The 473,025-nt window shown below is 42.8% G+C and overlaps 4 protein-coding genes, 2 long non-coding RNA genes, 1 other non-coding gene and 6 pseudogenes across 14 annotated transcripts, besides 31 other annotated features; 6 read left to right on the forward strand and 7 right to left on the reverse strand.

Moving 5' to 3' along the window:
- Window positions 10,875-11,075: a silencer, noted in NCBI's record as "peak4587 fragment used in MPRA reporter construct". NCBI's record gives its function as "represses an SCP1 promoter by STARR-seq MPRAs in K562 erythroleukemia cells {active_cell/tissue: K562}" and the evidence as "EXISTENCE:reporter gene assay evidence [ECO:0000049][PMID:32103011]".
- Window positions 17,987-19,186: an enhancer, noted in NCBI's record as "CDK7 strongly-dependent group 2 enhancer chr3:32268147-32269346 (GRCh37/hg19 assembly coordinates)". NCBI's record gives its function as "activates an origin of replication core promoter dependent on BRD2, BRD4, P300/CBP, MED14 and CDK7 cofactors, with strong dependence on CDK7, by STARR-seq in HCT116 cells {active_cell/tissue: HCT116}" and the evidence as "EXISTENCE:reporter gene assay evidence [ECO:0000049][PMID:35650434]".
- On the forward strand, window positions 29,524-161,653 carry CMTM8 (CKLF like MARVEL transmembrane domain containing 8). 5 transcript variants are annotated; one of them, XM_011533416.4, is made up of 6 exons: window positions 29,524-29,601; window positions 30,074-30,451; window positions 73,923-73,991; window positions 148,705-148,878; window positions 159,204-159,320; window positions 161,216-161,653. In XM_011533416.4, the coding sequence occupies exons 2-6, from the start codon at window positions 30,305-30,307 to the stop codon at window positions 161,297-161,299; spliced, it is 591 nt and encodes a 196-aa protein (XP_011531718.1). In that variant the 5' UTR covers window positions 29,524-29,601; window positions 30,074-30,304; the 3' UTR covers window positions 161,300-161,653. The 5 variants fall into 5 exon arrangements, with proteins under 5 accessions (XP_011531718.1, NP_849199.2, NP_001307237.1 ...); NM_178868.5 differs by lacking the exons at window positions 29,524-29,601; window positions 73,923-73,991 and having other exon boundaries at window positions 30,012-30,451; XM_017005779.2 differs by lacking the exons at window positions 29,524-29,601; window positions 30,074-30,451; window positions 73,923-73,991 and adding an exon at window positions 82,725-83,487.
- Window positions 29,816-30,025: a silencer, noted in NCBI's record as "silent region_14167". NCBI's record gives its function as "represses an Ori minimal core promoter by ATAC-STARR-seq in GM12878 lymphoblastoid cells {active_cell/tissue: GM12878}" and the evidence as "EXISTENCE:reporter gene assay evidence [ECO:0000049][PMID:35858748]".
- Window positions 35,179-35,350, reverse strand: SMIM11P2 (SMIM11 pseudogene 2; annotated as a pseudogene).
- Window positions 50,215-51,626, forward strand: KRT18P15 (keratin 18 pseudogene 15; annotated as a pseudogene).
- Window positions 80,381-80,430: an enhancer, noted in NCBI's record as "active region_19633". NCBI's record gives its function as "activates an Ori minimal core promoter by ATAC-STARR-seq in GM12878 lymphoblastoid cells {active_cell/tissue: GM12878}" and the evidence as "EXISTENCE:reporter gene assay evidence [ECO:0000049][PMID:35858748]".
- Window positions 150,229-150,908: an enhancer, noted in NCBI's record as "H3K27ac hESC enhancer chr3:32400389-32401068 (GRCh37/hg19 assembly coordinates)". NCBI's record gives its function as "activates a minimal SCP1, AML or CMV promoter by ChIP-STARR-seq in naive H9 embryonic stem cells {active_cell/tissue: H9 hESC(naive)}" and the evidence as "EXISTENCE:reporter gene assay evidence [ECO:0000049][PMID:30033119]".
- A 1,036-nt stretch (window positions 161,654-162,689) lies between the features above and the next one.
- LOC124909361 (uncharacterized) lies at window positions 162,690-169,835 on the forward strand. The gene is made up of 2 exons (XR_007095859.1): window positions 162,690-169,379; window positions 169,507-169,835. It is a non-coding gene; the product is annotated as an uncharacterized LOC124909361 (long non-coding RNA).
- Window positions 169,836-183,184: 13,349 nt separating this feature from the next.
- CMTM7 (CKLF like MARVEL transmembrane domain containing 7) lies at window positions 183,185-246,860 on the forward strand. Of its 2 annotated transcripts, NM_138410.4 has the most exons (5): window positions 183,185-183,397; window positions 233,172-233,345; window positions 240,786-240,884; window positions 243,724-243,805; window positions 245,573-246,860. In NM_138410.4, the coding sequence occupies exons 1-5, from the start codon at window positions 183,239-183,241 to the stop codon at window positions 245,584-245,586; spliced, it is 528 nt and encodes a 175-aa protein (NP_612419.1). In that variant the 5' UTR covers window positions 183,185-183,238; the 3' UTR covers window positions 245,587-246,860. The 2 variants fall into 2 exon arrangements, with proteins under 2 accessions (NP_612419.1, NP_852137.1); NM_181472.3 differs by lacking the exon at window positions 240,786-240,884.
- Window positions 192,313-193,182: an enhancer, noted in NCBI's record as "H3K27ac-H3K4me1 hESC enhancer chr3:32442473-32443342 (GRCh37/hg19 assembly coordinates)". NCBI's record gives its function as "activates a minimal SCP1, AML or CMV promoter by ChIP-STARR-seq in naive and primed H9 embryonic stem cells {active_cell/tissue: H9 hESC(naive and primed)}" and the evidence as "EXISTENCE:reporter gene assay evidence [ECO:0000049][PMID:30033119]".
- Window positions 193,141-193,320: a silencer, noted in NCBI's record as "silent region_14168". NCBI's record gives its function as "represses an Ori minimal core promoter by ATAC-STARR-seq in GM12878 lymphoblastoid cells {active_cell/tissue: GM12878}" and the evidence as "EXISTENCE:reporter gene assay evidence [ECO:0000049][PMID:35858748]".
- Window positions 193,141-194,050: a biological region, named in NCBI's record as "H3K27ac-H3K4me1 hESC enhancer GRCh37_chr3:32443343-32444210".
- Window positions 193,183-194,050: an enhancer, noted in NCBI's record as "H3K27ac-H3K4me1 hESC enhancer chr3:32443343-32444210 (GRCh37/hg19 assembly coordinates)". NCBI's record gives its function as "activates a minimal SCP1, AML or CMV promoter by ChIP-STARR-seq in naive H9 embryonic stem cells {active_cell/tissue: H9 hESC(naive)}" and the evidence as "EXISTENCE:reporter gene assay evidence [ECO:0000049][PMID:30033119]".
- Window positions 197,891-198,392: an enhancer, noted in NCBI's record as "NANOG-H3K4me1 hESC enhancer chr3:32448051-32448552 (GRCh37/hg19 assembly coordinates)". NCBI's record gives its function as "activates a minimal SCP1, AML or CMV promoter by ChIP-STARR-seq in primed H9 embryonic stem cells {active_cell/tissue: H9 hESC(primed)}" and the evidence as "EXISTENCE:reporter gene assay evidence [ECO:0000049][PMID:30033119]".
- Window positions 210,972-212,171: an enhancer, noted in NCBI's record as "MED14-independent group 3 enhancer chr3:32461132-32462331 (GRCh37/hg19 assembly coordinates)". NCBI's record gives its function as "activates an origin of replication core promoter dependent on BRD2, BRD4, P300/CBP and CDK7 cofactors, and independent of MED14, by STARR-seq in HCT116 cells {active_cell/tissue: HCT116}" and the evidence as "EXISTENCE:reporter gene assay evidence [ECO:0000049][PMID:35650434]".
- Window positions 211,403-211,462: an enhancer, noted in NCBI's record as "active region_19634". NCBI's record gives its function as "activates an Ori minimal core promoter by ATAC-STARR-seq in GM12878 lymphoblastoid cells {active_cell/tissue: GM12878}" and the evidence as "EXISTENCE:reporter gene assay evidence [ECO:0000049][PMID:35858748]".
- Window positions 211,523-211,592: an enhancer, noted in NCBI's record as "active region_19635". NCBI's record gives its function as "activates an Ori minimal core promoter by ATAC-STARR-seq in GM12878 lymphoblastoid cells {active_cell/tissue: GM12878}" and the evidence as "EXISTENCE:reporter gene assay evidence [ECO:0000049][PMID:35858748]".
- Window positions 211,683-211,762: an enhancer, noted in NCBI's record as "active region_19636". NCBI's record gives its function as "activates an Ori minimal core promoter by ATAC-STARR-seq in GM12878 lymphoblastoid cells {active_cell/tissue: GM12878}" and the evidence as "EXISTENCE:reporter gene assay evidence [ECO:0000049][PMID:35858748]".
- Window positions 215,218-215,307: a silencer, noted in NCBI's record as "silent region_14169". NCBI's record gives its function as "represses an Ori minimal core promoter by ATAC-STARR-seq in GM12878 lymphoblastoid cells {active_cell/tissue: GM12878}" and the evidence as "EXISTENCE:reporter gene assay evidence [ECO:0000049][PMID:35858748]".
- Window positions 227,947-228,628: an enhancer, noted in NCBI's record as "H3K27ac-H3K4me1 hESC enhancer chr3:32478107-32478788 (GRCh37/hg19 assembly coordinates)". NCBI's record gives its function as "activates a minimal SCP1, AML or CMV promoter by ChIP-STARR-seq in naive H9 embryonic stem cells {active_cell/tissue: H9 hESC(naive)}" and the evidence as "EXISTENCE:reporter gene assay evidence [ECO:0000049][PMID:30033119]".
- Window positions 234,889-235,183: a silencer, noted in NCBI's record as "tiled region #14110; K562 Repressive non-DNase unmatched - State 22:ReprW". NCBI's record gives its function as "represses a minimal TATA promoter and a strong SV40 promoter by Sharpr-MPRA in K562 cells {active_cell/tissue: K562}" and the evidence as "EXISTENCE:reporter gene assay evidence [ECO:0000049][PMID:27701403]".
- Window positions 245,062-245,562: an enhancer, noted in NCBI's record as "H3K27ac hESC enhancer chr3:32495222-32495722 (GRCh37/hg19 assembly coordinates)". NCBI's record gives its function as "activates a minimal SCP1, AML or CMV promoter by ChIP-STARR-seq in primed H9 embryonic stem cells {active_cell/tissue: H9 hESC(primed)}" and the evidence as "EXISTENCE:reporter gene assay evidence [ECO:0000049][PMID:30033119]".
- Window positions 247,209-247,278: a silencer, noted in NCBI's record as "silent region_14170". NCBI's record gives its function as "represses an Ori minimal core promoter by ATAC-STARR-seq in GM12878 lymphoblastoid cells {active_cell/tissue: GM12878}" and the evidence as "EXISTENCE:reporter gene assay evidence [ECO:0000049][PMID:35858748]".
- Window positions 249,541-249,750: an enhancer, noted in NCBI's record as "active region_19637". NCBI's record gives its function as "activates an Ori minimal core promoter by ATAC-STARR-seq in GM12878 lymphoblastoid cells {active_cell/tissue: GM12878}" and the evidence as "EXISTENCE:reporter gene assay evidence [ECO:0000049][PMID:35858748]".
- Window positions 251,347-252,057: an enhancer, noted in NCBI's record as "OCT4-NANOG-H3K27ac-H3K4me1 hESC enhancer chr3:32501507-32502217 (GRCh37/hg19 assembly coordinates)". NCBI's record gives its function as "activates a minimal SCP1, AML or CMV promoter by ChIP-STARR-seq in primed H9 embryonic stem cells {active_cell/tissue: H9 hESC(primed)}" and the evidence as "EXISTENCE:reporter gene assay evidence [ECO:0000049][PMID:30033119]".
- Window positions 252,449-252,743: a silencer, noted in NCBI's record as "tiled region #13101; HepG2 Repressive non-DNase unmatched - State 23:Low, and K562 Repressive DNase matched - State 9:DNaseU". NCBI's record gives its function as "represses a minimal TATA promoter and a strong SV40 promoter by Sharpr-MPRA in HepG2 and K562 cells {active_cell/tissue: HepG2 | K562}" and the evidence as "EXISTENCE:reporter gene assay evidence [ECO:0000049][PMID:27701403]".
- Window positions 259,019-259,088: a silencer, noted in NCBI's record as "silent region_14171". NCBI's record gives its function as "represses an Ori minimal core promoter by ATAC-STARR-seq in GM12878 lymphoblastoid cells {active_cell/tissue: GM12878}" and the evidence as "EXISTENCE:reporter gene assay evidence [ECO:0000049][PMID:35858748]".
- Window positions 259,679-259,788: a silencer, noted in NCBI's record as "silent region_14172". NCBI's record gives its function as "represses an Ori minimal core promoter by ATAC-STARR-seq in GM12878 lymphoblastoid cells {active_cell/tissue: GM12878}" and the evidence as "EXISTENCE:reporter gene assay evidence [ECO:0000049][PMID:35858748]".
- Window positions 272,644-294,184, reverse strand: CMTM6 (CKLF like MARVEL transmembrane domain containing 6). Its single transcript, NM_017801.3, has 4 exons — window positions 293,940-294,184; window positions 283,042-283,218; window positions 279,270-279,368; window positions 272,644-275,429 (listed from the first exon to the last, which is right to left on the reverse strand). Exons 1-4 carry the CDS (start codon window positions 294,075-294,077, stop codon window positions 275,292-275,294), a joined length of 552 nt encoding a protein of 183 aa, NP_060271.1. The 5' UTR covers window positions 294,078-294,184; the 3' UTR covers window positions 272,644-275,291.
- Window positions 293,895-294,124: a silencer, noted in NCBI's record as "silent region_14173". NCBI's record gives its function as "represses an Ori minimal core promoter by ATAC-STARR-seq in GM12878 lymphoblastoid cells {active_cell/tissue: GM12878}" and the evidence as "EXISTENCE:reporter gene assay evidence [ECO:0000049][PMID:35858748]".
- Window positions 294,195-294,284: a silencer, noted in NCBI's record as "silent region_14174". NCBI's record gives its function as "represses an Ori minimal core promoter by ATAC-STARR-seq in GM12878 lymphoblastoid cells {active_cell/tissue: GM12878}" and the evidence as "EXISTENCE:reporter gene assay evidence [ECO:0000049][PMID:35858748]".
- Window positions 297,615-297,721, reverse strand: MIR548AY (microRNA 548ay). The gene has a single exon (NR_106753.1). It is a non-coding gene; the product is annotated as a microRNA 548ay (primary transcript).
- RPL31P18 (ribosomal protein L31 pseudogene 18) lies at window positions 299,263-299,694 on the forward strand (annotated as a pseudogene).
- On the reverse strand, window positions 317,306-362,190 carry DYNC1LI1 (dynein cytoplasmic 1 light intermediate chain 1). 3 transcript variants are annotated; one of them, NM_016141.4, is made up of 13 exons: window positions 361,957-362,190; window positions 361,678-361,751; window positions 337,181-337,297; window positions 336,208-336,438; window positions 332,369-332,538; window positions 328,343-328,436; window positions 325,843-325,978; window positions 324,318-324,429; window positions 321,793-321,852; window positions 321,616-321,660; window positions 320,872-320,992; window positions 319,778-319,933; window positions 317,306-318,240 (listed from the first exon to the last, which is right to left on the reverse strand). In NM_016141.4, the coding sequence occupies exons 1-13, from the start codon at window positions 362,100-362,102 to the stop codon at window positions 318,131-318,133; spliced, it is 1,572 nt and encodes a 523-aa protein (NP_057225.2). In that variant the 5' UTR covers window positions 362,103-362,190; the 3' UTR covers window positions 317,306-318,130. The 3 variants fall into 3 exon arrangements, with proteins under 3 accessions (NP_057225.2, XP_047304202.1, NP_001316064.1); XM_047448246.1 differs by lacking the exons at window positions 361,678-361,751; window positions 361,957-362,190 and adding an exon at window positions 349,044-349,167; NM_001329135.2 differs by lacking the exons at window positions 336,208-336,438; window positions 337,181-337,297.
- Window positions 361,398-362,183: an enhancer, noted in NCBI's record as "H3K27ac hESC enhancer chr3:32611558-32612343 (GRCh37/hg19 assembly coordinates)". NCBI's record gives its function as "activates a minimal SCP1, AML or CMV promoter by ChIP-STARR-seq in naive H9 embryonic stem cells {active_cell/tissue: H9 hESC(naive)}" and the evidence as "EXISTENCE:reporter gene assay evidence [ECO:0000049][PMID:30033119]".
- Window positions 361,398-362,387: a biological region, named in NCBI's record as "H3K27ac hESC enhancer GRCh37_chr3:32611558-32612343".
- Window positions 361,458-361,947: a silencer, noted in NCBI's record as "silent region_14175". NCBI's record gives its function as "represses an Ori minimal core promoter by ATAC-STARR-seq in GM12878 lymphoblastoid cells {active_cell/tissue: GM12878}" and the evidence as "EXISTENCE:reporter gene assay evidence [ECO:0000049][PMID:35858748]".
- Window positions 362,128-362,387: a silencer, noted in NCBI's record as "silent region_14176". NCBI's record gives its function as "represses an Ori minimal core promoter by ATAC-STARR-seq in GM12878 lymphoblastoid cells {active_cell/tissue: GM12878}" and the evidence as "EXISTENCE:reporter gene assay evidence [ECO:0000049][PMID:35858748]".
- Window positions 370,040-370,941, forward strand: LOC124906226 (uncharacterized). The gene is made up of 2 exons (XR_007095860.1): window positions 370,040-370,077; window positions 370,324-370,941. It is a non-coding gene; the product is annotated as an uncharacterized LOC124906226 (long non-coding RNA).
- On the reverse strand, window positions 384,304-384,644 carry POLE4P1 (POLE4 pseudogene 1; annotated as a pseudogene).
- Window positions 401,855-402,055: a silencer, noted in NCBI's record as "peak4588 fragment used in MPRA reporter construct". NCBI's record gives its function as "represses an SCP1 promoter by STARR-seq MPRAs in K562 erythroleukemia cells {active_cell/tissue: K562}" and the evidence as "EXISTENCE:reporter gene assay evidence [ECO:0000049][PMID:32103011]".
- On the reverse strand, window positions 412,032-413,246 carry IGBP1P3 (IGBP1 pseudogene 3; annotated as a pseudogene).
- Window positions 426,503-426,954, reverse strand: RPL30P4 (ribosomal protein L30 pseudogene 4; annotated as a pseudogene).

Consider the following 473,025-nt stretch of genomic DNA (forward strand, 5'->3'; position numbering starts at 1 on the left):
CTTCTACTACCCATTCTGTATTCCCTTTGTCTTCAGCAAGCACCTCAGCAGGTCATGTTTTTTTTTTAACCTGGTGGAATGACCCAAACCTTCATTCCTGTAGGTTCTGGGCCATTTGTAGTCCTGTCTGGATTGGGCTATTGTAGTTTCCCATTGACCTTAATCACAGGACATGGTAATACTAAGAGACACCCTGATGGATCTCTTGTATTCCACGCATACTCTTCCTTACCTCCATTGTGGAGTAGTAGACTGATTTTATCTTGGTAGTCCAGGTCAATCACCCCAGCCAACACTGTAACTCCCTTCTTAGCCTGTTGACTTAAAAGTAGGAGGAGCCCAAAGTGACCAGGTGACAATCTTAACTTCCAGTTTAATGGAATCGTTGTGTCTCTTGATAGCAGCATTCCTCCCTCTGGAACTAAGACCTCTAGACCAGCAGAACATAATGTCACGGGAATATCTATTTTGCAGTAAATATTGTCTAACTCTCAGAGCAGGCCTAATGGCTAAATGCTACCTGTTCACAATATCTCACAGGGAAGTCATTAGCGAGGACAATGACCCTCCCCTAAGATAATATGTGAGGCTATGTCTCTGATAGAATTCTCACTGAGAGCGGCGGTGGTGTAGTAGATGTGGTTGCTGCCCCACCAAGATCGCCTTACCTGGCTGGCAGAACCATTCCCTAGCTGCTGCTGACTTTTGGCTGCTAATGGGTCACAGCTCCCCACCTTCTACAGATAACTGCACTCAGAACCACCTTGTTCAGAGATGCATATTCCCAACATGAGAAGGTGTGGCACCCAACGCCATTGACAGACTGATAGAGGGGTATGTAATCCCAGCCTCTTACCCCAAAGTGGGAAAACTTCCTCTCCAGGGTTGCCCATGAGATCGGACTGAGGCTGGACTTGGGCTGAACCTACATCTCCACTTAGCTTCAATCCCTGGCCCTATCCTACATCCGTTAGTCCCTTACAGGTATTTCCTGAGATCACAACCTCAATAAATCACTTGCACAAAGGCATCCCCATCTCAGGCTCTGCTTCTAGGGAACCCAACCTAAAACAAATGTGGCTTAGGAGGAAGAATTATTGGAAGAACCTTGTCTGAGACTGAGCCTTTACTAGCCAAATGATTCTAGTTAAGTTATTTAACTTCTTTGGGCCCCATTCTTTTTATGGGTTCATTAAACCAGTGTATATTGGGCTAATCATGTGGCCTACTACAGGATGGTTAAGAAGATGCCATAAATATAAACGTGGAAGCCCAATGCAAGCTATAAAGCTCTAAAATATAAGAGCTGCTTTGTAGGTGCGCTCCTACGGTCCCATTACAGCACTCAATGCCACCCATTCTGAGGTTCATGTTCCTTTCTCTACTGTAAGCTCCTAAAGGTCAGGGAAGATTGTATTCTCTTCCACCCTATGAACGATTATATTTCTTCAAATCTAAAATTTCATCAACTGTAAGATATATCATTATTTTGTGTACAATTAATAGAGAGAAACCCTGTCAATTAAACTATGAGACAATGACTCCTTATCACTAAAAATTTTTGTTTTGTACTTCTTGAAAGAGCTCTTTTGAACTTATTTTTATTTTTTATTTTGATTTATTTATTTTGAGATGGAGTCTCATTCTATCGCCCAGGCTGGAGTGCAACGACGTGATCTTAGCTCACTGCAACCTCTGCCTCCCGGGTTCAAGCGATTCTCCTGCCTCATCCTCCTGAGTAGCTGGGATTACAGGTGCCCATCACCGAGCCCAGCTAATTTTCATATTTTTAGGAGAGATGGGGTTTCACCATCTTGGCCAGGCTGGTCTTGAACTCCTGACCTCGTGATCCACCCGCCTTGGCCACCCCAAGTGCTGGGATTACAGGCATGAGCCACCGTGCCCAGCCTGGACTTCTTTTTAAAAATTTTTTTCACCATCTTATTTTGAAAATTTTCAATCATACAAAAAAGTTGAAATTTTATACCCTATTATCCACCACCTTAAGGTTTCAAATTAATTTTGGATACGGTATGAGGTAGAGAGCAAATTATTTTTTCTCATTGGTATCCATTGTTCTGGCACCATCCATTGAAAGATTTTTATTTTCCTATTGGATTACTTTGGCCTTTTTAGTAGACTTATTTACACAAATTTTTATCATATCTTCCTCTTGTGTATATGTAAAAGGAAAATATGTTTATTAATACATATATAATGTATAGATTGTATATGAATCATATTGTCCTCTAAGACATCACAAGTATCATATATATTCAGGATCTCTTAAAAAAGTGCTCCATTCTTGTTTCCAGGTTTTTCCCAATGCTTTGACACCCATTTTGTGAGTCTTAATGATTTTTCTGGGTCAATAGATGGGTTTTAGACAATAACCAGGACTCACATTCCTTCTTTAAATGCTTTTTAAATGATTTGTTGACTGATATAATTTGAGTGTGTCTTCCCAAAAAATATGTGTTGAAAACGTAATCCCCAATGCAACAGTATTGGGAGGTGAGGCCTAATGTGAAGTGCTTAGGTCATGAGGACTCTGCTCTCAAGAATGGATTAAAGCCAATTCTAAAAGGGCTTGAGGCTATGAGTTCTATCCACTCTCTCCTTCTCACCTTCTATTTGCCCTTCCACCATGAGATGATGCAGCAAGAAGGCCCTCGCTAGATGCTGGCCCCTTGATTTTGAACTTCCCAGCTTCCAGAACCAAGAAATGATAAACTTTTTATTTTTCATTTTATTTAGTTTTTGAAATGGAGTCTCCCTCTGTTGCCCAGGCTGGAGTGTAGGGGCATGATCTCAGCTCACTGCAGCCTCCTCCTCCCAGGTTGAAGTGATTCTCCTGCCTCAGCTTCCTGAGTAGCTGGGATTACAGGTGCCCGCCACCACGCTGAGCTAATTTTTATATTTTTAGTAGAGACGGGGTTTTGCCATGTTGTCCAGGCTGGTCTCGATTTCCTAACCTCAAGTGATCCACCTGCCTTGGCCTCCCAAAGTGCTGAGATTACAGGGATGGGCCACCATGCTGGGCCTAAACTTCTGTTCATTATAAATTACCCAGTCTTATGTATTCTGTTATAGCATACAAAATGGACTAAGTCTGACCAAAACATTAAAGGAATTATAACTAAATTCACAAACGTGTAGGCAGTGACAACTACTATCTGGACGACAGTGCTTTAAATTTTTTTTTTTTTTTTTTTTTTGAGATGGAGTCTCACTCTGTGCCCCAGGCTGGAGTGCAGTGGTGTGGTCTCGGCTCATTGCAACTTCTGCCTCCCAGGTTCAAGTGATTCTCCTGCCTCAGCCTCCGGAGTAGTTGGGATTATAGGCGTGTGCCACCATGCCCAGTTACATTTTTGTATTTTTAGTAGAGACGGGATTTCACCATTTTGGCCAGGCTGGTCTCAAACTCCTGACCTTGGGATCCACCCGCCTCGGCCTCCCAAAGTGCTGGGATTACAGGTGTAAGCCACCACGCCTGGCCCAATAGTGTTTTTAAGACACCATTAGCTACCTCTCTACTTTTGAGATGTCAAACTGTTGGGGGAAAAAGTCTAATCTAGCATTGTATACCCAGTGCCCAGGACTGTGCTGCCCACCGGGTGACCTTCAGTAAGTATTTCTTAATTAAATAAATTATTTTTTTATCTTACAGATTCTTTTGACTTGCTATTGTGCTCTGCTTCATAGTTCTAGCTTATGAAATACACTGTCATTATGTTTGCCAAGCCCCAAACCACCTGCTTAATAATGATGAAACTGCATTTTGGGAATACTCTTATTACTGTGTTATTTGCATTCTTTGATTTTGCTAAATGCAACCTCAAGAGTGAAGGGAATGAGGTATCAAATGAAGGTGCCAAAATAAAACACACAGCTTTTGAGGAACTAATGTGGGTGAGGCCTTGAAGGCAAGTTTTTAAGTTCCAACTAAAATATACTGATGCCATCGTTCTTATGATTGTTACAGATGCTGCTGATTGCTGTTTGGAGCAATGCTCCAAAGTATATATGATGTACTATGAAGTACCTAGTACTTTAAGAAAAATTTATTTTCAGTCTCATTACCACTAAGTATAAATGTGTTTGGGCCATCAATACCATTTTTTACTCTAAATTCAGTTTATTCAAACTAGGAAGGTGTAGAATTTAAAACAATATTGTCCGTCAAAGCCCATTACATGTTATGTTGTTGACATCTACCCAGGCCTGTGACCTGATATCTTGTTACTTTCACTAATTAAAGTTGTTAATAGGTCCTTCTACTATATAGAAACCTTGTAGAAAAATTTTATGTGGGTATAAAGAATTCAAAGTGTCTCTTGTCATATTTACAGCAGGATTTTCCCAAAATGATGACTTGATGTTTCAAAAAGAAGTGAGAAAAAAAAAAAAAAACTTTCCTGGCTTGGATAGTATACTATGGTTATACCAGATGTAACCATCGGGGGAAGCTGGCTTCAGGGTTCCAAGCACCTCTTTGTACTGTGTTTGCAATTTCTTTTCTTTAAAATTAAAAATAAAGAAAGGCTCTTTTGGATCATTGGATTTTAGGATTATAACTGGTAACTGATTTATACTCCATTAACAAGTAAAGTGACACTGACCTCCAGAAAAAGTATCTTTGCATTGATGTATGCATGTGTTTGTGTGTGTGTGTGTGTGTGTGTGTCTGTGTGTGTGTGTGTACAAAGCATACTAACTTAAAAAAAATTTTTTTTTTGAGACAGGGTCTCTCTCTATCACCCCAGCTAGAGTCACTGCAGCCTCGACCTTCCAGGCTCAAGCGATCCTCCCACCTCAGCCTCCCAAGTAGTTGGGATTACAGGTACATGCCACCACATCCAGCTTATTTTATTTTTATTTTTGATAGAGATAGAGTTTCGCCATATTGCCCAGGGCTGCCCTCGAACTCCTAGGCTCAAGCCATCCGCCTATCTTCGCCTCCCAAAGTGCTGGGATTACAGGCATAAGCCACCATGCCTGGATTGTTTTGGGTTTTTTTCTTGTTTTGTTTTGTTTTTTTTTAGACAGTGTCTCACTTCGTCACCCAAGCTGGAGTGCAGTGGTCCAATCATGGCTCACTGTAGTCTCCTGGGCTCAGGTGATGCTCCTACCTCAGCCTCCCAAGTAGCTAGGATTACAGGCACACATTGCCATGCCCAGCTAATTTTTTATTTTTTGTAGAAATGGGATTTCACTATGTTGCCCAGGCTGGTCTCAAACTCCTGGCCTCAAGCCTCCTTGGCCTCCCAAAGTGGTGGGAATACAGGCATGAGCCACCACGCCTGGCCAAAAACCTTTTTTAATCTTGCTTAAATTAAAACATAAAATTATTGCCTGGGCACAGTGGCTCACGCCTGTAATCCCAGCACTTTGGGAGGCCGAGGTGGGTGGATCACCTGAGGTCACGAGTTCAAGACCAGCCTGGCCAACATGGTGAAACCCCGTCTCTACCAAAAATACAAAAATTAGCTGGGCGTGGTGGCAGGTGCCTGTAATCCCAGCTACTCGGGAGGCTGAGACAGGATAATCACTTGAATCCGGGAGGTGGAGTTTTTGGTAAGCTGAGATCACATCACTGCACTCCAGCCTGGCGAGTGAGCAAGACTCCATCTCAATAAATAAATAAATAAATAAATAAATAAATAAATAAATAAATAAAATTATTGTTACTTCTGGAGAGAAGAACAGAAAAGAAGCAATTTTCATTTCTTGGATTTCTTTATTGTTAGACAATGAGTTCTTACTGCTTTCACAATTTGGTGGTAAAAAGTGCTCACGGTAGACATTTCCTTAAACAGCTGTAAGACTCAAATTATCCAGTGACAGTTTTCCTAAATATCCTTTGTTATCAGAGGGAAATCTTATTCCCTTTTCATTGGTTCTGATATTTATGTTTTGGGAATAATTTCAGCAGAGGAATAAATTTATGAATCAAAACTACTATTTCTTCTACTCTACTAAATAAAAGTGAACTACATGATATTAAAACTGAATCTTAACATGCATTTCCCTAAGGATTCTAGACCTTTTCAGAAAGGATTAGTTATTATAATTCTATAAACTATCATTTTTATGTTTTCAAGATTAAAACATATTATTCTACAGCCACACGCAAGTCAGGCACTATAAATAGTTTTCTTTTTAGCATGTGATATCACTATAAATACTGAAAGATCTTAATACTTGTTGACTGCAAGGGAGATTTCATTTTCCGAACTTTGGTTTTGGAGTAGCAGATCCTGTTCCATAAGAAAATTTTGAAATCATTGCTGTTTGTGGAACACTCCCAGGCCTTGGGTGATACTTACCTCCTCCTTTGTTTTCCTCTGCCTCGTGTCTTCTTATAACTCTATCATTCAATCAAAGGGATTTCAAGTCAATTCATTTTTTCTTCTTCAGTCATTACTAGTGGCCAATTGTGATTAGCGAGTAGGCTCAAGCACAATACAGTAACTAGAATGAAATAATTAAGACTGGGCTTAATCAAAAAATCTCAGTGGGAAATATCAATCTTTTGATGACTGGCTGTTAGTCCCTCATTAAACATTTCCAGGGTACCTACCATGTCTCGGATTCTGTTCTTGGCACTGAGGACACAAAGATAAAAAGAAAATAAAGGGCTCCCTTCCTCAGGGAACCAACAATCTCAGTAGGGAGATGCCACAACTCAGTGTGACCTGTGCTATAATTAGAACAACCAGGCAACTGTCCCCAAGGTGGGACAGTTTTAAGAGTCAGAGGAGAAACTATGGATATGACAGCTGGAAAAAACATGTACACTCAGATTGTCACTGGCTCTAATGAAAGTTTATATAATACGTTATAGGAACAAAAAGGAAGGAGCTGGATGAAAAAACAACTGAAATAAAAATCACCATCCATTTCAATCCCCTAGTACTTTTAAAGCTAGGCTTTTAAAAATAATGTGCAATTAAATTATTTAACTTGTGAAGAGCCTTTATTCAAATGGCCATGTATAAAAGGCACTATTAAAAGCAAGGTTGCCCAGTGTAATTTTTGAAAGTTGTATGGAAATTTGGGTACACAGAGAAGGTTAAAGATAATTTATTCCCAGAACAAGTCTGTCATAGATATATTCATTTAATATCAAAAGTTAATAAACCGGTTCTAACGGAGTATTTATTTGAAAGCTCCCATCCGAAGCTTTCCTTTTTTACCCATTGCCATTCCCAGCACTGTTTAAAACTTCAATCCGAGCCACTGCAGATAATATATGTGCTTGTCTGGCGTAAGGAATAAATTAATTTTGCATGTAATTCCCCACAATGACCTATATGATGGGCAATTCTATTTTATACTTTTTTCCCCCAGAATGGCAATAAATAGCACTAGATATATATGAAATGATACCTTGCTATGGTTTAAAATGTCTAATTATTTTTAGCTTACTCACGTAAGTATTTCTAGTCCACAAAAGCACAGGTTTTTCTAGAGGGACTTATAACCATGTAAAATAAATTTTCTGTGTGTGTCTTTAATGTCTGTCCCTGTTGACAAATTTGTTTGTTTTCCCGAGTCAGCTGCCTAGGGTCAGATGGGCTGCACACATTCTGTGTACAGAGGCTTTCAGAGGGAGCAAAGTCTTATTTGCCATCCAAACAGCCCATTCCACCGGGGCTGGCTGGAAATGACATTTGCGTGTGTGCAGCAGATACCTGAACAGTCGGTACATTGTGAAAAAACATCTGGACACCCATTACGTGGTATTTGGACAAATATGGATCATTGCTTGTCTGTAGGGAAAGGAGTTGCTGGGCTTAGGTCCTAACTTTGAGCACTCATCTATCCAGGTTTTTCTTGTATCTGTGAATCGAAGGTCTGGGGTTCCACGCTCTCTAAGCCTCCTCCCTACCAAAAGTATCCTAGCCCAGTCCATAGCCTTGAGATAATGCATCAGAGGGAGCAGCTGATGCAAACCATTTTGTTTCATATAAGCTTTCAGGCTTAACAAGATGGGACAACCATGATGACAATGTGTCAAAGGGGAAGCAGGAGGTGAAAAAGGAGGAAATGCTGTCATCCCCGTTTGAATACACAGGGCTCTGCCGCTGGCCTCTGAGTCTACCACGGCTGGCTTTCTTTGGGATATTTAAATGCATAAAGATTCAGGGTAATAAAATAAGACCTCGTAAGTCACCTATAACAACACCTAATTTTCCAACAAATAATTATGATTTTCACCCAAATAATAATTACTACTCCTAATAATAAACTTTAAGAAGGCAGACCCAGGTTTTATAGGGTCAGAAAGTTTTGCAGTTTTGAGAGTATCCTTTAAGAAAGAGAATATATAATTAGGCAAAAAAATATAAAGACATTCTTAGGGGTCCTTCTAGGGCCTTTGGAAGGGGCTGTGCAATTGAGGGGCTTATAGATTAAGCAAAATTAGTTTCACAGTAAGTCTGCTTCTTACTATGTGTTCAATAAATACTTGTTGCATAAATGAATGACAAGTAAAAACAAATCCTAACATTTCTATGTCTCAAGAACTATGCTGAGTACTTTACAGGTTATAAACTCATTGGGTACTCACAACCATACTATGAGATCAAAATTGCTAATAGTTATTGCTACTTGGCGGCAAGCATTGGCTGCTCTTGGTGCTTTACAATATTTAGCAGTGTAATTCTGACAAGAGCACTAGAAGGCAGGCGCTCTTATTACAATTCCTGGTTTCCTGATAAGGAATCCAAGGCACAGAGAGGTTAAGTCCACTGCTGATGGTCACATAGCTAGAAATGGCAGAGCTGGTATTCAAAGCCAGGTAGTCTGGCTTCAGAATCTGTCCTTCTGGCCACACTCCAGCCTCCTAGATAAGGCTCAGAGAGATTCAGTGAAAAGTCAACTTTGTTCATGCCTGAAATCAGCCCAAATCTCTCTTGCATTAGCCTATGTTACACAGCTTTTTTTTTTTTTTTTTTTTGACAGTCTTGCTCTGTCACCCAGGATGGAGTGCAGTGGTGCAATCTCAGCTCACCAACCTCCGCCTCCAGGGTTCAACTGATTCTCATGCCTCAGCCACCCAAGTAGCTGGGATTACAGGCACACGCCACCACACCCAGCTAAATATGTTTTTAGAAGAAACGGGGTTTTGCCATGTTGCCCTGGCTGGTCTTGAACTCCTGGCCCCAAGTGATTCACCCTCCTCTGCCTCCCAAAGTGCTGGGATTACAGGCATGAGCCACCGCGCCCGGCTGGTATACACTTCTTAGATAACACAAATATTGCCTGCTTACTAGCATGGGAAGCAAATACTTCTCAGCTCAGTCTTCATTAGAACCCAGACTTCGCTGAAATGTAAGAGAAAAGGAAGAACTGAGTTGAAGTCACATTGAAAACCCAGTGGAAAAAAGGAAAAAAACATTAGATGTCTTTCCATTCAAGATGATGATTCCTAGGGTTCAGAAGGAGTTACCTTAATCACTCGCTCTCCTCACAGCCTGCGGCCATTAGCCCAGCTTAGTGAGAGAATCTTTCTCCCAATGAAGCCACTTGATATAAATAATTTTAAAAGATTCCAATTCAAATGTATTTTGGTCATATTCCACTTCCTCCACCACCACCACCACCACCCACATCTTGCAATAATATCAGGGAACTTGGATTCAAATACCTACTCATAAGGAAAATGACTGGGCCATCCCTCCAGGAAGTGGCATCCATTTCCTTATATCCTTGGGAAAGGTACTTAACCTGTTTGAACCTTCACGGTTTTTCCTCTGTAAATTAAATCAGGATGATGACTTTGGGCTGGCTGAGCTCCCTTTGCTCCTGCAGATCTCCTCTCTATGCTTTCCCATCCTGCTCTGGGTACCAGACAGCCCTCTTTGGCCAGTGGGGGCCTCAGCAGGAAATTGGAGGTCGGGGAGTTTATTCTTCCAACTTCCTCCTTGCAAGTGAGGCTGCTTCACCTTTTGTAAGACAGTATCTATTAGTAGTGCCACCACACAGCCTCTCTGTGTCCTCTCCCCTCCAGACCTAGGAGCAAAATCTCTGGGCCACTGCACACCTCCCGCCCCATGTGGTTTTCCACCCTTTCCATAACTTCCCAAATAGTTCTTTTATTAAACCCTTCCCAGATCACCCAATATGAGGGTACCATCCGTTTCTGGGAGGGTCCTTGACTGATACAGACATCTTAATAACTAGGACGTTGTGAGAATTAGGGAGAAAGGAAATTTGGAAAATTGCTTTCTCTACTGATAGTTAAAGTGAGCCAGCTGGGCTTTCAGTAGGGAGAGGGAAAAGGAGTAGATTGCACATCTGCCACAAGCCCCTCCCCTGAAGCCTAAACTTCCCAAGGGCACCATCACTGAGTCCCCAAGCCAGCAGATGTAACACACCTGTGACAGGTGAGGAGCAGGGCCTCCAGGAGAGGCATTAATGTTAGATGTGAAGCTGCTTAAAATGATCCCACCTGAAAACTGACAGTGTTCATTCTCAAACAGCTCTACAAGATCATAGCCTTAAGTAACTGAATGTCAGTAAGAACAACAGTAAAAGTATTCCTTGGGCATTTACTATGCCAGACACAAGTCTCTTAACTTATCCAATGCTCACAAAAACCCAGTTAGACAGTGAGTACTATTATTACATCCCCATTTTTCAGACAGGGGATCTGAATGTGTAAGTAGCATGCACAAGGCAAAAAATGCTAATAGTGGCTGTTCTGGTTATCTGCTGCTGTGTAGTAAACCACTCCAAAACTTGCTCGTGTAAAACAACCACCATTTTTTTGTGCTCAGGGATTCTAATGGTCAGGAATTCAGACAAGGGCTCCAGAGAACTGGCTGGTCTTTGCTCTATAATGTCTTGCTATCAGCTGGGAAGACTTGGGTAGCTGGTGGCTAGAATAATCTGAAGGCATTCTTATTCATATGTTTGGCACTCGGGCTGAGATGACTTGACCATCTGGGCTTCACTAGGACAGCCAACCAGAGTGTCTGCATATGACCTCTTCATGTAGCTTGGGCTTCCTCACAGCATGGAGGCCCTCAGAGTAGTTAGACTTCCTATGTGGTAGCTCAGGGCTTCAGGAGTAACTATTCCAGTGAATAAGGTAAAAACAGCATCTCCGTTTATGATCTAGCTGAAGTCACATAGTATCACTTCCGCCCGCCCACATTCAAGGGTACAATATACATGACAGGACATAGACTTCACATCTTGATGGGGGGAGGGTCAAAGAATTTGCAGCCATGTTTAAAAACCATCAGAGTGAAACACAAATTTGACCCTAGTCAATGCCTCAGTTTAGCCACCATTTCATTGGGAATGACCTAAAAAATATAATCCAGCACCTGAGATTTGTATAGTCTTTTACACTTCACAAATCAATTGCTTGATTTGTGAAACTTATGCTGGTATTTCTATCCCTGTTGTACAGTTAAGGAAACTAAAGCAGCTCTGAAACTTAAGTAACTTGCCTAAAGCCAAATAGCTAGTAATTCTGACCTCCTGAACCCAAGTCTAGGGCTCTCTCCTGTAAACACTGGTCTTGACTATAGCAAGTAGCTTGGGCTGTGATTCAGAGGCTCCAGTTAAACCACTTTTCAAAAACATCTCTTCTAACAATTAAAGTTTGATTCCTGTGGGTTTGGAAGGAATCACTGCTTTTGGCAGTACGCAAATAGCATAAGATGAGTATGAACAATTACCTGTCTCTCCTCCATAGGGCAAGACTTAAGGCAAAACCCTGCTGGGAAGCAGAAGGGGCTTAAGTGACAAGGACAAAAAGGTCAAGGGAGAGGAAATGCCACCACTGAAAGACATACTATGAGCCTGCGGCTATGCCAGGTGCTTTATTTTCCTCATTTCATTTAACACTTCTAAAGACACGACAACATTATCTCCCGTCCCATATGCTCTTGTACAATCTGATATTGTCACTCTTCTAATGAGAGCTGGGGTCTAATTCCCATACTCTTTAGTCTGGGCTGGCTTTACAACTCACTTGCAACTAAAAGGATGTGAAGAAAATTATGCCATCTGACTCCCCAGGCTAGGTCAGAAAAGGCCGTACAGCTTCTACATGGTTCTCTTGGGATGCTTGCTCTAGGATAACCCAGCTGCCATGTAAGAAGTCAACTAAGGGCTGGGTGCAGTGGCTCACGCCTATATTCCCAGCACTTTGGGAGCCAGAGGTGGGTGGATCACCTGAGGTTGGGAGTTCGAGACCAGCCTGACCAACATGGAGAAACCCTGTCTCTACTAAAAACGCAAAATTAGCTGGGCATGGTGGCGCATGCCTGTAATCCTAGCTACTTGGGAGGCTGAGGCAGGAGAATCGCTTGAACCCAGGAGGCAGAGGTTGCAGTGAGCCGAGAGTGCGCCATTACACTCCAGCCTGGGCAACAAGAGTGAAACTCCATCTCAAAAAAAAAAAAAAGTCAACTAAGATTGTCATTCCAGATAGGCCACATGTAGGTACCCCACTCAACTGTCCCAGTAGAGCCCAGGCTTCCAGCCAACTCCACCAAGGTGCCAAGCATGCATGACACCATCTTGGATTCTCGCAGCCAATCCATCCACCAGCTGTGCAACCTCAGCTGACACCACAAGGATCACATAAATGATCCAGCCAAGTCCTGCTCAAATTCCTGACCCACAGGATCTATGAGATTTAATAAAATGGTGGTTGTCTTAAGTCATTACCTGTTGGGGTAGTTTGTCATGCAGCAAGTGTAATGGAACACACGCCTTCATTTCCTGTAATCTTTATGACAATCATTGTTATTTCCAGATTAGGAAACCAGGGGAGAAGAAATTAAATAACTTGCCTAGCACTGGCCAGCTGATAGTTAGGGCTATAGCCTGGATCTTTTTGAGCAGGCAATCTCCGCTGCTTTGACTGACACATGTTCCTTTTGATGGGCGAGACAGAACCTGGATGAAAAGTCTGCAGAATGCTAAGGAGAAGCAATGTCTCTCTCATGCTTTTGTCTGGGTCAGGCTGGTCCCAAGATAATTAATTATGAAAACAAATACCTCTCCCACAGGCTGTAGAGCTAGACTCCAGCAGCCACCACCAGAAGCTGGACTTAAGCAGGACTTGGCTGGATCATTTATGTGATCCTTGTGGTGTCAGCTGAGGTTGCACAGCTGGCGGATGGATTGGCTGTGAGAATCCAACATGGTGTCACGCATGCCTGGCACCTTGGTGGAGATGGCTGGAAGCCTGGGCTCTACTGGGACAGTTGAGTGGGATACCTACATGTGGCCTAGCTTCTGAAGCCTCAGCTTCAGGAAGGTCTTGGAAAAAACTGTTTGTTGGTTGTATCTTTCTGGGGTTCACAAAAGACAGGAAACAGCTGGGGAAAACAGCTGGGGAAAGAGAGATGTTTGTCACCAGTTGTGAAGTCTCTCTGGGACAGTGATTAAAGTGCCCTTTACTGCCTGCCTACAGACTGACTTCCCATCTCAGTTAATGGCAATTCCATTCATCCTGATGTTCAGACCAAAAACTTTGGAGTCATTACCAATCCTTTCTTTCATATCCCCATCCAATCCATCAGCAAATCCTGTTGACTCTATCTTGAAAATATACCCAGAATGTAACCACTTCTTATTTCCTCCCCTGTGACCACGAGAATCAAGCTACCATCACCGCTTGTCTAGATTATTGCAGTCACCTCCTCACTGGTCTCCCTGCCTCCTGCCCCCTTGCCTACTGCCACTGCCGAGAGGCCTTTCTTGGCCATCCCAGATAAACAGCACAGGCCTCCTTTAACCTTTCCTCCTTATTGAGTTGTGTCTTTCTACATGGCACTCATCTTTATTTATGATTTATTCTCTGTCTCCCCCTTTGTATGGATGGGATTTTGTCTGTTTTTTTTTCACTGCTTTATCCTCAGTACCTAGAACAATATTTAGTGTGTAATAGGCCTGTAATAGTTATCAAATGTCATTGAATGAATTGAATCACAGACTTCCTTAAAAATCTGATGACAGCAGAGACCTTCTGCTCAGATCAATACTTGCACAGGCCTTGTTTTGCAGACAATTTCTGGGAGTCCCCAGATTTCGTGTGTCCATGCAAGTTAAGAGCCTCTGCTTTAGAGTGACAGTTTCAAAAGGCAGGAAGTCTAACCTCTGAATTCTAGAGAGTTGGATGTCAATCTCTAATTAGACTCGAGTCAGGTCTCTAGTTATTTAGATTATTCTTTTATCCACTCAACCAACATTTGTTCCGTGTCAGCTGTGTGATAAGCTCTGTGCTAGCCCCTGTGCTAGGGGAACAGAGGTATCTGTTCTTAAGGCCCGTAGACCAGAAGAAACATCACCAGGTAAACACCTAACTCTAATAAGATCACTTCAAAACTGAAGTGTTGTGCATCGTTCAGTGAAGATCTAAGGGATGCCATGACTAACTTTTCTTAGGTGACCTAGGAAGAACCCACAGAGAAGGACAGGCTTGAATTGGGTCTTGAAGCACGAGTAGGAGTTTGTCTGGCAGACACCAGGGAGAAAGGGTGAGACAGGCAAAGGGCCAGCAAACATCCTGGCATCCACAAAGAGAAAGCCACACATTTAGTCTAAAAATTCAACTGCAACAAAACTGTCTTTGTTTAGACTTCCCCTAGAAGCAGACCTGCATCAAGGATTTGAGCATAAGTCACTTATTTGGGGATCTGAAGGGAGTATGGGAAGAGAACTGTGAAGTAATGAGGAGTAGAGAAGGCAGCCAATAGAGGGGGCATTGCTAAATTACTTACAGACACTGGGCACCTGGAGGTTAACCCCCAGGGAAGCTCTGGGAAATCATGTACAACACATGGCTCAGAATTATCTCACTCCAGGATAATGAAGCTAGGGTATGTAGACACTGACTCCTGAGCATTGAGAGTTATCGTTGAGGGCTGCATCTCCATTTTTTCTATCTTTCCCCAACATATTGGCTTGGTCCTCAGACCAGCTTTCTCCATACCAATCACGATGGCAAAGGGAAGTGGGATAGCCCCCAACTGTCCTGAACCAATCATGGTCCAGCCAGGAGCTGGGGGTGGGATCAAACTCATTCTTCCATGATGGCCCCCATAGTGGAGGGGTTGATAGATGTTGAGGAAGAAATCTCAATGGCTATCAAATCCCTCTTTTCATACATGAACTCATCTTTCAACTTCAAGATGTGGTTTAGGAGGCTCTGAGGAACCGTGGCATGTGTTCGTAGTTCCAGGTGGCTGTTGTTTGATTTGGTGGCTCCCTAGATTTGGGGAGATGACCAAGGTCCTGGTTGGTTCAGTCTTCTATGTCTGACTCTGCCATATTTCACCAGTCACTGTTTGCTGAAAAGCCTCCTACCTCCCACAGATTTTAAGTTCTCTGGTTTTGAGTTTCAACATCTCCCTCGATCAATTTTAGGAAACGTGATTCTTATTACTCAAGAAAAGAAAAAGGAGTGGGGGAAATTGAGAGGTGACATTGAAAAGCCCTGGACTGGGGTGATGATTGACATTCAGGGAGAGAGCACAGACCCTTTCCTGTGAGGCTAATTTTGAGAATAATAAAGCAAAGGGGTCCCCTCCCTCCGTGAAAGCTGCCTTGACATAAAAGGACAATTGTTCTGCAGTAGCTTTCAATTACTTCCCTCTGATGCTATCTAGCTAAACCTGAACTGGTTTTGACGGGTTCTGGAGAGCTTTTTAGTTTAGTTGCTCACAGCAGGGGCAAAGCATAAATTGAGCAGCCCAGAAGGCTGAGACCTTAAGCAAAATGGAAGACTTCCCCAGGTTGAGACATCGAATCAATAACAAATAGCATTCTGTGCTGTGGACACCAAGGTGAGCATCAGGAAGCCTAATATTTATTTTTTCCTTTCCCTGCCTTCAAAAAGTGGCTTGGAAGAGAGAGAAAAGTCCAGGCTGATGCCTAGGGGTGTGGTTCTGGAGACAGAAGGGGTAGAGAAACAGACAGGCATCAAATTTTTCAATCAATTCTTGAAAATATTCATATAGAATCTTTAGGGCTGTATTTTTGCCTGGAGCTAATTACCTTAAACCTAAATCACATAGCGCAATAGGATAACTAGGATAACTGCTTTCTTGGAATTCACTGTCCTAACAGAAAGGAGATTCTCAGGACTGACTCTTTAGTTAATTTGGGGGCAGGAAGAGAAGTGGAGTGGAGAGTGTGGGAAGGGAAAACCCATAAGGCCATGGTTCTCAAATTTTGCTGCCTTCTACAGTCACCCAGGAAGCTCTCAAAAAGCTCAATTCCAGCCAGGCGCAGTGGCTCATGCCTGTAATCCTAGCACTTTGGAATGCCGAGGTGGGGAGATCACTTGAGGTCAGGAGTTTGAAACCAGCCTGGCCAACATGGTGAAACCCCATCTTTACTAAAAATACAAAAAAATTAGCTGGGCATGGTGGTGGGTGCCTGTAATCCCAGCTACTTGGGAGGCTGAGGCAGGAGAATTGCTTGAACCACTTGAACCCGGGAGGCGGAGGTTGCAGTGAGCCAAGATCACGCCACTGCACTCTAACCTGGGCGACAGAGTGAGACTCTGTCTCAAAAAAAAAAAAAAGAAAAAAAAAAAAAAGCTCAATTCCCAGACTATACTTCAGATCAATTAAATTGGAATCCCTGGAGGTGGGATCTGGCTTCAGTGTTTTAAAAAACTCCCCAAATGACTCCAATGTGCAACCAAGTTTGAGAATGAGGGTCTCAAGGTGGCATTTCTTAAATCTAACGTGCACACAAAGCACCTGGGGATTTTGTTAAAATGCATATTCCAGTTCAGCAGGTCAGGGGTGGGGCCTGAGATTCTGCATTTCTAATAGGCTCCCGGGTGATGATGATGTCACTGGTCTGTGGACCACCTTCAATTAGCCGATCTTCGGATGTTTCTTTAACACCTGAAGGGAATGGAGCCACTAACAAGTCACAGAACAAAGCAAACCACTTTTCAGAACACACAGCTCCCCACTTAAAACCTTTCTGAGAGGATTCCTCTGTACTGTTAAGATACATTGCAAACATCTTACTATGGCCTACAAATCATCACCTGGGCAACTTTTGACAAAGCTCCAAAAAATCATAGTCTCTGGGGTAGGGCTTGGACTTTGGTAGATTTTTAAGATTCCCCAGGTGATGCTGATGTGCAGCCAGGGTTGAGAACCCTGTCCTAAGTCCCTGTGACAATGTCCTAAGTCATTGGCTCCTGCAGTTTCTATCAGAACAGCCCTTTTCCCAAATCCCCATGGCTATATTCTCACTGGGCATTGTTGATTGTATGAAGGGCAGGCAGTGGGCTTAAGCTACAACATTGTGCCCCTTCCCTGGGAAATTAGGTGTGAGACCCAGCTTGATCTGGCTATTCCTGTGTATTAGTCCGTTTTCACACTGCTGATAAAGACACACCTGAGACTGGGCAATTTACAAAATAAAGAGATTTAATGGGACTTACACTTCCACATGGCTGGGGAGGCCTCACAATCATGGTGGAAGGCAAGGAGGAGCAAGTCATATCTTACATGGATGGCAGCAGGTCAAGAGAGGGCTTGTGCAGGGAAACTCCCATTTTTAAAACCATCAGATCTCATGAGACTCATTCACTATCACAAGAATAGTGCAGGAAAGACCCACCCCCATAATTCAATCACCTCCCACTGGGTTCCTCCTATGACATGTGGGAATTGTAGGAGTTACAATTCAAGATGAGATTTGAGTGGGGATGCAGTCAAACCATACCATCCTGTTAACCCAGGAAATATGTAGTGGGGAGCAGTTGGTCACCATTTCCCACAGGTAGACCGGTAACAGAGAAAGCTGCTCTGCCACAGGAATCCAAAGAAGAAAAACAGTGGGACTTGGGACTCGGGGCTGGGTGGTGGGGAGGTTTCCAGGTCTCCCAACTTGGGGTTATACATGGCAGAGCATGAGAGAATCTCAGTAACTACCACCTTTGTCTCTGGAAGAGGGCCAGTTTCCAGGCTGAGGGGCTTCATGCAACTGTCCCTGCAGCTTAGAAGGTCTAAGATGACCCACAAACCTGGAATAGTCAAACCTTTTAGGAAAGATCCCTAAAAATCAGCTTAAACACAGCATTTCTGTGTCATAGCAACATCCACCTCCTTTAAAATTTATAAAAAATGAGCAGATATTTTGCAAGCTTCAAGAATAAGGGCTTTTGGGGTCTCAAACTGGTTCTATTTGTAAAGGAATCATCAGTCTTTAATTTCTGCAGCTGCAACTTCTAAATCTAGGCTCTCTGTTGACTTTGGGGGTATAATTGCATGTCTTTCCTGTTTTCTCATCTATGAACTGGAACTAAGAGTACCAATCTGATCGGATTGCTTTGAAGAATAATAAAAGGGTTATGAATCATGCTAGAGACATGGAAATGTCTCTTATGAATGAGTCACCATCTCCAGGAGGCACTGCTGTAGAATAGTGAAAAAGAGGCCTTTGGTGAAGATTTATTGAAATCCCAGCCTATTCAACTATCCAATTATGTGATCTTGGATGAATTACCGCCCTGGGCTTCAGATTCCTCATTGCAGATACTGACTAACAATGCCTATTTTGCAGAACTTTTGTAGGAATTGAATGAGATAATGTATGAAGACACCAGATATACAGTAGGTGTTCAAAGATATGTTTCCCTTCCCTCTGTGACCTAGATTAGTTAGGATATACCCCTTGTTACAGTATGGCTGTGATAAAAGACTACCTTTCCTCTCCAAATAACAATGGCTAAAATCAGCTAAACATTTCTTTCTTTCTCATGTAACAATCTGAACATTGGGAATCCAGGTTGATGGATAGTTCTGTGGCTTTGGGAGCCCTAGGCTTTTTTTTTTTTTTTTTTAAGAGACAGGGTCTCAGGCCGTCACTCAGGCTGGAGTGCAATGGCATGATCATGGCTCACAGCAGCGTTGAATTCCTAGGCTCAAGCAATCCTCCTGCATCAGCCTTCCAAGTAGCTAGGACTACATGGTGATGCCATCACACCTGGCTAATTTTTTGTTTGTTTGTTTTTTGTAGAGGTGGGGTCTTCCCATATTGCCCAGGCTGGTCTTGGCCTCAAGTGATCCTCCTGCCTCAGCTTCCCAAAGCACTGGGATTACAGACCACTGCACCCCGCTGCACTCAGGCACTTTCTATCGTGCGGTCCTGCCAACTTCAGTATGGAGCATCCATCTTGTAGTTTAAGATGGTGATTTTTAGCTAGGAGGAAAGAAAGAAGGGGCAATAGACAGCAATCCTCTCCTCTTTGAGGGCGTGGCGTAGAAGTTCTGCTCTCATCCGTTGGGCTAAATGTAAGCTAATTGCAAATGCAGCAGCCCCGTTTTTGAGATGAAACCCCAGCTCTACCATTTACTATCTATGTGGCCTTGGCCAAGTCACTTAACATATTTGTGCTCCTGTTTTTAAACATTTCATGAAGTTATTGTGAAAAGTACATGGGTTAGTAAATCTAAAGCATTTAGGATAATTACTCAGCACATATAAAAGTATAAACTATTAATATTTTTATTTGTGTAGCTACTTAGCCACACCTAATTGTGAGGGACACTGGGAAATATCTTTAATTAGGTGGCTGTCTGTTCAGCTAAAGTTTTAGAATTCTATATTTGAAGGAGGGAAGAGTGGACACTAGCAAACAACCAGAGTTTCTGCCATATCTGGGTAGTTAAAACAAGTGAAAAGACTACAGAAGGGACATGATTGTAATCTCTAATTTGGGTCTTAAAAAGCCTACATAGGCTAGGCGTGGTGGCTGATGCCTATTATCCCAGCACTTTGGGAGGCTGAGGCGGGTGGATCACCTGAGGTCAGGAGTTCGAGACCAGCCTGGCCAACATGGTGAAACCCCATCTCTACTAAAAATACAAAAAATCAGCCGGGCGTGGTGGCAGGTGCCTGTAATCCCAGCTACTCGGAAGACTGAGGCATAAGAATCACTTGAACCTGGGAGGCAGAAGTTGCAGCGAGCCGAGCTTGCACCATTCAACTCCAGCCTGGGTGACAAGAGCGAAATTCCGTCTCAAAACACACAAACAAACAAAAACAAAAAGCCTACATAAGGCCAGGCATGGGGGCTCATGCCAGTAATCCTAGTGCTTTGGGAGGCTGACGCAGGAGGAGCACTTGAGGCCAGTAATTTGAGACCAGCCTGGGTGACATAGTAAGACCCTGTCTCTACAAAAAACAAACAAAAAAAAATTTTAATTAGCTGGGCATGGTGGTGCATGCCTGTGGTCCTAGCTGCTTGGGAGGCTGATGTGGAAGGATTGCTTAAGCCCAGCAGGTCGAGGCTACAGTGAGCTATGATTGCACCACTGCACTCTAGCCTGAGCAACAAAGTGAGACTCTGTCTCAAACAAAAACAAAACACAGCCAGGCGTGGTGGCTCACACCTGTAATCCCAGCACTTTCGGAGGCTGAGGAGGGTGGATCACCTGAGGTCAGGAGTTTGAAAGCAGCCTGACCAATGTGGTGAAACCCTGTCTCCACTAAAAATACAAAAATTAGCCAGGCTTGGTGGCGCATACCTGTAATCCCAGCTACTTGGGAGGCTGAGGCAGGAGAATCACTTGAATCCAGAAGCAGAGGTTGCAGTGAGCTGAGATCCCGCCATTGCCCTCCAGCCTGGGCAACAAGAGTGAAACTCTGTCTCAAAAAACACAAAACAAACAAAAAAACCCTACATAAAACTCCTCCTTGTGTGATAAAGCGAATGTGCACCATTCCTAGAGATTGAGAGAAGAAAAATAATAACAATATGTGAGGCTCAGTGCCCAGTTGGATCTCACCTGTCCACAATGCCATATTTGGAGGCCTCATAATATTCTGACTTTATGAAAAGTACCACGTTTTTTAACCCCATTCTCTCTCCAGATCTTGTTGAATGCTTACCATCTGCCAGGCACTAGGCTAGGTGTCCATGGTGAATTCTCTTCTCTCTGGCAATGCCATCATGCTCTGAAGGTTGTGAAGGCCCTCACAGGCAAGGCATCAGGACTCACCACTGTGATAGCGCAGCTCCCATGAAGGCATCCCCTGCTCCTTCCCCACCAGCCTCCACCCTCCGAATGTGTCAGGAGATCTAACTGGCTTTTCTGGTTACAGATTCACCACGTCAAGAGAGGGGAGGAACAGTTTGTCATGCAGTCATACACCTAATGCTAACATTACTTCAGCTTGTGCAATGGAGGCCTTGCTACCCCGGCCCAAAGCCTCTCCCCCAACTCCCAAAGCAACCACAGGCTGGGCCCAAAGGACCAGTTACTTACCTTCCAGCAAAGTGGATTTGAACATGGAAATTAAAAAACAAAGGAGTGATTCTTGGCATTATAAAAGATAGGCAATAGAATTTCCAGAAAAACCTTGTAATACATTTTACCTTTTATTTGCCAGTAACTCTTCAAGAATGCATACTTAAATATATCTTTTGTACAAAGTTGATGTTTTATTGATGTTACTTGGTGGTGACTCTTTAGATAAAGACCCTAGCCACCTTTAAATTTCTCAGCTCCATCTTGTCTCCTCAAATAGTTTACTGTCCATAAACAAACACTTAAATGTTTGTTGGCTCCTTTGGCTCAGAAGAGCCCTCCAATTAATTCTTTCTACAGCAAAAGAACCTGGTAAGCAAATAACCACTCCATAAACTGCTTGCCTAATGTGTTCCTTTCGGAGAGTCTTCTGGTGAGGCATGTTTTGGGTGTAATTACTCTGTTTTGTTTTTTTGTTTTTTTTTTTTTGAGACAGGGTCTCCCTCTGTCACCAGGGAGTGCAGTAGTGAAACTGTGGCTCACTGCAACCTCAACCTCCCAGGCTCAAGCGATTCTCCTGCCTCAGCCTCCTGAGTAGCTGGAACTACAGGTATGTGCCACCATGTCCGGCTAATTTTTTGGGGGTTTTTTGTTTTTGTAAAGATGGGGGGTTTCACCATGTTGTCCAAGCTGGTCTCAAACTCCTGGGCTCAAGCGATCAGCCCACCTCAGCCTCCCAAAGTGCTGAGAGTATAGGCATTAGATGCCATGCCTCGTCTGCTGTCCAGTTTTTTGATGTGCTTCTGATTTCAATTTGCAACTATCGTGGCACTTCTTTAGAAGTTGTCAGCTTTGGATGGACAGGTTCCTGCTCCTCCTTGGGCAGAAAAAGGCGTTAGCTTTAGGACCTTCATATTCACCTTTTCCAAGAACTTTTAAGGGGGCCTAGAATTTTTGTGAGTAAAATACAAATAAAGCCTGTAGGTTTTGGCCCGTGGATTTTCGACAAGGTGCTATTAACATGCACAAGGTATTTTTAGCAGCCACTGCCTTGTGATTTCCCATCATTCCACAGAACTCCTAGAGCAGCTCCTCCAAACTCAGATGATCTTTTCTCTAAAACCAATGTCCATCTCACTTGGGCTTCATCCTCAAACACAGTCATTCATGGGTTTCCATCTGCTTTGTCATTTATGCTGTTTCCTTCTTTGAATGGGCCCCTTCAAGACCTGTTTCAGGTAAACATGCCCTTTCTTCAATAAACCTCAGTTATTTTCTGCTCTGCAACCTGATTGGGGTTAACTAAGCCACCCTACAAAGGACAAAGTTAACTGTGTGTATCCACCCACCCCCACCCCATCCTCTAGTCCTCTTATTGATTTTTGTGGAAAAATGTATGTGTGTATACATTTAAATATATATAAAAATTTAAATTTTCTACTGATTTGTCACAGTAATTGCTAAAAAAAAGTAAAAAGTCTGAAGACCAGGAAAAGACTCAAGTATTTCACCCTTCTAAGATTATACACACACACACACACACACACACACACACACATATATATACACACACATACCCTGTGCCCTTTCCCTATCTGGAACAGGATGGGAGTATGGTTTGACCTCAAGCTTCATAAATGCTCATTCATGGAATTTCTCCACATCTTGCCCTTTGCCAAGTACAATTTACTGAACATTTATTGAAGGAATGGAGAGGGAACAGGGATGACCCATTGTCTCCTATGCTGCGGGGGTAGAGGGTTGAAACTCCCTCTAGCTGCATTTCTCAGCAAACACACTGGTCATAATGCATCTTGTTGGGACAGGTTGTGTCCCTCTTTCTAGAATTTCCTCCCCTGTCCCCTTGTTCTTTCCTTAGCTAACTTTGAATAGCCCTTGAAAATAGTTTAAATGGCTGCTCCTTGAGGAAACTGCCTGAGCCCCAGGCTGACCTCACTGTCCTCCCCTTACATGGGGGTGGCCCTGGGCCCACCTGTGGCCTGGCAGGGGTCCCACCCATCACTGATGTACTGGTCTCTCTCATTCACTTGATGACCTATTCATTAAGGGAAGGGATAGTGTCTTATTGAGTTGTGTATTTTAATAGTGAGTGGCATATTAGATAAATAAATGTTGAGCCAATGGATGCAGCTAAGAACTTTGAGAAATCCATCTTTCTCATTAAGGTCAAGACTCCTAAGAATTTTTTTTTAAAGAGACAGGGTCTTGCTCTGTTTCCCAGGCTGGAGTGCAATGCCACAATCATGGCTCACTGCAGCCTCAACCTCCCGGGCTAGATCCTCCCACCTCAGCCTCCCAAGTGAGTAGCTGGGACTACAGGTATGCACCACCACATCCAGCTAATTTTTGTATTTTCTGTAGAGACAGGGTTTCACCATGTTGCCTAGACTGGTCTTGAACTCCTGGGTTCAAGCAATCCGCCCACCTCGCCTTCCCAAAGTGCTGGCATTACAGGCATGAGCCACTGCCCCAACACAGAAAAATTTTTTTTAAAATCAGTTACCTAATAAAATTATTCAAAGAGTTAAGATAGTGCTTGGCACAAAATAGGCCAACAATAAATTAGTTATTATTACATCTTCTAAGAATGCCTACTTCTAAATAAGTTAATTCTTAACATCCCTCCATAGTCTCCCAATCTGAAACTTCCCTGGTTCAGAAAGCCCTCTTCTGCCATTAGCAGCATCCCATTTGTTTCACGTTTTATTCACCACTCTTCTAAATATTTCCTCCAGCTACTCTGCTCTTAAGCGTCACCCTCTTGACCCAAATTTTGTGTCCTCTGAGGCCTCTGGAGGGCCTTGCAGGGAGGTGGGAGTCTGAGGCAGCTGGAGAGAGAAGAGAAAGTCTTCTTGCTTTGCCTGAATCAGAAGGCATCAACTGATGGTTCTCAGATATGTTTGTTTGGCCCACAAAGGCGACACACTGTGTTTTAAAATAAAGGATACTAGCTGCCAATATTAATTAATAAAAATTGGGATTTCTGTCAACACTAGGCCCAAATTCTTACAAGGCAATAATCAGGTGGGGCAGAAACTGAGATGGCCCCTTTCGAGCATTCGTGCTCCTGTTCGCCACAAACACCCCTGCGCCCGCCCCAACTCCCTATTCTGCCCCAGCTGAGTTCAAACGTTGGGGCTGATTTCATGACATTCACAGTTTCTCCAAGTGTTATTTTCCTCATAGGAAGAGGAAAGTGAAATATTTCTTGTCCCTATGTCTCAAACTAAAGAAAAAAATGAGAGTGAGACCCAGGAGGTCATATGTTTTGAGAAAAATAAAGTGAATGTACTCTTTGCGTAAGTGAAGAATTTGATACAAAGTTAATATGTAAGCCCAAATGTGTCTGGTTCAGAAGAATACAATTCAAGAGGCCATTCTGAAAACAGTCTGGCCCAAATCACTTATTTTCTTACCTTATATGCCTAACCCTGTTGTCATTTGGGCTTAAAACCTCTGGTCAAATTGACAGAGCCTCTTGGAACTCAAACCCACCCGAGATCCAAAAGTTCATTACTGAATGGATTTAGGTTCCATCTCTTCCTATTTTCAAATTGAAGATGGACTAGGCTGACCGGTGGCTTTGGGGACTGGAGTGGGAAGAACACTCTTACTTCTCAGCCAAGCTCCTGTTTTCTTTCGCTATAAGACAGGTATTAATAGCAAGATGAAGGGAGGCAGGACGTTCTAAGATGGATAAACCACAGAATCCAATGTGCCTGGAGAGTGTGAACTACTGTTTGGATTAGACAGCTCTATTTTTAATCAATCATGAGTAATTATTTTTATTTTCTTAACTTTTCTTTTTGAAACAATTTCAGTCTTTAAAAAGTTGCAAAAATAGGCCGGCCATGGTGACTCACACCTGTAATCCTAGCACTTCGGGAGGCCAAGGAGGGCGGATTGCCTGAGCTCAGGAGTTCAAGACCAGCCTGGGCAACACGGTGAAACCCCATCTCTACTGAAAATACAAAAAATTAGCCGGGCGTGGTGGTGGGCGCCTGTAGTCCCAGCTACTCGGGAGGCTGAGGCAGGAGAGTTACTTGAACCCAGGAGGTGGAGGTTGCAGCCTGGGCAACAGAACGAGACTCCATCTCCAAAAAAAAAAAAAAGTTGGGAAAATAGTAAAAAGATTTTATATAAGCTTTTACTGATACTCAAAATGTTAACACTTATTTAAGTATAAGTATCAAAATCACGAAATTAACACTAATACAATGTCATTGTATCAATGTAACACTGATACAATGTTTATCTGATCTACACAATGTATTCTAATTTCACCAATTGTCCCACTATTGTTCTTTTTCCAGCCCAGGCTCTAATCCAGGATGTCACATTGCATTTCATTGTCAGGTCTCCTTAGTCTCTTTTAGTATGGAACAGTTCCTTAGTGTTTGTCTTTCATGAACTTGACACTTAATAAACTGTCCCTCAATTTCAGTCTGTCTGCTCCCTCCTCATGATTAAATTCAGGTTATGCATTTGGTAAGAATATCACAGAAGTGATGTTGTATCCATCTCACTACATCATATTAGGAGGTACATAATGTCTGGTGATATCCCAAAGGTTTCTCCACTGTACAGTTATGAATTTCAAAGGGAGAATAGTATCCTCTGAAGACTTTGAAATGATATATCTTTTTGTTATTTTGTTACTTCTATTTTTTAAGAGATGATGTAAATATCCTTTTTCTCATCACACTTTCACCCACTAATTTTAACATTCATTGATGATTCTTGAATGAAACCACCATAATTTAAAATTAGAATAACAGTGAAGAGAAACATAAACCTATGAAAATTACCTAAAAAATGGGAATGTCCCTTGATCCTCTCTTTCTCAGAGAGCAGGTGGAAGTCATAAGCTGTCCATTTATTTCTTTCAATTATTAATGAGTCCTGGGCTTCCATTGAATGGCCTGGGCCCTACAGACCTTTGAGAGTGCTGTGTCTTATGACTTTGGTTGGTTGAGTAATATGGCCTTGTGGCATCCATATTTTAGACTCTGCATAAACCCTTAACCCTACACTCCATGCTAACAGATCTTAGATTTTTCTGTACTAATTTGCACAGGACCTGCTCATCCTGGCACATGTGGTATCACTTGGGCTGTACCTGTTTCCATTTTCTTCTCCATTTTTACAAATCAAATACTTCCCACAAGTCTCAGCTTGAAGCTGTCTTCTGTGTTAAGTCATTATGGGAGCCCAGGGCTTAGCTTTTCTTTTGACATTTTTCTGCACTTAAGAATGAAGCTTGGAGCCAGCATGGTGGCTCATGCCTGTAATCCCAGCACTTTGGGAGGCTGAGGTGGGAAGATCACTTGAGTTTAGGAATTTGAGACCAGCCTGGGCAACTAAGTGGGACCTCACCTCTACAAAGGATAAAAAACAAATTAGCTGGATGTAGTTGTGCCTGCCTGTAGTCCCAGCTACTCAGGTGGCTGAGTGGGGAGGATTGCTTAAGCCTAGGAGGTCAAGGCTGCAGTGAGCTGTGACTATGCCACTGCACTCCAGCCTGGGTGACAGAACAAGACCCTGTCTCCAAAAAAAAAAAAAAAAGTTTGGGCCTCAGCATTTGTTCAATACCTCCTATAGCAGGGGGCAGACAAGGAAGGGTAATTCATATATCTTGAGAAGTTGTAAAAGAAGTGCATAAAGTCAATGAATTCTAAAACAAAAAAGAAAATAACAACAGCTCATGGAAATCCAAAGAAACCACAGAAAAGGTGGCATTTAAAATGGGCCATGAAGACTGCAGATTGTGAGCTGTGTGTGAAGGTGGGAGGCTTTGTAGGCTAAGAGAAAAGCTGGCTATGGGCATAAAGTGGTCACACTTACAGTGATATATACAAAGTGTATCTGGGGCTGAAACAGTATGCATTCTAAAGTGGTTGAGAAAAGGGATCAGAAGAGATAGGCTGAATATCTTATATAGGCCCTTATGCTGTGCACAGTGGTACCTTAGTCTGGGGTTTCAGGACAATAATTCTTGCAGGAAGACGGAAGGTGGACTGGATAAGGGTGTTATTGGAAGAATGGGCACCAATCAGTAGAGTTTCAGGTGGAAGATAATCACCCAAATGTAGGCAGCAGTTGGAAAGGGGCAGCTAGTTTTCAAGCAACCAGTGTATAATTTTTTCTCTGTGATTCTGAAATCCCAAAAGCTGAAACCAAAATTTTTTTTCCTGAGCTTGCAGAAAACATATTTGGTAGAAAAACATAACCTAAACAGATGTGAAGCTATTTATTGTCTTTGTCTTTATCTCACCTAGATTAAAAGACAGCCACAATTCTTTACTGCTCCTCCCATCCACAGGTGGTATCTGTTTCCCCTCTGCGTGACTCTGGCTGGCCTTGTCATTCATTGGCTTAGACCAATAGAATGTGGTGGAAATGAGTCCGTGTAACCTTCAGGGCTGGGCCTTAAGAGATCTGCTTCTGCATTTGCCCCTCTTAGAAAGTCTCTTCCAGTAGCCAGCTGCCAGGTAGAAGTCCAACCACCATGAGCTTATCATACTGTTAGAAAGCCCAAGTTGAAAGGGCACTGAAATGCTCAAATGGGAATGAAGACTTTTTGGACTTTCTGGCCCTGCCAAGTCACCAACTGAAAGCAGCTGAGTAAATGACTCCAATCACACCATGCAAAGCAGAAGAACCTGCCAGCCAAGCCCTTCCCAAATTCCTGACACAACAGATTTCTGAGCAAATAAAATGGTGATTTTAAGCCACTAATATTTTGTGAACATTTATTACATTGCAGTAGATAATCCAAGCATACACTTATGTCATTCATGATTTCCCTTGCAGAAAATTAGTATATTAGAGTGTCACCCCAGACCTTACCAAAGGTATTATGTAATATATGGTACATGCACATTTTACCTTTCTAAATTGAAAAACAAAATCTGAATTTAGAAATTCATCTGACCCCAGGAATTTTAAGAGAGGATTGTCCTTTGTTAATATTATGGAAATAAAGTTGTCTAGACTCCGTCTTTTACGTTCACTAAATGTCATGCATAATGCTTGAGTCTCCTCCAGCCATTTCATGTATGTATCTCTTATTTCCCCAAACTCATTAACAGTTTCTCTAAAGCAGCAGCTAACTTCAGCATGCATCAGTGTCTTTTGGAGGGCTTGTTCAAACACAGCTTCCTGGCTCCACCCTCAGAGTTTCTGATTCAGAGGGTCTGGGGGTGGGGCTTGAGACCTTGCATTTTTGATAAGTTCCCAGGGAACTTACCTGCTGTTGGTCCAAGGACCACTTTGAGAACTACTGCTCCAGGGAGAAGTGCTATATTTTAAATTTTAAGAATTTACCCACCAGCCCAAGGTGCTTACCAAATGCACATGGATGGAATCTCTCCAAATCTACATCTTTGCCATGCTTTTGAAGCCTTAACTTTTACTCCTGGAGGTCTTCCTGGCTAGGCCCTAGACTTAAAAGACACTAATTCCTTGTTTTATTTTATTAGATTGTCGTTTTTGCTTTCTTCTCAGCACACTTGATAAGACACTGTGAAGAAAATGTCCCTTCTGATCTCGTTTTTAACCTGTCTTGGAACAGATCAGCAGAAATGCCTTCACTGTGAATCAAAGATACCCTCGATTTATAGCCAAAGATTATTTCCTTTTCTTTTGGTGGCTTCCAGATAAAATGTTTCTTGCTACCCTTTCACAAAATAGAAGGAGGGACCAAGCGGAAGATAATCTTTTTGTTCAGAGGTCCATCTGTCAAAGCCTGCATTTTAGAGATGGCATTACTGAGGTCCAAAAACTAGAGCCACTCGCTCTGGGTCATACAGCCGATAAACGCACGCAGCCGAGCTCAGTTCTTCCCTGACCCTGTTACAAACTGCCTCACTAAATGAGGACCCCCATCCCCTTCCCATGCCAGGAAAGCACAGCTCATTTGTCCTAAAGTTAACATTACACAAATCACACCCTTCAAGCCTTCTTGAAACATTTTTTTTCCCCGAGGGTGACGGGACGGTTACGCTGATTCATCCTGGCCAGGGACCCCAAACATCTCCCCTCCTCCGGCCCAGGCGCCGTCACCCAGGCTCCACCGGTCCGCGGGACAGAGCCGCGGAGAGCGCCTGGAAGCGTCGCGCCCTCAAAGCCAAGCGATTAAGTTGGTTCCTCAAATTGTTCCCGACAGGAGGGGCAGGAAATAACACCGGGCTCTGGCGGCGGCCGCAGCAGGAGGGGGAGAAGAGCGGGCCGTCTCCCGGGCAGTGCTGGCGGCCTCTCATCGATCTCGGGTCTAAGGTCCGGCCGGGTCATCATTCCTGCCATTTCCACAGCATTCGAGGTACCACATCACCCCCTGCCTCGGTCGTCGCTCAGTCATTCCCTCCGCGCCGAGTCCTGGAGCGGCGGAGTCCCTGGAGGCCTGGGTTTCCTTAAGGGGCCCCAATGCCCGCAGCCCCCGACCCGCCCAGGTGGAAGGAAACAGGCTGCGGGCCTGGGCCAGGCGGGGCCTGACAGAAGTAAAGGCCGGGAGGGGGAGCGGAAGACGGCCAGAAGGACCCCTGCGCCCTCTCCTCCGCGCCGCCCGCCAGGCTGCCAACCCAGCCACCCTGGGTGCGACGCGGCGCCTTCTCCGCCGCTGGGAGTCGGGCAACAGGTGAAGAGGGCGGGCGTCCGCGGCGCCTCCGCGGGGCGGTCCCTCTCCTGCCCGCCTCCCGCCCGCCCCTCTCCCCGCCCCCTCCCCTCCTCCGGGCCTCCACCGCCTTCCCCGGCTGCCCGGCAGCCTCCCCTCGCTCGCTCTCCTCTTCCTCTAGGGCCCCAGCGCAGCTCGGGAGCCCGCGCACCGAGGCGCTAGGGGCACCGCGCACTAGAGGGACACCCGCCGCGCCTGGACAGCCCCCGGCGGGCGCCCCCCTCGCACCTCCTGCCCCGCGCGGGCCGCGCTCCCCTCCCCCGCGCCTGTGTCCCCAGGGCGCAGGGCCGCGCGTCCAGCCCCAGACCCGCCGGGGTCCCTGGGGACGCGCCAGCCCGGCAGTGGCTCGACGATGGAGGAGCCGCAGCGCGCCCGCTCGCACACAGTCACCACCACCGCCAGCTCCTTCGCAGAGAACTTCTCCACCAGCAGCAGCAGCTTCGCCTACGACCGGGAGTTCCTCCGCACCCTGCCCGGCTTCCTCATCGTGGCCGAGATCGTGAGTGCCGACGGGCCGGGGGTGGCGGGGGGCTCAGCTGGACCCCGGCGCGTGCTTCCGCCGTGCTTCTCGGGATGGAGCCTGCTCAGATCTTCCCGCGGGCTTTAGGGAACCGTTTTTGCTCAGCCTCGCCTTCTTCCCAAAGTGAAAGACTCTAAACAAGGTCCAGGAAACTCGGGCTGTCCTGGGAAGAAAGGGTTGTGATCCTCAGGATGTCTTGCTGTGGGAGAAATTCAGCTTGTTGGGTCCTCTCGGTGGCGGCGGCAGATCCTGGGAGCAGGAAGCTTGGCTTAGTGGCTATTGAGTTTGTGTTGAGTGTCAGAGACACCTGGTGCCTTTCTCACCTGATCTCCACGTGGATGGCCTCCTCCCTGAAAATAAAGCTTCCTAAGATCAGGGGAAGAGGAAAGGGCTTCTTTCTTTTCCTAATTATCTCCCTGGTAGTAACATTGAGGTGAGTCAGGAAAATTTTACTGAATAAAATCTGAGTGCCATAACCTATTTTAGGACCAAAGAGGTCTTTTGCATGGTGCTGTGCACATCCTGGTTTAGGCTCAGAACATTCCTGGGAAGGAGGCAGGGCATGGGCGTTCTTCTCTTCATTGGAGGGCATAGAGGCTGAAAACTCACGTGATCTTCCCAGAAGTCCCAGCCAGTCCTTCATAGCTGAGAAAGGACTGGAGTCCTGTCAGCAGTTAGAGGTGGTCACTGTTTGAGTCTTCTTCGTGTACCAGGATCTTGTCAAGCCCTTTAGATGTCCTCATACCCTCGTGTAATCCAACGACCACCCTCCCCTGTGAAGGCCTAGAGAGGGGACGTAAATCACACCGGTGGATGGTGAAGCATGGATTCAAACCCAGGCCTGCCTTTCTGCAGGGCCGTGCTCATAACTGCAAGCAGTTGAGACAGCTTCCAGCTGCCCCAGCAGTGCCCCTCTGTCATCTCTCACAGACTTTTGTTAAATATTTGGGAATTGAAAATGAGCCTATGTGGGAGTTAGAGAATGGGCACACCATCATGGTGCAGAAGTGACTGAAGACCTGGGCGGTTCCTTTGAGAAACCTGAAGTAAATCTTGTGTACCTCAAGTAGCTTGCTTGCTCCCCCAGTCTCAGATACCACCCGGACCTGCTCTATGAAGCCCCTGGTGGTCATAATGCACATAAGGTATGAGAAGTGTTGGCTTAGCTCCTCTCCCAGCTGGTTCCCTCAGCGAGTATTGAGGACTTCAGGAGACTCAAAAGCTGAAGGTATTGGAATCGCCTTGCAGGGCCTAGCTTTTAGGAGTTCAACAAATATTTGCTGTGCAAATGAAGGAGTTGGCAGGCTCCTCTGCTTCAGCAGCGCAAACAAAAGCTAAAATGACAGAGATGGGCCTTCTACCTTGGGGTGGATTTGGGCCAGGCATGAAGTATAACGCCTTTGGGTTTTTTTCTGATTTATTATCGATATGCTCTGTGTACTGCGCTTTTTCAGGAAATACAAAAGTGAAAGAAATGTAAGTGGCCCACAATCCCATTACTAGAAATAATCACTGTTGACATGTTAGCATGTATCCTTTTAGATTTCATTAAGCGTTTTGAAAAAGATGGGAAAACATGTAAGCAAAATCACCCTTATTACTACTATAGTTTTTATTTTTGACAGAGCTAATTATGCACCTTTTTTGTTTGTTTTGTTTTGTTTTGAGACAGGGTTTTGCTCTGTCTCCCAGGCTGAGGTGCGGTGGCACCATCATGGTTCACTGCCGCCTTGACCTCTTGGGCTCAAGCGATCTTCCCATCTCAGCCTCCCAAGTAGCTGAGACCACAGGCATGCACCAACACACTTGGATAATTTTTAATTTTTTTCTAGGGACGGGGTCTCTCTGTGTTGCCCAGGCTGCTCTGAAACTCCTAGGCTCAAGCAATCCTCCTGCCTTGGCCTCCTAAGGTGCTGGGATTGTAGGCATGAACCACTGTGCCCCACCTTATGCACATATTTTAAAGATTCGGTCCTACAGGCAGAAATATAAGTTTCTCCCAGTGTCTTCATCTCTTTGAGCTCTAAACAACGTGTTTATAATGCTGTTTATTGGTGTTCCCTCACCCACCCAGTCATAGACATTATCCATTGCCTTTCTACTCTGAAAGATGAGGCTTTAGCTGGGATGCCCTCTTCCCTGCCTCCAATTATACATACCCTCTTCCTGTCTCCCAATATAGGTCCAAACACTTCTGATGGTTCAACTTAGGAATTTTCAGCTTTACAGATGTTGTAAAAGCAGTATGCATTCAGTAGAAATCATACTTCGAATTTTGAATTTTGGTCTTTTCCCAGGCTAATGATATTCGGTAGATATTTTTTCATGATGCTGGTCAGCTCTCAGCCACCCATGCCATCACCAGCGCAAACCACCCATCCTCTCCAGCATGCTGTGCTGCTGGGTGATTCTGCCAGCTGTAGGCTAACCTAAGTGTTCTGAGCACGTTTAAGATAGGCTAGGCTTAGCTATGATGTTTGGTAGGCTAGGGGTATTAAATGCATTTTTGACTTCGGATACTTTCCACTTAGGATGGGTTTATCAGGATGTAACCTCATTGTTAAGTCAAGGGGCATCTGTATAGTCTTCAGGTGATTTGGGTTAGATCAGCAGCCAGTGTTGACCTATGACACTGTAAATACCACTTACAACTGACCCAGTGCGTAGACTATGAATGCTTTTCCTTTCCTGCCCAATTTCTTGTTTGCCCTGGTGTTAGTAATTCTCTTTTCTCATTTCATAATTTCTCCAGATATTTAGTCACTAATTTAACCCTAGTTGTTTAAGTCTCCTATCAAGAAGCTGAGAGACATCAGGTATTCTGTCAGAATCGTCTTCATGACTGGCCTCTCTGGGAGCCTCTGGCCTGGTGGCCTGCACACAGCTGGCCGACTGGGCTCTCCTGCACCATCACTCTGAAGATTCTCTTCCTTTCTTTCCTGGGTTGGATCCTCTGCTTCCCATGTCCAGTGTCCTCTGTCTTGCTTTGCTCCCACTGGGGGGACACACAGCCTCTTGTAGTTTTCTAAGAAAGCATGCATGTGGAAATGGAAATTTGCACCTTTCAGAATAGCTTGATTCTATACACAATTCCTAGTTCAACTAGGTAGAGAGTGTTAGACTGAAAATGTTTTTCTTCAGAATTTAAAATGTATTCTTTTATTGTCCTTTAGCTATTCTGATTTAATTTTGTTTTGTTTTGTTTGAGACAGTGTCTTACTCTGTCATCAGGCTGGAGTGTAGTGGTATGATCACAGTGCAACCTACCCCTCCTGGGCTCAAGTGATCCTCCCACCTCAGCCTCCCAAGCCAGCTGTGACCACAGGCATGGGCCACCATGCCTGGTGGATGATTTTTTTGTATTTTTTGTAGAGACAGGGTTTCGCCATGTTGCTCAGGCTGGTCTCGAACTCCTGAACTCAAGTGATCTGCCCACCTCGGCCTCCCAAAGTTCTGGGATTATAGGCATGGGCCACTGCACCTGGCTGTAAAAATTTTTATTTCAATTATTTATCTCCCTCTACCCCCTGACTTCTGGAAATGTGTTGAACCTTCTTTTTCCCAGAGATCTAAAATATCACAATGATGTGCCTTCATATGAGTGTGTTTTCTCCCAGTGTACTGGGCACCTGGTGTGTTCTCTCAAATAAGGAAAATTCACGTAAGTTTCAGGAGACTCCTCCCCATTTTTACAAAGGTATTTTAGTAAACAAAATACAATTTTTTTTTTTTTTTGAGACAGAGTCTGGTTCAGTTGCCCAGGCTGGAGTGCAGTGGGTCTCATAATGTCACTCAGGCTGGAATTGCAGTAGTGCAATCCCAGCTCACTGCAACCTCTGCCTCCTGGGTTCAGGCAATTCTGGTGCCTTAGCCTCCCAAGTAGCTGGGATTATAGGCGTGCACCACCAAGCCTACCTAATTTTTGTATTTTTCATAGAGACAGGGTTTCGCCATGTTGGCTGGGCTGGTCTCGAATTCCTGACCTCAAGTGATCCACCTGTCTCAGCCTCCCAAAGTGCTGGGATTACAGGTGTGAGCCACCTCACCTAACCAAAATAAAATGATAGCTCTCTTAAAAGTTTATAAAAATAAACATTTATACATTGTTGGTCAGGCGTGGTGGTTCACACCTGCAGTCCCAGCACTTTGGGAGGCTGAGGCCAGCAGATTGCCTGAGCCCAGGAGTTTGAGACCAGCCCAGCCAACATGGCGAAAACCCATCTCTACTGAAAATACAAAAATTAGCCCAGCATGGTGCTGGGCATCTGTAGTCTCAGCTACTCGGGAGGCTGAGGCAGAAGGATCATTTGACCCCAGGAGGTCGAGGTTGCAGTGAGCTGGGATTGCGCCACTGCATTCCAACCTGGGTAACATTGTGAGACCCTGTCTCAAAAAAAAAAAAAAAAAAAATCACATTCTTTTAAAAGTATAGGTTGGGAGTGTATCCTCGGACACATTTTTGGATAATTGTCTTCTCTTCTCAGCTGCAGTCCACTCAGACTGACTTTTACATTGTGAATTCAGGAAGGCAGTACAGCTCACTGTGGTTGAATGCATTTGACCTGTGTTCAGTTTCTGGTTCTGCTCTTCACCATGTACAGTGTGAGCCATTCTTTCAATTCGAAAGTATCTCATAGAGTTGTCAGGACCCAAACAACACAGCTGTGCATGAAATGCTTAGCAAAATACCCTGGATTACTCTTCAGTTATCTCCTTCTCTCATTGATGCCTCTCTTCAGCTTCCAGTTTTGCTGTTTTGCTTCCAGCCTTTTCCTTTGGTATATTTTAACTCCAGCAAATGCCAGACAGAGAATTAATGGTTTCTCTGCCAAGATATTATAGCAGCAGGGATGAGTATTCAAGCATCTTCCAGTTCATGGTAGACCAACTTTGAATTCACTCCTGATCAACATAGCTGCCCCCTGCGCCGCCCTGACAAGTACGTGAGGAGAGGGAGCTGTGGAAGGTCAGGTCCAGGGAGCTAGAAGGTTTGATAGTTTCTGGCTGCAGAACCACCTGCACTTGCCCTGCACACCAACCAAGATCTTACCTAAGGAGTTTTTTTGAGACAGAGTCTCACTGTGTCACCCAGGCTGGAGAGTGCAGTGGCACAATCATAGCTCACTGCAACCTGGAACTCCTGGGCTCGAACAGTCCTCCCGCCACAGTCTCCTGAGGAACTGGGATTACAGACATGCACTGCCAATTCTCAGCTAATTTTTTGTTTAGAAACGGGGGTCTCACTGTGTTGCCTAGGCTAGCCTTGAGCTCCTGGCCTCAAGCAGTTCTCCTCCTTAGGCCTCCAAAAACACTGGGATTGCAGGCATGAGCCGTTGCGGCCAGAAGATTTTTTGTTTAATTCGAATTTTCTCTTTCCATTTTCTCAGTTCTTTCTAAAACTCCTTTTATACTTTTTTCTTTGCATATATTTTCTCATGATTTTTTTCTAACTGATCTGTGATATGCTGTTTGCTTTTACTATGCCGTGAACATTTTTCAGGGTCTTGGACCTTTTGAATTATTACCGTTTTCTGTCGTAAAGAAGTACCATACCTGGTTTCCCCAGTTTTCTATTTTAAAACTAATGTGTTTCTAGGGTTTACTAGCATAACCAGTGCTGTAGCAATCTTTTTCTTTGTCTGTCTTTCCACATTTGTCCAGTGCTTTTCTTGAGGAAAAGTTCCTTGAGGTAGAATTGTTGGGCTAAAGGGTATATAAATCTAAGGGTTTTGTGACATAGTCTGAAGTTATCTTCCCCAAAGTTCTACTGGTTGAAACTGTCATCAGTAGTATGAGCCTTTTAAACTAAAAATACTTTAAAAAAATTCCAAATGTTAATGATCACCTTAAATAACGTACTGTGTTTTATTGATTATAATGGGTAGTTTTTGTTCATGTTTTAATATCTGAATCAGGATACTGCTTATAATTGATGGTTTCTTGGATGTCATGAAATATGGACCCATTGATTCTTTATCTGGGGATACAGGAGTGTGTCTGTTTCAAACCTTTGCAATCCCATTCCTGAGACTAAGATATACCTACCCCCAGAAAAATGCTACTTTCTGCCTTGTGAAAACAAAATACTGAGACAAAGAATTACTAAGAACCTGACTTCCTGCCTGAACCTGGGGAAATGAAATTAGGCAGAGAACAAAGCAGTGTTTTTTCAAATCACTTGTCAAAATCGCTTGCTCTGGTTTTGGGGGTGAGTGGTAGTAGCTGTACCTATTAAAACACTCAAGGCTGTGCCAATGTAACATCATGTGGAAACCAAATCATGGTAGTTTCCTTCCTTTTAAAGTTTTATAACAAGCTAGAAGCAATCCAGTACTTGACCTGTGAATTGTAGGATGCTGTGATCTCATAACTATTACAAGTACTTGAAGAATGAAAGTGATTTGTAAGAATCTTAGTAAATTGTGCCCTTCCTGTTATTGATGACTTCGAAATGAATTATAGTATCCATGTAATAATGTTAGGTCACCTTTTATTTATTTACTGTCTTGAGCAAACTTAGTTGGGGAAGGATAAATAGGGTTTACTGAGAGTTGGAATTTTAATTATTCTGTTGCCCTGTTGAGTTCCTTTAAAAAATAGTGAACATAGTTTCCATTTCATAAAAGCAATACCCGACATTTGTAGAAAAAACTTTTATTTATTATTATTATTACTTTGAGATAGAGTCTTGTTCTGTCCCCCAGGCTGGAGTGCAGTGGCGTGATCTTAGCTCACTGCAACCTTAGCTCACTGCAACCTCTGACTCTCAGGTTCAAGCAATGCTCATGCCTCAGCCTCCTGAGTAACTGGGTTTACAGGTATGCACACCACTGTGCCTGGCCAATTTTTGTATTTTTAGTAGAGACAGGGTTTCACGAAGTTAGCTAGGCTGGCCTCGAACTCCTGGCCTCAGGTGATCCACCCACCTTGGCCTCACAGTTGTTCCAGAATTTAAGTTATATATTATCTGTAATTGTTTTTTAAAGCATACTCTCTTGTAAACTACTCTTTTTGTTTCCTGCTGTGACCATCTGTGCTGGATACCTTCCATTTGTCCTTCACATTCCCTCTCCACCCTGATCCTGCATGGACTTATTAAGGGCCCCCCTGCCATCTGATGTCCCACTGGCCGCATCTACTGGTGTCATCAGCATGAGGCTGTTGGGTGAGAGGAGAGCAGGTTCTGGACATTCATTCCCCAGGGTTCCTCCCTGCTGGGTCTCTGCTGGTTGTCTGCGTCCCTCCACAGAAGACAGGCTACCTAGCAGCTCTCGGCACACTGCTTTTTTCCCTGAGTTTGATAACTATTCGCTCACCCCTGCTTCTGATTGCCAAGTACTGCCCTATAGCTTGTGGTTTTCCTGTACCCTGCTTTATAAACAACACCCTTATTAAACCCTACTCAGATTACCCAATCTGAATGTGCCTGCTTTCCTGCTGAGACCTGATATATTACCTGTTTTCATCAATGATTAATTTCTTATGGCATTCATAATGGCCACATAGTATTCCATAAATATCCAGGCTCCTACTGTTCAATGTATGTTTATTTCCTCCTTTTACCAGTTCCATAACATCTTTTAAGCTAAATCTTTCTGGATGTTCTTTAGTGTTTTCTGAGGATGATTACTTAGAATTGATAAGAGGGTATATGAATCTTCTTTAAAGATAAGTTTATTGGCTGGGCATAGTGGCTCATGCCTGTAATCCCAGCACTTTGGGAGGCTGAGGCAGGAGGATCACCTGAGGTCAGGAGTTCAAGAGCAGCCTGGCCAACATAACAAAACTCATCTCTACTAAAAATACAAAAATCAGCTGGGCGTAGTGGCAGGCACCTGTAATCCCAGCTACTCTGGAGACTGAGGCAGGAGAATCGCTTGAACCTGGGAGGCAGAGGTTGCAGTGAGCCGAGATTGCACCGCTGCACTCTAACCTGCGTGACAGAGTGAGACTATGTCCCAAAAAATAAAAATTAAAAAAAGATAAGTTTATTAAGATATACAGTAAATCCACATTGTTTAGTGTAGAGTTCTATGAGTTTTGGCATTTGTGTTTTTGAAAAATAGCTTTATTGAGATATAATTACATATAAAATTGACCTTTTTAAAGTCTACAACTCAGGGGTTTTTAGGATATTCACAGAGTTGTATAATTATCACCACTGTCTTATTTTAGAATTTTTTTTCCCCTGAGATGGAGTCTCACTCTTTCGCCCAGGCTGGAGGGCGGTGGCACAATCTCAGCTCACTGCAACTTCCGCCTCCCAGGTTCAAGCAGTTCACCTGCATCAGTGTCCTGAGTAGCTGGGATTACAGGCGTGCGCCACCACACCTGGCTAATTTTTTCTTTTTTTTTCTGACTTTTTAGCAGATATGGAGTTTCACCATGTTGGCTAGGCTGGTCTCAAACTCCTGACCTCAAGTGATCCACCCACCTCGACCTCCCCAAGTGCTGAGATTACAGGCGTGCACCACCACGCCCAGCTAATTTTTGTATTTTTAGTAGAGATGAGGTTTCACCATGTTGGCCAGGCTGGTTTCGAACTCCTGGCCTCAAGTGATCCATCCATCTAGGCCTCCCAAAGAGATGAGATTATAGGCGTGAGCCACCAGACCCAGCTGAATATTTTCTCTTTTAAAAATTTTTTGAAATGTCTTCCTACTGTCACTACCCTTATTCAAAGAACATTTTCATCCCTCAAAAACAACCTCATCCCTATTAGTAGTCACTCCCCATTCCTCCCTTCCCTCAACCTTTGGTAACAACCAAGTTACTTTCTATCTTTATGAATTTGCCTATTCTGGACATTTCACATAAATGGAATCCTATGTGGCCCTTTTGGTCTGACTTAATTCACTTAGCATCATGTTTTTAAGGGTCATCCCTGTTGTAGTATGTATCAGTACTTCATTATTTTTAAATTGTCAAATATTTCAATGATGTATACATTATTTTATTTACTCATCAGTTGATGGAGTTTATAATAGGTACTTCGTGTTCATGTTTTAATATCTGAATCAGGGTGCAGCTTATAATGGATGCCAAATTCATATACTGCTAAAACAAACAAAAACCTGGCAGCTGGGATTTCAATCTGGATTCTGTTGCGTCTATAGATCAATTTGGTGAGTACTGCCATCATAACAAAATGAAGTCTTATAACCTATGAACATGGGATGTTCATATTGCCTATTACGAATAATGCTGCTGTGAACTTTCATGTATAAGCTTTTTTTTTTGACACACAGTCTCACTTTGTTGCCCAGGCTGGGGTGCGGTAGCGCGATCTTGGCTCACTGCAACCTCCGCCTCCCCAGTTTAAGCGATTCTCCTGCCTCAGCCTCCTGAGTAGCTGGGATTACAGGCACCCGCCACCACACCTGGCTAATTTTTGTGTTGTTTTAGTAGAAACTGGGTTTCACCACATTGGCCAGGTTGGTCTCGAACTCCTGACCTCAGGTGATCCACCTGCCTCGGCCTCCCAAAGTGCTGGGATTACAGGCATGAGCCACCACACCTGGCCCATGTTTTTTTTTTTTTAATTAAAAGTGTTTTTTTTTAGAGACATGATCTCACTCTGTTGCCAGCCTGTAGTGCAGTGGCATCATCATAACTCATTGTAACCACAAACTCCTGGGCTTGAGCCCAGGCCTCCAAGTAGCTAGGACTACAGGTGTGGGCCACTATGCCTGGCTAATTGTTTAATTTTTTGTAGAGACAGGGTCTTGAATTCCTGGCCTAAAGTGATCCTCCCACCTTGGCCTCTCACAGTACTGGATTACAGTCATGGCCCACTCTGCCCAGCCCATGTATGAGCTTTTATGTGTACATGTGTTTTCAGTCCTCTTGAGCATTTAGCAAAGAATGGAGTTACTGGGTAATGTGGAATCTTTTTTTTTTTTTTTTTTTTTTTTTTTTGATACGGAGTCTCACGCTTTCGCCCAGGCCGCACTGCAGGCCTGGACTCCCAAAGGTAATGTGGAATCTTTATGTTTAATATTGAAGTGGCTCAGTGTCGTGGCTCACGCCTGTAATCCCACCACTTTGGGAGGTCAAGGCAGGCAGATCGCTTGAGCCCAGGAGTTCAAGACTAGCCTAGGCAACATGGTGGAACCCCATTTCTACAAAAAATAGAAAAAATTAGCTGGGCACGGTGGTGTGTGCCTGTAGTCCCAGCTACTCAGGAGGCTGAAGTGGGGGGATCACTTGAGCCAGGGAAGTTGAAGCTGCAGTGAGCTGAGATTGTGCCACTGCACTCCAGCCTGGGTGACAAAGTAAGATCCTACCTCAAAAAATGAAAAAAAAAAAAAAAAATTGAAGCACTGCTAGACTGTTTCCAAAGGGACCGTACTGCTTTACAATCCCTGCTGCAACATGAGAGTTCTAATTCTTCACATCCTCATCAAGACTTATTTTCTTTGATTCTGACCATCCTAGTGAATGTGAGATCGTATCTCATTGTGGTTTGGGTTTGCATTTTCATCATGACTAATGATATTGAGCAATCTTCATGTGCTTAGTGGTCATTTGTACATTTTCTTCAGAGAGCTGACTATTCAAATCCTTTGCCTATTTTAAAAATGGGTTAATTTGTCTTTTATTGTTGAGTTGTACAAGTTCTTTATACATTCTGGGATAAATCCCTTATCAGATATATGATTTGAAAGTATTTTTCTCCCATTCTGTCTGTTATCTTTTCACTTTTCTAGACTATGTCCTTAGAAGTACAAAGGTTCTTAATTTTGAAAAAGTCCAATTTTTATAGTTTTTCTTTTGTCATTTGTGCTTTTGATGTCATATCTGAGAAGGCTTTGACTAATCCAGGGTCACAAAGATATACTCTCTATTTTCTTCTAAAAGTTGTAGGTCTTATATTTAGGTCTATGATTCGTTTTGAGTTCATTTTTGTATATGATGTGAGGGAAGGGTTTAACCTCAATCTTTCACATATGGATATCAATTGTCCCAGCACCATTTATTAAAAGACTGTTTTTCTCCCATTGAATTATCTTGGCACTCTTGTTGAAAATCAAATGATCATAAATATAATGGTTTATTTCTGGATTCTCAGTTATATTTGATTGATGCACATCTCTACTCTTATGCCAGTACCATGCTGTATTGATTACTGTAACTTTGTAGTAAGTTTTGAAATTCAAAATGCGAGTCCTCCAACTTGGTTCTTTTTTAAAGTTGTTTTGGCTATTCTGGGCCCCTTGCATTTCCAAATAAATTTTAGGATCAGCTTGTCATATAGTACCAAAACAAACTACCAAAAACCTGGCAGCTGGGATTTCAGTCTGGATTCTGTTGAATCTATAGATCAATTTGGTGAGTACTGCCATCATAACAAGATCAAGTCTTATAATTTATGAACATGGGATGTCTTTATATTTATTTAGGTCTTCTCTAATTTCTTTCAACAATGTTTTGTAGTTTTCAGTATACATGTCTTGCCCTTCTTTTGTTAAATTTATTTCTAAGTATTTTATTCTTTTTGATGCTATTTTATTTCTTTTTGATGGCAGTATTTTCTTAAATTCATGTTTGGATTGTTCAGTGCCAGGTTATAGAACTCCAATTGAGTTCTTTTTTATTTCTTTCTTTTATTTTATATAAAAAATTTATACAAAAAAATTATAGGGTTTCACCATGTTGCCCAGGCTGGTCTCGAACCCCTGAGCTCAAATGATCCACCTGTCTCGGCCTCCCAAATTGCTGGGATTACAGCCGTCAGCCATCATGCCCAGCCTCCAAATGAGTTCTATATCCTTTCTGTGGTATTCTATAACTTTGTTGACCTAATTTACTAGTTCTAATAATTATTTTGTGGTTCGACATATGTTTTTAAGGCTTTTGGTGTTGCTGCCAAAGTTATACAAAAAAGTTCATACCAGTTTGCATCCTAATGGTGTTTCAGCATATAACAAGATTTGTTTCTGCAAATACTGAAATTTTCTTTTGATATTTGCCAACTTGTTTGGGGTGGGAGATATTTGGAATAATAAAAACCAATTTGGCATGGGCACCAACTGGTCAGAGAGAACACCAGCTATAAATAATATTCAGGGGAGCCTGAACATATGAAAAAGAGCAAATTGTTTTTATTTGCATTTCTGTGATCATTAAAGTTGAACATTTTAAATATGCTTATTAGACATCTATTTTTAATTAATTCATTCATTTTTTTTGAGACAGGGTCTCACTCTGTTGCCCAGGCTGGAGTGCAGTGGTGTGATCATTGCTTACCGCAGCCTCAACCTCCTGGGCTCAGGTGATCCTCCCACCTCAGCCTCCCAAGTAACTGGGACTACAGACACATGCCACCACACCCCGCTAATTTTTTGTATTTTTGGTGGAGACAGGTTTTGCCATGTTGCCCAGATTGGTCTTGAACTCCTGGGCTCAAGCAGTCCACCTGCCTCAGCCTCCCAAAATGCTAGGATTACATGCCTAAGCCACCATGCCCAGCCACATCTGTTACTTTTTATTATTATTCATGCCACTTTTTTTGTCAGAAATTCTAATTTGTATGAAATCTAAACTGTTATCTTCCTTTAGCCTTCTGGGCATTACTTAGCTAAACAGGGCTTCCCAAGCCACAAGGTTACACAAATATTTGAAGAAAATATAGGGGAATTTTTTTTTTTTTAATATTTACTTTTTTGGTTGGGTGTGGTGGCTCACACCTGTAATCCTAGCATTTTGGGAGGCTGAGGCAGGCGGATGGCTTGAGCTCAGGAGTTCGAGACTAGTCTGGGCAACATGATGAAACCCGGTCTCTACAAAAAACACAAAAATTAGCTGGTCATGATGGCATGTGCCTGTAGTCCCAGCTACTTGGGAGGCTGAGGTGGGAGGATGGCTTGAGCCCAGGAAGTGGAGGTTGCAGTGAGCCATGACCGTGCTGTCACTGCACTCCAGCCTGGGCAACAGAGCCAGACCCTGTCTCAGAAAAAATAAAAAAAATTTACCGTCTTAAATTTTAAGAAGTCTTTTTGTGTGTATAATGTAAGAATTTTACTTCTTTACCCAAGTGGATATCCAGTTGCATCACTATTAATCATATTTTATTTCCTTATATGCAGAACTATTTCTTAACCCTATCTTGTTCTATTCCTGTGTGAATTCCCAGGCCCTTTTAATTATTATAGTGTTATCATGTATTTTAATATTCAATAGGGTAAGCCATACAAAATTTTCTATTTCTTTGCTATCGCTGTATACTTATACTAACATTCAAGGTGATTTTTAGAATCAATGTGTCTTAAATTCCATTTCAACTTGGATTGTGATTTCATTATATTTATAAACTAATTTGAGGAGTTGACTTTCTGATGCCAAATCTTACCATCTGGGAATGTTGTATCTCTTCATTTATTCAGGTTATTTTATGTTCTTAAAGTGCTGAGTTTTTTCCAGATGAATCTTAGGCATTTCTTACTCAGTTTTAAGTATTTTCAATTTCTGATAAATGGGATTTGTCAAAAATGAATTGGATTTCACTCATTTCTGATTATTTGTGATTTATAAGAAAGCTGTTAATTTTTAAATTTTGGTCTTGTGTGTAGCTATCTCGAGTTATTCTCATACTTTTTGAATATGGGTGGTTTTCATTTTCTTTTTATACTTTTTTCCATTATTGCATAGGCTAAGATTGCCAGTATAATGTCAAATAATTGGGATGATGTAGATATCCTTGGCTTGCTCATAACTTTAATTGGATATTTCCAATATTATGATAGTACAGTTTTAACTGTAGGGTCTGTTATTCTTTATTGAGTTAAGGAAGGGAAGTTAACTGTGTACCCTTTTTAATTAGGAATGATTTGAGCAGTATGAATGGGAATGGACCTAGGAGATAGGATTGTTTTGGTGGGGAAGTGCTTTTTATTGAGGTGATCATTTGAGGTTTGTTTACTTCCATTGGCTAATGTAGTGAATTGTATTAGGAAACCTAATGTTGAATTATTCTTGTACTCTTGGGATAACCTCTACTTAGTTGTATTATTTTGATAAACTATTGAATTTAAATGTTTTTTACTCTTGGATTTGATTTATTAATATCACATCTAGGGATATCGTGGCTATGTGCATATGTAAAATCAGCCTTAGTTTCCTTTGCTATATTCCATTTTGTCTGATTCTAATCCTGTCAGACCAGCTTTTTTTGTAGCATTTATTTATTTTCTTGTCCCTTTATCTTTTTTTTTTTTTTTTGGAGACAAAGTCTTACTCTGTCACCCAGGCTGGAGTGCAGTTGGCGCAATCTTGGCCCACTGCAACCTTTGCCTCTAAGGTTCAAGTGATTCTCCTGCCTCAGCCTCCCTAGTAGCTGGGATTACAGTCGTCCGCCATCATGCCCGGCTAATTATTTTTGTATTTTTATTTTAGTAGCGACAGGGTTTCACCATGCTAGCCAGGCTGGTCTCAAACTCCTGACCTCAGGTGATCCACCTGCCTCAGCCTCCCAAAGTGCTGGGATTACAGGCGTGAGCCACCATGCCTGGCTTCTTCATCTTTTTAAACTAATCGTGGTAATTTATTTTCACCATGCATTTCTCCAATTTCTTTTTCAAGAGACCAGGTCTTGCTATGTTGCCCAAGCTGGAGTGCAGTGGCTGTTCACAGGTGAGATCATAGTACACTTCAGCTTTGAACTAATGACCTCAGACAATCCTCCCACCTCAGCCTCCCAAGTAGCTGGGACTGCAGGTGAGCACTAATGTGCCCAGCTTGTCCCTTTATGTTTTTATTTTTTTCAGGGGGGAGGATGGAGTTTCACGCTTGTTGCCCAGGCTGGAGTGCAGTGGCACAATCTCAGCTCACTGCAACCTCTGCCTCCCAGGTTCAAGTGATCCTCCTGCCTCAGCCTCCCAAGTAGCTGTGATCACAGGTGCACACCACCATGCCCAGCTAATTTTTGTATTTTTAGTAGAAATGGTGTTTTACCATGTTGGCCAGGCTGGTCTCAAACTCCTGACCTCAGGTAATCCACCCACCTCGGTCTCCCAAAATGCTGGGATTACAGGTGTGAGCCACTGCACCCGGCCTTGTCCCTTTATTTTTTAATTGAGTGGGATTTGTATAACATAAAATTAACCAGTTTAAAATGAACAATTGAGTGGCATTTACTACATTTACAATGTTGTATAATTGCCACTTCTAATTCCAAAACACTTCATGTTCTCCAAAAGGAAACACCCCTTTTATTTTTTACCTTTCCTTGTCATCTTGTTATAAGTACATCTTCTATATGTATCATATAGTTAGATTTTATTTGTATACCCAGTCTGAGAACGTGTCTTTCAATATGGAAATTTAACACATTTATATTTATTGTGATTATTTAGAATTCTTAGTTTTCCTTATTTTTTCCTCTAGTGATTGAAAGTTATAAATTCTATTTTGTTTGGAGTTACTTTAAAATTTTTACCCCAAATTTTAAGCTCATAATTTTCTAAATATCCAGATAATTAATCATGATATATAATTATATGATTCCATTCAAAAGACAATACTTTCCTCCTTACCTATTCCTGGCCACGTACTTTGTGTCAGCCAACTTTCTCTGGATTAAAAAAAAAATGACAGCTTTATTGAGATACAGTTTACATACTGTAAAGTTCACCCATTCAAAGTATACAACTAAGTGGCTTTTAGAATATTCATAGCATTGTGCAATCATCTACACTACAACTACTTTTAGAACATTTTCATTACCCTAAAAAGAAACCCCATACCCACTAACATATATTCTCCATTTCTTCCCAAATCCTCCCTCCACCATCCCTAGTCAGCTACTAATCTACTGTCTGTCTCTATAAATTTGCCTATTTTGGACATTTCCTATAAAGGGAGTCCTATAATATATGGTCTTCTTTGACTTATTTTTGTGGCTTCTTTCACTTAGCATAGTATTTTCAAGATTTATCCATGTTGTGGCATGTATCAGTATTTCATTTCTTTTTTTTTAACCAGCTAATAGTCCATTGTGTAGAAATACCACATTTTATTCATCTGTTCATGGACATTTGTTTGTTTCTGCCTTTTAACTATTATTAATAATGCTGTTAAGAATATTTATGTAGAAGGTTTTGTGTGGATACATATTTTTATTTCTCTTGAATATATTTCATGCTGTTAAGAGTGGAACCGCTATCATCATATGGTAACCCTCCATTTAACTTTTTGAGGAACTGCCAGACTATTTTTCAAAGTGTGTGTGCCGTTTTACAATCCCTGTACTACTTTTTAAAAAATGATTTCTTAGGAATCATTGCTTGGCAGTCATCTTAAGATTCCCACCCATATTACTGAACAACTATTTAGACTTAACCACAAATTTAAATTTGTTCACACTATTACTTTTCATGTTATTTTTTGTGTCACGTACTTTCTTGATTTTTCATTTTGCTGGAGGTACCTTTTTGAGTAATTATTTTAGAAAGGGTTTGAAAGTGGTAAACTTTTTGAGTCATTGCACATCCATTTCATCTTTCTTTTACCTTCATACTTGAATAATAATTTGGTTAGTATAAAGCTATAGATCTCAAAATTTCTTTTCATTAATTTTTACTCAGTTATTTTTTTGGAGGAGTGAGGACAGGATCTCACCATGCCACCCAGGATGGAGTGCAGTGACATGATCTTGGCTCACTGCAGCCTCAACATCCACAGGCTCAGGTGATCCTCCCACTTCAGCCTCCCGAGTAGCTGGGACTACAGGTACTTGCCACCATGCCCAGCTAATTTTTTTGTATTTTTTGTAGAGACAGGATTTCGCCGCATTGCCCAGTCTGGTCTCAAACTCCTCGGCTCAAGCAATACGCCTGCGTTGGCCTCCCAAAGTGCTGGGGTTACAGGTATGAGCCACCGTGCCCAGCCAAGAAAATTTTTTAAAATTAATTCTTTGAGGATATTGTTCCATTGTCTTCTAACATCCAGTGTTTTTTGTTTTTTGGTTTGTTTTGTTGTTATTAGGGTGTCACTCTGTCACCTAGGCTGGAATGCTGTGGCTCAAACATGGCTCAATGCAGCCTCAGCCTCCTGTGCAGGTGGGATCACAGGTGTGCACCACCAAGCCTGGATAATTTTTTTTTATTTTTTGTAGAGATAGGAGTCTCACTTTGTTGCCCAGGCGGGTCTCCAATTCCTGGGCTCAAGGAAGCCTTCTGCCTCGGCTTCCCAGAGTGCTGGGATTACAGGTGTGAGTCACTGTACCTGGCTGCATTCAGTGTTGTTAATAAGAGACTTGATGGTCTGGTAGTATCTAAACAGGCCTGTTAGGCTCAGTACCTCCCAGACCTTGTCCATTCATGAATGTGCATTCCCACAGACTTCGTTACAGCAGAGTCTTGTGTGAATGATGTCTTGCACTACTACCCATGCAAATGTAGCACTGGTGGTGTAGCAATAAATTGTAGGTGAAATGGGAGTGTTATATACAGGAGAAATGGCTTATGAAAGGCAGTTTTGTAACCATGTAAGATAATTATAGGGAAGTTTCTTCAGGTTGATGTGGTTTGGAATAAAAGATTGTTAAAGGCTTCCTTCGAGTTTCCCAAGTCCTGGTGGGATCTCTCCCTGCCCTCACTCTAATCTGGGAGGACTTAGGGAGACAAAGTTCCTTCTCTCAAGACAGCTCTAGCCTGATATTTCCTGGTGTTCCCTGCTGAGAATATATTCCTTGCATCTATTGCAGTAAACTGTAACTTCTATAATGTTTGTCAGAGGGCTAGCTTTCACTGGGCTTCAAATCCACTCCTCTGTGGGAATCAGGTTCTCTTTTCCTTTTAAGTAACTAAATGGTCTTTTTTCCCTCCCTAGAAGCTTTTGAAATTGTTTCCCTATCTTCAGGGATCTATGGTGATATCTCCCTAGATACCACTGTATGTCTGGAAGAAGCATGATCTCAGATCACTGCAACCTCTGCTTCCTGGGTTCAAGCAATTCTATGTCCCAGTAGCTGGGATTACAGGCATGGCCACTATGCCCGGCTAATTTGTGTATTGTTGTTAGAGACGGGTTTTTGCCATGTTGGCCCAGCTGGTCTCAAACTCCTGACCTCAAGTGATTCACCCACCTCAGCCTCCCAAAGTGCTGGGATTACAGGAGTGAGCCACAACACTGGAAAGGCATTCTTTATTTGTCCTCCTTGCCACTTTTTGGGCTCTTTATAAGTACTATACAAATCTAGCTTCGGCATAGGGAGATTTCTCTTATTTTCTGCATTGGTTCTTTGTTTTCTCCACTAAAGGAATCTTTATTCAATCCAGGAGGTCCAGGAGAGATTAAACTGTCTTCAATATCTCCTAATTTTTCTTTCATATTTCTCTTTGTACTTTGCAAATAGTGTAATTTTCTAGAAAAATTACACTTTAAGCCCAAATTCAAATTTCCAGTTAAGTATGCTCTGCCTTTCAACCCATCTATTGCTTTATTATGGTTTTAATAGTTTTAATTCCCAACAATTAGTCATTCTAAAATGTTTGCTTTTAGTCTGATCTCTTTTTTATTGAATCACTTTAAGGATCTTGAGTGTATTTTCTTTGTTTACCGAGAGACCACTTCTGCTTGTTGAATCTGTTGCTTCTCCTGTGCTGTTTTCTTCAGTCATTTGGTGATTAATGGTTGTCCATGTTTGTAATAGTAGATGAGATGACTGGAGACTGTTTGCTCAGCTTAAGTGAGAATCTCTGTACCTCGGCAGTGAATACAGGTTTTCATCGTGTGATATGCATCTGGTGGTTTTTCAGAGGAAAGGAAATATTGGCAGGGCTGGGAGGGGGAAGCTAGGGTAGTGGGGCTGCATGGGCTTTCTTAAGATGTGTGCAAATAGCTTATTGAAGCATCTGGAAATCTCAAATCTTTATCCTGGGGACTATTTCCAGAAGTCGCTGCTGGAGGGAGGGGGGCTTTAAATGTACTCTTTAGCAGATTACCCTTAACTCATTCCCTCTCCAACTTTGGTTATTGCTTCTAATCTTTGGTTTATCTGGGGGTCTGTTTGGAGGACTGTTTTTTTCAGTAGGTCCTCTATTTTCTGCTCCAGAGCTGCAGACAAGAAACTCCCTTGCTTATCATAGTTTGTTCTCAAGTGCCTTCCAGGAAGTTCTCACTGCTCCAGACTGCTGTTGCTGCTTTCTAGCTTTTCGGCACTACTACGTATTTTTTTAATTTGGGAGTGGGAGACATTTCAGTGGAATTTGGGAAGGATAAAGAGGTCCTAGCTACAAAGAAGTTCAGTAGTTTTGTTATTCACTTATAGACATTTTGAACATATATAAGGAATAATGACCCTCTTTCTGTGTTGTGAATATTTTTTCTAGCTTGTCCCTTAGTTTTATTTACAGTGCTTTGTTTTTTTTGTTTTGTTTTGTTTTGTTTGTGATAGTCTTGCTCTGTCACCCAGGCTGGAGTGCAGTGGCATGATCACAGTTCACTAAAGCCTCGACCTCCCAGGCTCAAGTGAGCCTCTCACTTTAGCCTCCTGAGTAGCTGGGACTACAGGCATGTGCCACCATGCCTGGCTGATTTTTTTAATTTTTTGTGGAGATGGGGTCTCAGTTTGGTGCCCAGGCTATTCTCAAACTTCCGGGCTCAAGCAATCCTCCTGCTTTGGCCTCCCAAAGAGCCATAGTGACTTTATTTACAAAATCTAAAGTTTATCTTCAAATCTCTCAGTCTTACTGTTTTCCCCATGTTGGGTGTCATCCTTAGAAAGTACTATCTCACTACATGTCGGCAAAGCCTGAGTTCTGTCCCCTCGCTTCCCCACCCCACTGCCCCCGGACAGCGTGAGCTTCACCACTCGTTCCACCTTCTCCTCCAACTGCCAGTCCGTGGGCTCTGTCCAGGGGCCCAGCTACTGGCATCCAGCCAGTCAGCAGTGCAGCAAGCATCTATGCAGGCGCCGGAGGGCAGGGGGTGGCTCTGGTTCCCGGATCACCGTGTCCTGCTCCACCAGCTTCCAGGGTGGCATGGGGTCCGGGGACCTGGCCGCAGGGACGGCCAGGGGTCTGGCAGAAATGGGAGGCATCCAGAGCGGGAAGGAGACCACGCACAGCCTGAACGACTGCCTGGCCTCCTACCTGGACAAAGTGAAGAGCCTGGAGACCGTGAACTGGAGGCTGGAGAGCAAAATCCCCTGAAGGGACCCCAGGTCAGAGACTGGGCCATTACTTCAAGACCATCAAAGACCTGAGGGCTCAGGTCTTCTCAAATACTGTGGACAATGCCCGCATTGTTCTGCAGATTGACAATGCCTGTCTTGCTGCTGATGACTTTAGAGTCAAGTATGAGACAGAACTGGCCATGTGCCAGTCTTTGGAGAATGACATTCATGGGCTCTTCAAGGTCATTGATGACACCAATGTCACTCGGCTGCAGCTGGAGACAGAGATCGAGGCTCTCAAGAAGGAACTGCTCTTCATGAAGAAGAACCATGAAGAGGAAGTAAAAGGCCTACAAGCCCAGATTGCCAGCTCTGGGTTGACCGTGGAGGTAGATGCCCCCAAATCTCAGGACCTTGCCAAGATCATGGCAGACATCCAGGCCCAATATGACGAGCTGGCTCGGAAGAACTGAGAGGAGCTGGACAAGTACTGGTCTCAGCAGATTGAGGAGAGCACCACAGTGGTCACCACACAGTCCGCCGAGGTTGGAGCTGCTGAGATGCCACTCACGGAGCTGAGACATGCAGTCCAGTCCTTGGAGATTGACCTGGACTCCATGAGAAATGTGAAGGCCAGCCTGGAGAACAGCCTGAGGGAGGTGGAGGCCCGCTACACCCTGCAGATAGAGCAGCTCAACGGGATCCTGCTGCACCTGGAGTCAGAGCTGGCACTGACCCAGGCAGAGGGACAGCACCAGGCCCAGGAGTACAAGGCCCTGCTGAACATCAAGGTCAAGCTGGAGGCTGAGATCGCCAGCTACCATCGCCTGTTGGAAGATGGCGAGGACTTCAATCTTGGTGATGCCCTGGACAGCAGCAACTCCATGCAAACCATCCAAAAGACCACCACCTGCCGGAGAGTGGATGGCAAAGTGGTGTCTGAGACCAACGACACCAAAGTTCTGAGACATTAAGCCAGCAGAAGCAGGGTACCCTTTGGGGATCAGGAGGCCAATAAAAAGTTCAGAGGTCATTGGAAAAAAAAAGTATTATCTCGCTAACAAAGCTAAATATAATGAACTATACGTTAATATTTTGCCTATATTTTTCATGTGCTTTAAAATATTTAACTTTAATATTGAAATGCATTTCAGCAGAAATATAAAGTTGGGCTCTAATTTTGTTTTCAAATGTCTACTCAGTTGTCCCAACATTTCATATTGGTAAATTCATTGTACATTCCCTTACCTGGATTGCTTTCTGTTTTTCATTTACTACTTGTATGTGCTTGGGTTCAACTGTATACTTTCTAGTCTGTTCTACTCTTTGTTTCAATGTTTTAATACCTGTAGTTCTAGATTACATGTTAACATCTGATAGGATAATCTATCCCAGCTGTGATTTTTTTAAAGTTTTTTTTTTTTCCCCCTGTTTTCACATGTTTATATGTTTCTTCTTCAAGTAGAGCTTTATAATTTTTTTCACAGTCACAGCTGGTGCCTCCTTTCCTTTGTTAGATTATATTGGATTTTTATATAACACATAGATTAATTTTGGGAAAATCATTTTATACTACCCTAGTTCCTAAGAGGGAAACTTTTCAGCTATTTCTTTGTCTCAGGTTATGTCTTAGTATTCATTCTTAAGCTCCTCAAGGTCTTTCCCAGTCTAAAATGCTATGAAGGTTGGATACAGTGGCTCATGCCTGTAACCCCAGCACTTTGGGAGGCCAAAGTCAGAGGATTGCTTGAGGCCAGGAGTTTGAGACCACACTGAGCAACGTAGCGAGACCATGTCTCTACAGAAAATTTAAAAATGAGCCAGGTGTGGCGGTGCATGACTGTAGTCCCAGACACTTGGGAGGCTGAGGCAGGAGGATTGCCTGGGCGACAGAGTGAGACTGTGTCCATCTCAAAAAAAAAAAAAAGAATAAAAACTAAGAAAACAAAATGCTATGAGTTTTACAATCCAAGTTAATAATACATATCTTGTGTATTGTCATAAAAATGTGTTAAATATTTACCGTGTGCCAGAATCTGTGTCTAGCCCTTAGAATATAGTGGTAAATAGCACCTTTCTATGTTTATTTAAACAAATGATCAATTATAGGAATTAAGACATGTAAAGAAAAATATGCTTAAAAATATATTAAATTATAGTAGGAAAAACTCAAGTTTTCAAATTTGAGGTGAAATTCAAGAGGCATTTATTCCTTGTAGGCATTTGGTCCTTTATTCACCCCATAGAGAGGGTTAAATCTAAAATTTGACAGGAAAATACCATTTGTTTGTTTGTTTTTGCTAAGATTTATGAGTAGCACTGTTTCTAGGAAGGTGCCCGTACTTTTCCTTAGATGAGCACTCTACCATTTAAAGGGTTTTCACGTTCATTGTCTCAGTTGATAATAAACCAGTCCCAGGTTATGGGGAATCCCTCCTTTCTTTCATTTCCATTTCTACTTGAACCATGATTTGAGGAAACAGTTCTTAAATAACACATGAATGAGTCAACCACACCCTTGTGGAGTTCAGTGTGAAACAAATGCCATCCGATTGCTTGTCCATCCTCTGTACACACCCATGAGATTCATGGTGCCAGCCTAGTAATATGTCCCTTTCATGGGAAAGTAGAATATTCATTGTCTTAGAGTTCAACTGAAGATGACAATCTACTGTAGCTGGTTGAAGCCGCAAGGGATTTATTATGCATCATTAGTTGGCTTCCAAAATTTTTGGTAGGGTTGGAGGAGCAGGCTCTAGGCTGAGCTTCCAGGAGCACCTACTGGAATCATACCATGGAACTGGCCTGCCATCAGAAGGAAGACGAGGAAGCAGGATCTACTCTCATGTCTGCTGGGTCCTGGATGTCCATTGTCCCCATTGCGAGTCATGATATCACATGGCTGCCCCCTGACTTGCCTCTCAACACCACGAAGCGAGGAATGGGACGCTGGGATTTCAGTTTTCTGTGGACTGCCACAGAAAAAGAAGTACCTTCTTGGCTATGTCTGCCAGCAGGAACAAAGAGGCATCCAAAGCATGTCCTTTGGGCCATGGCATTGTCTTTTTCCTTCTAAGTCTAGGATGGGTGTGTCTGCTGAAGCTACATCATTGTGTGGAACCTGAGCTGTGGTCCAGCTTTCCAGCCTCTAGTGAGCAGTAAGGCACACTGCAAGGGGAATGTGGCAGAGGTGAGTGGATCCACATGGAGTATTTACTACATCCACTTCATTGGATTCTACCTGGATCACTGTGTTGGAGGTGGAAGGCCATCTGTGATTTGTGGTGCTTCTAAAACATTCTAAGGACGTGCCCTATTTCAGTTAAGACACACATTTGATTTCTAGCTATGCAACCTTTACAACTGACCTGATACTTCCTGAACTTCCATCTGTAATAATGAGAAAGATAATGACGATGTCACATGTTAGTAGAAGATAAAGTGAGCAAAAATACACCGAAGCTCTGTCTCAGAGGAAAATATTAGCTTATTTCTTGGGTTACTGTAGGCTTATTTCTTCCCTTTTTTAATCAGCCGGTCCAAATATTGTACATTAATTCCCCCTGGACTGGGCTGTATTTGGAATGAGTGGTCATATCAGCTTCTAGTGAGTTTTCACACACTCAGCAATGAGCGGGAACATAGAATTTAGCCTCTCTGGTACATACTAGGGTTAGGATTAGGATCATACTTGTAACTAAAGAAAGCTTAAAAGCTATATTAAAAACCACAGAGCAGGGCAGTTCCAAAATAGCCGAATAGGAACAGCTCCAATCTACAGCTCCCAGTGTGAACGATGCAGAAGACAGATGATTTCTGCATTTCCAACTGAGATTGGAAGACAGTAGCGGTTCTCTCAGCACGCAGCTTGAGATCTGAGAACGGACAGACTGCCTCTTCAAGTGGGTCCCTGACCCCTGAGTAGCCTAACTGGGAGGCACCCCCCAGTAGGGGCAGACTGACACCTCACACAGCTGGGTACCCCTCTGAGACAAAACTTCAAGAGGAACAATCAGGCAGCAACGTTTGCATTTCACCAATATTCGCTGTTCTGCAGCCTCCGCTGCTGATACCCAGGCAAACGGTCTGGAGTGGACCTCCGGCAAACTCCAACAGACCTGCAGCTGAGGGTCCTGACTGTTAGAAGGAAAACTAACAAACAGAAAGGACATCCACACCAAAACCCCATCTGTACGTCACCATCATCAAAGACCAAAGGTAGATAAAACCACAAAGATGGGGAAAAAAACGAGCAGAAAAACTGAAAATTCTAAAAATCAGAGCGCCTCTCCTCCTCCAAAGGAACGCAGCTCCTCACCAGCAACAGAACAAAGCTGGGCCGAGAATGGCTTTGACGAGTTGAGAGAAGAAGGCTTCAGACAATCAAACTTCTCCGAGCTAAAGGAGGAAGTTCGAACCCATGGTAAGGAAGTTAAAAACCTTGAAAAAAGATTAGACGAATGGCTAACTAGAATAACCAATGCAGAGAAGTCCTTAAAGGACCTCATGGAGCTGAAAACCACGGCACGAGAACTACGTGACGAATGCACAAGCCTCAGTAGCCAATTCGATCAACCGGAAGAAAGGGTATCAGTGATGGAAGATCAAATGAATGAAATAAAGCGAGAAGAGAAGTTTAGAGAAAAAAGAATAAAAAGAAACGAACAAAGCCTCCAAGAAATATGGGACTATGTGAAAAGACCAAATCTATGTCTGATTGGTGTACCTGAAAGTGACAAGGAGAATGCAACCAAGTTGGAAAACACTCTGCAGGATATTATCCAGGAGAACTTCCCCAATCTAGCAAGGCAGGCCAACATTCAAATTCAGGAAATACAGAGAACTCCACAAAGATACTCCTTGAGAAGAGCAACTCCAAGACACATAATTGTCAGATTCACCAAAGTTGAAATGAAGGAAAAAATGTTAAGGGCAGCCAGAGAGAAAGGTCGGGTTACCCACGAGGGGAAGCCCATCAGACTAACAGCTGCTCTCTCAGCAGAAACTCTACAAGCCAGAAGAGAGTGGGGGTCAATATTCAAAATTCTTAAAGAAAAGAATTTTTAACCCAGAATTTCATGTCCAGCCAACTAAGTAAGCTTCGTAAGTGAAGGAGAAATAAAATCCTTTACAGACAAGCAAATGCTGAGCGATTTTGTCACCACTAGGCCTGCCCTACAAGAGCTCCTGAAGGAAGCACTAAACGTGGAAAGGAAACCCGTACCAGCCACTGCAAAAACATGCCAAATTGTAAAGACCATCGAGGCTAGGAAGAAACTGCATCAAGTAACAAGCAAAATAACCAGTTAACATCATAATGACAGGATCAAATTCACACATAACAATATTAACCTTAAATGTAAATGGGCTAAATGCTCCAATTAAAAGACACAGACTGGCAAATTGGATCAAGAGTCAAGACCCATCAGTGTGCTGTATTCAGGAAACCCATCTCACATGCAGTGACACACATAGGCTCAAAATAAAGGGGTGGAGGAAGATCTACCAAGCAAATGGAAAGCAAAAAAAAGGCAGGTGTTGCAATCCTAGTCTCTGATAAAACAGACTTTAAACCAACAAAGATCAAAAGAGACAAAGAAGGCCATTACATAATGGTAAAGGGATCAATTCAACAAGAAGAGCTGACTATCCTAAATATATATGCACCCAATACAGGAGCACCCAGATTCATAAAGCAAGTCCTTAGAGACCTACATAGAGACTTAGACACCCACACAATAATAATGGGAGACTTTAACACCCCAATGTCAACATTAGACAGATCAACAAGACACAAAGTTAACAAGGATATCCAGGAATTGAACTCAGCTGTGCACCAAGCAGACCTAATAGACATCTACAAAACTCTCCGCCCCAAATCAACAGAATATACATTCTTCTCAGCACCACACCGCACTTACTCCAAAATTGACCACATAGTTGGAAGTAAAGCACTCCTCAGCAAATGTAAAAGAACAGAAATTATAACAAACTGTCTCTCAGACCACAGTGCAATCAAACTAGAACTCAGAATTAGGAAACTCACTCAAAACCGCTCAACTACATGGAAACTGAACAACCTGCTCCTGAATGACTACTGGGTACATAACGGAATGAAGGCAGAAATAAAGATATTCTTTGAAACCAACAAGAACAAAGAGACAACATACCAGAATCTCTGGGACACATTTAAAGCAGTGTGTAGAGGGAAATTTATAGCACTAAATGCCCACAAGAGAAAGCAGGAAAGATCTAAAATTGACACCCTAACATCACAATTAAAAGAACTAGAGAAGCAAGAGCAAACACATTCAAAAGCTAGCAGAAGGCAAGAAATAACTAAGATCAGAGCAGAACTGAAGGAAATAGAGACACAAAAAACCCTTCAAAAAATCAATGAATCCAGGAGCTGTTTTTTTGAAAAGATCAACAAAATTGATAGACCGCTAGCAAGACTAATAAAGAAAAAAAGAGAGAAGAATCAAATAGACGCAATAAAAAATGATAAAGAGGATATCACCACCGATCCCACAGAAATACAAACTACCATCAGAGAATACTATAAACACCTCTACGCAAATAAACTAGAAAATCTAGAAGAAATGGATAAATTCCTGGACACATACACCCTCCCAAGACTAAACCAGGAAGAAGTTGAATCTCTGAATAGACCAATAACAGGCTCTGAAATTGAGGCAATAATTAATAGCTTACCAACCAAAAAAAGTCCAGGACCAGATGGATTCACAGCCGAATTCTACCAGAGGTACAAAGAGGAGCTGGTACCATTCCTTCTGAAACTATTCCAATCAATAGAAAAAGAGGGAATCCTCCCTAACTCATTTTATGAGGCCAGCATCATCCTGATACCAAAGCCTGGCAGAGACACAACAAAAAAAGAGAATTTTAGACCAATATCCCTGATGAATATCAATGCAAAAATCCTCAATAAAATACTGGCAAACCGAATCCAGCAACACATCAAAAAGCTTATCCACCATGATCAAGTGGGCTTCATCCCTGGGATGCAAGGCTGGTTCAACATATGCAAATCAATAAACATAATCCTGCATATAAACAGAACCAATGACAAAAACCACATGATTATCTCAATAGATGCAGAAAAGGCCTTTGACAAAATTCAACAGCCCTTCATGCTAAAAACTCTCAATAAATTAGGTATTGATGGGACGTATCTCAAAATAATAAGAGCTATATATGACAAACCCCAGCCAATATCATACTGCATGGGCAAAAACTGGAAGCATTCCCTTTGAAAACTGGCACGAGACAGGGATGCCCTCTCTCACCACTCCTATTCAACATAGTGTTGGAAGTTCTGGCCAGGGCAATCAGGCAGGAGAAGGAAATAAAGGGTATTCAATTAGGAAAAGAGGAAGTCAAATTGTCCCTGTTTGCAGATGACATGATTGTATATCTAGAAAACCCCATCATCTCAGCCCAAAATCTCCTTAAGCTGATAAACAACTTCAGCAAAGTCTCAGGATACAAAATCAATGTGCAAAAATCACAGGCATTCTTATACACCAATAACAGACAAACAGCCAAATCATGAGTGAACTCCCATTCATAATTGCTTCAAAGAGAATAAAATACCTAGGAATCCAACTTACAAGGGATGTGGAGGACCTCTTCAAGGAGAACTGCAAACCACTGCTCAACAAAATAAAAGAGGATACAAACAAATGGAAGAACATTCCATGCTCATGGATAGGAAGAATCAATATCGTGAAAATGGCCATACTGCCCAAGGTAATTTATAGATTCAATGCCATCCCCATCAAGCTACCAATGACTTTCTTCACAGAATTGGAAAAAACTACTTTAAAGTTCATATGGAACCAAAAAGGAGCCCGCATCGCCAAGTCAATCCTAAGCCAAAAGAACAAAGCTGGAGGCATCACACTACCTGACTTCAAGCTATCCTACAAGGCTACAGTAACCAAAACAGCATGATACTGGTACCAAAACAGAGATATAGACCAATGGAACAGAACAGAGCCCTCAGAAATAATGCCACACATCTACAACTATCTGATCTTTGACAAACCTGACAAAAACAAGAAATGGGGAAAGGATTCCCTATTTAATAAATGGTGCTGGGAAAACTGACTAGCCATATGTAGAAAGCTGAAACGGGACCCCTTCCTTACACCTTATACAAAAATTAATTCAAAATGGATTAAAGACTTAAATGTTAGGCCTAAAACCATAAAAACCCTAGAAGAAAACCTAGGCATTACCATTCAGGACATAGGCATGGGCAAGGACTTCATGTCTAAAACACCAAAAGCAATGGCAACAAAAGCCAAAATTCACAAGTGGGATCTAATTAAACTAAAGAGCTTCTGCACAGCAAAAGAAACTACCATCAGAGTGAACAGGCAACCCACAAAATGGGAGAAAATTTTTTCAATCTGCTCACCTAACAAAGGGCTAATATCCAGAATCTACAAGGAACTCAAACAAATTTACAAGAAAAAAACAACCCCATCAAAAAGTGGGCGAAGGATATGAACAGACACTTCTCAAAAGAAGACATTTATGCAGTCAAAAGACATGAAAAAATGCTCATCATCACTGGCCATCAGAGAAATGCAAATCAAAACCATAATGAGATACCATCTCACACCAGTTAGAATGGCGATCATTAAAGTCAGGAAACAACAGGTGCTGGAGAGGATGTGGAGAAATAGGAACACTTTTACACTGTTGGTGGGACTGTAAACTAGTTCAACCATTGCAGAAGTCAATGTGGCGATTCCTCAAGGATCTAGAACTAGAAATACCATTTGACCCAGCCATCCCATTACTGGGTATATACCCAAAGGATTATAAATCATGCTGCTATAAAGACACATGCACACGTATGTTTATTGCAGCACTATTCACAGTAGCAAAGACTTCGAACCAAGCCAAATGTCCAACAATGATAGACTGGATTAAGAAAATGTGGCACATATACACCATGGAATACTATGCAGCTATAAAAAATGATGAGTTCATGTCCTTTGCAGGGACATGGATGAAGCTGGAAACCATCATTCTCAGCAAACCCTCGCAAGGACAAAAAACCAAACACCGCATGTTCTCACTCATAAGTGGGAATTGAACAGTGAGAACACTTGGACACAGGAGGGGGAACATCACACCCCGGGGCCTGTTGTGGGGTAGGGGGAGCAGGGAGGGATAGCATTAGGGGACATACCCAATGTAAATGATGAGTTAATGGATGCAGCACACCAACATGGCACATGTATACATATGTAACAAACTTGCACGTTGTGCACATGTACCCTAGAACTTAAAGTATAAAAAAAAAAAAATACAGAGACCTGCTTATTTGGACTTTGAACATGACGAGTTCATTTAGTCTATGTAAATGATTAGTAGAATGATCTAGACACCATCATGAGTGATTCCAGCTTTGTAGGTAGAGTGGGAAGATTCCATTGATTTATGTTCCTATAGACTTTATTGAAAGAAGTCCTAAAAAGCTATGGGGTGGTCAGTTTTCCAGAAGTCTGAGTTTAATGACCTGTGTTGGAAAACATGCAAAGCTCTGATCTCATTCCTTATCTTGCCTTGCCCTTTCCTTCATCTATTCAAAATTATAACAGGTGCCGCTTTCTGGGGGGAAAATAGGGATCTTTATTGTGTGTTTATAACCTGCCTTGTTTCCAGAAAGGGCTTCAGGTAGGACAGAAATCTTTAAATTTAGGTTTTAAAGGATGCAACAAGAAATCTACATCAATCAATAATTGAAAAGCATCAAATATCACTTTGTTTGAAGCACTAAACACTGAGCAGGCTTGAAGGGATATTCTCAGATAAGTCACTTTAGAGACAGAAAGCAGTTATGTTGGCTGACACTGTTCACAGCAGTCTCAGAGTAAACAATATTGAGGACTTGTCAGCTAATCTCCCTTCAACTTTAGTTTTAGAGGGGAGAAATGTCTGTGTGCTTTGAAGCTCTGACCTTCTTCTGTTCTCAGGGAATTTCCTCAGGGAGAGAGATGTTTGAAGAGATCTGTAACAGGTATATTTAATATTCTACTAGCTTATACTTTGGAAATTATGTCTAAGATTCCTTTTAATTGTGACATGAATATTGAGCAGTTTTCATTTTCATTCACTTTTCACATCATGAACTAATGTTCATACCTCCCTGGGAAGCTAATGTCAGATTTTTAAACTTCCTTTTATGTGATTAGGTTGCTTTTGTGAAAGGTGGAAGACCAAAGCTCAGTTAACTAGGTCACTGGTTACTACCAGGCTAGTTTAGCGGCTAGCCTGTGGAACAAGAACTCAGGTGGGAGCTGACGCTTTTGTTTCCAATCTCCCAAGGTATGAAAAAGGTCAGTCCACAAGAGTTAGGTTGCAGATTTACATAGCTGAGAAGTGGGGAGATGTCTTCTGCATGCCCCTAGAACTAAGATTCCTTCTTTGTTTCACTAAAACTTTTTTGTGTAAAATATCATACAGTACTAAAACCCATATACAATTTATTTGTTTTAAGAGATGGGATCTTGCTGTGTTGCCCAGGCTGGAGTGCAGTGGCATGATCATAGTTCACTCTAAACTTGAACTCCTGGACTCAAGCAATCCTCCTGTCTCAGCCTCCTGAGTAGCTAGGACTACAGGCTTGCACTACCATGCCTGGCTAATTTTTTTTTTTTGAGACGGGGGTCTCACTATGTTACCCAGGCTGGTCTCAAACTCCTATACTCAAGTAATCCTCCTGCCTCAGCCTCTCAAAGTGTTGGGATTACAGGCATGAGCCATTGTACCAAGCTACCTGGCTAATTAAAAAAAATTTTTTTGTGTGGAGATAGGGTCTCACTGTGTTGCCCAGGCTGGTCTCAAACTCTGGGCCTCAAGCAATCCTCCTGCCTTGGCCTCCCAAAGCTCTGATATTATAGATGTAAGCCACTGTGCCTGGCCTAGAATTTAAATCATGTTCGAACAAGTAACCATATGCAGCCACTGAGGTTAAGAAATAGAACATTACCACCATTGTGAAAGTCAGTGTGGTGATTCCTCAGGGATCTAGAACTGGAAATACCATTTGACCCAGCCATCCCATTACTGGGTATATACCCAAAGGAGTATAAATCATGCTACTATAAAGACACATGCACACATATGTTTATTGCAGCACTATTCACAATAGCAAAGACTTGGAACCAACCCAAATGTCCAACAATGATAGACTGGATTAAGAAAATGTGGCACATAGACACCGTGGAATACTATGCAGCCATAAAAAATGATGAGTTCATGTCCTTTGTAGGGACATGGATGAAGCTGTAAATCATCATTCTCAGTAAACTATCGCAAGGACAAAAAACCAAACACCACATGTTCTCACTCATAGGTGGGAATTGAACAGTGAGAACACTTGGACACAGGAAGGGGAACGTCACAACCCGGGGCCTGTTGTGGGGTGGGGGGAGCGGGGAGGGATAGCATTAGGAGATATACCTGATGTAAATGACGAGTTAATGGGTGCAGCACACCAACATGGCACATGTATACATATGTAACTAACCTGCACGTTGTGCACATGTACCCTCAAACTTAAAGTATAATAATAAAAAAATAATAATAACATTACCCACACCCCAGAAACCATCCTTAAATGCTCTCTTAGACATTATTTTTCCAAATTCCCCAAAGGTCACTACTACTATCCTAACTTCTGCTAAAATGATTGATTTTGCCTAATTTTATTTTTATGTAAATAAAATCATACAGAAAAAAAAGTAAAAAAGAAATAGAACATTACCATATTTCAGAGGCCCCTTGTAGCCTCTGCCCTCTTCTGCAGAGGTAACCACTATCCTGTTTTTTTATTTGTTTGTTTGAGACAGAGTTTCGCTCTTGTTGCCCAGGCTGGAGTGCAATGGCGTGATCTCAGCTCACCACAACCTCTGCCTCCTGGCTTCAAGCGATTCTCCTGCCTCAGCCTCCTGAGTAGCTGGGATTATAGGCATGCGCCACCACGCCCGGTAATTTTGTATTTGTAGTGGAGATGGGATTTCTCCATGTTGGTCAGGCTGGTCTCATCGACCTCGGGTGACCCGCCTACCTAGGCCTCCCAAAGTGCTGGGATTATAGGCATCAGCCACCACGCCCAGCTGCGTTCTGTATTCTATAAAGTTCAAAATTTTCCATATATTGTTTACCTTGTCTCATTTTGCACCTTACAGAATATGGAATCACATGGGATTTCCTTCTCTGACTTGCTTCCTCCATTCATCATTGAGTGTTTTTTCCATATTGACATAGGTAGCTGTTGTTCCATAACTTTTAAAGTTTTACCATATTTTATTTTATGAACGTACCATAATTTGCCCCTTCTAGGTTGATGGCCTCCTGTATTGCCATCTTTTGAACTGATTAAATTTTCCTGTTTGTGTTTCTCATTCTCTTTCTTCTGTTTGTTTGGAAGCTATGCTGTATTCTTTTAGTAGATCTTTAGCTGTCTTAACATGCATACTTAGTCTATTATACAGGCTAAAATTAAACAGTATTTTTATCCTGCTCCTAAACAAATACAAAGACCTCAGAACTCTAAATCAGGTAAAATTCTTCATAATTTATCGTATTTTCTTGTTGTTTAGTGTTAGCTACTTTTCCACCTACAAATTAGGCATTCTAGTTGTTTTACATAGTCAACAATTTAGCTTTACTCACAACCCACATAGTTGCCTGATGTCTTTCTTTGCTCATTGTTCCTTCTTACACCTCACACCTATTTTTGTCAGGAAATCTTTTTCTTCCTCATTCTTGAAAGATAATTATACAAGTTATAGAATTCTAACTTGGCAGTTATTTTTGTCTCAGTGCATTTGAAAGTATCATTCTTCTATCTTACTGGTCTCCATGGTTGTTGTCGATGTTGGCAGTCAAAATTGCAGATTGCCATTCTTTTTTTAAATTTAGCTACTTTAGCTTTAAAAATTTTTTGTCTTTGTATACAGCAACTTCATTATGATATGTCTAGCTAAGGTTTTCTTTTTATTTATCCTTGGGTTTGGTTGAGATTCTTAGATCTAATTACTACTCTTTCAACAAATAATGGAAAATTATCAGCCATTATCTCATAAAACATTGGGAATATTGTCTTTCCCATTTTATTTCATCTACTTCTAAAACTCTAATTAAATGTGTGTTAGATCCTTAGACTCTATCTTCCATGTCTTTTAAACTGATAATTTTCAACTCTGGGTTCCTGGGCTGCATTTTAGTTATTTATATAACTTCAATTTTATTAATTCTTTTTTTTAGCTGTTTAATCTATCATTGGATTTTGAATTTCAATTCTCTTACATTTCTAGAAATTCTTGAACTTTTCCAGATCTACTGTGTTCTTTATGGCCTACATAGACTCAGACCCAACCCAAATGAGAGAATATGTGGGGCTATAAATTGAAAGGGACATCTTTTCACCCTCCACTCATTGCCAAGATTGAGATACTCAAGTTAATTTGCTGCTCCCTCTGGACACTGAGTTAATTTCTTGTCCATCCTCACATTGAAGGGATGGCCTTTTAAGATCCCAGCTTTACATGGGTGGTTTCCTGTTAGACTTTCACCTTAAATGGGCCCTTTGCTTTGTCTCCCACCACCCTGTACCTAGATGAAAGCTTGACAAAGGATTTGGGTAGATATTTCTCCAAAGATATACAGACAGCCAATAAGCACATGAAAAGTTGCTAAACATCATTAGTCTTTAGAGAAATACAATCCAAAATCACAATGAGATACCATTTCACACCTATAAGGATGGGTATAATTAAAAAGACAGTAACAAGTATTGGCAAGGGTGTGGAGAAATTGGAACAAATGTGTGTGTGTGTGTGTGTGTGTGTGTGTGTGTACGTGCCCAGGCTGGTCTCAAACTCCTGGGCTCAAGTGATTTGCCCATCTCAGCCTCCTAAAGTGCTGGGATTACAGATGTGAGCCACTGTGCCCAGCTAAAACATTTTTAAACATGTTGCTGAGCTGGCATGAAAAGAAAGTATCCCAAGATATGTGTATGTATGTGTACACACACACACACACATATATATATACATACACACACATGCTTTCTCAAGGTCATAAATGTTCATCGCAGCATTATTCATAATAGGCAAAAGGTAGAAACAAGTCAATTGCCCACTAACTGATGAATGAATGGATAAACAGAATACCCGTACAATGGAAACTTATTTGGCAATAAAAAGAAATAAAATATTGATACATGCTATAGTATTGATGACCCTTGAAAACATTATGCTAAGTGAAAGAAGTCAGACACAAAAGGCCATGTATTGTCAAATTCCATTTATGGGAAATGTCCAGAATAGGCACATGCATAGAAACAGCAAGTAGGTGAGTGCGTTAGTGCGTGCTGGGAGAGGGAGGAATGGAGAGCTATTGCTGATAGATATGGAGTTTCTTTTGGGGATGATAAAAATGTTCTGAAATCGGATAGTTGTGGTAGTTACATACCTCTTTGAATAGTCTAAAAATTACTGAATTCTACACTTTAAACGGTGAATTTTATGATGTATGCATTATATCTTGAAGTGGTTTTAAAAAAAGCTGGAAGCTTAAGAGTCCTCAAGGTTTAACAAACTCTCAGGGTGGAAACTGGTTTTGGCATTTGATGACTCCCAGGATTCTTGTTTTATTTAATTTTTGGCTTCTTGGGATATTTTCTTTTCATGCCAGCTCAGCAACATGTTTAAAAATGTTTTAGCTGGGCACGGTGGCTCACATCTGTAATCCCAACACTTTGGGAGGCTGAGATAGGCGAATCACTTGAGCCTAGGAGTTTGAGACCAGCCTGGGCAACATGGCAAGACCCGGTCTCTACAAAAATTACAGAAATTAGCCAGGCATGGTGGTGCATGCCTGCGGTCCCAGCTACTTGGGAAGCTGAAGTGGGAGGATTGCTTGAGCCCAGGAGGTTAAGGCTGCAGTGAGTAGTGATCATGCCACTGCACTCCAGCCTGGGTGACCCTGTCTCAAAAAAAAAAAAAAATTTCATGTTTTACCCATACTTGTTTCATTTGGGAGGATACCCAGTCTGTCACAGTGCTAGAAATTGAAGTCAGAATTCCTTTAATTTTTTATTTTAAAAAAGTTCAAGGCGCTAAGAAAAGTTGTAAGGACAGTATAGTGACCTTCCTCATACTTTCACTGTAATTTCTGAAATGTAAATATCCTGCTTCATCCTTCCTCCTTCCTGTCTGTCTGCTTCATATTTTATGGAACCAATTGAGAGTAGGTTGCAGACATCACACTCCTAAATACCCTAGCTATTCCAGCATGCATCTCTAAAGGACAAAAGTATTCTCCTGCATAACCACAGTGTAACTATCATTCTCAAATTTTACCAAATTGTCCTAATAATGTTCCTTATATTCTTTTTCCCTGTCCAAGATAGAGCACAAGATCACATATTACATATAGTCATCATGTCTTCTTTAGTGTCCTTTAGTCTAGAATACTCAGTCTTTGTCTTTCATGACCTTGACAATTTTGAAGAATCCAAGTGAGCTGTTTGGGGAATGCTCTGCAAATTATGTGTGTGTGGTGTTTCCTCATGAGTAGATTCAGGTTATGTGTTGTTGGCAGAAATCCCACTGAAGTGATGTTTGTCCTTCTTAGTACCATACATCAAGGGGCTTGGGATGTCAGTGTATATTGTGATTAGTGAATAAAACTATAATCACTTTTCTTTTTTAAAAGACAGAGTCTCACTCAGTCGCCCTGGCTTGAATGCAGTGGTGCAATCATGGCTCACTGCAGCCTCAACCTCCCAAGGCTCAAGCAGTCCTCCCACCTCAGCCTCCCAAGTAGCTGGGACTACAGGTGTGCACCACCACACCTGGCTAACTTGGGTGTTTGGTTTTTTTTTTTGTGGAGACAGGGTTTTGCCATGTTACTCAGGCTGGTCTCGAACTCCTGAGCTCAAGCAGTCTACCCATCTTGGCCTCCCAAAGTGCTGCTTTTCTGCAAGCTAAATGTGATCTTTTTCTGAGCAGAATGACACAGAATTTGGAGACAAACAGACTTGGCTTTGAGTCTTGGCCCTGCTGCTATTAGCTCTGTGATCTTAAGTGAAATATTTAACATGTTAAAGCATCTGTAAAATATGTCTAATAATACCCACTTCTTAAGATTATTGAAAGAATCAAATGCAAATTCATGTAAATTGTTTAGCACTGGCGCATTGTAAGAACTCATAACCCTTGTTCTGGGGGAGATGATAGTATCCAAATGGCATGGGGGCCGCTCTGTCCCTCAAAGGTATTGGTGAAATCGCTCAGAATCTGTGTGAGGAGCACAAAGGCCCCCCATGTACTTCCTTTTTTTTTTTTTTTTTTTTTTGGGGACAGAGTCTTGCTGTGTCACCCAGGCTGGAGTGTGATAGTGTGACCACAGCTCACTGCAACCTCCACCTCCAGGGCTCAAGCAATTCTCACGCCTCAGCCTCCAGAGTAACTGGGATTACAGGTGTGCATCACCATGCCTGGCTAATTTTTGTATTTTTAGGAGAGATGGGGTTTCGCTATGTTGGCCAGGCTGGTCTTAAACTCCTGGCCTCAAGTGATCTGCCTGACTCAGCCTCCCAAAGTCTGGGATCACAGGTGTGAGTTACCACTCGTATGTACTTCAGTTAATTCCCAAAGAGCCCGTATTCTCTTGCCCTTTTCTGCCATCTCACCCACCTCCTTTATCCTTTGCTGTCATCCATCTCTGGTGTCCGTAAGAAGCTCACTGGTCCCAGTGGTGGGTTGGTTTTAGATGTTGACCAATGACGGGTACAGAGGCTTTTAGAGAATGCAGACCGACCTCCTATTCCATTCTTCTCCCCTTCTGTTTTGTCTCCCTTCCCTCCTGGGTTACTCGTCCTCCTCCTCTCCAAATCCTTCTCCTTCTGTTGTTCAGGGAAACTCTCTCCAGCTCCTACCTCCAAACTGTGTATCTTAATTCAGTGAGGGGGTGCAGAGAAAAGACTTCTCACCAAACCAGAAGCAGCTCCCTAGAGGGCAGTGGGCCTTATAAACAGGAACTTCTTTTCCTGTAACATGATTGTTTTTATTCTCATTGTGCAACAGCAATGCCGTGGATATTTCCTTGATGTTTATTTTGACTTGAGAGGATAGCAAGTGGTTTGAACTTGTATGAGAAATACCTTCATGCTGGCACTGCTTGGCTGGCAATTAGAGTAATTGCCTGTGGCTAGCCATGGACCTTTGCATGGGTGCTTTATCTGAATCCAGAGGAGAAAGCTGGGCTCAGCTGAAATTGCGCCACACAAGATCTTTGTTCTTTGGAGGGGAGTATTAGCTGGGGCCCCAGGCAATGCTGATGCCACTTTGGTTGTTTTCTTGTAACCCGTGTCGTCAATGGTTCCCACAAAATGAGCTTTGGATGTTGCACCTTCTGTGTCTTCCTTTATGCCACCTCCCACTCCTCCTTCATGAAGCTGTTTGTCTGGATGAACTTGTTTGGTGAGGCTGCCAGACCTTCCATATCAAACTGAGGGATGCCTTTTTCACCTGCTGTTTTCTTGCTTCATGATTCTAATATCTAGCCCTGTCTCCTGAGAAATTTTTTTTTTTTGAGATGGGGTCTCACTCTGTCACCCAGGCTAGAGTGCAGCGGCACAATCATAGTGCCCTGCATCCTTGAACTTGGCTCAAGGAATCCTCTTGCCTCGACCTCCCAATAAGCTGGGACTACAGGCACATCCCACCATCCCCGGCTAAGTTACTATTTTTTTTGTAGAGATTGGGGTCTCACCATGTTGCCCAGGCCAGTCTTGAGCTCCTGGGCTCAAGTAATCCTCCCACCTCAGCCTTCCACGTAGCTGGAGCTACAGGTATGCTCCAACACTCCCAGCCCTGAGAAATTATTTAGTCTTGAAAAGGAGAGAAAGGGAGAAGAGAAAGGAACAGAGTTTAATCCTGATAAAGGCTACTGGTGTCCAGGGAGGCCCTACATGGTGAGGCTGTGGGCAAGTAAGGCCCCACGGTGGTTGCTGCTGCTGACTTAGAGGTTTTGTCTGTCCATTTTCCAAGGATTCTCCCTTTGTCTTTCTTTCTTTTTTTATTTTCCTTTTTTTTTTCTTTTTTTGTTGAGACAGAGTCTCACTATGTTACCCAGGCTAGACTCAAACTCCTGGGCTCAGGTGATCCTCCTGCCTCAACCTCCCAAGTAGCTGGTATTACAGGTGTGTGCCACCACATCTGGCTTATTCTCCAGGGAGTGGGACTGCATTTGAGGGTGATGAGAGTTTGCGGGAACTGTGTTGTGTTGTCCAAACTCAAAGGACTCTATTACCCGAAGTTATGTTACTTGTTCCAATGAAGTCTTTATTTTGGAGAGGCCTGTGGACCAGAAATGATACTGGGCCCCAGACCAGTTGTGTTGGCCTATACAGTGTTGAAAATCAGAATTAGTTGCCAGTAAGTAAATATCAGATATTATAAGAAAATCTAGATTTCCATGATCTCTTGGAAAATTGGACAAATGCACAATACTGAGCCCATAGTTCCTCATGGCAGTAATCCTTTGGAGCCAAGAAGTGGCTGCCCTCTGCATGTAAGAGTGTTGGTCAAGATGCATGTTTGACTGTTGTGACAAAGACCAAAACAAGTGGCTTAAACAAGGTGGAAACTTGTTTTTCTGTCATGACAGTCAAAGCACTAATTGCCCAGGGCAGACATGATAGCTCCGTGGTGTCAGAGACGCTGCCCACTTCTGTCGGTTTTCCCTGTTCTCTGCAGTGGGTTCCATCTTCTGATCCAAGATACTGCTTCATTTCCCACCATCCTGTCTGCTCCAGCCTTCAGTAGGATGGAGAAGTAGAGGATCCCTTTCTTCAAGATCCAACCTGGAAGTTACATGTATCATTTCCTCTGGCATCCTGTTGGTCAGAATGTACAGCATGGCCACATCTGACTGCAGATGAAGCTGGGGAAATGTGGTCCTCATCTACGTGGCCATGTGAATAGTTAAAACCCACTTCTTACTAAAGGCAGAATGTGAGAGCGGATGGTATGGACAAACTATATTCTGTGCTGTGAGGGGCCTTGCAGTCACCTATTTGCTGCTATTCTCAGCTCTCTCCAGTCTTCCCGTAATTGAGGTCAAGAGTCATTGTCATTTATTTTCTTGTAACTGATGTGTTTCACTCATTTATGTTACCTGCTTGGTCCCTGTAGGCATTTGAGTTTGCATTCTCAGCTGTGCCCTGATCATCTCTTTCAACACACCTCCATGCTTTTATATTTGTTGCCGCCTCTGTTTAGAATTACCTGGCCTCCCTTTCAGGCCTGGCAAACTCCTTCTCAGGATAACGCAGCCCCATGCTTCCCTTCCCAAATTGAGTTATCTCTGTTAACCATCCTAATATATAAGCTGCCAATTTTACATAATACCTTTTAGTTTACTTACCTTTATATACTTGATGCCCAGAACAGCACTGGGTACATAACAGACTAAGGGTCAGTCCTGTTTACTGAGTGTTCATTCAGTGAAAGACACTTCCTAGAACTTAAAAGCATTTTTAATATCTAACAGTGAAATAGTGTATTAGTCACAGCCTGTACAGCTGTAGATGATGGAAACGTGGCTAAATTGGCTTCCATGACAACAAAAAGGAGGAGCACTTACTGGCTCGTGTATCTGACAAGCTGAGCTATGTGTCAAGCCTCAGGTATGGCTGGAACCAGGAGTTCAATAGATAGCAGGACTCAGTCTCTCTTCTCAGTGTCTTGGCTGTGCTTTCTTCTGAATAAGCTTCATTCTTAGAAAGAGTTTCTCTGCATGATGATGACAAAGATGCCACCCACGGTTCTGTATTTTTCTTATAATTAGTGATTTTTTTTTTTAATTTTTTTTTTATTATACTTTAAGTTTTAGGGTACATGTGCACATTGTGCAGGTTAGTTACATATGTATACATGTGCCATGCTGGTGCGCTGCACCCACCAACGTGTCATCTATCATTAGGTATATCTCCCACTGCTATCCCTCCCCCCTCCCCCGACCCCACCACCGTCCCCAGAGTGTGATATTCCCCTTCCTGTGTCCTTGTGATCTCATTGTTCAATTCCCACCTATGAGTGAGAATATGCGGTGTTTGGTTTTTTGTTCTTGCGATAGTTTACTGAGAATGATGGTTTCCAATTTCATCCATGTCCCTACAAAGGACATGAACTCATCATTTTTTCTGGCTGCATAGTATTCCATGGTGTATATGTGCCACATTTTCTTAATCCAGTCTATCATTGTTGGACATTTGGGTTGGTTCCAAGTCTTTGCTATTGTGAATAATGCCGCAATAAACATACGTGTGCATGTGTCTTTATAGCAGCATGATTTATAGTCATTTGGGTATATACCCAGTAATGGGATGGCTGGGTCAAATGGTATTTCTAGTTCTAGATCCCTGAGGAATCGCCACACTGACTTCCACAATGGTTGAACTAGTTTACAGTCCCACCAACAGTGTAAAAGTGTTCCTATTTCTCCACATCCTCTCCAGCACCTGTTGCTTCCTGACTTTTTAATGATTGCCATTCTAACTGGTGTGAGATGATATCTCATAGTGGTTTTGATTTGCATTTCTCTGATGGCCAGTGATGATGAGCATTTTTTCATGTGTTTTTTGGCTGCATAAATGTCTTCTTTTGAGAAGTGTCTGTTATTAATAATGGGAGACTTTAACACCCCACTGTCAATATAATTAGTGATTTTTTTAAGAAACCATAAATCTATTGCTTCATAGTGGTAACCAAGCACTTCGTAGTGGCCACCAATCAGGAGGAAGTCCCTGATTGACCTAGCTCAGGTCACATGGCCATTCTCAGTCCAGTCAATGTGGCCAGGCATAAGTGAGGGGGGAGAATAGGGTCTGGAAGCAGGGAACCTAAGGCTGATTCACGCTGATTTCCTAGAATGGAATTAAAAGGAAAACCCCAACTTTCCATGCCCAAGTAACAAAAGGATCATAAGCTACTTCCTTTGCACCCCCACCCACTTTTTCTTCGTGGCAGATGGAAAATGGAAAGTACTCTGATTGGTCCCCTTCTGCAACCAATCAGACTGGTCGTGGGCCTAGTCTTTATTTGCATAGGGGTATAACTTTGTAACTTCACTTCAGCCTTTGATTGGTTGCCTTCTGCAATCAATCAGACTGGTCATGGGCCACTTCTTTATTTACATAGGCTGTAACCAAGTAACCAGTGAGAAACCTCTAGAAGGTATTTAAACCCCAGAAAATTCCATAACCAGCATGCTTGAGCCCACTCCCATACTGTGGAGTGTGCTTTCGTTTCAAAAATCTGTAGTTTCATTGCTTCATTTGTGTGTTTTGTCCAATTCTTTGCTCAAAGTGCCAAGAACCTGGATGACTCACAGTCAAGACCCGTCACTGGTAACATAAGTAGTCTGGCCATACCTGGGTCATCTGTCTACTTCTGGTACCTGGGGTGGAGTCGACCCTACTCAAATTACATTGAAGGAAAGGTAGGTCTCCAACACGAGAGAAAATAGGCAAAAAAAAAAAAAAAAAAAAAAAAGTGACAATTATATTTGGAACTACCTTTGTCTCATTTTATAAATAAAGCAGCTGAGGGTGAGAGAGATTATCGTGACCTAAGGTCACAACCAGGAGGCGGCAGAAGTGGGATTCACACCAGATCTTCCTGACTCTAAATGGTAGACTGTTAATTCAGTGCACCCAACTATTTCTGAAGGGAGTTATCCTGGAACTCCCCAAGCCCCATCTCTGCATGGGGACAATCCTGAGGTTTGATGCTCCTGTGTATGACTATTAGTATGTAGAGATACCTTGTAGGCCCACCATGGCAGGATTTTGTGTAGGAGCACATGTTTAGCTGTAAGCTCTGTTTTCCCTGGCACCTCTCTAGTGGCTACACTGTACCTGAAAATATTTCTCTTACCCATCAAAAGAACTCTTTACATTAATAAAAGTTGGAAGAGTCAGGCAGCTGGATTCGTCTCTTCTCTTGGAACGTTTTGATTAATTTAGCACATGCATTCTCATCAAGGGGTGGTGTTGCTTGCAAGGGAGCAAAAACTGGTTCTTGGGGGTAGGGAGGGAAATCTTACCTTTTTTAAATGAATAAAGTACATATATACATGTAGTATCTAAATAGACAGTTTATCTGAGATGTTAAAATTTCCTGGAGATAATATGCTGTGATGAATGCCATCTTGAAAACTGTAACATATCTTCCCTCCAGAAGATATGTCCCTCATTCTTCAACAGTTGTCACCTTTTTTCTCTGCTCCACCTTGCAGCAAAACTTCTTGAATGAGTTGTCTTTATTTCCTAATTCCTCTCATCCCACCTGCTCCTGACTGAACCCTCTCCAATCAGCCTTGTCACTAGTCTACCCAAACAGCTCTTACCAAGGGCACCAGTGACGTCTGTTTTGCCAAGCCAAATGGTCAACTTTCAGTGCTTATCATACTGAGCCTGAAGGCCACATTGACACAGTTGACCCCTCCCCTCAATCCTTTAAATATCTTATTTTCTTGGCTTCAAAGGTCACTGTCCTAATTTTTTTTTCTTATCTCACTGGATGTGTACCTCATCTTCTTTCCTGGTGCCTCCTTATCTCCCCAACTGTAAATACAAGAGTGCCAGGGCTCAGGCCTTAGAACATTCCTCTTTTCCGTCTACACTCATTCCCTCAGAATCATGGCTTTCAACTCTCTCTATAGGTCCTCATTTCTAGCCCCAGCCTAGACTTCTCCCCTGGATCCCAGATTTGTATCTGCCCACTCACCATCTCTTCTGATATGTCTCATAGGCAACTCAGGCTAAGTATCAGTTTTGGGTTAATACAGAGAACAGAGAAACATATTAAAAGAACCCATGAGGACACAGTCAGCAAAATCTAGATTGTGTGTACGGGACAAATGACCCAGTTTTTTCAAAAAATAAATTTTAAAGAAAAAGGAATAGAGGAGATGCCTATAGATTAAAAGAGATTTATGAGATAAAAGTCAGTTGCAATATATGTACCATATTTGGATATTGATCCAAGCAACCATAAAATAATTATGAGATGATCAGGGTTATTTGAATATTGACTGGATATTGGATATTATCATTAATTATTTTTAGCTATGAGAATGGTGATTTGGCGATATTAGAAAAAAATTAAAAAAATATATACCCAGAATGTTATCAATTCTTACCACCTGCAGTATTATCACCCTCAGCCAAACTAACATCCTCTCTTGTATTATTTTTATATTGCCTCTTAGCTGATTTCCCTGCCTATAACCGACCCCCTACACCGGTCTGCTCTCAGCACAACAGCCAGAGATATCCTGGTAAGATGTGTCATGATATTCCACTTCCCATTGCATTTGGAGTGAGAGAGCCAGTCTGTTCAGTTTCAGTCTGCAAGACCCCATGGGTTCCTCCCTTACCTCTCTGACCTTATATCCTGCGCTCCACTCCTGGGTGAGCTGCTCTGGCCCCCTTGCTGCTTTTGTGACACAGCAAGCATGCTCCAGCTCTAGGTGTTTGTATTTTCTCTTCTCCCTGCCTAGAACCCACTTTCTCCAGGTCTTATTTCAGCACCTCCTTTCCCTGAACATTCTGTGTAATAAGTTAACCCTTATCTCCTTAGCCTGCCTAGTATTTTTCCATAGCATTTGTTACCATCTGATGTATGTACTGTTTTTTTGGTCTGATGCTTCCACTAGAACATGAGTTATGTGAGAGTAGAAACTGTATTTTTCATTGCTGTATCCCTAGTACTTAAATTGCACATAACACGCACTAAATAAATGTTGAAAGAAAAATAGTTTTTCATACAGGGGGAGGAAATGTTTATAAATGCTTAGGGGGAGCATGATAATGAAAAAAGTTGAGAATCCCTGCTTTAGCCTTGGGAAGCATGTGGTCATCTTGTCCCTGCTATTACTGTTGTTACTGTATTTACATTTCTCTGTCTTTTCCACCTTGGGATAGTCCGTTTTATCATGTTATAACGTGTCATACAGCAAAACTTTGTGAATTGGCTCCAATTGGGGGAAGAGTCATTTGAGTTTCTTCTCTTCAGACTGAGCGCTTGCTATCTGGCTTCTGTGCTGCAGTCGGGGAGCTCACATCGCAGGCGCATGTAATGTGACCAGCACGTCCCCCGGGAGTTAGCTTCCTTCCCCATGCATGAGCTGGAGCCTGCGGAACAGGATGGCGACAGTTTACTGAGGTGCCATTGATCCCGGGACACGTCTAGGCATTTCAGGCCGGGCAGTTGACCGTCATATGGGTCTCTCCTACATAGCAGGATGTTTACTGTGTCTGCCTTTCAGGATTTATCTTGACACAAAAAACAACTTGTTTTTTACATGCACACATACATCCCCTCCCCTCTGTCCCACCCTCCACACTTGGAGAACTAAGATGTCAGGAAGGCCCCGAGGAGGAATAAGCAAGAAATGAGGCAATCCAGGCAGGCACTCAGATGTGCTCGTAGTTTATGGCCAGAAAACAGTGCTCTAGGTGTGTTCAGATGACTGTGGTATCTTTTCTGAAACTCCATTTGTAAATATTTATAGCCCACTTCTTTCCAAAAAGGATTTGAAATAGCTTTATGAGTATACATAAACCCACACACAAATATACACTTAGGGCTGGGCACAGTGCCTCACGCCTGTAATTCCAGCACTTTGGGGGAGCCGAGGTGGGCGGATCACCTGAGGTCAGGAGTTCGAGACCAGCCTGGCCAACATGGTGAAACCCTGTCTCTACTAAAAGTACAAAAAATCAGCTGGGTGTGGTGGCACATGCCTGTAGTCCCAGCTACTTGGGAGGCTGAGGCATGAGAATCATTTGAGCCCGGGAGGCAGAGGTTTCAGTGAGCAGAGATTGTGCCACTGCACTCCAGCCTGGGCAACAGAGCGAGACTCCGTCTCAAAAATAAACAACAATAACAAAAAAATATATACACTTAGATTTAACAAAACAAGAGTGGAAAACAAGAAACCTGGCCTGAAAGAACAGGAGGAAGCAGTGAGGGAGTCTTGAGAGTTAAGTCGGGATCTGCGAGGGGAATCACATGCAGCTGGATGCCCTCTGCCAGCCCAGTGCCCAGGGAAGCGGAGTGGGGCTGCCTCACCTTGTCCTCACCTTCTACCAGCCTTTGCATTATATCTCATAATTTTTCCCCTTTAGTCATCACATTGGGTTATCTATTGAAAAATCCGAGTAGCCAACTATATAGTATCATTTAAAAGTGGACATAGGACTTTGAGTAGACATTCTAGGTGATTGGTGCCTGTCTCCAGCACCGACCTGTGATCACAGCTCACAGAGGGCATGAACTGTGTCTGTTCATCTTTGTACTCCAGTACCTGGAAGCCAGGAGGAACTCAATAAATATTTTACTGTATAAATGAATGGCTTTACAGTTCTTCTTACAAGAAAGGAAGAAGCCTGTCAGTTGTTTGAGGGAAAGGTTTTTGTTTTTGTTTTTTCCTGGTTCTATTTTGAGAGTTCTCTCATGTGGGCGATTATATTAGGAATTTTGAGTGGTGTCCTCGGTCTTGTTCTCAAGAAAATTGGGAGAAATGCAGACGCAGGATTCATGTGGCTTTCCTTGTAAGGGGGAAAACTGAAGTCCTGACTTTGATGAGCAGTTTAATGCAGAGTCTGAGAGGCCCCAGCGAAGGTGATCAAGGTACACACCTTTTCCTCATATGACCTGGTTCAAGAGCAAATGGAAATTCCTCAGGGAGGGTAGAGAACAGTCCCTAAATGTTACTGCTTTCAGGGCCACTTTGGGTACATGCTAGAGGTGGTTCAATTTGGGATTATGTAATATAGTAGTAAAAAGCAGGGACCTTGCATAGAATTATACACAAAAATATACCACAAAAAATAATAGTGGTGCAGTGGCTGGGTGCAGTGGCTCACGCCCGTAATCTCAGCACTTTGGGAGGCCGAGGCGGATGGATCACTTGAGGCCAGGAGTTTGAGACCAGCCTGGGCAACATGGTGAAACCCCATCTCTACTAAAAATACAAAAATCAACTGGGCGTGTTGGCACACACGTGTAATTTAAGCTACTCAGAAGGCTGACACATGAAAATTGCTTGAACCTGGAAGGCAGGTTGTGGTGAGCCAAGATGACGCCACTACACTCCAGCCTGGGTGACAGAGCGAGATTCTATCTCAAAAAAAAAAAAAATTAAATTAATAATAATACTAGTAGTACACGTAAAAATGGGTGAAATCTATGTGAAGTGTATTGCGCTCATTTTGGTTTCCTGGTTGTGATAAAGTACTGTAGTTACATAAGGTGCCACTAATTAGATAAATTGGGTGATGGATGTATAACACCTCTCTGCACTGTTTATGAGTCTATAATTAAAAAGCAGGGCCTTGGCAACAGAGTTGTGTTGAATCCCCCATTACCCCAGCTGAGAGGTGACTTTTTTCTCCTGGCATTTAACGTAATTCTTAACTACCTATTTGCTCTGTGCCTTTCTCCCCCAGGAGAAAGCAGAAGCTGAGTCTGTTTTGTTCACTGCTAAATTCTCTGTCTCCTAGCACAGTGTGTGGCACCTGTGTTTTGAAGTCAGATGTTTGGATGAAAGAATAGTTATGGACACAGGTGACTTAAATTCTCTCAGGCGGTCTGCAGTTAGGTCAATACCTCCCTGTCAGGACGATGGGAGAATTAAATGTGTATAATGTAGCTAAAGCTCAGGGCCTTCTGCAAGCAAACACTCAACTTCCGGAGGCGGCAGACTTTTTCCGTCAAGGGTCAGATAGTAGTGGCTTGGGCTTTGCAGAGCATGCAGTCTCTGTTGTAGCGGCCCACCTCTGCCACTGTAGCACAAACGCAGCCAGAGACAATCGGTACATGAATGAGTGTGGTGCATTTAAAAATGCAACTTAAAATCTTTTAAATTGCAAATTAAAAATAATTTTTTTATGAACCTGAAATTTGAATTCTTTCCAACCATTTCAATATATAAAAATCTCTCTTAGCTTATAGGTGGTGGGCTAGATGTGGCCTCAGGTCCACAGTTTGTGCACTGTGATGGGCACTGTCACTTTTGGCAAGCTCCTTCTCCACACTGCTGGCCGCTGGGGTAAACGAAGAAGCTGTGGAAACTATATAATTTGGTGGCAAAGTTAATGTTCCCCACAAAACCAGATCTGTGCAATGAGTTTCTCTCTGGGCTGGGAGGAAGGCTGCTCCTGTGGCCCAGATAAACCCAGCCTGCATTTTGCATGGGAGGCTTTGTAGGATTGGCACCATTTCCCATAGGAAGGCGTAACACACATGTTCTCAGCTCTAGGCAGCTTGCTGTAGAGCAGGGCTGTCCAATCTTTTGGCTCCCCTGGGCCACACTGAAAGAAGAAGAATTGTCTTGGGCCACATATAAAATACACTAACACTAACGGTAGCTGATGAGCTGAAAAAAAAGGGCGCAAAAAAACTCATGTTTTAAGAAAGCTTACAAATTTGTGTTGGGCTGCATTCGAAGCCATCTTGGGCTGTATGCAGCCCGAGGGCCGCAGGTTGGACAAGCTTGCTGTAGCGTGTTGTCCAGGTGCACTTGTCTGCCGGAAAGGGCAGATAGATGTGGGCTCCAGCCCTGCCTGATAGCCTCTCGGCTCTGAGCGTGGGCAGATCTCTCAAGGCCCTCTGAAACTTGGTTTCTTCTGCTTTAAAGGTGGAATGGTGAGGTGCAGTGGCAGCCTATTTGTGGCTGCTTTGCTTAATTTGGGGTTAGCTAATAGCTGTTCCTTTTTTTGTCTAAAGTGGTTATACTGACCCAATCCATTACAAAGTTGCTTTGAGGACTAAAATGAAACAATTTAAGGTGTCTGGCACTTACCCATCATTTTTATTGGGCACCTTCTTAATAATGTTTGAATCTACATAAGGTAAGATCATCTACATTCTTTCAGACACACAGCCATTTACTCCTCTGAATTTGAAGTTTTTCTTCAATTTTTTGTCTTCATAAGAATTAAAATGTTACAGAGTCATAAATTTTGTTTTCCAAGTTTTACCTAAAACCCTCAGATATTTTGCTCCTAAACAGGTTAAGGACCAATGTGATACTGCCCTCACTCTTAAAATCTTGAAATCCTTCAGCTGTTAATACCATTAAACTATTACTAACTGATTTATTTTTGTAGTGTTCAAATAAATTTTAATATAGGTTGGGTGAAATCTAGAAAAGTTGTATATTTTGTCTTTATGTATAATAGGAATTACAAGGAAGTGCCAATTCAGAGTAAAGTTAAATGAAAACATGAGAGTTAGGGAAATAAGGCTTTATTAGAATACACAAATGCCTTCTGTGGTCGATTAGATTGTGAGAATCCAAATAAATATTTTAGAAAATTATTATTTGAATAAAAGTGCACATTATTTTATGTGTCCGCCATTATTTAATGTATTCCCTCAACCATATGGAGATGGCAGAAGAGATATTGATTCAGGCTTTGGTTGTGAGTGAAGGAGATAGGAAAATTATCTGGAGGCTGCTGGTAGGATTATAAGGAAAACCACTAAAGAATCTGGAAATATGTTCATATGCCAGCTGCCCCTCACAAGACAGTATTCCGTGCTTGAAGTTTGGCAAGAGAGAGATGATCCGTTTATGGCTTTAAAAAAAAAGTATTTACAAAATCTTAATTCACACGATACATTATATTTATTTGACATGTTTTATTACGGATCATAAAACTAAAGTTCTGGAAGATTAAGTCACTTTCCAGATATCAAATAGGTAGACCTGGAATCTGAACACAGTTGGCCTGACTTGCAATCCATGGTCTTTTGACAACATCTTTGTTTCTCTGTGTTCAGGACTCTGCTAACACAGGATTTTAGATGATGGGTCCTTGCTCTCAAGGAGCTTACAACTTAATTGAGGAGCTGACTTTCATATATGAGAGTAAGTAGAAGAAAATACAGCTATCATTTCTTTATTTTTTAGAGACAGGGACTTACTCTGTCACTCAGGGTAGAGTTCAGTGACATGATCGCCCACCGTAACCTTGAACTGCTGAACTCAAGTGATCCTCCCACCTCAGCCTCCCAAGTAGCTGGCACTACAGGCACCCACCACACCCAGCTAATTTTTTAAAAACTTTTTTGTAGAGATGGGGGTCTCACTGTGTTGAGTAGGCTATACAGCTATCATTTTTTTTTTGAAATGGAGTCTTGCTCTATCACCCAGGCTGCAGTGCAGTGGCACAATCTCAGCTCACTGCAACCTCCACCTTCCTGGTTCAAACAACTCCCCTGCCTCAGCCTCCTGAGTAGCTAGGACTACAGGCGCCCACCACCACGCCCAGCTAATTTTTTGTATTTTTAGTAGAGACGGCATTTCACCATGTTAGCCAGGATGTTCTCGATCTCCTGACCTCGTGATATGCCCGCCTTGGCCTCCCAAAGTGCTGGGATTACAGGCGTGAGCCACTATATCTGGCCGCAGCTGTCATTTCTAAAGCACCTTTTGGTTTCCAGTGAGCTATCTCAGTCGAATTTCCTATAACTATGAATTAGTTGAGGTACATGCCATTAGCTCATTTTCATGGTGAGGAAACCATGAAAAGGCTCAAAAAGTTAGTGACTTGCCTAAGATTATACCAGTAAGTGACAAAGCCACCATGTGGTACTTTGTGTCTTGCAGTTTCTTTTTTACCGGAAGTCACAAAATCAGCTGCATACAGGGGCCAGGAAGGCAGAATATATGAGCAAAGCACGTTATAAGGCAACAGGGAGCAGTGGGTTTGTGATGAACCAGAGATTGAAACTTCTGTCTGAAGAGGTCACTGCTACTTGGCTACAGCTGATTGTGCCCATAAAGAAGTGAAAGCCCCAACGATAACGGATCTAATTTTTCAGAGATGCCCTAAATCTGAATTTTAATTTAAAATCTCCTGATTAACCTTCTCTTTAAAAATTCTCAGAACACTGAATTAACCAACACTATGTGTGCTAAACAAAACTGTCTTTTGGGCCTCAAGTTTGAGAATGAACTCTGCTGTATACTCTATGGCCTCTAAGACAAACTCTGATGACTTTTCCCCAAATGAGTAGGAAATCAGGAAGCTTCAGAGAGCCATGGTGTCAAAGAAGGCTTCCTGGAGGAGGTGGGATCAGAAAGGAGCCTTGAAGGATGGATAGTAGAAAAGAAGGGAGAGATCCTTCCAGGCTAGGAGAGGGGAGAGAATATACAGTAAGTATTGAGCACAATACCTGAAATATTACCTGAGGTAATAATATTAGCAGTGATGCCAGTATGCTAGTATATTAACAAGAAAGCCAGTCTAACTGAAATAGATGCATAGAAAATGTGGGACCAGCCACCCAAACCTCCAGCAAATACCATACTTAGTGATGAAACATTAGAAGCTTTCTTTTATAAAATCAGGAACATAAGGATCTTATTACCATTTATATTCATCGTAGGCCCTGGAGGCCCTAACCAGTGTAGTAAGACAAGAATAAGAAATACAAGGATGGGGGAAAAAGGAGGCCAGTCATGATGGTGCACACCTGTAATCCCAGCACTTTAGGAGGCCGAGGCCGGTAGATTGCTCGAGCTTAGAAGTTCAAGGTCAGCCTGGGCAACATGGTGAAACCCCATCTCTACAAAATATACAAAAATTAGCCAGGTGTAGTGGTGCACACCTGTAGCCCCAGCTACTTGGGAGGATCACATGAGCCTGGTCAAGGCTGTAGTGAGCTGAGATTGTGCCATTGTACTGCAGCCTGGATGACAGAGTGAGACCCTGTCTCAAAAAAAAGAAAAGAAAAGAAAAACAAACAGTCATTATTCATAATCATATTATCTACGACAAAAATCCAAGAGAATTTACAAAATAGTGTTCAGCATGATTGCTTAATATAAGTCATAATACAAAAGTCAATTCCACTTCTGTACACAAACAATAAACAGTTTGCAAATATTTCTAAAACTTTATATATTACCTTTATGGAGCAAACCTAGAAACTTCATTGAAAGATAAAGATCTAAATAAATGGGAAGCTGTACCATTTTCATGAATGGGAAGCATCAGTATTGTAAGATGTCAGTTCCTAAATAAACACATTCAATGTAATTATAATTCAAATCACAATTTTGTATGAGTATGGATAATGTACATGTATATTAAGCTGCTTCTAAAATGTGTTATATGTGAAACAGGTAGTCCAAGGCCAGCTTTGGAGGACTTTGGTGCTGGAACATGGAGTTTAGACCTGATCCAACCTGCTGCTGTTTCTCAGGCTAGGGCCGGTGTTTGTATTTTCAAGTATTAAAAACAAATTTTTCTGTTATTTTAACAATACAAGCAAATTCTGGAATTTAAAATTTGCCCAAGGGCTTCTGGGTGATTTCAGGCTAGACACTTGTGTTTGTGTTTGCAGTCACATTTATACTGAGTTACAATCATTTGTCATGGGCTAATGACAGAGGAACAAGGCAGACTGATTATATAAGCATCTGGTTAGACCAAGTGCAGGCCAACTAATCTCACAGCCCAGCAAAGGCTTGTAGCAGCTAGTGTGAAATGGTCGAAGAATTACGAGGCTGGCTCATTTTTGTATTTTTTCAAGACACGGGGTTTTGCCATGTTGCCCAGGCTGGTCTTGAACTCTGAATCCCAAGTGATCCACCCACCTCAGCCTCCCACAGTGCTGGGATTACAGGCGTGAACCGCTGTGCCTGGCCAATTTTATTTTCAAGATTTTACCACTAGCAATATGTAGGATAAATGGGAGATGAGAGGCAAAGGTGAGTTTGAGTAGAGAAGAAATTTTTTTTTTTTTTAATACAGAGTCTCGTTCTCTCTCTCAGTCTGGAGTGCAGTGGCACAATCTTGGCTCACTGCAAGCTCTGCCCCCCGGGTTCACGCCATTCTCCTGCCTCAGCCTCCTGAGTAGCTGGGACTACAGGTGCCCGCCACCACATCTGGCTAATTTTTTTGTTGTTGTTGTATTTTTTTAGTAGAGACAGGGTTTCACCGTGTTAGCCGGGATGGTCTCGATCTCCTGACCTCGTGATCCGCCCGCCTCGGCCTCCCAAAGTGCTGGGATTACAGGCGTGAGCCACCGTGCCCAGCCGAGAAGAAAATTTATTGAAGGTCAATTGTTGACAAGTCATTAGGCACTTACTCCCCTCAAAACAACCCCATGAGATAATTTCTCCCTTATATAAATGAGGAAGTTGAGCCTTAGAAATGTTAAGTAACTTATCCAAAGCTACATAGCTAGAAAGTGAAGCAGGTAGGTTGTCAGTTTAGACTGCATTCTACCAAGCTTTAATACAGGGATGAGTAGTAGCCACTTTGGCATGGCCACAGGGGAATCCAGAAAAAAGAATGAATCTGGAAACCTTATTTTTGAATTGCCTTTTTCCCACTAGAAAACCTGAGATACCCAGCACCTGCCTAGTGTATGGTCTGTTAAGCCTATGATCTAGGTACTGTATGGCTGGGTCCCAAGCCCTGCCTCCTTAAACCTAGTTCCTAGAATGTATGATTAGAGGGGGAGTCCTTTCCTGCCACTCTGTATAACTAGTTGTGACTAGTTTCATGGCCTGTATTACTGTTGTTTTTTGTTACTTGGTGATTGCATATAGGATGTAAATATTTTCTTGGAAGTTGAAAAAATAAATTAGGTGAGACTATATCTACTTGAACTCTTCCTACAGATCTATAGCTCTCATCACCTTCTATCCGGATCAACCTTGTGGTTTGAGTTTTAACAACCTGGCCTGGAAACAGAATGTTTTGTGTTTCAAGGAGAGATTATTGGAGAAAATGTTCAGAAGAATCCAGGTATTCATGAGCTTGAGTTTGCGTGTGGTAGAAATGTCTGCCTCCCACATTCAATCCACGCCACCTTGGATTGTCCCCACCTTCATCATGCAGGGCAGTTTGAAATCAGAGGAGATTGCGAAATTGGAGATTTCAAAGGGACCTTGAGCTCCTCTCGTATAGATGCCTCACAGATAAGACAGGGGCCAAGAGACAAGGACACTTTGTGAGTTTCTGGAAACCCAGCTGAGTCTTGATCTGAAGCCTCTCCTGTTTCCCATATGTTGCAACTTTGTGTTTCTCTTTTCTCAATTAAATTCAATTTTCAAATAGGCATAGACTGCGTAATCCATCTACATGGTTCAAAAGTATGAAAAGCTGTGCACAGAAATCTTGCTCTCCCCCGCCTTCCTGCCATTAACCCTACCACTGACACATGACAATTTTAGGGTTCTTATTTCTCTTTCTTTGGATAAACAAAGGATACTGTTTATCCTTTAGGCCCGGATTTCTCAACCTGGGCACTGTTGACATTTTGGGCTGGATAATTCTCTGCTGCAGGGGACTGTTGTGTGCATTGTGGGATGCTTAGCAGCATTCCTGACCTCTACCTACTAGATGCCAGTAGTAGCAACCCACTGACCTGAGTCATGGTGATCAAAAATGTCTCCAGATGTTGCCAAATGCTCTGTGAAGGGCAAAATCACCTGTAGTTGAAAACCACTGCTTTATGCAAATAGAGGCAAATGCGAACGTGCATTTTGATTTTCACCCTTTTCCTTGAGCAATCTATACACATAGCTTCTCTTCCTGACATGCATATATCCTGATAGACATATATCCATATCCTAATAGATAGATATATATCCATGTCCTGATAGACGTCTATCCATATCCTGATACATGTGTCCCAGAATATATGATGTGTGTATATATGTGTGTGTATATATATATATATATATATTTAACTTTTACATGTATAGATATCCTAGAGATCTCTGAATCAGTGGAGGCTGCCCTCACTTTGGCGGCTATGTAGCAGTCCATGGTGTGGAGGTGCCATCATTGATTGAACTTGTCCACTGTGGTTAATTGGGTACTTGTTTCCAATCTGTAGCTATTAAACTGTGCTCAGGCCAGGCGTGGTGGCTCATGCCTGTAATCCCCACACTTGGGGAGGCTGAGGTGGGCAGATCACTTGAGGTCAGGAGTTTGAGACCAACCTGGCCAACATGGCGAAACCCCATCTCTACTAAAAGTACAAAAATTAGCCAGGCATGGTGCCCACCTGTAATCCCAGCTACTTGGAAGGCTGAGATGGGAGAATTGCTTGAATCCGGGAGGCGGAGGTTGCAGTGAGCCAAGATTGTGCCACTGCATTCCAGCCTGGGCAACAGAGTGAGTGAGACTCTGTCTCAAGAAATAAATAGGCCAGGTGCAGTGACTCACATCTGTAATCCCAGCACTTTGGGAGGCCAAGGCAGGTGGATCACCTGAGGTCAGGAGTTCAAGACCAGCTTGGGCAACATGGAGAAACCTCGTCTCTACTAAAAATACAAAAATTAGCCAGGTGTAGTGGCACACACCTGTAGTCCCAGCTACTCGGGAGGCTGAGGCAGAAGAATCACTTGAACCAGGAGGTAGAGGTTGCTGTGAGCTGATATTGTGCCACTGCACTCTAGCCTGGGTGACAGAGGGAGACTCTGCCTCAATAAATAAACAAACTGTGCTCTGTGAGTAAGCCTGTTCATGTGTCATTCTTCTTTGTGCAGGTGTATCTGTTGTGCAGGTGTATTGGTTGTGCAGGTGTATCTGTAGGTTAGATCCCAGAACTGGGGTTGCAGGATCAAGGGTAAATACATCTCATTTTGGTGGCCACCTCCAGATTTCTCCTCCATGAGAGTCGTGCCCTTTGGTACTCTTATCAGCAGTGACTTGAGAGGCCAGTTTCTCCACAGCCTCACCAACAGGATTGTGAAACGTTTGAATTCTTGCCTATCCCATAGGTGAGAAGTGCCTCATGTTTCTTAACCTGAGTAACATTGATCCAGCCTTACATATCGTGAACAAGGAGCTAAGTGAACTCAGCCTAGTCTGCTTTTCCCTGAATGGCAAGTGTCCTGTGCACATCTGTGTCCAGGTCTTTGTGCTTGCTGTCCCTCTGTCAGGAATGCTCTTCCATTTCACTTTAGACATTTTCACATCCTGTGAGGCTTCCAGATGCCTTCTTCTCTATGAAACGTTTTCCGATTATGCTTTACGCTGCATTTTTGTCCTTCTCCACGTTCCCTCTGGCTTAGTGCTGCTGCCTTGTGTGGCTGCCAGTCACATAGCTGTTGCCCAGAGCCAGGTGGGAGTCTGCAGTCAGGCAGGTCTGGTTTTGAATTCCAGCCTTACCACTTACTATCTCTGGATCCTTGGTCAAATTTCTTCTTGGAGCCTCAGTTTTCTCATCTATAAAATGGGAATGATACTTCTCTAGGAGAAGCCACATAAAGTATGCGGCAGCAGATAGGCATTTAATAAACATCAGCTCCTCGAGGGCAGATCCGTCTTCTTGTTTTCTGCCCTGCCTTCCATGTGCCCTTGCATGCAGTGAATAAAGATATTGTGTCTATTCTTTAAAACACAAAACTGTGGCCAGATGCGGTGGCTCACACCTGTAATCCCAGCACTTTGGGAGGCCGAGGCGAGCGGATCACTCAAGGCCAGGAATTTGAGACCAGCCAGGCCAACATGGTGAAACCCCATCTCTACTAAAACTACAAAAATTAGCTGGGTGTGGTGGTGCACACCTATAATCCCAGCTACTTGGGAGGTTGAGGCAGGAGAATCTCTTGAGCTTGGGAGGCGGAGGTTGTAGTGAGCTGATATCATGCCACTGCAATCCAGCCTGGGTGACAGAGCAAGACTCTGTCTCAAAAAATAAAACAAAATGAAACAAAACAACAAACTTTATAGGAAGTGAATGGTGATTTATTCAGCAATTATTTGAACACATATTTTGTTCCAGGCATAGATCTCAAAACTGAGGATTTAGGCTGGGCACGGTAGCTCATGCCTGTAATCCCAGCCCTTTGGGAGGCCAAGGCAAGTGGATCACCTGAGGTCAGGAGTTCGAGAACAGCCTGAGCAATGTGGTGAAACCCCATCTCTGTTAAAAATACAAAAATTAGCTGGGCATAATGTCGTGCACCTGTAGTCTCAGCTACTCGGGAGGCTGAGACAGGAGAATTGTTTGAATCCAGGAGGCGGAGGTTGCAGTAAGCCAAGATTGCAACACTGTGTTCCAGCCTGGGCAATAAAGCGAGACTCCATCTCAAAAAAAAAAAAAAAAAAAAAAACAAAACAAAACAGCGGAAAGAGAAAATCCCTGTCTTTGTGGAGCTTGCATTCAATTAGGGTGATAGACACCCAATGAATAGAAGTAAATGATTCAGTAGTAAGCATAGATCCAACTATTGTATATCATTTTGTTAAGTTGAGGAACTGTAAGTTCCTTGGGGGCAGGAAGGATGACTGCCCTTCATGGAACCTCTTCAGAGCCTAGTATGATGGAGGAAACCCATACCCACATCTATTAATGTCTCCCCTCTGCTTAAACCCCTAGCAGCTCCTCATGGCCTCCGGGCTATGGTTCAGACTCCTTTCCTGGACTGCAAGGCCCTGTGTGATCCGGGGCCTGCCTTTCTATCTGGCTTTGTTTGTTGCCTGGATATCTATCCACCCTACGTTCCAGCTCCACTGGACCTCCAGTTCCTAAAATGTTCCATGCTGTCTCATCTCTGCTTTATTCTACCTGTTATTCCACTTGCCTGTAATGGTTTCCATGCCCACCTCACCTGGCTAATATCTATATATCCTTTAAATCCTTTTGTTCTGTCTTGGATGTCACTGTCTTCAGGAAACCATCCTTGATTTTCCCACCTCTCAGTCTGTGTTGTGTGCCCCTCCAGCTCTGTGCTCAGTAACAATCAGGACTTCTTTGCTTCAGCCTTTTATTTTTTATTTTTTTTTAAATAAAGATGAGGTCTCACTATGTTGCCCAGGCTGGTCTTGAATTCCTGAGCTCAAGTGATCCTCCCACCTCGGCCTCCCAAAGTGCTGGGATTACAGGCATGAGCTACCACACCTGACCCAGACTTCTACAGCATTATAGGGTAATTGCTGGTTTACTTGTCTGAATCTCCCTAATTGTTCAGCCCCCTCCGGAGTAGGCTTGTCTCTCCCATCTGGTGGTATGTATCTGCAATGAGTACCTGGCACAATGAGTTATGGCTAGACAGATGGATAGTTGAAGCGTAGAATAGGAAGTGGATACATGTTCTGACTTGGCTCTCCTCACTGGGGCCAGCCCAGTCGGAACCTGTTTTCCTTTGTAGGAATCTTGTTTCCCTTTGCCACTCCCTTGAGGCAAGCAACAGGTCCTGCTTCTGGTCCATCACAGGTCTGATGACCCTGGAATGATCACTTACCATTCTGGGGCATTTATTAAATGACCCACTGGGGCTGCAGGATTGCTTAAGTGCAAGAGCTCTGTTGATGTATTCCACAGGAATGGCACCCCTTAGGGTTGTGTAATGTGCCCATGTTGCATTAGATGTTCCATCCAGATCTGAGGTTCCATGGGTGGGGGCCTCCTGCCTCTCTCACCCAGGTTTTCCTCGGGAAGAGCAGTGCCTAATTAAAACCACAAAGGGAAAAACCAGGGCGGCAGACTGTGTGTTATTGTGGCTGATGATGCTTGACATGGCCAGTAGAGGGCAGCAGAGCCGTCCACCATGACCTCCACATTTTCGTTATTGTAAATAAGGGATCCTGAGGATGCCTTCTCCACTCCCTCCCCGTGTGTTTGCTCTCATAGGATGGTTGTTTTTCTGGAAGGTTTGTGGTCTAGCCATTGAACAGAGAGAAAAACATCCCCTTAGGATGTGTTGATGCAAAAAGATGATTTTAGAAAAATTGCCCTCTGGGTTCAAAGAAAGATTACATCATTTCCTCACCTTGAATGTACACAGTCTAGGGATATCTAAACTTTATTTTTTTAATTTATTTATTTTTGAGATGGAGTTTCACTCTTGTTGCCCAGGCTGGAGTGCAGTGGTACAATCTCGGCTCACTGCAACCTCCACCTCCTGGGTTCAAGTGATTCTCCTGCCTCAGCCTCCCAAGTAGCTGGGATTACAGGCGCCCGCCACTGCACCCAGCTAATTTTTGCATTTTTTAGTAGAGGTGGGGTTTCACCATGTTAGCCAGGTTGGTCTCCAACTCCTGACCTCAGGTGATCCACCCACCTATGCCTCCCGAAGTGTTGGGATTACAGGCGTGAGCCACCGTGCCTGGCCTGTACCTAAACTTTTGATGAGGCTATTCTTATCTGTGAACCAACATTTGTGACTAAAGCTCACCTTGGGGAATACAGTGGTAACCTTGCACAGAGAATGCTGTGGCTAGCAGCAGCCCCGTCTGGGGTGGCGCAGACACTCCAGGCTGCTTTGTCTGTCTGAAATCCCAGCAGTGTCATCACAGCATCTTGTGCAAAACATTGATGGTGAAAGATAACAATTTCTTCTATTGCTCACCAGCCTCATTTGGAAAGTTAATTACCAGCTTGTGGAAGTTAAGGAAAGACAAGTTCTTAAACTCAGGGGGATTTGGCATTTTAAAATACAGGTCTGTGGGTGGGAAAATAAGGTTTGTGTGTGGGAAGGATTTGGGAAAATGGACTGAGTGTTAATTTAAGGACTTGAAGTGTTTATGAGGGAACCCTGGATAAGAATAACATTTTAAAAATTGGAGATGATGAGAAACTCAAGCACCAAGGTAAAGAAGTCTGGCTTGTGTTCTTCAACTGGTTTCATGGTCATCAGCAGCAGCCATTGCTCAGAACTCCAACAAAAGCTCTCTAATCTCTTAACTAAAAACTTTTTTTTTTTTTTTGGTTGGGGGTGGGGGGCAGTGGCTGGAGTCTCGTTCTGTCGCTGAGGCTGGAGTGCAGTGGCACAATCTGGGCTCACTGCAACCTCTGCCTCCCAGGTTCAAGCAATTCTATCTCAGCCTCCCCAGTAGCTGGGACTACAGGCTCCCACCACCATGCCCAGCTAATTTTTGCATTTTTGGTAGAGACAGGTTTTGCCATGTTGGCCAGGCTGGTCTCAAACTCCTGATCTCAAGCAATCCACCCGCATTGGCCTCCCTAAGTGCTGGGATTACAGGCGTGAGCCATCACGTCCAGCCCCTAATTAAAAACTCTATATAAATATTTGAGGATCTAAAATACAGAGATACTATAAACATACCCCCCTTTTTTTTTTTTTTTTTTTACTTTCTGAAATCTTTCATTCTCTTTAAAAAATTTCAGAATGAGCACTCTTGGTCTCTTTCCAGGGCGATCCTTGCTAGATATTTTTCTTATATCCAGCTTCTGCTAATTAAATTGAAACAATCCTGACTTCATATTTCACTTGCTCTCCTATCATTCGGCTCCTTATCAGATTGCTGCTTTTTAAAAAAAATTTTGAGACAGGGTTTCACTCTGTCACCCAGGCTGGAGTGCAGTGGTGCGATCTCAGCTCACTGCAGCCTTCTCCTGAGCTCCAGCAATCCTCCCACCTCAGCTTCCCAAGCAGCTGGGACTAGGGGCATGCGCCACCACACCCAGCTAATATATATATATATATACACGTGTGTATGTGTATATATATGTGTGTGTGTATATACACACACACATATATATACACACACATACATATATATACACACATACACACACACACACATACACACACACATATATATATATATATGTATATATATATATATTTTTTTTTTTTTAGAGACAGGGGTCCAGGCTATGTTGCCCAAGCCGCTCTTGGACTTCTGGGCTCAAATGATCCTCCCACCTCAGCCTCCCAAACAGTTGGGATTATAGACACGAAACACTGTGCCCCGCTCAGATTGCTGCTTCAAATCCCTCTTGGGATCACACCTCAAAGAGTCCTGACGTATTTTCATAGAAAACAGCCCATGGGCCTAGAGCCTGTATTATCATACAGTGTAAGGTGAGAAAATTTCAAGGCACGATTTCCAAATGTTAATTTTTCTTCCTTCTACTCCTTCCTTTTGGAGAAGAATTTAAAAGGGACCATTGGTTTGAATCAATGAAAATATTGGCTTAGGTTACTCTGTATTTTGTAAACTTGTTGAAGTACTTGGTTTAACCATTGAAATGCCAAGATTCTATTTAGCTCAACTGTCTCTACACCAGAGATCAACTTTCCTTTTATAGGAGTCATTGATTCAAGAGGAAAATATAATCTGGTATTAGGTCATTTTTAAGAAAAATAATTTTTTAATTTTTGTGGCTACATAGTAGGTGCTTATGTACCTGGGGTACATGAGATGTTTTGATGCAGGCATGCAGTGCGTAATAATCACATCTTGGAAAATGAGGTATCTATTCCCTCATGCATTTATCCTTTGAGTTACAAATGATTCAGTTATACTCTTCTTTATTTTTAAATTTATAATTAAATTATCATTGACGGTAGTCTTCAAGAAAAATGTACTTGAAACTTAGAAAAAAGTTCAGGAAGATGACTGAGTGCCCTTTTAATATCCTACTAGAACATTGTCTGACAAACCCAGCAAAGATCATCTAATAATCTAGGGGAAAATGTAGCAATGTTTTTCTGCAGACTGCCAGATAGTAAATATTTTGGGCTTTGTAGGCCAAAATATGTACTGTCTGTAGCTACTTAACTCTGCCATCATAGTGTGAAAGCAGCCACGGGTAATACATAACTGAATGGATACAGCCACTGTAGGTGCTGAAAAGGGATGATGCCTTTCTTCTCCATCATAAAAATCATGGCCAGCACCTCTATAACAAAAAGGTTAACAGACAAAAGCATAACACATTTCTTTGATCATACTTTTGCGTGACACAGCAGTCTTCAGATCGAAGACCCAAAGATACAGGGGAAGCTATCCATTTTTATGCTTCAGTTTGATGATGAATGGATAGCTGTGTGGAACTGTGGTTGGACCAAAAGGGTGTGATCTAATGCTAATAGGCTGAGCGGGGGAACCCAGCAAGGGCTGTCTGTTCAGATTCTTCTTGGACTCTCTGCAGCATAATTTCCTTCCAGGTATGGGGCAGGACCCTTTCTGGAATGGGGGTCTTATGAACTACAACCAAACAAGGTCAGTCAGATTATTTCTTTGTGGCCAATTCTTACACAGAAAAGTAGGGGAAATTTTTAGATTTTATGGCTGGCTTTGGGGAAAAGGGTTTTGGTTTCCATGATCTCCATTGGGGAAGAGGGATTCTAATATCTGTGCTTGCCTTTTTGGGGGAAAGGGGGAATGAGGCTGAGAGGCAAGCAGGACAAGGTCAGAGAAAAACTGCTTCTGAGCCCTTACTTTAGGGTATTGTCTTCTGAGCCCTAACACTGTTCCAATAAAACTTTATTTAGAGACACTGAAATTTGGATTTCATAGCATTTTCATATTTCATTTTATGTTATAAAATATTCTTTTAGGCTGGGCACGGTGGTTCACGCCTGTAATCCCAGCACTTTGGGAGGCTGAGGTGGGTGGATCACCTGAGGTCGGGAGTTCAAGACCAGCCTGACCAACATGGAGAAACCCCATCTCTACTAAAAATACAAAAAATTAGCTGGGCGTGGTGGCACATGCCTGTAATCCCATTTACTTGGGAGGCTGAGGCAGGAGAATTGCTTGAACCTGGGAGGCGGAGGTTGTGGTGAGCCGAGATTTTGCCATTGCATTCTAGCCTGGGCAACAAGAGTGAAACTCCATCTCAAAAAAAAAAAAAAATCTTTTAATTTTTTTCAACCATTTAAAAATATAAAAATCATCCTTCACTTGCAGGTCTTATAAAAACAAATGGCTGAGATTAATAAATTGCAAATGATTTTTGTCCAGTTAAGATGGGAAGGATTTCTTATGGCAGAAAAGGAGCATCAGGGGTACTGCTATATGCCAGGTAGGACATTAACCCGGTTTGTTTCTAAGTTTCCAGCCTTATCCCGGCATTCATCTTTCCACAGATTTTTTGCCCTACTTAGGTTTCTGTGCCATCCACCTTTGAGCCAGCTTTGTCATTCTGCTTAAGTTGACAAACTCATCAAGTTACAGAATCTTTAGCATATGCATACTCTATATGAGTCAAGAGCTGACCTTTTCAAAAAAAAATTATACTTTGACAGCTGTATATATATATATAAAGCAACATAAGACATTTTAAATAACAATATATAAATTTCTATCCTGTTGTTTTTAAAACTAGAAACAGGGCAATTAAATAATCATTCAATATATGGGCAAAAGGATTCCACCTTATCTTTCCCTCCTGCCAGTGGTGCAGAAAGTGGTCAAGGGAGAGTGGTGGATGAAGAGGGATAGGGGAGACACAGCCCTTGGGAGGGGTCCTCTGTCTACCTGGACTTGATCAAGCTGCAGTATGACTCATCCCGGCATCGGTGACATTGCACTGGGGATTCCTGAAATCTCATACAGTTTTCCATGAATGATTTTGGTTTCCATCCAGCAGTTCTTATCATTGATATGAAACAAAAAAAAAAAAAGAAAGAAAAATAGTATTTTTCAGAGGGCATTGGTGTGAAAAGGCAGGTGATGTCAGAGAACATTGGACTGAGTGTCAAGAGGTTTCCATTTCGAGTCTGGCTAACCAGCCATGTGACATTGGGTAAATCACAGTACTTTTGTTTTTGCATATGTCAAATGAAAAGCTTGAATTCATAGTCATTAATATTCTTTCTGGTGCTAAAATTTTTGCAACAAAAATAGAATAGACCCAAATTCCTTTCGGTGGAATTAAGAGTGATCACTGATTGCTGACTTTTTTTTTTTTCTTAATAAGAATAGCATAGGCCAGACATGGTGGCTCATGCCTGTAATCCCAACGCTTTGGGGGGCCAAGGCAGGAGACCAACATGGGCAATTCCTGTCTCTACAAAAAAAAAAAAATTTAATTAGCTGAAATGTGGCACGTGTCATAACTACTTGGAGGTGGGGGCTAAGGTGGGAGGACTGCTTGAGCCCAGGAATTGGAGATGCCGTGAGCTATGATTGCACCACTGCACTCTAGCCTGGGTGACAAAGACCTTGTCTCAGAAACAAAACAAAATACCCCCACAAAATAACTACCTTGAAGTTAATTCTTTATTGGAACAAGTAGCACAGCATTGGATAGAAAAGTACAAAATGCAATTTTCTGCCTCTGTATGCTGTTCAGTTTATGGTTGTTCCCGACATCTTAGGTCACTTTCCAGTTCAAAGTTAGTTTTAAGTCTGAGAGCAAAGATTTCCTTGCCTAAGGGAGGATTAGATGAAACAAGGCTCCCAAAAGGCGATTGGCCCCCTGACAAAGCTGGAACAGTGGTGAGACAGATGGAAGTAGAAGAGAAGGAATCAGAGGCCCTTTTGAATTTAGAAGTGGACTTGTGAGTGCTAGGATTTCCCTGGGTTTTTCAAGCCCAGAGAAGAAATTGGAGCAAATTTCACAAGGCATGGGTTTTTCACCTATTTGAGGAGGTGAGGGATCTGTTGAGAAAAGAAGAAAGCTAAGGTCCCTCTCCTTGGAAACCTGTGCGCACACACACGAAGTGTATGAAGTACCTGTGCGCATACACACCAAGTACCTGAAGTCTGTAACTTCAGGATCTTTTAAGACCCATGGCATGAAGAGATTGGCTGAATTTGAACAAAGGAACCCTGGGGCATTAGATGTAGAACTTTGTTGTCTTTGGAGAGAGACCTGGTCTCACACTTAAATACCCAGGTGGCCCCATTTTGTTTTATTAAACCAATTTCGTCTCTTTGACCCCCAGCTCTTACAATCACATGCCCGATTGCACAGCTTTCTCCCTTCCAGCAAATCCTTTTTGATCACTATTACATAAACTCTAAATTGAGTGTCCAAATTGCAGGCGTCTAGGATCCAAAACAAATGTAGGTTGCAAATAAGTAAGGTTTTTAAAAAAGATCTTTGTCTTCTTAAGTTGCTGATAGTTACTGCTTGCTGGGAACTGTAGGCCTTTCCTGGCAAGATTTCTCAACATTCTCTTGAGAGCAGTTGTGTTAACAAGTTATGAAGATTACTTTAATGCTTTGCTTGGAATTCATTTCGTATCTGCATAAATCTTCAAGGCCATTATCATATCAGTGAGATATTTCTAGTATTTTTGAGAACTCTGATGCATCAAAATGTCTGAGTTCAGCTCGTTCTTAATGTGGTGACAGGGTCAAATGTGTTGGTTTAGATTCAGGTGTTTCGTTTTTGTTTTTATCTTATGCCTCCAAACACTTAAAAGTAAATTGGGTCGCTTATCTTCAAATTTGAGGCAGGAAATACTGTTTGGTTCTCATACTTTCTTCCCGTATGTTTCATTTCTGAAACATTCTGGCTTGTTTACACATTGATGGTAACCGAGCTTCCCCCCTCCCCCTCCCAACTGTAATTTTGAAAAATTTCAAATCTGCAGGAAAGTAGAACAATATAGACTCCTTCGCTTAAATTTTGTAGACTCCTCACTTACATTTGCCAGCTCACATTTTTTTACATCTGGTTTCTCTCGCTGTGTGAATGTGTGTGATCTTATTTTTGTTGTGGTTGTTGTTAAACCACTGGGAAGTTGCAGGCCTGACATTTATTCCCTAGGTATTTCAGTATGTATTTACCAAAAATCATTAAATAACTATTAAATTATTTAAATTAATTGTAATACCTTCATCACACTCAAGGAATTTAGCATCAATTCACTAATATGTGATGCAGTCCATATTCAAATTTTCTACTTTGTCCCAAGAATGTCCTTTACTTCAGCCTTTTGTTTGAGGATCCAGTCAAGGATCGACAGATTTCTTTTAGTTGCCATGTTTCTTTAGTCACCTTTAATCTAGAAAAATCCTCAGCCTGTTAGACCATTTGGGTAAGAATACAGCCCAGGTGGTGCTGGCATGTATCTGGTTGTGATCGCATGATAATTGGTTGTACCAAAATCAGTGTTGCTAAGTTTGGTCACTTAGTTACAGTAGCATCTGCCAGGTCTTATAAAAGGGACCCTATTCTCATGTAAAAGTTTGGGTGTTGGCAGGGGGCTGAAAATGGGTGTCCTATTCTGAGACAAGGAGAATGAATTTTCCCCCAACAGCCTTGGCCTCTCTGATTGTAACATCCACTGATGTTCTTCTCAGCTGTACTTTGATTTGTTGTTGGAGATGGCATGGGGGAAAGGAAAAGTATAAAGGAAATGTATTCCAGCAGATCTTTGTAGAATCAATTCCATTGCTCCTTTATTTGTATAGTTACAAGAAATGAATGATGTGAGTGCTCTGTATTTTCTAGATTGTCATACTCAATCTATATGAACAAAAGAAGCTTAGTTTACTTCTGTCTCTCCATAGAGAAACCTCCAAGGCAAATATTTGTCTGGAGTTAGTAGCCTGCAATGATTACCGAAGGTCCAGATGAGGTTATTAAAATGCCTGGTGTTTGCCCTGGTGGCACACACAAGATAAATGAGGCAGAATTCTTTCAGCTTGGTTACATGTTGGTTTTTCATGTTCCAGTTAATAGTACAGAGTAGGAACATCTGCTTTAGCAGGTCCAGCTAGATAAACAGCTTCTGCAGTATAACAGAAATCAGCAGCCTATGCCATTGACTTAAGGAGACAGATTTAAACTTTGTAAATAAAAGGTTTGACTAAAGCTTATGAGGAGGAATATTTCTGCATAGATGAGAAAGCTCAAGTGAATTTTGTATTTAATCTTTCCCCATAGGGTAGTGAACTAAAACATTAGTTTTGGGCTAGTGGCTGAGAACCATCTCTTTAAGACAGAAATATTTTGGCAATCTAAATCTCCCTTGGGCGGCATTAGGTAGAGAGTGATGTAATTCCTAATCTCAAACATTTTTGTTTCAAACATATTAAATGTTTCTACAAAGCCATCTTCGAGTTGTGGCTTTATGGACTCAAGCGGCTAAGGCAGTGGTTCTCAGTCAGGGTGCAGTTTTTTTCCCTAGGGAACATTTGGTAATGACTGGAGGCTTTTTTTTTTTTTTTTCAGACGGAGTCTCGCTCTGTCACCCAGGCTGGAGTGCAGTGGCGTGATCTCTGCTCACTGCAAGCTCAGCCTCCCGGGTTCACGCCATTCTCCTGCGACTGGAGACATTTTTGATTGTCACAACTAGGAGGGTGGTATTGGCATCAGGTACAAAATGTCACTGATGGCAAGGTTGGAAAAACTGCTTTACAGGATAGAAAGTTATTTTACTGACAAATATGTGCAGTGTATGAGATACTGGGTGTTCCAAGAAAATGAAGTCCTGGACCCTGCCTTCAAAGCTGGTTATATCACAGCTGTTGACAATCACAAAACTATGGTAAATACACTTTCTTATTCATCTACGAGCCTTAATGATCTGAGAGGAGATGGCACAGCAGGCTATAAGTAGGAGCCCCATTTGGGCTGGGACTTACCAGATGAGTAGGCATTAGTAAGTGTGGAGGGTTGAGAAATCCCACTCTTCAGTTCATACAGCATCATCATTGTTCCATGGAGGCCTCTTATTGTTTCCTCATTTGTGCCTCCTTTCCTCCATGCCACTGGCAACCATATTCGTGGGTTAAATATAACAGAAATCTTTAATTTTGCATGTTTTTAAAAAATAAAATGTGTATTGACTGTAGATAACTTATGTAGATGGAATTGTGTTAAGATATCTCATTCAGTTCTTTTCCAGTTAACCCTATGCTATTAAAATCAATTCATGTTGCTATGGATCCATCTATTCTGTTGCTTTGAATTGCTTTCCTGGTACTCCTTGGAGTGTGTAGCAGTTAGTATGCTTTGTGATGAACCATCCCAAACTTAGTGACTTAAAACAATGGTCACTCCTTTTTCGTGAGTCTGTGGGGTTGGTTGAGTGGTTTGGCTGATTTGTGTCTGGGTCTGCTGATCTCAGCTGGTGTCACTCATTCATCTGTGATCTGCTGGAGACTGCATGATTTAAGAGGTCCATGGCACATTGTTGTCATCCTTCATCAGTTTGGCCTAAACTTGGTCACCTGATGGCAAGGCCAGGAATCCAAGGGAGGAGAATTGTGCAAGGCCTATACTTGGAACTTGACCACAGTCATTTCTGCCATATTCTGTTGGCTAAACCAAGGCACGAGTCCAATCCACAAATCCAGTCTGGATTCAAAGTGTGGGGAAATAGACTCCACCACTTGATGGGAGGAACTGAAAAGCGACATTGCAAAGGGATGGTTATAGGGAGTTTAATTAGAGCCATTGATTAGTCAGAGTATGCATCCACCACCTTTTGCCTATTCACTCTTCCAGTGATGGAAGCCAAAGTTGATTCCAACTCTGGAAGCTGTGATAAATATCTTTGTACATGTCACCTTGTGGAGCTGTTTGATAATTTGGAAGCTATATTCTCAGGAGTAAGATTGCTGAGGCAAATGGTTACATCTACCTGGAATGTCTATAGGAACAGCAGAAGATGAGACTGGATACTTCCTTGTTGAGAAGTTGGGATTTGGTGCTAAGGTTTAGTGGGCAACCTTGAGTTTTAGGTAAGGTTAATGCATTTAGACTCATGTTTTAGAGGGATTATCTTGGCAATAGTGTGAGGGTTGGAAGAGACGGGTACTACATTAGGTCCTTGGGTGCCTCATTGGAAGCTGACTTAGGCCAGCTGAGAATCTGAATTAAGGTCATAAAAATGGAGAGAAGATGCCAGGCACAGTGTCTCACGCCTGTAATCCCAACACTTTGGGAGGCCGAGGTAGGTGGATCACGAGGACAGGAGTTTGAGACCAGCCTGGCCAACATGGTGAAATCCCGTCTCTACTAAAAATACAAAAATTAGCTGGGCATGGTTGTGGATGCCTGTAATCCCAGCACTTTGGGAGGCCGAGGTAGGTGGATCATGAGGACAGGAGTTTGAGACCAGCCTGGCCAACATGGTGAAATCCCGTCTCTACTAAAAATACAAAAATTAGCTGGGCATGGTTGTGGATGCCTGTAATCCCAGCTACTCGGGAGGCTGAGGCAAGAGAATCACTTGAAACCGGAAGGTAGAGGTTTTCAGTGAGCTGAGATCGCACCACTGCACTCCAGCCTGACCGACAAGAGCGAAACTCCATCTTAAAAAAAAAGAGAAGGTAGAATCAACCTGACCTGGTGGCTGACTGGATGAGGGAAAAGCAGGAGTCTAGGATGACTTCCTGGTTTCTGTCTTGGGTAGGTGGGGAGATGGTGTTGGCATGAGTTGCTGGGAATGAGGGAGAAAGAACAGATCCTCGGGGAGATGATAAGTAAGTCCTTTTTGGGCAGCATTCAGTATAGGAGACTGTGGAGTGGCAAGGCAGAGATGGCCAGAGAGCATACTTGCATGTGTAGGTATGTAGCTTGAAGAGAAGTCGAGGTTAAAGATGAAGATGTGGGAATTTCCAGTCAATGGGAGGAGGTGACTGCTAGGGGTGGGTTTGTCTAAGGCAATGGTTCTCAAACTTTAGCTGCATCAGAATCACCTGGAAGGTTGTTAAATCGGAGCTCCCCAGGCCCCACCCCCAGAGTTCCTGAGTCAGTAGATCTGGAGTGGAGCCATAGAATTTGCATTCTAACAAGCTTCCAGGTGACGTTGATGTTGCTGGTCTGGGACCACACTTTGAGAGCCAGTCTGGGGCAAAAGTACAAATGGAGAAGGCCCTGGCAGGCCATGTTCAAGGAGTGGGCAAAGGGAAATAAGTCAGCAAAGGCATTTAAGAGAGTTTAGGCTCTGAGAAGCCAAGAGAATACTGAGATACCCAGTTAAGACCATTCCTTTAAGCGGCTCAATTCAAAAGGAGAAGAGAGCAGAAAATAGAAGACACCACAGGGTGTTGAGGATTTTTCCTTACCATTTAATTGTTATCATAAGAGACTTAAGCATCCTTTCAGGATGAAAGAGTCACACCTCCTTCGCACTCTACCGACTCCATGTCTCTAATTTAGCACAGGGAGGCGGAGACATTCAGACTAAATGGTCCTGCTTTCCACAGCATCAGAAAACACAGAAGCAGATTCATGTCCACAGTGTGAGGGATGCTAGTGATATATTGTGAAGAAATAAAAAATCAAGCTACAGAAAAATATATTGAGTTGTCTTTATAGAGAAAAACAATTATGTGAAGTCCCCCTCCATATGTCTGCATGGTTATGCTTAAAAGAAAACAGATTTGCAGGAGAGCTCTTGAGCACACAGCTAAGCATTTCCAGCCCGCAGTTTCTTCTCCAGAACTTAGCTACTTGGATGGGACAGTGGAGAGTGCACTAGAGTTGGAAAGGGCACTGGCATGAGGAGATCGGGGCTCTATCATCGTTCATGAGTTCAGCATGACTTCACCTCTCTGTGTCTCAGTTTCTCCATCTGTAAAATGGGACTAATTATGGTACCTACCTCAGAATCATGATGAGGATTAAATAAGAATACATGGAAAGCCCTTAGAACACTGCAAGTTATGTATGAGGTACTCAAAATAGACATAATCTGCTCTTAATGTATTTTAATATGAGTTAATAGACACAATGACGCTTAGTGAACTTTAATATATATTATCCATTAGATCCTATGGTGCAACTGTCACATGAAAATAAGGTGGTAACATCTCTAGGAACCTAAGGTTCAAAACTCAGAATTTGGGGTCACAGCAGCCCTACCATTAGAGATGCTCCTTCCTATGCTGGAAAGTCATCGTGGCAGCTCTGTATCAACCATGACCAAAAGGGATTGGCCCCTGTCTTCAGACACCCATCGTCCTTGAGGTTATGGCACTATGAGGTTGGGAGAATCAGGAGGTTTGAAAGGTCATTGGATGTTTCTTAGTGAGAACTGGGTGTCCTGGGGAGTGCTGAGTCTGGGTCATATGTACGCATGTGTACCAAGTTGCTCATCTCCAGACAAGCATCCTTAACACACTCACTGCTGGTTCACAGAAATGGGTGGAGGGTGGTGGGGCAGAGCATTGCCTGGGCCTTTCTAGACTTGGTGCTGTGGGAAGACCAGCTGATTTGGGTTTAAACTTGGAAGGGCTCAAGCATGGCTGAGCTCTCAACCAATTTACCAATTTTTTTTTTTTTTTTTTTTTTTTCGAGACAGAGTCTTGCCCTGTCGCCCAGGCTGGAGTGCAGTGGTACAATCTCAGCTCACTGCAACCTCCACCTCCCGGGTTCAAGTGATTCTCATGTCTCAGCCTCCTGAGTAGCTGGGATTACAGGTGTGCACCACCACGCCCGGCTAATTTTTGTATTTTTAGTAGAGACAGTGTTTTGCCGTCTTGGCCAGGCTGGTCTCGATGTCCTGACCTCAGGTGATGCACCTGCCTCGGCTTCCCAAATGCTGTGATTGCAGGCATGAGCCACCATACCTGGCCAACCAATTTTTTTTCTTATGCCCCCGTGCTGGACTCTTGTGTCCATGTAGTGTTCCAGACTTATAGAACCTAGGTGTCTCACTTTTCCTCAAAGTCGGTCATGCTTTCAGTAACTTGGCTATTCTGATTGAGCCTGTGGTTCATCAGAAGTCCAGAACAGATGTTCATACCCTGTGTTAGCCCTGTCTGTGCTCTTGGGGTTTATGATTTCCTAAGTCACAGTAGGGGATGGGAGCTTTATGCAGGGAGGCCCTCTCGTACTGCGGGCATCCTGAACTTTCGATGGGAATGTCTGTTCACTGCCCCCAGGCATCAGATGACTGAGTTCAGTCACCCTCAACCTTGCCTGGTCAGCCCTGCTTTCTGCAGGACCATTTGAGGTTCTCACAGCCAGTCTTTATTTTCACAGCTCAGTTTTTAGAAAAGAGGAAGCAAATTAAGGACATCTCAAAATGAGACTAAGTGAACACAGGAGATCCATCCATTCTGATTTTTACTGTTCTCATGTGTAGAAAGGAGTAGTGGGGCTGTGGATGATTTTTAAAATTGTGGTTTTTTTTTTCTGTAAATCGAATTTATCAAGGCTAAAGTGTGGCTTTGAAATTAGGTACTCAACTGTAGGGACAAATTTGGGAGATGGCTCTCCAAAGGAATCCCATCAGATTCCAGCGTGGCAGAATTCTAGAGCAAAGGGATTTTGCTGGCACTGTCAGGCTTCAGCTTAAATTTACAGTTCAGCTGTGTTTTTGCTCCAAGAAAAAAATATACCTGAGCTGTAGATACACTGTCTGGAGATGCTTTAGAGATCTCCCATCCAGTAAATAACATCTTAATGGGAGGCCTTGTCCTTGCCAATGAGGGGTGCCAAAGGAAGAAATGAGTTCAAGTAAACTAGGCCGGACTTAAAAATAGCTGTTTACTACTTTCTCCTAGGGTTATTTTCCTGCAGCGCGAGGAAGAAATCATACTGCGAGGCTCAACACAGCAATCGTGTGTGCCATTTCCTCCCAGGAACCTGAGAATTTCTCTGCCAGGATTATCCTTATGGTCAGCTATGGGCTCATGCTTTTGAGTGGTGCCAGGTGCAACTCTGAATGTCTAAATAAACTAGGAAATACTCTGACTTGTTTTATAGGATTGGTTTGCATTTTCAGGTTATACAAGTATAAAGAATTGTGAATTGTAGAAAGTTGGAGGAAAACATAGAAATTTGGAAATACACAAAGTTGGAAAAAAATGTTAAACACCTATGCTGCTATAATTTTTGCTTTTCTTTCTGGACATTTTTAGAGCATATGCTTAATATTTCAGTAATTAATGATGGTTATGATAAAGACAAGGTAAACAATTGGACCTGTCTTTCAACAAGTGAATGAATAAACAGTTGTGGCATAGCCAACAATACTGCACAGCAATGTAAATTACTAATGTAAACGACCTGGATGAATTTTAGACATTGTGTTGAATCAGAAGCCAGACACAAAAGAGTATATACGGTATCGGGGATGGTCAGCAAACCACAGCCTACAGGCCAGACCCAGCCCATGACGTGTTTTTGTGTGACCCGCAAGCTAAGAATGACTTTTATATTTTTTAACGGTTGCGGAAAAAATTAAAACAAGAATACTGTTTTGCAGTTTGTAAAAAATTATATGCAATTCAAATTTCAGTGTCTACAAATAGTTTTATTGGAACACAGCCATTCACTTGTGAACTGTCTATAGCTGCCTTTGTGCTCCAAGGACAGAGTTGAATCATTGTGACAGAGACCGTATGGCTGCAAAGCTTAAAATATTTGCCATCTGGCAGGACTTCGCTCCTTCTGGAGGCTCTAGGAGAGAATTGGTTCCCTTGTCTCTCCAGCTGCCTTCCTGGGCTCATGGCTCCGTTCCACTCTCCCGACTCGTTTTTCACCTTTGTGGACCCTTGTGACTATATCAGGCTCATCTCGTAATCCAGGAGAACTTCCTCACTTTAAGATTCTTAATCCCATGTGCAATGTCCTCTTTGCCATGTGAAACTCCTGTTTCCTCTCTAGTATTCATAGTCAGCCCACTTCTGTGGCCACATGTGTAGTTCTTTTTCCCCCCACACCAACCGATTCTCCACCAGCTGGATGTCCTATAAATCAATTCAATTCTGACACTAACTGGAGTTAGCACAGATCCCACAGGTTGAAGTCTCAGTCCCACCAGACTGCCCCTGCCCACTTCAAACGCCAATTGCAAGTAGTAGGTCCTGTTGACCTAAAGGAAGAAACTGAGGCAAATTAACACAGGTAGAGAATTGCTTTGGGATAAGTTGATGACTGCAGCCCGGGAAGCACTGGGAAGTCCTCTGGAGAACAAAAGAGAGGCTTCAGCTTTTAAAGAAAAAAGGATGACTCAGAGGAGGGGCGATTATAAAAATTGTTTTCAAGAATTCTCCTTGGTTTACGGAAGTAACATTGATGAGAGATTGGCTATACTTTGTTGAACTACAGGGTATGGGTTATGGTATCCAGTGTATGGCATTGTTACGTTAATTTATAGCTATTTGTGGCGTCAGTCTAGAGCCCTCATAGCAAGCAACTCGGAGATGATTACTTAGTTCAAGGGCAGAGGGGTAAGATGTGACCCCTGAAATGAAATGTCTCATTTCAATGCCTCCCTAGGCTTGATAATTTAAAGGGGGCCCGCATCCCTCAGATAAAAAGTTTCTTTTCTTTCTCAGTCCCCAGGTAATCCCACAATTTCTGTCTGACTTAGCTACAAATTGGCAGTTCCTGTGACCCCCACCTCAGGTACAATCACTTGCTAGAACAGCTCACAGAACTCAGGAAACACATTTACTGTAAAGGATATTACAAAGGATACAGATGAACAGCCAGAAGCTGAGGTACCCAGGGCAAGGCATGTGGGCAGGGGTGTGGAGCAGGAGCTGTGTCCCCATGGAGTTGGGGGTCACCACCCTCCTGGCATGTGAACATGTTCTTCCTCACCAACCTTGAAGCTCTGCAAACTCTGTCCTTTGAGGTTCTTATGGAGGCTGCATGACAGAAGCACGCTAGATTAAATCACTGGCCATTGGTGATCAATTCAATCTTCAGTCCCTCTTCCCTACCCAGAGGTTGGGATGTCGGGCTGAAGGTTCTAACCCTCTAATCACATGATTTGTGCCCCCTAGCAACCGCCCCCGATCCTGTGGTGGTTATCTAGTAGCTTTCCAGAAATCACCTTATTAACATAAACTCAGATGTGGTTGAAAGGGGCTTGTTATTAAATAACAAGACTTTTTTTCACCTTTATTGGTCCAGGGCTGTTCCAGGAACCAAGGACAAAAGACCAAATCTTATAATAAAAGATATTCCTATTGCTCTAATCACTTAGGAAATTATAAGGGTTTTAGGAGCTATAAGGCAAGAACTGTGGATGAAGACCAAAATGTATATCTTATTATATCACAGTATCACACCATGTAAGGTAACATATTCATGGGTTCTGAGGATCAGGGCATGAACATCTCTTGGAGGCCATTATTCTGCCTAGCACTGATGGAGACAGGAGGCAGCCAACTCCTGCCCCTGGTGAAACCCCACCTTAAGCCTAAAACAGCCTGAAAACTGAAAAACCAGACTGCTGGTCCCGAATGAAGCCCGCTCTTTCCCGACGGATTCTTTCTGAGTAATGTCCACCTGAGCACTGGGAGAACAGGGTGGGGCCTTGGAAATTTCATGCTATTTGCAGCAGGGGGGAGCCTAGCATTTCGTATTCCTGTGTAGTGAGCTGGGATTCAGTCAGTGAGGTGGAGAGCCTGTTAGCAGGCTCCCACCTCAGCCTCCTGTGTAGCTGGAACTACAGGCTCATGCCACTATGCCCGGCTAATTTTTTGGTATTTTTAATAGAGAAGGGGTTATGCCATGTTGCCCAGGCTGGTCTCAAACTCCTGAGCTCAAGCAAGGTGCCCACCTTGGCCTCCCAAAGTGCTGAGATTACAGGTTTGAGCCACCAGGCCTGGCCCAGCATCCAAATCTCTTGGAGAAATTGTTAAAAATGCAGACATCTGGGACCCATCCCAGAACTACTGGGTCAGAATCTCTGGGGGTTTAGTGCTCTGGAATCCGTGTTTAGCAAGTTACAGGTAACTGATACACTTTGCAAAGCACTGCTTTAAAAGACCAGGTGAAGAGGGAAGAGTGGGAGGAAGAATGACTCATTGTGCTGTTATAGAAAAAAACCATGTTCTTGTCACACGACCAGGAAAGATTAGGCTCGTGGACACATAGAAGGGTGAGGAGTGGAATTTACTGGGTGAAAATTTACTGCTTGAGCCTGGGAGGTTGAGGCTACAGTGAGCCATGATCGTACCACTGCACTCAAGCCTGGGTGACAGAGCGAGACCCTGTCTCAGAAAAAAAGATCTGGATGCCAGTACTCTCTAAGCATCATAAAGGAAGATGACTCAGTCTCAGAGAAGCTGCCGAGGCTAGTTCCTGGAGAGGGTTCTACAGGATCTATTTCTCATTTTGGAGGCTAGTACAGCTGCAGTAGCAGCTACACCCTACAAAAGTAAAGCATCATTACTTTGTTCTCCATCAACCATTGGGCCCTCTGGAGAAAGGGGAGCAGTGTGAGTTAAGAAAAGGGCAACCTTGTTATTCTGTGGTTATTATGACATGAGAGCAATGTTGGGTGTATCAGGGCTGCAGGGGCTGGTTGGGGTACCAGAGGATTTGCTGAGGAGTGCTGGAAGCTCCTGACCAGTGGCTGCTCTGCAGAAATTGAGGGAGGGTTGATGCAAGTTCCTAGTTCAAGAGCAGCCAGCCCTTCAGACACCAGGGGTGTGAAGGCAGGTCCTACTGGGGAGAGGGTGGGTAGGCAGAGTAAGCCAGAAAATTTTTTTTTTTTTTTTAAAGACAGAGTCTCACTCTGTTGCCCAGGCTAAAGTGCAGTGGCACCATCCCAGCTCACTGTGACCTCCACTTCCCGGATTCAATCAATTCTCATGCCTCAGCCTCCCAAGTAGCTAGGATTACAGGCGCATGCCACCACACCCAGCTGATTTTTGTGTTTTTGGTAAGACAGGGTTTTACTGTGTGGGCCAGGCTGGTCTCAAACTCCTGGGCAAGGGATCCACTTGTCTTGGCCTCCCAAAGTGCTTGGACTGCAGGCATGAGCCTCCACGCCAGGGCTAGAAATGTTAATATGCCTTTCTTTCTTTCCATTATTGGTAAGGAAGGAAAATTTTCTAGGGTAGGCTCAGGGTTGGGTGGCGGGGGGGGTCCAACTGAGGCCTTGTTGATGGAGATATTGATAGCCTTGTACACAGATCTTTATTTTTTTTTTGCGTTCTAGTGAACATAGGTGAAAACTTAATAAGTGGCAAAAAAATTCCCATCACAGTTGTCCCTGTTTCCCTGTTCATACTTCCTGACTTTTGAGTGCCCCAGTGAGCCTTTGGTCATTGGTTCAGTGGTGAACTAAGTGCTGTGGGGAAACAAAGGTAACTAAGCCACAGCCTCTGTTTTCTTCTTCTTCTTCTTCTTTTTTTTTTTTTCTTTTTGAGATGGAGTTTCACTCTGTCACTCAGGCTGGAGTGCAGTGGCACGATCTCAGCTCACCGCAACCTCTGCCTCCCAGGTTCAAGTGATTCTCCTGCCTCAGCCTCCCGAGTAGCTGGGATTACAGGCGCATGCCACCACACCCAGCTAATTTTTGTATTTTTATTAGAGGCGAGGTTTTACCATGTTGGCCAGGCTGGTCTCGAACTCCTCACCTCAAGTGATCCACCCACCTCGGCCTCCCAAAGTGCTGGGATTACAGGTGTGAGCTACCACGCCCAGCCCTGTTTTCAAAGACTTTGCAGTTCAAGGAAGAGATGCGGACACTGAACCACAAAACGGGGCAGGATGAACCAGTTGCTAGAATAGAGGCATCACTGGCCAGGTGCTCAGCGAAGGCACCCACAGTGGGATCCCTGGAATGTTAAAGCAAAAGAGATTCCATGGCTGAGCAAGGTTGGAAGGCCAGGTTAATCACAGTTAATGTTGTACTATGTGACTCCATGCTTTAATATGACACATTGCCAAGAGATGGCTTGAGTCCAGCTTTTCCCAGATTTGACCATGAACCTTTGCTTCATAAAATATTTCTGAGAACATGCTTTGAAAAAGGTGACTTATGGAGCAGATGGCATATTTTTTGGTGGCTTATGTAGTATTAAATACTAATTCCTAAACTATCTGGAGTTGACAACCTATATTTTATTTCTTTTAAGAAACCCAGATGCCTCTCATTCCCTCTCTTTTTAATGAATTGGATCCATTTTGAGAAACTCTTAGTACTCCTTGAAATAACTAGACATCCTCTGGAAAGTTATAAAAGAAAATTACCAAGATCTAAAATTTTACTTGATCTTTTCTGTGATTCCACCTTTTTTTTTTTTTTTTTTTTTTTTTTTGAGATGGAGTCTTGCTCTGTCGCCCAGGCTGGAGTACAGTGGCGCGATCTCGGCTCACTGCAAGCTCCGCCTCCCGGGATCACGCCAATTCTCCTGCCTCAGCCTCCCGAGTAGCTGGGACTACAGGCGCCCGCCACCAAGCCCGGCTAATTTTTTGTATTTTTAGTAGAGACGGGGTTTCACTGTGTTAGCCAGAATGGTCTTGATCTCCTGACCTCGTGATCCGCCTGCCTCAGCCTCCCAAAGTGCTGGGATTACAGGCGTGAGCCACCACACCCGGCCAATTCCACCTTTTTACTTTCTCAAGTCCATTCACTAGTTAAGCAGATTTGATGAAGTTTTGGCCATTGTCTTAAAAAAAAAGTTCCCCTGAGAATAATTCTAACTTTCCCAGATCCTTGGTGTTTACACATTGTGTCCTGAGCCTTGACAGATGTGCAACTTTTTCAGAGCAGCTTAGTAAAAAGTTGACAGAAGGCATGACAAGAATGCAGCCTTTATTGTTGAAAGGTTTGTGGCTAAACGTATAGAGCCTGATGGAGATGTTGAATCAATTGTTGAGCTCTATGCTACCTGAATATCAAGTGAAAGCTGCACATAAAAGATCCTGCTTGTTTGGGGATTTTTTTTTCCCCCTAAAACAGCAGCAATTTTCATTGAAACTCCAGATTTATTCAGGGGAAATAATATTTGGGAGTGAGATGGGAAGGTGAGTTGAATGACTTGAGTTGAAAGCTAAATTTTTCAGTGAAGTTTTTAGAAACCAGTTATTACATGGCAGGATCAAATCCCTGACTGTTCGTAAGTCCAGACTTGAAAGTCAATTTGCCAATATGGTAGATATCTTCCTATGATAGGAGGTTGTTTTTGCATATAATTTACTCCTAAAAATGCAGGACAAGCCAGCGTTTGGAAATTGAACCCTAGACTTACATATTACTCTAAGAGAACTGAGTATTGGAAGTGTCTTGGGATCTAAATTTCAAACGCTTCAGAGAGCTCTGCACAGATAGGCAGTCAAGGGAAAGGGTGAAGTGCATCTGAAATCTGCTTGTCACTTGCAAGCTGTGGGACCTGGGACAGGGACTCATATCTGTGCTGCTTTCCTCTTCTGAAATCACAGTTGGTCGTAGGATTGACCTCAGGGCCAGGCTAGGATTAAGTCTGTCAATACATGGAAAGGGCTCAGAGCTGCCTGGACCACAGGGACTTCTCAGTAAATGTTAGTTTATTTTTTATATAAATACTTAAAACATAGATTAAACAGTAAGTATGGACAATTGTGATTACTTTTCTAAAGTAAATTCCTCACATTTACCTTGGTCCATCTTACTTGAAATGACATTTAGTAGGAAAATAAACATTAATGTTGGAAGAAAGACTTACTGCTAAAGGGAAGGAGGTAAATGGTCATAACTTTGGATTTTATATTTGAATTCACACATTGTTGGTGGGAAAATAAATTGGCCTAAACTTTATGAAAGTCAGTTTAACAATAGCCATCACAATAATGAATGCAGGTACCCTTTGACCTAGTACTTCTGTATAAACTTACCCTAAGGTGAACCTAAACACATACAAAGTGTCGTGTGTAAAGGTGATAGTATGCAGCACTGTTTGCAATAGGAGGAGACTGGAAACAACCAAAAATGTCCACCAATGGGAAACTAGTAGACACACTGTCATACTCAGGAATACCAACTATGTAGCAGTTTAAAAAGAAATAAGGGCCAGGTGTGGTTGGCTAATGCCTGTAATCCCAACACTTTGGAAAGCAGAGGCGCGCAGATCATGAGGTCAGGAGTTCAAGACCAGCCTGGCCAACATGGTGAAACCCCGTCTCTATTAAAAATATAAAAAATTAGCCGGGCATGGTTGTAGGCACCTGTAATTCCAGCTACTTGGGAGGCTGGGTCAGGAGAATCGCTTGAAACCAGAAGACAGAGGTTGCAGTGAGCCCAGGTCACGCCACTGCACTCCAGCCTGGGCAACAAGAACGAAACTCTGTCTCAAAAAAAAAAAAAAAAAAAAAAAGAATGCGTTCTAAGTTCTTAGAAAAGATCTCCCAAATGCAAATGTGTTAAATCAGGAAAGCAACCTGTGGGATGTCAGCGGGGATTAAGTATAACTTTGGAAAGATACACAAGAAACTAAGAACATTGTCCACCTCTAGAGAGTAGGCAGGAAAAGCCATGGCAAGGAAGACCCCAAAGGGTGATTCCAGGGACAAAGAGATTTCTCCCTGTTTAACCTCTTATACTTTTCCATTTTTTAACCAGGTCAGTGTGTTATCTATTTGAAGAATTAAAATAATTAGAAGGAATTCAACCCACCCTTCCTCCTCTCATAAAGATGTTTGCAGCAAGCAGTAGCCCTGTTAGCAGTGCTGAGACCCTGGGAGCTTCTTTCTGTGTTTAGGTCTCAGGAATGGCTGGTTTTATTTTTATCTTATTGTGAGAAATGTGAAACTGCGCACAATAAAATCACATCTGCCCACCACTTAGCTTTAGTCATTATTAATTTTTTTTTTTTTTTTTTTTGAGACAGAGTCTCACTCTGTCACCCAGCCTGGAGTGCGGTGGTGCGATCTTGGCTCACTGTAAGCTCCGCCTCCCAGGTTCACACCATTCTCCTGCCTCAGCCTCCCGAGTACCTGGGACTACAGGCACCCGCCACCACGCCTGGCTAATTTTTTTGTATTTTTAGGAGAGACGGGGTTTCACCATGTTAGCCAGGATGGTCTCGATCTCCTGACCTCGTGATCCACCCGCCTCAGCCTCCCAAAGTGCTGGGATTACAGGCATGAGCCACCGCGCCCGGCTAGTCATTATTAATTTATGGTCAGTATTGTTTCATCTATGTCCTTACCTATTCTTCTTTCAGCAGGATTTTAAGTGAAATTCTAGATGGCATATCATTTCGTCCATAAATATTTTCATAGGTAGCCCTAAACAATAGGAATTTTCCTTAATTTTTTTGAAAATATTAAATTTATATATATGTGTGTATATACATATATATATATATATATTTTTTTTTTTTTTTTTTTTTGAGACAGAGTCCCACTCTTGTCGCCCAGGCTGGAGTGCAATGGCACAATCTCAGCTCACTGCAACCTCTGCCTCTCGGGTTCAAGGGATTCTCCTGTCTCAGCCTCCCGAGTAGCTGGGCTTACAGGCACCCACCACCATGCCTGGCTAATTTTTGTATTTTTAGTAGAGACAGGGTTTCACCATATTGGCCAGGCTGGTCTCGAACTCCTGACCTCAGGTGATCCGCCCACCTCGGCCTCCCAAAGTCCTGGGATTACAGGCCTGAGCCACCACATCTAGCCTTAAAATATAAATTTTTGAGTTAAGCTTAACTTCTCTCCTCCTCCTCCTCCCCTCCCTCTCTCTCCCTATGCCCCCACAAAATCACAATACTATCATACTTGAAAATCTGCCGTGCTAGGTTATTTTTTAAAACACGAATCCTCAGTGCATACTTTTAAAGTTTTCTTCACTTCTGTCACTTCACCTTGCTTTTTAGATGCTCTCTAGAGAATTACTTCCAGCATTTCCTACATGTTAAGTGGTCCTTTTCAATTGAACAGTCCAGTGACTTTCATCCTGTGAACATGTAATTAACAATATTATCACTGGCATCAGCAGTTCCGCTTTTCCATCTTCCACTCACTTTAATAGGCTAATAAAGGTAAAAGGCAGCAAAATATTCAGATATTTGTGCAAACTGGTGCTGCTGTGAAGACAGGCATGGCAGAACTGTCAAAACAGCCCTTGAGGAAACAACCCTTGGAAGTATTGGTTTGTCAGCTCATGTCAGGATGCTTAACATAAAAGTCTTTGGGGGTTGCAGTCAGTACTGTGCAAAAATTGAACTTGAAATTTGAGGCCCATGAGTATTTTCTTACGTAGGTATGCTCTGCTCCATGCAGCTTTTAGGAGAGGCAGCACCAGGAAAAACTTGTGTTCCTTCCGACTAGAGACCTGATGATTCTATGATCTAAAAATCTAAATTGACCCCTTGCTGGGCCACTCCCTCAGCTCCTGAGCAAGCTTCCCTTGTGCATTTGAAAGCGTATTTGGTTTAAGAGAAATGAAAACATATGCTCACACAAAAACTGTACACAAGTGTCTTTTGCAGCATTATTTACAATAGCCAAAATGTGGAAACAATCCAAATGCCCGTCACCTGATGAATCTATAAACAAAACGTGGTATACCAAACAGTGGAATATTGTTCAGTCATTAAAAAGATCGAAGCACTGTTACATGCCACAACGAGGAGGAACCTTGACAACTTTAAGCTGTATGAAAGAAGCCAGACACAAAAGGCCACATCTCGCATGATTCCATTTATGTGAAATGTCCAGGATAGGCAAACCCATAGAGACCATAGATGAGTGGTTACCTTGGCCTGAGGGTGGTAGGGGTGGGAGAGAATGGGGAACAGCTGCTAATGCAGAAGAGATTTCCTTAGGGTGATAAAAATGCTCTAAAGTTGATTGTGATGATGGCTATGAATACACTAAAATCTATTGTGTACTTTAAGTGGTTGAATTTATGGTATATGAATTATCTCTCAATAAAGCTGTTATGTAACAAATAGGATTCATTTACACTGATGCCTCAAGATATGCCCAGAGGTCTTCACTGGCATTTATTTTTATCTTTTTCTTGGAGTTGGGGTGCAGTGCAGCACCGGGGTGGGGGATATGCTGGGTAATATAAGGGTGCAGGAAAACTGGTGTCCTTTCATCTTTAAAACTCTGTGTAAACTTAGATTCTCTCCTCAAAAATCACCCATGAAACGGTGGTGACTTTGTTTGCCCCTATGATCTTATTTTGCTTCCAGTTCTTCATCTGGAGTTACTTTAACAGATAATAAACTAACTCCTTCCTTCTCTACCCACTCCCCTCAAACTAAATGTAAAGCATCTTTGTACTTCATAGGCAACAGTCGATGACTTTCCTTTTTCTGGAGTTTTCCAGGGTCAGGAATTGCTTTAGTGTTCAAAAAACAGTATTGGTTATCAGCTAAAGACAGGCCCTTTTATTTATACGACCCATCAAGCAGACAGGGTTTAAAAATAACACCAAGTCAGCGGTGTGCTTTCCTGGGGTGAAGCGGCGGGGGGGCCAGCATTGTTTCCCAGAGAAACGTGACGCTGGTTAAACAACACTGGGGACTAACTAGATGAGGCTCGGGTCACATGTCAGCTTGTTCACTTGAAAAGCTGCTGAATGTAGAAAACCATGGTGGGAAGAGGGGCAGGAACGCATTCACCCGGGTGTGCACGTGCGACGGGGGCTTGGGTGTGCATGTGGACCCCTGGTGCCTCCGTGGAGCCTTGTGAGGAGGAGGGAGGGCAGGCCTGACCTTTTCAGTGCCATGTTGTGCTGAGGATGAGTGTGCCCTCCCGAGTGGGAGCCCCCACCCTAGGACCCCCCAGACTCCATTTGTTGTGAAGGGAAATTGCAACCACAATCTGCTAAATCAGGAGTTGGCAAACTACAGCCTGGGAACCAGATCATGCCTGCTGCCTGTTTTTAGATTTTCTTTTTTTAAAGACAGAGTCTTACTCCCATCCCCCAGGCTGGATTACAGTGGTGCAATCATGGCTCACTGCAGCCCTGACTTCCCGGGCTCAAGCAATCCTCCCACCTCAGCCTCCCAAGTGGCTGGGACTACAGGCGCATGCCACCACACCTGGTAATTTTTTTCCATTTTTTGTAGAGACAGAGTCTCACTATGTTGCCCAGGTTTGTCTTAAAATCCTGGGTTCAAGTAATCCACCCGCCTTGGCCTCCCAAGGTGCTGGGAGTTACAGGCGTGAGCCATGGCATCTGGCACCTGATTTTGGAAGTTTTTGTTCAAACACAGCCATGCCCATTTGTTTATATGTTGGCCACTTTCGGGCCTCAACAGCAGAGATGGGTTAGCGCCACTGTCTGTCCTGTGAAGCCTAAACCGTTCATTATCTGGCCCTGTCTAAGAGGAAGTTTGCTGACTTCAGTGCTAAATGATGGAATTCCCTTCTCATGGGAGTCCCTGAAGAGGACTTTATTGGTGGTACTTGGAATCTGAGTCTACTGTGTGTGTGAGGAAAACCACAGGTCCCAGAGCTGTATGCCTAGGGGTTCAAGAACCCAACTGAGTGTGCAGTCCAATTCAGATTATTCTGACATGGCACATTGGCTGTGTATTCATTAGATGGCTTGTTTTTGTTTTTTTTTCCTCCCTGGAGTAGTCAAGAAGGTAATTATTTGGTCATCTTTCAAATATTCTTTAGTGGTGTGTTTATTAATTACAAGAGCATTTGGAGTCAGTGAGGAGCAGGCATGAGACTAATTTACATTTTGCTTCTAAAGGATGAAGTTGTATGACACCAAGTTTAATGTTTCCCGGTGAGAGTAATCTCCTCATGGACTGATAACCTAAGTAGCTTCCTGGCTGGCCTGCTTCTCATGCTGCCCTGGTAATGGATACCTGTTGAGTTATTTGTTCACAGTGTTTCTAGGAATTGTTAGTCCTTCTAACAGACTAACATGTATGGTGGCAGTGGGAAGGGCATGTTCACTTACTGTGATATCCTCCCACCCCTTCCCACCCCAGCCATGGCATAGATGGTTGGTCCAAAAATGGGTGCCTGGCCCAAGATGGGCCAATAGTGGCATAGTACTCCCTGGGAAATTAGACCTGAGACCGAGTTGCTGTAAGTCTGTCTCTGAGTGACTGGAGCTCTAACATTTACAATTTGGATTGCCTTTTTCTTTCATGTGGCTGGGATACAGAGTAATCCAGAGACAGAGAAAGCAGAGGGGGACATCTTGCATTCCCCATGACATCTTGGAAGATCTTGGTTCCTGCTTCTCCAGAGTAGGCGTTTTATGGCTTGGGCGGGGTGGGACCTCATGGGATGCTGTATAGGCTCTCTCCATAGACCCTGGCCCAGGTGCTGGTCCTGAGGCCTGGCCTTTCCTACAAGCAAGGAGGCAGTGAGGTCAGCCTAGCAGCTGGAGGACCAGGGATGCTGCAGCCAAGGGGAGATGATATTCAGATGCTTTGGTGGCAAGACTAGGAGTGAGTCCTTCCAATTGCACATCTGGCAGCTTTTGAGCTCCTGAGGCCAGCCTGGCTGGGGGCAGGAAGGATGGGGACAGCTGGACAACTATTGAGGGCCTGTTCGGGTAGCTTTCTACTAGCCACGCATCCGTCTAGCTTCCTGTCCCCAGTTCACTTCCTTGAGATGCCTTCATGGATTTCTGGGAGCAAGCAGCAGCAGTGAAACAACCGTTTTCACATTCTCCCCCAACTCACCATCTCTATCTTATGTAGTTTACAAAAACAAGCTTGTTTTACTCCATGTATAAAAAAATATTTTTTTCAAGTTAATGTGGGCATGGCCAGATTTTGGCTCTCATACTTTTTAACTTCTACCTATAAGGTAACCTTGTAACTTTTACCCCCAATAGTCTTTCCATATAAACAGTTACCTGTTGTTCTTGGACCAGAGACCGAATCATCACAAGCTTCCTTGGAGCTTATGAGATTCCCAGAGCTTTGTAGCAAAGCCCCTTTCCTGCTCAGGTTCACACAGAAGATGTCTGTGACCTTGAACTGCTGAATCTCCTTTGGCATTTTGAGCATAACTCTAGAGATGGCCAAAGATCTTATAAATGAGTAAAACCTCTGGAAGTCAGAAAAGAAGGTACAGATTCTGCCTCTACTTGCCTGCTTTGGGCAAGTTGCCAAAGCGTTTCTCCACTTTGAAAACGTGGATAAAATCAACACTATCAAGTTGTTGCAGAGATTAATGGTGATACTTAGGACGCCCATGCTAGGGACTCGAAGGATGTTAGCTGTTTCTCTTTTTCTCCCCTGCAAAATGATGCAGGCCAGGGCCAAAACTGACCAGTTCTGCTAGTTGCCAACAACTCTGTAAAAAATTGGGTGGAAGAAGGAGTAAATGACTTTGAATCTGTTAAAGTGAATTTGGGAGATTGATGGTAAACTTTGATATGCCAGCCCTCCTGTTTCTACAGCTAGTTGAGTCGGCTGAGCTTTGTTTTTCTGTTTGAACCCCTTTGTTAATTTCCATGTCTTTCACAATTATCAGACTTTTAATTTCATTGGTGGTTTGCAACATGACCTATTACCCCATTTATTTAAGAACAACAAAGTAGAGGTCTGGTTGTGAAGTCGTATGCTTATAACATTAAAAAAAAAACTTTTTCCAGTCTGGTAGCTGAATCTGGTGAGTTCAGAAAATCTGCTTCCATCCAAAAATGCTTTCAAGTTATTCCCAGAGAAAAAGGGTTCCCTGGGCCTTTCCTTCCAAAAGAGAATGCAGACTTGTTATCAATATTATCAATACCTGTCTGTTAACATTTGAGAGGAAGGTTTTTTGTCTACAGTGCACAAGCTGCTGATTTCGTGTAATTATCTCAGGTTTATTGGCTTGTTTTGGGTACGTCCTTCCCTTACATAAAACTATGCCATGCTTCTCTAAGAGGGTGAAAAGGTAGCAGATGGTCCTTTTTTTCCTCATTTAGGGAATTATTACTGTTAAACTTGTCTAAGGACAAAGATGGCAGGGCCTTTTGGCAGCATCTTACCCAGGAAGGAGCTCAGTGATGTAGAGGAGGCAGAATTACCTACCAACCCCCTGCATCTGGCTGGGCCTGAGAATCAAACTGACATCAGACAGGTTAACAGGAGGGAAGTGTATAGATTTTTACACATATGTGGGAGCCCCCATAGGAAAACAAAGACCCAAGGAAATGGCAAAGCCCAAGTGCTTATATACTAGGTTGGACAAAAAGAGGCAATCGTGGAAAAGTAACATAAGGGGAGACCAAAGGAAGAGCAGAGTTATGTTAAGAAGTTCTGTTTGCACAGAATTCTCTTGGCCTCAGCTCCCCACTTCTGGTGATGAGAATGTTCCCTTTCCTTCTGGTGCAGGGAGGGCATCTTTTTATCTCCTGCTTTCAGGAAGAAAAGGGGGCAGTCAGAGCACCCCTCTTGCACCTGTTGTTTTTGAAGTGTCTTTAGCTCAAATTAATCCTATGCCAAAGTGGCATATTTCAGGGTAGCATATTCTGCCATCCTTCAGTGAACTATTTAAAATTTTAGCTCATTTGGCAGCAGCACTTATTCCAGTTTTAGTGGGGGCATTGATTTATGACCATCCCCGGTGGGTCATTACATGCCTATTTAAATTGTGAAATAGACCAAGGGGTGCTTCTGTGCAACTCAGTTACAGGGGGGAAAGTTCCAATAATAGAGGTGCATTATTATTTGCATGCTTAAAAAGCCTCCACAATTGTCAGTGCAGATAAAAGGCCATGCTGAGCCATGAATAATCACTTGCTCCTAGAGTAGGGGAGGGGACCTCTCTTTTTTTAAGACTCAATGGAACAGAAACGTCACAGTAGGCATCTAAATTAACAACTCTTGTTTCTGTAAGCCTGGACTTTCTAAGCTTTTCAGCCAAACTATCTCACGCCTCTGAGAGTGAACTTACTCTCTCAGGGGTCTTAAGGCGAGGCCTGAAACTACCCAGGTTAAATTTTAGTTTGAAGTTTTGTCTTACTTTTTAAATTTTTGTGAGCTGTCTCCTCCCCTACAATATTTCTGGTTGTGATTTTCAATGAAAAGGTATTTATTTATTTCTCTGTGACAGTGCTTCTTCCCTACCTATCTCCCACATTTTTGAATAAAACTGATTCCCCATAGTCCAGCAGATCTCCAAAATTAGTTGTGCACTGCAGTTTTCCTTCTCATCATTCATTAGTCACAAAGGAAGCCCAAAGGGGTGAGCAGCTAACTGAAATGCCAGTGGAGCTTTCGAACCCACCAAGGGGAGGGATATTCCTCTCCCAGGAGCAGTGCTGTCAGTGGCTTCAACCAGGATGGGGGCATTTATTAATGAGACTTGTGAAGCAGCCAGCTCAGGATGACTGGCATGAAACCTTCTCTCAGGAATGCAGGTCTGCTCCCAAGAGGGGGCAAAGGCAGCCAGGAAAGGTGCAGAACCCAGCCTGGCAGGGCCCTCCCCACTATACCACTCATCTGCTGGCCTTCTAGGCAACATTGCATTGAAGCAAATCCTGCTGACTCGTCACACTCGATCGCATGACTGGGTCTCCCCATACAGCCATTGGCAAAGGAGATCTTGAAGATGTGCCAACTCTGAAACACTGATGCCAGAATAGGTTTTCAAAAATGCCTCTAGTTCTATCACTGCCTGCTCAGTGAATAAAATCTGAACTCCTTAACCTGCCATTCTGAGCACTCCAGGGTGGCCCCAACCACCCTCTCCCTCTATATCTCACATTACCATCCAAAGTGTTGCTAACTCTATGGCCTTTTACCCTGTCCTCAAAGCAGTTAGGTGCCAAATCCCAGCCTCATCCCGGCCTGGAGTACAACTGCTTACACTGAGGTCCTGACTTTTCTTTCTTTCTTTTTTTTTTTTTTTTTTTTTGACAGAGTCTCGCTCTGTCGCCCAGGCTGGAGTGCAGTGGCGTGATCTTGGCTCACTGCAACCTCTGCCTTCCAGGTTCAGATGATTCTCTTGCCTCAGCCTCCCAAGTAGCTGGGACTACAGGTGCGTACCATCATGCCCACTAATTTTTGTATTTTTAGTAGAGACGGGGTTTCACCGTGTTGGCCAGGCTGGTCTCAAACTCCTGACCTCAAGTGATCCACCTACCTTGGCCTCCCAAAGTGCTAGGATTTCAGGTGTGAGCCACCAGGCACAGTCAGTCTGGTCTTTTTGAGGCAGTGAGTTCTCTCTGAGCACCCAGAGTCATTTATTGGTTTCCCCGATAACCCAAGAATGAATCTCTCAACATGTCTTGATGGGATTCCACTTCCTGGACCTTTGCCACTGGCTGCATTTGCAGTGCTAGTTTTCTATTTATCTCCCTGGCCACACTGAACATTCTTCAAGGGAAGGAGCTATGTCGTCTTTCTTGTATACACTGGCCTTGTGCATGGCTTCCTTAGTTGTCCTGGTGTCCAGTAACCTTAGTGACCCTCATTCAGCTGCTAGAAGAGTTAAAAAAAAAAAAAAATGGAGTTTTTCACAAAGGTGCTGTAAACAGGTATAATCCAGGAAAACTCAAGTTTACATGGAAACTAAATTAGAAAATGATTGTCCTTCCAAATAGGATTGTATGCATTCTCTTCTGAATAGTACTTCTCTGAGGCTTTTAAAATAAATTTTGATTTACAGCAACTTGATAACATCTTTTAGAAAAAAATCCCTTAAAATGTTGGGGCTCACCTAGGTTTAAAAATGTGGTTGTTGATGCATTTTTAAAAGATATTAGAAAGGCAATATTGATGGCTGTTAAATTTAAAAATAAAACATATTCCTACAACTCAATAATTCATCATCCTCCAAGGAGGATTTTATTTTTAAGGAATTGCCCTACTTTGATTGCCTGAAGGTTTTGATTCTTCTCCTCTTGGAATGAATTTGAATTTGAGACTCCCAAGCAAAATTGGATTTTTCTCAGTTGCAAAATACCAGATTCAGCATATAGGGCTTTCAGAGGGTAACTGGAGAGTTCCATTCCCATCTGCCAAATTGTATAAACTGTGCTGCAGCCTCTCCTAGTATTTAATGTAGGTAGAAATTTCATTTTTTATGTGGCAGGTCAAAAAGATTGAAGTGTAGAATATAGTGAGAGGAGAAACTGCCTGCACCCTCTTCAGTATTATGGCAGATTGGCCACCTTCTCCATGCAGATTCTTTTCGATTATAGTAATAGGTGAACTTATAATCAGTGAATATGAGAACCCATGAATACATATATACATTTGTATGCTATAAGGGTATGTGATTTTTGCAATCAAGAAAGCAATACTTGGCTGGGTGCAATGGCTCGTGCCTGTAATCCCAACATTTTGGGAGGCTGAGGCAGGAGGACTGCTTGAGCTCAGGGGTTTGAGACAAGCTTAGAAAACATAGTAGAACCTCATCTCTACAAAAAATTTAAAAATTAGCCTCATTTCTACAAAAAAAATTTTTAAGTGACGGCACAGTGGCCCATGCCTGTAATCCCAGCACTTTGGGAGCCCAAGGCACGTGGATCACTTGAGGCAGGGTTTGCCAAGACTAGCCTGGCCAACATGGTAAAACCCCATCTCTACTAAAAATACAAAAAATTAGCCAGGTATGGTGGCACACACCTGTAATCCCAGCTACTCAGAAGACTGAGGCATGAGAATTCATTGAACCCAGGAGGTGGAGTGAGCTGAGATCACACCACTGCACTCCAGCCTGGGTGATGGAGTGAGACCCTGTCTCCAAAAAAAAAAAAAAAAAAAAAAAAAGTAATCCCGGCTACTTGGGAGGCAGAGGTAGGAGAATCACTTGAGCTCAGGAGGTCAAGGCTCAAGGCTGCAGTGAGCTCTGATCGTGCCGCTGCAGTGAGCTCTGATCGTGCCACTGCACTCCAGCCTTGGCAACAGAGCAGGACCAAAAAAGAAAAAAAAAAAAAAAGCAACACTTAGTTGGTTTTTTGAAAAGATTGACAGAATTGACAAACCCTTAGCTCAACTATGAAAAAACAAAAATAACAACTATCAGAAGTGAAAGAAAAGACATTGCTAAAAAAAGTCAAAGTATCATAAAAGACTACTATGAACAATTATATGCCAACAAATTGGATAATCTAGAAGAACAGATAAACTTCTAGAAACCTACGACCTACCAAGACTGAATCATGAAAAATCTGAACAGACCCATAACTAGTAAAAAGATGGAATCAGTAACCAAAAACTTCCCAACAAAGAAAAGCCCAAGGCCAGATGGCTTCACTAGAAAATTCTACCAAATGTTTAAAGAAGAATTAACACCAGTCCTTGTAAAACTCTTACAAAAAATTGAAGAGAGAATGCTTTCAAACTTATTCTACAAGGCCATCATTACCTTGATACCAAAATGAGATAAAGATACTGTAAGTAAACAAAGATACTATACTACAAACCAATATCAATATTGATTCAAAAAAAAATTTTTTTTTTCCAATACAGAGTCTAGCTCTGTCACCCAGGCTGGAGTGCAGTGGTGCAATCACTGCAACCTCCACTTCGCAGGTTTAAGCGATTCTCTTGCCTCAGCCTCCTGAGTAGCTGGGATTACGGGTGCCCGCCACCAAGCCCGGCTAATTTTTGTATTTTTAGTAGAGGTGGAGTTTCACCATGTTGACCAGCCCGGTCTTGAACTCCTGACCTCAAGTGATCCACCCACCTCAGCTTCCCAAAGTGCTGGGATTACAGGAGTGAGCCACCATGCCTGGCCTCGTTAAAAAATTCTGAACAAAATACTAGTAAACCAAATTCAACGTAGTAAAAGGATTATATGTGTTCAACTGGGATTTATTTCTGAAATGCAAAGATGGTTCAACATGAAGACTGATGTAATACACCACATTAATGGAACGAAAGATAAAACCACATGATCATCTCAATTGATGCAGAAAAAGTACTTGGCAAAATTCAACACCGTTTCATGATAAAAACACTAAACACACTTGGAATAGAAGGAAATTACCTCAACATACTAAAGACCATATATGATAAGCCAACAGCTAATATCATATTCAGTGGTATAAAAAAGCTTTTTGTCTAAGACTAGGAATAGGGCAAGGATGTCTACTCTGACCACCTCTATTCAACATAAGACCAGAAGTCCTATCCAGGCGAGAAAGAGAAATAAAAGACATCCAAATAGGAAAAGAGTGATTATCTATGTTAACCAATGACATGACCTAGTACGTAGGAAACACTAAAGATTCTACCAAAAAAGCTGCTCAACTAATAAATTCAGCACAGTTGCAGGATACAAATTCAACACACAAAAAAATCAGTTGGCATTTCTCTGCACTAACAATGAGCAATCAAAAAAGGAAGTTAAGAAAATTCTATTTACAATAGAATCAAAAAGAATAAAACACTTAGGTAAAAGATGTTTACACTGAAAACTACAAAACACTGCTGAAAGAAATTAAAGGAGACATAAATAGAAAGACATTCTATGTTCATAGAGTGGAAAATGTAATATTGTTAAAATGTTCATATTATCAAAGATGATTCACAGATTCAGTGCAATCCCAGTCAAAATCCCAGTGGCATTTTTTTTTTTTTTTTTTTTGCAGAAATAGAAAAAAAATCCTAAAATTCCTATGGAACCACAAAGGACCCCAGAGAGCCAAAACAGTAGTAAGAAAGAAGAATAAAGCCACAGGCCCCATGCTTCCTGATTTTAAAAGGTGATACAAGCTGGGCATAGTGGCATGCTACTTGGGAGGCTAAGGCAGGAGACTTGAGCCTAGGAGTTTTGGGCTGTAGTGAACTATAATCTCACCTATGAATAACCACTGCACTCCAGGCTGGGCAACATAATAAGGCCCTTTTAAAAAATATGTATATGTTTGTTTTATATGTATATAAAACAAAGCTACAGTAATCAAAATAGTATGGTACTGGCATAAAGATAGACATATAGACCAATGGAACAGAATAGAGAGCCCAGTAATATACGCTCATATATGTAGTCAAAAGATCTATGGACTTTCCTAATTTATGATCAATATATGTCATTTATGGATAATAGATCACTTTCCAAATGGTCTATGGAAAAATGGACAAACATACCAAGACTACACAATGAGAAAGAAAGGACAGTCTCTTCAACAAATGGTTGGGAAAACTGGATATCCACATGCAAAAGAATGAAGATGAATCCTTACCTGACACCATGTATAAAAATTAACTAAAATAAATTATAGACCTAAATGTAAGACCTGAAACTCAAACTCCTAGAAGAAAATGAGAAAAGCTTCATGACATTGGATTTGGCAGTTATTTCTTGCATATGACAACAAAAGCACAGATGACAAAAGCAACAGTAGACAAATAGGACTATACCAAACTTAAAACATCTACCCAGCAAAGGAAACAATCATTACAGAAAGGGAAAAGATACCTGCAAGCCATGAATCTGATAAGAGGTTAATATCCAGAATATATAAAGAACTCCTACAACTCAACAACAACAACAATAAAAATCAAATGTAAAAACGGGGAAAGGACTTGAGTAGACATTTCTCAGAAAAAGATATGCAAATGCCAACAAGCATATGGTAATATGAGCAATATTACCAGTCATTAGGAAAATGCAAATCAAAACCATAATGAGCTATTACCTCACACCTGTTAGGATGGCCACTATCAAATAAACAGAAAATAACAAGTATTGACAAGAATGTGGTGAAATTGGGACCTTTGTGCCTTGCACATGGGAATGTAAAATGATGAGGCCGCTCTGGAAAACAGTACGGGGGGTCCTCAAAAAATTAAAAATAAAATGTACTATATGACCCAACAATCCCACTTCTGGGTATAGATCCAAAAGAATTAAAGACAGGATCTTTGAATCTTAAATTCAGCTGATTAAAAAAAAAACAATGAACAAATAAACCATACAAAAAAAAAAAAGGATCTTGAGATATTTGCACACTCATGTTCATTGCAGCATTATTCACAATAACCAAGAGTTAGAAGCAACCTGAATGCACATCAACAGATTAATGGGTAAACAAAATGTGGGATATGCAGACAATGGAGAATTATTCAGCCTAAAAAAGGAAATTCTGTCATATGCTACACATGGATAAACCTTGAGGACATCATGCTAAGTGAAATAAGCCAGTCATAGAAAGTCAAATACTGCATGCTTTCACTTATATAAGGTATCTAAAGTAATCAAACTCCTAGAAAGTAGAATGAAAAGTAGAATGCCAAGGGATAAAGAGAGGGTGCAAGGGGGAGTTCCTATTCAGTGCATCTACAGTTTCACTTTTACAAGATGAAAAAGTTCTAGAGATCTTCTGCACAGCAGTGTGCAGTCAACACTACTGTGTATTTAAAAATGATTAAGGTATTAAATGTTACGTTCTTTTGACCACACGCGCACACACACACACACACAAGTAAGTCATGAATAAAAAGGAAAAAAAAGCAACACCTTAATTGTGAGGCAACTGTAAAATAAATGAGAATTCAAGCAAATTTTGGATGGAAAAGTTGAAATCCTACAGAAGCATAGTACAATTAGAAAAGCAAGGCATTGTCCATATGGGGCTGGGTTAGCTGCAGCCCGTCGCAGTGGACGCAGCACAGGATGTAAAGCTGGGGTGCTGGTTGCTAGTTCCACCTGCTGCAGACCTGCAGTGGGGACAGTTACCTCTGAGCATCAGTAGCCTCAGGCGTAGATAAGGAGGGTGACCTCTGCCATGTGAGACCCAGCTGGAAGAGAGAGGGGGCTTCTTAGCTGGGATAGAATCTCAAGCAAAATCACAGTGGGTTTTGATACCTGGGGAGTGGCAGAGAGGAGTCAGGAGGTGAGGGGTGGGGAGCTTGGAGAAGGGCACAGAAGGAGGCGATGGGAAAGGAGATCTGGCCTGTAGGGTAAAGGCCTCATGGGGAGGGGCTGAGAAACAAGGTTGCTGAGACATGAATTTGGGCTGATTAGGGAAGTGCCTTCTAATGCTGTCCTTAGCACGCTCAGCCGCCTCAATCCTTCTTGAATCTGTATAAAGCAGCCAGTCTCTGAAAATAGAGACCACTCGATGGGGCCTCTGGGGGCCTCCTGTAAGAGGAGAGAGATGCTTAGTGAGACAGCCTTGGTCAGTGATTCTCAAACTCTGTTGGACTTGGGAAAAGAGTTACCTTCCCCACCCAGTTCATGGCACTGTACCCTCATTGGTCCTCAAAAGGCCCCCCTTGTTTGGTTTGTTGCCTTTTATCCTCATTTCTTACTGTTATCCTCTCCCCTTCTCCCATGGGCTACCGTTATTAATATGTGTTTGATGTATATGCTGTTTGTATGTATTCTTATAAAACAAGAAGGTTTGGAATGTGTGTGTTTTTAATGTACATAGATGGTAGCAGTCTAGAACAGCAGTTGGCAAACTGTAAAGGGCCAGAATAGTAAATATTTTAGACTTTATGGACCATATGGACTCTGTTGCAACTACTCCACTGTGTCATTGTAGCACAAAAGCAGCCAACGACATATGCAAATGAGTGAGCATGGCTGTGTTCTAATAAAACTGTATTTATGGACACTGAAATTTGAATGTCATGTAATTTTTATATGTCACAAAATATTCTTTTGATTTTTTCCAACTGTTTAAAACCCCTTGTAGCTTGTGGACCATACAAAAACACTGTGGCCAGATTTGGCTACTGGGTTGTAATTGTGTGATTCCTCATCTAGCTCCTTGCTGCTCAGTATGTTCTGTGGACCAACAGCACGGGCATCACCAGAAAGCTTGTTAGAAATGCAGATCTTAGGCCTCATCCCAGACCTGCTGGGTCAGCACCTGCATTTTAACAAGACCCCTGGTGATTGTGTATACACTGATGTTTGGGAAGCACTGGGCAATGTTTCATTTTTTTTATCCTTTCTCATTTAGCACTCTTCTAAAGACCGAACCATTTCGCTAGATCTAACCCATTGCTTGTAACTGCAGCACAGTATTTCCATATTCACTTTTCCACCAAAAAAAAAAAAAAAAAAAGGAAAAGAAAAGGTACCGAGACATTGGAAAGATTACTGGTTGCCAAGGGTTAGAAATGATGCAGGTGAAAGATGAATAGGCAGAGCACGGATGGTTTCAGGTGGTGAAAATACTGTGTGCTGGCTCTGATGATGGATACATGTCATTATACATTTGTCTAAACCCATAGAATGCCTACCACCATGAGTGAACCCTAATGTAAACTATGGGCTTTGGTCAATAATAATGTGTCATTAATTGGCTTATCAATTATATAAATTATAGGGGAGCTCAGGGAGGAGAGAAGGGGATATGTGGGAACTCTGCATGTTCCAATCAATTTTTCTTTTCTTTTTTTTTTTCTTCAAGACAGAGTGTCCCTCTGTCACCGAGGCTGGGGTGCAGTGGTGCAATCTCAGCTCACTGCAACCTCCACCTCCCAGGTTCTAAGCGATTCTCCTGCCTAAGCCTCCGGAGTAGCTGGGATTACAGGCACGCACCACCATGCCCAGCTAATTTTGTATTTTCAGTAGAGATGGGGTTTCACCATCTTGGCCAGGCTGGTCTCAAACTCCTGGCCTCAGGTGATCCACCCGCCTCTGCCTCCCAAAGTGCTGGGACTACAGGCGTGAGCCACCACACCTGGCCCAATCAATTTTCTGTAAACCTAAAACTGCTCTAAAAAATAGTCTATTGACCGAGCGTGGTGGCTCACGCCTGTAATCCCAGCACTTTGGGAGGCCCAGGCAGGCAGATCACGAGGTCAGGAGATCAAGACCATCCTGGCTAACATGGTGAAACCCCGTCTCTACTAAAAATACAAAAAATTAGCTGGGCGTGGTGGTGGGCGCCTGTAGTCCCAGACACTCGGGAGGCTGAGGCAAGAGAATGGTGTGAACCCAGGAGGCAGAGCTTGTAGTGAGCTGAGATCGCACCACTGCACTCCAGCCTGGGCGACAGAGCAAGACTCCATCTCAAAAAAAAAAAAGTGAAGGAGCATGTCCCAGAAGCTCCCCAACTCGGCACAATTTGAACTTTTTGAAGCCAACTCGTGTTTTCTCTTAAAAATACATTCAAATTTGTATTTGCCATATTCTTTTGCCTTAATGTGACAATCAATTTTAATTTCTTTATACTTAAAGTTCACCTCCCCTCCCACAGTTAAAAAAAATTGTGTAAAGTGAAAGCTGCAGGAAGATGTGTTGTTGCTACCCTGTGACATCCCCCGCTCATGCCTGCCCTCCACTGCCTCAGTTGAAAACTGCAATCCTAGGCCAACTCCTACCTTCCAGAAGGTGAGGCCAAGGGTCTCCTGCTCTCTTGCTACCCTAGCCCTGGGCCGTCTTGGTGAGGGAGGGAGGAAAGGGAGAAGCTGCTGGCACATTTGGGGGCTGGGTCTCTCAGTGTCTACCTGAGTGCCTCGGTGCCTACTGTTGTTTCCTGAGTAATAGCATACCTTTGACATACTCTGCCCAAGTAGGGAGGCCTGGCCAGGGGCGAGAACTCTGTCCTGCCAGGCTCTTCCGTCAGAGATGGAAGGAAGGATCTGGCTTGGTCTCCAGGGGTACCAGTGGGTCTGCCAAGCTGACACCAGGCTGTGCCCTCCATCCCACTCCTTTCCTGGGAGAGCTGAGAGAGTATGAAGCCTTCCCGTACATGTCATCCTCTCTACCTTGAGCATATTTGTGCTCATCTCCTGATGGATGTAGACAAAGAAGGACCACTGTGGCGTGTTGGAGTCAGGCGCACTAGGTGGTGGGTGGTGGAACTCTATGGTAAGCTGTACATCTCCGGTCGGAAGCAGACCAGCTGGCCTGGGGAAAAGGCAGCATGGAAATGTGTGCAGGTAGACTCACCTCCACGGAGGGCTTGACATTCCTAAACTTGTTTTCAGGGGCCAGGTGGTCAACTCTCTCCATCTCTGCAGCCATGAGTTTACTGACCTTGGCCATTGGACCCTACTGATCCTGGTGCAGCTTGCAGCTGTGGGGGCAAAGGCTAATTAGGTAGAACAGATGTGTCGAAGGTCACCTGTTCTCATGTGTTTCCTGGACTGATCATTATGATTTAAGGCCCTCCCAAATTTTCTTCTGTTTGAAAGAAGGTCTGATAACCCGGGAATTTCAGAATTAAGAATGGACATGACAAAGGAATATAGATTCCTAAAGGGCATGTATGTCTGCCAGGGCCCTTTCAGTTTCATAAAAGCAAGGAGACTTGCAGGGCGGGAGATCAGAACTCTCCCTTGAAGATGAAGCGCACAGTCTTACTTCCTGCACTCAGAGGCAGTTAAACATCCGGAGGGCAAGTGGACCGAGGGAATGACAGACTCCAGAAAGCAGCCCTGACCAAGTGGGAGAGGCCCTCCAGGGCAGCGACTCTCAGCATGAGGGCATGGATTCTCACACCCGCCAGCACTGGGGCAAATGCTTGGCGTCTTTGGTGGAGGCAAGCATTTCATAATCCTCCTTGTTTGATTTTTATTTCATTTCTTTTGAGATTGACATTAAAGAGTAGCTGTGTGACTTTTGATACATGCACAGTTGTACAATTGCATCTGAACCTTTTTGTGTGATGTCCCTCCCTCCCCCACCTTCCTCCCTAGTGCCTAAAGGTAGAAGGACAGAGGTGGAGCTATCCCAAGTAAAGCCGGTTCTCAGGCTCTGTGCAGTCCCTTCAGGGGACCTGTGATAAAGTGGAGTCGGCACAAATCAAGGCTTGTACATGTAAGATTTTATCTTGACCTCAAACTGGGCTGTGGACCTGAGGCAGTGCTGGGAGGCTCTGTAGCAGAAAAGAGTCCTTAGACCTGGCTTTCAGCCAGGGCTCCAGCAGCTTTGCAGAACATGGTTTTGAACATAGCCTTTCACTGCTGTGAGCCTCAGTTTCCCTCTGTAAAATAAAGATAATCATATCTCCATCATACAACTGTTGTGTGGCTAAATGAGATGTGAGCGATGTAACTGGTGATGTCCTATACAAATACTGATGGTGCTGGAGGTAAGACATTTATTGTCATTCAATAAACGTCTCTCTCCCACACAGAAATGGAAGGAGCTGTTTTTATAGGGACTCTTGCCTCTTCCTCACTACTCTCTCATCCTCTTTCCTGTAAGCCTTTATCTCAGTTCTGTTCCTTGGGAGATAGCGTTCATTTTTTTCTTCTCCTCTTTGCCTTTTATTCCCCCATGCTTCACCAAAACAGAAGGAAATTGTCTGTTTTCTGTTGCTGTGATTGAATACCTGAGACTGGGTAATCTATTAAGGAAACCATTGTTTCTTCCAGTTTTGGAGGCAGGAAGTCCAAGGCCAAGGGGTCATAGCTGGTGAGGGCCTTTTTGCTGGTGGGGACTCTGCAGAGTTTTGAGGCGGTGCAGGGCATCACATTGCAAGGAGGCTCACGAGAGACAGCCAGACTGACTTTTAAAACAGACTCCCTCTTGTGATAACAAACCTCCTCCCGAGATAACTCATTAATCCATGAATGGATTAATCCATTTGTGAGAGCAGAGCCCTCATGATCCAATCACCTCCCAAAGATCCCACCTCTCAACACTGCTGCATTTGAGGACCAAGTTTCCAACACATAAAGTTTGGGGGACACATTCAAACCACAGTGGAAACCAACATGTGAAATGGAAAAGTGTTGACAGAAGTAAGTAAATGTGGGAGCCAGGTTAGCATCTGACCACAGACAACACCAGCCAGGCCTGCACGGACAGAGGTGGCCCTGGAATATCACCAAATCCAATCCCCTCACTCTAAGAGTCTTCTTTTCACACAGTTTGTTCAGTGTTCTTGAAGACTCTAAGCTGTTTGGCTGGGGCTGGCTGCAGCTTTACTTAATGGTGACCCAGGACCATGATCCAAGTGTTTTTCTCTGATTCTGGGGGAAGATTTGTGTTCTTTGTGAGTCCTGAGAAGATCTTGGATTGGGTCATCAGCATCCAGTATTCCTTTTAAATCCCTGGTGTGTGGAGCAGCCCATGAGAAAGAGGGAAGAAAATAGGGCTTCTTAAACTTGAGCTGCTTGGGAAGACACCTTGCTGGGCTCCTTCCCAGAAATGCTGATTCAGCAGGTCTGGGTGTGACCTAAAAGTCTGCATTTCTCACATGCTCCTGGGGGATACTGATCCTGCTGGCCTGGGACCAGACATCATTGGAGAATCCAAGGCTACAAGGCAGAGGTTGGCAAATTACAGTCCAGCAGCCAAGTCCAGCCAGAACACAGTTGCTCCCATTCATTTACATATTGTTTATGGCTGCTTTCATGCTACAGTGGCAGAACTGAGTAGTTGTGGCAGAGATCATGTGGCCCACAAAGCCAAAAATATTTACTATTTGGCCTTTTTTTTTTTTTTTTTTTTTAAATTGAGATGGAGTCTCACTCTGTCGCCAGGCTGGAATGCAGTGGTGCAATCTTGGCTCACTGCAACCTCCGCCTCCCAGGTTCAAATAATTCTCCTGCCTTAGCCTCCTGAGTAGCTAGGACTACAGGTGTGTGCCACCACGCCCAGCTAATTTTTGTATTTTTAGCAGAGACGGGGTTTCACCATGTTGGTTGGGATGGTCTCGATCTCTTGACCTTGTGATCTGCCCGCCTCGGCCTCCTAAAGTGCTGGGATTACAGGTGTAAGCCACCGTGCCCGGCCTGGCCTTTTACAGTAAAAGCATGCCAACCTCTGCTCTTGAGGTTCCTCAGCACCCTTAGCCCAGTAGTTCTAATTACAGGCATGGGACACCTCCCATTCCTTTCTTTCACTGACTGAGTACCCTAGGGCCACTACTGTTAAGAAACCAACTCTGCTAAGCATTAAATCATGTTCTCTGGAAGAAAAAACATGAGACTGATATCACTGCTTTTACCTCTATCTTTGCCGATCACAAAACACCTTAAGACCCTGCAGCAACCTAGGTGGTGCTGTACCCATCTTGTGAAGGTACAAACCAAGGCTCAGGAAAATAGTTATGTCTGTGGTCACACAGCAAATTAGTGACAAACCCAGGTCTCCCAGGCTTTGCACCTAACACACTACCTATTGTATATAAGGCAAAATTGGATGGTACTTTGTATATTGGTCATCTAATTCTGTGTAACAAATTACCCCTAAATGTAATAGCCTAAAGCAGCAGAAGACATTTGTTATCACTCACGGTGTCTGTACATAAGGAATTCAGGATCAACGTGGCTGAGCAGTTCTGGCTCAGGTGTTTTCCTAAGGTTCCATCAGATGTCTGCCAGAGCTGCAGTCACTTAAAGTTTAACTGGGGCTGAAGAATCCACTTCCAAGGATTCAGCTTGGAGAATCAGCTTCACTCACGTGGCTGGCAAGTTGGTGCTGGCTATTGGTGGGAAACTTCATTTCTGTTCCATGTTGACCTCCCTGCAAGGCTGCTTGAGTGTCCTCACAATATGGATGCTATCTCCTTTTTATGACACAGCCTCCCAAGTCACATAGCATAATTTCTGCCACATTCTGTTCATCAAAAGCAAGTCAGTAAGTCCAGCTTACCTTCAAGAAGAGCATCAAAGAATTTGTGGGCATATCTTAAAGCCAGCCCAGTAGGTCAATTTCCATTCCATTGCCTGCTGGGAAAATCAGGGTCCTGTGGTGTTGTCACAGTGCCGGTCTTTAGTTGATCGTAGAACGTGAGACTAAAGTCCTAAGCAAGAATAAGGTAATTCACAAATTACTAGCAACATCTAGGCCTCAAGTTTTGTTCTGTTCTGGAATAGAGTACCCAAAGGAATCTTACACAGTTGGACTTCAGAAAAGGTCAGAGAGGACCGGAAGGAGATGCCCATCTTCATGCTGTGTTTGAAAACAGAAAGACGACCACATGGTTTGAAATCCTCCCAGGCAATCCAGACATGCTTCTGCTAAGGGCCAGCTCTCCATTCCCAATTAAAAACTATCTTTCTAGCCCAGAGGCCAAGTGCCTTGTTGGAGAAAGCAGCAAGGCCTGAAGCCCTTCGGTTGTGCTTGTTGATGCTCCACACAGTTCCCCTATAAAGTATTAAACATACTTCAGTAAGAACTCTGCAGGGGTAGGCCGGGCGCGGTGGCTCATGCCTGTAATCCCAGCACTTTGGGAGGCCGAGGCGGGCGGATCATGAGGTCAGGAGATCAAGACCATCCTGGCTAACACAGAGAAACCCCATCTCTACTAAAAATACAAAAAATTAGCCAGGTGATGTGGCTGGCGCCTGTAGTCCCAGCTACTCGGGAGGCTGAGGCAGGAGAATGGCGTGAACCCGGGAGGCAGAGCTTGCAGTCAGCCAAGATCGCACCACTGCACTCCAGCCTGGGCGACAGAGTGAGACTCCATCTCAAAAAATAAATAAATAAATAAAAAGAACTTTGCAGGGGTAGAAGGAGGAGGCTGTGAATTTGTGGATTAAATTTGCCCTTCCAAGTCTTTGTATTAATTCATCCTTATCTCAGCCAGCTGATTGCATTTCTTGTCAGATCTGTTTCCAGGCAACGTCTGGTACTAATGGGTGAGAGTCCAGTTTATTCTTCCATGCCCTGCCACCTCTGTGCAAGGCGTTGTAAGTGTAGGAACTCATCCAGACAGTAAACTCTGATCTCTCGCCATTCAACAGGGTCCGGTTGTATCACCTTAGTCTTCATAAGCAGTGTTTGGATACCCTCTAGTGGATAAGTGAAGATGGTCGCCATGCTTGCTAAACAGAAGGGCTCCGAACCTGGGATGAGAGTGGAGGTGACTGGCTTGAAGAGCCCCTGTGACTCTGGAAAGCAAATGTAGGGAGAGGTCAGCTTGAGGATAATGTAACTCCTTGATGCTCCAGGAAAGAGGTATACTCTTCCGTTGTATAATCTTCTCTGGCTTGATATATTTAATAACCTGATTTGGAAAACAGGTAACAAAAACATCAGTACACATATATGTGCATGTGTGTATATTTCCTAGTGCAGAGAGTGTGTGTGGTTGTAAACAGGAATTGGCAAACTTTTTCTATAAAGGGCCAGATAGTAAATATTTCAGGCTATGTAGCCAGGAGGCCACATATTCTGTTGTAGTGTGAAAACAGCCATAGATAATACATTCATGAATAAGCATGGCTGTGTTCATTGACTATACAAAACAGACAGTGAGCCGCATGTGGCCCTGGGCCAAAGTTTGCCAACCCCTGGTGAAAAAGAAAGAACTGAATTGTGTTTGTCTCTTGCACTAGATGGCGAATTCCTCCTGTGCAGGGACCCAAGCCTCATTCACCTTTGTACCCTGGGCACTCAGTATTGTGCCTACCATGTGGCAGGTGCCCATAGCCTATTTACTGACTCAATATGGCTCCTGTGTCAAACTCTGTAATATATCACCTTTCTTGCAAGATTTCTTGGAATTCATTGAATTAAGAGCAGCATGCTCTCTAACTTAGATGTTTAAGCCATCAGAGCAAATAGGATTAGTTGCCATCCTGTTTTCCATGTACTTGTCCTTCACCAAGATGCCATGTGAAAGACCAGCACTTCAAAAGGCCTTGTCGTGATCAGCCCTGTTCAGCCTGAAGATGGCACTACCTAGTGGCCCAACAGTGGTGGGCAGCTGCCGGGCATCTTGTTTTGCAGACGTGACAGTGGATTTGCATAGAGGCTTCTGTTGCCTTTACTAGAATCTCCATATGCCCAGAACCTTGCACGTGAGAAGGGACTGGCTGGTGGCATTCCAGGTAATGTCCTATCCCTAAGAACACGGCAGGAGCCAGCTTCTCTGTCTCAAACACCAGCCTATTCCTCTAAGGCAGGCTTATGGTCTGCCAAACTGCTCTTTTTTTTAAGGTATTAATCACAATAGCAACTATCCTTTGTAGAGTATATTGTCTTATGTGGATTTTAGAAAATATGTATTATCTCTATTTATTGATGAAGAAACTGAGGCACAGAAGAGTTAAATTACTTACGGCATGATGTTGATGTGTAGTACAGTTTAAAAACTTGAGGCCAGGTGTGGTGGCTCACACCTGTAATCCCAGCACTTTGGGAGGCCGAGGCAGGTGGATCACCTGAGGTCAGGAGTTCAAGACCAGCCTGGCCAACATGGCGAAACCCCCTCTCTAATAAAAATTTAAAAATCAGCCAGGTGTGGTGTCATGTGCTTTTGATCCCAGCTACTCTGGAGGCTGAAGCAGAAGAATCACTTGAACCCAGGGGTCGGAGGTTGCAGTGAGCCAAGGTTGCCGCTGCACTCTAGCCTGGGCGACAGAGCAAGACTCTGTCTCAAAAAAAATAAATAAACTTGGACTAAGTTTTTTAACTCACTGTGCCTTGGTTTTCCTATCTATAAAATCATCATGATAAAACCTATTTTAAGGCTGGGCATGGTGGCTCACGCCTGTAATCCCAGCACTTTGGGAGGCTGAGGTGGGCGGATCACCTGAGGTCAGGAGTTTGAGACCAGCCTGGCCAACATGGGGAAACCCCGTCTCTACTAAAAACATAAAAATTAGCTGGGCGTGGTGGCATGCGCTTGTAATCCCAGCTACTCAGGAGGCTGAGGCAGGAGAATCGCTTGAACCCAGGAGGCGGAGGTTGCAGTGAGCCAAGATCGCACCACTGCAGTCCAGCGTAGGCAACAGAATGAGACTCCATCTCAAAAAAACCCAAAAAACAAAAACCTATTTTAGGGGGCTAGCTGTGTGGGTCAAATGAGGTAAGGTACAAGAAGTGTTTCCTTATTCCATAGTAGATATTATACTGTTACCAGGGGCTTGGGTACATAGGTCCTCGATAAATATTGGTTGAATAGATGAAAGCAATTTGCCTAGTCACACAGGTGGTAAGAATTCAAAGCCCAGCTCTTCCTACCAGGCCAGATGGCCTTGATTATACCATTTAACCAAACAGGAACAGGGGCATGCTAACCATGGTATTGAGGTGGACCGTGTGGCATTCAGGTGTCCACACAGGGCAGGGAAGACAGAGCTTCAGGGTTACACATTCACAGTTCACTTAGCCTGACATCGTGTTGGCATTATTACTCATGAGAGAGCTCTCAAGCTCAGTCCATACATGCAGGGAGCTGGAAGTAGACTTCTTGGCTCCACACAAGTGTAAAAAGCTTCAGTTACAGAGAAAAGTAGGTTTTTTACCTGAGAAAGAGGAGAGCTGTTTCTCCTAAGAGCCATTGTAAACCCTGGCAATAATATTAGCATAGTAGTAATAATTGACACAGCACCTCGCAAGCACTCTTGTGCATACATTGATTAACTCATTTTGTCCTCCCACACCCTAGGAGGGAAGCCTCTGTATCCCCATTTTACAGTTGAGGAAACTGAAGCTCAGGTTAGTAACTTGCCCAAGGGCTAATGGAATTCAGGTAGACTGACTCCACAGTAAGGATTTTCCCCACTAAGCAAACTCTGCCTCTCAGTCTGCTATTACCATGTGCGGTAGTGTCACCTCAGCGAGAGAGGAAGGAGAAGGAAGGAACAGGGAATCAAACAATGAAGACTATGGGATAAATAAAAGTAGCACCAGATTGGAAGATGCCGCTGAACGCTAGTTCTGCTTTGACCCCTGACTAGCTCCATGACCCTAGGCTGGTTGCTTCTGAATGTGTCCTGGACTTCTCTTCATTTGTAAGCATCTCTTCATCTGTGAAATGAGTTAATCAATCCAACACTAACATTCTCTGGCCTTCAAACCACTATGGGATAAGTCTTGCCTTTAAGAAAAGGTGCCATCCTTGGAGACTGCTGTCTGATGCCAGGCCTCCTTTGCAAGTGGATTTCCACCTGCAAAGTCTTCATGTGTCAAGTCAAGACCTGCAAAGACCCATGTCACCAGCTGGGGTGTCTGTCTCAGAGATTTGGCATTCCTCCCACCACCCAAATTTTGCCTGGCTAACTCTCATTCACCTATTTGTCTCTCACTTCCTCTGACCTTCCAGACTTGGTTGTGTCCTTGTGCTTTGCATTCTTGTATCACCATAGTTTCTTTTCATAGGATTTATTACAGCTTATAATTAAATGTCAACTGGGGGCAGAGACCATGTCTTTTTTTCCCCATCGTTGCACTGCCATTGAGACCTCAGGTGGTTTGTTTTTGTTTTTGTTTTTGAGACGGAATCTCACCAATCTTGTCACCCAGGCTGGAGTGCAATGGCGTGATCTCAAGTCACTGCAACCCCAGCTTCCCAGGTTCAAGTGATTCTCCTGCCTCAGCCTCTCAGGAAGCTGGGATTACAAGCATGTGCCACCACGCCTGGCTAATTTTTTGTATTTTTAGTAGAGACAGGGTTTCACCACGTTGGCCAGGCTGGTCTCAAACTCCTGACCTCGAGTGATCTGCCCTTCGCAGCCTCCCAAAGTGCTGGGATTACAGGCGTGAGCCACCTCGCCTGGCCAAGACCTGAGGTTTTTGAATGAATGAATGTTGCCACATATGTGCCATATTAAATGTACACCAGAAGTAGAACAGCAAGATATGGCGATATTGGTTAGTTCTCTTCTGGCAGGCCACATAATAGCAAATCTGCAGTCACTATTTCCAATGCCACTTCATTGCAAGGAATTAGTATGATAAATGATTTAAAATCTAATGAGGTATTTCAGAGGTATGCTGAGATCTCACCAGAACAATGCAAATCCCCTGAGCTAAGCCAGCTGGGAACAGCTGGTGCTTTACTTCTAGGTTAGCCTAGTTAATTGTCAAAAGTTACCTGTTTTCAAGGCTAGAGTACATTTTCAATAATGGTGCTCCTGCCAGTCAAGACTAAAGTCAAAAATAAATCAGCCAACTTATGTCCTATAGCAATGTAGCATTTCCTGCCCCACCAATAGTGCCTAGAAAACCTGTGTCACAATAATACTCAGTAGGTATTTGAATAAATGACACTTTTTAACACTGCCATCAGGTAATTCCTCTGAGCAGCAGAATTGCTGTCACAAAGCTCATAGACACCACAGGGAGTCCTCAGGGACAAACTTATTGTCTTTCTGGATGATTTTAAAAATTGTGCCAGAATCAGTGGCTCATACCAGTAATCCCAGCACTTTGGAAGGCTGAGGCAGTAGGATCACTTGAGTCTAGGAGTTCGAAGTCAGCCCGGGCAACATAGTGAGACCCCGGCTCTACAAAAAATTTGAAACCTAGCTGGGCATGGTTGCATGCACCTGTAGTTCCAGCTATTTTGGAGGCTGAGGTGGGAGAATCGCTTGAGCCCAGGAGGTCGAGGCTGCAGTGAGCTGTAATTGCACCTCTGGACTCCAGCCTGAGTGACAGATCAAGACCCTGTCTCAAAAACAAAAAACCTGACATTTGTTTTCTTAGTCCATAGAATACTCGAATAAAGATGATGTGAGGGTAGGAGGGTACACACAAAGGACAGAGGAGGGCAGTTGAAATCAGCTCACTGAGAGCTGCAAGTGGTGAGTTGATTTTCAATTAAAAAAATTTCTTCAGGCTGGGCATGGTGGCTCACGCCTGTAATCCTGTAATAGGATTTGGGAGGCCGAGGTGGGCAGATCACTTGAGCCTAAGAGTTCAAGACCAGCCTGGGCAGCATGGCAAGACCTCGTTTCTACAAGTTAAAAAATTACCTGAGTGTGGTGGTGTAGTCTCACCTACTTACACTTGTAGTCCCAGCCACTCAGAAGGCTAAGGTAGGAAGATCACCTGAGCCCAGGGAGGTTGAGGCTGCAACGAGCAGTGATCAAGCCACTGCACTCCAGCCTGGACGACAAAATGAGACCAGTCTCAAAAAACAACAATTTTTTTTTTCTTCATAGAAAAACACACATAATCTGGTACCATTCCAAATAGAAGCAAGCACTTTCCTTCTATAGCACAAGGCAGCAATTGAAATATTTGATGTTTGTGATGACGCTGGGTCATCAAAAGGTTTAGCTGTGTTAGTAATACTGTATTTAATTTTGAAAAGGAGGTACAGAAAATATATTTAATTGAGCTCATTAACTTATTGTTCACAGGAGAGGTTGGAAAAGAAACCTTAGGTCATTAAAAAAGTAGAAACTTTTAGCTCCATAAAAGATATCCATCATCTATCAAAAACCAACAACACATATAAAAATGTAAAACATTAAAATGATAAAACAGAATAAAATAAGGATTGCCACCATCACTTGTGTTCTGGAAGACGGTTCTGGAGATTTAAGCCAATGCAATAATTCAGGAAAAAGAAACAGGTGATATAAATATTGGAAAGGACCAAAGCTGCTGTTACTGCAGATGGCTTAGCCAGAAAATTCTAGAAATCAGGCAGACACAGTGCCTCACACCTATAATCCCAGCACTTTGGGAGGCCAAGGTGGGCAGATCACCTGAGGTCAGGAGTTTGCAACCAGCCCAACCAACATGGTGAAACTCCGTCTCTACTAAAAATACAAAATTAGCTGGGCGTGGTGGCTCATGCCTGTAGTCCCACAGGCTTGGGAGGCCGAGGCAGGAGAATTGCTTGAACCCAGGAGGTGGAGGTTGTAGTGAACCAAGATCATGCCATTGCACTCCAGCCTGGGCAACAAGAGTGAAACTCCATCTCAAAAAAAGAAAAGAAAAGAAAATTCTAGAAATCAGCTGACATCAGTAGGGTGGTCAAATACCTGTAGACCCAAAAGGCTTGTGAAAAACAGAAGTTCTTACTCCCATAACTCCCCATGTTTCTCCTCAGAGACAGCTACTCCGGCTTTACCCGTATCTATAGTTATAAATAATATGTGAGCTGTCATCTTCTGATTCAATTCTACATGTTAACTAGTCACTTCTTGTTACCTTCTCTCTTAGCTTGGGCTGCCATAACAAAATACCATAGACTGGGTGGCTTAAACAACAGGAATTTATTTCTCATAATGCTGTAGACAAAGTCCAAGATTAAGGGGACAGCAGGGTAGGTGTCTGGTGAGGGCTCTCTCCTTTGGTTGCAGACAGCCACCTTCTTGCTGTGTCTTTACATGGCCTCACTCTGGTGCATATCAGTGGAGAAAGCATGAGAGGAAGCTCTCTTGGTGTCCCTTTTTATAAGGGTACTAATCTCATCATGAGAGGTTTAGACTGCATCTAAACCTTATTACCTACCAAAGGCCCTACGTCCTGATACCATCACACTGGGATTTAGGGGTTCAACATATGGATTTGGGAAGCACACGTTTGGTCTGTGGCACCATCTACATGATTGAAGCTTCCTTTCTCCATGTTATAATTCTTTTTTTTTTTTTTTTCTTTTTTTGAGACAGGGTCTCACTCTGTCATCCAAGCTAGAATGCAGTGGCACAATCACAGCTCATTGCAACCTCAACCTCCTGGGCTCAAGCAACCCTCCCACCTCAGGCTCCTGAGTAGCTGGGACTATAGGCATGCACCACCATGCCTGGCTTGCTTGCTTGCTTATTTACTTAATGTAGAGACAGAGTCTTCCTATGTTGCCCAGGCTAGTCTTGAACTCCTGGGCTCAAGCAATCCTCCCGCCTCAGCCATCCAAAGTGCTGGGATTCCAAGGTATGAGCCACTGTGCTCAGCCTATTCGTTTATGATTTAAGTCAATATTCTGTGTTTATTATCCTTACATAAATATTATTTAGAGCTGAGTGTTGTAGTGAACAATGATTTCTTTTGATTTTTACTAAGGTTAATAATAGAGTGGGTTTGTTTTGTTTTGTTTTTTGGTTTTTGGTTTTTTTTGCTTAGGTTTTTTTTTTTTGGCGTTAGTTCTCTCTTTATAGACACTCTGTTTCTAGAAACAACTCGCCTGCAGCTGGCTGGCTGGACCAGCACACGCTGACGGGGCTGGACTATTTACAGGCCTATTGTGGGCTGTACTTTGGCCACCCCCCGGCACAGCACTCAACTGTGACAATAAAATAAGTTAGGTCCAGCCGGGCAGGGCTTGGAGGGGGCAGGGACGGGGGCTTTACACACAAGTGCTGGGGGGCTTGGGGCCTCAGTACTCTCAAGGGCCGGGCTTTGTAGCTAATTTTGTCTCACATTTTTTCCAATTGCCTCTCAGTGAAGTTTCCCACAAGGCCAATCACGTCACATAATCAGAGTTCCCATTTTTATCTTGGATGTATTTCTCCTGGGGCCCTCCCTTCACTGTCATCTGTGGAATTCCTTTTGCCTTTCTGTTGGGTTGAATTCCTTGTTTTCTTATCTTCCTTATTGTCCTCTTTCTTGCTTTCCTCCCACATTGTGATGGAGAAGTTCCCTAACAGCTTCAATCGATAAAAAGAAAGTAAAATGACATCAGGCATGGTGATGAGAGCCTTTAACGTGGTTTGGCTGTCTTTCGAGTCACTCTGTTCCAGTCTGGTTACCTTCTATGTCTGAGGCATCTGTCATGCTTGGATTTCCCTTCATCCTGGGGATGACCTTCACCTCTCTCTGTAGTTCTCTTGTTGGTTTATTCCATGTTGCCTTTTTTAAAGTTTATGCTCTCCTTTTGGTGAGTCATGTCCTTCAGTAGATTCCTAAGAAAGGGTGCATGGAAGGTAAATTTTTCAGATATTACATATCTGAAAAAAATATATTCTCCACTTGCCCTTCATTGATAATTTTTGCCAAGTAATTTCTAGATCAAAAATAATTTTCTTTCAGTAATTTGAAATCATTGGTCATTGTCTTCTAACATTCTATTTACTTTTAGAAAAGATTAAAAACCATTCTTGTTTCTGCCTCTTTTATTAGGCAACCTGTTTGTTCTCTGGTGGTTTAAAGAACCTTCTCTTTGTACCTGATGATCTGAAACTTCATGATGTACCTTGATTTGGGTCTATTTCATCCACTGTGCTGGGTACTTAGAGGAGTCCTTTTATGTAGAAATTCACATCCAGAAATTCTGAGTTTTCTTGAGTTATCTGATTTGAGTTTTCTTGAGTAGCTGATTTCTTTCCCTCCATTTTCTTCACTCTCTCTTCCTGGAACTTTTTTTTTTTTTGGAGACAAGATCTGACTCTGATCTCAGCTCACTACAGCCTTGACCTCCTAGGCTCAAGCAATCCTCCTACCTCAGCCTCCCAAGTAGCTAGGACTACAGGCACGTGCCATCACACCCAGCTAATTTTTGTATTTTTTTGGTAGAGATGGGGTTTTGCCATGTTACCCAGGCTGGTTTTGAACTCCTGGGCTCAAGCAGTCCATCCACCTCGGCCTCCCAAAGTGCTGTGATTACAGACATGAGCCACCTCTTCTGGCCCCTGGAACCTACTAATCAGATGTTTGACCTTCTGAACCCATCCTCTAACTTTTTTACTTTATCTCACCTGTTTTTTTCTTTTCGTTGTTTTTATCTTTTCTAGGTTTTCTCGATTTTATCATGCAGCATTTCTATTGATTTTTAATTTCTACTATTCCATTTTTAATTTAAAAAACTATTTTTGTTTTGAAGGACTATTTTTATGTCCTTCTTGCAACCTCCTGTTTCTTTATCACTTTTGTAATATCTTTTCTCTCTAAGATACTGATGATTTTGGGGTGGGAAATGTTTTCTTCTACCCCTTCAAAGTTACTTTCTTCCAGTTTGTTTTTTGGTTTTTGCTCTCTGCCCTGTTATATAGGCTTTGCTTTCTTCATAGATCCAATAATCTTGGTTATCTGCCTATGCTTTAAGAGTGCAAAGCTCTCTGGATGCTCTGAGCATGTGGATGGGGCTTATGAACCTTGAACTTCATTGAAGATTGACCTGGCTGGGCTGTGTGTTGGGGAATCCCCAAAGTCAGTATCTTTGTCTTTTTTCTTATGCTAATGAAGACCTGGCTGCCAGTATTCTTAGAACCAAGCAGAGGGAAAGGTTAGGGATTGGACAGATGAGGAAGTCTTCATACTGAATACTTAGTCATTTAAGGCCTTTGTTTCCACTATAATGTTCAGACCTTCAACTGTGCGCCTCAATCCAGAGACTGTTTCGTTTTACCTTATTTACAGTGTTTCTCAATCAGAAGTAATTTTGCCTCCCAGAGAACAATTGGCAATATCCAGAGACATTTTTGATTGCCATTAAGAGTGGGGAGGTGGAGCACAGCTGCTGGCATCAAGTACGTAGAGGACAGGGAAGCTGCTATACACATCCTACAGTGTACAGTGCACAGGGCAGCACTCCAGATCAATAATTTTATTGGCCAGGCCAGGCCCGGTGGCTCACACCTGTAATCCCAGCACTTTAGGAGGCCAAGGCAGGCAGATCACTGGAGGTCAGGAGTTCGAGACCAGCCTGGCCAACATGGTGAAACCCCATCTCTACTAAAAATACAAAAATTAGCTGGGTGTGGTGGCGCACGCTTGTAATCCCAGCTACTCAGGAGGCTGAGGCAGGAGAATCACTTGAACCTGGGAGACGGAGGTTGCAGTGAGCCAAGATCGCAGCACTGTACTCTAGCCTGAGTGACAGAGCAAGACTTTGTCTCAAAAAAAAAAGAATCTTATTGGCACAAAATGTCAATATGCCTGAGGTTGAGGAATCCTAATCTAGAGAATAAACTTTCACACTAATGACAGAAGTGGGGCAATCACCCAGCAGCTTGCAGTAGAGCAAAGGGTAAGGACTTAGCGACTTTCAAACAGCTTCCCACCAATCCTCCTTATTTTAGCCGCTCCTCTCCCACCCCCAACCTTTGCTTCCTGTCCTAGAGCTACCTGAGTCTTTTTAGACTTTGCAGTGAAGTTGGTTTGTTTCTTGACTTACCTGTTAACCACCTTAGAACTCAGCTTTCTTAGGGTCATTAAGTCAGTTATCCATTGTTCATATGTGTTCTAAGCTTTTTTTTTTTTTTTTGAGACAGAGTGTTGCTCTGTCACCCAGGCTGGAGTGCAACGGCATGATCTCAGCTCACTGCAACCTCCGCCTGCCAGGTTCAAGCAATTCTTCTGCCTCAGCCTCCCGAGTAGCTGGGATTACAGGTGCGTGCCACCAGGCCCAGCTAATTTTTTTTTTTTTTGAGACGGAGTCTCGCTCTGTCACCCAGGCTGGAGTGCAGTGGTGTGATCTTGGCTCACTACAATCTCTGCCTCCCAGGTTCAAGTGATTCTTCTGCCTCAGCCTCCCGAGTAGCTGGGACTAGATAGAGGCACATGCCACCATGCCCAGGTAATTTTTGTATTTTTAGTAGAGACGGGGTTTCACCATATTGGCCAGGCTGGTCTCGAACTCCTGACCTCGTGATCCAGCCGCCTCAGCCTCCCAAAGTGTTGGGAATACAGGCGTGAGCCACCACGTCAAGCCTAATTTTTGTATTTTTAGTAGAGGCGGGGTTTCACCATGTTAGCCAGGCTGGTCTCGAACTCCTGACCTCAAGTGATCCACCCGCCTCAGCCTCCCAAAGTGCTGGAATTACAGGTGTGAGCCACCGCACCTGGCTCTGTTCTAAGCTTCTAAAAATGTTACTGTTGTCTCTTTTCCTATTCAAACCATCCTCTTGAAAATTTTAGAAGGGTTTTTGGAGGGAGCAAAATTAGGTGTTCAGTCTGATATACTTTCCAATAATGCTAAAATACATGAAATACATGTTGAAGCTACAGTCATTGGCACTGACACAGCAGATGAACATGGGTGAATGGAATTGAATAAAGATTCCGGAAACTGCCACAATATATTGGAAGACACTGAAGACACTGATAAGTGATATTGGGTCAATTGTCTATCTGCTAGAAAAAAATAAAATTTGCCTTTCTTTACCCCATATATAGAACTCAATGCTAGTGGATTAAAGATGTAAGCATATATACAAAACTACAAAAATACAGGAGAATGTTTTTATAATCTTCTGTTGAGAATGACCTTGCTAAGAAGGTAAAAATAAAAGAGTTAAAGAAAACCAATTATGTCGGCCAGGCATGGTGGTTCACACCTATAATCCCAGCACTTTGGGAGACCATGGCAGGAGGATCACTTGAGCCCAGGAGTTCGAGACCAGCCTGGGCAACATAGCGAGACCTCATCTCTACAAAGAAATGAAAATCAAAAAGTTAGCCAGATGTGGTGTATTCCTGTAATCCCAGCTACTCAGGAGGCTGAGATAGAAAGATCTCTTGAGCCCAGGAGGTAGAGGCTGCAGTGACTCTTGATCACACCACTGCACTCCAGCCTGGGCAACAGAGTGAGACCCTGTCTCAAAAAAAAAAAATATGTAAAAACTTAAAACTTCCATAGACAAAAGACTCTATGACTTTGAAAAATAAAACTGGGTGGGGAAAATATTTGCCACATATATAGTTGGTTACCATCTCTCTTATGTAAAGATCTCTACAAATCAGAAAGTGACTTTTAAAAATCTATCAGGCCAGGCACAGTGGCTGGCCAGGTGCAGTGGCTCACACCTGTAATCCTAGTACTTTGGGAGGATGAGGCGAGCAGATCACTTGAGGTCAGGAATTCGAGACCAGCCCGGCCCACATGGTGAAACCCCGTTTATACTAAAAATACAAAAAATTAGCCAAGCATGGTGGTGCATTCCTGTAATTACAGCTACTCGGGAGGCTGCAGCATGAGAATCGCTTGAACCCGGGAGGCGGAGGTTGCAGTGAGCCAAGATCACACCACTGCACTCCAGCCTGGGTGATGGAGTGAGACTGTCTGAAAAAAAACACACACACACACACACTCACAAAAAAAAAAAAAAGAAAAAAAACTATCAAGAAATAAGAGGAGAACTCTAAGTGGTTGATAAGCATTATAAGCATTCAAAAAAATGCTCTACTGTCCTCGACACTGATGAAGAAAAATGCAAATTAAAGTAGAAACAAGATGCTATTCATCAGTGGTTCTTCATGTGTAGTCCCTGAGCCAGCAGCATCAGCATCACCTGAGAACTTGTTAGAAGTGCAGATTCTCAGGTCCATCCTAGACCTGAATCACAGGCAAGCGGTAGGCCTAGCCATTTGGTTCAACAAGCCCTCCAGGTGATTCTGATGGTCAAATTTGAGAAATCAGAGGAAAGAAGGAACTACCTTCGGTATTGCAGATGACTCTCACAGTATTGAGCAACAGATGTCAGACATAAGACTGAATACTACAGGGTCCATTTATATGAAGATCAAAAGCAGAAACTAATCTAGGATGATAGAGATCAGGGCAATTGTCACCCTTAGAGGAGAGGAGTAACTAGAAATGGGGATAAGGTTTTCAGGTGCTGGCAGTGTTGTGTTTCTTGATTTGGATGCTGGTTACACAGGTTTGTTCAGTTAGTGAAACTTCCCCAAGCTGTTCACTTAGGATTTGTGTACTTTTCTTTATACTGTATTTCAATACAGCAGTGAAAGTTAAAACATAGGTTCTGTTTTTTTTTTTTTTAATCAGGTTTTTAGCCATTTAAAACATAGAAATTTAGTCTGGTGAAGGTGCAAAAGCATGCATATACTGATAACAGAGTAAACTAAGGTTTTTTGTTTGTTTGTGTTTTTGAGACAGAGTCTCGCTCTGCACCCAGGCTCTGCGCCTGTGCTGGAGTATAGTGGTGCAATCTCAGCTCACTGCAACCTCCACTTTCCCAGTTCAAGCTATTCTCCTGCCTCAGCCTCCCTAGTAGCTGGGATTACAGGCATGCACCACCATGCCCAGCTAATTTTTGTATTCTTAGTGGAGATGGGGTTTTACCATGTTAGCCAGGCTTGTCTCAAGCTCCTGGCCTCAAGTGATCCGCCTGCCTCAGCCGCCCAAAATGCTGGGATTATAGGCGTGAGCAGCTGTGCCTGGTCAGTAAATTAGTACAAGCTTTTGCTGAACAATTTGGTAGTACCTCTAAAGCTTAAAATGTGTATTCTAGAAATTTTCCTCCTAGAAGTCTGTCCTGGAATTCAGGTATACAAAGGCATAGGTTATAAAAATGTTTCTGAGCATTTTTGTACAAACATAAAGAAGACAACCTAAATTTCTATCAATAGGGGATTGGTTACATGAATTATGGAAGACTGAGCAACTGTTAAAATTGGCAGAGATGCATGTGTAGTAGTGTGGAAGGTTGTCCTCCATGGTATTACTGACTGAAAGAAGCAAGTTATAGACTCTGTGAACAGAGTGATCCATATTTATAAGGAAGAAAGAGAAAGATGTGCAGGCGGTGGTTATAAATGCAAGGAAAGAGGCCAGAAAGGGTAAATACAAAATTGTTTATGTTGGTTTTTCTTGCATTTTTATAACTGGCGGATAGGGAAGGGCGTTGTCATTTCTTAATATACTTCTGTGTTAATTTTTTTTTTTTTTTTTTGAGACGGAGTCTCCCTCTGTCACCCAGGTTGGAGTGCAGTGGCACGATCTCGGCTCACTGCAGCCTCTGCCTCCTGGGTTCAAGCGATTCTCCTGCCTCAGCCTCCCGAGTAGCTGGGACTACAGGCAGGTACCACGACGCCCAGCTAATTTTTGTATTTTTAGTAGAGACGGGGTTTCACCATGTTGGCCAGGATGGTCTTGATCTCTTGACCTCATGATCCGCCCACCTCAGCCTCCCAAAGTGCTGGGATTTACAGGTGTGAGCCACCATGCCCGGCTCACTGTGTTAATTTTTTACCTGCATTTATCACTGAAATGTTTTATAAGTCTTAGTTTTGCCATTAAAAAAAAAAGTCTTAGCCTAAAAAAAAAATGCTTATCAGGGAAAACAAACAGTATTTTTGTAGTCTAAGCAAATACAGATTCAGGTTTATCTTAAACACAAAGCAAAAGATGAGTAACATTTTTGAAGACTGGTTTTTATCAGTAGTGGTTATAGTGGAGACAAAAGGTTTGCTTCTTGATATATTTCAGTTACCTAGGAAATTCACTTGGGTAGAACAATTCTTTTCTTGACAGAGACATTCTTTTTACTTTGTTTGCTTGTGAGGTCATGGGTCAAGTATTCCCGTTCTTTGAAAGACGGCTCAGTTAACAATATTGTGCCTTTGTGTAAAAGACGACCACAGCCAGCAAACTAGACAATGCAGACCTGGACAGCAGGCTTCACTCGCGTTAATAATGAAAAACGTTTTTGCATTCAGAGCCAAGAACTGTGAGTTGAGCCTGTTTAGCTGGATACAGACTTGTGATGGAAACTCTTAAGCCCTTGTGATCACACAGAGAGACACTATCAACACATCTACAGTGCCTCTTCACTCACTGTTATGTTTCCTATGTGAATCATCCACAAAGGGCCGTTCTGACCCTATCTCAGTCAAGAAGCCTGAAATGTTTCAGACGCTGCCATGCTGCATTACATCTATTACCAGTCTTACTGATCCAACAGAATGTCAAATACATGTGTATAGATTACCTGTCAGAGTCAATTCGGGCCAAAAACCTCATTAGTGTGAGGCTTAGCACTTTCTGGAATTATATCCCATTTTGTGTATCTTCACTTTCAGTAAGTGTTGTTGCCACGGATGTAAACACAAAAGCACATCTCCATTAAGCATCTTGTCTCTGGAATTCATATACTAACATCAAGCAGATAAAAGAATGTTGATGCTCAACTCTAAAGAGCAGAAACAGCAACATTTAGAGTCTTAGCTGCTCCCTGGCACAGGCACCAAAACTGTACCAGGAAAGTGGCTTCTCTCGGGAAGCAGTTTAACATGTCCCTTGGAAACCTGTCTGATGGCTTCAAGATCTTCACAGGAAGTCTTCTTAAAGAAGGGCCTGAAGTCTCTCTTCAACATCTACTTCTTCTAATCCCTATTTGAAGGTCCCCAACTACCTCAGACTGAGTAGGTTGAAAATTCAACTCATGAACAACACTCCTTTAGCCTGTTCCTCTTCCATTGTTCCAACAGAACAAGTCCAACCCTGATCTACTCCAGAAATCTTTCTAGATACCTGGAGATCATTCCATTGTATCCGCTCCCTTCTCCTCCCCCAACCCCATGTCTAATCCATTAAAGTACCATCTGCTGAAATTTGTCTTGAATTTACTCACTTCTCGATATTCACTGCCACCATATTGGTCTTGAAGACTTCATATTCTTCCACTTGGATTATTGCACGCTCTCTAAATTTGTCTCCACACCACTGCTCCCCCTTTCCCCTCCACATGTCCATTCTCTACCTGCAGCCAGAGTGGCTTTATAAAAAAATCTAGCCTAATCTTAACATTCTCTTGCTTAAAACTCTCCCACTGCCCTTCGGATAAAGCACAAAATCCCTAGGCCTCCTGGGCTCATATCATCTGACCTTCCCCAGCTCTCTAACACTTTGCACCAATATCCTAACTTACTACACATTCTTACAGGTTCTAGAAGGTAGCAGAGCCCTTCCCACCTTCAGACCTTTGCCCACGCTGTGTCCTCTGCCTATAATGTTGCCTTCCTGCTTCTGTCTCGCTAGTGCTTTCAGCCTTCTGGTTATTCTTCAGCCTGGACTTCTCCGATGCTTCCTGTGCCTGCCAGCAAGGTCATTTCCCCCATCATAGACCCTTATCATACCGTTTACCTTCTTCATAACATTTGCCACAGTTGTAATCGGTCAGGTATTTCCCTCCACTAGACTTTAGTGCTCTACAAGCAGGATATGTACAATTTGTATACCACTGTCCTTGGGGCCTGATAGCAGGAAGCCCAGATATTGTAGGTGCTCCCGTGTTAAACAAATAAAGGAAATCTGTCTTCCGAGCCTCTTGATTAGAGTTACTTTAGTATTTTGATTCATATACCACAAAGAAAGCTAAACCAGAAATGAAATTCTTTGTCCTGAGTCACACAGCGAGCCAGGACTTGCAGGGCTAGAGCCCACCCTGGACTCCTGTTGCTGTGTCCTGGGCATGTGGTTCACATCTCAACTTTTTTGTGACTTAGGAATAAAGTCCACCTGGAAGGTGCTAGAATGTGAGTGCATACCTTGCTCTAGCCTTCCTTTGTCCAGGACTCAAGACACCTACAGTTTAGGTCAGTTTCCTTTTGCTTGATGAAGTCTTCCTTTAGTCAATGAGTAGTGTTACTTTGGCTTTGGGTATGGTCTTACTTGTCAGCAGTTGGATGACTATTGCTAGGGTAAATGCACAACGTGTGGTAAAATACTGAGTGTCCACATCTGGACTGGGCCGCTGTTCATTCTCTCTTCTGAAAGCTGTCTCAGACCACATGTTACTGGCCATCTGTGAGAAGAGCAGGGAATGCCCAGAGGTTCGTCCCTTGAAAGCAGATCAGCTCCAGGGACCACCTCCAAGTACACCTGCAGTCTCATTTCCTTGACAAATACCAGCCTGGGAGCAAATTCCAGCCATGGATGTTGTTTCTCACCAAGTGGTGTTTTAAAACCCCTGATTAGTACTAATATTTAAAATCAAGATTATTATGTACAAGCTTGAGTTTCTGTGTTCTCCTGGGATGGAGAAGACCTGGCAAAACCAGCCCACAACTATCAGCTAGAGCTGAATTTTAAGAGAACCCCCTAAAACAAGATATTGTTGGTCCCTGCCTGGACTGCCATGGTTACCTTCCTGGCATTTGTAGGCACATGAGTTTGCAAACCCTGTAATATTTTTAAGTCATGGCAGGGGAAGGTGGGGTATATGCATGAAAGTTGTAATTGACTTAGCCAGGCATGGTGCTGCACGCCTGTAATCCTAGCTACTTGGGAGGCTAAGGAAGGAGAATCCCTTGAACCCGGGAGGTGGAGGTTGCAGTGAGCCAAGATTGCTCCATGGCACTCTAGCCTGGGCGACGGGAGCGAGACTCCATCTCAAATAAATAAATAAATAAGTTGTAATTGACATTCTGTATAATTATTTTTTTTTCTTTGTCCCTCCTTCCTTCTTTTTCTTTATCTTCTACTGTCCCCTCCTCTCTCCACTGCTTCTACCACTTTACAGGTTCTGGGGCTGCTGGTATGGACGCTTATTGCTGGAACTGAGTACTTCCGGGTCCCCGCATTTGGCTGGGTCATGTTTGTAGCTGTATTTTACTGGGTCCTCACCGTCTTCTTCCTCATTATCTACATAACAATGACCTACACCAGGATTCCCCAGGTGCCCTGGACAACAGTGGTAAGGAAGCTGTGGGTGGTGGTCTTGTCCAGTGCCCACTCGGTAGATGGCATTAGTCCTCTACTAGTCAATCCAAGACTGTCTCTCTGCCCAGAAAAGGTGGGGCCATACCATGGAGAACTCAACACAGCAGATAATCTCAGCATCATCTAATTGCCTTTCAAGTGGCTTACACCTGGGTGTGAAACTGGGCACATTAGAAGGTCCAGAAATTCCTTTCAGGCAGAATTGCAAACCAATTCTCAGAAGACTGAATCAAGAAAAGCCAGGTTCTCTCCATTAGATTCTCATTTTATTATTTCCCTGTGAACAATGTCAACTGGAAATAAATATGCCAGGGCGCCAACCTCTGCAGATCGTGCTTCCTATAAACCTCTCCTGGGGCTGTGGCCTTAACCCTTTGTACATCACAGCTCTTATGATGTTGGAGCACATTGTGTATGGAGTTAGAATGCAAATGAAAATTGCTATTAGAAAACATAGGTGTTCTTATATATTTGAAAAGGAGAATTGTCAGGAATGACTGGATTCTCATCCTGGCTCTGGCACCATGCTGGATGCAGGATGGTGAACATGTGGTCCAGGGTAAATAGATAAGAAAATGAGTAGATACGAGACCCTGTGGCATACACTGCAGTGAAGCTGTGTAGAAAGTGTGATGGAGGCTGCCACCTCAGCTTAGGATGGCTGGGAACTCTTCAGAGAGGAAGTGACATTTAGCTTCATCCTGGAGATCGAACACACACATCCTAAGTGGATTCACAGAGATGGAAAGTGGGTTCCCCTTGCCTTAAGAGCATTGACAATCTGGTTGGCAAATTCAAAGTAGCTAAATGATTTACAAAAAAAATCCCAGTGGTACCACATGTGTTTATGTATAAAACAGAGCTCTCCAGTGATACTATTTTTTTGTCTGTTTTCAACCAATATGTGAGAAAAAATATTTAGTTCCAAATAACTGACTTATGAACCAAATTTGAAATATAGTCTATTTGTGGTTATAGACTAAGTTAAGTTGGCACACTTTCAGACAACACTATCATTGTTCAAAACGCACCTGGCTTTGTTCTTTCTGTGTTGCTAAGCTAAGTCCCCCAGGAAAACAAGTCTTACTTTATTTCACAAGGCAGATTGACTGACTCTTGACCATTTCCCCAAATCCAAAAGTAAGGACTCTTTATTAAGATTTTCAAGAAAGCGTTGCAAGTTTGAAAAGTAATTCCAAATAAGGTGCTTAATCACTGTCTAGGGTGGTGGAAACAGCCTTGTTAGAATTGGTGTTTTGCTGCCTCAGATGGGCATCAGGAGGGAAAGACTCGCTTAGATGCTAGATTCAAAAAAAGTTAGCACCTTGAAGTAATAGTAACTATAGGAACACAGGATGAGGGAATAATCAAAGTAGGTTGGAATTTAAGGAATGCCATTTTGGACAAAGTTGTGTCCTAGGGTGGGTCTTGAAGAAAGTGACTGTGAACTTGGAAGAAGAGGAACTTGGACAGTGTAGTAGGGGAGCAAATTGTTGGGATGGAGGAATGGACAGTACCCTTATTTCCCCTTTTGCATGAGTCTCAATTTCTAGTTATGTTATCTAGATCAGCAATTGGCATGCTGTCTCTGTAAAGGACCAGATAGTAAGTACTGTAGTCGTCTTGGGCCACACGCCTACGGCCCAGCCACTCAACTCTGCCTGCAGCATTGAGAGAAGCCATAGGCAATTTGTAAATGAATGAGCATGGCTGTGTTCCAGTAAAACTTTATTTACAAAAACTGGTGGTGGCCGGGCATGGTGGCTCACACCTGTAATCTTAGCATTTTGGGTAGACACCAGAGGTCAGGGGTTTGAGACCAGCCTGGCCAACATGGCGAAATCCCGTCTCTACTATAAATACAAAAATTAGCCTGGCGTAGTGGCACATGCCTGTAATCCCAGCTACTCGGGAGGCTGAGGCAGGAGAATCGCTCGAACCCAGGAGACGGAGGTTGTAATAAGCTGAGATCACGCCACTGCACTCCAGCTTGGGCGACAGAGTGAGACTCTGTCTCAAAACAAAACAAAACAAAACTAGTGATGGGCCAGATTTGACCCACAGGCCATAGTTTACAGACCTCTTGTGTTGATCATATGTAGTCTTTCTCTTCTCCAAGCCTAAAACTCCTTCACTGATTTATTACATTAAAAATTTTAAAATATTGCCTTTAATTGGACTTTTAAAAAGAATATTAACAATGCCTTCTTCCGGCACCCCTGGTTTTAAAATGCTTTGATTTGCATTATCAGAATTTATTATCGTAAGGTGTGTCCCCATTTTATAGATAAGGAAACTGAGGTTTGGAGTCTTGTGACTTTGCACAGATTTACACACAGCAGGGGTCCACATCTCTCGAATTCCATCAGCATTTGTTTTCTGATCTCATCCTGCTCCAGGCCCCCTCTGCCTGAGCGGTAGGTAGGAACTACAACCAGACACCAGGAAACCAGGACTCCTAATCCCTTTAGAAGGGTTTAATCATTTATCCCCCTTAAGCAAGGCTGTCAGCCTCCAGGTCAGGGGTTGCACACTCACATATGTGAGGCACCAGTCAGGTTGTACAAGTGAGTAAACTCAGCATGGTATTGAACCTTGCCACCCAGACACACTTTCTTAGCATCTTAAACAACTTGAGAATATTCTTCACTTCACAAATAAATAAGCTGGAAATGTGCTGCCAGGATTGCTAAATTTTCTATTTGTTTTCTAAGGCAATCTAGAAATCTGGGCTTTGGTGTGAACTCTCCCAATTTTAAAATGCTTACAGCCATATTCTTAGAATTCGTTTGCTGCTGGCAGAAGCTACAGGTCAAACATGTCTGACTTCTGGTTGGGGTTTATGTTTACTGTTACAACTAAATACACCTTTGTAACTTCTCAAAGCATTTGTGAGTTGGGTACATGGTGTTAACCAAATATCCAGAGCGGAGACTGGAAAAAGTTTCCGTCTGTTAACAACTAAAGGCTCTGACTAAACTTCCATATTTTCCACTGCCCAGCAGAATCTCTTACAGAACAGCCTGTGGGGGATTCAGATGCCAGCCCAACTGTCGTGTCCCAGCACAAATCAGGAGCATAGCAAGTGTCAGGCTGGGACTTTGTGCTGAGGCAGCTGACAGGCTCCTGCTGCCGAGTTGGACTGCCTAAACTCTTGCTGCTCAAAGTGTGGTCCCTGGACCAGCAGCATCACTGGGAGATTATTAGGAATACAGAATGTTAGGCCCTACTCTAATTCTGATTTGTACTGACTGAATCAGAAATTCTGTAGAGGGCTTCAGAATCTCCATTATGACAAGATTTCCAGATAATTCTTAGGCATCTAAAATGTGGGAAACACTGGTTTAAAAATAGTTATAGATCCATAATCTCTGAGTCAAAACCTTTGGGTCAGATGTGAATTAAGAGTTTGTTTTGTTTCGTTTTGAGATGGAGTTTCACTCTTGTTGCCCAGGCTGGAGTGCAATGGCGCGATCTCAGCTCACTGCAACTTCCACCTCCCGGGTTCAAGCGATTCTCCTGCCTCAGCCTCCCGCGTAGCTGGGATTAAAGGCATGCGCCACCACGCCCAGCTAATTTTATATTTTTAGTAGAGACAGGGTTTCTCCATGTTGGTCAGGCTGGTCTCAAACTCCCCAACTCAGGTGATCCACCCGCCTCGGTCTCCCAAAGTACTGGGATTACAGGTGTGAGCCACGGCGCCCAGCCTAAGAGTTTTTTTTTCTTTCAAATTTTGGAAAGGTAATAAGGTAATTTGGTGCATTTACAACAATATGTGACATGTACCCCTGAGTCTGGGGCTGTACTGTAATGAGACAAATTAATGTTTCTGCAACAACACGTGGATTTTCCTGCTAAGAGGGATAATGAAGACCACATTGCTACCATGTCAGCTCAGGTCAGCTTTTACTACCAAATGACTTTTGAATTTAGTCTTGCTTTTCAGAGCATTTAGGGAATCTAAGATTGTAGAGAAGGGATTGGTAGACTTGGTTTTAGTCCCCTGGGAACTTGTCTGGGAGACCACTGCAGAAACCAGAGTTTTATAATCTTGCGTGTAGTGCCTTCATTGATAAGGCATGAACTTTGCATTGGAATCTTATCTTAACAATAGCTCATCCCCTTAATGTGTCTGGGGAGGTAGAAAGTGACCTATATCCATTTTTAATATGCAGCAGAAACCACAGCTGGTTCCTACTAGCACCTCTGAGCTCCTGGGCTACAACTGTTATGATACCATTTATTCAGGGAGACTTGGATAGGTTTTCCAACAAATCTGATTTAAGCTAAAAGTTCAAAGCAATAAAATTTGCCTTCTTCATAGCACCAAGCACTAGGGTCTACATGCATGTGTTTCCTGAGGATTCGTCCTCTGTAGCTCATCCCTGCTGACCTCACTGCAAGCCTTGTGAGCTCCAGAGAGCAGAGATGTTTGTCTCCTTTTACCGGTTAAAGCAGCTACTATTTTCTTTTCTTTTTTTTTTTGGAGATGGAGTCTTACTTTATTGCCCAGGCTGGAGTATAGTGGTGCAATCTCGGCTCACTACACCCTCCGCCTCCCGGGTTCAAACAATTCTCCTGCTTCAGCCTCCTGAGTATCTGGGATTACAGGCGCTCACCACCACGCCCAGCTAATTTTTGTATTTTTTTAGTAGAGACGGGGTTTCACCGTGTTAGCCAGGCTGGTCTTGAACTCCTGACCTCAGGTAATCTGCCCGTCTTCGTCTCCCAAAGTGCTGGGATTACAGGCGAGAGCCACCGCACCTGGCCGGCAGTTACTATTTCTTAAGTACATACTATGTGCTAGATGTCACACTGGGTCCTTTATATTTTACATCATTTCATTTAATCCTTACAGTAACTCTGCAAAGATAGAATGCATTATTTCCATTTTGCAGATGAAGAAACTGGGGCACTGAGAGGATGCTTGAGAGCCAGGAATGGGAGGCAGGTCTTCTAATACCAACCACAGTTGTGAACCTTGGAGTCTGTTTGGCTCCCAGTATACACAGATATTCCAGTTTCTCTTGCCCTTGGAAGTAGCCATTTCCACTGTGCCATCCTGAGCAGGAAGTGCCAGCCCAGATGTTGGGTCTTGGCAGTCTTTTCAGCATAGCAGTTCTAAAGAGTCCCATTTGTTATTGTAAATCTTCCAAAAGACCCTTCTTCTAATGATGGTGCCAGAACTGAGCACATGACTTATTGGCAGGGGCTGAGAGTCAGAAAATGGGACCTTCCTGTTGCTCTGTCTCCAGCCAGCCTGCCTGAACCTACAGGCCTAAGTCCCTGCTGTCACCTGGTGGGATCATGTTATAACCAGGATCCACTGAGTCTTCCTGTCTCCTCTTAACCAGTCAATCCAAATGCCTTAGCCTGACGGGCACAGTCAATTTCTAAATGACTGCCTCTGGCCTCTAGCTGATACAATCATTAAACAGGAATAAGAAAAGTAAGTTACTGTGTATACTTTATAGTTTACACAACTCTTTAACAATATGGTCTCCTTTGAGATGGGTGAGACTTGTATAGTTTTTCCCATTTTGTAAATTGAGTACAATCAGTTTGATGGTAGGTTTAATCCCTATAAGAGAGGTCCAAAACAACATTGGTTTAAAACTTATTTCTCTCTCCTGTGATAGTCCAGAAGTAAGTCACCTGTTCTATAAGATCACCTGTGCCCCAGGTTCCTCCTTTCTTGTGACTCTGCCATCTTTAACAGTTGGCCTGTGGTCCAAGGTGGCAGCTTCAGCACCTGCCATCACATCTAGATTCCTAGTCAGGGGGAGAGAAGGTAAAAAGTGGGCAGTGGAGGGTACTTCTTCCCTTTAAGGCACAGTGTTGACATTGTATATGTTACATCTGCTCACATTCTGTTAGCCTAAACGTGGTCACCTGACCACATCTCCTTCCAAAGGAGGCTGGAAGGTGGAATCTTTAGGTGGCCATGTGCTCAGCTGGAAACTCCGTTACCATATAATAAGAGAGAAACATAGCAGGAGACAGCCAGCAGCTCTGCCACAGACGAAGCAGCTGAAGAGGTTATTTCCCCAAAGCCACATAGCTGTGAGCGCTGCATTGGCCCATCTCCTGTATCCTGCAGCCCTTCTTCTAGTTGCTTATCATATCTTCCTTCTTTCTTTTTTGGTTGTGGATTCAAAATACAGCTTTTTAGATGAAACCTACATGGAGATTCCCAACAGACCTGATTCAGTGTGTCTGGGGTAGGGCCTGGGAACATGCTTTTCTGACAGATTTCCAGATAGTGCTGATACCACTCCTGCACTTTGAGTAGCACTGAGCTCCTTTACTAGCTGGTTGTAGACAAGGTGGGGAGGGAAAAGGGGATTCTTAGCCAGCATCAGCCTGTACCTTTTCCTCAGCCTTTGCCCAGACCCAATCTCTTCTGTCAAGCATGAGTGTCTCTTCCACCAATGTGTGGTAATAGGGACTAGAGAGCCAGAAAGGCAAGCCGCAGGTGAAGCGGACATCCCTACCACCCTTAAGAAATGGACTCTGGGCCAGGTGCAGTGGCTCATGCCTTGTAATCCCAGCACTTTAGGAGTTCAAGGCAGGAGGATCACTTGAGCCCAGGAGTTCAAGACCAGCCTGGGCAACATAGCAAGACCTGTCTCTACTAAAAATAAAAATTAGGCCGGGTGCGGTGGCTCACGCCTGTAATCCCAGCACTTTGGGAGGCTGAGGCGGGTGGATCATGAAGTCAGGAGATCGAGACCATCTTGGCTAACCCAGTGAAACCCCATCTCTACTAAAAATACAAAAAATTAGCCAGGCGTGGTAGCATGCGCCTGTAGTCCCAGCTACTCAGGAGGCTGAGGCACGAGAATCGCTTGAACCTGAGAGGCAGAGGTTGCAGTGAGCCAAAATCACGCTACTGCAGTCAGCCTGGGTGACAGAGTAAGATTCTGTCTCAAAAGAAAAAAAAAGACAGAAAAGAAATGGACTCTGATGGAAAAGATGTGTACAAGGCTGATTATACTAAGCAGAGGGATATTTAAATAAATGCTAAGAAGAGAGGCAGGTGAAGCTCCAGGGGAGCCATCCTTCCCAAATGTTCACTTAAATTTTCAGCGGTTTGGGTATGCCAGATGGTGAACCTAGGTAGCTATGTCTTTAAACTCTTGAGGACTCTTGAGGATATCAGATGCCTGAAAATCTTGCCTTCTTAGCTGTCTGAATAGATGTAACACTAGGGACAGGAGCTGCTCATTATCCCCCACTATCCATTTTCTTCTGTAGTAATAGAAGTTTCAGTTGAGCCTTGGCCCCTCTGCCACTGGGTGGGCCCTGGGACTGAGTTCCAGCTGAGGGGATGTTCGCAGCAGTGATGTGTGAAGCACCATGGCCCTAAAGTGGGGCTGCTTTTTTTTCTTCTCCCCCTCCTCCCCTTCCTAGCAGCTGGGATTCTGCTGTGGTAGTGGGACACCTCCTGGGCCATGTGGAGAATGGTGAGACCCTGGAGATGGCCAAGTATTGTGGATGGAGCCTGTGTCCCTGTCACCCCGAGGCTGCCAGACCAGCTCTGGCTGCCTAAGCCTTAGATAGGAGTAAACTCTCTTTCCTAAGCCACCGTCTTGGGTCATGTCACCACAGCCAAATTTACTAACTGTATATTATCTCAGGGCTTCTTTCCATTATCTTGAGATCTGAGATTTATCTTAATATGTCCACAAGTACTATGCATAGCTGGGTAAAAATAAGCCGGTATTTGAGAAAAAAAAAAAGAGAGAAAGAGAACATTTTTATACCAAGGAGGGATTGACTTTCAGAAAAGAGTAGACTTCTCTCTCCTCCCTTCCTCCAAAAAAAGAAGTTGGAAACCTTCTGTTTTTGTGTGTGTGTTTTTGGTTGTTCTTTGTTTGTTTTTGTTTTTGAGATGGAGTCTCACTCTGTCACCCAGGCTGGAGTGCAGTGGCGTGATCTCGGCTCACTGCAACCTCCCTCTCCCAGGTTCAAGTGATTCTCAAGCCTCAGCCTCCTGAGTAGCTGGGATTACAGGGCCCATCGCCACATTTGCCTAATTTTTGTATTTTTAGTAGAGATGGGATTTCACCATGTTGGCCAGGCTGGTCTCGAACTCCTGACATCTCAGGTGATCTACTCGCCTCGGCCTCCCAGAGTGTTGGGATTACAGGTGTGAGCCACTGCACCCAGCGGAATTTTTAAATTACTATATTGTCCTTGTAGCTCTCTTTCACTGTGGCCCAGGGAACTGGCATTTCAGTTGGAGGAGCTATAAGATTTTTCAACTTGAATAGTCTCTGATCCAGGGCCTATTTCTCTATAGCAACAAGACCTCATGTTTCTATGAAACTCAGTAACATTCTAGAACCCTCTGAAGCTTCACATATCCCTCCTTCATTTCTGTAGCCCAGATTTCTTTTTTTAACCTTTATGACGATCCTGGTTTCTTTGCTCTTCTCTTTTCTTTCATCTCTCCACTTATTTTCACTACATTTCCTCCAACCCAGGCATTCCCCGGACATGTTTACTTTTGGGAGTGTTAAACAAGACTAGGGAAGTCACAAAGTTAGGCATTGTGAGATAGTGCCTGAGAGAGGCTTGTAATAAACTGGCAGAGCCCCCAGTGTGGGGGGCGCACAGAGGGAGAATGCCCCTGCCTTCTACTCACGTCTCTACCAACCCTCTTCCCCTTCCCCATTTCTTTCCAAGGGAAATAGCAGTTTCTTGTTTCTTTAGAGTTCAGAAAAAATGGGCCATACTTACTGAGAGATGGGATCATTGCATGTTCACAGGTCGTAGACTCAGAGAGTCTTTCTTTCCCCATCTCCTCTCTGGCCCCCTCGTCCACATGGGCTCGTGCACAAGGCCCAGGACGTCAGGGCAGTTCTGGCCAGGCTGAGCTTTCCCTGAATTCTCTTTCATTCATTCTCATTCATTCTTTCCTTGTATAAAGAACTAGACATGCATGAGAGCCCTGAAACCCATCCTCAAAGATGTTCGTTGCAGTAGCATTTGTAATCCTTGAAAAATTAGCAACATTGAAATGCCCATCAATAGGGGAAAAGTTAAATTATGAAGTATTAGTGGCAAGACAAGACTAAATGGCTTGGCAAGTATTAAATTTGCGTGACTCTATATTCTAAGAGGTGATATGGGGAAATAATACCAGTAAGAGCTTTTGTGTTAATGCACAGATGTGTTTCTAGACCAAAAAGTAAACAAAAGAACACAACCGACATTCCTAATGAGTCATTTAGTGAGACCAGGGCTTCTTAGGGGACAGTTTCGGCAGCCTGACCCTGGGTCTGACTGTGATGAAGCCCTTGTCTTAAAGGTTAAGTGCCCTGACCTGAAGACAGTGTGAGCACAGGTGGAGGTGGCGACAGGAACATACAACCTCTGCCACAAGGCCAGGGCCTGCAGTGGGAAAATTCTATGTAGCTTTTTTTTCTCTGAGAAGAAAGAGATTGCTTCCTCCCTTTCCCCTACCCCTTCCTCTGTCTCCAAGTTACTGAGGGAAAGATGTTAGACCACAGAGGGCCCACTCCTGAGAGGCATCCCCCTTCCTCCCCAGTTGGTTTCTGCTCTGGTTTCACCTCACCCCTGCCTCTCCCCTGTGTTCAGGCAGGACCCAGCTTTGCATGGTTTCCTATGCATGGTTCAGAGCATGGTTTCTTAGAGTTTAGACATAACTGAAAACCAAATACCTACCGGGACTTACATATCTTCTCTAAAAATAGGAACAAATAAGGTAAAGCCAAGGGTAACATTAGTTCCCAAAGGGCTGTAACCGCCTTTTTAAGAACTTGCAGCTAGGACAGAGGAGCTCATTTAAATATCCCTCCCTGTTTGGAATGGGGGGTTAGGGAATCAGCTGGGCCTGTTTTGGGGGACACTGTATTGCGCCTCTACGTCAGGGACACATGCAAGGGCTACAGCTGCGGCTGAGGGCCAGGGGCTGAGGCTGAGCCCACCGAGTGGGCGCCACTGCTGCCTGCCATCCTCAGACAGCATCAGCTTGGCTGACATCTGGATGAGATGAGGCTCAGGAGCAAACCGAAGAAGCAAAATGACTGAAGGGGCGGCATGCAGTCTCAGTGTCTCGTGGGGGCAGGGGTTGGCATCTGGTATGAGCTGCCGTAAAACCCTCTCCTCTCGCACTTAGAGCTGCCTTCCCACAGCCTTCTCCCCCACCCTCCCACAGGTGTCCACTTGGGCCCCTCCCCACACCAGAGGTACAGCCCTCATCACTTCTGAAGTCCAGAGGTATGCAGACCCTCCCCTCTCCCTAAACACTCTGCCCCTGTGTCCCCCCAGGGCCTGTGCTTTAACGGCAGTGCCTTCGTCTTGTACCTCTCTGCCGCTGTTGTAGATGCATCTTCCGTCTCCCCTGAGAGGGACAGTCACAACTTCAACAGCTGGGCGGCCTCATCGGTGAGTAGCCCTCCATCCCCACATGATCCTCCTCTTCCCTCTCCAAGGCTTGCTTGGGATTGGGGAAGACAGAGTCATCTGCAGGAAAAAGCAGCGCTTGCAGTAGTGACAAATTAGCAATTGGCTTATTGATTTGAAAATATCTAAAACTGGCAGGGGGCAGAGGGCCCTCCTGGCCCGAAGTGGGAAAAGGCTGGGAGACTGCTTGAGTGAATGCCGAATGACTGGAACAAGATAAGTATTCAAGGGAGAAAAGCTGTTTAAAGCATGCTAAGAATAATTCTACTGCCTATAATTTAGTAAGTGGGGGAAGGTTGCAGAAAATGAACAGAATATAATTCCATTTAGTTTTTTTTAAGTGAAAATATTTGTTTATGCATTGAGAATGCCTAGAAAAATATATACCAGTAGAGGTTCCTTCTAGAGACTGGGATCGGGAAATGAGGGGAGTGAGACAAGAAACTTCTATTTTTTTTTTTTTTTTTTTTTAGAGAAGGGGTCTTGCTCCATCACCCAGGCTGGAGTGCAGTGGCATAATTATAGCTCACTGCAACCTGGAACTCCTCAGCTTGAGCCATCCTCCTACCTCAGCCTCCTGAATAGCTGGGACTAGAATCCTGCACCACCATGCCCAGCTAATGTTTTAACTTTTTTGTAGAGACTAAGTCTCACTATGTTGCACAGGCTGGTCTGGATTTCCTGGGCTCAAGTGAGCTTCCTGCCTTGGCCTCCCAAAGTGCTGGAATTACAGGCATGAGCCACTGCGCCTGACCTTACTTTTTAATTTATATACTTCTGTTTGCATTTTTAAACCATAAGTGTGTATTATTTTTCTAATTAAAAAAAACTGGTATTAAGAATCTCTCTGAGATTGGCCTTAAAATAGCCCATCTCCAAAAGAAGCCTATCGGGGGAAGGAGGGAGGCAGTTAGACAGAAATGCCAAAATGATTATGTCAAAGCTGATTGATGGTACATGGGGGTTCATCATATTCTTTACTTTTATTTCTGTTTGAAGATCTCTATTTAAAAGTAGATTGGTCGGGCACAGTGGCACATGCCTGTAATCCCAGCACTCTGGGAGGCCTAGGTGGGTGGATCACCTGAGGTCAGGAGTTCAAGGCCAGCCTGACCAACATGGTGAAACCCCATCTCTACTAAAAATACAAAAAAAAAATGAGCCGGGGGTGGTGGCGGGCACCTGTAATCCCAGCTACTTGGGATGCTGAGGCAGGAGAATTGCTTGAACCCAGGAGGCAGAGGTTGCAGTGAGCCAAGATCACGCCATTGCACTCCAGCTTGGGCAACAAGAGCGAAACTCCGTCTCGAAAAAACAAAATAAAAGTAGAGCATATGGATGCCGGTGACATTAAAAATCACAAGCTTCGTCAAGACTGGGCTCAAGTTAACACGTAGCAAGAATGGACTAGAACTAGGTGGAGGCTGCCCCATTAATTAAGAAGGGCCTGCATTTTCCTCCTCCCTGTTCACACCTCACATACCATGTGGGCTCATTGCTTACTCTGGCCCACTCGACTCATTTATGTGAACTGACACTGTAGCAATCCGAGATTGTACCCCGGACCTAGATTGCCTGTGCTACATTAGAAATGATACACTTTCCTCAGATGCACTGCCGCCGTATTCACTCCTAAGTGAACTCCCTGAGGTTATTTGAGCAAAACTACAGGCTTTCAGATGTTCTCCGAAATAAAAACAGCATAACCAGAAATCATTTGAGAAGGATAGTAATTGAACCAATAAAGTAGTTTTAGATGGCAAAGCCTGGTATCAAGAAAAGGTAGTGAGTGGGTGATTCAATGGAGGTGAAATGATAACTTTTGCTAATTAGGATGTGCCCTAAACCCCACTTCTATTATGCTTTGTTTTCTCCAGTTCTTTGCCTTCCTGGTCACCATCTGCTACGCTGGAAATACATATTTCAGTTTTATAGCATGGAGATCCAGGACCATACAGTGATTTACCATTTTGATAATTAAAAGGAAAAAAAAAGGAAGACTCTCACTGTAAAAACAGCTGTAGGTATAATGTATATTCCCAGAGAATTGTATTTAACTAATTAATGTTTTTTATATTCTTAAATTTGCTCACAAATTGTGGTTTGTTACAATTAAACTGGATACTTATTTGCAAAGTGTTGTAGCTTATAATGAACTCTTAAGTATCTTATTAATGTATTAATGTCTTCATAGATCATATTTTCTTAGACAATGTTTAAATAGATAAATTGCTAATATTGAGAATGTGTCAAGTTTGTAAACCTAACTTTTAAGATGCCAGATTCTTTTTTGATTAAATGTTGCAAAATCCCAAGTAATGTTGTGTTTGATTGGAGAAAGGAGACCTACCTGTTGAAGCCAGAGGCTAGGCTGTCAAGGCTGGTGGGAGGCTGGGAAGTCTCCCTCTTCACAGGGCTGCATCGTATGATATTGTCAGGTGACACTTATCCATAGTCTTAGGGCAAAGAGGCGGGAGATTCATCTCCCCAATTCTGGGGATCATAGATCAGTGTTCATGATTTTCATATGCTAACAGGTTGCCCCAGAAAGCATCTATTCAGACCTGGCCTTGGACATCAGTGATAAGCTCATGGGAAGTTATGCTACTAAGTGCAGTGACTGACGTGCTTGTGATATTTTTTCTAATATGCATTATAAAAAAATATATAACTATTAAAAGGATAAATATCTGAATATATTGAATATATCTTAAAATTATCTTGCTGGCTGGGCGCCGTGGCTCATGCCTTGTAATCCCAGCACTTTGGGAGGCCGAGGCAGGTGGATCACGAGGTCAGGAGATCGAGACCAGCCTGGCCAACATGGTGAAACCCCGTCTCTACTACAAATACAAAAATTAGCTGGGCGTGGTGGCGGGTGCCTGTAATCCCAGCTACTTGGGAGGCTGAGGCAGGAGAATCACTTGAACCCAGGAGGCAGAGGTTGCAGTGAGCCAAGATCACACCACTGCACTCCAGCCTGCTGACAGAGCAAGACTGTGTCTCAAAAAAAAAAAAAAAAATTGCTGACCACAGTAACATGTGTGCTATCTTTTGTGAAAACTACTGGGCCAGGCCAGGCACAGTGGCTCATGCCTATAATCCCAGCACTTTGGGAGCCTGACTGAGGTGGGCAGATCACTTGAGGCCAGGAGTTCGAGATCAGCTTGGACAAGATGGCAAAACTCCATCTGTACCAAAAATACAAAAAAATAAGCCAGGCATGGTGGTGCACCCCTGTGGTCCCAGCTAATTGGAAGGCTGAGATAGGAGGATCCCTTGGACCTGGGAGGAGGAGGCTGCAGCTAGCCGTGATCATGCCACTGCACTCCAGCTTGAGCAACAGAGTGGGGCCCTGTCTCAAAAAAAAAAAAAAAACTAATAATAAGACACTGCTGGACCAAAAGGTTTCAATATTCCAAATCTCCAGTGCAAAAATATTATAACATCATTATTAGATATTATCAGTTAAGGAGAAGAACTCACATCAGCAAGACAGTATGAACTTAGAGGAAGTGTTTTTAGATAGGACGATTCTTGCTAGTACAGCAGTGTATCTTGGATGATTTTTCAATATGAGCTTTTGAAAAACAAAAAACCACAGAAACGTTAGTGTAGTTGATGAGCGTGAACAAAGCTGAAGCTGTGCGCTCTGTTGATATGACTCCCATGGCCTCTGCCTCTTGATCTCTCACCTGTTTAGCAGTGCTGTTTTTTTCTGTTTGTGCTGGTTCTCTTTTTCTAATTCCATATCCAAGCTCTGATTACCCCTACATAGGAGAGTTGAGATTTCTTCAGTGTCTAGTCATACCCACCCCAGACCTTTGAAAGTACCAATGAAGAATGTTCTGGGGTTGTGGACTAGGCCCGCCCAAAGAGGTAGTGGGGAAGGAAGCTCCAAAAATGAGAGGTGAGTGTAGGGTATGGATGTGTGAGCAGGTGGTGTCGGGGGGCACACAAGGCCACTCTGTGCCCAAAATGTAGCAAGCCATGGAAGGCTGAACTTCCATAACACAGACCTGTAGGCAACTGGTGATGTGATCTTTGGGGAGCTGATTCCCAGTCATCACTGATTTTGCAGAAAAGCTGAAATAACTAGTCACAGTTGGCATGCTCTGCCCTTCCGTCCAGCTCTCCCTCTCACACTCACCAAAGCATGTGCACCTTCCACATACCCTGTGGGTTTTTCAAGTACTTTATGTTGCAAACAACACTCCATAAAAGTCAGAAAAAACAGTAACCTACAGAGGCCTGCTTCTGGAAACAGAAAGAAGCCTGCTTTTATGCTCCACGCAAGCATGTGTGTGTCATTTCTATAATCACGGCCACATTTATAGAACGTAACTTCTGGGGTGAAAAGTGCCGTAAACCACACTCTGAAATGTCCTTCAAGTAGACTGTAATTTTAGTTCTTTCTTGAACTGGTAGCACCAAAGGCATCTGTTTCAAAAGAGCAATGCCTAGTTTGTGTCCATGCAGGGGCACTTGCTGTCTTGTCTTTATTGGTGTTTCTTCAGAAGCATGATCCTTTATGTTACCCTGAGAGTTCACTAAAACAATAACAGCAAAAAGCATTTATTTTTCACTGAAAAGAAATTATTATTTCATCTTTTGAATACTGAGACTTCGTTCATGAATAAGCTTTAAGTGTAGGTTTTTAGACAACAAAATGATTCTCTGTTGTTCAGATTGGAGCTGTAAGTTGTGAATTGGGTTTGCTTTAATTTTTTTCTCTTAAAAAACAAGAGAAAACAAAGCCACACACAATACAGTCAACATAAAAATAGGTTTCTGGGGGCTTGAAAAATATTATTACAGGGATAGTGTACAAGGTACTTAAACTCATCTCTGCCATCTGCGCTTGCCATCTGCATTCACCTCTCAGCCATTCCAAAACCTTCACGTCCTCTTTGGTGGAGCAGAGTGAGTTTTTAACTTGATATATTTACCCACTCATGGCAAATCAATAAAGTGCTTTAGGCAATTAATCTCTCTTTATTGCTATTTCCAACTTACTGCTCCCAAAAGATAAATATTTGGCCAACCTTTGAAAACTACAAGAAAATCTAGAGAAGAGGATGTTCGATATCAGTATTTATTTTTTATTTTTAAGTTGCTCCCTTCATAGGAAAATCCCTTCGGGGCATCAGCACACAAAAGATTATAAATACATGAAATATCTCTGTAATAGAAGGTAGACGTTTAGAAATGCTAACTGAAGATGCAGCCCTGGGTAGAAAATCAACTTAAAGTCCATATTTTTGTTTTCTAGACAATTATTATTTTGAAAAGATGAGTTTTCACAGAAAAAATTGGTTTTATTGAAATTTAATTGAAAAGATAAATTTTCACCGAAAAAAATCTGGACATATGATACATGCAAGCACATGCGCGCACACACACAAGCACACACACTCTGAAAGGTGGCAGCCTGAGCGTTTGTTAACTTGGCTGCACATTAATGTTCTGCTGGCAACATCTGCTGCCAAATGTGAATCGTAAGCAGACAGCTGTGAAGGAAGGTAAGATAACTTCCAGTGTTGATGATGACCTAGAATAATGGGGAAGATTATAATGCATGTTGTTATAAGTTGGGGGGTATATAAACTTGGGTTCTTGGTATATGTAAAAGAAGATAGGGTTTGGGAGAAAGTGCTTGGCATCACAGAGTGATGACTTTTCAGAAACTTAGGAAGGTAAGTGGGAAGAAAGGTGCTGATTAAAAAGATATTCCATCTGGAAGATATGTTTTGAGAAAACTTTCCTATCTATGGCAGAATTGTTTTTGCTAGAATATTCAGAATAGCTAAATGAACCCAGGGCATAGGGAACCTTGTGGCTGCCTCCCCAGCATCTTTTCTTCCTCCTCATATTCTCAAACTGCCCTAGTTTTTATTCAGTATCCAGACCACCCTCTTATAGCCCCAGTGTTTTGTGAGAGGCCGACTCCATTAGGACTCTAGGAATGGAGCCTACGGCTCTGCCTCAGCTCATCAGCATGAGACCACCCTCCTCCTCCACCACAGTGATTGGTTCAGAGATGGTCATGTGACCCACGGCTTGCTTGGGAGTTCTGGGAAAGAGGCATGCTGTGTACGTGTGTGTTATCTAATATACATTGACCCTTTATGCCAGGCACTGTACTAAAGGGCTTTCCATCTATTATCTCATTTAACTCTCAGAAGGGGAACCCTGCGCAGTAGATACTAGATTATCCTCACTTTACAGAGGAGGAAACTGAGGTACAAAGAGGTTAAGCAATTTTATAAAATGTTATAAAAGTCATCTAGCTAGCAAGTGTGGAGAGCAAGCATATTAACTGCTGGTGTTAATGTATTATGTATTTAAAGCACCTGGCACACAATTGGTGCTCAATAAATGATTTCCCTTCTTTTTTTAATGTTTTAATTGACAATAATTGCATGTATTTTGTGGTTATAATGTTATGTGGCTTTGGGGGGTTTTCTTACTTTTTATTTATTTATTTATATTTTTTGAGACAGGGTCTCACTCTGTTACCCAGAGTACAGTGGCACAATAATAGGCTCACTGCAGCCTCAACCTCCAGGGCTCAAGCAATCCTCTCACCTCAGCCTAGCTGGGACCACTGAGACCACAGTCGTCTACTACCAACCAACCACACCTGGTTAATTTTTTATTTTTTTCATAGACATGAGGTGTCACTACATTGCCCAGGCTGGTCTCGAACTCCTGAGCTTAAACGATCTTTGTGCCTCAGCCTCCCAAAGTGCTGGGATTACAGGCATGAGCTGTGCCTGGCCACAATGTGATGTTTTGATTTTTGTATACATTGTGGAATTATTAAATCCGTGCTTACTCTTTTTTTTCTTCTTCTTCTTCTTCTTCTTTTGAGACAGGGTCTCACTCTGTCACCCAGGCTGGAGTTGCAGTGGCAGAATCACGGCTCATTGAAGCCTAGACTTCCCGGGACTCAGATGATCCTCCCACCTCAGCTTCCCGACTAGCTGGGGCTACAGGCATGTGTCACCACGCCTGGCTAATTTTGTATTTTCTGTAGAAACAGGGTTTCGCTGGTCTCAACCTCTCAGGCTCAAGCGATCCACCTGCCTCTGCCTCCCAAAGCGCTAGGATTACAGATGAGAGCCACTGCCCCTGGCCTGCAGCTCTTTTGATGGAACTCTTAGAAGCAACAGTCCTCTCCTTGGGTGAGAAAATATGTAGCCAGGAAGTCGTTTGTAAAAATTTTGTGACCACAAGGGGGAGCCAGTCATAGGCTAACAGTAACGAAGAGTTAAGAGGTGGAAAGAAACTTCATCAATGATAACATCATTGAACCATTGAATCAATTCAGCCCTGAATGCTACCAAGCTCTGACTTTGCAATTACATGAGCAATTCTGCCCACTTAAACTAATTTCCATTACTTGCAACAACAGGCATCATAACCATTACTCAGGACATCCTGGCAAACACCTTTCAAGCAAGTCACCACAAGGGCCTGTATAGACGGTAGTGATGATGAGAGGAGCCAACTTTAGCACCAATGCTATTTAGCAGTAGAAGGGTAGAAAAAGGGAAATTTTGAAAGCCCATTTGACAGTGACTCGGGCCTTCCTAAAGTTATTGCTGAAGGTGGCAATAGCGTGGGAAAATCCTAGAAAAAGAAAGAGCTGGGAGGATGGGTACTCAAAGGAGTACCGCATGACCTATCTTTGGCCATTGCAATAGGAAAGCTGAGTGTGGAGGAGGAACATGAACCATCTGGCCTCCAGCCATTTTAACTTAGGAGAATTCCACCGTGTTGTCGTAAAGGCAAATAGTCACTGGAGAGGTGGCTTCTCTCTCTCTAGGTAAGTTGAGCATTAAGTGCCAAAGAACGTTGAGAATGAGGACTAGACCTAAACTCTTGGCATTTAGGAAAAAGAACTTAGATATCACATATGGTGCAATTAAATCCACAATGAGATACTACTTCACACCCTCTAGAAGGGGTAAATTAAAAAAAAAAAATACCAGGTGTTGGCGAGGTTATGCAGCATCTGGAATTTTTATACACCGCTGGTGGGAGTGTAAAATGGTATAATTACTTACAAAGTTAAACAATACTTGTAACCCAGCAATTCCAGTCCTAGATATCCACCCATGAGAAATATATCCACAAAAATATTGAGCAAGAATATGCATAGCAGCTGTATTCATAGTTGCCCCAAACTGGAAACAACCCAAATGGCTATCAAATGGTGAATGAATACATTGTGTATCTCTACAATGGAATACTGCTCAGCAATAAAAGGGAACAAACTACTGATATAGGCAACAATGTGGATGAATCACCAAAACGTTATGCTGAATAAAAGAAGCCAGACCAAAAAAAATCATTTGATTCTATTTATATGAAACCCTAGAAAAGGCAAAACAAAGCTATAGTGACAGGAAGCAGATCAGTGGTTGCCTGGAAATAGGGCTGGAGCAGTTGGCTTACAAAGAGGCACACGGAGATGTTCTGAGGTGACAGGAATATTCTACATCTTGATTGTGGTGGGGATTGCATGGGTGTATACATTTGTCAAAACTCACAAACTATTCACGTAAAATGGGTGTATTTTAATATACATTATAGCTTGATAAAGTTGATTTTAAAAGAAAAAAAGTGGAATATTTAAAAATGTCCACTCTTGCCCTTCTCCCATCTGCCATGCTGTTGAATTGTTTATTACCTCCTATATCCCATCTGGTTTGTGATCTTTTGGAGAGTTGGGAAGGTGAGGTTTCATCCCCGTCTTCCCTCTGGAGCTCAGCACAGTGCCTGGAATGTAGTATGTGTTCAATTAAATGTCTACTGTAGTGAAAAGACTGGGAAGTTAATGAAGAGTCCTAGAACACCGTGAAGGGTGAGTTAGAAGACAATAGAGGTAAACCAATAGAGAGGGCAAGCTTAAGAGAGGTCTGTGAAATGAGAGCTGTGGGGATGGGAGACTGCCAGGAGATGCAGGAGGCTACAGCTGGGTGATGAGGCCAGCAGGGACCTGGAAGTGAAGAGCTGATGCATCTGTGTTACCCAGAAATGATTGTCAGAACAGTGCTTGATAAATAGCAGCTACCAGGTGGCTAATGAACTGGGTACCTGGGAAAACACACAACCAGTACATAGGTTTCTAGAACATAGAAATGACTGTTTATGAGCTGTGGGGCCTAATAACCTCCAACCATTTAATGATACGGTACTAGGTTTAGCCATGTGAAATGGTCACTATTAGACTCTGTCCTACAAAAATGGCAATTTCATACAATTCGACCTACAACTTTATACTTGAGTTTCACACATAATATTAGTTGATCCTCAATCTTTGCCCTGGCCGGGCGCAGTGGCTCACGTAAATCCCAGCAGTTTGGGAGGCCGAGGCGGTTGGATTACCTGAGGTCTGGAGTTCGAGACCAGCCTGGCCAACATGGTGAAACCCCATCTCTACTAAAAATACAAAAAATCAGCCGGGCATGGTGTTGGGCGCCTGTAATCCCAGCTACTCGGGAGGCTGAGGCAGAAGAATCTCTTGAACCCGGGAGGCGGAGGTTGCAGTAGGCCAAGATCGTGCCACTGCACTCCAGCCTGGGTAACACAGCAAGATTCCATCTCAAAAAAAAAAAAAAAAAATCTTTGCCTTACATTAGGCAGGTGTCCATCGCTCCATTTATCTCGTAGAGACAATGGAGGCTCCACTGAGTTGTCAATGACTTGCCCATGGTTACTCAGTTAGAATAGCTTGGGCTGGCACTGAGATTTTCTCACTCCGTCCCAACTCCTCCAGCCTAGTTTACTGAAAACATCTGGACTGTGAGGAAAGGAACCAGGTGAAAACTGCAAGGTGTGGGGATAAGGTAGTACATTTCCAGAAATCTATTTGGCATTATATATGAAAAGCCGTATATATGTTTGTTCCCTTGATTTGGGGATGTATCTCTTAGGAGTTTAAGATTCATGCACAAAAATGTTAATCCTGTCTTTAATCCAGGGAAAACAACTGGAGTCAGCCTAAAACCCTAACAGTAGGAGAAAGCCGAAGTAAGTACTTACATCTACTCAATGAGCCTTTAGAAATTAATGTACTCCCAATATCCCCTCCCAAGATTATTCAGAATCAGAATCGGCTAACACCATTATTAATGACTCCACTTTGTATTTTTAACAGATACACTTCTCAAGCTGTGCTGAACCGTGGTTGCTAGATTGGTCATTAAATCGAAGATCAGTTAACATGTTGTCTTTCTAAAAATACGTGATGGAGAAAAGTTGTGCACACAAAAATATCAGTGGCACTGAAAACTGTTTACAAGGAGTTTTTAGTAGAAAATGTTTATGGTGTAACTTTGAATTTACAAAAGGCAGAGCAAACTTGAGTAGTAAAGAGTGGCAGGATCGCAAGGTGATTTTTTATTTTGTTTTTCTGTATTTCTCCCAATTTTCTCCAGTAAGCATAAAATACATTCATAATCTGGAAATAAATATTTTTAACTAAAAGACAAGATAAAGCAGTAGTCTTAGTAGGTTGAAACAATCAGTATCCTATTTGTGGAAAAATTAAAATCTTCCAGCCTCTTTGCAAAGACAAACAAGCAGCCTGGGCAATTGCATGAGGACCACTGAGGGGACTGCACCTGTTGCCTTTGCCTTTTTTTCGGCAGGAAGTATAGTCAGCTTTGGTCATCATTTATCTCATTTATGAAAGATTTCATGGATAAAGTAAGAAAGAGAGTCTGCCTGCCTGCAAATCACTCATTTACAAATTTTGAATAACAAGATTATTGTGAAAATTTACATCTGTATACTTACTTATAGTAGGAAAAAAAAAAAACTATGAGAATTTACATTTGTATTTCTAGCCTACATGGAGAGAAGTTCTTGCATTCACACTATTCTGCTGTCTTACACAATTCCAGAACATTCGTTCACCATACTTAGAGAAGGTATAACATGTAATAGTCTTCTGTGATTTCTTAAATAGCACTGGACTTTAACTTTTTAAAAATAAGGGGTAGCTGAGCATGATGGCATGTGCCTGTAGTCCCAGCAATTTGGGAGGCTGAGGTGAGAGGATTGCTTGAGTCCAGGAATTCGAGACCAGCCTGGGCAGCATAGCAAGACCCTGTCTCTATAAAAAAAAAAATAATTACAACAGAAAAATTAGCCTAGTGCGGTAGCACACGCCTATAGTCTCAACTACTTGAGAGGCTGAGATGGGAGGATTGCTTGAGCCCAGGAGTTCGAGGCTGCAGTGAGCTCTGACCATGCCACTGCACTCCGGCCTGGGCGGCAGAGCAAGACCTTGTCTCTAAAAAATAAATAAAATTTAAAAAATAAAATAAGGGATGATGGTCATTAAGAATAGTGCTGTAATCCAGCAAAGTCCCACCCCAAATGGCCTCATTCTTAATTCCTGTGTCTACTTTTCATAGATTTATAGGCTCTTTCCTCACTGTCCAGACTGACAGTACAGTCTGTCTTTTATGATCGTACATCTCCCCTCTGCAGCAGCCTAACCCCTTCTAATGAAGTGTTCTTAATTTTCACTAGACTCGTTGGAATGGTATATAAAATGAGAGCTGGCACAGGCTGAAGGGCAGCCTCTCCTACAAGTTAAGGGCATGATCCTTAATGCTTGAGCACTTAAACTTGGTCTTAACTAAACGTTTAAGTTTAGAGAGAAAATATTAGCAAAGTGCAAATCTAATAAGGGGGTAAATATAATAAAATATATAAGGAACTCAAGAAAAAAACAACACAGTTTTAAAACGGGCAAAGCACCCGAACAGACATTTCTCAAAAGAAGATATACAAATGGCCAACAGGTATATGAAAAAATGCTCAACATCACTAATCATCAAGGAAATGCAAATCAAAACCACAATTGGGTATCGCCTCTCACTTACTAGAACAGCCATTCTCAAAAAAGATAAGCATTGGGAAGGATAAGGAGAAAAGGGAACCTTGCACGCTTGGTGGAAATGTAAATTAGTCCAGCCATTACGGAGAACAGTACGGAAGTTCCTCAAAAAGTTAAAAATAGAACAACCCTATGATCCAACAATCCCACTTCTAGGTATATACCCAAAGGAAAATAACTCAGCATGTCAAAGAGGTATCTGCAGTTTCGTGTTCATTGCAGCATTATTCACAATAACCGAGAAGTGGAAGCAACCTAAATGTCCATCAACAGACAAAGGGATAAAGAAAATGTGGGCATACAATGGAATGCTGTTCGGCTTAAAAAAAAGAAGGAAATCCTGTCATTTGCAACAACAAGGATGAACCTGGATGACATTATGCTAAGTGAAATGTCAGGCACCAGAAAGACAAATACCGCAGGATCTCACTTATATGCGGAATCTAAAGAAGTCACACTCCATAGAAGCAGAATAGAACGGTGGTTGCCAGAGCCTGATGGGAGGAGAGAGGAATGTTGGTCAAAGGGCACAAAGCTTCAGATAGACAGGGGGAAAAAAGTTGAAGCCTTGGTTAAAAGGCTTTTATTTTTCGTGCTTGTTTCCTTTTTATTGTTACTATAACGTTTACAGTTTTTAAATATATTTACATTCAGAAATAAGGCAAAGAGGTATCCCCAAGTTTTAAGGATAAAAACAGTTTTTAATTTTTGAAGAAATGCTTTTGATATTTTGAGAATGGTCAAGAGATTTGTCTTCTGAAAGAATTATTTATTGGTTCTGAATGCAAAACATAAATGGTGTATTCGTTTGCTGGGGCTGCCATAACACAATACCACAGACTGGGTGGCTTAATCAACAGAAATCTATTTTCTCACACTTCTGACTAGAAGCCCAAGATCAAGGTGTCGGCGGATTGAGTTTCTTCTGAGGCCTCGCTCTTTGGCTTGTAGATGGCCACCGTCTCACTGTGTCCTCACTTAGTCACCTTCTCACTGTGTCGCCTGTTCCTAATCTCCTCTTCTTACAAAGACACCAGTCATATTGAATTAGGGCACACCTTACCAACCTCATTCTAACTTAATTACCTATTTAAAGGCCCTGTCCCCAAATACAGTCATATTCCGAGGTACTGAAGGTTTGGACTTCAGCATATGAATTTGGTGGGGGGCCAGGGGAGGCATAATACAGCCCATAACAAATGGCAATGCTTTTTTCTCCCCAGATAAATGTATTTTCCCTCTGTCTCTGTCTGTCTCCCTGTCTCTCTGTCTCCACTTTTTTCTCTCCTTTCTCTGCTGGTAGCTTCATAAAGAAGTACCAGTTCTGGCAGAAAGCATTAGCACAAAGACTAATGATGCCCCACACTTGTGTGGTGTTCGATGGCCTTTCTCAACATTTCAAACCCATTTCTGGGTGAACATTTCACAAATGCAATCACTGAGGTCCGGACAATGTCACTTGCAGGCAGACCAGCAACTGGAGTCCCATTTGCTTATTCCAGAGGTCGAGAAAAGCCAAACTGGCCTTAACGCAGACCTTCTCACTGCTTAAGGAATTAGGGGCTCCTCCCCTTGTCCCATCCTTTCTACGGGTACAGCCAAAAGCATGAGGAAGCAACCCACCTGCAAGTTATAACCAATAGAGAGCACTCACAAAGCGGAATGTCCACAGGGAGGCCACAGTCTGTCTACCTGGGGAGATATGGCAAATAATCACACAGGAAGTTATCAGAAAATGAGAGTCGACTGTCTAAAGCTTCACTGCCTGATCCATCAAATGTCACCATTCCCTCACTGGCCAATGTCAAACCTTCTCTTTTTGTCAATCATGTTGAAGCACACAAACATCAGTGCTGGTTGACAGTCAACTTTATGGTGGTTTTTCTAGAGATACATTGTGGGGAGATGGGGTAATGCAGGGACCACCTGTGCAATTCAGCACCAAATTATCTCTTGCCGGCTGGAACTAAGTACAAGTGGCCACAGCCAGGAAATAATTGTTAGCAAATTTTATTGTCCACCCGCAACTGTGCACAGAGCTCTGTTTTGGGAACCTGACGGGATATCGGACAATGCACGTAAGCTGGGCGAGGGCGACGCAAAAGAGGGTGGGACTAAGCCAAGGGCAACCCAGAGGGGTGTTTTGTTTTGGTTTGTTTTGTTTTGCTAGATTCTTGCTCAAAGTGCTGTTTGCACTTGTCTGCCAATGCTCCCAACATGCCAAGCCCAACCACTTTCATCCCAGCCTATTTCAGAGGCCACTAACAGGAACCAAATACCTGAATAAGTATAATTTCATTTAGTCCTTAGCCCAATGAGGTAAGCTATGTGAACCCCATTTTGCAGATGTGGAGACTGATGTGCAGAATGGCTCTGAGGCCCCTAAATTCCAATCCAGGTCTTCTAAATCTGAATCCAGTGCTCTTTCCACTTTTTTTCTTGAATTCCCAGATGTTTCCTCTAATGTATTCCCCCCCTCTTTTTTTTTTTTTTTTTTTTTTTTTTTTTGAGGTAGAGTCTTGCTCTGTCACCTAAGCTGGAGTGCAGTGGCGCGATCTCGGCTCACTGCAACCTCCGCCTCCCGGGTTCAAGCAATTCTCCTGTCTCAGCCTCCCGAGTACCTGAGATTACAGGTGCACACCACCACGCCCAGCTAATTTTTTATTGTTAGTAGAGGTGGGGTTTCGCCATGTTGGCCAGGCTGGTCTCGAACTCCTGACCTCAGGTGATTCACCTGCCTGGGCCTCCCAAAGTGCTGGGACTACAGGCATAAGCCACCACACCCAGCCTGTTCCCCACTTTTAAGTAGACGGTTATTCTGCTTGCTCAACAGATAATGCAGACTGAGCTTTCATGTTTAGAGTAAGAATTTAATAGAAGAGTGAAGTTGATCTTCCCTGTTTAATGACAGTCACAATTATTTGTGGGCTGCATAGCAATTAAGCATAACGAAGTAGTAAACAGGTCTCCCCCTGTCTAATTTAAAAATTATAAAGCTCCACTACTGCATACCAGGCATTGTGATTGGTGCTGAGGATGTCAGGATGAAGGCCAAGAAGAGCCTGCACACTTTAGAAGACTTAGTATGTGCCAGGCACTGTGCTGAGGACTTTCCATGCCTTAATTTATTGAATCCTCACAGAAGGCTTTACAGATTGTATTTTCCAAAGATGATCACAACAATATCATCATGCACCTTCCTAATCCAGTGGTGGAGTTTATTTCAGCATCCCCTTCAATGTGGGCAGGCCCTGACTAGTAGCATACAGAGGGAGTAAAGATGTTCAGTTCCAGGCGTAGTCCTTATCTGTCTTGGCAGCTTCTTCTTGCTTCCTGGAATACCTATTCTGCAATGCTTCCTCTCAGAACCCAGCTATCATGTTCTGAGAAGCCCAAGCCGTGTGGAGAGGCTGTATGTGGGCATTCCAGTGACAGCCCTCACTGAGCTCCCAGCCAACTGCCAGCATCAGCTGTCAGCCATGTGAGAGCCATCTTGGATGTCCAACCCAGCTGAGCCTTCAGATGACTGTATCCCCAGCTGCATTCTGACTACAACAGCATGAGACTCCAAATGAGAACCAACCAGCTGAGCCCAGTCAAATCACAGAGCCATGAGAGATAACAATAGATTATTTTAAGCCACAAACCTTTGGGTTGCTTTGATATGCAGCAGAAAATAATTGGATTAGCAAACATTGGTATGAGTTTTCATTCCCATTGGGACAGATGGGAAAGGTTGACCCATCTGTCCCATCTGGGTTTAGAAATTTCCCAGCTTCACAGAGCTGGTAGGTGGCAGATTTAGGATTTAAACCCAAGGCAGCATGACCCTGACTGCCGAGTTTCCACACATGACTTCTTTCTATGAGCTCCCAGTCTCAAAAGAGTCAACTAAAGTGAGATATGTCACACACTTCCAGTGTGGGCAAAGGGCTGGGTGCACATACAGGAGTCAGGTAACTCACCCACATTTGCCATATTGTCTTGCCACCTATCTAGCCTCATGTAGCATCTCCCACTTCTTTGGACCTCATGCTTAAGCCTGCATGAACTTCATCCCCTCTAATCTGTCATGCCCGAGTACTTACCTGGAACTCTCTTCTCCACCCACCCAAGGCTGGTTAACACCTCTTTATCCTTCAGTATGCAGCTAAGATGGCCCCTCCTCCAGGAAGCCTTCCCTGACTTCCCCATCACATCCCTGACAGGGTAAGGTATCTCCCCATGGGCTCCCATAGTACCCCACTTTTATTCTATCATTAGCATTTTTCATACATATTGCCTGTTTTCTCAGTCTGGGCAAAGAACATGTACTCCTGTGCCTGACACAGGTCCTGGCACTTTGTCAGTGCTCAATAAATATTGCCATGGGGATTGCTCATCACTCACAGAAGGCTTCTCAGAGGCCGTAACATTTTGGCTGGACTTTGTGAGACTGGCGGGCATTTGCCAGGTTAGCAGTTTTCAACCAGGGTCATATACGCATCGAAATCACCCGCGCAACTCTTCCCAAACATGGATGTCCAGCCCCGCCTGAGCACACTGAATCAGAATCTCCAAGGCTGAGCCTGGGCAGGTATAGTTTTCATAGGTTTCACAGGTGATTGCAAATGACAGCATGGGCTAAGGAAAGATAAAAAAGAGATCTCATTATCATCATCATACTCATCATCTTACTGTCAGCAACAGTTCTCAGCATTTGACATATCTTAACCCCTTTGATCCTCACAGTGTTCATTGTCTACATAAAGCACAAATCCTAAGGTGGGCATCCACAGTCCTGTGGTATCTCTCCAGCCAAGGTCCCCAGCCCTTTTCCCCAAGTCCCCACACTCCAGCCACGCCAAAGGACTGGGAATTCCTGGAATCCGTGGTGCGGTTTCATGCCTCCTTTCTTGACATATGTCATTCCCTCTTTTGCCCACCCCATAAATTTTTAATCGCCCTTCAAGACCTAGTTCCAAGCACATATTCTTTTTTGAAACTTTCTCCTCCCAGTTCAAGACAAGCTGGTTACTCCCAGCTTTGGGCCATCCCTTACAGGGATGCTACAGCTCTGCATTAATCCCACAAATATAAACTGAGTACTACTTTGGGCCAGGCACTCTGCTAAATACTGGACACAAACAGGGAGCCGTCTAACCCAGACCTCGACTCCTCCCAACAGAGATGACAGAGATGACGACCACAGCCTCCTCGGTTATCTGACTCTATTTCCCTGTGTTGCTATGGTTACAAACTCCCTGGGGGAGGGAGTTCCTCTTCTGGGAAGTGTTCAGTCAGGCATGTGGAAGGCTCTCCGTAACATTTGCTGAGTGAGGGTTGTGAGCAAATAACAAGGTGAATCCTCCTCTCCTCCCTTCCTCTCTCAGTAAAACTTTTCCCCAGCAGCTCTCAAAATTCCTTGGATTACCTAAATCCAAGAAATCTTTTATTTCACCCTTGAAGATGGTCTTTGATGCTTATGGTTATGGAAATGGCAACGTACAGGAGTCCCTCAGCCCTCAGATAATGAAGCCTCATTGTTCGATACATAAGGACTTAGGAAAAATGATAAAATAGGTAACATTTACTACTATGAGCCAGATGCTACTCTAGACCGTTTCCATATGTCTTATCCCATTTAGATCTCGCAGTTACCCTGAGGGGTCATTTCTATTGTTGTTCCTCTTTACAGAGAAGGAAATGGAGGCTGAGAGAGGCTTGCCCAAGGTTGCACATCTAGCAAGTGATGGAACTAAGGGCCAAACCCAGGCAGTTTGGTTCCAGAGTCCTGCCTCTCAGCCACACAGCCAGGCAGCACAAAGACAAAGGTTTCAGGGTCCCACCTGGCGCTAAAGACCAGGTATCCTGGCTGGCCCCGCTGTGGTGAGTACATGCCGCTCTCCCTCTGCTGGGCCTCAGCCACTCTCTTCTGCTCTGCCTCTCCTTATTTCCTCTCATGGCCCAACCAGCCTCCTGGCTTCCACCTTCTCTCTATGTCCCAATTGCTAAACCCCTCTCAATGCCTCACATTCAAACTCCGCAGGACAGAGGATCATCAGTGGAGCTCCCACTCTTACTAGGCAAAGTTCCCTTATAAGGCCACTCCAAACACTACTGGCCAACCCACTGATGGGCTGCCCTTGGCTCAGGAGCCAGCCTGATGCAATAAATTTCCAATGGATATAAGGCAGCTGATTGGTGATTCTCAGAAGGACCTGAGAGTTTGACTGGTTTACGGAACCTAATAAACTTTTTAAAAATTCACTGGAGGCCAGGCGCGGTGGCTCACACCTGTAATCCCAGCACTTTGGGAGGCCGAGGCGGACGGATCACAAGGTCAGGAGATTGAGACCATCCTGGCTAACACGGTGAAACCCCGTCTCTACTAAAAATTCAAAAAATTAGCTGGGCATGGTGTCGGGTGCCTGTAGTCCCAGCTACTCAGGAGGCTGAGGCAGGAGAATGGCATGAACCCAGGAGGCGGAGCTTGCAGTGAGGCGAGATCGCGCCACTGCACTCCAGCTTGGGCGACAGAGTGAGACTCCATCTCAAAAATAAATAAATAAATAAATAAATAAATAAATAAATAAACAAACAAATAAAGAAATTCACTGGAAAAGGATTTTAAAGGCTGATATTGGAAGAGTTTCATGGACACCTGATGCCTTTGTCTGCCTGGCATAGCTCAGACTTCCTAACAAAATGCCATGGCCAGGTGGCTTAAACACCAGAAATTTATTTTCTCAGAGTTCTAGAGTCTGGGGAGTACAAGATCAAGGTGCTGATCGATTTGGTTCCTGTTGAGGGCTCTCTTCCTAGCTTGCAGAAAGCTACCTTCTCGTTGTATTCTCACATGGTGGAGAGAATGCCAGCAGGTTCTCTGGTGTCTTTTTTATAAGGACACCAATCCCCCCCTGAGGGCCCCACCCTCATGATCTCACCTAAGTCTAACTATTGCCCACAGGCCCCATCTCCAAATGTCATCACATTGGGCGTTAAGTCTTCAACTTTTAAATGATGGGGGGACACAAACATTCAGTGCATAACACTGCCTAATATTCACTCCGCTTTCTGATACTCGCACCCTGGTTTTCCTTTTGGGAACCACCCCTTCCTCACTCAGCTCCTGTGGTTCTACTGGGCTGAACCTATCCCACCCCCAGCTTCATGGGTAGGTAGAACTTGACCTGGCCACCAAAAATGTTCCACTCCTCTGGCCATAGTAATTCGTTGAAAGATGGAACCATGACCCATATTTGGACTAATGAGAGATAGTGCCTATTATGGACTGAATTGTGTGTCCTCCCTGCCCCAAATACATAGGTGGCAGCCTTACCCCCAAGTGTGACTGTATTTGGAGATGGACTCTTTGGGGAGATAATATGGTTAAATGAGGTCATAAGAGTGGGGCCAGAATCCAATAGGACTGGTGTCCCTTTAGGAAGAGACACCAGAGATCTCTCTCTCTCTTTCCATGTACACAGAGAAAAGGCCATGTGTGGACACAGCAAGAAGGTGGCCATCTAAAGTCATGAAGAGAGGCCTCACCAGAAACCAGCCCTGATGGCAACTGGATTTTGAACTTCTAGTCTCCAGAATTGTGAGAAGTGAATTCTTGTTGAGAAGCCACCCAGTATGTGATATTTTGTTATGGCAGCCTAAGACAGTACCAGAGCCACTGGAAAAGACAGGCTGAAATAACGAAGGCAGGATTATTGTGTAAGCCTGAGCTGTCAGAGCTCATGAGAGGGCCTGCCTGAAAAGCCAACACAGAGCAGAGTGAAGCCAGGAGATGGAGGTCCTGACTGTGCCTGAGGAGCACCTGGATCCAGCCATGCCTGAAGTGGGTGTATACCTCTGCATATCACAGTTACTCAAGCCAATGAATTATTTTGTTTTGCTTTTTATTAGTTTGTTTGTTTGTTTTTGAGACAAGGTCTCACTCTGTTGCCCAGGCTGGAGTGTAGTGGCACGATTATGGCTCACTGTAACATTGAACTCTTGGGCTCAAGTGATCTTCCCCCCGCTCAGCTTCTTAAGTTGCTTGGACTACACATCTGGCCAATTTTTTCATTTTTTGTAGAGATGGGGGTCTCACTATGCTGCCCAGGCTGGTCACAAAATCCTGGCCTCAAATGATCCTCCTGCCTCGGCCTTCCAAAATATTGGGATTATAGGCATGAGCCACCGTGCCAAGCCTATTTTGTTTTTTGTTTTGTTTTGTTTTTAAAGACAGGGTCTTGCTATGTTGCCCAGGCTGGCCTGGAACTTCAGGGCTCAAGAAATCTTCCTACCCCAGTCTCCTGAGTAGCTGGGACTACAGGCATGCACCACTGCTCCCAGCTTGAATGAACTCTTCTTTTTGCTTGATTTTAGTTTGTCTCATCAAAAGCACTGTGACTAATACAGAGTCAACTCTAATTTTATTACTTTTTTCATTATATCTGATCAGATATAACATCATAAACACACTGGTGAAGAAGAGTTATAGTCAGAGTACCACTCGAATTGAAGCTTTAAACTGTCAATAAGCCACCTGCAATCCCTCGGTGTAGAGAAAAGGAGAACTTGGACATCTTGATTTCTCACCAGGTATTCAGAGGTCACCTACCTGGTTGGTTCCCTCTTAGAGTGTGACATCTTTAAAGTGGGCTATGAAGCCCTTTGCCTAAGACCTTGCTTTCCCAAGGGGCAGCTATTCACATCTAGCAGACAACACACTAGTGTAGACATCTCAGTGCACTTGGCAAGCCTCTGAAGCCTCTTCTTGTAAGTCAGGCCAGCAATGGCCCTTGCACTGGCAAGCATCTTGCTCAAGCTCTTAAGTGATCATAATAAAGTGATTAACACAGAGTGCCCAGCACAGTGATTACTTCTGATTAGAGGTGGGTGGTGCATTAGTCAACACCAGGCAGAAAAGCCCAGCAATGTTTCTGAGCAGACTCAGGAAGAGATAGTTGTTCTCAAACTTGAGTATGCATCAGAATCACAGAATGATGGTGAAGGGGGGTGGGGAGTGAGGGTGGGGTTGGGAAGACTTGTTAAGACACACACTGCTGAGCCCTACCCCTAGAGTTTCTGATTCAGCAGGTCAGAGTGGGCCCCTAGAATCTGCATTTCTCACAAGTTCGCAGGTACTGCTGGTTGGGGGGCTATACACTGAAAATCACTGTTAGAAGACTGCTGAATTGGACAAAGGCCCCTCAAAGGAGAAATGATCCAGCACTTGGTTTTTCTGCTTCCCTGAAACCCTCATCTCAACAAAGATGCCCTGTTATCTCCACTGTGGGTCCTGAAGCCTTAGACAAGTACAGAAGTGAAATGTACATCTACATAAAAAAATGATACACAGTACTAACTTCATGCCTGTGGGTATAGAGCCAGAAATGTCACAGCACACCTGCATATCTATCACATTGTCACAGCAGCCCCTAGATGCAATTATTCCTGAATTACAGAGAAACAAATGGAGGTACCAGGCAGCTGTGACTGTTGTCTACAGAGAAGACACACGTGGAAGGCAATTTTTCTTGGTCATGAAAATTGTCAAATGTACATAAAGGTGAAATAAATAGTGTAATAAATCCCCAAATGTTTCAACTGCAGTGGACTCTGGCAATGACAGTGGTTCTCAAATTTGAGTGTGCATCAGAATCACCTAAGAGACTTGCCAAAACAGATATTGCATGGGTATCATCCACCAACAAGAATTATTAGGACTTTGCCACATCGAAAACTCTTCTGATGACAAGACAGCACTGGCAGGGAATAAACTCACAAAGATAGTTTTATGTTTCACTTTGCTTTGTTTTGTTCTTGAGGCAGGGTCTTGCTCTGTCACCCAGCCTGGAGTACAGTGTTGTAATCATGACTCACTGCAGCTTCAACCTCCCGGGCTCAAGCAATCCTCCCACCTCAGCCTCCTGAGTAGCTGGGACTACAGGCATGTGCCACCATGCCCAGTTAATTTTTGTATTTTTTTGTAGAGATGGGGTTTCTCCATGTTGCCCTTGCTGGTGTCAAACTTGGGCTTGTGAGCTTGATTTTGGGATTACAGACATGAGCCACCGTGCCCAGCCAGATTTTTTGATGTTATCTCCAAATGAATAAATGTAAGTATGGCCACAGGGACACTGCTCAAAAGGAACATGATAACATACCTCGTTTTGGTAGTCCCGTTTGGGCCTGTCTTCATTTTTATGTTTTTTTCCTTTTCTTTTTCTTTTTCTTTTTTTAAGAGACAGTGTCTCACTCTGTCACCCAGACAAGAGTGCGGTGGCAAGATCATAGCTCACTGCAATCTCGGACTCCTGGCCTCCAGGGATCTTCATGCCTTGACTTCCCAAAGTGCTGGGATTATAGGTGTGAGCCACCACGCCTGGCCTCTTCATTTTTAAAACAACCCAAAAGGGATACAGAATAGAATGTCACTTGGATAGCTGTTTGACAGCTTTTTCTTTTTCTTGTCTTTTTTTTTTTTTTTAATTGAGACAAGGTCTTGCTCTGTGGCCCAGGCTGGAGTGCAATGCCACTGTCATGGCTCACTGCAGCCTCAACCTCCTGGGCTCCAAGGCTCCTCCAGACTCAGCCTCCTGAACAGGCATGTGCCACTGCACCCAGCTAATTTATTTATTTATTTATTTTTATTTTTATTTTTATTTTGAGACAGAGTCTCGCTCTGTCGCCCAGGCTCGAATGCAGTGGCGCAAGCTCTGCTCACTGCAAGCTCCGCCTCCCGGGTTCACGCCATTCTCAGCATCCCGAGTAGCTGTGACTGCAGGCGCCCGCCACCACGCCCAGCTAATTTTTTGTATTTTTAGTAGAGACGGGGTTTCACCGTGTTAGCCAGAATGGTCTCGATCTCCTGACCTCGTGATCCGCCCGCCTCGGCCTCCCAAAGTGCTGGAATTACAGGCGTGAGCCACCGCGCCCGGCCCAGCTAATTTATTTTTATTTTTTGTTTTTTGTAGAAATGAGGTCTGGCCATGTTCCCCAGGCTGACAGCTTCTAACAGAAGCAAACATATGCTCCCCTTGTAACCAGTGCGTTCACTTGCAGATATTTGTCCCAGAGAAATGAGAGTTTGTATCCACCAAAAAAACGTGTACCATAATAGTGACTATAGCCAGAAAAGAGATGAGGGAGGGGGGAAAGGCCGGAAGGAGGGAAGGAGGCAGGCAAGCAGGTAGGAAGGAAGCAAGCTTGGTGTCCATCAACTGGGTAAACGTTTAAAAAATACGGTATCTTTGCACAGTGGAGTACTACTCAGCAATAAAAAGGAAGGAACTGATATGAACTACTTATATTCCCAACAGGATGGATCTTCTAATTTGTTATGTTGAAGGAGAATATTCTGTATTACTTCAAGTTTATGAAGTCCAAGAACAGGCAAAATGAACCTACAGTGACAGAAAGCAGAATACACTGTAGTGGTTGCCTGAGGCTGGATAAGGATGGGGCCAGGGAAGGAAGGTAGGTCAGGAAGGCCCACCACGGAACTTTCTGGGGTGATGGGCACGTTCTATTTGTTGATCTGGGCGACGGTTACACAGGTGTACACATATATAAAAATTAGTGGAGCTGAACACGTAAGGTCTGGGCATCACACTTTATGTAAGTTAAACTTCAGTAAAGTGCTCTCAGCACACATCCGCAGCCGCACCCACACAAAATCCCAGGAGGCTCAGTACCAGCTGTGGTCCGGGCCTTGCCCACCTCGGAGAGGCCACGACCCAAGGCATCCGGTTTCCTCTCGCTCCAGTCTAACTTCCGCGCATCTACGAGGGCCGGGACTGCCGCTACCTTTCTGGAAGGCGCCGGCCGGCCAGTCACCGGAGGGATCCCGCCAGAGGCGGCTCCGCGTCTCCAGCAGCGGGGCAGGGACCCGGGCGCCCCGCCCTCGCCAGCGCCCGCCCCCGCCCGCCCCCGGCCCGCCCTCTGTATCTGGCCCCTGGGCAGCTGCCCGGGGAGGCGGCCAGCGAGCTGGGGCCGCGCAATGTCGCACGGAGCCGGGCTCGTCCGCACCACGTGCAGCAGCGGCAGCGCGCTCGGACCCGGGGCCGGCGCGGCCCAGCCCAGCGCGAGCCCCTTGGAGGGGCTGCTGGACCTCAGCTACCCCCGCACCCACGCGGCCCTGCTGAAAGTGGCGCAAATGGTAAGTGAGCGCGGGGCGCGAGGCCGAGGTTCTACAGGGCGTCCCGGGAAAGCAGGGGTCCGGGAGCGGACGCGCCGGGCGTCTGGACCCGGCCGGAGCCCAGGGAGCATCGCGCAGCGGGCGGGGCACCGCGTCGCTAAAGTTCGCGGCAGGCTTCCTCCGGGAAAGTTGCTGCCGCAGCCCCCGCGCTGGAGCTCAGTCCCCAGAGCCGCCCCGGCCCTTGCTCCCGCGGACCCAGGTCGCCAGGGTCGCAAGTTTCTCCGGCCACCCCCCTGCGAAGCCTGACCCGCCTACTGACTGAAACCACGGGCAAAGTTCCTTTTCGTCTTTCTTCCTCTTCTCTGGGCCGCGCCGCTTCGAACCCGAGCCGGGGGTGGAAGAGTCGCCCAGGCGGCGGCGCTGAGGGAGCGAAACCCGACCTCTTCCCCGTCCACGGCCTCCTCTTTCCTCCGAACCCAGCGCGGCAGGGCTTCCCTGCTCTGTGTGCAGTTTCGCTCGAAGGAGGAGGTCAGAGGGTCTTGTGTTCCATAGTGGGGAAAAAGAACTGGGACCGTTGAGACGGCCGTCCTGGTCCCCTGCGCCCTCAAGTTCCGAGGGAGGGCCCGGGTCTCAGGGGGCTCTGGAGGGCAGGGGGTCAGTTGGGAAAGGCCTGTTGTCAGGGGCTGGTACTCATGTAGGGGAGCCAGACTGTTGAATGGGAGTCACCCGTGGAGCCAGGCAGGATGAGTGTCTGGGCTTGGATTGTGACCAACTCAGCACAAGGGCCTCCTACCAGGGCAGACGTTGCCTGGCCGATTCTCTTGTTCCCCACTCTTTTCTTTTCTCCCCTCCCGTTTTTTTCTTCTTTAAAAGTTTGTAATCTGAAACAACTTTTCCGTTTGTATGATGTGTTTTGAAACTGGGTTGGGCTGTTTGTGAGTCTCCACCATTGTAATGTTTGCACCAAGAACGGTGGGGAGGGGAGCGGTAAGTTTCAAAAAGAGGTGTGGGGAAAGGAGTGTGGGGCTGGACAAGGTCACACACCCAGAAGCTGGGGCCTGCTAAGGTGGCCTGGCCCCAGGGGGTTGGGCACAGGACGTCTGTGCATCTATAGCACTGCCATTCCAGACACTGAGTGTGCATGAGGTGGCCCTCATGTCTTGCTTGGGCCAGACCTAAAGAGAAGGGGCGCTGAGTTCCTGCCTCCCTAAGAACGGTGTCTAGATAGACCAAAAACTAGGAAGAGCCATTTCAGCAACGTACAAAAAAATCTGGTGCTGAGCATTGTTGGGTTTGAGCAGGGCATTTTTTGGCCCAGGCTAAGAGATTTGATCAGCCAAATAGAAGAGACCAGCCCATCTCACCATCCTTAAAAGATGGGCTGGGGTGAGACATATCCTACCTGAGCATTGGAAGGGATGAGTTTGGTAGACAGAGAATGGGATCAGAAGCCTCCATCTTGGCCCCTGAGTTTGCTGGACAAAGATATTGTGGGATGAAAAGTCTTCTTGTTGGTCTATGAGTTTGGTACACAAACATAATGGAGATGAAACCTCGGCAACATAGCGAGACCCCATCTCTACAAAAAAAATTTTAAAACCTTGTGTGGTTGGCATGGGCCTCTAGTCCCAGTTACTTGGGAGGCTGAGGTGAGAGGATTGATTGAACTGAGAAGGTCAGTGAACTGTGCCACTGCACTAGTCTGCGTGACGGAGGGAGGCCTGTCTCAAAAAAAAAAAAAAAAAAAGGTACAAAGAAAAGGTAATGGAGATGAGAAGCCTTCATGTGGTCCATGATTTTGATGAATAAAGATACTGGGAGATGAGAAATCTCCATCTCATCTTAAGCTCCTCAGCTAGCCTCTGGCCTGTGGTCCTTGGGCCAATTTGCAAGTGGCAAGAGTGGGGCCTGTTGTTCCAAAAAAGAGAACAAAGACTTGAATAATTTCTTTATCTGGTTGCTTATTCTCTATGTGCTCCTCTTAAAACCATGCTGAGGAGTCTTACACCTGCCCTGGAGGATTCCCCATCACTGCTGCAGGCTTGTTTGATCAGACCCTCTGGGAGCAAAGTTGCCCTTGCAGGATGGCTGTATTAGTCCTAGTTAGGGCTATCTACTTGGGCCTCTTATCTAACTCCTCCCTATTTTCCCACTTCTCCTCTTTTCTAAGACTCTGCTTGGGCATTTGAGGTTCATTTGTCTTCTTTGCTGGAAAATGCTTGTTTAGCCAAGTTTTAACATTGGGGAAGGGCAGAAGCAGCTAAATTAATGCCACCCATTGGGGCTTTCTTTCTATGGGTCTCTCATTTTGACCATCAGTTTCTCAGTTTCATACTGAACAGGTTGACCCTTTTGTCCTCAGCTTCTCATGAAATGTTTTCATCATGATCTGATCAATAGATCTGCCAACACGTTGTCTTAAGAAATCATTGCAAAGGCTGTTCCACTGGAGAATGACTTCCCTTGTCTTGGCCTCTTCTGGGTCCACCATTACTAGAAAATGAGTTTCTGAGTGAATGTGTGTACTTGACATGTCATTTATACATGTGTAATTTTTATAATCCTCTGGCCATGATAATTCAGTTTCTTTGGTCTTCCTTTTTGGAGTAGAGACACAGTCACAGGTTTTGACTTTTGACTTTAAAGCACTCTTTTTTTTCTTTCTTTCTTGAGAGGGAGTCTTGCTCTGTCACCAGGCTGGAGTGCAGTGGAACGATCTCAGCTCACTGCAACCTCTGCCTCCCGAGTTCAATCAAATCTCCTGTCTCAGCCTCACGAGTAGCTGGGACTACAGGCACGTGCCACCACACCCAGCTAATTTTTGTATTTTTAGTAGAGATGGGGTTTCACCATGTTGGCCAGGATGGTCTTGATCTCTTGACCTCATGATCCGCCCCCGCCTCTGCCTCCCAAAGCGCTGGTATTACAGGTGTGAGCTGCCGCGCTCGGCTAAATGACTTTTTTTTTTTTGAGCGAGACAGAGAGGGTCTTGCTCTGTCACCCAGGCTGGAGGACAGTGGTGTTATCATGGCTTACTGCAGCCTTAACCTCCTGGGCTCGGCGATTGTCCCACCTCAGCCTCCCGAGTAGCTGGGACTATAGGCACCCACCACGATGCCCAGCTAAATTTTGTATTTTTTGATACAGACGGGGTTTTGCTATGTTGCCCAGACTGGTCTTGAACTTAGAGATTCAAGGGATCTGTCCACCTCGGCCTCCCCAAGTGCTGGGATTACAGGTGAGCCACTGCGCCTGCATGAGACTCTTTTTTTTAATAGCTATTTTTTTTTAGCCCTATTATTGTTCTAGTAATTACATACTATATACCATGTGTGTATAATCTCATTAAATGTTTCTAAGAATCCAGTGAAGTAACATGTTTGATAGATAAGGAAACGGGCTAAAGAGTTAAAGAGACACTAAAGTCACACAGCTCTTAGCAGTAGTGGTGGAACCGATCCAGGCCTAATGGCCTGATCTCCAAAACTCATAACTCTGGCAGAGTTGTTGCTTGTTAATAGTTCTAGGGATATAAAAGCCACAGTGAGATAACACTTCACACCCACGGAGATGACAACAATAGAAAACAACAAGTGATGAAGATGTGGAGGATGTGAAGAAATTGGAACTCTGATACAGTGCTGATGAGAATGCAAAATGGTACAGCCACTTTGGGAAACTGTGCAGTTTCTCAAAAGTTACCATGTGACCCAGCAATTCTACTCCCAGCTCTACCCAAGAAAATGAAAACAGATGTCCACATGAAGACTTACACATTCATATGTGTTCATAACAGCATTATTCATAATAACCAGAAAATGAAAACAACACAGTTGCCCATCAAATGATGAATGTATAAACAGCAACTAAAACTAAGTGCTACATTCATACAATTGAATATTATTCAGTCATAAAAAGGGAGAATGAAGTACTGATGCGTGTAACCATATAGATAACCATGAAAACACTAAGCTGTGAAAAAAAGCCAACCACAAAAGACCACATTATATGATTCCATTTATATGAAATGTCCAGAATAGGCAAATGCGTAGACACAAAAATAGATTAGTGGTTGCCTAGGTCAGGGAGCAGGGGTTGAAAGGAAATGGGACGTGACTGCTGTAAGGGGTATGGGGTTTCTTTAGGGGGTGATGAAAATGTTCAAAAAATTGGTGATGGTGCCAGGTGCGGTGGGTCATGCCTGTAATCCCAGCACTTTGGGAGGCTGAGGTGGGTGGATCACCTGAGGTCAGGAGTTCGAGACCAGCCTGGCCAATATGGTGAAGCCCTGTCTCTACTAAAAAATACAAAAATTAGCTGGATGTGGTGGCAGGTGCCTGTAATCCCAGCTACTGGGGAAGCTGAGGCAGGAGAATTGCTTGAATCCAGGAGGCAGAGGTTGCAGTGAGCTGAGATTGCGTGACTGTACTCTAACCTGGGTGACACAGCGAGACTCCGTCACAAAAACAACAACAACAACAACAAAATTGGTGATGGTGATGTTGCACAACTCTGTGAATATATTAAAAACCACCGAGATTTATACTTTAAATAAGTAACTGGTTGGTATGTAATTATGTAAGTAGACCTGTGGATGAGTGTGAGGGGGCAAGGTGCTCTGCATGCAGCCACTGGGTGTGGGGAGGCTACAGCTACACTTCAGGAAATCCCTGTGGTGTTCCCACCACATCCACTCCTAGAAGAAGGAGTGTCCCCTGCAGGAGTCACAAAAGCTGGGCTGAAAGGCATCCCCTGAGTGCCTGAAGGGTCTGAGCTGAAAGGGATGCCCTGGGGTCTGAAGGGGTCTAGATATCCTTGCTGTGGGATTAAGGAGACCCCAGGATGGGGCTTGTGGCCCTACCAACACGTCCTATCTATTTGTTCATTCAGCAGACATTTATAACTGCCACATTCATCTCCATTTGTGCAGAATCAGATGACTGTGACAAAGTTCTTGCCCTCAAGTAATCTGTGGTTCAGCTTGTCATGGGAAGAGGGGTCTTGTCCCAGACCCCAAGAGACAGTTCTTGGATCTCGTGCAGAAAAAACTTCAGGGCAAGTTGTAGAGTATAGTGAAGTCAAAGTAGTTTACTAGACGCCACTCAATTACAGAGTAGAGACTCTTCAGAAAGCAAGAGGAGGAACGCACCCATTGCAAATACAATGCTTGCTTATATAGGTTATTAAAAATAGTGTACTTTATTACAAAAGCTTGCGATCAGCTTGTGACAAGCTATTAATATTGTTACTTTCCTATGTGATTATTGATTTTAGCAAGAACTTATGAGTGTACCATTATTTTAAAAGCAGAACCTATTCTTAAACTAAGAATACTTTTTCTTCTTGAAGAACTGGGACATTTCCGTAAGTTCTGGGTCTTTATTTAGTTAGTTAATATTATTAACTCGGGCCGGGTGTGGTGGCTCACGCCTGTAATCCCAGCACTTTGGGAGGCTGAGGTGGGCGGATCACGAGGTCAGGAGATCGAGACCATCCTGGCTAACATGGTGAAACCCCATCTCTACTAAAAATACAAAATATTAGCCAGGCGTGGTGGCACACGCCTGTAGTCCCAGCTACTCGGGAGGCTGAGGCAGGGGAATCTCTTGAACCCGGGAGGCAGAGGTTGCGGTGAGCCGAGATCGCAGCATTGCACTCCAGCCTGGCAACAAAGTGAGACTCTGTCTCAAAAAAAAAAAAAAATTATTAACTCATTCCCTCAACCATAAACATCATGTGACCAAGACTGCCCAACCCCCTGGGAATGTAATCCAGCAGATTTGGCTTTCTCTCGGCCTTTATTCAAGATGGAGTCACTCTGGTTAGGATGCCTCTGACAAGCTGAGGGGATGAACAAGTACCAAAATTGGCTGCTCAGGAAGGTAAACGTTCTGATAGTTGCCCACCTTATGGAAGAGGATCAGAGGGCAAAGGTGATATTTAAATTGCATCTTGACAGATGAGTGTAAGTTTTCAGGTTGGGAGTGGCTCATTTACCCCTTTGGTGCCTTTATTCAATATATGTTTAAGTTAGAGATAAGTGGTATGTTAGGGTTGGGAAGGAAAAAGATGTAGCAAGAAATGAGCCAGAATTGGGGTAATTATCTTAATCTTCCCACCCCAGACATTTAGAAATGGGTGCCATCTTATCCACTGAGCATCTGCTATGCTGTTAATCTTACGCTATGTGAAATACAGCTATTAACAGGATAGACTCTTTCTGCCTGTGCAGAAAAACAGACTGTGACGTTTACATAACCATAACATGGACAGAGAATCAGAATGTATTTCACAAGCGGCAATGATGGAAATCTAAATATCTTCTGGGAGGTTCATTTATTTATTTGGCAAATATTTGTTGATCACCTACTGTGATCAGCTAACTAGTAGGTGATCACGACTGTGTGCTAGGGAACTGTGGAAAGAAGACAGATGAGCCCCTGCCTCTTTATACTCAAATAGAGAAAATAAACATTAATCAAAATGGTTATGAATATGTAATTACAAACAGGTTCGAAATTATGAAGGAGAAGTACTCAGTGGTATAGAGCATATACTAGGGAGTGTGACCTTTTGGGGATTAGGAAGGGTGTTTCTGAGGAAGGGACATCTGATGTGAGCATGAGGAAATTGCATCACAAGCAGAAGAAAGAGCGTTGGCCGGCGCAGTGGCTCATGCCTGTAATCTCAGCAGTTTGGGAGGCCGAGGCGGGCGGATGGCTTGAGCCCAGGAGTTTGAGACCATCCTGGGCAACATGGTGAAACCCGGTCTCTACAAAAAAATACAAAAATTAGATGGGTGTGGTAGCACGTGCCTGTAGTCCCAGCTACTCGGGAGGTTGAGATGGGAGGATCTCTTGGAGGTCTAGGCTGCAGTGAGTGGTGATCGCCACGGCACTCCATACAGCCTAGGTGACAGAACAAGACCCTGTCCTCCCATCCCCCCAAAAAGAAAAGAAAGAGCACGGACCCTGGCTGTTAGTGGAGGGAGGAGTATCTCTAGGGCTGGAGGGGAGAGAACAGGGTGGGAGTATTGGGGATGAGACTGGAGGTATGCAGGGACCAGACTCCAGGGTCTGCCAAATCTTGGTGAATATATAGTCCTTAGTCTAAGAAAAATCAGCAAAGCATCATATCAACTCACCATTCATGAGGTGACTCTTAACTAGGGGCTGTACCGCCCCCTAGGGGTTATTTTGGAATTTTATGGAACCTTTTGTTTTTTTTTTTTTTTGGTTGTCACAGGGATTAGGGTTATATTACATATACATCTTATTCATTTCAGAATAGTAATGCAAACTGGAATTTTGACAGTGCAATTTTGACAGTGCAAAATACTTTATATCCTAAAAGGATGTTTTGTCTGAAATAAGATTGAAGGAGCCTTCCCAGACTGGGTGCTGGGGGGAGTACACTAAGGTTTCTTGGCAGGAGAGCGGGTCCTGGAGACCCTCTAAGAGGCCTGGGCAATTCCAGGCTTCACTTTGAGAATTCACAGGTTAGGTGCCAAGTGGAATTCAGCTGTGGGGGATGTCAGCCTCTGGTCTAGCTGTGAATAGACCTGTTAGCACAGAATAGCCCAGCATCATCCAGAAGGGCCCATCCCTTTATGTTCTGCTTTAGATGTGTATGGCGGAGGGCGAGGAGGGGGTCTAGTTTGGTTCCCAAGTGCAGTCTGCACACCCATGTCCTACTTCCTGGAAGTTGGAGAGTAAAAAGCAGCAAAGAACCTCACTGCCAAGATTCTTTGACCTCAGCCCATTCCTGACAAGAAACTACTGTCAGTGACCAAACAAATGCAAAAATAAAATATAATAAAATAAGTTATTGGCTTTATTCCTAACAAAAGTAATACTTGTTCATTGTGGAAACTTTGGGGAGCACAAGAAGAAAATAGACTCACCCACTCCCTCTTCCCCAAGATTAAAAAGTAAAACTAAAGTATTTTATAGTAGATACACATAATTTTGGTGGTGGTTTGTTTTTCTTTTTTAATTGAGACAGAGTCTCAGTTGCCCAGGTTGGAGTGCAGTGGTGCGGTTTCAGCTCACTGCAACCTCTGCCTCCCAGGACCAAGCGATTTTCCTGCCTTAGCCTCCCAAGTAGCTGGGATTACAGCCATGTGCCACCACACCCGGCTAATTTTTGTATTTTTAGTAGAGACGGGGTTTCTCCATGTTGGCCAGGCTGGTCTCAAACCCCTGACCTCAGGTGATCCACCTGCCTTGGCCTCGCAAAGTGCTAGGATTACAGGCGGGAGCCACCTTGCCCGGCTGGTGGTGTTTTTCTTTAAACAAAACTAGGATGATTCTATACATATTTTGTAAATGCTTTTCTTTTTTTTTCTTCTTCTTCTTTTTTTTTTTTTTTTGAGGTGGAGTCTCACTCTGTTGCCCAGGCTGGAGTGCAGTGGCGCGGGCTCACTGCAACCTCCACCTCCCGGGTTCAAGTGATTCCCCTGCCTTAGCCTCCCGAGTAGCTGGGACTACAGATATGTGCCACCATGCCCAGCTAATTATTGTATTTTTAGTAGAGACGGGGTTTCACCGTGTTAGCCAGGATGGTCTTAATCTCCTGACTTCGTGATCCACCTGCCTCGGCCTCCCAAAGTGCTGGGATTACAGGTGTGACCCACCATGCCTGGCTGTAAATGCTTTTCTTGCTGTTTGTTTAGTATGTGGTGCATTTTGTTCGTCTGCAGTTTGGTTTCTAACAGTGCTGTCATAGCCAGTCATGGAGGTACCCTGGTTGTGTGTACCATGGTACACTGTGGCTCTGGGAGCTTCCAGTTCTACCTGCATACAAAGGAGGCTGTGATGAACCTCCATGTAGAGAATCCTGGTGTACAAATCTGTAAATACTTCTTCAGGATAATTGGCACTGACCTTTTCCAGAGAGAGAAATGAAGTGTCTCTTGCCCTTCTTAGGTGGCTGGCATAAAACAATTCTCTAGACTTTTTAACATCTAGAAATTAATGAGTGCCCCTTTATCATCCAAGAGTTTCAAGGAGCCAAGTGTGATAGTAATAGTATTTAAGCTGTAATCATATTTTTGGTGTCTGATGATTTAGAAAAGGAACAGTGACAGACAGACTAGAAAATTCAAAAATGCTTTTAAATGCTCTTGTATTTAAGTGATGGCCACAGTATCTGCATATATTTGAAGAATGGAAGTTCCACTCTTGCGGAAGGCCTTACCTATTCAGGCTGCAGAGCTTAAGGCTTTTGTAATCACCGGCAAGAATTCCCATCCAGGACACCTCAAATAACCACTTACAGCCCGACTGGGAATCACTGGCCCGAGTGAGGCGATAGGGATGGAAATACCAGCCCAAAGTCCTCCAGGCTGCAGGCAGCCAGGGCGTAAGTGGGTAGAGGAGGGGTTCGGGGTCGGTGTGAGCCCCATAGGTTTTCTGGCACTGCAGGGGCCCTAGAGACCCCGGCCCCGCAAGCACGCCAGGACCCTGGAATCCTAGGGGATTCCCTGTGTGGGCCGGTGTATTTATTTAAATTCCCGTTGCAGCGAAGGCCGCCCTTCTGTCTTCCTGCCAGCCCTGGCGCTTCCTGTGCAGCGCCACTGGACAGCCATCTGTTTCCTCCCCTCTGCCATCTGCCTCGCGCCGGGCCCAGCGTGCGGCCCTGGAAGCCTGGCTCGGCCGCCGCCCGCGCACGCTGGCCTTCTTTGTTACTACTTTGGCTCAGTGGTTTCCTGGGCTCGCTGCTCATTCCCTGGCAGGGCTCGCGGCGTCCGCGGCGACTCCTGGGATCGGCAGGGGCCTGGCTTCCAGCCCAGCGCCGGCAGCAGCCCGGGGGCTGCGGAGCGGAAAGGGGGCTGGGACGCGGTCACTGCTCCAGCCACCCGGCGCTCCTGGGCGGAAATCGCGAGCAGAGCCCTTCTCAGCCTCCTGCAGAAAACGCGCCTCACCTGACTTGTGTTTAAATCAGCAAGGGCAGTGACGCGGCTCTTCCTTTTCCTGGGGCAGTCACTCTCCTCCCTCTGCTGAGCCCGCTCTCTTTAGTTTACTTTAAGCAAAGGTTTTGTTTGTTTATTTGTTTGTTTGGTTTTGGTTTTTTTGAGACGGAGTCTAAAAAGTCTTCAGTCTGTGGCCCAGACTGGAGTGCAGTGGTGCAATCTTGGCTCACTGCAGCCTCCTCCTCCCGGGTTAAAATGATTCTCCTACCTCAGCCTCCCAGGTGGCTGGGGCTACAGGCGCGCGCCACCACGCCCAGCTAATTTTTGTATTTTTAGTAGAGACGGGGTTTCTCCATGTTGGCCAAGGTGATCTCGAACTCCTGACCTCAAGTGATCCACCCGCCTTGGCCTCCCAAAGTGCTGGGATTACAGGCACCAGCCACTGTGCCCGGCCAGTTTACTTTAGATAGTTAGAAAGACCGATTGATAACCAGAGAGGCGGTAACCCGCAGTTTCCACTTACTACTCCCAAAGGGTTGCCCTGAAGCTTCAGAAAAAAGCTGTGTCATGCTCATTTGTTTTATTTTATTCTATTTTGTTTATTTTATTTTATTTTATTTTTCGAGACAGAGTCTCACTTTGTCGCCCAGGCTGGAGTGCAGTGGCATGATCTCGGCTCACTGTAACCTTCGCCTCCTGGGTTCAAGCAATTAATTATCCTGCCTCAGCCTCCCAAGTAGCTGGGATTACAGGCTCCCGCTACTGCGCCCGGCTAACTTTTGTATTTTTACTAGAGACAGGTTTCACCATGTGGCCAGGCTGGTATCGAACTCCTGACCTTGTGTTCCGCCCACCTTGGCCTCCCAAAGTGTTGGGATTACAGGCGTGAGCCACTATGGCCGGCCACTCATTTTTTTAAAGAGAAAAATGAAGATCCTTCTGAAATAAATGGGAAGGGGAAAAGGAGAAGTTAATTAAATGCTTTTGGGTACAGAGTGAAGTGGAGCCTTCTGGAAAGCAGAGAGAATTACTGTATCGTGACTTCTGAATACTTTGTCTCTTTTTCCTCTTCAGATTTCCTTATTCCCTGAGAAGCCAGCGTCAGCTCTCAACATTGTTTGTGAAAAAATCTACACTTTAAACGTTTCCTCTTAAGTTATGAGAGTGGTACTTAACTAAATAATAGCACTTTGACCTCCTTAGGTGACAGCCACTAGGCTAGGTGGTTTATGTTTTGTTTTGTTTTGCTTTTTGTTGTTCTTGTTGTTTGTTTTTGAGACAGGGTCTCACTTTGCCACCCAGGCTGGAGTGCAGTGGTGCTATCTCTGCTCACTGCAGTCTTGACTTCCTGGGCTCAAGCGATCTTCCTGGCTCAGCCTCCCAAGTATTAACAATTGGGGCTACAGGTGCAGGCCACCACGCCTGTCTAATTTTTTGTAGAGACACGGTTTTGCCGTGTTGCTAAGGCTACTCTTGAACTCCTAGGCTCAAGCAATCAGCTCACCTCGGCCTCCCAAAGTGCTGGGATTGCAGGCATGAGCCATGGTGCCGGCCGGGCTAGGTGTTTTTTATATGTGTTACCTTGTTTAATCCTCACAACAATATTATGAGGTGGGTCGTATCATTATCCCCAACTCATCGAGGAAACTGAGGCACAGAGTCATAAATACTGAAGGTGGATTTGGGGCCAGGTGGTCCAAGTCCACCACTTGAGCTCTTAAAAGGACAATTTGGGGTCTTTTTTTCATGATCATTATGTTGTGTATATTTTCCTGTGTCATTAAACACTGAAAATGATGTTGTGATCACTGCATTCAGTCCATTATTTGGTCGTACTATATAATTTGTTCATTTGGCTCTTCCTTGATGGGCAGGCTGTGGCAGATCTAGAAGGAGGTGCTATGAGACATAACAGCAGGTGCTAGTGATGACTTCATCCTTTGCCAGAGATGAATTCAGCTGGAGTGGGGAAAACTCCTCACTGGGGTATTGAACGGACTAAGTATACACCATATTTTAGGAAGCATTTTCACATTACCCAACGTTATTATTATCTTCATTTTTATTTCTAAGTTCCTCCAGGAAGGACTGGGAAGAGAGAGAGGATCTAAAGTTTCAATTCCTGCTCTATTATGTCTGCTGATTTTACATGCAATTTCCCTTTGTTTAATCTTTTCTTTCTTTCTTTTTTTTTCTTTTTTTTTCTTTTTTTTTTTTTTTGGAGACAGAGTCTCACTCTGTTGCCTAGACTGGAGTGCAGTGGCTCAATCTCGGCCCACTGCAACCTCCACCTCCCAGGTTCAAGCAATTATCTTGCTTCAGCCTCCTGAGTAGCTGGGATTACAGGTGCATGCCACCATGCCCTGCTAATTTTTGTAATTTTGTAGATAACGGGGTTTCACCATGTTGGCCAGGCTGGGCTCGAACTCCTGACCTCAAGTAATCCCCCCTCCTTGGCCTCCCAAAGTGCTGGGATTACAGGTGTGAGCCACCGCGCCCAGCCTGTTTAACTCTTCTAATGACTCTGTGGAGTATTCAGTTTTTCCTCCTTTTGCTTGAACAGAAGCTGAGAGGTTAAAAGTTAAATACATAGCTGTCCAAAGTTGAATACATCTGTTAAGTTGTGGAGCCAGCATTTGAACCCAGGTCCAGCAAGTCTTCTTTTTCCACCGTGGTGTGCTATCTCTCCATGTATGGAAAGCCGTCTCCCACACTAGCCCACCATGGTATGCACACCTGAGGGTGACTCCCAGTCAGTCACATCCTGTGTAATTCCATCCTCTTGAGTGTGAGTGGAATCTCTGACTTGCTTCTAACCAATGGAATATGGCACAGGTGGCAGGATGTCATATGCCAAGGTGAAGGGATGTTACAGAAGCAGTTAGAGTCCCAAAGGAGTTGATTGTGAGTTAAAAGATTTTCTCCAGGTGGGCCTGCCCTCATCAGGTAAAAGCCTTAGAAGAAGTACTGGGTCCTTCCCAAAGGGAGAGAGTCTCCTGCTGGCTCTGAAGAAGTGAACTGCCTTGTTGAGAGAGGGCCTGTGAGGGGCCATGTCACAAGCATCCAAGGGTCATGCCTAGAAGCCAGAGCAGCCCTCAGCTGACAGCCAGCAAGAAAACGGGCCTTCAGACCTATGGTTACAAGAAACTGAAAGCCACTAACAGCCATGTGAGCTCGGAAGAGGACCCCAAGCCTGGCCAACCTCTTGTTGCAGTCTTGTGAGACTCTGAACAGTGGACTTCTCCCCAGACTCCTGCTCCGTGGAAACTGTGAGAAGATAAATGAATGTTGTGTTAAGGTGCCAAGTTTGTGGTAATTGGTTGTGCAGCAGTAGATAACTAACGCAGTCACAAAAGCCTTTTTATCCTGCATCAAAGCTGGATCTCTGATGGCTGCTCCTTAGCAAGGGAAGATGGAGCAATAGCAGTGCAGGGGGCAGCAGGCTCAGTGGCCATGTTTATCACTGGGCTGTGGTCACATGTCATTAGATTCCTGTGGAGTAAATCCATGTGTTAAGTTATTGCTCTTGGCATCCTGTGGCCTGTTTTACATGCAGGAGCTCATTCATCATTACCATATCCCTATGAGATGTTAGTATTCCTACTTTACAGATGAGGAAACTGAGGCAGGGAGTTTAAATATCTTGTCTGAGCCAAGTGTGGTGGCTCGCGCCTGTGGGCCTATCTACTCAAGAGGCTGAGGCATGAAGATTGCTTGAGCCCAGGAGTTCAAGGCTGCAGTGACCTATGATCTATGCCACTGCACTTCAGCCTGGGTGACAGAGCAAGAACCCATTTCTTGAAAAATTAAATAAACAAATAAATATCTTGTAAGTTATACAAACTGACTCCATCTCCAAGCTGTCAGCCTCTTCTCCGTGGTGTTTTCTTGGAGCAAGTCCAAAGCAAAATCCTGATGCAAACAGTAACTATGGTTGTACATTGTTAAGTTGTATTTACTTTTTTGAATAGATAACGTTTACACGATCAAGATTCAGAATGTACCAAAAGTCCCCCAGTTGTCAGTTTTCCTCTCTGGAAATATACAGGAGGCTACTGGTGATACCAGTTTCTTGTGTAACCTTTAGGAGTTATTTCACACTTCTGTGTGTGCCTCTCCTCCTGTGCCAGATAAGAGCATACCTACGCCCACTGCTCTATACTTTTATTACCTAACTTTCTGACTTGGAGGTAATTCCATATCCATTCAGAAGGTGTCCGCATTCTCCTCCTTTTTTATAGCTGCATTGTATTCCAGAGAATGGATTTACTATATTTATTTAACTAGTCCCCTACTGACAGCCGTTTAGGGTATTTCTCCCTTTTGTTATCTAGCCGTGCTGTAATGGTTACTCTTGTACATATCATAGTCTTGTGTATGTACAAGAATATGAGAAGGAGCAACTCCTGGAAGTAGAGGACCTGCACCCAATGTTGCATGCTTTTCAACATTTTTGCATGTGTTCTGAAACTCAGCTTCTCAAACATCAACTTGTGATCTTCTCCCAGCGGGCTTTAGGGGTCTTCCATGTCTGCTGTCATGGAGAAGGACTCTACTTAGTGTTGGGACAGTGTTCAGAGTTCCACTGCTCTCATATCCCACTCAAATTTCTTTAGCATATTAGGAACCAGCGGAGTCTAAGTAGGGAACAAGAAGACCTGCTTAACTAGCATTTTTCTTAGTGTTTCCCAAGGTTCGTTACAGGGAGTGTTCAAGTCAGCTTCCCTAAAAGCAGAACTAGTAGATATGGGGATTCTTGTGCAACTGGTTTATTGAGCGAGGAAAGTAAGCAAGGGTAGAAAGAGCAGGACAAAGACGAGTTTCAGAAGCCCAGCCTCAGCCTGATTCTATGGGGAACACTGGAGAGTGAACTGCACCACAAAGATTGCCCTATTTTGAGGCAAGGGAGCTGGGCTTTTGTACACCTTTCATTGCCTACAGACCAGAAAGGAGGGTACATAAACTCCCAGGGATCTCTGAATCAGACAGCTCTAGTTGTCCAAGGGAAATCACTAGCAGAAGGCTGCAAGCATAATGAGTTAGCAGCAGCACCCGCAGTAGCTGGGGGATGGATGCACAGACCTGGTGAAAGGGAACCTGGGAATCTGAACAGGGCACCAAGGGAGTCCCTGCTGGTATTCCATAGGAGCCATTTGAATTGTAGAATTGCCTCCCATCTATCTGGTGTCTGCCAAGGCTTTAAGCTGTTGTACTTTGGGGACATACAAATCTGACCGCACCTTCCTTCCGCTTGCAAACCTGGCTTATTTGTTTTCTTGCCCAGGCATGCCCCTGGATCTGCCATGCCAGGCAGCTGCCTTACAGATCTCATAAGATTTTTGATGTTACTTTTTCCTGTCCACTGAAAGAGTTGTGTTATATTTTTCAACTCTCATTTGAAACAAGGGAAGGGAAAAAAATGTTTACTGAACAGAAAATAAAAGTTAATGGGAAGCCAAATTATTTCTGCAGCCTTTTATGGGAGAGTTACAAGAAATGTCACAGTAACACAAATAACTCGACCACATCTTTTGTAACTCCTTGGAAAGCCGTAAGGCCACAACCACAGAAAAAGTTTCCTGCAGATCAGATATTTGATTTCTGGAGTGGGGGCCTTCGTGACACATACTGTTTTCACCTGGGAAAGGTGAAAGAGGCAACACAGACCCTTGTGTTGATAATGTGACATTGGTTTTTCAAGGGTTCCTCAGTGTCCCCATTATCAAGCAGTGCGTCTTGTTTTCTGGCTACCATGTTGAGCAGAGGAAAGAACTCTGTAGCATAACATGCATCCCCTGGGCCTGATGGGGGTCTGCGTGCTGACGGGAAGTCTACGAGGTTTGTGATGACATATATCCTGAATTTATGGATGTGATCACTACTGTAACTTATAGTTGCCTTACTGTAGTTTAAGGATAAAAGATTATTTTCTAGATGTAGTGTGTTGAGTGATGGCCCCTCAAAATATGTATCTTACTTCCCAGAACCTGAGAATGTTCCCTTACTTGGAAAAACCGTCTTCTCACATGTAATTAAGTTAAGGATCTTGAAATAAGGGGATCACCCTGGATTATATGGGTGGACCCTAAATCCAATGACAAGTGCCCTTGTAAGAGACACACAGAGAAGGTGATGGTGACATGAAGGCCAGGCAGAGAGTGGCGATGCGTCAAGGAAGTCTCTCCCAGAGTCTCCGGAGGGAGCACTGTCCTGCTGATGCGTTGACTTCAGCCCAATGATAGCGATTTCAGACTTCTGGCCTTGAGAACTGTGAGAGAATAGATTTCTGTTGTTCTAAGCCACCAAATCTGTAAGCTTGCTACAGTAGCCACAAGAAATGAATACAACCAATTAAATATTTTCCATTACAATCAGATGCTAAAAATCTTCAACATTGTAGACTGTAGACATTTAATATTTTCTCCTTTTAGAGGTGCTTTGCTCATTTCTAGGAATTAACTTTCGGAGAGGTGATGGCCACGCTGTCTGCCTCTCAGAATGGCAATGACATCTCATCCACTTTGAGTACATCTTTTTTCCTTGATAGCTTATTTAATGAGAGAAGCAGTCCTTGAATTTCTGCTGAGAAAAACGGAACAATAAAGACAGAAGAAAACATCAGAGAGTGGTTCTCAGATGGCAGGGTGGGGGCAAAAGATGGAAAGGACGTTCCAAAGAAGCATTGCTTCTAGCCTTCCACAGATGATGAATAAAGTATCCCCAGATTCCCCCAAACCATCAGAATGCCAAATAAATCTTACTGCATCCTAGTAGAATCTTTAAAGATGAGCTACTGCAGCCCAAAAACATATGTATTAAAGTGGTCAAATTAGCATTGCTTAATCTAGTACTTGTGAATTGGGTGCTATCTTTTTAGTGTTTGTAGAAGTATCAGATGATTTTAAGTCTCTTAATTATATATTTTTGTAACTTTTTTTTTTTTTGAGACAAAGTCTCGCTCTGTCGCCAGGCTGGAGTGCAGTGGTGCAATCTTGGCTCACTGCAACTTCCACCTCCCGGGTTCAAGCGGTTCTCTTGCCTCACCTCCTGAGTAGCTGGGACTACAGTCACGCGCCACCATGCCCAGCTAATTTTTTGTATTTTTAATAGAGGCGGGGTTTCTCCATGTTGACCAGGATGGTCTCCATCTCTTTCCCTCATGATACGCCCGCCTGGGCCTCCCAAAGTGCTGGGATTACAGGCATGAGCCACTGTGCCTGGGCCGTAACTTTTTATTTATAAATAATCCCAGGTTTACAAAAACTTTTGAAGAACAGGACAAAGAACTCCCCATATCCCCTTGCCCCAGGTTCTCCGTTTGTTACCATTTTACATTTGTTTGATCGTTTTCCATTTGTATGCATGCTATTATTTTTTTCTTGGAACCATTTGAGAGTGAGTTGCAGACATCATGCTCTTTTGTCCATGAGTGCTTCAGCATGCATTTTGTAAGAAGAAAGACCCTTTCTTACATAATTGCAGTACAGTTACTTAAATCAGGAAATTAATGATACAAATGCTATTAACTTATCTACAAGCCTTACTCAGATTTTGCCATTGACCCACTAATGTCCTTGGGTCTAGGATCCCATCCCAGATCATAAGGTGTATTCAGTTGTCACATCTCTAATTTCCTTCAATCTGGAACAGGTTTTCAGTCTTTCTTGTTCTTCATGACGTCAACATTTGTGGAGAGTCCAGGACACAGCTGTCCCTTCATTGGATATTAAAGTCAGTTTGGTGGGACCCTCTGATTCTCAGCATTTTGTAGCTACACTGGAGGCAGAAGACAAAGAAAGAAAAGAAATCATGTTTGGCATAACTTGTCTCAATTTGAATGCTTTTGTTTTCACAAAAGTCCCTTTTGCAAATGTCTTATCTGAAGTTAATAGTTAGTAGTTCAAGTTGAGCTTTGCTGGATGTCCTGTTCTTTTAAAAAGCCTTAGCTCAGATGTCACCTCCTTGGGATAGTGGCTAACTAGCAAGTCTTATTGTATGAATTTGATGTGAATCACCTCATTTAATCCTCACAATAGCCCTATCATTTAGGTACTCTTATTTTGCGTATTTTATAGTGAGGAAACAAAAACAAACCCAGGTCTAGGGTGCTCTGCTTCCCCTCTGGACTGCCCCCTCTCCTGCCTTAGGAGGGCCTTCGTCAGCCCCTCAGCTAAAGTAGTCCCCTGCACCACCCTGCTACCATCACTCTATCCTGTTTCCCGGTTCTGATTTCATTACAGCACTTTGCCAGCCAGAATCCCTTTGTTCACTTAATTACCTGTTTATGGTAGATCTTCTCTACCAAGACCTGAGCTGCAGAGGGGCAGCCACCTTTCTGTTCAGGTCACCACGGAGTGTCCAGTTCGTAAGGTGGTGCCTGGAACACAGGAAATACTCATCATCTTTTTTCAAATGAACACATGCATATTTTCTTTGACAAAGCCTTTGGTAATAGCACTCCTTTCCAAAGAGTCAGCATGGATGAAGTGCTTGAGAGACTTGGGTCTTCTCCAGAAGAGGAAATAATGCTGTGTCAGACACCTGCTGAGGGAGGGGGCTGGGGTGTGGGCCCAGCAGTGGAAAGAGCCCTTCTGCCAGGCCCAGAACAGGCCATGGGGCCTGGGGCACATATCTTCAAGCCTGCGGGCCAAGAAGCTGGGAAAAGTCACAGAGAGGCTAGGATGCCTAGCAAAGAGAGGCTAGGATTCCTGTCCTGGAGCAGCCCACTCCCACCCCCCACAGTTTGCGATAGAGATGCAGTTTTCGTAGTAGCTGTTAGCCTGTTGTGATAGCACCTTTCTTTTTTCTTTAGTTGAGTTGACAGGTTTCGACAGACTCACAATCAAAACAACAGAAGCAAACAGAGACAAGCAGAGGGATGACAGAAGTGTCTGTCAGCTCATCAAGCTCTCAGGGCAGGGTTTCTAATTTAAAGCAACACCAGGAAACACTGAATAGTGGGATTACTATATTGGATTAAAGGCTAAAAGAATCAAATGCCAGAAGTGGCAAGCTCAGTTTGTGATACCTTTCCTCACTCGAGTGTTAGCCATTTGGTGTGGCCCTTTGCCTGGCAGAGGCGCTACCTTAAGTCACTTCATCAGATGTTTATTGAATGGCTGCTCTGTCCCAGCTCTGTGTCAGCCGCAGGGGATACAGCTGTGAATGAGGCAGAGCCGGCTTCCCTGTCGCTGAAAATCAAGACCCTAAACAAGGATGGTATTTCATCACCTCGAAGGCACCATTGTTTTAGGCACTCCCTAAGAAACAAAGAAAAATAATAATTATGTGGTAACACAAATCTCTCTTATCGTTCAGGATTTTTGTCTTATGCTTATTGAAAGAACTCTTTTAGATTTAATTAAATATAAATTTTACATATTTTTGTGAATATATAAAAAGGAAAATAGGTGAAGAAAAATAAATTGGTTAAGATATCCCTAAAATTTTTTTACAGTCAGAGCCTTCCTCTTCTAAATCTTTTTATTTTTAGAATATTTCTACACAAGCTATTGTCCTCTATGCTATCAAGAGTGTGAGCCATGCAGCATTTCTCAGAAGAATCCACACAAAAACTAAAAGCCATCAGTGCTGGGTTTGTGCACTGGCTTTTGACTCCCACTTTGGGAATGTTGCTAAGTGACCCCCTGAGTCACTGTCCCCGCCATCAGTCCCATACCCTGGGGGTCAAGGTGCTCTACTCTTGTCTCTGAGATTTTCTTCCTCCTGCTGGCACCTATGACACACGTTTTGATGCTGGTGTGTCTGACCTTGCCACATGCATAGGCAGTGATAACTACACAACTGTTTTTCCAGTGGTCATTGAAACACCCCGACTTGGCCAGGCGCAGTGGCTCACGCCTCTAATCCCAACACTTTGGGAGGCCGAGGCAGGCGGATCATTTGAGGTCAGGAGTTCGAACGAAGCTCCAGGCTGAGACCTAATGCACGGGAAGGGGCAAGGCAGGAGGGAAAGGTGGAAGGGTGTCCTGGAGAAGAGAACAGTCTCTGCAAAGTCCCAGAGTTGGGAGAAAAAGTACAAGGTTTGCAATCTTCTTGGTCAGTTCATAAAGTAGGCTTTTTGGTAGTGGTGAAGTATGGAGGATCTGTTAGCCACAAAAATGTTAGTGGTTCCATTGGGCTTTGCCAACATCCGCACCATAGCTAACTGTCTCGTAGAAGCTGCTGGAGGAATTAATGATGCAGTGGGCATGTTAATATACCTAAATTAAAATATTCATTGCAGCCTGGGTGTGGTGGCTCACACCTGTAATCCCAGCACTTTGGGAGGCCGAGGCAGACAGATCACCTGAGGTCAGGAGTTTGAGACCATCCTGGCCAACATGGTGAAACCCCATCTCTACCAAAAATGCAAAAATATTAGCCGGGTATGGTGGCGCACGCCTCTAGTCCCAGCTACTCGGGAGGCTGAGGCAGGAGAATTGCTTGAACCCAGGAGGCAGAGGTTGCAGCGAGCTGAGATCATGCCACTGCACTCCAGCCTGGGCAACAGATTGAGACTGACACACACACACACACACACACACACACACACACACACACACACACACACACACACACACTGCATCATTAATTCCTCCAGCAGTTTTTTTCATCTGGGTCTTAAGTTGAAGGGATTTTATAGACCTAGCGTTTTTTTTTAAGTTTTTGAGATGTTTGTTACTACACAAATATGAATAGGGAAACATTAATATAATTAAATCTGAAAGTTATTTGAAACAACTAAATTCACCCATGCGCCCACCATTCCACAGTTTCTACAATGTTATATTTTGGCCCTTGTTTAAGAATATGTGTAAAGTTTGCAGGGCTGTTACCCTACTGACAATAATAGATTCTGCTTTGTTGCTTATTTTTCTATTACAAAATTTAATATTTGGTAATGTCCCTGTTGCTATAAAAGCTTCATAATTGCACATAATATGTACAATCATCTAAGTGGATATTTTTAAATTTATGTGACCACTCACTTTTAAACATGTAGGTTTGCTTTTGAGCTTTTAGCTACTATAAATGATATTACATTGAACATTTTCAGGGGTTGGCAAACTACAGCCCACAGACCAAATCTGGCCTGCCACCTGTTTTTGTAAATAAAGTTGTATTGGAACACAGCCAAACCCATTCATTCATGTATTACATATGGTCACTTTCACACTAGCACTGCAGAGTGGAGTTGCAATAAAGATTGTGTGGCCCGCAAAGCCTAAAATATGTCCTATTTGGTCATTTACCAAAAAGAAATGGCCAATCGCTGTTTTACGGTATGCAGTAGAGTTTTCTTTTGACTTAGATTATTTTCCTTAAGATAAATTCTGAGAGATGGATATTTATTCACAGGATATATAACTTAGTTTGTTGATTTCAAAATAACCTCTATTTGTAACATGATTATGACCTTAAAGACAGTGACATATCAGAACAAATGAATTAGCTGATTCATTGATACATTCATTTATTAACTGTTATAAGATTAGAGTGATTAGAAGATATTATTAACACACCTTTGGTCCATTTCATTTGTACTCAGAGGTAACTAATCTTCATCTCCATTATAACTCCTCTAATAGCACCCAGTTCTTTTCATTCACAGTGTTTCTCATAGTTTTAGATTTTTTTATTAGTGCAACACTAGCTGCTGTAACAAATAACTCTCAAATGTTACTGGTTTGACACGATAGCTTTCTCCCTCAGCCATTTAGGAACCCCAGCATGGGGGTTCCTGGTCAGTAGGCAGCTTTTTTCCTATGTGGCTATTCAAGTTTGGGCCAAGATTTTTCTATTCTTTTTAAACTACTTTTTTGGGGAAAGAGCCCACTTAAACAGTTGCAGTGGCCATACTGGTGTGTGCCCAAATATCCCCTTTATTGCTGAGGCATTCATCCGCCGCAGGTTCCAAGAATGTGGCCTGCTGAGTCCCTCCCCACAAATTGATGTCCACCAAAGGGACTCGCCTCACCCAAGATGATGCCTAACCTCTCCCTGGGGGCAGCCTGTATCCAGTGGTCAGTGGAGAGTCAGGAAGGCCTGGTCTGCTTGCTTCAACAGAGAAAACTCTGAAGAGCGGTCCTAGCTTCAGTGCTCCTCGGAGTATCAGCCAAGGCCTTTGTTATGACTGCTCAAATCCTCCCTCCACCTGGTCCTGTCTTGCTTACTCTCCCACTGTAATCTCTTGGAGAGCACTCCCCAGTTAACTTTTTGCATGCAAATCTCTTTCTCAGAGTCTATTTCCAGGGAATTCCACCACCCCAGGACCAAATGACCAAGCTACATTTTCTTGGTTCAGTTTTCATTCTCCACGTTCCACTGACGTTGAAAATTTGCACCTTCTTTACCGCTGTATTTCAGCACTGCGTTCACAGCTTCTGTTTGGTGCAAGTCTCTGCTCGTCCCCTCATCTTTGACATTTCTTACTAAGGCTCCTTTTATTGCCTCATTACTTTAGGAAGAGGTGAAGTACAAATTACCAAGATAATAAATATTCAAATTGCACAGACCATCTGCCCCTGAACAGATGTCCACTCTAAGTCAATGTCAATCTCCATCCCTGGGGCAAGGGGAGAGGTGAAGAAACTTTACCATTGAAGCTTCATGGGAGGAAAAGGGATGCTGGGGAAGTGTGGCTTCTCTTGAGTTTCTGATTCATACACAGGAAGAGATTCCTTCCAGAAAATTTAGCTAAGGAAGAGGAAATGATAACCCAAGAATGTTATGATATGGAGCCTGCCAATTCTTTACGACAACGGAAGTGCTGCAGGGACCCAGTGAGAGTTTTACTTTTGCATTTAGCTCTTGTGGGCAGAGCATGTGATGCATGCCAGGAACTGTGCGTAGTGCTTTTCAGGTATTGGAAGAGCTCTCTAAGTGGGGTACTATTTGTCACCTCCACTTTCCAGGTGGAAAACAGGCCCTGGGAGGTTACATAGCCTTTCCAGGTTACACAGCTAAGAGGCAATGGGAATTTGACCCCAGAACTGTTTGACTCCAAAGCCAAGCTCTTAATCTGTATTGTCTTGCCTCTCTTCTGTAGAGGCCAAGGTTGTCCACAGTCTAGCCCAGGGACCAGCCAAAGTACTTTAGCTGGGGATGGAAGTAAACCTGTTCAAAACGCAGATTCCTGGGCCCCAGCTCAGACCCACTGGATTAAAAACTCCTCTGGCTGACGAGATCACGCCACTGCACTCCAGCCTGGGTGACAGAGCAAGACTCTGTCTCAAAATAATAATAATAATAATAATAAACTTTGGCTGAGGGGCCCAGGGACCTGCATTTTAACGCATCCCCTTGTGGATACACTCTCTAAAGGATGAGAATGTCAAGTAGTGACTTTCTCACTGCCATACAGATCACAGGCCACCTTCATAACTTCCCTTGCCTTGTGTCAAGCAAACCAGCAGGGACCTGAGACCATCAGCACCTTTGTGACACCTGCAGGTCGTCTTCCACTGTCATGCTGCCTTTTCAGTAGGCCCTCCCGTTGGGATTAAGTACTTTCTTTCATGCTACTCTTCATCTCCTGATAAGGGAGGGAAACTGAGGCAGTGGAACTGCTGGATTCCTACTCCTCAGTGAAATCTTGGGTACATCACCTGCCTTCTCTATGCCTCAGTTCCCTCTTCCGTGAGATGGGGGTGATAATATTACCTGCTCAGGGTTACTGTGCAGATCTTCTCTGAAGTATTTAAGCTCTGAGTGAATGTTAGTTATTTTTTTATTACCTCCTTTCAGTAGTCTAGTGAGATCTTTAATCTTTTCTCCAGAAGTTAGCTGGGTCTGTTCTTGCTATTCCATATTCATAATATTTTCTACAAGGTCTTCATTTCCTTTTTCCCTTTGCACATCTCCAACTTGCCTCTGCAAATCTATGCTAGTCCCTTTGATAAGAATATTAGATTAGCACAGGTCTGTGTCTGCATGAGGAGAGAGCCCACTTGGTCTTTGTCCAAGGTTTCTCAGACGTTTCATTTTGTATTTAGCTGTCATCTGTAGAGCATGTCATACATGCCAGGCCTGTGTTTTTGACTTAGCATAGACATCAAGGTGATGAAGAAAGACTATTGGGTTGGCTCTTGGCTCTGCTGCCCACTACATGGGTAGGTAATCTTGGGTAAATCACGTCCCTTCTCTTGGTCTCAGTTTTCTCTTGTGAAGTAGGGGAAAAGTTTTTGAGATCAGCATTGTTCTAATTATGATATATATGTGCACATAAGTACTTTTTTGTGTTTTGTTTTGTTTTTGAGACAGAGTCTTGCTCTTGTAAACCAGGCTGGAGTGCAATGGTGCGATCTTGACTCACTGCAGCCTCCACCTCCCAGGTTCAAGCAATTCTGCCTCAGCCTCCTGAGTAGCTGGGATTACAGACGTGCGCCACCATCCGGGCTAATTTTTTTTTTTTTTTTTTTTTTTTTTTTTTTTTTTTGAGACGGAGTCTCGCTCTGTCCCCCAGGCCGGACTGCGGACTGACTGCAGTGGCGCAATCTCGGCTCACTGCAAGCTCCGCTTCCCGGGTTCACTCCATTCTCCTGCCTCAGCCTCCCGAGTAGCTGGGACTACAGGCGCCCGCCACCGCGCCCGGCTAATTTTTTGTATTTTTAGTAGAGACGGGGTTTCGCCTTGTTAGCCAGGATGGTCTTGATCTCCTGACCTCATGATCCAACCGCCTCGGCCTCCCAAAGTGCTGGGATTACAGGCGTGAGCCACCACGCCCAACCATATGTACTTGTTAAGAATGAATTGCTGGGCAAGCTCAAAAAAGCCTGGGCTCTGGTGTAGATGAACTGTGAGTGTTGGGGGCTGTGGTATTGCTTTAAGGTTTTTCTTTTGGTATTAAGAAATTCCAGGGCAGAGAAAGTCAGAGAAAGTCATTTCTATGGAAATGAAGTGAACTTTTTACAAAGTGTACTAAGGGCTGGGACCTCTGAATTTCATCTCTTCTTCACAATCTAACTGTCATTCCACAGCAGTGTCATTGTGTGGTTTCTCAGCAGATGTCTTTTTCTTTTAAGTTTTTTAAATAAGAGCATTATTGAGATAGAATTCACATACTATAGAAATCATCTATTCAAAGTGACAATTCAGAAGTTTTTAGTCTGTTCACAGAGTGTGTACCGTCATCACCACAATCAATTTCGGAACACTTAGAACAGTTCTGTGGGTTTTGACAAATGCATAGAGTTATAGATCCGTCACCACAGTGTGTACAGAACAGTTCCATCACCCTAAATTCCCTCATGCTGCCCCTTCATAGTCAATCCTTTCCCCACCTTGTAACTCCTGGCAACCATTGATCTGTCTTCCATCCCTATAGTTTTACTGTTTCCAGAATGTCGTATAAATGGAATAATATAACATGTAGCTTTGGGAGTGGCTTCTTTCACTTAGGAAAAGGGGTTTAAATTAATCCATGTTATCACTTGGATAATAAAAATATTCTTTCTATTACTGAGTAGTGTTCCATGATATGGATATGTGTGTGTTCACCAGTTGAAGGACATCTGTTTCCAGATTTTGGCGATTATGAATGAAGTTGCTATAAACATTCATTTACAGGTTTTTCTTGGGTGTATAAATGTAAGTTTCCATTTTTCTTAAGTAAATACCTATCTGTAGTTTTGTTGGGTCGTACGTTAAGTATATATTCAAATGTATAAGAAACTGCAAAGTTGTTTTTTACAGTGGCTATACCATTTTGCATTCCCACAGCAGTGTATGAGAGTTCTTGTTGTTTACCACACTTGCCAGCATTTGATATTATCAGTATTTTCTAGTTTGGGTTTTGCTTAATTTTAGCTATCCAAATAGGTAGGTAATGATATCTTACTGTGGTTTGTTTTTGGTTTTTTTTTTGTTTGTTTATTTATTTTAGACAGGTTCTCACCTGGTGTCCAGGCTGAAGTGCAGTAGCATGATCTCAGCTCACTGCAACCTCCACCTTCTGGGTTCAAGCAATCCTCCCATCTCAGCCTCCTGAATAGCTGGGACTATAGGCGTGTAACACCACACCTAGCTAATTTTTGTATTTTTTGTAGAGACCAGGTTTCCCTGTGTTGCTAAGGCTGGTCTCGAACTCCTGGGCTTAAGAGCTCCACCTGCGTCAGCCTCCCAAAGTGCTGGGATTACAGTTGCGAGCCACCGCGCCTGTCCTTATTGTGGTTTTAATTTCCATTTCCCTAAAGACTATAATGTTGAACATCTTTTCATGTGCTTATTTGCCATCCACATAGCCTCTTTGGTGAAGTATCTATTCACATTTTTTGCCCATTTTTAAAAATAGGCTTGTTGGTTTTTTATTTTTAGGTTTTGAGTATTGTTCGTATATTCTGGATAAAGTTCTTTGTCAGAAATGGGATTTACAAAATGTTTCCACTGCTCTATATCTTGCCTTTTCTTTCTCTTAGTCTCTCGAAAGAGCAGGGCAAAAGTTAACTCTGATAAAGTCTAATTTATCAGTTTTTTTTCCTTATGGATTGTGTTTTCAGTATCTTATCTAAAAACTCTTTTCCTAATCCAAGTCACAAAGATTTTCTCCTACGTTTTCTTCCAGACGTTTTACAGTTTTATATTTTAGGTCTGTGATCCGTTTTGAATTAATTTTTGCATAAGGGTTAAGTATGGGCCAGGGGTCGTTGTTTTATATATGGATATCAAGTTTTTCTAGCACTACTTGTTGACAAGGATATCCTTTCTCCACTGAATTACTTTACACTTCTCTCAAAAGACCAGCTGATTATATTCATATGGGTCTATTTCTGGACTCTGTTTTGCTGCATTCGTCTATTTGTCTAAGCTTTCACCAGTACCACACTGTCTTGATTACTGTAACTTAATAGTAAATCTTGAAATTGGATAGTGCTCTTTTGCAAAGTTGTTTTTGGTTATTCTCATTCCTTGCCCTTTTCATATGAATTTTAGAATCAGTTTTCCAATATTACAAAAATAACAGTAATAAAGCCTATCACTGGGATTTGATTGAAATTGTGTTGAACCTGCATATCCATTTGGGGAGAATTGGCTCATTAATAATATCATGAATTAATAATATCTATGAACACGGTGAGCCCTTCCAATTATTTAGGTCTTTGATTTCTTTCACCAGTGTTCTATCATTTTCACCATATTGTAAAGTTAGATTTATACCTAATAAATATTTCCCTTTTTGCTGCTATTGTAAATAGTCCTCTCCTTTGTGTTTAATTTTTAACTTCAGTTGTTCATTGCTAAGATATTGAAATGCAGTTGATTTTTGTAAATTGGTTTTGTATCTCATGACATTACTAAAGTTATTTATTAGTTCTAAGGAGGTTTTTAGTAGATTCTTTGGGATTTTCTACATAGATCATTATGTTGTCTACCAATGAAGTAGTTTTGTTTCTTCCTTTTCAATCCATATGCCTCTATTTCTTTTTCTTACCTTATTGCAACTTCCAGCAGTATAAGAATGTGAGAAAAGACATCTTTTCCTTGTTCCCTGTGTTGGGGGAAAGCATGCAGTATCTCATCAAGTATCATGTTAGCTGTGGGTTGGTTTTTAGATGCCCTTTCTCAGTCAAGGAAGTTCCCTCCTATCCTTGCTTGCTGAAAGTTTTGTTTTGTTTTGTTTAATCATGACTGGATATTGAATTTTGTCAAATGCCGCTTTTTCTGTCTCAGTTGATACGAATATATGGCTTTTCTTGTTTTGTCTGTTCATAAGGCATATACATTTGAAACATTTGGAAGTACTGAACTACTCATGCATTCCTGTGATAAACCTTAGCTGTGGTACATTTGTATTTCTTATATATGTTGGATATGATATGCTAATATTTTATGGAGGGTTTTTGATAGCCTGGAGTTTCTCTGTAAGCTTGTTAATGACTCAACCCACTTTGCGTCCTTCCTTTTGAGATATTCATGTATTCATGGTCTAGTGTGGGTTATTCTGAATCCTGGTCTCTCTTTCCTCTCTGTGTGGTTGGTGTTCTTTTGGGTTTATCTGTTTCTCCTTTTTGCCTACATGTTAGAAAAACTTGAAGTTATGCAGCTCAATTCAGGAACAGGATGTAGGAAGAAGTATTTGAGTCCAGTAGCTAGATTCAAATTGATTTGCGTCACATTATTGAGGTCCTACCAAGTGCTGGGTCCCTGTTGTCACCTTAGAAGAACAGTTTATTTGTGTTTATCTGAGCAGTCTAGTTCTCCATTAGCAGGCACATGAGAGGAGGTATTGTTGAGGATGAACCTTTCGTCCATGTCTCTTTGTGGCCTCCCTGTTTCCTCCAGATGCATCCAGATCAGGGCAGAAGCAGAGCCTGCTTCATGGGGACTGAAAGGCCTTCTTTGTCTTTCCACCAGGAGGCTTTTGCAGTGGCAAGGAGGCCTGAGAATGACCCCGCAGGCCGGGTGAGGGGAAATGTAGGGAGTGGCCAGGTTCCAGCCTAACAGGTTATTTTTAAAAAGTGAAGCCCAATGAGGTGGGGAACTTTCTGAAGGGAGGTCTTTGTTTTCACTTGGCACTCAGATGACTCAAAAGTGAGAAAGCAAAGGAGAATGCAGGCAGCAGGGGAGGGCTGACTCTACGCCAGCCTTCTGAAATGACTTCAGCTGTACCTGGGCCTGCAGGTCACAATGATCATGCCTTTGAACTGGGGACACGGTTGAAAAGGCTGGAGGAGGAAGAAAGGGGCAAGGTGTCCACGCCATAGTCCCACTGTCTGCCTGACTGAAGGGCGGTTTACCACAGCTGGCTTTTTGTTCCCTAAAAAATGCAGCGGCCAGAGAGCAGGTGGGAGAGGCCCTCTCTGGGGAGTTGTTCCTCAGAACTGGGTCTGGGGGCAGGAGAGGGGGCCAGCTAATGGCCTGCAGAAGTGGCAAGGCCTGCTGCCTGCTTGCTTGACTCAGCGGTTTAGTTTATGGCAGAGTTTGCACAGACGGAATCGCTTGACCATGTTGTCAACAATCTGAGGCAGCCAAGCCAGCCAGGGAAGTTTTTTTGTTGGTCTCACCGGCTGTCTGGACCCTCCCACTGGAGGCGACCCTGCTCCCCACCTCACCGTGCAGCCTGGGTCCCTGGAGGCTCCCTGGGACATTCCTGCCACCTGCTGCCCTCCTCTCCCACCCAGCTCCTCTCCCTTTTCTTCTGGCCACTATTCTGATTTCAGTCCCCATTGCCTTGCTAGAACTGACACAGCCTCCTACAAACTGACTTCTGTGTCTTTTCTCTCCCATCTCCAGTCCACCTGCTACTAGATTCATTTTCCTGAAGAACAATTCTGCTGTGGCTCTTCTCTGCTCAATAACCTTCACTGGCTCCCCATCGCCCACCTAGCATATCTACTTCCTCAGCCTGGAATCTGATCCCCACCCCATCCCGCCAGCTTTGCTTCCCATCACACCTCTTCACATACCTGTGCAGTTTGCCTAACATGGACAACAACCCTCTTGTTCCCAAATATACTCTTGTGCTTTCCCACCCCTATGCCTTCTGTGGCTGTGTTCCCACTGCCAGAAGCCTCTGATTCCCCTTCTCTGTGTGTTGGAATGCTTTTGTGGAGTCCACACCAGGGCCATGTCTGCTCTTCATACGGGACATGCCTGACCTTCTCCTTCCTCTATTCCTCACAAATTGTAGCTCTCTGGTGGTATTTATCCCCTGTTTTGTTGTCGTTACTTGTGTCTGGATCTTAAGCTCCTTACCCTTTAGGACAGGGTCCGTGTCTAAGCTGTCCTCATATCTTGCTCATCTCCTGGTGACAACACACTGCACTTAGAGGAATCATCATTTTTGTGCTACTTTGTGCCAAGACCTCAAACATTATCCTATTTGTTCCTCCCAAGAAACTTCTGAAAGAAGTTTTAATACCTAACATTTGTTGAGCATTTACTGGAGCAGTACCAGGCTGTTCTAAATATTTTGCCTGAATTAGTTCATTTAATCCTTGTATTAACTCATTAACTCTTTGTAGTATATTTGATTATTATCCCTCATGCCAAAGATGAGGAAACTGAGGCCCAACGGGGTGAACTAGCCCCTACTGTCTGTGTTGAGTGACTGTCTGACCTGTGGGGGTTGCTAGCCATGCTTTATTGCTCCTGTTTGGCCTTCCTTCCTCTGATGGAAGGCAAGCCTTTGGCTAACACTCATACTTCCTTCCCCAGGCCCCACAGGGCACAACGTGATGATCACACGTTCTCAACAATAGTGATTTTTCATCCGTGACACATGCTTACAAATCCCTTAATGGCTTTTCTATTCTTGTTTTGTCGTTTTTTATCCCAGACTAATTTCTTCTTCCCCAGGCTGGCACTTATTTGGCATTGTGCTGCCTGGGGTTTTAATCAAGGCGGCCTACACCCACATTGTGAAACTCAACAGGCACTCACTTCTGGCACGGGCCCAGGGCTGGGTGCCAGGCCTCCTGCTGGGACTGGCCCCACAGCTTCTCCAAATATTTATTTCCCCAGGATAGTGGCAAAAGTACTCAGCAGCAGAACTATTTCTTCTGTGTCAAGGTTCCTTAGGATTATCTTTGGCAAAATGGCAACCAGTGCCGTCTCGTAGCCCTAATGCCAAGCACAGAGCTGGACGTGTATTTGGCCATCAGTAGATAATCCTTGAATGAATAACTTCATTCTCCTTTCCTTTTTAAAAGCTAGGGTTGCCTGACTGGGAAACCAGGAAAATTCTGAAAACAGATGTATCAGTTAGCTTTTGCTAGATAACAAATACAGACACTTCTCAACTTATGGTGAGGTTACTCCTGAGAAATCCATTGCAAGTTGAAAGTACTGTTAAGTCAAAAACGCATTTAATACCCTCAACCTACCAAACATTATAGCTTAGCCTGGCCCACCTGAAACATGCCCAGAACACTTACATTAGCCTACAGTTTGGCAAAATCATTTAGTACAAAGCCTATTTGGTAATAAAGTGTTGAATAACCCAAGTAATTTATTGATGTTCTACTGAATGTATATCACTTCCATACCATTGTAAAGTTGAAAAATCATAAGTTGAACTATCATAAGTCCAGCCATCATAACTGTAGGCACAAAACCTCAGTGGCATACAGCAATAAAAGTTCATTGCTGACATGACTGAGGTCAGCTGGGGATTGGCTCTGCTCATTATAAATTAGGCTTGCTTCTGTGGCTGGGGGTTGGCTGCTGTCATCTGATCTGGGCTGGCTTCTCCTGGGGTAACTGCAGTGACAGCACTGTCCACGTGCCTCTCATCCTTCTGAGGCCAGCAGGCTAGTAGCTCGAGTAGAGAAAAGTGGTCAGATAATTGCATTGTCACAAAGCACACATTGGGTGGTATGAGCACACCAAACTCAAAAGGACCTACCTTTGCTGTGGCACTGAAGAGTGGCCACATTTCATTTTAAGAAAAATCAATATGTAGATATATTTGCTGGTAGAACTCTCTTTTCAAATGGAATCTTACAGAGAACATGAGTAAATGATTCTTATAAGCTGCTCAGGGGTAGGGGCCGAGAGGAGGGTGGAGGCAGAAGTTGTGTGTCTTCCTACTGCTCCTTCTCGGTTTCTGTGGCTACTGGGAAGCCAAAACCAAGAGCTCTCCAAAGTGTCTCTGTCACTGACATTCTTCATTGACCTGAAGCAGAGCGTGGAGCCCCCAGGCCCAGCAGTTAGCCCCGTCAGAGCCTCTAGCCTGCAGGGGATTCAGAATGAGCAGAACTGCAGTGATGTAGTATGGAGGTGGGGGTTTATCAAGCTATTCTCAAGGTTTGGCCACCAGGGTGGTTTCATTCTATAATATTCAGTAACAAGCTTCTCAGAGGTGACAGCTGCCTTTTAGCTGAGCCATCCTAAGAGTATCTGCTGAGGACACATTTTTAAGCCAGCCCCCCAGGTGCAGGTCACAGATGGTGTCTCTTTCACCTGTGCCCGTCACTGTCCTCTGGATAGATTTCAGCTTCCCTGTGCAAAGAATCAAAACATGAAACCCAGAACAGTGCATATGTTACTTTCAATAGAGGCCAGATAGGACCTTTTTCTCTTTAAGTGCTTGTTCCATAACGGATTACTCAAAAATTTAATGGTGTAAAACAACCACTTATTCTTACAAATTCTGCAGGTCGGGAATCCAGACAGGGCGCAGTGGAGAAGGCTTATCTCTACTCCACAATGCCTGAGGCCTCAGCTGAGAAGACTTGAAAGCTGGGGCCAGAGTCATCTGAAGGCTTACTGTCTCACATTGCAGTTGATGCTGGCTGGCGGCCTTATGGGCTGTAACACCTACACATGGCCTCTCCAGTGCTCTAAGCCTCTCATAACATGGTGCCAGGGTTCCTAGGGCGAGCAGCCTGAGAGTGCGGACCAGAAAGAACTGGTATTGTAGGCTGCGACCTCACCTTGCAGATCACGTCGTGTCACTTCCATCACATTACAGGCGGCCACCAAGGCCTGCCCAGCTTCAAGGGGAGAGGAAACAGATTATACTTCCTGATGGGGAGTGGCAAGGTTCTGCAAGAGCATATGAGACTAGAAGTATCGCTGTGGCCATTTTTGGAAAACACAGCCACAGTACATGAACGCAGTGTTGGGTGTTCTTTTATACCCCATTACCAAGGCCAAAGGATTCAGAATATCTGGTTGCAGGGAGCTTGTTTAAGCCTCTTGCCCCCTCTCCCAGACCACTGAGCCCTTGGGGAAAGGTTTTTTTTTTTTTTGCGGCTGGGGGGATACATGGTCTCACTCTGTCGCCCAGGCTGGAGTGCAGTGGCTTGATCATGGCTCACTGCAGTCTCAACCTCCCAGGCCTCCAGCAATCCTCCCAGCCTCGGCCTTCCGAGTAGCTGGACCACAGGTGTGCGCCACTGCACCCAGCTAACTTTTCAATTTTTTGTAGAGATGGGGTTTTGCCGTGTTGCCCAGGCTGGTCTCAAAGTCCTGAGCTCAAAAGATCTGTCCACCTCGGCCTCCCAAAGTGCAGGGATTATAGGCATGAGCCACTGTCCTGGGAAACCTTTATAGTTAGAGCTTTGCTGAAAACAGAGGCCAGAGGCAAAAAACGTAGAAAAAACATAGAAGAGGCAGGAAGCAGTGTCAGTGGTTAAGAAGCAGACCTTGCAGCCAGATGGAAAGGACTGAATCCCAGTTCTGTGTAAACAGCTCTGTGGTCTAGAGCAGGTGCCTCTCTGTGCCTCAGTGTCCTCATCTGTAGAATGAGGGGCATAATAGGGTTGTCATAATAATTTGACAGCCCTATGCCTGGCACATAAGTGCGTAATGAGTATTAGCCATTTATGAAAATAATTATCATTATTGGTATTATTTCGGCTCCTTATAAAAAAAGCTTATGTCTCAGCAAGGGCTGTAGATCCTGCCCCACTCCTGCCAGTCCTGGAGAAGATTTCTTGGCAGTCACACCCTTTTATTTTGTTATTGACCTCATCAGGGAGCCTGTGGGAAACATGAGCTCCTAATCCCAGTAAGACCCTAGCTGTATATAGGGATTTCATTTGTCTGATTTTATCTAGTTACCCAGGTCTTAGAATCTTGACTTTCCAGGAAAAAAAAAAAAATAAAAGAGCATTTAATGTATTTTCTAAATTTTTCCCATTTGTAAATTAACATGCTCTGTTTCCTCAATTCTAAGCTCCCACCAACCTTAAGACCATTGATTTTTATAACTTGTTCGGTTGGTGGGGGAAGAGTGCCAATCTGTTGTATATATAGTACATTCCAGTCTCAACAACATTAAAATGTAGAAAGGTACAAATTGGAATTAAGGAAACACATTGAGTTCACTAGAATTTAGAAGTCTAGAAAAACACCTTAGAACTCCTTATAATTAGGTTGGGTGTGTAATTTTAACAGGATATTTTTGAGCAGGAAAGGACACCGGTCGGCACCTGGTCACAAGCATAAAACTGGGATTTGGCTGGGTGTGGTGGCTCACGCCTGTAATCCTAGCACTTTGGGAGGCCGAGGTGGGCGGATCACCTGAAGTTGGGAGTTTGAGACCAGCCTGACCAACATGGAGAAACCCCATCTCTACTAAAAATATGAAATTAGCCAGGCATGGTGGCGCACGCCTATAATCCCAGCTACTTGGGAGGCTAAGGCAGGAGAATCGCTTGAACCTGGGAGGCAGAGTTTGCGGTGAGCCAAGATCGCACCATTGCACTCCAGCCTGGGCAACAGGAGTGAAACTCCGTCTCAAAAAAAACAAAAAAACAAAACAAAAACTGGGATTTGCCTGAGCAAACTAGAATATCTGCTCCCCTAACCTAAAACCCTGAGTTAAAACTAGAGCTAACCACAGTTAACACACCAGGCACTTGGCTTCCATTTTCTTCTCTCAGTGGTTATATTTTCACACCATGAGTCTTTCTTAACCTTTTTAATATTTATGTCATGAATATTTTCCCATGTTATGAAAGCAAGATTATTTAAAGCTACATTTTTCATAATTACAAAATAGTAATATTTTTAATACAGAATTTTAAAAAACACAGAAAAAGCATGAAGGGGAAATAATCACCCATAATGCCATGACCCCCAAAGAGTCACAGTTGACATTTTGTCTGTAGTATTTTTCTTCAAATATATTATCTGTGGTTTTATTAGGGTGGCGGAAGGGGTGGAGTTACAACTTCTATGCCTGATTTTTTTTTTCTTTGCTAGGTGAACATTTTTGTTAATGGCTACATAGTATTTTGTCATAAGGCTAAACTATAATTTATCTAATTAACAAGTACTATTTGATATCTACAGGTTTTGTAATTTTTCCACTTTTATAACACTGTCATGACTTGTAAATAAATCTTGGCCGATATGCATGAGTGTTTTAAAATTATTAGAGGTGAAGTTATTGGTTCAAAGGATATGCATTTTTTTTAGATTATTTGATAATTTAATGCTAAGTCCAGAGGTGCCTTTTAGACCCAAGCTCAACCATCAACCCTTAAATGTTAGTAGTTATTTCACTACTTATTATATACTTTATGATGTGCTATATTATATACTTACTTTGTGTCAAGCACAGTGCTTTATATGTATTGACTGATTTTACCCTCATAACTTCCTAATAGAGTATATGATCACTTCTATTATATAGGTGAAGAAATTGAGACATGATAAAGTTAAGGCCACACCACTAGAAAATGGCACCAGCCATTGAACTGAGTGGAAATACAACTGGGTTTACACAGAAATGAACTCAGGGCATGGCTGGAGGGACCACTCCCTGGCTGCTATTTATGAAAGGTTACTGACTTCTCCAGACTAGCTGAGTAGCCCTTCCTAGAAGCCCAATACTTAATCTAAGGAGGGACAAAGGTCTGGTCCCACTGAGCAGGACAAACACGTAGTGAGTTCTTTTATTGAGTGGCTGCCTTGTGAGATCCAAAGAAACCCAAACCCTGCCTGGATCTGAAGGAAGTTTCTTCTCATGAAGGGCATGAGAATGAGACTGGAAGGAGCTGTGGCAGATGCTAGAGAAAGGGTGGGCGGGAGAGGTGCCCTCGGTATGGGGACCAGGAGGGCAAGAGAGTGCTTCTTAGACAGTCTGGGACTGTATAATACCATAGCCACTAGCTACATGAGGGCTATATAGATTTAGATTAATGAAAATCAAATTAAGAATTCAGTTCTTTGGTCACACTAGCCCATTATAAAGGCTTAGTAGTCACAGGAGGCCATGGGCTGCCATATTGGACAGCACAAGTAGAGAACATTTCCATCATCACAGAAAGTTCTATTGGAAATCTGATCTAGAAGCAGGAGTTTGGCAGGGGGCAGATTAAAGGATAGAGAATGACCTGTAGTCTATTTCAATTTGGACATGGGTCACGCATGGGAAAGTAGAAGCAGACGTTGGAAAGGGAGTTTGGGGCTATTCCTTGGCGTGATCTGTGAGCTTCATTTTGTGTGGACTTTGTATTAGACCTCTGTAGTGTTTAGGATAGGAAGTCTCATTAGATCAAACTCTTAAGTGTCTGTCATGCCCATAGCCTCTTCTGAGGAAGCTATGCCAGTATGTGGCATCACCTAACCCTGGGCCAAACTGGCTAGGGCAGAGACTGCATTGTTCATAGTCTGGACACAAGGAAGGTCTGAGGCCCATGAAGTGATGGGTAAATACGGTCCTTCCTGTGGAGAGTGTGCTGTGAGAGGGGCTTGGTCCCAGAATACATGGCAGGGACACACAGGAGCAGGAGAGAAGGATGCCCGCTTGTGGCTATACCCTGAGCAGTGAGGAAGGCCCACCAGCTCTCTCCAAAGCCTGCCTGAGAGGTGCTGAGAGGGCTCCCCAGGCCCTTTGCAACAAACCCCATTGCCAGAGGTGGCCAGAGTGCAGCCTCAGTCCTCCCTGCAGCCTCAGAGTCCGACTCCTGGGGCCACCTGCCTGACCTTGAATTTTTCCTTCATTTCCTCATCTCAATACTAACCAGATCGGGGTACCTCATGGAGGAGAAATGTAAAATAAACAGGAGTTTCAATGAACTGTCAATTAGGAAGGGGTTTAAGTGTCTGCTGAGCCTCTAGAGAGCAGGAAGTCAAGGGTGTCTGTGAGATTCAGGCAGGAAAGAGGTTTAGAAAGGAGCGAAGCTGAGGTGTTGTGGGGCGGCTTCCCTGTTGGGGGCTAAGCCGGCCTGGGCTTTGGCTGTAAGGAGTCAGTCTCATCTTAGTGTGAGCCCTTTTGCTCCTTTTTCTGCTTACATAACATCTTTGTTTGGCTTGTAAAATTATACCATGCCAGACATATTTCCAGACACCTCAGGCTCTTTTCTCTACCAAGTTGATCCAAGCAGCTTGGTTGTTTTTCCAGCCAATCCTGATCGTCATTGCTCCAGAAGGTTTCTTCTATTCTTCACAGAGACTTAGATGAGCTGTGTTCAGCCCACCTTGCACCTGAGAGTCGTGGAAAGCCGCAGATAACAGCTGCCCACCTGTGGCCCACCTGGCCCCACTCAGACACCAGCCAGGGTTTGCTTGACTGCACCAGACCTGCTCCCACCAAGGCTCTGCGCTGGTATTTGCACTGGTAACTTTTGTGAATGTAGAGCCTCATCGTTTGGTCTGGCTGTGGTCAGAATGTGAACTATTGCACTTTCATTCAGTTTATCGAAAGGAACCAAAAATCGTTGTCTACTCTTGAATGAAGCCCCATTGTGTATCACACTGCTCGAATTGCTTATTAAACAGAATTATTATTTTATAGTTTTAAAAATAAAAAGAATAATTTCACAACTTCCTCTCATGCCTTTATGGGAAGAGTGATGACTGCAAATCTGAATCCTTTTTTCCCCCTCCCCTCTTTTGTCTTAATGACTGTTAATTCTTTCTCTAAGCTTATTGAGTAGTGTATTTTTTTTTTTTTTTGAGATACGGTTTCACTCTGTCACCCTGGTTGGAGTGCAGTGGCATGATCTCGGCTCACTGAAACCTCCACCTCCTGGGTTCAAGTGATCCTCCCACCTCAGCCTCCCGAGTAGCTGGGACTACAGGCATGCGTCACCATACCTAGCTAATTTTTATGTTTTGGTAGAGACAGGGTTTCACCATGTTGACTAGGCTGGTCTCAAACTCCTGACCAAGTGATCCACCTGCCTTGGCCTCCCAAAGTGCTGGCATTACAGGCGTGAGCCATCACGGCTGGCTGGAGCAGTGTATTTTTTTTTTTTTTTTTGAGACGGAGTCTCACTCTGTCGCCCAGGCTGGAGTGCAGTGGCGCGATCTTGGCTCACTGCAAGCTCTGTCTCCCAGGTTGACGCCATTCTCCTGCCTCAGCCTCCCGAGTAGCTGGGACTACAGGCGCCCGCCACCACACCCAGCTAATTTTTGTATTTTTAGTAGAGACGGGGTTTCACTGTGTTAGTCAGGAAGGTCTTGATCTCCTGACCTTGTGATCCACCCTCCTCGGCCTCCCAAATTGCTGGGATTGCAGGCATGAGCCACTGCGCCCAGCCGAGCAGTGTATTTTTAAAAAAATGTTTTATGGAAAATTTCAGCTATGCACAAAAGTAGAGAGAATAGCACAGTGAACACTTGTGTACCTGTCACCCGACTACAACAATCATCAACTCATGGTCAGTCCTTGTGGAGCTGTGGTTCCACTGCCATGTTATTGTTTAACAGCTTTATTGAGATACAACTTAATATCAAAAGAGTCGTTCTTTTTAAGTGTGTGCAATTCAGTGATTTTTAGTAAACTGATAGAGTTGTGCAGCCATCACTGTAATCCAATTTTTGACACTTCTGTCACACCCCCCCCAAAAGATCCCTCGTACTTGTTTGCTCCCATATTGTTGTGAAGCAGATCCTGCGCTGTTTCATCTCATCTGCAATCATTACATAATGTGTATAAATTGCTGGCCAGCGTGTCTGCTTGTCATGGCGGTGCCTGCTCAGGCCATCCCCATTCTGCTTATGCCTTTATAAAATCACATGTGTTCAGGGCTGCTCCCTATTACAAACCCCAGAGAGCCTGCACTGAGCCTGCTGGCCATTTTTACTGTTGAGAATTCGATTCAACCCCAGATTCAGTTCTACATGACTTATTGACATCCTACTATGTGCTGGGCACTAGGGACACCACAGTGAATCCATGTAGTCTCTGCTGTGTGCACTTAAGGTCAGACTGTACACACAGTTGATGATGCAGTGGGTCAGAGGCAGCCTCGATGGGATGTGCGCTTAGTAGCCTGCTTGTCTCCAACTGAAGCATCATTCTGGCCTGATCTACATCTGAATGTGTGTGTGTGTGTGTGTGTGTGTGTGTGTGTGACACAGCTCTCCTGATGACCCTTTGCTTCTGAGTGTAAAGCCCCTACTTGTTTCAGGATGGACAGGAGAGAGTGAACGTGCTGCTGTCATCCCACGTGTTAGAGATAAGACTTTGCACCAGGGTGATGGTTTTGTGTTTCTTTACTCACCTCTCCTCTAGACAGTACGTGGAGAGGGAGTAAGAACATCGCCTAGCACAATGCCTGGGCCATAAAAGGATATAAAATTGCATTTGTTCATTCATTCACTTATTCAGCAAATATCTATGGAGAACCAATATACCATTCAAGGTTTCTGGCATGGGAAAACAACAGTGAACACAACAGATCATCATGGAACTTACGTTCAGGGGTGACAGACAGTAAGCAGACAGGTAAAATATACAACTTCCTGGGCAGTGATAAGGGCTTTGAAGCAGAATGATTGAATTGAGTGGCACCTACAAATGAGAAAATGTCTTTTTAAGAGGCAGAGGATAAAACTATATGTACAGTATGATCCCGTTTTTGAAAAGAGGAAATAGTACGTATGTGCTTGAAACATACAAACATGGAAAGAAATACCTCGAAATGCCAGGGGAGGTGGTTATCTCTGAGGAGTAGCATTATGGGTAATTTTTGTTTTCTTAAATAGACACCTGCCTGAATTAATTTCTATAATGAGCAAGTATTGATTCTATAATTGGAGTAACACTTTTTTTTTTTAAGCAAGAGACTTGACATGAGCAACATATCTAATGGGCTGAGCCTTGTGAGTTGGAGTCCCAGAGCCCTGCTGGCCAGTGTGAGGGAATCTGAGGCAGTGTTAAACTATGGACTTGCCTTCTGTCACCCAGCTCTCAGTGCTCACTCCCAGGTGGGACCAGACAGAATTTAGGCCCTCGACTGAAAACAGAGGCCAGAAGCTGGGACAGGGGGCTCTGTATACAAGCAAGTGCAGCCTGCAATGGAGCAGCATAGTGGTTAGGAACAAGGACTCTGCAGCTGCAGGCCAGGGTCCCAGGCCTGGCTCCTTAACCTGGCTGTGTGACTTTGAGCAAATTACTTGACCTTGTGTGCCTCAGTTTCCACATAAAAAGATGATAGTAGTACTTACCTCCTAGGACTGTTGTGATGAACTTAGTTAAAAATTTCAGGCCGGGCACAGTGGCTCACGCCTGTAATCCCAACACTTTGGGAGACCGAGGTGAGCAAATAACTTGAGGCCAGGAGTTCAAGACCAGCCCGGTCAACATTGCTGACTTCAGAGGAGACACCTCCTACCCTGGGGGTGGGTACAAGCTCAAACCACCGAGTTGTTTCAGCCCAAGCTCGCTTCTTGAGGCCTCCCTCTGGGATATGCTCCCTCTTCTGAGCCTTGGATTCAGATAGACCTGGATTTGCTTCTTGGTTCCACCATTTGCCATCTAGGTGATCTTCCTTGGGCAAGTGACCTGCCCTTGGTTCTCACTTTCTTTAGATCTGTGAATTGGGCAGAGTGCCACCTGGCCACAGTTGTGAGGATTAAATGTACCAGCATTGCACTGCCTGGTACCTAGCGGGTATTCAGTAGATGGTTGCCACTCCACTTGCCTCCTCCCACCACAGGCTTCCCAAATCACTTCCTGGCCTTCCATACCTTCTGCCCTGCCTCAGCGAGTGCTTCCTTCACCCCTGGGGGTTCCCATGGCCCTGACCCCCAGACATCTTCCCCGCCCATTCCTCTCTATGCTGTTCACTTTTGGTGACCACATGTCAATAACCAGTGGTGAGGCTGGGGTACCCTTTGGAGCCACAGCCTCTATGGTGCGGGACATCATTGCTATGGCAACAAGAGGCAGCAGCCCTGAAGAGGTGCCTGCTGAGCCGGGCTGCCTGGGTCCCAGCTCTGGCTCCGGATGCACTAGTTGTAGGATCAGCTCAAATCACTCAATGTCTCTGTGTCTCACCTTCCTTTTTGTACAGTGAGGAGAGTAATAGTGCCTACCTTGTAAGCTTGTGAGGATAAGATGGCCACACAGATGTAAGGCACATAGAGCTTGGTGCACGGTGAGCGTACAATCAGGGTTAGTGATTACTTTTGCTCTTCTTGTCATCCTAGGATTCATGCTGATAGCCATAGCAGATACCCTTCTCTTTGGGGTTCAACCCTCAATGCCCTGTGCCATCCCCACATTGTGTCAGCTGCCCTTGGTCCCCTCTGATGACCTACTCCTCCAGGGATTTTCTTGTGGAGATGACCGTCCACAGCCCCGTCCTTTCGCTCCCATGCCTATCTAAAGAATTATGTCCTCCTGTAGTGATGACAAGAGTGAGCAGCAGAAAATGCTCTTTTTGCAGTCTTGAAATTTAGTCAGCCCCAAAAGAAACCAGGAAATTGCGTCAGACACTGAAAGAGAAACAAGCTAGAGAAAAACCATTGCTTGTTGCAAACCAAAATTTGTGATTTCAGTTCAGTTCAACACAAGCACCAAACCACCAGGTTTGCTACACAATAAGTGTCAATTTTGCTTCTTGCCCTTTTGGATGCAGTGACATTTTTGACAAGTTGAGCTTTCTAGCCCGAACTTTCTAAATGTGATCCTGATGACCTTTGCCAGTGAAGTACGGTGGTGAATCAGTGATGTGATTGTGGTACAGACCATCGGTCTGGGCTGCACCTGTTGTGAGAAATCGGTTGGGGATGAAAAGAACATGGCCTGGCTTGAATAACAAGCAGAGAATGTTCTGGCCCCATCACGAGCCAAGAATCTGGAACCTGAATCCCTACATCACAGCCACACCCTGGTAGTCTGCCTGGAGAGCCTGAATGGCACCCTCCGGGGGCATTTGATGAGTACATTCTACCAAGTGTAAAGATGTTCTGAGGGCAGCCTCCAAAAGTCACCTCTTCTCCTGGTCACAAGGGACCTTGTGCTGGGTCCCTAATTGATGTTTGGCAAAAACACAGCATGGTTCTCTCCTAAAGGCCTACAGACCAGTGAAGGAAGGAGATGGGCTTTTTAAATGCAAGAGTGTCATGGAGCTGTCACAGAGGATGGCAGGATGAGCCCAGGAACCATTCATTCACCCAGTGTTGAAGTTGGCATTTCAACCAATGGGGAAAAAGTGAGCTGTCCAGAAGATAGGTTAATACAATCGATTGACTGATTGGATACAATCAGAACCCTACTATTTGCCCTAGTTCATGCCATCTACAAAAATAAATCCCAGGCTGGGCGCAGTGGCTCACACCTATAATTCCAGCATTTTGGGAGGCCGAGGCGGGTGAATCACCTGAGGTCAGGAGTTTGAGATCAGCCTGGCCAACGTGGTGAAATCCTATCTCTACTAAAATACAAAAAAAATAGCTGGGCCTGGTGGTGGGTGCCTGTAATCCGAGCTACGTGGGAGGCTGAGGTGGGAGAATTACTTGAACCTGGGAGGCAGAGGTTGCAGTGAGCCGAGATCATGCCATTAAACTCCAGCCTGGGCAACAAGAGTGAAGCTCCGTCTCAAAAAATAATAACAATAATAATACAAAAATAAATCCCAGATGACTAAAGAACTAAAAATTGTATGTATATTTTTAAAGGAAGCAAATATTTATTTTTAATGTAGGGGACTATTTTACTTATTTATGAATTAGGTTCTCACTTCGTCACCCAGGCTGGAGTGCAGTGGCCCAATCACAGCTTACTGCAACCTCTAACTCCTAGGCTCAGGTGATCCTCCAGCCTCGGCCTCCTGAGTAGCTGGGACTACAGGTGCATACCACCATGCCTGGCCAATTTTAAAAATTTTTTTTTTTTGTAGAGATGCGGGTCTCACTATGTTGCCCAGGCTGGTCTCGAACCCTTGGCTTCAAGTAATCCTCCTGCCTGTCTTGGCCTCCCAAAGCACTGAGATTACACCTATTGCCTCTTTTCTTTTCTTTTTTTTTTTTTTTTAAGTAATTTTGAGATAGAAAACAAGACACAAAACCCAGAAACTATAAAAAATGATGCATAGATTTGACTGTATAAAAACTTTTAACTTTAGTCAAACAAAAGACTAAAAATAAAGGCAAATGAGAGATGGAGAGAATATATTTGCAATGTCTATAAGAGACTAAGTAAGTTAGTATTTAGAATATAAAGAGTTCTTTGAATCCATAATAAAAATGGAAGCAATAGAAAATTAGGCCAAGAACGTGAAAAGGCAGTAGCCAATAAACATATGAAAAGATATCCAATCCACTAGTAATTAAGGAAATGAAAATTTAAATAGTACGATACTATTTCCATTCTTTTTAAATACTGTTAATCTGTGTTGGCAAGATTCCCTGTGGAGGGAGACAGGTATCTCTTTTGGATAACATTTTGGTAATAAACAACAAAATCTTAAACGTGCATATGCTTTCACTCAGTAATTTCACTTCTAGGAGTCTATCAGAAATATTCATACAGAGACCAGGCACGGTGGCTCACGCCTGTAATCTCAACACTTTGGGAGGCCGAGGCGGGTGGATCACGAGGTCAGGAGATCGAGACCATCCTGGCCAACACGGTGAAACCCCATCTCTACTACAAATACAAAAAAATTAGCCGGGCGTGGTGGTGCATGCTTGTAGTCCCAGCTACACGGGAGGCTGAGGCAGGAGAATGGTGTGAACCCGGCAGGCAGAGCTTGCAGTGAGCGGAGCTTGTGCCACTGCACTCCAGCCTGGGCGACTGGGAGAGACTCCATCTCAAAAGAAAAAAGAAAGAAATATTCATACAGATACAAAGAAGTACATCTAATTCTTTGCAGCGCTGTTTGTATTAATGAAAAACTGGAGATGTGCTGAATGCCCACCAATAAAAGATTAAGTAGGTCATTCTCCACCAGAGGCAATTTTGCCCCCCAGGGGACCTACAGCAATGTCTAGAGACATTTTTGGTTGTTGTAAGTGGGCAGTGGGTAAAGGCTGGCATCTCGTAGGTAAAGGCCAGGATGCTGTGATAAGACCACCTATAGGACAGCCACCTACAACAAAGAATTATCCAGCCCCGAATGTCAGTAATGCCAAGGTTGAGAAACCCTGGGTTAAATAAAGCCACTGCCATACTGGGGAATACTATATAGCCAATGAAAAGAAAAAGGTAAAATTATATTTGTATGACATTAAAGATCTCTAAGATGTATCATTTTAAAACTGCTTTTTTGAAACTTAATATGTGATTCTTACAATATAAGAAAACAAAACAAGTGGATTTTAAAACTACTAAATATCACTTCCCCTCCCCAGAGGCAAGTGCTGTTACCAGCTTCCTATGTGTCCTTCCAGAATTACCCCCAGCATGGACAAACATAGAATCTGGTTTTCGGTATGCTGCAAACAGGTGACTCTGCTGTGCAGTTACATTCAGAAACCAGTGGTGCATCATTGAGCTGCCCAAGGCCTGGAGCTCAGGACCCCGGACATATTTCCTAGATTATTCTCCCTCCCTTGGGTTTCTATGGCATTTTCATTTATAGATACAAAACAAAACTATGTGCTGGGGGGAATAGGAGCATGGGCAGGACTCTGGAGCAAGATTCTGATGTTGGTGAGTGAGACAGGACCTAGAGGAAGCCATGGGGCAGGTTTCTCAGCCAGTGGGTGTCAATGAGATTGCACAAAGGCTATTAGATGATGGTGACTTTAACAGGGAGGCACGGGTGAATCTCCTTACACTCAGTGCAAAATTCAGCCAAAGTTGGGAGCATACCACATTCCTCTTCCTGTCTGCCACTGCCAAGCAGTCATTTATGGGCCCACTAACATTTACAAATGCAGGTTCCAGGCACTGCATCCTCATCTGCATCTCTGACTTTCTGAACAAGCCTGGCTTTCATCTCCTGGGGATTTCCTGGAAAGCCTCTTAGAGTTGGGTCTGAGGCTTTTGATGTTAGCTTTCATCAGTTACTTCTCCTGCTCCTGCTTTCTCTCACTGAAGTATCATTCCAAGGTCAGATGCAGGGACAGTGGGGTTGGGTGACCTACCAGCATCCAGTCCAGGGCTTCCAAAAGGAAAGGTGTCTGGTGCCATCTTTAGCCAGACACAGGCACACTCAGTGGACCAGACTTGGCAGAGGCACGAGGGCTCAGGTCTGCTGAGGAAATGTTCCCAAGCATGGGTGGCAGGAGACAGGGTCCTGAGACCACCAGACACCTCCCCAGCCCAATCAGAAGCCGACGTCTCTTGAAAACTGCCTCTTGAGTTTTCTGTAGAGATTTTTCATCGTAGACCTCAAAATCTCATTTCTTTCTGGAAGGATGCTCAGCCAGGCTGAGAACCTGGGCAAACTTTCTGGCACCTGGCTGGTTGCGGGTGTACACTCAAGCTGCAACCAGACTAGTTTGGTTCCAGAGTCCTCAGGGGACCATCACTTTTCTCAGATCATGTCAGCTTCCTTCATCTCTTGTGAAATTTAAACCCTCTGCTCCTTCCAAAAAATCATGTCTTCTTTCTAGTAAGAATTCTGACAGAATGGAGTCAGAAAGGACACAGGTTCCAGGGAGTGATGTTTCTTATCTGGAATTCTAATTCCAGTGATTCTGTGGTATCATGGCTGGTCTGTGGGACCCTTGCTTTGAGTTGAGGGCTCTTGCAGTGTTACTTTTAAACCCCTGGACATGGCTGGGCACCGTGGCTCACACCTGTAATCCCAGCACTTTGGGAGGCTGAGACGGGTGGATCACTTGAGGTCAGGAGTTCGAGACCAGCCTGACCAATATGGTGAAACCCTGTCTCTACTAAAAATATAAAAATTAGCCGGCCGTGGTGGTGCACACCTGTAGTCCCAGCTACTCAGGAAGCTGAGGCAGGAGAATCGCTTGAACCCAGAAGGCAGAGGTTGCAGTGAGTGGGGATAGCGCCACTGCACTCCAGCCTGGGTGACAGAGTGAGACTCTGTCTCAAAAGAAAAAAATAGGCCGGGCGCGGTGGCTCACGCCTGTACTCTCGACACTTTGGGAGGCCAAGGCATGCAGATCGCAAGGTCAGGAGATCGAGACTCTCCTGGCCAACATGGTGAAACCCTGTCTCTACTAAAAATACAAAAATTAGCTGGGCATGGTGGCGCATACATGTAATCCCAGCTACTTGTGAGGCTGAGGTAGGAGAATCCCTTGAACCAGGGAGGTGGAGGTTGCAGTGAGCTGAGATGTTGCCACTGCACTCCTGCCTAGCGACAGAGTGAGACTCCATCTCAAAAAAATAAAATAAATAAAATAAACCCCTGGACATTTATGTTAGATATTTTATTTTTATGACAGTTCAATATAAAAGAACAAACCGTTACGAGAGGAGCTAGAAGGCACCTTAAGAGGCAAGTGAACCCTTTGGACAGCATCACTTTGAAGTTACTCTACACAGAAACATCTGTCTTCCAGGAGCCTCCCAGCTGCTTCACTCCGTCCTGAAGTCAGAACCCCTACCTCCAGTCCTCTCTGAATTCAGGCGTGTTTGTGCATTTGCTTTTCTAACTGGGAACACGAAGACACCTGAGAGGGTTGGAGCTGGCGGGAGGAGGGCAGGGATAAACACCCCAGCGCCTTTTCCCCACTATTGTCTTGTTCTTTCTTCCACTTCACCTTTGCTTTCTTTTTTAACTTGTATATTAAGTTCAGGGGTACTTGTGTAGGTTTCTTATATGGTAAACTTGTGTCATGGGAGGGGGTTGTTGTACAGATTATTTTGTCACCCAGGAATTAAGCTTCTAAATAATTCAGGGGGCCCCAGCATTTGCAGAAGTTACCTACTGGCTTTAGAAGAATTTCTGAAAAGTTTGATGTCAGTCAAATCTTTTTTTTTTTTTTAACTTAATATGCTGGCTAAGATGCTGGCTATTTAAAGTTGGAATGAATGAATCCCTGGGCAAAAAGGAAGCTTTTAGGAGCACGCATAAGCACACACCATACTCTGGCTAAATTAGATTTTCTAAAATTGGGCTTTCCTAAAGAAAGTCATATGGTAGATGGCCATAGGCCCAGTGAACCGAATTCAGAAAGTGTTATTTCATGAGCAAGTTTCCCAGAAAGGTTCGAGATGTTTCTGATAGAGCAGGAATGTACTTCCTACTACACAGTACTCAGCCCTGGAGGCTCAGAGCAGGAAGACCTGACCTGCACAGGCCCCTTTTGTTGGCTGGGAAACTTCCACATCCCTGTGTCACCATGAAAAAGAGCTAACTTTGTCTTCAACGACGAGTTGGAAAATTATTTTAATCTCTGCATTAAACTAGATGCAAAATTGCCTCTCTACCTAGGAATCACGCTGCATAATCCCACATTATCTGCATTTTCAGTCATGCCTTGAATAATGATACTTGAGTTCTTGAGGAGGTCATTGTGGGGCTGGGAAGACCCCTAGACTTCCCCATGTAGATGTGGCCTGGAAGTAAGACTAACGTAGCAGCAAAGCCCTGGCGATCATGCACACTCCTGAGTAAGGCAGAGGTGTGAATCATTATATCACCATGGCTGGCTAGCTTCAGAGGAACCGAAAAAATGAAAACACTTGCGTTGCTCATTAGCAAAGGGAAATACACAAATGTTGAGGGACTCTTTGTGTCACAGCCACACTCTTCTGTTTCGATCTGGTAAGCAGAGCACTCTCCATACCTGCTTCAAGCTTCCAGCTGAGAGTTCTCTTTTAGCTGTTGTACCTATTGCTGAGGATCTTGATAGTGGGCTAGCAACAAGGGGCTTTAGAAAATAAGAGCATTTCAGCATCAACTGTTTTAACTGGAGTAAGATCCATTTTGTGATTTGATTTGATTTTTATTTTTTTAGAGACAGACTTTCACTCTGTCTTGCAGGCTGGAGTGCAGTGACGTGATAATAGCTCACTGCAACCTCAACCTCCTAGGCTCAATTGATCCTCCCACCTCAGCCTCCCAAGTTGCTGAGACCACAGGTGCATGCCACCACGCCCAGCTAGTTTTTGTATTTTTTGTAGAGACAGGGTCTTGCTTGTTGCCCAGGCTGGTCTCAAACTCCTGGCTTCAGGTGATCCACCCGCCTTGGCCTCCCAAAGTGCTGGGATTGCAGGCGTGAGCCTGGGATGCCAGGCATGCACCAGGCCCCATTTTGTGATTTAATTCTCATTGTAGACTGACATTTTCTATAGCAGAATTTTTCAACAGTAGTACTGTAGTTGAGGGGCCACATTTGGGGCTGGAGATGGGTAACTCTTTACTATGGGAGCTCTCCTATTTATTGCAGGGTGCTTAGCAGCACCCTGGGCCTCTACCCACTAAATGCCAGTAGCAACCCCCATCCCCGCAAATTGTGTAAACCAAAAATATATACACACATTGCCAAATGTCCCATAGGACACAAAATCATATACCCATACGCTAACACACCCATACACTAACACCACACGCATACACACACACACACACACACACACACACACACACACTTTAAGACTCGCTGCTCTGGCCAGGCGTGGTGGCTCACACCTGTAATCACAGCACTTTGGGGAGCTGGGGCAGGCAGATTACTTGAGTTCAGGAGTTTAAGACCAGTCTGGCCAACATGGTGGAACCCCCTCTCTACTAAAAATGCAAAAATTAGCTGGGCATGGTGGTGCATACCTGTAGTCCCAGCTACTCTGGAGGCTGAGGCAAGAGAATCGCTTGAATCTCGTAGGCAGAGTTGCAGTGAGCCAAGATCATGCTACTGCACTCCAGCCTGGGCAACAGAGTGAGACTCCATCTCAAAAAAAAAAGAATCACTCCTCCATAGGAGAGAGGCAGTGTATAAAATAATCTTTTTTCTAAATTGGTTGTGCATTTTAAATAGATTCCTGGCTGGAAACAATGGCTTACGTCCATAATCCCAGCACTTTGGGAGGCCAAGGCAGGGGGATTGCTTGAGCTCAGGAGTTTGAAACCAGCCTGGGCCACATGGCAAAACCCCGTCTCTACTACAAATATGAAAATTAGCCAGGCATGATGGCACACGCCTGTAATCCTAGCTACTTGAGAAGCTAAGGTGGGAGGATGACTTGAGCCCAGGAAGCAGAGGTTGCAGTGAGCTGAGATTGGTTCACTGCACTCCTGCCTGGGGAACAGAGCCAGACTCTATCTCAGAAAAACAAAAACTAAATAACTAAATAAATAAGTAGATTCTAAGATTTTACACACATTGAATCCCGTGTGTTACTGGTTTGTTCCCTACATGGAGTAGACAGGTTTTCTCTTTGGCCTTCACGGAAGCTCAGACTGTTACTCATTCTACTTTCTTGTACTCATGCATTGCTAATAGTTTTCATCTGGTTATTAATTCAGTAGCAGGCCGTTAAGCATGTTCACTCGTGCTGAGATATTTCTTAGTGAGCTCTCACCACATGCCCTGATGGTGAGCAGCCTCACCTCTTAAACAGGATTCCTGCATGGTTGAGAACCCGTCCACCTTTCTCGGCTTGTTATGATCAGAGCTTACACTTTTGGGAGGTAGAACTGCATCTGACATGGAGGAACATGGTCCTTAGAGTCAGACAGACCTGGATTCAAATCCCACTTCTGCTTACAAGCCAGATAGCCTTGGACTGATGATTGAACCTGCATGCCTCCGTTTCCCCTTATGAACATGGGGATGATTTTGTCTACCTGGCAGGGTTCTGCATGGCCTTAGCGAGATCACGTATGTCAGACATCAGTAAATGGTAACTTGTTATCTGTCAGTTGATAGCTGTAAGGTATGAATTACCATCTTTGTAGGTCAAAAACCATCAAATATTGGCAACTTCGTACAATTGGGCCTAATATGTAAACCCCAGGTCACCATCACGCTGTCCTCTTTGCTCTATGGATATCCAGCAGATGAAAGGGATGGTTCTGCTTTGTTATTTTCTTGTTTTCCTGCTTCTTCTGAGGGGGCTTCCCGCTGGCACAATCTAACAAACTTCAGAGAGGACGAAGTCAGTCTCTGCTGTCATCAGTGTTCACAGACAGTAGTTTCAAAGTGTGTACCACATGAAGTTGCAGTCTTCCAACCTTCCAGCCAGTGTGTATGGAAATAACCTGAATTGTATTAATAGCAGTTCTTCAATGTGGGCCTGCTGGGGGATGCTTGGTTGTTTTCCGTTGTTTGTTCCCTGGGTGCCCGTCTTGGGCAAGCATTTCTCTGATGTCTCTATTTATGTGGCAGGTCACCCTGCTGATTGCCTTCATCTGTGTGCGGAGCTCCCTGTGGACCAACTACAGCGCCTACAGCTACTTTGAAGTGGTCACCATTTGCGACTTGATAATGATCCTCGCCTTTTACCTGGTCCACCTCTTCCGCTTCTACCGCGTGCTCACCTGTATCAGCTGGCCCCTGTCGGTAAGAGAGTGGTCTGGCCCTGTCCTCCGCATGCACAAGTCAGGATGTTAGCTAGAGTACTGAGACCTGACAGAGTTTTTCCCGTCTGCCCATCTCACCTCTTTAACCATTCTTTGCTGCCTCTGCCCTGAATTTCCTATTGTTTGGTGGACATCTCTGCTTGATGTCCTGCTGGTTTTTAAAACTCACTTTCCAGCTACAAGAAGGCTGTGGCTGGCCGGGCGCGGTGGCTCACGCTGGTAATCCCAGCACTTTGGGAGGCTGAGGCGGGCGGATCACGAGGTCAGGAGTTCGAGACCACGGTGAAACCCCGTCTCTACTAAAAAATACAAAAAATCAGCCGGGCGTGGTGGCGGGTGCCTGTAGTCCCAGCTACTCAGAGAGGCTGAGGCAGGAGAATGGCGTGAACCCGGGAGGCGGAGCTTGCAGTGAGCCGAGATCGAGCCACTGCACTCCAGCCTGGGTGACAGAGCGAGACTCCTCTCAAAAAAAAAAAAAAAAAAAAAAAAAAAAAGAAGAAGGCTGTGGCTATTGCCCCATGCTTACTTTCTCAAGCAACAGAGAATGGCTGTGTGTGTATGAGTTGGGAAAAGGAACACGGAAGGAAATTGTAGGTGAAGATGATGGGTATTGATGCTGTTGTGAGGATTGAATGATAGGATTTTCTGGCTAAAAGAGACTAGTGGGGGCTGAGGAGACAGTCAGAAGTTGCCAGACTTTTTCTTCCCACTGTATTATTTTTTAAAGCTTCATTGAGATGCAGTTCATATGCCGTATTGTTCACCCATTTCAAGGGTACAATTCAATGGAGTTTAGTATATTTCCAGAGTTGTCCAACCATTACTACAGTCAACTTGAGAACATTTTCATCATTTCAGAAAGAAATTCCATACCTTTTAGCTGTCACCTCCCTACCACTCATCCCTCCAGTCCTAAGCAATCACTAATCTTCTGTCTCTAAAATTTTTCTACTCTGAACGTCTCATGTAAATGGAATTGTATATGTGGTCTTTTGTAACTGGCATCTTTCACTTAGCTGAATGTTTTCATGGTTCATCCATGTTGTAGCAGGTATCAGTATTTCATTCCTTTTTTTCTTTTTAGAGACAGGGTCTCACTCTGTCACCCAGGCTAGAGTGCAGTGACGTGATCGCGACTCACTGCAGCCTCAACCTCCCAGGCTCAGGTGATCTTCCCACCTCAGCCTCCCGAGTAGCTGAGACTACAGGTGCATGCCACCACACCTGGATAATTTTTGTGTTTTTTTTTTTACAGAGATGAGGTTTCATTGTGTTGCCCAGGCTGGTTTCAAACTCCTGGCCTTAAGCAATCCTCCCACTTTGGCCTCCCAAAGTGCTGGGATTACAGACATGAGCCACCATGCCAGCCTTTTTATAACCAAATTTTATTCCATTGTGTGGATAGACCAGACTGCATTTTGTTTTTCATTCATCTTCAGTGGACCTTTGGGTTGTTTTTACCTTTTGGCTATTATGAATAATGCTGCTATGAGCATTCATATACAAGTTTTTTGTGTGGACATATTTTCATTTTTCTCTGGTATGTATCTAGGAGGGGAATTACTGAGTCATATGGTCACTTTGTGTTTAATTGTTTGAGGAACCGCCAGACTGTATGCCAAAGTGGCTCACTGTTTTACATTCCCACCAGGAGTGTATGAAGGTTCCAGTTTCACAACATCTTTGCCAACACTTATTATCTGACTTTCTGATTCCAGCCATTCTAGTGAGTGTAAAGTGTTATTTCCTGTGGTTTTGATTTTCATTTCTCCAGTGACTAATGATGTTAATCATCTTTTCATGTGCTTTTGGCCATTTGTATATTTTCTTTGAAGAAATGTCTATTCGAGTCCTTTGCCTATTTTTTAATTAGGTTATTTGTCTTTTCATTATTGAGTTGTGAGAATTCCTTCTATAGTCTGGATAAAAGTCCCTTATCAGCTATATGACTTGAAAATATTTTCTCCCATTCTGATGTTTTTCACTTTTTTGATGGTGTCCTTTAAAGCACAAGTTTTTAATTTTGATAAATTTAGTTTATTTATTTTTTTTCTTTTTTAGCTCACGCTTTTCTTACATATAAGAAGCCATTTCCAAATTCAGATTGTGAAAATTTACTTCTATGTTTTCTTCCAAGAGTTTTATAGTTTTAGTTTATACATTTAGGTATTTGATCCATTTTGAGTTAATGTTTTTTGCATAGGGTGTGAGGTAAGGGTTCAATTTCATTCTATTGCATGTAGATATCCAATTATCCCAGCATCATATGTTGAAAAGACTATTCTTTCCCCCATTGAATGGCATTGGCACCCTTGTTGAAATCAGTTGACCATTAAATACATGGATTTAGTTCTGGACTCTCAATTCTATTCCATTGATCTATGTGTCTGTCGTTATGCCATTATCACACTATTTTGATTACTGTAGCCTTGTAGTAAGTTGTAAAACTAGCAAATATGCAGCCTCCCAATTATTCTTCTTTTTTAGGATTGATTTGGATCGTTACAATTCCATGTGAATTTTAGAATCGGGTTTTCAATTTCTACAAAAATCAGCTGGGATTATAATAGGAATTATGTTGAATCCATAGATCAATTTGGAGAATATTGCTATCCTAATAATATTGTCTTATCCATGAACATGGGAAGTTTTTCCATTTTTTTAGATAATCTGTTATTTCTTTCAATGTTTTGTAGTTTTCAGAGTAAAAGTGTTTTTTGTTTGTTGCTTTGTTTGAAACAGGTTCTTGCTCTGTTACCCAGGCTGGAGTGCAGTGGCAAGATCATAGCTCCCTGCATCCTCAAACTCCTGGGCTCAAGCAATCCTCTTGCCTCAGCCTCCCAAAATGCTGGGACTACAGGCATGAGCCACTGTGCCTGGCCTGAACTTTTTAAATTAAATTTGTGTCTGAGCATTTTATTCTTTTTGATGCTATTTTAAATCAATTTTTTTCTTAATTTTATTTCCAGATTGTTCATTGCAAGTGCATAGGAATCCAATTACTTTTTGCATATTGATTTGTGTCCTCAACTGTGCTGAACTACTTAGTAGTTCTAATATATTTTTCTAATATATTTTTAGTGGATTCCATAGGATATTCTGTAAACATGATCTGCAAATAGAGATATTTTTACTTCTTCCTTTATAATCTGGATGCCATTTATTTCATTGTCTTGCCTTATTGCAAGAAATTAGTTGACTAAATTAGACAAATATTGAATAGAAATGGCAGAGCAGCCATCATTATCTTTTTCCTCATGTTAGGAGGAAAGCATTCCTTCTTTCATCATTAAATATAACATTGGGTGTGAGTGTTTTGTAGAAGCCCTTTATCAAGTTGAAGTTCCCTTCTAGCATTACTTTGTTGAGTGTTTTTATCATAAAAGAGTATTAGATTTTGTCAAATGCTTTTTCCGTATCTACTGAGGTGATGAGTTTTTCTCCCATTATTAGTATGGTGTCTTACATTGTTTTTTGTTTTTTTTGTTTTGTTTTTTTAGACAGGATCTTGGTCTATCATCCAGGCTGGAGTGCAGTGGTATAATTATGGCTCACTGCAGCCTTTATTTCTCAGGCTCAAGCGATCCTCCCACCTCAGCCTCTTGAGTAGCTGGGACCACAAGTGTGCACCACCATGCCTGGCTAATTTTTTTTTTGTTTTTGGTAGAGATAAGGTCTCCCTATGTTGCCCAGGCTGGTCTTGAACTCTTGGGCTCAAGTGATCCTCCTTCCTCGGCCTCTGAAAGTGTGGCGATTACAGGCATGAGCCCCCACACCTGGCCTGGTTTGTTTGTATATGTTGGGCCAACCTTGCATTCCTGGGGTAAATTCCATTTGGCCATAATGTATAACCCATTTTATATGCTGGTATATTCAGTTTGCTAATATTTTGTTGAGGATTTTTTGCATCTGTATTTAAAAGAGATATTGGTCTGTAGTTCTCTTTTTTTCTGATGTCCATCTGGTTCTGGTATCAAGTTAATACTGGCCTCACAGAATAATTTAGGAAATATTCCCTCCTTTTTTATCTTTTGAAAGAGTTTGTGCAGAATTGGTATTAATTATTCCTTAACTATTTGGTAGAATTTAGCAGTGACACTGGGTCTCAGCTTTTCTTGTGGGTAATTTTTTTTATTGTTAATTCGAACTCTAATTTTACCATCTTTTCAGATTGCATCATTTATTCTGGAGTCAATTTTAGTAGTATATATGTCTAGGAATTTGTCCATTTCATCTAAGTCATTGAATTTATTGGCATGCAATTGTTTATTGTATTTCTTACATTCTTTTTATTTCTGTAAGTGCAGTAGTAATGTTTCCTCTTTCGTTTGCATCTTCTCTCTCTCTTTCTCTTTGATCAATCTAGCTGAAGATTTGTCAATCTTGTTGATCTTTTCAAGAACCAGCTTTTGGTTTCATTGATTTTTTTATTGTTTTCCTATTATCTTAATAAATGTTGCTTTAATCTTTATTTTTTTTCTTTCCTCTTCTTGCCTTAGGTTTAGTTTGATCTTCTTTTCCTAGTGTCTTAATGTATAATATAGTTTGGATATCTGTCCCCTCCAAATCTCATGTTAAAATTTGATTCCCAGTGTTGGAGGTGGGGCCTAGTGGGAGGTGTTTGGATCATGGGGGCAGATCCCTTGTGAATGACTTGGTGCTGTTCTAGTGGTAATAAGTGAGTTCTTGCTCTGTTAGTTCCCATGAGAACTGATTATTAAAGAGAGGCTGGCACCTTCCTCCCCTCTCTCTTGCTTCCTTCCTCTTGGCTGTGTGATGCCTGCTCACCTTCACCTTTGCTTCAGAAAGTAGAAGCTCCCTGAAGCCCTCACCAGAAGCAGATACAGGTGCCATGCTTCTTGTACAGCCTACAGAACCATGAGGCAAATAAACCTCTTTTCTTTATTTGTTGCCCAGCCTTGGGTATTCCTTTATTAAAACAACGCAAAACAGACTAAGATGATGTGGAAGGTCATCATCTAATTTGAGACCTTCCTTCTCCTTTAATATTGGCATTTACAGCTATAAATCTCCCTCTGATAACTGTTTTACTTGTATTCCATAATTTTGGTATATTGTGTCTTCATTTTCATACATCTCCAGGTATTTTCTGATTTCTCTTATGATTTTTTTTCTTTGATCCATTCATTATTTAGGAATATGTTGTTTAATCTCTATATATTTCCCTGATTTCCCTCTGCTCTTGATTTCTAATTTGATTCCATTGTGTTCAGAGAACATATTTTGTAGTCCTTCTTACCTTTATTGAAGTTTGTTTTATGGTCTGATATATCGTCTATCCTGGACAATGTTCTGTGTACATCTGAGAAGAATGTACTTTTATACATTGTATATTTGTATATTATACTTTTGCTGGATAGAGTTTTTATAGAGGATTTTTAGGTCTAGTCATTTTATGGTGTTGTTTGAATCTTCTATTTCCTTGTTGACCTTCTACCTGGTTGTTCTATACATTGCTGAAAGTAGGGATATTGAATTCTCCAACTATTATTTTTGAATTGTCTGTTTTTCTCCTTCATTTTTCTCATTTTTCACTTCATGTGTTTTGGCTCTTTTATTAGGTGCATATACGTTTATAATTGTTATATCTTACTTACGGATTCAGCTTTTCATTGTTATAAAATGTCCCTCTTTATTTCTAGTAACTTTTTTTTGTGTTCGATTCTATTTTGTCTGATGCAGTGTAGACACCCTGGCTTTCTTTTGGTTGTTGTTTGCGTGCCATTTCCTTATCTTTGAATATAAAGTCTCTCTCCCATAGACAGCACATACTGTAGTTATTTCTCGTTTTGCTTTGGTTTTTTAATCCAATCTGACCACCTCTGCATCTTGATTAGATTGTTTAATTGTTCACACTTAACACTATTACCCACTGTTATTTTGAGAGAAATTTCTTTTGTGTTTCTAAGTTCTAAGGCCCCTTTCAAAGTTATGGCATTTTTTTCTGCTTCTTTTGAGAACAAATTCCTCTGGGGCTTACCTGATGCAGATACTGAACAAGCAAAGGAGAGAACAAAAGCTCAGGGACAAGCACAAGAGTGGGCTGCATGAGGAGTGAAAGTTGGAAGGACAGACTCAGCCACACATTTTTGGCTGAGATACTATTTAAGTACTTCCGGTTAGGATTCTCTCAAGTTGGTTTTCTCTGCCCCATGTCATCCTCCTCTGTCTTAATAGTTGAGAATCTTGGAGGTGGGGAACTTGCAGTTACTCATCTGTTCTTCAGTTAAAATCTCTGTGATCTATCTTGTGATATTCCTTTCTAGTCACTAAGGGAGAAACCAGGGTCTTTGATTTTACATAGCTTTGAGAGGAGCTACAGCTTTAAATTGGAATGCTTTTCCAAAATTTAATAGCTGCCTGCCCTAAGGGGCAGAACTTCATGAAGGAATGATTTCTAGATTCTCATTGAAGACAACTGAAAATGGATGCACCCTGGATTCAGAGCAAGCACTGGAAGTGGCCCCCAGCCTCAGTTCTTCTCGGATCTGATGTTTAATGGGGAAGAGAAAGGGTGAGATGGAAGCTTTCCCTCGCCACTGAAAGGCCCATCTCATCCAGGGCCTGCAAGGATGCTGATTAATCATGATGAGTGAGTGGGGTGGAAATGCATGGCCCATGGGCCAAGGCGAGAAGCAAAGGTGGAACCAGTCCTGCCAGTGGATTCATTGGCAGAGCTTGGCCGGGAGGGCACTCTTCTGGAGAAAAGAGAAGAGGGAATGACAGGAAAAAAAAAAAAAAAGGCAGGAAGGCTCAGGAGTGAGAAAGCCAGCTGCCACCACACATCCACAGGCACTTCACAGAAGTGCCACTGACCTCATTCTAGAGTCTGAGTCTGACGGGACCCTGGGAATGAATACCTCTCAAGTCCACACTTGGGGCCATTCACAGAGTGGGCTGACACTCCCATCAGTCACACAAGACCAGCACATTGTTAGCCCAGAACTTTCTCCGAAGCAGAAGAGAAAGGCAAATATCTCTTTAAGGTACTTTGCTTCTCCGAGCTGGAGCTTTGTTTAAACTCTCCAGCCGGGAAGTTGCAAGAAGCTCGTTTGCTTTTTAGTAGCTTTAGCCAGAGGTTAAGGCACTGTCCACAGATTGCTCTCAGGAGTAGAGGAGTCCTTAGTGGCTATCTCTGCTCACACCAGAAGCTTCCTTTCTCTCTGTCCTCTTCCCTTCCTGCCTGCCCGGCATCACTTCTGTCTTGCTTGGCCTCTTCCTGGTCAGCCCGCATGTTGGCTGCCTGCGAGCGGCTCTGCTCATCCCATTTGCGTGTTGCAAGGGAGAAGAGGAAGCGTCACTCTCTCCCTTTCTTTTCATGTCTTCTGATGCCCAGTTGCTCTTCCCGGACCAGAAATGGACGGCCCTACCCACTTATTTGCTTTGTTTCTGCCCCCAGGAACTTCTGCACTATTTAATCGGTACCCTGCTCCTCCTCATCGCCTCCATTGTGGCAGCTTCCAAGAGTTACAACCAGAGCGGACTGGTAGCCGGAGCGGTGAGGATGTTTTGGGGAGCCTTTAGGAATGAATTCTTATTTAAAATGCTCATTTTCTTCCTGATGGGGGAAGAGAAGGGCTTGGTTTCTGGGGCATTCCCTTCATAGAATCAATACCTACCTTGATCCAGCCATCAGCTCTCTCCAAAGAGCCTTAAGCAGAGGCGTACAGTCCCAGAAGGTGGATTGTCAGGGCTGCCAGCAAATTCATAGACCCCAGCAGCCCAGGCCTCTCTCTCTTACAGGCACTACTGAAATCAGGGGGCCAGGCGGGTTTTAATTCACACACCCACTCTGATCATTTGCTCGTTGGCTGCCTCAGCACTATGCAGAGACAGATGCTGGAGCCTCTTTTGGGCCCAGTGGGAAATGTACTGTGATCAATTAGAGATACATGCCATGAGCCTGAGCTTTGCCATTCCTGATTTTTAACAGTATTCAGGCCAGGAAATAATACTCCTGTATCTTTCAGAGGCAAAAATTGATCCATCTGATAGCCATAAATAGAAGTAGATGGAAATATACAAAAATACAGTCCTGTGAGATATATACATACATATATATGTATATACATACAGATGTATATGCTATTTTTTTAAAGATTCATAGATTCCTGTCATCTGATTTCTGATTTAGCTAACTATTTATAGTTCAGTGGCCTGTGGGCCAACACTGATTTGCTTCACTGATGAGCAGACAAGATTTTAAAAATGAGTTTTGAGAAAAGCTCTCTCAAGCCAGATGTGGTAGCTAGCATGCACCTGTAGTCCCAGGCACTCGGCAGGAATGCTTGTGCCCAGGAGTTCGGTCTGGCCTGGGCAACGTACTGAGACCCTGTGTCTTAAAAAAAGAAAAAGAGAAAAAGAAAAGCTCTCTCTGTATGTGACATTCATTGTCTTTCACTTACGTATATTACCAAAATTTTCCAGACTTTGGCCTGGGAGTGGGTTGGCTCCTGGAATTCCACTGAGGGATGGAGTCTCTCCTCTGAAGGTCAGCATGGGGGCAGAAGGTCACTGTAGAGGGTGGCCAAACCTCCCAACACTGATGCTCCACATGGCCCTCCCACAGCCCACCATCACACCTCTCTGCCCCCTCTCTCTGCTGTCTCTGAAGAGAGGGATGGTTGCCCCCTGAAGCTTAACACCTGCCCAGCTACAGTGCAGGGTACTGGAAGAGGCACACAGGAGACCTGTGCCCACTGTGTTTCCGGGCCCACTTGAGGAGATTCCCACTGTGTTTAGTAATTCAGGTTGCACATAACTGTTTAGCCCTGGAATCTCTATAGCTAACATTCATCATATGCTGTCTGTGTGCCTAGGACCAAACCTGGGCTATGAGGAAGTTAGAAGAAATTTTTAAAATATGGTCCCTGCTTATAAGAAAGTGGTCATCTAGCTTAGGAGACAAGACACATGAAACAATTAGTAAACAAGGCGTTGTAGTCTAGAATAGCATTCTGTAGCGATATAATAAACTGTTCAATTATGCAGTGCAGACAGTTGGGGACCGGGATGGTATATAACGTGCTAATTGTGCAGAACAGACAATGAGAGGCCGGGACAGGCTCTAATAGGCTAATTATGTGCTGTAGACAATTGGTACAAAAGGAGCCCAGGAAAAGAAACCCGGGGAAGAAGTGGATGTGGGCTGGTGGGGGCAGCTGTTTATGTAAAGCAGCATCTGGGCTTGAAAAGAAAACCAAACCTTGTTGAAAATCCTACCCTTAGCTGCCCCTGCGCCATTCTCACTGGACACCAGTGGCGGTGTAGTGAAGTGGAGGCCTTTGTGTGGGTCTGAGAACACCTAGGCACCCGGTACTGCAGAGTGCGGACTCTGGAGCCAGGCTCCCTGGGCTCCCATCCCATATCTGGCCCTTGCTGGCTCTGTGGCCTTCGGCAAAACAGATGACCGCCTGTACCTCTGTTTCTTTAGCTGTGAAATGGAGGAGCAGGGTGGGTAATCCTAGCACCCACCCAGCAGAGTTGTGAGGGTTAAAGGAATCAATACACCCACAGGGCCTCACACCCTGGTAGGGATGTAGTAAAGTGGTCAGTAAGTTTTCACCACTGCAGCTGCCGGTGTTGTTCACAAGCAAGGAAAATGGCTGCAGGCTTCAAAGCCCAGAGATTCCAGAAGAAGCTACTGCCTCTTCCTCGACCATTTGATGAGCCTCCCACAGGCACTCTTCGTCTCCCAGCACCCGAATCTCATCTACAAGTGAGGGGGCTGGGCTAGGTCAGCCTTCCTCACACTTGAGCGCTGGATGACCCTGAGAAAGGGAAAGGGTGCTGCCTTGACTTAGTTGAGTCTAATATTGTTTAATATGTACAAACGTAAACCTAGATGTAAAGGCCTCGGCTTCTGGCTCTAATACGGCTATGAAGCCAGAATGGAACAGAAAGTCATTACAAATGAAATGCGAACAACGCCACTACACCACAAATCATGGGAACGTTCAGATTTTTTTAACCCAAATTAAAATTTCATCCTTTTCTTCTCTTTTGGTCCAGGATAATCAAAGTCCATTGGCTTAGCCCCAGCTTGCTTGTAAATGTAAACCCAGACCAGGCACTGAAGCTGCCAAGAGTGAAGACCGAGAGGCCTGGCTGCCAGCCCTGACCTGGCCCAACCTGGAGGACTGGGGCCAGTGGCTGGGCCTCGCGGGGCTTCCTCTCTGCACCTGATCCAGGATGAGGTGGTTGGGTTAGATGACTCTCCAAGCTCCTTTCTGGCCAGAGACATGAAGGGAACAAGCACAGAGATGAGAAGCAGACAGGATTGCCCGAGTAATTAGCCCTATGGCCTGTGAACTTCCTCTCCCCTCTCTCCACTGCAGATCTTTGGTTTCATGGCCACCTTCCTCTGCATGGCAAGCATATGGCTGTCCTATAAGATCTCGTGTGTAACCCAGTCCACAGGTGAGTTCTGGTTATCTGTGCACAGAGGATCTCTCAGGAACAGGGGGATGGCTTGTTCTTGACTTCAGCCATAGGGACAAACCCTGCTGTTGAGAAGGCTGTGTTCCAAGGGGACTTTAGAAGTAGTATTAGAGCACAGGGGCCAGCAAAGGGGAAGATGTGACCCCAGAATCTCCCCTCACATTCCCATCTCCACACATCCAAGGATGCCCTAACATTTCAGCCTCGGGTGGCCAAGCTTTTTTCTCTTTCTTGCTTCCTTTCTTTCTTTTTCTTTACTTTTCTTTTTTTTTTTTTGAGATTGGGTTTTGCCCTGTTGTCCAGGCTGGTGCAGTGGTACGATCAGAGCTCACTGCAGCCTCCGCCTCCCAGGCTCAAGTGATCCTCCAACCTCAGCCTCCTGAGTACCTGGGACTACAGGTGTGCACCACCATGCCTAATTTCAATTTTTTTTTTTTTTTTTTTTTTTTTTTTTTTTTTAGAGTTGGAGTCTCACCATGTTGCCCAGGCTGGTCTCAAACTCCTGGGCTCAAGCAGTCCTCCCACCTCAGCCTCTGAAAGTGCTGGGATTATAGACATGAACCACCGCACCCAGCCAGCTTTTTCTTAAGTTTCCTAATGACAAAAATAAAATGTAGGTTTTTAGAAAATACAGATAAAAAATATGTTTAATAGAAACCGTCTGAACCAGGGACAGTGGTGTGTACCCATAGTACCAGCTACTCAGGTGGCTGAGGCAAGAGGATCACCTGAGCCCAGGAGTTTGAGACCAATCTGAGCAACATAGTCAGACTCCGTCTCTTAAAAAATAAAATAAAATAAGAAAAAGCCATCTGTCATCACACTACCCAGAAGTAGCACTGAGTATCCTTTCGATATTTTCTCTCTGAAAATATATATATCTGTTGCTTTTATTAAAAGGATCAAACTTCATGTGCTGTTTCATAATATGTTTTTTCTCCTACTTAGCCACTGACCAAACATTTTCCCAACATCATTAGGAATTCTTAGCAACTCCGTGGGTTGCAGCATTAAGTCCATCGCATGACTGTGCAGTTTATTTAACTTGCCTCCTCTTTGAGGGCATTACTCATGGAATCCTACACTGAGCCCATGTAGTGTAGGATTCCACTAATAAGAATCGTCTAGAGCAGGCAGATTCATAGAGACACAAGGTAGACCCATGGCGGCCTGGGGCTGCTGGGAGAGGACTCAGGTGTGACTGCTAATGAGGATGAGGCTTCTTTTTGAGGTGATGAAAAGGCTCTAAAATTGTGGTTGCACAGTCCTGTGAATATACTGAAAAACACTTTAGATGGGAGAATTGTATGGTATGTGAATTATTAAAATATCCCAGTAAAGCTGTTTAAGAAAAAAAAGAATGATTTTTAAACGTAGAGAATATAGGGGAAAAGAGAAGTTAATAGGTGGTGTCTAACAGGATAAATCTATAAATATTGGTATAAATTGGTTTTTTGAATTATGGAAGAATCACCAAAAGAAATGGCTAAAAGGCTTGGGAGGTTGCTGCTGAGGAGTAAGACTGAGGTCGGGGGAGTGCGGATGGGAGTCACCTCTGCACTACCGAAGTTTTTTCCTTGTTTGGAAATGTATTTTTAAAAAATGGAATAATCTCAGTGCAAGTCGGCACTGGGTGGAGGACACAGGTGCCCCCCTGAGCAGAACTTGGAGTCAAACCTGTGGAGTGTGGCTTGTGGGTGGGCCACATCCCTGGCAAGCTGTCCTGACTGCCATTTCCTTCCCAAGATGCAGCCGTCTGATGAGGCCACAACCCCTAGGCCCCTCAGGAGCTTTGCAGAGAGGAGGACGTGTACTCCAGGCGAGGCCTCTGGACCTGTGTTCCTGTGCCAAAGTCCTGTCAGGCTGGTGGGCACCAGGAAAGGCCTGCACCCTCTTCCTGCTCTCCCAGGAAGCCAGCTCCCTGAGCTCCTGAGCCAGCCGGAAACTCTTCCTCCAGCCTTCCGGGGAGAACATCCCTCCCATTCTGGGAAAGGAAAGCAGCCTCCAGGGAAATGTTTTCTGCCTTCCTGCTTCTAGAACCACCTCAGGTACTGATGAACCCCACTTAGCACAGCTGAAGGGGTTTGTGAATACTCCCGCCTAAATCCCTTCTACTTCACTCCTCAGGGGAGTGAAGTGCCTTAAGAAACAAAGCCCTGTCCTAATTTATCTAGCTTGTCAGTCCGGTCTTAGAGATACCCTCTTTCCTGAAGTGAGGCGTGCCTGTAGAAACACTATGTGGTCAGCCTGTCCCCAAGGAGATCTTGTGTCTCCTCTCCATCTCTGCCTTTGTTACCAGTGTGCATGTGTTTGTGTGTTTTTTAATAAAATATTGACTCGGCCAGTTGCACAAGGATTTCTTATTGAACCAGATGAAGGCTGTAAAACCTGGCCTGAAACAGTTTCCATTCGAGCTTGTGTCTGGCCCATGGCCCTCCACCCGTGCTCTGTGTGTGCCCCTTGCTGAACTGCTGGACTTCAGGTTTTCTCTCCATCTTGGGGGATAGTATAGCAGGGCAGAGTTTTAGGTAAACATGTGCAGGTTCTCAATTATATTCACGTCCTCCTTCTCCTGCAATACCAATCTTCTCATTTTGGAAAGAGCTTTAGAGCAAGCTAAGGGTTGTGTTTACACTATGATGATTAATGATCTCGGCCTAAATGTGCTGTTTCGCTGATCTTGAGCTGCTCAGTTGGCTAGAAAAAGGAGGGATGGAACAATGTTTGAGCAACCCCGTGTGCAAGGACCTACATTCACAACCACATCTAATAGCGATGGTAGTGACTGCAAGGGGGCAGGTTATAGGACCACATTTTTAGAAATGAAATCGGGGCTCCATCCCCAGGCACAGGGCAAGCCAGTGAGGAGCTGGGCTCAGGATCTAGGTCTGCCTGACTCCCAGCCCCATCCTTGCCTCTGCTGAGTGTTGCCGGAAATGGAAGCAGCCCCTGTGGGCTTTGAGCTGGAGCTCTGGGGCTACTCTTGTGGCTGCTGGCCAGCTCGGGGCATCGGGTTCTGTCTGGGATGATCTAAGGAAGCAGCACCCGTGGTGTATCTGGAGCCGAGTGCTGCTGATGGGAGGGGATCCTGTGTACCAGCTGGGCTGGAGCGGGAACATGGCTGAGCTGACCCTGGCACAGTCGGCTCCTCCAGGGCAATGGAATGGAGGAGTCTCAGCTGAGGAGGGCACGGTCCAGGTGAGGCATTGGGTCTGGGAGCCCCCTGCCTGTGTAGTGACAATGCAGGCCTCGCCAAGCAACGAGGATCCGGGTTTGACCATTTGAGCATCCCCCTAGGAGGGCAAAGGTGGGTGGAGGACAGTTGGAGGAATAGTAGCAGGAGCCAGAGTCTGCTCAGTGAGGAAGGAAAGCAAAACGCAGAGCCAAGTGAGGCCTCCACAGACAGCGAGCAGTGGACCATGCAGCCAGTGGCTTGGCTGAGGGGTGGCTGTTTGAGACCACAGGGCCTTTTTAGAAACTGGGGTTTCTGTGACCTCCCAAAAACTGTCTGGTAAAACCATCCCTTCTAAATGGCCACATCTCCAGCACCAGGGAGTAAATGTTTAAGCAAAGAGCTAAGGATGGTGGAAAGACAGTCAGGCTGGGAGCCGCAGACGTGGGGTTGAGCCCAGCTCTGCCATTGACTAGCCCCCGACTTGGCACGGGTCATCTTGCTGAACCTTAGTTCCCCCTTTGTATAACGGAGAGAATAAGCCCATCCTGGCCTGTCTGTGACCTCCTTGGAATTCAGTAACAGAGCAGCGTGCTTACTTATCGTTATCTTTCTAATCTTAATCCCCAGAGAGGTACCAGAATGACAGGAAATGAGCAGGTTAATGTTGCAAAAGTGATCGAATCACCTGGGTGCAAGGGAGCTGGAGAACATAATTTACTTTCAGTTTCCTGGACCTTAAATTTTGTTAAAGTCAAGATTGGAAGCTGAGGGCAGTTTTCAGCCGGGCGCTGGGACCCATGGTGGACAGAGGGCATGATGAAACACCTGTAGGGAACTGGGTGGGTGAACGCATCCCCAGCAGCCGGCTCTGAGCTGAGTCGTGGGGGTCCTCCCTGCCAGAGGCCCACTAACCTCGTCTAACCTGGTGAAGGGGACACTGGCTTTTCACTTTTGAAGTATGACAATGACCTTCAGATCCTCTGCTTCTCCAGTTCTTTTAGCCCCAGTGGCGCCCCAGCCACTCAGGTACGTTCTAGAAGCAGGGCCAGCACCTTTGAGCCCCAGTCATCTTGGCAACCTCTGCACACAGCTGGCTCTCCATTGGCAATTGAGGATGCTGTTGACAGTAGGGAGAAGGAGACCCTCTGGTTTCCCTATGGTGACTCACTCCTCCTGGACACAGCTTCAACCCTAGGGAGTGAATATCTAAGCCGGGGGGCAGTGCCATTCAGCTGCCCCATGGAGGACCAGCCCCTAAACCCAGGCATTAACTCATCACAGTGCAGCACGGCCTGGGGAAGCCGACCAGCCTTCCTCCAAGAAATTGAGATGCAATAGGTCTGAAATGAGAGCCAGGAATTCCTAAGCCTTGTCCACAAAGTGGATATCACCTGGCAGCTGGTTAGAATTGCAGGATCCCAGCCCCACAAAGACCAACTAAAATAGAATCATCTGCATCATAACCGAGTCCCAGTGGTGTGTGTGCATTGCAGTATTTGTGAGACACTGTTGGAATCAAAGATGCTGTAAAGTGGGTGCAACTCTGAGGCTGATTTCACCAAAGGGGGAAGGAGATGAGAAATGGTGTCAGTTGGCGGGTTTCTGAAGCAAACCCTACTTCTCACTGGATCCACAGCTGCATTGGAAGAAAGATTCCTTTTAAGAAGTAGTTAATGGGCCGGGCGCGGTGGCTCATGCCCGTAATCCTAGCACTTTGCGAGGCCTAGGTAGGTGGATCACCTGAGGTCAGGAGTTCCAGACCAGCCTGGCCAACATGGCGAAACCTCTTCTCTACTAAATACAAAAAATTAGCTGGGCGTGATGGCATATGCCTGTAATCCCAGCTACTTGGGAGGCTGAGGCAGAAGAATCACTTGAACCCGGGAGGCGGAGGTTGCAGTGAGCCGAGATTGCGGCGCCATCGCACTCCAGCCTGGGCAACAAGAGCAAAACTCCATCTCAGGAAAAAAAAAAAAAAAAAAAAAGAAGTAGTAGCTAATGGATGATGGATGCTGGGCTTAGTACCTAGGTGATGGGTTAATCTGTGCAGCAAACCACCATGGCACACGTTTACCTATGATGTGCATCCTTCACATGGACCCCGGAACTTAAAATAAAAGTTGATTAAAAAAATTTAAAAAGCACCTCCACTGCCTCCTGTCTTGGCATTTTCGAATTCCTGACCCTTCCCATATTCTGGCTTCAGCCCTCAGAGACCCTTGCCCCTCTGGGCACTGTGGGGACCCAGAGGCAGAGCAGAGGGTGTGGGGAACCTCATAGTCCCTGGATCCTGGGAGCTTTCGAGGAAGGCTGGCCAGAGCTCTGGGGCCTGGGGTGAGGCACATACAGCCACACTCTAGCCCCAGGGGACAGGTGAGAAAATAACGTGCTCCACTCCCCTCCCACTGAGGCCAGATATCGCAGAGCTTTGTGAACTAGGAAGAGGGAGCTCACTGGAAGGAGGGTGACTGTACTCCTGCTGCCCCAGGGAGGAGCAGCTGCGGAAATGAAGGGGCTGCTTCATGCTACCTGGGGGAACCCCTGAGTTTCTGTGCCCCACTGGAGTTAAGAAGAGTAGAGTTTGAAGAAGATACTGATCTCGAGATTTCCGTGTTTTGTACTGTTTGTACAATACGTAAAGCACTACTCAAAAGCAATACAGACAGCCTTAAAGAGGAAGGAAGTTCTGCCACATGGTATGATACAGATGAAACCCGAGGACATTATGCCAAGTGAAATAAGCCAGACATGGACAGACAGATACTGCGTGATTCCACTTACAGGAGGTACCTAGGGTGGTCAAAATCACGGAGACAAAATCTAGAAGGGCGGTTGCCAGGGCCAGGGGAAGGGGGAATGGGAGTTATTATTTAATGGGTACAGTTTCAGTTTGGGAAGATGAAAAATTCTGGAGATGGATGGCCATGGTGGTTCTGCAACAGTATGAATGAATGCACTTAATGCTACTGAACTGTACATCTAAAAATAGTTAAGATGGTCAATTTTATTTATTTTACCATAATTTTTTTTTTTCTTGAGACGGAGTCTTGCTCTGTCACCCAGGCTGGAGTGCAGTGGCGCGATCTAGGCTCACTGCAAGCTTTGCCTCCCAGGTTCAAGCCATTCTCCTGCCTCAGCCTCCTGAGTAGCTGGGACTACAGGCACCTGCCACCACGCCCAACTAATTTTTTTTGTATTTTTAGTAGAGACGGGGTTTCACCATGTTAGCCAGGATGGTCTCGATCTCCTGACCTCGTGATCCACGCGCCTCGGCTTCCCAAAGTGCTGGGATTACAGGCGTGAGCCACCGCGCCTGGCCACCATAATTTTTTAAAAAGCAATTCAGGGCCAGGTTCAGCAGTTCATGCCTATAATCTCAGCACTTTGCGGGGCTGAGGCAGGCAGATCACCTGAGGTCGGGAGTTCAAGACCAGCCTGGCCAACATGGTGAAACCCCATCTGTACTAAAAACACAAAAATTAACTGGGCATGGTGGCGCACGCCTGTAGTCCCAGCTACTCAGGAGGCTGAGGCACGAGAATTCCTTGATCCTGGGAGGTGGAGGTTGCAGTAAGCCAAGATCACAGCACCACACTCCAGCCTGGACAACAGAGCAAGATTCTGTCTAAAAAAAAAAAAAAAGAAAAAAAAGAAAAGAAAAAGTCAATTCAGGACCTATGTCTAGGCACCTCAGTAGCTGAAAGAGCAAAAATTACACCAACCCAAAATGGCAACCCACAGCCCAACAGTGGCCACCCCATGTTCTAACAGCTAAGCATTATGGGTCCTGGAGAACACAGCTGTAGGGTATGTTTGTCTTCTCTAATCCAGGCTCTCTGGGAGCTGTTCAACCCAGGGGCCTTGTGGAACCCAAACTGTGTACCCACCACCCCTGCTCCCAGAGCAGTTACAGCCAGGTGGATCCAAGCAAAGATGTGAGAGGAGGGAAGGATGCACCCATGGGGGAGGAGCAGGGAGCCAGGGGAGCCATCCTGGCAACCTGAGGCCCCAGGAAAGGGTGTTGGCACCGGTGGCCGCAAGGGGCACTGGGAGATGAGGCCGACGGCCATCTGCTCACATCCCCCACCACAACCAGCCCGTTCCCTGGCCTTGCTCTTGGGGAGGTAGGGAGGAAGGCTGAGGGGGGGTGCCATCCCTTGGGCACACCTCTGCCAGGTTTTCTCATTACCCACAAGAGTGGCAGAAAACTGTTGCTCAGCCAGGCTCTGGAAGACTACAGCATCTGTGGGGTTTTCTGTAATAGGGAGGCCCGTGGCAATAGAACCCCCAATCTTTGAGGACAGTGTAGCGGGGAGACCGGAGGAGAAAGCCAAGTGGAAGGGAGATTAGTGATGGAGCCCGGTGAAGACGCCCAGGCCTGGCTGTCTTCTGGGCGTGGCCTAGGACCACCCCACTGCGGGCTGCTGGGATGACAGGGCAGGGCCAGAGCTGGATGTCTGCAGACGGACCCAGAGGGAGAACAAGTGTGTTCCTGAAGGAGGCCCCCTTAACCCCGGCCTGAGGCACCCCCTGTGCCACTGCCCTGTGCTGAGCTCAGCCTGGCTTCCAGCCAGGCCACTGAAGAGGCCCCAGGTAGGGGAAGACAGACCCAGAGCTGGCCCATTCTCTGGGCCACCCACCTGCAAGCCTCTACACTAGCATGAAAAGCAAACTTCTGTTGCCATGGAAACACAGCAGGTCTTTGGGGCCCCTCCTCAGCAACCACCACTTCCCTCCTTTGTGGCAGTTTCTGAACTGCATCCTGTGAACTCTCAGAGGTGCTTCAGACTCACAGATACCCGATTTTATGAGTAAAATATATGCAAACACTTAAAACACTCTCCAGCCTTCAATAGCAAACACGGACACTGGGAGCCCCTCGGCCTCCATGCCGTCTGCCCAGGGTAACTCAGCTCGTGCAGCCGCCGTCAGTGCAAGGCCACCCAGAGTGTGAAGCAAGCTGCTAAAAACCCCGCCACCACCTCACTGGGCAAGCCTGGGCTCCTCCATCCTGCGCAACCCAGATGCAGCAGCAGAACAAATCTGACCGTGAAGCTGCAGCTGCAGTTATCTCCTTACTTATCCAAATTGTGGGCTTTCCAAATTAATCCCATTGTTCCTATGCACTGACTTTATAATAAGTAAATGTTATCAATGTAAATTAGTCATTGATATTCATACCATATTTCCCATTTGACATAATGGAGTTTCATGCATAATTTAGATTGAAAAGGGGGATTTCTCTCCTGAAAAAAAAGTGTGGAAACTTTCATGAGTGTCCGTGTGAAGAGACCACCAAACAGGCTTTGTGTGAGCAATAAAGCTTTTAATCACCTGAGTGCAGGCGGGCTGAGTCCGAAAAGAGTCAGCAAAGGGAGATAGGGGTGGGGCCGTTTTATAAGATTTGGGTAGTTAAAGGAAAATTACAGTCAAAGGGGGGTTGTTCTCTGATGGGCAGGAGTGGGGGTCACAAGGTGCTCAGTAGGGGAGCTTTTGAGCCAGGATGAGCCAGGAGAAGGAATTTCTCAAGATAATGTCATCAGTTAAGGCAGGAACAGGCCGTTTTCACTTTTGCGGTGGAATGTCATCAGTTAAGGCAGGAACAGGCCATTTTCACTTTTGTGGTGGAATGTCATCAGTTAAGGCAGGAACTGGCCATCTGGGATATGATGGCTTAGCTTGGGCTCAGAGGCCTGACATTCCTGTCTTCTTATATTAATAAGAAAAATAAAACGAAATAGTGGTAAAGTGTTGGGATGGCGAAAATTTTGGGGGATGGTATGGAGAGATAATGGGCTGCTTCGAGCGGGATTAGGGGTGGTGTGGGGACCTAGAGTGGGAGAGATTAAGCTGAAGGAAGATTTTGTGGTAAGGGGCGATATTGTGGGACTGTTAGAAGAAACATTTGTCATTTAGAATTATTGGTGATGGCCTGGATACAGTTTTGTATGAATTGGAAAACTAAACAGAATAAGAGAAGGAGAAAAACAGGTATTAAAGGTCTAAGAATTGGGAGGACCTAGGACATTTAATTAGAGAGTGCCTAAAGAGATTCAGCATAGTCCTGCCAGCAAAGATTATTTATTTACTTTAAGAGTTAAGAGTGGCAGTTTGGGGATAGCACCAGGAGATATCAGCTGTGATGGCTTGGAGAAACAGTGTAAACTGCCAGTGTAAACAAGAGCAGGGCATGTATGAGTAGTTGAGAACGGTGAATAGGAGTATGACTAGACAGAACATAGTAGGGATGACAAGTTTTTTGGGGCACAGTCTAAGTTGGTCTGGTGTCTGGAATGAGACTGGGGCCTAATAAAAAGGAGCGTCTAAACAGGAGCTTAAATGGGCTGTACTTTGTAGCATTCCGAGGACAAGCCTGAATTCTGAGAAGGGAAAGTGGTAAAAGTATGGTCTAGTCTTTTTTAAGTTGGTGGCTGAGCTTGGTGAGGTGTGTTTTTAAAAGACCTTTAGTCCGTTTACCTTTCCTGAAGACTGAGGACTGTAAGGGAGATAAAGGTTTCACTGAATACTAAGAGCCTGAAAAAATGCTTGGCTGATTTGACTAATAAAGGCCGGTCTGCTATCGGACTGTATAGAGGTGGGAAGGCTAAACCAAGGAATTATGTCTGACAGAAAGGAAGAAATGACCGCAGTGGCCTTCTCAGACCTTGTAGGAAAGGCCTCTACATATCCAGTGAAAGTGTCTACCTAGACTAAGAGATACTTTCGTTTTCTGACTCGGGGCATGTGAGTAAAGTCAACTTGCCAGTCCTGGGCAGGGACAAATCCTTGAGCTTGATGTGTAGGGAAGGGAGGGGGCCTGAACAATCCCTGAGGGGTAGTAGAATAGCAGATGGAACACTGAGAAGTGATCTCCTTGAGGATAGATTTCCAGGATGGAAAGGAAATGAGAGGTTCTAAGAGACGGGCTAGCGGCTTGTAACCTACATGGAAGAGGTTATGAAATGACGACAGAATAGAATGGGCCTGTGAGGCTGGAAGGAGATATTTTCCTTGGTCTAAGAACTATTTGCCTTGTGTGGGAAGAGATTGATAGGTGGAAGTTTCAGCAGGGGAGTAGGTGGGAGTGACTGAGGGGAAGGAGAAAAAGTGAAAGTGAGGGATATAAGTTGGAATGCTAGCTGCTTTTTTAGCTATCTTATCAGCATAAGCATTGTCCTGAGCGATGGGATCTGATGCCCTTTGATGGCCTTTGCAGTGAATGACTCTAGCTTCCTTTGGAAGTAAAGCAGCTTTGAGAAGCATTTTTATTAAAGAGGCATTAATGATAGAGGACATTTGTGTAGTGAGGAAACCTCTTGCATGGAGGTGCAGGATATGGAAGGCATATTTAGAGTCAGTATAAATATTGACATTTAGTCCTTTTGCAGGAGTGAGGGCTTGACTTAAGGCAATGAGTTCGGCTTGCTGAGAGGTAGTGGAGGGGGAAAGAGCGGTAGCCTCAATGATAGATGTGGAAGATACTATAGCATAGCCTGCCTTTGCTGGTGAGTGGAGATTAGGCTTGGTGGAACTGCCATCAATAAGCTAAGTGTGTTCAGGGTGAGGAACATGAAAGAAAGAAATGTGGGGAAATGGGGTGAACGTCAGGTGGATCAGAGAGAGGCAGTCATGAGGGTCAGGTGTGGTATCCGGAATAATGTGGGAGACTCAACAAAGAGTGAGTACAGCTGAAGGAGCCGGGAAGCAGACAGTATATGTGTCAGGTGTGAGGAAGAAAATAGATTTTGGAAGTTATGAGAACTGTAGAGAGTGAGTTGAGCATAGTTTGTGATTTTAAGGGCCTCTAAAAGTATTAGGGCAGTGGTAGCCGCCATACGCAGACTTGAGGGCTAGGCTAAAACAGTAAGGTCAAGTTGTTTGGATAAAAAGGCTACAGGGTGCGGTCCTGGTCCTTGTGTAAGAATTCTGACCGCACTAAGCATGCCTAGGAAGGAAAGGAGTTGTTGTTTTGTAAGGGATTGAGGTTTGGGAGATTAGTCAGATACGATCAGCAGGGAGAGCACGTGTGTTTTTATGAGAATTATGCCCAGATAGGTAACAGATGGGGATGAAATTTGGGCTTGACTGAAGTAATGGGACCTGTCTGTGAAGCCTTGCGGCAGTACAGCCCAGGTAATTTGCTGAGCCTAATGAGTGTCAGGGTCAGTCCAAGTGAAAGCGAAGAGAGGCTGGGATGAAGGGTGCAAAGGAATAGTAAAGAAAGCGTGTTTGAGATCCAGAACAGAATAATGGGTAGTAGAGGGAGATATTGAGGATAGGAGAGTATATGGGTTTGGCACCACAGGATGGGTAGGCAAAACAATTTGGTTGATAAGGCTCAGATCCTGAACTAACCTGTAAGGCTTGTCTGGTTCGAGGACAGGTGAAATGGGGGAATTGTAAGTAGAGTTTATAGGCTTTAAAAGGCCATGCTGTAGCAGGCGAGTGATAACAGGCTTTAATCTTTTTAAAGCATGCTGTGGGATGGGATATTGGCATTGAGCGGGGTAAGGGTGATTAGGTTTTAATGAGATGGTAAGGGGTCCATGATCGGTCACCAAGGAGGGAGTAGAGGTATATTATACTTGTGGGTTAAGGTGGGGGGATACAAGAGGAGGACGCAAAGGAGGCTTTGGATTGGGAAGAAGGGCAGCAATGAGATGTAGCCTTAGTCCAGGAATAGTCAGGGAAGCAGATAGTTTAGTTAAAGTGTCTCGGCCTAATAAGGGAACTGGGCAGGTGGGGATAACTAAAAAGGAGTGCTTAAAAGAGTATTGTCTAAGTTGGCACCAGATTTGAGGAGTTTTAAGAGGTTTAGAAGCTTGACTGTCAATACCTACAACAGTTATGGAGGCAAGAGAAACAGGCCCTTGAAAAGAAGGTAATGTGGAGTGGGTAGCCTCCGTATTAAGAAGGGGACGGACTTACTCTCCACTGTGAGAGTTACTTAGAGCGTCTGTGATGGTCCTGTAAGCTTCTGAGGCAATCAGGCGGTGTCAGTCTTCAGCTGCTAAGCCGAGAAGATCTGGGAAGGAGTCAGAGAGCCTTCAGCCAGAGTTCCAGGGGCTCTGGGAGTGGCTGCCAGGTGAGTTGAACAGTCCGATTTCCAGTGGGGTCCTGCACAGATGGGACACGGCTTAGGAGGAATCCTGGGCTGCGGGCATTCCTTGGCCTGGTGGCCAGATTTCTGGCACTTGTAGCAAGCTCCTGGGGGAGGCAGTTCTGGATGTACACCTAGCCACTGCGGTTCAGGCGTTTGGAAGTTCTTGTGTGCTGGAGATGTGGCTGGAGTTTGTCTCACAGTGGAGGCAAGGAATTGCAACTCGGAAATATGTTGCTACTTGGCTGCCTCTACTCTATTATTGTACACCTTGAAGGCAAGGTTAAGTAAGTCCTGTTGTGGGGTTTGAGGGCCGGAATTTAATTTTTGGAGCTTTATTTAATGTTGGGAGCAGATTGGGTAATACAATGTATATTGAGAATAAGACGGCCTTTTGACCTTTTAGGATCTAGGGCTATAAAGCATCTCAGGGTTGCTGCCGAACGAGCCATGAACTGGGCTGGGTTTTTATATTTGATGAAGAAGAGCCTAAACGCTCTCTGATTTGGGATAAAGAAAAAGGAGCATTAACCTTGACTATGCCTTTAGCTCCAGCCACTTTTCTAAGAGTAAATTGCTGGGCAGGTTGGGGAGGGCTAGTCACGGAACGAAACTATAAGCTGGACTGGGTGTGAGGAGGGGAGGGGATAAAAGGATTATAGGGTGGAGGAGCGGAGGCTGAGGAAGAATTGAGACCTCGCTTGGCCTGGTGAGGGGAGAGGTCAGATGGGTCTGTAGAAAAGGAAGATTAGACAGACTCAGCGACGCTTGGGGTTGGGACTGGGGACAGGTGGGAGGGAAAGAAGGAAGATTTGGGACGAGTCACATTGGGAACAGAGACTAGGGAGGGACCGATGTGTAAAAGAATGCCTGGACATCAGGCACCTCAGACCATTTGCCTATTTTACGACAAGAATTATTTAGATCTTGTAGGATGGAAAAATTGAAAGTGCCGTTTTCCGGCTATTTGGAACTACTGTCGAGTTTGTATTGGGGTCAAGCGGCATTGCAGAAGAAAATAAGGCATTTAGGTTTTAGGTCAGGAGTGAGTTGAAGAGGTTTTAAGTTCTTAAGAACACGGGCTAAGGGAGAAGAAGGAGGAATGGAAGGTGGAAGCTTGCCCATAGTGAAGGAGGCAAGCCCAGAGAAAGGAGAGTAGAGACACGGAGAAGGGGTGGGGGATTCTTACCCTCCAGAAAAGTGGAAAAGGGGTCAGGGCACGGAAAAAAGGGATGGGGCACAGAGATAAGAGGTTGGGGTTCTTGTCCCTCCTCCAGGAAAGTGGGACTTGCCTCAAAGGGTGAAGGACCAAGGCAGGCGTCCCTGCGTGGTCTGACACCTCTGAAACGTGGGTGAATAATCAGGCGTCCCTGCAATGATTAAACACCAAGGGAAGGCTGCCTTCCCAGTCCATGACCGGCGCCAGAGTTTTAGGTCCATAGATAAAACGTGTCTCCTTTGTCTCTACCAGAAAATGAAAAGAATTGAAATTAAGAGAAGGCAGAGATTGAAGTGTGGCATCAAGATTGAGAGGAGAAAGGTTGAGGAATAGTGAGGGAGGTTGGAGAAGAGAGTAAAAAGAGGCTGCTTACCTGATTTAAAATTGGTGAGATGTTCCTTGGGCTGGTGGGTCTGAGGACCTGAGGTCATAGGTGGATCTTTTTCACGGAGCAAAGAGCAGGAGGACAGGGGATTGATCTCCCAAGGGAGGTCCCCCGATCCGAGTCACAGCACCAAATTTCATGTGCGTCCGTGTGAAGAGACCACCAAACAGGCTTTGTGTGAGCAATAAAGCTTTTAATCACCTGGGTGCAGGCGGGCTGAGTCCGAAAAGGGAGTCAGCGAAGGAAGATGGGGTGGGGCCGTTTTATAAGATTTGGGTAGGTAAAGGAAAATTACAGTCAAAGGGGGGTTCTCTGGCGGGCAGGAGTGGGGGTCACAAGGTGCTCAGTAGGGGAGCTTTTGAGCCAGGATGAGCCAGGAGAAGGAATTTCTCAAGATAATATCATCAGTTAAGGCAGGAACAGGCCATTTTCACTTCTTTTGTGGTGGAATGTCATCAGTTAAGGCAGGAACTGGCCATCTGGATGTGTACGTGCAGGTCACAGGGGATATGATGGCTTAGCTTGGGCTTAGAGGCCTGACAGAAACCACTGACATAAAGGGAGATGCCAGGAACCACTGGGCACCAGGTGGATGGAAAGGGCCCAGGTTGGAGGAGGGCTGGGGAGACAACTGGTGGACTGTTTGGGTTTTATTGCCATATTCTGTGTACATAAAAAACAACATAGGCCGGGTGCGGTGGCTCACGCCTGTAATCTCAGCACTTTGGGAGGCTGAAGCGGGCAGATCACCTGAGGTCGGGAGTTCAAGACCTCAAGACCAGCCTGACCAACATGGTGAAACCCTGTCTCTACTAAAAATACAAAATTAGCTGGGCGTGGTAGTGCATGCCTGTAATCCCAGCTACTCGGGAGGCTGAGGCAGGAGAATCACTTGAACCCAGGAGGCGGAGAGGTTGTGATGAGGCGAGATTGCACCATTGCACTCCAGCCTGGGCAAAAAGAGCGAAACTCCTTCTCAAAAAAATAAAATAAAAATAAAATAAAAAATACTCCACGTAGAGTTATGCAAAAAAGGAAATGTTACCACAGCATGAAGTGTGCCGCTTGGCTCAGTTGTGAATAGTGATAACAGCCAGAATAATGGTCACGCGGAATACTGATTTAACCGAAACTGTGACAAACCTCATCAGCCGGGCAGGGATGCGTGTGGAGCGAGCCGCTGGCCAAGTGCTGCCAGATGCCCCAAGTGACCCAGAGAAATGGTCATCTGGATTTCCACGCTAAACATTTCCCGATTTTTAAATGCTGCCAAGTATCTTTTCAAAGATACACTTCAGGCCAAACACACCTGCTGGGGGCTAGCTGAAGCAGCCAGCCCCAGTTTGCGATCCTGCCCAGGAGGGCCCTCAAGCGCTTGCCCCAGGGTCTTGGCAGTTCTCCGGAAAGTCGGGGCCCCGCCGGTCTGGCAGATGCTTCCTAGCGAACCCAGGGGCAGCGCGCTGGGCGGAGGCCCTCCCTGGGGAGCCCCCGGGGTCCCCGGCCAACAGCTGTGCCTGCTGCCACACCTCCCAGCTGGACACAGCTCTCCTGTAGCGAAAACAAAACCCACCAAGCAGGTGGCTGCAGGAGCCCGCGCGCAACGCGCCCGCTCCTGGCCGCGCACGCCCCCTGGCGGCCATCGGGAAGCATCGCCGCCGCGTTCCTTGGGGAGAGCCACGCCTCTGGGAAAGCTAAGAACTGTTCACATTAGAAGCATCCACTTGCACGGTTTTTTTGTTGCTGTTTTTTGGGGGGTTTTGTTGTTGTTGTTTTGTGGGTTTCTTTTTCTTTTTGAGACAGAGTCTAACTCTGTCACCCAGGCTGGAGTCCAGTGGCGGCACGATCTCGGCTCACTGCAACCTCCAACTCCCAGGTTCAAGCAATTCTCTTGCCTCAGCCTACCCAGTAGCTGGGATTACAGGCGCCCACCGCCACGCCCGGCTAATTTTTGTATTTTAGTAGAGACGGGGTTTCACCATGTTGGCCAGGCTGGTCTCAAACTCCTGACCTCATGATCCGCCCACCTCGGCCTCTCAAAGTGCTAGGATTACAGGCGTGAGCCACCGCGCCCGGCCTGCACGTTTTATTTGAACCTCAGGTACACAGATTAATCATCATCCTGAGTTCATAACACTCTTACACTCTAATCATGGTCCATGCATGGCCTCCTTCCTCCCTCCTTCCCTATTTTTTGTTTATAGTCAGCACTGAAGCTAGTCGTGACAACCTGCATTCAACTGTAACAATATGCTTCTTCAGTTCATCACCCTCCCATCTTTTTCCTCCCAAGGTAACCTCCCAAATCCCCCATTGATCACGGGCTTGCATTTCTTGTAATCTTGGTAGTTTATAATTAAATGGAAAAGATACCACACTGTATGTAATCTTTCAGGACTTTATTCACTTACCATTATGCAACATGTTACATCCTCTTGGCCTCACCTATCCCTTGATCCAGCCACCACTGCAGTGCTAGCCCTGCAAGGCCTACGACCATGTCATGCCAGCATAACCTGATAGCTGTGATTTGGGCCTTCAACTGTCACCTTGGCGCTTTCCTGTGGACACTGCCATGGGACCTGCTCAGCGGCCACACAGTGCAACTTGCAAGTGCTGCAGGGGAATTCACTCCCTGTGAGGTAACACTGACCAATGGGACACAGGAACCAGTGCGTGCATTCTTCCTCCTCCTCTCCTGGACCAGACCACCCTGAGGCACATTTTACACAGCTTCTCAGAGGACAGTCCTGTGGAATCGAGCAACCAATCACACAGTGGTGGCTAACTCAGTAATATCCTCATATTGGCTCACTCTCCTTCCCTGGTTCACTCATGATGATGGCTCAGCGGGCCACGTGGATACAAGCTGAAAATGTGTGCTGGCTGCACTAATAGTGTTATTTCAGGGGTAGCCTTGAAAGACAGCAGTGAAAGGAAACACTCCCAATGGGCAAAGCTCTGGGCAGTGCATCTGATCATCCGCTGGAAAGAAAATATACAGACTCAGGGAGTGGTGAACGGCTTGGCTGATTGGCCAGGGGACTGGAAAGAGAAAGACCGCAAGGCCCCAGAGGGATGAGTGAGACAAAACGAGTCTTCAGCCACTAAACTTCTCAAACAAGCAAGTCATTTGAACAAGAGGTGGATTTCTTACAAAATGCAAACTCTGAGTAATGAGGCCACTGCATATCAGAAAAAAAGCCCAGAAAAAAACCTGCATAATACATGTTATGACTGAAAGCCAGGTATGGATGGAATGAAAGGGACAGGCAGAGCTGGACTAGCTAGGGGGCTGTAAGGGTGCTCAGAACAGCAGATGACCTGATACAAAACCTGGAGTGGATGTCACAGTTCCTGTGGAGCAAAGATCTAAGTCTCAGCTGATACAACTCAGTCTGGGGCAAACGACAGCAGAGGGACAAGACTTAGATGTGGGGTTGCATCCCCAGATTCATTCCTACCCAGGAGGAAGTCCCAAATATTCCTAAACTTACTACATACTTGCTGTGGTTTTGTGAGGTGGTGTGTTGTGTGTGTGTGTGTGTCTGTGTGTGTGTGTGTTTGCCTGGATTGTGCTTCTCTTTTGCAAGAACCTGTTCACTGGATACATTTATTGTGACCCCTGTTGGTGACTCATATCAGGAGCAGTCAGATGCATGCCCAAGAATGGTGTTTACTCATAAAGCTTGCCAAGCATAACATTTGAAACAATGCCTCTTTCTGGGAGAAGAAAAAGTATTTGGTCTTCTCACACAGGTTTTATACCAACAGAGGTGCTATACAGCGCTTTCTTTTTTTGAGATGGAGTTCCGCTTTTATTGCCCAGCTGGAGTGCAATGGCGTGATCTCAGCTCACCACAACCTCCGCCTCCCAGGTTCAAACGATTCTCCTGCCTCAGCCTCCCGAGTAGCTGGGATTACAGACATGAGCCACCACACCTGGCTAATTTTTTTGTATTTTTACTAGAGACAGGGTTTCTCCATGTTGGTCAGGCTGGTCTTGAACTACCGACCTCAGGTGACCCACCTGCTTCAGCGTCCCAAAGGAGCCACCGTGCCCAGCCTATACAGAGCTTTCTTTAGCTGAACATCCCTGTCTGTCGAATGGATGCTGGGAACTCTACTGTGGATTAGGGAAGCTTCAAAAAGAGTGTGGCCATCTTTTGTTTCAATTGTGCTGACATAATAAAAATGAATGAATGTTTTGCTGCCATCCTACCTGGTACTTGGTTTGCAACCTAGGGTATTGCTAATGCATTATTTTAGATCTCCCTGTGGGGAATGTCAGTTTGCTTTCACGAGCACAGCATATAGCACACTTTTATTGCCCTGAATTTCCCAGTGATGTGGCATCAGTGGGTTGGACAAACCCAGCACAGTGTGAACTGCTGGTGTATGGGCAGGCATTTCCATCATGTCTGCACAAAGAAGACTGCTTTCAGGGCGTTACATGCCACCCAAGCACCACTGACGAAAGACAGGTGGGCCCTGAGCAAGGACAAAACCCAGGCGCTCTGCCTTTCAAGTGGTCATCTTGGGGGCTGTGTCACAGCTCAAATAGATATTTCACAATTAAATAAGGAAAACTTTGTAATAGCCACCAACTACAAAAGAAGAAGAAGGAGGAGGAGGAGGAAGAGGAAGAGGAAGAAGAAGAAGAAGAAGATAGAAGAAGGACAAGGAGGAGAGGAGGAGAGGAGGGGGAGGGGGAGGAGGAGGAGAAAAGAAGAAAAAAGAAAGAAGAAGAAGAAGAAAAGTGGCCCTACAGCAAAATTGGCCGCTGGATGGTACATCCCAAACCTAAGAATATTCCTACAGCTTCCATCCCCCAAGTCATCAGACATGTGGCCACATTTGCCCAAGAGCCTGAACAACAAAGAACCTAAGAATCAGCCCAGACAGCAGTAACAGAAGCCTTGCCCTAGAGCCTTTATTTCCTTTGGGTCAAGGAACTACAGGGGTCTGGGACTAACTGCACAGTTGATTAGAGCCTTTGGCAAACCAGACTTCTCTGGTTCTTCTTCTAGACTTTGACCTTTTGAACTTGAGGACTTCTTCCTGCTGCTGAGAAACAACGGCCAGCATCACTGAGCCCTGCCTACGCAAAACAGTCTTCAACTTGACATTCTCATCCTGCAATTCTGAACTAAGTTTCACAAATGGGTGGGACAAGCTCCAGAACATCCCATCACGAGAAGAAAATGGATCTTCCAATTAAGGGCCAAACCCAGCTCCTCAGCCTTTAGCCATCTTCAGGGTGGGTCAAACAGGTGGTGGCCCACCCAGGAGACAGAAATAGTGTCTTTCCTACTGTTTTACAAAAACTGCTGGTTTTATGAAGATGCCACCTATGAAACAGGCCACCTGACAAGAAAGCATCACTGAAGAAAGAGCCCACCCACCTCTGAGCAAGCAGGGCCTTTGGAATGCTACAGCCATCTAGTGATGGCGCAAGGGTGATGGCCCACAGCTTTGGGCACTCTGTGCAATGGGCTGAACTCCAGAAGGGATTTCTGGCCACAGAGAGTACTGCCCTAAGATTAAACATGCCACATGGGCTGTCACGAATGGCCCATCTGTATGGTCAGATCTTTGGGCCAACCAGGACTGGACCAGAAAAGACATACCGAATATTGGATGGCCCCTACCTTGGGGACATGTAACTATTTAATTACAAACTCAGTATCTATCTATATGGTTATATGAAGCAAACACATCTAGTGAAAAGCATTTAAAGTGAAAAAGTCAAACATATGTGGCCATCACCTCCACTACAGACCAATCAACCTGTGCTCAAATCCACCATATGCATGGAACCACCATAAAGGATTGAGATGCCCAGTGATCAATTATGGAGGCCATTGTTTTTTGTTTGTTTTTTTGAGACGGAGTCTCGCTTTGTCACCCAGGCTGGAGTGTAGTGGTGCAACCTCAGCTCACTGCAAGGTCCGCCTCCCGGGGTCATGCCATTCTCCTGCCTCAGCCTCCTGAGTAACTGGACTACAGGCGCCCGTATCACACCCAGCTAATTTTTTGTATTTTTTTTTTTTTTTAGTAGAGACAGGGTTACACCGTGTTCACCAGGATGGTTTTGATCTCCTGACCTCGTGATCTGCCCACCTCGGCCTCCCAAAGTGCTGGGCTTACAGGCGTGAGCCACCGCACCTGGCCGGAGGCCAGGTTTAACTGCAAAGACTATATTATTTGCCAGCTATACCAGACCCTTCAATGCTGACTTCCACAGGGACAGCTGGTCCACCTTCATCTACTTACAAGCTGCACAAGCTGATGATAATCACCTCTGCTTACCCGAGCTCCCTTCAATGGATAAATAGATGAATGGTTCATTTTGTTCAGATCTCTGTGGATAGACTAAAACTTGGATACTCTGTATCAGGTGTTCTATGGCCACCTTCCTCTGCCTGCTATGTACTTATGATAACAAAATGGCAACTCGTGGGTCCAGAAAAAGGACAACTTGAGTCATCCCTAAGACAGGATGACAGATCCCAACTGATCTGGTATAAATGTCTTGACCCTAGAAGTGCATGGAGGCCAAGGGGAAGTGAATCACTCTCTCTTTTTCTATTACAGGCATGAACAACAGTCCCAAATGTCCTTCTACGACTCTTCTAGTTCTCATGTTGTTAAATATGTCACCCCTGGCCCAGCCCAGCTGTAGAACCCCAAGGGTCAGGGGTTAAGACAAATTTGGATGGCATGGAGGTTTGTTTCCTCCCTCATTTTAGTAGCTTGTTGGAGAGATGGCTCAAAAGGTCCATATCAGCGCAGTGCACTAACATACTGAGTCTAGCCCCTGAACCTTTGAAGAGCCCTTTTTTGAATAAGGCCACTTACTATAACAGGGACTTTCATTCTTATAAAATTGCATAATCACTGTTGCCCCCTCCAACTTCCCTATAAACATGTAGAGCACCATGGGGCAGGTCCCTCTCTGCATGTAGTCTCTTTATGTCCAGCATAAATTGTGGGATAATGAAAGCTTGGGGAACCATGCGTACTCAACATTTTTTTTTTTTTTTTTTTTTTTTTTGAGACAAGGTCTCACACCGTCACCCAGGCTGGAGTGCAGTGGCATGATCTCGGCTCATTGCAGCCTCAAACTCCCAGGCTCAGGTGATCCTCCCACCTCAGTCTCCCAAGTAGCAAGGTCTATAGGCGCATGCCACCATACCTGGCTAATTTTTAAACATTTTTTGTAGAGACAGGGTTTTGCCATGCTGCCTAGGCTGCATACTCAACTTCTAATCTGCTCCTTTCCCCCAGCATATTAATTTTATCTGTACCACGAAGCACAGTGTCATATTAAGCTAGACAGCTTTCCCTGTCAGTAGAGAATTTCTGTATTTCACTGTGTGAACATATTCCCTTGTTCAGTAAAAATATTCTTTAATCAGAGAATGCTCATTGATGGCAGGAGCGACTGCTCTTGATTTTGAGGGCACAAGTTCAAGGAAATAGATGGGTGGGATATAAGGAATAAGTGCCTGCTGAAGAATGGCCCCATCCTCCATCCCTCCCTTTACCATGCCCTTCGCCCCCTCACTCTGTAGTACCTCCTCCGTCTGCCCCTGGGCTTGGGAATGCTAATGAATGTGATAAAAGTAGCTAGTTTTTTGTATCTTTGATAGAGATGGGGTTTCGCCATATTGCCCAGGCTGGTCTCAAACTCCTGACTTCAAGTGATCTGCCCACCTTGGCCTCCCAAAGTGCTGGGATTACAGGCGTGAGTCACCGTGCCTGGACCCAAGGGTCATTTAAAACTTCAGGGTCTCCATCCATGCCACCTACCCACAGAGGCTGGCTTTATTAACAGCTGGTTTCTTTCTCTGTTGCCCACATAAACCTGAGATTTAACTTGACTTAAGAGGATTCCAAGGGGAAAGCAATGGGTTGACATGGGTTTGTCCAGTGCCAACAGCAGGTCCCATTCTGCTTCTAGTGGAACAATCTTTCTGGGCATTTTAAATGCTCTGACTTCAGATGAGAGAAGGAGGGCAACAGGTGGCTAGGCAAGGATCCAGAGGCTATACCACGTGCAGAGGTGATTAAGTACCTGAGGATCAAATAAAAAGGGCTCAGCCACTGGAAACCTAGAGTCACACTCCCAAATGACAAAATGGAACCAATATGAGGAGGAAGACTCCGTAAATCCAACAAACAGGAGAATTAGCACCAAAAGAACTTAAGATCTTAACAGAATGGTTTCAAAGAAAATGTAGTATATGAAGTCAAAAGCTCAATGGACTTGCTAAATAGCAAATTAGTTAAAATTCAATGAATAAGTTAAAAACAGCTTAAGAAAAGAATTAGCGTTTGAGGCTGCCATGAGCCTCAAACATCCAGCCTTTTATCTCTCTGTAGCATAAAGAGATAAAAAAAGTAGAAAAAATTATAGGAAGGTTAAATATTGGAGGACTGAATGAGAAAGTCCCACATACATCTCATAAGGAATCTAGAACAAGAGAGAAAATAAGAAAACTAATTTCAAAATGAAAATAGATGAGAATTTTCCAGAAATTCAATTTCATTCCTCAAATTAAAGAAGCACAACACATCCCCAGCAAGTTAAATAAAAATAAATCCACAGACATCTCCAGTGAAACTCAATACCAAATTCAAAGATACAATCTTAAAAGAACCAAAGATTACCTAGTATGAATGCAGACTGACATCATGTTTTTTGCAACATCAGGGGCCAGATGACAATGGAATAAAGTAATATCTTTGAAGTAATGAGAAAAAATATCAATCTAGAATTCTATACCCACCTTAGCTATTTTTAAGAGTAAGGGTAAAATAAAATTTCACTCTTGCAGAAAGGACACCCAACTCTAGAGTTAGAAAACAGTAACCAAAAATAAGGTGGGACTCAAAGACTAAAATATGTTGGTAAATCTAAATCAGCAATGACTGCATAAAACAACATTAATAGTTAACTTAGGAAGTTGTTAAGATAAATGTAAAATACTAGGCAATAACAACATAGTACATGAGAAGAATTGATGGCCATTAATTCTTTTTTTTTTTTTTTTTTTTGAGATGGAGTCTCGCTCTATCGCCCAGGCTGGAGTGCAGAGGCACTATCTCGGCTCACTGCAAGCTCCATCTCCCGGGTTCACGCCATTCTCCTGGATGACCATTAATTCTAATGTCTTAGTATCATTGAGGACATGAGTAGGAGTTCTGATTAATATTACAAATCTTTATAAAATCAAATATGCATGCTAAAAATTTGATGCATATTCCTAGATTCTGAGGAATTCTAGCAAAGTGGCAGGAATGACAGAATTATAAAGTTGCTATTTTGCAACTGCTAACAAAGTAACTGATTTAGGCAAAGATCAATGGATGAAACCTTTTAGCTAAAAAGTTGATGGGAAACTTCACAGTGAGTGGGGAACACATGGTCAGTGCCTGAACCCACTAAGTGTGCACTGAATGTGGTATTACCAGAGAATACAGCACCACCTACAAAAAAAAAAAAAAAAAAAAAAGTTTAATCTGAATTTAAGCATGCCTTTAGGGCTTTCAGTTTACAGAAAATACTGGAAATAAAGGAATAAGTTAAATAACATAACAGAAATTAATAAATCCAAAATGTGAGATATCTGACAGAAATCCACAGACAAACTAGTAGAGGTGTGTAGAGTATTAGGAATGCAATTGATTTTTGATTATTGATCTTACATTCAGCAAACTTGCTGACGTATTCTGTTACTTCTACTAGTAATATGCTAGTATGCATATCAGAATATGTAATTTGCTAATCAGAATATGTAATTTCTTATAAATATCCCATTCTAGGTAACTATAAAAATAAGTATCTAGGATAAATCTGACTAAAGATATGTAAGACCTTTATGAAAACAAAAGAAAATTACTGAAAAACAATAAAAGACCTAAATCAATGGAGATTCTATGTTCATGAATATGAAGTTCAACCAGTAAGATGCCATTTCCCCCAAAATTAATCTTCCAATTCAATGCAATTCCAAGAAAAAAGCAAGAGATAGGTGAGGTCTATCGCTACAAAAAATTTTTAAAAGGTGGCCAGGTATGGTGGTGTGTACCAGTAGTCCCAGCTACTTGGGAGACTGAGGTGGGAGGATCGCTTGAGTCCAGGAGTTGAAGGCTGCAGTGATGCAGTGAGCTAGAGCACACCACTGCACTCCAGCATGGGCAATAGAGTAAGACCCTGTTGAGAGGGAGGGGAGGGAGAGAGGGGGCAAGGGAGACATGGAGGGAGGGAGAGAGGGAGGAAGGAAGGAAAGGACAGAGGGAGGGAGGGAAGGAGGGAAGGAAGGACAAATTTGGAGGTTGGTACATAAACCAAGGAAATAGAACAGAGAACCCAGAAATAAATCCATGCATTTACTGCCAACTGGTATTTGAGAAAGGTACCAAGAACGTACGTTGGGGAAAAGACAATCTCTTAAATAAATGGTGCTGGTTAATGGTAACTTGGGAAATGAATATAGTGCTGGGAAAACTGGATATCCATATGCAGAAAAATGAAATAGACCCCTCTCTCTCACCATATATGAAAATCAACTCAAAATGGATCGTAGACCTAAAAGATCTGAAACTACAAGAAGAAAACGGGAAATGCTTCATGAAATTGGACTGGGCAAGGATTTTTTTAATAAGACCTCAAAAGCACAGGCAATGAAAGCAAAAATAGACAGATGGAATTACATTAAACCAAAAGGCTGTGGCCCAGCAAAGGAAACAATCAATAGAGTGAAGAGACAATCTATAGAATGGGAGAAAAGTATTTGCAAACCATCCATCTGACAAGATGTTAATATCCAGAATATACAAGAAACTCAAACAGCTCAATAGCCTCCCCTGCCAAAAAAAAAACCTAATGCCCAAAACACCTAAATAGACATTTCTCAAAGAAAAGACATACAAATGGCCAACAGATACATGAAAAAAATGTTCAATATCACCATTCATCAGAGAAATGCAAATCAAACCACAATGAACTATGAGCTCATTGGCGACTATTAAAAAGACAAAAAATAGGGCTAGGCGCCAATGGCCCACGCCGGTAATCCCAGCATTTTGGGAGGCCAAGGCAGGTGGATCACAAGGTCAAGAGATCGAGATCATCCTGGCCAACATTGTGAAACCCCATCTCTACTAAAAATACAAAAATTAGCTGGGCGTGGTGGCGCATGCCTGTAGTCCCAGCTACTCGGGAGGCTGAGGCAGGAGAATCACTTGAACCTGGGAGGTGGAGGTTGCAGTGAGCCAAGATCACGCCACTGCACTCCAGCCTGGGCGACAGTGCAAGACTCTGTCTCAAAAAAAAAAAAAAGACCAAAAATATCAAATGTTGGCAAGGATTTAGAGAAAGGGAAACTCTTATGCACTGTGGGTGGAAATGTAAATTAGTACAGCCATTATGAAAAACAGTATGGAGGTTCCTCAAAAATTAAAAACAGAACTACCATATATGATCCAGCAGTCTAATTACTGAGAATACATTCAATGGTGGTGAAATCAGTATGTCAAAGAGCTATCTGCACTCCCATATTTATTGCAGTGCTATTCACAATAGCCAAGATACAAAATCAATCCAAATGTCCATCTACAGATGACTGGATAAAGAAAATGTGGCATGTGTGTACAGAAATACACGATAGAATATTGTTCAATCATAAAACAATGAAATCCTGCTTTTTTTTGCAGCAACATGGATGAACCTGGAGGACATTATGTTAAGTGAAATAAGCCAGGCACAGAAAGACAAACACCACATGATCTCATTCATCTGTGGAATCTAAAAAAGTTGATTTCACAGAATGAGAGAGTAGAATAACGGTTACCAGTGTCTGGGGAGGGTAGTGAGTTTGCAGGAGTGGGGACTGGGAGAGGTTGGCCAATGGATACAAAGTTACAGTTAGGAAGAATAAATTCTGGTGTTCTATTATACAGCAGAGTGACTGTAGAAATGAATAATGTAGGCGGGCCAGTGGTGGCTCACCCTTGTAATTCCAACACTTTGGGAGGATCGCTTGAGCCCAGCAATTCAAGACCAGCTGGGGCAACATGGCAAAACTCGTCTCTACAAAAACTACAAAAATTAGCTACTCGGGGGCACTGAGGTGGGAGGAACGCTTGAACCCAGACGGTCAAGGCTGCACTGTGCTCCAGCCTGGGCGACAAAACAACCCTGTCTCAAACAACAACAATGTAGTGTATATTTCAAGATAGCTAGAAGACTTTGAATGTTATCACTACTAAGAAATAATAAATGTTTAAAGTGATGGATATGACAAACCCTGATTTGATACAATGTACACATATATTGAAACATCATACTGTACTCCATAAATATGTATAATTGTCAATTATAAATAAAAAATTAATTTAAAAAAGGAATATTCTATACTTCCTAAAATGTTTAAAGGTTTACATCTTATATTTAGTACTTGATGCTACTTTGGTTTTGATGTATTGTGTGAATGCCTCACACCATCTAGTTTATTGTTTCAATGGGTGGCCCCTTCTCTGACATACAATGTTGCTTCTGTTTAAGTGGATATATATGTATAGGTCTGTTGCTGGCTTTCTTGGGCTATTTTTTATTACCTATGTTAATAACACAGACTTGATCAAACCTTAATTTCTGATAGTGCAATTTCAAAATTGTTTTATGCTTGGCTTTTTTTTTTTTTTAAGATGGGGTCTCACTGTGTCACCCACTCTGGAGTGCAGTGGCACAATCACAGCTCATTTCAGCCTCACACTCCTGGGAGAAAATGCTGTTAGGATCCTCTAGCGATCCTCCCACTTTAGCCTCCTTAGTGGATTGGACCACAGGTGCAGGCCACTGCGCCTGGCTAATTTCAGATCTGTTCTTTTTCCTCAAGATTGCTTTGGCAATCCAGAGTCTTTTGCACTTCCATATGAATTTTCAGATTATTTTTTCTATTTCTGAGAAATAAAGGTCAACAAACAAGTGAAAAGACAATCAGGTTCACCAGAAACAGGAAGAATACAAAAAAAAAAAAAAAAAGAGGCACCATTTCAGTACCAGACGAGCAAAAATGTTAAGTTGAACTAATATTAAGTGCATTACAAGAGTGGGGAAACCAGCACCTCATTCACTGCTGAGGGAAATATAAACTGGGTCTACCCTTTGGAGATCCATCTGGAAATATTTAGCCATGCTGAAATCATAACGTACCTTCTGACCCACCAGACAATTTAACTTCTAAGTAGTTACCCACCATGTAAATTCTCACATGTGCACAAGAAGAGATGTTCAAATACATTTGTTCCCTGTAATGTTAAGATGGTCAAAAGCTGAAAATGCTGTTAGAATTTTTCTATCAGTAGGAGAATAAGTAAATTGTGACATATCCATACAATGAAATACCAAACAGCATTTAAAATGAATGAACCAGAGTTACAACCTTGAAGCAAATATGGCAAAATGTTATAATCTATTAAAGGTGAGTGAGTGGAGTCTACAACAGGTATTATCCTCTGTGCTTCCAGTACTTGAAATATTTCAGGCCAGGCGCCGTGGCTCATGCCTGTAATCCCAGCACTTTGGGAGGCAAGGCAGGTGGATCACCTGAGGTCAGGAGTTTGAGACCAGCCTGACCAACATGGTGAAACCGCATCTCTACTAAAAACACAAAAAAATTAGCAGGGTTTGGTGGCATGCGCCTGTAATCCCAGCTACTCAGGAGGTTGAAGCAGGAGAATCGCTTGAACCCGGGAGGCAGAGGTTGCAGTGAGCCAAGATGGCGCCACTGCACTCCAGCCTGAAGGATAGAGCAAGACTCTGTCTCCAAAACAAACAAACAAATTCAAAAATTTTAAAAAGTAGCTAAATATAAAAATGTTGGGGAAAAGACAATACTTCTCCCCCCACCCCGTTGTTTTTTTGTTTGTTTGTTTGTTTTTTTGAGATGGAGTTTTGCGCTTGTTTCCCAGGCTGGAGTGCAATGGCATGACCTCGGCTCACTGCAACCTCCGCCTCTGGGGTTTGAGCGATTCTCCTGCCTCAGCCTCCAAAGTAGCTGGGGTTACAGTCATGTGCCACCACACCCAGCTAAATTTTGTATTTTTACTAGAGATGGGGTTTCACCACATTGGCCTGGCTGGTTTCGAACTCCTGACCTTAGCTGATCCGCCTGCCTTGGCCTCCCAAAGTGCTGGGATTACAGGAGTGAGCCACTGCGCCCAGCCTCCCCCTTTATTATATCAATTTCTATGACACACATTACTGTACTTGTAGAAAAATTTGGCCACTGAATTCACCAATGTACCCAGATGTCTTATGAAATAAGTTTTTCTTACTGTTTAAGACACATTTAATTAGATTTTCTGCTTCTTGCAGCTTATTGCATATTGATACAATGCTCTTTATCAAAACAAAACTCAACTCTAAACTCTGAAGAATGTACAAATTCCAGTGAGTTCTTGATGACTATAAAGACCCTGTTATTCTCACACAGGGTGGAGGCAGGAATTTCGCAAACTACACAAATAGCTGTAGTTTTACCAGCACCACCCTAATAATTTTGCTTCACACTTTCCCAATCATTGAACAGTTCCTAAGATAATGTGCCTATTTTGTTTTTAGCATTGTTAGCCACATCTAGAAATGTGACAAGGAGTCTAAATTGCTTCTTTGGAAGTATTTAAAGCCATTTGTAAGTCTTCCTCTGTGGTTCCCTAAAAATGTTGTTTAAATGTGTATTCTAACTTTCCAACAAGAGGGACAGTTTATGGATGGGAAATGGATTTGTTTCTTTTCTATCCTAGATATATCTAAAATCTAGTATTCTATATAGGCACTCAACAAGATTGTGCAGCCAACTCCCACAACTACAGAGACAGCTTTTCATTTAAACATCACACTTCTGTAATAAACACTTACAAAGGTAAGAACGTTTTAATTAAATGGATTTATTTAAAAAGACTATAAAATCTGACATCAAGAGAGATAAAAAAAAAAGACCCATAAGATTTAAATTGACAAATATAAAATGATTGGCTACAATGTAAAAATACATTTCCCAGCCCCCAAACAAAACACAAGTATAGTAATTATAAAATTTTTGTACTGTGAGTTCATTTCTCTTATAATTCTTGAGAACCATTCTAAGCAATCTATTTGTATAAAATATAAAATTTATCATAACTGTTAATTTAAAAATTATTTTAAATTTGAGTTTATTGAATTTGCCATTTTTTTGTACATAACAGTGGTTTCTGGTCCCAAGTTCCCCTTGAACTTATTTACTACAATGGTCTTTTTACTCCTATTTATTTCCTTCTACAATAGAAAAGAAAGGCTAACCATTCATGGGTCCCATAAAAAACAATGTGAAGGAAGGTTCTAAGAGTGACCAAATATACCAGTGAACATACTATCTTTCTGAAAAAGAAAGAATTAAGTGACCAACTAAGAGATCCACTTTTGCACCAATGAAACACATGGAGGTGAAACCTCAGAACAAGCGGAGCTTAAGCTCAATGACAGTATGTTTTATATGACAGGCCAGCTGAGAATGTATCTGTCAATCCTGACTAAGCCCAATACATGGGTGGTGACCCTGAGGTAGCCCAGATGATATGCTCTGAATTTTAGATAGGTCTAAATCACAATGGTACAGTCTGATGTGAAACTTTAGTCTACCTACCATAAACTCGTTTTCTGAATCAGTCCTTATTCATAATTAGACCCAAAACCCAGCTATTTCTCCTCTCTTAGATGACATGCCCAATAAAAACAGCATCCATGATTGGTTTCATTATCTCCCAATTAAGTAGTGGTGACACCACCACTAACACTAGTATCCAAACTCTGATACAAATCCTAAAGGTATTGAGTCAGTAAGACAGAGCAGAAGCTATGTTGGGCCATACTGACCAATTTCTGAGAACCACATTAGCCACATTCATGCAATTAAAACCCATCTAAGACACACAAATGGCAGATGAGAAAAAAAAAAAAGGATGAGGTCATTAAACTTTATCACTGGAAACATGATTCCACTGTTTCAAATAGGAAACCTACCCTGGGAGACTTCCACCAAAGTGCAGAAGGACCTGATGCACGGGCTCATCATCTTAACACTAGAGTCCCAAGTCAAAACTCTAGGAGGAGGATAAGAAAGGTCTAGTCTGTGAATCACCTGGACAGAAAGGTCATATCCCAAGTGCCCTGCCTATCTGTGACAGCTGCTAGCCAACAGACAATTCTGGTTATGAAGTTATCTCTTGAGAATGGCTTGATTCTCTTATGCCACCAACAGTATTAGTCTGGGCAGGGTTCCCTGGATATTTACTTTTTTTTTTTTTTTTTTTTGCCAAAGACAAACTAGAGCAATGCCTATGTAAGAACAAGGACTCTCAAGATCCTGCTACACAGTATTCACAATCAAAAGGGCCCAAGATTCAGGACCACCTAAAGACAACTGACAAAAAGTGTCAGAGCCAGAGGCCAACCTCTGCTAGATGAAGCAGCAGCACATGACTCCATTTCTATCTGATAAGGAGACAGAGAAGAGGCATCTCGAACAGATGAAAAACCAAAGGCTGGTGTCCTAAAAAAAACAGATTGGCTTCAAAGAAAACACTAAGGAAGACCCACAGAGCTGTATTAATTTTAGTAAAAATAATCATATGCCAACAGGGGAATTGAACCACTTTCTAAATCATAGTATGAACTCATCTCTTCAGATACTTGGTAAGTGGTCAAAGCTTGTTTTTATAATTACTTTCACTGTCTTGGGCAAAAAGTCTTTCTTATCTTTGGTCCTTAGGTGTGGTATCAGTTTCTTCCATTTTTTTATGTGTTACAAAACAATCTTTTTTTTACTTGACATCAACAACCAAGGTGCAGTATAAACACGAAGTTGCTGATATTGTTGCTTTTATACACATAAAATACCAACATCTCCCATACATTTTATAGGCTATACGAAGGTCTCAAAGAATTAATAACCGTTATCCAAAAATATTATAACATTTAAGGCTGAGTGAAATACAGTAAAGCCTGGTAATATATGTTAAGGAAAAAAACCTAGACCAACATTTTAAATATTGGTTTCTTAAATATGTTAAATTCCCATTAACAGAACATAATCTAAGCATCAAAACAAACAGCTAAGCAAATTAATTTAAAAATAAAACAATTTCTAAGTAGATGAATATAATCACGATGTTTATACAGCTATAAAGCATAATTTGGAAGCTAAGCCTAGTAAAAGAATGACCTGTAACAGAATGACAGAATCATTTATCAACCGTTGAGCTGTGTGATTTAAAAACAATTGTTTTCTCCTCCTCCCACCAAAATCTCCATTTGAGATAAGTTTCAATTATTATTTAAAAAAAAATTTTTTTTAACTTATCTGGCCTACTTTGTGGTGACTGACACAATATTGATAAAACTGCCTTCTTGACCTTCCCCTTGCTCTCCAAAAGAAGTGGTTTAAACAATTAACAAATTTTACAAGAGCTTCTGCCAGGGCTCAGGCACCACAATGCAGGGTCACTACCTTAGGTAACATCTGCTCCCCAGAGTCTTTAGGCATTAAGTGGCTCAGTGAGGGCTTCAGCCCTAGTGGTATTTTCAGGTTTTCTCAGCTGGGACTCCTGTCGTTTTTCATACAGCATAGTGATAAAGTCAAGTAGGAACATAAAACTTGCTATAAATCCAAACACCTGAGGAAAAAAAGGAGGAAAGGTTATATGAGAATTTTGGAATATAATCTTACATTTCCTACTTGGCTTGGAGAATGTTTCATATAAACAAGATGTTCATGAATTTTATCTTATACACGACTACTCTTTAATGGTAAAAAAAATTTTTTTAAGTCATCAAAAAATGGAAAGAAGTTATAAAAGAAAAACTTCCAGAATAATGGCTATTAGTCAAAGTCTCACAAAATATTAATGTTCTGCCTTATGTGTGCATGTTTATATGTGGAGGGCTAATATATGAAAGTAGGGTTAACAGATAAACATTAAATCCTATAAAATGATACAAAACAAAAATATTTGCATGGTTAGATTGACCCACAGATGCGATAAGGAAAATACGTGACTAGGCAACTCAGCCTAGGTGAAAATGAAAAAAGTTATTAATATCAAAACAGAAATTCCATTTTGAAGATACTATTAGGTTAAATTACTTAAATAATGTTCCAGTTGTCACACTGCAATGACACAGTGACATGACGCCACTACCTACTTCCTCTTCCTTAAATCACTTCCTCAACTGTTCTCTTCTAAAATACGATCATACGTTCTGAGAATTCTATCAAGAGACAGAAGACCATGCGTCTGCTTCAAATTTAGCTTCTCCACTAGCAAAACCCTTAAGGATATGGGGGCCAGATAAGTTCTCTGTAAAAAAGAGAAAATTGATGTAGGTGATGGCTAAAGTCTCTTCCAAATCTAAACTCCCTATCTCCACGATTTTTATTAATAACATTCTCTTACAGTCTGTTGCAGTCTCCTGACCTCTCCTCCCCCCTCTAAAGAATAAGCATTCCACCTCATTTTACCACAAAGTAAACTGAGCTCCAAATTCATTAAGTCCCCCAGATATCCCCAACATATCCAATCTAAATTTAATTATCAACGCCTCCCACCCTCCCATCCCCCGCCACAAAAGCCAAGTCTTTTTCCCTCTGGAATCTTTATTTTTGACTTGATGGCATTTATCCCCTTATTTTCCTGGCAACTTTCTTAAATACATCAAACTCAGACCAAATGTCACCCTTGTTTTTGAAGCTGTCTCTGATCACCACAAGTCATCTTCTAGCTCTTTTGTTCACACACTTCTGAATTAAAAAAAAAAAAAGAACTTCCTCATGCATTTAAGTCTATAAAACTTTTCATAATTTAAATAGTTACAAAAGGTAATTTCCAGCATATTATAAATATCAGCTTTTTAAACTACCTGTCACTATTAAATATATCCAATGAAATATAAATACTGGGACAGTCTAATTAAAATATAAAAATTTTTTTTATAGCTGTAAATTTTTTCCCTGGAACTCAATTTTTCCTCAACTTCATTTCACTTTCCCCACAGAATTTTATAGTAATGTATTTTTATACAAATAAGTAGCCAGAGCTTTTTAAAATTAAAAATGAGTTAAAAAACTCATTATTTTATTGATCACCATCTCATACTCCTCTGCAACAAAAATGTTTCTAAACTGAAATTAACCATAAAGCCCTATTAAAACTTTGATTTTTCTCTTCTATTGGTTCATGTACCCATGAATAAATATTGCTTATTGCTAGAATGAATCAAGATTCAGTGTTAATTTTATTTCTATGTTTTGTTTTTACACATGTAAGTGCTAAGAAACTGTTGTCATATGAATAGATAAATATAGCCATGCAATTCTCTGAACTCCTTTTGAGTTTTCTATCATAAAATGCAGTTTTAATGATGTATTAGCTGACAACTCTATTAATTACAACTTCAATTTTGTTTTTGGTTTTTGAGATGGAGTCTCACTCTGTCACTTACACTGGAGTGCAGTGGCACAATCTTGGCTCACTGCAACCTCCGCCTCCTCGGTTCAAGCGATTTTCCTGCCTCAGCCTCTCGAGTAGCTGGGACTACAGGCGCCTGCCACCATGCCCGGCTAAGTTTTGTATTTTTAGTAGAGACAAGCTTTCACTATATTGGCCAAGCTGGTCTCAAACTTCTGACCTCCTGATCCGCCCGCCTTGGCCTCCCAAAGTGCTGGGATTACAGGCGTTGACCCACCACCCACCACGCCCGGCCTAACTTCAATTTTGTTAAAAACAAAGTATTAATTGGAAACCAGCTGACTTGCAAGATGATTTGTTGTCCAGTTGCTAGTCATTCAAGTTCACAGCACTGCTACCAGTCCAAGGCCATGATCCTTAATTTACAATTCCGAAACCCAAAGAACTACATTAACTCAAGGTTTTCATGATTCACTTGGCTCAAAATTGACACAAAGTAAGCCTATTTACATGGAGTAAGACTACTTAGTCTTTTCTTATCCCTTTTACTATAAATATTCATATGTTTTACTTCAGATATACCAATGTTAGATTACAGGGTACTGTCGCAGGCCCTCAAGTGGTGTTGTGTAATATAGCATATGTACAGCACTACCTTTCTAAAATCCAGAATATTCTGAATCCAAAAGAAAAAAATTCTGGCCCCAAGAATTTCAGAGAAAAATTGGATCTTTATTTTCAACTGTCTCTTTGTTGTACTCAAGGGTTTTTTTGTTTTACAATTCAGGGTAATCCACCATAATAAGTGATATGGCTTGGGTTTGTGTCCCCACCCAATTCTCATGTCAAATTATAATCCCCAATGTTGGGGGTGGAGCCTAGCTGGAAGTGACAGGATCATGGGGCAGACTCCCCCTCTGGCGCTGTTCTTGTAATAGTGAGTTACTGCAAGATCTGCTTGTTTAAAAGTGTGTAGCACCTCCCCACTCTCTCTATTCCTCCTGCTCTGGCCATGTAAGATGTGCCTGCTTCCGCCTCGCCTTCTGCCATGACTGTAAATTTCCTGAGGCCTCCCTTGCTATGCTTCCTATAGAGCTGTCAGAACCATGAGGCAATTAAACCTCTTTTCTTTATAAGTTACCCAGTGTCAGGTATTTCTATATAGCAGGGCAAGAAGGAACTAATCCAGCAAGATTCAGGACAAGCAAGTTTTTTTTCTTTTTGAGGGGCAAGGTAGGTGGCGACTGTGAATGGGAAGGTGGAAAAGTGCCGGTGAGACTCCTTCACCAGAGATAAATTCTCAGACATACAAGTTTTAAAAAAGATTACATATGGAGGTTTAAAAGCTGGAAATTAATTTCCTCAACACTATCTCTGCCTCATACTCCTTGAAAAGTCTGATGAAACTTTAAGGATATGTATAACCCACTGAAAACTGCTGTCTAGACCAACTTTTTTTTCTATTATTTTTTTTTTTCTTCTTATAGAGATGAGGTCTCACTATGTTGCTTGCCCAGGCTGGTCTTGAACTCCTGGCTTCAAGTGATTCTCTCACCTTGGCCTCCCAAAGTGCTGGGATTACAAGCCTGAGCCACGGCACCCAGTCTCAGAACAACTGCTATTGGTTCATTTAACAAACTCCATTACAATTTTACTTTTCCGTCTCCTTTTCTAGACTGAGTCTCTGAATCATTTCTCCCATATATTCTCCATACCTAGAAAACACCTGGCATGTAGGTGTGCATTTATTGAACTGAAAGTGGAGAAATATAAAATAATAAAGTCAATTTTACCACTTCCATTAGCAATAACACACGGTATGTGGAGTAAGTGGATTTTTTTTAAACAAAATTCAGTCAAATTCTATAGGCTCTAGGTTTTAAAGGCTATCATATTGATTTGCTTGTAGGTCTTCTATTCAAAATTACACTAAAAAGTAAGTTATAAGAAAAACAACTCTAACATGCTGTATAACTTGTCAAGTACTCTCCAAATTCCATATTTCTAAGGAAACAAAAATAAGCAATGTTAAAAATACAAGGTACTTACAATTGCAGCAATCTCAGCTGAAGTCCTGTCATGTGTGGAAACAAAAATGATGGATGCCAACAAAAACACACATCCTGTTCCCAAAGTAATATAAAAATCCTATGCATACATACAAAACACAAAAGGAATACAATACAGTTAGATTCATGGAAATGAACTTTTTCATTTTTAACTTTAAAAAGCTCTGGCTACTTACTTGTTTTTCTTGATACAACCCAAACTTACATACCCAAACTTCTAACTTTTCAATAAGCCTGGCATTCAATAAATACCCTGTAAAAAAACAGTATCCACACTGGGCTGGGATTATTGAGAGAACACATTACAAGATAAACTTTTAATAACAACAATCCCCTATGCCAGGAGAGGTGGCATGAGCCTGTAGTCCCAGCTAACTGGGACATTTTTTATTATCCAGTCCAAAAAAAGAAAAAAAAAAAAAAACAGTCCCGGAAAAGATCTCGTGTGTATCTCGTGCAAGTGTTTGTGTGTGTCCTCTTTTTCTCTGGGACATATTAAAATTATCTAAGCCAAAGCATTTATTACAATTCCATCTTACTTCCAGCAAAAAAGCATTTTTCTTTCCTTTCAAAGTATTTTATGGTAGGATGACATCTCTGAGAGCACTCCAATGCTTTGAAAGCACTTTCTAAAAGAAAGAATTTTAAAAACCACCCGTTATTAAATAGAAGTATGCCAATAGTGTGTTTTTTAGACACTGAAGCTTTCTGGAATAACACATTGCCTTCAACTGTTCCAAGTGGGTAATCTACAGTGAGCTTATATGATGAGTTTATCTACTACATAAAAGCTTCCATATCTTATCATAATGCAGCTTACAATCATGAGATGTTTCATGGGTTTCCAAGTGCTCTCTCAGGCATTACCTCACAAGGCTCTCATATGCCAACTGAAAACAGTAATGACATATATACTTGATTCAGAAAGGGAAACTTGGTAAAATGATAGCCACTCCAAAGGGTTTTAAGTCTGATACTTTTTGAGTTTTCTGAACTGCAAACTCCACTAAACCTAATATCAATAAAACTGGCCAGGCACGGTGGCTCACGCCTGTAATCTCAGCACTTTGGGAGGCCGAGACGGGCAGATCACGAGGTCAGGAGTTCGAGACCAGCCTGACCAACATGGTGAAACCCTGTCTCTACTAAAAATACAAAAAAAATTAGCTGGGCGTGGTGGTGGGTGCCTGTAGTCCCAGCTATTCTGGAGGCTGAGGCAAGAGAATCACTTGAACCCAGGAGGCAGAGGTTGCAGTGAGCCAAGGTCACACCACTGCATTCCAGCCTGGGCGACAGAGCGAGACTCCATCTCAAAAAAAAAAAAAAAAAAAATCAATAAAACTATTTAACACAGAATTCCTAAATTGTCAATCATTCACTTAACATTTATATAAAATGTAAGAGGTTTTCTTGCCGGGCACGGTGGTTCACACCTGTAATCCCAGCACTTTGGGAGGCCAAGACAGGTGGATCACCTGAGGTCAGGAGTTCAAGAACACCATGGCCAACATGGTGAAACCCTATCTCTATTAAAAATACAAAAATTAGCTGGGTGTGGTGGCAGGCACCTGTAATCCCAGCTACTTGGGAGGCTGAGGCAGGAGAATCACTTAAACCCAGGAAGCACAAGGTTGCAGTGAGCCGAGATCGTGCCATTGCACTCCAGCCTGGGTGACAAGAACGAAACTCTGTCTCAAAAAAGAAAAAAAAAAAAAGAGGTTTTCTCTGCTTCTAAAAGGTGTTTCCCTGTAGTACTTTATTTTTTAATCCTTTTGATTATTTCAAATTTATTACATATAAATATAAAATTCTATTTACTAATATTTGGAATACATTCAAGTTAATTGAAACAAGACAATCATTTTTAGACCATAATGTAGTGTTCAATAAACGGGTTCTAGAGCCAGTCTACCTGAGTTCAAATCTGAGCTATACCACTAATAAATGTAAACGTCCCAAAAATGTTGGCTACTGTTGTTCTTAATAGACTCCGACTGCAATAGCATGGGATAGAAGACATTCTCTCTTAAAAAATATTATTCCTTTGGGAGGCCGAGGTGGGCGGATCACCTGAGGTCAGGAGTTTGAGACCAGCCTGGCCAATATGGCGAAACCCCATCTCTACTAAAAGTACAAAAATTTGCTGGGTGTGGTGGCACACGCCTGTAATCCCAGCTATTCGGGAGGCTGAAGCAGGAGAATCGTTTGAACCCGGGAGGTGGAAGATGCAGTGAGCTGCTATTGCGCCACTGCACTCCAGCCTGGGTAACACAGCAAGACTTCTCAAAAAAAAAAAAAAAGTTATTCTTCTTTAGGCACCACCAGTACCACACACTCAAAACACATTCCTCTAAAACAGAAAACCTCTCTTGCATGAAAAAATATTTAAAACCTAAGTGTATTAATATGCAGACAGTAAAAAGTGATTTTGAAACCCTGCAAACAAACATGAAATCCTTATATTAGGTAAAAAGTAGAATATATGTTCTATGATTACAAATATTTTAAATTTTAAAACTATGAATGGAATAAAAAGACTTGAAAGGAATACAGCAAAATAATACAAAAGCTATTTTAGGATGGACTAATTTTTCTTTTTTCTCAGTATTTTTAAACCAGTATTTACTCTAAAATGACTTTTTAAATGCTCAAGTTTGATATAATAAAGGTTTTACTTTTTTTACGTTACACCATTATACTACACTGGACAATATTATAATACCATTTCTTGTCAAAATGATCAGTGTGCTTTAAACACTACAGATGCAGCATTAAAATAAAAACTAAACATTTCTAAAAATATTTTTATGGTGATATTGTTTCACTGTTAAGAAATGACAAAATGATTTCAATCTGTAATTTTTTTAATATAAATTTTTCCAGCCAGAATTTGGAATATATACATTTTTTTTTACACATTCAAACTATAAATCAACCAGCTCAGACACTTGAGAACTTTTCCCTAGTCCAAATCTTATGGCATATTAATCTGTAAAAAAGAAAAATGTCCAAAGACTACAAATATAATTAACAAAAATTCTAAGGATTATCTGTATCCTCTTAATATATATTTCATAAAACAAATGAGTCCTGTTGTCATTGTCATAGAAATTCCTATAGTGATGGCATTAGCCATGACAGCACCTCAAGATGGTAGGGCATTGGTTCTAACAGGATTCTGCTCCTAGCAAACTAACACAGGAACAAATGCATTCTTAATTCACTTATAGACAACTTTTCATAATACCATTAAAGCAAAATATAGGAAGAATTACATGTTGTTTTATTTTCCCCAATCACTGAAGCTTTAAGCTTTAAATGTTGTTTTATTTTAAAGCTCCAGAAATATTTCACATTAGTTCATTACTCTATCTCCAATGTCTAGCATATAAATGCCTGGCATATAATAAAGGCACACAATTAATAATTGTAGAACCAATGAGTGACACTCAAAAGTGAGAAATCAGAAGTGACAAAATCCTAGGCTTTTTTAAGTCTAATGTGAATTACATTAAACCACCAATAACTGTAAACTATTGGCAGTGTCTGTCACTCTCATTCTAATCTCACTTTCCCTCTCTACCATCCCCTTGGTAGGAAAAAATGAGGTGCTTAGAAGCAGAGCGAGTTGGAACAAGGGATACTGTCTTTTCATGTTGCTGAGTTTTGAAAACATTACTGCTTTGAACAATAAAATTATGCCAGATTACAAAACAGCTATTAATACAGGGATGATATTTTCTCATGCTTACCGATGATTTTACTTTTGTGGTATCAACTCTCTCATAAAATGGAGTGCAATACACAATCAGTATAAGGAGACTCAGAAGAAAGGCACTGCAGCTTACAAACTCAAAAAAATAAAGTCCTCCACATAAAGTACATTGTGATACAACTTCTTCACAGATGAAGGCCAGCAGAGACAGCAACTACAAATGAAGCAAAACATTTTACTTAAGTGTTTTTTCAGAGAATCTACAGTATTTAGAAAGCTGTTTCTGAATAATACGTTTACTCAAATATTTACAATGAGGAGACTATGGCAAACAAGATTAATGAATAAACCTTATCTACACAGAACTTACAGTTTGGCCGCCTTGAAGGAAATACAGGTAAATAAAGAATTAATTAACCTATCGTGTACTAATGCCAGCAAAGGGGAAATATATAATATTGTTATAAAAGCACACAGGAGAGACGCTCAACTGCGGGGTCAGGAAAGGCTTCCTGAAGGAGAAAGCTGAGACCTGAAGAACAGAGTCAGTTTGGGGGATGAAAGATTAAGGAAAGAAATTCCCAGCAGAGAAGCAGTATATAGAAAGGCCAGAAATGAGGGAGCATGGCACCTGCCCTCTGACCCAACATACAGACAACACACACCCCGACCTCCAACTTAACTGTCAAAGTGAGTCAAATCAACATGGCTTAAGTATAGAGTTTAAGGGAAGAGAATGGCAGCACAAAAATTAGTATATGAGGCTAGAGAGGTAAGCTGAGGCCAGATCTAAATGTCCTCGTTAATTAAGAGTCTGGATTTTAAAGTAAAGGTTGACAATGATCAGGTGTATGCTTTCAGTAGTTCTCACTGGCTACAATATGGAGAAGGGACCAGAGGTAAGGCAAACCTTGGGGCGGACATCCAACTGGGAAGCTGATGTAGGAAATCAGGGCAAATAATAGCGACTAGGGAGCAGCAATAGAGAAGAGTGGCAATCACTGAGAGATGCAGCAGAAGCTCTTATCAGACAAGATGCAAAAGCTCATATCAGACAAGATGCATACAAATAATATGGAACACAAGATAACACATGTGTACCTTAAACATTTTAACTTAAAAACGCACATTTATTAACAATCTGCTGAAGTGAGTATTTTCTTTATGGGTCTACTGACGAATTCCACATGTTTTCTGCATTAATCACTTTCATCATCTATGGACTACTACTTCCAGACTGATGTTATCTGAAGTGAAGTGAGATCTTAAACACTTGAGAAACAGAGTTCAGAATCTTTCTAGAGTCAGACTATTTTACCAGCCTTTTACAGTTGCCTTGCTCTTCCTTAATTCCATGGCAGATAAATCTTGTAGTAAGTTATCTTTCAGTCTTTCCAAAGCATTCAATTTAGTTTTAAAGAAACAATTCATTTTAACACTCAGTTTCAGCTTTGTAATATTTAACTGTATGGCCATAAAAGTATAGTTAGCATAAACCAGTATGGGAACAACACAACTCAACTGATGACAGAAGCAAGAGTTCTAGAGTGCTAATGAGATGCCTACTGGCCATGGCAGGCTGTGGGTGACTGGTGTGAGGTCAGGATGCTTGGTATGGTGAGTGGAGAATGTTAACTCTGGTTAAATTGGCAACTCAATTACACGCAAGTGGGTTTTAACTACTTCCAACTGCTGTATATGTGGTACTAACATACTGGTCCTCACTGAAAAAAGAGTCAGGTTTTTTTCTTTTTAAAAGGCAAGGGTGCTAGGGAGAGAAGAAATTCAGTTTTAAATATGCTGTGATTGAGGAGGTCTGTGGAAGAGTTTGGTGAAGATGTAGTTGGAAAGCAAATGAATATAAGGTCTGGAGCTCAAAGGAGAGGTCTAAGATGCAGATAAAGATGTGGGAGCTGGCAGAGTGGGAGGGTGAGATGACTCAAATGAGGAAAGATAGCCTTATGTGGAAATCTGAGGAATCTGAAGATTTACGGGATATGCAGAGGGGAAGAAACCAGCAAAGGACAACTAGCAGCAGCAATCAAAGGGGTAGTAAACAAGAAAAAAGTATTTACACACACATGCACAAACACACAAGTAATCAAGAGTGCTAAATGCTACTTAAAGGTCAAGTAAGAACAACACTGAAACACCTACCTTAGACTGAGCTATAAGAAGGTTGCCAGTGACATTAGCAAGAAAAGTTCCAGGGTAGTCAGGGAGAGAAGCTCGATTACAATACTGTATATTGGGAAGTAAGGGGAGGGTAAGGCAGTGAAGGAGAGACAGCATAGGCAATAAGTGTGGCTGGGAAAGAATGGCCAGATAGGGCAGTAGTGGATGAGGTCAAAGAGAAGGGAATTTCAACATGGGAGAACTGAGCATGTTTAAATACTTAGGCAGAAACCAGTAAGATGGGTGGGTCTAAAGACATAGGTAGAAAAATGGCTCTCTAAAGATAGGATTCAGGGCTCAGGTTTGGGGCTAACTCTTCTCTAGAAATAGAAGGGAAGAGAGTGAAGAAGAGTATTTTGCTTGGGCAGTTTGTGTGGGTTTTGTGGAAGCTGAGGGAATTTCCTGCTGAGGGCCGAAACCATCAAAATGACTGATGACCTAAGTCAGAGGCTAAAGGGAATTCCCTTCTCACTCCAGTCAGGCCAGTAGAAGCAACCAGACAGGTTAATGGCAACAAGATTGCTACCAAAATCAACAGATACATTTCATAGTAATAGTAAATATCTTATCCTACAAAACATTTTCATTAAAAAGGGACAAACAACAGTTCAGCGGTTTCTTTAAAAACTAAGCATATATCTACCATATGACCCAGAAATAGAACTCTTGGGCAACTATCTCAGAGAAATGAAAACTTAACATTTGTACAAAAACCGGTACGTGAATGTTTATAACAATTTTATTCATAGTAGCCCCAAACTAGAAACATTCCAGATGTCCAATGGTTAAAACAAACTGTGGTACATCCATACCATGGAATATTAGCAATAAAAAGGAGCAAACTTGATATATGTAATGTCCTAGATGAATCTCCAGAGAATTATTCAAAGGAAAAAAAAAATCCAATCTCAAAAGGTTACATATTGCATGATTCCATTCATAGCCCATTCTTAGAATAATAAAAATAATAATGATGGCTAACAAATTAGTGGCAGCCAAGAGAAAGGGGAAAGGTGTGGCTACAAAGGGGTAGCACAGGGAAGCCTCTGCTGATGGCACAGTTCTGTGTCTTGATTGTGGTGGTAATTATAGAAAGCTATCCACATGGTAAAATTACATAGAATTACACACACATGCACATACAAATGTGGGACCTCCCTGTACTTTTTTTTTTTGCAATTCCTGTGAATCTATAATAATTTCAAAATAAAAAGTTAAAAAATAGTAATTCAAATCTATACTGGTATCCAAACCTTTAAGGGATTTCCTCTCCCTTCTACTGGCTATACAAAATGTATACATCCCCACAACTGCAAAGAATTTATATAAAAGAAAAAAAATAGTCTAATTGTAACATGAATGGTTACATTCTCTGATTTCCTGTAAGTTAGTGAAGCATGAAATAGCCCAGCATGTCCCAAACAACTTCCTTCAGACAGGTGTTAGGTAAGGCATTCCCAATCATTACACCACAGGATATAAAGTGACAACACCAAGATAAATCCCAGAGGGCCACTGTGTAAAGATACTTCCTTAGTCTCCTATAATCATACTTACAGGATGAGTTCTAACATGACTATAGTCTAATAAAATACTAAATATCTAACATTTCACTTGCCTTTTTCTTGCCTCTATGTTAAATCTTGTCCAAGTTTTAAAAGTTTCTCTCTGAGAAATTTACAAAATATACCTCGGTTGTATAAAAGTCAATTAACTGAGAGAAGATACCAGCCTAAAACTCTAATTAGGGTCTGGGAATAGCTGAACCACTCATTTTACAATTAGACTATTAGGCACACTCATGTGTGAAGGCTATATGGCAATAAAAGGTTATCTGTAGGACAGACATAGGCTGCTTGTCTACTTTCAGTAAAAAAAGACAGGATCCAGCTTGTCCAGAAGCAGTCAGTCTCAAGTCATTACAAGTCCTATTCCAAACGTATTAACAGGTGGCATTCCTACTGACCTTACTGACCTATTGCCTCAGAGCAATAGCAGGAAGCAGGTTCTGCCTGGACATCTTAAGAGAATCAAGGAGTACAATATTAAGTATGGACATCTGGCAGGGCACAGTGGCTCACACCTGTAATCCCAGCACTCTGGGAGGCCAAGGCGGGCAGATCACTTGAGGCCTTCTGGCCAACCTGGTTCAAGACCAGCCTGGCCAACATGGCAAAACCCCATCTCTACTAAAAATAGAAAAATTAGCTGGGCATGGTGGCGCATGCCTGTAATCCCAGCTACTTGGGTGGCTGAAGCATGAGAATTGCTTGAACCCAGGAGGCAGAGGTTCCAGTGAGCCAAGATGGCGCTACTACACTCCAGCCTGGGTGACAAAGCGAGACTATCTCAAAAAAAAAAAAAAAAAAAGTGTGGACATTTACTAGCTCCCATCTCAAGTTAAAGGCCAACAAATTGGCACTACAAGCTATAGTCAATATGAAATTCTGTCGGCCAGATGCGATGGCTCACATCTGTAATCCCAGCACTTTAGGAAGCCAAGGCGGGAGGATTGCTTGGACTCAGGAGTTTGAGACCAGCCTGGGCAACATGGTGAAACCCCATCTCTACCAAAAAAAAAAGAAAAAAAATTCTCTGCCTACCCATCTCTGAGGCTACTAACCTTTGTAAGCTCCCACAGCATTATGCAATTGCTAGCTCAAAGTGTACTTGAACTAGCAACACTCCAACACTGTTCTACGTATAGGAAGATACAAATGATGGAGTAATAAGCTCAATGTACAAGAAACAATAATAACAATATATTTTATACCACATTAACTGAGCATTCATTATATGTAGGTTAGAAAATCTCAAGAAAATGTTCGAAGGAGCCGGAGAAGGATGAGTGGAAAAGCAGGACTCAAACCAGGCAGAGACACAAACAGAACCTGGATAGACAGAGGACATTCTAATTCTAGGTGGAGGATGAAAAAGAACATATTCATAAGGGCAAGAATTTGCATAGTAAATCCAAAAATGATAATAAGGCAACTGACCTAACTGGATGGGGATGAAGAAAAAAATGGTTTAGGAGTTGGGTGTGGTTGTGTGATGATCATGCAAGGGAATATGGATGTTTAGATGAAGGCAGGAGGGAACACCTGTCTGGTTTAGTAGGTTAGAAAACAGGAGGAACAGAGGATTGGGTGGGGCCTAAAGGAATTCTACAGTTCCGAGTGTAGGAGGGAAAAGAGCAACTAACTTCTTATCAGCAAGCCACAGGAAGTGTTTTTAAAAAAAGAAAACTCCTACACCGGGCGCGGTGGCTCACGCCTGTAATCCCAGCACTCTGGGAGGCCGAGGTGGGCGGATCACGAGGTCAGGAGATCAAGACCATCCTGGCTAACATGGTGAAACCCCGTCTCTACTAAAAATACAAAAAAAATTAGCCGGGCGTGGTGGCGGGCGCCTGTAGTCCCAGCTACTCGGGAGGCTGAGGCAGGAGAATGGCGTAAACCCAGGAGGCAGAGCTTTCAGTGAGCCGAGATCGCACCACTGCACTCCAGCCTGGGCAACAGCGAGACTCTGTCTCAAAAAAAAAAAAAAAAAAGAAAGAAAAAACTCCTTAAAAAGCAGCAAGTAAACATACTCCAAACTGTTACTCATACCGTGACACCTGGTAGTGTGAGGGGTGGGAAAGTGGTTTTATTTTAATATTTTTAGTTGATTTTTTTTTTTTTGGTAAGCAGACACTTTCTTGTATTAAAAAGAAAAAAGTGTAAAAGTTGGCCGGGCGCGGTGGCTCACGCCTGTAATCCCAGCACTTTGGGAGGCCAAGGCGGGTGGATCACGAGGTCAGGAATTTGAGACCAGCCTGGCCAACATAATGAAACCCCGTCTCTATCAAAAATACAAAAATTAGCCGGGCATGGTGGTGCACGCCTGTAGTCCCAGCTACTCAGGAGGCTGAGGCAGGAGAATTGCTTGAACCTGGGAGGCAGAGGTTGCAATGAGCCGAGACTGCACCACTGCACTCCAGCTTGGGTGACAGAGCGAGGCTTCGTCTCAAAAAAAAAAAAAAAAAGTGTAAAAGCTGAAGGAACAATTTCGAGAAATGAGTGGTCACCAGCATTAAATGCCAAAGTGGTCAAAAATAGGAAGAGAGAAAAAATGTCACTGAATTAGCTAAGAAATTCATGGTAAACATAACCCATAAGTAAAAAGGCTCAATTATTATTTTTTGGTAAACAGTTTTGTTCTTAATAGCATGAAGTCATCATACTAAATATTGCTTACTGAATATTAAGCTAAGTACTTAACAACTGTATACCCAATGTAACTCCTTCTAATGACATAAAATTTTACCCAAATATAATTAAGAGAATTATCAAGCTTTTAATGTCAGGAGGGCCCTTAGCGGATATAGTCTCCCACTCCCACGTTTACAAAGATGGAATTAAGCTACTGACAGGTTAAGCCCCAAGTTAGCTCGGCACAGACAAGAACCCAAGTCTCTGACTCCCACTCTGTACTTCCTCTCTCCCCATGAAATACTGTTTGTTAAATTCCTTTTACGAGTATGTATGTTTGTGTAGGTCTTCCCTGTAAGACTGGCTTTTTGAAGTTAAACCCACAGTTCTGTATATTTCCTTTAATGTATTAAATCATACATTAAAAACAATTTGCTAACATCAACAGATTTGGGAAGTCTCAGTGACTAAAACATGATCTTACAGTTCTGGTGATTTAAACACTGGATAATTACTATCCTGCCTCTATCTCTCCATTTCAGTTTCACTACCCCTTCTTTTTTTTTTTTTTTTTTCTGAGATGGAGTCTCGCTCTGTTGCCAGGCTGGAGTGCAGTGGCACGATCTTGGCTCACTGCAATCTCCACCTCCTGCCTCAGCCTCCTGAGTAGCTGGGATTACAGGTGCACGCCACAATACCCAGCTAATTTTTGTATTTTTAGTAGAGACGGGGTTTCACCATGTTGGCCAGGATGGTCTCTATCTCCTGACCTTGTGATCCGCTCACCTCGGCCTCCCAAAGTGCTGGGATTACAGGCATGAGCCACCGCACCCGGCCTCAGTTTCACTACCTTTTCTGAAATTTCAAGTGTTCCTTAAAACGGTCACTATATTAAATACGAATTCTCCATTAATTTAACAGTCTACTACTTATATTTTATAAAAAGAACTTTTAAATGTTTGCCATTAATTATAAAGCTCCATCTACAAAATGATATGAATTATAAATTAATGAACTTTACTATTAAAAACTTTGTAGTTATAAGTAAAGTTCAAATTTAAAAATCCATTGGTCTGAAGAAACAGGCCAGGCCTCCCTTGCCTTAGGCAAATATTTACTCTTACAAAGGTTCAGATATAATTTGCTGACATTACGGGATCTTCCTCAAGGTAAAAATAGAACATTTCAATTTACTATACATCAGTTTTCATATTTAAATAATGAAAAGAGCATCAATATAAGAAATGCTTCCAAGTAATCTGTTTCTTGGTACTTATAGGGTAACATTATTTATAATGTAATATATTGAAAAATCACTGGCGATTTCTAAAACTGCTTGCCAGATGAGCGACTAGAATTCCAGTACTGTGCAGCTATCAGGATAGTCAACTGACAGCATGGATACAATGTGGAGCTTGTTGCACAGAAAATTCCACATATTTAGGTCACTGCACCAGCGTATCAGCAAGCAATTAGGTTACCAAACGTCAATTCTCCCCTTAAAACAAAAACTCCCTCAAAAACATTCACAAAATAAAACATGAACATGTGGACAAATCTAAGGATAGTATAAACTGAAAAACTGCATAAAGTTAGGACTCCAGTAACTCCTTACACTAAATTCTCAACTGAGTATTTCTTCTTAAGCTCTGGAAGGGTGGATGGTAGTTGGGGGATGCTTAGGGTTTTAACAAAACTTAGGTCATATCTAAATGGCAGACACAGCTATGTTAACTTCAAGAGATAGAGAAGTTACGTTCTTTTATCTCTAATCTCCTCTGTGTACAGGCTCCACTCTCTATCCCTTCAATATTCAATTCAGTTCTGTAATAGCAAACCCCATGGAGCCTCAGAGGTTTGAAAAAAAAAAAAAAACCTTAAGAGTGCAAAGAACCTCAGAGGTAATTCAATTCAACCTCCGAAGACTCTAATGTAAGAATTTCCTAAGTATATACACAATGTCTGGTTTTTAAGTTTTAGAGCAGGCTTTTCTCTTGTAGGATCTTTGAGATTCTGTTAAGATTTATGGGTCCAGAATAATATACTCAAACATATAAGTGTACAATATTTTGAATAAAATTTCACAGGGTTTGCAGGTCCCTTGTTAAAACACCTCCTCTTCTGATTACGGGTTTCTCCATTACAGTTGTTTCCTTACTGGAGCTCGCAATTCTGTTTAGTTTTTTAAAAAAATTAAACATTTAAAGTAAAACAACCAATCTATCTAAAGGAAGAATTTGAGTTAAGGCAAAGACCTTGCCTATAGCCCCAGGCTGGAAGACAACTTTTACCGACTTCATATGTAACCTTCTTGGGACTTGCTGGATAATTCCTGTAATATACTGTTACTGTGAAGAGATAAGACATTATCAAAACAAACAAAGGAACAAAAAGACAACCATCAAAGTGAAAGGCAGTAATGAAAAAGTACTTTTAAATCTCCACATTAAAGAAAGCATTCCTGTAACATGACAATTTCCCCATAAACAAATAAATGGATTTCATAAAGAGATATTAGTTTTTATTTTTTCTCCATTTCTTCTTATGAATGATGGAGAACTAATAATAGTCTAACGATCTTTTAAGGCAAATTCATCTTCTCTGTGTCCAAGTATAACATTTACCACAAAAATTTCTGGTTGTGTTCCATGTTTTCTTCTATAACAGCAATAAGGAAGGAAACTGGTTATGTTCTATTCCAAAGATACGAAACTACAGTTTACTAAACTATAAGAAGGTAATCAGAAAATTTACTTTAGCTTTGCCACTTTTTATTAGAAAGAAAATAATAAAGGCAACTGAAAACAGGAGATTTTGTGGGCAGCAAACCAATACAGATGATTTTTTTCGAGCAGCAAGAATGCTTCAGATGGGCTGGGCGCAGTGGCTTACGCCTGTAATCCCAGCACTTTGGGAGGCCCGGAGGGCGAAAATCACCTGAAGTCAGGAGTTTGAGACCAGGCTGGTCAACACGGCGAAACCCCGTCTCTACCAAAAAAAAAAAAAAAAATCAGCCGGGCATGGAGGTGCGTGCCTGTAGTCCCAACTACTCGGCACGAGAATTGCCTGAACCCGGGAGGCGGAGGTTTCAGTGAGCCGAGATTGCGCCACTGCCCCCAGCCTTGGCGATAGAGCAAGACTCGGTCTCAAAAAAAAAAAAAAAAAAAGCTTCAGATGAATATTCTTTTCTGTTCTAAAGAGTTCTACTATTCACGTAGAAAATTTTAGCTTTACTGCAGAGAAATACAGCTAATACCTAAAAATCATCATGTGACAGCTGACAAGAGAAGAGAAGGAAGAAGGAAGAAGGTAGAAGGAACAGCTTATGCAAAGGAACAGTGGCAGGAAAGAGCCCCTGATGCCTCGTAATAAATTAAAGGTGGCCAGTGTGGAACCACCTAGAGGGAGACTGGGAGAAAGATAAGGCCAGATCCTACTGGGTTCCATAGGCCACATTATCACTTGCTTTCAAATGATTTCCCAGTCATCAGCAGATGTGATCATTTTGATCGCTAAACAGCAGTGCCGATTTTCCGACTTCTGTTTTTCTATTCAATAAAAGTAGGTCACTAGAGTTCTAAGAATTTAACTTCGGGTCATTTGAGTTGTAAGAATTTAAGTTCTTTCCAAGGAAACCAATGAGCTAATTTTTACTTAGAATGGTTAAAAAACAAAACAAAGTAAGACAAAACTCATAAACATCATAAGCATTCGGATTTTTCCTAAACTGGTTCTATTGCAGAAATAGAACCTAAACTGTTTCTATTTTTCCTAAACTGGTTCAACCATCAGTGGTTGGAACAGTACATAGGAGCCAACACGACTGTAAAGTGAATAATTTAAATCTCAAAGATGCTTTGATGTTTTCACGAACAGGTTTATGGTACTTCAACTGCTTAAAATAAACTCAATAAAATGGAAAGATGCATACCATGTCCTAGTTCAGCTATCCGCACATACTTACAAAAAGCTGTCCTTTTGACTTTCCACTTAGAACCCATATTGCTCAATTTTGAAATAATTCTTTTCCAGTCAATATAAAACTTTTAGAAGACAATTTACCGGACACACATACACACACATCTCAATGCCACGCGTGGTATCGCAGGACTTTGTCCAGCAAGTTAAACTGCCCCCATGGGCTCGCAGCAGGAAAACCGCAAGAGCCAGAGAAAGATAAACAGCGCTTCACAGTCTAAATACAGGCACTGTGGGCGATAATGCAGGGTAGCAGCAGAGAGAAGAGAGGAAAGTCGCCATAGAGGATGAGTGAAAGATGTTGAAGTGGCTGACTTGGGTCTCCGACGCATTTCCTGAGCCCGCCTAACAGGCTGGGTGGCCCCAGTTCGTGGGATCCCGATGGGGAGAGCCTTGGGACTGAGGGGCCGCCCGGCGGAAGGGCGGAGGGTAACGCCCCCTTCCCCAGGCTGAGAGGGAAGGAACTAGAGGTGTGGAAACCTCCTTTTACTGAACAACCAAGCTGAAACGAAGGAGCTCGGCGGCCTCCCAAGCCCGGGCCAGACCCCGCTCCCCAGCCCGGGCTCGCCCTCCCTGACCGCGGACTCACCAGCTGCAAGCCCTTGAGAACGCGCCGGAGCAATGGGAGCCGGCCCATGAAAAAGTAGGCAGCGAGGCCGCTCCGGGGGCCTCTGGCGGGGCCCGGGTCCTCCTCCGTAGTGGGGCTGTACACCGCTCCGTTCTCCATCGCCTCGGGCCGGGGAGCGCGGCGGCCGCAGCAACCGCGCCGTTGACTTCTCGGACTCCAGAAGTCCCCGGTAGCCGGGAGGCGGCCGTCACTTCCTGGGCCTTCTCCCCGGCTTCCGCCTGACTCCGCCCCTTCCCGCCCCCGCCCTTGGCCCGCCCCGCCCCCTCTCAGCAAATTTGCTTGTTAGCTGTTGGGATTCTTCCGACTTTCATCCAAGAATTGAGTTCTTTCTGTGAGCCTTTGATGGATTTCTCACCTCCCTCCATCTTTCATCCTCCTGACATTCATTCACTTAGTATTTTTGCGTACTTTCGGTGTGCAGTGAACCCCGTTCTAGGTACTTGGGTGACAGCCAAGTACTACCCAAAATCACAGGATCCCTAGTAACAGAGACAGACAATAAACAAGAAAACAGATGGATAGCAATTTCAGATAGTGATAAGTGACGTGAAAATATGATACGAAAATAATGGATTCAGCATTTCTGGTGGCTTGATAAATTTATTAAAAAAAAAAAGAAGATGGAGGAGGAGGAGAAGAGGAAGGAGAAGGAAAAAAGGATGGAGAATTGGGTGCTCTACTTAAATGGCCACTACTAAACTGAGTGGTCAGGAAAGGCCTCTCTGAGGACCATGATCTTTGAATTGAATGAGACTCAAAGTGTGAGAAGCCAGGCTTGTAAAGTTCTGGGGAGAGCCTTTCACGAAAGTGCAAATGTCCCGAGGACCAAATGAGTTTGACTCAATCTGAAGCCCAAAGGCCTGTGTCGCTAGGAATAAGTACGGGAGGAAAGGAGATGTTGGAGATGTAGGCAAAGGCCAGATAATGTGGAGGCCTTGCAGACCAAGGGAAGAATTCGTATTTCATTTGAAGTACAATGAGTTGTCTGTAAGGACTTTCAGAATCGCTCCCTCCCGCGTCTCCCGAAATTCCATTTAGGCTCACTTTTCAAAATCATTTCCTTTTTCTCTTTCTTGGTCACCAACTGCTACAGTCACATATGTTAATTTTGTGTGAACTTGTCAAGGAATGTAATTATATTTTAGCAACTGAAGTTGATTGAGTTACAGGATGTTCACAACAATATAAAGTAGGTTCGACAGTATAAAGTCGGTTACATTCATTTTCAAATGAGAAAACTGAGGCCAAGAGGCTGAAATCATATCCAAGGTCAAACAGCCAGGAGCAGCTGGAATGCAGGCCTAAGCAGTCTGACTCGAAACCTTGCTGCTAAACGCTAACCCAGAAAACGTCAGCTTCTAACTCATCTCTCCATTGGAGTCTCAAAACCCATGGAAGAGAGAAGGGGTTTCTGCTGCCATCAGCTGCTACATCTTCTCCGTGGCCCCAAACCTCCCTTTCTTCTTCCAGTAACAAACAAAAGCTCCCATTCAAATGAATAGAGACAAGTAGATACTGCCCTGCAGGGGCCACCTACAACCAGCCAGAACTACCCTTCTGTCTCTGATTACATGCACTCTGAATGTCCTCCCAAGGCCAAGATGCCACCAATTCTGTCCAACAAGGAAGGCCACTGTATTTTCACCAGGGCTACAAGGATTCATTGCCCCATTATTCTTCAAGTCACTATCATCCCAAATTAGACACTACTGATGTCTAAAAGTTCCTTTGAAATTCATCCAAAATTAAGATGAGTTGATGACTAGAGAGATGGATAAAAGATTTGTGATAGGCCAGGCGCAGTGGCTCACGCCTGTAATTCCAGCACTTCGGGAGGCCGAGGCAGGTGGATCACCTGAAGTCAGGGGTTCGAAACCAGACTGACCAACATGGTGAAACCCCGTCTCTACTAAAAATACAAAAATTAGCCGGGCGTGGTGGCGTGTGCCTGTAATCCCAGCTACTCGGGAGGCTGAGGCAGGAGAATCGCTCAAACCCGGGAGGTGGAGGTGGCAGTGAGCTGAGATCGCGCTACGGCACTCCGGTCTGGGCAACAGAGTGAGACTCCGTCTCAAAAAAAAAAAAAAGCAGGCCGGTCGCGGTAGCTCACGCCTGTAATCCCAACACTCTGGGAGGCCGAGGGGGACGGATCACGAGGTCAGGAAATCAAGACCATCCTGGCTAACACGGTGAAACTCCATCTCTACTAAAAATACAAAAAATTAGCCGGGCGTGGTGGCGGGCGCCTGTAGTCCCAGCTACTCGGGAGGCTGAGGCAGGAGAATGGCGTGAACCTGGGAGGCGGAGCTTGCAGTGAGCCGAGATCACACCATTGCACTCCAGCCTGGGCGACAGACCGAGACTCCGTCTCAAAAAAAAAAATCATTGTTAAAAAAACAACAACAACAAGGATCTCTAATAAAGCAACTGCAGTAACATATTAATGGTAATATTTAGGTGAAGTATACGGGTGTCCACTGTACAATTATTTCAGCATTTCTGTATGTTTGAACATTTTCAAAATAAAGTATTGGGAGGAAGTTACAAAGAAACAAGGATACTTTGAGACAAGAGAGAAGATGAACAGACTTCGTCAACCCTCTTGGTTTGTTTAGGGCACACTTATGCAATTCTCTAGGGGTCTCTGCTTCTCTTTGCATTTTTAGAAGAAGACACAAATTTAGCCTGTGATTCATAAACTCCAACATGGCGAAGAATCATCTGTGAGATTAATTAAAAAGGAAGATTCTTGGAGATCTAGCCCCAAAGATTCTGAATGTAGATGGGGCTTGGGAATATACTTTCGTAACAAGCTCTTCATGTGAATCTGGGAAGAAATCCATCCACATAGAGAAACACTGTTTTATAATGTGATAAAAGTGAAAGCCATTGTGTAGTAGACAGTAGACGTGCCATATTTTCTTTGCTCTGATTGATTTGGGGGTGCCTGGGATTTAGAGACTAATATTTCACCCAGGTAAAGAAATGGGCATCCCTTACATTTTCTTCATAAATTGAAAGACCAAATAAAAATGTTAGTGCTTCATGAGCAAATACTTGTATAGGAAACTCTTTTGATGGGCATATTCACACAGAAAACTGTCACCCTCATTAATGAATAAAACAACTTGCAATAGTCAAATGGTGGGACTCACTATGTTGAAATGAGAAATCTTACGTATGGTGAAAAAAATACGACAAAAAGAAGAAAGGAAGATACACTAAATTTAGGTTTTAAAGAATATTCACTGTTCTCCTTTAAAATTAGATATTTAATTTTTTAAAAAAAGAAAGAAAAACATTCACAAGAAGAGAGAGCGATTGGGGAACATAATTTGATGGGACTTCAGCCATTCAAAAAATAATGTGGTAGTGTTGGAGGCTGTTGCAAGACCTTGGTTCTTGTCTTCTTAGTTTAAAAGAATTTAAACAAGAGACATACAGCAAAAGAGATGCAGCATAATTTATTGCAAAAGAAAAAAAAATTTTGAAAGCTAAGTACAAAATAGACATCACACCCTGAGAGAGAGAGAGAATTCAGGGCAGGCTGCTCGTAAGGATGAGACAACATTGATTATTGCTGGAGGTTATTGCTAATCATGTATTATTTGCATGATTATTCATAAGGAGGTGGGAAGAAGTGTTACCGTTAGGTTCGTGCAAGAGTAATCGCGGTTTTGGCCATTACTTTAAATGCAAAAACCACAATTACTTTTGCACCAACCTAGTAGTAAGCATCTTCTGGTTGGTCCTCTGGCTGCACATGTGCAGTAGCTGTGCACCCATGTTCCTCCCTCAGGTGTCCCATTAGCATTGTAAATCTCCACCCAAGGGCATGTTTTTTGCTATTATAATGAGCAAAAGGTCAGTTTGAGGACAGGTAAAATCAAAGTGCTCATGCTCTCTATAGAAGAAATTTCCTACTGAAGATAGCTTTGCTCGACTGAGTTCAATCACAATTCAAATGCTGAGGCTTATTGTGTTGACTGTTGGGGTCACCATGGTTGCTGCGTCCTGAGGATATGGGCACTTCCTTGACTGCCTATCCTGCCTCAGTACTACTTTTTCAGTTCAGAGTTTAATTTTTTTCAGCAGTTCCTGCTAAACAATTTTTCACTGGCCCTCTTATCGGTATTAGCACAGTTAGGCAATACTGTGGATACAAAGTTAGATTATAGACGCTATCCTACAATGATACCACAGTAATGTCCACAAAGAACTATGTTACAAAATAGAAAGAGATATGTGTTATAGAAGAGATACAAATTAAATATGTTGCTAATTCGGAGCAGAGAGAAATAACTTTCAGTTTAAAGGATCACTACAGTGGAGCTTCAAGATGGGGTTAAACTATACTTCGGTTTGGACATGCAGATACAGGGCAGAAAGTATTCAGGCAGTAGGGTGGTATGAAGGAAGGCAAAGAAAGTGTGCATAGGCACAGTGAATGAAGGGAGCAGGAAAGGACAGAGTAGTTAAGGAATATAAGCTCGAGATCAAATTTTGGAAGGCTTTGAAAATCAAGCTAAGGAACTGGGCCTTTCCATTATTGTTGGGTAATGAAGAACCCCCAACGAGTTTTAGGAAGGGGAGTGAAATGATCGGAGCTTTTCCTTGGGGATATTTTTCTAGTAGCCTTGAGCGCAGTGGTTACAGAGATCCAAGTAAGGGCTATTGTAAAAGTTCAGGAGAGAGGGAATAGAAGCTTAAACTCTGACGTTAATCATGGGGATGGCACCAAGAGAACCTTGGAGGTAAAACCAGTGAGATTTGAGGACTGATTTGTTTAGAGAGTAAGAAAGGAACTGGAGCAGGTGCCAATATTTCAAGTCTGGGTAACAAGGAGATTGAGGGAGAATAATAACAGAGAGGTAATATAGGAGGCAGTAACTCTTATTGATGTCAAAGTACAAATTTCAAAAAATTAAAAAGATAACTTTCATACAAGCATATAGTAAGCCTGCTTCAAAGATTTATCTAATTTATTAATAGGCTGGGCTCATGCCTGTAATCCAGGCAGGAGGATTCCTTGTGTCCAGGAGTTCGAGACCAGACTAGACCCCATCTCTAAAAAAAAAAAAAGAAAGAAAGAAAAAAAAATTAGCTGAGTGTGGAGGCATATGCCTGTAGTCCCAGCTACTTGGGAGGTTGAGGTAGAAGGATCGCTTGAGCCCGGGAAGTTGAGGCTACAGTGAGCCTTGATTGTGCCATTGTGCCACTGCACTTCAGCCCAGGTGACAGAGTGAGACCTTGTCTTAAAAAAATAAAATAAAATAAAATATTGCCTTTCCAACTTGGACCCAACAGAATGGCTTCCGCAAAGAAGGGTGGCCAAAAGAAAAAGGGCCGTTCTGCTATCAACGAGGTGGTGACCCAAGAATACACCATCAACATTCACAAGCGCACCCATGGAGTGCGCTTCAAGAAGTGTGCCCCTTGGGCACTCAAAGAGATTCGGAAATTTGCCATGAAGGAGATGGTAGCTCCAGACATGTGCGTTGCTACCAGGCTCAACAAAGCTGTCTGGGCCAAAGGAATAAGGAATGTCTCATACCGAATCCGTGTGCGATTATCCAGAATAAGGATGAAGATTCACCAAATAAGCTCTATACTTTGGTTACCTATGTACCGGTTACCACTTTCAAAAATCTACAGACAGTCAATGTGGATGAGAACTAATTGCTGATGGTCAAATACATCAAAGTTATAAAATTGCAAAAAAAAAACAACCTAATTTATTAGTTAAGTAATCAGAAGAATGTAAAACTGGTTTATAGGCGGTTATGAGAGGGGTGTGTGTGTGTGTGTGTGTGTGTGTGTGTGTGTGTGTGTATTCAGTGAAAGAAAAAAAATAATGCTAAGATAAGATTGCTAGGTTAAATCCAAAACTGGTTTATGGTTTACCGGAAAATAAAATTGTTATCTTTGTGATGAACTCTAACACAGATAAATCATTTTTATCTCCCTCTAACAAAAATAATTTGCAATTTACCAATTTTCTATAATTAATACCTTAATTATGGAATCTGGGCCCAACTCAGTAATAAATACTAACTCAAAGAAAATTGTCTTTCCCTAGACGATCAGATGACCCTTAGGAGGGTTTTGTAGACCATGCTCTAGTCTAGGGGTCTGCAAACTTTTTCTTTAAAGAACCGGATAGTAACTATTTTAGGCTATGAGAGCCATATGGTCTCTGTCGCAACTACTCAACTCAACTGTTGTTGTAAAACAAAAGCAGCTGTGGATGATATAGTAACAAATGGGTGTGGCTGTGTTCCAATACAACTTTTATAACAGCAGGCAATAGGCTGAGCGCCGTGGCTCACGCCTGTAATCCTAGAACTTTGGGAGGGCAAGGCAGGCGGATCACCTGAAGTCAGGAGTTCAAGAGCAGCCTGGCCAACATGGTGAAACCCCCTCTAAAATACAAAAATTAGCTGGGAATAATGGCAGGTGCCTGTAATCCCAGCTACTCAGGAGGCTGAGACAGGAGAATCGCTTGAACCCAGGAGATGGTGGTTGCAGTGAGCCGAGATCACGCCACTGCACTCCAGCCTAGGCGACACTGTCTCAAAAACATAAAATTAAATTAAAAATTAAAATTAAAAAATAATAAAAGCGGGCAGTAGGCTGGATTTGGCCCACAAACCATAGTTTGCTAGCCCCTGCTCTAGTTCAGTAGTTCTCAAACTTAAGTGATCATGAGAATCCCCCGGAAGGCTTGTTAAACCACAGATTGCTGGATCCAACTTCCAGAGTTTCAGACTCAGTAGATCTTGGGTGGAACCTGAAAATTTGCACTCCTAACAAGTTCCCAGGTGATGATGATGCTGCTGGTCTAGGGACCACACTCCACACTTTGAGAACTACTGTGCTAATATGACATTGAAAGGGCACTTGGTAATCCTTATTTCCAGGTTTTGGGTCATTTGTTCCAACAAAGGGAAGATGAAGAACTCAGATTAGGGCACACTGAGATTGAGGTGCCAGAGGGCATCAAGCGGAGTTTGTGGTAAATAGTTTCAAATTTGGATCTGGAGGCTGGGCGCGGTGGCTCACACCTGTAATGCGAGCACTTTGGGAGGCCGATATGGGCCAATGACTTGAGGCTAGGAGTTCAAGACCAGCCCAGCCAACATGGTGAAACCCTGTCTCTACTAAAAATACAAAAATCAGTCGGGCGTAGTGGCGCATGACTGTAATCCCAGCTACTCGGGAGGCTGAGGCACCAGCTCTGTTTAAAAAAAAAAAAAAAGGATCTGGAGCATTGGAGGAAATAAAGCATTTGGGAAATACTCATAGAACTAAATAGTTACAGTCATAAAAGTGCTAAGGGGATGAACTTATAGGAAGAAGAGGATTTAGGCCAGAACTTTGGAAGGAGTAGGAAAGAAGGTGAAGAAGAGCCAAGAAAATAAAGCAGTGGTTAAAGAGCGGGAAGAGACAAGAGCAGTGATGTGAAGGCAAAGAAGAGTCTTAAATTGTATGAATATTTCCAAATTCCACAAAGTGTCCAAGAATGCCAGATAAGCAAGAACTTTGGATCAGAGATCTCCTAGGAGAGACAGCTTATCAAAGTTCCTCTCCCAACAAAACTAGACTAGAGAATAAGCAAGTAACATCATCAACCTCCACATTTTCTTTACACCAGCAGAGGGCCGCAAAGGCAAAGGAATGCTAAGGCTTCTGCACTCACCAGTGCAGGGTTAGTTCTTAGGTGTCATTAGGGGAAAAGATTGTGTGTCACTTAACCTCCTTGCTTCCATCATTATTTGGTTATTTTAGTCCAGGACAGTTTGACCACGTGAGTGAGGGATGTGATAAAGAAAGGAAGGAGCTTCTGAGTGCCTGGGGAAGGGAAAGGGTGGGGTCCAATTTGGAATTTGGATTGCAGGGAGACCCTGTCATCCCCAGGCAGCCCTAACACAAAGTCTAACCTCATAATGAGTGCCATTGCAGGTCATACAATCAATCTTACAGGTTTTGTCTTCATTATTGATTAAATTTTATTTTTTGAAAATATGAAACATTGATAAAGGTTTCAAAAGTAGAAACATACAAAAAGGTTCACTTAGAGAAATGTCACTCAGTCTCTATGCCTTCCACCTGATTCCCACCCACCCCTCCACTGTAAGTAACAAATTTTGTTAGTTTCTGGTTATCTTTCCTGTGTTTCTTTAGTGGAAAGGGACAGATACAGATGGGTATGTGTGTTACATATATATTAGTACTTTTTATTTTCATTTATCAATACATCCTAGAAGTTACTCTATATCAGTTCATAGAAATCAATTTCATTTGAAAAAAATTGTAGTTACTCCATCATGCAGCTATGTCACAGTTTATTTAGCCAGTTTCCTATCCATACGCATTTAGGTTGTTCCCACTATTTTGCAATTACAAATGGTGAATAAATCTGTGAATGTTACTTTTATATTGTGAATAATACTTTTGTATTACTTTTGTATCTTTAGGGTCAGTTCCTAGGCATGTGATTACTGAGTAGGCATATGCAATTTTGTTAAACTGCAAATTTCATTCACTAGAGGCTATATACTATTTGGCACTCCCTCGAGCAGTGAAGGAGTGCATGTATTTCTCCATTGCCTCTCCAACACTGTGGTCAAGCCTTTGAATTTTTTTCATTCTGATAGGGAGAAATAATATTTCAGTGTAGTTTTTTTTTCTTTGTTTGAGACAGACTTTCCCTCTGTCACCCAGTCTGGAGTGCAATGGCATGATCTTGGCTCACTGCAACCTCTGCCTTCCCGGCTCAAGCAATTCTCCTGCCTCAGCCTCCTAAGTAGCTGGAACTACAGGCATGCACTACCACGCCCGACTAATTTTTGCATTTTTAGTAGAGACAGGGTTTCACCATGTTGGCCAGGCTGGTCTCGAACTCCTGACCTGAACTGATCCACTAGCATTGACCTCCCAAAGTGCTGAGATCACAGGTATGAGCCACCGCGCCCGGCCTCAGTGTAGTTTTAATGTGTACTTCTCCCATGAGGAAAGCTGAACATATTTTCATATCAAGGGCCATTTTTATGTTATTTTTGATTTGTCTGTTCATGTCTTTTTTTTTTTTTTTTTTTTTGAGACAGAATCTTGCTCTGTTGCCAGGTTGGAGTGTAGGGACGCAACCTCGGCTCACTGCAATCTCTGCCTCTCAGGTTCAAGCGATTCTCCTGCCTCAGCCTCCCGAGTAGCTGGGACTACAGGCACGTGCCACCACACCCGGCTAATTTTTTGTATTTTAGTAGAGATGGGGTTTCACCATGTTGGCCAGGATGGTCTCGATCTCCTGACCTTGTGATCTGCCTGCCTCAGCCTCCCAAAGTGCTGGGATTACAGGCGTGAGCCACCGCGCCCGGCCAAGACAGGGTTTTGCTTTGTCGCCCAGAGCTGGATGGAGTACAATGGCTTGATCTCAGCTTACTGCAACCTCCTACACCCGGGCTCAAGCCATCCTCCTGCCTCAGCCTCCTGAGTAGCTGGGACTATAGGCACGCACACCCAGCTAATTTTTGTATTTTTTTGTACACCACCAGGGGTTCCTTACAGAGGTTCTGTAAAGTAGACTATTTTCAAAAGACTACTAAGAAGTCATTTGCCTTTTTCACTGAGGACATTTGTTTGCACTGCTAGTGGAGTAAAACTGCCAGCACCGTAGCACAAAACAAGGCAGTGGTGCCAAACTCTATTTGTAGTCATTGTATTCTTCACCACTACATGGGAAAAAATAAAGCCAGTTTCACTTAAAAAATTCCCTTGATGAACAAGTAAATGATTAATTTTGTTACATTGCAGTCATTTAGTACCAGTCCTTTTACAATTGTATGTGATAAGATAGGAAGTACACCTATAGCATTTCTGCTGCATGCTGAGTGACAATGGCAGCTCTAGGAGAAGAACTGGTGCTATTGAGTTATAAGTAAGCAAAACTAGCCACTTTTTTCACCATCTTACTTGAAAGAACAGGTTTCCAGATTTAGGTATTTGGCAGACATTTTCTCAAAAATGAACAAAATAAGCCTGTCAATACAAGGAATACAACTGACAGCATTTGTTGCCATTCATAACATTTGAACTTTCCAATAAAATTAGCATTTTGGAACACTTGTATGTAACCAGTGAGCTTGATAGCTTCCCAACACTTAGACTTTTCTAGTGAGATTAGTAGTAATATTAACAAATGGGCCTTTTTTTTTTTTTTTTTTTTTTTTTTTGAGACAGAGTCTCCCTATGTTGCCCAGGCTGGTCTCAAACTCCTAGGCTCAAGTGGTCCTCGCATCTCAGCCTCCTGAGTAGCTGGGACTACAGGTGTGCACCACCATGTCAGGCTACAGTGTGATTTTTTTGAAGAAATGTCAATATTTGGAAGATCCTTTTTTGTGTGATTTTTTTAATGAAATATCAATACTTGGAAGATCCTTGAAACTCAGTAAACTGATATTTTCTAAAAGATCAATAAATTGATGTTACAAACTCACATAGGGGTAACAATCTATTCAAAGTGTAGGATAGGACCAGGTGCGGTGGCTGACGCCTGTAATCCCAGCACTTTGTGAGGCCAAGGCAGGTGGATCACTTCAGTCCAGGAGTTAAAGACCAGCCTGGGCAACATTGTGAAACCCCATCTCTACAAAAAAATACAAAAAAAAATTAGCTGGGTGTGATGATGTGCCCTGGAAGTCCCAGCAACTCTGGAGGCTGAGGTGGGAGGATCGCTTGAGCCTAGGAGGTGGAGGTTGCAGTGAGCTGAGATGGAGCCACTGCACTCCAGCCTGGGTGACAGAGCTGTCTCAAAAAAAATTAAAATTAAAATTTAAAAAAATTTTTTTAAAAGAGTAGGATAGACCAATGGATTCCACACTACATTTAATCCTTAAAAAACTAACACTTGTCAAGTTTTAGCCTCAAAAAAGAAAATTCACAATTATTTGGAAAAGCTATTAAAATATTCCTATCTTTTCCACCTACATATCTGTGAAGCTGGATTTTCTTTATAGAATTCAACCAAAACAACGTAACACATAAAATTGAATGCAGCAAATATGAGAATGCAGCTGTTCTTCTATCACGCAAGACATTAAAGAGATTTACAAAAATATAAAACAATGACATTATTTTCAATACTTTTTTGTTTGTTTGGGGAAAGTTATATTCCATTAAAAATGTTATTTATGTTAACCCATAAAAATTATTTGTTATTTATAAATGAACTAATATTTAAAATGTTTAAGTTTTATTCCAATATGGTAAATATAAATGAATATTACAAACATTTTCAAAAGCTCTTTGGGGTCCTTAACAAGTAGGAGTGCAAAGAAGTCCTGTGACCAAAAAATTTGAGAATTACTGTATTTAAGTTTTAAAAAATATTCCTAACCCAAGATAAGATGGAAAAGAGTTGTTACCAACTAATTCTAAAAAGACTGTGGTGATATAGTGTGACCAAATGTGTATATGTGTTTATAATTCTCTCCCTCTCTGTCTCTCTCTCTCTCTCGTGCTCTGTGTGTGTGTATCCCTAATTTCTCAAAGTATTTTGTGTGTGTGTATCTGCAATTTCTCAAAGTATGACTATTGCCATCTACTCTCTATCTTCAGCTGATTGAGAAATACGTTAAAAATTTTTTTAAGTCTAGCCAAGTAAAATAGAGATATCTTTTAAAATATCCTTGAATTCCAAGCACCTCTTCACATTAATAACCACATATTTTTAATTATATGTATGGATTACAATTTGGTAAATTAGTAAAACCAAAAGTTGCTGGTGTTCGTTCCTGCCATGTCCCTGTTACTTAAGAGAATACAGTGTCAGCTATTCCTGACATTTCCTGGTATAAGATGCCCAAGAAATTACTAGGCAATGAACATAAACACTTTTTCATTTTTCTTTTAAACATTGTTCCTATTTGACACAAGAATTGTCCAAATGTTTTAAATAATTCCTCATATAAGCCAATTTTGCTACCTGCTGCCTTAAACTATAATAGATGAAGTTTCTTAACATAATAGTCATGATTTTCCTCAACCAAACCACACCCCTATAATCAGTTTAGAATTATACTTCGGGATGTTTCCAAATAAGGTATTCATATGTCTTAGCCATTTACTAGGCCACGTGGCTCAAGAAAGAAGAGGTGAGAATTCTAGCAAATTATCCTATACTATACATAGCTTGAATTTCTCCCTAGGGTTTATTAAAGTTTAACCTATTATAATGAAATATTCACTCATTTTTCCTATAATTTTATAAAATGATAATGATCACAGGATAAGTCTTATACATTCAGCAGGAATTGGCTGGCATCATTTTCTACAATCTTATTTCAGCATGGGGAACATCTATTTAGTAAAAACATTAGTAACTGTTACATGAAGGAAGAACTCCCATATTCTGGGATTCTGCCAGTTTAGACAGCTAGTAATTTCTGTCTAAATGAAAGCCCCCAAGTGAGAAAACTATAGTGGATATTACCATTTGGTTCATTATTCAGTTCCATGAGGGGATTTATAAAGTGACATTTGATCATTCTACAGAAACAAATTTGACAGGTACTACAGCAATCTTACATGAACTCTTTACAAAGAACACAAACAGAATTGTTTTATGAAGTCAACATAATATTGATAAAAAACACTGACAAAAACATTAGGGGAAATGAAAATTACAGGTTAGGCTTTCTCAGGAGCATAATGCAAAATTCTAAAAAAAGTTAGCAAATCAAAATCAGGAATACAATACAACTAATATATTAAGATCAGCATAGGGGTTTTTCCAGGAATACAAAGGTGGCGTAATTTTTTTTTTTTTTTTTTTTGAGGCGGAGTCTCACTCTGTTGCCCAGGCTGGAGTGCAGTGGCACCATCTCAGCTCACTGCAACCTCCACCTCCCAGGTTCACGTGATTCCCCTGCCTCAGCCTTCTGAGTAGCTGGGACTACAGGCATCCGCCACCATGCCCGGCTAATTTTTGTATTTATAGTAGAGATGGGGTTTCACCGTGTTGGCCAGGATGGTCTCGATCTCCTGACCTCGTGATCTGCCTGTCTCGATCTCCCAAAGTGCTGGGATTACAGGCGTGAGCCACTGCGCCTGGCTGGCTTAATATTTTAAAAGGTAATGTAGGCCGGGAGCGGTGGCTCACGCCTGTAATCCCAGCACTTTGGGAGGCCGAGGCAGGCGGATCACGAGGTCAGAAGATCGAGACCATCCTGGCTAACACGGTAAAACCCGGTCTTTACTAAAAATACAAAAAATTAGCCGGGCATGGGGGGGGGTGCCTGTGGTCCCAGCTGCCGGGAGGCTGAGGCAGGAGAATGGTGTGAACCCGGGAGGCGGAGCTTGCAGTGAGCCGAGATAGCAACACTGCCCTCCAGTCTGGGGGACAGAGGGAGACTCCATCTCAAAAAAAAAAAAAAAAAAAAAAAAAGGTAAGGTACTCATACCATTAATAGAAAAAAAGAAAATAATCTCTATAGATGAAGACAGCATTTGATAAAATTAAACACCCATTCATGATAAAACTCATAGCATAAACTGACTAGAAAAAAAGCACTTCCAGGTGGGGCGCAGTGGCTCACGCCTGTAATCCCAGCACTTTGGGAAGCTGAAGTGGGCGGATCACCTGAGGTCGGGAGTTGGAGACCAGCCTGACCAACATGGAAAAACCTCATCTCTACTAAAAATACAAAATTGGCCCGGTGTGGTGGCACATGCCTGTAGTCCCAGCTACTCGGGAGGCCGAGGCAGGAGAATTGCTTGAACCCGGAAGGCGGAGGTTGCAGTGAGCCGAGATTGCGCCACTGCACTCCAGCCTGGGCAACAAGAGTGAAACTCCGTCTCAGACAAATAACAACAGAAAAAGAGCACTTCCTTTTTTTTTTTTTTTTTTTTTTTTTTTTTTGCCAGGACCTGTTCTCATCTGAGAGTACTTCCTTTTTTGATAGAGTCTCTACAGAAAGCACGCAGCAAATATACTTAATGGTGAAATATTGAAAGTTTTTACTCTGGGATGGGGAACAATTAAAGATGTTTCCTCTCACCAGTTCTATAATAATCTGTATTGAAGTATAGGTGTAATAAACAAGAAGACATTACAAAGGAAGAGATAAAAGTCATTATTTGCAGATTACATAACTACAGGTAGAAAAATCCAAAATAAATTACAGGCGAACCATTACATTAATAAATGAAGAGGTGGCCCGGTGTGGTGGCTCACGCCTGTAATCCCAGCACTTTGTTTGTTTGTTTGTTTTTGGAGACGGAGTCTCACTCTGTTGCCCAGGCTGGAGTGCAGTGCCGTGATCTCTCAGCTCACTGCAACTTCCTCCTCCTGGGTTCAAGCGATTCTCCTGCCTCAGCTTCCTGAGTAGCTAATCCCAGCACTTTGGGAGGCTGAGGCGAGTGGATCACTTGAGGTCAGGAGTTCAAGACCAGCCGGACCAACATGGCAAAACCCGGTCTCTACTAAAAATACAAAAATTAGCCACGCATGATGGCGGACACCTGTAATCCCAGCTACTCGAGAGGTTGAGGTGGGAGAATCACTTGAACCAGGGAAGTGGAGGTTGCAGTGAGCTGAGATTGCACCATTGCACTCCAGCCTGGGCGACACAGGGAGACTCCATCTCAAAAAAATAAAAATAAAATAAAATAAATGGAGGTAAAGTTGCTGGATGAAATCAACATGAAAACTGTATTTATATATATGAGCAACAAAGTAAAATGAAATCTTAGGCCGTGTGTGGTGGCTCACGCCTGTAATCCCAGCACTTTGGGAGGCCGAGGAGTGTGGATCACCTGAGGTCAGTAGTTCGAGACCAGCCTGGCCAACCTGGTGAAACCCGTCTCTACTAAAAATACAAAAATTAGCCAGGCGTGGTGGCAGGCACCTGTAATCCCAGCTACTCGGGTGGCTGAGGCAGGAGAATTGCTTGAACCCAGGAGGCAGAGGTTGCAGTGAGCCGAGATTGCATCATTGCACTCCAGGCTGGGTGACAAGAGAGCCAAACTCCGTCTCAAAAAAAAAAAAAAAAAGAAATCTTAGAAGGATCTTATTTTATAATACCATCAAAACCAAATACTCTCCCAAAAAGCAACGAAAAGGAGACACAAGAGTACACACTGAAAACTACAAACATTGCTAAGAGAAACTGAAAAAAAACCTATATATAATAAATGGAAGACTATTCTGTGCATAGTTTGGCGATGTTGTAAAGATAACAGTTATCAGCAGGGCGCAGTGGCTCACGCCTGTAATCCCAGCACTTTGGGAGGCTGAGGTGGGCAGATCACGAGGTCAGGAGTTTGAGACCAGCCTGGCCAACATGGTGAAACCCCGTCTCTACTAAAAATACAAAAATTAGCTGGGCGTGGTGGCGGGCACCTGTAATCCCAGCTACTAGGGTGGCTGAGACAGGAGAATTGCTTGAATCCAGGAGGTGGAGGTTGCAATGAGCCGAGATCGCACCATTGTACTCCGGCCTGGGCGACAGGGCGAGACTCTGTCTCAAAAAAAAAAAAAAACAAAAACGAAGTAACATTTATCCCCAAATTGTTATCCTCAATGCAATCCCAATAAAAATGCCAGAATTTCTGTGGCAATTGACTAATTGGTTCAAAAGCCCAGAAATAGATGTTTGCATAAATAAACAGTCAAATTGTGACCAAGATAGCACTGCAGAATGGTAAAGAAAGGATGGTTTTTTTGGTTTTTTTTTTTCTAACAGTGGCATTGGATTAAATGAACATTTGCATTTTAAGAATGAATGTTGTCCCCTATTTCACACTATGCATAGAAATCAATTCCAAGTGGATTGTAGAAATGTGAAACAATAAAGCTCATAGAAAAATGAAATCATAGAATATCTTTATGACTTTGGGGCTAGCAAAGGCCTTTTTTTTTTTTTGAGACAGGATCTTGCTCTGTTGTCCTGGCTGCACTGCAGTGGCGTGAACATGGCTCACTGCAACCTCTACTTCCTGGGCTCAAGTGATCCTCCTTGTAGCCTCCAGAGTAGCTGGGACTACAGGCTCATGCCACCATGCCCAGTTAATTTTTAAATTTTTGGTAGAGATGAGGTCTCACTGTATTGCCCAGGCTGGTCTCAAACTCCTTGGCTCAAGTTGGCTCAAGTGATCTTCCCACCTTGGCCTCCCAAAGTGCTGGGACTATGGTGTAAGCCACCATGCCCAGCTGGCAAAGACTTCTTAAAAACAGGTTATGAAAGCAATAACCATAAAGAAAAGCTGATAAATTGAGCTATATTGAAATCAGTAGCTTGTATTCATCAAAAGACACCAATAAGAGTGAAAAGGGAAACCACAGAGTAGAAAAAGATATTTGCAATACATACCTGACTGGAAGCAGTATTCTGAATATGTAAAGAATGAGACAAGGCTGGGTGTGGTGGCTCACGCCTGTAATTCCAACCCTTTGGGAGGCTGAAGTGGGCAGATCACCTGAGGTCAGGAGTTCGAGACCAGCATGGCCAACATGGCGAAACCTCATTTCTACTAATAATACAAAAATTAGCCAGGTGTGGTGGTGCATGCCTGGAATCCCAGCTACTCAGGAGGTTGAGGCACAAAAATCGCTTGAATCTGGGAAGTGGAGGTTGTAGTAAGCCGAGATCACACCACTGCACTCCAGCCTGGGCAACAGAGTGAGACTCTGTAAAAAAGAAAGAAAGAAAGAAAAAGAGAGAGAGAGAGGGAGGGAGGGAGGGAGGAAGGAAGGAAGGAAGGAAGGAAGGAAGGAAGGAAGGAAGGAAGGAAGGAAGGAAGGACGGAAAAAGAATGAGACGATAAGAAAAAGTCAGGCCAGGCACAGTGGCTCACACCTGTAATCCCAGCACTTTGGGAGGCCGAGGCAGGTGGATCATCTGAGGTCAGGAGTTCAAGACCAGCCTGACCAACATGGAGAAACCCCATCTCTACTAAAAATACAAAATAGCCTGGCATGGTGGTTCATGCCTGTAATCCCAGCTACTTGGGAGGCTGAAGCAGGAGAATCGCTTGAACCCAGGAGGCAGAGGTTGTGGTGAGCCGAAATCACGCCATTGCACTCCAGCCTGGGCAACAAGAGCGAAACTCCGTCTTAAAAAAATAAATAAATAAGAAAAAGTCATACAGTCGCCCCCTCCGCCTCCAAAAAGGACAAGACTCTTAAACAAGTACTTTACAAAAGAGGATATCCAAAGGCCAGTACACATGAAATATGCTTAACTTCATTAGTTATCAAGGAAACACAATTTAAACCACAAGATCCTACCATACATCTGCAGAATGTCTAAAACTGCAGACAGTCAATAGTTTGTGTAGACAAGGATGTGGAGCAACTGCAACTCTCATGTTGCTGGTAAGTCATGGAAATTCTTTTTTAAAAAATTATATATAATTCACATAAAATTCACTTTTTTTTTTTTTTGAGATGGAGTCTCACTCTGTTGCCCAAGCTGGAGTGCAGTGGCATGATCTCAGCTCACTGCAACCTCCGCCTCCCGGGTTCAAGCGATTCTCCTGCTTCAGCCTCCCGAGTAGCTGGGACTACAGGTGCGTGCCACCACACCCAGCTAATTTTTTGTATTTTTAGTAGAGACGGGGTTTCACTGTGTTAGCCAGGATGGTCTCGATCTCCTGACCTCGTGATCCACCCGCCTCAGCCTCCCAAAGTGCTGGGATTACAGGCGTGAGCCACAGCGCCTGGCCCAAAATTCACCCTTTTGAAGTGTACAAGTCAGTAGTTTTTAGTATATTCACAAGATTGTGCGACTACCACCACTATGTAATTCTAGAGTACTTTCCTTACCCCCCAAATAAACCCCACTAGCAGCCACTCCTCATTTCCTCCTTCCTCTACCTTCTAGCAACCCACTAATCTACTTTCTGTCTCAGCAGATTTGCTGTTCTAGATATTTCACATAAATGAAATCACACAATATGGCTTTTTGTGACTAGCTTCTTTGACTTAACATGTTTTCAGGGTTCATTCATGTTGTAGCATACATCAACACTCCATTTCTTTTCATGGCTGAATAATATTTTATTGTATGGATATGTCATTTCATTTATCTGTCTGTCTGTTGATAGATGTTTGGGTTGCTTCTGCCTTTTGGCTATTATGAATAATGCTGCTGTACACATTTGTATACAAGTTTCTGTGAGGACATATGTTCTCATTTGTGATTAGTATAAACCTTGACATGGAATGGCTGGGTCATATGGTAACATTTAACCTTATGAAGAACCACTAAACTGTTTCCCAAAGCAGTTGCACCACTTTACACTCCCACCAGCAATGGATGGGGGTTCCAGTTTCTTCAAGTCCTCACCAACACTTATTATTTTAGCCATCCTAGTGGTTGTGAAGTGGTATCTTATTGTGGTTTTTATTTTCATATTCCCAATAACTAAAGATGTTAAGTATCTTTTCATACGCTTATTTTGCATTTTTATAACTTCTTTGGAGAAGTGCCTCTTCAAATCCCTTGCCCATCTTTAAATTGGGCTATCTTGTTATTGAATTGTAAGAGTTCTTTATATATTCTGGATACTGGGCCTTTCTCAGATCTATGATTGCAAATATTTCCCCCCAAGAATGGGAATTCTTAAAACCACTTTGGAAAAACTTTGGCTTTATCTGCTAAGGTTGAAAACATATATAACCTATGGACCCAATAATCCACTCCTGCATAAACACCCAACAGAAATGAAAACACGTTTTCCATCAAACATATTCAACAGTGTTTACAACAGCATCATTCGTAATAACAATTGAAAGACTGAAAATCACCCAGACATCCTGTGGTTAGGCTGAGTAACAGTGCCCCCAAAAATGTCCACATTCAAATCCCTGGAACCTGCAAATTTTACCTGACTTGGCAGAGACTTTGCAGATATGACTGAGGATCTTGAGGGGGGTAAATAAGATTTCCAGTCAGCATGTAAGGAGTTTTGAGGTCATCACTTTGTCCTAAGTAGAGCTGTCAGGGCGCGGTGGCTCACACCTGTAATCCCAGCACTTTGGGAGGCCGAGGCGGGTGGATCACCTGAGGTCAGGAGTTCAAGATAAGCCTGGTCAACATGGTGAAACCCCATCTCTACTAAATATACAAATATTAGCTGGGCATGTTGGCAGGTGCCTGTAGTCCCAGCTGCTCGGGAGGCTGAGGCAGGAGAATCGCTTGAACCCGGGAGGCGGAGGTTGCAGTGAGCTAAGATCATGCCATTGCGCTCCAGCCTGGGCAACAAGAGCAAAATTTCGTCTGAAAAAAAAAAAAAGAAAAAGCAGTAGAGCTGTGGGAGAAATGGTCACAGGGCAAACCACTGCCTCCCAAATTGGAGACAGACAGGTGACACAGAATCACAACTTACCGGAGCAGAAATCACTGGGCATACACCTCCATGGGAACCAGTACTGGGACAGAGGAATCTGAATTGTAATTGATGAATTGCCCAGAGGTTCAGTTTGGGTAAGTGTGTGAGTTAATAATTCTACAAACACCCAGTCATAAGAGGGTCCCCACACTTTGTGAGTTTTACCTCTAGGAGCTCTCCCAGGTTCTCACCGTGAAGATCAGAGTGAAGATTTCACCATGAAGATCTCTCGTGCTTCTGGCAAGGGAGGGGGAAAGTAACCATTTTGAAATATGCCAGAGCATTCTGTTCTTAACAAGGCCTGTCCTCAAGAAAAATGATTCTGCCACAGCCTTACCTGTTGAGGTTTTATCAGAGCCAAATCAACCTGGTGGAAGGGAAACACCTAACTCCAGCCCCTTCTAGACATCCTGTCCCACCTAAAGGGGGTGGGGGTACTGAAAAGCACTTGTGAAGTTTACATCCCAGGGGCACAGGCTTGCTAAAACTGAGACCTTATCATACAAATACAGAAAGCTTCCTCTCCCCCCATACCGCTAAATGACTACTTACCAGAGTTCCTTTTACTGTACATCATATCCAGCTGTTAATAAAAAAGTACGAAGCATACAAAAAACAGTTTGAAGACAGAGCAAGCATCAGAACCAGACTGGGATATAGCAGCGATGTTGGAATTATCAGACCATGAATTTAAAACAACTATGACTAATACGCTAAGGACTCTAGTGGAAAAAGTAGACAACATGCAAGAACAGATGGGTAATGTTAAGCAGAGAGGTGAAGTCTAAGAGCGTATCAAAAAGAAATGCTAGAGATTAAGAAAAAGCTAACAAAGAATGCCTTTGATGGGCTCACTAGCAGACTGGATTGAAGGAGAGAATCGCTAAGCTGAGGAAAGAATTGCTGAGCTGGAGGACACGTCAATAGCAACTTCCAAAACTGAAAAGCAAAGAAAAAACAGACACACACGCACACAAAGGAACAAAATGTGCAAGAACTGTGGGGCAAGTCCAAACGGTGTAACATGTAGATAATAGGCATACCAAGAGAAGAAAGGAACAAAATAAATATTTGAAGCAATGACTGAGAATTTCCCCAGATTAATGTTACACCAAACTACAGATCCATGAAGTTCAGGAAGCATTAAGAAAGATAAATGGGCTGGGTGCGGTGGCTCACACCTGTAATCCCAACACTTTGGGAGGTCGAGGCAAGAGGATTGCTTGAGCCCAGGAGTCTGAGACCAGCCTGAACAACACGGTGAAACCCTGTCTCCACGAACAATACAAAAATTAGCTGGGTGTGGTGGCGCATGCCTGTAGCCCCAGCTACTAGGGAGGCTGAGCTGGGAGGATTGCTTGAGCCTGGGAGGCAGAGGTTGTAGTGAGCCCTGATTGAGTCACTGCACTCCAGCCTGAGCAACAGAGTGAGAACTTGTCTCAAAAAATAAAATAAAATTAATAAAATAATAAAATAAAATGAAAAATAAATGAAAAAAAAAAACCCTACACCTAGGCATATCATATTCAAATTACAGAAAATTAAAGAAAAAGTCTTGAAAGAAGCCAGAGGAAAAAATATCCTCTAGAGGAGCAAACATAAGAAATTCATCTGATTCCTTTTCAGAAACAATGCAAGCAAGAGAGTGCAGTGAAATATTTAAAGTGTGGAGGGAGAGTATACGGAATTATTCAGGGGGGGCCAATTTAATCACTTCAGTCCTTACAACAGGGAGGCAGGGAGGTCAGAATGAAAGTGATGTGATGGATGCAGAGTTGAAGATGCTAGGCTGCTGGCTTTGGAGAAGGGGCCAAGAGCCAAAGAATGCAGGCAGCTTCTAGATGCCAGAAAGACAACAGATACTTGGCCGGGCGCGGTGGCTCACGCCTGTAATCCCAGCACTTTAGGAGGCGGAGGAGGGCGGATCATGAGGTCAGGAGATCAAGACCATCCTGGCTAACATGGTGAAACCCTGTATCTACTAAAAATACAAAAAATTAGCCGGGCGTGCTGGCGGGCGCCTGTAGACCCAGCTACTCGGGAGGCTGAGGCAGGAGAATGGCGTGAGCCTGGGAGGCGGAGCTTGCAGTAAGCCGAGATCGCACCACTGCACTCGAGACTGGGCAACAGGGCAAGACTCCGTCTCAAAAAAAAAAAAAAAAAAAAAAAAAAAGACAACAGATACTCTTCTAGAGCCTCAAAATAATAATAATAATAAAAAAAGCCAGCTCTGCTGACACTTCATTTTAACCAGGTGAGGCTTATTTTGGAATTTTAACCTCCAGCATGGTAAAATAATAAATTTGTAAGGTTTTAAGCAACCAAATCTGTGGTAATTTCCTGCAGTAACAGGAAATTAATACATACACATCTATAGCATAATAGATACTATATTTGCACAATGGAATAATATACTGCAGTAACTATTGATAAATGCAACAAAATGGATGAACCACAAACCTGATATTGAAAGATACCTGGCACTAAAATAATATTAACTCTGTAAGATTCAATTTTTATAAAGCTTAAAAATAAGCCAAACTTATCTGCATATTTGTAAGTTACGCAGTGGTTACTTGGTGGGTGGGGATACTGATTGAGGGGGCACACTCGAAGCTTCTGTAAGTGCTGGGTAATGTTCTGTTGCTTATTTTGGTGCTGGTTATATGTGGTCACTTTGTGATACTTCAAACCATACACTTGTACATTTTTTCTGTATTGTATACTTCAATAAAGTTTGCTTAAAAACAAAGTTTTAAAACAAATTTCCTTGCAAAAAATTGTACAAAAATAGGTTTCAGGTTTTGTTTTTTTTTTTGAGATGGAGTCTCACTGTCACTGGGGCTGAAGTGCAGTGGTGGGATCTCGGCTCACTGCAACCTCGGCCTCCCAGCTTCAAGCGATTCTCCTGCCTCAGCCTCCCAAGCAGCTGGGATTACAGGCGCCCACCACTATGCCCAGCTAATTTTTTGTATTTTTAGTAGAGACGGGGTTTCACCATGTTGGCCAGGCTGGTCTTGAACTGACCTCGTGATTTACCCGCCTCGGTCTCCCAAAGTGCTGGGATTACAGGCGTGAAGCTTTCAGATTTAAACATGATCTATGCAAGGTCTTAAGATTAAACTAAATCCCAGAGTGAACAATTACAGTAAACTGAAGTAACAACTCAATTAATTTCAAGGATTTTCTAGTACACATTCAATGTCTCACACACACAGAATGAGTTGGTTTATGCATGCAAACAAGGTAGCAGATATATCCAAGTACACCAAATACTGTCAGCAGTTTTCCTTTTTCCATTAGTTCCACTTACTTCATCGAGTACTGATTTAGAGAGAATCTACACCACCCTTTTTGCAGAACCCTTTCTGGACTAAAGATTTTATCACTGGCATTGTTTATCTCAAATATTTTATCAGATAAAATGTTTTCATAAATTTTTGTATGCCCATGAACACCATTTTATCCTCATATACATGCACGTGTGTATTCGTTTATCTCTTAGGTCAGAAAGCTTAATAATTATATTATTAATTAGGTCGAAAATTTTAAATTAGTCAGCCCTCTGTATCCGTGGGTTCCATATCCATGGATTGAACCAATCACAGAAGGAAAATATTTGAAAAAAAAGTTGCATCTAAACAGGCACTTTTTTTGTTATTTTCCTCTGAACAATACAGTATAAGTATATACATAGCATTTACAGTGAATTAGGTATTATCATCTAGAGATGATTTAAAGTAAACAGGAGGATGTGAATGTTATATGCAAATACTACACCATTTTATATCTGGGACTTGGGCATCTGTAGATTTTGGTACCTGAGGCAGGTCCTGGAACCAATCCCTCATGGATACCAAGGGATGACTGTACTAATGAATCTCATTTATTAGCTGACACATGTAAATTTAAACATAAGAGAATGCAACAAGTTATTTGAACCTGAATGCAGAGAATAAATACTTTATTAACTGATTACAGTTGAAAGTCACAAACAAAAAAGGGGGTATATTAAGGCAAAGCCATATATATATATATATATGTATAGACAAATCCAAAGATTGTTACTTCTTTACATTTTAATAACCTCTGCATTTTTCTTTTACACATTTAGGCAGTGTGCTTTCTTTTCTCCTCAGTTAAAGCAACACCTTGGCCAATATTTCTAAATCATATTTTGATGACAACTTACAGGATCAGTGATTGAGACAATGACTAGTGTATCAAACGCTATCTGATAGTTTTCTTAGCATATTCCGTGTGTGGTGGTACATTTATTGTGGTGTGCAAAATCTGACAACTGACGATTTTTCTCTGTCAGCAAAACTAACAAATTTTTAAAAATGATTTTAATAGTTATAACTAAAATAAGCTTAGACTTCCAAGTCAGTCAAATGCCCAAACTGCATGTTTTCTGCCGTTCCCCAAATCCTTTTACATGTTTTAAATAGCCTTTAGAATATGATCGATCACATGGCTGTATTTCAGATCTAAAAGTTTTGAGATTTTCAAAATCAAAAATTACTTTCTTATGCAAAATGGCAATGCAAACAGCAATCCTACATAATGTAGAATAATTTTTCTTCTGTACGGCTCCTTCTAAAAAATGGGTAACCACACACACACACACACACACACACGACATAAATTTAGTCCATCTGAAGAAGCACTCCAGCTTTCTAATTCCACTTTTGAAGGAAAAGGCAGAGGCATGTTTACATTATCCCAGAAAACAGAATAAATGGCTTTATTTGGTATCTTCAAGAAGCTTCTCCTTCCGTAGGAGATGTAGGTGTTGTGGGAGAAACTGTAACTGGTTTTCGTGTAATTCTGTCTAGTTCTGCATGAACATCTAAGACAGGCTTCTGGCCTACATTGAAGAAAAAGAAAAAAAACAAGATTTAGATATAAGTGAAAGTATCGTTTTCACCAATATCTCTTCATTTAAAAAGTCCTAACACTTTCATTAACTTTATTTAGCACACTAAGTTATACAAACAACACTTAATTTAAAAATTTCAAGCTGGGTGTGGTGGCTCACGCCTGTAATCTCAGCACTTTGGGAGGCCAAGGTGGGAGGATCACTTCAAGTCAGGAGTTCGAGACCAGCCCGGCCAACATGGTGAAACCCTGCTGTAATCCCAGCTACTTGGGAGGCTGAGGCAGGAGAACTGCTTGAACCCGGCAGGTGGAGGTTGCAGTGAGCTGAGATCACACCACTGCACTCCAACCTAGACAACAGAGTGAGACTCTGTCTAAAAAATAAAAATAATATAAATTTCAAGAAAAAACAAATTCCCTCATTTTAAATTGTGGATCTGTTACCAAATGGAGGTATAACTGGCACCTATCATTTAATCTCATAAAGGTTTTTTTTTTTAAGGCATAGGACAATAAGAACGGTAAAACAGAAAATAGCAACAAAAATGTAGCATCTAGAGAAGATGAATGAGTGGTAACAACAGATGACAATAAAAATGTGGCAAGGATATGGAGAAACGAACTTTCCTAACCTGCTGATGACAATTTAAAATGATACAGCATTTTGGAAAACATTTTGGCAGTCCTTCAAAACCTTTGTTTAAACCGAGTTACTACACAACCCAATAATTCCACTTAGGTATTTACCCAAGAGAATTACAAACAAATATCCACACAAAAACGGATGTTCAAAGCAGCACCATATTAATAATAGTCAAAAAGTAGATGAAACTCAGATGTCCATTACCCAGTAAACAGATAAATGAAATGTGGTATAGCCATATAATGAAATATTATTCAGCAATTAAAAAGGAATGAAGGCCAGGCATGGTGGCTCATGTCTGTAATCCCAGCACTTTGGGAGGCTGAGGTGGGAGGATCACTTGAGGCCAGGAATTCGAGACCAGCCTGGCCAACACGGTGAAACACCGTTTCTACTAAAAATACAAAAATTAGCCAGGCATGGTGGCAGGTGCCTGTGATCCCAGCTACTCAGGAGGCTGGGGCAGGAGACTCACTTGAACCCTGGAGGCGGAGGCTGCAGTATCGTGCCACTGCACTCCAGCCTGGGCAACAGAACAAGACTCCATCTCAAAAAAAAAAAAAAAAAAAAAAAAAAAAAAAAGAAATGAAATATTGATACATATTACAACATGTATGACCTTCAAAAACATTTGTTAAAGCCATACATTGTATGACTCCATTTACATGAAATGTCCAGATAGACAAATCCACAGAGGAAAGAGAGAAGGTTCAAGGTTTCTTTTGGGGAGATAAAAATGTTCTAAAATCAGATTATGGTGATGGCCTGCCCAACTTAGCAAAGATACCAAAACCACAGAATTATACACTTTACATGAGTGAACTTCATTATATCTCAAAAAAGCTGTTATTTTAAACAAGTGACTTGCTTCCCATAAGCATACCTGACTTTTTGGTGGATGGTGGTAAACCACTGCTTCCACCTCCAGCCCCACCTGCAGGGCTACCACCACTCACACCAGGGCCTCCTGGAGAGCCAGTCTTTTTACTCAACAAACTGTTGAAGAAATTTGCCAGAACGCCTTCACTTGTAGCTCCAGCTATAAAAAAATAAAAAAACAAAAAGCTTTAGCCAAAACATAAGATTCTTCCTTAAATTATTATTACAGTAATCACACATAGAAAATGAATAAACTTAAATTTTAAGAGTTTTATATTCCAAATTCAAGTCTAGTTTGATCTTTTGATGCTGAGTAATTTCTCTAATGAGTAAACTTTAAGTGTAAAATAATTATTTAAAAATTAGAATGTTATTTTTAAAAGGCCAAAGGTATTTTAAACAAAAAGATGTTATATACTAATATATATCTCCCTTTTGAAAAGGATTCTTTAAAAATAGAACTGTTGAGAAACTGCCTCAAGTATTAGGAAAAGTTACAGAATCCTATATGAAAACCGGTAGAAGTTGCCAGAGATAAATGGGCAAATGATAGCAATAAACAATTCACAGAAGAGAAACACAAATAGAAGGAAAACACTAGAGGAAAAACTCTTATTAGGTAGTATTTAAAGCATGTTAATTAGGTTGTGGTAAAACTGCAACACTCAATGTTGATGATAAGCAAAGTTGAATAATCATTTGAAAAAATATTATCCAAAGGCATAAAAACATAAACTCTTTGACCTACTAATCCCACTTATGGCAATTATTCCTACAGAAATAACTATTATGCATATAGTTTTTTCCTTTATGTTAATTGCAGATTACTTATTATAGTGTAAATGTGAATTTCTTCAATGATCTACCAGGAAATTGATTAAATATAACAAAACTTTTATCATGGAAATGATGATACATCACAAATACACTGTAAAATGGTTTACAATCTGGTTAACTATGAGATTATATATCCATAGAGACAAAGCCTAAAAGGTATTACACAAGAATGAAAATAGTTATGGCAAAAGGTGGAATTTTAGATAGATTTATTTCTCTTGTAAAATGTATTGTCTTGTTATCTCCTAGAAAGAGATGTACCTTTCATGTTTGGATCAATTTTTTTTGACCCAGCAGGAATGGGTGACACGCTGGCAACATTAGATGATACAGATCTATTTGGTGTTCGTGGGGAGCCTCCTGGGACTCTTGGTGAGGCATCCTATGTAAAAATAGGAAAATACAATTATAAAAACCTGAAACTTTCATTTTCACAAAAGTTATTATTGTAAAAAGAAATTACTTTGCAACTATCCCCTGTTCTACTGGTACTTTTACACTGCAAGCCATTGACAAAATTGTTAGCAATCCTGTCCTCATTATTAGAGAATGCCAGACAGAGGCCCATCACATTTTAACATACAAATTTTTCCTCTCATAGAAAATAAAGAACATATTGAGTGATGATGTATGGTTAGAAGCTTGGGAGTCAGACTTGGTTTCCAATCTGGACTTGTATTCTACTAGCTTTATAATCTCAGGCAAGCCACAACGTCCTCCCTAAGGTTCCCATTTCCTCATCTGCAAAATGGGGCTAATAACAGTCCTGCCTCATAAGGCGGTTGTGAGAATTTGTAAAATGACATATAAATGGCTGAGTATTGACACACAACAAATGTTACAAATAGATCTTTACACTTTTAAAATCTCACAAATTACAGAAGAATTCTGAATTCAAGTTTATATCAAAGCACACCCATATGAAATATGTACATAATTAATAAAAAATAACTAAAATAATATGTACTGCATTTTAATCATTTTGTCAAAATTTGTAATACTGACCACAGGCCTTCCAGCTGCAGTTGGTGGTTGCTTTGCTAAAAGGGACTGAAAAAAAAAAAAAAAAAGAATCCTAGTTTAGACATTCATAGCATATACTGGTGTATTTTTAAAGAAAATACACACAAGAACAGTTTACCCATTAACCATACTAAGTCTGCTTCTGATATAATTTCATACCTGTAGCTTCATAAGAAACACCTGATCATCTTCTGCCATAATTTCCTTCTCATGTACAAACTGAAATGAGCAATGCACAAATGAGCAAATTTAATATATTATGCTAACACAATTAATAATTTATTCTCTAGATTGGACTAATTAAAAAACAGTTCAAGAATTTGAACATTACCTATACTATATTTATATTCACATGCGTGAGCTGCCCTACCCAAGGCCTTCAGCAGAGGTGTCCAGTAACTAGCTACAGTTTTGGAAATATTCTATATCTGTGCTGTTCAATATGGCAGTCACTAGCCACCAGTGGCTACTGAGCACTTGAAATGTGGCTAGTGTGACTAAGGAAATGATTTTTAATTTTATCTAATTTTACATTTAAAAGGCATATGAGGCAAGTGGCTACCGTATTGAACAGCACAACCCTAGAGTCACAAGCATATTAATCATGCTTATAAAATTTGCTAAACAGCAGTTAGGGTGTTTTAAAAGGGCCAGTAATATCCTAGTTAAGTGAAATGCAACTTCTCCCTTGTTTCTCTGAAATAAAAATATAATGGCTCTTCTATGAGCTGAATAATTAGGAAAAGGAATTGCAGAAGTCTCCTGCTTCTATTCTTGCTGTATAACACATACCCAGTCTATTTTCTTCCCAGGAGCCAGTGATTCTTCTAAAAGGTTAAGTCAGATTACATCACTCCTCTGCTCAACCTCTCAATCTCTTTCCATCTAACTCAGAATGAAACCTAAAGTCCTTACTGTAGCCTAATGATAAAGACCCACAGTAACTTACTTCTGCCTCTCATCAACTAGCTTAACCTTCCCCACAGCTCTTTCCTGCCTCTGTCTTCCTCATACATTTCTGCCTCAGGGCATGTACACTTTTAGTTCCCCCTGCCTTCAGCATTCTCCCCCCTTTATCAAAGACCTTCCCCCATCATTCATATACAGCATCCCTCACAGCCCAGTCCCCTTGCTCACTCTCCCTACATCCTGCTTTATTTCTGTAGCACTTATCACTACTTGACAGATGTCTATGTATTGGTTTACTATAGGTATCACTCTCCTTCCCATTTAGCACTTAGAACCTAAACAGGGCCTGAGGTGATGCTCAATAAAAGAATGTGAAATATTTTTGCTATTTTATTTTTATGCATGCATTTCTTTTAATAGACATCCAAACCAAATACCACACCAACTGATTTTTCATTTGACCTTTTCTTATTACTAATAATAACCCACAAACAGAAGATGGATGCTTTATATTATGAGTGTTTGGATTCTGAAGACTCTTATATGCTAAATAAAAATTATTTTTTCTTGATATATATGTCAAGATTAAAGTCAGTCAGTGAGAACTACTACAAGTTGAGTATCCTTCATCCGAAATGCTTGCGACCAGAAGTGGAAGTGTTTCAGATTGCTGAATATTTGCATTAATACTTATCAGTTCAGCATCCGTAATCTGAAAATCCAAAATGTTTCAATAAGCATTTCCTTTTGAGAGTCATGTTGGAGCTCAAAGTGTTTCAGATTTTTGAGCATTTTGGATTTTCAGATTAGGGATAGTCAATTTATTTATGCAAATACTCATTTTTATAGAGCTTTCAGAAACATCTCTATCTATAGAACATTATACACTGCATGAAGTCAAGATATAGGAAAGCAGTGTATCTTCTGGGATCTGATTGGATAGATTGATATGTTAGAGTCGAGACTAAAACTGGGCCGGGTGCAGTGGCTCACACCTGTAATCCCAGCACTTTGGGAGGCCGAGGTGAGCGGATCATTTGAGGTCAGGAGTTCAAGACCAGCCTGGCCAACATGGTGAAACCCATTTCTACAAAAATACAAAAAAATTAGCTGGGCACGATGGTGGGTGCCTGTAATCCCAGCTACTCGGGAGGCTGAGGCGACAGAATCGCTTGAACCTGGGAGGCAGAGGTTGCAGTGAGCTGAGATCATGCCATTTTACTCCAGGCTGGGTAACACAGTGAGACTCCATCTCAAAAAAAAAAAAAAAATGTGTGTATATATATATATATATATAAAATTGAAAGTTCTTGGATAGCTGTGAGCTAATGTGGGTAACTAACTGGAGAGAAGATCCAAGACCTGCCTCAATAGATAGAACCAACAGAATTATTCTAGCAATGTTTTCTTGGCTCTTGGCCAAGCTCTAGGTTGGAAAGTTCACAGCTTCTACCTATTCAAACTCTGTAAGATCCACATATTCACTCATGCCAATCTGATTTCCAAAGCACTATATTAGAATGTGGATTCTGCACTAACAATTGCTAATATAAATATGCCAAGGGCGAAGATTTAATTAGCTGAATAGCTGATTTCTATTTTGCTAAAACAAATCCTTATGTAAACTGTACATTAGAAACACACCAAAATTATACTTAGAAACCCTCCAGATGGAAAAGGACATTTTTGCCTTTCTACATTTAATTTTAAAGTATGGAATTCCCCTCAGGTTAGTCTAAAGTCTAAATATTGAGATTATTTACTAAAATGGTTACCTTTCGAACAGGTGGTTTAGTTATGATGTCTTCAAAATTATCTTCTGCTTTTAATGTTTGAAAATTTTCATGTAATATTCCTATTTTCTTATCATTATCCCACCCTGCTGGACTGGAAAGAAATACATATGATAAATTCTCAAGCATTTATATAGTCATTCTTTCATTCAGTCCAAGATCATGTAAAAGGAATACTTTCATGAAGTCAATTTGAACAATTATGGAAAACGAATTAGCTTTTCATTATGATGTCCACGTTTTACTAATTTCTACTTAAAATGAAAGCCTGGGCAACATGCCAAAACACCATCTCTACAAAAAATAAAAAAGAAAAAAAATTAGCTGGGCATGCATGGTGGCATGCACCTGTAGTCCCAGCTACTTAGGAGGTTGAGACAGGAGAATCGCTTGAGCCTGGGAGGCAGGAGCTGAAGTGAGCCGAGATCGCACCATTGCATTCCAGGATGGGCAACAGGAGTGAGACCCTGTCTCAAAAAAGATTACCAATATTAAAAATGTCATTAGTGTTAACTTGGGGGAAGGGGGCAGTAATTATTACCTCCCAATTTTATACGGTTACCTTTTTTTTTTTTTTTTTGAGACAGAGTCTTGCTTTGTTGCCCAGGTTGGAGTACAGTGGCTCAACCATGGCTCACTGCAGCCTCTGTCTCCCAGGCTCAAGTGATCCTCCCACCTCAGCCTCCCAAGTAGCTGAACCACAGGTGTGTACCACATCTGGCTGATTTTTAAATTACTGGTAGAGATGGGGTCTCACGATGTTGCTCAGGCTAGTCTTGGGCTCTTGGGCTCAAATAATCCTTCCACCTCAGCCTCCCAAAGTGCTGGGATTTTAGGCATGAGCCACTGCACCTGGACTATTCAGGTAACTTTCTTTTTTTTTTTTTTTTTGAAATGGAGTCTCGATCTGTCACCTAAGCTGGAGTGAAGTGGTGCGATTTCGGTTCACTGCAACTTCTGCCTCCCAGGTTCAAGTAATTCTTGTGCCTCAGCCTCCCAAGTAGCTGGGACTACAGGTGTGCACCACCACACCCGGGCTAATTTTTGTATTTTTCATTAGAGAGGGGGTTTCGCCATGTTGGCCAGGCTTGTCTCGAACTCCTGACATCAGGTGATCTGCTCTTGGCCTCCCAAAGTGCTGGGATTAGAAGCGTGAGCCACCGTGCTCAGCCAGGTAATTTTTAAAAGCATGTCTAGATCTCATATTTGGTCATTTATGTATCATAATCAATTAAAGAATAAGCAGATACAATACACTAATATAGGCACCCAGTAGACAGTTTAGCTCAAAAACCTTTGAAAAAGGGCTCAGGCCAGCAGTAAATCTAAAAGGCAATAATAGATAAATCAAGACAGGTTATAAACAAAAAACAATCTAGGAACAGATAGATTCTCACTTTCTCATCATGGAAGGTCTATTGGTCCCATCTCAAAACTGAAATAATGATTCACCATCAAATAGTAGCAATAATACATGATAAAATTATATATTTAAGAGTACACTTACATAAATACTGCATCCTTTTCCACAACAACAGCAGGAATCTTATAGGGAAATCCATATAGTTTCTGAACGATGTATTTATATACTAAGTCTATATTTTTGTTTTCTTTTACTGAAGTGTAAATAAGTGCTGCACCATCTGAATAATATGGTTAAAGAAAAATTCTGGACAAATGTCATGAGCAAATACCATAAAATTCTGTGTTTTCAGCTTAACTTTTATTTCTATGCATTTTAGTTTCAGAAATAACTCCAAAGGTATATTATATGGTAATCAAGAACTTCAAAAGTAAAAAATACTACCTTCATATGGGCTACAATTAATAAAAGAATTTTTACATAATCAATTTAACTTAGGAAGGCAGAAGTCTCATTAAGACAAGAAGTAAAGGTAAATCTAGAAATACTGACACCATGACTACTTCTATATTTAAAGCACATGAAAGGACAATTTTTATGTTTTAACTTTCCTAAACTTCATAGAGGGGATATTATTTATCAACAGCTGTTTTGTTTGCCTTTTCAACAAAAATGGTGTGTTAACAGTGTCTCTTTGTAGTTTTTACAAAACCCAGGAATTAAAGACTTCAGGGATAAGGCTCAGGAGACTCACTGGAGAGAGCAAAAGAAACCCAATGTTGAAAGGTGAGCCAGCAGGTACCAATTAGGAAGCTTTCAGGAATAACCCAAGGCAAAAGCACATTTCATGACAAAACTTGAAATAACACAACCTCACATCAAGATGTATTAAAGCAGAGCCTAACTTTGACCTTTTATCCAAAAGACACAGTGGATGTAAATATTAAGACATCCATGGACAATGTGACCACTGACAGATGATGGATTCAGAGTGGCTATCAGAAATTCTATGACCATCCACATTCTAGCACTGGCCCTTGTTTCTCCAAGGGAGATGGTGACCTAGGCCAAGGGGGAAATGCTGGGAGTACAGTCTAACTTCTTAACTGGGATACTCATATTTTCTGGGACATGACCTGAGGCTTATAAACCTAAAAGCAGTATTGCTAAATACAACTTACTAAACTTACTTTGATACGAAACTTTAACATGGTAGAGACAAACATAATCTTAGGCAAAAGTTTAACTGTATTAACTTTGCATTAATGCTCTTCCCCACAATGAAAACCAAATTATGATAATTTGGAAGATTTCTGTAACTGAAAAACTTACATTGCAATTAAAAATTTAATAAAATAAAGGTGATTTTGAACTGTCACTGTCACTGATAAATACATACCTCATTATCTTGAGATGACTTCTCACATTTTGTATTCTTTTAAAATCAACTGGCTCTAATGGTCTCTATTTTGGTAGAAAGCTTCCTTTCTGATTACATTTCTGTACTTACATTTTTAAGTATAGCATTAAATAAATGATTAAAGAGACTGTTTACTCTCAAATTTTCTAATCCCCAAAGATAACATAAAAAAGAGGCTACAGATACCTACACTACAATTACCCTCACTTTTTATTTTATTTTTGAAGACACTATGGTAGACTAGTACCCTTTAACTCAACCAACTCAGCCATTTGGTGACATGAGAAGAGAAAGGCCCATAAAGAGAAAGAACTGAAGAGAAAAGGGGAAAGGGAAACTATCAGTGTCAAGTGATCTTATTCAGGCTTTCTTTAAGTGGTCCTTAAATTAAACGCCCACTAATGAAAATGATTTATAATTTGTAGACACCATAAACGTGTGTATTACTCATTACTATCTATTCCTAATAATCATTTCATTATGTTTCAGACTCAAAAACTTTGGCTGGGGAATGCAACTGCAAAATATCTGATCCAAGAGGGTTGGTGAGTTTACTCTTCAGTGCATTCAAGGTGTAACTAAGTTTTCAACAGTAAAGTCTCTAAAAAGTACTCACTTTTAACCTTCATTTTCTCCCTATTTTAGCTGTAATTATTACTCACTGGCTCACCTAATCCTTGCAATCTAGATTAACAAGACTTTCTATGATAGATTTTCCAGGAAGGTTTCTAAAGTTTAGATGATTCTCCAGCCTCACTTTGGAATACTCCAATCCAATATGTCTAGATAGGCAGAGCCAGATTTTGAAACCACTGTTAGGCTATATGTGGAGAAGATGACAACACACTAAACAAATTAAAAATGAAAACACAAAAAACACAATACTGACCTTGTCCTACCACCCACCAATAAATACAGTTTTTTAATCAGATATGTTCATAACTACATACAGCTTACTAGACTTTTCCACATACAATTGGTAATTATTTTTCTTAAGCATACTTTAAACACAGCAAATCAAAGTAACATACTTCAATATTTGCTTTTCTATCTCAAAATATCCAAATGTAAATAATTTGGGAACTAAAATGAAATTTCCAACCAGAGACAGAAGGAGAAATGTTTACAGAATTTCTCAAGTCCATCAATTTAATTCTTTTAACTTTAAAAAACTAAAACAGGTAAAGTGATACACTGAATCAATAAATGTATTTAAAAGGATACACTGTAAACAAAACTTCCGGATATGTGACTGAATAAAATCAAAATGTTCATCTCTGTAGTCATGTTCTTTCTCCAATACACTAATGGCATCACACTGTTAAGTTAAAATAATTAAAAATAATACATTTAAAATAATCATAACTAAATATAGTAATTTAAACAGTTCAATTCTGGATAGGGGAACATCATAAAAGTACCACTCTGATATGGTGAATGAACAGCAGGACACAGAATATCAAGTACCCTATGAACTTTTAGTTGGAGGGACTAATGGATAATTTTATCTTTTTAAAAAGCATTAACTTCAACGTTAATGTTAAATCTGGTCAGAACACCAAAGACAAAGTTTTAGTACCTAAGGGAAGGAAGAATAACAAGCCTAGCTTGTTCTAAGAAATCATACTTGCTAATAACTCAACTACTTATAACCTGGAACAAAGTTTTAAAAAATCTAACATCTATTTTAGTTTTATAAAACACTTCTGCATATCCAGGGAGTCTCTACTTCTCACCATTTCTTCTTTGTTCCTGTGTTTATCTGATAATTCTCAAGTGACCTTAATTTCTTTTCTGGTGCTTTTATTCACTCTTATTACAATCTCACTAATAACAAAATAAGGAAACTACAACTGATTTTTGAAATGTCGCCTGTACAATCAATGAGACAATTCTGAATTCTGCTTGCTACAGAAAAATGCTAAGAAAAATACAAAAAAGGCATGTTCAAACATCACGACATCCAAATAATTTCACCAAAACCCTTCTGAATTGCAGGTGTAAAATATAAAAATAAACATTTAATAATGGTCATTACACCTAATATTAGTTTGGGGTTAAATCTGCTATGTAATTTTTTTGTTACATATATATATATATAATTTATATATATAATATATATATATAATTTATATATATAATATATATATAATATATATATAATTTATATATATAATATATATATATTTATATATAATATATATATATAATTTATATATATAATATATATATATAATTTATATATATAATATATATATATAATTATATATATATAATTTATTATATATATATATAAAATTTATATATATATATAAAATAGCAAAAAAAAAAAAAAAACCTAACAGGGTGCAGTGGTATGTGCCTGTACTACTTTGGAAGGTGAGGCAGGAGGATTGAGCCTAGGAGTTCAAGACTACCTGGGCAACATAGCAAAACTCTCCACAAAAATGAAAATAAAAACATATATACGGCACAGAACAGAGTCTCATTATATAATTATGAGGAGCATTTCATTGCCCATTTTATCAAATACTGACAGTGATTTCAAATGATTAAAAATAATTATTATACTTTGACTTATTGACACTTTTGGAAAGGCATGGTGGTTTAGTATTAAATAAAAATATTTTAAGGCCAGGCGCGGTGGCTCACGCCTGTAATCCCAGCACTTTGGGAGGTCGAGGTGGGCAGATCACGAGGTCAGGAGATCGAGACCATCCTGGCTAACACGGTGAAACCCCGTCTCCACTAAAAATACAAAAAAATTAGCCGGCCATGGTGGCGGGCGCCTGTGGTCCCAGCTACTCGGGAGGCTGAGGCAGGAGAATGGCGTGCACCTAGGAGGCGGAGCTCGCTGTGAGCCAAGATTGCGCCACCGCACTCTAGCCTGGGTGACAGTGCAAGGCTCCATATAAAAAAAAAAAAAAATTTTTTTTAACTGAAATCAGAGGATCTGGACTTAAGACAAGAAACTTAGAGAGACTAAGTTTCTAAGACTAAGAGAAATCTCCATTTCCGGAGTCTTTAAACTGATGGCGTTGAACCACCATACTTCTCTCCCTTTGGAAACACACATTTCTCCATACCCCTATACATTTTAAAAGTTCATAAACTGAAATACATCTGATAGTGTCTTAGATTTTATGAAATACAGTAGATGATCTATTCTGGTTTGAAAATGTTATGACTCTATGACTCATTTGATACTGATTCCGGACCCTTTAAGCTTAACATTTTTCTTTTGGAAAGTAAGACTGCTTTTCATAAGGCAAGTAGTGCTGACGGAACCAATGGAACCAACTTCCAATAAACAAACAGCTCTTCACCAACCAAAACAAAATAAAAAACAAAGCACACAGAAGGATTTCAGTGTGAGATTTTAAGATAGTGTTTTACAGAAAAGGTGTATGTAACAATTAACTATACCAAAACCACCATTTGAAAGCAGATGGCAGACTTTAACTTAATTATTTTAAGTGCCGTCACTCCATTCCTTTGTTATGGATAATTTTTGTAGCAAAGTAAAACCTAAGCTAGGTTTTAGATTTTTTAATCAATTTTACTCCAACAATGAATAAATTCTATACCCTCCTTTAATTTTACATGTGCAAATTTTACATAATAAAAGGCATTAATTTCAGGTCTCAAAAGGACTTATGTTCTGTCATTTTCTTAACTATTCCATGACTTACGAACAGTAAAAACACACACTTAGGACCAAGTGGGGAGAACATGAAATTGATCTATTATTATTATTATTATTATTATTTTGAGATGGAGTCTCTGTCGCCCAGGCTGGAGTGCAGTGGCGCAATCTCAGCTCACTGCAAGCTCTGCCTCCCAGGTTCACGCCATTCTCCTGCCTCAGCCTCCCGAGTAGCTGGGACTACAGGCGCCCGCCACCATGCCTGGCTAATTTTTTGTATTTTTAGTAGAGATGGGGTTTCACCATGTTAGCCAGGATGGTCTCGATCTCCTGATCTCATGATCCGCCCACCTCGACCTCCCAAAATGCTGGGATTACAGGCGTGAGCCACCACGCCCAGCTGATCTATTAATTATTTTTATTTATGTATTTATTTATTTATTTAATTTTGAGACAGAGTCTCACTCTGTAGCCCAGGTTGGGGTGCAGTGGCGCAATCTCGGCTCACTGCAAGCTCCACCTCCCGAGTACATGCCATTCTCCCGCTTCAGCCTCCTGAGTAGCTGGGACTAAAGGCGCCCGCCACCACGCCTGGCTAATTTTTTTGTATTTTTTTTTGGTAGAGGAGGGGTTTCACCGTTTTAGCCAGGATGGTCTCGATCTCCTGACCTCGTGATCCACCCGCCTCAGCCTCCCAAAGTGCTGGGATTACAGGTGTGAGCCACCATGCCTCACCTTCTATTAATTATTTTTAAAGGAAACTTAATTTTATTACAAAATATATACAGTGAAATAACCAATAATATAATTTTGATAATAGTGGTCCTATCAGAACCTCTTTAAAAAACAGAAACCCTTGATGACTGCATGTTAACTTTATATAATGAGTGCTGCTACATGTTTAAAAGTCTACTTTAAGTATATAATCCTCTGATATTAGAGAATATATAAAAATTTAATGTTGAGGCTGGGCACAGTGGCTCACACCTGCAATCCCAGCACTTTGGGAGGCCAAGGCGGGTGGGTCACCTGAGGTCAAGAGTTTGAGACCAGGCTGGCCAACATGGTGAAAGCCCGTCTCTACTAAAAATACAAAAAATTAGGTGGGAGTGGTGGTGGGTGCCTGTAATCCCAGCTACTACGGAGGCTGAGGCAGGAGAATTGCTTTAACCCGGGAAGCGGAGGTTGCAGTGAGCCGAGATTGTTCCATTGTACTCCAGCCTGGGCAACAAGAGCAAAACTCCGTCTCAAAAAAAAAAAAAAAAAAATTAATGTTGAAAAATAATTTTATAAAAACCAATAAACTATCATTTTACCTGTAATTATTTCTACTAAACTGATTGATCATACAATGAAGTTCAATTGGAATTATGAAAATGAAATTCAATCACAAGTATTTGAAATAACATTTTCTTTCAAAGAAACTATAATTAAGACCACAAAAGCAACATGTTAATATCATTAAATACTTTAAACTATTATTTGTTTGTTAACAAAAAATCATCTAGGAGAACTAATGTGTTAACTCCAAAAAACCTGGAAAACAAAACAGTTGTTCATCCTCAGTGAATATCAGTTGCAGAATCCCTAGGAAGCAAACTAACCTTTGTGCAAACTACTAGTACTGGAATGCCCAAGTTATGTGTAAGTGTATCCGCACCCAGAGGTAAAACTACACTGTCATCTTTGTCTTCTTGTGACGCAGTATTTCTTCTCTGGGGAGAAGCCGGGAAGTCTTCTCCTGGCTCTACATATTCTTGGAAGTCTCTAATCACTGAAAATCAAAGTAAACACAATTTAGAAATTGCTTCATTTCAGCAGGTAACTTTTCTTGCCATAATCTAAAGATAAAATTTACTCGAATTTATACTTAGTCTTGTGTAAGAGAAGAAACAAAAAGGGTTTGAGAAACCTATTTCAAAGAGAATATACAAACACTGGACCCACAGTAATAATTAGGAGACAGAATATTACTACTGCAGGGGATGGCTCTACAAAGTAGGGTTCTATCTAGACCTGGCTCAATTTATGCAAAATATTTTGGTCAAGTCACAATTAGTTTTGTCTCTCTACCTTCTCTAATTCACAAAGGGCACTGTATGGATAAAAGAAAAATAAATGTGGGAGAAAAAAATCCCATAACTTAAAAGATAGTCTAGATGATTTTCTAATACTAACTTCTTTCACTAAACCCTTTACTCAGGTCTCTCCTTTTTTACCTAGGCTCAATCTTGGGCCATGCTCATTCTGTAACTCTGGTACAACTTAATGAAATATTACCAGTGCTGATCAGTTTTTAGGAGTTATTTGCAAGGTTGTCAAAACTGTCACTAAAAAATATAAAGTAAATGTGAATGTATCAAGAGACTTGAAAATGTATGTTTAGACTCCGTAATTACTCGCCTAGGAATTCTCAAGGGCACAATCAGTGATGCACATACATAGGGATTTCCACGTAACTCTTTTCTTCATGTATAAAAGCAAAACAAATTTGGAAACAAACTGTCTATAGCATAGGATTAAAATAGTATATGAGAAAAAATTATACACAACCATAAGATGTCAAGTTTTCAAAGAATATTTAACGTTGTAGGAAATAGTAACATTAAAAGATACATAAATAAAAGAAGGCCAACGTATGATTCCAGCTTAGAAATAAAAATACTGGGAAAAATACACAAAAGTATTAGTTATTTATTTAGAGACAGGGTCTTGCTCTGTCACCCATGCTGGAGTGCAGCGGTGCAATCATGGCTCACTACAGCCCTGACCCAAGTGATTTTCTGGCTCAACCTCCCGAGTGAGTAGCTACAGGCATGTGCCACCACACCTGGCTAACTTTTTATTTTTGTAGAGATGGGGTCTCACTATGTTGCCCAGGCTGGTCTCAAACTCTGGGCTCAAGCCATCCTCCCACCTCAGCATCCCAAAGTGTTGGGATAACAGAGGTGAGCCACTGTGACCGGCTATTTTCAATTTTTTTTTTTTTTTTTTTGAGATGGAGGCTCACTGTGTCACCAGGCTGGAATGCAGTGGCGCAATCTCACTCACTGCAACCCCCGCCTCCTGCGTTCAAGTGATTCTCCTGCCTCAGCCTCCCAAGGGGCTGGGACTACAGGCGCCCACCACCACGCCTGGCTAATTTTTGTATTTTTAGAAAAGACGGGGTTTCATCATATCGGCCAGGCTAGTCTTGAATTCCCGACTTGTGATCCACCTGCCTTGGCCTCCCCAAGTGTTGGGATTACAGGCGTGAGCCACTGCGCCCAGCCCTATTTTCAATTTTCAAAAAACAAAGAATGTACATTATTACTTACTTAGAAAAAAAATGTGTGTTTTCTCTTAAAGTAATTATGAGCCAGATCTTTGGATCATGAAGACTGACTCATATGGAGGAAAACTGTTCTGAATTTACATGGGGTCAAGGAATAGGGAATCCCGAACAGGTGGGCACCGTTCCTCTAGAAACACAGGGGTCTGTATGTACCCTTAGCAGCCCTGGTGACTACCACTCTTAAGATCAGAGGCTGTAATCTAATAGTGGCTGTCAAATTTTATCATGCACCAGAATCACTTCAAAGGCTTGTTACATCACAGATTACTGTTTCCACCCTCAAGAGTTTCTAATTCAGTGGTCCAGGATGGGGAGTGAAAAATGTGTACTTTTGATATGTTCCCAGCTATACTGATACTGGTGCTGCTGGTCCAGGGAACCACAGTTCAACAACTACTACTCTAGGATAAATCTAGACTTAGGGAAGAACAATAACAACAAAAACTCCACAGGCAATAGTAAACAGAAAAAAAAAAATTAAAAGCATTTAGACATCTCTTTCAATGATTTACTACATACATTTTAAGTTTTTACTGTTTTCTTACACATAAATTCCAGCAAGCTGTCAATTTTTCTTTAAAAGTTACTGTCAGTGAATAATAACAAAGGAGTTCATCTATGTATTTCCTTTCTTTTTTTTTTTTTTTTTTTGAGACGGAGTCTTGCTCTGTCGCCCAGGCTGGAGTACAGTGGCGCAATCTCAGCTCACTGCAATCTCCGCCTCCTGGGTTCAAGCAATTCCCTGCCTCAGCCTCCCAAGTAGGTGGGATTACAGGCACCCGCCACCATGCTGGGCTAATTTTTTTTTTTTTTGTATTTTTAGTAGGGACAGGGTTTCACCATCTTGGCCAGGCTGGTCTTGAACTCCTAACCTCGTGATCCACCTGCTTCAGCCTCCCAAAGCGCTGGGATTACAGGCGTGAGCCACCACGCCTGGCCCACCTATGTATTTTCTTATGCAAAGCACAATATTGGCAAATGAAGAACTCTAAGTGACATTAAAAAATGTTACAGGCAGCCGGACGTGGTGGCTCATGCCTGTAATCCCAGCACTTTGGGAGTCTGAGCAAGGTGGATCGCTTGAGCTCAGGAGTTCAAGACCAGCCTGGGCAACATGGCAAAACCCTATGTCTACAAAAAATAAAAAAAATTAGCCAGGCATGGTGGTACGTGCCTGTACTACTCAGGGGGCTGAGATGGGAGGATGGCTTGAGCTGGTGGGGGGGCGGGCAGAGGTTGCAGTGAACCAAGATTGTGCCACTGTACTTCAGCCTGGGCAACAGTGTGGGACCCTGACTCAAAAATAAAAATAAAAAATGTTGCTGGCTTACAACCTGTTAGAAATGACTCATACAATTTTCATAATTCCCATAAAAATCTCCAATTCACATAGGCATGTACAAAATATGTACTTTATAAATCATAAAACCATTTTAATATCTTTATATGTATACTGTCAACATCTTTCTAGGCACATTTCATTTTGACAAGGTCAGTAAGATTACGAATTAAAAAATGAAACTGCTGAAAATGAGCAGCTGAAGAAAGATTCAATCTTTTCACCCTGCAAAGCTACTTTCCAAAATGAACACACACAGCTTTTTGGCAAGGAGAAAAGGCATCTCTACTAAACAGTTTACCATTGTGTCTTATGTTTCTAATTTGAAACTATATTAAAACCTAGCACATCATCTAAAGAGAATTTTAAAAACAGTAGTTACAGGCTGGGCCGGTGGCTCACGCCTGTAATCCCAGCACTCTGGGAGGCCGAGTGGGGTGGATCATGAGGTCAGGAGTGCGAGACCAGCCTGGCCAATATGGTGAAACCCCGTCTCTACTAAAAATACAAAAATTAGCAGGGCATGGTGGCAGGTGCCCGTAATACCAGCTACTTGAACCCAGGAGGCAGAGGTTGCAGTGAGCCAAGATTGCGCCACTGCACTCCAGCCTGGGTGACAGAACAAGACTCTTGTCTCCAAAAAAAAAAAAAAAGTACTTACAATATGCTTACTTCATTAAACCTTTTTTATAGTCAAAAATTCCTAATGATTAAAGTCAGCCAAGACATTTTGTATTTGAAACCTACATTACTGTTTCTAGATTACTTACACTTTTGTTCCATTTGTTTCATTTCTTCAGGAGGGATTTTCAGTTTGTCAACATGTTCTCTAACAACACTTGCCCATTTCTGTAAAGAATCCAAAGCAGTCCAAGGCTTTGACATGTCAACAACCAGCATAACTAGAGTATCCTTCAGAGATACGGCATCCAGTGAAAATTTAAGGAGGCCTTTGTGATATAGGTCTCCATCTAAGATCCAAACATTACATCTTGTTTGATCTACAACAGACAAAACAAAGTAACCAAGGCAACAAGATTAAGTCATTTCATCATCCAACTAACAGTACCACTTGGTATTTTAGTGCATCTCCACAGGAGATGTGCTATTGGCTTTGACAAAGTTCAACAATTTAGGCCATCTACCAATTTATTTAAAGGCCGAAAATGACTTAACTGCCAGTAAAGTTCAACTGTTTAGGCCATCTGCTAATTTATCTAAAGGCCTAAAATGACTTAACTGTAGCATCCTCTACTTCATATTTCTTAATCCAAAACCAGAGGATGCATAACTTGTTTATGTTTTTACCATCAGCAGATAGAGATATGCATACTCAAGATATCATATACAAAAATGAGAAGGCAAGTGATCTACAGAAGAAAAAATAGCTGATAGATAAAAAAGCTGAGTAGATAATATTTTTATCAGAAAATTAGAAAGTGAAATGGGAGTCAACAAAACAATCACTATCTGAGGGAAGATGAACTGAAAAACTGAGATTCTTCAAGTATGGTAGGAAAGAAGTATCTGCACACCAGGATACCTTAAGATGCTTAAAAGTATCATATATGAATCCCAATCCCAAATTAATAAAAGTATGGCTAAACATAGCTATTTCTTGACCAGCATGACATCACAGAACTTCTAGTAAAAAATTACACACTAAAAAAAATCAAAGACTAATGTGAATGGCAGTGCACCTCAAAATAGACTTCAGAAATTTATGTTACAAATGACACTCACCATCCCTGTCTTCATCATGCACATTTAAGTACAAATATTCCAATCCTCTTCCTTTCTTATACTCCTCTATTCCCTGAATTTTTCTTATTAAGCTTGTTTTTCCAGCTCCATCTTCACCTAGATATGTAAAAAAAGGATAAATCTTATAAATTATAACACCGATTATTTAAGGATGCTTTCTAGTACCAAGTGAAAAACCCAACTGGAACTAGCTTCAACCAAAAAGGCAATTTGATGAAATATAATGGAGCAGCTACAGTATTAAACATGCAGACTTGGCTGGGCATGGTGGCTCACACCTGTAATCCCAGCACTTTGGGAGGCCGAGGCAGGCAGATCACTTGAGGTCAGGAGTTTGAGACCAGCCTGGCCAACATGGTGAAACCCCGTCTCTACTAAAAGTAGAAAAATTAGTCAGGCGTGGTGGTGCATGCCTGTAATCCCAGCTGCTCAGGAGGCTGAGGCAGAAGAATCTCTTGGACCTGGGAGGCGGAGGTTGCAGTGAGCCAAGATTGTGCCACTGTACTCCAGGCTGGGTAACAAAGCAAGACTCTGTCTGAAGAAAAAAAAAAGATAAAAAAGATGCAGACTCCATCATGACCAGGATTCTCTCTCCGTCTTGTTAAATCTTGTCCTATCCTATTGCAAATGACTTCCTCTACGGATAATTTTCAGGAGATGAGAAGGTAAAGTGAAACACCTTAGGTTTCAGGAATTTCCACTCTCATGTCATCCCAGTTTAATCTACAAGGAATAAAAGACTCTTACTCTTAGCTTTCAATCTGAAGAACCTCAGGTAAAGACTCTTAATTGGCCCAGTTTGAGTTATATGTCCACCTAAGGGCCAATCAAGGGGGAAGGATGGCACATCAATCAGTTCCCTGTACATCAGGACAGGGAACTGTGACCTTTAGCAGAACCATGAAGCCATAATAAATACGTAGCAGGAGAGATGGTGAGAAAATGGGGATAACAAGTTGGGCAAGAAAAAGTGTAGGGGGGATGTACAACAGACAAAAATTAAAAATAGACTTAAAAGTATTAATGACAGAAAATCACGTGATTTAAATTTGACACAAGTATTTTTTAAAAAGGTTTAAAACTAGGCTAACTAGGCCAGGCGCGGTGGCTCACGCCTGTAATCCTAGCACTTTGGGAGGCCAAGGGAGGTGGATCCCGAGGTCAGGAGTTCAGACCAGCCTGGCCAGCATGGTGAAACCCCATCTCTACTAAAAATACAAAAAATTAGCAGGGCACAGTGGCGCGCATCTGTAATCCCAGCTACTCGGGAGACTGAGGCAGGAGAACTGCTTGAATCCGGGAGGTAGAGGTTGCAGTGAGCCAAGATCACGCCACTGCACTCCAGCCTGGGCAACAGAGTGAGGCTCTGTCTCAAAACAAAACAAAACAAAACTAGGCTAGCTGTTCAATGTTTTGGTGAGGGCTTTTTAATATTGTGAGTATTTAAATGCTACTTACATGTTACTGTTCATGGACTTATTAGAATCATAGTAATAGTATTTATAGATATAAAACTGGAGTTGCTTGAATCTAAGGACTTATTCCTGAAGATCTATGAGTTCTCTAAGAATTTAAAAATTGTCTTCATTTCCATGTTAAGCTAAAAAAAACATATATGTCTTAAGTCTTTATATCTGAATGCTGCCACAAGATTGCAGTGCCCACCTCTGCAATGGTGTTTATAATCCTACTGGGGCCAAGGTGAAGCCAAGTGATGCAGACAGAACAGAAAAGAAAGTCAACACACAGGCATGCCAAATTCAAAGTATCCCAGAGCAGTCAATTCCATATTCAACTGCACCAGGCAGACTGGTTCTTTTTATGAAACATTTTCTAATACTTCACAGCAATAAGTGTAACCTTAAATAGGTAATAAAAAAGGTGACAGTAAGAAATCCAAAGGAAGTAAATACGTTAAAGAGATATCTGTACTCCCATGTTCATTGCGGCATTATTCACAATAGCCAAGATATGGTATCAACCTAATTGTCCATCAACTCCATCAACAAATGAATAGATAAGGAAAATCTGGTACGTGTATGTGTGTATATGCACATATGTACATAATAGTATTGCATTGTGGGTATGTGTATGTATAATATATATGTGTGTGTATATGTTACATGTATACACATACACACACATATATATTATACACACACATACTCGCAATGCAATACTATTTAGCCTCAAAGAAGGAAGGAATTTCCATCATATGCAACAATATGAATGAACCTGGAAGGTTCATCATTATGTTAAATCAGGGGTCCCCAACCCACTGGGCTGTGGACCGGTACCAGTCTATGGCCTGTCAGGAACGAGGCCACACAGCAGGAGGTGAGCCGACAGCATTACCGCTGAGCTCCACCTCCCGTCAGATCAGCAGTGCCGGCATTAGATTCTCATAGGAGCCCAAACCCTAATGTGAACTGCGCACGCCTGGGGATCAAGGCTGCATGCTCCTTAGGAGAATCTAACTAATGCCTGATGATCTGAGGTAAAAGAGTTTCATCCTGAAACGTCCCCACCCAGTCCATGGAAAAACTGTCTTCCATGAAGTCGGTTTCTGGTGCCCAAAAAGACTGGGGACTGCTGTGTTAAATAAAACAAGCCAGGCACCGAAAAGCAAATGCTCCATGATCTCACTCATACATGCAACCTTAAAAAGTTGATCTTACAGAAGTTGAGAACACAACAGTAGTTACCGGGGACTGGGGCCATGGTAGGGAAGGGAGTTGGGGAGAGAGATGTTGGTCAAAGGTTACAGAATTTCAGTTAGACAGGAGGAATACCTTCAAGAGACCTATTGTACAACTTGGTGACTATAGTTATTAACAATATGCTGTACTGAAAAATGCCAAGAGATTAGATTTAAGTGTTCTCACAACAATGACAACTATGTGAGGTAATACATATGTTAATTAGCTTGATTTAGCCATTCCATAATGCATATATATACTCTAAAACTTCATGTACTGTAAATATATACAATTTTACCTAATTTAAAAAAAGAATTTGACACTAAATTTGTATTTTTCAGTACTATTTTTACAAAGTACCATTAAACTGGCCCATCAAAAAAAGAAATTAGGTTTAAAAACAGTAATATCTATGATGACAATGATTCCCATAATGATCATGTTTAAAATGCTTAAAATGGAAATAACCAGTAAAAAATAAAATATAAAAATATTTCTTTCTATTACTAAACCCAACACTGGCATTTAATTTCAGCAAAACATCAGTTGTTATATTGATGTTTCTAATTTGAATTTTACCAAGTTCTATAGTTTCTATGGCATTTAATTTATAAGTACTTATAAATCAGTATAGTTTCTACGGCATTTAATTTATAAGTACATTTAATTTATAATTTTGGGGTTTGGAGTTATTTGGGAACTATAAGCCAAAAAAAATAAGTATATCTAGTTGCCTCAGCAGACACAAGCATTAGACTTTATATAATAAAAATAATTTAAATCACCATGTGAAGAGATCTATGAATATCTTCCTTTAAAAGGAGCCTGAATCTGTTCTAGAACTAGGAAAAGAATCAAGATTTCTTAAGGTTTTTATTCTTATGACAGGCTACTTTCCTGAAAGAAATCCTCTAAGTTAAAATGATATCAACTTGATTTGGATTATCCCACAAAAACAATGTTTTGCACTGTAAGTAAAAACCTAGTGCCCAGCCTTATAACAGAAGCTTACTGAACAACACAATATTCAATAAGTATTTTGTAAAGCATACACAGATCCATAAAAATAAGCAGTAATTAGTTAAGTAAAACTACATATAATATGACCCAGGATTTATCTTATTTCTTTAATTCCCACTTTAAATGTTAGAAAATGAAAAGACACTACCTTGATTGAGCCATCCCACAATGTACACACATTTCAAAACATATTGTACACAATATACACAATTTTTGTCAGTTTTAAAAAAGTGAAAAGACACCTTCATAAGGGTAAAAACTTCAGATGAGTTTATTTCAACTTATTTCTTAAAATATTAATATTTCAACTTACTTAAATATAAAGGCTTCCAAATAAAAAATACGTAGCTGCAGAAAATCTCATGCATAAGCAAAAGAATAGAAATCATATTATCTAGAAATAATCATTGATAATTTGGTTATCTCTGATGGCGATATTATGAGTAATTTTTTCAATAACAAGCTTGTGTCTTCCTTTTAGTTTAACTAATCTCTAAAGGTTTAAGTTAGTAGATTCAGAACAGATTTTGAGCCTGAATTCATGACATCAAAAATACTATTGGCCGGGCACAGTGGCTCACGCCTGTAATCACAGCACTTTGGGAGGCCAAGGCGGGTGGATCACCTTAAGTCGGGAGTTAGAGACCAGCCTGACCAACATGGAGAAACCCCGTCTCTACTAAAAATACAAAATTAGCCAGGTGTGGTGGTGCATGACTATAATCCCAGTTACTCGGGAGGCTGAGGCAGGAGAATCGCTTGAACCCGGGAGGCGGAAGTTGCAGTGAGCTGAGATTGCGCCATTGCACTCCAGCCTAGGCAGCAAGAGTGAAACTCCGTCTCAAAACAAACAAACAAAAAAACAAAACTGTCAATCTAACTATATAGGCTCACTATTTTAATTTCTTGCAGCCATCACTACAGCATGGTTGTTTCCTTTTTCTAAAGACTGAACAGGGTTCTCCTCCACTTATCATAAGATCAGAGTTTATTCCTCTCTGTGAATGTTGTCAATCATTCGTTTCACTGGACGAATTAATAATTTTCTAACTATTAGAACTATCAGAATCACCTGCAGGATTTGTTATAAGGTATCAGAATCACCTGAGAAGTTTGTTAAAACACAGATTACTGGGACCCACCCCCTTAGTTTCTAATCCAGTAAATATTGAGTGGGGCCTAAGAATCTGCATTTCTAACAAGTTTCCAGAGATGCTGATACTGCTGGTACAGAAGCCACATTGAAAACCATTCCATGGCTGGATGTGGTGGCTCATGCCTGCAAACCCAGAACTTTGGGAGCCGAGGCAGGTGGATCACTTGAGCCCAGGAGTTCAAGAGCCTGGGTGATCAAGTGAGATCCCATCTCTATTTATAGTTTTTAAATGTGTAAAAAAAATTTTAACAGCAAATTAAAAAAAAAAAAAAGAAAACCACTGCATTAAACATTTATTAAACTAAGCCAAACACTAAGAATATGAAGATCCTTATATCAAAATTGTTGTCCTCTAAGAGCTCATAAATTGGAAGGGGATAACAAATACGAAACAGTTTCAAGATATTGTCATTACAACTACACCAGAGATATGCAACAAATCAGGAAGTCAGCCCAGAGGGAAGAGCCTGGTTTTACTTGGAAGTCAGAAGTCTTTGCAGAAAAGGTAACGCTTTAGTCAAATCTTGTACAGTTAATGAACCATGGAGAGTCTGTCATTCCAGGAAGTAAGAACACATGAAAAAAGCACATACAGAGACCCAGAAGCAAAGAAGCATCCTTCTAGGAAGGACAAATAATTTGAATGCATGAGATTTAGGATGTGAAGGGGAAAGGAAGCAAAAGGTGAAAACAAACAGTGGAGGCCAGATCATGAAAGGCATCTTATGCCAAGCTGAGAAGGTCAGACTATTCTGAAGATGAGGAACCACTGGCACAGTTTAGGTACTTTAGAAAGAGTGCTATGGAAAAGTGTGGAAGAATGACTGACAAGAGTAAGTTTAGGAGTAAAGAGACAAGACAATAGGCTATTAATGGAGTCCTAGCAAAAAATGAGGTAGTTCTGAACTAAGGTATGGAGGCAGAGACAACTATACTCAAAGGCTGATTTGGTTGGGAGTTGGCAGAGAGAAGAGGCAGACAGAGAAGTCAGAGAAGACTGCCTGGCTATAACTTCAGAAACACCATCCTCTTTACCAGCTGCCTCTGAAGTGTTTGGTCCTAAGTCTTTTTTGCAGACTGCTCTTCTATCCCTACCCAACATTTGTTACCTAGGGTTCCTTCCTCAGTCCTCTGCCCTTCTCACTCTATATGTAATTCCCAGAGACTGCAAATCCAGGACTTCAATTCCACCTAAAATCTGGTGACCCACAGACTTCCTTCAAGGCTCAGCTTCTCCCAAACTACTTACTAGTCATTACTACTGGATGTCCCATGAATACCTCACATTTCAATATGCACAAAGCATTATCATCATCTTGCCACTTCCCCCAAAACACTGACTTACATAATTAATATAAGATTCCAACCTCAAAGCCTTTATATCCACTATTCCCTCTACCTAGAACAAAGTTCCTTCAGATATCTGCATGTTGCCTAACCTCCTTTTTGCCTTCCCTTAAATATTACCTCCTCAGGTAGGCCTCCCTGACCACCTCATTCATTCATTCCTTCTTACAAACAAGTATTTACTATTCATTCATTCATTCATTTTAAAGACAGGTCTCACTCTGTTATCTTTCTTCATTCATTCACTCATTTTTAAAACAGGGTCTTCCTATGTTGTCCAGGATGGTCTCAAACTCCCGGCCTCAAGCATTCCTTCCACTTAGCCTCCCAAGCACTGGGATTACAAGCATGAGTCACTGAGACCCCCAGCTTTTCTTCCCCCATCTCATTTAGAATTACAACCTCCCAACATTCTTTATTTTTTTTTCCACTGAACATACTAAGATACTATGTATTTTACTTAGTCTCCCCCAACCTCAAAAGCAAGCTCCAGAAAAATAGGCATTTCTATTTTGTTCACTGCTGCATCCCTAGTACCTAAAAAGCACATGTGACAAACGTGCCTATTATGTCTGCTCCTTTCACAGCAAAATGTATACTTTTGCTGTTGTTGTTGTTGTTGTTGTTGTCGTTGAGACGGAGTCTCCCTCTTTCGCCAGGCTGGAGTGCAGGGGTGCGATCTTGGCTCACTGCAACCTCCACCTCCCAGGTTCAAGTAATTCTCCTGCCTCAGCCTCCCGAGTAGCTGGGACTACAGGCACACGCCACCACGCCCAGCTAATTTTTTTATTTTTAGTAGAGAAGGGGTTTCACCATGTTGGCCAGGATCTCTTGACCTCGTGATCTGCCTGCCTCGGCCTCCCAAAGTGCTGGGATTACAGGCGTGAGCCACCACACCCGGCCTAAAATGTATACTTCTAAGCCTCCTACAGAGCAGCCACTGACACATCTTGTCTCAAACAACAAAAAGCTATCAGCAGGGCATGGACCTCAGCATTTTGGAAGGCCAAGGCAAGAGGATTACTTGAACCCAGGAGTTGAAGGCCAGTCTGGTCAAGATAGGGAGATCCTCTATCTACAAAAAAATAGAAAAATTGGCCAGGTGTGGTGGTGCACACCTGTGGTCCCAGCTACTCAGGAGGCTGAGGTGGGAGGACAGCTCAGGCATGGGAGAATCAAGGCTGCAGTAAGCTGTGATCATGCCACTGCACTCCAGCCCGGGAAGCAGAGTGAGACACTATCCCAAAAACAAAAACAAAAAACCCAAACCAAACCATAAAAAAGTGCTATCAATTCAGTTGCAGCCAAAAATTGATCCAAGTTTCACAAATCCCTAAATGCAGGATACAAATTTCGTCCCCTTACCTACTTTGAGAGTATTTTAAAACTATATTGTATATTAATGAGTTTGAAATGCAAAGGCCTAAAAAACTAGGACACAAAAAGGATAAAGTCAACATGTCTCCACACAATAAATATTAAAGACTAGAATTATGTCCCTTCGCCCATACCTTAGTCAAATGGAGCCACTAGTGGTTCCCACTTCCCTCTCTACAGAAGCAGCAAGCAGCATACAGCAGTGAACACTTACAGAGTGCCTACCTGCAAGAGTATCCTGCCAACTGTAACTAACACAACAACTCTGAGGGGCGTGATTATCTCCCATTTGGCAGGTAGGATGCTGAGGCTCAGTTAAGTACCTTATCCAAGTTCACACAGGTAGGAAATGACAGAGCCAGGTCTGGATTCATAGGAATTTAATGCCAAGGCACATTCTTCCTAATACTCAACAGTGCTGGTGTCTTTAGAGACCATTAAAGCAAGACTGTTTGGGAGCCATGGTGGCTCAGGGCTGTTGTCCTGGTGCATAAGGAGGCAAGGCTAGGCATTTGAGGCCAGCCTGGGCAACACAGAAACCTCTAATCTATGTAACAACAACAACAAAAAGACTGTTTATTATTTTTTGTATTATGACTCTCTGAAGAAAAAAGTTATCTCCACTTCCAAGAATCACTACTATTTTCAGAAGAGAAAGAAAATTAATGCACTCTTCTTTGTGGACTTCCTCTGAGTGACAGGTGGATATGTTCCTAGTCTTGTGAATCTAACTTGAAGTAGCAGAAATTTGTTTTACTATGCTGGTAATTTTTTCTCTGCTAGAATTTTACATGATGACAGCTATTCCTCTTAACATTCAGTACTCTGTAGATGTGTTTTAAGTAAACTTTACAACATAAAATTTGAAAAAGGAAAGAGCATATGGTCAAATAAATGTAGTATGTTAAACATAGTAGTTTCAGATTATTTCCCCACCCTGTGATTTCAAAATTTCTCACTTCTTGTAACAAGTTAGAAATGGTCACACTGAGAATAAATAACATTTCATAAACACAGCATTTTGGGGCTACAAGGAACTGTAATAAATCCCCTCTTCTTACAAATGGGGAAACTGAGGCCAAGGCTACAGTCACAAAGATTGGTGGTAGCATAGAATAATCCATGCCTCCCAAGAGAATCCAAGTCAACCTCTGCAAGGGTACAACTCCCTTTAGCTCTTAGGGTAAACAGAATAAGGAAAAAACAAAAACTTATTCCCAAGAATATTCTGACCACCTCACACAGTGCTTTGGCAGGAAGAAGGTTCTTAAAATGTTTCAGGAAGCATTTTATTTATTGAAACAAAATCTTTCTGGGAGCAAAATTTCTATCAACCACTCTTCCTCCTCTCTCATTTATCAACTTTAATAACATCTGGTAATTAAAATTTTTGAATTTTTTTTTTTTTTTTTTTTTTTTGAGACAGACTCTCACTTTGTCACCCAGGATGGAGTGCAATAGCGCAATCTTGGCTCACTGCAACCTCCGCATCCCGGGTTAAAGTGATTCTCCTGCCTCAGACTCTCGAGTAGCTGGGACTACAGGCGCATGCCACCATGCCCGGCTAGTTTTTGTGGTTTTAGTAGAGATGGGGTTTCACCATGTTGCCCAGGCTAGTCTCGAACTCCTGGCCTCAAGTGATCTGCCCGCCTCAGCCTCCCAAAGTGCTGCAATTATGGCATGAGCCACCTCATCAGACCCTGGTAATTGAAAATTGAACATTCATATTTTATAAACATCTTAAGCCCATTTCTTCTTTTCATACATCTTAAGCTTCAATTCAAAATCCTCTTAAGACCCCTCAGGGGATTATGCAGCTTTCACTTTCTTTACACCTAAATGCAGTCTGACATGATGTGTCTTGATGGCAAATGCAACATCTGAAAACAGATCTGTTTCATAAAAGGTCTGAAAAGCTAATGAAAACAAAGGTTCTGTAAACAAAATCCCACTTTTTATCTCCTATTTTCCAGGAATCTGATCTGAGGTATCTGCAAAGATGCAGTCTTGTTCTAGGGTTATACACATCTTCCAATCATATTGTTTGTTAAACTGTTTTTCTCTTTTCATGTCTTTAGGCACAAAACTTAACATTTGGCCTCCTCCCAGTTCTCTTCTCCTCACTCTATTAACACACCACTTATAAGTGAGCATTCACTAAGTATATACCAGCCCCCAATCCATTCCCATCCTGCAGCTGAGTGATCTTCCTGAACCGATCTCATTATGCTACTCTCTCTCTTAAGACCCTTCATCAGGGCATTCTAGTTAATGATACACTTGCTGAAGTATTTAGAGGAAAAGTGTACTGATATCTGCAACTTACACTGAAATGCATTTTTAAAAAATGGGTAAGAGAGCAGGACACATGTGATAAAGCAAATGTAATTAAATGTTAATGGTAGAATCTAGGTTGAGATATATGCGTATTAACTGTAAAATCCCTTCAACTTTTCTGTATGTTTGGAATTTTCGTAAGATGTGAGAAAAAAACCCGTCAGGGTCTTCCTGCTGTTCTTACAGGTAAAGGGCAAAATGTAAAGGTCAACATTCTTACAAAAGCTCCCTTACCTTTCCTGCCCATCTCTCACCATGTCCCCCACCAACATACTAGGCTCTAGACACACAATTTCTTTCAGGAACTTCTAGTCAGAGGCCTCGTTCTCTCCCAACTCTACACCTTCACATATGCCATCACTTCTCTCTGGAACACTCTTCCCTTCCCCTCACCTGGGAGAACGCTATCTTCTTCTGGTCTCTAGGAAGCTTTCTTTGACTCCACATGTTTGGTTAAGTGCCCTCTTTGTGCTCTCAATAGCACACTGCAGACTGAATAGCACACTGTACTGCAGAGGGTCATCTTAGACGTGTGTTTCTTCCAGCAGTCTATAAGTGTGTCAGGTATGTCCCCCACATTCAACGAATACTCTTCAGGCAGGTTCTCCTAACAGTCAGCAAGACATAAAGTCTTTGCTTTTAAGGAGACTGCTTGCTTACCAAATAGAGAAACCATGTCTTATGTACAGATCTTTCACCAACCTTCATATTCTTTTTGTTGCTTTGTGGGTTTCCTTCTTGTTTCTCTGTTTTGTTTTGAGACAGGGTCTCATTCTGTCACCCAAGCTGGGGTACAGTGCACAATTATGGCTCACTGCAGCCTCAACCTCCTGGGCTCAAGCAATCCCTCCACCTCAGCTTAAGTAATCGGGACTACAGGGGTGTGCCACCATGCCTGGCTAATTTTTTAATTTTTTGTAGAGATGGGGTCTCCCTATGTTAACCAGGCTGGTCTTGAACTCAAGCAATCCTCCCACTTCAGTCTCCTAAAATGTTATGGTAACAGTCATGAGCCAGGACATCTGGCCCAAACTTCGCTATTTCTTGATTCCAACCACAATCTCTATTTTCATAATATACTTCATCTGTAACTGCTTGTCCTGGCCATTTACCACAATCTATTAAAATCATTCATTACTCATATAAATAAAACTCAAATGTCCACCTCTCATCAATAACAGATCAATTAATAGTGTAAGCTCATAATACATTCCTCCTTCACTAAACTTAGGAAAACTTTTTCTAGCCATTGGACCAAGGGTTGGTCCTTAGTTGCCTTGCCACAACCAAGCTGGACAGTGTTTGAAGATACTAAAAACTCCATCATGAACCCTCTTCTCTTTATTCACCTATACAATTAGAAGGATAAAAAATATTAAAGTTTAGGATGTCTGTCCTTTGACACTGATACGTTTAAAAATCATGGTTTGCTGGGCACGGTGGCTTAGGCCTGTAATCCCAACACTCTGGGAGGCTGAGGTGGGTGGATCACCTGAGGTCAGGAGTTTGAGACCAGCCTGGCCAACATGACGAAACCCTATCTCTACTAAAAATACAAAAAAAAAATTAGCCAGGCATGGTGGCGGGCACTTTGTAATCCCAGCTACTCGAGAGGCTGAGGCAGGAGAAACACTTGAATCTAGGAGGCGGAGGCTGCAGTGAGTCGAAATCGCACCACTGCACTCCAGCCTGGGCAACGAGAGCAAGACTCCGTCTCAAAAAAAGTAAATAAATAAAAATAAAATAAAAAAATAAATAAATAGAAGTAAAAATAAAAATAATGCTTAATGGCAAACAATTTTAAAAATTAAGTCACTAAATTATAAGTTATTGTTTGGAAAACACAACACACCTAATAGTTCCAGTAAAATAAAATAATTTACTTTATTCTACACAATTAATATACCTTTAAAGTGGCCAATACAGAAAAGGGGTTTCCAACGATACTTGAAATAATCCAGCTACCTATCTTCAGTTCCTTGGCCTTCAGCTGGCAGTGAAACAGACACATCAGCTTTAAGACTGGCAGCCAAATAGTTAACGATCTGTAAACATACAATTACGCAAGTAGAGAGTTCCTGTTCAAACAGACTGGATGAAAGCCCTTCCATAAAGAACCCTTTAGGTGATGATGCTAAAATTATTTTCTGAATATTTTATCTAAATTTGCATGTTTATATACTAAATTTTCTTAAAGAGGGCATATTTAAAAAAACAAATCATTTCATTACAGCCTGAGCAACATGGCAAAACCCCATCTCTACAAAAAAATACAAAAATTAGGCAGGCATGGTGGCACACACCTGTAGCCCCAGCTACTCAGGAGGCTGAGGTGGGAGATCACCTGAGCCCAGGAGGCTGAGGCTGTAGTGAGCTGTGACTGCACCACTGCTCTCCAGCCTGGGCAACAGAGCAAGACCCTGTCTCAAACAACAACAACAATTTCATAAAAGCAATACTATTAGTTTTCATGTCTACATGCAGGTGCTAGACAACTTCTTCTGTAAAGGACTAGACAGCAAATACTTTAAGCTTCTCAGGCCACATGGGTCTCTGTCACACATTTTTTGTTTTATTCCCCCAACTCTTTAAAAATGTAAAAAAAAAAAAAAAAAAAAAAGAAAAGAAAAAGAAAATCTCAGATTCCACACATGGTCACCAAAACAGTACAGGGTGATACTGCTTTATCTCCCTGATAGATCTCTAACTCAACAATAGAATGTAATCTCCATCAACTTCATAATAACAATTAACAGGGGGCCGGGAGCGGTGGCTCACGCCTGTAATCCCAGCACTTTGGGAGGCCGAGGCGGGCCGATCATCTGAGGTTGGGAGTTCGAGATCAGCCTGACCAACATGGAGAAATCCCGTCTCTACTAAAAATACAAAATTAGCCGGGTGTGGTGGTGCATGCCTGTAATCCCAGCTACTCAGGAAGGCTGAGGCAGGAGAATCCCTTGAACCCAGGAGGCAGAGGCTGCGGTAAGCCAAGATCGCACCATTGCACTCTAGCCTGGGCAACAAGAGCAAAACTCCATCTCAAAAAAAAAAAAAATAATAACAACAATTAACAGATTAGAACTGTGAAGACTTAGAAATGTGATTTCTAACTGCAACACTGTCATTATTGATTGTGTAAACCTGTCAAATAATTCCATTTGTTCCCCAACTTCTAAATCGAGGAGAGTAAGATCAGACCATCTCTATAGTGATGGATTTAAAATGCTGTACTATTATCATCCATTACTACTACTTTTTTTTTTTTTTTTAAAGACAGAGTCTATGGTGCCCAGGCTAGTCTTGAACTTCTGGGCTCCAGCAATCCTCCCACCTGAATTTCCCGAGTAACTTGCACTACAGGTGTGTGCCACTGTGCCCAGCTTCATCCATTACTTCTTGATCAGTAATACACTAGAAATAAAACTCATATATATATAGTTTTTGTGTGTGTGTGTGAGACAGGGCAACTCTGTTGCCCAGGCTGGAGTGCAGTGGCAAGATCTCAGCTCACTGCAGCCTCGATCTCCTAGGCTCAAGTGATCCTCCCACTTCAGCCTCCTGAGTAGCTGACACTACAGGTGCATCCACCATGCCTGGTTGATTTTTGTATTTTTTGTAGAGCAAGATTTCACCATGCTGCCCAGGATGGTCTCAAAGTCCTGAGTTAAAGCGATCTGCCCACCCTGGCCTCCCAAAATGCTGAGATTATAGGCGTGTGCCACCATGCCCGGCCCAACTCCTTTGTAACTTATACAGCAGTTTAAAAAATATAACAATAAAAACAGGAATTGTGAAAAATCAGTAGTCAAAGCAAAACAATTAAGAACACATAATACTTTAATGATAATAGCTATCTTGAACACTTCCCAAGTACGCATGCCACTGTTTGACATGGTCCCCAGCATCAGGAACATCAGGAGACAGGGAATTCTAATGTGCTATATCCCTTCCTTATCCAATTGAGATATCAACATTGTAAAGCTGACATTTTTGATTTGGACTTATATAACATAAATTATCCTATTTTATCTGAAAGCTCTGGTGACAAGAGCCATGAGGGGTCTTCACTGAACTACCTGTGGCGTACATCTTCTGCATGGCCTTCCACAGGTTATCTGGAGGACCCAGGTAGGGTGAGGGACTTTAGGTGTGCTCCCCATCTCCTAGAGGGCATCTTCCTCCCTCACATTGGTAGGTAAGAGTAGGGAGAGACTATTAACAAAATGCAGGACACAAAGTGACTGTAAGTAAAAATTTATGCATGCCTATTCATGACTACATCCCTCCAACATGTCAAGGGGTGCCTGTAGAGCGAAAAGACAAACCCAATTTTGAATTCCAGCTGAAGGCCAGGCGTGGTGGCTCACAGCTGTAATCCCAAAACTTATGGAGGCTGAGGCAGGCGGATCAACTGAGGTCAGGAGTTCAAGACCAGCCTGGCCAACAATGTGAAACCCCATCTCTACTAAAAATACAAAAATTAGCCAAGCCTGGTGGCACGCCTGTAGTCCCAGCTGCTCCAGAGGCTGAGGCAGGAGAATCACTTGAACCAGGGAGACGGAGGTTGCAGTGAGCCGAGATCGTGCCACTGCACTCCAGCCTGGGCAACACAGTAAGACTCTGTCTCAAAAAATAAATAAATAAAATGAATTCCAGCTCAGTTGTGTAACCTAGGGCTTAAAACCCTTTCCTGTAAAATAGTAAACATGCTACATAATACGGTACCTAGCAGAACACCCAACACAAGTAACAGACACAATACATGATAGTTCCCAGCCCTGCAGCTGGCCAAAGCCCTACCTTTGGATTGATCATTCAGCAATTCACATTACATTAAAAAAAAACAGAACTTATCCTTAATCATTTTCCTTACTCCCACGGGCTGTCTAGATATGAATTAAAAATAACATTTAGTTGGCCGGGCACAGTGGCTCATGCCTGTAATCCCAGCACTTTGGGAGGATGAGGCAGGCAGATCACCTAAGGTCGGGAGTTCAAGACCAGCCTGACCAACATGGAGAAACCCCCGTCTACTAAAAATACAAAATTAGCCAGGCGTGGTGGCTCATGCCTGCAATCCCAGCTACTCATGAGGCTGAGGCAGGATAATCGCTTGAACAAGGGAGGTGGAGGTTGCAGTGAGCCAAGACTGCACCACTGCACTCCAGCCTGGGCAACAAGAGCAAAACTCCGTCTCAAAAAAAAAAAAAAAAAAAAAAAAAAAAAAACAAACAAAAAAAACACACACACACCAAAGAAAACATTTAGTTTAATCCAATAAATATCTACCAAGATCAGTAAATGCTAAGCACAGTGGTTGATTACAATGGCTATTAATAGTTCCCATGCCCTAGGAGGTCAAAGTCACACTAAAGCAATGGTTCTTAATCAAATATGGTATGTATTCTACAATTAAATCACCTTTACATTAAGATGCAAATTTTTAACCTACTAGATAGCCAAAGATTAAAATGAATAATACTTAGTATTGGCAATGGTGCTAAACAAACAAGTATTCTCACATACTGATGGTAAAAATGTGGCCAGGCGTGGTGGCTCACACCTGTAATCCCAGCACTTTGGGAGGCTGAGGTAGGCAGATCATGAGGTCAGGAGATCGAGACCATCCTGGCTAACACAGCGAAACCCCGTCTCTACTAAAAAATACGAAAAATTAGCCAGGCGTGGTGGCACACGCCGGTGGTCCCAGCTACTCAGGAGGCTGAGGCAGGAGAATTGCTTGAACCCGGGAGTCAGAGGTTGTAGTGAGGCAAGATGGCACCACTGCACTCCAGCCTGGGTGACAGAGCGAGACTTCATCTCAAAAAAAAAAAAAGTAAAATAGTATAACTTTCCTAGAAGACTGACAATACTTATGTAGAAAGATTTAAAAGACCTAACAATTCCACTTCTGGGAACTTATCCCAAAGAAAATACTGGACAAGTGGAAAATGAGGTATAACAATAATAATCTGTCTACCAATCCATTATAATTATGGTATATCTATATATACTATTCAGTCAATAAACAAAGCCGTATCTATTAACATGAAAAAAAAAACCCGTGTTACACGAAGTGAACCATGGTACATGACATTAAAAAAAAATCTGATTGCAAACAAATAATATAAATCATGATTTATTTTTAAGAAAAAAATATTCACATAGAGAAAATGAACATGACCTGGTGTGTTAATAGACGCTCATACCTATAACCCTAGCACTTTGAGGCCAAGACCAGAGGATCATTTGAGCACAGGAGTTTGAGACCAGGCTGGGCAACATAGTGAGACTCCCATCTCTCCAAAAAATAATTAGCCAGGTATGGTGTCCTGTAGTCCCAGTTACTCAGGAGGCTGAGGCAGGAAAATCACTTGAGCCCAGGAATTGGAGGCTGCAGTAAGCTATGATTACACTACCGCACTCCAGCCTGGGGAACAGAGCAAGACTTTCTCTCTAAAACATAAAAAATAAATAAATAAGAAAAAATGAACACTTACCTCTACGTGGTAGGATCATGCATTATTTTCATGTTCTTTCTTTCCTTCTTTTGGGACAAGGTCCCGCTCTGTCACCCAGGCTGTAGTGCAGTGGTGTGATCACAGCTCACTACAACCTTGGACTCCCAGGCTCATATGAACCTTCTGCCTCAGCCTCCCAAGTAGCTGGGACAAAAGACATGTGCCACCACACCAGCTATTTAAAAAATTTTTTTTGTAGAGGCAGAGTCTTGCTGTATTACCCAGGCTGGTCTCAAGCCATGCCCCCACCTTGGCCTCCCAAAGTGCTAAGATTGCAGGCGGGAGCCACTGAGCATGGCTATTTTCACTTTATCTTCTTACCTTTTTTTAAATTTCTCTGGCAAGAAACATGCATTACTTTCATAATTTAAAATAGTGATTTCCAATTTTGAGAGGAAAGTGTTTTAGACATAATTTCTTTTGGTTCTTTTAATCCCATGATGCATGAAATAATCTCAGTTTACAGGTCAGGAGGTTCTAATTTGTCCACAACTCCACCACTTCAAAGGATAGGGAGGCTGACTCTTAAGATCTTGTGGCTTTCGTCAGGACTCCTTCCGCCATATCTAAACTGCCTCGGCCCTTTTCTCTGCGTTTTAGGCCCTTTTCACAGGTTGTTCTCCCCTCACCCTTCTTAGCAAAATTGTACTCAGATACCACCTCATCCGCAAAATATTTCGTGACCTATTTAGCAATTATTTCATACCGACATACTTGATCTTTACTACTTTGAGTCTCTTCCCCACAGGAGATTATAAGCTCCTGGAGGGCAGGAGCTGAGTCTTAGTCATCCTGTTTACCCCAGATGATTCAGCAAAGCATTTTATACATGACATGTCTCTAATAAATGTTTGGTGAAAAAAAGAATAAAATGGTAATCTGTGGGGTCTTTCTAATAGCCACTGTCCTGATTTTACAAATAAAGCAAATAAGGCCCAAAAAGGTTAGTCCATGGTCACTTACTTTTTTTTTTTTTTTTTTTGAGATGGAGTCTTGCTTGGTCACCCAGGCTGGAGTGCGGTGGCACGATCTCGGCTCACTGCAACCTCCATCTCCTGAGTTCAAGCAATTCTCCCTGCCTCTACCTCTCGAGTGGCTGGGATTACAGGCACCCATCACCACACCTGGCTAATTTTTCTGTTTTTAGTAGAAATGGGGTTTCATCATGTTGGCCAGGCTGGTCTCGAACTCATGACTTGAAGTAATCTGCCTGTCTTGGCCTCCCAAAGTGCTGGAATTACAGGCCTGAGCCACCACGCCCGGCCACTTAGACTTGTTAGTGACAGAGTCCCACGCTAAATTTTAGACTTTTCTTTTCCTATTTCAAGACTCCTTTCTGTTTTATATTTTCTAAGTGCTTTTACTGACATTCCCTCTCACATGGATTTCACACCAGCTGAATTACTGCTCTACCAGCCTGTATCTGTGATTTGCCAGTTCTGTTTTCTGCTTTTGACAGTAGCACTGGGGGAAATATTATATGAAGTCCTCTTAACAATTCTTAAACCTGTGCTCAAACTATACCTAACTGGAATAACAATGATACTTTAAGTAAAGACTGTTCATCATTTGTTCAACAGATATTCACTAGGCACCTATTATGTGCCACACACCATATCCCATTAACTAGAAATCTCTATTAACTGGCATTTGTGCTTACTGATAAAACTGACGCCAATAATCCCCTAACACAGTCATGTGCTGTGGGTCATACCTATAACCCCAGTGATTCAGGAGACTGAGGTGGGAGGATCACTTTAGCCCAGGAGTTGGGGACCAGCCTGGGCAACATAGTAAATCCCTGTCTCTAGAAAAATATAACAAATTTTTAAAATTAGCCATCGTGGTGGGACTACAGTCCTGTATATTCCCAGTTACTTGAGAGGCTGAGGCAGGAAGATCTCTTGAGCCCAGGAGTTTGAGGCTGCAATAAGTTATGATCGTGCCAGTGTACTACAGCCTAGGTGACAGGGCAAGACCCCATCTCTAAATAAACAAACAAACAAGCAAACAAACAAACAAACACAGAGGTTCACAAACTTCAGGCCACAGGCCAAAACTGGCTTGCTGCCTGTTTTTATAAATAAAGTTTTATTGAAACAAGCCTGTACCCATTCATTTACATATTATCCATGGCTGTTTTGGAACTACAACAGCAGAACTGAGTTGTTGCAACAGAGACCATATGACTTACAAAGCCTAAACTATTTACAATCTGGCCCTTGACAAAAGAGTTTGCTGATTCTATTATAAGATGCCACTATGCCATCTTACTCTCAAAACACTTTATATTTGGTGTATTTTTAGTAGTAGTAACATATAATAAACATGTAATAAATAATTTCATGCTAATTCTTTGAAAAAAGTCAATATCATATATGGTAACAGTCTATTCCTTGCATCATATTCCCATAACCAGTCATGCCAGAAAACAGCATAACTCATGGAACCTTGATGATCTTTAATCCCAGCTCCTCACCAAATCAATAGTTTTAGACTGAACACTCTCATTATTTTTATAATCAGTCCTCACATAGAAAACCATACACTCCCTTGCCAGTTACAAGTTACTTCTCTTAACAGATCTCTGAATTCCACTGTGCATATCTTAAGGTTTCCTACAATAGCTCAAGCATAATAGTTTTATTCCTGAAGGGGGGGAAAAAAGACTTTCACATATACTTATTGATGATGTTCAGCATTTTGTGGGACTTTTGGCTGCATATTACCGTGGACTAATACCTTCAGAGAACAATATAGCAACTTTACATTTCTTTCCGGGGTGGAATTAAATGGCCCACATCTATATTAATTAATTAAAACCCAATTTCAATATGCCTTAAAACATTTCTTTAAAAATATTCAATAACTCACAAGATTAAAATAAGAAAATTTATAAAATGTCAGATCAAATAAGGCTTTGGAGATCATTAAATTCAAATAGCCGGATTTACAGATGAGAAAGATGAGGCTTATATGACTTGACAAAGGACCACCTAGTTTTCATTAATTCACACTGACAGCAAATCAAAAAGTTACACTGAAGTCCTATCTAAAAACCAGTCACTGTGCTTGGGACCAGGATTACATATGTACCTTTGTTGACAATGAATTCAATTAATCTAAATAAGTGTTATTGCTTGCACTAAAAGATACACACTGAGAAGAATCAGATAAAATTCCTTAATAACTGCTAAGCATCCTCTTACTTACAAGGAAAGCTCTTTTCCTTTAGGGAGATTCTATAGATTAAGAGTACTAGCTCGGGGAGCTAGGCTGCACAATTTTTCTTTCTTTTTTTTGAGACAGAGTTTCACTCGTCACCCAGGCTGGAGTGCAATGGCGCCATCTTGGCTCACTGCAACCTCTGCCTCCCTGGTTCAAGCGAGTCTCCTGCCTCAGCCTCCTGAGTAGCTGGGACTACAGGAGCCACCACTATGTCTGGCTAATTTTTGTATTTTTAGTAGAGACTGGGTTTCACCATATTGGCCAGGCTGGTCTCGAACTCTTGACCTCAGGTGATCCACCCCCTCAGCCTCCTAAAGTGCTAGGATTATAGGCAGGAGCCATGGGGCCGGCCTCAGGCTGCAAAATTTTGAATACTGATTTTACCTCCTGGCTATGTAACCCTAGGACAATTTACTTAACATTTCTGTTTCTGGCCGGGTGTGGTAGCTCACCCCTGTAATCCCAATACTTTGGGAGACTGAGGTGAGAGAAGGACTGCTTGAGCCCAGGAGTTCAAGACCAGCTTGGGCAACACGGTGAGACCTCATCTCTCCAAAAAGTACAAAAACTGGCTAGGAGTGGTGACACGCACCTGTAGTCCCAGCTACTTAGGAGGCTGAGGCAGGAGGACGGTTTGAGCCCAGGAGGCAGAGGTTGCAGTGAGCCGAGATTATGCCACTACGCTCCAGCCTGGGTGACAGAGTAAGACCCTGCCTCAAAAATAAAAATTCTGTGTCTGTTTCCTGATCTTTAAGGGGATAGAGTATGTAAACAATCCTTACATGACTAGTACCTGTAAGTGCTCTATGTTAGGTATTATTATTTATTTTCCTTAGGGAGTTTTCTTATCAAAACATGGGAAAGTAATCAATATGGAGAAACTGCCTTTAAAGGCAGCTATTAAAATACAAATATGCCCAGCGCAGTGGCTCACGCGGCACTTTGGGAGGCCAAGGCGGGTAGATCACCTGAGGTCAGGAGTTCGAGACCAGCCTGACCAACATGGAGAAACTGTCTCTACTAAAAATACAAAATTAGCCAGGTGTGGTGGCACATGCCTGTAATCCCAGCTACGCAGGAGGCTGAGGCAGGAGAATCGCTTGAACCTAGGAGGTGGAGGTTGCAGTGAGCCGAAATCTTGCCATTACACTCTAGCCGGGGCAACAAGAGTGAAACTCCATCTCAAAAACAAACAAACAAACAAACAAAAAAACAAATATAATCAATTGTATTAAAAGTAATTAAATATAAAAGGTAAAAATGAAAATGCAGTTCTTAAAAAAACAATTTAGAGGTTAGAACCTACTTAAAATACATGTGCAAGAAGTCCTACCTTTATTAAAAACAAATCTTAATGAAATCCATTCTCAAAACCTTTCAAGAAAGAAGAGTTAATATCATAGACTTTTTGGATTTCATTAGAAGTCAGGCCTAGGCAGATTAAATGATTACTTAAACACAAGTGCCATTGCAACAGCTGCATCCCAGAATCCAATAAATATTTGGATTTTCCTTTAAAATAATTACCAGTACTTTTGTTCAAAGACAGGCTTTGAGTAGAAAGAGTTTTGTACCTGGCACTCTCTCCCTTGCAGGAACTTCTATCAAGTTAGAAATCCATGCCAGAGTCACAGAACAGGGCCCTTATGTTGTGTGACCTTGGAAAATCCACTTAACAGGTCTCTACAATTCATTACCCCATCTATAAATTGGTGCCCTGATCAGGGAGGAGAGAGGAGGTGAAATGAGATTTGTATGAAAATCCTTTGACAATGGCTCTTACACATACACACGTTACTACACATACATGACCCTTTACTCCCATCAGGTTGTAGGAGGAGAGAGAATGTGGCAAGCTAAACTGCAATTTGTGTGTGTTGTGAGGGGAGTACTTAGGGCTATATCATTGTTCCTATTCTAGGTTGTTTCTGAAATGTAAAGCCTTGTCATAGGCTCAGATTTGGTTTTTTATTTTATTTATTATTATTATTATTATTATTTTGAGACAGGGTCTCACTCTGTTGCCCAGGCTGGAGTGCAATGGCGTAATCTCAGCTCACTGCAACTTCTGCCTCCAGGGCTCAAGTTGTCCCTCCACCTTAGCCTCCTGAGTAGCTGAGACTACAGGCATGCACCATCATACCCGGCCTTTTTTTTTTTTTTTTTTGAGACAGAGTCTCGCTCTGTCACCCAGGCTGGAGTGCAGTGGCACGATCTTGGCTCACTGCAACCTCCGCCTCCCGGGCTCAAGCAATTCTCCTGCCTCAGCCTCCCGAGTAACTGGGATTACAGGTGTGTGCCACCATGCCCAGCTAATTTTTGTATTTGTAGTAGAGATGGGGTTTCACCATATTGACCAGGCTGGTCTCTAACTCCTAACTTCAGGTGATCCGCTCACCTAGGCCTCCTAAAGTCTGGGATTACAGGCAGGAGCTGCCGTGCCAGGCCAATTTTTTTATTTTTTGTAGACATGGGGTTTCACCATACTACCCAGGCTGGTCTCCAACTCCTGAGCTCAAACGATCCACCCCTCGGCCTCCCAAAATGCTGGGATTACAGGCGTGGGCCACTGTGCCTGGCCTTAGATTTGTTTTTTTAAATAAGAGACTCCAGAGACCACTTGCATTCATGAAAGATGTATTAGGGTCAAGCATCCTCCTGCCTAGCACCTTCAAACTCATAACAAAGAAAACCACAATCCCTATTTGGTATTTCTTTCCTCCACCAGCACAGAGTGAATGCTGCCATATGTGACGGTGAAATGTCTGTAAGAAATCTTCAGGGGTATTTTAGAAAGTTAACTCTATTTTTGTAACCAGTATACAAATCAGTTATTAGCTCCTTCCAAAGCTGAAAAGGACTCTCTGATGAAAATCCCAATAGTACTGAAAGAAAAATATTAAATTTCAAGCTCATATTACCTGATATTAGATGCACTTTATGAACTATTAAGTTCATAAAAAAGGAAATTTAATCTATTCTTGTATGGTGGAGTGAAGGAGGCTGGGACCTCTAAGAACACTCAGTCCCATGCACAGACCCAGTGTCAAAGGGGTGTTAAAAAAAAAATGGCACAACCTCAGTGCAAATTAGGTATACCAAAAAATGAACAAAACTGCCACTTTTGTTTTACCATAAACAGAATCATCTACACAATATCTAATGTGCAGAAATAACTGGACAAAATGTATAAAATAAGAACAAAACTACTGAATCTTACCTTTACCATGACAGTGTTTCCAAATATTTAATTAAAATAGAATCAATTTCAATGAGGTCATATGAGCTTAAATCCATTTTACCTTAGAAATGAGTAGTAATTTGTTTAAATTAGTAAACTAAAAATATATTATACAATTTTTTTTTGCTTTTGGATCCTAATTTATTTTTGCCCTATGAATATCACTTATGTAGGCACTAATTCAATTTTTTAAAAAGTTCTGATCACAAATATTTTCTAATGCAGTTTAAGATAAATCCATGACAAAGTATCACTTGCAAATATTACCACGATACAAACATTAACTCATTTGATTCCCGCCACAACCCTAGAGGCAAGTATTATTATTTCTATAACAACCATTTTAAAGATGAAGAAACTGAGGTTTATAGATGTCAAGCAACTTGCTTAAGATCCTAGGGCTTATATGTGATAGGGCAGTGACTCAATCCAGGCTAATCTTCAGTAGGTGCTTTCAACCACATTAAAAACAAGGGTAAAAACTAATTTTTCAACTAGCTCCATGTAGCTTTAAAGAATATCAATAATCATATATTCTTGCTTGGCAGCAGTCTATTAAAAAAGTAATTTTTTCTATGTAAACATTCATATTTAACCACGCAGCCTATCAAGTAGTATTTGACTTCTTGTTTCCTGTTTTTAGATGGATATAACCAAAACAACAACAACAACAACAAAAAACTCTGGTATTGAGCCGACACCAAATACCAAAGTTTTTAAATTTAATCATCGTATAAGCCAAACTTCAGTTATCTCGCATGTAAAGAGCTATATAGAGAAATTTCTCCTATAAATGATTCAGGAGCTAAGCCTAGAAAAATGCGAATCTGCGAACTATTCTCCCTCAGTCCTCTATCCCCACCCCCAGAGTCACTAAAGAAACAGAATACACAACTTCCAGAGAGCCGAGGAGATACAGAACAATCAGGAGAACTGACACTGGACCGTTTCTCCTTATTACATCCATTTGGCTGAAAAGACTTAACTAGAAAGTTGTGTTCTACTGCCCTTTACAAATTTCAGAATTATATGTGACAGTTAAGGTAGCTGCAACACGAGCACATTGTACCAGAGAACGCTGAATCAAGAACATTTATCGCCAGGTCTTAGTTCTAGCTTCTGTCAATTATACAAAGAGTCAGCTATTAAATATTAATGGCATGCCATTTGCGCTGCAGCTCTCGCAAAGAGCCTCCTGCTACCAATTTTTGTGATGAAAGAAAACCTGTCATTTTCTAGATAAACCCCAGGCCACGAGAATCCCTCAGATGAGCGATCGAATTCTGTCCTTCCCAGGGGAAGCTGTCAGGGCCACCCCCATATACCGGGGAGGAGGAGGAGGAACCTGAGGGAGGGCGGGTCCCCGCAGGTCCTGGGTCAAGGGTCTCGTGTTCCCCTTCTCTCCCAGCCATCCGCGACAGGTCGGGAGGCGAGGCGGGGCGGGGCTGGGCCGGCTGTCCGCACAAAGAGAGCCAGCGAGCTAGCCCGCGGACCAGGTACCCCGGGCCGCTGGGGGCCGGGCGGGGCGGGGCGAGGCAGGGAACACTTACCCAGCAGTAGCACGTTCTTCCCCGCAGGGAGCTTGGAGCGCGAGCGGGTGGAGACCTCGCTGAGGATGCAGGACCTAACGGGAAGCAAGGCGTACGGTGAGGCCGGAGGCCGGAGCCGCAGCGCGGGAGGGACGGACCCGGCCTCGGCGCGCCGGGGATGGGGCTGCCGGGAACGCAGTGGCCGGGCCCGGCGCCGAGCTCCAGCGGGCACGGGATCCCGAGGCGTCCGCGCAAGGCCGGGGGAGCCAGCGGGGGCTGAGGGAGAGGTGGAGTCGTTACCAAAGGTTCTGCCCGTCCTCGTCGTCGCCTGCCGCGGCGCCACCGTTGCCCGACGCTATCTCGTTGCCCAAGGGGCCGCCAGTGTAAGTCGAGGATAATCCCGGCGGAGAAGAACCGAAGGAGCCGACTCGCCCCACGGCCGCCATCTTGGTCGGGAATCACACCACTCCCGGCAAGACTAAATGTGCGAGGCGGCTGAGGCGGTGGCGGTGGAGGCGGCGGGAACCCGGATATGGGGCGTTCAGCGCACGGGAGCGGGGCGGGGCCTGCGGGGGCGGGGCCCCGGGCCGGGCCAGGACTGATGGAGCGAGCGAGAACGGACTGCGCGTGCGTGGCTGCCTGGCCGGCGCTGAGGGGCTGAGCGTACGCGGGCGGCGGGGTGGGCCGCTATGCTGCAACTGAAGCCCAGTGATCTGACAGTATGGAAGTGCTTTCCTTCCGCTCATCCGCGGCCCTGGGCTGCGGCAGGGGGGTTGGGTGTGTCAGGTGAAAAGTGCTCCCTCCCACCCTTCAGACAGGTCCCCAAACCCTGCGGCCTGCGCGGAATTCCTGCATTGTCATTGCCGGCCCACCCACTGTTCAGGCTGAGAGCGGTCCCCCGCCCAAACCGGCGCTTCGCCGGCGCCAAGATAGAAATGGGTCGCCCGGCTGGTAAAGAGGCTGCCCTGCAACCCTGGGCTGGAGTATTGCTGTGGTCCTGGATTTCTGGACTTTATTTGCGTTCTCAAGTGGCGAAGTGTTCCTCAACCTGGACCCACATCAGAAGCAGGTTCTCCGAGCCCCTAAGCAGCGGCGTGACAAAGTAATTGTTTACCCTGGAAATAGACTGTTATTTTTTAAAAATTATTGTCAGGGCTTGCTTTAATGTTCTTAATGTTTTTGTATGAGATCCTCCATGTGAGATTTGAAAAGATCCACTATGCGGGTCATCTAACCGGTCACTAGACATTGATTCCACACTTACTACGTCGAGCACAGTTGACACTGGGAATACATGGATGGACTTATACTAGCCCTAAAATAACTCCTTTTCTATTAGAACTTTACTAGGTAAAGGTATTTGAATGTCTGAACTCCATGTTTAGAAGGAGTCATTGGTTTTAAGGCTCTGTCCTAGTACACCTGTAAGAGCATTTGCTTAAAATTGCCTGGCCTTTGTATGTTATCTCTGTCACTTCATATTTGAAAATCACTTGCTAGAATATGGCCTGATCAATGCTGTTATGCTAGTGAGAAAATCCACAACTAAAGACTATTTGCTATATATTAGCATTACGGTTAGAAGTCTGGAAGCCTTTGGAGGCTGGCAAATCTGAGTTCAGGTCTAGCTCTTCGAGTTTACTGGCTGTGTAACCTTAGGCAATTTACTTAACCTCCGTGAGTCTCAGTTTCCTTATCTGTCAAATGAGGATAAAAGAACTTAGAGTTGTTATTGAGATTAAACGGGATGATTCATGTAAAATGGCTTAGAATAACGACTGGCAAATCTTAAGCGCTTACCACATGTTAATTGTTATCAATGACTTTCTTTACCTTTCACACCATTAATATCTGACCAACCTCTAGAAGTGATGGGCCTAAAGAACTCTTGGAGCTAAAATTCTTTGTCACCTGTAATGCCAGCGCTTTGGGAGGCCAAGGCAGGCAGATTGCTTAAGCCCAGGAGTTCTTGACCAGCCTGGGCAACATGGCGAAACCCCGGCTCTACAAAAAATTAGCCAAGCGTGGTGGTGTGTGCCTATAGTCCCAGCTATTTAGGAGGCTGAGGTGGGAGGATCACCTGAGTCCAGGAGGTCGAGGCTGCAGTGAACTGTGATCATGCCACTGCAATCCAGCCTGGATGACAGAGCAAGACCCTGTCACTAAATAAATAAATAAATAAATAAAATAAAACTTTTGATTTTGTTGTTTATATACTTAAGAAAGGAACCAGAACCCTCCCCAGTAGTCCTACACTTTCTGTGGCACAAAGCAGGATGGAGACCCCCAGGAGAAGCTGAGTCTTTATGTTACTGTTCTAAAGGAGAGCTGTATACTGCTCTTGGCCCCTCTGAAAGCCATTTTACTCTGTACTTTATTCTTTCAGTCATCTTCCTCAGAGCATTTTCCCCTCAATTTTGTTGTCAGTTCCATATCATATTTGCTTAGTCTGAGAAGTGTTTACTTTTATAATAGTGTCAGGCTTCAACACCTCATGACTTCCAGATGCTCAACTACCCACCTAAATTGAGGTCAAAGTTGTATTCCTTGTGGTTTTATAATATCCCTATCCAGCATTCTTCCATTAAGGTGGCTGACAAAAGTGGTCATTTATGAATGCCTACTATGTGCCAGGCACTCTGTGTGTTGTATTTGCAATCCTCATACTTTGTAAGGGTCAGCAAAATTAAGTAACCTACCCCAGGTCACACAGATCAGAAGTTTATAGATAAGCTGAGATTTTTTACTGTCTAGTCTGTAAAATGACCTAGGCCAAACCATGTTAAAATAAATGTCCTCGTAATTTTAGATGCTATTCTGGTAAATACCTTCTGTGAAAACCTCTACATTACAAAAATAGGGAAGCTATATATTATGAGGAAGTCTATAAAAGGAAATAATTCATCAGTCCCTTGGAATTTTTGTTGCATAAATGCTGTTTTATAATTGACCTGTTTTCTATACTATGATTGCTTTTTCTTTATTGCCCAATGTTTTCTTACATCTAAAATTAATAACCATCTTGTTTTTCTTTTTTCTTTTTTTTTTTTTTTTTTTTGAGACGGAGTCTTGCTCCATCGCCTAGGCTGGAGTGCATTGGTGCGATCTCGGCTCACTGCAACCTCCGCCTTCTGGGTTCAAGCAATTCTCCTGTCTCAGCCTCCCGAGTAGCTGGGACTACAGGTGCCTGCCAACACACCTGGCTAATTTTTGTATTTTTAGTAGAAACGGCGTTTCACCTTGTTGGTCAGCCTAGTCTCAAACTCCTGACCTCAGGTGATCCACCCGCCTTGGCCTCCCAAAGTGCTGGGATTACAGGCGTGAGCCACTGCGCCCGGCCAACCATCTTCTTTTTCATTTGCTTAGATTTCCATGTCTTTAATTCAGTTTCAAATTCCCGTCCCAGCTGTGTAAAACTCCTTGTTAGGTATTTTAACAATTTTACCTTCTTAAAGACACCTTTAAGAACCTTCTAGCCTGCTCCATTCTGAGTTGGTTATTCTGAAACTGAATACACAGCTGTCATCCTGTGATCTTTCACCATTGTTCAGAAGATTCCCTTTGCCTCAATCTTGTGTCTTCTTGTTTTAGTGGAGAACTTCCCCCAATAGTTTTCTGATAAAAAGGCTCACTGGTAAGTCTTTGGACACCAGTGTATCCAGTCAAGGTCAACCAGAGGAAAAATGGCATTCTTAAGGGGGTGCTAGAGGAAAGCTTAATAAAGGGACTGTTTACAAAGGTGTGAACAGTGTGAAGAGATAGGACTAGCAACAGCAGGAAGCCTTAGGCTTGAAAGGGATAGAGGAAGGAATGTTTACTAGAATCCAGAGAGAGATGCAGCTTATAGGAAAGTGTTGCCCACCAAGATTTATAGTCTTCAGTAAAGGAACACAGTATCCATCCCTTTCTTTCTGCCCCCTGGTCTCCCACCAGTGTTGCCCTTTGACCAAACCCAACCAGGAGCCAGAGGACAAGAGACCCAAGTGAAGCAATCCATGCAGGTCTACCTCCCTGAGCACAAAGTGGGAATAGAGAAGGATCTCAAGGGGCAAACAAGATATCTAGCACACCTCCTGTGTTTGAAAATGCATTTAATCTACCCTCACTTAATAATAGTTTGGTTAAGTATAGAATTCTTGAGTTACAAGCTATCTTCCCTTAGGTTTTTAAAGCCTTGGCCCCCTTATCTGTTAGATTCTAGTGTTACCATTGAGAAATCCAAAGCCATTCTGATTTCTAAATCTTTGTTATGTGTTCTTTTTTCTCCTTATTGGAATCCTTTGCAACTTCTACAAATTCCCACTAACACATCTATCCCCCTTCCATTATTTGCACTTTCATACTCTTCCCTCCTGCTAAGTATCGAAAGAATAATCCATACTCTTATACTAAAGCATTCTCTATGCACTAGAACCCATCTCCTATCCTCAACTCAATGACATTGTTCCAACAATTATTCCCTTTCTCTATATAATCATTTTTTATTTCCACTAGATTATTGCCATTAACATACAAACATACTATTGATTCTCTAATTTTAAAAAAAAGAAAGAAACATTTCCCTGAACCCCATTCCTTCACCAGCTACTACTACATATCTTTCCTTTTATTTGAGGGTCTCCCTCTGTCTCCCAGGCTGGAGTGCAGTGGTGCAATCTCGGCTCACTGCAACCACCGCCTCCGGGATTCAAGCTATTCTCCTGCCTCAGCCTTCTGGGTAGCTGGGATTACAGGTGCACACCACCACACCTGGCTAATTTTTGTATTAGAGACAGGGTTTCACCTGTTGGCCAGGCAGGTCTTGAACTCCTGATCACAAGAGATCTGCCCTCCTCAGCCTCCCAAAGTGCTGGGATTACAAGTGTGAGCTACCACGCCGGGCCTCTTTCCTTTCTTTGCCATCAAAACTCTTTAAAAGAATTGTCTCTCTATGCTATCTTAAATTCCTCTTCCCCCTTGCCCTTATGGCTCACTTCAATCAGGCTTTTACCCCTATGACTCTACAGAAACTGCTCTTACCCTTGTCAATGACCCCCTTATTGCTTAATACAATGGTACACTCTTTATCCTTGTCTTTGTTGACCTATCAACAACACAGGATACAGTTGCTCATTCCTTCTGGATATCCTTCATGTCGCTGCCAGGTCACCATGTTCTCTTTGTGTTTTTCCTCCCTTGGTAGCTGTTCCTTCCCAGTCTCCTTTTCTTTACTCATTTTTCTGACTGCTATGTGTTCAAGGACCCCAGGACTCAGTCTTTGTTCCTCTTCTCTCTCTTGGACTCAGTCTTTGTTCCTCTTCTCTCTCTACACTCACTCCCTTGGTGATGTCATCCAGTCTAACTACTTTAAATTCCATCTATATGATAAAGACTTCTAAATTTATTGCTCCAGCCCAGAGCTCCATCTGGAACTCCAAGTTAATATAGCCAACTGCCTATTCCACATCTCCACTTCAATATCTAATAGATATCTCAAACTCAACATGCCCCAAACTGAACTTCTGTCCTATGGGAACAAAGTATCTTCTACCTATGGCTTTCCCCATTGGGTAGCAACTCCTTGTTTCTTTGTTGCTTAGGCCCAAAACCTGAGTCATGCTTGACTTCTCTATTTGTCTCACACCACACATTGAATCCATGAGGAATCCTGTTGTCTCTACCTTCAAAATATACCCACAATCCAACTTCTTACCGCACTTCCCCTGATACCCTTTGACCTGAGCTATCATTTCTTGCCTAAATTCTGTAAAAGGCTCTTCAACATAACATCTAGAGTGATCCTTTAAGAATGTAAGTGAGACCACGTCACTTCTATGCTCAAAACCCAACAGTGGCTCCTCATTTCAGTCGGAGGAAAAGACAAAGATGTTACAATGACCCATAACGCCATGCAGGATCTGGCCCCACCGCCTCTCTGACTTTATCCGTTCCACTCTTCCCTTCAATTTCCCCCTTTCAGCCACATCAGCCCCACTGCTGTTTCTTGAATCTGTTGTGTGTCTCTTTGCTTTGAGGCCTTCGTTCTAGCTGTTCCTTCTGTTTTGAAGGAGGTGAGGAGCTGTCCATCCCAGTATCTTCCCCCAGGTAGCCAGTTGGCCAACTCCCTCTTCTCCTGCAGTGAGTGTGCTCCATTCTCAACTTCTCAGTGAGGTCTATCCTGACCTCTCCATTTAACATTGCACTCTGGCCCTTCACCTCTGAAATTCCAGATTCTCCTTACCTTGCTGTCCTTTTTGTTCTCCATAGCACTTATTATCGTCTAACATGGTATAGGATTTACTTGTTTAGTAGAACTCAAGCTCTGTGAGGGCAAGGATCTTTATCTTCTTCAGTAATGTATCCCAAGCACTTAGTACCTGGAACATAGCAGGCCTTCTGTAAAGATTTGCTGAAGATATGAATAAATGAATGAACCTACTTGTTACCAGTGTTCCAAAATTTTAGAATGGGGGGTGTGTGTGTGGGCACGTGTGCACATGCTTGTGTGTGTGTGTTTAAGAGAAGAAGATAAAAATTCTTCATTCTAACACCTGAAAGCAGGAGCTCTCTTTTATGATATTTTAACCATTAAATTAATTTATTTAGAGACAGGGTCTTTCTCTGTTGCTCAGGCTGGAGTGCTGTGGGACAATCATGGCTCACTGTAATTTTGAGCCCTGGGGCTTAAGTGAACCTCCTGCCTCAGCCTCCTGAGTAGCTAGGACTATACCTGTGTGCCACCATGTTCCAGCTCATTTTTTTTTTAGACAAGGTCACACTATCATCCAGGCTGGAATGCAGTGACCTGATCTCAGCTTACCGCAACCTCGACCTCCTGGACTCAAGTGATCCTCCCACCTCAGCCTCCTGAGTAACTGGGACTACAGGTGCAAGCCACCACGCCCAGCTAATTTTCAAAGTTTTTATAGAGACAGGGTTTTGCTTTGTTACCCAGGCTGATTTTTGTTTGTTTGTTTTGTTTTGTTTTGTTTTGTTTTGGTAGAGAGAAGTTCTCACTATGTTACCCAGGCTTGTCTCAAACTCCTGGACTCAAGCCATCTTCCTGTCTTAGCCTCTCAAAGCACTGGGATTACAAACATGAGCCATCACACCCAGCCTTAACCATTTTAAAAATATAAATCACTTAAAAGTATATTACACACCCCACTCCTTTCCTATTTTAACAAGTTATATAAATATAGATTTATGTTTTCCTGAAGGCCCTTGGCTTCCTTAGGCTCATCAATAATACTACCGTGTTAAATCTGGGAAGTGCTTAGGTCCTACTGGGATTCCCCGGGTGTATCCCAGATGGCTCTGCCTTTTAGTTTGGTTTCTAATTCAGCTGAGACTCAGGGCTTGTAAGTGGGAAATGGAACACTAGCCAAAAGTGAGACAGCTCCTCCTCTCTCCAGCTTCCTGTCTCCCAAGAGCTACACGTCTCTCCTCTCTGCTTGCTTCTCTTCTCTCCTCTCTCTCTGTCGACCAGCGTCCTCTGCAAACTCATCAGCTTTCTCAAGGTCACATTGGGTATTTCTCTATCTCAAGAAAAGTGATCACTGGACAGACACAAGAGCTCTGCAGAAAACTAGTTTGACTGGGAGGGGAACTTTCCGTAGGTCTGGAGGTGGGTACTGCAGAACCACTTCCTCTTTCTTTTGGGGATGCCTCCTTCTCTGTTTGGGAACCAAAACAAGGCAGCTACCACTTGGGCTGCTTCCTATTATATCAGTTCCACAGGCTGCCACAAGCAGATTTTCAAATAAAACCTGCTTCACCCATGGTGCCAAATGCTGGCAGTCACAGTTGATATAAATGCTGGCTGAAAAGCCAAAATCAAAAGAAAAAGGAAGTAAGCAAGATGAGTGGACCCTTAAAGTTTCACTCTGAGCAATTCAAATGATAGCGTTGAAAAGGACTTCAGAGTTTAAATAGTCCCATCCTCTACACAATATGTGAATCTTTTTTTTTGGTAACATTCCTGACATTTGAGACAAACTGATAATGCTAGAATTTGCAGAGTCCTTGCTAGCCGTCTCTCCCAGCAGACCCAACCAGGGATCCCATTAAAGACGAGCAAACACCCACGGTTGCTTATATTTGCTTTCCTTTGAGTCATGTTTTTCTCATTCTAAGTACCTCCTTAGAATGAATGAAATGATGGGTATCTAATTCATTTTGCAGTCACCAGCCCCTCTAATTACAGACCTATCCTTCCTCTTGCTTCTCACCTAGGGATTTTTATCAAGTGGACCCTCACAGAACATCATATCTTAGTGAGAGGTGACAGCGTGCTGGCAGCTCTCGCTCGCTCTCGGCACCTCCTCTGCCTGGACTCCCACTTTGGTGGCACTTGAGGAGCCCTTCAGCCCACCGCTGCACTGTAGGAGCCCCCTTCTGGGCTGGCCAAGGCCGGAGCTGGCTCCCTCAGCTTGCAGGGAGGTATGGAGGGAGAGGCGCGAGCGGGAACCGGGGCTGCGCGCAGCGCTTGCAGGCCAGCTGGAGTTCCGGGTGGGCGTGGGCTTGGCGGGCCCCGCACTCGGAGCAGCCGGCCGGCCCTGCTGGCCGGGCAATGAGGGGCTTAGCACCTGGGCCAGCGGCTGCGGAGGGTGTGCTGGGTCCCCCAGCAGTGCCGGCCCACCGGCGCTGTGCTTGATTTCTCGCCGGTCCTTAGCTGCCTTCTCTCAGGGCAGGCCTCGGGACCTGCCGCCCACCATGCCTGAGCCTCCCCGACGAGCGCTGCCCCCTGCTCCCCGACGCCCAGTCCCATCGACCACCCAAGGGCTGAGGAGTGAAGGCGCAGGCGCAGGACTGGCAGGCAGCTCCACCTGCGGCCCCAGTGGGGGATCCACTGGGTGAAGCCAGCTGGGCTCCTGAGTCTGGTGGGGATTTGGAGAACATTTATGTCTAGCTAAGGGATTGTAAATACACCAATTGGCACTCTGTATCTAGCTCAAAGTTTGTAAACACACCAATCAGCACCCTGTGTCTAGCTCAGGGTTTGTGAATGCACCAATGGACACTCTGTATCTAGCTAATCTAGTGGGGGGCCTGGAGAACTTTTGTATCTAGCTCGGGGATTGTAAATGCACCAATCAGCAGCCTGTCAAAACAGACCAATCAGCTCTCTGTAAAACAGACCAATCAGCTCTCTGTAAAATGGACCAATCAGCAGGATGTGGGTGGGGCCAGATAAGAGAATAAAAGCAGGCTGCCCAAGCCTGTAGTGGTAACCCACTCGGGTTTGATTGCCTACTGGGGAAGGTTTGTTTTTTCCTTCTTTGCAATAAATGTTGTTGTTGCTCACTTTTTGGGTGCGTGCTGTGTTTATGAACTGTAACACTTACTGCGGAGGTTTACAGCTTCCTTTCTGAAGTCAGTGAGACCGTGAACCCAGCAGAAGGAGGAAACTGTCTCAGCATCCGAATGTCACAACGAGCAAATCCACGTGCGGCGCCTTTATGAGCTGTAACACTCACTGTGAGGGTCCACGGCTTCTTTAAGTCAGTGAGACGAAGAACCTGTCAATTCCAGACACATCAGCACAGAGAGATGGAGAAATACCTAAAAGAAAGTAGAAATAGACTCTTTTAACGTGTTTGTTTTTTCAGAGAAACCGCCAGAAAGTGCCCGGGGCAGTGGCTGTCGCCTGTAATTCCAGCACTTTGGGAAGCAGGAAAGGGCAGATCACTTGTGGCCAGGAGTTCAAGGACAACTTAGCCAACACTGTGAAACCCCATTTCTACCAACAATACAAAAATTAGCCAGACATACTGGGGCATGCCTGTAATCTCAGCTACTCAGGAAGCTGAGGCAGGAGAATCGCTTGAGCCTGGCAGGTGGAGGCTGCAGTGAGTCAAGATCAAACCAGTGCACTCCAGCCTGGGCAACAAAGCGAGACTGCACCTTAAAAAAAAAAAAATGCTTTTATTTTTACGTCTAATGTGAAATCCCACCTTTCTTAAAAAAAAAAAAAAAGTACTGGTAGGTGTATGTGTGCATGCAAGTATACTTTAGGACAAAATTTTACAAAGAAATATTTTTTTGTTTGGTTGTGGTTTGTGTTTTTGAGATGGAGTTTCACTCTTGTCATCCAGGCTGGAGTGCAACAGCTCGCTCTCGGCTAACTGCAAACTCCGCCTCCCGAATTTAAGCAATTCTCCTGTTTCAACCTCCCAAATACGTGGGATTACAGGAGTGCATCACTGTGCCACCTAATTTTTTTGTATTTTTAGTAGAGACAGGGTTTCACCATGTTGGCCACGTTGGTCTCGAACTTCTGACCTCAGGTGATATGCCCACCTCATCCTCCCAAAGTGCTGGGATTACAGGCGTGAGCCACCGTGCCTGTCGAAGAAATTGCTTTTCATTGGCTTAGAAATGTATCATTGAGAAATAACCGTCTCTGAATATATATTTTTTAATTCCAGGATAAGGTAATAGTAGAATTGCCTTTCATTTCAGACTGAACTTCTCACCACAATATCCATATTCATTCTTGGAAAATGGATGATGAATGGAAGGATAGTAACCTATAAAATCAACTCATACAGCAGCTTGAGTGGGCAAATTATGTTAATGTTAAGTGAGATGCACAGGGAAAGCAAAGACACTTGTCTTTTAGGCTGGAAGCATTCTTTAAGTGTTTTAATTATCTACTTACACATTTTTCAATACTAAACAGATAGGAATTTTAGGGTGCTTAGTTATCATTGTTTTAATCTATTCTTTGCCACTGAAAAGAAGAAAGAAAAAGGTCCACTGACTAATGTATTGTTAATTGCATATTTATTATACATATTTTTGGAGGATCTAATTTTCTTGTAATCAAATACTCCGAAGTTCAAGTCCATTACCTTTATTTAGTGATTTTAGTACCACTTAGTTCTCAGATTTCCAGTGTTACACTCTACTGCCCTCTTTGCTTCCTAAAGGAAAAGATATTTAATAACTAATTTTATAGATTGAGATCTGCCAACACTAGGTCACAAAGGTAATTAAGTTTTTCTTCTTTGGAGGCTCTGCGTTAGGCAAAAAAGGGAAAAAATATAATTCTCTGGTATTTTTAGAAATGTGCTATCTTTTGTAGCTGCAGGTGATTTCATATTCATATCAATTTAGTCTACTTTAGTCTAGAGCTAATTATGACTTCTTGTTGCTTTTACTAAAAGTAAGCCTAGAATTATAGTCTATTATATTCTCCACCAACCAAAACATTATGTATGTTTCTTTTTTCCTCACACGGGAAAGTGAATGAAAGAATTGCCCAGTGGGAATTTTTTATAAGCAAAATAAATCCATTCTTTTACACCATACAATGTTACAAAGTTGTTTATTTGAAGATATTTAAGGAGATTCTAAGGATCCTAAACTTTTTGCTACTGGGAACAAAAAGTTAAAGTTGACTAGTAATGTGAAAGTGGAATCCAGAAGCACTTTGTCTTTTATGATCCTTCCTTAGTAAATCCCAGGATTATTTTGAGGGGTCAGCTTCATCCTATATTCAGTTCACCTATTGGTAAATGAGGACTATCCAGATAAACTACTGGAATTTTCACTCTGATATATACATATATATGTAAAATTTTCATCCTGATATACATATATAAAAATATATATCAATATAATATAGATATAATATGTATGTAAAAATATATCAATATAATATATAGATATATATTAATATATTTATCTGAAATACATACAAATATATATAAATATCTATCTCTATATAGATATATAGAGATAGATAGATAGATTTTTTTTTGAGACAGAGTTTTGCTCTCATTGTCCAGGCTGGAGTGCAGCTGTGCAATCTTGGCTCACTGTAGCCTCCACCTCCCAGGTTCAAGTGATTCTCCTGCCTCAGCCTCCCTAGTAGCTGGGATTACAGGCTTCCACCACCACGCCCGGCTAATTTTTGTATTTTTAGTAGAAACAGGGTTTCATCATGTTGGCCAGGCTGGTCTCGAACTCCTGACCTCAGGCGATCTGCCAGCCTCAGCCCCCCAAAGTGCTGGGATTACAGGCGTGAGCCACTGTGCCCGGCCCACCAAAGGTAAGTCTTGAATCAAATTATGTTAATGTTAAATTGAGGAACATGGCAGTTAATTTGCATTATTTAGATGATACAGAATGTTTGCATTTAATGTTTGTGGTAAGGGTAATGGCTTATACAGTCCATGCTCCACAATCAGATGAAGGTGAGTTCAAATTTAGACTCCTGCCACTTACTAGCTCTGTGTCATTGGAGCTGCTTAAATGCTAAAGCGTGTTTCCTCAACTCTAATACAGTTCTTCTGAGGAATAAACAACCACACAAATCTGACACATAGCAGGAACTCAATAGATGTTAGCAGAAATGTTTACTGTTATTTTTATTTGAGATAAATGTATAAGGCTATTTTTTAGTGCACAGTTTATCAATTTTAAATGGTTTAAATGTGCACACAGATACCCTGGGATCCTCATTAAAATGCAGATTCGGGCTGGGTATGGTGGCTCATGCCTGTAATCCCAGCACTTTGGGAGGCTGAGGTGGGTGGATCACTTGAGGCTGGGAGTTGGAGACCAGCCTGGCCAACATAGCGAAATCCCATCTCTACTAAAAATACAAAAATTAGCCCAGCATAGTGGCACACACCTGTAGTCCTTGCTACTCAGGAGGCTGAGGCAAGAATCGCTTGAACCTAGGACGGGGAGGTTGGTTGCAGTGAGCCAAGATCCTGCCACTGCACTCCAGTTTTTTAAGACAGCAAGACTCTGTCTTAAAAAAACAAAACAAACAAACAAACAAAGTGCAGATTCTGATTCAGTTGGACTGGGGTGGGGTCTGAGGTTCTTCATCTCTAACAGGCCTCCAGGTGGACATTCATATCACTGAATGCAGAACACGGTTACACAATAGAAAGAACATAAGCTTTGGATTTATCCTTCTATGAACTGGAATCCCAGTGAGCTATGTGACCTTGTCAAGGTCAAACTTCCTTCTCTCCAAGAGGGAGATAATAATATCTATTTCTATTTAAATCAATTTTCATCAAATAAAAAATAGTATACTAAAATAGTACCTGGCATACTGTAGGTGCTTAACAAATATAAGTTCAGGCCGGGCGCGGTGGCCCACACCTGTAATCCCAGCCCTTTGGGAGGCCAAGGCGGGTGGATCATCTGAGGTCAGGAGTTCCAGACCAGCCTGGCTAACATGGTGAAACCCCGTCTCTACTAAAAATACAGAAAAAATTAACTGGGTGTGGTGGCCGGCACCTGTAATCCCAACTACTAGGGAGACTGAGGCAGGAGAATCGCTTGAACCCAGGAGGTGGAGGTGGTATTGAGCCGAGATCGCACCACTGCACTCCAGCCTGGGTGACAGAGTGAGACTCCATCTCAAAAAATATGTGTGTGTGTGTGTGTGTGTGTGTGTGTGTGTGTTCAGTTTTTCTATAAGAAATGCTTTATTGGTCTGTCCACTACGGGGTTGTGCTAGTTTCCCTTCCTAAAAGAATGGAAAATTCCAATTTCCTTTGAAAACTTCTTAGAATTCTAACTTGATGAAATCAACATCAACATTGGTTTAAAAGTTTGTCATTGCATAGCAAGCAAATCATTTCATACCAGATGGCGTGCAAACAGACTGGGAAAATGCCCCAGGCAAGCAATGGGACTCGGAGTCAGAGGGATTTCTGCAGGAATGTATAACTGAGAAAAGGGGCTAATTCTGAAGCTTTTTATTTTACTATTATTTTCTTCTACCCTTTTTATTATGGAAAATTTCAAACATAAAAGTACAGAGGGTGATATAATGAACCCCACATACCCATCATTCAGCTTTGGTAGTTATCAGCACATGGCCAATCTTTAGTTTGCCTTCCTCCCTCTTCCTCCATCTCTGAATTATTTTAAAGCAAATTCAAGACATAGTATTTGATCTATAAATATTGCAATGCATATCTTTAAAAAAACAAGGACTCTTGGCCGGGTGCAGTGGCTCAGGCCAGCACTTTGGGAGGCTGAGGTGGGTGGATCACGAGGTCAGGAGTTTGAGACCAGCCTGACCAACACTGTGAAACCCTGTCTCTACTAAAAATACAAAAATTAGCTGGGCATGGTGGCACATGCCTATAATCCCACCTACTCTGGAGGCTAAGGCAGGAGAATCACTTGAACCCAGGAGGAGAGGTTGCAGTGAGCCGAGATTGCACCACTGCACTCCAGCCTGGGCGACAGAGCGAGACTCTGTCTCAAAAAAGAAGTAAATAAGTAAATAAATAAAATTTTAAAAAAGGACTCTTCCTTTAAAAAAATAACCATAATACTGTTATAATAATTCATTCAAAAATAACATTGAATTTATAGTATATATTTTAATTATCATCCAATTTTATTAGGCAATGAGATAACTATTAAAGTAGAATTCAAAATAACCCAACACTTAAGAACAAGGTAAATACACTTGTTCCCTGAACATTGCTGTTATCAAGGAGGGCAGAACAGTCATTGTCTTATCAGCAGCAATGACATTCATGGCATCCCTCCTCTCACTGCTCCAGCTGGTTCCTAACTGGTCTGCCAACTCTAGGTCTCGATTACATCCTTAAAATTGTCCCTTGCATTCTGAGCCCTCCCAGCTTAATTATCTCTGACAGAAACAAACTGCCTTTAACTTTTGCCAGGAGCAGGGCACCCCTGGCAAGCTGATCTGAACTCTAGGCTTTCCAAAAGTGCTTAGAGTTCTAGGATCTCATAAAATACTAGAGCTGGAAGGGACTTCATAGTTCAGCTACTAGAAAAAAACCAAGGGGCAAGAGTGTTAAATAGCTTGCTTTGCCTCATAATTACCCAAAAGCCTCTCAAAATAAAGGCAAAGTATTATGTGTCTAAACTGACCTTTCTGTGTGGTAAAATTTCAAGGAATTTCTTCTATTATTTTACAATATTTGGTTATCCTTTCTTGAGTTAGCTCATTGAAATCCTTCTTGAACCCACATAAAATTTCCATTCCAATTTTTATTTTATTGATTGATTGATTGACTGATTGAGACAGGGTTTTGCTGTATTGCTCAGGCCAGAGTGCAGTGGTGCGATCTTGGCTCACTGCAACCTCTGCCTCCTGGGCTCAAGCCATGCTCCTACCTCAGCCTCCCGAATAGCTGAGACTACAGGCACGCACCACCACGCCCGGCCAATTTATGTATTTTTAGTAGAGACAGGGTTTTACCATGTTGCCCAGGCTGGTCTCAAACTCCTGAGCTCAAGCTATCCACCCCTCAGCCTCCCAAAGTGCTGGGATTACAGTTATGACCCACTGTGTCCCACCTCAATTTTTATTTATAAACTATTTCACATATACAACTACTAAAAATAAGGTAATATACACCTATTAATATATTAATACACACATTATACAAAATAAATATAATATCACCATAGAAAATCTTTTCCTCTTGATTTTTTTTTAATTGAGGACACTAATCTGCCAGCTCTTAAAATTTTTTAAAGAAAGCTCATTCTACTCCCATTCTTTTCCAATCCCTTCTTCCTTAGAGATAGTCTTTATCTTAAAAATAGATGAATTTCATTCTCATGCAGATGTATGTTTATACATTCAATTGTTTTGCATGTTTTTAATTTTTACATGTAGGAGACACTGTACGTGCATTTTACAAATTGCCTTTTTCGCTCTATATTATGTTTTCAAGACTGAGCCATATGGATACAGAGGTGAATCATAGATCATTCATTGTAATTGCTATGTAGAATTCTACAGCATGAATAAGCCGCAGTTTATTTAATCTACTCTCCTCCAATAGGAATAATTAGGTTGTTCTATTAGACAATTCTGTTACACTTATCACTAGGTACCCTGTACTTTTTGCAGCTAGGCTAAATGGCATCTTTGCAAATACCACATACTTATAATTGTTGATCGCTGGTGCAACCAACATGCTATTGATGTTTGTATATTGATCTTGTATGTTTATTTTGCTGAACTATTTTATTCATTCCAATAGCTTATCTCTCAGTAGATTTTCTTGTGGGGGAATGGTGATCAACTTACTGAGCTCACCATTTTCTTAATATCTTTTATTATAATAAAATAGAGAAATTTGGATTTATTAGAATTCTAGGAGAAGGGGTGACTTGAAAGCTAGAGTAATACGGAAGCTGATGGAACTGTTCCTCTTGAAAGAAGCAGCCAGAGCTGGGGAACTGCTCACCGAAACCCTCATGTACAGAGAACATAAGGGCTTTTGAAATGGAGTAACATGAGGAACTAGCCGGGGGCCCCATGAGATGGCAGATGGCTGCATAATCTGTAATGTGACCCCTCCTCTGTGTCTTAACATTTTTAGTAAAAATGGAAAATGGTCACATGCTTGGTCTCAATGATCTTTTCTCAGGTACTATAAAGAGATGTGGCTCTGTATATAATGTACATGATGCAGGGACCATAGAACTGCAATAGCCTTGTGACCACCAAGGCCAGGATCCAAACAAGCCTAAGAAAGTGGATTCTGAAATCTTGGAGAGGGACTGGAACTGCTCAGGCTTGGGAAATGGGATTCAAACCAAGTTTCCTAAACTTTAAGAGCAGGAAATCTCCCAAATGATATTTGGGTTTCCATCAACAGCCATCTGATTTGTATGCTTTCCATGTGGAATATACAATGTAAAAAGACAAGGTTCCGTTTTGTTTTGTTTTTTGGAGACAGTCTTGCTAGAGACTCTGCTGGAGTGCAGTGGCACAGTCATAGCTTCCTGTAGCCTCCAAATCCTAGGCCCAAGCAATCCTCCCACCTCAGCCTCCCAAGTAGCCAGTATTACAGGCCCATGCCACCACATCTGGCTAATTTTTTTTTTTTTTTTTTTTTTTTTTTGGTAGAGACAGGATCTTGCTTTGTTGCCCAGCTGGTCTTGAACTCCTGGCTTCAAGTGCTCCTTCTGCCTCAGCCTCCCAAAGTGTTGGGATTACAGGTGTGAGCCACTGTGCCTGCCCTTCACTATTTAAAAATATATATATTATTTCAAATTTTGACTTTGTTAATTCTTTGGCCTTCCATGAAATTATAGTGTTTGTAATCAGAGAAGTATGAAAAGAAGTATCATCTTCAAATTGCCTCCTCTGTGGTTTGTCATAAAGGCAAAATATTGTTACTAGATTCATATCCTGTGGGCCCTCTACACATTTAATGAATTATAGCCATATGTTATCTAAATGAATAATAATATATGTACCGGATAATAAATAAATGATAATGTAGATTAGTTTATCCTTTTAACCCACTGCTATCAAGGAGATGATAGTGTAATCCTAGCACTTTGGGAGGCTGAGGCAGGCAGATCGCTTGAGTCCAGGAGTTTGAGATTAGCCTGGGCAATGTGATGAAACCCCATCTCTACAAAAAGTACAAAAAATAGCCAGCTGTGGTGGGGCATGCCTGTAATCCCAACTACTTAGGAGGCTGAGGTGGGAGGATGGCTTGAGCCCAGGAGGTCGAGGCTGCAGTGAGCCGAGATTGTACCACTGCACTCCTGGGCGACAGAGTGAGATACTGTCTCAAAAATGGAACAAAACAAAAAAATCCAAAGTATTTCAAAGGTAATTATGTGCTTTTTTAAGACAAGAGCTGCTGTGCAGGCTGTGGCTTCTAAGTGAACTAATTCCTGTACTAATATGCAGGTCCCAGAAAAGCCAATGATTCATTTTGGTGTTAATGACTGGAAGTCAGGGCCAGATTTAACTGGGGACCAGGATTGCATCTTGATACAACTATCAAACCAGGGATACTTTTTCATTTTGGCCAAAACATTGCTGTAATATCCATGATCTGCTCAGAATTTACTGAGAATCATGATGATGTTTTAGAAGGAACATTCATTCTCATGGAGTTAAGGGACTTGGGGTGTATAGTCTAGGACTTGTACCTAATTAAGATCTTGGATAAATCATTTCACTTCTCTAGGCTTTGGAGTCTGAAGGATGAGGGGATAATGTGGATAATCTCTTGTGCCTTCTAGCTCTTCAGAAAAGAAAAAGTAAACCAGCTTGCAGCCAGTGTGTAACCTGCAACCATAAATAGACAGTTGCATGTATAAATATGCAATGTCTACATGGTGTGATTGAAAAAGTTTCTATGTGCCATGTCCCCAATATGTCCTGTCCACATAAACTCTGGCCTCATAATGTGAGTCTCTGCACAGAAGTAGAGCAGAGTAGCATGGTAGCAAGGAGACTGAAAGAATGCTACTTCTGAGCTGTGTATCTTTGGGTACATTACTTAATCTCTCTGGCTCTTAGTTTCCTCATCTATAGATGAATGAGTTGAATAGCTACTCACGGGGCTGTTGAGGATTAAGTAAACTGAGTATTTGAAAGGGCTTCATAAGATAACATAATACAAATATTAATTATTAACACTCATCCCTGTAGTGTGGGAAGTGATTTAAGATGTCAGAATTACAGTGAAATTCTGCATGCTTAATAAGAATAGAACAATAGCCTTCAAAAGAGATGAATATTCTACTTAGAACATTCAAAGACATAACGTCAACAGAGACCACTTAACTTCCTAACTCAGGAAATAGTTTATAAATAACTTGATTTTTAGAGATTGAACAATGGATTATTTGGATTATTCAGTCTTAAATTAGGTAGGCCTTTTGTTCTCCCTCTATCTCTTGCTAATTGTACATATTAAGGTTAGAAGAAAATGAAAACCAAGAAGGTGTGCTGCCTGAGAGGGAAACCAGTTGGCCACCAAGTGTTCTTCCCCAAGTGGCACCCTTATTGCCTTCCCCCCAGCACTTAGTCACCAGGTCATCTCTCAGGGACAGATTCACATTAGTGGAGTTCAGATGTGTAAACTAGAATTCTATTTTATTGATTTACGAGGAGACACCTTGCTGAGGAGCTGAACATCTGCATTATTTTTGCCAGTAAGTTGTAGACACACAAATAACAGTTATAGAAACAGAAAAGCCAAATTATGGTGGTTTAAACAAGACAGACAATTCTCTTTCCCATAAAGGAAGTCTGGGCATATGCAAGTCCAAACCGATATAGTAATTTCAATGTGTCATTGAAATATAAGCTTTTATTCTTCTGCTCTGTCATCTTCAATCTGTAACTTCCTTTCTCAAGGTCACTCCATGGTCCAAGATGACTGCTAGAAGCCACTCATGATGTCCATGTCCCAGGCAGCAATAAGGAGTAAAGAAGAAAGAAGGATATATCCCCTGAGTTTCAAGAGACTTTCCATTAGTCCCATAAATATTTCCACTTACACTTCATTGATGAAGAGCTAGTCTCATAGCCCCATCTAGCTACAAGGGCAGTTGGGAAGTGTAGTCTTTTAGCCAGGCACATTGTTACCCCAAATAAAGTGGAGGTTCTATTATTAAGAAGGGAATGAAAAGGATGTTGAGGTAGGCATTTCTGCTGCAGCTACCAAATTACAATCATAAGGTGGCTGAATGAGCAAAGAGTTAGATATGTGATTTAAAGACCACATTGTTAGGCTGAGCTTCTCAAACTTCAAACACAGTTTGGCTCAAACACAGCTAAGGCTGAACTTCTCAAACTTCAGTGTGCACACGAATCACCAGGGATCTTGCTAAAATGCAGATACTGGTTCAGAATATCAGAGGTTGGGACTGAGATTCTGCATTTCTAACAAGCTCCCAGATAATGCTGGTCTGTGGATCACATTTGGAGTAGAAGGACCTAAGGCATCATTCCCAACATTATTGGTATTTTCTCCAACAGTCAGAGGGAAGCAGGGAATGCAGCCGGAGTACTGCATGGGGAACCATGGGCTCGGGGTGCTTTGGGTGCCTGGAATTGGGGTAAGTGGACACTAGCTAAAGTTCAATGCTACAACTTGCTCTAACTGAACCTACTATAGCACCTTTCCCTTTCACAGCATCTGCCCTACATGCATACTGACTGAAATTCCTTCAAGGAGTGAGTTAAGAAAGAGGGAGGAATGAGAAACAGGGGAAGGTAGCCACTCTGGGCATCATGATCTTTACTCAGAATTCAGTCTACTGTTTAAGAGAACAGACTTTGGTTACACTGAGGCAGGAATTTTACTTTTGCCCTGCCTTGAGAAGTGCCTTGGGTAGGATGTAAGGCCATCGAGATGGCTCCCAGACCCAAGATATCCACCTTCTACCACCCATGGAAAAAGCCAAAACTACAACACCAAATGTCTCTTGCTTTGCTTTGCTCCTACTTAGCCCAATAGACTTCTCCAGATCACAGAGGATAATTCTTTTTGATTATATGTGGGACTCCATCAACTGCCCATTCTTACTAGTTATGCCATTGCAAAAGGGCCACATAAGAGAGACATAGGTTACTACTATATTGTAAACTCCTGGAAGGTTTTTGTTTTTTTTTGTTTGTTTGTTTGTTTTGTAAAGAAAAGCCAAAGAAGCTGGGCACAGTGTCTCACACCTGTAATCCCAGCACTTTGAGAGGCCAAGGTGGGCAGATCAATATGAGCTCAGGAGTTTGAGACCAGCCTGGCCAAAATGGCGAAACTCCATCTCTACTAAAAATACAAAACTTAGTTGGGTGTGGTGGTGCATGCCTATAGTCTCAGCTACTCTGGAGGACAATTGCTTGAACGCAGGAGGCAGAGGTTGTAGTGAGCCGAGATGACACCTGTAATCCCAGCACTTTGGGAGGCTGAGGCGGGTGGATCACCTGAGGTCAGGAGTTCAAGACCAGCCTGGCCAACATGGTGAAACCCCATCTCTACTAAAAATACAAAAATTAGCCGGGTGTGGTGGCAGGCGCCTGTAATCCCAGCTACTTGTGAGGCTGAGGCAGGAGAATTGCTTGAACCTGGGAGGCAGAGGTTTCAGTGAGCTGAGATCGCGCCATGGCACTGCAGCCTGGGCAACAAGAACGAAACTCTGTCTCAAAAAAAAAAAAATGCAGATTTTGAGTCCGTAGGTTCTTGGGAGAGGCAGTGCACCATGGACCCTGAATGCCCCTATATGTTCTTGCTCTGTATGACAAGAATGCAAGACTCTGGCTGCTTATTACCAGGACCAATTCTCAGGGTTGTTCTTGCAGAGAGTAATTTCATGGAATGAATTAATTTCCCTCAGCAGCTCCCCCTACCCTAAACAAAAAACAAAGAGCAGGCTTGCTTACTGCTCAATATAAAAACAGTGAATTCCCTAATCTCAGTGTTTCTCAGCTGTGACACAAACCCAGCATCATCTGGGCCTCTCCACATCTCCCCTATGAGACCTGGGAGACATGGGGAACTGATGAAAAACAATGTTATGCTCATGATGCCAGTTGTGATGTGAGTAACAAAATCCTTTATCTCTGACCCAGGGCTCGTGTGCTCTGTCAGCATCCATGAAATAGTAACAGGCTAACTTATTAACCTGGAATTAAGATAAAATATCGGATCCTTCATAGACACTGACATAGTTCTTGGGGTGGGACCTGAGATTCCACCTTTCTAACAAACCACCAGGTACTTCTGGTACTGCTCATCCAGGGACCACTTTTTGAGTAGTAATAGTTTTGAAACATTAAGCCCTGGATTTGCCACTAACGATATGGCCTTGAGCAAGCTACTTCACATTTCTGAGACTGAGTTTCCACACCTACAAACAGATGAGTTTGAAGATCTCTTCCCAAATTAACTCTATGATTCCAGGTCCCTGTTACCATCAACAAGTAATGCCTCTTCCCATTCTTTCATTCCTTCAACCAAAACATTTATATACCCATCATTTGCAAGACACCAGGAATAGAAGGTTGAGTGATAGATGGATGTGCTCAGAGTTGGGCAAACAATGGACAGTTAAAGCTACCCCATAGGGAGACATAAAGACGGTGCTAAGCAAGTCAATTGCCTCCTTAAACTGGTTGAGTGACCACATAATTTATTCCAAACCAAGGCACTTTTGAGAGTGAAAGAGGAGGTTATTAATAGCTACACCAGGATGACAGGCATAAACTGGGACAATCCTGGAGGCCCTATTCTTAGGGCCCCACAAAGCCCTAGTTCCTTCCAGATTTTCTTTTTTCTTTTTTTTTTTTTTTAACTTTTGTTTGAGGGTACATGCGAAGGTTTGTTACATAGGTAAACATGTGTCATCGGTGTTTGTTGTGCAGATCATTTCGTCATTCAGGTATTAAGCCCAGTACCCAATAGTTATATTTTCTCCCTCCATGCCCCCCAATCAAGTAGACCTCAGTGTCTCTTGTTTCCTTCTTTGTGTTCATATGTTACCATTTAACTTGCCCTCCCCTCCCGTCCCCTCCCCTCCCCTCTCCTCTCCTCCCCGCACCTCCCCTCCCCTCCCCTCCCTTCCTTCCCTTCCTTTTCTGATCAAAGACCTTTATTCTGGTCCTCATCGTGCAGTAAGCCACTTAAGCAGAACACTTTCTTCATCTCTGCTCCAAGCAGCAGCGGCTGCATCCAGGCCTGACTGGAAGACGGACACACGTTGTGGAAGATCTTGTAGGGAAAAGCCAACGGTTGAGATGGAGGCTTATACCGGTGTGAGCGAGGGTAGAACAGGAAGAGTATGTATGCAAGTGCCAAGACTGTTCTTCTCAACGCTGAAGCCTGCGGAGAGGGGCGAGCTGAAGGATGCAGATGAAGGCCGGGAACCTGCACTGCTGAGCAATCGACCCGAAGTACCTTCCAAAAAAGCAGATTCATCCACAGCTTCTATCGCATTATCCAAATCTCTCCTCTGGAGGGTTTTCCTGTTTCCCTGTTGAGCACAGCAGTAGGCATCTTTTGCAATGGTCTCCACACACAGTTCCCCGGCTCAGGCCAGAATGACTGTTCTCTGTCCCGCCCGTGTCTCGTTGGGGTCAGCCTTCGCCAAGGCCTTCGCTGGCGCCCGAGGCAGCCTCGAGGGACGAGCCCCAGGCACTCTTGTCGGGGCTTGGGGCTGTGGGACCTATGCCTCCCCACCAGGTCGCCCCTCCACTGCTTCCAGCTGCCCCTGAGTGCGCTGCCCGGCCACCTATTGTGTTCAGAAAAAGAAAGTTACCATTTTATCAGTTTATCTGTTTTTGTGTGTGCTTGTTTGTTTTTATTTTGTTTTGTTTTGTTTTTTAGACAGAGTCTCTCTCTGTGGCCCAGGCTGGAATGCAGTGGCGCAGTCTCTGCTCACGGTATTCTCCGCCTCTCGGGTTCAAGCGATTCTCCCACCTCAGCCTCCTTGAATAGCTGGGGCCGCAAGTGCGTGCCACCACTGCCGGCTAATTTTTTTTTTTCTTTCTGTAGAGACGGGGAATCTCTCTGTATTGCCCAGGCTGGTCTCGAACTTCTGGCTTCAAGGGATCCGCCTGCCTCAGCCTCCCAAAGTGCTGGGATTACAGGCTTAATCCCACTGCAACTGGCCTGAATTAATTTTACTGTGTATATTTGAAGTTTACAGCATGATGTTATGGGATACATATATTAATAGTAAAATGGTTGCTTCAGTGAAGCAGATGAACATATCTGTCATCTCACAGATACTTCTGTTTTGTAACAAGAGCTGCCAAAATCTACTTGTTTAACAAAAATCCCTAATACAACACAATTTTATTAACTATATCCTCACATTATACATTAGCTCTCTAGACTTGTTCATCTTACATCCTTCCAGACCTTCAAATCCTCTTTGTCTTTCCCACTCTTCACCCATTTCTTTCCCTCCTGGCACAGGTCCTGAAATGTCCTATTGCATTACCTCAAAAGCTAGTCACAGGAGAACAATGATTTGCTCTGGCAAGGCGAAGACAGTACCAAGTCATTGCATAATCTCCACTCACATTCGGAGTTCCTGAGCAGCTGCTCTGGAGGTGGATGAAAATAACCCATCATTTCAGTTTTTATAACCCATTCAGGTGAGAATACTATTTTTAGGGCACAATAATTTAAAAGCTCTTGCTGGCCTAGGGGGAAATATCTTCAACCCTTTAGAGAAATGAAGTGGGTTCTTGTCTTTTCTTTTCTGGCCAGTGTCCAGAAAGAGTTTTTTCTTTGTAGAGACATGAAATGATTCGCTGCTTACTTGCACTGAGGGTTTTAAAAACTGGTGCTAAAAATACCCAACTTAGAAAGTTTCAGACCATTGGAATTTAGGACACCTTCCAGCATCATGGTATTCATTTATCGAAATAAACTTAATGTCCCCTAATTTCACCTTGATTTTTTGGAGGTAAAAGTGATACCCTTTGAGTACTGTCAGATACATAAGGAATGAGGTTCTCTTAGTTTGTATTTCCCCAAAGCAGACCTTGAAACAAGGATCTGGGGGCAAATAGTTTATTCAAGACCAAAGTGAGAGAGTGGGTAGGGGAGACAAGGAAGGAAGGAAAGCTAATAAAGCATATATTAATAAGAATACTTCTGCTGTAGGCAAATTTTGTTCTTGTTGTTGTTGTTCTTTTTGAGACTGTCTTGCTCTGTTGCCCAGGCTGGAGTGCAGTGGCACGATCTCGGCTCACTGCAACCTCTGCCCTCCCTGGTTCAAGTGATTCTCCTGCCTCAGCCTCCTGAGTACCTGGGATTACAGGCACGTGCTGCCATGCCCAGCTAATTTTTGAATTTTTAGTAGAGATGGGGTTTCGCCATGTCGGTCAGGCTGGTCTTGAACTCCACCTCAAGTGATCCGCCCACCTCAGCCTTCCAAAGTGCTGGGATTACAGGCATAAGCCACTGTGCCTGGCTGGCAAATGGGTTTTAATCCTGCTGAGAGTCTACTGGAACATGCCTCAAAAGTCTCCCACTGTGGGGTGAGAGAGTTGAGGTATTTATATTCCAATGCCCATCCCTTAGTGATTGAGAGCTGCTCCTGGAACATTAACTACCTGACACTTCTGAACTACTCTGAAGTGGACTGATCAACTCCTACTCCAAGGACAGGGAGTGTGCTAGAACAGAGAGACATAGGAAGTCCTCCAGGTAGGCAAAGAACATATGGGTGGGGCACTGACAGCATCTGCTACAAGGGTCAAATTTGGGTTCATCAATGAACCATGTATTCCTCACTTAAGACATATAGTATGGTCATTTGGAAAACCATTTTTGCCTTGCAAAGTCTGTTTGCCTTTAATAAAGTAGCAGAAAATCCAGCTGTATGTACTAGCTGTGGAGCAAGCACAATGTGGAATTAAAGGCCTCATCATTTGCAATTCCCATCCCCCAACTCCAGCGGCACTAAGAGTAAATGAGATCACCCTCTCTCTTTAGTGTCAGCACAAGTCTGGGCAGAAGATGACACCACTGACACTCAAAAACTGAGACAGCAGCATTTGCAAGATACAGGAAAGAATAGGGCTCGGACTCCATCATTATATCTAGACAATGCAAGTAGCAATGCTAATTACCTATGATAGCCATGACAATTAAATCCAGTGAGTAAAAGATGTCCAGAATAGTGCCTGGTGCCCATATTAGAACTCTCGCAGACAAATACGAAGGCCCAAATATGTACTGTTTTAATTCTTCTGAAAAGAAAAAACACTTGTTTTTTTTTCCTGTTTATAAAAATAAGACATATTTCTGGTATTTGTAGAAAATGTAGAAAATACAGAAAAAGATAAAGGGGAAAACTAGAATTCCATCTTATGATCTTTGATAAATAAATATATATATAAAAGTTTAAATATATAAATTTCAGCTCTTTTATAATATAATTGTATATTGGAACCAGTTGGATCTTTCTACATACAGCATATGGTTTTATTTCCTGTGTTTTTTTTTTGTTTTTGTTTTTGTTTTTCGAGATGGAGTTTTGCACTTGTCACCCAGGCTGGAGTGCAGTGGCATGATCCTGGCTCCTGGCTCACTGCAACCTCTATCTCCTGGGTTCAAGCGATTCTCCTGCCTCAGCCCCTGTGAAGAGCTGGGGTTACAGGCATGCACCACTGCGCCCAGCTAATTTTTGTATTTTTAGTAGAGATGGGGTTTCACCATGTAGCCAGGTTGGTCTTGAACTCCTGACCTCAGGTGACCCGCCTGCCTCAGCCTCTGAAAGTGCTGGGATTAAAAGCATGAGCCACCGCATGCCTGGCCCGTATCCTGTTTTTCATATGGTGTATAATAGGCTGTACAATTAATTCTGTATGCCACTGAACATTCTTTGAAATATTGCTATTGTCCGAATCATATTTAATCAGCTGGATGTTCCATAAATCATTTGGTGATTCTTCTGTGAATTTCCATTTACAGTAACTGTGGTGAACACTTTTGTACTGACCACTTGGCATCTGAGTATTTAGTTGGGATGTACTCTCAGATGTGAGATTACAGAGTCAAAAGTTAAGAAGGCCAAAAGTCTGGGACTGAGTTGTAAGGGACCATCTCCTATCAGTGGTCTTCAGTGGAAATCTGTGACATACAGAGATGACTCCCCTTGGCTGTGGAGTTGCAGGCCAGATCTGCCACCATATAGAATCAGAGACCTCAAGCTTGTAGAAACCCTGGAGATTATCTCCCCCCACACCCTCTTTGCTTTTCTGATAAAGGAACTGAATTTCAAAGAGGCTAAGTCATTTGCAATTTTTGGCTATTATTTACCATTTCTTTTGGACACACATGTAAGCCCTTGACAAGCCTCTCTGAGAGAGCACAAATGGACCAGACTTGGCCAGGCCATCAGACTCTGGTCTTGGGTTGTTTTTAGATATTAAATTACATCATGACACAGAAGATAGAATGGCTAGACAGCTGGCTTCCCCGCCAGAAGGGAGGATATGCTCTTCTAGTTCTCAGGAGCCTGAAAGGGTACCTCCTTCATCAGCTGACTACACATAAGATAAACTATCTCTTCCTACACTTGGAAGAACCACGAGGTTTGGTGGACTGCCTTGGAGCAAAAATAAACCTTCAGGAGAAACAGTCCACTGGGTCAGACTGAGTCAATAAAACCCACACTGGAAAGGGCAAAGTGCTTTTTTTTTTTTTTTTGAGACGGAGTTTTGCTCTTGTTGCCCAGGCTGGAGTGCAAGGGCGTGATCTCGGCTCACCGCAACCTCCGCCTCCTGGGTTAAAGCGATTCTCCTGCCTCAGCCTCTGAGTAGCTGGGATTACAGGCATGCGCCACCACGCCTGGCTAATTTTGCATTTTTAGTAGAGATGGGATTTCTCTATGTTGGTCAGGCTGGTCTCGAACTCCTGACCCCAGGTGATTCACCCACCTCGGCCTCCCAAAGTGCTGGGATTACAGGCGTGAGCCACCGCGCCTGGCCAAGGGCAAAGCGCTTTCATGAGATTGGCTAGTTCTTTCCTTATTTATTAAATGGGGATTTGGACTCTTAGATATAGGATGTATTTTGCAGACATTGTCACAGCCGTACTTATATTTCCAAAAACATCAACCACTTTCTACAGCAAGCACCTGAGAAGTTTTATCTAAGAGCTTTCTCTAACTTCAGGAGCCTGAAGTTAGAGAAGCCTTGGTCAGGCCCATCAGGCTCTCCTCTACCAATTCTTTCTGGCATCAGCCCCAACTCACATCCTTTTGTTCAGGTCTGCCTCTTGGGAAACCCAACTGAAGACGATCTAGCCCTTTGAGAGTAATTGCAGGAAACCCTGATAAGAGAAACCAGTTAGTGTAGCAGATAACCATTGTTACAGATGTTAGATTCAGCAGACAAGCACATTCAAACCACTACTCTAACTGTTTTCCATGTGTTCGAAAAACTAGAGGGAAGATTGACCATGTGAAGAAGACATGGAAGATATTTTAAAAGCCCAGTGGAATTTCTCCAGATGAAACAGAAAAAGGGAAGCAACTCAGAAAAAATGCAGGCAATGGCTGCGGTGGAGAAGGATCCCAGGCTGAGAGGCAGAAGCCAAATTATAATTGTTACAATTAGGGTCAGGTACATAAAACAGGAAGAAAAATTAGCAGTAGCTTAAACAAGAGAGGTTATTCCTCTCTCATGTAAAATAAATTTTACAGTGCAAAGCTGAAGGAGAGAGTAAGAAACAATAAAGGAACCAAAAAGATCACCAATAAAGGAACAAGATTTATACTAGCATCACATTATCATCATGAGAAGTCTTAGAAATTCTGTCTCCTCTTTCTACAGAAGAAAGACGTAGTATATCAGAAACAGTGAAACTTCCCAAGGAGAACTATGAAAAGAGACTCTAAGATACCAGCTATTTAAGCAGCCTAAACACATCCAGTTCACATTCGATCAAAACCTCAGTGAGCTCCCACAAGAATGCTTTCAAGAAGCATAGAATAAATTTTGAGCAACAGAAAATAATACACTTTGGGAGGCCACGGTAGGAGGACTGCTTGAGGCCAGGAGTTCAAGACCAGCCTGGGCAACATGACGAAACCCCGTTTCTACAAAAAATACAAAAATTAGTCATGTGTGGTGGCATACACCTGTAGCCCCAGCTACTAGGGAGGCTGAGGTGGGAGGATTGCTTAAGCCCAGGAGTTAGAGACCAGCCTGACCAACATAGTGAAACCCCGTCTCTTCTAAAAATACAAAAAATTAGCGGGGTGTGGTGGTGCATGCTGTAATCCCAGCCACTCAAGAGTCTGAAGTAGAAGAATCACTTGAACCCGGGAGGTGGAGGCTGCAGTGAGCTGAGATGGCACCACTGCACTCCAGCCTGCATGACAGAGCAAGACTCTGTCTTAAAAAAAAAAAAAAAAAGTGGCCCAGCACAATGGCTCACACCTGCAATCCCAGCAATTTGAGAGGCCGAGGCGGGCGGATCACAAGGTCAGGAGATCGAGACCATCCTGGCTAACACAGTGAAACCCCGTCTCTACTAAAAATACAAAAAAATTAGCCAGGCATGGTGGCAGGCGCCTGTAGTCCCAGCTACTCAGGAGGCTAAGGCAGGAAAATGGCGTGAACCCAGGAGGTGGAGCTTGCAGTGAGCCGAGATGGTGTCACTGCACTCCAGCCTGGGCTACAGAGCAAGACACCATCTCAAAAAAAATAAATAAATAAAGAATATTCAAGTGATTACATGATTACAGAGGTCATGACATTGATTGGCCCTGTTGTGAAGGAAATGTACTTCTGTCATCCCACTTGACTCAGCCAGGAGTAATATTTGCAAAATAATGTAAACTCTGTTTCTTGAATTTCAGCATTTAGGAATAACATGGATGGTTGAACCCATGGATACAGAGGGCCAACTGCACATACAATGAATGCTTGAAGTGCACTGATCTTCAGTGAACAGCTCACTGACTCTTTACAGGTGTGTATACTAGAGCAGCTATCACTCAGATGGAGACATAGAACATCACCAGCACCCCAAAACATTTCCTCATGCTCCTTCCCCATCGATCCACCTCTTCCTAGAAATAATCCCTATTCTAACTTCTATCACCATTGATCTGTTTTGCCTGTTCTTGATCTTCAGATAAATCAAAAAGTATATTTTCTTGTGTTTGTCTTTTTTCACCAAACATAATGAAAATTATTTCTATTGCTGCTACCTCAGTAGTTTATTCTTTTTATTGCAGTGTGGTATTCCATCATATGACTAGTCTAGAAACTGGGTTTTGCCATGTTGTCCATGCAGGTCTCAAACTCGTGAGCTCAAGCGATCCGCCCACCTCAGACTCCAAAGTGCTGAAATTATAGGCATGAGCCACCATGCCTGGTCAGCATTGGGGAGTTTCAAGAACTATTCCAGCAAAGGAGGGGAACTTCACCACCGCTGCATGTCCTAGCCTTGGAAGTCAGGCAGCATTGCTTCTGCTGTGTTCTCTTTGTTACAAGTAAGTCACCAACACACCCAGATTCAAGGGTAAGGAAAATAAAATCTACCTTTTGGTAGGTGAGTGGCAATATGCTAGATGAGCATGTGGGAGATCCTTTGCAGCCAATTTTGGAAAAATACACTCAACCATGCTGTCCCATACCCAGTTTTTTTTCTCCATCGTCCTTTTTCTTATTGGATATTATCTTATTTATTTATTTGTGTTTAGTGAACCACCTCCCTTTACTGGAATATATGCCCTGAAATGGCAAAAACTCTCTCTGTTATTCTCTACCCTCTCACCAGTACCTGAAGGTGCTTGTACATAGTAGGTAATAAACATGTTGATTAAAATAGTAAAAATTTTGACCAGGCACCATGACTCTCACCTGTAATCCCAGCACTTTGGGAGGCCAAGGCAGGTGGATCATCTGAGGTCAGGGGTTTGAGACCTGCCTGGCCAACATGACAAAACCCCGTCTCTACTAAAAACACAAAAATTAGCTGGGCATGGTGGCAGATGCCTATAATCCCAGCTACTCAGGAGGCTGAGGCAAGAAAATCGCTTGAACCTGGGAGGCGGAGCTTGCAGTGAGCCGAGATCATACCATTGCACTCCAGCATGGGCAACAAGAGTGAAACTCCATCTCAAAAAAAAAAAAAAAAAAAAAAGTAAGAATTTTGTATCAGGGAAGAAGTAGATGCCTCTGGTCAATAAACCAATTAATAGAACTACAAGAATATTTTTAGACATGTGGACCTAACCGCTCAAAGAACTAAAACCAGAATTAGTTTTAAGGAGTTGCCTGTAGGGTACAAGATGGGAAGAGGAAAGATAGGGCAGAGGGTTAGTGCCGTTCTGTGGCATGTGTACGTATGACAATTTGTTTTGTTTTGTTTTTGAGACAGGGTCTCGCTCTGTCTCTTAGGCTGGAGTGCAGTGGCACAATCTTGGCTCACTGCAACCTCTGCCTCCCGGGCTGAGGCAAGCGATCCTCCCACTTCAGCCTCCTTGAGTAGCTGGGACTTCAGGCACCTGCCACCACTCACAGCTAATTTTTTGTATCTTTTGTAGAGATGGGATCTTGCCACATTTGTAGAGATGGGGTCTTGCCATGTTGCCCCGGCTGGTCTTGAACTCTTGGACTCAAAGTGATCCGCCCACCTTGGCCTCCCAAATTCCCAAAGCTGCTGTCTCCTGCAGCTTAACACCCAACACCATGCCTGGCCCGTATGACAGTTTTTAAAATCCATGTACTTATATTTCTTAGATATTGAAAATTTGCTACCTGCACCTGCTGTGTTCCCACCCTCTGGAGACCTGGGAACCTGGCTGCAGCCTGGGAAGGCTGGAGAAGCAGATGGCAGCACCCACCAGCTCCTCTCCCTGTCCCACCTCTTCCCTGGGGAACCAGACCCTACCTGTGTGGTGGTGGGTGGGCTGATTGTCAAGACATGTGTCATATACATTTTTATCAAAAATAAAGAAGTGACTATGAAAAAAAAGAAAATTTGAAAAGATTAAATTTTTAGAAAGGTGATTGTAGAAAATGTGGAAAAACTAGAAGAGAATACAAAGGAATAAAGTATTATTTGTAATCCTGCCACCTAGAAAGAGCCACTGTAAACAGTTTGGTCTATTATCTTCTTGTCGAAATTAAAATAGACAGTTCTGTGTCTTGCCTTTCCCTTTTCCATTCATTAATTCTCTTTTTGATCTAGTGCTAAGAGTCATACTCATTAATTCTGTTATGAGGATTTGCACTGGGCCAGAAATGCTGCCTGACAAACGTATTTGACCTAAGGTTAAAAATTCTGTTAGTTCTTGTTTCTCCTGCTAGAGGACTGCATAATTATACCCTTTATCTTTTCCTCTCTCCACCCTTGCAGTCCACCCGCACAATCCTGCTTAACCCACTCTTAACCCTGCTGTCTTCCCCTTGTTCAGGGACTGCTTGAGCCCATCATTATCTCGTTCTCCTCAGCCACAGGACAGCAGTGTGTGTCTTTTTAAGCTATGGCCACCTAATAAACTACCCAAAACACAGTGGTTTAAAACAACAAGGATTGTACTATTTTTCAAAATTCTATGGGTCAGGAATTTGAACAGGGCACAGCTCCATCATATCTATTCCATATGCTGTCTGCTGCAGCTTAACGCCCAACACATCTGAAGTCTCAACTAGCATCACTGGAAAGACCAAGGACAAATGAGACCCCTTAAATTGAGGTCATGTGTCTGGGGCTTCGCTCACATTGTCATCTGAGTGCTAGTGTGTTCTCTCCAGCGGGGTAGTCTGCCTTCTTACAAGGCAGCTTGGGGCTCCCAAGAGCTTAGACCTTGAACTGTGATGGCATTCCATTGGCTAAAGCAAGTCACAGGCCCAGCCCAGAGTCGAGAGGAAGGAAGCACACAGGGTACAAACACCAGGAGGCGTGGGATGCTGGTGGCCACCAATATATCCGACTACCATGCATCAGATGGACTGGAATCCAGATCCGGTCTACGGGCTATATTGCCTTGGCTTGATTTCTTCACTTCTCTTAGCCACCATTTCCTTTCTTATCTGTAAAATAATTAGGATATCATTTCTCCCCGGGCAGAATCATTGTGTGCATTCAATTATGCCTTGTGCCTGGAACCTTCGCTGCATGAGATTTCACAGAAGAGACTCAAGCATTAGAAAGGCATGTAGACTGTAAACCTGATGGGACCATGAGAACATAAGCTCCTGGCAACCTGAAAAAAATCTTTGGGAGAGCTTCAGACTTCCAAGGAATCAGAAGTTGGAGGCAACGGTGTTTAAATCTCAAACAAAAAAATGATCCCAGTGAAAAAAATAGATAATATTATATGGTTGCAGGAGTGCAGAAGTTTTTCTTCTTTTTCTCTCCATCTTGACTTTTTTCTTCTCTTTAGCAATCTCTTGTGTCTATTTTAAGTTTACTCTTTTTCTTCTTATCTCTTACTGAATAATTTTCTCTGCCAAGTAACCTCTTGTTCTAGCTCAAAACCTGGAGCCTCAAGAAGCCCTTCCCATGTTTATCCACCTTCTTCTCTGGAAGAGTCCCCATAACTGGTCCCCACCAAGGCTGGAAGAAAGCAGAGCTCACACCCCACAGGAGGTCACGAGAATTCTGCCTGGGCTGTTCCTCCTGGCCTCCTGCCTTGCCATGTCCACTCTGAGGCCCCTCCCCCCACACGGTTCGAGGCTCCCTCAAATGGAAGGGATGTGTAAGCAAGTGACCTTTAACCCAATTAGAATCCTCCTGCAATCTGTGCTAATCTTCTTAGGTGTTAATATTTAGCATTACCTTGTACTACCCAGGTGCCAGTCAGGGCAGCTGCCTGAAGTCTTATCAGCAAACCCTTCAAAAACGCTTCCTTGCTTTTCTTCCCCCTGCTTCCTTGATGAGGATTCTGGGGCTGGCAAGGGGTGGGTAGAAATGACTCTTCCTTTGAAAGTCAAAGATTTAATGAAGGGCACAGGAACTATTTCTCAGAGTCACTATCTGCTGCAGGATAATTAGCACTTTATTAAAGGCGCATATTTGATGTAACAGTGAGGAAGGTGATTGGTGCTTCTCAAGCTTGAAAGAGTGGATTCTGGTCCAGTAGGTCTGGGGTGGGTCCTGAGTTTCCAGATATCTAAGAAGCTTTCAGGAGACACTGCTCCTGGTGGAGGTGGTCTGGGAACCACATTTAGTGTACTAGTCAGGGTTCTCCAGAGAAACAGAACCAATAGGATACATACCTTTATGATATATACACACACAGATGTAGCACACATGGGAAGTCCTCAATGTCATCGACAGGTTTTAAGTGAAATGATGTATAACAAAACCAACTCTACCATAGGCTAGATGATACAAACAAGAATTAAATTTCTATGGCATATTTCTGGTCACAAAAACATCAGCGAACTTCTAAATAAACACTTATTAACATTGAAATAAATATGAGTTATTCATACATTTAAGAAAAATTAATAAAAATAAGTAGGATAATCATTTACCCAGTTTTTGGGGAATCATTGAGTGATGGTGATTATAGTGGCTGTGAAATAAAATCAAGAAATCAATGTTTGCAAAGTGAAAATTGTAAGGAGCACCTCCTGTGACCATAGGGCTCATAAACAATCACACATAGGGAGGGCTCAAAAAGTGCTTTTGTCCCACATTGTTTATTGTGGTGCATCTGTATGATTATCAGATACTTTACACATTTTTATTTTATAATAATTTGTATTTATCCATTCATTTTCCAACCTGCTTATTCAAGTACAGGGTTGCAGTGGCAGGAGCTTATCCCAGCAGTTCAGGGGCAAAGCAGGAACCAGCCCTGGACAAGACCCATTCCATTACAGGGCACACTCATGTGCACATGCACACTCACCAGACTGTAACCATTTAGATACACCAATTCACCTAATGTGCACATCTTTGGGATTCAGGAGGAACTCAAGAGTACTGGGGGAAACCCATGCAGACATGGGGAGAATGTGCAAACTCCACACAGACAGTGGCCCTGGCCAGGAATGAATTTTTTTTCTCGTCGACATTATAATGAAATGACGTTGAATGAAACGATGTTATTGACTGGGTGCGGTGGCTCCCACCTGTTATCCCGGCACTTTGGGAGGCTGAGGCAGGAAAATTGCTTGAGGCCAGGAGTTTGAGACCAACCTGGGTAACATAGCAAGACCCTGTGTCTACAAAAAAAAATGTTTTTAATAGACAGATGTGGTAGATTGTGCTTGTACTTCTAGCTACTTGGGAGGCTGAGAAGAGAGAGAGAGGGAAGGAAGGAAGGAAGAAAAAAAGGAAGGAAGTAAGAGAGGGAGGGAGGGAGGGGCCGACTCTGGGCACACCTAGGAGTTAGCCCTGCTCTGGAAGGAGCAGCTCTGGTTCAATGAAAGATTATTTTCTTTTTTTGAGACAAAGTTTCTCTCTTGTTGCCCAGGCTGGAGTGTAATGGTGCCATCTCGGCTCACTGGAACCTCCATCTCCCAGGTTCATGGGATTCTCCTGCCTCAGCCTCCGGAGTAGCTGGGATTACAGGCACCTATCACCATGCCCAGATAATTTTTTGTATTTTTAATAGAGACGGGGTTTCACCATGTTGGCCAGGCTGGTCTCAAACTCCTGACCTCAGGCGATCCACCCGCCTCGGCCTCCCAAAGTGCTGGGATTACAGGCATGAACCACTGCGCCCGGCCTCAGTGAAAGATTGTTTAACCTCACCAGTTGAATTATTTCCTGGGTGAAGCCCCAGTGATGGCACTTGCTTGCATCAATAGCACCCTTCTATCTCCCTGTCTCAGCCTAGGCACTTGCTTCCAAGCTGAAACTACCTGCTATATCTCTATATTTAAGAGATATAAGAAGTTTAATTTTTCCTTTGGATAAAGGCAATTAGCTAACACAAATGACAACCTCAATTACCAGGTGAATTTAGGATGAACTATGTGTAGGAAACAGTGCAGCCAAATCAAATAAAGTGGGTTGCTCCAGGTCTTATAAATCAAGAGTGGGCTGGACGCGGTGGCTCACACCTGTAATCCCAGCACTTTGGGAGGCTGAGGTGGGCAGATCACCTGAGGTCAGTAGTTCGAGACCAGCCTCAACATGAAGAAACCCCATCTCTACTAAAACTACAAAATTAGCCAGGCATGGTGGTACATGCCTGTAATCTCAGCTACTCAGGAGGCTGAAGCAGGAGAATTGCTTGAACCTGGGGGACGGAGGTTGCGGTGAGCTGAGATCGCACCATTGCACTCCAGCCTGGGCAGCAAGAGCAAAACTCCGTCTCAGAAAAAAAAAAAAAAAAAAAAAAATCAAAAGAGTGGTCATCCCTTTGCAGCAAACCATTTCCCATAATACAGAGGTCGGGGGGTCAGGGCTCTTCTTTCCAGAATCACAGACTCTGGTAAAGTTCAGCATTGTCAACATACAATTAGTCATTATGTTGTGAATTCTTGACCAATAAAACTGATAATTTAATTCCTAGTTAAAAGAAAAAAGAAGGAAGGGAGGAAGGAAGGAAGGAAGGGAGGAAGGAAGGAAGGAAGGAAGGAAAGAAAGAAGGAAGGAGAAAGAAGGAAAGGGCCAGACACAGTGGCTCACACCTGTAATCCTAGCACTCTGGAAGGTCGAGGCGGGTGGATCACTTGAGGTCAGAAGTTCGAGACCAGCCTGGCCAACATGGTGAAACCCTATCTCTACTAAAAATACAAAAAGGAGCTGGGCATGGTGGCACTCGCCTGCAGTCCCAGCTATTCGGGAGGCTGAGGCAGGAGAATTGCTTAAATGCAGGAGGCTGAGATCTTGCCACTGCACTCCAGCCTCCATCTCAAAAGAAAAAAATGAAGAGGAGAGAGGAGGGGAGGGGAGGGAGGAAGGAAGGAAGGAGGAAGGAAGGAAGGAAGGAAGGAAGGAAGGAAGGAAGGAAGGGAAGGAAGGAAAGGAGGAAGAAGGGAAAGAGAAAGAAAGAAAAAGAGAAATAAAGAAAAGAAAGAGAAAGAAGAAAGGAAAGAAAGAACCGCTATTATTCAAGGACCTGCTGTATACTGCTGTGTGTGTATACACACACATACACACACACACTTAGCAAGGAAATGCTACTAAGTAGTAAGGAAGGGGAGGGATGGGCTATGGACATCTTTCTGCAGCTCTGAGAAGCAGCAAACAACTCTCCATTTTTCCAGACATCTCTTAGCAGCAAAGAGCTTGGGATTTTGAGTCAGACAAGGCTGAGGCTGTCTTCTAGTCTGCTTTCTACTCCTTGTGGTCTTGGGCAAGTCATTTGAGCTGAGAGTCAGTTCCCTCATGTAAAAAATGGGGCGGGGATAACATCAATCTCTCTGAATTGTTCAGGGGATGTTGTGCCACAGTGAGTATGATGGCCTAGCAATGCCTGGCACATAGTGGGCCTCCACAAATGGTACCACGTCTTGCTATTGCAAGGATGGAATCCAGAAACCTAAGCAAGCACTCACTGTCTTCAGCTTTTCCATATTCAGAGTGAGGATGTGGCTTTGTTTTCACAGGTCGAGAGTTAATTAACAGCAGTGTTAGTGGGTGTGCTCCCAAGTTCAGATGGATTTCTGCTTTGATGGGTACACTTCAGCCACCCTAGGGCAAAATGAAGTCATGCTTTGGAAGCGGGAAGAGAAGGCCTCCTTCTCATTAGCTGTTACACCCTCACATGTTTAAGTGTTTTTCATAGACTTTGTTTTCCATTATTAAGTGACACCCTTAGTAACAGACATCCTTGTCACAGATCCTTCTCAAATGGCAAAAAATGAGAACATTTCACAGTTCTTGTGAGTTCAAGTCCATTTTTTTCTCCTTAACTCACAAAAGCATTTTCTTTGCCTCCATGTGTTTTATTCCTAAGCTTCTGACATTCCCAGACTTCCTACCTAAGCTGCCATACCTGTAAATCCTTTAAAGGACTTACTCTGTTTGTCTGAACTTTCAAATTACTTTAAAATAACTATGGACTGTTCTGCTGATAAGCAGAAGATAGGACCAACTTATTTCTCTGGGTTTCTCCTGTTTTGACTCTTGCCATTTACTCCGACATGTTATTTAAATTTTACTGATGATTCAACAGAAGCTGCCACCAGCAAAAGCAGTTGTTTTGTGCCTGAGAACATCCTTCTGCTGGCCTAATTGTCTGTGATGACAACAACAACCTGATTTCTTTGGCTTTCTCTCTCAAGATGCTTGGGAAGAGTTGTAGCAACAGCATGTATGATTAATTCATTAACATATCTCCAAATTTCTTTCTCCTTACTTATAGGACTGGTTTATTACAGCAGTTTTAAAAAGACTAGATCTTGAGCACAGTCATCGTCTCTTCATTTAGCAAAATGAAGCAAAATTTAGCAAAATTCCTAAACTGCAATTGCTACGATTTCTAAATTAAGAGAACAAAATTGGGCAATGGGAGGTATAGAGTATAGAGTTGTCAAGAAAGAAAGGAAGTTAATGGAGCAAGGCTGAATAGTGTGACTTGGGAAATCAAAGATGGTGCCCAAATGGTTTACTTCGCTAGCTGCGAAAGTGTGTTAACCAACCTGATTTGCATTTCAGAGACCTCCTGAATTCAAATTAAGGGTTTTTTGTTCTTGCTGTTTGTTTGTTTGTTATTTGAGACGGAGTTTCGCTCTTGTAGCCCAGGCTGGAGTGCAATAGCGTGAACTCGGCTCACCACAACCTCCACCTCCCGGGTTCAAGCGATTCTCCTGCCTCAGGCTCCCGAGTAGCTGGGATTATAGGCATGCGCCACCACGCCCAGCTAATTTTGTATTTCTAGTAGAGACGGGGTTTCTCCATGTTGGTCAGGCTGGTCTCAAACTCCTGACCTCAGGTGATCCGCCCGCCTCGGCCTCCCAAAGTGCTGGGATTACAGGCATGAGCCACCAAGGTTGTTTTTTTTAAGCCTTAAAGCAATTTAGCACTAATTAGTATATAAAATGTTTTACATTTAAGAAACAAAGATAGGTCGTGAGATAGGTTAATTGGGAGGAAATTTTGATGAAGAAAAAATATAAACAAAAGCAAGAGGAGTATAAATTTGTTTTTCCTCCAGAGACCACATACTCAAGCAATGTTGATGAAATTTAACACAATAGGAGAAGAAAGAGAAGAAATACTTTCACTGGATTCTTGGAGGCCCTTACTCTCGATTGAATGCTCCCAGGTGGTCCTTCAACTTCTTATTTTTAATGATCCCTTGGTATTAACTTGTTAAAAGGTTTAAGTGTTAATTGCTAATGTCTAATCATTTAACTTGTTTTCTTTAAGTTTTAAGTGTTTACACTAGTACTAAACAAGTATCTGGCTAGGATGTTAGGAAGAAGTTTCTGAACTGGGACAGAGTTTAGACTAGAATGATGACCCCCAAGTTTTCTCCTAACGTCAAGATTCAACAAAATCCTTGGTTCTAGAACAGTCTAGGGATTTTCCTCTCTCATAGCTCTTGGCATTTAGAGTACAACTCTGGGTATGCTGGGGTGTTCTCAGGTCCTTTTATTTTGCTGCCTCTAACCAAAGCTACTGGTCTTAGGCCAGAGGGGTGCTTTGCCAGTAATAATTCCTTTTCATGAAAGGAAGTGTTCACATTTCAACCCCATTATTGAGTGTAAGTTCTAAATCCTTCCCTGCTGTTCCTTGGAATTGTAATTTAACATAACTGGTAGCACCAGAACGCAGTAAAACACATGCTTCTACTTGCGAGATTATTATGTAAATGATGCAGTTTCATTATTGCCTTTCGGAGCCATCCTTCATGTACTAGTATCTATGTGAACTGTTTTTCAAAGGGTTCAATAGAGAAAAATGTTAGAATAGTTGTAATTAAATTAATTCTTTTTTACTTTAACTTTTATGATTTTTAGTGTGTTTATTACAGAGTAATTAGAAAGCATAGTAAAGAGAAAAATAACAGTAGCACTTTATGTGGAAGGCTGTTTTTGTTGTTATACTAGCAGAATTTGAGTTTCGTGGGTCCATGACTGGGGGTGGCATCCTTTAACATTTTTCTCTAACTGGGATGCCTTCTTTTTTGAAGAATCTTATCCCTAGAAAAGTTTGTTTTATTGAGGAGGATTTCCATGAAAATTATACCTATTCTAGACTTTTTTAAAAGGCAATTCCAATAAGTAAACTAGAAATTAATAGGTTTTTGAAATTCAACTTCTGAAGATTTCAAAGTCCCTAATTCTGGTCCTGAAATCGAATCACTCTGGGAAAATACTCCTCCCACCCCAATTCTATTACACACTTTTTTGTTTTTTTGAGACCGAGTCTCACTCTGTGCCCAGGCTGGAGTGCAGTGGCGCAATCTCAGCTCACTGCGACCTCTGCTTCCCGGATTCAAGCGATTCTCATGCCTCAGCCTCCTGAGTAGCTGGGACTACAGGCATGCGCCACCACACCACACTAATTTTTGTATTTTTAGTGGAGAAGGAGTTTCACTATGTTGGCCAGGCTGGTCTTGAATTCTTGACCTCAGGTGATCCACCCACTTTGGCCTCCCAAAGTGCTGGGACTACAGGCGTTAAGCCACTGTGCCCGGCCTCTATTACACATTTTAAGGTTAAAATACATGTACATGAATCATTAAAAAGTTCAGAAAGAAATAAAATGAAGCATAAGAGCCTTCCTTCCCCTTCACCTCCAGTTTTTCCCCCTAAAGGGACTTAAGTTTCTTCTCTATACTTCTAAAATATGGGGATCAGGATCAGATGAGGTCCCTAACCTCTTGGAACCTATACCCTTGTAGAGGAGCCCATTATTAATGAAATGATTAGACAATTACAACATTGCAATTGTGGCAAGTGCCTACCAAGGAAAGCTATTAGGTGCCATGAGAGCCTGTAGCTGGGGTACGTGGCCAGGAGATGGGAAGGCTGCAAAGGTTTCCAGAATGAAGTGACACTTGAGTTGAAAGGGGAGATAGGAATTAACTAGGTCAAGAGGACCAGGTGGAGATGGAGAGTATTTCAGGAAGAAAAACAGCATGTGCAAAGCCCTGTAGTGGGAGGATGGCTCATATGAAAGACTGACAGGCAGAGAGTGAACAGCACAAAGGGAGCATGGGAAAGATAAGGCCAAGAGGGAGATAGAGGCTAGACCATAAAAAGCGTTACAAACCATATGAAGAATGGTTTCCATCCTAAGAGCAAGAGTGTGACAGATTGGTGCCCATCTATTCTACCCTTTGGTGTGACTGCAGAGGCTGGAAAGCTAAAAACTACATTCACAAACACCTTGCAACTAGGGCACTGGAGGCATCTAGATTCAGCCAATCAGATTCACTCACATGAGGCCTAGAAGGTGGAGATGAGGCAAGTCCATGCTTCACTGTTTCTGCAGTTTCTGCTGGTGAGCATGGTCCAGAGCATAGTTAGGAAGTGCTCTGGGGTCAAGGGGTCCAATTTCTTTCTAAGAACATGTGGGGGTGTTTTAAATTTATTTATTCATTTGGCCATTGCAGATCTAGGAGAGGCAGCATTACTCTGGAGCCAACAAGTATAGCAGTAGCAATGCCCTCATCCCTGGATAAGATCATGTGCTGTGGAGCCCACAGTTCCAGTGGCAGCTCCCCATTTCTCCATTTGGGATGAAGATAACAGCTCCCTTAATAGTCCAGTTCTATTGTATTCTGAAAGTCATTCCTGGGGACCCAATCTGGAACCCACTCCCCTTAGTTCTCCCAACAGTTTCATAAGCACTTAATTCCCTGTATCAAACTCCTTTTTGCTGGGAAGAGTCATAGGTAAGTTGTCTGCAAACGAACCCTCACAGATAAAAATCAAAGCTAGTGAAACTTTTGAGGCAGGAGAGTGCTAAGATCAGATGACCTCAATATGGAAAGTTAGCCGGAGGGCTTTAGGGTGGGTATGTGAAGGCCAATTAGAAAGCTATTTGTTCAGGGCCGGGTGCGGTGGCTCACACTTGTAATCACAGCATTTTGGGAGCCTGAGACAGTTGGATTACTTGAGATCAGGAGTTTGAGACCAGCCTGGCCAACATGGCAAAACCCTGTCTCTTCTAAAAATACAAAAATTAGCTGGGCACAGTGGCGGGTGCCTGTAATCCCAGTTACTCGGGAGGCTGAGGCAAGAGAATTGCTTGAACCTGGGAGGCGGAGGTTGCAGTGAGCCTGGATTGCGCCACTGCACTCCAGCCTGGCCGACAGAGTAAGACTCCATCTCAAAAAAAAAAAAAAGAAAAAGAAAAAAGAAAAGAAAATGTTTTGTTTTGTTTTAATTTTCTTTTGTTTTCTTTTTTCTTTTTTTTTTTTTTTTTTGAGATGGAGTTTTGCTTTGTCACCCAGGCTGGAGTGCAGTGGTGCAATCTCACTCACTGCAACCTCTATTTCCCAGGTTCAAGTGATTCTCCTGCCTCAGCCTCCAGATTAGCTGGGATTACAAGTGAGCACCACCACTCCTGGCTAATTTTTGTAGTTTTAGTAGAGATGGGGTTTCGCCATGTTTGCCAGGCTGGTTTTGAACCCCTGACTTCAAGTGATCTGCCTGCCTCTGCCTCCCAAAGTGCTGGGATTACAGGCATGAGCCACCGCGCCTGGCCTAATATTTTGTTTACTTAAGTGCAGTGACCTTGTTTCTAATCATAAGGCCGAGTTTCCCATGATTGGTGTTTTAAGTGGAATATTGATGTTTATGTGGAATATTTTTCTTTCGCTCCCTGTGGATAAAACATCTTAATAACCATAGGATCAGAATCTGAAGCTGCTAGAAATCAACACCCTAAGCGTTCTTTCATCCATCCCCATTCTCAGCAGGATCCAGCAAGAACATCCCAAAGAAATGAAAACTTACTTGTTTTGAAGAGACACAGCAAAGATACTGTGGGGCAAGGAAGAACAAACCAACAGTAAAACATGTACTCCAAGCAAGAAAGAGGTTTCTGCTTATACTTTTAAAAAATCATAAAAGATGAATTCATTATTATCCCAAGACATCTTGAATCAGAAATTTGGGTACCTAATTATTCCATAAAATTAAAATGACAGCATCTTTGGAGAGACAGTTGCCTGGCAACTCAAACCAGGAGATTGTCTTTAGATCCTCTGCAATCATGTGTGTCTATTTTGGTTTTTGTGTTGAGCTCATTTCCTTCCCTGCAATCCAAAACTGAACAATTTCTGGAGTAAAATTCCACTCAGAAAAAAGACTATTTTCTTTCAGAAGATATTTTTATTAGTAAGTGCAGCTGTCTGCATGCAGTTGAATCGCTCTATTTTCAGGGCTGGTGTGTGAACATATGAGAAAAGAAAAAATCCCAGCTGAGAGGAGGTTTCAGATGGAGTTGTATGTTTTGAGACCAAAAGCCAGACACCAGCTTTCTAAGAGAAAAATCTGGTTCAGCATCTCACAAAAGATCAAAGTATAATTTAACCAGGTGAGAGGAGCTTTGCAAACTCCTACCTCTTCATTGAAGCAAGGAGGGCTATCCAGGTAGGCTTTTCCTTTTCAAGATTAGAAGCCCTGAGTCTCCCATCTCCTGAATTAGTGATCTGGTTCCAGATTTTTTCATTCTGTGTATAGACCAAAAAAAGTTAGATAACTGCATTATTTATGATTCTTTTTATTATAAGCAAGAGAACTCAAGTTGAGAGAACTTACACAAAAGAGAATTTACCAAAAGATTTGGGACACTCACAAAAGGCCCTCCAAATAACTTGGAAATGGGCAAGAACCACAGAAGGGTCCAGAAGAAACCTGTGCTGAGATAAGTCAATTTCAACAGTCTATTCTGTCTTTGTATTACTCACTCAAAACTCATAATCCCAGGAGAGAGTGTTGAATTGGCTGAGTTGAGATTACGTGTCTGGGCCTGCTGTACTAGGGCAATAAGAGGAAGAGTCCTGTGGAAGGAACACGCAGTAACTCCTTCAGCTTCTAGATGGAAGGGCGAGTATCTAGATTTACAGTCACAACAAGACTGTCCACAAAGAGGGAAAGGAAGCAGATTTCCCAAAAAAGAAATTCTGGGGCCAGGTGCGGTGGCTCACGCCTGTAATCCCAGCACTTTGGGAGGCCGAGGTGGGCAGACCACGAGGTCAGGAGATCGAAACCATACTGGCCAACATGGTGAAACCCCATCTCTACTAAAAAAATACAAAAAATTGGCCGGGCATGGTGGCACGCACCTGTAGTCCCAGTTACTCGGGAGGCTGAGGCAGAAGAATCGCTTGAACCCAGGAGGCAGAGGTTGCAGTAAGCCGAGATTGCGTCATTGAACTCTAGCCTGGCAACAGAGCAAGACTCTGCCTAAAAAAAGAAAAAAGAAACTCTGGTTCTATTAGGAAGAGGGAATGAAGGCCAAAAATATCAAATGTTCATCACTGTCTAAGTTGAGTTCCCAGAAGAAGAAACCGAGGCAGGGATTCTTGTACTAGAGACATATTGAAGATGTACTTTCAGTAGAAATCTGTAAGAAGGTAAAGGATAGAGCAGGGGCAGAGGTGAAACAATGATAGGGTTTCAGCTGAAGTCTAATTTCAGCCTGATCCCATGGACGGTGTGAATTACATCACAGAGTCGTCGTCTTTAAGGAAAGGGCTCAACATTTGTTTATCTCCCTGCCCCCATATCAGTCAGTCATTGGGTGCATGATGTCCTGATAGAAAATATAACCTCCCAAGCATTTCTAGAGAGAAGTGTACGTTTGTGCCATTAGCAGGCAATGCTTATAGTAGCTGGGGCTGGGGATGCCACCACAGTAAAGGGGATGAGGGTGGTGCACTGACATTATTGACTACAATTATAATAATAAAGGCAAGGTACCTGAATTTAATTTGCTAAGTCCAGACTTCCCGTCTATGAACTGCCACATCCCATGATTACCATAGGACCCTGGGACTACCACTAATTCTGGGACAGAATAAAGGAAAGAGATGGATTATTTATTGTGCGGCTGTTTCATTGTGGAAAATGATGTGATTAACAAAGAAATGCCAATAGAGAGTATAAAGAGGTAAATTTTCTTTAACCATTTCTCATTTGCCCCAAGAACCCTGCACTGGCAGCAAGCTGCACTTTTTTTTTTCCTAAATTATAAATGGGTTAAACAAAAAAAGATGTGGAAACTTACGGACATTTTCAATGAACAATGGCTAAAGGAGAGAGGGTTCTAGGAAGGAGGGCACCGAAAAAAATTAAACTAATATACTTTCTAATGCATTTGAAGAAATGAACCAGAAAAAAAATATTGAAAAACTCTTATAGACCTAATGGGCAATTTGGGAATAATTAGTGATACAGGCACAGAAAATAAAACAAACAAAAGGTTGTTAACTCTAGAAAAAAACCAAAAAGTTGTACAAGAAAGAAAATGTAACTACAATTAACAACACTTACCACATAAATAAGCAACATTACTCATTATATTATGATTAATATAAAATATATACATAAAGGGAAAGCCATTGAATAGAATTTGATCCTCGTCATCCATAATGGGAGGATATGCTGGGTATTTGCTTATTTGTTCTTAAATTCATTTCCTGCCTTTCCCCTTCCCAGGCTCATATTGCACAGGCTACTTCTGTAAACTATGCTTCCAAGATCTCGATGACTGTTTTGGCTGAGTTCAGCCAACAGGAAGTGGTAGCCAGGGATTGGAGGATGGCAGTGAAGGAGACACCAGGATATTTCTCCTTCCCACTCTTTCTGCCTTAGATAGAGCCCCTCTGGCTCTGGAGATAATAATGATTGTTTCCTGCAGCTGCTTAAGTTAAGGGTACCTCCACTTCCCCTAATTATCCTTCCAGGTTTTCTAAGCCAGGGTTCTCAACCTCAACACTATTGACATTTTGGTCTGGATGGCTCTTTGTTTTGGGGGATTGTCCTGTGTATTATAAAATGAGTTGCAGCATTCCTTGAGAGACTCCATCCACTAGATACCAGTAGTCACCACCCAGCTGTGACAACAAAAATGTCTCCAGAAATTGCCAAATGTTCCCTAGGGGGCAAAATCACCCCTAATTAAGAACTAAAGGCTGGGCCGGGCGCAGTGGCTCACACCTGTAATCCCAGCACTTTGGGTGGCCGAGGTGGATGGATCACTTGAGCCAGGAGTTTGAGACCAGCCTGGCCAACATGGTGACCATGTTGAGATGTAACCCATCTCTACTAAAAATACAAAAATTAGCCGGGCGTGGTGGCGTGCACTTATAATCCCACCTGCTCAGGAGGCTGATGCAGGAGAATCGCCTGAACCTGGGAGGCAGAGGTTGCAGTGAGCCGAGCTCGTGCCACTGCACTCCAGCCTGGGCGACAGAGTAAGACTCTGTCTCAAAAAAAAAAAAAAAAAAAAAGAAGAGAAAAGAAAAGAAAAGAACTGAAGTTCCAACCCCTTTATAACTGTATTAAATTTTCTCTACTAAATTTGCTAAGGGTTTTAGTTTTCTGACTTGAAGCTGACTGATTCAGAAAGCTATAAACAATGTCTAAATTTGATCAATCAGAAATTAACACAATAAGCATATTATTTAGAAATATGCAACCAATAAAAGAATAAACAAATAAGAGTATTGAATGTAGTTGCTTCTAGAGTGTAGGTCTGGAGAACAAAGGAGAGGTGATTTTGAACTTTTTAATATTTTGTTTTTTAAAATGTATGCATATATAGCTAATAAAAATAAAATACTGGGGCCCGGTGCGGTGGCTCACGCCTGTAATACCAGCACTTTGGGAGCCCGAGGCGGGAGGATCACGAGATCGAGACCATCCTGGTTAACACGGTGAAACCCCGTCTCTACTAAAAATACTAAAAATTAGCCGGGTGTGGTGGCGGGCGCCTGGAGTCCCAGCTACTCGGAAGCTGAGGCAAGAGAATTTCGTGAACCTGGGAGGCGGAGCTTGCAGTAAGCGGAGATTTCGTCACTGCACTCCACCTGGGGCAAGACAGTGAGACTCCATCTCAAAAAAATAAATAAATAAAATACTGGGAAAAGAGAACATGAGCAATTCAGTATTCTAAGTAGAAAGCTCCAGGCAGAGGCTTAAAATTCTTATTCTCAAAAACTGATTAAAGAAGTGCTTATTCTGATCTTTTGTTTTTAATCTTACCTAAACCATATTCTCTTATATTTTACCCAGAGCCAAGTATGGCAGTCACCTAGCTTTTATAAATGAGTCATATTTATTTCTTTTCCAAGATATCTCCAGGCTGCCTCCTCCCAAATGGTTTTGGTTGCAGAACTGGCTTACCTGGTTGTAATCATGTAGTAGTCAGAGAAAACTACTAAAGGCACTATTGTAAATATTACAGGAACACTGAAATAACATTAGAGTCCCTGGATCTGTGTGGGTTGTGTCCCTCCAGAAAAGGTAGAGGGGAAGGTTTGCAGATGTTGCTTTACTGACTTGTGTCAATGTTTCTTATTTCAATAGCATGCCTTTCCCAAATCTCCATTCATCTCATCTCCCAAACACTGTGATTTCTACCATCAGCTCTGGTTTATCTTTGTCTCTCCCCATCATAGCAACTGAAACAAAGTTTTCAGATTGAATTCTTGATTTGCTTGATTGCTGTGACTGTGTTCCAGTTATTTTGGAAATGCATCCGTCTGATATATGACCAACTAATAGAAGGCAGTTTTCAATCTTCTAAAACATAAAACGATGGAAATATATGTATGTGTGTGTATTTTTGTGTGAATAAATATATAAATACATATACCAATATGACATATATTATACATGCATCTATATATATTTTATATACTAAATACATACATGTATGTTTTTGTATATACATTAATATTATCATATGCATTTATTTACATGGAAATACTTTTTGTTCTGACTAAAAAAAGTAATAGATACTAATTATGGGAAAACTAGGTAATACAAAAAATATAAAGCAATAGATAAAAACTGGCTGGGCACGGTGGCTCACACCTGTAATCCTAGCACTTTGGGAGGCTGAGGCGGGTGGATCACCTGAGGTCAGGAGTTCGAGACCAGCCTGGCCGACATGGTGAAACCCCTGTCTCTACTAAAAATGCAAAAAAGATTAGCCAGGTGTGATGGCAGGCACCTGTAATCCCAGCTACTCGGGAGATGGAGGCAGGAGAATTGCTTGAACCTGGGAGGTGGAGGTGGCAGTGAGCCGAGGTCGCGCCGTTGCACTCCAGCCTGGGCTACATGAGCAAGACTGAAAAAAAAAAAAAAAAGAAAGAAAAGAAAAAGAAGAGAAATAGATAAAAATCATGAATACTCCTAAAGTCCAGTAATAGCTATTGTATGAGTCAAAATTAATTTCAGCTACAATTACCCAGAAAAAATATCCAAAATAACATCAAATAAAGGATATTTCTCTAATATAAAATGTCTGGCCACTGGCTATCTAGTGCTTGTACAGTGGTTCCAAATCCATCATAATCCATCAACTTCCAGATCTTCACTCCATCATTCTTAAGGTATAACCCCCATCCTCATGGTCTAAGATATCTGCACTCCACCTGGGGCAAGACAGTGAGACTCCATCTCAAAAAAATAAAAAATAAAATACTGGGAAAAGAGAACATGAGCAATTCAGTATTCTAAGTAGAAAGCTCCAGGGAGAGGCTTAAAATTCTTATTCTCAAAAACTGATTAAAGAAGTGCTTTACACTTCTTTAATCAGTCATTACATGATGAAGTCATTACATTCACATTCCAAGTAGCAGATTGGTGAAAAGAGGCAAGCAAGGTACAAAGAACATGTCCTTTTAAAGTGGTTTTCTTTTTTACTTTTTTCTTTAATTTTAAAAAATATGTAGGCTGGGTACAGTGGCTCATGCCTGTAATCTCAGCACTTTAGGAGGCCAAAGCAGGAGGATCACTTGAGCCTGGGATTTTAAGACCAGCCTGGACAACATAGTGTGAACCTGTCTACAAAAAATTTAAAAATTAGCTGGGCCTGGCAAAGCACACCTGTGGTCCCAGCTACTTGAGAGGCTGAGATTGGGGGATTGCTTGAGCCCAGGAGGCTATAGGGAGCTGTGATCACAAAAGTGCACGTCAGCCTGGGTGACAGACTGAGACCTTGTCTCTAAATAAATAAGTAAATAAATAAATAATAGAAATAGAGTCTAGCTATGTTTCCCAGGCTGATCTTAAACTCCTGGACTCACGTGATCCTCCCAGTTTAGCCTCCCAAAGTGCTGAGATTACAGGTGTGAGTCACCACATCTGTGATAAGGTGGTTTTCCAAGAAGCTGCCATACAATATATTTTATAACTAATTGACCAAACTCAGTCACACAGCCACATAGCTGCCAGAAAAAAGGGAAATATAGAACATTTAGGTGGGCACTGGAGTGGGAACAACAGAATAAGGATCTCCAAAAATCTACTCCTCCATAACAGTAATAAAAACACTGACAAAAATAGTCAAAATCAACTTTTTCAGAATACTGGATATTAATCAAAGGCTTGCAACAATCCAAAAAGCATTTCTTGAAGAAATTGGCTGAATCGTGGTTAAAAAAAAAAAGTGAGCTTTGTGACATCTTAACTAGCCCTGTTTACAGATTCTCTCCCCACATGAAGAAATAAAGAAATACCACTGGTAATGGTAACTACATAAGTAAATACAAAAAACAGTATAAAGGTAATTTTTGTTTGAAATGTTCCTTTTCTCCTATCTTATTTAAAAGATAACTGCATAAAACAATACTTACAAATCTATGTCAATGGGTATATAATGTATAAAGATATAATTTTTATGTCAATAATAGAACAAAGGGGGAGGGAAGGAATGAGCCATATAGGGAAAAAGTTTGTCTATACTATTGAAATTAATCTGGTATTAATACAAACTAAATTGTTTTAAGTTTAGATGTTAATTGTAATCTCTAAGGCAATCACAAAATAACTCAAAGAATCCTAAAATAAATTAGAAGGGAATAAAAATGGTACAGTAAAACACATTTAACAATATAGGAAAAAATAGGAAAATGGCAATTATAAAGCCTCTTATTCATAATTACACTAAGTGTAAATGGTTTAAACACTCCAATTAAAGGCAGAGATTGGCAAAATTGATGAAAAACATGATCCAACTATATTGTGTTTACAAGTGACACACTTTATTTTTATTATTATTGTTATTGTTATTATTATTATTTTATTTCAATAGGTTTTTTTGGGAACAGGCAGTGTTTGGTTACATGAATAAGTTCTTTAGTGGTGATTTCTGAGATTTTGGTGCACCCATCACCTGAGCAGTGTACACTGTACCCAACATGTAGTCTTTTATCCCTCACCCCCTAACCCCCTTTCTCCCAAGTTCCCAACGTCTATTGTATCATTCCTATGCCTTTGCATCCTCATAGCTTAGCTACCACTTATGAGTGAGAACATATGTGTTTGGTTTTCCATTCCTGACTTACTTCACTTAGAATAATGGTCTCCAATTCCATCCAGGTTGCTGCAAATGCCATTATTTCATTCTACAAGAGACACATTTTAGGTTCAAGATATAAAGAGCTTAAAAGCAAAAGAATGGGAAAAGATATACCATGCAAAGAGTAACTAAAAGAGAGCTAAAATGGCTGTATTAATATAAGACAAAATGGACTTAAGACAAAAAATTGTTACTAGAGACAGAGGCCATTTTCTAATGATAAAAGAGTCAGTCCTCAAGAAAGTGTAACAGTTATAAACATATATTAACCTAATAACAGAGCCAAAAAGTAAATGAAACAAAAACTGACAGAATTAAAGGAAAAATAGACAATTCAACAATAAGAGTTGGAGACTTCAATACCTCACATTCAGTAATGGATAAAACAACTAGACAGAAGATCAACAAGAAAACAGAATGCTTAAATAATACTATAAACCAACTAGGTCTAATAGACATCTATAGAACACTCCACCCAACAACAACAGAATACACATTTTTCTCAAGTATATATAGGCCACTCTCTAGGACAGAACGTATATTAGGCCATAAAATGCATATCAAAATCTATCACTGTATTTTCTTTTTTTTTAATAGAAGGGACTTTTATTATTTTTTCAGAGAATTCAGACAGCCATTGATTAAACAGAGCCATTTCTCAGCGCTCTTTTCTCTCCATTTAAGAAATTGGAATACAGCATGATGAGAATGATGATGCCAAAACAAGATTGCTGGCTCACATCATCTAGGGTACAAATACGCACTTACTTAATCACTTGACACTTCATTGAATGCAAAGCAATATTTAGCATCTTTGCCTTCGTTGTACACAGCTGAAGCGGGAGCCCAGGGAGGGGAACACTGCATGGTTTTCCTTGGTGGGGGAGGTGTGCACCCTGCAGTCCTGTCGTGTTGGGGGAAGATCAGCCCATGTTCTGTCGGTTGCCATAGCCCCCAGGATGGGTGTCCTTCCAGTTATCCCACTCCCGAACTCTGTAGAGTGTTCATCATCCTCTCCCTCCTTCACTTCTTGATACTTCTGTTGCTGAGCTGCTTTTCTGAATTTCTCTGGTGTTGCAGTGGCTATTCCCTGATCTGGCAATGCTCCATATTTCCGATGTTGTTCATACCAGTCACTCACTGTCATAGTTGCCAGACTTGGATAACTAGCTCCAAATAATTTGGCTTGGGCTGTGTTCCGCGTGAGAATGAAGGATTTCACTGGAGGCCTCTCCTGGAGAGATGAGTTAGAAGCTAATGACTGTCTTCAAGAGTCTCTCTCAGGATCTTTATTTCCTGGTCAATGCTCTCAATCTCTTCTAAGCTGGTATCAATCCCCCTTTGAAGGTGAAGAAGATAATATTCACGAACATGCTCATCATCTGCTTGACCACTTTCCACAGCAGATTTCATTGCAGACAACCTATGGTCCAACTCCTTCTTCTGCTTGTATCTCTCTATTTTAGCCTGCCTTTGAGATGCCATAGCAACGAGACTAGGATAAGCCATGGAGGAATTAGCAGTGTGATTTTCAGCTGAGTTGTTCTTGGTTTTGAGCAGCTCAAACTTTGCAATGTGATAGTAATGGCACTGAGTTAAGTAGTTTATAAAATGTTCTCGAGCCCGCTGCAAGACGCTTGCTAGGGTTGACTTGTTTCATGGTGAGGGCTCCTTGAAGTGCTGGCACCAACAGGTACTTCAGCTCGGTGAAAGCAATCTCTTCCAAATCTTCATTTCAATTGAACAAGTCGAGCTGCGATAACATTTCGGGAACCTTCTCAAGGAGGCCCAGGCCCTTGAACACCTTCTCCTGGACTATCTGGTAACCGGTGGTTTCAGCTGCTAATTCTACTTCGTCCAGAAGCTGTTTGCCTGTTTCGAGCAGCATGGGGAGCCGCGGCAACAGTAACTCATCTTCAGCAGCCATCTTGGGGAGGGAGGGTGTATTTTCTTTTTAAGAGAGACAGATCGCACTATTTTGCCCATGCTGGACTTAACCCCTGGGCTCAAGTGATTCTCCTTCCTCAGCCTCCCAAATATAAAAAATGTTAAAATTTTAAATGGATTGAAATCATTCAAATTATCTTCTTCAATCACAATGGAATCAAATTAAATTCAATAACAGAAGGAAATCTGGAGAATTTGCAAGTATGTGAAAATGAAACAGTACACTCATAAATAACTAAAGGGTCAAAAGAGAAATCACTGGTGAAATTAGAAAATACTTTGAGTTGAATAAAAATGAAAACACAATATTCAAAAACTTATGGGATTCAGATAAAACAGTGCTAACAGGAAATTTATAGCTGTAAGTACTTACAATTTAAAAAAAAGAAAGATGTCAAAACAATTGCCAACCTTCCTTATCATGAAACTAAAATAAGAAGAGCAAATTAAACCCAAAGCAAGTAGGAGGAAGGAAATAATAAAGATTCAAGCAGAAATAAATGAAATATAGAACAGAAAAGTAATGGAGAAAATAATCAAAATCAAAAGTTGGTTCTTTGAAAAGATCAACAAAATTGACAAATCTTTAGCTAGACTAGGAAAAAAGAGAGAAGATGCAGGTTTCTAAAATCAGGAATAAAAGAGGGAACATTACCACAGAGTTTACAGAAATAAAAAAGGTTATAAGGGACTACTATGAATAATTATATGTTAACAAATTAGATAACCTAGAAATAGAAAATCTCAATAGAGTTATAACAAGTGAAGAAAATGAATTAGTAATCTAGGCATCAACGTGCCAAGATAATCAGGATTCTTGATGTTAAGGAAGAGGAAGATTGCAGGAGGCTACCATCAGTCTCTGCCACAACTACTGTTGACACTTAGGTTGACACTCCTAGAATAACATATATGTGTAATTTATCATGTAGACCATTTGGTGACTTAACCAATTTGGTTTATTGGAAATTTAAAATGTAACAGCATTTCAAAGGAAGAAAGCCTGAGTTATTCACCAAGTTTACTACCTTGCCAAATTGGCGATTTGTCCGTAAAGAAACAATTGGTTGTTTTTTCTTACTTTGTTTTCTAACAGGGTAATGTGAAAGCGTTCTCTGACAGAGCTCATGTAATTCCATAGCTCCAGTTACTAACTGTACTAATTTCTCTAAAACTTTTTCTCTAGCCTAATGTTTTCTCTTAAGCTCCAGAGCCTTATACCCAGGGGCTTCCTGAACATCTCCGCTTGGATGTTTTGCAGGTGCTTCCAACTCTAGATGTCTAAAACTAGACTCTCTGGGTGTGGCCTTTCTTTCAGTTTTTTTTTCTTTCAAAAGATGTGATCTCACTATGTTGCCTAGGCTGGCTTTGAACTCCTGGGCTCACGCCATCTTCCCACCTCAGCCTTCTGAGTAGCTGGGACTAGGCATGTACCACTGTGTCCAGCTTGAGTGTGGCCTTTCTGATTAAAAGGTAGCCTTTTTGGCTGGGCGCAGCGGCTCACATCTGAAATCCCAGCACTTTGGGAGGCAAAGGTGGATAGATCGCTTGAGCCTAAGAGTTTGAGACTAGCCTGGGCAACATGGTGAAACCCCATCTCTACAAAAAATTAAAATAAAAAATTAGCTGGGCATGGTGGCATGCGCCTATAGTCCCAGCCACTTGGGAAGCTGAGATGGGAGGATCGCTTGAGCCTGTCTGTGTGGATTTATCTATTCTGGATATTTCATATAAATGAAATTGTACAAAATGTGACATTTCGTGTCTGGTTTCTTTCACTTAGCATAATATTTTGGAGGCCATCCACATTGTAGCACACATGAGTATTTTGTTTCTTTTTATGGCTGAATAATATCCCATTGTATTTCATTCCATAATTTGTTTATTCTCCATTGATGGACAGTTAGACTTTTTCTACTTTTTGGCTATTGTGTATAGTGCTGCTATGAATGTGTACATGTACTTGTTTGAGTGCTCATCTTCAATTCGTTTGGTATATCCTTAGTAATGAAATTGTAGGGTCATATGGCTATTTTATGTTTAACTTTTTGAGGAACCGCCAGTTTTTTACTGTGACTGAACCATTTTGCATTCCTACCACAAATTACCTGTGTTCCAGTTTCTTTACATCCTTACCAACATTTGTCATTTTCTGTTTGTTTGTTTTTTAAATAATAGCCATCTTGATGTTTGTGAAATGGTTTCTCACTGTGTTTTTGATTTGCATTTTCCTGATGATTAGTGATGTTGAGCATCTTCTCCTGTGCTTATTGGCCATTTGTTTATCTTCGTTTTTGTTTTACTTTATAATTCTTTATGCTTAAAATAATTTTTAATAGAGACAGGGTCTCACTATGTTGCCCAGGCTGGTTTTTCTTTTCTTTTCTTTTCTTTTTTTTTTTTTTTTGAGACGGAGTCTTGCTCTGTCACCAGGCTGGAGTGCAGTGGCGTGGTCTTGGCTCACTGCAACCTCCCGCCTCCCATTCTACTGCCTCAGCCTCCCGAGTAGCTGGGATTACAGGTGCCTGCCACCATGCCCAGCTAATTTTTGTATTTTTAGTAGAGATGGGGTTTTACCATGTTGGCCGGGATGGTCTCGAACTCCTGGCCTCAGGTGATCCGACCGCCTCGGCCTCCCAAAGTGCTGAGATTACAGGCGTGAGCCACTGCGCCTGGCCATCCCCCACAGGCTGGTCTTGAACTCCTGGCCTCAAGCAGTCCTCCTGCCTTGGCTTCCCAAAATGTGGAGATTACTAGCATGAGCCACCACACCCAGCCTGTATATCTTCTTTGGAGAAATATCTATTTAATTCCTTTGCCTTTTAAAAAATCAGATTGTTTGTTTTCCTGTTCTTGACTTGCAGGAGTTCTTTATGCATTCTGGATATTAATCCCTTGTCAGATATATGATTTGCATATATATTCTCCCATATCATAGGTTATTTTTTCACTCTGTTGATAGTGTCCTTTGATGCATGAAAGTTTTTACTTCTGATGAGTTCAGTTTATCTATTTTTTCTTTGGTTTCCTGTGCACTTGGTGTCATATCCAAGAAATCATTGCCAAATCCAGTGTCATGAAGTTTTTCCCTGTTTTTGTCTAAGAGTTTTATAGTGTTGCTCTTATGTTTAGAGCTTTGATCCATTTTGAGTTAATTTTTTTCTTTTCTAGACCTTTGATAATTAATTTTTCTATATAAGAGTTCAACTTCATTCTTTTGCATATGGAGATCCTGTTTGCCTCTTCTACTCTTTTGTTTTTAGCTTTTTATATTTAATGGATGCTCATGTGGAAACAATTTTGAAGTTACTAATCCATTTTCCCATCCTCAGTTATTATTTTTTTTTTTTTTGCAGCCTGAATAAAAGGCTGGATAACTGTCCCCAATTATTATTTTATAACAGCTTTATTGAGATATAATTCACATACCATACCATTCACGCATTTAGAATGTACAATTCAGTGATTCTTAGTGGCCCTATCATCACAATAATTTTAGAACATTTTTATCACCCCAAAAAGAAACTCATACCCTTTATAGCAGTCGCCCTGAGAGGTGACAGCGTGCGCCCTCGCTCGCTCTCGGCGCCTCCTCGGTCTTGGCGGCCACTCTGGCCGCGCTTGAGGAGCCCTTCAGCCCACCGCTGCACTGTGGGAGCCCCTTTCTGGGCTGGCCAAGGCCGGAGCTGGCTCCTTCAGCATGCAGGGAGGTGTGGAGGGAGAGGCGCCAGCGGGAACCCGGGCAGCGCGCGGTGCTTGAGGGCCAGCTGGAGTTCCGGGTGGGCGTGGGCTTGGCGGGCCCCCGCACTCTGAGTGGCTGGCCGGCCGGCCCTGCCGGCCCCGCGCAATGAGGGGCTTAGCATCTGGGCCAGCGGCTGCGGAGGGTGTGCTGGGTCCCCCAGTAGTGCCGGCCCACTCGATTTCTCGCCGGGCCTTAGCTGCCTTCCCTCGGGGCAGGGCTCGGGACCTGCAGCCCGCCATGCCTGAGCCTCCCCCCTCCCTCCGTGAGCTCTTGTGCTACCGGAGCGTCCCCGACGAGCGCCGCCCCCTGCTCCACAGCGCCCAGTCCCATCGACCACCCAAGGGCTGAGGAGTGCGGGCGCAGGGCACAGGACTGGCAGGCAGCTCCACCTGCCGCCCCTGTGAGGGATCCACTGGGTGAAGCCAGCTGGGCTCCTGAGTCTGGTGGGGACTTGGAGAACCTTTATGTCTAGCTAAGGGATTGTAAATACACCAATTGGCACTGTGTATCTAGCTCAAGGTTTGTAAACACACCAATCAGCACCCTGTGTCTAGCTCAGGGTTTGTGAATATACCAATGGACACTCTGTATCTAGCTACTCTGGTGGGGACTTGCAGAACCTTTATGTCTAGCTAAGGGATTGTGAATACACCAATCGGCACTCTGTATCTAGCTCAAGGTTTGTAAACACACCAATCAGCACCCTGTGTCTAGCTCAGGGTTTGTGAATGCACCAATTGATACTCTGTATCTAGCTACTCTGGTGGGGACTTGGAGAACCTTTGTGTCAACAATCTGTATCTAGCTAATCTAGTGGGGACGTGGAGAACCTTTGTGTCTAGCTCAGGGATTGTAAACGCACCAATCAGCACCCTGTCAAAACAGACCACTCGGCTCTCTGTAAAATGGACCAATCAGCAGGATGTGGGTGGGGCCAGATAAGAGAATAAAAGCAGGCTGCCTGAGCTCGCAGCGGTAACTGGGTGAGGTTCTTTTGTACGGTGTGGAAGCTTTGTTTCTTCGCTCTTTGTAGTAAATTTTGTTGCTGCTCACCGTTCCTTTGGGAGCTGTAGCATTCACCGCCAAAGTTTGCAGCTTTATTCTGGAGCCAGAGAGACCACGAAGCCGCCGGGAGGAATGAGTAACTGCAGATGCGCCGCATTAAGAGCTGTAATACTCACCGGGAAGGTTCGCAGCTTCAGTTCTGAGCCAGCGAGACCACGAAGCCGCAGGGAGGAACCAACAATTCCAGATGCGCTGCCTTAAGAGCTGTAACACCGCGAAGGTCTGCAGCTGCACTCTTCAGCCAGCGAGCCACGAACCCAGCCGGAAGGAAGAAACTCCAAACACATCTCCACATCAGAAGGAACAAACTGTGGACACGCCGCCTTTAAGAACTGTAACACTCACTGTGAGGGTGCTTGGCTTCATTGTTGAAGTCTGTGAGACCAAGAACCCGCCATTTCTAGGCACAATGTCTCATTTTCTCTCAGCCATTCCAGACTTTACTACTAATCTACTTTGTTTCCAGAGATTTGCCTATTATCAATATTTCACAAAAGGATCATAGAATATGTGGTGAGCTATTTTTATTCACTAACACTTAAGACCAAAATGTGTGGGTTTTTTTTTCCTAATATCAGCCAAATTCTCCAGTTCTCCAGACACCAACTGGGTGTCCAAAAACTCAATTTAAATCTGACAACACACTCCACAGAATTAGTGTCACACCAAGTTAAGGACTCATTCATACAGAATCATCCCCTCTTCAGTCACCAATTGCAAGTGCAAGGTTGCTACTTTTACTTCTGACCAGCTAGCTATAAATTGGAGATCTCATGAGACCCTACTCAGGCCTAGTGATTTACTAGAGTGTCTCACAAAACTCAAGGAAATGGTCTACTTGCCATTACCAGTTTATTCCAAAGGATACAAACTAGGAAAAGAGAAATAGAACAGAAAAATAAGACAAGGTAGATGGGCAAGGGAAACAAAGTTTCTATGTCTGCTCTGACATACCACCCTGCCAAGTACCTCGATGTGTTCACCTACTTGAAAACTCTTCAAACCCAACATTTAGGGGTTTTTATGGAGATTTCATTACTTATCCATGATTGATTAGATCACTGGTGATTGGTGATTAGCTCAATCTCCTGCCTCTCTCCCGTCCAAGGAGGTCAGGGGGTGGGAATGAAACATCCAACCCTCTAATCATGCCTCGTCTTCCTGGAGACCATCCCCCATTCTACAGTTATCTAGGAGTTACCAGCCACCAGTCATTTCATCAGCATGCAAAAGATACTTATTACTCCAGAGATTCTAAGAGTTTTGGGAGCTTTGTGTCAGAAACTGGAGTCAAAGACCAAATATTTATTGTTTATTACATACATGTAGTTTTTTGTAACTGGCCTCTTTCACTTAGCATAATACTTTCAAGGTTTATTCAGGCTGTGATCAGTGGCTCACACCTGTAATCCCAGCACTTTGGGAAGCTGAGGCAGGCAGATCATCTGAGGCCAGGAGTTCAAGACTAGCCTGGCCAAATGGTGAAAACCTGTCTCTACTAAAACTACAAAAATTAGCTGGATGTGGTGGCAGGCGCCTGTAATCCCAGCTACTTGGGAGGCTGAGGCAGGAGAATCACTTGAACCTGGGAGGTGGAGGTTGCAGTGTGCCGAGAATGGCGTGAACCCAGGAGGCGGAGCTTGCAGTGAGTCAAGGTTGAGCCACTGCACTCCAGCCTGGGTGACAGAGCAAGACTCCATCTCAAAAAAAAAAAAAATTATATATGTATATATATATGGTTTGGTTTGGTTTTGTTTTGAGATGGAGTTTCACTCTTGTTGCCCAGGCTGCAGTGCAATGGTGCAATCTCGGCTCACTGCAACCTTCGCCTCCCGGGTTCAAGCCATTCTCCTGCCTCAGCCTCCCAAGTAGCTGGAATTACAGGCGCCCACCACCACACCTGGCCATGGTTTTCTTTTATTAATCTGCCTTTTGTTATAGGGGCCTCAGCCGTGGACCTTTTAATGGGTAAGATATTATTATTTTTCTTTCCCACAATATACTCACTAAACGTCCAGCAGTGGAAATGGTGTGCATGTCATTTGTGATTTTGATGAAATATTATTGCATTAAATTTAGAAAAGCAGTTGACATACAGTAAAGAGTTAACTTGAGACAATGAATGTCATGGGATAATGCTTGATTTGGTAAAAGGTTTCATCTAAATAGTTCTCGTTGTCCCTTAGCATAGGGAATTTCTTACTCAAGCTAGTCTTGTTTAATAAATTTCCATTTTCCAGCATTTGATTAATCTTGACAGTTGGGGTGTAAGCGGTGATCCCAGCACTTTGGGAGGCCAAGGCAGGTGGATTGGTTGAGTCCAGGCGTTTGAGACCAGCCTGGGCAACATGGTGAAACCCCGTCTTTATAAGAAATACAAAACAACTGGGGCCGGACGCAGTGGCCCACGCCTGTAATCCCAGCACTTTGGGAGGCCAAGGAGGGAGGATCATCTGAGGTTGGGAGTTCAAGACCAGCCTGGCCAATACAGTGAAACCCCGTCTCTACTAAAAATACAAAAAATTAGCTGGGCGTGGGGGCGCACACCTGTAATTCCAGCTACTCGGGAGGCTGAGGCAAGAGAATCACTTAAACTAAGGAGGCAAGGTTGCAGTGAGCCAAGATCACACCACTGCACTCCAGCCTGGGTGACAGAACAAGACTCCATCTCAAAAAAAAAACAAAAAAAACCCAAAACCAATTAGCTGAGCCTGGTGGCATGTACCTGTAGTAACAACTACTAGGGAGACTGAGGTAAGAGGATTGCTTGAGCCCAGGAGATCGAGGCTGTAGTGAGCCATGATTGTGCCACTGCACTCCAGTCTGGGTGACAGAGCTAGACCCTGTCTTTAAGAAAAAAAACCCCAAAAACTTAACAATTGGGGTTCTCCCTGGAAACACTGCAGCAAGATGCTACACCTTCCAGAAAGCATAAAAATAATTCTCTATTTATTTGTTGCCTGGCAACAATACTCTTTATTTTTATTCACAGGGAAATTTCAGAAATATTTGCTGATCAGTGCAACTGTGGCAAGGAAGGGGAAAAGTGAAAATAGCTCTCTTAAGGTTCAAAAATTGATATGGCAGTTTAACCTTTTTCATTTGTATAGACCTAGGTGGTGCTCATGACCCTGAAGAGCAAAAAGCATATCAAATGTAAAGGCAGAGTGAATATGATCAGAGAGGATCAAGGGTCTTTGGGATACACTACGTGAAGGTGTTGCAGTTCTCAGGAGGTACGGGTTCAGATTGCATTTATAAGGCTCAACAGTAGGGCTCAGGCTAAATTTTATTTTATTGTCCATCCTGATTAGTCCCTGTGGTAGCAGTATTTTTGTTTCACAACTCCTTCCTTCCCCAAGCTTGCTATGGTTTACTATAGATAAAGTACGCTTCTCCACCTAATTCACGTTGGGCATGGTCAATACAATGTGGGTGGATGTATCATATGCTATATCTGACCAGAGACTTTATATGAGTTTGTGAAATTTGGCATGACCTCCTGCATTTCTGCCTTTTGCTTTGAGGAGAGAATGCCCCAAGTAGCCATTGCCCATTTAGCCTGGGTCCTGGAATGAGAAACACATAGGAAAGACCCAAACCTAAGCCCAAGTGAGCCTGGACAACCCACATGCAGTGCACAGACCAGTGAGTGAAAAATAAATATTTGTTCTTATGAATCACTGACATTTGGGAGTTACCTGTTGTGCAACACTATTGCATTAAATCTTGACTAATACAATCATTGAGAAACTAATTGTTCTCATCAGTGCCTATTGTGAACAATCAAACAGACTAGAATGTGCGCAATGGGTTTCAATCAGGTGTTCCCATTTTCCCAGGCATCAGTCAGATGGAGCAAAGTCTATGTAAGAGACCAACTGGCTTGTCTTGAGGATGCTGAGGGTGTTCTTAAAAGGGAAATTTGTGGGGGTTTTTAAAAGTCTGTGTTTATATACTAGACACAAATATTCCAGAAATATTATTGGTGGGAAAATCAAATTACAGAACATAATGAGAGTGACTTGTATGGACACTCTCATTCAGAAAAACATGCAATCTAGCAGCTTCAGAATTTCTATATAGGTGGGCTGGATGTGTACATAACAATCTCATTAGAAGGGAGTTGGGTCAAACAAGGAGGCTTGACCTTGTATTTGCATAGCACCTTAATATAATTGAAAAATATCCCAATTGGCTATATCAAATAATTGGTTGGAGAGAAGCTGATGAAGATTATGTGGGAACTCTAAAACCCCACACTCACACATAATCCCCAGCTGAGACAGTGTTAGATTAAGTGTATCTATAAATATGTCAAGAGGGGACATAGAAATGTACATATCAAAATGTTAATGGAAATTATAAGTGAAAAGTGAAATTTGGGGGAATCTTTACCGTCTTCTTTGTACTTATCTGTATTGTTGGAATCTTTTGCACTGAACATATATCATTTCCCCCAAAACAATGAAGCTATTTTCTACAGAGAAAAGGAATTCTACTGACCTCCACTTTTTCCTTTATCTCAATTTAATCACCTAAATGGTGCCTAAAAATCCCTAAATTTTAGTTTTCCCCACTATGTCTTTTTTTTTTTTTTTTTTTTTTGAGATGGAGTCTCTCTCTGTCACCCAGGCTGGAGTGCAGTAGTGTGATCTCAGGTCACTGCAACCTCCACCTCCCGGGTTCAAGTGATTCTTCTGCCTCAGCCTCCCAAGTAGCTGGGACTACAGGCACATGCCAACACACCCAGCTAATTTTTTTTTTTTTTGTATTTTTAGCAGAGACAGGGTTTCACCATATTGTCCAGGCTGGTCTCGAACTCCTGACCTTGTGATCTGCCTGCTTTGGCCTCTCAAAGTGCTGGGATTACAGGTGTGAGCCACCTTGCACGGCCCCCCACTATGTCTTACCTTTTTTTTTTTTTAAGCTATTATCTTTTTCTCAAAACAACCAAATATAAAACAACACAAGGCATGTAAAAGAGCCCTGGTCTGATGGCTAAGATTCCAGTTCCAGCTCTCTATTTCTCTCAGGACCTCGGCCTCTGCATCTAAAAAGAGAAGGATTGAACTAATTAGTAGTTACAAACTCAGGTACCTATAGGAACCAAGGAGGAGCCAATGAGAGAAGCAAGTGGGCTGGAAACAGTGGGGCTGTATTGCACGGGAGGATACCAGCCTAGCTAAAGGAGGAAGCCTTTATTCTGTACCACAGAAGGCTGTGCTACAGGGTTTCAGGCCCAGGGTTGCAAGATCTTGCAATTTATTAAGTCTGGAAATCAAGTTTTTATATGAAATCTCCTGATTTTTAAATGTTGGCAAGTAAAATTTTAAAATGTTTTGTGAATGCCGGGCACGGTGGCTCACACCTGTAATCCTAGCATTTTGGGAGGTGGAGGCAAGTGGATCACAAGGTCAGGAGATCGAGACCATTCTGGCCAACATGGTGAAACCCCGTCTCTACTAAAAATACAAAAATTAGTCAGGTGTGGTGGCGCGTTCCTGTAGTCCCAGCTACTCAGGAGGCTGAGGCAAGAGAATTGCTTGAACCCAGGAGGCGGAGGTTGTGGTGAGCCAAGATCGCGCCACTGCACTCCAGCCTGGGCGACAGAGCGAAACTCGGTCTCAAAAAAAAAAAAAAAGTTTTGTGAATTCCTTTCCGACCAAAAACCTCAGCTATGAATCCGTCTGGCAGCCAGTGAGTGACACTGGGTCAGATGACCTTCAGGCTCCTTGTGTCACTCTCCTGGAGCCCACCCAGGGGCAACCTAGTGACAGGAGACCTCACAGTTCCCAAGATAGCATTGTTAAAAAAAAAAAAGAAGAACTATTTGTTTTGTTTTTTAATTGAACAGATCAAGTAAGAGATAATTTATTTGTATGTCAAAAAATTTATCTAACTAATGGGCTTGCTAAATGACCTCTGTGGCTCAATTAAAATATAATTGAATATACCAAAACATGATTTCTTCATAGCCATGGGGATCATGGGATTATGCAAAGCAAACATTCCAGGCACTGTTCTAATGTTTTAAAGTATTATTTTATTTAATCCTTACTCTAATCCTGTGAGTGAAATTTATTGCCATACCCAAGTCATCTAAGTTTTCTTTTATGTTATATTCTAGGAGTTTTAGAGTTTTGAGGTTTACATTTAGTTTTATGATCCATTTTAAGTTAGTTTTTGTGAAAAATTTAAGATCTGTTATCTAGATTTGGGTTTTGTTTGTTTGTTTTACATGTGGATGTCCAGTTTTTCCAGTACCATTTGTTGAAAAGACTATTTTTGGCCAGATGTGATGGCTCATGCCTGTAGTCCCAGCACTTTGGGAGGTTGAAGTGGGCGGATCACTTGAGGTCAGGATTTCGAGACAAGCCTGGCCAATATGGTGAAACCCCGTCTCTACTAAAAATACAGAAGTTAGCCAGGAGTGGCGGCTTGTGCTTATAGTCCCAGCTACTCAGGAGGCTAAGGCAGGAGAATCGCTTGAACCCAGGAGGTGAAGGTTGCAGTGAGTCGAGATCACACCACTGCACTCCAGCCTGGACAACAGAATGAGACTCTGTCTGAAAAAAAAAAAAGAAAAGAAAAGACTTTTTTTTTGCTCCATTATATTGCCTTTGCTCCTTTGTCAAAGATCAATTGACTATATTTATGTGGGTCTATTTCTGGGATCTCTGTTCTGTTTTATTGATCTTTTGTTTGTTTGTTTGTTTGTTTTTGAGACGGAGTCTCACTCTGTCACCCAGGCTGGAGTGCAGTGGTGTGATCTTGGCTCACTGCAAGCTCCCCCTCCCAGGTTCACGCCATTCTCCCGCCTCAGCCTCCCAAGTAGCTGGGACTACAGGCGCCTGCCACCATGCCCAGCTAATTTTGCTTTTGTATTTTTAGTAGAGACGAGGTTTCACTGTGTTAGCCAGGATAGTCTCAATCTCCTGACCTTGTGATCCGCCTGCCTCAGCCTCCCAAAGTGCTGTGTTTGTGTTTACAGGCGTGAGTCACCGTGCCTGGCCTTGATCTGTTTGTTCTTTCATCAACACCACATTATCTTGATTACTACAGCTTTATATTAAGTCTTGAAGTCAGGTAGTGTCAGTTCTCCAGCTTTACTCTTCTTCAATATTGTATTGACTATTCTGGGTCTTATGCCTTTCCATGTAAACTTTAGAATCAGTTTGTTGATATCCACAAAATAACTTGCTGAGACTGGGATTGGGATTGCTTTGAATCTATAGATTAAGTTGGAAAGAATGACATCTTGACTCTATTGAGCCTTCCTATCCATGAACATGGAATATCTCTCCATTTATTTAGTTCTTCTTTGATTTTGTTCATCAGAGTTTTCCAGTTTTCCTTGTATAGATTTAGTACACATTTTGTTAGTTTTATACCTAAGTATTTCATTTTGGGGGGTGATAATGTAAATTATACTGTTTTTAATTTCAAATTCCACTTGTTCAGTGCTGGTGTATAGGTATATAGTTTCCTTTGTAATGTTTTTGGCTGGTTTGGTATTAGGGTTTAGTTAGGAAGTAGTATCCCCTTCTGCATCTATCCTCTGAAAGAGAAAGTAGATAATTAGTAGAATTTCTTCTATAGACATTTGGTAGAATTCACCAGTGAATCCATCTAGGGCTAGGTCTGGTGCTTTCTGTTTTGAAAAGTTATTAATTATTCACTCAATGTCTTTAATAGATACAGGCCTATTCAGATTGTCTATTGCTTCTTGTGTGTTTTGGCAGTTTGTGTCTTTCAAGGAATTGATCCATTTCATCTAGGCTATCAAATCTGTGGGCATAAAGATGTTGATAGTATTCTTTTATTATCCTTCTATTGCCCATCATATCTGTAGTGATGTCACCTCTGTAATTTCTGATATCAGTAATTTGTGTTCTCTCTTTTTTTCTTGGCCTAACTCATTGTTTCTTAAACCTATGTTAGTCAGATTTTTGTCCATACCACTTCCCAGAAACTGCCTTTGTCAAGGTCAACAATGACCTTCACTTGTCAATTCCAAAGGTCAGCTTTCAGTCTTCATCTTTCTTGACCTATTGGCAACACTGGACCCAGCTGATCACTCCCACTTCCTGGAAACACTGGCCTCACTTGGCTTCTATGACACCACAATTCCCCGATTTTCTTTCTGCCTCCTGTGGTTCTGTTCCTGGTCCTTTGCTGTTTCTTTCTAATCCCCACAGCCTCTTAATGTTAGAGGAGTTTAGGGCTCAGACCTTGGACGACCTCTCCTCTTTTCTACCCTCATTCTCATGGCAAACTCATCCAAATCTTATAGTTTTCGATATTACTATATGATGATGACTCTCAAAAGTATCTCTAGTACAGACATCCTCTTCCCTGAATTCCAGAACTGTGAACTTAATGGTCTACTGAATATCTTTATTTAAGACAAATGGGGCATCTCAATCTTTTTTTTTTTTTTAAACAAGCTCAGGCAAATTTTATTAAAGGAAAATTTTGCATCGTTTACTTTTCACCAGTTTGTTCTGGCGTGCTTCTAACGATGTCAGAGTCACCTGGATCAATGATAGCCAGTGTGCACACTCTGTAGTATTTTCCACATGCTGTGCCCAGTTCAATATTATTGCCACTGTAGTGATGGACACCAGTTTTGGCCAACATTGCATAGTACTCTATTTCGGATTTCCTCAAAGCTGAGCAGTTGTTAGCAAGAATGACCAATTTAGCTTTGCCTTGGCTTCAGAGTCTGCTTGTACCCCAGCACGTACTTTCCACTTTTCATAATGAGTTGGAGCCTAGAGTTGATCGACTCCAGTGACTTTTTCATCTTCTTTGCGGCCACCATGTTCCTGCCTTAGGTGCGAGATGGCCCTCCACCAAGAGCAGCCGCTAAGATGGCCAGGACGCGAGAAAAAAAAAAGGGCATCCCAATCTTAACAAGTTCAAACTGAGCTCCTAATATTCTACCTCAGACTTACTCCGTCTGCCCTCTTTTACATCTTGGTTCTTGGGTTGGCATCTTCCATGACTCTTCTTTTTCTCTTATACCTCCCGCTCACCCATCTTAGTCTGTCAGCAAATTCTCCTGGCCCTACATTCAGAATATATCCAGGTATAACCATTTCTTATCACTTCTGCTATCATCTGGATCCAAACTCCTGTTACCTCCCACGTGAATTATTTAATTAGCCTCCTTTCTTGTCTCACTACTTTTATACTTGCCTCTGAAAATCTGTTCTCAACATAGCAGCCAGAAAAATTATGTTAAAATGGAAGTCAGGATGGGGTGATGGCTCACACCTGTAATCCCAACACTCTGGGAGGCTGAGACAGGAGGATCACTTGAGGCCAGAAGTTTGAGACCAGCCCGGGCAACATAACAAGACCCTGTATCTACAGAAATTTTAAAAATTAGCCTGGTGATACGGTGCATGGCTATAGTCCCAGCTACTAGGGAGGCTAAGGTAAGAGGATCGCTTGAGCCCAGGAGTTTGAGGCTGCAGTGAGCCATGATTGTGTTGTGCCACTGCACTCTAGCATGGGTGACAGAATGACACCCTGTCTCACAAAAATAAAATGGAGATCAGAGCATATCACTCTTCTGCTCAAATCCCTGCAGTGGCTTTCCATTTCTGTCAGAGAGGAAGCTAAAGTTCTTATAGTGCCTAAGATGCTCTGTATAATCTGAATGCCCTTTACCTGTCTGATTCATTTACTACTCTCCTTCACACATATTTCTCTCCATTTATACAAATGGAATTTGTCCTTGTTTTGCCTCAAACTTGCCAGTATGGCTACATCTTAAGGGCCTTTGGAACATCCATCTATTTGAAGTGATTCTCCCCTGCCACCAGATATTCATATGGCTCATTCCCTTTTCTTCTTCAATTTTTGCTCAACTGTCACCTTCTTAAGGAGGTCTACCCTGCCCACCCCATTAAAACATAGTCCCTCCCCTCCTCCCCTGAACACTTTTTCCTTGCTTTACTCTTTTTTTCCCATGGTGACTTATCCCCTCTATCATACCACAGAATTAGCATAGCTCTTATATTTATTGTTTACTGCCTATCTCCTGGCAGCTAGAAAGGCAAGCTCTTTGAAAGCAAGGATTTTGTCTATTCTGTTCTCTGAAGTATCCCCACCATCTAGAATAGTGCCTTCACAGTGAGAAGGACCTGTATTAGGACTTTTGACATCATTGACATTGTTTGGAATTCTTTTATGTTAAAATTATTAGATTTAGTAAATGTAAAAATATAAAATACATTACACAATATATCACATATTTGTCACCCTGTCTGTGCATTTCTGTGTATATATAAAACTAAGAACCTAAAAAAATTAGGTAGTCTGAAACTCTTTTGATCTCTGAGGGACTCTAAGTGAATATTTCAGAGTTGCTACATTTGAAGAAATCATATTTATTGATGTACATCTCTTAAGGAGGCAAATTAAGAATTCTTAGCTGGGTGTAGTGCTGCAAGCCTGTAGTCCTAGCTACTTAGGAGGCTGAGATGGGAGGATCGCTTGAGCCCAGGAGTTCAAGGCCAGCCTGAGCAGCATAGTGAGATCCTGTATCTTAACAACACCAAAAAAATTCTGTGAAAAATAATTGTTTTCTTTTTTTTTTCGAGACAGAGTCTCACTCTTGTCACCCAGGCTGGAGTACAGTGGCACGATCTTGGCTCACTGCAACCTGGGCCTCCCAGGTTCAAGTGATTTTCCTGCCTCAGCCTCCTTAGTAGCTGGGATTACAGGTATGCACCACCACATCGGGCTAATTTTTGTATTTTTAGTAAAGACGGGGTTTCACCATGTTGGCCAGGCTGGTCTCGAACTCTTGACCTCAAGTGATTCACTCACCTCGGCCTCCCAAAGTGCTGGGATTATAGGGGTGAGCCACCATGCCCAGCCAGTATATGCTGTTTTATTTATTTTATCCAGCATTTTATTTGTGAGATTCATCCATATTGTCCATAGTTGTAGGTAGTTAATTTTTATTGTATTATGGTATTCATCACATGAATATATCATGATTTATTTACCTATTCAACTGTTGATGAGTAGTGAGATCGTTTCCCATTTAGGCTATTACAAATTGTGCTTTTATGAATATTCAAGTACATGTATATTATAGGTCAAACTGTGTCTTCCAAAAAGATATATGAAGTCCTAAACCTCTGGTCCATGTGAATGTGACCTTATTTGGAAATATCTTTGCAGATATCTGCAAAGTTAGATGAGGTCATATCCAATTTGGGGGACTCTAATCCAGTACGACTGATATCCTTATAGAAGAGGAGGAAAGAAACCAACATAGAGACACACAGGGAGAACTCCATGAGAAAACAAAGGGAGAGATTGGAGTGATGCTGTAAACCAAGGAAAGACAAAATTTGCCAGCCACCTCTGGAAGCCAGGATAAAGGCATGGAACAGACTCTCCCTCAGAGCCCTCAGAAGACCCAATCCTACCAACAGGGTTGATTTGGGACCTCTAGCCTCTAGAACTGTGAGAGAACAGATTTCTGTTCTGTCAATACATTTCTAATTTGTGCTTTTTCACAGCAGCCTTAGGAAACAAATACAATGTCTTTTGGAGAACTTACGCTAAGCAGTTTTCCAAAGTGTTTGATCATTTGGAGCTGGGCACAGTAGTGCACTCCTGTAGTCCAAGCTACTCAGGAGGTTGAGGTGGGAAGATCCCTTGAGCCCATGTGTTCAAGGCCAGCCTGGGCAACAAAGTGAGACCCTGTCTCAAAAAAAAAATTAAGTGCTTGGTCATTTTATATTCACACTAGTTGTATATAAGACTTCTAGTTACTCCACATCATCACTAGCACTTGGTATTGTCAATCTTTTTAGCCCTTCTAATGAATGTGTAGTAATATCACACTGTGGTTTTAATTTCTTTAATGACTAATGTTGTTGGACATATTTTCATGTGCTTATTTGCCATTTATACATCTTTAGTAAAGAGCATTCAAATCTCTTACCATTTTTAAAATTGGATAAGTTGTTTTATTATTGAGTTTTGAAAATTCTTTGTATATTCTGGACACAAGTTCTTTACCAGATAAGTGTCTTATAAATATTTTCTGCCAGGCTATAATTTGCCTTTTCCATCTCTTAACAATATCTTTCAAAGAGAAAAAGGTTTGACTTTGAAGAACTCTAATTTACTAATTTTGTTATGGATTATGCTTTTGGTTTTGTATCTAAGAAATCTTTGCCTACCCCAGGCTCAAAATATTTTTTTCCCTAGCTGGACACAGTGGCTTATGCCTATAATTCAAATGCTTTAGGAGGCCAAGGTGGGAGGATTGCTTAAGGCCAGGAGTTTAAGACAAACCCGGGCAACATAGCAAGACCCCATCTCTAAAAAATAAAAAGATTAGCTGCATGTGGTGGCACCCATTTGTGGTCCCAGCTACTTGGGAGGCTGAGTCAGGAGGATTGCCTGAGCCCAGGGTTTGAAGCTGCAGTGAGATATGATTACACCACTGCACTCAGCCTGGGCAACAGGGCAAGATTCTGTCTCTAAAATATATACATATTTTTTCCCTATGTTTTTCCTGTGAACTTTTAGTAGGGAAAAACTGTCAGTTTCTCAAAATCTGCTAGTTTCTCAAAATGTTTCCCAGTTATCTCAGAAAAAAAACACATTTCAACTGTATTATTTTTCTGCCTTGGCTGGGTGCAGTGACTCATGCCTGTAATCCCAGCACTTTGGGAGGCCGAGGCGGGCAGATCATTTGAGGTCAAGAGTTCGAGACCAGCCTGGCCAACATGGTGAAACCTCGTCTCAACTAAAAATACAAAAATTAGCCAGGCGTGGTGGTGGGCGCGTGTAATACCAGCTATTCGGGAGGCTGAGGCAGGAGAATCGCTTGATCCTGGGAGGCAGAGGTTACAGTGAGCTGAGATCGCACCACTGCACTCCAGCCTGGGCGACAGAGCCAGACTCTGTCTCAAAAAAATAATAATAAACTGCATGTTTCTCTGTCTCAAGTTAAAAAGAAACAAAATAATTCAACCAAACATATCACAAATTCAATTAACTGATACAAGTAAGAATAAATTATGTTGACTGGAATTATCATTGTCATTTGAATCTCAGCAGGATATGAAATTAGCTCTTCTAGATAGAAGCAAGATTAGGACATCATTGTTGTAATGGTCATTTTAGTTTCAAAGGACAAAAACCCAGCAAAAATGAAGAGGTGGATTTCTGGCTTTGGACATATCTAGACTACAAACTATAGCATCTCTGCCTCACTCTGTATTGCTCAGTTGTGCTTTCTTCTGGCTTGTCTGTATTCTCAAGAAGGCTCTGCCAAGTCATGACAAATATGGCACTTTCTGGCACCACAAAGCAAGGAGGGAAGAGGTGGTTGTTTAGTAAAATTTGCTAGAAAAAGTGGCCCACATTTTGGGGAAAAATAAAGCTGGATTCCTACTTAATATCACATACAAAGGTGATTGCCAATGGATTAAAGACCTAAATTTGAAGATAAATATATAAAGTTAAATAAGAAAATGTGGGAGACTTTATGTTGAGAAGGAATTCTTCAATGAAACTCAAAAGCGTAAGCCATAAGACAAAAATGTGATAAATTTGATCAACTCTTCGTATTCAGTGAAGACCACTGTGGAAGAGTTAACAAACAAGTAACAAGATAGGAGGAGACAGTCTTAATGTCTAAAACTGATAAGTGGCTAATATCTAGACTATATAAGAGATTCATACATCAACAAGAAAAAGACAGGAACCCCAGTAAATGAGTAATTAATAAACGACAAAACCAGTCTATAACAGGCATATGCTGGGATACTCAAGCTCATTAGGAATCAGAGAAATAAGAATGAAAGACCATTGAGATTTCATTTTACACCTCTGGCAAAAATTAGAAAGATGGATAATGCAACTGCTAGCTGGCACTGGGGATTTTTCAAGACCTCTTTTTTTAAAAAAAGGAATAAACTTACCCTGTGCCACAGAATTTATCCCTGGTTAAATATCCCAAAGGAATTTTGATACTGGCCCATATGAAGACGAAAGAGTATTATCATAGTCTAGTTTGTATTGATGGGAAACTGGATGCAGTCTGAGAGGTCACACTGGAGGAGTCAATAGGCAAAATACAGTGGAACACCATGCAGCTGTTAGAAAAAAGGGATTAAATAAATATATAGCAACACGAACAAATCTTTAAAACAGTGCTGATGTACTTATCAGAATACCATTTATGTTAATTTAAAATACATGCATACAAATCAGCAGTACACATTTAGAAGGAAGCTCTGTAAACAAAATGTGGATTTTAAATGCCTTGGAGTGTTTGTCAGCAGTGGGAAGAGGATGGAAAGGGAAACAGGAGTAACAAGAGGATCAAGAAATAAAACGCAAGAGGTCTTGTGTGGACTGTGATAATGATGTCATGAACAATGACATCACTAACTCAGCCCTCTACATCTGAGATTCAACAAAAGAGAAACGTAAGAATTGCACCGATCAGATAGATGAATTGAGAATATTTTTTTGTGAAGGAAATGGTTTAATTCCAGAAGGAAATTGAAGATGGACACAAACTCCTTGGTGCACTCTATTTCTCTTCCCTTAAATCTGGGCTCTGTGACTGCTTTACCAATAGAACTGTGGCTAAAGTGACTGTGTACTAATTCTGGGCCAGCAAAAGTTCTGGGCTTCTGCTTCCTCCCTCTTGGAATCCTCACTCTTGGGAAACTCCCTCAGAACCCAGAAACATGCTGTGAGAAGCCCAAGACACATGGAGAGGCCATGCGTAGACGTTTCATCAGAGCGGCCCAGCTGAGCTCCAGCCTGGAGCTGTGAGCCATGACAGCCAGCTAGGCTTTCCAGCCCAATTAAGCCCCAGGGCAACTACAGCCCCAGTTGATATCACAGGAGCAGGAGACCTACCAGCTGAGCCCAGTCAATCCACAGAATCATGAGGGTTTACACATGTTGTTTTAATCCGCTATATCTTGGGAAATTTGTTACACAGTGACAGATGAACCATATAATTGCCACATCATTAAAGAATAATCAGAAGCATCCAAATCACAGTGATGCTCAGAGTGATCCCCAAACCACAAATCATTTCTTCAAAATTTACAAAAAGGAAAGGCAAAAAGCAAACCAATACTTTTTTTTTATATATATACTTTAAGTTTTAGGGTACATGTGCACAACGTGCAGGTTTGTTACATATGTATACATGTGCCATGCTGGTGTGCTGCACCCATTAACTCGTCATTTAGCATTAGGTATATCTCCTAATGCTATCCCTCCCCCCTCCCCCCACCCCACAACAGTCCCCAGAGTGTGATGTTTCCTTTCCTGTGTCCATGTGTTCTCATTGTTCAATTCCCATCTATGAGTGAGAACATGTGGTGTTTGGTTTTTTGTCCTTGCGATAGTTTACTGAGAATGATGATTTCCAATTTCATCCATGTCCCTACAAAGGACATGAACTCATCATTTTTTATGGCTGCATAGTATTAAAAAGCAAACCAATACTTTAAGAAGGGATGTGGTGATATTGCAAATCAATCAAACAGGATGAGATTTTACAGCTACAGAAGGGTGGAGGTTTAGTGGTCTGCCAGAAGTCCTACCCCTCCCAAATGGCCCAGAATGTTGGGGAGGCCACGAGGTCCATTTCTTTCTCACTTTTCCTGTCCTTTCATACCTTGGTATTTCAGCCCAACTATTTGATCTGTAAACAAGGATTCTCTAATTTATTGCATGAGGTAATGTATATAAAAATACTTGATAAAATGTAAATACCTATAAAACAGTTATATATTTTTAAAATTTTAATCTATTTATTTATTTTGAGATCAGGTTATGAGACTGGCTGATTTTTGTATTTTTGGTAGAGGTGAGGTTTCATCGTGTTTTCCAGGCTAGTCTCAAACTCCTGAGCTCAAGCAATCTGCCTGCCTCAGCCTCCCAAAGTGCTGGGATTACAGGCATGAGCCACGGCACCTGAGCAAACAGTTATAATTTTAAAGCTTAATTAACAAAAAGACCTTCCATTACTGTATCCTCAATTTCTAGGTATAAAGAATTTTAAAGGCTGGGCACAGTGGCTCACGCCTGTAATTCCAGCACTTTGGGAGGCCAAGGCAGACAGATCACTTGAAGTCAGGGGTTCGAGACCAGCTTTGGCCAACATGGCGAAACTTTGTCTCTACTAAAAATGCAAAATTTAGCCAGGCATGGCTGCATGCATCTGTAATCCTAGCTACTGAGGAGGTTGAGGCAGCAGAATCACTTCTGGAGGCAGAGGTTGCATGAGCTGAGATCATGCCACTGCACTCCAGCCTGGGTGACAGAATGAGACTCTGTCACCAAAAAAAAAAAAAAAAAAAAAAAAATTTACAAACTACAAACCACTGTATTTGGGTTGCTTTCATATTTAGTCTGCTGAATATTTGATCTGGACAATGTTATATGTATTTGGGACATCTATTTAAAATCAAGAGATTTCACACAAAAATTTAAATGTTTATTTTCTCCTGAAAAACTGGAAGACGTGACAACATGAAGTCCTTGCATTTTCTAATGTCAACAATGGATGTCTTACCCCAAGCTCCACTCACAAAAGCAGAAACTGAGACAAGGATATGTGTTCAGCAGTTTGTTTTGGGAAGAGATCTGGGGACAAGAGAGAAACAAGGAAGAAATGCCAGTGCAAGGTTGTGTTGCAAGGTCACTGCTGTAGGCACCTGGAGCTCAATTCCACTGGGGACTCTAAGGAGCTGTGTAGGATAAGCCTCAGTTTTGTGCCTGAAAACAGAAGAGGGATTATTTATCTATCAGCTCCTATCTCCCCTTGGTCAACAGTTACACCATAAGGTGTTAACTCTCGAACTTCCAGGTTCGCCAATGCAACCGCATGGCTGAACAGATTCTTGCAGCCATCCCATTCAGCAGCATGGCTTTCGGAAGCCCCAGGGGCAGAAAGCAAGAGATACACAGGGCAGCTGAGGCAAGATATTGTTAGTTTACACTTGTTCACAGCCAGTTTCTGCAGCAACTACTGGAAGAGATGGTCAAAAGGCGGGAACACAATGTGGAGGAGCTGAGCAGCAAGTGCCTCAGGTCGCCAAATTTAACAAATTAGGATGAGCTTGTTTTCATCTATGAGAATCCACTCAGAGCTGTTGATTTTTAAAACTTTTACTTACCATTTTCTTCTATTTTTTAGCACCATGGGCTCCTCTGCTCCTGCCCCAGTGTATACAGGTCTTCACGTAGAGGGCAGCAATGTGTTCTGTCTGCACAGAGGCTCTAGCTTGGACGAGCTCTATAAAGAGGTCAGTGACTTCCCAGGATGCCAACACTCTGCTTCCGTAAGTCAAGACATAAGTGCCTAATGACCAGCTAGGAGGATCTGACTCTTCTTAGGTTCTACTCCTGTTTTCTAGATGTTTTATTATTATTATTATACTTCAAGTTCTAGGGTACATGTGCACAACGTGCAGGTTTGTTACATATGTATACATGTGTCATGTTGGTGTGCTGCACCCATATATTTCTAGATGTTAAAAGGCAGCCTATTTATTAAAAGTATAAACTTGCCTGAGTTTGAATTGGCTCCACCTCTTACCGTGTCCTCTCTGTGCCTGAGATTTCTTATCTGTAAAACAGAAATTTAATATAACCTATGTTATATTAAATTAAATTAAATTATATTAATATAATATAATATTAAATTATATTATATTAATATAATATAATATTAAATTATATTATATTAATATAATATTAAGTTAAATTATATTATATTTAATATAATATAATATTAAATTATATTAAATATAATATAACCTATATTATATTAAATTATATTATAACATAGGTTATATATAACCTATGTTATATTAAATTTAAATATAATTAAATTATATTAAATTAAATGTCATAGGCTTATGGTTAAGATTCAATGAGTTAAGCTGGACAGGGTGGCTTACACCTGTAATCCTAGTGACTCTGGAGGCTGAGGCAGGAGGATTGCTTGAGCCCAGGAGTTAGAGGCTGCAGTGAACTATGATCATGCCACTGCATTCCGGATGGGGAGACACCTGTCTGCTAGAAAAAAAAAATTCAATGAATTAATGTATGTTAAGTATTTAGAACAGTGCCTGGCACTGAGTAAGTAAGCCCTTGGTAAAAATCCCGTTCCGTGTTGTCCACATATGTGATCAACTCCAGCTGTCCTCTTTGGGTAGGAAGAAAAACTGGTATGCATCTAGTTATTGAGGGGTTAACAATGCCAGAACCCATTGCCTTTGTTAAATTCCCCACAGTGCAACACATAGAAAATACTATTGATGGGGCCTAGGACATGCCACCCTAAAATATGATGGTAGAAGACCAGAATATGCTATCCCGGATGTGCCCCTTTGGCATAAGGATTATTTTTGAGAAACTGCAGACACAGGAGAAGCTCAGAAAAGTTACCCTTTTGTAAGACAAACTGACATTTATGAAGGAAATCTCCATTTTTAAAGGTGTCTTTCTCTCTGCACCAGAAAGAGAAGGATAACTAAATCACTAGAGACTCTTATCGATGGAGAAATAATTGCCTTAAAATGTCCTAACAGGCAGGATGTGGTGGCTCACGTCTGTTATCCCAGCACTTTGGGAGGCTGAGATGGGCAAATGGCTTGAGCCCAGGAATTTGCTACCTGCCTGGGCAACATGGCAAAACCCCATTTCTGCAAAAATTAGCTGGGCATGGTGGTGCATGCTTGTAGTCCCAGATAGTTGGATGGCTGAGGCGGGAGGATCACCTGAGCCTAGGAGGTAAAGGCTGCAGTGAGCTGAAATAGAGCCACTTCACTCCAGCATGGGCAACAGAGTGAGAGCCTGTCTTAAAAAGAAAAGAAAAAGTCATAACAAAACTTGCCCTTATTATCTAGAACTAGAAATACCATTTGACCCAGCAATCCCATTACTGGGTATATACCCAAAGGATTATAAATCATGCTGCTATAAAGACACATGCACACGTATGTTTATTGCAACACTATTCACAATAGCAAAGACTTGGAACCAAGGCAAATGTCCAACAATGATAGACTGGATTAAGAAAATGTGGCACATATACACCATGGAATATATGCAGCCATAAAAAATGATGAGTTCATGTCCTTTGTAGGGACATGGATGAAGCTGGAAACCATCATTCTCAGCAAACTATCGCAAGGACAAAAGCCAAACACCGCATGTTCTCACTCATAGGTGGGAATTGAACAATGAGAACACATGGACACAGGAAGGGGAACATCACACTCTGGGGCCTGTTGTGGGATGGGGGGAGGGGAGGGGGATAGCATTAGGAGATATACCTAATGTAAATGACGAGTTAATGGGTGCAGCACACTAACATGGCACATGTATACATATGTAACAAACCTGCATGTTGTGCACATGTACCCTAAAACTTAAAGTATAATAAAAAAAAATTGCCCTTATTAAGATGCTTTTCTTGATCATCTCTCCCTAACCAGGCTTTCCGCATACCCTTCTTCCTTTGTTTCAGGAAACATGGTGTTTAAGCCTGACCTCTAAGACAACTTTTTGAGATCTACTCTAGGAGATTTACTTATTTCTCTGGGTATCTCTCATATGTACAGGATATATACTGCTATTAAACTTCTGATTGCTTTTCTCTTGTTAATAAGGAGTAATTGGCTGGGCACAGTGGCTCATGCCTGTAATCCCAGCACTTTGGGAGGCCAAGGCGGGCGGATCACAAGGTCAGGAGATCGAGATCATCCTGGCCAACATGGTGAAACTCCATCTCTACTAAAAATACAAAAATTAGCTGGGCATGGTTGCGCACACCTGTAGTCCCAGCTACTCGAGAGGCTGAGGCAGGAGAATCACTTGAACCCAGGAGGCGGAGCCTGCAGTGAGCCAAGATCATACCACTGCACTCAGCCTGGTGACAGAGCGAGACTCTGTCTCAAAAAAAAAAAACTAGTAATTAATAATGGTCCTCTTTTTACAAATGGAGATACTAAAGTATCAGAGTGATACAAATAATGAAAGGTCACACCACTTGTTCCTGGAGGTGAGATTTAAGCCCAGGGGTTGGGTGCTATGGCCACTCCCTTAACTATTCTTCTAGAGCTGGTGTTCTCCTGCCTCTGCTCCTGTCCCTTCCAGGACCCAGCTCTCTAAAGCAGCTCAGGAGGGTGATCATGTCCTCAGGCCTTTTGCTTTTTAATTGGTAACATCTGGAGCTACAAATTCTTTCATGGCCCAAAACGAATGAGGCTACATTGGTAGAATTAATAGGCAGTGGTAAGATTTTAAGCTTGTGCACTCAGCCTGGCAATGTCAATAATCCTCCTTCTAAAAACATTGTCACTGCAATAACCCCAGCCCAGTTAAAACTGCTCAATGTATGCTGGGCATGGTGGCTCATGCCTATCATCCCAGCAATTTCAGAGGCCGAGGTGGGCGGATCGCTTGACCTCAGGAGATCAAGAACAGCCTGGGCATCATAGTGAGACAGCATCTCTACTAAAAATATGAAAAAATAGTCAGGCATGCATAAAAAAGGATGAGTTCATGTCCTTTGTTGGGACATAGATGAAGCTGGAAACCATCATTCTGAGCAAACTATTACAAGGACAGAAAACCAAACACCACATGTTCTCACTCATAGGTGGGAATTGAACAATGGACACAGGGTGGGGAACATCACACACCAGGGCCTGTCGTGGGGTGGGGGGAGGGGGGAGATATAGCATTAGGAGATATACCTAATGTAAATGACGAGTTAATGGGTGCAGCACACCAACATGGCACATGTATACATATGTAACAAACCTGCACATTGTGCACATGTACCCTAGAACTTAAAGTATAATAATAAAGAAAATAGTCAGGCATGGTGGTGTACACCTGTTGTCCCAGCTACTCAGGAGGCTGAGATGGGAGGATCGCTTGAGCACAGGGGGCAGACGTTACAGTGAGCCGAGATCAAGACACTGCACTCCAACCTGGGTGAGAGTGAGACCCTGTCTCAAAAAAAAAAAAAAAAAAAAAAGACTGCTCAATGATAAGGACAATAGTAACAAACACTACAGAGTACTTACTAGGTGCCAATTCCACAACAAGTGTTTGACATGTCTCATTTAATCTGCTAAACAATGAGTTGAGTACTGCTGTTACCCCCCTGCCATGTTTCAGATAAGGAAACTGAGGCTTACAATGCTTAAATTAGGGTCACATGTAGCCAGGAAGCAATGCTGCTAAAATATCATCAAAGGAGCCCAATTGCTTCCTTCTGTAGTATTTTATTTCCAGAATGTCTCCTAAACCACTAGCTTTTCTATAAATCTGCACGCACCATCACCCGGACTACAATAAAAAAATAATCAAATGATAATCTTAATAAAAGCATTGAAAACATTATTTTACATCTCCAAACCTGTGTTTGTTCCCATCTGTGTTTGAGTGGGTAGGAGAAAATTCTGGTAACCTCCTCATTAGTCAATCCTCCCCCACCAGACTGATTCAGCCCCATAAACAATGGATATAATTATACTGAACAATGGTGTGTTCATTTCCATGTCTAGACATAGAGTTTACATTTGAAAACAAACGAGAACAGAAAAGAGAAAGCACCCTACTGGTTTGTTTGTTTTAAGGTAGAGTCTTGCTCTGTCGCCCAGGCTGGAGTGCAGTGGCGGGATCTCAGCTCACTGCAACCTCCACCTCCCAGGTTCAAGCAATTCTCCTGCCTCAGCCTCCTGAGTAGCTGAGATTACAGGTGCCTGCCACCATGCCTGGCTAATTTTTGTACTTTTAGTAGAGACAGCGTTTTGCCGTTTTGGCCAGCTGGTCTTGAACTCCCAACCTCAGATCATCCACCCACCTTGGCCTCCCAAAATGTTGAGATTACAGGCATGAGCCACCGTACCCGGCCCCTACTGTTTTTTAATTATCTGTAGCAAACTTTTTCTTAGCCTGGATGCTTCCCTTTTGATTAGGATATTCAGAGTATCAGGAATTTTCTTGAAAAACATTCTTATGTAAAGCTAGCGGTGTTAATTTAGGAGTAAAACACAAATACATTTAAACAGTCTCTAGTCTGAGTAGAAACAAGTCATTTTAAACCATAGAGGATTGAGAAAATCATGAATGCGTGAAAGTTTGATGAAGAATAAGTCATTTTCATAGTATCAAAGTATCCTCCCACAAATTACATGTTAATTGTCAAAAGAAAAATAGTAACATGACAGTGGCAAGACCTGGACAAGCTTCATCAAATAATCCAAGTTAACATCATCAATATTGGGACAAACTGACATCAGGAAAACTGATATGATGTGTCTCCAGAAATGATACACTAAAATGATACACTAAGAATGGCACATCATTTCTGCTCAAAAATGCATAACCTGAATCTAATCATGAAGAAATTTCAGATAAATTAAAATCAAGGAACATTGTACAAAACCAGCCTGTGTTCTTCGAAGGTGTCAGTGTCATCATGTACAACAAAGAAAAACTGAAGAACTATTTTCAGATTAAAGAAGAACAAAATACAATTTAATGGGTTTCAGTATGTTTACAGAGTTGTGCAGTCATCACCACTATTGAATTCCAGAACATTTTCATCACCCCCAAAAAAGCCCATTCCTATTAACAGTCCTCCCTCCAGCCCCTGGCCATCACTGATCTTTCCATGTCTATGGATTTGCCTATTCTGGACGTTTCTTATAAACAGAATCACAATATGTGGCTTTGGAGGCTGGCTTCTTTCACTTAAGATGTTTTAAAGGCTAATCCATGTTGTCATGTGTATCAGTACTTCATTTCTTTTTATGGCTGAATATCATTACATTGTATGGATAGACCACATTTTGTGTATCTATCTGTCATTAGCTGATGAACATTTGGGTTGTTTTCACCTTTTGGCTATTATGAATAATGCTGCTATGAATATTTATGTATAAGTACTTGGGGGACTTTTTTTTCTGTTTTTTTTTTTGAGACAGCCTCACTCTGTCACCCAGGTTGAAGCGCAGTAGTGCAGTCTTGGCTCACTGCAACCTCTACCTCCCAGGTTCAAGTGATTCTCCTGCCTCAGCCTCCCAAGTAGCTGGGATTACAGGCATGCACCACCATGCCCGGCTAATTTTTTGCATTTTTAGTAGAGATGGTTTCACCATGTTGGCCAGGCTAATCTTGAACTCCTGGCCTCAAGTGATCCACCTGCCTCAGCATCCCAAAGTGCTGGGATTACAGGTGTGAGTCACCACACCCAGCCTCAAACATATGTTTTCAATGCTCCTGGGTATATACCTAGGTGTAGAATTGCTAGGTCACATGGTAACTCTATGTTTAAGTTTTTGATGAACTTCCAAGCTGCTAGCAAAAGTGGTTGTACTATTTTACATTTCGACCAGGAAATATGTAAGGGTTCCAATTTCTCCACATCTTTGCCAACACTTGTTATTGTCCATCTTTTTTATTATAGCCATTCTAGTGAGTATGAAGCAGTATCTCATTGTGATTTTGATTTGCATTTCTCTAACAATTAATGGTGTTAAAGATCTTTTCATGTGCTTTTTGGCCATTTGTATGTCTTTAGGGAAATGTCTGTTTAGATCCTTTGTCAATTTTTAAATTGGGCTATCTTTTTATTGCAGAGTTGTAAGAGTTTTTAAGTATATTCTAGATACTAGACCCTATCAGATATATGATATTCCAAATATTTTCTCCCATTCTGTAGGTGGTCTTTTCATTTTTTTTGAGAGTGTCCTTTGATGTTCAATAGTTTTTAATTTTGATAAAGTCCATTTTATCTATTTTTTCTTTGGTTGCTGGCTGTACTTTAAGTATTATAGATAAGAAACTATTGCATGATCTGAGGTCACAAAGTTTTATGCCTATTTTCTTCTAAGGATTTTACAGTTTTAGCTTCTTGGGATTTTGAAAGCAAACATACTATATTTGGGTGTGCTGCTCCAACCCACTTAGCATAAAGGAACCAATTTTGAGTGATGTCCCAAAGCAATAAAAAACTCTGCAGCAAATCCCGGCTGTGGTACAAGCCACTGTGCCACTTGGGCCTTTGGACACATAACACTTTGAATGTTCTTTGGTTAAAAAAAAAGGAAATTTATTTTGTATTTATTTATTTATTTTTTGAGACGGAGTCTCGCTCTATCGCCCAAGCTGGAGTGCAGTGGCATGATCTTGGCTCACTGCAAGCTCCGCCTCCTGGGTTCACGCCATTTTCCTGCCTCAGCCTCCCCAGTAGCTGGGACTACAGGTGCCCGCCACCTGGCCCGGTTAATTTTTTGTATTTTTAGTAGAGACAGGGTTTCACAGTGTTAGCCAGGATGGTCTTGATCTCCTGATCTCTTGATCCGCCCGCCTCGGCCTCCCACAGTGCTGGGATTACAGGCGTGAGCCACTGCGCCCAGCCAAAAAAAAAAAAAAAATTTTAAGGTACTAGACAAAGCCACTGGTGAGCCCCAGGAGGAGAATCTTAGCACACATATGTACAATTCTGGAGCAAAGTCATGCCCTCTTTTGCTGTTAATTATTCTCCTTTTGAGAAGCAGTTTCTGATTTACTACTAAGCCCTGCTAGAGACATGTTTGACTATGGGAAGTCAAGCATAGCCATGTGCTTTATCATGATGTTTCAATCAGTCATGAACCACATGTACAACAATGGTCCCATAAGATTATAATGGAGCTTAAAAATTCCTATTGCAAGGTTCAGCATAGTGGCTCATGCCTGTAATCCCAGCACTTTGGGAGGCCAAGACAGGAGCATCACTTGAGGCCAGGAGTTTAAGAACAGCCTGGGGCCGGGCGCGGTGGCTCACGCCTGTAATCCCAGCACTTTGGGAGGCCGAGGCGGGCGGATCACGAGGTCAGGAGATCGAGACCATCCCGGCTAAAACGGTGAAACCCCGTCTCTACTAAAAATACAAAAAAAAAATTAGCCGGGCATAGTGGCGGGCGCCTGTAGTCCCAGCTACTTGGGAGGCTGAGGCAGGAGAATGGCGTGAACCCGGGAGGCGGAGCTTGCAGTGAACCGAGATCCCGCCACTGCACTCCAGCCTGGGCGACAGAGCGAGACTCCGTCTCAAAAAAAAAAAAAAAAAAAAAAAAAGAACAGCCTGGACAACACAGTAAGACCCCATCTCTACCAAAGTAAAAATTTTAAAAAATCTAAAAATGAATTCCTATCACCTAGTGACATTGTAGCTGTTATAACATTGTAGCACAATACATTACTTGTGAATTTATGGTGATGCCGATGTAAAGAAACCTGCACTGCCAGTTGTGTAAAAGTGTAGCACTTACAATTAGGTAAGCACATAATACTTCATAATGATAATAAATGACTTGCTACAGGTTTATGTATTTACTATACTATATTTTTAATCATGGTGTCTACTCTTTGTACTCATTAAAAAAGAAAAAGGAGTTAACTGTAAAACAACCTGAGGCAGGTCCTCCAGGAGGAATTCCAGAAGAAGGCATTGTTATCATAGGAGATGACAGCTCTATGCACGTTATTGCCTCTGGAGAACTTCCAGTGGGAGAAAATATTGAGGGAGAAAATAATGACATTGATGACCCTGACCCTATGTAGACCTAGGAGAATATTGGTGTTTGTGTCTTAGTTTTTGGTTTTCTTTTTTTTTTTTTTTTAATTTTTTTTGAGGTGGGGTCTGGCTCTGTTGCCCAGGCTGGAGTGCAGTAGCACAATCTCAGCTCACTGCAACCTCTACCTTCCAGGCTCAAGCGATCCTCCCACCTCAGCCTCCTGAGTAGCTAGGACCACAGGCATGCACCACCATGCCCAGCTAATTTTTTGTATTTGTAGTAGGGATGGGGTTTCACCATTTTGCCCAGGTGTGGTGGTGCATGTCTGTAATCCCAACTACTCAGGAGGCTGAGGCGGGAGAATCGCTTGAACCCAGGAAGGGGAGGTTGCAATGAGCTGAGATCGTGCCACTAAACTCCAGCCTGGGCAACAAGAGCGAAACTTCACCTCAAAAAAAAAAAAAAAAAAAAGTCTTTAAGTAATTTTGAGTTGATTTTGACTGAGCATGGTGGCTCATGCCTGTAATCCCGGCACTTTGTAGGGGCGGAGGTGGGTGGATCTCCTGAGCTCAAGTGATCCTCAGCCTCCCAAAGTGCTGGGATTACAGGCATGAGTCACTGTGCCCAGCCTTGTGTTTCTGTCTTAGCTTTTAACAAAAAAATTTAAAAAATAAAAAACAAAATACTTTTTCTTTTTTTTTTTTTTTGGATACAGCCTCATTCTGTCGCCTAGGCTGGAGTTCAGTGGCGCAATCACAGCTCACTGCAGCCTCAACCTCCTGGGCTCAAGCTATCATTTCACCTCAACCTCCTGAGTAGCAGGGACTACAGACACACACCATCATGCCCAGCTAATGTTTATATTTTTCATAGAGATGAGGTTTCACCATGTTGCCCAGGCTGGTCTCAAACTCCTGAGCTCAAGAGATCCACCCAGCTTGGCCTCCCAAAGTGCTGAGATTACAGGCACACACCACTGCCCACTGTGCTCGGCCCAAAAATTTTAAAATAGAAAAAAACTTATACGATAAGGATATAAAGAAATAATATTTTTGTACAGCTGCACTATGTGTTTGTATTTTAAGCTAAGTGTTATTACAAGAGTCAAAAAGATTTCTTAAACTTTATAAGGTAAAAATATTATTGAAGAAAAAATATTTTTTATACATTTAGCATAGCCTAAGTATATAGTGTTTATAAAGCCTACAGTAGTGGCTGGGCGCGGTGGCTCATGTCTGTAATCCCAGCATTTTGGGAGGCCGAGGCTGGTGGATCACCTGAGGTCAGGAGTTCAAGACCAGCCTGCCCAACATGGCGAAACCCTGTCTCTACTAAAAGTATAAAATTAGCCAGGCGTGGTGGTGCATGTCTGTAATACCAACTACTCAGGAGGCTGAGGCAGGAGAATCGCTTGAACCCAGGAAGGGGAGGTTGCAGTGAGCTCAAATCGTGCCACTGCACTCCAGCCTGGCAACAAGAGCGAAACTTTATCTCAAAAAAAAAAAAAAAAAGTCTTTAAGTAATTTTGAGTTGATTTTGGCTGGGCATGGTGGCTCATGCCTGTAATCCTGGCACTTTGGGGGGGCCGAGGCAGGTGGATCACCTGAGGTCAGGAGTTCGAGACCAGCCTGACCAATACGGTGAAACCCCGTCTCTACTAAGAATACAAAAATTAGCCGGGCATGGTGGCCCACACCTATAGTCCCAGCTACTCGGGAAGCTGAGACAGGAGAATTACTTGAACCTGGGAGGCGGAGGTTGCAGTGAGCTGAGATTGCACCACTGCACTGCAGCCTGGGTGACAAAGCAAGACTCCATCTCAAAAAAAAAAAAGAAGTGTATAGCACCTCCCCCTTTTCTCTCTCTCTCTCCTGCCAGCCATGCGAACATGTGCCTGCTTCCCCTTTGCCTTCTGCCGTGATTGTAGGTTTCCTGAGGCCTCTCCAAAAGCAGAAGCCTGTACAGCCTACAGAACTGTGAGTCGATTAAATGATTAAACTTCTTTTCTTTATAAATTACCCAGTCTCAGATACTCAGGTATGTCCTTTTTTTTTTTTTTTTTGAGACAGAGTTTCTCTCTTGTCACCCAGGCTGGAGTACAATGGCACAATCTCAGCTTACTGCAACCTCTGCCTCCTGGGTTCAAGCAATTCTCCTGCCTCAGCCTCCCGAAGTAGCTGAGATTACAGGCACCCACCACAACGCCCAGCTAATTTTTTTGTATTTTTAGTTGAGAAGGGGTTTCACCATGTTGGCCAGGCTGGTCTTGAACTCCTGGCCTCAGGTGATCCACCCGCCTTGGCCTCCCAAAGTGTTGGGATTTCAGGCGTGAGCCACCACACCCAGCCATCTTTTCTTTGAGACAGAGTTTTGCTCTGTCGCCGAGGCTGGAGTGCTGTGGTGCAATCTCAGCTCACTGCAACCTCCACTTACCAGGTTCAAGCAATTCTCCTGCTTCGGCCTCCCGAGTAGCTGGGACTACAGGCACCTGCCACCATGCCTGGCTAATTTTTGTATTTTTAGTAGAGATGGGGTTTCACCATGTTGCCCAGGCTGGTCTTGAACTCCTGACCTTAAGTGATTCACCTGCCTCAGCCTCCCAAAGTGCTGGGATTACAGGCATGAGCCACCATACTTGGCCTCAGGTATGTCTTTATAGCAGTGTGAGAACAGACTAATACACCTGCCAAGCCATGAGGTGATGCATGTGCAGCAATCCATCATCAGGCGGTGGTGGTATATATGATACGGAATGAAGCATGCCTAGAACGCATAAGTAAGTCAGATAGGCACATGGCTCTGACTTGTTCAATATCTGCTCCTCCTTTGACACCTACTCTTGCTGCATTGCTGCCCCTCCATCAATCCACATCCATGGTCTTGTGTAGACTCTCCTATGACCAGCTTTGCCAAAAAGCTCACACCTGGCTTACAGATACGTCCATACAATGTATTGACTAATGGCTACTGGACAGTGCAAATATTGTATACTTTCATCATTGTAGAAAATTCTATTAGAAAGTGCTGACTCAATTTTGCTGATTGCATTCCTTCTGGTTTATTTAACGTGTTCTTCTGCCTTCCGAATTTTCTGTAGTTAGATCTAGAGGCTTAATCAACTTTCTTTTTGTTTGGTTTTATTTTGTTTTGTTTTGTCTATTTGCTTGCTTGATTGATTGATTTTTTGCAAGACTGCTTCATATTGTGTTCTTCAATTAGGAGGCACATAACAACTTTATCTCTCATGATCAGCTATTGATGACCAATAATAGATCAATTACTCCATTAGAGATTTACATGTAGTTATATTCTAATTTTTTCATTTCTTCTTTGTGTATCAGCTGGACTACTTCTATAAAGAACACTTCCACTTCCCCTCATCTACTATTTGGTGACATAGAGGTACTGTACCAAATAGTGGCATTGGAAAGGCAGCATACATACCTGATTCTCTACTTTTATTTTCAAGCTTTCCAAATGAGTTATTTTCTACCATCCTGCAACAGTGACTAAATAATTTGTTTCAGCAGCACTATAAACTCATGAATTTACATTTATTTTATGTGTTTCAATCCATTGCATTTTTTTTCTTTTCTTTTCTTTTTTTTTTTTTTTGAGACAGAGTCTCGCTCTGTCGCCCAGGCTGGAGTGCAGTGGCGCTTTCTCAGCTCACTGCAAGGTCCGCCTCCCGGGTTCATGCCATTCTCCTGCCTCAGCCTCCCGAACAGCTGGGACTACAGGCGCCCGTCACCACACCCAGCTAATTTTTTGTATTTTTTTAAAATAGAGATGGGGTTTCACCGTGTTAGCCAGGATGGAACCATCCACTGCATTTTTTAACACTCAGATTATCTCACATTTGACCGGTGCAACCTCTTTAAGTTGATTTCTGAATACTTTTGACACCAACCTCTTTGATAGCTTCCTTGAAAGCTGCTTTGACGAGATGCTCCAGGCTTATCTTGCATATTTCATTTTCTATCCCAGACTTGGAAGCAGCCATTTTCCCCAAAGAGTCTTGATTTTCCCGGTGTGAAATGGTCTTTGAAAACCATCCTCTGGGTGCTTAGGGTGCTCATTTCTCTTTGGTTTATCACTGTTTCTAGACCTTTTCAATGGGCAGATCTGGGAAATGTAGAGAGAAGAAAAAGACCAACAACCTCATAGAAAAATGGACTAGAGATTTTAAAAGACACTTCACAAGAAAAACAAATGCAATGTCCTTTAACCATATGAAAACATGCACAACCTTGTTCATAGTAACAGAAAGTTAAACTGATTCTGACAATTTCTCATCTCCCACACTGACAAAATGTAAAAGTTCGACAACAAACTCTCTTGGCAAGTTTGTGCAGAAACAGACACTCAAACATTGCTGGGGAAATGCAAACTAGTAAAGCCTATATGGAGGAATCTGTCTATATCTAGCACAGTTACATATGAATTCATTTTTTTAACCCAGGAATCTTATCTCTCAGACTCTATCTTAGAATACCCTGATGAAAATATGAAAAGGTATATGCACATAGCTACTCATTGCAGCACAAAAGATTGTGAAAACCATACAATGGCTATAACATAAGACATGATACATCTACACAATAGAATGCTATGCAGCTATAAAAAGGAATAAGGAAGAGTTGAAGATTTTTATAAGGGCTATGAAATGATGCCTAAGATAAACTGTTTTGTTTTGTTTTTTTGAGGTGGAGTTTTACTCTTTTGCCCAGGCTGGAGTGAAACAGTGCGATCTCGGCTAACTGCAACCTCCGCCCCCACGAGTTCAAGCGTTTCTCCTGCCTCAGCCTTCCCAGTAGCTGGGATTATAGGCACCTGCCACCACGCCTGGCTAATTTTTGTATTTTTTGTAGAGATAGGGTTTTACCACGTTGGGCAGGCTGGTCTCAAACTCCTGACCTCAGGTGATCCACCCACCTCAGTCTCCCAAAGTGCTAGGATTATAGGCTTGAGCCACCGTGCCCAGCCAGATAAATTGTAACACACAAAAAAGACCTGTGGAGAAAAGCATATAGAATGCACAACATTATATCTATACAGATAGAAGGGTTCAAATATGCATGTATGTGTATATGTATATGTATGTAATCAATATATAGTCAAATCTAGAGAAACTCTAGGCTGTCTGCTTTGAGTCCTGGAACTAATGAGAAAGAGCAGTTCTCTGCTGAAGATGCCTTCTGCTAGCATGTGAACTTGAGGTTTGTGGGGGTTCATGTTGCCACTATGCGGAAAGAGATTGCCTGAGAATGAAGCCAACAGGGAAAAAGGCAAAGGTAAACAATGAAGAGGAATTCTCAACTACATTATCTGAGCAACTGAGTCTAGTCAGCTCCACCCCTGCACCTTTCAATCATGTGAGTCAATAAATTCCAATTTGCATTACAACCATAGAATCCTGAATGATAGTGTATTACAGGATATTGGAAAAGTCTTGGGCACCACTTCAAATCCTCTTCCAGAGGTGAGCTGGAGCTGGCTTCCACCAGCTTATAAGAGCCCATTGTGCACATCTTACCCCTTCTATTCAGTGACATCACATTGGCAGCTTGAAATCGACCACAGTGGGAATATGCATGTGAAGGAAATTGGCAAATGCTACAGATCAGGGCTTCCTCCCAATTTTTGGAAGCTGGTCGTTAAGCATTTACTCACACACTCCCACACTACTGTCTTGGACTCTTTTTGTTTAAGCCACTGCTACAGTGACCACTTACAGGCTTCAACCAATATCTCACCAAGTTTTTCATCTCCTGCCCTGACCCTCTCTAAACCAATTCAGCACTTACATGGAGCAACTTCTGATTAACAGGGGCAGGAACTGATCCATAACTGTTTCCCCTTCTCATCCTAACTTGGAAAGTTTTGCTGGGTTTTTGTTTTTTGTTTTTTGCTTTTTGTTTTCAAGACAGGGTCTCACTCTGTTACCCAGGCTGGAGTGCACTGGGGCACCATCACAGCTCACTGCAGCCTCAACTCCCTGGGTTCAAGTGATCCTCCCGTCTCAGCCTTTGAAGTACTGGGACTACAGGAATGTACCACCATGCCAGGCTAATTTTTAAATTTTTTGTAGGGACAGGGTCTGACTATGTTGCCCTGGCTGACCTTGAACTCCTGGCCTCAAACCATCCTCACGCCTCACCTCAGCTGGAAAAACATACTGTAGAAACACACTGAATTTCTGCAGTGTGTATACAAATTACTATCTACAGATGAATCTGAGGTTTATGATCAGAGAACAAGATACATAAGCAGTCAGTAATGCTGAAATGAATTTACAAACCGACGTAAAATTGGCTTATTCCACAGAGAGAAGGAATTCAATTTTATTACCGCCTGTTAAAATGTATCTCTCTGTGGGCCGTGACTCTTTCTATTGACCTATTGCTTTTCATTTTCTAATTTTATCCATTAGCCAGCCTCCTTCTGACCTGGAGTCAGGGTGACAGTCTTGTTTGGTGACTGCTCCACATAGCTAACTTCAACCACTGTCTTTTATTTGCCAAATTCTGAATAAAGTCAGAGGCTTATATAGTTTCTGCAGTGTGTATACAAAGTACTATCTACAGATAAATCTGAGGTTTATGATCAGAGAACAAGATTTGTTTTGTTTTGTTTTGAGATGGAGTCTTGCTTTTGTCCTCCAGGCTGGAGTGCAGTGGCGCAATCTCGGCTCACTGCAACCTCCTCCTCCCTGGTTCAAGCGATTCTCGTGCCTCAGCCTCCAAGTAGCTGGGATTACAGGCACACACCACCACACCCAGCTAATTTTTCTATTTTTAGTAGAGACAGGGTTTCATCATGTTGGCCAGGCTGGTCTTGAACTCCTGACCTGAAGTGATCCATCTGCCTCAGCTTCCCAAAGTGCTGGGATTACAGGTGTGAGCCACTGCGCCCGGCCAAGATTTGTTGATAATCTCACAAACCAAAAGTAGATTAACACTAAGTATCTTTGTGCACCTTGTTGGTTTCTCACCTTCTGTTTTCTCTCAAAAGAGTTAAATAGGCTGGGTGCGGTGGCTCATGCCTTTAATCCCACCACTTTGGGAGGCCGAGGCGGGCAGATCATGAGGTCAGGAGATCAAGACCGTCCTGGCTAACACGGTGAAACCCCGTCTCTACTAAAAAATACACAAAAAATTAGTCGGGCGCGGTGGCAGGTGCCTGTAGGCTGAGGCAGGAGAATGATGTGAACCCAGGAGGCGGAGCTTGCAGTGGGCCGAGATCGCACCACCGCACTCCAGCCTGGGTGACAGAGCGAGACTCCATCTCAAAAAAAAAAAAAAAAAAAGAGTTAAATGGAATACAAACCAGCAGGGAACTCCCACATCAGTTACCAGGGTTCTGCTATCTCTCACTAAAGCTAACAAGACTGTCAATCCCCCTCTCCCTAACCTCTAGTTTGAAAATCCCCCCTACTTTATAATACTTTGCCAGGGGCTAAACCCTTCATAGAAGACAGGTGTAAGGTACAGAGACCTTGACACATACTTCAGGCTGATAGGTGTTTCCAATCAAGAATGGTAGACGTCATTTCTGTATCTTGGCAAATGTGAATAATGCTGCAATGCACATGGAAGTGCAAATATCTCTTCAATGTTCAGATTTCTTTTATTTTTATTTATTTATTCTTTTGTTTATTTTTTGAGACAGAGTCTCACTCTGTCACCCAGGCTGGAGTACAATGGTATGATCATGGCTCATTGCAACCTCCACCTCCCAGGCTCAAGTGATTCTCCCTTCTCAGCCTCCCGAGCAGCTCGGATTACAAGTACACACCACCACACCCAGCTAATTTTTGTATTTATTTTGTAGATAGGGTTTCACCATGTTGCCCAGACTGGTCTCAAACCCCTGGGCTGAAGCAATCCACCCACCTTGGCCTCCCAAAGTGCTGGGATTTGCAGGCGTGAGCCACTGCGTCCAGCAATGTACAGATTTCAATTCTTTTGTTTTATTTTTATTTTTATTTTTTTGAGATGGAATCTCACTCTGTTGCCCAGGTTGGAGTGGAGTGGTGTGATCTCAGCTCACCACAACCTCCACCTCCCAGGTTCAAGTGGTTCTCCTGCCTCAGCCTCCCAAGTAGCTGGGATTACAGGTGCCTGCCATACACCTGGCTAATTTTTGTATTTTTAGTTGAGACGGGTTTTCACCATGTTGGCCAGGCTGGTCTTGCACTCCCAACCTCAAGTGATCTGCCTGCCTCAGCCTCCCAAAGTGCTGGGATTGCAGGCGTGAGCCACCGTGCCAGGCCAATTCCTTTGGATATATACCCAGTAGTGAGATTTCTGGATCATATGATAATCCCATTTTTAGTTTTTTGAGGAACCTCCATACTGATTTCCATAGTTGCTGTACTAATTTACATTCTCACCAATAATATACAAGGGTTACCTTTTACTCCACCACTTGTTATTGTTCTTTTTTTTTTTCTTTTTTAGGTAGGGTCTCCTTCTTCCACTCAGGCTGGAGTGTGGTGACGCAATCATCTCACTGCAACCGTACCTCCTGACCTCAAGGGATCCTCCTGCCTCAGCCTTCTGAGTAGCTGGGACTACAGGCACATGCCACTGCACCTGGCTAATTTTTAAATTTTTATAGAGATGGAGTCTCACTCTGTTGCCTAGTCTGATCTTGAATTCCTGGGCTCAAGCGATCCTCCCACCTCAGCCTACCAAAGTGCTGGGATTACAGGCCTGAGCTACTACGCCTTGCCCTCTTTTGTCTTTTTGATAATAGCCATTCTCACAGATGTGGGTTGATATCTTATCATGGTTTTCATCAAGGGATAAATGGATACAGAAAACATGAGATATATTGCAGCCATAAAAAATAATGAGTTCATGTCCTTTGCAGGGATATGGATGAAGCTGGAAACCATCATACATCAGCAAACTAACACAGAAACAGAAAACCAAACACCGCATGTTGACACTCATAAGTGGGAGTTGAACAATGAGAACACATAGACACAGGGAGCGGAACATCACACACCGCGGGATCGGGGGCAAGGGGAGGGAGAGCATTAGGACAAATAACTAATGCATGCTGGGCTTAAAACCTAGATGATGAGTTGATAGGTGCAGCGAACCACCATGGCACATGTATACCTATGTAACAAAACTGCACATTCTGCACATGTATCCCAGAACTTAAAGTAAAATAAAATAAAAATAAAAATAAAAAAATAGGCCAGGAGCGGTGGCACACACCTGTAATCCCAGCACTTTGGGAGGCCGATGGGGGTGGATCACCTGAGGTCAGAAGTTCGTGACCAGCCTGACTAACGTGGTGAAACCCCGTCTCTACTAAATACAAAAAAATTAGATGGGCGTGGTGGCACATGCCTGTAATCCAAGCTACTTGGAAGGCTAAGACAGGAGAATTGCTTGTACCTGGGAGGCGGGGGTTGCAGTGAGCCAAGATCATGCCATTGCACTCCAGCCTGGGCAACAAGAGCAAACTCCATCTCAAAAAACAAATAAATAGGTAAATAAATAAATAAGTAAAAATGTGAGATATATACACAATAAAATACTATTCAGCCCCCAAAAAAAGAAAAGAAAATTTTGTCATTTGTGGCAACTTGGATGAAGCTGGAGGACATTATGCTAAGTGCACTAAGCCAGGAACAGAAAAACAAATAACCCATGATCTCACTTGTATGTGGAGCTAATAGAAGTAGAGAGTCGAATGGTGATTACCAGGGGCTGAGGGGAGGGAGTGGAGAGGGAAACAACTGTTAATTGAAGGGCACAAAGGTTCAGTCTGGCAAGAAGAGTAAGTTCTAGTGAGCTACCCCACAGCATGGTGACTATAGTTAATAATAGTGGATTATGTCTTTCAAAATTGCTCAGTGAGGAGATTTTCAGTGTTCTTATCACAAAGAAATAAGTATGTGAGGTGACGGATATGTTAATTAGCCTGATTTAATCATTCTACAATGTATTCATGTTTCATAACATCACAGTTTACCCCATAAATATATACAGTTATTATCAGTCAATTAAAAATGAAATATGGCCCGGCATGGTGGCTCATACCTGTAATCCCAGCACTTTGGGAGGCCAAAGCAGGCAGATTGCTTGAGTCCAGGAGTTCGAGACCAGCCTGGGCAACATGGAACATGGTGAAACCCTGTCTCTACAAAAACAAACAAACAAAAATTAGCTGGACATGGAGGTGCATTCCTGTAATCCTAACTACTAGGGAAGCTGAAGTGGGAGGATGGCTTGAGCCTAGAGGGTTGAGGCTGCAGTGAGCTGTGAGCATGCCATTGCACTCCAGCCTGGGCAACAGAGTGAGGCTCTGTCTCAAAAAAAAAAAAAAAAAAAAAAAAGAAATAAAATATAAGGGACATGAAATAAAGCAAATTACCATGACAGGAAGTCAGGTAACAAGCCTTGCCAGTCTACAAGTGCTTTGGGACAAGATGTAGGGACAGCTGAGTGGGATTTCCCAGCATTTCCTGCAATTGAGCAAGGTTCAACTGCTTGCAAGGTTAATGAAATATGGCTAGTCACCAAAGGAAGTTAAACAGTAGCAAAGATCCAAAACAAAGTTACCTGCAGGAGAAGATACCTAGGTTTATTTCCATTTGCATTATTTGCTATAAATAGTGAGGCCTTGGCCTCCTTGTACCACCCTAAGGAAAAGGACTATTGTTCTTTCTTTGGTTTTATTGATAAATGAAAGAGCAAAGGTGGAAGGTGTACCCACAGTCGGTAAAATTCTCAGACTGAACCAGCTGGACTGAGGAAGAGAAACAAGAGATGGTATGCATAGGGATATCTGGTAGTCCAGACAGAAGTAAGTGAGAGAAGAGATATTTCTTCTCTGAAATATATCAGAAAGATAGTGGCTAATCCATCACAGACACAACAAATACAGGTTGAATGGAGGAACACAGACCCCAGTCAGTCTCACTATGTGGTTACTTATGTATGTAGTTCAGCTAAGTTATTTACATTCATGTTGGAATTGGACCTACAAGGTTTAAACCTGACAGTTTTGAGAGACATTATCAGACACTCAAAAAAAGAAACCTGTTTAAAAATGCCTTCCCTGGCTCTCCCTCTCCCTCTTCCCTCTTCCCTCTTCCCTCTCCCCTCTCGCCTCTCCCCACAGTCTCCCTCTCCCTCTCTTTCCATGGTCTCCCTCTGATGCCGAGCCGAAGCTGGACTGTACTGCTGCCATCTCGGCTCACTGCAACCTCCCTGCCTGATTCTCCTGCCTCAGCCTGCCGAGTGCCTGCGATTGCAGGCGCGTGCCGCCATGCCTGACTGGTTTTCGTATTTTTTTGGTGGAGACGGGGTTTCGCTGTGTTGGCCGGGCTGGTCTCCAGCTCCTAACCGCGAGTGATCCGCCAGCCTCAGCCTCCCGAGGTGCCGGGATGGCAGACGGAGTCTGGTTCACTCAGTGCTCAATGGTGCCCAGGCTGGAGTGCAGTGGCGTGATCTCGGCTCGCTACAACCTCCACCTCCCAGCTGCCTGCCTTGGCCTCCCAAAGTGCCAAGATTGCAGCCTCTGCCTGGCCGCCACCCCTTTTGGGAAGTGAGGAGCGTCTCTGCCTGGCCGCCTATCGTCTGGGACGTGAGGAGCCCCTCTGCCTGGCTGCCCAGTCTGGAAAGTGAGGAGCGTCTCTGCCCGGCCGCCATCCCATCTAGGAAGTGAGGAGCGCCTCTTCCCGGCCGCCATCCCATCTAGGAAGTGAGGAGCGTCTCTGCCCGGCCTCCCATCGTCTGAGATGTGGGGAGCGCCTCTGCCCCGCCGCCCCGTCTGGGATGTGAGGAGCGCCTCTACCCGGCCGTGACCCCGTCTGGGAGGTGAGGAGCGTCTCTGCCCGGCCGCCCCGTCTGAGAAGTGAGGAGCCTCTCCGCCCGGCAGCCACCCCATCCGGGAGGGAGGTGGGGGTCAGCCCCCGCCAGGCCAGCCGCCCCATCCGGGAGGTGAGGGGCGCCTCTGCCCGGCCGCCCCTACTGGGAAGTGAGGAGCCCCTCTGCCCGGCCACCACCCCGTCTGGGAGGTGTACCCAACAGCTCATTGAGAACGGGCCATGATGACAATGGCGGTTTTGTGGAATACAAAGGGGGGAAAGGTGGGGAAAAGATTGAGAAATCGGATGGTTGCCGTGTCTGTGTAGAAAGAAGTAGACATGGGAGACTTTTCATTTTGTTCTGTACTAAGAAAAATTCTTATCCTGTTGATCTGTGACCTTACCCCCAACCCTGTGCTCTCTGAAACATGTGCTGTGTCCACTCAGGGTTAAATGGATTAAGGGCGGTGCAAGATGTGCTTTGTTAAACAGATGCTTGAAGGCAGGATGCTCCTTAAGAGTCATCACCACTCCCTAATCTCAAGGACCCAGGGACACAAACATTGCGCAAGGCCGCAGGGTCCTCTGCCTAGGAAAACCAGAGACCTTTGTTCACTTGTTTATCTGCTGACCTTCCCTCCACTATTGTCCTATGACCCTGCCAAATCCCCCTCTGCGAGAAACACCCAAGAATGATCAATAAAAAATAAAAAAATAAAAATAAAATAAAATAAAATAAATGCCTACCCTGGCTGTAGAATAATTTGTGTTATGATACCACCTAGTGGTCAATGGTAAATGTATGTTTTCAAGTTAAGCATGTACAAGCAAAGGCACAAAGATATTCAATACATATGTAAAATGCACGTCCACAAGGATCACTGTCCTTTATAAGCTGATAGTCAATGTTTTGAAAACCATTGTTTTTCATATATATTTTCCCCTTTTAAATTGTTTTCTCTACCTTTTCCTTAATGGTAGTTAGTATTCCGTGGTATGGAGTTGTCTTCATTTATTTAGCCAATCTTCCACAATGATCTTGTGAGATATTTTCCAATTTTTTGCTATTTCAAAGCATATTACAACCACCATCTTTTTACATGTAACTTGTCTTCCTTTGCATGATAACTGTGCAGACACATGTCAATAGAGGGCTCTGGCCGGGCCCGGTGGCTCACGCCTGTAATCCCACCATTTTGGGAGGCCAAGGTGGGTGGATCACCTGAGGCCAGGAGTTCGAGACCAGCCTCGCCAACATGGTGAAACTCCGTCACTGCTAATAAAACAAAAATTAGCCAGGAGTGGTGGTGCATGCCTGTAATCCCAGCTACTTTGGAGGCTGAGGCAGGAGAATTGCTTGAACCCAGGAGGCAGAGGTTGCAGTAAGTTTGCGCCATTGTACTCCAGCTTGGGTGACGAGCAAAACTCCACCTCCAAAAAAAAAACAAAAGTTCATTTCTTTCTTGTGCGGAAATAAAGTATAACACATACAATTATGTACAGCACATAATACTTGGTAATGATATTTAAAAATTATGTTACTAGTTTATGTATTTACTATGCTGTACTTTTTTCATTATTTTAGAGTGTACTCCTTCTACTTATTACAAAAAAAGTTAACTGTAAAACAGCCTGAGGCAGGTTCCTCAGCAGGTATTCCAAAGGCAGGCACTGTTTTTGTTTGTTTGTTTGTTTGTTTTGAGACAGTCTCGCTCTTTTGCCCAGGCTGGAGTGAAGTGGCACGATCTCAGCTCACTGCAACCTCCACCCCCCAGGTTCAAGCAACTCTCCTGCCTCAGCCTCCCAAGTAGCTGGGACTACAGGCATCGCCATCATGCCTAGCTAATTTTTGTATTTTTAGTAGAGACAAGGTTTTGCCATGTTGGCCAGACTGGTCTCGAACTCCTGACCTCAGGTGATCCACCTGCCTTGCCCTCCCAAAGTGCTAGGATTATAGGCGTGAGCCACTGCACCCAGCCAGGCATTGTTATTATAGGGTTAACTAAGGTTAATTTATCATTGAAGATAAATTTCTGGCCAGGTGCAGTGGCTCACACCTGTAATCCCAGCATTTTGGGAGGCCAAGGTGGGAAGATCGCTTGAGCCCAGGAGTTCGAGACTGGCCTGGGCAACATAGTGAGACCCTGTCTCTTTTTTTTTAATTAAAAAATTAATAAATAGCCCAGGCGCGGTGGCTCACGCCTATAATCCCAGCACTTTGGGAGGCCGAGGCGGGTGGATTACGAGGTCAGGAGATCGAGACCATCCTGGCTAACAAGGTGAAACCCTGTCTCTACTAAAAATACAAAAAATTAGCCGGGCATGGTGGTGGGCGCCTGTAGTCCCAGCTACTCAGGAGGCTGAGGCAGGAGAATGGTGTGAACCCAGGAGGCGGAGCTTGCAGTGAGCCGAGATTGCGCCACTGCACTCCAGCCTGGGCGACAGAGCGAGACTCCGTCTCAAAAAAAAAAAAAAAAAAAATTAGTAAATAATGCCGGGTGTGTTGGCTCACGCCTGTAATCGTTTCACTTTGGGAAGCCAAGGCGGGTGGATCACCTGAGGTCAGGAGTTTGAGACCAGCCTGGCCAACACGGTGAAACCCCATCTCTACTAAAAATACAAAAATTAGCCGGGCGTGGTGGCATGTGCCTGTAATCCCAGCTACTCGGGATCCTGAGGCAGGAGAATCACTTGAACCTGGGAGGCGAAGGTTGCAGTGAGCTGAGATCGTGCCACTGCATTCCAGCCTGGGCAACAAGAGCAAAACTCTGTCTCCAAATAAATAAATATATAAATAATAAAGAGAAAAATTTTCTTTCTATAAAGGTAGTGTAGTTTAAGTGTACAGTGCTTATAAAGTCTACAGAAGTGTACAGCAATGTCGTGGGCTTTCACATTAACTCACCACTCACTCACTGACTCACTCGGAGTAACTTCAAGCCCTGCAAACTCCATTCATGGCAAGTGCCCTATAAGGGTGTACCATTTTTTATCTTTTATACTATCATTTACTGTGTCCTTTCTATGTTTAGGTACACAAATATTTACCATTGTGTTACAATTGCCTACAGTATTCAGTAAAGTAACATGTTGTTCAGGTTTGTAGCCTGGGAGCAATTGGCTACACTATAGCCTAGGTGTGTAGTAGGATATACTATCCAGGTTTGTGTAAATACACTCTGTGATGTTCACACAATGATGAAATCACCTAATGACACATTTCTCAGTAGGTATCCCTGTCCTTAAGCAATGCATGGCTGTATTTCTGTAATATCCTTTCCGAAAATGCATAACCTTATTCTAACCATGAGAAAACATCAAACAAACCCAAATTGAGGGGCGTTCTCCAAATTTCTCCAAACTGACCAGTAGTCTTCAAAAACTGTCAAGATCATTGGAAGATAAAGAAAGACTGAGGACATTAGAAGAGACTCAGAGCCTGGGCGGTATGGCAAGGCTCTGTCTCTCAAAAAAAAAGGTTTGAAAAAATTAGCTTGACATGGTGGCATATGCCTATAATCCTAGCTACTAGAGAGGAGGAGGTAGGAGAATCACTTGAGCCCAGGAAGTCAAGGCTGTAGTAAGCTATGATTGTGTGACTGTACTCTAGTCTGGGTGACAGAGCAAGACCCTAACTCTAAAATAACAGCAACAAAAGACTAGGAGAAGGCTGGGCAACAAAGTGAGACCTCGTCTTTACAAAAAAACAAAAAAATGAGGTGAGTGTGGCGATGTGTGTGTACAGTCCTAGCTACTTGGGAGGACTATAAGTACACACCACCACACTCACCTCTTTTTTTTCTTCAGGAGGCTAAGGTGAGAGGATCCCTTGAGTCTGGGGTTAGAGGCAGCAGTAAGTCACGATCATGCCAGTACACTCCAGCTTAGGCTACAGAGTAAGGCACTGTCTCAAACAAAACAAAACAAAACAAAACAAAACAAAAAGACTAAAGAGAAATAATAACTAAATGCTATGTGAATGTGAAATCCTGGAACAGAAAAAGGGCATCATTGGAAACACTGCTGAAATTTGGATAAGTTCTACGCTTTAAATAATAGTACAGGCACACCTTGGAGATATTGCAGGTTTGGTTCCAGATCACTGCAATAAAGTATTGCAATAAACCAAACCACATAAATTTTTTGGTCCCCCAGTGCATATAAAAATTATGTTTATACTATAGCTTAAGTCTGTTAAGAGTGCAGGAGTGAGCATGCCACTGCACTCCAGCCTGGGTGACCAGCGAAACCTTGTCTCAAGAAAAATAAAAATACTTTATTGCTAAAAAATGCTAATAATCATTTGAGCCTTCAACACATTTGTAATTTTTTTGCTGTTAGAGGGTCTTGCCTCCATGTGGATGGCTGCTTACTGATCAGGGTGGTTGTTACTGAGGGTTGGAATGCCTGTGGCAATTTTTAAGGTAAGACAACAATGAAGCTTGTCACACCAATGGGCTCTTCCTTTCATGAAAGATTTCTCTGCAGCATGCGATGCTGTTTGATAGCATTTCACCCCACAGTAGAACTTCTTTCAAATATGCCACTTCTTTATTAACTAAATGTATGTAATATTCTAAATTATTTGTTGTCATTTCAACAGTGATCACTGGCCGGGTTACAGTGGCTCATATCTGTAATCCCAGCACTTTGCAGAAGCTGAGGCAATCAGATTGCTTGAGCTCAGGAGTTCAAGACCAGCCTGGGCAACACTGTGAAACCCTGTCTCTACAAAAAATACAAAAATTAGCCGGGCATGGTGGCATGTGCCTGTAATCCCAGCTACTCAGGAGGCTGAGGCAAGAGAATCGCTTGAACCTGGGAGGTGGAGGTTGCAGTGAGTTGAGATCACACCACTGCACTCCAGCTTGGTCAACAGAGCAAGACTCCATCTCAAAACAAAACAAACAATGTTCACAGCATCTTCACCAGGAGTAGACTTTGTCTCAAGAAACCACGTTTTTTTTTTTCCTTTCTCAAGACCGAGTTTTGCTCTGTCACCCAGGCTGGAGTGCAGTGGCGCAATCTCAGCTCACTGCAACCCCCACCTCCTGGGTTCAGGTGATTCTCCTGCCTCAGCCTCCTGAGTAGCTGGGATTACAGGCGCCCACCACCACGCTGGGCTAATTTTTGTATTTTTAGTAGAGATAGGTTTTCGCCATTTTGGCCAGGCTGGTCTCGAACTACTGACATCAAGTGACCTGCCCACCTTGGCCTCCCAAAGTGCTGGTGTTACAGGTGTGAGCCACCACGCCTGGCCAAGAAACCTCTTTCTTTACTCTTCCGTAAGAAACATCTCCTATCTATTCAAGTTTTATCATGAGGTTGCAGCAATTCAGTCACATGTTCAGGCTTTACTTCTAATTCTAGTTATCTTGCTATTTTCTACCACATCTGCAGTGACTTCTCACTGAAGTCTTGAACTCCTCAATGTCTTCCATGAGGGTTGGAATCAACTTCTCCCAAACTCCTATGAATCCTGATATTCTGACCTCCTTCCATGAATCATGAATGTTCTTTAATGGCATCTAGAATGGTGAATCTTTTCCAAAGGGTTTCAATTTACTTTCCCCGAATCCATCAGGGGAATCACTATTTATGGCAGCTATAGCCTTACAAAATGTATTCTTTAAATAATAAGACTTGAAAGTTGAAATTACTCCCTGATCCATGGGCTGTCTGAATGTTGTGTTAGCAGGTATGAAAACAACATTCATCTCCTTGTACATGTCTATCCGAGCTCTTGGGTGACAAGGTGCATTGTCAATGAGCACTAATATTTTGAAAACAATCTTTTGTCTGAGCAGCAGTTCTCAACAGTGGGCTTAAAATATTCAGTAAACCAAATGTGTAAACAGATATGCTGTCATCTAGGCTTTGTTGTTCCATTTGTAAAGTACAGACACAGTAGATTTAACACAATTCTTAAGGGGCTTAGGATTTTCAGAATGGTAAATGACCATTGGCTTCAACTTAAGGTCACCAGCTGCATCAACCCCTAACAAGAGAGTCAACCTGTCCTTTGAAGCTTCGAAGCCAGACATTGACTTCTCCTCTCTAGCTATAAAAGTCCTAGATGGCATCTTGTTCCAATATAAAACTGCTTCATCTACATTGGATATTTGTTGTTTAGTGTAGCCATCTTCACCAATGATCTTAGATCTGGGTAACTTGCTGCAGCTTCTACAAAAGTACATGCTGCTTCACCTTGCACTTTTATGTTATGGAGATGACTTCTTTCCTTTACCTCATGAATCCACCAGTGCTAGCTTCAAACTCTTTCCTGAAGCTTCCTCACCTTTCTTAGTCTTCATAGAATTGAAGACAGTTAGAGCCTTGCTCTTGATTAGGCTTTGGCTTAAGGGAATATTGTGACCGGTTTGATCTACCCAGACCACTCAAACTTCCTACGTATCAGCAATAAAGCTATTTTGCTTTTTTAGCATTTGTGTGTTCACTGAAGTAGCACTTTTATTTATTTATTTGCTATTATTTTTTGAGACAGAATCTCATTCTGTTGCCCGGGCTGATGTGCAGTGGTGTGATCATAGCTAACTGCAACCTCAAACTTCTGGGCTCAAGCGATCCTCCTGCCTCAGTACCTGGGACTACAGGCTCATGCCTGTATCTGAGTACAGGACTACAGGCTGTACTCAATCCTAAGTACCTGGGACTACAGGCTCATGCCACCACATCTGGCTAATTTTTATTTTCTATTTTTTGTAGAGATAAGATCTCATTATGTGCCCAAGCTAGTCTTGAACTCCTGGGCTAAGTTATCCTCCTGCCTTGGCCTCCCAAAGCACTGAGATTACAGGTATGTGCCACCATGCTTGGCCTGGAGTACTACTTTTAATTTCTTTCAAGAACTTTTCTTTTGCAATCACAACTTGGCTAACTGCTGGGAGCAAGACGCCTGGCTTTCAGGCTGTCTTGGCCTTCAACAAGCCTTCCTCACTAAGCTTAATCATTCTCACTACTTGTGTTCAAAATTGTATGAAAGTTCTAGCTTTTGGTTTAAAGTGAGAGATGTGGGACTCTTCCTTTCACTTGAGCACTCAGAGGCCATTGCAGGGTTATTAATTGGCCTAATTTCAATATTGCTGTGTCTCAGGGGATAGGAAGGTCCAAAAAGAGGGAGAGAGAGCAGCAGTCCCCACCTTTTTGGCACCAGGGACCAGTTTCATGGAGATAATTTTTCCATGGACTGGGGGATGGGGAAGTAGTTCCGGGATGATTCAAGCACATTACATTTATTGTGCACATTATTTCTATTATTACATTGTAATACGTAATGAAATATTTTTACAACTCACCATAACATACCATAGTGGGAGCCCTGAACTTGCTTTCCTGCAGCTAGGTAGTCCCATCTGGGAGTGATGAAAGACAGTGACAGATCATCAGGCATTAGATTCTCGTAAGGAGCACACAACCTAGATCCCTCACATGTGCAGTTCACAACAGGGTTCACACACCTACGAAAATCTAATGCCGCTGCTGATCTGACAGGAGGCGGAGCTCGGGAAGTAATGTGAGCAATGGGGAGTGGCTATAAATACGATACAGATGAAGCTTTGCTGGCTCACCTGCCTCTTACCTCCTGCTGTGCAGCCCGGTTCCTAACAGGCCATGGACTGGTACTAGTCTGTGACCCAGGTGTTGGGGAACCCTGATATAGGGGAATGGCCAATCCATGACGCAGTCAGAACACACGTATTGATCAATAACTTTGCTGTCCTATGTGGGCACAGTCCATGGCACCCCAAAACAATTACATAGTAACATCAAACATCACTAAATACAGATCACCATAACAGATATAACAATAATGCTAAGGTTTGAAGTATTGTGAGAATTACCAAAACGTGACACCGTGACAAAAAGTGAGTACATGCTATTGGAAAAATGGTGCTGATAGACTTGTGTGATGCAGGGATGCCACAAACTTTCAACTTATTTAAAAAAAAAAAAAACTATTTGCAAAGCACAATAAAGCAAAGTACAATAAAACAATGTATGCCTGTGTTATACCAAGATTAATTTCCTGGTTTTAATGACTGTACTATGGTTATATAAGAAGGTAGCATTAGATGAAGCTGATTGAAAGGTATATGGGAATTCTCGGAACTTTTTTCTAAGTCTGAAATTAGATAAAAATAAAAGGTTTTTTGGTTTTGTTTTTCTGAGACAGGGTCACTCTGTCGCCTAGGCTGGAGTGCAGTGGCATAATCTCGGCTCACTGTAACCTCCACCACCTGGATTCAAGCAACTCTCCCACCTCAGCTTCCTGTGTAGCTGAGACTACAGGCACACACCACCAAGCCCAGCTAATTTTTTTTTTTTTTTCGTATTTTAAGTAGAGATGGGGTTTCACCATGTTGGCCAGGCTGGTCTCCAACTCCTGACCTCCAGTGATCCACCTGCCTCGGCCTTCCAAAGTGCTGGGATTACAGGCATGAATCACCACATACAGCCAAAAATAATTCTTTTTTTTTTAAGGTGGCCAGGGGCAGTGGCTGACGCTTGTAATCTCAGCACTTTGGAAGGCTGAGGCGGGCAGATCACGTGGTCAGGAGTTTTGAGACCAGCCTGGCCAACAACATAGTGACGCCCCGTCTCTACCAAAAAAATACAAAAATTATTTGGGCATGGTGGCAGGCGCCCATAAGCCCAGCTACTCGGGAGGCTGAGGCAGGAGAATCGCTTGAACCCGGGAAGCGGAGGTTGCAGTGAGCCAAGATTGTGCCACTGCACTCCAGCCTGGGCGACAGAGCGAGAATCCGTCCTAAAAAAAAAGGTGTGCATCTACAAATGTCAGTAGAGAATTTGGTGTAAAAATATTGAATACAGAATGTCAATATTAAAGCCAATAGTTATTTCATATTTTTTCAGTTTTTAAAAGTATTGTCTTATGTTTTAGTAAGAGAACATATCTGAACTCCCAAAATAAGAGAATGGAACTAAGAAATTAGCTAAAACCGCTGTCAACCTGGCGTGACAGTGGACACTCAGCTTTTTCCCTTCAGGAGCAGCAGTCTTTTCCCCTGAGGAGCTGGACACAGTGAGGAGCTTGACATAGTGAGGGGAAGCAGGGAGAACAGACTATACTAAAATAATCTAGCCAGCCACCAAATAAACAGAGGAAGGGGACAGTATACAGAGTTACTACAATGTATTGTGTCCGGAAATGGTTCCTGCCGGTGGGTTCTTGGTCTCGCTGACTTCAAAAATGAAGCTGCGGACCCTCTCGGTGAGTGTTACAGTTCTTAAAGACAGTGTGTTCAGAGCTTGTTCCTTCAGATGTTCGGATGTGTCGGGAGTTTCCTCCTTCTGGTGGGTTCGTGGTCTCGCTAACTTCAGGAGTGAAGCTGCAGACCTTCGCTGTGAGTATTACAGCTCTTTAAAGGTGGCACGTCGGGAGTCGTTCCTTCCTCCAGGTGAGTTCATGGTCTCACTGACTTAAGGAGTGAAACTGCAGACCTTCACCCTGTTACAGCTCTCAAAGGTGGCAGGTCCAGAATGGTTGGTTTCTCCCACTGGGTTTGTGGTCTCGCTAGCTTCAACAGTAAAGCTGCAGACCTTCATGCTGAGTGCTACAGCTCATAAAGGTAGTGCGGACCCTAAGAGCAAACAGCAGCAAGATTTATTAGGAAAAGCAGAAAAACAAACCATCCACAGTGACCCCAGGGGGTTGCAGCCCCTGTGCAGGTGGCCTGCTTTTATTCCCTTATTTGGCCCCACCCACATCCTGCTGATTGGTCCACTTTACAGAGAGCTGATTGGTCCATTTTACAGAGTGCTGATTGGTCCGCTTTGACAGAGTGCTGATTGGTGCATTTACAAACCTTTAGCTAGACCCAGAGTGCTGATTGGTGCATTTACAATCCTTTAGCTAGACAGAAAAGTTCTCCAAGTCCCCACTCAACCCGGAAGCCCAGCTGGCTTAACATCTCAGTATTACTAAAATGTTACTGACAAAAACAATTATAGAACATACAAAGAAACAAGAAAGTGTGATTCACTCTAGAAAACAAACAACAAACAAAAAAATACAGGCAACAGATACTGCATGTGAGAGCAAGCAGACTTCAGATTTAACAAACAAATCCTTCAAAGTATAATACTTGTTATAGATATGTTGGAACAAACTAAAGGAAACCATGATTAAAGAAGTAAAGGGGCCAGGTGTGGTGGCTCACGCCTGTAACACCAGCACTTTGGGAGGCCAAGGAGGGTGGCTCATTTGAGATCAGGAGTTCAAGACAAGCCTGGCCAACATGGGGAAATACCGCCTCTACTAAAAATACAAAAATTAGCTGGGCGGTAGTGGCGTGCACCTGTAATCCCAGCTACTCAGGATACTGAGGCAGGAGAATCGGTTGAGCCTGGCAGGCCAAGGTTGCAATGAGCCAAGTTCACGCCACTGCACTCCAGCCTGGGCAGGCAACAGTGTGAGACTCTGTGTCAAAAATAAAAAAATAAAAATAAAAATAAATAAAAAGCCAAGAAGAAGAAGTAAAGGAGACTGGGCCCTGTGGCGCTTGCCTGTAATCCCAGCACTTTGGGAGTTCGAGGTGGATGGATCATTTGAGGTCAGAAGTTTGAGACCAGCCTGGCCAACATGGTGAAACCCCATCTCCACTAAAAATACAAAAAAAAAAAAAATTAGCTGTGCATGGTGGCACACGCCTGTAATCCCAGCTACTTGGGAGGCTGAGGCAGGAGAATCGCTTGAACCCAGGAGGCAGAGGTTGCAGTGAGCAGAGGTTGCACCACTGCACTCCAGCCTGGGTGACAGAGTGAGACTCCATCTCAAAAAAAAAAATTAAAAAATTAAAAATAAATTAAAAAAGGAGGAATCAAATAGTAGGAATTGGATGGAAGAGCTGAGAAACCAAGCAAAGGAGTAAAGCAACCCAGGCCTTAGCAACAGAAGAATACCACCACCACCCTCAGCTACAGGAGAAAGGGAAGGATGGAAGAGATGTTTCTGACATCCAAGGGCTGGCGTCACTGAACAAAGCCAGAACCATCATGGGACTGTTTGGGGATAAAGCCTTTGCCAGAAAGACTTCTGAGGCAGACATGGAAAGGGAGAAACACCTTGCCCTTCCTCTTGCCCCATAATCTCTCACTGATGCCTTCTGTTGACTGAATTTCACTGAAGCCAGCTGACATGGGAGCCTGGGAAGCAGCCTAGAGGAGTGAGCCCTGTGATACAGAGCAGAGCAGAGCACAACAAGGACAAAATGTAGAGCCAAGGGCAAAGGAAATCCCTTTCATGAGTTATAACCTTATAAATTATGGCTGAACTTTTTTTTTTTTTTTTTTTGAGACAGGTTCTCGATCTGTTACCCAGACTGGAATGAAATGGCAAGGATACTGCTCACTGCAGCCTTGACCTCCTGGGCTCAGGTGATCCTCACACCTCAGCCTCCCAAAGTGTTGAGATTATAGGTGTGAGCCACCACACCTGCCCCCACCTACCTTTAAAAACCCTTACTTGCAAGCCATCAAGAAGGTTGGATCTTAAGCATGAGCTGCCCAATTCTCCTTGCTTGGTGCCCTACAGATAAACACTCCTTTCTCCCACCACAAACCTTGGTGTGGGTATTTGGCCTTACTGTGCCAGGTGAAGGGACCCTGGTTCAGTTAGACAACATAAATATTTGCAGTGCATGTGTACTACCCAAGTACATGACTTCATTGACAAATAAGTATAATCCCAGGGCTTTGGGAGGCCAAGGCAGGTCAAACAAAATTTACCAGACTTGGGTCCAACGGTTACTACCACACTTTAAGTTAGCAAATAGCTTTCCCTTGGAAGCTTGATTTGAACAGCCAGTGAAAGAGAAGCACAGTTGGGCCAGGGGCTTGATGTCCCTGGGTATGTTACTGCTTTGGAAAAAGGGGCAGAAATTTATGCTTTTGCACCTTTGTAGTACTTCTTGGTAACAGAGTGTTCCTGTGATGAATCAGTTGCAAAACCATTTGTAGTTTCCATCTAAATCTTGATTATGGGAATAATAACACCTTGATTTAACCCTCAGGGACCTAGAAAGAGTCACATCTAGAGTCCAAGAACTCTTTTCAAGTTCTAGTTCTAATACTTACTAGCTGAGCAAGTTGATCTACTGATTTACTTTTCAGAAATCAAAAAAAGCCGCACTTTCCTTATCTATAAAATGGGTATGAATATCCTTATCACAGGGATGTTAAGGATAAAAAGAGAAATAATTGTACAAACTCTGTATGAAACCATCAAAGGCCATACAAAAGTAAAGACTGTTTAACACCCCGATATAGTGAGGAATTATATTTTAAAGTTGTGTGGTTACAGATATCATAGTGCTTACTACGCATCGGACGCATATACAAATCAATGGAAATACAATATTGATAATATTTAAAGGCAGAATTTGGAGATTACAGTTAGGGTGGTGGCAAGGGGATTCATGCCAAGAGATTGTCCCCGAAGTGTAATAGAAGATTTGAAAGATGTTAGTACAGTCTTTTTTTTTTTTTTTGAGATGGAGTCTCGCTCTGTCGCCAGGCTGGAGTGCACTGGCACGATCTTGGCTCACTGCAACCTCTGCCTCCCAGGTTCAAGCGATTCTCCTGCCTCGGCCTCCCGAGTAGTTGGGACTACAGGTGCACGCCACCACGCCTAGCTAATTTTTGTATTTTTAGTAGAGACGGGGTTTCACCATGTTGGCCAGGATGGTCTCAATCTCTTGACCTCGTGATCCGCCTGCCTTGGCCTCCCAAAGTGCTAGTAGTACAGTCTTTGGCAGTCAAAAAAGTCTTCTTGGGAAAATGACACTCGTCCTTCCTTGGAAGGTGATGGCATTGGCTACACAAGAGTGTGTGGCCAGGCACAGTGGCTCACGCCTGTAATCTCAGCACTTTGGGAGGCCAAGGCAGGTGGATCACCTGAGGTCAGAAATTCGAGACCAGCCTGGGCACATGGTGAGACCCCATCTCCATTAAAAATACAAAAATTAGCCAGGCATGATGCTGCATGCCTGTAGTCCCAGCTACTCAGGAGGCTGAGGCAAGAGGATTGCTTGAACCCAGGAGGCAGAGGTTGCAGTGAGCTGAAATTGTGCCACTGCACTCTAGCCTGCGTGACAGAGAGACTCAGTCTTAAAAAAAAAAAAAAAAAGAGCATGTGGAGTGGAGGCTAAAGGGGATTATAGACAAATGCCATGGCAAATGCAAAAAAACAATATAGTGCCTCTGAGGAACCCCAGTAATATGGCCAAAGTGGGGAGTATGGAGACATGAAGCCAGAGGTCACAGCCAGATTGTGAAGGCCCTTAAAAGTCCTTGTAGGTCGGGCACAGTGGTTCACACCTATAATCCCAGCAATTTGGGAGCCCAAGCCGGGTGGATCACCTGATATTAGGAGTTCGAGACCAGCCTGAGCACCATGGGGAAACCCTGTCTCTATTAAAAGTACAAAAAAATAGCCAGATGTGGTGGCGGGCACCCGTAATCCCAGCTACTCCAGAGGCTGAGGCAGGAGAATCACTTGAACCGGGAGTTGGAAGTTACAGTGAGCTAAGATCTCGCCATTGCACTCCACCCTGGGCAAGAGCAAAACTCCATCTCAAAAAAAAAAAAGGCCTTTTAAGGAGTTTGGACTTGGTACTAAGAGCATTGAATTGTCTTAAATGGGTGTGGATATAATCCAATTCATATTTCTAAAAATCTTTGGCTAAATGGAAGGATTCTGGAGGAAAACAGACCAGATGAAAAGGTTGAAGTGGCGCTAGTCTCAGTTGGGATTTAGGCTTAGGAATGGAGTAGCAGTGAGAATGGGAAGATCCAGCCTATTTAAGAAGTAGAATGCACAGACCTTGGTTGGTTGAACTAGATGGGGAAATGAATTAGTAGATGTTTCAGTTACCTGTTGCTGCACAACAAAGCATCTTCAAACTCAGCAGTTTAAAAGAATAACATGGGCCAGGCGCGGTGGCTCACGCCTGTAATCCCAGCACTTTGGGAGGCCGAGGCAGGCAGATCACGAGGTCAAGAGATTGAGACCATCCTGGCCAACATAGTGAAACCCCGTCTCCACTAAAAATACAAAAAATAAGCCGGCCGTGGTGGCGGGCGCCTGTAGTCCCAGCTACTTGGGAGGCTGAGGCAGGAGAATCACTTGAACCCAGGAGGCAGAGGTTGCAGTGAGCCTAAATGGGTCACTTAGAAAATTGATGTTTGGGCCAGGCGCAGTGGCTCACGCCTGTAATCCCAGCACTTTGGGAGGCCAAGGCGGGTGGATCACCTGAGGTCAAGAGTTTGAGACCAACGTGGCCAACATAGTGAAACCCCGTCTGTACTAAAAATACAAAAAATTAGCTGGACTTGGTGGTGGGCGCCTGTAATCCCAGCTACTTGGGAGGCTGAGGCAGGAGAATCACTTGAACCCAGGAGGCGTAGGTTGCAGTGAGCCGAGATTGAGCCAGTCCACTCCGGCCTGGGTGACAATAGTGAAACTTTGTCTCAAAAAAAAAAAAAAAGTTCATGGAAAAATAGAATTAAAAAGATAAACTTCATTTCTTAACATAAACTTCATTGAGTTCAAGACACTTATAAATGATGATACCAGATCACTTGAGGTAAGGAGTTTGAGACTAGCTTGGGCAACTTGGTGAAACCCTCTCTCTACTAAAAATACAAAAATTAGCCCAGTGTGGTGGCGCACGCCTGCAATCTCAGCTACTCAGGAGGCTGAGGCATGAGAATGGCTTGAACCTGGAAAGTGGAGGTTGCAGTGAGCTGAGATCATGCCCCTGCACTCCAGCCTGGGCAACAGAGGGAGACTCCATTAAAAAAAAAAAAATCTTAAAGGGCACCCATTTTATTCAGCTAACAATGAAAAAAAGACATGCATTGACATGGTTAAATCCCCAGGCCCCTCAGTTCTTTAGTGATCTGCCTGCCTTAGCCTTAAGGTTAGAAAAAAAAAAGTCAGAAGAAGCCAAATCATGACTGTAAGGTGGATGCCTAATGATTTCCCACTGAAACTCTCAAAAAATTGCCCTGGTTTGATGAGAGGAATGAACAGGAGCATTGTTGTGGTGGAGAAAGTCTCTCTAGTAAAGCTTTCCTGTGTGGTTTTGTTTCTTTTCTTTTCAGTTTTTTTGTTTTTTGTTTTGTTTTGTTTTGGGACAGAGTCTCACTCTGTCGCCAGGCTGGAGTGCAGTGGTGTGATCTTGGCTCACTGCAATCTCTGCCGCCCTAGTTCAAGTGATTCTCCTGCCTCAACCTCCCAAGTAGCTGGGACTACAGGCACATGCCACCACACCCAGCTAATTTTTGTATTTTTTAGTAGAGACAGAGTTTCACCATGTTGGCCAGGATGGTCTTGCTCTCTTGACCTCGTGATCTGCCCACCTCAGCCTCCCAAAGTGGTGGGATTACAGGCGTGAGCCACCGCACCCGGAATTCTTTTCTTTTTTTCCTAAAACTTTGGCTAACTTTCTTAAAACACTCTCATAATAAGCAGATGTTATTATTCTTTGGCCCTCCAGAAAGTCAACAAGCAAAATGAGTTGAACATCCCCAGTAACTGTTGCCACGATCTTTGATCTTGATTGGTGTGCTTTTGCTTTGACTGGACCCCTCCAACCTCTTGGTAGTCATTGCTTTGATTATGCTTTGTCTACAAAATTGTACTGGTAAAGCCATGTTTCATCTTCTGTTACAATTCCTAGAAGAAATGCTTAAGAATTTTGATCCCATTTGTTTAAAATTTCCATTGAAACCTTTGCTTGTCTACAGTTGATCAGGGTGCAACTGTTTGAGTAACTATTTAATGGAAATTTTGCTCAACTTTAATTTTTTAGTCAGACTTGTGTAAGCTGAACCAATTGAGATGTCTATGGTATTGGCTATTTTTTCTGCTGTTAATCGTCTGTCTTACTCAATTAGGGCACAAACCAAGATAGATTTTTTTCCTTGAAAATTGATGTGGATGATCTGCCACTTTGCACTTTGTCTTCAACATTGTCTCATCCCTTCTTTTTTTTTTTTTTTTTTTTTTGAGATGGAATCTCACTGTGTCACCCAGGCTGGAGTTCAGTGGCACGATCTTGGCTCACTGCGGCTTCACCTCCTGGGTTCAAGTAATCCCCCTGCCTCAGCCTCCTGAGTAGCTAAGACTACAGGCACGCCCCACCACGCCTGGCTAATTTTTGTATTTTTTCAGTAGAGTCAAGGTTTCATCATTTTAGCCAGGCTGGTCTTGAACTCCTGACCTCAAGTGATCCACCCACCTCGGCCTCCCAAAGTGTTGGAATTACAGGCATGAGCCACTGCACCTGGCCATCTCATCCCTTCTTAAAACGAGTTATGCATTTGTAAACTACTGATTTGCGGGGGGCATTCTCTTTATAAACCTTTTATAAAGGATAAATTATTTCACCATTCTTCCATCCAAGCTTTACCAGAAATGTGGTGTTTGTTCTTGCTTCAATTTTAGCAGAATTCATATTGCTCTGAAAGGGGCTCTTTTCAAACTGATGTCTTATCTTTCTTAGTGCCTCAAACTGGATCCTATTTTGACATGTTATAATAAGTTAGTATGAATTTATTTTGGTGCAAAAAGAGTTTGAAATTCATGCATAGTTTTTTCATAATACATATTTTCCATGAACTTTTTGAAGACTCCACATATACAATACATGATTATTATTATTATTGAGACAGGATATTGCTTTGTTGTCCAGGCTGGAGTGCAACCTCCAACTCCTAGGCTCAAGCAATCCTCCCACCTCAGCCTCCTGAGTAGCTGGGACGACAGGTGCCTGCCACCACACCTGGCAAATTTTTGTATTTTTTGTAGAGACAGGGTTTCGCTATGTTTCCCAGGCTGGTCTCAAACACCTAGGCTCAAGTGATCCACCTGCATCAGCTTCCCAAAGTGCTGAGATTACAGGTGTGAATCACCACACCCAACCTTACAATACATTATTATTAACTATAGTCACCATGCTATACATTGGGTTCGACTCCACCTCCTGATGGATGGGAGGAGCAGCATGTGCGTATTGGGATGGTAAGAGTTGTCAACCAAGAAGCTAGATGTAAAAGGTCACATATTGTATGATTCTCTGGAGGCAGTCTTCCACAAGCAGTAAGAATCACATATAGGCCAGGCACTGTGGCTAACACCTATAATCCCAACATTTTGGGAGGCCGAGGTGGGTGTATCCCTTGAGTCCAGGAGTTTGAGAACAGCCTGGGAAAAATGGCAAAACCCGGTCTCTACCAAAAATACAAAAAATTAGGCCAGGCGAGGTGGCTCACGCCTGTAATCCCAGCGCTTTGAGAGGCTGAGGCGGGTGGTTCACCTGATGTCAGGAGTTCGAGACCAGCCTGGCCAATGTGGTGAACTAAAAAAAGAAAAATTAGCCAAGCACGGTGGCTTGCGCCTGTAATCCCAGCTACTTGGGAGGCTGAGGCAGGAAGATTGCTTGAACCCGGGAGGTGGAGGTTGCAGTGAGCCAAGAT

This window comes from Homo sapiens, chromosome 3, assembly GCF_000001405.40.
Source record: "Homo sapiens chromosome 3, GRCh38.p14 Primary Assembly".
In the NCBI taxonomy this organism is placed as follows: Eukaryota; Metazoa; Chordata; class Mammalia; order Primates; family Hominidae; genus Homo; species Homo sapiens.

Coding starts and splice junctions, on each gene's coding strand:
- CMTM6 (NM_017801.3), bottom strand. CDS start 294,077: ATGGAGAACGGAGCGGTGTACAGCCCCACTACGGAGGAGGACCCGGGC. Junction 283,219..293,939: donor TTCTCAAGGGCTTGCAGCTG/GTGAGTCCGCGG, acceptor CTTCATTTGTAG/TTGCTGTCTCTGCTGGCCTT. Junction 275,430..279,269: donor CAGCTGAGATTGCTGCAATT/GTAAGTACCTTG, acceptor TTTTTTCCTCAG/GTGTTTGGATTTATAGCAAG.
- CMTM8 (XM_011533416.4), top strand. CDS start 30,305: ATGGAGGAGCCGCAGCGCGCCCGCTCGCACACAGTCACCACCACCGCC. Junction 73,992..148,704: donor CAACAGCCAGAGATATCCTG/GTAAGATGTGTC, acceptor ACCACTTTACAG/GTTCTGGGGCTGCTGGTATG. Junction 159,321..161,215: donor ACAGCTGGGCGGCCTCATCG/GTGAGTAGCCCT, acceptor TGTTTTCTCCAG/TTCTTTGCCTTCCTGGTCAC.
- CMTM7 (NM_138410.4), top strand. CDS start 183,239: ATGTCGCACGGAGCCGGGCTCGTCCGCACCACGTGCAGCAGCGGCAGC. Junction 233,346..240,785: donor GTATCAGCTGGCCCCTGTCG/GTAAGAGAGTGG, acceptor TTCTGCCCCCAG/GAACTTCTGCACTATTTAAT. Junction 240,885..243,723: donor GCGGACTGGTAGCCGGAGCG/GTGAGGATGTTT, acceptor TCTCCACTGCAG/ATCTTTGGTTTCATGGCCAC.
- DYNC1LI1 (NM_016141.4), bottom strand. CDS start 362,102: ATGGCGGCCGTGGGGCGAGTCGGCTCCTTCGGTTCTTCTCCGCCGGGA. Junction 325,979..328,342: donor CCGGAAGTTTTGTTTACAGT/GTATCCTTTTAA, acceptor CATATTATTCAG/ATGGTGCAGCACTTATTTAC. Junction 321,853..324,317: donor CTAAACCACCTGTTCGAAAG/GTAACCATTTTA, acceptor TGCTCATTTCAG/TTTGTACATGAGAAGGAAAT.